Genomic DNA, 542,379 nt, shown 5'->3' on the forward strand with positions numbered 1-542,379 from the left:
GGAATAAAATCCTTCCAGGAAATAAAGGGCAAATATTATTGCGCTAGTTTTAATGATGATGTTATTGGTACTGTGTTTTGTTGATTTGTGTCTGCTTTGAGATGGCGGTCGTACCACTTATTGTACCACTACAATAAGTTGCTAATATTTCACAATTTGCAAGGAAATTGAAAAATAAAAACCTGCTAAAACGCACCCCGGGAGGATGAAAACAACCCTCGGGGAACAGCGGCACACATCCAACCGCACCACTGCCGCTGATACTTCCACGGGGATCGTTTCCCAGAGCGCTTCACACCCCCACACAAGATGGCCGGGCCTCGTGCGTAGGACGAGGAGGACGAGGAGGAGGAAGAGGAAGCGCCACTCTTCCTCCTTTTGGTAGCCTCCGCGTTCGGAGGAGCAGATGGCGCGAGAGATTGGAGACGTCGTCTGGAGTCGGGCGACCCCGGAGGGCTAATGGCAAGCTGTGCTGGCAGCGTGAGAGAGAGAGAGAGAGAGAGAGAGAGAGGGAGAGAGAGGGAGAGAGAGGGAGAGAGAGAGAGAGGGAGAGAGAGGGCCGCGTCTCACTGCGCCTGGCTGGCACGCAGAAGTTCATTACTGCATGCGTGTGCACAGGTTCAGAGTCGCCGGTGTGTGCGCGAGGCGCTAATGGAGAGATGAACGGGGACGTGAGGCGGGGGGGTTCAGGGTCGTTATATTTCCGTGAGGCTGTTTGAAAAACTTTGCTGAAGCACCGAAGGCTTCGGCGCTTCATTTGTCCCAATTTGGTGGTTTCAAAATGAGGCTTTAATGTGTCGGTGAACAAGCCCTGGGATGTAAACAAGAGCGAAAGGAGCGACAAACACAGTCCAAGTGCATCCCGCCCCAGTCTGCCGCCACCCAACGCCGGGACCCCCCCCCCCACACACACACACAGGTTCCTGTTGAAGAAGAAGAGTCCCTGGAGCTGAAGGACTCTGATCATCGCAGAACAACAAGAATATGGAGCCTGATCTGGTCTTTCCTCTGTGATCAACAAGGCGTTGCGTGGAGGACGCTCATCTGTCTCCTCTGATAAGGAAACGTGGCGTGACGTCATGCTGCTGCCCAACGTCTCGGGGAGGATGTCGGGTGGGGAACATTATAACAATGACGATGGCTTCCATCCGGATCCTTCCACCCACCACCGTTACCATCAGATGACGACTTAAGAAAATGTCCTGCTCCTTTTGTGTGTGGAGCAGCGGCGAAAATGGACCTCAATGCCCCCACTAAAAGGGCTTAAGTGGAACAAGGCACTCCTTTTAAAACACATGGCTGCACTGCTCTCAGGATTAAAGCAAAGGGTCATTTAATCTCCGATGCACAGTGTTCACAACAAACAATAGAATGTTGTTCATTTAAGTTTGAGATAACAAGCCCCCCCCCCCCTTCACTCCATCTATTGGTATCCAAAACAAGTCCCCCCCAGAAAACAGAAGCTTTCTACGGAATAACGGTGCCATGAGTCATCTCTGTATTTCATGAGTTTCCATAAGAACCATCTGAAATAGACGGTGACCTTTCACTGCAGAAAAAACAAAAAACATCTCCTTAAAAGGTTCAATCTTTTTGGCTCGGTAGCGTGTGGCCCGTTTGAGGAAATGCCAGGGGGGGGAGGGCGGGGGGGCAGGGGGGAGATCCCGGGGAGATAAGTGGCGCCAAAGGCACCTCTGATGTCACCGTCTCTGGAGCGCGAGCCCTCCCTCGCTCCCTTCACCTCCTCCACCCGCACACAACATGAGGCCAAGTGGGGAGTTTGGGTCCAAAACCAGGTTTAACTGATTTATCCAGCGCCCCCCCCCTGCCCCCCCCACAAAAAAAAGAAAAGCTTTAGAAGCTCAATCAGGACGAGGTTTGGAATTCTCATCTAACAAATCCGTTTGTACACGACGTGAAATGATAAAAGCGTTGGATTGAAAGGGCTCTCGCCAGTGGGGGGGGCGGGGGGGGGGGGGGGGGGGGGGTATGTAAATGTATCTGTATATAGTAGCACAGGTTATGTGTATGTGTACACAGAGGCCGTGTTATCGCCTGCATTCGACTCCCACACGCGAGCCCGGTGCATTGTGGGAGTGGGGGGGGGGGGGGGTGGCAGAGCGCGGCCATCTGCCGCCTGGGAAAGAACGGGGGAATAGAAGGAGGAGGGGGGGGGAGAAGGGGAGGGGGGGTCGGGGGTGGTCGGAAAGTGAGAAAAGAAAGACAAAGTTTACATTTCATCGCTTACATTTCATCGCTGCCGGGAGAGAAAGAGCCTCATCCACACTATGGGGCAGACTCATTATTCATGACCCCCCCCCCCCCCCCCCCCCCCACACACACACACACACACACACTCACACACACACACACTCAGTGGGGGTTAAAGCCAGCGACGACACTATGACTAGAACTTGGCTCCGTTCGATAGGAGACAAACAGGAAACTGATATTTTTCAGCCGTCTCAACGGGTCCCTGATGACAAATGGATGGAAAGTGACAAACAGCTCCCTGCAACACACACACACACACACAACACGTGGACACTAATGTGCCACAGAGCTTTGTGATATTTCTCACTTCCACAGGAAAAGCTTCACACAAAAGCACGACGCTGTGCGACTGTACAACACGTTGGTTTCATTCGGTCGCCTCTTAGAACGCACACACACACACACACACACACGCACACACACACACACGCACACGCACACACACACACACACACACACACACACACACACACGCACACACACACACACGCACACACACACACACACACACACACACACACACAATGTTCCTAGACAACAACCCGCTGACCTCCGAGAGGGAACTCAACGTGACGCTTTCTTTTGTGGTTGAAGATGGAGGAGAAAAGCAGCGCTCTAGACCCCAGGACGGTGTGTCGAGCACCTGAGGCGCTGCTTTGGAAAGTGGAAACACAGGTGAGTGACTCACAGGAGACGGGGGCAGGTCAGGAGAAAATCACCTGAGGAGAGACCGGCGTGCTGCTGAATCGTCATTTCAGTAAAACTGAAGCTGGTTTTATGGTAATTCAAATCTGTCAATTTAAGGGCCTTCATTAAACATCATGAGAGGATTGAAAAAACATCCACTTTCATTATTACTCTGAATTTAATATCCTTTTTAAAAAGGGGGTTGTGGTTCCTGCAGGACTGCAATGTCCTAATGAACCTTTAGTAGTTTTAATGAAGAGGTTCAATTATTGATTGCGTGTTTTAGAAGCCTTTTTACAGTAAAAGTGAAATTCTGCTTCAAACTGTGATTCCCCCCCCCCGAGAAGAAGCTTGGACGCGTCTCGCTCAGGGGGGTGGACGCCTGCCAGTGGCTTCCCCTAAAAGTTGGTGGCAGTTCGCCCGTAGAGGGTGCGGTGGGGGGGGGGGGGGGGCATTGGGTTGCATTCCCCAAATACCAGTGTGCGCTTGCATAAGAGTCACGTCACGCTCGGAGCATGGGTGTTATTTTCAAACCAGCCCGGTCACGCCGCTGCGTGTTTATGGGCCGCCGCGCACTTCGATTTAGAGCCGTCAGCACCACGTCACCCACACCGAGCCCCCCCCACTCCCCCGGGGAGAGGGGGGGAAATAAAGGGCAGGAGAAGAAGTCCTATTTGAGGAGAGAGTGTTCTGCTCCTACTGATCCTAAACCAGGGACGCATTGTGGGACTTGAACTCACTGGTGCACCGGGCTTCGGTTACAGGTGCTGGTTTCTGCCTGGGGGGGGGGGGGGGAACAAAGCTGTCAATGCAAACAAGCCTTTGTGCTGAAACAACAGGAAACCGACTGAGGGTCGCTTTAAGAGCAAAGCGAGGCTTTGATTTGAGCTGGAGAGCCTCTGGTTGGACGGAGCCTCCTTCAGGCCCACTGGACCCCGGTACCATTGTTTTTTTTTTCTTATAATCACAAGCTTTGCATCAGACAAAAGGGGGGGGGGCGTCCAGTGCGACGCTCGCTCTCAGCGGCGCTTTGGGATTCCGGCGTGATGCTGAAGAATCTCCGAGAGGAGCTGAAGGCATCTGGCCCAGCTGGAGGCTGCCGGTTGAATACTGGACCGGGTGAAACGCTCTCTCCCTTTCAAGTGACTTGGATTCTGTATTCCCTCTCTGACGTGTCTTTGCTTCTTTGCGTCGCACAGCAGCTCGTTAATCCCAGCGGCCAAGTGCGCCGGAGAGATGGATCCACGGAGAGAGGTGTGGGCTCGTTCCAGGTGTGAGCGGGTAGACCTTAGACCTAACCCTAACCCCAGACCTCCGGCCCACTGCATGCTTCCGGCTTGCTGAAGGCCTTTGTCCTGTTTCGACGTGTCTCTGCTGCTGCGAACGCATCCAGGTCCGCGCAGAAGGGGCTTCGCCTCTCGGTGGGCGGAGGAGACTGGCACTGCACTGAACCGGGCCCATCGCCCCAAATCAGTGTTGTCCTGGTCCGTGCAGTGGTTCCGTGCATCAAAGCTGGAGGTCAGATGAACACAACTCGAGGGTCGTAATTGTTGTGCAGATACGTTTTAAAATGACCTCTCCGAAAGCTGCAGAGGGCGCGACTCCATCTATCCATGCATCATTCATGCTTAAAGCGTCCACTTGTCCTTGGTGTTGTCCTGTCACACACACACACACACACACCGCCCTCAACTGCAAACGTTTAGACGCAGTTTTTACAAGTATTTACGTCCTTTGTTGCGCTGCAATGCACTCTGCAGGCAACCTGCTTTTTGTTAAAAGCACTTTGTCGATAAATTTGACTTCCCCCGACACTCAATACCGAGTCCATTAAGCCGCAGAGCGGCGGGGGAGACTCTGGACGCAGGGCCACTGGTTCCAGTAAGGTAGATCTGCTGAGCTCTCATTAGCGAGCATCGTCATACGTAATTCTGGCACGTGTAATGCCATTAGAGGGGATTTGGCATCTGATAGCTGAGTAATGGGATTAGCAGGACGGTAAACCTCCAGGGCCAAAACCCGTGGGTCTTCCCCACTCAAAGGAAGACAGACAGACGCTTCGCGCCGCCCGACCTCCGCTTCGCTGCGTTTGACCGCTTCAAGGAAGTCCTCTGCACAACGTGTCCTCAGAGGAGCTGGCGCCTGATCTGAATCAGAGGGGTGCATCTCTTGAGTTTGCATCAGGAGGAACGCAAACAGGTGGAGTCGATAAATGCATCACTTTGTTTGTGTCCCCATGAGTTCAACACGACTGTCCTTCACTCTTTCTCATACGAAGTACTTCACAAGTGGAAGGCTTCGTCCGACCTGCCACACAGAGAGGCCTTAAACGAGACATAAAGCTGAGCTCTTTCCTTTCTATGATGTGGCTGCATCTCTGCGGCTGGTGACGCGTCAGTGACCCCTGCAGAACAAAGCCCGAGGAGAGGAGCGCGTCGTGCTAAAGGATGAGTTAAGCTCATTTTGACCTGAGGTCCGTTGATTAAGACAGCACGCTGCACGCTGCACATTTCAGGGAAGGGTTAACAGACGGAGGACATCGAAGCTTCTGTTGTTTAAATCTGGGAAATGTAGAGAAATATTTCATGGCTCGTGCAGAGGAATTGTTTCCTGAGAAATGAATTTGTAACGATTGTTTAGTGACTCATGTTACGCTAAACTCTGGTTTATGGTTTGGTTTTTCTCAAACTGTAATTATAAACTAGCAAACTGCAGATTTGAGAGTTTAGCGTAATGCAATATGGGACATTTCAGAGATAATAAAGGACAAGTCAGTATATTTATAGATTTATGAAATTAATCAAACTGAAAAAGGTATCACTAACAAAGTATAATTCGGTGGCTTGAAGTATTTATTTAAAATGGGAAGAAATCCACCATAAACTTAGAAATAGCTCTATCCATTATAACAGCATGGCTGTGAGAACAGCTGTGATTCTATTCAAACTTTCTATCGTTTTGTCTTTTCTCGACTCTGAGCTTTGAGTATTTCTATTTTAAAAGCGCCATCGATCGCCAATTTGATGATTGCATTGTGTTATAACAATAGTTGGTTGAAGCATAATCAGTGATTTGGTGACCATTTGGATGCATGCTCTGCAAAGACAAAGACAGAGCACGTGTCACAGCACAGGAGCCGAGCCGCTCAGAGGTGAAAGCCGACACACCGACGTAGAACAGGTGACTCAGCTTCCAGCGTGGCAGAGAAACCCCCCCCCCCCCCCCCCCCCCCGAGACCTTTGACCTCCTAATCGTTGAGCAGCGCTTATGGTTGGAGATCTGCTCCAGGCTATTAGAGAGATTAGTGTCACACAGATTTGGGAGTGGGCCAAGCCTATATCTGTACTTCATGGTATTTGCAGCATTTATTACCGTCCATGTTGAAACCTTTGTCCGAATACTCGTCCACAATGACCTTCATCGAGTGGCAGGCTAAATATAATGAACACGCTATTGATTCATTAATGGACAAAACATAACTCATGAAACATATACGTTAATTGACTACGGTCGCAGTTTGGGATCTTTTGGACAAAAAAATACATAAATGCGTATTAATACGTTAATGCATTACATGTGAACATATACAAAGCGATTGTTGCCTGCAATATACTTGTATTTTTGCAAATACTTTCAGTAGCCTACATGGTTATGATGTTTGTGGGTTATTGCGTAAAGATCACCGCCCCTCTTTTCAAGCAAACAGCACAAGCCAGGGAACAAAACGAGCACCCCTCCCCAATAAAAACAATCCAGGCTCGTAAAACTGTTTCCTCAAGCTGATAAAGTGTGTCAAACTGATGCCGGAAATTAGTCATTTCGGCTTCAGAATAATGGTGAATAAACTTTAAACATTAATTATGCGCAAAAGGAACTACACATTTCATTTATGTAGTTCTGCCTAGTGAATAAAATACATACATTTAAAAAATAAAATTCGTAGCACCTGTCTGAGCCCGTTTTCATACTATCAGGAACCTCCACCATTAGTTTTCAAGCTGGATGATGTAAATTTGGGCCGCACAAAAGCACAAATATTCCCTGATGGCAATGTAGTGTGGACATTCCCTTATTTGTCAGTGGACCATCACCACTGAAGCACGCGCTATTCTCAAACAAAGATATCTGCCACATCCTGTAATGTCAATGGAAAATGGAAGGAGCCCCACTTCACCTCAAGGCGACTGTGGACGAGTGGGGAGCGCGGTCGTCTTCCAACCAGGGGGTTGGCGGTTTGATCCCAGGCCTGTTGATGTGTGCTTGGGCAAGACACTTAAACCCAGCATTGCTCTGTTACTGATGGGCAGGTGCCACTGTGCATGGTAGGTCCTGTCATTAGTGTATGGGTGTGAATGAGTGAATGATGTTATGTAGTGTTTGTGGTCCCCAACAGTGTTAAAGCGCTTTGAGTGGTCAGAAGACTTTACAAGTGCGAGTCCATTTATCTCTGTAACAAGTCTCACATAAATAAAAAAACAGACAACGCGAGTATTAAGGCAAATGATGACGCAGTGATGATGAGTAGTGTTGTTCCTATCAAACAGTATGTCTCGTCCCGCGTTCCATTTGACATTTTACTTTGAAATCCATTACCGAAGCGTTGCGTGTTCGCTCGGCAACTCGACGCGGGTGCAGTGACGCCATCTTGAAATCGTCCCGACCAGAGGAGGCGAGGAGGATACGGACCTGAGGGGGGGGGAAAGCAGCTCGTCCTAAAACTCGATAGCCCCATTAGCTACACGGATTAACGGCAGCTTTGCGGGTTATTGCTAACACACGAGAGCGTTTCCACTTGTTCCTTCGAGTAATTTTGGTTGGGGGGGTAAAGGTTGTTTGGCCCACTTTGGAGGGGAGCTTCGTTAACGGTTGTTTCCCCCGTTGGAGCGGACCGAGCTCCGGTTGTGGCCGCCGGAAGGAGCCGACGCTTCCACACGGATTATAACAACAACAACAGAATCATACACGCTTTGAACGTCGCTTTTTCCTCCTCTTCGGATATTTTAAAAGCAACACTTCGAGTTTTTTTTAATTTTTTTATTGACATTTTTCTGAAGCTACGCGACCTGAGCTCCGTCGAGGAGAAGTTTGATCGGAGGAAGCGGTGTGCGCTGGATTTGCAGCCCGATGGATGGGCGCCCTGCCCCGGCCGTGGCTCCGCTCTGAATCCCGCCGGTGAGGCGTCCTCAGGCTCCTCCGCTGAAACGCGCCCCCCCCCCCGTTCGATGCTCTATGTGACAATGCTGCAGACATGGCAAGCGCATGACAGCGGTGCCCACACGTCGCCCTCCATCGCCCGCCTGTAAACCTGGAAATACGTGCAACCAACCCGCTCCATCTTCTTCACCCCCTCCTCTTCCTCCCTTCTGTTGCTTCTTCTTTTTGGGGGGAGGGGGGACTGGGAAGACTCGTTATTGACATTTTTGCAGGTGCCCTTTTGCTCTCTGGAGCAGCGAGACGTTTGATTTGACTCTTGAATGTGAGATATATATATTTTTTGTTTAGTTTTTTTGTTGTTGGTGCTTTTATTCTCCTTCCGGTCAGAGGATCCTATTCGGATGGAAAATGGGAGACGCCACCAAACTGGCCTTCGCCGTTTTCCTCATCTCCTGCTCTTCAGGTGGGTGGATGGGGATGGGGGGGGTTGTTGGTATGTGTGGAGCATGAATAATGGGGAAATACCCCCCCTGCTGCTTTCTCCACCTTGTAGGAGATGCACAGGCTGCAGACTCCAGTAGTGAGTGAGGAGGGGTCCTGGATTCTTTAAACCTCCTTACATTATGAGAACAGAAGCACGGACCAGCTCGTCTTCACCCAAACTCAGAAGGAGATGCATTAATTAAAGTTCATTCTGACGCCAGAACGATGAGAGGATTTGATAAACTGAGAGCATCATAACATGAACATAATTGATATAAAAGCTGCCTTTTTAAAATCTTAATGCAACCCGGGGCCTTGGCGTCTTGGGAATGTAGCTCAGCAGGTGTAACCATTTTTCCGCGAGTATCACAATATTCAAATTGTCGAATCTCTTGGCAGCGGAGCAATTTTCCAGCGTCGTGCCGGAGAAATGTCCTTTTATGCGTTTCCTTCCCCAGTGGTGGATGTGTGATGAATGTCAGCGGGGTCAGTGAGGCGACCACACCGGCCCACCGGCACGCGTCCTCATGCCGAGAGACGTGGAGGCCCGGGATGCTTTGGGTTTGATGCGTATTGTGGAATGTGACGAATAGCAAAGCGATGCCTTTTGTTTCTGTAGCGCCTTAAAGGAGCTGCATTACTTTCACTTTGATTTAGAGACGGGGCTTCAGATAACTAACGCTTTGAAGAAGGTTTTTCTTCCTCCACGTATTCCCATATATCGTCATTTATTACGTGTGCAGCTTAACAAACCTGGTTTTTCTCATTTGCTGTGACGTAAATTGCCTTGAAGGACCTCGGCGATAAAACGTCCAGCCTCATCGCATTAAAGCACTTTCAATGAGGAAAGGAGAACTAAAGTCCCAAGTGTAGTTGGGAACGTCCTTTCCCAGGGAGCCCCGGGGTGTCTCCTGGGCCCGAACCAAAAGGCCAGTGAATTACAGTAATAGTTTGGAGTGGCAGGCAGGTGCTGCCTTCATCGCGCCGCGCAGCAGGTGATTATTCCACTCGCTCGTTACCGTGTGAAGTGGGTAAACGAATGGTTCCTCCTTGAGCTGCAACCACCATCTTCTCTGAAACGCACAAAGGCGGGTTGGCACAGTTCAAGAAACCCCCGCTGGTGGCAGAGTGGTTTTATCTAATGATGGCTGTGGATTTCATTCAAAGACAACTCTTCTTTTAGTTGTTGTTGTTGTTAGAACCTTTTGCGTTCTGCTCAGTGTGAACTTGTTATGTTCCTCTACCTTTTTTGGAGACCTGATAATCACCAGATTTATCACCAATGAAGAAATTGTCACTTTCAAGTGTCCTTTCTTTGCTTTAAAATCTTCTATGTAGCTTTTGGAATGTAAGCCCTTGCATCCCTCCCTTTATGTTGTGCTTGTATACAGGTAAGGTAGGTGCTCATGAATGACTCACATTATTAACCGTCATAAATAACAAAACTCTACATGCTGCTCAAAGGGTTCCTCCTGGAATATTCAAAGCTGCCTTTATTCAGCCTCAAAACCAGACACGACTTGCTTTTGTAATGTGCTCTTATTTTTGGGATGGAGCGCGTGTGTGTGTGTGACTGGATGTGAAGTCTGACCTGGTTTAAGGTTGCACCCAGCAGCTGCCCAGTGTTTTGATCCGTGCTGGCATGTGTAAATGCTGCTGCAACACATGGCGGCTCAAGGTTGTCCGCCAAAGCACTAATGTGACACGCTCGTAAACGGGCTTCTTGTGTAAGCTGCGTTGGTCCTGCTGAACGGGGGAAAGGTACATTTCACCTCCAGGGAGGGTGTTTGGCTCGATTTCATGTGAAACGCGACCCTATGAGCTTCTACGGTAAACATGTAAATATGTTAATGTGCTGCGTCACCCTTGGACCAAAACGCTGACCATCAGTTCGCTACGAGATGCTGTGTTTATTGGACCTGTTTGATGAACGCAGTGACCCTGTGACCGCCTCATTGGTCCTGAAGTTAATCACCAACTAATGGGCCCAAGCTGACTTTTTTTATTTTTGTAGACACGTGTTTCTGCACCGAGACCAGTCCAGTCCGGTCTGGTGCTCTGGCTCCACATCTGGCCTCCTTCCTTTGTGCTCTGCGGCAGTTGCAGACATTGATCCCGGCGCACGCCGGTATACGGTTACATCAGCGTGGCGAGGGTTTTCAATCCTCAGCAGCGCACCTGATCCGACGATTTGGTTTCACTTGATTCCGACCTCCGGTGATCTGAGAGAACCAACGCGTACCTGTTGCGTTAACTGGGCCCGGTTGGTTGACGCCCCCGCCAGCAGCTCAGAGCGGCAGGCACCAAATGGTGCCAGCTGCCAGTGTTTTACTGCCGACCTCTGACCTTGTGGTAGTGCCGTTTAGAGATTACGAGGCCTTTTCTTCCTGCTCATTATCAGATCACTTTCATGACATCGCTGTATTATTGCATCATATCCGTCCTCGGCTTTGGGAGAATCGATTGAGGTGTTTTGTTTTTGAATTTAGTCAATTTATCAATTCAAGTGCAGAATAGTTCTTTCCCAGGAAAAGTCGATTCTTAGACATAGACGTGGTCATTTTCTGTTTATCTGAACAGTTGTTATTATTATTATTATTATATATTAAGTTAAATGAAGACGAGCTGTGCCGTTTTAAACGGATCTAATAGTTCCCTCAAGACTAAAGTTTACTCTGCCTGAAAATACATGGAGAAAGTGTGAAAGTGTGTCCTAAATAAAACCAAAAGTGGGTTAGTCTTTGTCCATTGGAACCATGTGGATCATGTGCTGCAGTGTTCTTGTATTTCCTACCGGCTCTGCCCCCCCCCCCCCCCCCCCCCCTCTTTTCTTTCTAATATGATCCCATGCATTATGCATTAGGCTCCGGACGCACAGGTGTATTTGTTAAGGCCAGATGTAGCCTTGAATTTCCCAGCGGGCCCAACTAGTCCGACTGCGTCCTCCCACGGCCGTGTATCATCCGCTGCCTTAACATCATAAAAACAAAGGGCTGCACGAGCTCATGTTCATCAAGGCTGGGGAGTTATGACCCCCCTAAATTTAGACCGAGGCCAGGTGTTTTGTGCTCCATGGACTTCATTCTGGTTGCATCTGTGCAGTGGAAGAAGACCTTTTGTATAGATATTCTTCTTTTTTGTATTTTTTATTCATGATAGTCAATAATAATCTCCACATAAAAGGACAGCGGTTAGCCAAAACCTTTTACTTTTACACAGGACCACATACGGCAGGAAGGGGACGTGTCCCTCATCCCAATACAATGTAAAGACGTGGGGGGGTGAAGTAAAATAATTAGTGGTCAACGTAAAACAAAATCTAGGGAGGAGGGCGTCTGCAGATGTAGATTTACGTGAAATGGCCTTTAGGGTCCAACCCATCGCATACAGGGGACTATTTGATCTAGTCCAGAGCGCTTGGTGTCCCCAGCGGTCCTTGACTGTAATGAATGCGTCGTGCAGATGTTGCCTTTATGTGCTTCTGGAGCGTCTCGGTCTAGACGGGCCGGCTGCTCCGCTTTGATCCTTGATTAAAAAACCGCGAGCTGTACATTCATCACGCTCTGCTTTCAGGCTCTCTCCTCCCCCCCCTCCTCCCTCCTCCTCGTCCGTCTCCTGCCAAGATTCCTCACTGTCACGAAGGTCGCCCTAGCTCCTTATCACCGGACCCGCTAAAGGGTAACGGTGTCTCTGGCGCTCGGCGGGGGGCGCACGCGGCCTGTTACCCGGCCGCCATCGTTGCAGTGGCTTTGTGTTCCTATCTGACGTCGAGTCTTCTGAAGCTGTGGCTCCTGTGGTTCGCTTCTCTTTTGACTTTAAGTTTGAAGTCACCTCAGCAGTTCCTGTAATCACACGAGTCATTAATGGCGTTGATAACCGCCGCTAGATGGGTTTTGTGGTTATTCCCTGCATCGGGGGGGCGAGGACCTGTAATCCAATCTCCATTCTAAATACAAGTGTTGGTGTTTTATTTTGGCCGCGGGGGGCGCCTCGTGACCCGCGTGTGTGTCGTTGGCTTACGCTAAATATAAAGAGGAGGCAGGAGTCAGCGAGGTCGTGTGAGGAGGGGCTCATCGACTCGCTGCGTTTATTAGCCCGTCTTCAGCAAAATGCGAAGCCAGCGAGCGCAAACAGTCAACCTCTCCAGCAGGGCGATGACTCAGAACCAGGTCCACTCGGCTCTGATAAAGGCCTTGGTAGCCTTGTGGGGGTTGTTTTGAGGCACATTTATATGGCTTTACAGCAAAGGATTATGTTTTAACGGGGCTGGATTCACATTATATATAGATATATATAAATAAAATGTCTCTTTCTACATTCCCCCCCCCCCTGCATTCTTTATTTATAGATTGCTTGTTTTTGAAATGCAGGCTTTGTGATATTACAATATCACTGCTCACTCAATACCCGGTTCAGCCTTAAACCTAAGTGGCACTTAAAGGCACCCTTCAAGTAAATAAATCCAAGCACAGAGGCCATTGTTTGGGGGGGGGGGGGGATTTTGCTGATCTTTCTACGGAATTCGGCGAGAGATAACAAGGGGTTTTAAATTGCTCGTCCTGTACGGAATGAAAGGAATGCAGCTGGCGACGGCAGGCCATGCGAGGGGGGGGGTGTGCACGGCGCTCCATGTGCAGTCTGCACAGTTGTCGATTCACGGCGAGGGACCCCGGCGCTCTCCCGACCCGGCTGGCGAGCGGCCCCCCATCACTGCTAATTGAGGCGGGGAGACCAGCGGCCGCTTGTCGCCCCGTGCATACCAGCAGGGATTATAGGGATTGGATTCAGTTGCTGAGTGCTGTGGTTTTTAATGCCCCCCCCCCCCCCCCCCTCTTCACCATGTCCCTCCTCCCGGCCATGGAAAGACTGCCGCCTTTGTGACCGGCTTACCGAGCCCCCCCCCCAACCACCCCTGCCATGTCACGACACCCTGTGATCAAACGTTAATGCAGCACTCCGGCGCTCTGAAATGGCGTTTGTGTCTGCGAGCGCGTCCACCTCTCAGTCCACTGCCCCCACGACGCGATGAACAGTGCTGCTGGAGAAAGGTGTGAAGGAAAGAAAACCCACTCAAATAGCTCCTTCCATCCCAAGAACAGAAGAAGTCTTTTCTCTTATTATAGCCTCCACTTTATCCTTTTAATAATCACTGCTGTCCGATACATGAGGGTGATGAAGAAGCAGCGCCCATGTCTAACTTCTTGTATGACTTTGGTCCACCATGCTGCCCCTCATGCAGCTGTGATGGTGGAGCCGCTGTAAGTGGCGTAAAAGGAGTGGGGGGGGGGGGGGGGGGGCAGTTTGTCCCGTTCTGCAGGAAGATGACACACCGACTCGTGTGGTTTGGCGTTTAAGGAGCTTGATTTGATCAGAGCCGTAGACGCTTCCAGGCCTGACAGTTTACAAATGGCGTTGCCTGAACGCAACTTCAGCCCAACGCCATGACAAATGATCCCGCCCCCCCCCCCCCCCTCATATCCTTGTGATCGTTACTGCAGGACGTTTGCAGGATTTATGGGCGACTGTTTTTCAGCCATTATTTTTCTGCATATTCGTAAACGCTAAAGCTTTATTTAGTTGAGTCCTGCCTCAATCATCATGTGGGGGGGGAGGTGTCAGCCCGCATTGGGGGGGGAGAGAAGGGCGTCTCTGCAGACTCCACGCTTACCGCTGGCCTCGGCCTGACTTCTAAAAAGAACCTCCCACACAAAGCCACGCCCCCGAAGAACCATGCATCACCTCACCTCTGCCCGGTGAACAATACCAAACGCTGCTGATGAATGACTTGTTTACTCACTTCGCGGCGCCGAGTGCAGACCCGGCCCGCGAGAAACGCCTTTTCATCAGGAGGCCCGTGGCGAGGCCCGTGGCGAGGCCCGCGCAGGAAATGAGGTCTCCTGCTGGACAGTTTGCGAGGAAGCATTTTTCCCGCCGCTCCGGGCCCACGAGGGACCCAACGAACTCGCGCAGCGGGACACTTTGTCGCCGTGGCGAGAGATCCGCACGAGTCGTGACTTCCTGTGTGGTGGGAAGAAAAAGGGGAACCCTTTTGGGGTTGAATGACTCGTTGTGGTGATAGTAAAGCGGAGCCAAGTAGCCTCTGTGGCGCGTGTTGTTGGTCTCACCCCACAAGCTCATGGCGTCCTCGGTGGACCAATGAGGACCTTTTCTTAGTTTTGGTATAGAGTGACCAAAAGCCAGAGTGACGTAGTGGAAATCTCTCCAGGTGGTCGGTGGTCATCTCACCCAGCATGCACCTCACTGGCCAGACCATAAAGAGACGCGTGCTGACACTGTGGCCCCCATGAAGCGCTCCCCGGGGCGTCTCCACGCCGAGATGGAAGAGGTGCTCGCCAAGTGAAGCCACTTGGCCTCAGAGAAGGAAACACTCTGCTTTTTAAGTTGCACATGAGACAGCTTTTTGTAAAAAGCCCCCGTGCGTCGGGTGTTGAGACGTTTTGCAGGGCCGGCGTGGCAGAAACAGTTAACCTTGATGAATCTCCCCCTGCTCTGTGGTCATTTCTTTCCCCCGCAGAGAGGAAGCGGTGACGAAGGCGCTTCACGCGTTGTGCTTGCCTTTATCTTGATGGAGTAAAGGACGGGCCGCGGCTCATTCACCGCATCTGGTATTTAAACGAGCAAACTAGCATTAAGTTATGATTAAGAATAAATAGCTTTCCTCCCTTTTATGTTTACGCTTCACCTCTCTTTTGTTCCTCTTGTTTCACGCTGACGTTTCCTGTGCGTGATGAATGAAATATACGTGGTTCTTTCTCCTGAGGAGGACGGACGAAGTGAACCCAGCCACTCGTGTTTGACATTTCTTTAGGTGAAATATGGATCCGAGACAAAAGCTGTCTTTTCTCTGTATGGCCTGGATACGTGCGGGTGGGGGGGAAGCCTATTCTATGTCCTTTCACAATCAGTCACTATTGGCTCTGCACTCAGTGACGTTAGTCGCTTTAGTGAACTCTGAGCTGCAACTTAGTCAGAAGATGGATTTCTCTGCGTTACATCCTTCATATTCTCCATACTGCAGGGCAGCTCTTGCCCACCTTTGGCACACGGCGCTATAGGCAGCCGTCCTTTTATTGTCACCTCGTTTCAGAGAGGTGATTGATTTGAGCTCTTAACGGCTGTATTCACAGCGGCGCCGCAGTATTTGCAGTTCACATGGCTTCCAGCTCGTTCTCACAGCCAGTCGAGGCGTTATCAAAGAAGTGGCTGCAGCTCGCCGGGGCCGACTGGAACGCTGTCCTAGTTAGGCACGCCTACAAACATTCAACTTTGAGTTTGTCCATTAAGGAGAAAAACGGTTGACATCATAAATATATAACACGTCTGTTTCTACAAGTCTGAGACATCATGTTTTACTTTATTCCCCAGCAGCACAAACAAACAGCACTGCACAGTCCTCATTATGACATGCGTGTGATTACGTTTGTAGAATGAAGTCAGGCTTCTCCTTCCTGCTCAAATCCCTGGTGAGTAAAATAGAAACGTGTGTTTGCAGAGGACCTCCACGCGAGGTCCACGGGGGCTCAGCGCTAGCACGGCTAATGCCTTACACCAGGAGTGGCTAATGAGCTAACCTTCCGCTGTACCGCTGCATACCGCTCCATAATTAGCGCTTTCAGCTCCCACGGGGGCCAGAGGAGGGAGGGCCGCATTTGGCCCCCCCCTCCAGGAAGAAAGCAGGCGCCATACAATGGCCACTCGACCTGCCGAAGGGCCCGATGGGAGAGGCTGAGTTTACCAAACGCAGCATGGAGAGGGTCTCTCTGAGGAAAGCATAAATCCTTTCTCCTTTTGTGCCTTAAATGCATAATGAAACAATTCTTATTCCCACCTAATCCCTGCTGCAGATTTCAGTGCCTTGCTCAAGGGCATCTCTGCAGTAGGCTGTGATGGGAAGGGGGGGGGGGGGGCGTGATGCTTTTCCTGACGAGATCACGACACGGAGCTGTTGTTCTTTTCGGTTGCAGTGAATCGTTTCCACAAAGTAGAAATTGCACAAACGATACACACGTCCCCCCCGCTGAGTTAGTCAGGCTGAATTCCACGTCTAGGCGGGCTCGGCTTATCCATCAGCTCCGACCACCCGTCTCTTCCCGCGATCCGCTTCCATCGCACACACGCGACCGCTCACTGGAGCACCTGTTCGGGGCTCTGCGGGTTCTGCAGGGATGTGACTGGAGGAAGCGGCGTCGGCCCCGCTAAGAGGAGGAGTGACCTCCCCCCCGGGCAGTGAAGTGGGCGCTCTCCGCTCCGTTCCATCTGCAGCGGTTGATGCCGGTGAAAAAGAGACCTTCGGCGCTTCGAGGGCTCCGAGTTCCCATCTATCGACTTTACTTAAGCGGCCGTTTTGATGAAAAATAGATCTTCAGAAAAGGTAACTTCCATTATGGAGGCTGCGCCCTAGTTTCTTCAAAGCGCCGGAGACACGGTCGGGGCAGGTGGGACACTTGTCCTCAACAGTGCGAATTCTATCTTGCAGGCAGACGAAATATACGGGATATCAAATAAATAAAACGGGTTTAAGAAATGAAGGAAGCCTATTTGGAAGCCAAATAGTGGTGCTTACAGCGCTGAACGCTCTGCACAGGAGGGGTCCCTCAAATGTCTCCAAGACGAGCTCTGGATCGACACATCACAAACTCACAAATGAAGCTTTCACCCTAACCACTAAAAGGAATGCGTTGGGTGTTATGGAATTTAAATAGACGTACATTACAGGCCGTAAAAAAAAAATGAAAAAAATGTTCCAGTTACATAAAACCGTCTGAGAACGTTCATAAACATTTTATTCCGAGGTTATTGATGTGTTTTTCATAAGAAAGTTTCTGGTGATTTTCAGCTGCAAACAAAAAGGATAAGCAGCGTAATAATAAACGGCTTCGTGGGTCCGGAGCAGAAATGTGTCACGGCGCTGAGCGACGCTCATTGCATCCGGATGCCTCAGAGCTCCCATTGATTTCTCAGCGCTGTAAAAAGCTACTTATTGCCCCTTTGGGAGCACAAACAGAATGATACGTAGGAAGCCATCCTGGTTTCCTGTCTGAGGCGCCGTGCTCGCCGTGCTCGGGGAGGCAAACCAACCGACCATCGCTAAACCTCCTGTGTTTCCTTTTATTTTGGCGGGGGGGTCCAACTCAATTGGCTTACGTCAGTTGTTCCTCCTGGGTAGGTATAACCCACCTGGGTAGCTTTTAGTGTCCATCTTTTTCCATTGACTCTAAAGCACTTTGAATAAATTGTACCAGTGTACTCAAAGTTCTTCCAATGTACTCCATTGGAAGAACTTATTGTAAGTCGCTTTGAATAAAAGCGTCAGCTAAATGACACGTGATGTAATGATGTATCACAGGAGTGAATTTTGATGACTACACTGAGGCTGCAGAGAAATGTTATTGCAGTACCTGCTATGTCAGAAAAACCCTTTTTATCTCTCGCTCCTAAATCCACCCATTTTACAGGACATCATGTTTGATGGAGTGATTGTTTTTTCAGCAATACAATGTCTTGGCAAAATGAAAAACAATGCGCCATTGGTCCTCTGCAGGGGCCATCCTGGGACGCTCGGAGACGCAAGAGTGCGCCTACTACAACTCCAGCTGGGAGAAGGAGCGCACCAACCGCAGCGGCATCGAGCCCTGCTACGGCGATAAAGAGAAGCGGAGGCACTGCTTCGCCACGTGGAAGAACGTCTCCGGCGCCGTGGAGGTCGTCCGGCAGGGCTGCTGGTTGGACGACGTCAACTGCTACGACAGGTAACCCCCCCCCCCCCCCCCCCACACCCCCTCAGCCGCGAGCCAGGAACCCACCTTAAAACGTACGGGATGAAGTGAAGGCGGTCACGGAGCCCACTTTTTATTCTGAGAGACCTGCACATTGCTGCGTTTTTTAATTCCCGGGGCAGAGGAAATGGAAATGGCTGCGTTTGTCTCCGGCGGTAAACAGATATCAGTAGGCGGCGTTTCCTCCTGGTTCAGTTTTTCCTCTTTGGATTCTGTAGCGATAGTCGCTGTACACTGTGCAGCTCGCACAGTTTGGGTTCCTCCGCTCAGACGGCGCCGCCACGCCTCCCCGGAGAGTCCGGAGCAAGTGGAGGGCGGCTGCCACTTCCTTTGGCTTTTATCTGATGACTGTGTGTGAGAGTGTTTGTGTGTGTGTGTGATTTTTAGTGTACATGTGTGGGTGTAGGGGCGTGTGTAGGAGTTATATTTTATAAATGGAACAGGGAGGAAGTGCGTGTTATGCTCAAAGTGTGTTTGTGCTTTTCAGCTAACATCATGTTTTCCTGTGTGCGTGCGTGCACTCACTCACTCTTCAATAAAATAAATTGCTTGCATCAGAGTATTGTTGAGCTCCCTGCAACTTTTTCATTTCTCACCTGTGCAGCAGCGAGTGTGTGGAGAGGAAGGAGAGCCCCGACGTTTTCTTCTGCTGCTGTGAGGGCAACATGTGCAACGAGAAGTTCCTGTACGCCCCTGAAGCCGCGCCGCAGAGCGACCCGCACCACTCCACCGCCTACAGTACGTACACTTCAACACAAACATCCACCTCTGGATTTCTCTACCATCCCAAAACATCATCCAAGCCCATGATAAACCCATTCAGTGAAAAAGAGGCATCTGAATCCATATATGTGCTTATCATCCACTAGTAAATATGTATGGACAGCATCTTCATATTAATGGTTTATAGTGCGCAGCTTACTTTTTCTTTATATGGTGTGATGGATAATACGCCCGAAGCATTGAACCGACCATCCATCCAAATAATCCATAACAAAAACTGCTAACTACCCTGTCACGAGCTCAGAACGATTAGGCGAGGAGGCGTTTAATATCCAGGCTTTTGTTTCTGAGGGATACGACAGTAAGGCCGTTTGAAGTGCACCGTGTGCACGGAGCGGTTCTGGTGTCCCCTTTCTGCTAAATAGTCCAACAGGCTTGTCTTCTCGCGTTGCTTTTTTTAAAATATGACTCTCTGAAGCCTTGGAGGAAAACTACTTTGACAAAAGCCCTGAGTGGGCCGTGATGCAGCTGGTCACCCACCAAACCAACCCCCCCCCCCCCCACTATTTCTTGTACCCTGACCCCTCCCCCCACCCTGATGTCGGCACTTTGACGGCCCCGTCGAATCAGACTGTCCCACCTTGGGATGGGAGGACGGGCTGAGCCAGCAGGCGTCACCCGGCGACTCCTGTCGGGGTCGGACGCAGTTCAGGGCTCTGTTATTTTTGGCAGGCGGATTACGTTATGTCACAAGATGGATTTGTGTGTGTGTGTGTGTGTGTGTGTGTGTGTGTGTGTGTGTGTGTGTGTGTGTGTGTGTGTGTGTGTGTGTGTGTGTGTGTGTGTGTGTGTGTGTGTGCACGTTGATATGATCCCAAAGCACAGTGGCTGTAAGCAGAGTTGGTGCTGCACTTAGAGGGGATGAAGCACAATGTCAAGCCAATTAGCCTGTTTTTTTTTTTACTATTTACTTCTGCTCCGTCCATCATATTTTTCTTTTTATTGTTTTTTGTTTCTATGAAGGTAAAATAATAATAATAATAATTCTGTCTTCTTCCTTCCACCGTCCTCTCTGTCTTGGTCTCCCCACAGCAACCTCCAACCCATTTTCCCAGAAGCCCCAGCTCTTCAGCACCCTGCTCTACTCGCTGGTCCCCATCATAGGCCTGGCCGCCGTGGTCCTCTTCTCCTTCTGGATGTGGAGACATCACAAGCTGGCGTACCCAGCGGCCCTCGTCCCCACACATGTGAGTCCTAAACCCTGACTAAACTCTAGACCCTGACCACCACACTCATGGCTTCTTCCAGAGGTCACATGTCAATCAAACGCCGTGGTTCGGGACTGTCGGTGTCCTCTTTCTTGGACGTGTCTGCTGATGCAGTTTCTCTTTTTGTCTATTCAGCCATGCTGGCGCACCACTGTGTCTATTAATCACAAACAAAGAGAAAATGCATCACATTTCTGCCCAAATGATTAATTTCTTAGAAACTCAACAGAAATAACCCTAGATAGTTGTTACTCCTTTAAAAGAAACTATGAAACTAAAGGGATTGGATTGCAGAAGTTGTGTGGTTCTGCCCTGTTTGCTTCAGTTGATATTTGATTTAAAGCTCTTTTATTTGCTCCTGGAAGCAGAGGGCGCTCGCTTTGTTTGATGCAACACTGGTCCAGTCTGTGCCCGGGCAGCCTTGGCCTCTGCTGCCCCGGGCCCCCAAGCGTCAGAGCTCCGGGTTGTTTGCAGCGTTTATGTTCACCGTGATTGCTTTTTCAGCTGTTTCTTTCAGAGTCGTCTAGAAGGACGAGCGCAGCCTTGGTGCCGTCTGCTTCTGAGCAAACACGTCTCCGACTCGGTTCGTATTGTGTCTGGTTATTAACCGCACACCGTGTGAAAAGGGCAAAATGGACTTTTTATCTGAGCTTTTTTAACTTTCTTTTCCCGTTCAGCCGACCTCGCCATCAATGTGAAACATGTCTGATGGTTTTTGTATGGGTCCGTTCATCACCTTTTGTAAACCTTTTCGATATCTTGTCCCCTCGGACTGACCACAAGGCTCCTTGTTTTGTTCATCTTTTGAAGGCGCTTTTCACGCGACATCAGCGGAGCTTTATTCTGTGCCTGCTCAGCAGCACCCGGGTAAAAAGGAAGCCCATGCAGAGCTCCCACTGTATGGAAGAGGAGTCGGGGGCCTCTGCATTATTGATGAGGCTTTATATAGGCAAACACAACTAAACACAGAGCCGCTCGCAGCTCTGCCTCGGAGAATGGGGGGGTAGTGTGTGGTTAGAGGAGAGACATGCTATTCTTTCAACCTAGTTATTTGCAATAAGCCAAAGAACAGCAAGGAACAGATATTAAGACAGTGTCACAAATGCAAACGAATGCTGATTCATGCATTGGAAACACAGGAGGCGGGTGAATCACCTGACCTGAATAAGTAAAGAACATTAAACAAAACATGCATCAGATAACTAATGAGACAATTAAATCCCAAATCCTGGAAGGAACAAATGAAGTCATGCCGGGTGTGTGTGTGTGTGTGTGTGTGTGTGTGTGTGTGTGTGTGTGTGTGTGTGTGTGTGTGTGTGTGTGTGTGTGTGTGTGTGTGTGTGTGTGTGTGTGACCGTGCGCGTATTTCATGCATGAGCGAGTAGGAGGAGGAAAGGAGGTCACTTGTACAAGAATGCGTTTTAAAAGTCAGCTGGTATGCTTTTTCTGGAAGCAGGTGATGCAGTGAACCCCACCCGCCTGCTACCTCCAAGGAGGTTGAAACCAGCGCAGGAATATGTGCACTCGCTGGATGACACACGCTCGGTGGCTCAGGCATCCGTAGCTGGTTTTGTAACCGATTTGAGGAGGAGGGAGGGGGGAGGAGGAGGGAGGGGGGAGGGGGCCACGCTGAGGAGAGAGAGTAGGATGCAGCGAAAAGGGATTCATTACTTGCTTCTTTTATTTTCTTTGGGTGTTTTTGTGTTGCACCACGTGTTGTGAATATTGTGGTTCTTGACACACTGACACTAAAGCGGTATAAATCTTGGCAGGCAAACAAAACGGCCATATTCTTCTTTTTAAGCCGCTGTCCAAAAGGCGCTTGACAAATCGCAGACAGTCCCTTAGCAAATGATTTGAGTAAAACGCATCTGATTTGAATTTGAATAATATGCTTTTGAGAGAGGGAGGTCAGTCGGTCGTTACGGTTCCACATCAACTTTTAGTGAACCCTGGAAAGCAGAAGCTCTTCGCCCTGCTTGTTTCTGCTCTGTCACAACAAAACGCTCCATTGGGGGGTCGTGCGGTTTTTATGCGACGGCTACATATGGCCCGCACCGGTTGCCGGTCAGGGTTTTTTTTTTTTTTAGGCGGCACCGTGTGAATGGGAAGTGGTGACAGTTGTTCATCACAGGCGTTGGTAGCTTCCCAGCGTCCATGCGACATGCTGCGCTCCCGTATTCCACACCTTCAATGAGGAGGAGGAGGAGGAGGAGGAGGAGGAGGAGGAGGAGGAGGAGGAGGAGGAGGAGGAGGAGGAGGAGGAGGAGGAGGAGGAGGAGGAGGAGGAGGAGGAGGAGGAGGAGGAGGAGGAGGAGGAGGAGGAGGAGGAGGAGGAGGAGGAGGAGGAGGAGGAGGAGGAGGAGGAGGAGGAGGAGGAGGAGGAGGAGGAGGAGGAGGAGGAGGAGGAGGAGGAGGAGGAGGAGGAGGAGGAGGAGGAGGAGGAGGAGGAGGAGGAGGAGGAGGAGGAGGAGGAGGAGGAGGAGGAGGGTGATTATGTCGGATCAAAGTACAAAGAGAGAAATGTCTATTTTTATTATTCATTACAGGGTGCCGCCGAACCTCAGGTTCTTTTTCGTCCTAATGACCAGAAGAATATAATATATATATTTATATTGTCCTCATGAAATTCAAATCTATCTATCACCCCAGAATGACTCATTCATTTGATTGTCTGCATTTTTGCGAGTTTACAGACTGCTAAAGAAACGCAAAGCGAGGCATCGAGTTGCCGCCGCCGTGTTCTCTGCAAGGTAATGAAACGTGCCGTCTTCAAGAGGCAAAAGTAATGGTTCCCACTTAATGACCTCTAATGGATTCATTATTACGGATCTGTTGTCTAATTTAGCGAAGCGAGGCACCAAGGAAAGGCGGAGAAAAGGAGACCAGCGCGGTGCAGAGCGCTCCTGCTGTACCTCCACCCTGCAGCAGCAGCTCATAGAGACGCTGTTTGACTTTTCTTTAGAGCGTGCGACCCTTCAAAAGACTGAATGCAGTGCGGCCAAGTCACTTAAATGCCTCCTGTCATTATGCCATTGTGATGGATGTTTATCACAGAGTGCATAGTTGCCACCAAGCCTCCATTATTCACACCACAGTGCGTAGTGGAGGCAAACTGGAATTGATTGTGTCTGAGTACACAGACCCACAGCTTTCACACGGAGAGGCCTGGAGCACTTCAACTCAAGTCTGGCCATTTTTTTTTTCTTTCCACCTGGACCCGATTCCGTTATCTCTCTCCATCTGGCAGATCGATTCTGACCAAAATCTCATCAATTGCTTTATTATGGAGCTACTCGCGTCTTGTTTGTCTGGGTGCAGCCGCCCGAAGATCTCCTGATAGGCCAGGGGACTCCAGGCGTCTGGAAGAGCCCCCAGAACCCCGTTGTGAGGCTCAATGTGGTCCAGGATTTTCATCAAGCAGTTGAGATTTTCCACTCTCCACTCTCACAGCTCTGTGTTAATCTTTCCTTTCCCTTCCCCAGCATTTCTCCAACATGATTTCTCGTGAGTCCAGTCACTGCTACCTTCATCCTGGTTTTGGTTTCACAGCGAGGTCGGACAACTTTTGGGGTTCTTTTCATCTATTTTCAGTTGCTCTGCGTAAGAGCATCATCAAAGTCGCTGAAATGCACCGCCTCGGCTTCGGCGCCTGCTTGTTATCAACACCTTCTGTGATCACGTGGCATCAGACGCCCCCCCCCCCTCCCCCATGTCGCCCTTCATGTGTCCTTGAACCCTAGCTCTTGGGCTCCTACCAGTTACCTGCCTCTGTTTCCTCCTCTAACTGACAGGTTGTAATGACTGTTTGCTTCTCATGTTCTTTTTCAACTAGCACGCCTTTCACATAATGGTGGAGGTAAGAGCACTTCAAATGAAGTTGAAAACCATTTAAGTTATCCCTATCTTTTGGATTCAGAGCTTGGTATGAATTCTGTCCACCTCGATCCCGGACCACCGTTTTGTTCTTTGCTTTTCCGACAGCACATTCCTGTCTGTCGTTTTTCTCTTTGTTTGGGGGGGGGGGGGTCTGCCTGGGTTTATTGCATGGATGGATGTCTTTTGTGTTCCCTGCTGAAAACGTATTGTGCATGGTGGAGAGTGGCCAACGTGGCTCTGAATGCAGTCCCCCCCCTCCACCCCCCACACACCCCCTTTTCTACTACACCTGTGATGTTCATGAAACGTGCTGTGCCTGATGTGACCCAGTTTGCAGGATGGTACCTGCTGGACCGACGGCTCACCCCCCCCCCCCCCCCCCCCCCCTCAAAGGCAGAGCAGGAGGGATGCTAACTGCTGCCTGCTTTTCCATATTATTTTCTCACTGAGGAGGAGTGCAGACACGTTTTACATAAGTAGGAGAAATGCTACTTACCTGGAACATATTTCAGAGTGTAGATGACTTAAGTACAAGTAGGAGGTGGCTGCAGACATCACAGAGAATTCTTATTTAAAGAAGAGGAGGCAGCTCCCTGTATAACAAAGTCTGGCCCATCCATCTGTGTTTGATACAACCTCCAGTTTTATGTCCATATCAACATCATCGTATGAGCGTAGCACATGAGGCTGAGCCCAGGGTTATAACTGCTCATCTGCGTAGTCTCTGAAGCCTGGCACCAACCAACCCGGACCCAAAGGGACCCGTTCTGATGCAGTAGATGAAGGTGTAACCCGACCGGGCCACCGGAGCCGGCCGAGGGTTGGGAAGAACGGCGTGAAGCAGCAGATTCTGTTTTCCTGCTTCCTGTGGTCCGCTGACCAAGCGTAATGCGCCACGGCGCCCTGCGATCGGACAAGGGATCCGGTGACTCCCGGTGGGGGCGGGGGGGGGGGCGCGCGTCGTCAGGCCAAAGCCCGGAAGACGGACAGCGTTTCCAGAATCCAATGCGGACCCAACAAAGCCACGGCAAAGTTGCCTGGACGTTGATGACTCTCACCCCGTCGGGCTCGCCGTGCCCACCTGTCCGTCATCTTGATCGGGGGCGGGGGCACACATTTCAGCGGATGCTCGGGAGCGCGTCTCGGTCCGGGTTCCCCCGCCGTGACTTTCAGCCCCAGGGGCCTTGAAACACAGAATCTCGTTGGGTCGATTTAATGGCTGCGTGGTTTAAACGGTCCGAAGCACCAACCGAATGCTGATCGCTCGGGCTTTGTTTTTTACTGCTTTGTTTCTGCAGACTCATCTATGGATTTCATTTAAAATACAAATCCTGATCAGAATGAGAAATGCTTTAATTAGCGAGCACAAAAACAACAAATTCAAAACACTGAGCACACGATATCAAGTCCTGATCAGAATAATAACCGCTGCTAATAAACGTTGTAACATTTGGGTAAAGTCGTGCACATTGAACAAGAAGGTGGCGTGGACACAAGCAGATTCATAAGTCACTGCTAGTCGTTATCCAGATGGTTACGTTGAGACGGTACGTTTTTAGTTCCATCTCCTCCTGCACAGAGCAAGAGGTGCTGCTCGATGTGCTGAACACAGAAAGAGACATTTCTCTGAATCAGAGTTCTTTGCTGAGTACATCGTGTTCTTGAAGGTGTTTTTTCGCGGTGCCGAGTCGGGCCCGCGGTGTAATCCGACCCGGGCACCGCCGCGGGGCGACGTTCCCCCCCCCCCCCCCCCCCCTCCCCCCTCTTGGCCGGCGCGCGGTGTGAAAGTGGCAGAGACAGCAGGTCTGCCTCACAGCCCTCTGCCAGAGGGGAGACGGCTTTGAGGCAGCTCGTCAAAGACTGTGTGTCGCTTCCATTCTTTCACTCTGCAGCTGCTGCTGTGGGTGCAACCTGCACTCCCCCCCCCACCCCCCCAACAGAGGAGTCAGACATCACCTCTGGACTAATAGTATGCAAACAATCTGCATTTCTGCACCGTTCCTCTTCGTTTCATAGTCTCGCATTCCTTTTCTGCCCAAACAGCAGTACCTTCCGGACCAGGTGAACATTTTCAAATAAATATCAAAGTACACCTGGCTTCCGTTGCCACGATATTCCTGTTGGGACAGGCGCCTCAAAGATACGCGTGTTTGTCTTTAAAGATGCCAGAACCCCGACAGTAATGTGCCTTTTTTCTTTCATCCCCCACAGCCAGAGTGGATGCTCTGAGTGTTTGACCTCGTACAGGTGGCGAACCCTCTAACCCAAAGGGGGCCTTTTCTGTGGAGATGGCATTGAGTGGAATGGATCCTGTGGGCCTCGGGGTCTTGAAACTCGCTCCAGCTTATCGAGCACCTCTCAGTTCAATTCAAGTAAAAACATGAACATTGGCTGCTGGGGGTGGGGTGGGGCTTGGGGGGGGGTTCTTTTTTTTCCCTGACAACAGCGATCCAGAGACCTGGAGGTGAAGTGGAGATTTTACAGAAGCATATCTGGTTTCGTCTGAGGACATCAGTCATGTGCTTGTCTTTCTTCGCTACCTTTTATCCTTTGGAAATGTGACTCCCTCAGTGCACGCTTCCTTTTAACCCCCCCCCATCCCCCCTCTGTCCTTCCCTGTGAAGTCACATGTGAAAGTGATCGGCTTAATCCCGATCACCAGCTGTGATTAACCTACTTTACATTTGGACCACTTGGCCTCCTCGCTCTCTCTTTTGTTTACACGGGATTAGCATGAACACACGCATGAGGCTTTGACCCGCCAACATCTATGGTTCCTTTCAGCCTGATTCACATTCGTTTGTGTTACAGCCTGAGCTTTATGTGCCTTGCTCAGTGGCAGTCGAGGTTTCCGATCCTTCCACAGACAACTTTTTTTCTCTGCGACTCATTTGTTCAAACTGGCACTTTTCCAGTTGCGAATGCAGCCTCCAGTGGTTTAATTGCATTTGAAATGAATTAATCAAACCCCTATTTAATATGCTGCGTCCTGGCTGCCAAAAAACTCCAGTGATATTAATAAAGCTGATTTCAAACGCGCAGCGCTCTCCGAAGTGCTTTAACTATCAAATAAAGCAGCTGATCCATAAAACACAAAAGCACCGCGGCTCCACTGCATAAAGCATAAAGAGAGAGGCTGAAAGCAGCATGTTGCCAAAGGACTCTAAGTGGTCACCTCAGAGTCCATAAATGCAAGTTGCGTTTGAGGACGCGGAGACGCCGCCGCCCAAGCTCCTCAGGCACACTGTTGCCGTGCCAACGGCCCGGTCACCTTCAGCGGAAGCCGATGCTGTTTTAATATCGCGAGGGGAAGAATAACGCTGTGTGTTTTTCTCATTTTCTCCCGCCACAGGACCCCGGGCCCTCCCCGCCGTCCCCCATCTTGGGACACAAACCGCTGCAGCTGATCGAGATGAAGGCCAGGGGCCGCTTCGGGTGCGTGTGGAAGGCCCAGCTGCTCAACGACGTCGTGGCTGTTAAGATCTTCCCCATCCAGGTGAGGAACCCAGGAGGTTCCCTCCTTATGGGTCCAACCATTTCTATCATTGATCTTCACCGCCAGGACCTTGATTTGCTAGAGGGCGTAACGTTAATGGGCCATTTCTTGAAATATGTCCTCGCTTAAGCTCCGCTCAAGGAGAATGTCGGGGGGGGGGACTTGTTGCTGGAAGGAGACTGTGGTTGTCCAAGGTCTTTTATGTCCCGGCTGAAGAAGATGGATGCCCAGATGATTTGGTGAGAGACGTAACGTCTGTCCGTGTCTCCCGTGCAGGACAAGCTGTCGTGGCAGAACGAATACGAGATCTTCAGCGTGAGCGGCATGAAGCACGACAACATCCTCCACTTTATGGGCGCGGAGAAGAGGAGCAACAACCTGGACCTGGAGCTGTGGCTCATCACCGCCTACCACGAACGGGTACGCTGTCCGGGGGGGCTCCTGTTGTTCTAGAGCAGACTCTCAGGTCGCAGCTGAAGAGACTCTTAACCAGCACAAGGAGAAGTGCTGGTATATGAAGTATCGAGTGTTTTCTAATGGAACACAATTATTTAAAAAAAACTAATTGCCCATTTTGACGTGATATAATAACATAATATAAAGAGTCAAAAGGGCTTATCGACTGAAAGAAGGTACAAAGTCCTCTAAACTAGCTCTAGCCTGGCTAAGCTAGCTTTAACTCAAGCCCGACAGAGATGCTGGGGGGGGGAAGAGTTGCTGCAGCAACAGTGCGGAGGGTGAACAGATGAAAGCTGTTGGTGGTGCATCTCTGCATCCAAAATAATTCAATCTGGTGTGTAACTGAAACTAGCGCTGAAAAGAGTGAGTCCAAATAAGTGCTCAAGTTCCCACAACCGAGCGGGAGGCTATTTGTCAAATTCAGACGCATTCACGTAGTAAGAAAAGGATAAACATGGTGCTTCCTCTTTGGTCTACAACACAGGAGGAATGTGATTAGCGGCGGGCTTTAGACGACCCATCTCCGGTTCCTAAATAACCCGTTTAGTGTGTGTGTGTCCACGTGGGGACATTGTCCCGCGCTCCCTGTACACAGCCCCCGGGACGGGCTGCTGGGACGTTGTAAAGGCAGGAAAACACGCATTGTCCCGCTAATCCAACCATCACAATGCACTCCATGCTGTTCTCCTTCTCCTCGTTCACCCGCCCCGTGTATCCAGAGGAGGTGGATTCGGGCTGCGTTAGACCCCCCCCCCCCGCACAGCCTCCGCGGCGTCGGGGGCTCTAAGTGCCTCTGTGCTTTTGAGGGTCATTACCGACGGCGTGGAGAGTGATTCGCGCTTGTTTGAGTTTCCCCCCCCCCCCGCCAGGCAGAGAATTTTAAATCGCCGCGCTTAAAGACCTTCCCTGTGTGAATTAGGGTTGTGGGCGGGGCGGTGGGGGCTTTAACCCAACAACACACCTCTTGGTTAGCCACTCAAACCCCGCAGTACCTCAGCAAGTGCTTCTCTGGCTCGTAGAAGCTCCTTCGAGTAGGAATAACATTGAGTGGACTAGTTTTAGCAAAGGTCATCCGACAAGCACAGATTTGTGTCTTGCCAAGCGTGCGCTGTAATTATTCTGAAAGGACAAGTCTGCAGGGGATACATAAACTCTAACCTACAAAAAGCTTTTCCTTCCTGCCAGTTTTTGGGAGCAGGTGTCAGGACGTCGGCTCGGCTCGTGTAAAAGGTCCTTGACAGCTGATTTACGCCTTGATTCTTGGTGCACGTACGCAGCTTCACGTGTTGAGGTTTGCACTATCCGTAGCATGCAGGGGCACGAAGGACGCAGGCCCCTCCAAAACTATGTAATTAAAATATTTGTAGTTGTGGCTGCCAGTGATAATAATCGCACACACTGAAAGCATTTATCCTAAAGTGATTTACGGTCTACATCCGTTGGAGTTGCCTGCCCCCTGGTGGTCACTCCTGCCACTGCGCCGGTGTTTGGCCCGGCAGGAAGTGGCCATGTTGACATACATTATATAAGAACAAACATTTGTAAAAGGGAAAGGATGCCGTTGAAGATTAAAACGTCTCTACAAGTATACGGGAAATGCATTTATTCATAAAGAACAATAAAGTCATTATTGTTAAACGTCGTCTTTAGGGCTCGATGACAGACTACCTGAAGGCCAACGTGGTGTCGTGGAACGAGCTGTGCCACATCACCCAGACGGCGGCCCGCGGCCTGGCCTACCTCCACGAGGACATCCCGGGGCACAAGGAGGGACACAAGCCCTCCATCGCTCACAGGTTCCCACCGACCACATGTCTGCACGGCTCCTGTCCCTCAGGCGCTCTGTGGGCCGTGGCGCTCAACGCCTTTTCCCTTGTTGCCTCGCAGGGACATCAAGAGCAAGAACGTGCTGCTGAAGACCAACCTGACAGCCTGCATCGCCGACTTTGGCCTGGCCCTGCAGTTTGAGGCGGGAAAATCGGCAGGAGACACACACGGACAGGTACGGTTTGAAATGGGAACGGCTCGTCCACGTCTTCACCGCGTCGTCTCCCGTCTATCGGCCGCCAGCTAGTGGCGGTGTTTTTAATGTCGCAGTCCTGTGTGACTGGTTAATGTGTTGATTTGTGAGGTGCCTGTAGGTGGCAGTGTGGGCCTTGTTCTTCTTCTGGTACTGTCCCAGCCATCAGAAACACCCCTCAGAGCGCCGTCGAGCAGATTCCTCGCAGCTTGTGCTTGATGTCGGTGTCTCTGTCCCAGCGGTGACTTTTGACCCCTCCAGCTGTTCCATAGTAAACCCCCCCCTCCTCTACCCCTCAGGTGGGTACGCGGCGCTACATGGCTCCCGAAGTCCTGGAGGGCGCCATCAACTTCCAACGCGACTCCTTCCTGCGCATCGACATGTACGCCTTCGGCCTGGTCCTGTGGGAGCTGGCGGCGCGATGCACCGCCGCCGACGGTGAGTTTGCCGCGTTCAATGTGCCCCCCCCACACCCGCCCCGCTGTCTTTGGGTTCACTTTAACGCCCCCCCCCCCCCCCCCGTGTGCTTGTTACCAGGCCCGGTGGATGAGTACATGCTCCCCTTTGAGGAGGAGGTGGGTCAGCATCCGTCTCTGGAGGACATGCAGGAGGTGGTCGTCCACAAGAAGCTGAGGCCCATCCTGAGGGACTGCTGGCAGAAGCACGCGGTGAGCAGAGACGCCTCGGATCCAGCTGAGCCCCGTGGAGACGCTGATCACGTGACCCTGGATGACCCCCCCCCCCATCTCTCTCTCTCTCCTCCTCAGGGTCTGGCCATGCTGTGCGAGACCATCGAGGACTGCTGGGACCACGAGGCCGAGGCGCGCCTGTCCGCCGGCTGCGTGGAGGAGCGCATCGGCCAAATGAAGCGCCAGGCGCCCGCCATCGGCCCCGAGGAGATCGTCACCGTGGTCACCATGGTGACCAACGTGGACCTCCAGCCCAAGGAGTCGAGCTTATGAGCGCCGGATCGACGAGCAGCCGACCCTGGCTGGTTGGCCAGGTGTTTCTTCTCCTCTTTTTTTTTTTTTTTTTGTTCCTTCTTTTCATTTTTCCTTTTTTTCGTCCCTTTTTCCCTTTGTTTCTGTTTTTTTGTTCCTTTTTGAAGTGCGGGCCGCTCCTCGCGTTCAGGAAACACTGCGCGCGCCGCACCACGTCACCTGATACCGCTTTGATACGTGACATTTTACCTGTGAGACGACGGTGCTCAGCTGCTGGGACGCCAAACACTCGTCATGTATTGTTTTATACACACACACACACACACACAGGGGGGGGGGCGTGTTCTGCCCGGTTTTCTACAGAGAGAGTAGATCTGGCAGAAGAATTTCACAGAACTCTCAGTGCATTTTAGTGTAAAACAAAAAAAGAAAAGGAGAAAAAAAAGCCGAGCACCTGGCTCTTGATACTTTTGCTGTTTTCTTGTGTGCGTTTTTCTGAGGAAACGACTATCGTTCTGACAATAAGCAACGGCTTCTGAATGTTCATAGTGTAATTCTGCTGTACATAGTGTGTTATGGACCCAGGCAACTTGGTAATCAAGCTTATTTTGAAGGGGGGGGGGGTCCATCTTCAAGCATTAGGGCGATTAAAACCATAAACCTCCTTCAACCAGGTATACCTCAGTTCAGATGGACAGTTAGAATTAGTCTCACATTCATTGTGACATCCAAACAGCCTCTGTCAACATCTGTCAACATCTGTCAACGCGGCCTCCAGTGTCTCTCCCCTCCCCGTTTTCTCCACTTTGATGTGTGGCTGAATATTAACGTTATCTTTAAAAAAGAAAAAAAGAAAAGATTCCCACGATGACGTGGTTGTTTGAATTGATTTAGATGGATTTGGTTTGCAGTGTCAAATGTCGACGGAGGAATCCTGTCTGAGATGTGCATTTACAGGATGTGTATTTATATCTCCGGGTGAGCCAGCGTTACCTTCTGCTCCTGTTGCTCCTCCTCCTCCCACGTGTCTGCTCTGAGGAGCTGCTCGGCCTTCCTCTTCTTCTTGTTCTTACTATCAAGAGGTTCTGCTCTCTTTTGATACACCTCAGGAAACTTTGCTACTCACCACGACTCGCACCCTCCCCCCCCTCCCTCCCTCCCCACCCCCACCCCGTCTCGGAGTGCGTCTCCACGGGGCTTCAGGACCAGACGGAGCTTAATCTCAACACTAACGTGCCGGTCCGAGCCTCGTCCCCCCCCCACCCTGCCCCCCCACACCCTCCACGTCTGCGTTTCTCCTGGAGCGGCTGCTCGGGCCCCCGTGGCTCTGGACATCTGGGCTTTTCACTAAAATAATGAACACCTGTCCCTTGCACAAGGGGGGGGTGGGGGGTCCGAACCCGGTCCAACGCACGGCCGGCTGCAGCCCGACGAGGATCCATTTCCATAGTACTTCACTCTTGTAGATGTCAGGCAAAACGGATGTATTCGTCGTTGTTGTTGTGCAGCGATGACTTTATATATTTATTTCTCCTGGGGGGCGTCGACACACTGGCGCCGACCTGCAGTCTCTCCTCCAGCTTCGGGCCGGTTCCGCACGACGCGGTTTAGAATCGAGCCTTTTCTTGTTTTCTTTAATCCGAGGTGGTAGAAACCTCTCTCTGCCAAACCATTTCAGATCGAGTGGGGTTCCCCCCCCCCCTCCCCCCCGGCGCTTTAAACGCTTCACGCAGAGACGCCAGTATTACTCTCCTGCAACAGTCGCTCACCAGTATTTTAGAAATCGACGGTTGGTTTCCTGCCAAAGTGGCGGGTAGAGTTGAGAACCCCCCCCCCCCCCCCCCCCGTTCAGTGTTAAACGGCTCGGCTATGGGAAAATGACCCGAACCAACAAACACCATTCAGGGATTCAGTACTATGCTTTTCTAAGTTCTAGCAAGTTATATGCAACCAGTGGCGCTACGCCCCTCCCCCCTCCCCCCCCCTCCCCGCCCCCCCTTCAGGAGGGACACAACACAAACACACAAATAACGTGTAGCAGTTTCCTTTTATCCGTTCCCTTGCATATTGATGTGTTGTATATATTTAGTTATTTACAGGCCCGAGGCTTTGGGTATCAGAACTTTGGGTGTGACTCTGAATAAAGCTGTACCAGTTGGCACGGTTGTTTGGGGGGGAGGGAGGGGGGGAGGGGTTCAGTTGTAATTCAGGAAATACTTTAATTAATTCAAAGAGAAAAGATGTAAACTGTAACGTGCTTCTTTCTACTCAGTCTACGGACTGCCGACCGAGAATGAATGTGTTCTTCAGGCCTCTGAGTGGAGGGGGCCCGGCCCAACCCTGGGGTGGGGGGGGGGGGGGGGGCGGGCAGCTTTTGGGTTTGCGCGTGATTGTTCCCCCGTCGCCGTGGAAACTATTAAAAGCAACGCACCCCGGGGAGTCACTCACACACCTCCTGGGTGGACGTGAAGGAGGGAAGTGACTTCTGCCCCCCCCCGTTGCTGCAGCTCGTCCTCCGCGCTCCTCCCCCCCACCCCACGTCTGCCTGTGAACACGTGGAACTTGGCGGCGCTGCCCCTCGGGGTCTCTTGGTGGGGGGGGGGGCAGTGTGGACTTCCTGCCGCCCGGCGCCTCACGCTGCATATTAACTACCAGTGAAACGTTTGTGTCTTGTTGCCCCCACTATTTTAAGCAGTCTAGGATGTGTACAGACATGTATCAAGTATATACTCTGAATCTTTACAAGTGTTGAACTTCCGTTTCCTCTACATTCTTGTCTACTTTGCTCGTGTTCTGCCTTGGCAGCGGGCCTCGGCCCGGCTGCATCAATATTGTCCTTCACAATGCGAATAAATGCTTTACGCTCCGTGTCAGCTAAAAGCTCCGGGCACACTGGAGCACTTCGTAAAGGCAACCAAGAAAGCATAACACGAGGAGTCTCCAGCGAGGTCCCTGCCGCTGGTTGTTTTTTTGAAGGGTCTCCAACGCGCTGCAATACTCCACTACAGGTCTTTCATTCCAGCACCTCCTTTTCTCACAGTTAGTCCCAATTTCAGAGGAAACCTTGGACTCTGAGACTTTTGTCTGTATGGAATTCCCCTTTCCCTCCCCCCTCCCAATCCAAAACACTACAAGCGTTTGTGACCCCACATTTCTCAAGGCTCTGGAGTTGCAGCGCTGATCCAGGATCTGCCAGTGCAGCGTGTAAAGGAAGTGATGCTCACAGGGTTTCTGGTGTTTAACACTGAAAGTATCCAATAAATCTAAAAAAGAGAGGTCTCAAATGGAAGGCTTTTTACTTCTTGACCAAAATATGTGACATGTTTCTGGGACTTAAAATCGGACAGTGTTTAGGCAGGGGGTCCCACCCTGACCTTTGACCCCCCCCCAGCCCCCGTGATGGTTGCAGATCCGAGGTCAGCGCTGTGCCCGGGCTCATGGTTTTTATCAGCTCAAGTGATCCACGTGATGTAAATAAATGTTTTTAGATTGTGAATGCCGGTTCTCCTTTGTTCACTGACCTTAGAAGCTCCTGACATTAATGTCCAGGTGGATGTTGTTGCAGGACGTCACCACTAGATGGCGCCATCCAGCACGTGACACCAGCTCGCCTCCACGGTTGAGATTAAGTTCACAAAGGACTTTGTGCAAAGTGAAATCACACAACTGGTGTCTTGATTTAATGACAACATTATTGCTACGTGATACATTTTATTTAATCACCAGATGATAACTCATTATTTACAGTAACTGACGTCCAGAACAAATGATATTCTGAGTACATTTTTACAAACATCTGCACAGATGGCAGCCAAACCTCTAAGGTGTCATTTCACAGAAAACAGAACAGCGGTGAAGGCGGAGTCCTAGCCGAACACCGACATGGCCCACTGCTTGACCTCCGTGGGGCATTGTGGGTACTTCTGCAGGGCCTCCATGATCTGACTGTGGTCCAGCATGAGTCTCATCAGCTGGTACTCCCTCTGAGTTTTGGCCGAGGAGCTGTCGACCGGCCGGATCATCTCCAGCTGCTGCAGGTGCTCGAAGGCCTGAAGACGATGAATGAAAGGCCATCATTTTTTATGTAAAAGAAACCGAAAAACACGAAAGGACTCTTTAAAGGGGCCGTGCACACCTTCAAGATGACCGGCTGCTCAAAGTTGTACATGGAGTTCGACTTTCTTTGCAGGAACTTCTTAAACTCTAAAAACATGAAGAGAAATCTATTATGTAAAAGTAAAGGAAAGTGAACAACATTCCAGGTGACATGAGGGGAACTAAAGGTATGCTCCTCGTACCGTTGTGAACCATCTGCAGGTTGAAGGGCTCCCCTTCGTAGACCTCGTTCAGGTGCTTCATGGCGATGATCAGGCACAGCTCCAGGATGGACAGACCTACCGAGAGAGGGGAGACAACACGGGTACAACAGGGACGCCGGGGGGGGGGCGTCCCGAGTGCGACAGGCTGCCGCCGCTTACCGTGGAGCATGTTCGCCTTGGCGTCCGCGAAGCTCAGTCTGCTGGCCTCCAGCAGGTCCGCGGGCCTGATGCAGGGTTTGGCCACTGTCACGCGGCTCAGACACAACATCTGGGGATAGAAGAAAACATTTTTTAAATAGAAGGGTCAGACGAGGGCAGCAGGGTCCGTCCCAGTTCAAAGGAGGCGTGTCGTACCAGAAGCATGTGCAGGGAGCGGAAGTCCTTGCTGGAGTTGAAGTGTCTCCGTAGAACCTCCTCCACCGATTTGTCTTCACACAGAGTCTGAACAAGGGACACGGGCAGAGGGCCGGTCGGACCGCGGGCGGCTCTACAAAGCCCCCCGCGGTCCGACCGCCCACCCCCCACTCCCCCCCCCTTCACCTCTACGCTGGCGTTCCAGTCCGCCGCGAACCGGCCGTCGGGGAAGTGGTCCGGCAGGCCGAGGCGGGTCCGGACCCGCCCCAGGTACTCGGCGAAGGTGGGGCTGCTCAGCAGGTGGATCTGACGGTGGGAGAAGCGCGACTTCACGCGCTTCTCCAGCAGCTCCAGGACGTCCTGGAGGATTAAGAAAGATTAAGAAAACCCAAAACACATCAGTGCCATGAAAGCCGTGGGGCGACTGAGCGAGACTCACCAGTCTGCAGGTCACGCCCACCACGGCGACGGGGGCCTGGGCCGACTGGGACACGTCCAGCAGGTTGTAGAGCAGCGTCTGGTTCTTGTGCGCCGCGAACAGGTCGAACTCATCCAGGACGAAGAGCACCGGGCGGCTGCTGCTGCGATCACCTGGACGGGAGGAAGAGGAGAGTGGGCCCCCCCAGAAAATAAACAGCGCCACACTCTTTATTAGATGTTCTTAGATGTTCTGACCTTTCTTCAGCGCCTCCAGCAGGAAAGTCAGATTCTCTGCAAAACTGCCCTGGAATCAAAGAGAAGGGGGGGGGGGGTGTCCTGAAGCCGCTTCGCTGCACCCTTTACGTCGTTGAAACGCTTTCCAAACACTCACAAACACTTTGTCGCCGACGACGTTTTCCAGGTGGAGCTGCCGCGTTATTTCTTTCAGCGCTATTCTGTCGTCAGTCTGCAGGAGACCTGCAGCAAGCGGGCGACGAGGAGACCGGAGGTCAAGGTTTGATCCCTGAGGGACCCGTGCAAGAGCAATCCCACCCAGTGTGCTTCCCATCTGAATAGTTCACAGCGGGTTTGGACTTTGTACCGTTGAGGTGAACCTGGAGCAGGTTCTTCTCCGCTTCCTTTTCCTCCTGCAGATCTCGCAGCACACACTTCAGCAGCTGCAGACACACAACCCCTCGCTTCATCATCATCATCATCATCATCTCATTTTAATTATGCAATCTGGCAGCAGAGGCCCACCATTGTTTTCCCGGCTCCTCTGGGGCCGACGATGAGCACCGAGTTACTCTCCCCGTGGACGGACGTCCTCTTCAGCAGCTCCAGGAGGTGTCTGAAAAGACAGAGCTTTCACTACAATACCCAGAATGCTCCTGCGGCTGCAGAAGATAGCAGGTCCAGTGGTTAAGAGAGAATCCGCTCATGGGTTTGACATGATTAAGATGCTGCGTGCTGGGGGTGGGTTTCACTACCCACACCTGTTGTGTTTGAGTCTGCAGGGAACTGGAGCTTCTCCAACCTCTAAACTGGGACAGCTGTCCGCCAGGTGGGACTGGACTGCGTCACTGGGACAAACCTACTGTAGCTTCAGGGGGAATCGGATTCTCATCTCCTCCCTTCCAACGACACCATATCCCTCACAGTAACAAATGTCTGATTCCTTTGAGGTCACACATTCAAGGCCTTTGAATGACCTAAAACAACGAGTGGATTAGGGACAGAAGTTGAGATGGACCCACTTGTGTTGAGCTTCCAATCCCTCGGGCCTGTCAGGGAGCTGCTGATGACACAGCCGCTGCCTCAACAACTCCTGAAGCTGTAGGTGCAATAAAAGGCAGTGAGACGTCATCAATAACGGAGTTCCGTGAGGAGGAGACAAGTTGGCAGATACACACCTGTGAGACGCATTCTCCCGCCGGCAAATGAGCATGTTGCAGCTTCCTCTTGCTCATGATGCTGTGACTCTAAACCGAAACACAGGTAGTAGTTGGTTAAAATAAACGAGTGTTTTCCTCATGTTTTCCTCTATCCTCATCTACAATCTACTTCTTGGATTGTTGGATATATGCGTATATAGTGTTATATGCGTATATGTCCTGCTGGAGTTTGGTACGCTTCCCCCCCCCCCCCCCCCCCTCGCGCCGCTCTCAACATCCGGGTCTCGTTAGCTCACTGCTCGTCTTAGCGAAATAAAGAAGAACTTTGACTGTTTAGTTGGACCCACGTTTCATTATCGGGATAAGTACACACGTCAAACAATAAAGACACAAACCCGATTAATACAGTGAACTCACACTCAGCGACGTCTCAAGTCTTCGCGGGAACGCCGCTCCGCTGGCGATGACGACTTCCGGCTGCTACGGATTCTCCGCCTCTGATTGGCTGAGCGTCATAAGAGAGCGGAATAGAATAGAGATGCGCTGAAACTATTATAACACATCCATGGCTTTGAAATACAACACATACGTACACACATTACTCCTTTCACGATCGGATATCAACTAATATCTGACCATTTGAGTTTGTTTAAGATCTCACGATGTTTATGTGCTTTGATCACGATGTTTTAGGGATTTTTTTTAATGTTTTTTCATATTTCGTGAGACCAATATATTGACCCATTGTTTGCTTTAAATCATTCTCCGGTGCTTTTAACCCCCTCCAGATGTTCAAAGAGAGCCAAAGGTCTGCACTATGCAACCAACACTCTTGTAAAGTTACATTTCGATCCTTTTAAAAAACAAAATATGGCGGAGACCCAAGAAGTTCACATTTGAAAAAGTGGTAATACACTTCTGACTTGGGGTTGTAAAGAAGTCTGTGGCATTTCAAAAGATGACACAGAAAAGATTCCCAGCATGGGAAATGAAATGTAATTAGGATGTAGTTCCTTTTAAAATCCATGGCCATGGTTTAGATTTTGTTCATCTAAATGCCTGCATGACATCTTTGACTCACCCGACAACTTCAACGTTTCCTGTGGCTTTTGGTTGACTGATGAAAAGAGCCCAATAAACCACCAGATATCTCACAAAACGTCTCCCAGTCTCTGCTCCACATTAAGCCTGTCACATTATTCTAAAATACGACACACCGCTCGCACGTTCAGCCCTGTGTTTGCCCTTAAAAAATACATGAAGCGGTCCGTTTACAGCAGCCACACACTGAATTAATTTAACATCTCCACAGGTTTGACCTTCAGACACAATTCAAGCATTTGCACCCTAAGCTACGTATGCTTTACATCTCCATATCTGAGCTTTAGTGACCTTTATCTATTTTATCCAGGGAAATTATTTTGCAGAACACCATTTTCTGCTTGAGTTCCACTATGTTTCATGTTGAATTACTACAACACAGAGCTGCCTTACTGATTGGTGGTGGTGTATTTTGTTCCACCTGTCAAACAATGTATTTATTGATATTAATGTACTATGAGTATTCTTTTGAAATGTCCTTCCTTTAAATGCTGCTTCCCAGGCTTTCCGACCTGCCAGAAATAATATCATATTGCATTAAAATGATTATTATTTGAACATGTCTCAGCTATTAAATGCAGTAGAAGTGGATCCCTCACAAACAGAAGGGTGCAACCTGATAATATGAGGTCAGAAGGCTAAATTCAAATAAGTAAAACCACGTGAACTCTTTCCTTATTTGTGAAGCTCCCTCAGCAGCCCCTGGAGGCCCCCATAACCCACAATAGAACCCACGGCGCCGTGTGAGTCATCCCACCCACTCATCCAGTTGTTTCTCATTCATTTCATAATTTTATTCCCGTTTTGCCACAGAGAGCTTATGCATCTGAGCTGTGGGGGTAACGTGCATCACCTCTCCCATCTGCTGGTTGATCCTGCCGCGCATGCGCAGTGCGCCTCTCCATCATTTCCAATATATCCCAGTGTAGAAGAACCAGCAGAGGCAGAGAGCTAATGGGTAGGCTTCTTATTCTTATTTTTCCAAAGGTCAGAAACGAACCGCAGCCCCCACGCATCACTGTTTCAGTACCGGCGTGCATTCGCCGCGATGCCCGGGTAAGCACGGACTGTTTACGCTTTGATTTGACGCAGACAGAAACGTTAGTGCCTCTAAAGCGTCTCTCTCTTCTTCTTCTTCTTCTTCTTCTTCTTCGCTGTCTATCTGCAAACGCAACGGGTTCGCACGGCTATCAGCTAGCATGCTAAGCTAACCCGGGCTAACTCGGCCTGTGCCCCGGCCTTGCCTGCCCCCCCTGGCTCGAAACCTAAACGCGGGCCTAGCGGCTTGTTTTCACACTTCGACCATTTGAAGTCGCAAACCCGGCTGGCGTTACCGCAATGGGCGTCATACCGGTCCCGGTTCGCCCGTTAAACGCTAAAATGTCGCTAGCGTAGCCGAGCTCGCCCTCTAATCCGTTTTCGTTACAACAAGCTAGCCGACCAACGGTCGCTAGACAGCTGACGGTTGGCATGCTAACCCCCGAGCTAGCTCAGATGCTCTATCCAATGCATCAAAAAGCACAAGTCAGACAAGACCGACCTCGCTTGTTGACACGGTCACTTTTTCAACGCGGAGGCCCGCGGGCGACGGAGTTGACGCTGCGGGTGTCGCCATGCGACGTGTCGGACAACGTTTAACGGCACACGGTTGTCGCTAAGACGTTAACAGAGCGGCATTTGTCACAGGTGATCACAGTCTAGCTAATGGCCACTAAGCTAATTGGCTAGCAGCTAAGGCTTAGACAGCTGTGGCTGCTTTGGTTATGTACACACACACAAGCGGTTGTCATGTTCAGCAGTTTTGGAGGAGTAAGTCTCGTCATGTAGCTGTCAACATGGGAATTGGTTAATTTTCCTCTTCAGCTAGCCTTAGCCAGCTCCATGGTTAGATTTGATGGTAGGTTGAGAATTAATGGGTTTAATCCAGTTCCACAGACCGAGGTAGAGGTTCTCCAGTAAGAGGGCAAAGCACATAACCCGAGGAAAAGGGAAGGAAGGTAACTTGCATTGCTACCTGTTCTTGCATTAATCGACAACATATGACTGTTATCATCAAATGCATTTCTAGAGATAGATGAGTGCTCACCTGGTCAACCTAATAAACAGCAGAGTTTTGTTACATGGACCTTCCCAACACTGACGTATAATACCACTGCAGTCCTTATTTCAACGATAAACAAACATGAACAAACACGTGATCATAAGTTCCACAAACCAACAAACTGTTGGCTGGAACGTAACCCTTAGATCACCTAAAGGGGCTGTTATGCACATTCAGAGTCAACCTATTTGTTGGGATCTGTTTCTAAAGTGTGTGCTAGACTGAAGGTATGTAGGAAATGGCTTCATTGGTTTGGCGCTTGTTCGTGTCAGGGCCGTCCTACAAACGCAGGTAAAGTCCAGTTCTCCTACAGTCGTCCTTCTCAAGTTCTCCAGCTGCTCGTCGATGAGACGTTTTGGTGTTTCGCGTCGGGAGGATTTGAGGCTGTTGGACAGGATTGTGGTTCATGGCAAAGTAAACCGTAGATATTCTGTTGTCGTTGTGAGGAATATATAGAATTCTTTTATTAACCTGTCTGAGAAAGACTAATGAGATTCACACAAGCCACTTTGTCTGATCATACTCAAATCTGGACATCGAGGGCGGACGTTTTCATTTGCTCGAGCTGCAAATTCAGTTACTCAAGAACCCTTTTTGCTGCAGTTCCACTTGTCATTTTGATGTGATTTTTTTAAAATCCAAAACTTCTTTTCTATCTGACTGCCTTTCTGTAAGTATCCAGCTGCTGTTCATGTCTTGTTTTCTACATTTATCTCTGTGAAGTTTTCAGCTGGTTTCAGTCAGAATGGTGAAGAATTCCCTTCATTCTCATTTTTCTTCATAACATGTTTCCAATAACGCGGCATATTTTTCTCGATGTTAGGTTTGCATAGAAATTAGGACAAACGTCCCCTTCACTTTCAGAAAGCTGCCCTTTACCTTTTTTTGCGTTTGACACTCGCACTATTTTTGCCTCCCTTTCTAAGATGCTGCGTCCTAGTAGAAACCAAGCTACATATATACAGATATACACTCGTGCATCCACCCGTTCAATCTATCTCACACACAGCCTCACTGGCATGTGACCTCCACGCCAAATTTCCATATCTGAGGCTTCCAAAAGGTGGGCCCACTGCTGGTAGTAAGCTTCCCGACTATAACCACCTCTTCTGATCTTCTCCGGCCTTTCTCCTCCTCAGTCTGTCGTGTTTCTGTGAACGACCGATGTGTAGAGGCCAAAAAGATCCACCTGCAGCATTCCAGCTTAGTGGGTAGTGGGTGTGTGATTTGGTCATGGCGGTTCTTGAGAGTCCGGAGCTGTTGGGGAGCGGTGGGCAGTAAAATGGTACGAGCTGAGATTTCATTTTGTGCTTTCACGTGAGCAAGGTGACAGATTTAGATGGCGTCGCTTTGCCAAAGGTTAAAATGAAAGCATTTGGCTGTGGCACCTGCGATTTCTAATTAAAATGTCTCATTCGATTCCGGTCCAGGACTTTTCTGGACATTACTCTCCTCTTTGTACTGCCTCCCGTCTCGCGCCAAAAAGCCCAAATAGCACCAAATAATTGACGTTATTCCTGTTGTCAAACAGCTACTCGGCACCAAGCGCTGGGAAAAATAATTAGTTTTTTCCTTCAATATGAAGCCATCTTTAGGAAGGATGTCTTCTCTGTCACTTCTGCATTTTCCAAACACGCAGCTGTGGCAGAGGAGACTTTTAACGATGCGATGGCGTCTGACACGACGCCATGCGCCTCTGCTGAGAGGACGACGGGCGACTGCTGCTGCTGCTGCGTATTTCCAGATGAACACAATTTTTTTTTTTTACTGCGACCACGGGCAGCACCGCCCTCCCCTCCTCACCTCTCTCCCTCTTCCTCTGTGGTGGTGTCACCGGGTTCGGACTCGCCGGGCAGTTATGAGTCAGCAGGACCGGCGGCTGAGAGGAGGCTTTGCATGGAGCGCCATCACTAACGCACCCATTAACCAGCCCTGATGGGGCTTCTCGCTGCGTTTTCAAATGCACTCTGCGGGACTATTTCTCTTCTATATTGTCACATTTTTATGACGCATTTCTTGGCGTGCACAATATTTACAAGTGGCATTTTAAATCTGCAATATTTGTGCAATGAGGTGGAAAACATGTTAATGGCTTTCACAGTAAAATACTGAGCTGATCCGGATCTTTTAGTGAATTTCATTATCTTGTAGCCTGGTGCGTTAAAAAGCCTAAGCGGGCCTTAAGACTGGAGGTTGTGTTGCTTCAGGCACCAGTAGGAGTAACAGATCTAACCATTTGAAGTCTTACAAGCCCCCCCCCAAAAAAAAAAAAACTACACTGAAATACTGTAAAGAAATGCTGGATCACAGCCGAGGTAAACGTTTGAAATACTGCGCTCATGTTACAAAGTCATCGACAGCTATGGAAGTGTTTTCAGCACCACATCCAGTGAAGGCATTTTATTTAAAAAGCTCCTGGCCCACAGATATTGAGCATTCTGCCTTTCTATAGAAAGTCTTTGACTGGTGGGAATTAAAGGCGCTGTTACCTGTCCACATTGACCATGTATTAATTAATCTGGTCTTCCGTTGTGTCCTCACAGGAACCATGGGAACACCACCACCACCACCACCTCCACCCGACTGCGTTGGGGAGCCGATATGCTGAACACACTGTGAGGGACGCAACGAACGGTAAAAAAACCAGTGAAAGAGAACGCCAAGCCGCTTCCGGTCCAAACGTCTTCAGCCGGCACCTTCCCCGGTCGGATGGCTCTGGAGGACGAGCTGCGCTGATGGAAGTCCATGCACAATTTAGCCGCTGAAAGGGTAGGGTCTGCTGCGAGCTTGCCTCACCCTACCCCCCCTACCCCCTCGCTCCCTCTCCCCGCCATCTCCTCCACCACGGCTTTGGAAGACCGCCATGAGGTGCGTTGCGACGACGTCGATTGATGCCTGATCGGTTCACCTCTGAGGTGTCGAGCGTAAAACCAGCGGAGCAATGAATGGCGGAAAGAACTGTGAGGCGGGAGACGAGCGGCGGGCCGCCCCGGTCCAGGTCCCCATTGGCTGGCAGCGCAGGCCGGAGCGCGGCGGCGGGGTCGTGTACGTGAGGTAAGAACTGGGCCGTGACTAATGACCGATGTATAGATTTCTATATCAATTAATCTGCCTCTTGTTTTCTCACATTAACATGTGGCGATTCTAACTGAGGCCTCCAGGCCTTTGTTAGAACATTTTATGCTCATTTTTCTCCCCTAAACTCTTGTTCTTGACTCTGGTAAAGCTGCAGCGTGTCTGGCGCCTCGTAGCTGTGAAAATCTGTGAACCATACGGTTCTTCCGGGAGTCTGCCGCTAACGGCCCAGCGAGCCGTCCTTTTGACTCCAGTAAATTGCAGCCCACATGTTTTCTTGGCTGGGAAACACCAAATTGTAAGAAATGTCGATCCACGCACGCAAATTTCACTACGCCCCCACGGAGAAAGCGTCAGACGGCCTCTAAAGATCCGGTGGGCTTCGGCTGATAGTGGATCCCCTCCACCGGGTTTGGGTTCTGCAGGCTGCAAGCTGGTGTCCTCCCCAGCGCCTCGAAGAACCAAAGCAGTTGGCCGGTGTCAGGTTTATTTTGGGTGTTGGAAAGAATCCTGCGTGCTTCTGTGACCGTGGCCCGAGCACCGGCTCGCGTCTTCTTTTACATGCAACTGTTCCTCCGTCGGGGAAACGTGTAAAATGTAGAACATTTGGAAGGTTCCATGGCCCCAAATCCCCTTTTTTCTCCTGGATGTGACCTCCTGTCCACATTCTGATGAAAAAGAAGAAAATGATTGTACCGGGAGACATTTGCATGCATCGGGGTGTGATTGTTTAGTTACTTATTGATATTCGGATCCAACACTATATATTGTTATTACAGCCGATGTTGTTCGTAGGCTCCGCCCCCTCCTCACTGAAATGTTTTCAATTATTGCTTTTAGTCTGTATGGACGGAATAATTCTTTTGGTGTGGGTGGATATTAAATTTGATTTCTTGGTCCAGAAGGAGCCTCGTACCCTCCGATAAACCACCGGTCTCTCTTCATCATCTGAGTCAGGAATGAAAATGCTGTGGGAGAACTAGGCCCCTTTTTTTGAGTGTTTCCGCATGAATATGTTCAGCGTGGAGGTCTAAACGCCATGAAGGACCTCGCAGTATGGCGGGAGTGGCGGCGCTCTGACCTCCCTGTGTTCTGTGTGCAGTCCCAGCGGCTCGGTGCTGTCCGGCTTGGAGCAGCTGAAAGCCTACCTGCTGACAGATGGGACCTGCAAATGCGGCCTGGAATGCCCCCTCATCCTCCACAAGGTAATTATTTTTCGTCCTGGTTCATCTAAAACAGTTGTCAATCAAAGGTGGGGGGCGTGGCTTCATTCATCAGCTCTTCTCTGCCAGGTAAAAAGTGACAAAAAGGATCCCAACCACACACATTCATTTCAAGCGTTGAAGGACTTCAGAGTGGACTTTGGTTGAGTTTGGGGAGCTTGTTGGAATCACAGGTGGAAATGAAGTGAACATTTTGTCTCTTCTTTTTGGACCCGATACTTATTTGACGCTTGTTCCTGCAGCTCGGGGAGGAGGGCGGGAATAGAGGGAGGAGTGAGGAGGTAAACATGTCTGTGAGGATGACGAGGAGGAGGAGGAGGAGGAGGAGGAGGAGGTGTCCAAACCAAGTGAACACAACCTCTGACGGGCTCTGGTTGAGTTGATGCTTTTATGTTTGTGGCTGGGAGGCTGGTTGGGGGTTTTGTCCTTCACGGTGGCCGTGGTCCGCTTGGATTAACGTCAGCGCCGATGAATCCCAGTGGAGGGAAATAGTGTAACAGGGAAAGCTCTGCAGCATAATCCATTTCTCCCCCCCCCCCATTCCATGCATGAAATAAAGACTCCCCTGATCTATGGGACGGCCCTCACTGAAGATGTTGGGTGTCGTGAGGCGTTCACTGTATCACATTACCTGGGAGGAAGGATTATCTTTCTTCAGGCTAAGTTTGTCCCTGATATCGGGTCCCAAACATCAGGCTGATGTTGTCATGTCTGCTCTATTATTCATTTCTTTTAACAGCAGATGCTGACTCTTAGAGATTCTTGACCATTCTTATCATTTGGGTTATTAGTCCAAAGGGCTCAGGATCACCTCTCTTTGAAGTGAGGTCCATAGTCAGTAGGATACCTACAATGCTTCCATGGAGTTTATGGATTCACCAAAGTCCCTTAATAGCACAGCACCACTTTTTTTGATTGTGCACTCCACATTTAATTGATTTTCACCTGCAACAATGAAACCCAGTGTCACGGCGAGACTTGGATGATCTAAAACAAAAATAAACGGTTTCTGTGACCTTTTTTTCCTCCTCAGGTGTTCAACTTTGACCCCGGGGCAGCTGTGAAGCAGAGGACGGCGGAGGACGTGAGAGCAGACGACGACGTCACCAAACTCTGCATTCACAAGCGGAAGCTTCTGGCTGTGGCCACGCTGCACCGGAGCATGGGGACGCACCCGCCTCTGACAGTCACCAGTCCGGGGGGAGGTACCAGTAAATCCAGTTGTTTCAACTTGAAAATGAATGTGTCAGTTTGATGACGGGACACCGTTGGTAACCCCTTGATATGCAGAGGTGAGGTGGTTTCATGCTGTTGAAATCTACTACTTAAAGAAACTTTAATGGTTTAATTCCTCCTCCTCTTTTTGTTCACTGCGGTGTTATTGATCCAACTCAAGTGTCACTTCTTTTTTTTTTGTCTCAAGGTACATCATCTGTGGTCGTTGCGCATTCCACATCTCAGCGAGCAACAAGGACCAAACCCCACGACAGCCTGCCCAACGGCGTTGGCCCAGACTGCAAGATCCCTTTCAAGATGATGATGATGGCAGCGGGACCGCAGCAGCAGCAGCAGCCGCAGCGGCAGCAGCAGCAGCGGCAGCGGTATCCACCCCAGGAGATGTGTGGAGCCCAGCAGCCCGAGCTCTACCCGGGCTTCCCCAGGCCACAGAGGTTGAGCAGCGGGGAGCCAGGCCCCAAATCCCCTTACCGGGTGGGGTACGGGGGCATGCTGAGCCCGCCTCTCTCCAGTGGTAAGCTGTACGGAGACGGCTCCCATTCCCCCAGTGCAGACACTCTGGGCGGCGCCGATGGCTTTCAAAGGACCAATTCTTGTGGGTTTCCAGGAGCTGGTAGTCCGGCCTCCATCCACGGGAACACCAGGACGCCCCTCTCTCCACCCAGTTTGATGCTCCATGGCTCCCCCGCGGGCCAGCCATCTTGCGCCATGACAGGGAGGACTAGCACGCCCCTCTCCCCCACGGCCACTGCCAAAAGCCCTGTCATGAACATGCCTCGGGGGAGTTTCCCCCCTGGGATGGACATGTCCCGTGCAGCATTTCACCATAAAACGCAACCCCCTGTGCACCCTGTACCACCGCCTTCATCCATACAGCCATCCTGTGCCCTTCAGAAAAGGCAGTTGACCTCTGAAAAAGACCCATTAGGTATCCTGGACCCCATCCCCAGCAAGCCAGTCGGCCAGCCCCCCGGCAACGCACCCAACCCCTCCAACTTCCAGCCCAATATCCACTCTCAGGTACAAATGATGAATGTAAACATCCCCCCTCCCGCCATCGTTCCCCTGCCAAGCAACTTACCCTTACCCACAGTGAAGCCTGGGCCTGTGGGGCATGGCAGCCACGTTCAAAGGACTCAACAGGGGGGTCCAGCTTCCTCCATGTCCCCCTCCCCTGTCACTTCACCTGTCCACATGGCGGGGCCTGTCCTTGGCAGGATGGAGGCGTCCCCCCATCGCTCGCGGTCGTCCTCCACCTCCTCTGAACATGGGAACTTTGCAATGCCCTCGGGGCACCAGGCCCCATGTGGCAACATGAAGGTTCCTCCTCGTTCCCCCAGGTCTGCCATGGGATCTCCAAGGCCTTCCATGCCCTCCAGCCCCTCCACCAACAAGACTGACCCGCACCACCAGTACAAAGACTCCCAGATGCTGCCCGGCATGGGGAACTCGATTGGCCCGCAGCTGCACAGCAACCCCATGTACTCGCCCACCTCCTCCTCCTCCTCCTCGGCATCTTCTTCTCTGGCCCCCCCGAGCGCTTCCTCCCAGAAGGGCCACCCGGGACTCCTGGGTGTGCCCCTCAACCAGATTCTCAACCAACAGAATGCCGCTTCCTTCCCGGCAAGCAGTCTCCTGTCGGCCGCAGCCAAAGCACAGCTAGCAAATCAAAACAAACTCGGCACCAGTGGCAACAGCCCCGCGGGCATGGGTGGTGGAGGTGGTGGTGGAGGAGGTGGAGGTAACGGAGTAGCCGGTGGACACCCTGGCTCCATGAGCGGCCCCCGAGGCATGGAGGGTCACGGCTCTTTAAACTCCATGCTCCCGCCGAACTCCACCATGCTGCTCAACGCTCCCGAGGGCCAGAGTGGGCGGGCGGCCCTCAGGGACAAGCTCATGGCCCAGCAGAGAGACCCCATGCGCAAACGCAAGCAGTCATCGGGCAGCGCCGCCGCCGCCGCCAACCACGACGCCAGTAACAACGTGGTCTACAGCATGCTCAACAAGCGAGGCATGGGGGGGCCCCACATGGCGGGGCCCAGCGCCACGGAGCAGCTTCGCAAAGTGGGCCGGCTCGGGAACCTGCCGCCCACCACCTCCATGGCGCAGCTTCTCCAGTCCATGAGCTGCCAGAGCTCCCACCGTCCAGGTCTCAGCGCGGGCCCTCAAGGACCCGCACAGATGCACTACAGCGACGCCACCGGAGCGGCCCCCGCTGCCGGCCCGCCGCAGAACCTCCTGGTTCAGCAGAGGCCGCGGGTGCCAGGAGACGCCATGCAGCACTGCCAGAACATGGACGCCTCCGGGGGCCACCCGGGCTCCCGTCCAGGCCCGTTCCCTGACATGATGGCCCAGATGCAGGCCTCCTCCATGAGTAACTGCGGGCCCATGGGGCCAGGCGGCGGACCGCTGGGTCCTGATGGCATGCCGCTGGGACGCCCCCACGCCAACCCCCCACCGCTGTCCCATGCCGGCCCCCACCCGTCACAGCAGAACCTCCATCACGGTATGAGGCGGGCCACCGTGGTGGGGATGCCTCACGGAGACGGAAGCTGTGCGCAGAGCGTCTCTGAATCGGGTGAGACTCTTTCCCACATTAATTAACACTGTTCATTCACATTTTTACTCCCTTTTAAACGTGAGCCATGTGATCACACTACTGCTCCTAATTCCTTGAGTGCTGAAATGCTTTCCAGTTGAAGAAATAAGATGCTAAAAGGCTCCTAATAATCCTGAAATCTAAATGTAGTTTTGCAGTACATTTTATTCCTCTGAATTGATGTATATAAATCCTAAAACTAGTTTTCACAATGACATACGCTACGTGGCATGAGTTCAAAGTTGATATCCTGTGTAGTTGGTGACTGTATCCCCCCCCCCCCCCCCTCCTCGTCGTGATAAGCTCGGTGTTGGATGAAGACGTGGTTTCTATGGTTATGAGTGAACAAGAAGCAAAGGATTTGGGTGATAGGCGCCGAGCCGAGACAGTCGGGCTCCTCCAGTATCTGTGAGCTAATGAGCAGGCCCCTCATCTTTGGAAGCTCGGGCTAATTGTCAGTCAGCCAGTGTTTGGCTTTGTTTTATTTGTATGGTAGCATCAGTCAATGGTCTAAGAAGATGGAAATGGGATCTGCATCACGCTTTTTAAGGGAGGCAGCCTAGATAGGGCACTCAAAAGAGCTTCTCGCCGCTAGCCGGTCGCTATAGTAACGATAGACCCTGAATGGGGACCAGAGTGAAGCTTTTGATGAGGGTTTAAGCCATAGTGTGTTTGAATCATTGTGTGTGCATGCCTACGGCTTGTGTGTTACAGTGCATGTGCTCCTGTTTATTTGTGCGCACATGAATGTGTGTGACTGTACACTTTTTCCTGTGTGTGTGTGTGTGTGTGTGTGTGTGTGGGTGCACGTACTGGCATTCATGAGAGCATTTGTTTTGAATGAAAAGATCTAGATCTTGTTTTTAGTTTTCCTTCCTGCTTGCTGTGGGACCCGACTGCGTCTGTGTGCCTTCATATGGTTTATAATGGAGATACCACCAAGGTCTCCTGCAGGCCACCTGCTCTTATCACCAGGTGTGCCGCTATTCTGCCAGTCGAGACGAAAACATTGGCTCGGCCCTGTGAGGGAGAGTGTGACGGGATGAAGGGATGTGATGCGGCTCTAGATGTAACGACCCCAGTGAAATGACTGGCCTCAATGCCTCATAAGTGCCTCTCCTGTCTGGCAAATAAGCACTCACAGGCTCTCAGGATAAAAGAATATTCTGTCACCAAATGGCACGTATGCCTCCGAGTAGTTCTGTGGATTGGCCCGTACTTGAGGCTAATTTGGATGTTCGGGGGTCTTAAGAGCATGCGAAGCTCTTTGAATGCGGCCTAGTCGCTGGCTTTTTAGCATTAGCCTCTAACCATCTGTTTCCAGACAGCTAGCAAGCTTTGAACGCCCTCCCTCCCCATCAACAAAACCCCCGAAGACCTCCTGCCACCCAGCTGACCACCCCCCATCCCCCAGAGGAGTAAAATCACACCACCCGACCCGAGTAACCCCCCCCCACATCCACCCACCCAACTTCCCCCACCAGCTTCCTGGCAGTGGACAGCACCACCAATCATCACTCGGCTCCCATGGCAACCTCCCTCGGCAACAGCCGTCGCTATATCATAGCGCAGGACGTGGGGAGTTGGGGGAGGGGGTTTGGCCCAGTCGTGGCTCTCGGCGTTGTAGAGGGGAAGAAAGAAAAGGGAGAAAAAAAAAATTAGAGAACACACACACACACACACACAGCTGCCCCTGAGCTACGTAGCATCGCACCAGCTGCTCCAGTCGCCACCGTCCTCACACCCCCAGAACACAGCGTCAGGCCTCGCAGAGTTTGAATTTGCCTCGGCTTTGTCTGCATCACGTTGCTGCCGGGCCTCTTCTTCATGCAGCGAGACGTCCGTGGCCTTGACTTGTTTTGTTCATGTTCTGTCCCTGAACGCTGTGCTAACTGGACCATCTGCTACTTTTATACGCAGCCGATTGGTTAATGTGCAACTTTTTTTCCTTTTTATTCTAAAAGTCTTTGCCCAGCTGTGGCTACTATCTGTCGCCTGGATGTTGTAAAGGGTTCATTCTGATAGTTTGCTGTCATATTGCGTCACACTAAGAATACAATTGAATAATTCTCCTGTTGGAGAATACTTTTCTAGCTTCAGGGACGGTGAACCGTGACATTGCTGTTTGCCTTGAATACTGAAGGCATCCTTCCCTCCAGCCCCCGTCTTTCCTCCCCGGACAATGTTGTCATGCATTTTGCAGGGAACCCCCCGTCCCTCGGCTGCGGTCTGGGGGGCCTGCAGCCGCACGGCAACGCCGCCCTGGGTCAGATGTACCAGCAGCAGGTCCACCAGAGCATGCAGCAGGGGGTGGTGGCCTCCCACCCGGCCTACCAAGGACAGCCGCACTTCTCTGACAACCCGGCCTACACGGACAGAAGCAACGCCGGCTCCATGGCCTGCCTCTACCAGAACTACCAGGTGGGGGGGGCCACGAGCTCGACTTTCATTTCAGATGAACTTTCTTTTCATGGTTGTGACCTTGTTGTTTTTGTCCTCAGCCGGGGATGCTGTCTCACCCACACTTCAGGGAGGAGCAGCAGCCCCAAGGCGGAGGGCTTCCCGCGGGGGCACCCGGGGGCGACAGGGGCCCGGGCGGCGGCGGCGGCGCCCCCCCCGAGTCGGTGGACGCCATCTATAGAGCCGTGGTGGACGCCGCCAGCAAGGGCGTGCACGTGACCATCACCACCACAGTGAGCGGGACCACACAGGCGAGTCCGGTGCCCGCCCTCAGCGCCATGAGTGCCTTCACCGCCTCCATCGGGGAGCCGCTCGGCCTCCCCCAGGCGGTCAGCTCCGTGCTCCTCCGGCACCAGGAGGCCGAGGCCTTACCCCAGCAGGCCCGGCCCAGGCAGGTGAGGCCCGGGCGGGGTCACAAGCACATGGACGCGGGGAAGATCACCCCGGACGGCCCGGAGGCCGGCGACTACTTCCGCTCTCCCGGCCGCGGGACCCCCAGGGGGCAGTGGGAGGGCGAGACGCCGCACGGCGGGGGCTTCGACGCGCACAGCAACAGCGGCGCCTGGGGTGGCGAGGAGTTCCTGGAGTGCTCCACCCAAGTGCGGAGTAGTCCCTGCATGGAGCGTCCCGCAAGCCTGGCCCCCGCCCCGCCCTGCCCCAACGAGGGCTCCAACGACCACGGCCTGGCCATGGCCCACGAAAAGGCCTTCTTCGACGACGGCTATCGCTTCAACAACTGCCACCGGACCCCCGCCAACTACAAGGAGCGCCTGGAGCAGACGGTGGAGCGCTGCGTCCACCTCAACGGCGCCACCCCCCACTTCAACGCCCGGGGCTACGGGGAGGTCCTGGGCCCCCCGCGGCAGGAGCTGACGGGGGACGACCAGTCGCCCAGCTCCTCCACCAGCCTGGAGGGACCTCTGGCCACGGCCAAGGACTACGGCCACTACAACGGCCACTTCAACGGCATGGCGCCCAGCCCCTCGGACACCAAGAGCCTGAGCAGCGAGGAGGACATGCGCCAACCGGACTCTCCCTCCTCGGAGCTGCTTCACTACCGGTCCAGGACCTTCAACATGGGGGAGCTGGTCTGGGGCCAGCTCAAGGGCTTCCCGCCTTGGCCCGCCAAGCTGGCCGGGGACGAACCAGTGCACGGCGCCGCCATGCGGCTGCGGGAGCAGGCCAAGGTGAGCGGACCCGTCTGTTGCCACCTGTCGGTATCCCACGAGCCGCCTTGACGCAGAGTGAAGGCTGCATGAACACACCACCCCCATTCAAGGTCCTGCACGTTCTTTTTTCCACTGATGCTTGCCAGGAAGTCCAAGGCAGATGTTTCCAAATGATTTAAGCTGCCAAATCCATAGATCTGCATAGAGTGAGACTAACGATTCGCCGTCACTGTTTTGTTGTTTGATCTGCATCCAGGTGGAGCCAGAGAAGCTAAAAACACTGACTCACGACCTGGAGGCCCTCGACCGAGCCGCCAAAAGAGGCCTGAAGTAAGTAAATCTTGCTTTTGATCATCAAACCCTGTCTGCATCGGCGTAACCGTAACAAATCCAAATGTTCCACAGGCCGGGGAAACTGAATAATCACCTGGAAGCTGCTATCCACGAGGCCATGAGTGAGCTGGATAAGATGTCGGGCACGGTGAGCCTCTACACACACACACCAACGTGTCATTTTCATTGTCATTGATGCGCGTGTTCCACCAGGCGACGTGACCTTTCTCCCCCTCAGATCCCGTCCAGAGATCGCCAGGTGAAGCTGCCCAAGCCCAAGAGGAGGAAGATATCCAGATAACATTGAATGTGTCAGCCCTTCGGAGACTTGGTCCGTGCGCTTTGAGCTCTCCAACAGGTGCTACACGTGGACGTTCAGTGGTACATGCGTGACATCTACTTGACTTACTGACCCGCAGAAGGTGCTGGATGTTCCAATCACCAATTACAGTTCAAGCTGTAGAGCCAGAAACTGAAAAAACAGAGAAAAACATTGGTTGCGATTTGTCTACAGCTCACTGAATTAACTATTTTTTTCTAGTATATAAGACGGTAAAACCAACAAAAAAAGCGACAAGCATTACTTTACATATTTAAGAAAAATAGACAGTCCAAATATTTCTGATACATTTTCAATATGTATATAGATAATCCTGAAATTTCATGCTATTAAGAAATGTATGTAAATATTGTACAATGTCATGTACAAGCATACCTAATGCACATTTTATCTTTTATTGTACAAAAACAAAGCAGAAGTGTACCAATGTCTTGGTTTCTATTCATAGGATCCATCCGAACAGCCTAAAGCTTTTATATCATCGACTGTAAGACGTGATGTTGTTTTGTTACGTTTTACGTTGTAAGGGAACAGCAGGGGGGGGACTTACTTCAGGGGTTCCCTTTTGTGTTGGAAAAAGAAAAAAAAGGCAGAAAACAGAATGAACTTTACCAGCCCAAAGTGTTGGAGGGTCCCATCAGCAGGTCGGTCGGGGGGGGGGGGGGCTCCGTCTTTCTTTGGGTTCACCGTTGGTCACCAGCTGCTTCTTTTCTTTATTTTTATGAAGGAGAAATCCACCCATCATGGAGTGTGTTTGTGACGCCTGATGCTGAAACTATTTACTGAGATACTGAGAAACGTAAGCATCATTTTATGAGTTAATGATTAAATTAATGACTAAAAACAAGCAATGGGTTAATGGACAATAATCAACAGTCAGCATTTGCTATTAGAGAAACTTCCCTGGCTAATAATAACTTATTAGTCATTAAGCTCATTTCTTAGCCACTCAAATATTGCCTTTTTTTTTTAAATTAACATTAAAATGGTGTGACCTACATATTCTAACTGTGTTAAAACGGATTACCCAGAGGACCCTGAATGCAACACAAGCTAAAGAGCCTTCGGGGGGGGATTTCTCCTTCAAGCATCGCCGGCTGCGTTGATGAATCCCGTCATTTGGTTGTTGTGATCATGTTCTGGTGCTTGTTTGTACAGTGGTTTTTGTTTCCATGACGATAGCTTTAGGTAGAGCAACCGACCCCCAGTCTCCATCACCCACAGGGACACTAACTCGCTTTGCAGGAGCAGTGGAAGCATTTCTCTCATTTAGGGGCCTTGTTATTATTTTGTTTTGCTTATTAATGTAAATTATTTATGTACAGTACTCCATATTTATTTTAAGCTTTACAAATATGCTAGATGGCAATAATACTACCAAGAGTTGAGAACTCTAGCCTTATATGTGTATATGTATGTTTGTTTTTGTTTTTGAATAGAAGATGTATTCAGAGTGTCCCTCAGTTACTCCTTATTTTACAGACCCGGTTTCTCATCATTTGTTCTGGATTTCTTGGCCAAAGGAAGAAAACGTCACAACGTCTGCGTCCAAAAGACGATACTATTTATGAATATGCACATCTGGCACCGCTAACGTTGGTAATAAATGCAGTTTTGACACCAACGAAGCAAAACCATCACTTGATCAGTCATGAAAGCCCATTATGGGAACTCTGTGTACACACACACACACACACACACCTGCTCCTCCACATCAAAACAACCTGATATCACAACAGAAATATCAAGTGCAATATACGGATGGATGGCAAAGATCCTCCGCTTAGAAGATCTGCGTCTGATTGTCTGAGACCTTCTTTGTCTCTCGCTCTCAACATGCATGCTCAAAAACTCAAAGTAGTAATTTATTTGTAGCTTTAACTTTGACGTGTACACACACACACACACACACACAGCTGTTACTCCCGGGCTACAATGCATCGAATTGGAACTCTGCGATTAAAAATGTTTCTGGTGATCCTTTTAAAACCCACTAGCACACTACATTGTAAAGAAGCCCACTGAAACATGGAAACACTTTGGAAACATAACAGTTTTATTCCTAATATCCTGAACAAAATATGAATTACAAGCAAACACTTCTGATTCAGTCGGCGTGTACTCGCGTTTAAGGACTCTAAACCACTTCTAACGAGGCCATCTCTTTGTCGTGTGCACGCTGAAGAGTAAAAAGGTTTGTGCAGCCAGTGAGATCAGAAAACGTTATTTAAAGATCAATATCTGACACAGTATTTTAATTGGTGTGATCCGTGTTAAAAACCTTTCAGTGTGCACACCTACGTTTTTACTGTAATCTGGAGAAGTCCCGGTAAAGTTCATTCTGCCCCCCCCCCCCCCCCCCCTCCTCCTGTTCTTTGTGCAATGGCGTGCAGGAAGCCGGTGTCATGTTGGGAACCCGTGTGTTACGGATCTGTTTTCATGTCATTTGTGGTCACGAGTTCGAAGCCTTTCTGTGTTTGAGACGGTGCGTGCAGTCGTTTTTTTAGTTGTGATTGTGTGTTGAGGTGTGAGTGTGATGGTGGTTGTTCTGCTCTCTGAATCTCACCCCCCCCCCCCCCCCAGCCTGTCATTGTCAGTATTTTATTTCGTCAACTTGTAATGAAGTATATATTTTCTCACTAATATATACTTTACAAAGAATATACTTGCGTGAAGTATGAGGTGCACTTGTTTGTTTTTCTTTTTGCATTAACGTGGGATAGTTTGTCAGAGTCCATCCTTTTCAGATTGTTTGGACTTTTTTTAATGGTTTGATGTAAACAGCATTTTTTTGTAAATATTGTGACATTACAGGTCATGCAGTGATGTAACATTTGGAATAATGTTGCACAGATGTTTAAGATATTAAAAACATGGTCACTCTTACTTGAATAATCAGGTGTGTAACGTGTATTTGTTTCTTCATCACAGTTCCTCAGGTTCTAAAACATTTCAAGTTTTAAAGTGTATAAACATTAAAGTGATGATATTAAGGAGAGCTGTTGTGGTCGCACACTGCCCTCTAGCGGGAAAACAGAGCTTTAATTCAGCAGCATAATAAAAACCAATGAACCCTAATGCTTACAAACCCCAAATGAGCTGAAGAGTCATTTGCATCATTTCATAATACACGAGCTGCACGCTTGTACTCTCCGTTGATCCCGGAGGGACATTCAGGATGTGCAGGTAGGAACCCGGAACCAGCTAATGGGAGTAAAAGTACTGAATAAAAGCAGACTCACACTGAGCATCTGGATCTTTAAACATAACTGGTCCTTCATGTCAATAGAAACACTTCTACGTGTCATATGAATAAGAACAGCAGTGCAATCTGGATCCAAAACACCATCCCCGATGAGAGTGGAGCTGCAGCTTCACCCAACAATGACTCGATCACCGGCTGCAACCTGCAAGCGTGCGCGTGCACACGATCAACTCCGTTCCGGTGGTGCTGATGCAGGGCACGTGTGCGCGCCGCGGCTCCGTGTCCGGAGCGCGCCTCCCTTCGATCGTCAGGACTCTGCGGATGTCTGTGCGCATCCTCCCCCCCCCTCCCGGATTCTCCCCCCCTTCTGCAGACCGGGCCGCGACCCCGGAGTTCCTCTCCGCCGCTGACACGCGTGCACACGCTCGCCAGTCCGCTGCACGCCCGGGCGGTTATATTTTTATTTATTTTTTGTAGGCCCCGCACGCCGCCGTGCGCGCGATCCGGTTCGGCCATGGCGCAGCCCGCATGAAGGACGCGTAGTGCGCACCGGATAAACCGGGAGACAAATACACCTCGGCGAGGAAACGGTGTTTTCGCCCCCCCCCCCCCTGTGATTCTCTCTGTCTCTCTTGGCCGCGGGACGCAGCGAGGGATCCCCGAACCTCCCTCTGTGGGTGCGGCGTAAACAGGGCCAGCAGCAGCAGCCATGATGGATGCGGCGGAGTGCGGGGTGCGGGTGATGTGCCGCTTCAGGCCCCTGAACGAGTCCGAGATCAACCGGGGGGACAAGTACATCCCCAAATTCAAGGACGACGACACGGTGGTCATAACGGCAAGTGTGTCTGTGTTGTTGTGTTGTTGTTGTTGTCGTCGTGTTGTCTGTGCGCGTCCCCCTGGAGCTCCGACGTGGTCCTGGTGTGGAGAGGTTCTAGCGGAGGGACAGTGATTCACCACGGAGTGTGTCGGGGGGGGGGGTCCACTACATGAAACAGTTCATGGATGGATGCCATATCGGGCAAAAACAACCATCTCATTGGGCCTACGTTGTAAATGTCCAATTCCACAAGATACTGTCTTATTAGAGGCAAATATACCAGCGGAGGACTTAAAAGCAAGTTTTTAAAGTCTTCTGTTGAAACCTTTTCCTTTAAAATTGATCGGCACAGATTTGCTGCAGGGGAATATTGATTTGAAAAATGAGAAGTGATCATTTTGAGGTCAGGGGTTAAAGTTTGTGGTCCTGTTCCTCTCCCTGTTGAGCCTGAGGGGGATTTTAAAGTCTGTTTGGTTTCCACTCCTTGGTAGCCCAGGTGGGTGGAGCTAACACAGACAGCCGTACCATGTCTAACCCTGACCACCACCACATAACCGCTAACCCGCTCTGTAAAATGTCCCTTCCCCCCCCCTGCATCCCCCCACCCTGTTGCGTCATCCTTGAGCCGTCAATCAAGCTGCCGAAAACCCGTTTCAGTGCGATTCTGTGGCTGTCAGTGTTTCCTGGGCCTCGGTTGGATGAGTTCAGGAGTTCAGGAGGGATGATGCACTGAAAGCACAGAAAGCGCTTAGGAGTTTCCTTCTCATGAGATGCTTCGCCTTAAGTGCAGTGTGTGTGTGTGTGTGTGTGTGTGTGTGTGTGTGTGTGTGTGTGCGTGTGTCACTGACGTTGTGCTGCTCCCAAACAGAGTAAACCCTACGTGTTCGACCGAGTGCTGCCTCCCAACACGTCCCAGGAGCAGGTGTACGACCAGTGCGCCAAACAGATCGTCAAAGGTACCGTGACGCGCTTCTTTCATCATCCTCATCCTCATCCTCATCATCCTCATCATCATCATCCTCATCTTTCATCCGTCTGGTGTTTTTTTTTTAACGCCTGTGTTCTGCCGCTGCTCCAGATGTGCTGGGCGGCTACAACGGGACCATCTTCGCCTACGGACAGACGTCCTCCGGGAAGACACACACCATGGAGGTGAGACACACACACACACACACACATCTTCAGCCTGGAGGAGCCTGGTCAGAATGTGGACGGAGGTCTGTGCTCCACGTCGAGGAGCCGCGGGATGAATCCCAGGGTCACCCAGCGGTGCCCCTCATCTCCTCATCTGCGCTCAGAGGATCAGCGCACAGCAGGCATTGTGTAACCGACTTTGTGTAAACACTGAATCCAAATCTCATGGGAGGTTCCCTCAAAAGCCCGAGAGAAGTAGACCAATCCCCAACGCTCAGTAGTACTCTGATCTGCATTAAGCTTTTGTTCCATCTTAAACATCACGTGGATGTGTGTTCAGGGCAAACTGCACGACCACCAGCTGATGGGAATCATCCCTCGCATCGCCCACGACATCTTTGACCACATCTACTCCATGGACGAGAACCTGGAGTTCCACATCAAGGTGAAGAAACAAACGTGCACGGCTGCAGCATCTGCAATGATGAGTCATCTTGGGGCCTTCTGGGCTTTGGAAGATGGTTTTATTTGACTTCAGACCCAATATCTCAATCCCTTAGATGAAGATACACTGACACGAGTGAAACCTTTAAGACAGGTGATGGGAAGGCATTTAAAGTTTGGACCTTTTGGGTGCAGGTTTCCTATTTCGAGATCTACTTGGACAAGATCAGAGACCTGCTGGATGGTGAGTAGAACCCATTGTCTGAAGCGCGTCGTTTCAGCATTTCTACCAGTCAACGTGTGACCGGGAGGATTTTCTGCTGTGTTTGAAGTGTCGAAGACCAACCTGGCTGTGCACGAAGACAAAAACAGAGTTCCCTACGTGAAGGTCTGTTAACCTCCGGATTCAGAACCCCCCCTCCACTGGCGCTGGATCACAGGTGAACTGTGCTCTGTGTTCCTCTCTCTCTCTCCCCGGCAGGGTTGCACCGAGCGGTTCGTGTCCAGTCCAGAGGAGGTCATGGACGTCATCGACGAGGGCAAAAACAACCGCCACGTGGCCGTGACTAGTGCGTGTCTCCAGCATCATTCTTTTCCCATCCACTGCAAGGAGGTCCGTGTGCTGACCGCAGCCGCTTTCCTTCCTCCTAGACATGAACGAGCACAGCTCCCGCAGCCACAGCATCTTCCTCATCACCATCAAGCAGGAGAACATGGAGACGGAGAAGAAGCTGTCGGGGAAGCTCTACCTGGTGGACCTGGCGGGCAGCGAGAAGGTAAAACCCGGGTGAGAGCGGTAAAAGGTGAGCGCCCGGGGCCGAGGTGGGTCTGACCCGCGTTGTCCGCCCCCCCCTCTCCCCCCTCAGGTCAGCAAGACGGGGGCCGAGGGGGCCGTGCTGGACGAGGCCAAGAACATCAACAAGTCCCTGTCGGCGCTGGGGAACGTCATCTCGGCGCTGGCCGAGGGAACGGTGCGTCACTCGCAGCTGTAGCTCCTCCCCCCCCCGCCCCCCCCCCCCAGAGGCCGCGTGTTGAATGTGCTTCCCCTTCCAGAAGTCCCACGTGCCGTACAGGGACAGCAAGATGACCCGCATCCTGCAGGACTCGCTGGGGGGGAACTGTCGCACCACCATCATCATCTGCTGCTCGCCGTCCGTCTACAACGAGGCCGAGACCAAGTCCACGCTCATGTTCGGGCAGAGGTGAGGCCGCGGCGCGGTCGGCATGGTAACAGACTCGGGGGGGGGAACCAGGCAGCCAGATGGCTTTTAGTGTCCCGCTGTGCTTTGGGTCCTATTTTGGGAAAAACAAGAACCTTACTGGTGGTTACTCAGACGGCTCGGCCCATTTTAACACTTCTGTAACACGACAAGGATGATGTAACATTTGTTGGATTTTAAGGTTGTGTGTCTAGAAAAGATTTAAAAAATCCACCACATTGACTTTTTACGCGAACGTCGCTTCAGAGCCAAGACCATCAAGAACACGGTGTCCGTGAACCTGGAGCTGACGGCCGAGGAGTGGAAGAAGAAATACGAGAAGCAGAAGGAGAAGAACAAGAGCCTGAAAGGCGTCATCCAGAGGTTGGAGGCGGAGCTGAACCGCTGGAGGAACGGTGAGATACAAAGAGAGCAGGTCCACAAACGCACCACGTTGGGTCTCTGCTGCTCTCCTCTCACACCTTTAACGCTCCTTGCTCCGTTGCTAGGCAACCGCTGTCCCTGCTCCTCTGTGTTGTCGCTCTCCCTCGCCCCTCTCTCTCTCTCAAATTGTTTTAACTCCCACGCTGATCCCCCACCCCTCCCCTTTCAGTAGCGACGCATTTGCAGAAATGTAGCGCGCACACACACACAAACACACACACGCGCGTGTGATGCTGATGTAGCGTTTCTGACATGACTCAGCTCTCTGCTCCTCTCCATCGGCCCACTTCATGCTGAAATAAGAATATTTAGCTTTAGCTTCACGTGCCGACGTCACACACGTTACGCCACGCGTCATTTAGCCGACCAACAACATGTGACGCGCCGCCCCGGCGTTGCAGGGGAGGACGTCCCCGAGGAGGAGCAGCTGAGCCCCAAAGATCAGAAGAGCGTCGAGCCGTGCGACAACACGCCCGTGATCGACAACCTGCTGCCGCCGGACGGAGGCGTCTCCGCGTTCGGGGACGAGGGCGGCAAATACGAGGAGGACATCAGCAACCTGTACAAGCAGCTGGATGACAAGGTGACACGGGCCCTTCGGACGGGTTCCTCTTTGTACCGTGTCTCCTTTGTGTCACCTTTTAACGTGCTGTGACCCTTTCTTTACTTTTATGACGTATTTTCTCGTTTTTGGACATGCAAAGAAAATGATGTCATAGTGTACTATGAGCTTCTTGAACTTCTAATCTTTTACTTCTGGAAAAATATTTGCAGTATATGTTTTTTTAATTGCTAACTCAATTTCCTCCTATTTCTACAGGATGATGAGATTAACCAACATAGTCAGCTGGCGGAGAAACTCAAGGAGCAGATGATGGACCAGGAGGAGGTTCGTCTCGGGGACCATGAAACACTCATCCCTCGTTCCATGAACCGTGAGGTGCTTGTGAGTTGCTACAAACGCTTTTACACACCTTTCTTTTCCCAGCTGCTGGCGTCGACGAGGCGCGACTACGAGAAGATCCAGGAGGAGCTGTGTCGGCTGCAGGCGGAGAACGAGATGGCCAAGGAGGAGGTGAAGGAGGTGCTGCAGGCCCTGGAGGAGCTGGCCGTCAACTACGACCAGAAGAGCCAGGAGGTGTCTGAGAGGGATCAGAGCAACCTGCAGCTGATGGAGGAGCTGCAGCAAAAGACGGTGAGCGATCCTCGACCCCTCACTGTGACCTCTCATCGGTGTCGGCCAATCAATCACTTTGAGGTGGAGGAGCCACCGAGGTGCGGCCGTGCTTCCATGCGTGCTTCCATGCGTGTCTGCAGGCGCTGCTGGCGGCCGTGCAGAGGGAGCTGAGTCAGCTGCAGGAGCTGAACGGCCTCCAGAGGAAGAGAGCCGCCGAGGTCCTCAACCTGCTGCTGCGCGACCTCAGCGAGATCGGCGCCATCGTCGGCACGAGCGACGTGAAGATCAGCGCGGTGAGAGCACGCCTCGCGCACGCGTCCCCGCTCCCGTCCCCGCTCCCGTCCTGACCTCCCCCCCCCCCTCGCTCAGTCCTCAGAGACGAAGGGCAACGGCTCGGCGGTGGAGGAGGAGTTCACCATCGCTCGCCTCTACATCAGCAAGATGAAGTCCGAGGTCAAGTCGCTGGTGAACCGCGGCAAGCAGCTGGAGAGCGCTCAGGCCGACGCCCACCGCAAGATCCAGGCCAATGAGAAGGAGCTGGCGTCCTGTCAGCTGCTCATCTCCCAGGTAACCCGTCGCCTTGGAAGCTACGGGCGCCCGATTTGCATGCGTGTTTCCGCACATGCAGACCACGAAATGACATGTCCTGCTGCTTGCTGTCCTCTCCGTGCGCAGCACCAGGCCAAGATCAAGTCCCTGACCGACTACATGCAGAACATGGAGCAGAAGAAGAGGCAGCTGGAGGAGAGTCAGGACGCTCTGACCGAGGAGCTCACCATCCTGCAGGCTCAGGGTCAGCGCAGGAAACCACCCAGCCTCCACCTCCGGCTTCAACCGCTAGCTCAAGACAAACCCTCTCCTTTGTTTTCTCTCAGAGAAAAGACACGAGGCGTTGGGGAAGGAGAAGGAGAAGGAGGACATCGGTAGACCGGGTGGAGACGACGACATCAAGGTACCCTGAAACCACAGCTGGAAAGTTAAAACGGCACTTTTCTCACAGTAGGATGGTGAATCTCTAACGTTCCTCCGCCCGTCGTCCAGAAAACGCTGGAGGAGCAGCTGGAGAACCACCGGGAGGCCCACCAGAAGCAGCTGAGCCGCCTGCGAGACGAGCTCGAAGACAAGCAGCGGGTGCAGGACGAGCTCACAGAGTAAGGGACGCCTCAGCAATGGTCGCTGGCGACGTAGTGAAATGTAATCGCTGTTCCTCGTCCCTTTGCCTCACAGCCTGAACCAGCGCCTGCTGTTGGAGCAGGAGAGACTCGCGTCGGACTACGACAAACTGAAGGCCGAGGAGCAGGAGAAGGATGCAAAGCTCCAGAAGCTCATGTAGGCGCCTCCTTAGCGATCGAATGTGGTCCGCGTTGATTTGTAAATGCTAACGTCTGAATGTGTCCAGACTGCTGCAGGAGGAGAGCGAGCAGGCCAGGGAGGACCTGAAGGGCTTGGAGGAGACTGTGGTGAGTGTGTTAAACATCTCAGACCTTCTAACACGCAAGTCAACGCTCTGAGATCATAGAATGGATGAATAGCGCGCCTTGACAAGAACCCTCCCATGACATTATTTAAAACGTTTTAAATAAGTTGTTTGGAAAAAGGCAAATAAGAAACAGTATGTGGTGTAGAAAAGACGTACCAAGCACGCTTCACAAATTTCAAATTAATTCATGCCTTCAAAAGTTTCAGAAAAGTCTTCTATACCATAAAATATCCCAGACATCTTTAGAAGACATTTCAAAATAAATGTATGAAATGCCTTTTAAATAAATATTGTATGCCGTTGTAAACCGTAGAAATGTACGGTTTGTATTTTAAATGAGAGGAATGGTATGCCCTTAAAGACAAATTTCTGAATTTATTAAAAATCCCCCAAAATGTATAGAATGCATAAAACTTAAAAATGCTATAAATGTACAGTAGATGCACAAAATGCCTTTTAAAATGCTATAAATGTACAGTAGATGCACAAAATGCCTTTTAAAATGCTAAAAATGTACAGTAGATGCACAAAATGCCTTTTAAAATGCTAAAAATGTACAGTAGAGGTACGGAATGCCTTTTAAAATGCTAAAAATGTACAGTAGATGCACAAAATGCCTTTTAAAATGCTAAAAATGTACAGTAGAGGTACGGAATGCCTTTTAAAATGCTAAAAATGTACAGTAGATGCACAAAATGCCTTTTAAAATGCTATAAATGTACAGTAGATGCACAAAATGCCTTTTAAAATGCTATAAATGTACAGTAGAGGTACGGAATGCCTTTTAAAATGCTAAAAATGTACAGTAGAGGTACGGAATGCCTTTTAAAATGCTAAAAATGTACAGTAGATGCACAAAATGCCTTTTAAAATGCTAAAAATGTACAGTAGAGGTACGGAATGCCTTTTAAAATGCTAAAAATGTACAGTAGATGCACAAAATGCCTTTTAAAATGCTAAAAATGTACAGTAGAGGTACGGAATGCCTTTTAAAATGCTAGAAAGCTTTCATTTAGGGTTTTCCAGCATTTTATTTTGGGGTTTAAAAAAAAAAATCCTCATTTGTGGTTTTCTTTTTTTTTAGAAAAAGTTTTCCTCGTTCATGATTCCTTTTCTCTGAGCATTTGTACTTCCCTTCCAGCACTGTGTTGTGTCTGAGGTACTTGGTGGCTGTGTGAGGTCTGGTTGCAGATGAGGACTATTGGTGGAAGTCCTTATTGCACACACTGTTAGTGGAGTACTTTGTTACATCTACTATTGGTGGAATGTATTCTTACGCGTTTTAGCCTGATACACCGTGTTATTTATTGACAGATATCATTCGTTAGTATTTTGAGGGTCATTGTATTTCTGTTTTACGCAACTCTCTACTCTAATTTGTATATATTTTAGGACTTTTCGTTGTTTAACGCATTTTTGAGATGTGTACACACGCTGGTACCGAGCGGGTCTTGAACTCGACACTGGCGCCTTTCGTGTCGAGGACAAACCCGCTGCGCCACCAACGCAAGCACACTCTCACTCCTTCTTTTTGCACTCTTCAACTCTGCATTGTGCTGCTTGGACCTCTATAAAAGCAACACAGACCGGTCTTGAACCCATAACCTTTAGGTTTCTAGCTCATGTGTTATTCCTCTGAGCTATTCTTCCTCAACAAACAGCATTGATCTCTTCTTGTATTTATTTACGATGTGGGAAGAAATTCTTCTAAAATAGATGTCTTTCACTAGACTTGAACCCACAACCTCTTGCACTTGATACCCATCACAACTCCACTGAGCTATTTCAGCTTGTCTCCTTTTACTTTTTTTAATCAAGTACTTGACTGTGTGGTTGTTAAGTGTTGGCCTTCAAAATTGACTTTGACCCATAAAACATTGTAGCATAAAATACCCTGGAGAAAAGTTTTAGAAAGTAGTAACACAATAAGCCATGAAAACGAATAGTATGATATGTGAAAATATAAAAGAATGAACTCACAACCTCAAGATTTCTAACCAGGCGCAGGATGGCAAACCATTTGACTTCATCACTTCAAATATGTTTAAATAAGGATCAAATGAACAAACTCTCAGTGACAAACGTGTCCTCCGTCACTCTTAGCTATCTTCACTTCTGATGGGCACGGGCCTTGTCTTCATCGTTTGAGAAGTTGGTTCTAAAATATTCAAGTCAATAAGGATCAAACCAACCAGCTCTCAGATACAAAGCAGTCCTCCATCACACCTGAGAGAGAACATCCAAACATCTTTTTAAATGTACAAACAAAACTCTTACATGACGACAGCTTAAGGTTTTTATTTCACCTCTGGGATTTGAACCGGTAACCTCACGGCACCATGATTAGCGCGCCAGCACACTGAGCTATTTCCACATGCTGGCTGATGTTAGCACATCTATTGACCTCATCACTGGGGGGTGTTGGTTCTAAGATGTTTTTAATAAATAAGGATCCCACCTGTAAACAGACCCTTTGGTGCTGTCAGTATATGAGAGGCTCTACTGACTTCGCCTGGAGTTGAACCCACAACCTCATCACTCCCAACCAGAGCGCCATCTCACTGAGCTATTTCATATGTTTTGTTACAGGCTCTAAAATGCCAAACGATGAAACTTCTCAGTTTGCGACCAGTTGCACAATCTATTTATAGTTTGGCTTCTTGGACTCACGCATACGCCTGGTCACGTGACTCACTGAGCTTCTCTCACACACTCATCCTTCAGTGAGTCCGACACTGACCTGCAGATGTGTTTCCCTTTTGTTCCCTCAGGCCAAAGAGCTGCAGACGCTGCACAACCTGCGCAAACTCTTTGTTCTGGATCTCACGGCGCGGGTCAAGAAGGTACCTCACCTACGTTCCCCTGGTCGGTCAGTGTCATGGATCTGCCAGTTTAACTTGAAGCTCTGGTGTTTTTTTCTTCTTTCCTAGAGTGCAGAGCTGGACTGTGAGGAGGGAATAGGAAACATGGCCCAGAAACAGAAGATCTCCTTCCTGGAGAACAACTTGGAACAGCTCACCAAGGTCCACAAGCAGGTAGGAACCTCCAAGTGAACACGATAGAAGATATAAGCCCAAGTTCACCATATCACACATTTGTACAAAAAGAATAAGAAGTAAACACACTGGCAGTGTGGATGAAATCGGACCTTTTGATGCATAGAGCATCTCAGCAGACACACTAAAGTCAAATGTCCCCCCAGCTGGTTCGGGACAACGCGGACCTTCGCTGCGAGCTGCCCAAGCTGGAGAAGCGACTGAGGGCCACGGCCGAGCGGGTCAAGGCCCTGGAGAACGCCCTGAAGGAGGCCAAGGAGAGCGCCATGAGGGACCGCAAGCGCTACCAGCAGGAAGTGGACCGCATCAAAGAGGCCGTCCGGGCCAAGAACATGGCCAGGAGGGGGTTCTCTGCGCAGATCGGTGAGCCGGCGGTCAACATTGCAGACGTGGATTTGGTGGGGGGGGGGGGGGATTAATTACGTTATTGAACGGTCACTTTCTTTTGTTTGTGCCTCAGCAAAGCCCATCCGACCCGGCCACCACCCGCCGTCATCCCCCATCTGCAGCTCCATCAGAACCAGCGCCGTCTACGCCCACAAATAAAGCCGCCATTCACCCCGTGAGTAGCGCGTTCTCAGTACATTCCTCGTTCTTGTGGAAGTATTTGTAAGTGTTGAGTGTTCTCTCATAGCTCCTGAATGCATTAAAATGTGACGCGTTGAGTTAATTGTTTTATTTCACTTTGCTTATATGAACATAAAGTACAGTCTTTTTTATTTAAACACAGAAACATGACATCAAATGTTGCACAATCTTCCTGCAGACTGAACAACTGAAGCATGCTGGAACCACAAGCCCCGCCCCCTCCTGCTGGAGCACCAATGGGAGGCCATCACCACAGACCGTCACCGGCCCGAGAGGAAAGAGCCACGGTGTATTTACTCGTGAGGTGTGAACACGTTTCATTTGACATCAGAGGCCTCATTTAGAAAATGTCCCGTATTATGCCTTCAGGAAGAAGAAAAAAGCTTTGAGCGTTGTGATTCTCCTGATTACATTTGTATTTATATTCATGTTGCATAATTACAAGTAATCTGTAAATGAGGCCCTGATTGAGAATCAGCTGACTGGTTGTGATTGTGACTTTCCAAAGATGGACGGGCGGAATGTTAAGGGTTATTAATTCCTCATTTAAAAGAAACATTTCATATTTTTCTTTTAGATTCACACCAATATCAACGAGCAGAATGGTATCAATCATAAGAAAAAGCAAACGTGTCCCAAAAAGCACTCCTTTAAGAAGGACGTGTCTTTGAGTTTTCTCACCTTGACGAAGTTGAAGGTCACAGCTGGTTATAATCAGTGCACATTGTGCACACACACACACACACACACACACACACACACACACCCTCGCTGATGCCTGGTATCGATGCGAATGTGCCGGAGTGTTAGCCATTTGTTGGACATTTTCCCAGTTACTTCTTTCGTCCCCCAATAGGTGACAATCATCAAAAAAAAAGAGAGCCCCCCCCCCCCCGCCGAGATGCGTTTAATGACCGTGGGCCTCCGTGACAGAGCGTTGCTTCTCGTTAGTGATGGAGTGTGTCTGTAAGAGCCGCAGGGACACTGACCAGCCAATCAGACGCTCCCGGCTCCGTATGGTTGAATGACGCCTCCAGTCCCACTAAACCCTGTAGAGCTCCTGATCAGCCAATCAGAGACCTTCAAAAACGGGGCGATGACACATCAATGTACTTCCCAAAATTCATCAACCATGGAAAAAGTCGGCTTTTCCCTCTGCCACACCTTGTGCCTTTAGAAACACCTGAACGTATACGTGTATTATTTCCACGGGTAAAAACACCTTAACAACAGGTTAACTCCCACTTCCTAAATTTAAAGCTAAAAGATTGTGATCGCTGAGACGATCAGAGACACATCTGGCGTTTCTGGATCTTCTGAAGCGACCAAAGGGGAAACGTTCAAGGTGGCAGCACTCTGCAGATCATCAGCATCTTTGTGTCACGTGTGATAGTTTGTACATGATGATTTAATGAATGTACCTGCATGTTAAAGGCATGCTCAGGGAGGACACGCTGGCCTCATTTACCTCATAACGCTGTACATTTTGTTGGTAAAAGGCTTTTTCGGTTGTTCGTTTTGGCATCGTGTCTCTGAATATAACGTCATCTGATACAATTAAAATGAATATTAATCTAAAATTGATTTCGTCTTTTTTTTTTTCTCCAAAAAACAAGATTTCAGATATGTTGTCATGATATAGTCTTTAATCCCTATACATATATTACCCTTCTGTAACATTGCACGTTATCCTTAGTTTGGACAGAACAGACAGATTTTGGTCAGGTCACAGGTAAATAAATAATAAATAATAGAAAAATCTTCTCCACACAATCACATAAAGTTCCACATATTGAATACGACAGTGTAACAGGACGCTGTTGAACCTGTACAAATAGATTTTCACGTTTTTTCCCCACATAGTTCACATACTTTATGATATTTCTGCACCTTTTGGCCGACACACAACACACCGAGTTTTCTTTACTCAATCAGTCCCACTAGGGTTTACCCTTATTAATGGTATTTGGTCTTTTTACGGGATCCCTCAGGATGTTGCTGGCTAATGTAAAATGAAAAGACCATCACAAACACTCAAACCAGCACCTTTAGACAAAACAAATCCACAGTAATGCAGATCAAGTCCAAATGTTTTCTTACCTTCGAATACGGGAAAAACCTTCATAGAAACTTGCTCGAAGCAAAAGGGTCTGTGGCCATAATTTCACTTTGATCCGTAAGCTAATGCATTCAACTTTTATTTTATATTCATTAGCAGAGATTTATCTGCATTATCGTGGTCAAACTGAGCCGGGGTCCTTCGGTACACACATCAACGAGAGAACACACACACACACACACACACCCCCGTTCTACACCCAGGAGTCGGGGGAGCCGGTGAACTTGTTGGCCCTGCTGGAAGGCCTCCGCGTGGTGGAGTAGAAGTCCACGTAGTTGGTGTTGGCTTTGAAGGGCAGCGAGTGGCCGGCGTACCTGTCGGGGGAGGCGGGGGCGAAGTGGGCCGGCTCGTCCTCGTAGCCCTGCTGCTCCTCCCCCCCCCCGTAGCCCTGCGGGGACGACAGGTACATTCTGTAGCCGTTGTAGTTCTTCCCGTCGGGCTCGTCGTAGAAGGGCTCCGCGTGCTGAGGGGAGGGGAAGCGGACATTTTTCGCCGTCAGAATCACAGCGTTCCAGCGCGTCAGGGGGCGGGGTTTCACAAACGTGTTTTTTTTTTTTTTACCTGAGACCTCCTCAAGTCCTCCCCCGACTGGGAGGAGTACGTCCCGATGAAGTACGGAGTCTTCGCCTCGGACTCTGTGGAGAGGAGGAATGCAAAGCCTGAACACGGGCGGAACTCGGCGCCTACGGCGGCGGCTTGGCGAGAGCGGCGCCCACCTGGGTAGCGGCGCTCGTGTAAACTGTTGTCTCCGTAATACGTGTCGAGTTGCATAGACGACCGCGCCCTCTGATAGTTGGAGCTGTGTCTCCTGATGCCGAGCATCGCCGGCGAGGACGTCGCACTGCCGCCTGGGGAAGAGGAGAAGAAGACAAACTTATCTTCAGCCCGTCCACCGAAACCTGTGTCGGGGGGGGGCTCTCGCACCCGATTGGACGACGGGGGACATCTGCAGCGGGCTGGTGGGCAGCGTCGGCTGGGAGAGGTAGCGGTCTCGGTCCAGGGTGGAGACGGGGGTCACGAAGTGGGTGTAGTTCCAGCCGTCCTGCTCACACAAAGCCGGGTTTCAGTGAATCATCCACATTCGTCCCACTGACGCATCAGAGATGGAGCCCCCACCTGTTTGTAGAGGTTCCTCAGCTCTCTGTACTGCCACAGCGTGTTCAACACCTGCGCCGCCGCCTTCACCACCTTCGTCGAGTACCTGCGGCATCAAGGTCATTTTTCATTTGTTCGCCCCCCCCCCCCACGTCACACACGCGCTTCGGGCGGCGTTTTGCGTACCCTTTTCCTCGCCCTTTGCTGATGTCCACCAGCTTCTCGATGCCCCCGCTGTCGGCCAGAGCCTTGGCGTTCTCCACGTTGCGGCTGGCGACCTCGTGAAGCGTGCAGCAGACCGACGCCACCGTCTCGTCCGACAGGACGGGAGGGGCGCCGCCGGGCAGCCGGTTCACCAGGTCCCGCATGGCGTACTTTCCTGAGAGGTGGTGTTGGGGGGGGGGGGGTTAGTGTTGGTTTGCGCTCACGGATTCGGGGTTCTAGTTACCTCACCTATCAGCTCCTTGTTGCGGCTGTCCAGCGCCATGTTCCGCAGGGCGGTGGCCACGGAGCAGACGACCCGGTCGTTGTCCATCCTCAGCAGCTCCACCAGGATGGGCAGACCTTTCTCTTTGCGCACCGCCGCTCGGATGTAGGCTGAGAACTGCTCCCCCCCCCCCCCACACACACACACACACACACACACACGCACACGCCCGTTTCATTGAGGTCATGCTGCGGCGTTGCACCGCGATCGGAGCGGCGAGTTCTTACCTTCCAGTTCCCGGCGGAGAGGTTCTGCAGCGACCCGGCGGCGCCTTCCAGCGTGGAGGGGTTGGAGCTCTCGGCCAGCAGGTTGAGGTACGGCTTCACCACCACGGGGTGCCACAGGAGCTCCGCCCCCCTCAGAGACTGGGAGGAGCCCGGCGTCGGCCCCACGCCGTCCCACTGCGGCGAACGCATGGTTTGAAACGCTATTCTGTCATTGCGACTGTAAAAGAAAACATTTAAGCCAGAGACCCCCCCCCCCCGCTGTGTCCGCACCTTGTCGTCGGGCCAGCCGCCCCGCTTCCTGCCGCGCCTCCTCTTGCCCCAGCAGAGGTAGTCCAGCTCCTTGGCCGGGGAGGAGAAGCCCAGCAGGGTGTCCAGCTCCTGGTTGCCTAGGAGACGGGAGGAGGGCATCTCCACCTCCAGCCGGTACGAGAGGTTCCTCAGGGTGCAGACGCTGTTCTCCACGATCTGAGAGGGTAGACGTGGACATGTAAGAGACGCGAAGGGACGAGTCGCACGGGACTAGATGTAAATGCACGTTGTCTTTTTAGCACCTTGCTGTCGTAGTCGGAGGTGTTGACGCAGGCTTTGAGGATGTGGAGCAGCGAGTCCACCAGACCTTCACAGCAGCGCAGCTGACTCCTCGCCTCCTCCCCTGCTGAGCTCAGGTTCCTCACACACACACACACACACACGTTAACTCAGACTGAGAAGCAGTGTGTGGATTCTCCCAGAAGGTGGCTCAAAACCTGCCTGGATACACTTAGAGGGGAAGGGGGGGAGGGGGGGGGAGCTGATCCTCCAATAGGATCCTTCGCTGCATTTCTATACCATCAATCTACCGCTGGAGGCTTCTTATGGACACAGTGAGTTTGTGTAAATGTAAAACACGCTGCATGAACGGCATCAGGTCAACACTAAATCTACTACAACACCTTCTGCAGATGGGGGGGGGGGCTTGATTGGCTCCTCACCTCAGGCAGCCGGTGGTGTTACGCAGCAACATGGAGGACTGGAACTTGACCTTGTGCTCGTCGCGGTGCGACAGGCTGCTCCAGCCCGAGTGGGGGATGACCACCGTGTTGGTGAGCGTGGAGAGGGCGTCGCGGATGATGGTCATCTTCACCGCGTCACATGACGAGAGGTTCCACAGGACGCCTGTGGGCCGCAAAGGCTCACGTCATTTTTTTTTATGCCATCCCTGTTACATCGGAGCAGTGACCTTCTGACCCCGTGAATCACACAGAAAAGTAACCGTGCTTTTGGGGACGAGGACCTTCTGCAGGATTTAAAGACCTATCTATGTTCTTGGGCTCGATGTTTTGGTGGCAAATCAAACACCATTAAAAGCCTCGCTCTCTCCCCTGCAAGTATGAAGGTGAAGTTATGACCACTAAACACAAATTCCTGAGCGGCAATCCCTCATCACGTTTGTAAGCAAGAATGAAAATACTGAATGTAAATTATTCCTGCAACGTCTTCCTGAGGCGTCTCGCAGCTTCTCTCCTCTCGCCGGCTCCAGCATCTGTCCCCAGATCTGCTCCGTCAACGCCGCGCTCCCGCCTCCCACCGCACAGCCGCCACTCCGTCGTCCACGCGCAGCACGCCGCCAGGTGGTCAGCGCGGCGGGACGCCCACGGAGGGTGGGGGGGTTGGGGGGTCCATCTGGAAGCTGCCTTCCCTTAAAGTCGGCCCTCTTTAGTTGTGCAGCTTTGGAATGAATCGGGTTTTGGTTTTCAGGTCCCAATGAACCCGGAGAGTCGTACCGGTGACCAGCTCCCGCACGTCGTTGTCGGTGGTCTTCCTGAGGAGGCGCAGCAGAGCCGGCACGCCGCCGCAGTTCCTCAGCGCCACCTTGTTGTTGTCGGTGGCCTTGCCGTAGACCAGGTTCCTCAGGGCCCCGCAGGCGCTCTTCTGGACCTCCGTCAGCTTGTGGTCCAGCAGGTCCACCAGGTGCTGGATCCCTCCCAGGTGACACACCTGCAGGACCAATCAGAGACCAGGGATTAGTGTTTTGCAAACACTCAAATCGGTCCAATTCTCTCTTCTGAAGCAGATTGACAATTTAAAGAAACACTGAGAATTCATTCAATGCCAAAAACATTTCGAAGGTTTAAAACTTTTCCCGTGTCGTCTCTACATAAAGACGTCTCTGGAGAGCAGCAGACGCTCGCCGCTTCTCGCCGTCTGCGCTCAAACCGTCACAGGAAACGCTTGTTTGTGGCAGAAACGAGCCGCCGCTCTTTCAAAGGCTGATTAAAAACCGCCGAGGAGCTATTTATTGAGCCGGGAGGCTGCACGTTTGGCACCGACGACGTTTCACAGGAGCAGATGGCGCTTTGGCAGCAAGAAAAGTCCAACTTCACACACCCCCCACCCCCCCCCCCGCGAGCTGAGAATAAACCCTCGGAGACGGAGGCGCGGCGTCCTCACCTCCACCTTCACCCCGTTGTCTCCGTAGCACAGGTGCTGCAGGTACGCGGCGGCGTTGGCCTGCACGGAGGGGAAGTGGTGCTGCAGCATGTGGATGACCTCCTGCAGCTCGGGGTCGCGCCAGGCAAACTCCCTGAGGGGGGGGGAAACAAACATTCATTCAGGGCCGACCGCCATCGGCGCGCTTTCATTCTCACGCCCGTCCGCACCTGGGGTCCTTGTGGATGCTCTCGACGGACGGCGTGCGCGTGACCTCTCGGTCCAGCAGCCCGGAGTGGCGGCGGGAGAAGACGGGCTCCCCGGAGAGCCGGTAGGAGTCGGCGTACAGGGCGGCGGTGCTCAGCCCGTAGCTGCTCCTCTGGTACGGCAGCGTGTCGCAGCGGCTGGAGGCCCGGGGCAGCGTCCCCATCCCTAAAGGAGGGGGGGGGGGGGGGGCAGCAGCGAGGTCAGAGGGAAGAGGAAATACCATGCGGCTTCATTGACGCATCACACAAGCATTTAAAGCGGGGGGGCGAGGGGGGGGGGGTCTCACAGGCCATAAACTTGTTCTAAACAGAACTAACGGGGGCTCCTCAGATGCTGCGTGATCAAACCCTGCAGAGCTCTCAGCCGGGGCTTCAATTAGGGAGCCGGAGAGTACATGAAAGGCTTCAGCCTCATTAAGTTCGGACCTCGGGGAGCAACGATAACAACACTTCCTGTGCCTGTAAACCCTGACTCCCCCCCCCCCCCCCCCAACAGAGAAAGACACGCAGGACGCTAAAGAGTCATTTAATCAGAATTATTTGCAATGTTTAGGAGGTTCTTTTTTGCTTTTGTGTGAGGGTCTGGCGTCGGGGCGCTGCAGTACCTGCATTGGTCCTGTAGAGGGAGCCCTGGGGGTCGTGGGTGGGGCTGTGGAACAGGGGGCTGTGGAAGGAGCGCTCATCGAAGACGGGCGTCATGTGGCAGTCGGGAGACAGCGCCGCCCTCATCTCCGGATCCATCTGCCCCGAGGTGTCGGCGTACGAGCTGTGGAGCCCTGCAGGCGCAATTTACTTTATTTAAAGGTCCAGTAAAACCAATTCTTTGGTTGAATTATATAAATGTAGAATAACACTGAATGTTTTGCTGAGCAAATCTATCATAACATCACAGAATATAAGAGTTAATTCCGTGCACCAGATGATTTGAGTCCAAAGTGCACAATAATATTCTGCAGAATCGCTGTGTGCAAAACCAGACTGAAGCTGCGTGACATCTGAAGGAGCCGAAGGAAGCTCGTACATGAATCGTGTTCCTCACACCAGTCCTGCTGCAGGTGAGGCCGTGCGAGTCCAAATGACGTCAAAACGGTGCATTTCGTGATGCCGACTCATCGCGACCCCTCAGAACCACGTCGGAAAGAGACTCGGGTCATCGATGCGCTGCAGGCGTCGACTTCAGCGAGTCAAGCAAGCGGAGCAGAGGGTTCCTCCTCCGATCTGAGCGCAGATCACTTCAAAGCGTGCTCCAATTATAACCAGGCTGCAGGGCACCGGGGGGAGAGAGGGGGGCGGGTCTCGCTGGCTCAGTCCAACAGGAAGAAAGCACACAATTTGCACTTTAAGCTGGTGATGAAGGAGCTCGTGCGGCGCCCTTTACATAAGACGTTCCTCCGGGGGGGAACGTCCACGCGGCTCGGCCTTCTTCCCGCAAAGGTCGCGACCTCCAGGTCGGAGGATGCTCGAGCCACCAACCGCTCGCTCGCCTTCCGACTACAGCTCTTTTAAAGCGGATGTTATTCAGTGGAAATATCTGCAGTGGCGAGTTGTTTTTTATCACATGACTATTACGTACTAACACATTTCATCTTTCCTACTGTGCCGCGCTTCAGCGCCTCAGCTACCGGTCAGTAATAGCCTAATCTCGTGTTTTGATCTATTGCTTATCTGGCTGGTGTAATCTGGGATTATGTTGCATGTGCAGGAATAACTGAGAATAAGGACTCAGGCGACGTATTGGGCCACTTAGCCGCACTGCAGGATTAAAAGCATGCAGCCGGAGAATGAGAGGCATTTTATATACAAGCAACCCTTCCAACGCATGCACAAACACAACAGCACCGACACACACACACACACACACACACACACACACACGCACACACACACACACACACACACACGTGGACGAGCATCGCTGGAAAGTGATGGCGGCCGAGCAAAGCCTTCCGGGGCCGTCAGCTGATAATCACGGGCTGATGCTCTGCGATAGAAGCGGCCCTATGTGGGTCAGGGGGAGCGGCTTAGTGGGGGGGGGGGGGGGGGGGGTAAATCTGTGTAGCTGCTGCGGCATCATCGCGTCCAACTCAGTAAATCCTGCGTGTGCGGAGAAAGTTGTCAAAGGGCCGGTCAGGGAGGAGGGGAGTTTTTAAATGTTCCTCGACTCGTTTAGCAGAAGAAAGGTGAAATAATCCCTCCTCACGCCTCTCAGGCATCATCACCATCATCATCATCATCACCGGGCTGTAGAAGCAAGTTCAGGATGGGTGGAGTGAAATGGAGATATTTCCTTTATTTGTATATATACATCAACATAATGTTCTTACCTCATAATTACAGTTGAAATGTAATTATAGGGGTATGAGGTATATCTTATAATAACAAGGACTCTTATTGTAGTTATCAACTCTTGTAACTATAAGGTATTATAGAAGGTAACATTGATTTAATTGAGCTGATGCTAATTTGATCAAGTAATATGGGTTATGATTCTAGAGGAAACCCCCCCCCAGGCTGCCTCCTCATCGACCGTAGGAAGACCAATAGATACTAACGCGGTTTGTTCCCACAGACTTCAGCAGCTCAGCGGCGCTTGAGGAAGGAGTCCCCCCCCCCCCCTCAAAGATTAGGCTGCCCACGTTTCATAGCGGCATGAAACGTTCCCGACCCCCCCGCTGGTCAGATAGCGAGGCCGAGCCCGGGCCGCGGCATCTTTGTTTCATGATTGTGGCGGCAGAGACACAGGAACCTGCTCAATGATGAGTCAGAGCTGCTCGACCAATGAGGAGCGAGCAGGGCGAGCCGGTGCTGAGGCTCACTGTCCCGACTGAATAGAGGCCAACCGGATCTCCAGATGTGCATTCACTGGCCCTCTATGGCCGCGAGTGAGACCATGCATCCCAGAATGCACGAGGACCTCGATGTTGATGCACCTGCATCCTCTACCTTTGATGCAACGCATTGACTTCCTGCAAAGAGCAATAACCAGAAAGAAGCACAACAGGCCTCATGCGTTCAGCCTTTTCCTGATTGGTCAAAACGAAACTCTATTTAAAGAATATCAGCAGTCAGCACGCATCGGTGTGAAAGAGAGAGAGCTCTGACCTATGAGGCTGTCGGGTCGGGGCAGCGCCCCCCCCTGGTACAGCCCGTACGGGTCGGCCCCGTAGGCCAGCGGCTGGCTCTGCCGGGGCAGCGTGGAGCCGTAGTGCTGCGGCACCGCCGTCATCCCGGGACGCAGCGGCGCCCCCGTCAGGCCCCGTCCCTCCACCAGCGACAGGGTGGAGCCCAGGCGCCCGCCGGCGCCGGCTCCCCCGAGGGCCGGGCCGCCGCCGCCCCGCGAGCCGTCGGCCGGGGAGGGCGGCAGGGAGGCGCCGGGGAACAGGGAGGCGCCGGGGAACACGGCGGCGAGGGGCTTGGGCTCCGAGAGGACGGGCGAATCGTAGGTGCTGCCCTGGGACGTCCGCAGGGAGACGCGGGAGGGCGAGACGGCGCCGCAGCCGGGGGACTGGCTCTGGGACGGGAGGGAGGCCATCCGCCGCAGCACCCGGCCCGACACCTGGGAGGGAACAATTCATACCGCTCTATAACGATGCATGAGAAATGTGAGTAATGAGGTTTACTTTAATACAGAACATGTCATCATTTAGAAAAAAAAGAAGAAAATGGTGAATAAAAAAGACTTTATACCTGAATAAAAATAAAAACATAGGATACATAGGAACATAGGTTGGGAATGAATGGGCAGAAAAGAACCACTGGCACTCGGCCATTGCTGCTTCCTGCCGCCACGGGAGCACCATGTGACTCTAAGTGGGGCCCCACCTGTCCGGAGGCCTGGCCCTCGGCCCTCGGGCTCCTGGACACGGAGGCTCGGGGCTCCGAACGCACCACGTTCTGGTTGCTGTAGTAGCTGACGCCGCTGTCCTGGTAGCCGCTGTCCGAGTACGAGGTCACGTGGGCCGAGTGGCCTCCTGAGCCTGCGAGGGGGGGGGGGGGGGGGGGGGGACGAGAAGGTGAGGTGCTTCTTGTGATCAAACCCAGCCCTTGTTCAGAGGCGTGAAGAACATGGAACATGATGACAAACGGCGTCTGTGGGATTTGCTGCAGATTTCTCCGTCTTTGCCTCATTTAAAGCGACAAAGTGCGTCGATGTCGGCGACTTTTGTACATGTAACAGACCCTCACTGTCATGCAGGGAGGCGCGGTCCGGTTCGGGCATGAAGAGCCCCTCCTCCGCCGCCAGGGCTCCGCCCCTCGACTCTCCACCTGTCGGGGCATCGACCATCATGTTACGAAATTGACTGTTTGGCCCAAACACACACACACACACACACACACACAGGACTTCACATCGGCACTTTTGTTTTATTGGAAAGCCGGCAGTGAAGAATGAGCCGTGAAGCCGAGTCGAGGGATCTGAGACAGAATATTAAATGGATCCATTTCAAAGCCGGAAACATTGTTTAGTTTTGCTTCACTGGAATTTCCATCCCTTTGGAGGCGGAACCGTCTTTCCACAGCGGGAAAAACTGCTTTCTTTGGAGCCTAAATGATCAGATTTGATCCGATTTCAGGTTTCAGGGACATTTTGTTCGCAGAAGAAGATAGTTACACCTTCTCTTCAAAGTAGCTTCCTAAGATGAAACATTTAAAGGTTAAAACGTGAGAAATGTGTACCTGCAGACCTCCATGCAAACGACTTCTCAGACGAGCTTCAGGGGAAGAGAAGAGACAAAGTAGGAGGATTTCAGTCTGATATCGGATTTAAATGAAGGAGAATAAGATTCATGCAAACCCCATGCTCACCTGCTGCTGTCGCCCGCCGGTGACTCGGCTCCCAGCATGCACCTCTCCAGCTGGCTGGCCACGATCTGCCGCTCCTCCTCCAGCTCCCGAGTCAGCCGCTCGAACTGCAGCTCCTGCAGGGAGGCCTTTTTTTTTACTGCAACTCCACTGCAGTCAGAATTTCTGTGTTTGGGCTCAACGGCAGATTTAAACATAACTATATATAAATGACTATATTATTTTCTTCATTTTGCCCATTTTTTACAGGTCAAGCTTAAAGTTCTCCGCTCGTCCTCCATGATTACAGGGAATTTAGAACTTAACATACTCAAAACCTTCAAGGCCTCGGGTGAAGATAATTGGATTTTAGCACTTCAGATGCTTCCCGATTCAGTGCTTTGTGATTCAAAGGAATGGGAACTGTATCTCTAAACATGCAGGACATTTGTCCATTAGGGCCATTTGGACACCAGGACGTGCCGTACTCGGCGGGATCAATGCCTTGCTCAAGGGCGAATGAAAGAAGAGCAGATGTTTGCAGACCTGCGGTTTTGGCCGTGGCTCATTTTTATTCAGTTAAGTAACACGCAGCTTTCCAGCTGCTTCATAAATCCTCCAGGAACCACAGCTGGTGTCGTCAGAGTCCAACAGGGAATTAGCTGTCTCCAACAAAAAAAAACCAGGACGCCAGAGATCTCTGAGTGCATGCAAACGTGCAAACGTCCAAATGCGCCCCTCTTTGTTTAAAGCCGTCCGCCTGCTAATCCTTTAAAAAGCACAAAGGGCTGTTTAGGCCTCTCGATAAAAGCTCTTCTGCATCTGGGTCAACGATGCGATGCACGAAAGGTGATTGGAGCCGGGAGGACGTCACCTCAGGATGGGACACGTCCAGCACACCGTCACAGTGCCTTCTCCTCAGAGCAGCTCGGGGACAGGACGGGGGGGGGGAGAGACACACAGTCCTCCCCTTGTTTTCACTGCGGGGGGCCTCCAGGGGACGAGCGGAGCCGCGTCCCCCGCGCCCGTCACCCCCTCGTGATGGTCTGGAAACCGGCTTGATTGCAGAGCGCTGTTTGGTACCAGCTGGGGCGGGGGTGAGGAGGGGGGGGTTGCCACGGCTCACCAACTGCTTCTCCCTCCCGCATCGAGGGACACCAACCGTCTGCCTTCTTCCCGCCGCGTCGGTGAAATGTGGGGCCCGGTTCTACTGCTGCGACACGTCGCCGCCCCTTAGATCGCCATCTTGTACGAGCCCGAAGGCGTCTTCACACTTTTGTTGTCCGATAGGCGGCTCAATGTTTTTTTAAAAAAAGGTTCATTTTTTTCTGCAGAGTTTAGAACCGGTGCAGTACTTCGCCCACAGAAGCCACGGGTCGGCCCCCTTCTTCTGGGGCACCGTGGGAGCTGCTGGACGTCACTAAGCAGATGAGGCAGGGGGAGGCACCTAAGAAGCAAAAAGCTCCCATAATGCAACCTGACGGCGCTCCCTGCTCTCGCTCGTTCCCCCCCAGAACATGACAGCGAGCACGCATCGTGATGTGGAGCCGCCGTCGGATGTCACCGGGGGGGGGGGCGGTGACATAACGGGATTGACGGATTGGGTTTAACCCCCACGATTCAGATGGTGACCCCGCAGAGACGAACCTCTGACAGGGCGAGCTCCACCAATCATCTCCATCGCCAACCAGGTGTCTTCTGGCCCTGGTGGCTGAACTCAGTCCCAAGTGTGCCCCCCCGCTCCCTACCCTGGGGAGGGTTTTGCAGAGCATGCACGTTCCTTTTCCGCCGTGCGCCGCGTGCACAGGACCGTTGCTCCTCCACCCTGCAGCTGACAGCGGGTCCCGTCGCCGCGGGAGACGGACTGGTCCTTGGATGCTATCGGAACAGGGTCCACATCCTTGGGATTATCTTGCGGTGTGATGTCTGAAGTCGGAGCCAGTGATCGGCGCGTCGAAAGCGCCGTCTTGCCGACATCTTTGCAGCAAGCTGCTGTCTGAACACAGAGGGCTGCAGACGTTCCGCCTCTGTTATTTGCAAAGCTTTAACGGGCTCAGTGAGAGCAAAGTGGCAGCGCGTCAGGGCCCGAGCACAATGGAGGGCCATAAGTGATCTGCTCCATTTAGCAAGTATAATTTGACATTTCTGTGGCAAAGCTGCAGGAGGCAGATTTGAAGCTCGCATTTCAGCGCGGGGAAGAGAAAGGTGAAGCTAATTACTTTCTCCCTTCGCAGCTTGCAGGCCGACACAGAAAACGGTTCCTCTCTCGCGACGTGCGGGTACAGAACCTGCAGCAGCTGCAGCCATGGGAAACGGGCTCCAGGCAGAGCTTCTGAGGCATTACGTCTGATCAAGGAGCGGCCAACAAGGAGCAAAGCTACACGGTGGAAGTGCCTTAACTCCACATCAGATGAGCGCTCCCTCGTGGCTCCAGAGAGACTGTGATGAAGAGGGAGAGCAGAACCTCTTCATGGACCTTTTAAAGCATTTAAGCAGCCGTGCACACACACACACACACACACACACACAGAGTGGAGAACATGGCCACTGTCCAGTGACAGACAGGCTCCCATGTTGCAGCATAGGAATAACAGCCGGGGAAGGAGACAGACCGAGAGACACGGAGAGACCGAGACAGACGTTCTGAAGTGTCTCTGCATGTAACGCAGGTTTCTATGAAAGGGCGTCAAAATGTCAACGGCAGGAAAAGAGCTATTTGCATTTTACATGATCTAAACAAACTGGTGGAACTGGCCCGTTGCCTCCTGAGAAGTTATTATCGTTTTAATAGAATTTGGGGGGGGGGGGGCACGTTTGTGAGGCTCAGCGTGGCATGGAGTCTCATCGGGAGATAATCCTCCAGTAAATGTCCTACTAGGGTCAGAACACGGTGGTCCTTCCTTCACATGTCCACATTCAGGGGCCCGTTGTCTCCGTGCATGCAGGCTACAGACAGGAGGGCCACCAGCCACGCAGCATCTCCGCCTCCTACCTGCTCTTTGACGGAGGCCAGGAGGGTGGTGGTGGTGGTGGTGGCGTTGGGCTGAAGGCTGTGACCGCTCGGCCCCTCTCTGACCGCCAGGGGCCCTCCCCCCTCTCCGCCCCCCTCCTCCATCTCCTCCTCCTCCGTAGTGCAGCGCCCGGCTGGCTGCTGAGGCGGCCTCGCTGACCCTGCAGAAGGACTACAAGCCGGTTAAGGAAGGCGGACACGGCGAACAGGAAGTCACGGTCGCGGCGGAGCGGGTCAGCGTGCAGGTACACGGGGATCACCTGCTTTACCCAACCTGCAGGGACAGGCTGTGTCCATGGTGACCCAGTGGTGTAAACAATAAGAAGCTAAGTTATTTATTCTATTCTCCCTCACTAGCAGCTGATTGGTTGTACCTGCGCGTGCAGGTGAGCATGCACGCTGCACAGAAGGCGTTTGACAGCGTGTCAAGCGCAAGATTATTATTATTATTTTCTTCTTTTTTTTTTCCTCCTGCACGTATGAGCTCGAGCGACCCTCGTTAATCACACGCAACCTCTCTGTCGGCACGTGCACGCCGGCCACCCAACCACCCCCCGGCGGGCCAAGGACGAGGTCACGCCGACTCACCGGAGCCTGGTTCCCGGTTCCCGGTTCCCGGCGCGACTCACCGGCCAGATGTTGCCGTCAGGCGCAGGCCACAGCTGGCTCAGTGCGTCCCGTCACGCGTCCATCCTCCTCCCGCAGGCGGCCGTGACGGAGCCACTACATTTCCCGCGCGTCCGCCACGACAGAATAAACAACAACAAAAATCAAAACAGCAAACAATCCCGTGCGCGTCCACGCACGCTGCTCGTGCAAGAGCGAGTATTTGGTGTTTTTCTTCGCTTCTTTAATCCGGCGTGGAGGTTCCGATGCTCCCGTCTGCCTCGCTGACAGCCCCCCGCCCACAAACCCGCCCAGCAACTATTACCGATCGGCGGCGTGACGTCACCATGCGGCTACGGATCGGTTTCCGATACGGGGGGGGAATCGATCCCGGTGCCGATGCATGTGCGGCTGCAGAGAGAGAGAGAGAGAGAGGGGGGGGGGGGGGGAGAGAGAGGCGGCGCTGCAGCTTTGTGCAAACTGCGCTGCAGGGGAGGAAAGGACGCGCGCCTGCAACGGCCACTGTGCGTGTGCGCGCGTGTCCCCCCCCCCCCTTTCTACCCGATTGGTTCAGGCCCGACTGGTCGTTATGGAGCCCAGAGGGGATATTTATTGATTAATAACTGTATGAAGTGTACATAAATAAACATGATTCAATGTTTGGTTTGAAACGCACCTTTGTGAATAAAAGCTATTTAATAAAATAGTCTTGAATAGAAGCTACTTTCAGGTACAACATTAAGATGCATTTTATTAACACCGTTCAATTAATTTGCTCAGTTAATTTGTTTTTTTAAAATACAAATTATGTAAATGTAATAACTAATGTCCTAAAATGAGCTTGAAGAAAGACAGCACACGAGTACATGCACATGCCCATTTATTGGAATGATGGAGAGTCTGTGTGCAGTGAGGGAAAGGGGGGGGGGGGTCTTACATCGAGGCGTCAGCTGGATTTCTCTCCAAACACTTGAGGGATACTCTGTTTAAAAGCAGTCTTCAGTCTCTTCTGGTACATTTGCACATAAAAAATAAGCAATGGGGGAAGGGGGGGGGGGTACAAGAACTAAAACTACAAAATGAACCTGTTCATCAGCGCAACCACATCAAAAACACGACGCATCCGCCATTCCTTCTACTGCAAGGTCCAGTGCGGCTACTTTAATACTTTAGTACCACATACAGATAAATAATGCATCGCCGTGTTGAGCATGACACACATTTCGAGCTCTTTTCAAAACGACAGTCTGCTTCTGCTGCCTCGCGTCCCAGAGAGTGATGAGCGTGCTGCATTCACGAGGAAAAACCCGGAGATTCAATCTAAATAATTCCCATCCTCTTCCTCTGCTGGATGAGGATTTCATGGTTTAAAAGTAGAACTGTTGAGCTGGAATGTACCGAAAATAAAAAAAAGAAGATATCCTATCAGTCCCCTGCAAGCGGAGGGGGCAAAGAGGTGGAGGCATTGACCTCCTCCTCCACCCACGGACCTTGATCTCACTCAACACGAGACTTTAAGGCAAAACAAACTAAAAATGGTGTGAAAGTGCTGACAGTCAGATTTAAGGCGTCTTAAGACCTTGTTAGTTTCATACGTGTTTGAAAGCATCTTCCTAGTGGTTCCAGGTGACATGCTCAGTAAACTAAACGCAACCTGGATGCAGATACCCCGATTACCAATTATGCAATTAAGTCTCGCACAAAAAGAAATATTAGCCCATCATGAGATGAGTAGCGAAAGTTTCCTAAAACCTAAAAGTACTTTAGATCATTTCAAGTTAAATGTGAAGATTAAAAAGAATCAGCATGGCAGGTGCCTTCATTCTTAAATGTGTTTTGATGGTTAGAAGTCTTCAAATGCTAAAATGTTGCCGTGGTAACGGTTGATGAGAGGGAGGCTTGTTGGGATCAGGCAGTAACAAAAGAAGACAAACTGCTTGGTTGGCTTACTGAGAACTCACTTAAGGGTCAAACCTCACAGAACCCTTCATGTGCTGTTGCAGGAGGTTTGGCTTTATGAGGCAGAACAGGGATGTAAGCACCGGGGGGGGGGGGGGGGGGGGGCCCTAAACGTGCAGGACAGACCTAGTGTAGTGATGAATAAACACTCTGCAGTGTTAAGAATCAGAATGGAATCAATGTTGCAGCACCTGATAGTATCCAAACCCTTCTGGAACTACCTTAAGCTCAGTGCATTTCTTAATGAGGCATTTTTCTTCTGGTTGATGGACGAATAGCAGCCGGATAACGCGGTTCTGGATTTGATCTCGGGGGGGGGGGGGGGGGGGGGGGGCAGCAACCTAAAGAAATCATCTTGGGCCTCTTTCCTCGTTCAGGATGAACTGACATCTGGCAGCAGCTGTCTCAACCAATGATCGTTTCCACCTCTGAAGCCGAAAACACACACACACACAAACCTCCAGCGTCCCTTCAGAGAGGGGGGGGGGGGTCCAAACTGATAATACCTCACGTCACTTGAACCACATTTCATCAGCACAGACACTTTAAATTCACCGACTCGATCTTCATACAACCAGGGGGGGGAAACTAACGGTTAGTTCCTCCCCCTCAGCGCAACTCGTCTGTCAAATCGAGAGAAACGTCAACACAGAAATAAAATGTGTGAAAAGAAAAAGAAACACAGCGCGAGAACCAACACCAGGAAAAAAATCAGCCTGAACTCTTTTATACAAATGAGAGCAAATAAATAGGAGCACAGCACCTTTGCATAAACATGAGTACCAAACCTAACAGTCAGTGGATGTACAACAAATGCAAGTGAATCCGAGGGGGGGGGGGGGGGGGGGGGGGGGATTTGTAGGAACCTTGAAGCAGTGTTACAACGAGCCCCCTCTTCCTTCACCAGCTGGACGCGCACTACTCCAGCTCCCCCACGTCCTCCGTCACCGTGGTGCTGGTCTGTTCCGAGGTCACACCTGGATGGGGGGGGGGGGGGGGGGGGGCGAAGCACACGTCAGCACCCCTCAACGAATGAAAACAAACACCTGTTAACTGCGCGGTGGCGCCCGGGTCGTACTTGAAGCGTCGTCGTCGTCGTTCTCGACCGACTTCTTCTTGTCCGCCATGTAGCCGTGACTCAGCAGGCGGGTCATGCTGACCGGGGGGGCCTTCTTCTCGTAACACCTGGGGGGGGGGGGGGGGGGCGAGAGGTCATGGTGAACGCCCCTTTGTCTCACCGGGAGGTTTCCCCTTCTCCGGGACGAGCACCGATACTCACGTTCTCTTGTACTTGTTGGTCATGGACAGACCTTCCATCTCGTCGGCAACTCCGTCAGGAGACGCCTGGAGGACGGAGGAGACACCACCTTATTCACAAACATACAGCTGAGGAGCAGGTTGGACACATCGTTGTGACGGAGGAAAAGGGTGGAGTTATGGAGGGGGAGCTTCAGGTGTCATGCAATGGGAAGCGATTGAAGAAACTGGCATGAACAAAAAATAAATAAAAACCAGCCCGAGTCCTTCAGCACCAAGTGGGATTTAAAAAACCCGTTTAATGGGACGCACCGCTCTGCACTTACCTGGAAACGGATATGAAACAAACAGCCAATGAAACGTTTCCACGGATCGAGCACGCAGCCAAAGCACCGGGAGGAAACTACACCCAAAAAAGGCGACGGTGGAGCAAAATCGGGTGGAGGAAAAAAAAAAGGCGGAAAGGTGGTGGTGGTAAAAAAATGTAAAATAAATGGATTAAAAAAAGGATGAAAGACATCAAGATGGTATAAATGTTTGGGGGGGTGGGGGTGAGGGGTGGGGGGGTGACTAGCTTGGTCCATTCACCTTCTCTTTATGAGGGGAAATTCTATCACCGCTTTCCCAGGACGAACTGTTATCAGTCCCAAAGGGCGCAGCCATTGGCTGACGGCTCGCCATCCTCACGCCGTCGGGAGACGTGGGTTTGTTCCCGCTGCAAAGCACAAAACCACGCTGGTGATGATCCACGCGCAATGACATCACATTGTGGGGAGACGCCCGCTGTGACCCGGGCGCTTCCGCCCAGCTGGGTTTCATCTTAAAAAAATAAAAAATACCAGCAGAGTCTCTCAAGCCCCGCCCCTAGAGAAAGATGAGGTCTCCTTATTTAATACTCACGGCGTCTTTTGACTGTTATTTTAGGCCACAGCATGTATGTGCGTTGGGAAACAGACTTTAGAACATGTTCAGGTTCGTCTTTGAGTGGCACACACCCCCCCTTTCCCGTTAGCTTGCTCTCACCCCTTTGACTCATCTCCAAACCAGTTGGGCGGGTTGTAGGCCGTTGTGGGAAGGTCATCGGCTTCATCGTCATCATGACTCAACAGCCCTGCAGAGACAACGTGGGGTTTTAAAACACTTTAACAATTTAAGAGTTGACCATTCCAATAAATATGATAAATGGTAATGGCGGTACAAGCATCACATTTTCAACTTTACCTTTGTGTCCCCCTCCCTTTGCGAGCTTGACGTACTCGGAGTCCGAAGCGAAGATGCCGACCCGCCTCCCGCTGGTCCTCTCCACCGGGGAGGTTTCGTCGGCGGTCTGGGACAGACCCGGGATCTGGGAGGTCGGTCCGGTGGCGCCGCCGCCTCCGCCGCTGCTCGCAGCCACGGTTTTTATGCCTGCAATGACCTGAGAGTTAGGCTCCATCCATTTGCGTAGCTCCTACTAAATAATGCACGCCCCCCCCCAAAAAATGATGCTGATGCAGTGCGTGTTTAAGGAGCAAAGCTGGTAACCCAATTCTTAAAAGCAAAGCTTATTTCAGCCGCGTTAAACTAAAAGAAAGCGTCCCCTAGCTTTGGGTATTTAAATGCAGGCCAAGGAGCCGGGTCTTACCGCCGGGTTTGGTCCTTCGGTGGTTGGGCGCCGCAGCACTCATTTCCGCGCTAGACATCTGACAATCTGAAGAGCAGGGGAACCTTTTTAGTCTGTTAAAAGCAGATAAAAACATCATGTAAATACAGGCCAACTGCACTTATTAGCAAGCATACTACATACGATTTAAGGCCCTAAATAGTTTCTTTTAAAAATTCTCAACACAACTCTGAAAATTACTTGTTGCACACACATTTTTTCAGTACAATAGATGTCTTGTCTATTTTTTTCCTTACTCATCCTCCACCAAAATGGACGAAGGACAGTGGCCAAAACCCACTTACAGAAACTGTGATTTTATGATTTTATACTATTTACTATTAAATAGTATCCGAGCCGAATTAACCGAAGGAATGCTGCGAAAATAAAGCAAGTCATGTTTTAAAAAAACGCCACAATTTAGCATTCATTAATGTCGAAGCGGCCTTAAATGATCGATTTTTCCAACGGAGCGTGGCCTTCTGTTTCACCCTTTCCTCCCATATGTGAGCGAGCGGCCCGTTAGCGCGCCTCCATCCGACAGATGCAATGACGTTAGCATTACCGAGGGGGGAATAACACGACCCTTATTGAGCTAACGATCATTGTTTCAGCTACCATCAAGAACACTACACTTAATAAAAAAGAAATTTGATTTTTTTTATTTTTTAAAGTCCCTTCTGCAGAGGATGTATATTACACGAAAGCTGGCGTAAAATTGTAGATGGTGCATTAACACCGTGCATTCATTATATATAAACGCGCAGAGTTGAGAGACACTCAACACGCATCTTTTAGAGGAATAATAATAAATTAGCATGTACAGTTAGCTAACAAAGCCATGCTAATTTAGTTAGCCGCCTAGCTAGCTGCCGCAGCGGCTTTCCACCGGCTAACTTTACTGAGCCCTGCAACGGCGCTGCTCTTTCCGGGCGCAACTTTCGCTACAACTCATCCAGAATCCAACGCAATACTCACGTTATATGATGTTCTTATTTTGGATTTAATTGCTGAGAGGCTTGTTGCAATTACACGCCACTCGCTCCCTCCCTTTCTGCAGGCAAAGGCTGGACCGCGCACACTTCCGGTGGCACCTGCTGCCGACTTCCTGTGCGCTAAACAAAGATCGTGTATTTCCAACAAAGGCTGGCGGGATTTTGCAGGCTGTGGAGTTAGCGTTTTGAAATCCGCAAGTTTATTCACCGAAAACCGGATATTTTAAACATGATAGAGTGAGAGCTCATCTTGAATGTCTTGCTGCAAATACGCTTAGAGACGATCGTTTTTCTTTAGGATGATCGGAAACAAAAGCTATTTGTTAACATTCCGTTACAACAACAAATTGGATGATTAAAATAGTTTATTGTATTATTACCATTAATTCCACACTTTAATTAGTAACTAAAATTAATTAGTTACTATTTCATTGACCATTTAATACGACACATATACACTTTGTGCTATTTGTTGTGGATTTTGTTAACATTTTAAAAACACACATTTTAGCAAAGTAACATAAATGTGGATTAAAATACTAACCGGACAGTCATTGAAATGTTTGCATCACTGACCAATAATGATTTTTCAATCTTTGTTATGCAATAAACAGAATGTATGTATTTCAAATGAACAGTATTAGTAGTATTAGATTGTAACATGTTAACAGTGTTAAGAACAATAACATAACTTGCTCTAAATATAATGTTACATAGTTTTGCAAAGGGTTATTTGGATGCAACACCGACAATTTAATACACTTTTTTGGGGGGAAACTTGACATTGCATTTCAATTAGGAATGTTTCAGAGAACAAAGACTTCAACTCGGATGTATTCAACCAAGTGTCATCAGCACATGCAGTAAAGCCTCAGCAGTGAGAACGGGTTCATGTCTGAGAAATCAATACACGTTGAGGAGAATGCTGCCGACGCCCTCTGCATTGGGGTTTCTTAAATTGGGCCTCGGAGACCGCTCAGAGCTCCTTGACGCAGTCGGGGCAGAGGATGTCGTCTTTGCACGTCAGGAAACCTCGACCCACCAGGGACACGCAGCACTTTTTGCAGTTGAAGCAGTCGTTGTGCCACTGGCGCTGCTCAAACGAGATGTACTTGCTGCCTCCGAGACCTGAGAAGCAACCAAGAGGAGCCATGAGGCACCAACGAAAAGTCCCGGGACATTTGTAATGCAATAACCCTGTAATTGGTGGTAATTGGATACGCATTGGGCAGCATATAAAGGCGTAATTTGTGCTGTGGTTACTTGTGTCGCATGTAGTTCACGTGGGAATGCTACGTGCAATCAGACGTCACCTCGGTTTAAGCAGATGAAAAGCAGTACGGGCCGGTGAATAAATGGCAGCACCAGTGAATTGTTGTGACTTCCCTTCAAACGTCCTGATCGTTTTTTTGTTTTTTTTTACCCCCATCCAACCTGCACTTGTGTTTGATGCTCGTTGACACCCTACCACTGATCGGGGTGGTGCAGTGGGCGCATTTCTTGGCAAACAGGTTGCAGAAGCAGTTGAGGCAGTAGGCAAAGTCGTCCCGGGAGGTGAACCGCTGCCCGGCCAGCTGCTGCCTGCAGCCGATGCAAACGAAGCACTCCTTGTGCCACGGCTGGTCCCGGTAGTTCACTCCTCCGGTGGTGATGGGCTGAGACAAGAGAAACCCATCGGTTACAGTACACCTGGAACACCTGGAAATAACTATCGAACTTTTGGAAATAGAAACGTGTCAGATCTTTGAAAGTATGGATTCCTGCAGCTTAATCCGTGTTATTCATACTGCAGTGATTTGGATGTCCAGGCTCAAACCTTCACTTAGCCCCTGAATGCCTCTGAAACAGAACACTGAGTCACGACCCGACGGCCTGCAGATGGCAGGCGGCGTTTCACCTTCTTGCAGTGGACGCACTGCTTGGCAAACTGCTTCTCGTAGCAGGGCAGGCAGTAGTGGTCGGCCTCCTTCTGGATGAAGCTCCTGGTGCCCATGGGCTGCTGGCAGCGGTTGCAGGTGAAACAATTCTCATGCCAACTGTTGCCCCTATGCTCCATCTTTTTGGTGCCTGGGTGGTGGGGGGGCGGGGGGGGGCATAGGAAGACAGACAGAGAGTGAGCGATGGAGAAAGAGAGACATCAATAATTAAATATACAGCCGGTTCCACCTCCGGCATTTGGATCAGACTCCACCAATTAATTAAATGTCCCCTCTCGCCGCCGGGGGACATTTGCACAGTAATTAGAGGTCTCCGGCCTGATTGGATTGATGAAAATAATAAGAAGCACAGGACCCCGGGGGAGAAGTCGAGGAGCCCCCCCCCCCCCCCCCCCACCTGGCATGATGGTCTTGAGGCACGCATGGCACTTGGAGGAGTACTCGTTGCTGTAGCACTCGATGCACATGGGCACGTCGTCCTTGGTGGCGAAGGGCCGATCCACCAGCGATCGCTCGCACTTGACGCAGAGGAAGCACTCGCAGTGCCAGTGGCGCTCCTTGTAGGACAGATCCTGCAGGGGGGGGGGGGTTTGGTTTGGTTAGAAAACAGAAACGCGGCGTGGGAGGGAGGGCGGGGGAGCTGCTGGGTGAAGGAACACTTGGACCTTGCTGGTGCAGCTGATGGGCTTCTGGCACACTTCACAGTTGCTGGAGAACAGGTCCTCGAAGCACTTCACGCAGAAGGGGTCGTCCTCCCTCAGGATGTACTTCTGTCCGTACAGAGACTCCGCGCACTCCGTGCAGTCGTAGCGCTCGGCCATCGTGGCGGGGGCTCCTCTCGGCGTCTTCTGTCCTGCAAGACGAAAATAGGGAGAGGATCGAGGGCAGGACGCAGGATGCAATTAAACCGACAAACAGTCCCATGAATGGATTATCGGGCCTATTGGAAACACACTGCAGGGCAAACGACTTCCACTCCGATAATGGACATAACGTGATTTTTAAATTCGGTTTACTCCAAAAGAGACTAATCCCAACTGAAGAGGGTGAATGCGATGAGGAGGAGAGAGGAGAGGAACCAGTTAATAGCAAAGGTAGAAGGAGGAGAAGAACTGAGAGGAGAAAGGGAGAAAGCTCAAAGGAGCGCGTCATACAATAAGTCAATTCTTCTTGTTTATGGGTTAGAAGATTTCTATCGATGGCACAAATTGAAAGAAAAAAAGTGTAATGTAGGTAAAACAGAGATGATCTACTGATGGGATAGTTGGATGAAGAGCAGTCAGGGTTTCTTCATTTGTCATGAAGACGGAGACGAGAACCAGGTATTTTATCCACTCAGATTCACCTCATTTTTATTTTATTAAAAGTGAAGAAAGTCTTCAGCGAGTGGCCCCACGTAAGCTTCCACAAAACCTGGACTGTACTTGGTATAAGGAAGATTTTATTGAAATAAATAAATAAACTTAAAACATCTCTACACTCTGGTAAATACTTAATCACAACAAACACCACCTTTTCTAAGTCCTTGGTACCCTCTATTATCCTAAAGCATCTAATAAGGAGATGTTCCTCATCTTAAGCTTCCAGGAATCTTCTTCTCCTCCCGTCCATCACGTGTGCCGCTCCAACGGAAACGACTTGATGTCATTTTAAGATGAAAATACAACAGCTTTTCGACAAATACACGCCTTCCAATCCAGGCAAGTGTTATTTAAATAATCCCCTAATCCCGGGTTTTTCTCACCGAGCGATGGCGAAATAACGGACACAATTAGTGTTCAGTAGAACGTGGCGCCGTACACTGTGCGACTCTGACGCGAGCAGAGGGAAGGACATCGGCTGGGAGACGGGGCCCGCAGGTGAAGAGAGAGGTCTCACCTGTCGGAGGGAGAGCCGGCGTCCACACAGAGTCCGGAGGTGTCTCCTGAGCGCCGTCCTCCATCTGCCTTTTAAAATCAAGGCTGGATGTGAGGCAGGCCGGCGCTGGGAGTTGAGTTGGTGGTGTGACCAGAGGGGGCAGGTCAGGGTTATATTTAGACGTCTATATATATTAGAGCCAAAAGGCAGAAAATCCCTGAAAGTTCCTAAAGTCGAAAGCCACGAGCATGAAATCACTTCTAGAGGACACAACTTTAAACGGCATTAGACCAAATGCAACATATCTAAAACATAGACACGATGTGTGAAGATATGAATAGAAATACAAACACATTTCATGGGGGGTTATTATGGCGAAATAGCAGAAAAACCACACTTGTGATGTCAGGATGGGAATAAACTTTATTGTCATACCTGAGGATTAGCGAACCAGGTGCAAACCGAAGGAAAACATGTGAATGTTTTGAGAAAGCTCAGATCATAAGACAGCGTTTCAAAGCAATGCCCTCAAATCAAATAGGGATTTCATAGAAAATGACCTTGATCTCTTGATTTGATTACACTTAATTTAACTAGGATTAAGCGGGAGATCAGATGAGTCCAGTTTATCGATGCCATGTTTTTCATTTTGTCATTTCTGCCCCTGAACTGTTGAATTTTGATGCCTGCATCCATGTATGCAATTGTAAAATAAAAACTAATGAGATGGAGGATGAATCAGTGACTGTATACAAGACAACACCAGACAACAACAACAACAACATCTCGGTTCACTTTCTTTCAGTGGTTCAAAGAAACAGCAAGTCATCTCACATTTAAACTGCAGCCACATGATAGTGCTTAGCTTAATTTCTGCAGTAAAAAGTACTGGAATAATCCATCCATGTGTGACTCCAATGAGCGCTGGTATGTTCCAGTTGACATTTAAGGAGTTGGTGTACAATTTTCTGGGTCATGTTTTTACGTACCTGCGGCCCCCGTTCACTGCAAGAAGGGCCCTTTCAAAATGAACTAAAGGAGACTTCGAGACGCAAGCTCTTTCTCAGAAAGCATGCTTTACAAAGGTCATGTAAACATCTGGTGAAGGTACACAGCCTGGAGAAAAACGCTGTCCCGAGCAGAGCGGCAGGAGGATAGGTAACGAGATAAATGCCTTTCTAAGAAAAGGACTTCATCGAATGTTTCTGAATATTTTCCATTTCTCCATTATCTAGTTTCAAATAAATTGACCGAAAACAACTCTAAACAGGCCCTTTATAAGGTCGTATTTAATTCAATCAAAGCCATTTAAAATCTAGTACTGCATAAAGTTGATTTTTTTAAAGACTTTATTACTTCATTTGGGCTGTATTTGATATGATAGAAGGATGAATAAAGAATGTGTTGTCATGGACATGGGAAAAACATCATGTGTCGCATTACATCTATACTTATTTGACCTTGAAATCAACTTTTCACATTGTTCACATGGGGTTTTACCATAGGAAATAAGTTTATATTCAAGCCCAACTATAACTTACACTTGAAACTGTAGCTTAGTCTTGCAAGATTAGTACATTTTCCATTATAATGTCATCGAGGTTTCATGAATGGAACTTCCACCAGGTTTTATTTTGAAGGATATCACAGGAAGCGCTAGCTGGATATCGTCATCTATGGATAAAACCATCAGCTTTAAAGCAGTTTGGGGGGTTTTCACATCCGGAAAACTTTGTAAACAAACGGGGTTCGAATCCAAAACAGGGAAGCGGAGCTTCCGCTATGAAAACAGGAACTATTTAGCTAAACACCGAAGGAATAAAACAGCGGAACATTTCCGCTGAAGAACATGGAAGACGAGGGGGGGAACCCGGACTGGATGTCCCGCCTGCCCGGGGAGCTGCTGGACGTCCCGCTGTGGAACCTGGCTCTACCCGGTAAAACACCGCGGACAGGTCGAGTGTCTTCTGTGTGTCGCTGCCGTGACGTCATTGACGCCTCTCACCGCAGGGAGCCACGACAGCATGTCCTTCTGCCTGGACGTCTCATCGCCCGTCCTGAGATCCGAGTCCTGCGTCCTCAGAGCGATCGACCGGCTGTTCCCCTGCTGGACTCGAACCTGCGTCTCCCTGTGGGCCACCACGCAGGTAGAGGGGCACGCGCGCGCACGCACGCACGCACGCACGCACGCACGCACGCACGCACGCACGCACGCACGCACGCGCACGCAGGCAGGCAGGCCTGTGTGCGACCACAGGACCTTTGTTTGGATGCTGTACATTTGGTTGAATGTAATCTAATCTCAAAGTATACAATACATTTGCCAGAGTTTTATTCTCATCAAGCGATCTACCAAGTTTTAAAACATTATTCTGGTCCTGTTCTTCCACGTGTGCGAGTAGCAATCGGTCCTCAGTGATCAGTGTGAGCTTGGCGTTCGTTTCTTGGACCTGCGGATTGCCAGGAAGCCAGCTGGTGGCAGCACATTGTTCTTTGCCCACGGCATCTACACACTGATGACTGTGAAGGTACACACACACACACACACACATATGCAGTTTGAACAGGATTCACTTTGAACCACAGGCTTTGTTTGTGTGTTTGTGTGCAGGAGGCCCTGCACGAACTGGCTTCTTGGCTGGACGCTCATCCAAAAGAGATCGTCATCGTTTCCTGCTCGCATTTCGAATCGCTAACCGATGAAGATCACGTCCTCCTTGCAGAGTTCATCATCACTCTGTTCGGAGAGAAACTCTGCCGCTCACGGGTAACCGGGCCGACACTCTGGAATGATTAATCAATTAGTGCATCATTTTTATGGTTAACAAAACCAACCAAAGGGTTGTTTTCTTAGGCCAACATCAGACATTCTTTGCTTCCAGTTTCACAAAAGTGAGGATCTGTTGTGTTGTATCAATGTAAATTAAATATATTAATGCTATATTTTAGTTCTAAAGATATAAAATACTTAATATGTGCGTTCATATGCAGGACATTCCCACGCTGCGCTCCTGTTGGTCCAGAGGTCAGCAGGTCGTGGTTTCCTATAGCAACCCGCCGATGGTGCTCCTGCACCCGGAGCTATGGCCGGAAATACCTTACAGGTAAATAAATGCGCAACATGGGAGCTTTAAATCTTTGTACCCAATAGTTCCATTTTTACAGGTAGCTTTTACATATTACATTTGCAGGGTTGTGCATCCAAAGAATGTGTTATCACACAATATCACATAATCGACTACCTCTGACATCCTTTCACTGAGATGTAAATCGAATCCAATAATTAAACCATTAACTGACTGCAGGTATGCAGACAGCCCAGATCCTATGAAGGTGATTGCCTACCTGGAGGACCAGAAGCACAAAGGAAGACCAGGTAATATTCCAATTAGGAAAAAAGTCCTGCAGTAGAAGGAGGTGCAGACATTGTAGCGAATGTACTTAAAATAGGAAAAAGTCATGGAGAATGCTGTCAAATCTGCAACACTCTCTCTCCCGGTTGGGTTTGCAGCCGGTTTCTACGTCAGCGGTCTGAACCTGACGGAGGACGCTCTCTACGTCCTCCTGCACCCGCTCCAGGGCATGAGGAGGATGACGGCGAGGGCGCTCCCGCCGCTGCTCGGCTGGGCCGGCGAGCAGCGGCCGGGCCGGGAGGCCGGCGCCGTCAACGTCCTCTGCTGCGACTTCGTGGCGCTGAGTCGCTTCTGCTCGCTCGTGGTCGGACTGAATTACAAACTGCTCGCCGCTCCGGACGCCGGGAGCAGCTCGCGCAGATGACGTTGGCCGTTGCCGTGGCAACAGGACTAGAGGGCCAACATGGAGATAAATCGAACGTATTTTTTTTATCCTATTTTAGTTCGTCCCGATGCATTTTGTATTCTTTCTGCATTCCTTGCTGTTTGTAAAAATTCACTTCCATATATTACACAGCGCCCCGTTAATTAAGCTAATTTGTAAAACTCTGATGTCCGTGAGGGGTTTACGTACAGCAGTCAATAATGATAAATGTGGCAAAAGCATTAATGCCGTTACTAGCGTAAATGCATAAGTATCTGTGCACATGTTCAAAGGGTGTCTGTGTCACCTGTGAGCTTTGGTTGAGCCGCACGGTCCTCGGTCTTGAGGGGAGGAGGATTTCTTTCATTGCAGATCCACAGTAGTGCCGAAACCTTCACAGACAAAAAATAACTAAACTGTTGCACTTAAAATAAAAAAGTGCCGATGCTGCACAATTCTATCCGAGGTTTACATTGAACTCATTGATTTCCCTTGATAAGAGTCTTACCTGCTCATTTAACAGCCACGTCCACTCGCATGCAGTTTATTTACACTGTCGAGAGATGATGCCGCTTGTTTTACATCATATCCATATTTACCAGTTGTAGTCAGGAAATCAACAAACACCCACAATTTCCACACAGGTTTATTAGAATTAAAAATCCTGCTCACACAAGAAAACAAAAAACAACGTACAAATCTAATTGAATTGGTTAGACTGAAAGCTCTCTGAATAATGACAGTGTTTAAGCTAACAAATTACATAAACACACATTCATGGCTGAATCCTCCAGACATCTCTACATAAATGCATCTGCTTACCATGTGCACAAACTCCATATCAGAGTTTTCAATATTCATTACACACATTTGTGTGTTTGGCTTTGCCCATTTGCTGGATATATTTGGAAATGTTTTAATTCTTTGTGAACGCATTCACGTCACATTATAGTAGAAACGCTTTATAAAAAATAAATATCCATTTGTTACTGCTGAAAAATAAGATTTGAAAACTCCCCAAGTAAGACAGTTGGTATAAAAGGTTAGGTTAATAGAGTGCTATGGGTTACAGATATCTGTGTACAGATAAAAATAAGTCAAAAACAAACATTTCATTTACATAACTTGTTTTTGTGTTGCTCTTGGACGCTGAAATGTGTTTCAATCAGGAATGACTCCCTTTAGCAACACCTTTCATAATGGATGTAAAGAAGGAACCAGTTAATGTGGGAGGTTAATGAAATACTTGGTGGTTTTGAATGTCATTTCTACGTATTATCAGAGCGGTATATGAGGTTACATGTACATTATAGATTATGGATAGTCATTGTGGATATTCCATAATGACTATTACAATGACTATTTACGTTTTTAAGCAACTGTTTTGCTATTATCTTCTATGCAGAAAAATGGGCGGAACACCGGAAACCGTTCTTCAGCACATTGGCCCTGAGACTTCAATGTAAAGGTCTCACACCAGAGGCCCCAACCTGTGACCCGCTAGGGTTATCCATTCACCACGTTGTAAACAGGCTTTGGAACTACTTCCTGCAAAGAAAATAGCACCTAAGAAATCAGTCTGTGTTCTGTTAATTATCCAGAGAAATCTGGATATTGTGTCAAAATCTCAACACCTCCCGAGCTAGCACCAACCAGGCCAATGCTATCATTTGTATCAACAAACAGGAGGCACCTGAACTCAACCTCGGCTCCAGAAGTGGGATAATCCTGAATAGCACCAAATACAAAGGGCTGATACACACAAACTATGCATGAGTAAAAAAAAAGACGTATTTACAGTAGATAGCAGAGCATCTGCGGACCAAAGCATGCTTTGTCCAGTGTGTGTGTGTGTGTGTGTGTGTGCGTCTATCTCTTGGCTTCTGCGGTGTTGCTGTTCTCGATGCACAGCACCACGTAGGAGCCGGAGCAGCTGCTGGCGCTCGCCTGCAGCAGACTGCCGCTCTGCAGCGGCGACGCCATGCCGGTCACCGCCCTGTCACCCACGCGCCACATCTCGCACATGCCCTCCACGTGGCCCTGCCCGGCGCCGGTCGAGCCGTGCCACACCATCTTCTCCGGCCTCCGGAGAGAAAAAGTAGTGTTAATTTAGGCAGTCTGTCTCCCACATAGTTCGCATCAAGGCGTTGCACATCCGCGGCGCGTGGGGCTCACCATGTGCCGTCGCTGAGGACATCTTTGCCATCGAAGGAGTAGATCGGCACGTTGTCCTTCATTCTGCCGTCGTTGAAGACGGCGTCCCAGCTGTCAAACAGAACCTCGTCCTGGACGAGGAGGAGAATATCAGTACTAAAGATGTTGTTTCCCGCCCGTATACATTATTTTCTGCTAAGCTAACCAGTTGCTTCACATTCACTTTCAAACTATTCCTCTAAACGGTCGCGTAACCACCTTCAGGTTGACGATTGGCATTCGGCCCCTGTCGGCCTTGCGGACGATGCTGTGCAGATCCTGGAGCCTGGCGGACAGGAAGGCCCGGAAAGTCCCCTTGAGTCCGACGGCCTGAGCCTGAGTGAAGCACAGGTAGTCGGCCCCGCGGATGCCCCGCATGGAGCCGGTCTGGGGGCTGTTCAGGGCGATGAGGTGGAGCTGCGGGAACACCGACGCTCAATTGTAATATTCCGGTTTACAAAGAAAACCGTGAGCAGAAGACCCGTTGATGTGAATAAAAGGGTTAGGGTTAGTCCCTTACCCCTGGACCTGAGGTGTGATGGTGGACTGGAGTCTGGGGCACAGCAGGAGGTGGTCTTCGCTGGGGGGTGACCGGGTAACGAGGGTCCGGGTAGGCGGGTCGTTCCTGGGCCGTATTCAAAGAGATCCTACCGTCTGCGTGATTTATCCGGTCGGCGTAACTTGGATACCTGGGATCCGTTGGAGACGGGAACCGCGGATCCGGCTGATATTGAGTGTCAGGTTGGTATTGGGTTGGGTATCCTGGGTCTGGGTTTGAAGGGTATCGGGGGTCTGGGTTTGAAGGGTACTGTGGGTCTGGGTTTGGAGGGTACCGTGGGTCTGGATTTGAAGGGTATCGGGGGTCTGGGTTTGATGGGTATTGTGGGTCAGGGTTTGAAGGGTACCGTGGGTCTGGATTTGATGGGTATTGTGGGTCTGGGTTTGAAGGGTATCGGGGGTCTGGGTTTGAAGGGTACCGTGGGTCTGGATTTGATGGGTATTGTGGGTCTGGGTTTGAAGGGTATCGGGGGTCTGAGTTTGAAGGGTACCGTGGATCTGGATTTGATGGGTATTGTGGGTCTGGGTTTGAAGGGTATCGGGGGTCTGGGTATGCAGGGTACCGTGGGTCTGGATTTGATGGGTTTTGGGGGTCTGGGTTTGAAGGGTATCGGGGGTCTAGATTTGGCGGGTATTGTGGGTCAGGGTTTGAAGGGTATCGAGGGTCCGGCTGATGGACCGGACTCTCGCCACCGGCGCCGTGTGCGGGGCTGTTGGGGTGGTGGTCTGTGGAATAGGGGACGACTGGTGGGGGCTCCACAGCTGCTACCTCATTACCCTGAAGACCAAAGAACATCATCTATTAAAACAGGACACATATGTTGTGAAGAAGAGGAAAAACGGAAAAACAAAACTCACATCCTCACTGGAAAAAGCAATGTAGCCCCCGAGCTGAAAAACACAAACTCCATTAATACACAAGGGAAGCATTTTCATGTTACTCCTGAAAGTTGAAAAAGTATTTATTTCACCTGGACTTGACGGACTCCATCTCGGACCCGGATGTAGAGATCCGTTTGTTCTACGACGTAGACCAGAGAGCCCTCGGGCTGCCTTCGAGCGATGACTGTCATGGTGTCATAAGACCTCAACACTGTGACCTACAAATGGAAAAAGTTTAGACTGAACCCAGCTCCCGATGCTGGGATGCCAGTAGCGTTTTGTTTTCCATCACATGTGGGTCCATAATTTATAAATAAAACCGGAATAATCCCAAGAACAAAGCTGCCTCACCCCTGATGAGTATCCAGGTTGTCCAGGCACTCCAGGTGGTCCCGGGGGTCCAGGAATATTGATCGCTGTCATTCAGAAAGAGGAAGGAAAACTTGAGGCCTTAATAAATTACTTTTGCAGGCAGAGCCCCTCTTACAAGGATGCCCCCCCCCCCACTCCCCAATGTGTAAAGGTCTTTAATGGTGAATATCTGGGGGACTTTTTGGTTGTGACTCACTCTGCGTGCCCCTTTGTGCTCCAGGTGAGGACTCTCCTGGTGGCCCAGGCGGCCCAGGTGGTCCAGGCGGCCCATCGTAACCTCTTCCTGGTTGACCAGGTGGCCCCTGGGGGCCCGGTGGGCCGACGATTGCTTCACCTCTGGGACCCTGACGGAACAAAAACAAAGAAAGGTTCAGGATCGGACTCATTTGAACAGAGAGCTTGAGGACCTTGGAAGTGGGAGCTTACGGGGGGTCCAGGCACTCCAGGGACTCCGACTCCGCTCCCTCCGTAAAATCCTCCACCCGGTTCTCCTTTCTCTCCTTTGAAGCCCGGATCGCCCGGAACCCCTTTCAACTCATTCTGCACACAGAAACATCCAAAACATATAAATGAAAAAATCTAACCAAGGTAATAGTTTAACCACAGACTTCAGAGCGGAAGCTTACCCTAAAAGTGGAAAGGTCAAAGGTTGGTCCGCCACCTGGATCACAAACAGAATTTGTATAAAAACATCTACTCTTCAGCTTTTTTCTGCACACATTTGCACAGAGGAAGAGGCTACCTGTGATTTCAAGGGTCCCTGGAGGTCCTCGGTCACCTTTCTCTCCTTTAATACCTACAAACGAGAGGAACAGCAACAAAGTATCCACAGGCTAGATGCTTCCACACATATCCAGTCTTTATGCTAAGCTATGTGCGCGTAGCTTTAATTGAACAGAGACGTGAGACCGGCATGGATAGGCCTCACACTGTTCCATCATGAGGTGAGATTACCTGGGTGAAACCTGTGATCATATTCCTGAAACAGAAACCAAGATCATCCTTCACAATCACAAGTAGCAACATTTAAGAAGCTTTCTAGTTACAGTCGACGTGATGATATGATGCTCACCGAGAGCGTGGGGGAAGAACCTCCTGGAGGACCAGGGGGGCCCGGTGGACCCGGAGGACCCTGGGACACAACATCAAATATTGATTACCGTGTGCCAATTGCTTCCTCAGAGGACTTTTAAATAAAACGAATTTGCAATACTCACAGCGATACCGGATCCATACCCGGAGTGCGAGTCCCCCTTCTCTCCTCTGGCGCCGTTCAGCCCCGGTCGGCCCTAAAATAAAACACATTTTGACATCACTAAAGCCCCAATGTGAATGGAGTAAACCTATTCATTTGTGCGCCGCGGTAAGGTTTGGACCATTTTAAACGTAGCAGGAGTTCTACTTACAGGTCTACCTGGTAGCCCGATCTCTCCCTTGTATCCTGAAGGACCAGGAGGACCCTGAGGAAGAAAGAATCATCTAACAGGGTTATTATGCTGCTATGAACTGTTTGTTCTACCAGCAAAACACTGAAAATGTGGTCAATAGGAATATGGCACGCACTCTAGGTCCCTCAGGGCCAGCGGGTCCTCGGTCGCCCTGTTAACAAATACACAAAAAAGCATTAATCCCTTGATCGGACACTTAAGCTTCCTGGATTTAAAGGTTATAAACTCGATGCAACATGTCCCAGGGTGCAGGAATGTGGTGAAAGAGGTTCTCACCGGAGGTCCCGTCTGACCACCAATGTACTGAGGTCTCCCGTCGGAGCCCATGATGACACCCGGCTCTCCCTTCTGCCCCTGAACACAACACGTTTCATGTAAAAGTCATGAACTCCAACACATGTAAAGTTGCAGGTGTCAGTCTTTGCAATACTGCACAACCTATCACCCAGCATGCATCTCTAAGTGTGAAACAAGCTAAATTAACTCATTCTGATGTGGATTATCTCACTTTAGTTGCGTATCCTGAAGGACCCAAGTCTCCCTTGTCTCCCTTTGGTCCCGGGGTGCCCTGAATGAAAGCACAAAAACGCTCACTGCCGCCGCCATTTCGTCACATTGATTTTCAAATCTGTGTGCGATATTGACGACGCCACCTACTGGGAATCCTGGTCGACCCGGAAAACCAACCCCGTCCTAAAGAAAAGAGAGCGGTGAGACGTTAAAAAGAAAGGGAACACGAGTGCAAACGCGCTGGAGAACTTCAGTTGAGTTTTTGTCTTTCTGGGGAGGTCAGTTAGGGAACAACTCACCTGGAAGCCTTGGCCCCAATAAACGTCATTATACTACAGCAAGACAAAGTCAGGTCGGTTAGTGTGTGCAGGCAGTGACCGTTAGTGAATGTGAGTGAGTCAAACATTGACAAGGGATGAAATGGCAGGCTTCGGTGTGTGGGGGGGGGGGTTAAATTCGTCCTTCTCGGTGACTCACATCGCTCGTCTGGTACGTGGCTTGTCCCGGAGGGCCGGGAGGCCCCGGAGGTCCAGGGAGACCCCCGTCTCGCCCTGGCAGACCCTGCCACAAAAATAAAATATATCTTTATATACATCATCCGTAAGATGTTGTTTCCAGTGTAACAAATACAAGAACAATATGGGGCACATATATATATATATATATATATATATATATATATATCAATACTTTCCACATTTATTAGGACAAATTTATTACTAAAGTGAGGGAGCTGATTTTCAATAATATATTTGCATCCAAATTACAAGTTACACGTATGACATATTTTGCTGGTGTCTCACCGGCTCCCCCCTCTGTCCGCTGTTTCCCTTTTCACCCTAAAGATAGGAACATTATTAGTGTACAACCCGGAACTCTGTATAAGTTATAGTTTGTTGTAACTCCCATAATGCATCTGGGCCCATACCGGCTGTCCTGGGAAGCCGTCGAGACCTGGAATCCCAGGAGGTCCTCCCGGTCCCTCTGATCCTTTGTCTCCATGGTTACCTGGCAAACCCGGCCTGCCCTGGAAGTCATGATCACACTTTTAAAACACAGATGCTTTCTCTCCATGAACAACAGGTGTATTTGTGTTGTATAATGTATATATATATATATGATGTAAAGAGGACTCTGCAGGACTCACAGGTAGGCCTGGGACACCGGCTGGACCCTGGAAGACAGAGGACATGGGGACATGAGGCGGCGCGTCTTGTGCAAAGAGAAGGTCTAAGGTTGAGGTGATCGGTACCTGAGGTCCAGGCGGGCCAGCGATTCCAGGCGAGCCGTTGTTAGTCCCGTCTCCATCCGTGTAACCCTGAGGGGACAGGAGGACACGCCTTCTGTCCATCACACACTCTCTTTGATGAACGCATCACTTTCTACACGTTCACCCGCATGAATTACAATCCATGTTGTCACAAACCATCGATTTGTTTCATCCTCTACTCACATAACCAAAGCGAGGCGTAGGTCCTGGTGGCCCGGGGGGTCCTGGGGGTCCAACTGGTCCCATGGGACCTGGAAGTCCTGCCAGCCCTCCCTGCCCCGAGGCACCCGGGAGTCCCAGGTCACCCTGAGCACCCTGCGGTGACGAAGGACACTTATCAGCGGGTTAAGACCCTTTTGATGCATGTGAGTAAAAAAAAAAAAAAGGACACGCAAGAGACGTGTGCCGAGACGACAAGAACAAACAAAAACACAAAAGGTTCCACAAAGAAAGGGGACTGACCCCCGAATGTTAAAGAGGTAATGACAGCGTTACCAAAGCAGAGAGACCCCCCCAGTACCTGCAACCCATTACACACCGTAGAGGATGGAGCAAAGTAAGAAAACAGGTCGGTGAAGAAGTTGGAGTCTTGCGAGGTTTGCTAGAAGAAGGCAACAAACACGGAGGACAGAATCTATCCGGATGCTTCGTCACTTCATTTGAAGTCGGAAGAATGGAAAACTACAAAAATCACCTTTTCTCCAGCTGCTCCTGGGAGGCCGAGGTCACCGAGGTCACCCTGTGGGCAAAAGTATTTTGTGACAAAAAAAACCCCATCATGAAATCTCAAATAGTTTTCATCAACCGTGGCTTTTCCTCACCTTCTGTCCTGCGGCTCCAGGTGTACCTGTTCTACCAGGTGGACCAGGAGGGCCCTGCAAGAGCACACACACGTTCATTTGTCCTTCATTGTCTCCACTGGTCCATATTGTGACATATTCAAATGGTTTGACATGCACAAAGAAAAAAGACAAGCTTCTTTTTCAAAACAGGAAGGAATATTTGGAGGATTTTGAACAAATACTGGCGTGATGCAAACTGTATTATATTAACCCACTGGTAGACCGGGCACTCCATCCTGTCCCGGCGGTCCGGGTGGTCCGAAAGCAATCGGGCCGCCGGGTCCCAGAGCCACTGAGACCCCAGGGGGGCCGGGAGGCCCTGGGGGGCCCGGAGGACCGAGGGCACCCTGGTGAAGAACCAAATAGTAATTTATGTCGCATAGAAAAAGAAAAGGAGCCGTTTAGGGTGAACGGCGCCCATCGACGTACCCGAATCTTGTGCAGGTCTGCGAACCCTGAGCCCTCCATGTCGAAGAACTACAAACAGAACACAGGGAAACGTCTGGAACGAGCAATACCGGAGGAGTCGGGGGGGGGGGTTGGAGTGCGGACTTACCGGGTTGTCACCGGTCCCGGGTCCAGGAGGTCCCGGTAGCCCCGGGGGGCCTCTGGGTCCTGGTTGACCCTCTCCAAGCTCACCCTGAAAAAAAACCCCAATTGTTACAGTAATAATCATTTTAATGAAATACATCAACATAATGCATCTGATTGCGCTACAACCTTCTCGCCTTTAGCACCAGATGTTCCTGGACTCCCGGGAGAACCTGGTGGCCCACTGGGACCCTGGGGACAGGAGCAAGGAACGCAGTCACACCGCTAATGTTTGAGAGTCCACAATTAAATGGGTTTAATAGGAAGACAAAGACGCTTACGGTTTTTCCGTCCTCCCCGGGGTCCCCCTGAAAGACGGACCGTCAGTGAGCGACATTAAGACAAATCAAAACAAAAACAATCGCCAACAACCAAACTTTCTACACGCACGGGTTCTCCATCCTCTCCTGGGGGTCCTGCAGGCCCAACCGGCCCCGCCGGTCCAGGGGGTCCCAGCCCTCCGGACACCTGCTTCACAACGGAGCCTTTCCCAAGTCGGACCACCTCAGCCGCGGGGCCGGGAGGGCCGGGGGGCCCGGGGGGGCCCTGGGCCCCACGCTCTCCCTTGTTGCCCGAGTATCCGAAGCCAGAACTGCCCTGAGGAAGAGAAACGGGTTTTAAAGCGAGCCCAGCTGAGATAAAAGGAACAAGAGACCTCCTCACACTGAACTAAGGCCACATACCTTTGCTCCCTTTTCTCCCTGAGATGAAGACAAACAGAAGATTAGGACTTTGTGTGTGCGGCTTGCGGCTGACTTCACGCACACAGAGAGACGTTCCTACCTTGTGGCCTCGTTCTCCCCCCTGAGAGGAGGAACCAGGGGAATCAGAGGAGTCGGAGCCAGAGTCTCCCTTCGGCCCTGGGGGGCCCGTGTCCCCCGCCGAGCCCTTCTCTCCTCGCTCACCTTTGTCTCCTTTCGGACCTGAAGGACGCCCCGATGGAAAAGTCAGGTCAACAGGTCGACTCAACGCGGCGTGCAAGACACAGAGCAAACAGTCACACACTGACGGTGCGTTTAAAGCGTGGGAAATGTGAGGATTCAAACGTCGTGGATGACGATTTAACTTCTCGTTGATACAAGAGCAAAATCAGAACATTATCACAGCCAAAATGCTAAAGTACAAACAGTAATTTGATATTATCATCATTATTAATGAAGTCCTACAGTTGTGACTGTTTCAGGGTTCAGTCTGGCGCCACCTAGTGACCTCGCTAAGGTCAGTAAAAGCAGAGCAGCCATCCGCTCTGCAGGGGGCGCCGCTGCATTACCCACAATGCTCCCCTTTGACTCTTCCATAAACACATTGTTGCACATGTGAAAAACAAAACAACAAAGGTGAGGTCAATATAAATGTTGTGGTTCATGAATGTTAATCTGTCTTCTATCCTTTACATTAATCTTCCACACGTTGAAACCCTGCAGCCTCACTTCAGGAACCCTTCTGCACATATTTATGGATACGAGTATAGAGAGCTTTGAAGATTAAGAAGAAGATGATGATGATGAAGATGATGATGATGATGTGCAGCGGCGAGCCATTCCACTGATGACAATGAGGCCATTTTACCTGTTTCTTTGGTTTCGGATCCATCCGAGGATATCAGAGGCGGTTCTGGTACCGGCCGGGAGGAAGTGAGACTCGTCTGGAAACAAAACGCAATATTTTAAAAAGAGCAGAAATCCCCCAAAATGCCTCATTGTTGGAGTTTGTTGATGCTTGTTGTCTCCAATAAACAAAACGTGAATCATCATGTGAAAGCACCAAGGGGGACTCCCAGCATGCAACGGGCCGTATTTAATGGACTCTCATTACACAAGTTCACCTCATGTTTGCAACAATTGCGGAATACAGTTCACGGCGTTTTTTAATCTGATGAAAGCTTTTCTTCACACATGGCTACATTGAATCCGATTGAAGTGAAAAGAGAAGACGGACCGTGACGGTTTGTACGGCGGGTATCCGCTCCCCTTCCCCGCTGCCGCTCCAGTCTCCCGAAGGCTGCGAGGCGGAGACAAAAGACAAAAAGACGTTTCACGGCGACGCGCTCAGGCAGCTGAAAGCCAGCTCGCTCTCCACCAACCACAGACTCACGGCGTCGCTGTCGTCCTCGTTGTCACAGAGGCGCTCGGCCGCTTGGTGGCTCGCCAGGAGCCTCAGGTCGGCGATCTCCCCCTGGAGACACACACAGCCAACGCGTTAAACGCCTTTTGAGACTCGTGGAGACACCGTTGGCCTCCTGTGGAACCTCCACAGGGAAGGAAAACACTAGGAATGAGTCAGAGGGGTGTGATGCGTGTAAATCCTGACACACATGAGAATAGTCTGCAGTTTAAACTTCTGCGATGAATAAATAAAGGCCGAGGGGGTCAGCGGGTCAAGTTCACAAGGACGGGGGGGGGGTTGAGTGCTCCCATCCTGATGCTCGATGTGCCCCAGAGGGAGACATTAAGGAGGGATCCGACCCCATGAACACACACACACACACACCTGATCATTCAGTACACATCCCTCTCACTGCTCTCGCTCCTGGGGGAGACATTTGGAGGATTCATTTCAGTCTAAAATGTGATGAGCAAACATCCCCTCGGCCCGGCAGCGTTTCCTCTGCTGGTTCCTTCTCCTCCCAAAGCTGTAAGCGTGTAAAGGTGGTCTGTGAAAACATTTTGTCATTGCTAAATCTATTTTCTGCTTTTCTGCATTTTGTGTCTTTTGTGTCTTTTGTCCACATCTGGGAGACACCTCGTCAGCTCCTGCAAAGGATAAAAATAAAAAAAAAAGCACCTGGAACTTGTCCCCGTCGGCGCCTCCCGCCTGACCCACGAAGATGCCCGCCCCGGCGTCCAGCTCCATGGGGTCCGGCGAGCGCTCGAACTTCACCACCTGCGGCGCCGAGTCGCAGCCCTGGTAGAAGGTCACCCGGTCCTCGTGGACCGCCAGCGAGAAGCGGCTCCACGCGCCCACCATGCTCGCCACCTCGAAGCTGGCCGCCTCGTAGGAGGCCTCGGCGTCGGGCTCCGTGTAGAAGAGCTGCACCCGCTGGCGCCCGCCGCGCACGGCGCCCAGCTTGACGCCGATGTACATGATCCTCTGGGGCCCGTCGGTGATGGAGAAGAGCACGGAGGCGGCGGGGGTGGAGGGCTTGACGTGGAAGAGGAGGGAGAAGTGGCGGTGGAAAGGGTTGGGCACGTGGGCCACGGCCGGCTGGCCCGACACCGCCGCCGACGTGAAGACGTAGGCCGTCTCGCCGCTGGGCCCGTACGCCCTGGTGACCTCATCGGGGGGGGGGTCTCCGATCAGCTGGAGCAGAGAGACGCCGCTCTCCTCTGCGGGGAAAGAGGCCGAGGTCACTTCACTGAGCACCAAGAACACACAGATTCCTAAACACAGTCCAACGTTCAACGCATGAGGTATTTTGGTTATTATTTGTGTCTTAATCACTAAATCACTAGTTTACAACTTGTTTCACGCCTCAGCAAAGCTGCCTAAATGAGGTCAGGATGTGTTGACTTTCACTGCAGGGAGGAGGCCATGACGGGCGCCCCTGGAACAACACACACCTCGACCCTTCAGGTCGACCTGCAGAGCTTCAGTGCTGCATCGCACCGTCCTACATTTACCCGACAGACAGAATTAATGGGAGAGGGAAAAAAAAACGGCCGAGGTTTCAGTTCCCACGGATTCAAACAGCCCAACAGACCGAGCGATCATATTGAGATAAATCAGAGTCACAGGGGGGGGGGGCCCTCTGTCATCACAGATTCACAGGAGGAGACGACCCCCAGAGTACAATGTGTGCATTGAGCGCTCCCAGGGGTCACAAGTCGGGGGGGTTTCCCAGGGTTTATTAATCATGTGAAAGTATTACACGCGGTCACTCATATGGGGGGGGGGGGGGGGGAGCTGTGACTGACACAGACCAGCTGCCTGCGGGGGCACTGAATTCAGTCATGAAACAGAGCATATTGCTCTAAATGTGAGATTTAGAAGCTTGTGTTGATTTTCAAAGAATGTTGCAGATTAACTCCCCATTTCTGCCTTAAAATTGGGACGCGTTTGCTTTTAAAGTTGCTTTAAAAACATTGTCCTGAGCGGCACATCTGCACTCGACCCCTTGGGCCCCCGAACACGTGTTCTCACGAACAGCGCAGTGGTTCTGCGACTCGGATCTCCTCCAATGGGAGGACGCGGCGGGCGGTCACTTTCCCACGAGGGCACCTGCCACTGGTTCCGGCCTCGCACAGCTGCTGCAGCTGTTGCAAACGCTCAGCTGGAATAAAAGCTCCTTGTGTCTTAATCTCCAGATTAAGGAAACGTCCTCTTCTGCAGCGGCGCTCGGGGGGGGGGGGGGGGGGTCAGGATCTCGTTTCGCTTCATACGTGCGATCTCACATCTGGAAGCTGTCCAGCGCCACACAGGCCGGCTACACTGGATCATTTCAACCATTTACACTCCGATCAGCTTTACATTCGTGCATGTGTTAAGACTTTGAGCCAGTGATCAGCTGTTCTGCTCCCTCCGTCATGCTAACGAGGACCAATGCAGAGGTGACGAGTGTCAGATGTGGATGGGAAAGTGGACCCTGAGTCGGGCCCATATCATCAAAAATCAACAATCAAAAAGCCGCAGATGTCACAGCTACGTCGCCTCCGTTCAGTCATTCTTTTTGCTGAGAGTCACGCCTGCGCTCCGTTAGCTTAGCATAGAGAACGAAAACAGCTTTTTTTTAGGGCGGCAGCTGACTCCCTCCCCCGTGACTCCTAGACACATTTCTCCCGAACATTTGGCTTCTGCTTTCACCGATAACCTTCTCCAGACTCGTGGCCGTCGCCATGGCGACAGATCATGAAGAACCGGGCCTGCTGGACAACACAATTAATGCTGTGTAGTGTTTCTGCCCCCGACGCTCGATCGCCACCCATCGAGTGTTACTGGGCCTGAGAGGGGGGGGGGGGGGCGCCCTCTGACCTCTGGCGCATCGGCGGGCCAACAGGGGCCCTCTTGTTACGAAGCGCGGCGCCTTCGCCCTTTCTCCCAAACCGAGCTCACATTCGCCACAATCTTCCCGCCCACAGCGGCCATCGTAAAGGCAGCCCCCCCCCCACCACCACAGACGGCCCGATTGTTCCCCGCCCCCCCGCCCGTGACTCCACAAGCATCCGCTGCATCCTCAAATCCACACGGAAAGCGGAAAGATGGCGCCGATCAGGGCTGCGTTCCCTCACAGAACAGAAAGTCCCCAAAAACCAGTGCCAGAAGTCACTCGCGTTTCCTTTCTGCACCCGTGAGCCAATGCAGGTGTTACAAAAAAATCACACTAAATAAAAAAGCCTCCTCCTGTCTCCCATCGTGGAGTTCATGAAGTCCACAGCGCTCCCCACGAGGCCATGTGACCTCCGTGTTATGGCTCCGGGGTGGGGAGGGGGGGGACTAAATTACACAGCCAGTGTTTAACAGGTTTAAAAGGTCATCCAAACACTTCTGGAAAATTACAAAACCATCTTCCACTCATCATAATCAAAGCCCACAGCATAAACAAACTTATGGCTTTGCTTTGTGCATTTCTCTGTACCGGGGAGCCCCCCCCCTTGATGCACGCAAGTCATTTGAAGAGGATTTATGCAGAATGATTGGAGTTAAACATTTAACACGTTGCATTGGAGCAGCAGCGACGTGAACGTCCTCCGGAGAGCGACCACCACTGCAGTCCTTTCTGTTTTAACAAATCAATGGCAGATTATTGATTGGCTTCATGTGGCAGAGAGGTGACACGCTGTCAACACGCTGTCAACACGCTGTCAAATCAATCTGCACCCAATGCAACAAAAATGGAACTTTGACAACAACGAGAGCGGACGCCATGTTGGGGGGGGGCACAGGTCTTTCAACCTGTTATTTAATATACAAATCGATGCATGTGTTTAGCTGTGAGGTAAAGTAAATGCATTAAAACATGCAAAGTCGCGTTAGCTCGGGCACAAGGAACACAGACAGACAGGAAGTGGCGTGACATCGGATTCAAGACGTCCCAGCATGACGGGGCTCATTCTCACCCGCCGGCGTTACCTTTCAGGTTACTAACTGACGCACACGCCCTCTCGGGCAGCAGGTGACACTCCACCGGGAGGCGCCCCCCCTCCAGGAAGGCCCAGCAGCTGTCCTGCAGCACCTGGCAGAAGCTGCGACAGGGCGGGGGCTCGGCGGGATGCGGGCACGCGGGCGCCAGCAGGAGGCAGAGGAACCACTCGGCGCTGTGGTGGCACCTCGCCCCGGGGAGCCACACCCACTCCTGTAGGACCGCCCCCACCTCCTCCGCCGTCGTGTGGTTCAAAAAGTTGGGCAGGGCGAAAGATTGGGGGCGTCGGACGGAGCAGATCGGCCAAGCGGGGGGCACCGGGAGACACGATTGGCCGGAGCGATTGGCGGGACCGTCGGGGGGGGTCAGCGGGTCAACTGTTGTTCTGGTTAAATTAAGAGCCAGGACTTCGACATCGGATCCCTGTACCCCGCTCCCCCCCCCCTGCCCCACCCTCTCCTCTCCGAACCGGCGTGTGTTGCCCGCGGCGTTAGAGCCGACGCGCTCCGCCTCCTCCGTCACGCCCCCGCTAGCGGTGCCGGCGGGCGGGGTCGCGTCCCACGCCTCCACAGACTTACGGATCCCTGCCGCCGCGTTGGGGATTTCTTCCCCAACCCCGGATAGGTCGTCGTCCTCCTCCTCCTCATCCTCGCCCTCCGTCAGCGGGCCGCTGGCTGGTGTGGCGCTGGTTGCCGTGGCGCTGCCTGCCGTGGCGCTGGTTAGCGTGGCGCTAGCTGGTGTGGCGCTGGTTGGCGTGGCGCTGGTTAGCGTGGCGCTAGCTGGCGTGGTGCTGGTTAGCGTGGCGCTGCCTGCCGTGGCGCTGGTTAGCGTGGCGCTAGCTGGTGTGGCGCTGGTTAGCGTGGCGCTGCCTGCCGTGGCGCTGGTTAGCGTGGCGCTAGCTGGCGTGGTGCTGGCTGGCGTGGCGCTGGTTAGCGTGGCGCTGGTTGGCGTGGTGCTGGCAGGCTTGGCGCTGGTTGCCGTGGCACTGGTTGGCGTGGCGCTGGTTAGCGTGGTGCTGGCTGGCGTGGCGCTGGCTGGCGTGGCGCTGGTTAGCGTGGTGCTAGCTGGCGTGGCGCTGGTTGGCGTGGTCGGCGCCGGAGCCTCTGTGGTGTCCGAGGGCAACCACCAGGCGTCCAAGCTCCCGGCACAGAGGACCAGGAGAGGCAACAACACCCGGATCCTCAACATGCTGCTGGTTCTGGGTCTGCAGCTCGGTCCCAGAAGTTCAGGGGCCACCGAGCGAAGACGGAGACACGAAGACGCTGACCCTCACTGGCCCTCAAACTGCGTGCAGCATGGAGAGAAAGCGCTCACATGGGGAAGAGGCAGGCCTGCTTCCCCGATGTCTGATTGGTTACTGAAAAGGTTGCCCCGACCCACTGAACTCCTCCTCCTCCTTCTCCTCCTCCTCGAGTGGATCAGTGGGTCCACCAAGACGTCCTCTGCAGCTCGTTCACAGGCTGACCTGCAGCCTCCTCTGTGCGGGTTAGAAGGAGCCGCCTCGTTGTGTTTTATCATCCTGTGAAATACTAGTACTCTAAAACCCAAACTATGATAACGGACATGCTGCTGGCAGAACCGACCCAAAGTGGAGAGGAGAATGACTTTGGCAACACGTGGCCTTCAGCAACTCAATTATTTTATTCTGATGACGCGTGAGAAAGGGAGGCCGGATCCGATTGGATCGATGCCATATGCTCCTCTCTTTAACTTCCAGGTTCCCACAGACTGGTGATAATCCCCCCCTCCTCGCCCTCTCCCAGGCCTCGTCCTGTGTGCCCGCCTCATCTGCCAGGCGAGGACATCCAGCTGTTCCACATTCCAGCCCTCGGAAGGCGCCCACGCCGCATCACCCGGGCCGCTCTCTCAAAGCGCCACACGGGTCCTCGGTGCTGTCACAACATCCCTCTGAGCGGGAAGAGGTTCGAGCAGGTGAATCACGACCCATTAGACCTTTGGGAAGGGGGGGGGGGTTATTAAGAGAAGAGGGACAACATGTGCAAACAGTGAGCCTCGCTGGGTCCTCACAGCACCACAGAGGCTTTTTCCACTCAAAAGCATGAAAATCAAAACTGTACCAACAAAAACCAAGAGGCTCATATGTCAGTAATTACCAAATGCAATTACAGTGTGTTTGGGGAAGGACTTGACTTCCTGTCTGCTGCTTTCCTTTTGGGGCGGATTGAGCCTTCGGACGTGGTTATCCTGCACAGAATAAGAAGCATCACATGCTGTTCCTCACAGAACCAGAGAGACGACTCTGAAGATCCACTCCGAGGTGAAAGCACATGGTCCTTGAGATGTTTTCGTTCGATGGTCCATAACTGCCCTGCAGCCTCCCCCACGTGCACGTTAACCCCCCCCGTTTCTGCAGCACTGACCTGCACGGGGCCCCCGGGTCGGCCCGAGTCAACACGCGGCCGCTTAGTGGCACCGAGGGCTTTCTATTACACGCCCACACACACACACGCCCACACACACACACACACACACACAGCTGCACATTACTGCTCCAGTGGGACGATTCGCTCTACTTCCTCCTTACACACTTATTGAGTGTTTGGGACATTTACTGCCCTTTTAAACTTTTTGTCTGCTTCACAAGTCCTAAACTTCCCATGATGCATTTGAGCGACACAGCTTGACAAAGTTGGCCATCTCGCAGATTCCTTTAAAAAATGTGTTTTGAAATGATCATCCTGGAAACAAACCGATAGCATTTGTTTTTTCCTAAACTGCAGCCGCCGAGTGGCGCTCACAGCGTAGGAGGTAAATTACCACAACGTCTGAATGTCGCTAAACTCAGCTGGTTCCCATGGCAACCAGGACCCCCCCCCCCCCCCCCCAGGACTACAACAGACTTTTATAAATGAACCTCTTTGTTAGTCAGGGGGCGTCGCCATCTACAACCCGGAAGCGATAATTAGTTAATTCATTAATTAGATGAGCGTATGAACAGTTGAGGTGTGACCTCCACGGACCAGCAGGTGGCATCATTGCATTTCATTCTTAGCGAATCAATGTGGTGCAAAATCAGCACAACTAATCTCTTCTATTGATATATTTGCATGAAACGCTTTGTTAGAGGCAGAATTTACCAGTTCTTATCTTCTAAGGGAACTCTTGCAACTCACTTCCTGTTGTGTTGAAATAAGATGTTTTGAGTGTGAGAGCACAAACAAAGAGGAAATGCTGCCCCCTGCTGACGACACTCTGGGTCACTACACCGATTTGCAGCAAATGAGTTCCAGTATGGGTGAGATTTGGTTTAAATCTGCTGCCCCCCCCCCCCCCCCCCGGAGACAATGAAGCTGCTGAGCAGAGAGCGTCTGTTTCTTGAAGGCTTTTTATATCAAACCTGGCTTGGGGCCAAAGGTGAGCGCCTCGTAAAACACTTGCAGGTTTTCGGCCTGCACGAACCTGCGGCCTCGTCATCACGCCTGTTACCACGTTTTTTCTGAGCAGCGGCTCCCCTTTGTTCCCACAATAAAGAGACAACGAAACAACGTTAAGAGAGTTCAATTTAAGCTGAAAACAAATGAACTTATATTTAAGGAAAGGTCCTCTCTGTGGATTTCATTTTTAAATGTCAGTTTTCCAAAACATTTGATGCACAGGAAGTGATTTTTAGTCTTTTGGGATGGAGAATAAGATGGAAAAATGAAAACAAAGACACGCCCCCGTCTTCATCTCCTCGCCAAAAGAGTCCCTGGAATCAGGAGACACGAATGCGTCCCCCCCCCCCCCCCCCCCAGGAGACACAGACCCAAAGCGCCGCCCAGCAGCCCGTTTGTGGGCGCGGCGCAGGTGCCACAAGTGAACCGCGTCCTGCAGGATCCCCGTCCGCTCTGCAGCTGGGAAAACAAGGCGAGGAGATGGAGATGCAGATTGGGGCTCCTAGCGTGCTGCATGGGGAGCGACTCCTTCGTGACACATTCACGTGCTCCTTTCTGCACGATCAGGGACGCACACAAAAGATGTGTAGTGATGAAATACAGTGCGCTCCATCACGAACCACCTGATGTTAAGTGCTTACATGTCGCATAAACACATAGTAAACTCAGAGGAAAGACCTTGTAAATCCTGAGGATTTGCTTCTAAAAATGTTCAGGCTGTAAATGATCCGTTAACGATGCCCAGTGTGTGGCACAGTTCTCCTTATTTGGTGGAGTCACTACGGCCACAACTCAACAAATCCTTGTCCACCTCCATTATTCATTCGCTACGGATCCCAAAAGAAACCCAAGCCAGCGGGATGAGATGGTGAAGCCGGAATCTCTTCCTTCCTCGCAGGGTGGAATTCTTGTGTGAAGTCTGCTGGATTGTTTCTGCGTCTCTACATGAATGTGTGGGCATGCCTGCATGTCAGCACAATGTCTGTGTCTGAGTGTGTGTGTGTGTGTGTGTGTGTGTGTGTGTGTGTGTGTGTGTCTGCAATGGAAAGAAAACCACAGCCAGGTACAGATGAGGATGAGGGACGTGATCACGTAATGAGAAAGAGCCCCAGAGAGGGAAAAATCTCCAACTCACCACAAAGCCCCCCCCCCCCCCACACACACACACACACACAGACACACACTTTGAAATGCCTCACAGGTAACACAGCGCCCAGCACACACAGATTCCAAAGGCTGTGTTGGACATGTGAACGGGCGGACCAGGAGCACCTGGCCCACTGATCAGGGGACGTGTTGGAAAGTCAAAATGTCTCAACACAACTAACAAAAGACGCAATCCAAGCCCACGGTGTGAGAAGGACCACAAACTACACAATGTGATGCAAAGCTACAAAGAGACCGAGTGTGTGTCTCTGTGGCAGTGTGTCCACTGTCTCGTAATGTCCCGTGTGGACAAAAGGATGCAGAATGAAACCGGACAAGAGGCCAGAAGCAGCGGCTCCACGTGCACCGCAGACTCAGGTCAGAGGTCACCGCGCCAATACGATCAAATCAATTCAAGAAATAAGCATTTCTTCTACATGTTGCCCCCCCCCCCCCCGTCAAAAACACAAGTTTAAACCAGTACAAAAGGAGGAAGAGGATAAGTGGGCGATGCAGCTTCCTCTCACCTCTGCGCTGAGACTCCATCCGCGGAGCCGCCAGCAGCAGCAGGACGGCGGTCCGCAGGCTCCATGGCGACCACGCGGCGCCGCGACGCATCCCCGCTGTCTTATTTATCTTTGTTTTATGAGAAGAAGCCGCCGTTTAAATCCGTTCAGAGGCTCCTGGTGGCGCTCGTCGAGTGAGGGAAGGAGGGAGACGTTCAGCGACCTCCTGCCTACCTGCAGGATGCGCGCACCTTTACGCACGGCAGCGCGCCGGGCTGCAGGGAACTTCCTACCTCTTCTTTTCAAAGTAAAAGCTCTGATGATGATCAGTTTATGCAGCAAAAAAGCCAAGATGCTGACATATGACAAAGAAAAATGGTCTATGGGGAGTTTATTGGTATAATGTGAGTCAGTATTATCAACAGATTTGTTAAAAAACCAACTGGTGGTACATAAATTCCTGCTTAGCATCTCTACCTAAATTGATTCCATTCGTCACTCACCTGCCGTCAATCACTCACCCCCCCCCCTGTGGCCATCATAAGGGGAGGGGCAGCTAGCAGGAACAGAGAAGTTTAGTCCGCTCGCTCGAGCTGAAGAAATGCAGCTTCAGTACATTTGGGCGTGTTGACCCACTGATGACCTTCAATGGGCCAAACACCTGTGTGACCTGTGACCTCCTGGGAGACATGAGGCCTTTGTTCAGACAACATGAAAACTGACAGGGTTTAAACGAACAGAGCAGGAACCTAACTGCTGCAGATACAGATGTTAACAACTCCAGTTGCTTTCATTTCTCAGAAAAATTGTTGAAAATGATTCTGTTGTCATAAAACCCACAGCAGTAATGTAAATGCAAATGTAGTGAAATAGAGTTAACTGCGTGTACAGTGTTTTATTTTCATTTAAAGCGCCTGTGTTTGAGTTCCATCGTGAGATCAGTAAACCAGTCAAAGTCAAAGTATTAAGAGTGTTTCCATGAGTTTGATCCTCTGTTCAGACACGTCGGCCTCCGAGGGGCATCTGACATTCGTCCGCACTGAGCCCTGCATTCCTGAGAGAGAGAAAGGCTTCCTGTGATGACACCACACACACACGCACGCACACACACACACACACACACACACACACACACACATTCTAGAGAAAGATGCTCATTTCTGCACGGAATAAAGCAAAAGCGTCACTTTTATTAACGAGCGTTTCTCTAAAAGAAAACCTGCTTCCTTCCTTTTCCTCCCACAGAAGGAACGTGTGATGCTTTGTCAGAACTTGTCCTCCGCCCGTCCAGACACACGCGCACATACGCCCACCCCCCTGTGCGCCGCGGGCATGTGTCCTCATTCGCCTCAAATCCAAATTCCATCCGTCTTCCCTTCGCCGCTCGGCTGTCAGCGCTCGGAGAGGAGTCGGGGGGGGGGCACTCCTGTTGTAAAGGTGAGCGGCACACAGTGGGAGAGGAGAATAACGTGCCCCCCGTGAAGGCCCCCCCGATCCATCATGTTTGGGCTGTGAGAAGAGGCCACGAGGCTAAACCAAAGGAGGCGTTGACTTGTGCATTTTCACAAGAGTTGGGAAGAAAAAGGAAGTAAATCACATGACTGCAAACAAATGACGCAGAGCAGGAGGTGCATGCAGACATCATTCTCCCACAATGCAACGCATGAAAGGAAGTGAGAGAGCTAAATAAACTGAAGCTATTTACTACTACAAGTACAATCAAGTATTCACAAGTATTAGTATTAGTATACTCAGTGTTCATTTGGGACTCTTTTAAAATAAACATCATACAAGTTAGTTCATAAATCACAAAAAACGAAGCATCGTTTTAGAATATGAAAAGGTTTATTAACATTAGTAAATATGTGTATTCGACATGTACATTGTCATGTACGTGTTGTCCATCTTTAAACATTAAGACACAGCAGCTGGTGGTGGAACGAAGAAGGAACAACACTATTTATTTATTTGCACAATTCCAACCACACAAAATAAAGAATAAACAAACCTGGCTGAAATTCATAAGGCACATACACTCACCGGCCACTTTATTAGGTACCCCCTGCTAGTAACGGGTTGGACCCCCTTTTGCCTTCAGAACTGCCTCAATTCTTCGTGGCATAGATTCAACAAGGTGCTGGAAGCATTCCTCAGGGAGTTTGGTCCATATTGACATGATGGCATCACACAGTTGCCGCAGATTTGTCGGCTGCACATCCATGATGCGAATCTCCCGTTCCACCACATCCCAAAGATGCTCTATTGGATTGAGATCTGGTGATTGTGGAGGCCATTTGAGTACAGCGAACTCATTGTCATGTTCAAGAAACCAGTCTGAGATGATTCCAGCTTTATGACATGGCGCATTATCCTGCTGAAAGTAGCCATCAGAAGTTGGGTACATTGTGGTCATAAAGGGATGGACATGGTCAGCAACAATACTCAGGTAGGCTGTGGCGTTGCAACGATGCTCAATTGGTACCATGGGGCCCAAAGAGTGCCAAGAAAATATTCCCCACACCATGACACCACCACCACCAGCCTGAACCGTTGATACAAGGCAGGATGGATCCATGCTTTCATGTTGTAGACGCCAAATTCTGACCCTACCATCCGAATGTCGCAGCAGAAATCGAGACTCATCAGACCAGGCAACGTTTTTCCAATCTTCTATTGTCCAATTTTGATGAGCTTGTGCAAATTGTAGCCTCAGTTTCCTGTTCTTAGCTGAAAGGAGTGGCACCCGGTGTGGTCTTCTGCTGCTGTAGCCCATCTGCCTCAAAGTTGGACGTACTGTGCGTTCAGAGATGCTCTTATGCCCACCTTGGTTGTAACGGGTGGTTATTTGAGTCACTGTTGCCCTTCTATCAGCTCGAACCAGTCTGGCCATTCTCCTCTGACCTCTGGCATCAACAAGGCATTTCCGCCCACAGAACTGCCGCTCACTGGATGTTTTTTCTTTTTCGGACCATTCTCTGTAAACCCTAGAGATGGTTGTGCGTGAAAATCCCAGTAGATTAGCAGTTTCTGAAATACTCAGACCAGCCCTTCTGGCACCAACAATCATGCCACGTTCAAAGTCACTCAAATCACCTTTCTTCCCCATACTGATGCTCGGTTTGAACTGCAGGAGATTGTCTTGACAATGTCTACATGCCTAAATGCACTGAGTTGCCGCCATGTGATTGGCTGCTTAGAAATTAAGTGTTAACGAGCAGTTGGACAGGTGTACCTAATAAAGTGGCCGGTGAGTGTATATAACATTATATTATTTATTATATTACATCATTAAAATATTTAACAAAATGATAAACATAAAACGAAATATGCATGAGAGGGACAACAAAAGAAAATGAAAGTAAAGAAAAACAACGTCATTGTGTGGCGTGTGAAAGTAACAATGATTTGGACCCATGTGCTGTTTCCTAGGCAACGTGAATGAAAAGTGGAACAACTATGAATGTTTTTTATTAAATAAACTCCTTCAAAACAGCTATTGGAATTAATTTCAGGCACTTTTTGAAACATAGAGGAACATTTTTTCATTCCATAATTTGTTTGGTGGAAATGCACTTATTGGAAGTCGCTTTGGATAAAAGCGTCAGCTAAACGTCATGTAATGTAATGTTTCCCCTAAATGTAATAAAAAATTGACCTCCACTAGTGAGTAATTTAGGAGGATGAAGATGGACGAGCAAATAAAGCAAAAACAAATAAGTTGTTAAAATGAGCTGTTAAGATACTCGGTCAAACATTCAGAAAACACTCGACGGTTGTGGTTTGATGTTTGATGAAATGTTTCAGCAACGTCTCAGTGGGACCAAGCAGCAGAACCAGCTAACCCTAGAAATGTCTGACCCAAACCTTTAAGTCATTTTGGTCCAATGTGGACCCAGCTGCAGACTTCTAACAACTCTCGAGGTTGGTTGATTCATGGTTGGTTGTTTCTTGGTTGGTTGATTCATGGTTGGTTGTTTCTTGGTTGGTTGATTCATGGTTGGTTGTTTCTTGGTTGGTTGATTCATGGTTGGTTGATTCATGGTTGGTTGATTCATGGTTAGTTGTTTCTTGGTTGGTTGTTTCATGGTTGGTTGTTTTTTGGTTGGTTGATTCTTGGTGGGTTGATTCATGGTTGGTTGTTTCATGGTTGGTTGATTCTTGGTTGGTTGATTCTTGGTTGGTTGTTTCATGGTTGGGTGATTCTTGGTGGGTTGTTTCATGGTTGGTTGATTCTTGGTTGGTGGTTTCATGGTTGGTTGATTCTTGGTTGGTTGTTTCATGGTTGGTTGATTCTTGGTTGGTTGTTTCATGGTTGGTTGATTCTTGGTTGGTTGTTTCATGGTTGGTTGATTCTTGGTTGGTTGTTTCATGGTTGGTTGATTCTTGGTTGGTTGTTTCATGGTTGGTTGATTCTTGGTTGGTGGTTCCTTGGTTAGTTGTTTGATGGTTGGTTGATTCTTGGTTGGTGGTTTGATGGTTGGTTGTTTCTTGGTTGGTTGATTCGTGGTTGGTTGTTTCATGGTTGTTTGTTTCATGGTTGGTTGTTTCTTGGTTGGTTGATTCATGGTTGGTTGTTTCATGGTTGGTTGATTCTTGGTTGGTTGATTCTTGGTTGGTTGTTTCATGGTTGGGTGATTCTTGGTGGGTTGTTTCATGGTTGGTTGATTCTTGGTTGGTGGTTTCATGGTTGGTTGATTCTTGGTTGGTTGTTTCATGGTTGGTTGATTCTTGGTTGGTTGTTTCATGGTTGGTTGATTCTTGGTTGGTTGTTTCATGGTTGGTTGATTCTTGGTTGGTTGTTTCATGGTTGGTTGATTCTTGGTTGGTTGTTTCATGGTTGGTTGATTCTTGGTTGGTTGTTTCATGGTTGGGTGATTCTTGGTGGGTTGTTTCATGGTTGGTTGATTCTTGGTTGGTGGTTTCATGGTTGGTTGATTCTTGGTTGGTTGTTTCATGGTTGGTTGATTCTTGGTTGGTTGTTTCATGGTTGGTTGATTCTTGGTTGGTTGTTTCATGGTTGGTTGATTCTTGGTTGGTTGATCCTTGGTTGGTTGATTCTTGGTTGGTGGTTTCATGGTTGGTTGATTCTTGGTTGGTGGTTTCATGGTTGGTTGATTCTTGGTTGGTGGTTCCTTGGTTGGTTGTTTGATGGTTGGTTGATTCTTGGTTGGTGGTTTCATGGTTGGTTGATTCTTGGTTGGTTGATCCTTGGTTGGTTGATTCTTGGTTGGTGGTTTCATGGTTGGTCGATTCTTGGTTGGTGGTTCCTTGGTTGGTTGTTTCATGGTTGGTTGATTCTTGGTTGGTGGTTTCATGGTTGGTTGATTCTTGGTTGGTGGTTCCTTGGTCGGTTGTTTGATGGTTGGCTGTTTCTATGTTGATTGTTTCATGGTCAGTTGTTTTGTGGTCAATGGGCCTCTGATCATCTATAAATGTATATAAAAAAGACAAACTTTGCGTTATGCACATTTAATTTTTCTCATAATGCAAATTCTGCTGCCATCTAGAGGAAAATGTCTCTTTTCTCGGCCTCAACATTTTCACTCCAGAGTGTTTTCTTCTCCCAGAAAGGAGTTACAATCATTAAAACACACTCCACTAAGGAGGAGACACCGGATGTGAAGAGTTCTTACCTTGAGGTACTTTTGTAAACCTTAATCCTGTGTGAAAGATGAACAAACGTAGGATCACTTTCATGAAATACTCCATTAAAAACCATGTTTATTTGTGTGTGGTTATTACCTGAGTGACTCCTGTTGGCTTTTAGTTGAGGTGATGAAATCATACAAAAGTTAAAGTAACAGAGGAGCTTTAAAAATATATTTTCCCCACAAAGAAGGAAGTCTGATTTTTAGCTATTCTAAATACATTTAATTCAAAGATTTAGTCAAAATATTTGAAATGATATTTAAAATAAATACATTTTGTGGCGTCTTACCTGTTTTGCTTTTGTATTTGCGGACACACACAATCACAACAATCACAATGGCTGCTAGAAGGAAGAATGCTGGTATCATCCACAACCTGCTCCCTAAAAAGAAACCACACGAAAGCAATGAATAACCGATAAGTCCAGCAAACACCCCGATGTAGACAGAGACCACTCACTTTGAGGGAGGGGGAAGGTGACGGTGACGGTGGCGTTCTCTTTGCTGACCGGGTTCTCCAGAACACACGAGTAGCTCCTCTCCGTCCCGACCTCGCCCTGCAGCGCCGAGCAGAAAGAGGCTCAGCGAGGAGCAGCACGCCATGCCTTATTTTCAAGGAGACATTCATCTTGTTTCGTACCCTCTCTACGTTCAACACCTGGGTTGAGCCCACAGAGCGGTCGCGTAGGCTCCACCGGTAGGTCACCGGCTCGGCGCCCGTGGTGTTGCCTTCACAGGTGAGGTTACACAAGGTCATCTGGGGGTCACACTGTTTGGAGACAGCGGGCTTGGAGACAGGAGCTGATGGGGAACCAAATGGAAATTTTGAGCTTCGCAAAAAACTAAAACAAAGCATAACTCGGGCAAACAGCCCCCCCCCCCCCCCGCATCCCCTCACACACTCACAGATGACCTGGAGATGAAAGGAGTTGGCTTGGTTGTTGAAGTTGATCTCTGCTGCGTAGACGCCGCTGTGGTCTGGAGTCAGGCCCGTGATGGTCAGCGCTCCGGTCAAATTATTCAACGTGCTGTGGCCTGTGTGTGTGTGTGTGTGTGTGTGTGTGTGTCGTTATGTGCACAGGAAACACATTCAGAAAACCTCAAGGTATCACTGTGTCATTCAATTGGCACCTAAAATATGCCAGAGTGCAACGTTAAATCCGGACAGTGCAGAGATGAAGGTGGGAGATTACCTTTAAAGTTGCGGTAGAAGGTCTGACCCCCCGAGGACCAGTCTGCAGCGAGGTCTGCTCCTTGTTTCCACACGATGTTTGTGATGGGTGCCCCCACACTGCGCGCTGTGAGGACCACTGTGTCACCCACGGCTTTATAAACCTGCCCGTCTGAAAACACACGCACACCAGATGTAGTGCATTCTTTGTCCTTTCATTGGTGCTCATGGGACAGAAGGTCTGTTGTGTAAAAGCATCTGGTCCTTGTGATAATACACTAATGGATTATATATGTTAGTTCTTATGTCACAGGTTAATAATAATGAAAAATATTTAGCTAACCCAATTATTATATTATAGTAGGTAAGAACTACTTTCGTACACAACGGAAATCACTGCGTAACTTTTTTCACAAACACAAAACACTCCGTTGGGATCCTCGATCTCTGGAGGTTCTTCAAAGGTCTCTGAAGAACACACGCACCCTGCGTGCTGCAGTGCATCTTCAATCCGATTCATTAAAAGAGTTTTAGGTTGATATTTGGATTTAGGTTTCGGTTTATATGCCCTTGGATCCCGCTCGGTCAGAACTTACCGGCGTTTAACGGCACCGAGAGAAACAGAAACGGAGTCAGCAGCTTCCACATTTCCAACGAATTATTAAAAACAACTCAAAAAACTTCAGAAAGTCTTGAAATATTTAGGAATACTTCGAGTTGAGAGGCTGTCGTGGGTAAGGCAGGGCTCTGGGTCAGGAAGTGACAGAAGATCCCATTGGAGGAACAAAAGTCTCGCGATATTCTGATATCAAACTACACGGGAAAATAAAGCCAAACAGAAAGTAAAACGTTGAGCAGGTTAATAAATTATCTGGCTGAGCTCACTTTGATCCATTTCTGTTCATGATATGAAGGAAGTTAAAGTGTGAAAGTTAAGTCAATGAAGTACATTTTCACTAATAACCACGAGCAAGAACTTTATTCAACATTATTCATATTTATGTGAGCATTTGCAGTTCCATTCAAATCGGATAATATTCACCCAGAGAAACAACAAAAAACTAAAAAACAAGAACCAAACACAGATAAATCTTGATAATTTTATTGTCTTTGTTCTCATTTTACAAATATGATACTTCTGCATTTCAACTTGAACTGTGCAACACAATGGCGTTACGAGTTAAACTGGACGTCTGAATCCTGCACAACAGCCGCCTGGTCGGATCCTTGTTTATTTTAGCGTCATCCTACGAGTGTTATGAAGCAAGAGTAAATTCATCCAGTCACCTCGTGTTTGTTGGGCAGGGGGAGGGGGGGGGGGCTTCTTTTTTTTGTTGCCACTGACGTAATGACACCATCTCTTTGGGGTCAGAGGCGGTGACCTCTGGGACACCAGCACAGATGAGAACAACGGCATGCAAGACTCACATACACACCCACTTGGTACTATTGCCCTCTTTTTTAATAGAAAATAAAGATTCTGACAGATTCTGCCCTCGCAGACACCCAACGGCTCAGCGGGGGGGACGAACAGCGCCTACACCAACGGGGGGGGGGGGGGGGGGGGGGGGGGGGGGGGGCGGCTTCGGGCGACTGTTAAAACCATTTAAACACGACAGCTGGCATCTTTTCATAATCAAAAGTCCCGTGTGCAGGACGCAATACATCTCACATTTATATATAATGTCTTCTTACACCTTTTCACTACAAATGTGCTTTTGATTTACAACTCAAATAGAAAATGCAGATGTGGAGTTCTGCGACGGGCCGCCCTCCCCCCCCCCTCGGCGAGTTATTGCAAACAACCTCTGAACAGCAACACGCACTTCAATATGGCACAAGCGTTTTAGAAAGGACCTCAATGCATTGTGGGTGAATATCAAAAACCAAATCACAGCATATCTAAAAATATTAAGACATTAATCCTCAGTAGAGCAGACAATAAATACCACCCCCCCCCCCCCACCCCCCTCTTTGAAACATGCAGGCTGCTGCTCCAGATTCTGCACCTCTAGGTAAGCGCCAAAGAAACTAAACAGATTATTAACCACGCCAGAGGCCCGGTCCTTGTGCTCTGCTCTTATTGGGGGGGGGGGGGGGGCGATTCCCCGTCGTTGCCCGCAAAGGGAAGCACGTGGGGACTAAACTGGCTCGTTTGAGTTGAAACCTTAAGACGGGTCATGTGCTTTTCCCTGGTGAATGTCAGCTTTGGCTCTGAAACTACCGTTTATCTCCCACCGAGGATACTGTTGTTGCATTATAATTTATATCATATATATTTATATATATATATATATGAAGACCTTCTCCTGCAGCCCTTTCTCCAACCAACCTGCTCACCTTGTATCACACTACAGAAATCTAAATAAATATTCTTTAAAATAAAGGGCAAATTGGTGAAACAAACAACAACAACAGAAATAAATCAATGTAGTGGTCTGATAATGGAACTCCAAACACAATAAATCCATCGCGCTCCAGTTGTCAGCCGGGCGAAGAAAGAAAACAAAAGAAATATTACGGGGGGGGGGGGGCATCTAGTAGTGAATGAGAGTGAGTGGGCAGCAGCTTCCTCTCCGCGTCCTCTCGTCGCCCCGCAGGTGATCATGCTCTGTCTGATCAAAGTCTTTGACCTTTTAACCCTTGGCGCCCCGCCCCTCCCCTCCTCCTCCTCCTCCTCCTCCCCCCCCCCCCATCCAAACGGCCCACAGAGGGAGGCTCGTTCAGTCGGCGTAGTGCATGATGGACTCGACGTAGTTGCCGGGGAAGAGGCCCGTGGTGCCGTTCATCACGCCCTCGTACCAGCCGTCGTCGTTCTTCTTGATCACGTAGATGATGGCGCCCTCCTGGAACGACAGCTCGTCCTCTTTGTCGCGGGCGTAGTCGTAGATGGCCACCACTAAAAATAAATACATTAAAAACCCAAATTAGTAATGAGTTGGTGACTCGTGGCGGCGCAGCTCGGATGTCGCTGTTCACCTTTCTCCATGTAGGTGCGTGGAGCCCAGGGGGGGTCCTCCTCGGCGTAGGGGTCGCTGTACTCCACGACCGCCGACTCCTCCTCCTCCTCCTCATCCTCCTCGCCATCCTCCTCGTCCTCGTAGTCCTCTGGCGGGGGAGGCGGCGCGGGTTCGTCGAACACCGGGTCGTCGGCGGGCGGAGGCGGGGGGGGCGGCGCGTCGGAGACTGGAATTTTATATTTTTTTTCCCAGATGGGCGGAAAGAAGAAAGGAACGAATCAGAGGCAAAGAAGAGCAGCGCGCTTCTCATCACGGACAATGCGTGCATCAAGGGTGGGGGGGGGGGGGGGGGGGGGGTGAAAGAGTCCATGCAGGATGCATAGAGACCACATTCACACATCGCCATGGAAACATGATCATGCTCATAACTCTGCCTGATTTACTAATAATGAAGATCAACTAGAACATCTGAGCCATGCATTTAGAGTCAAGATCAAGGAGCATGAAGCCGAGTGAACCGTCCTTCAGTGAGAGAATGTTCCACTAGCTGTTGGGGGGGGGGGGGGACCGCGGTCATGCAGGGGGGGGTGGGGTGGGTCTAAGGGCCACTTACTCGTCTCCTGAACTCGGGCCACAAAGCCCATCAGAGGCAGCTGGGGGGTGATCTGCATGGAGGGGGGAGGGGGCGCGAGCGGGCCTGCTATCACTGAACGCCATTGTTACACAGAGGTAGAGGGAGAGGAGAGACATGAGAACATTAGACCACCGAGAAACCTATAATTATTATTACAATCTGTGACACAAGACGCACCGCCAGCAACTTCTCACCAGCAGCTAATCCAAGTTTAAATGGATATTTATGTTTTCATGAAACGCTAAATATTAATAGAGGTTCAGCAGTGATGAAGTCCAGAGAAGCTGTGAAATGTCAGACCACCTGATCTGTGAACCTACATGGACCATCTGTCAGATACACAGAGAGTACTACCAGTACCTGGGTTCTGGGCGAAGTGCGGCCCCCCGTTGAGCTGGCTGGGGTTGAGGGCGGCGTTGGGCTGCCCGGTGACGGAGGCGGGGCGGCGGTACGGCAGCGAGCCTCCGACCTGCGAGTTCTGAGGCGGCTGAGCGGGCCGGTTCATGCTGTAGAACTGAGCCGCACCTGCAGGGGGCAGCGGAGAGCCGGTCAACGAGGGAGGGGTTACTTTTCACCCCCCCAGCAGCTCTTTTGGCCGCCGTGAAGAACAGGGGCTTGATTCAGAAAAGGACACAAACTATTTACTAGAACCAAAATAATTTGTAAATATATAAATGGCGTTTTATAACCTGAAGGAAACACTGAACATCAACGACACAAGAAAGAAAGCATCAATAGAGACCAATTCACTGTAAAGCTCTGCACACACAACTCATGCATTAAACATCAGCCGTGGTCATCAACAGAAAGCTGATGAGAGGGATGAGGAGCATGAGGAGCATGAGGAGCCGGATTCAATGAGCAGATCCATCTGGTCTTTATTAACTGGATTTATTAAACCAGGCCCAAAGGATCCGTAGACTAAATTACAATTAATCACCTGACTCAGGGCCCAAGATCGGAATTCATAATTATCAATAAACAGAACTCAAGTTAACGAGCATCCGGATCCGTGGTGATGGCATGCTGGTGATGGATGTGAGGGGGGGGGGGATGGAGGGATGGAGGGGGTGCAGAGTGGGGAGCTTCCCCCACTGGGTTAAACTCACCTTGTGCCGGGTTGCCGAAAGCAGCGGGGCCCGGGGCAGGTGGGCCCCCAGAGGCAGGGAGCTGGGGAGGGGGAGGGGGGACCGGCGGGATCTCTACGGGGGGGTTTGGGGCCTGTGGGGGGCCGTCTAGGGCAGTGGTAGGGGGTCCGGGAGTGGTGGCAGTGTTGGGGGGAGGTTTAGCCGTGTTGGACGGGACGAGGGCTGAACCAGGACGAGGAGAGTGGGGGGGGGGGTTCCAAACAGGTAAAGGAGGGAGAGAAGAAAGGTGAGGAGGTCAAGACAAGATCAGAGTGAGCAGGGGGTAAAGGATTGCAGGAGATCCAGGGTTCCTACACAGCGTCTTTCTATTGGCTTCATGCTGCAGCATCCTGGATGCTCACAAGTATCAGTAGAGCACACACACACACACACACACACACACACACACACGTTACCTGGGAAGGCGCTGGGCGGGGCGGGGGTCGGCACGGCGATGGGCACGCCCACGCTGCCGCTGCCGCTGTTCTCCCGGCTGCTGCTGCGGCTGCTGCTTGGATGGCTGCCTCCGCTGCTCCCACTGCTGGGGGGGGGGGGGGAGGAGGACGGGGGGGGGGGGGGGGGCAAACACGTCAGACCACTTCTAGGCTAATTGTGGTTAAAAATTGAAAATGCTTTTGTTCAAAACAAATAATAAAATATAACCTCCACATATGGGCACTACTTGTTTACTGTGCATCACCATTCAAACGAGTGCAGAAAGCAGTCACGTTATTACTGGGGACCCTCGGGGGGGCTTTGATGCGTCAGTGAAATGACACCATGATAACAAATGAAAAAAGAACAGAGAAAGCAGCTGGAAGCCTCCACACAGACATGCCACAGAGAAAAGAAGCATGGAGGCGGGGGGGGGGATGACATGTAGAGCAGATAAAGCCTGGTGCACAGAGGGGGCGGGGGGGCTCCGGTTCGCTTGGCCAACAGAGGGGCACAATGACTAAACTTTCCATATTTAAGTCATGTCTCTGGATGAAGAGTCTCGTCTTGGGAGTGGAGCTGACACTGGGTTGGCAGGACTGGGGGGGGGGGGGGGGGGAGAAGGGAAGGGGGTCCACAGCAGAGGATTCCATCAGGAGAGGAGAGGGACAAAGGGGAGGGTTTAAGAAGTGTAGAGAGGCATGCTGGGAAGGGGGTACCTGTACGTGCGGTTCCTCTGATTAACGGATGCAGTGCGTGCGGGGCCCTGCAGGGGGGGCGCCGTGTTGCGCGTCGGGCTGGTGACGTAGTCGTTAGGGACAACGGGTGGACGCACCGGCTCAAGCGTCCTATAGGGGGAATGGCGCCTGCGAGAGGGGTCGAGGTGGGAAAGGGGCACCCATAGAGAAGTGGAGGGGAAGGGGGGGGGGGAGCAAGAAACAAACAAGTGCAAACTTAAAAAACGGGGTATGAAAGGTGGTGGACATCTGTGGGGGGGGGGGGGGAGTTAAGTGATACAGGGAGGCGAGAGTCAAGTCCCTGAGTCACATATAACACGGCGGGGTGACCCAGCACTGTTGCTATGGAAATCACTGCTATGAGGAACACGGGGGTGGGGGGGAAGGGGGGGGGGGGGGAGGAAATAAGCTGAATAAACAGACGACAAATTAAAAGTAAGATGGCGGCTGGAGCTCGCGTGGTGATGATGATGATGATGATGAGGAGGACCGCCATGAAGGGGACACGGAGACACCACCTGACCTGTTGGTCACCTGATGCTGCTTTCGCACTGGGGCAAAACCCAATTTAAAAATCTGTTCTTTTCAACTGCCAGGTTCCTCAAAATGAATCGGGTGCTGCTGCTGTGACGGCCAGCTTAACGTTTGTGTCCTGGTGTGCAAATTATACACAAATAACTCGTAATGTTTTGTTCCCGCCTACTGGTTCAAAATGAGACTTTATTCCTAAAGGGCCGTGTGGCCCTCGTACGGAGACACAGGAATCAGCTCTTCCCCTCCTCTGCCCTTCTTTAAGCAGCCTTACAACCGGATGAGGTGAATAAGTCCCACCAGTCTAAATATACCCCCCCCCGAGGAGGGGAAAGGGCTGATAATGAAAGCGGGAGCCAAGCGGCCCGTCTGGAGGGCCACAGGGACACAGAACCAGTCCTCACGTCCATCTGGACTCCGCTACATACCCAAGGGTCCCTTTACCCGACATGGGCGGGCTGGGGGGCTTCTGCGTGGGGGGGTTTGTGCGAGGGAGCGTGCCTCCTCCGGCCTTCATGTTCTGAACGCCGGCCTGCAAGAGGAGAACATGCAAACGTGATGGTTAACCCAAAAGGACTTGAGGGACTGGATTAGGTGGTTAAAACAGAACGGTTGGTACCACCCTCAGAACTGTGTGAACAATACGAACGGCTCCATTAGACGGCATCAAAACCCAAAACACCTCCCTCACGATTCCCTTATTCAGGCCACTTCAGAGGTGCATTGTTGTAACCTTTGACAAGACCTCGGCCAGCTGTTTCCAGACATTATGCAAAGTGATGATTAATAACAGAAATAAGAGTGGCATCAATCACAGGCTGAACAAATTATAGGTGGAAAAAAAACATTTGTTTGAGGCTTTTAGTTTGAAAATCTTACCTTAAACCTTAGCAACCACTAGGGTTTATTATAAAGACACATTTAGGCAAGCAGAAAGAGAGGGAGAGAAGAATACATCAGAGGATTAGTAAGGAAGGAAGAGAAAACTATTCTTCTTGCACCAGGCAACAAAAGCTCAGTGTTTAAATCTCAAGAATTTCTTCTTTCAGACCTTTGTGAGGTTGAAAGGATTTTCTGGAAAACAAGCTCGCCTTTGTTCACAAAATCAGTGGGAAGCAAAATTCGCCACTTTCCCCACTTTATTGAGTGAAGAAGATCGTCGCAGGTGAGCGATTCACAACGTGGGAGAATTTAGTTGTTTCTGCGCCGATGACGCAAAGATTACAGATAATTAATTACTTCTAAAACTTAATGGGTTCCTAAGCCCACGAAAGCAGTGAGGGGGGGGGCCCACCTTGACCCCGTGGCCCATGTCGTCCAGCATGCTGTAGTCCACGGGCTTGCGGATGTAGCGCACGGGCCTCTCCGGGTTGGCCGGGGCGATGATCTTGTGCGTGCGCGACGTGTTCTTGTTGGTTGTGAGGATGCCGATCTCCCGCCGGGCCACCTTCTCTTTGTGGATGTCCACCGTCTGGGGACAAACAGGACGGGGGGGGGGGGGTCTTTTATTTCAACATTGACGGGGCGTCTTTAAATGAAGCCCGTGGCTTCTGGGCTGGCGAACCTGCGAGATGTGGTTGATGGAGGACTCCATGCGGCGCAGCTGCGAGGCCTGGATGTCGAGCATCTGCAGGACGTTGTTGGCCAGCGTGTTGATCAGGTAGGCCACGCTGGCCAGGGACTGGGTGGTGTAGTTTTTGGTCTCCTCCAGCGCTCTCTCCTTGTCTGGAGACTGAATGGAAGGAAAGACACGTGTGCGTTTTGAATGCTGCTTCAAAATGTTTCAGAGGCAAGAAGGAACATTTTTTTAAAAAGGGAGGAGGAACGTTAATGGAGCCGCAGCCAGAGTGAAAGGAGACGTGAGAGGCAGCTTGGGCGCATCAATGGATCCACTTGGGTTTCTGCTGGGAAGCTGCGCTCTAGTGTCACTGAACGTATCGCAGCAGGAAGGAAAGGTTAAAGAACACAAGGACGTGATTACTGAAGTAAAAGCTAGTTATTTCACAAACAGTTTGAGGACTCGTTATCAAGGTTGTCTTTGAGTTCTAGTGAATATGACTAGATGAGCCACGCAAGGGACGACGACGACGACGACGACGACAACGGTGGTTTTCTGTGCTGGTGATCAATTAATCCGTTTGATTTGCATTGCGCAATGACAATCAAAAGCATTTGTTGCACCAGTGAAACCAAATGGAAATGCACTGCAGCAGCACCACATTGATTTGAACACAACGGTCTCTGGTTCATGATTGAATATTGACTCACTGAATTTGTTCGACAGCAACACTGCGAGCAACGAGCTTGCAACTGATTCATTTGTATTTCTGTAGCAGCAAAATACATCTGCATGTCATTCTTGTTTGGGGAGGGGGTCGGGGGGTCGGGGCTGCCATGACATTAAATAATCATGAACCTGAATAAAGAAGAAGACATGGTGAGGGGCAGCACAATACAGCCAGCCCTCCGTCTCACGATGCGGGGATCAAACTTCTGGGCGGCGGCGGCGTCCTCTGAAGGAGCGAGCAGCGCCTCTGAAGGAGCGAGCAGCGCCTCTGGATCAAGACAAACGGGTCATGTGACAAAAGGGCGGGAGTGAAGCTGCAGCTTCTACCTGCAGGCCACAAAAGACATTTTTGACATACCAGGCACACTTGCTAATAGACTGATGAAATAATATGTTCTTTTTTTTAGGGGGGGTGCATGGATCAGCAAGTCTCTGTGTGCTTGTATACAAGTGAGGGATTGCCATTTAAAGCATCAGACTAAAATGAAGGTGGTGCTTTAGTCTGTAACAATAACAAATAGCATCTGCAGAAAGAGGGTTGAGATTGATTCAACAAACCGACCGTACAGGTGTTACAAGAGAAGTGGCTTCAAGGCGGGACAGAGCCCAGAATTACAACCCTGCCAACATCGCAGGGAAACCTGTCAGACCTGATCAGCCCGGTTTATCACCTCACATGCCAGTGTCACACCTTCTCCTCCTCCTCCTCCTATCACACCAGGTCCACCCGTAAAGAATGCAAGGGATGGAGAAAGATCCTGACACAAAATTGCTCCCACCTGCAGAATACCACAACGCAAAAGCGCTGAATGGGATTGATTACAACCACCCCACCCCCCCCCCCCCCAACACACACACCTCAATGCTACGCATGTCAACAGCAAATGAGTCACATCTTTCACAGAAAATGCCACATACCAGCGACATACCAGGGACGTTTGAATGAAGCAATGCAGGCTCGAGTGGTGCATTTCTAATGGGGCTAAAAGCCTTAAATCACGTGTTTCGCTTCAGTCCACCGCGATGAATCAGTGGTTGTTGGTAATATGGTCACGGCTGTTAACCTTCTGTCAAACCAAAGCTCGTCACAGATTAGCCTGATATCCCGTCCGGACCACGCTTTTCGATCCCCTTCCCGTGCGACATCGATTGATCCCGCGCGGGGCAAATACGTCGATTTTCACGCTGCCCCGTCGGCTTATTCAGACAGCGGGGTGATGCCGAGCAGCTGGCTAGCAGGCTAGCAGGCTAACGACGTAGCCCACGGCGGGTGTACGAGTCACACGCATTGTTGTGTCGGTGGGGGCGCCGGCTCATAAGCAGCATCAAAGACCCCTTTCGAGCACGAAGCGGCGAATGAAGAATAATTCATCGACATGCCTTGACAGTGGGTTGTTTTTGCTTTAGCCGTGTCAGTTAGCAACAGCTAGCCTAGCATCATCAGTTCGCCCCACCGCGACAACTGTCCAAAGAAAAACCCCCAGCAATGACCGCGTGATTTATTCCACGGACGCGGCGGCCTACCTGGACATAGTTGCTCTCGCAGTATTCCGCGACTCTTTCCAAGTTGGTGAAACTGTCTAGTAGTGCGCTCCGTCCAGCTGGAATCTCCTCTTCCAGAAGCATTTGTAGCTCGGCCATTTTCACATCTTTAGCCGAGCGGTGTGTGTATGTGTGCGTGCGTGTGTGTATGTGTGCGTGCGTGTGAGGCCTCTCTAGCGCCCCCCGCGGCCGCGTGCGGCACCGCAGGACGAGCAACTAGTGGAGAGCAGGGGTTCCCAAAATGAATAACGTTTTTAAAGGAAAATGCATTATGCTCGACTCCCAGTGGGATGAATGCTTGTGTAAATTTGTAAATGTTTGCAAAACAATTATTTGATGTAGTGATCTTTTTCCAATCAGTTTTAAGTTATGGGATATTGTAATTATGAGGAGTGGCACTCCTATCTGCCACTTTATACAATGTTGTACATTTGCCAGGGAGGACACATGTATAATGAAAAGTATGACACCAATTAAATTAAATCATCAAACATATTTAATTATACGTAATATGCAAGGAAGTAAATGTCTAAATGCCACTTTGGCCATATAAATAAACAAACAAGCGCACTGCTTAATGTGACTCAAGGCAACTGCACTGTGAATTACAGAAAACACTTTCCCTCCATCCTAAAGTGTTTAACCACTTTGTTACCCCACTTTTACAGAGAGCCAACAACGAGCTCAAGACCTCAGATTTCTGTTTGTAGAAAGCAGCAAAAAGACAACTGGGACAGTGCAGAACAAACAATTATGAACTAAGAATGGAAAATGCATTCAAGAATCACACAAACGTAGCGTCATCTAACATAATGTTGAAAAAAGAAAACACTTATTGAGATCAAATACGTTGCTGGTTTTTCCTTTAATTGAGATGAACTGTTCTCCGGGAATCCAACTCGTCAGCTCTTCTCCCCGCCGGTTGCTTAGTAAAGTTCATCTTCTCCCGCTGACGGTGAGCCAGGTTTCGTCCTTCGGCGTGGACACCAGCTGAGATCGGACCTCCGCCACCTGTCCCTTCAGCGGGTGGAGCTTCAGCCGGCGCACCAACGCGCTGAGCAGCACGGTGGCCACGGTGTAGGCGAACCTGAGAGAGACATCGCACGTCATCGCCTTTTTGACCTTATCATGGAAGTACGAGCGAGAGATCCAAACACGAGAGCTCATCCAAACGTGACCCCCCCCCCCCGCCCCCAAAGAGAGAAGATTGGCCTGTTTTCACCGACCAAGCGCCGTCGGTGAGGCTTCTTTCAGTTGGCGTGTTTCCACGTCAGTCTTTACCTGAGCTCTGGGCACGTTTGGTTCCCCGAGAAGCCGAGCAGACGGAAGCTCTTCTCCACCGATTCCTCCTCGAATCGATCCGGGTCGAACCTGATGGAGTCACAGGGATCCCCGGATCACAAATCCATCGACAGATCGGTATTTTAAAACCTGCTGAGTTCAGCGTTCAATGCTCTGGTGACTTGTGGGGTAAATGAGTCAGTAAATGGGACCTGTATGGGGTGCTCCAGGTGTCAGAGTCTTGCAGAACTACCCCCAAAGCGTAGATGACCAAAGTCTGAAATACAGGAAGAAAAACATCTGCATCTTTGAGGTGCATAAGTCATGTTTCCATCCTGGAGGCCTCTCTCCCGAGGAGCTGAGGAGAAAGACCCAGCAGGTACCTCTTTGGGGATGACGTGTTGATCCACCTTGCCCTCCACTCCCTGGAGCCGAGCCGCGACGGGGGTCAGCTTGGCCGTCCTCACCGTCTCGTTGAGGACCTGCTGGCAGTACCTTTCCAAGGGCACAGACGCAACGCCATCCGGGTCATTGCACCAAACAACCGTGCACGAGTCGGAGAAGAAGGCCACGTGCAAGACATGAACTGAGATATTAGATGTCACGCATCAGGTCCCAACGTCTTACCTGAGCTGAGGGATCTTGTCCAGGGAGACTGGGTCTGAACCCAAAACCTCATCCAGCTCTTTGTACAGTTTGTCCTGAACCTCCTCCGAGGTGGACAGGAAGTGAAGCGCCCAGATACACACTGCGGAAGCACAACATTTAACAATCGAGCTTCAGGGGACCACGAGAAGAGAAAAAGAGTGTCCACACTTACAGTTTGCAGCGATGACGCATCCGGCCAAGGTGAAAACCATGCAGTCCTCCATGACCTCAAACAGAAAACGTTTGACCTTAGTGCTCTTAGGGGAACCACGTCTTCCAGCTGCCCTTTGAACCGGGGACCCGATCAGACCTCACCTGTCGCTCTGTGAGGCTCGACTGGAGCAGAGCGTCCACGAACGCCGTCTGCTTCTTCTGGGCTTTCCTCTCCTTCAGCACCGACAGCAGCATGGACTCCATCTCCGACAGCGCTGAACACCCAGAGAGATAAAACACGTTGGCACGAGGACGCAGGGGGGGGGGGGGTGGGGGGGGCTGAAAGGCGGCGTTTCGAAAGATGCATCTCGCCTTCCAGCGCTTAAGGCAGCTTCCAAAAGCAGGTCACGCACCCAGTGACCTCGGCAGGTAAATCAATAAAAAGCCCCCCCACCCCCCGATCAGTGTCTGTTCACTGTTTAAACTGATGATACTGAAAGCGTCTGAATTATTCTGTCTCACACAGACGGACCACGGCTGAGCCTCGGCAAACTTTCCCCCGGCTCCAACGCAGCTGAGACAACGATAGAAGCTCCGCGGCTCACACGTGTCCACACACACACACACACACACACACACACACACAGCAGGTGCAAGAGATCAAAGAGAAAACCAGAGTCACTAGACTAGGTTCCATACACTGAACTCACGGCGCCATCCTCACTCACCCTTCTCGTAATTCCCCTTTCTGCTCGAGCTCTTCTCCAGCGAGCCGTCCAAGTAGCCTTTTCCTATTTCTGACCAGATCTGGCGTGTCGGGAGACAAAGCGGTTAGTTTGATGTGGAAAGGCGGTCATCATCATCATCACGGCGGGTCCGAGTGGCGCCTCACCGCGTCGTGGTTCTTGCGGAAGGAAAGGACCTTCGCGTCGTCCCCGAAGCTCTCGCCCAGGGCCAGCTGGGTGACCGTCTTCATGGCCAGACCCAGCAGGTGGGCGCACAGCGGGGTGTGCTGGGACTCTGGGAACGACCTCCACTTCGCGACCAGCTGCTCCGCGAGCTGCGCGGCACAAGAACACGACGTCCGGACGCTTCATTTCCCAGCGGGCGAACCGAAACGTTTCGGCAGCCGGGTCTTCTCACGAGAGACACGTACCTTGAGCACGAGGGGGAAGTTGCTCCTCAGCGCGTCGTTGACGGCATTCTCGTACACCTTTTTCCTCATCACCGTCTCAGTGGCCCCGCCTCCCGATCCCGACTGGTAACCCAGCAACGACTTCAGCATCGTCTCGAAGGAGTCCGCTGAGAAGAGCGTAAAAAAAGCAGAAGAAAAGAAGGCCTTTAGTTTGTTTATTCATGTGAGAAAGCCCCCCCCCCCCGGGGTTCGGGTTGGCAGCGTGCACACAGCTCACTGGTGTGGTTGGGGTTGATGTGTTGCCGCAGCTGGCGCACGGAGCCCAGGCTGACCACGGGCCGGCCGCCGAACCAGAACGACGCCACCGGCCCGAACTCCTGGTGCAGACCGACCAGGAAGTCGTGCAGACTGCCCCTGGTCACGATGTCCTGCAGGTTCCCGTCCCTGGGAGAGCAGACGGAGCAGAGGATTGGAGGAGAACGGTGTGAAAGCCCCCCCCCCTTTAGACAGGTGCACACACCTGGACTGGTGTCCACAGGGGAGTTACACACCTGACACGGGGCTGTGCTCATATTCTATTAGTTTTTGTGTGCAGGGCGACTTACTTCTCATCTGTTGGGTTGAGACCCGGGATGCCAGAGGCCCTTCTGGATGACTGGAAACATGATTGAAGATTACTTTTTTTTCCTTCTTTTTTCCTGACATTCAAGCACACATTGTGTCTTCTGGGACAGTGGTCATCACACTGAAATACACCTCAATTCAACACGTCCCCGCTTTCCTTGTGCGACACCAACAATGTCCTCGGAACCCGAAGGTCTTCGGGTGAAATCGGTCCCGCTGACTCGGCGCCCCGAGATGTTAACGCGGCGCTAGCTAACCGAGGCCAACCCCCGCGGCGACTTACCGGGTACAGGTACAACACGGCGCCCACCAACATCACCACGAACGTCACGGCGAAGATGGCAAAGTCCAGCATGACGGCCCGCTTTTAGTGGCAAGACTTTGACGACTTTGACGACTTCTCGTCCCGTGCGTCCGCACAACCGACACCGTTACCACGTCAACAGAAGGGGAGCGAGTGTCGCTCTGTGCTCGACTACCAGGGCTGGATGGCAGGCAGAGCGAGCTAATCGATCTCAGAGGGAATACGTATTCGTTTGATACGCCTTACTGTTATGCGGGACATTGTTGCATCTAGTTAAGATATACTGCAGAAATTCATATGTAGAAATAGACAAGTATGATAAGACAATCACTGTATATATTAAAATAAGTTTAGGCATGAAGGCTGCTGGATTTGTAGGATAAATATTTATAAAGAGACAAGCACATTTAAAAAATACAAAATGAATCTACATCACATTTAGAATTGCAGTGTAAAAAGTATTGGTAGAGCATTTATTCCTCAGGCGCTCATCTCGGATTTGTCCTCTGGTTTGGGAAGTTCGATCGCCATGGTCTCCAGATACTCTGAGAAGGAAGGAGAAGACAAATCAAACATGTCTTGGAGATGTGCAGCGTTGAGCACAGACTTTTCTCTCTTACTGTGGGTGTAGTCCGTTTCTGGTCGGGCGGCGATGAAGATCCAGGCCAGTCCCACCAGCACAGCCACCACCAGGTTCACCGTCACCCACGGGTGCAGAATCTGATGCTCCAGCCCCGGTGGCCTGGAGGAGACACGCGAAGGGTGTCATGTACCATGGTAAGACAGAAAGATCAAAAGGATCCCGTCATCCTCACCATAAGGTGGTGTTGAGGCTCGGGTACAGGTTGATGCGATCGCTGGTCATCTGCTGGCTCAGGGAGAGGACCAACGCTGAGAAATACACTGAGCGGAAGACAAGCAAAGCGTGTGAAAGGTGGTGGGGGGGGACACACACACACACCGTGTGGAAGGTAGTGTTCAAGTAACAAGACGTAGTGAGGACTCACAGAAAGAGGCCAGAGCCACCGGGTTCAGTGTGATGAACTCACTGAGCGCCATCGAGCTTTTGGCCAGGTTCACTCTGAAAATACACAACAGGTTGTCTTTTTTTCAGCTGCACACAAATACATTTACAATACATGTGTGTGTGGGGGGGCGGGGGGGCTTCACCTGTCAAAGGCGGCCACCGTGCTGATGGCGAGCAGCATGTAGAGCAGCGACTGGGCGGGGTAAGCCAGGCTGTGGTACTGCTCCAGCAGGTTGGACAGAGCGGTGAGGTGGCGTCCGGCTAGAACGTACACCACCGCCACGTTCCACATGGCGCAGCCCGCCAGGAAGCCGTGGCAATACAGGCCGAGCACCCTGCACCACGTGCAAAGGACAGGAGATGTTTAGTGGGGGGGGGGGGGTTTACCGCTCAGACACAAACTAGCGTTGCGCGAGGCTCGCCCTCTTCACCTGAAGCCTTCGTGCACTCGGAGAGACACGTCCCTGGTGCTCCAGAGCGCCTCCACGTGGAGGGTGGCGGTGGTGGCGGCGTCCATCTGGTCGCTGGTCTTCCTCCGGTCGGGGCGCTCGGCGGCCTGGAAGCGCTCGGTGGCCTGGAAGCGCTCTGAACACACACACACACACACACACACACACACACGGGCGTTACCGACCCTCCCGGCGGAGCGGGTCGCGTCCTCCCGTGTCGTTACTCACTGTTCCTCTCGACAAAGACTTTCCCCACCGGCTGGCTCTGACCCACGGGGGCCGAGAACAGGGGATGCTGGGAGACCGGAGGCGCCGCGTCGGCGAGGATGTCGTCCTCCTCCACGTCGAACTCATCGGGAAGTGGCGACTCGACAAATTTGGTCTTCCTCAAATTGCAAGAATAAAAGCACAAAGAGAAGCATCAACCGAATATGAAATACTTCTTTTTTTTTTTCTCATTTCTATCAAACACGCTGCGGTAATTTTCATTTTCTTACTTTTTCTTTCGGCTTTTCTTAACCACTTCTTCTCCATCAGCGGTCTGATCCGCTGCGTCGCCGTTCACCAGGTCGGCCTGGTCACCGTCCAGATCTGAAAGCACAAATTCACACATCTGTAAACCCCTGGGCCATCGGACCTGCACACCAAGGGGGCCAAACTACGTGCCCAGTCCTCACCAACGGTGGCTGCTTTCTTCTTCTTCTTCCTCCGCTGAGTCGGCGCGTCCGCTGTGGGTTCAAAGGTCAGCTGCTCCACGACCTCCGATTCTCTCCGGCTGCCGAGGCCTCCCATCTCCGTCCCATGATCTGAACAGGTGACATGGAGGAAATGTTTCAGGCTAAATGTCTCGCGTGTGAAACGCTGCTTTCAACGGAGTATCTTGAGCTCGTTGTGCTCGATGCGATGGTGCAGCAGCCCTTTGAATCCAGGTCAGTGATTTGAAAGGTTTAAGGTCACGCACCGCTCCAATGATCGCCTCCATTGTTTTCCTTTCTGACTCTCTTCTTCTTTGCTTTTAGTGCTGGTGCTTCTCCTGTACAAGGTGATGAGTAGATGAAGTTAAATGACATCTAGAGTTTAAAAACATTGGATGTATTGGTCTCGTCTGGACTCACCAGCCGTGTCTTGACTTCATGTTTCCACACGTCCGAGGAGAGAGAGAGAGAAGCAGTAGTTTGGTTTAGCTGTTCCGTTGAAGATGGAGGTCACTGCATCACATTAGAAAAACACACGTACGTACCTCGGCATTGTGGGAAGTGATCGTTGTCCCCGCTAAGACACAAAGAGAGAAGCACGAGTCACGTGTTGTTCTGTGTGTTTGTAGATTTCTGTTTAAAATAACTTCAATGGAACAAATATTTTATCCCCCCTTTTGTTTTTGCTACTTAAATGTTTGAGTTACAGTATTTACAGTTAAAAGTATTTCATACCACGATGGAGACAACAAATCGGACCTCTACAACCAGCGACCTTAGGAAGCCCGACGCTTAGCAGCTGGTAAATTGGATTGAGAAGCTCCAATCAAACAAAGCACAAACACACCAACAAACAAACCGCCGTCCCTCTGACAAAAGGAGCCCGGACGCAAAGGAAAAGTCACTTTTAAAGAGGAACCCAAACGTGGTGCGAGTAAATGTCAGATGAGAACTCACCGACATCCTTCTGGCCATCTCAACCTCAGATGCAGCGAGATTGAAGAGCAGCGACACAACACTTCCTGTTAAATCCTCAGCTAAATCCGTGTCCATTCATCCGCCAGGACGGGGGATTACTCAGGACAGAGGTCACGCCACGCAAACCTTTATCAACTGTGTGTGTGTGTGTGTGTGTGTGTGTGTGTTATGTCCAGGAAGGTCTGCACTAGGTGACTATTTCTACAGTTCTATACATATAAGTGAATTTCAGGTTAGTTCCACTGGGTAAGACGTGATTTAAATCAAACACCAGAGGTCTGAACATCCTTTACACTAATTTTAACACAAATGTTCACGCTGAGTATCCAAATACTTTGAGTGACGTGTATTTGTTGCCGTTACAGGATGTTGTTGATCACTAACGTCTTTCTAAAATGTGTTGATCAAGTTTGTTAATGTAAATCAGGGAAAAGCGTGCGATCGAGTAATGTGATGAAATTAGAACTGAACAACTGCAGTGTTACACTAGTTTGTTCTCTACGTCCAGGGAGCTTGTTTTTACAGTTTAATACAATAATACATGCAGAAGTTACGTTTGGTGGTGGTTGTAATAAAGAGACGTATCTTAACATTGAGCTGTAAGGGAACAACACCTGGAGTTGAAGGACTCACCTGAGGAAGAGGCGGGAGCTCCCTGGGTTTCATTCTCTATGAAGAAGGTAAAACACAAATCCATAACGAGATCTTCAAGTAACGGGATGCCGATTTTAAAAGCGACCCACTAGCTGTGTCGCTTTTAACTCACTTCGAAATAGTGACCGTTATGTGCGAAAATACACAAACGTTACCTTTGAGCCTCCTGTATCCATAATTTCGAGTTTCTCTCCCAAAAGCGACTTTAAACATTCATCTTGCTAAATTATTTAGTTGCTAAGTACATTTTAGCGACTACAGCCGTTTCAAAGTGAGGAAACACTGAAAAAGTTGTTATTAACAGTCGTTTAACATCAATGTTTATACTCTGCGAGCGGGTGTTTAACCCGGATGTATTTCAGCATTGGAGACTAGACTTCCGGTATCTTCAAAATAAAAGCTTCTATTCAAAACACCCAAACAGGTGAATAAAGTGAATATTTAACTGTTGGAAGTGGTTTGTTGCGGTAACAAGTAAAAAATATATAAAAACGATCCTTTTGTTAAGGTTTATTACTTTTTTATGCAATAACATTTTAGGCTAGAGCAAACTACAAAATAGATAGAAATAGAAATAGACAAGAATTCAACATGAAAAAGCATCACTTTGTAAACATATGTTCTTTGTTGCAGGGCTGTGTTGAAAAGAAGGGAGCAGGGCAAGAATGATCCCCTACATTAATAATAAGTAAAATATTACAGCTTCATGTATCTAATAATACCTACGAGATGAAAATAATCCCATTTCTTTCTTGCCCTACCTCCTTAAAACATTCAAATTGATTGACATGTTAAGATTTCACAGTGAGAATTGTGTAAAACAAAAACAATTGCTGCCATGATAACAGGAGGCTGAGTTTCCTCTCTTCCTCATGTGGTCGTGGGTCGTATCCAGCTGGCAGGGACCCACTGCGGCTCGTCCTGCGCCTTCCTCACCGCCGTCAGCAGCTGGACGCAGGAGTCCTGCAGCCCGTCGTTCACCATCACTTGGTCAAAGAACGGCGAGTAGTGAGACTCCATCATCCGGGCGGCTTCTTCCATCTCCTGGAAGTCTTCCTCCTGATTGAGGAAACAAAAGTCTTGATTTCCAAAAGGTTTTGTTCTCTTAATTTCTTCTTTGCATTCCTACTTCTACTACATTTAATGTGAATAAAGTATTCCTCAGACTTTTCTTTTACTTTGAAAGGTCGGTTGGTGTAATAGTTGGTGGTGATGTACGAGTCCTGTCTGGTCTCCTTGAGGCGATCGTGCGTGGGCGGCTTCACGTAGATGATGTAAGCCTTCAGCTCGTGGCTCCTCACGGCGTGGACGGCCTGCAGGAGACAAAGCGCTTTGAGGCACAGCTTGTGGCGTCTTGAAGAGGACGCCGATGCTGCTCTTACGCTCGGATCGATGTCCACGACGCAGATCTTCCCGCTGAGCAAGACGTCCCTGGCAGACTCGATGCTGGTGCCGTACAGATTCCCGTTGTACTCCCCGTACTCCAGAAACCTGCCACCAGGAAGGAGCCACCGCCACTTTAATAGTAACAAGTGGGTAAACCCAGTGGATGACTCATGGCTCAGTGGTACCTGTTGTTGGACACCATGTTGCCAAAGGTTTCCCTGCTGATGAAGTGATATTCTCTGCCTGACTCCTCGTGGCCGCGGGCTGCTCTCGTGGTGTCTGGTGGAGCAAAGTCTGCTGCGGTTTCTCTTTCATGCCGACAGTCACTTAACTTTCATCCTAAAGCGGCTTTTTACGTACGAGGCACAGCTCCCAGGAAGATGTTTGGGTTCAATTCAATCAAGCGCCTCCGAAGCTCATTCACACCCACACCGGGGGGGCCTGGACACACAGGGGGGGGGGGGGGGGCAATTCATTCATTTGAATGGTTGCTTTTACCGGTTTGGTAAGAAACACAGAAGACACGTGCGATAAACTGGACCTAAGAGGGCGATGAGGCGGTGTGCGTCCTGCGGGTGGCGCTGGTAGCGCACCACCTCCTCGTAGGGGCCGGCGAGGCTGTCGGAGCAGCGCGCGTGGCACAGGGGCTGGGGGGTGCTGTGGGACCGCCGCCGACACAGCCGGAGGCTGCGCCTGAAGCCCGCTGAGGGACACGTCTCAGTTTACGTTGGGAGAAGGTCCGGCGTGAGGGACTTATGGATGAGCAGAGATCAGAGCAGCGGACACTTACCCAAGTAGATGCCTTCAGGGTTGCTGCAGCAGTCATCCTCTGCTGGGTGAGGGGGAAACGATTGTATTGTATTTAGCTATCAATAAATACATCAAAACTAGTATTTGGAAGACCAGATCAAATAATATTTACATTCTGACAGACACTAAAGTATTCTGGTCCTCCTCTCTACAAACATCTGAGGTTCTCTCACCGTCTCTGAGCTCCTCTGACGTTTCACCGGCAGACCGACGCAGGAGAAATGACAAAAGACTCAGACGGAGGACGGGAGACGGAATACAGAGTCAACAAATCAACAAAGACTTACCTACCGGATTCAAAGGCCTCCTCGTCTGACAGGAGGGAAACGACACAAAGCGGGGGGGGGGATTAATCACAGACCAAAGACGTGCCGCCTGTTTACGCGTGACAGATGAAACGGGGCTTTACCTGCTTCCACGCATTTCTCGTCGATGTCCTCCTCTGTTGGGGGGGGGGGGGGGGGGGGGCAGAGTTGTGCTTTGCAATGTGAGTATAAATCATTTGGTTTTCTAGCTAAATGGGAGACAAACGACAGGCGGCGTGCTCCTTACCTTCCTCCACCGTGCTCACTTCAGTGGGGGGGGGAGGGGGGGAAACAACGAGTCACACAAAGCGGACGCAGGCTGCAGAGGCTGTGAGACTGTTACTTACAGGTCTGCACGGAGGCCTGTGGATGATACGGCTGAGACCACCACACCTCCCTCTGCTTCCTGGGACCACACGCAGATCACATGACCAACCAAACACAGCCTCACGGCCACCTAGCAAACATGGCGCCTTTCCTAAAAGGCCAAGGCCCCCGGCGAAGGGCGCCCTGTGGGCGGAGCCACTGACCGTCTCAGCAGGCTGGCGGAGGGGACGAGGCCCGCGCAGGCCGAGCTGCTGGGCAGCTTCCTGGCCTGCCACCACAGGGGGTCCGTCTGGTCCACGATCTCCAGGACGTCGCCTTTCCTGAAGCTCACTCCGGCGTCCGCGCAGGGGATGGCCGGGTCCTGCTGGGGGCTGTAGTCCACCAGGGCCCGCACGTAGAGCTTCACCAGAGCGGCTCGGTTAGCGGGATGCAGGTGGAGGGGGGGTTAATGTGTGTGTGTGTGTGTGTGTGTGAGGGTAATTTACCATCGTCTGGTTGTGCACCGGCCTTTCGGTGATGGGAATGACCTTGAACATGATGGTACCCTGCGACCTCGCTTGCTGATTTTGGGGATTCATAAGCAGATATCAATGGCTGACTGACTTGCAAAAGGTGAACATCTGATTTAGTTTAACGTTTAGACACCAACATATACTCAAAAGGGGAAACATATGTCCACTTCCTGAAACTACTGTAAAATCACAACACCAGTCATGTAGCTTCTGCTTTGATCACTCTACGCACCACGACTTGGATGACCTGCTCAGGTTCCAACCCGTCCACAGGAAACCCGTTCACCTCTATGACCCTGTCCCCTGCGTGGAGCAGGCCTGCACACACACACACACACACACGGATCTGATTGAAGGTCACGTTTCTACTAGCGAGCTGAGCTCAAACTGGTGAGTTGAGGACAGAAGGCTCACCGCTGCGATCAGCCAGACCTCCATGAATCACCCGAGCGATGAAAATCTCCCCCGTGATCTCGTTTCTCTTTATAGTGGCTCCCTGGAACAGAAGGAGAGGAGAACACAGAGTAAATCAAAGTTGCTGTGAAGCGGGGGGGGGGGGGGCGGCACACGATGTGGGGACGGATGCGGCAGAAGAGGTCGGGAGGTTGAATTCACGACGAGGTAATGGTGACACGGAGGAGGAGTGATGAAGATCCTGGGACGAGGCCTCGGGGTGAAACGGTCCGAAGGAAGAGGATGAGAAATGCAACAGATGAAGGAACGGATGTCGGCTACCAGCGTGCGAGCAGGTCCACGGCGTGAAAGGAGCCGAGAAGTCTCTGCTCACGTCGCCTTCTTCTTCTTCTTCTTCCTCTTCTTCTTCTTCTGCTGCTGCTGCTGCTGGTGGTCAGGGGGAGCCTCGAGCTTGGCTTCGTCCAGCAGGCCGTTGGTCAGAAGGCGGTCGGGCGCTTGGTGCGTCTCCATCGGCCTTCTCTTGGTTTTGGGGGTGACTCGCGGCGAGAGAGACACAGAGAGACGGCTGGTCCCCTGCGAGGTGGACGTGGCGTCCAGGGAGCTGCCGAGGGAGCTGGAGGAGGAGGACAGAAGTGAGGGGCAGGAGCGCCCCGACCCGTGCGCCAGGGAGGGCGCCGCGTCCCGCTCGGCGGGGTCCGGCCCGCCGCTCTCCGTCGCCACGGCGACGACCAGGAGCGCCTGCAGCCGCTCCACCACCTGAGAGAGGAGGCTCAAGGCCTGCGAGTTGTCCTGCACCGTCTCCGCCATGCGCTCGCTGGCGGCCGCCATCCTCTGGCCGAGGAGCTTCATGTCCTTGGTGCTGCTCTCCATGGAGCAGGCGGCCAGCTGCACCGCGCCCCTCAACTCCTCCAGGCTCTCCTGCCCGGGCGGCTCCCCGGGGGCCGCAGGGGGCAGAGCCGCCGCCGCCGCCGCCCCCCGGCGAGGCCGCATGGGGCTCGGGGGAGCGGTGTGGACGCGGGGGCTCTGGCTTCGCAGCCCGGGGGGGAGGCCCGGCGGGAGGTAGTGCGGCACGGTGAGACACGGGGGAGACATTGTCCACCGCCGGGCCGCGGGGGGGGGGCCGCCGGACTCTAGCGCTTCCTCCTCGGCGCCACTGTCCTCCACGATGTTGTCTCCAAGGAAAAAGAAAGAGACATTATCAAGCTGTGACGAGGGATGGGGGCGGCGGCCCAGTGACGGCGGCGTTCCTTACCGATCACAACCGAGCTGCAGAGCGACGGCGCCGAGCGGTTCAGGTTCTGATCCCAGAGCAGGTGGGAGCAACAAACCCTGCAGCGGCCGCCCGGCTCGCGGCGAGGCGGGGGGGACGCCGCCGCTGCGCCATGGCCCGGCGGGTTGCTGCCCCGGTGGACGCCGCGCCACAACGAGTCCAGGCCCCCGGCGGGAGGGGCCGGGCCCCGCTGCAGCCGCTGCTGGGTCCTGTGCCGCAGGCCGTCCCAGTAACCGCGGATCCCCCCCCTGGAGCGCTTGGCCCCAGAGGGGGACGAAGTGAGCGGCCGGACGCTCTGGTGGTCGCGGAGCTGTGAGACAACAGAGTCACTCAAAGGCAGAGGGCAGGTTGGGGGGGGGGGCTACTGACGCCCCACTGCGCGTCTCTTTTCGTTCTCACAATGGCGCTTTCTCTTAAAAAAGAAGCACAGTGCTTTTCTGTAGCATTAATAGACTATTTGTAAAATGAGGGATTAAGAAACATCTGCTTTCTCTTGGATGCAGTCAGCTGATTCATATTGATTCATATTGATTCATATTGATTCATATTGATTCATATTGATTTATATCTGGCACCAAACAACAACCTCCATGTTAAAACAAATATCCTGAAAAATGTACTTTCTTGTTACTTGTTCTTCTGAGTTTGTATCTCTATGTGGAAATGCACTTATTGTACGGCGCTTTGGATAAAAGCCTCAGCTAAATGACATGTAATGTCATGTAATCCTTCTGACCTGTGTTGTTGTCCAGTTTATCTGCTGAGATGTATCAAGATGTTTATTCTAAAGATGTGACTTGGCTTAGTTCACTCAAACCACAGCATGGATGTTCATACTTATCCCCACATGGAATAAGTACTAAGAATCTTCTGCTTCTATACATTTTTCATTTTGCGAACCCACAATCTACAAAGAAAACGCGCTCTAATGTTTCAGGTCCACGTGTCCGTATGAAGATTACAGGTTAATAAGGTGCACAAAGGAAATAGTCCTAATGGATCCTCCCTTCTTGAGGTTCTCCTGATCTACTGATTTAAATGTGATGGACAAAATAACAGAAACACCTGTGAGCACAACACGACCCAGCAGCAATCAAGGCTTTGGGATGAAGTGGAAATCAGAGAGAAGACGGACATTCTTAGGATCCGACTCTGCTCAGAGGAGCTCCTCATCTCAGGCCTCAGGGACCATGGACCTCAGCTCTTCTGAAAGGCACCTGGTCCTGTTGGAAGCGTTTGCATGCAGGCGCTGTGTAGCTCACCAGTGGCTGTTGGTTCTTCACCAGGCAGATGATCCTGGTGGCCTCCTCGTCGGCCGGCAGCCCGTCCGCCATCGGTGGAAGCACCGGCTCGTAGTCCTTCTGGGCCACCGTGTCGTGAGCCGAGAGCAGAGCCTGCAGAGCGGGGACATCTTCAATGAAACCTGTCATTGGTGCAGACGTGACGTCATGCTGCTGTAAGCCCCTGCAGGCACCTGCAGGTTGGGCTTCCTCAGCAGGCTGTAGAGCTCTTTGGCTTCTTCAGAGCAGCCCGGCAACGCTCTGATGTCCGTCAGCAACTACGCACACCAAGAAACGCACCCCCCCACAATGAAGAGAGAGACTCGCACAAAGTGAACAAGAGCAACAGATTATTCAGAAGAACCAAATGGGAGCGGTGACCTGAAGCGAGAGTCCCGACGCGTAGTCCAGAGCTGGCGCTGGAGATCCTCTCAGGTACCTTTGAAGACACTCGTAAACCTGAAACCAATGCGATCGAACCTTAATAACAGCATTGTTACAGCGTATTTATTTAGCAGCACTCATGTTAATGCGACCTTGAGCAGCGACTGCAGCCAGGACGCGTTGAGCAGGCTGTGGAGGATCTCCACTCCGTCGATGTCCCGGTTCACCGAGCGCTGCACCTCCTGGATCACGTCACTCAGGATCTGACGCAGGCCTGCGGCGCAACCACGACCAGTGTGAGGGGGGGGGGGGGGGGCGGCCCAGGAGCCGCCTGGGGCCTCGCCACAACGTGCCTACTCACCGTGCTCTCCTAGCTCGCAGGAAGGGTTCATCACCTGAGCCTCCACCGCCTGCCTCATGGTCACTGGACCCCCGGGACCTTTGACCCCAATCAGGGGCGGACTGCTCACGACGACGGAAAGATCCTGGAAACACCACCGTGTGACTTGTTCTTGTTAATAAAGAATAACCTACTAACTGGGGGTCTGTGTTTGTGCATCACGTCGGACAATATACATGAGGAGATATTTTCATTCAGCAAAGCCCACTGGCACGCACCAGCTCTGGTGGGGGGGGGGGCAGCCACATGGAGGTCACACTTTACAGCAGCGTGACAAGAGCAACTGTGATGAAAAACAGAGCGATGCACAGATCCTAATCTGATCCTAAGGCTGCTGCACCATTGCGTGAAGGCAAAGACCAGCATCACTGCATGTGTTCAATTCAATGTCATTTATTCCCTTTTACAAGAACAAGGGCCCTGACTGACAGGGTTGGACCTCTATGTCCTCCATGCCTGTAAATAAACAATGACAACCCCATGGAGCCGTGCGTTGAAGCAACAGCTGGTAGAAATAGAATAGAAGGTGCTCCTCAAGAGGTTCCTCGTTGAGGGAGGAGAGGATCAGCCCTCTTTCAAAAAGCATCTTACCTTCCTTCCTTCCTGGATCCTCACGGGCGCCGACCCTCCAGATCCTGCAGGTCTTTGCACCGCCACTCGCAGGAAGAATGTATAGAGAAAAAAGAGCTGACGGAGCGCAGCGCCTTTGATCGAGCGGGGGGGGAGAGGGGGGGATCTGTAATCTCTCTTAATCCCAGGCAAGTGAGCCGCCCGCCTCTGGCCACCGGAAACCGGTTCCTCCCTCCCTCCCTCCCTCCCTTCCCCCCCCCGGGGCTGCTAAAGCTCCTTAGCCTCCAGCGGCACGCAGGTGGAGCCGTGTGGAGAGGACTGACGGGGTGGGATGGGGATGGGGGGGGGTCAAGGTGTCAGGAGGAAGGCTTTAAACGACGATGAAGGCCGAGTTCCTGGAGTGGCGTGCAGTCAGGGAGACGTGGGGGTCAAAGGTTGTAAAGCTTACTTAAACACAGAGACCTTATTCCTTAAAGGATCAAATGATCCCCTCCCTACGGAGTCATGTGACCTAAAAGTGTCCTCGTCTTGTGTTCTTACCCCCAAGTTTGAAGTATTTGTCGGTTCGACACCCGATGACCTGGAACACAAAGATTTGAAGTTGGGAGCGAGGCCTTCGGTTCTGGTGACGTTTTATTCCACTTGGCTTCAGGACTCATTATTTAAGCATCACTGGATGTAAATTCTTCTAAAGTGGGTCGACATGTAAATCCTCTGCTGAAGATTCCTGTAGAATCACATCACACAACGGCCATCAAACCAGTTTATTGCCTTCTGTCATCAATTAAAAGGTACAACACATTTGACATGATGTAAAAGAGACAGCGTGGGGGGGGGGGGCTCATGTCAGCCAGCTGAAACCCAAAATGTTGACGAATAAACATTTTTACACTTTCACAGTAAACATGTGCTTATGGACATTATATTTGGATTTAAAATACCCTTTGATGTACGTCAGTCAGTTGAGGAACGACCTCTGCAGGTCAGTCGCTTCAGCAGCATCTTAAAAAGGAACCTTCATGACGCCACGCCGTCCCTCCGCTTAAGGGTCAGGCACCTACGGTCTCCACGGCAACAAGAGCTTTTTAAAGTCATAAAAGTGAGAGCAGACGATGTTTACATTCACGGTTTCTGCTCCTGACCTTTACCCATCGTTTCCAAAATGAAACCTAATATCAGTTTTAATAAATCAGGCAAAGAGCCCGCTCAACGACGAGGTTAAACCTTCTGATTTCCTAAATCCTGGAGGGGAAGAACCGCTGCCTCACCTATATTTAGTCCCTTTCAAAAAGAGGCTTTGCTATTGTTAAGCCATCCGAAAAAAACAAAAGCCTTGATTTTAATGAAAATGAAACCTGGTCATCCTCGGAATCCTCTCTTAAGCCCTCTGTAAAACAGGCCCGTGTGACGCAGATCACAAATAAGCAACGACGTCTGACAGCTAGCGCTGCAAATGCTTTTGAAACAACAAGAAAAGGAAAAAAAAGAACAGTTAACGTTGACAGATGCTGCAGAAAATCACACCAATAAAAAGACAACTGCTCGCCTGTCTGCTGCAGCACAAAAGAATCCAGAATCACGACCAAGTTTCATCGATTATTTGACAGGTAAAAGGTATGGTGTACCAGGTGTAGTTAGACCTTCATATGGCTTCATGAACAATGTGCTGCCTTCCCTCCCTGCCTGCAAGCATAAAACACGTGTTACTCACAACGATACAGCCAAAGCCACCATTACTCCATGTCAGTAACACCAACTCAGACCCTCCAAAGCATCTCCACAACTGCCTGTTTGAAGGCATCTGGCGTTGCGTTCACAGTAAATAGTTTATTTGACTTGAAGAGCATTATTTTGGATTTTAACACATTGTCATTCATCCTGCAAAGCTTTTTCATTAAGGCCTTATGATCCAGAGTCATCCAAAGTCCATTTGGAAAACGTGTGTCTCCGAGTCAACAGACCCTCACTGGCTTCAACTTTGATCTTCTGCAAGCTGGTAAAACAGGAAAAGCATCATTTAGAGTTATGACCACGTCAGGTTGCGTGTATTGTGGATGCAGCAGGTGAAGAAGCTGCAACAGGTCCCACGGAGGAGCAGAAGTCAACCTGCCCTCCTCCTGATGAACTACAAAATAAATACGCTGCCGTGACAGATGACAGGGACGGAAAACAATAAAAAAGTGAGGCGACATTATTTCCTTGTTATTGTCCGTTTCTTCAGGGAGGTGAAATAAAAAGGAATGTTTTCTTCTTCCTGAGGTGTCTCACAGCGAGACGACTGTGAGCAGAGAAAACAGAGCAAACCGGGTCCAATGGCACAAAGGAAGAAAACACTGGTATGAACCCCGACGTTCCTCACAGGTAGCGGGATGCAGGTGACCCTCGTGGTCAGTGGAGGTCCCACAGCAGGTGGCGCTGTCGAGTGATCAGGTGATCCGCTGCTTCCCGTTGGCCGCCGCTCGCTGCTGCTGCTGGGGAAGCAGGAAGTAACGCCGCGATGGCTTTAGGTGATCTTCTCATGCTGGATCTGGTAGTAACAAGCCTGGAGGGGGGGGAAAGACACACAGATAAGAACACACACACACACTAGTGCATTGTGGGTCTAATACTTTTATAAATGTTTAAACGGTTGATTACTAGATTCCAGATGTGTGCGCGGTACCTTTAGCGTGGTGAACATGATCCCATGCTCTCCGTGCTGCACGCAAGGGTCCATCAGGTCTTCGATCAGGCTGACCTCTGACCCCAGGTTCCTGATTCTGAGAAGAAAACACACGATTGTTTTTAGGGATCCTGAAACTGAAACTGGAGATAATCCAGGTGTTTCGGCGGGTTCGGTCCGCTGCTGACCGTGCGCGCAGCACCACGTAGAGGAAGACGGGGAAAAGGTCGTCCATGGACCACAGGAAGTCCTGCTTCAGCAGCGCCTGCACCGCCAGCGTGATCTCCTCGAAGGTGAGCTGGATCACCTGCAGCTTCTCCGACGGGGTGAACGTCGTGCTGAGAACAGAGAGGATTCCCCCCGTGGTGAGAAGAAGAAGAAGAAGAAGAACAAAGGTGGGTTCTCGAGAGGTGCCGCGTGGAGCCGTACCTGATCTGCTGCAGCGTTTCCACGGCAGAGGCGAAGCAGGCATCCTTGGTGCTGGACAAGACCTGGAGGTCAGAGAAGGCAAGAACATCATCTTAAAAACACATTCTTTGTCGCTCACCACTTCTTTGCTAGTGCACAGGATGGTTATCCTGTTAAAAGCGACCATTTCTGATGGTTGTTGATCATTTTAATGCCTCATGGGGAATCAATTGTGCGACAGGTGAACCGTACCTGCTGCATCTCCTCCGGTGCAGCCATGGCGACGGCAAAGGAAACAGGCCAAAACTTTCTGGGGACAGGATGAAACCGTCAATCAAATCATGAAGCAAAAAAAAAAAAAAAAAAAGAGACTGCACCGTGACCCGGCGGGTGCGTAGCGACCCACCGCTGGACTCCCAGGAAGGCGAGCAGCGCCAGGTCGGGCTGCTTGTTGAGGCGGAGGACGCAGTCCCAGTACACGTCGTCCTCCCGCTCCTTGTCCAGCGCGTAGAGGGTGAAGAGCGGCGGGTAGAGGCGCGGCAGCAGGACGGGGAGCAGCAGGGCCGAGCTGCTCACCACGCGGCTGGGGGGGGGGGGGGGGGAGACACACGCAAAGGACGAGGGTTACGACTTGGAACCACCGCAGAGCGTCCGTGGGGGGGGGAGGGGGGGGCTGTTTTTACCCGGGCTTCGGAGACTGCGGCGGGGCGCCCTGCAGGGCGGGGGTCGGCTCGGGGATCGGGCCGCCTTCCTCCGGCAGGTCGGGGAACAGGAACCTGACGATGTGGAAGATGCGGTTGAGGTAGGACGTGACCTCGCTGACGGCCTGAGGGAGCAGCCGGCGGTTGGCTCCCACGCCCACGTAGGTCATCCGGTAGACCGCCACCAGGGTCTCCAGCAGTCGGCCCAGCGGGTGGAGCGCGGTGTCGCACGCCTGGGGGGTCGAGATCAGCCAGAATGACATTTGGTTCAAGCATCATTTATCTAGTTGAAAATTCGATTTCTGGAAAGAAAGCAACAGTTTGTCGTCCTGTTACGTCGTCTGTTCCTGGAAACACAACTTGTTAAAAATAAGTCAGCAGAACATTGGAGATGACGACCATAACGACCCGAAGGCTCCTTTTAGTTCTTGCACCAATGTTTTTTAAAAACAGAGCTTGTTTCTTTCCGTTTCAAATGACCATAAAATTTAAATCTTCAATCCCCTTTTGGCCTCAGAACTAAATACAGAAGATATAATCTCTATTTTAAAATCTAATAAAACCGTTTTTATGACCAGCATTTCCCCAGAAATTTGTAACTTCCTCTCGTTAAAGTGCTTCATTGCTGCGGATGACTCAGTAGAACAGCTGGATGAAGACACTTCACATTCACACGGAGCTCCGTGAGTCCTTTGTGTGTGTGTGTGTGGGGGGGGGGCTCACCTTGAGGAGGTAGAGGCGGATGGCGTGGTACCTCTCCATGGTGATCGGGCCCTCGTGATGCGGGACGACCTCCAGACCCTCCAAGGTTCTGCTGTGGCTCCGAGGCAACGTCTCCGGGCTTCAGATACGAAGCAAAACAACACTTACATCCCTTTAAGTTCACTAGAACTCTTTCTTTTCCTTTGACCTACTGTGTGTGTGTGAGTGTGTGTGTGTGTGTGTGTGTACCTGTCCTGGAGGAGTTGTCGGCTGGTGTTGAGGGCCGCGGCGATGTTCTCCCAGGCCTTCGTGTTGTCTTTGTGACCCGCCTCCTCGCAGCCGAGCTGACTCCAGCACTCCTCAAACACCGCCTGCCACTTGTCCTCCGCGCGCACACACAGACGCCCCAGCTTCCTGCCGCGCACACACACACACACACACACAACATGGGTAAATTCATTGTAAAAACCATCCCTTTTCCCTTTGCCTGAGAGCTCCGGTGAGCTTACACGGCGCGGCTCTTCTCCTTGTCGCTATCGAACAGGTGTGGCTTGAAGTAGGACCCCGTCACTTTGAGGCCGGAGCCCCATTCGCCCCCGAAGGACCCCTCCAGGTAGTCCCCGTTAGCCATCGTTAGCGTTCCCTGAAGGGAGGTACGTCGGCACGTTAACTAGTAGTTGAGTAAATCATACCAGTAGTTATATGTAAACATGTGTATATAAGTATGGGCCTTGTGTTGATTCGTCACCTTGCCATTAAGGGTCCAGTCGTCAGAAAACTCGCCCTCGTACGTGGTGTCGTCCTCTGACAGAAGGATCCCGGTGCCCTGAAAGAAAATCACTTCCTTCATTTCCACATTTCTTCGCTGACATTTATCTTAAATGGCGTTTTAGGAGCTGGGACATGAATTCTTAAGCTGAAAAGACCCAGAAGGAGTGAATATAAAGTATGAAACAGCCCCTTTTCATACAGAAGCTAATGGTTTCCAGTGATGTTAAGATTGGGTCTATCATACGTCCCTTTGTCCCATTCTCTGACCCACTTGCATCACATTGTCTCTCTTGGTGTACTTTGGGCCTTATTTTAAGTCTGATCACGTGTACAGAGAAGAGAAAAGCCCACCGTCATCTTGTTGTCTTTGAAGGCTCCTTCGTAGTAAAGCCCAAACTGAGTGACCACGACGCCGTTGCCCTGCCGCATGTGATCCTGCCACATGCCCATGTACTTCTCCCCTCTGGGCAGAGACAAGACACACCTTTTGTGTTACTAAAATACATTTAATCCTGCATGATGTCAGCGGTCTGTGCTGCACTGAAGGCGGTTAGAGCTTACTTTGTGATGTCGTCGAACACTCCGTAGCCGCTCTTCTTGTCCTGCAGCCACCGGCCGATGAAGACGCTGGGGGACGAGGAGTTGAGCTTGCCGCTGCGCAGCATGCCGTGTCCGTGTCGCATGCCGTCCTGGAAGGATCCGTCGTAAACCTCCCCGCTGGCATAGCTGCAGGCAGGTGGGAGGAAGTCAAACCCCCGCCTGCTTTCTTTCACGCCCATTTGTGAATTATCACAGAAGTATTTTCCCACATTTTGTGTCAAATATACAGAAAAGTGGGCTTATGATGAAACACCTTATCCAACAGAAAACATGGCACATCTAAGGAGGAGGTCAAATGAAGTGAATCTATCACACACACACACACACACACCTGTAGGTCCCGAGGCCGTGCATCCTGCCGTCCCTCCAGTGACCGAGATACTGGTCAGTCTTGTTCAGCGTCTTGTTGGGAGCCACAAACTCCCCGAAGCTACGGAAAGACACGGAGACGCGTGAAGAGACGGACACTCGCCGAGGCTCTCGTACGGCGGCGTGCGAGCACTCACCCGTCCTCCAGTCCGCTCCTGAAGCCCCCCGTGTATACTCTCCCGTCAGGCCATGTCAACACTCCTCTGAAAAACAACAACGACTATCACTACACATCGCCCCCCCCCCCCCCCCCCCCGGAGCGCAGACAGGTGTTGTGCGTGCGCCCAACCTGCCGTCGGGCTTCCCGTTGAGCCAGCTCCCGTCGTACGTGGCCTCCTTCAGCCGCCCGTCCTTGTAAAAGGTGTAAGACGCCGTCCTGGAGGCGGGAGGCTCCGCCCTCTGACCCGGGCCGACCGGCGGCAGCCCGCTCAGGGCCCGCTCCACCGCCTGGTTGATGGAGCGAAGCCACTTGGTCTGAGAACAGGAACGCGGTTTGTTTGACTTACGACAAATGCTGCGTTGTCTTTTTTAAAGTGAGCATTTTGTCAATAATCAGTGGCATTAAAAGATGAACCTTCTCTGTGTGAGAGGAGGCGAGCACGGTGAACGTCTCCTCGGGGGTAATCATCTTTAGTCCATGTCTGCAGACACACACACACACACACACACGTTATTGTAATAATACATGATACATGTACTGAGACAAAAGTAACTATTTACAGTAAATAACTGTTAATAATATATGTAAACTTCTAATTGTACCAAAGGAACACCGAGTGTCAATATGAACACTATGAATACTATATTCATTTTCCAGTATTACAGGTGACTTACAGGCCGGGGTTCTCCTCTGGCATCGGCTCCACCCAAAGCGTGGCCAACGGGAAGACGTGGTGGGTGGAGAACTGGGAGGAGAAAGCAGGTAACGGACCACATTACGCTCACAACTGCTTTAAACAAGTGGTTCATAACGAGGAAGAAACATGTTTAAAAAGATTTACTGCAGGGGCTATTAAGAAAGACGTCAGGAAGGACTGAAGTAGTGCACATTCAGACATACAGAGACAGTGAACCTGAGGAATGATGGAGTCAGTCATGCAAGAAACGCGTGTTTCACACGTTTTCAAAGAGGAGACAAACAGGGAACAACAGGGAGAAAAAGGCTTCGACGGGAAACAGATGTTCGCTGCTTGGATTTCTACATTCAGAGGTTGGTATTTTAGTTTGGAGTTGTGATGTACTGCAGTAACGCTGCGGAGCCTTTTTTACACTCTGTTGCTCCTCCCATGCGGTCTCCCTCAGGTAGAGAGCAGGCGGGGCGGTTGGGGGGGGGGGGTATCTAAACCCACACACACACACACACACACTCACACACACAGGAGAAAGGGGGACACGTAGCTGCGCTGACAGTTACTTACAAGATTTTTACAAGGCGCCACGCCCTGACAGCACGGAGGCAAGCACACACAAACACAGCGAGTCAAAGAGTCTGAAACGCGGGCGGCGTGAAAGCGCTCTGCGCGGCGCTCACCTGCGCGTGAACCAGCGCGTCGTTGAAGACGATGAACCAGTTGACAGAGAACCTGCCGGCGTTCTGCAGCGTCAGCGACTTGTTGCTGCTCTCGCAGATCAGCCGGCGGCCGGGCGTCCTCAGGGAGTCCTGAGCACGCACAACGACAGCGTGAGCGACGTCACGCGCCGCCTCGAGGACACGCGCGCGCTACCCGAGGCTTACCGTCATTTTGCCGGGGAAGCTCTTCCAGAAGTTCACGGTGTTGTCGGCGTCCTTCCTCTTCCTCTTCAGCTGGAGATCTAAAGCTTCAAACTTGGAGCAGCTGTCCTGCAGCCGCTGGTAGTCAGCGGAGCTCTGACCACAAACGACCACGAGATGTAGAGAACTCCAGCAATGCCCACAGACGTGCTTAAACTTTGACAGCTTTAAAGTCAATATTGCTCCAATTTTATCGGCTTTTACAAGAGCCCTAAAAGAGGTACGTTAAAACTTTTATTTGAGTCTAGAACATTTGTTGAAAGTTTGTTTCTATTAAAAATGAAGTTAAATAAGAAAGCAACAGCAATGAAACAATCTAACAGCAAAGATAAATGACACCAATAGATACATTACGTAGTAAACCAGTATAATTGAAATGTCCATTTGACCCACCACTTCGAAGCAGCTGACCAGTTTGAGCAGCAGCCGGGCGTACTCGTGCAGGTGGCGCGTTGGGAGGTAGAAGAGCACCACCAGGAGGTCGGCCATGGTGGGGTTCTCCTCGCTGCACTCGGACAGCCTCTTGAGCAGCTCGGGACTCTTCCCAAAGAAATCCCTAGAGAAACGCGAGCAGAGCGCCGTGTTTGCATTGTTGCGTGGAAGGCGGCGCTTCGCGGTGGAGAAGTGCGTGCGTGTGCTCACAGTGAGGGTTTGGTCAGGGCCTGGAAGCCTCCCATCACCTGGAAGTTGCCCACAGCGCCGCAGTACCTTTGACGAGAAAGACAAGCGTGAGATTTTCATGGAGAACCCGTTGCATCCGTTAGAAGCACCGTGACCACGCACTCGTTGAAAGAGTCCAGGAAGATGCCGCAGTGGTCCAGGACCAGCAGGCTGCTGACGTCGCGGACGCGGCGCAGGTTGGCGGTGAGGCTGGCGGCGTGCTGCCCCGTCAGGTGACACAGGAGGCTGAACCGGCTCACCAAGGTGTGCAGGAGCCCCGTGGCCACCGGGCCGAGGGTCGGACCCAGAGACTCTGGAGAAGGAGGGCGACCCGGCGGGCGCACGTCAGCCGGGGCGGACCTCAGAACTCGAGATGATCTGCCTGGCGTTATCCTTACCCGTCTCCAGCAGGGGGCGCACTATCTGCGTCTTGATGTTGCACAGCTTGCAGTAGAAGCGCCTCTCGGCCGAGGCCAGCTCGTGGAGGCTGGCGATGAAGCCCATCACGTTCATGTCGGAGAGGGCCACGCAGCGCCGGCCGCCCGCAGACACGTTGCTCACGTAACCGAGCTGGAAGCGATGGGGGGGGGCACAGACTCGGTTAGATCAGATCATCATTTGACCCACAAGCGCCGACTCAGAGCTTACGTCCATGCAGAAGGGCAGCAGAACAGGCTGCTGGGTGCAGCTCCCCGGGCGCTCCTCCTCTTCCTCCCCTTCTTCCCGTTGACTCGGCTCCTTGGCGCTGCCCTGCGCCTCCTCCTTCTTCTCCTCCTTCTCCTCCTCCTTCACCTGTTGTCCGCTGTAGTAGATGATGGGCCGGAAGCAGTCTCCGTCTGCGAGCAGGAGGGTGTGTCTCTCTCCGGCGCTCATGTCCCAGACCCGGATCCCCTCTGACAGCTGGAAGGGGAATCAGAGAGGAGCATGAAGCCCGACGCTCCCTGTAACTGTGTGTTGGGGGGGGGGGGGATAACATCTCACCTTTGCGGGGCGAGGCACAGTGCTGGGTGACTCCATGTGTCCAAGCTGACCAAAGCTGTTGCTTCCCCAAGTAAACACCTGGAGGATTTGTAAAAAGTCAAAAAAGGGGCTAAATAAATTCTTTCTTTGTCGTAAAATGATAAAAAGCAGCGGTGTCTCACCTGAGACTGAGCGGTGAGAGCGAGGGAATGATGAGCGCCGGCCGCCAAACGCACCACCTCCTTACTGTTCAGGCTCTTGACGCACAGCGGCTGTGCCCTGCAGACACCAATATGACATCACATCCACTTCCATATTCAGCCCTTGAGGTTTTGTTCAGTGTCTTAAAATGAATAAGAGAAGCTTTTTTAAATTGATACACAAAGGCCGCCGTGTTTCCTGTCCTTGGTTGCATCTAATCTGCCTGAGTTTGTAATGCTTGCTTCCTTGTTTCGTTGTTATCTTCCTTTCTCATTGTTTTCTTTGCAGAATGCAGACATTCCTCCAACCTGTCCACAGCGTCTCCGTGTCCCAGCTGTCCGTGCTCGCCGCCGCCCCAACTCCACACCTCGGTCTGCAGGGTGGGGAACAGCTCCTGTGCCTCGGGGACTGCCCCCCCCAGCGGGGTGAGGGCCACGGCGCGCATCCTCGGACGGCAGGCTTTCCTCAGGAGCCGCGGGGACACTTACGGTGAAGAGACACCAGAGAGAAAAAAGGTTTTAATGCTTTCTGTTACTCCTCCACTGCAAGATAAAAACAGCATCATTGTGTCAGCTGTCACTACACACACAAACACTATCTGTGCGGTGAAGGAGAACAAGAATCACAGAGGAGCTCCTTGCTTTTTCTTCCCACTAATTTAGACTAATTCTGACATCTTATATTCCAGGAAGGCATTCACATTGTTGTCATTAATCTAAGAGTTTAACCTCTTATAGACTCACTATGGAAACAAGTTTTTAGACTCGTCTAGCTGCATCCCCACAATGAGGGCATGAAGTAAAAATAACTTCTGTCTCTGCCGACGTGCTTCTTGTGACAGACGAGGAGAAGCCTGTGCGGTGCATACGAGCTGCATGAACACACACACACACACACACACACACACAAGAAGTACTTACGCAGCAGCGTATAGGAGGTGGATAAGAGGTGAACTGCGTATCTACCCTGAGAGAGGAGTCCCGGTAGCGAGAGGCGGCGCCGCAGACCCTCCGCCTCCTCCTCGCGGATGTCTCCCGTGCTGGAGCTCTTCTTGGCCTGCACCGAGTCCTCAAGGCGGACGCGCTCTGCCGTGGCGTCGCCGAAGACGCCCCCCGGGGCCGCCGCGGCGCCGCCGGACCGCGGCAGGTAGTTCATCATCTTTTTGAGGGACAGGGCCTCGTAGGTGGAGGCGACCCGCTCGCCAACGGCCGAGGCGCAGGAGGCCACCAGGCTGTTGAGCGTGGAGCTGGTGGGGGTCAGCCCACCCGCTGGGGGCTACAGGAGGCACGAAAAGGGGTTTGAATGAGAGTCTGCATCTCTATCGTGCATCTTTCGTGGCGTCCTCGACGCTGTGACTCACCAGCGTCCCTCCTGCAGCCGCCTTCGCCATCTGCTCAGCCTGCGACAGCTTCTTCAGATACTCTTTGACGGCCTGCTCATCCGGATAAAGTGAACTCTTGACCCCCAAAACAGCCCCGCCTCCAGACTGAGACGGGGGGGAGCAGTCCGAGGCTGTCGGTGGCCCGTCTGGCGCGGCTGGCTCCTCCTCCTCCGAGTCCTGAGTGGGCACAACCCCGTCAGGAGGTGGCGGGGAGTTTGAGGCGCAGGTACGGGAGGAGAGGAGCGGCTCAGAAGGGGACATTTTGAGGCCCTGCGTCGCAGGAGGAGCCCGCAGCCTGCACTCATCCTCAGTCAGCGCCACGCCGGGGGGGCAGTAGTGGCCGTCAGAGATGATGACATGGTCCTCTTTATCCGTCATGGTGTACAGCAGCTGGTTACACTGTCTGCATTTGTCCACCAGGGGCCTGTGGACGTCCTGAGGGCCCAAGCAGCGCACCAGAGCCAGGCTGTGTGAGGCCCCGCAGGCCAGCTGTAGCACGTACCTGCCCGCCAAGTGCTCCACCTTCTGTGGCTTCCAGACGGGGAAGGCGGAGACGTTGAGGCCCAGCTGACAGCCGCTGCCCCACGCCCACACCTCCCGCTGGGCCGACAGCGCCAGGGTGTGCTGCCCCCCGCAGGCCAGCTCCAGCGCGGGGACAGTGCGCGGGGGGGTAGCTTCGGCGTCCACCAGGGCGACCGGAGTCGGGTTGGGGACGGTGCTGAGGCCCGACAGGCCGCACTGTCCCAGAGCGTTGTCCCCCCACATGTGGACGCCGCCGTCCTCTGTGACGGCGCCGCTGTGGAAGCTCCCAGCGGCGACGGCGACCACCCGCTGGCCGCTGAGCGCCCCCTCCAGGGTGGGTTTCGCGGGCTCGGGCCCTTGACTCTGCTTCCATGGCAACTCCCCGAAACTGTACACCAGGCCTCCTGAAGAGGGAGCGACGACAGCACGAAGATCAGAGAGCAAAAGGATCTATTTTCTCAGCTGTGGGAATATTTGAATTATTGGCATAATACATGTAAAAAAAAACATCAAATTGAAAAAATGGATGACTTAAGTTTCCTCTTTATGGGTTGGGTCACAAAGCGTTCCTTATCTAAAAAGTTCTGTTTGTGATACAAATACACAAAGGAAACGCCATAAAAGAACCCAATGGTGCTACCTTCCACCAGCAGAACGCCGTGCCGCGTGCCCAGGGCGACCTGAAGGACCGGCCCGGGGAGGAGCAGCCGCTCTGGGGTGACGCTGTAGGAGTAGCCCCTCCAGGTGTGGAGCAGGCCTCGCTCTCCTCCGCTGTCATCTCTGTCAGAGCTGACAGAATAATGGGTCGTGAACACAAGGCGCTTTTTTCTCAGAATCACCTTTTGTAAAAGGAATAAACATTATAAATTGTAGGGGAAAAAAACTAAATGTATTACGAGGAGTTCTTTTAGTGAACTAAACAACAGCTGTTTTGGGGGGGAAAGCATCCGCAGGCGGTTTGTCACTGACGACAGACACATGAAGGCATCACTTGAGCAACTATTTGGTTTTTCTGAGGACTTTACCTCTCCATCGGCGGGCTTTATGTCTCCATCTGAGATGCTGCTGCGGCTGTCAAACAGAACACGGCCGCTAGCTGACAGCCCTGCTAGTTCCTAAAAAGGAAGATAAACGGTTGTTGTCCTCACCGAATTCTGTGGAGGAAACTCCATACTCCTGTAAAGTCAAAGTGAAACCAGCTTGGCTACGGTGTCATTTTCATGTGGATAGAATAATATTCTTAAATGTGCGCATTTATAATAGCGCCAATTACCCCAAACCTATGGCAGGTGTTTCCCTGTATTCATTAAGCTAGCCGGTGTCAGTTAACGTCAGGTAACGTTGATAACCGTTAATCTGGCTAGCTAACATAAGCTAACTAACGTCAATAGGATTTGCTGACTAGCCAAGCCGCTAGCTGATAACACAGGTGTCTCCTCTCCATTTTTTTCAGGGGTAACGATGCTCTCTTTCTTACGAGCTGGTCTCACACGTCACTCCTCGACGAGCTCACTCCGAATAGGAAAAGTAGAAACACGTCTGTGAAGTAGTGTAGCAGCTAAGTGCCGCAGGTTGTTGTTCCTCTGCTATGTTGACACGGAGTGAGCGCCGCGGAAACCAAAGATCGTCTACGCTCCAAACAGGACGTCTTCCTCGGCACAGAAGAAGTTTAGACGCATCCAAACCGGTCCGCCAAAGCAGCGGCGGAGTGGGACGTCTTTTCTTCTTCTACTGCTGCTACATCAAAACCGATTTCTTTTTCAACAGCGCCACCTCCTGGCCAGAGTCTGGCTACGGCTTAAATCATCGATTAAACATTGAACAAACAATATATTTGTTCAAACTAAGAATACAAAAAATGCTAAATAATTATCGGAATGAATACATGAAATAAAAAATAACAAAGAGATTGAACTAATTGATTTATATTTACACAAGTGTAAACAACCACCTGTAATGTGCAATTTAGACTGCCCAAAGCTGTTAAAGAGATACTTCACATTACTAGTACTTGAGTACAATATCAAAGTAATCTTTCCATCTATGATTAAATCACATATGCCGAAGTTGTGCTGTGGTTTTCACACCGCCATGTAATCAGTCAGGTAATTTATGAGTTGATCTGAAAGAACATTCATATACGATTGTATTCAAATTAAAATGAAAACTTAAACTGTGTCAACTGTCCTGAAATTCTCACCAAATCCCGACTCATGGTTAGAAAATGATGACAGTTAACAAATAGTAATGACAGCACTGTGGGAGACTGGGAGTGTGATGACAGGTACAGTCATCACGTGCCCGGGGAGGTTAGGATCCATCCAGCAGGTTGAACACCAACGGGACAGACGGGAGAACAGGAGGCGGAACATTTTCTAAAACGTTTATTTTACTGGATCTGTATCGATTTCTGTTGATTCTAGAAATGGAGCTGAAGAGACATTTCACAACGATTTCAGCGTTTTACCGCTGCTGGATCTGCATCAACTTGGGTGAGTGTGACGCGCATCCCGACATTTAACAAATGATTCATCATTTTGTGGTTTTTAAAAGCGAAAAGCTGACGTCTTACAATATTCCTCCCGCGACTTTAACCTATATTTTTATAATATTCGTATAGTATTCGTCCTCCTGTATCACATAGGAGCGTCTGTGCAATAATCATTCAACAATCTTATTTAATGTCATAATTTTGCGGGGCTATCCCAAAACTCTCCGACTTTTCATACAGGAGTCTTTGAAGAAACATATAATATTCCTATCTGGACTGAAAAGTGTTTTTGTGACTTCATAATTTATTGTAATATTTATACTTTATAAATACTTTGCGGTATTTGTTCCTTCTGTGGAATCAACAATACGAATATTAGGCTGCATCATACACAGCATGACGTCATCAAAACAAAACCCAACTTTTTCTCTATTCATCATCCGACATACGAAGACAAAAAGAAAGAAAGAAATGTGTAAACAATAAACAATTAGTCCAAAATAAAAGCATCCAATCAATTAGCTCTAATGATTTGTCCGCATGACGTAAGATTAAATCAAAGTGCGGAAGATCGCAGTCTGATCTTTTATGAACAATGAAGCTCAACTAATGGATTTCTTCCCCCAGAGAGCAGCTACGGGAAGAAGAAAATGTCAAAAGTGCCATTTTTGGTAGTGCACCCAGGGGCCCAAAGTTGTCCATCCTGTCCTCCATGCGCACACAACAACAACAACAACAGCACCAATCAGCAGGAGTCTGGCTGACAGTCTGTCCGTCTCTGCCCTCTCAGCGCTGGCTGAGGACTGGACTCGCGTCCACAGCGAGGACAAACTCTTCGGGGTCTTGTTCGGGGGCCACAGCAAGTGGAGCGACGTGGTCGTCGTCAAGTTCGGCCTCTCCATCGCGCAGCTGATCGACGTGGTGGGAGCACGCCACCCTCTCGATGTCCCGCCGTCCAATGAGAACAGCCCATTCTAACCCAGCGATTTCTCATCTTTTTTCCCAACGTGTGGCGCCCTAAACAGGACGAGAAGAACCAGATGATGACGACCAACGTGTGGCTGAAGCAGGTGAGGAGGGAACCGACCCGCGGCTCGGCGACCCGGCGCCTCGACGCGCCCACTGTGTGTTCTGTTGGTTTGTTTTGGGCAGGAATGGACTGACCACAAGCTGCGCTGGAGCCCGTCCGACTTCCACAACATGACGTCCATCCGAGTCCCCTCGGAGCTCCTCTGGGTGCCGGACATCGTGCTCTACAACAAGTAAAGAACACCCAGCCCTTTGCACAACATCTGAGGGAAGAGGAACGACAACAAGTTTGGTTTGGTAGTTAACTAATTAAAAGTAAAAGGCCCTATTTTGGGACCCCCCCGTCACAAAGAAGTCTTTGTCACAACGGAGGACACGAGCTCACTCTGTTTCTGGGTAATCTATCGGTGGAAACGATCGGCGATCGATTACTCGCTCGATCCGGAATGTCGGCCCTCGGGTATGAATCCTTGAAGTGGTCTGGATGGAGAGAAAACTTTCTCCCGCTTCAGCGTTTGCATCATGAAAACAGCGCGGTTAACATTCGGCTGATCAATTATTCAACATCTGATGCGCCAAAGAGGCAACGCTGGAGGTTCATTGACTCAGTCTCACTGAGATGGAGGCCTGAGAAAAATGCTCCTCTTTATTCACAGCCCAACTTCTTGGTATTGGTGTCAATTCCCAATACTTGGATACTTGGATAATACTTGCTCTTCTTCTTCTTCTTCCAGCGCGGACGGAGAGTTCGCCGTCACCCACATGACCAAGGCCCACGTCTTCCACACGGGTCGCGTCCGCTGGGTTCCCCCGGCCATCTACAAGTCCTCCTGCTCCATCGACGTCACCTTCTTCCCCTTCGACCAGCAGAGCTGCAAGATGAAGTTCGGCTCCTGGACGTACGACCGCGCCAAGATCGACCTGGAGCCCTTCCAGAGCGCCGTGGACCTCAAGGTTCTTTTCCATTTTCCTCTTTTACTCCACCTGTCCTCCAGCGTGTCCCCAAGGAAATCGGGACAAACATTCGTAGTCCTCTTTGGAGATCCGACAGTGTCTGTGCAACATCTATGGTGGACTTGCAGGACTACTGGGAGAGCGGAGAGTGGGCCATCGTGAACGCCGTGGGAACCTACAGCACCAAGAAGTACGACTGCTGCCACGAGATCTACCCCGACGTCACCTACCACTTCGTCATCCGCCGCCTCCCGCTGTTCTACACCGTCAACCTCATCATCCCCTGCCTCCTCATCTCCTTCCTCACCGTGCTGGTCTTCTACCTGCCGGCGGACTGCGGCGAGAAGATCACGCTGTGCATCTCCGTGCTGCTGTCGCTCACCGTCTTCCTGCTGCTCCTCACCGAGATCACCCCGTCCACCTCGCTGGTCATCCCGCTCATCGGCGAGTGTTCGCGCTGAACGTGCACCACCGCTCGCCAGAGACTCACGCCATGCCCCGATGGGTCCGCGGGCCTTTCCTGTCGGCGGTGCCCCGCTGGCTGTGCATGACGCGGCCGGATCAGGGCGCCAGGCCGGCGAGGTAGACCTGCATTCTCTCTCCTGGCCAGCAGGGGGCGACTCCTCTGGCCTCAAAAAGAGACGTTTACCATCAAAGGAACCTGCTCCTGATATGATGGTCGTTGAGAAAAGAAGTTTGAATAAATATAGTTGTTAGGAAAGTTTTCTTTCCCAAGTTCTACTCAAGGTTGAGTTGGATTCTGTAGAAACCCGTTCGCAGATATTTTTCAATTAAATAACCGACACGTTGGCATGACTATTTAAAAATGTCACTTTTTTGGGCTCAGGCGACTTCACCTGACTGACAGGCTCCTCCCCCTCCGGACCCCGGGCCCCGCCCACAGCCCGGCCACCTGGGTCACTCAGGAGTCTGACATGGATCTCCATGGTTACGGTTACTTGGACCCCGGGGACGAAGAGCACTGCTGCCGTCTCCACGGTAACCCGGGGAGGTTTGGGCCGTCTCTGGCTCACATCTTCGCCCCGCTCGGCTCGGACCGGGCCCCCCCCCCTGCGGTGGAACGTGGCGCCCTGTCCCCCGCGGTGCTGTCGGCCCTGGAGGGCGTGACCTACATCGCGGAGCGGCTGCGGGCCGAGGACGCCGACCTCTCGGTGAGTGCTGACCCCGCCCCCCCCCCAGGAAAAGGGTCTGATCTCAGCTGCGGTCGCATCCTCTCGGTGTGGTTTTCTGTGTCCACAGGTGAAGGAGGACTGGGAGCACATGGCCGTGGTGGTGGACCGGCTCTTCCTGTGGGTGTTTGTGATCGCGTGTCTGCTGGGGACCGCCGGACTCTTCCTGCCTCCGTGGCTCTCCGGGATGTTTTAGATCCACACTGGACAGAGTTTTTAACCTAATTGAATCAGTGATGCACAGCGAGATCAGTCAGTCACAACGTTTCACATGATTCCAGAATCAATTCATCTGCTTCATTGGCATTTTTGTTGTAGCTCTCTATAAAAAACGATCTTCTTACAAACACGTGGAAGACAGAAGATGTTTTGTGTTTTTAATACTGAAAATATCTGTGGATTTCAGGAAAATGTAGTTCCTCCCACTCTCGCTTCGCCTTCGTTATGACGTTGCATTTAGGAGAAGAATCTAAATCCTGATTTGTTTCAGCTGCGAGGTGAAGGAGGTCACATGGCCACAATCACTATGAAGGCCGTGATTGGCTCATCACGCTGCATGAAAGTAGCTGTCATATACTTTATATATGTAATGAGATATTAAGAGCTAAAAATAACGTGTTTTCCTCAAACTATTAAAAAGTATTTCATTGCTCTTAATTCATTTATTATTGTGTAACAACTATGTGGTGAAAAGGGGAACTTGGGATATCAAAGGAGTCAATAAAAGAGCCCAAGACACAAATCTGAGTCACAAGATCGAGTTTATCCAACAATTTTAAAGACACGTGCTTACCCAGCAAAAGGTCAAAGGTCACCCACAGAAACCCAAGTGACTACGGGTCAGCGTGTGACTGGAGGCCTTAAACAGAGCGCCCTTCGGTTCGGTTTGCAAACCTCCCAAAGGCTTCGTGCTTTATGAAGCGCAGACATCTCCGTACCTCGACGCCATCTCCACCCGGAGGTCCGGTTTGCTGATCTATGGACATTAGCTACACTACAGGCACTATGGAGGAAAAGGAAGTGGAATTAGCAGTATTTCTTCTTCCATGTATTATGGTCTCCAAACATTTTGGAAATGTTGGGGATGATTTCAATGTGCATCTAGTGTTTCTGTCCATGGTGACGTCATCAAACATGAGACCTTTGTGAGAGACCTTTTCTGCTTCATCTCTGCAGTTATCTGCGCGGCGCAGTACAAAGGCTTCTTTCTTGTTTAAAGATTTTGATTTTCCACTCCCAATATTCGAGGAAGGGTTCAAAGGGACTTTCAAGAACTACAAATAGTGGACGGTTGAAACAAACCTTTTTTATTGATTCATATACATCCTTTAATAACAAAATAAAATGTGAATACACTACGAGAGAAAGACCCAGGAGATATCTCTCACAAAATGTGCATAAATATGTGTACATGTCCCCCCCCCCCCCCCCCCCCGTCCACAGCCTACTTGGCGTAGAGCATTTCCTCCCTTTTGGCGTACATGGAGCTGAAGGAGAACACGGCGTCGGCGAGGACGCTGGGCAGGAGCGGGAAGAGCTGGAAGAAGAAGGTGTCGGCGGCCGAGGCCAGCAGGTACCGGTGTTTGGGCCGAGCCGCGGTGACGGCGTGCGCCATGGCGTCGACCACCATGTCGGCGCTCGCGAAGCCGCTCCGGCACGTGGCGGCGAAGTACTCGTTGGCCGCGTCGACGTACTGCCGGTTGAAGAGCGGCTTGCGCTCGTCTCCCAATTTGTCCCAGATGTCCCCGCTCGTCTTGGTCTTCAGGATGTTGGTGGCTTGCCCGAAATTCCCCGGCTGGATGATGCTGACCTGCGCGCGCGTGAAAGAGGGAGTCCGGTGCGTTATAACGGGAACGGTCGTTTCCTGTGACGTGTAAAAGACTTTGTCCCAACGTCTCCGTACCTTGACGCCGAAGCTGGCCACCTCCACCCGGAGGCAGTCCGCGAAGGCCTCCAGGCCCCTCTTGGACACGCTGTACGCCCCCATGTTCAGGCAGTTGAAGAAGGCAAAGATGCTCGACATGTACACCATCCGGCCTGAAACAGGAAGACATCCGTTTCAGACGTCGGCGCCGTGGGCGCGCGGCGACGCGGCTTCGTCTCCGAGCTCACCTCTGGATGCGCGGATCAACGGCAGGAAGGCAAAAGACGTCCTGATGGGGCCGAACAGGTTGATGTCCGCCATCTTCTGGAAGTCCCCGATGGAGCTCCACTCGATCTCGGCCCAGTCCGTGATCCCGGCGTTGTTCACCACCGCCCACAGGCCTGTTGGTGGAAGAGTGGCTCCTCAGAAGAGGCCTCAGCACACGTTGCGTGGCAACAACCCAAACGGAAGGATGTGATACGCTGTGATACGGATTTAATCCAGATTTCTAACATTTGTGTTTTGGGACACAAAGGCGCCATTGAGATTAACATTATGTGATTTATTCAAGGAACGAGGTGTATAAAAGTTACTTAACTTAACTTGAGAAGAAGAAACATGCATGTAATCTAAAACAGTACAATGATTTACACAATGTGAGATGGAGTTAAGTGATGCTAACAATATGAATGGATTAGAATTGTTAGAAATGACCCCCCCCCCCCCCCACCTTTCTCCGGAAGGTTCTCCTGCACCACCCGCTTTGCCTGCTGCACCTCCGCGTCGCTGGTGACGTCCAGCTTGAGGACGGTCACATTGCCGCAGCCCTCCCGGACCAGGCTGCGGGGCCCGGCCCCCTCCGGACACAGACACCCGGCGAACACCACGAAGCCCCGGCGGTCCAGGCGTCGCGCCAGATGGTGTCCGAAGCCGCTGTCGCAGCCGGTGATCAGCACCGCGCGCCCGTCGCCGTCCCGCGCGTCGCTGTCGCCGCGCCGGCGGGACAGCAGCTTGGCGACGGCGAGGAGGAGGAGGCAGGCGATGGAGGCCACGCCGGTGACCTGGCCGATGAGGAAGATGGCGTTCATGGTGCGTGCGTGATGAGGCGCAGTGTCGGACGGCGCCGCCCGCTGCGTAATTTATACCCGCCCGGCGGTTCATCATGGAGGGGTGTGTGTGGGGTGGGGGGATTTCGGGGAAAGTGTCGGTTTCATGTGACACATCTGTTGCTCGAGACAAAATTCAATCGTGACCTCAACTAATCGATGATTGTGGCTGAAGCTTTTCAAGGATCCATGAGAGCGCGCAGTCATTTGCGGTGAATGAGGGTCATGGATGGGCACGCGCCCCCCCCATGGACATCTGCCCTAACGTTTAACAAATTTCGAGGATCTTTCACACAGTGGGACTTGTTATTGGTTATTCCACTTTACTTTTCTGCAGGAGGGGGGGGGGGGGGGGACTCTGAATCCTTGTAGCATCAACTGGTGCCTGAAGATAAGAACCAGAACCCAACTAACCCGTTCAATATGGACCAATCCGGGGGAAGAATAGACCTTCCTTTCATTCTCCTCTCAACTAATGTCCTCTGTGGTTGCACATCGGATGACGTCTCCATCACGCTGATGGACCCAATCAGGTGGTGTTCTCCGAACTCTCCTTGACACGGTGGCCGGGCCCATAAAAAACAAAGGCCCAGGGAGGGGGAGGGGGGGAAACCCCACTGATAACAGCCAGGAGTTGGGTGGACTTTTGGTCTCTGCTTCTCACAGTCTCCTGTGTGGCTTTCAGAGACCTTCAGGCTGCATCCTGGGGCCTCTGCTTCAAAAAGAGAGCACCGCCAAGAGTCCGACCAAAACCAGCCGGCTCATCATCAGAAAAGAAGCTGTGCAAGAAAACATGCAACATGAGCAATATCTCATATTATTCTGAGAGAATTAGTAACTTCACTATAATATATGTATAAACATCCAGACACACACACATATATACACTCACCTAACGGATTATTAGGAACACCACACTAATACGGTGTTTGACCCCCTTTTGCCTTCAGAACGGCCTTAATTCTACGTGGCATTGATTCAACAAGGTGCTGAAAGCATCTTTAGAAATGATGGCCCATATTGATAGGAGAGCATCCTGCACTTGATGGAGATTTGTGGGATGAACATCCAGGGCATGAAGGTCCTGTTCCACCACATCCCAAAGATTCTCTATTGGGTTGAGATCTGGTGACTGTGGGGGCCATTTTAGTACAGTGAACTCATTGTCATGTTCAAGAACCAGTACACTGCCATTACACCACCAGCAGCACCAGCAGCCTGCACAGTGGTAACAAGGCACGATGGATCCATGTTCTCATTCTGTTGACTCTACCATCTCAATGTCTCAACAGAAATCCAGACTCATCGGACCAGGCAACATCTTTCCAGTCTTCAACTGTCCAGTTTTGCTGAGCTCTTGTAAATTGTGGCCTCTTGTTCCTCTGTGTAGTGGAGATGAGTGGATGTGTTGTAACTTCACAAATGCTTTGCTGCACACCTCGGTTGTAACGAGTGGTTCTTTCAGTCAAAGTTGCTCTTCTATCAGCTTGAATCAGTCGGCCCATGACCTCTGACCTCTAGCATCAACAAGGCATTTTCGCCCACAGGACTGCTGCATACTGGATGTTTTTCCCTTTTCACACCATTCTTTGTAAACCCCAGTAACTGAACAGATGGTGAAATACTCAGAGCGGCCCGTCTGGAACCAACAACCAGGCCGCGCTCAGAATGGCTTAAATCCCCTTTCTTTCCCATTGTGACATTCAGTTTGACGTTCAGGAGTCTTCACCAGGACCACAGCCCTAAATGCATTGAAGCAACTGCCATGTGATTGGTTGATTAGATAATTGCATTGATGAGAAATTGAACAGGTGTTCCTAATAATCCTTTAGGTGAGTGTATACATCAAAATGACAGGCACTCAGGTGGGGAACAGTGAACAGTGAAATTTATTGATATGAAAATCGTCAAGATTAATACTTTAATTTACAGACATCAAGACGCTGTAAAATGAATGTGGGGGAACTTACAATAAATTCCTCCATTTCGTCCCCAAAATACTGCAACCTTTCAGCTGTATCAATACATTAACTTTCCCCGTATGTCTCTAAATATGAAAAAAAACACACATTTTATATTTATGTAACATAATGACTATGACTAAAATACGGCACCGTTCAAGCCTTCACAGATGTTCTCCTGACAGTAAGAATTATCTACACACAACCAAAGGCACTCATTTGATTGATGAAGCCAACGAAGGACGGATGTATTTCTGCAGAATGCTTCACCTTTCAGTCAGAGGGTGGAGCGCACCCCCCCCCACCCCCCCCGGCCGGTACATACACAACGATGAGGTGAGGAAACGCAAAAGAATCCGTCTGAGCTCACTTTGGCTGCTTCAGATCTCCTTTGTGCTCTGAATGTCTTACGTCATTATTCACTGCATAGAAACAAAAGGTTTTAGGCTCCATCCATCCATCCAGGTTATGTTCTAATTCCACAGCTCGCCTGGGTTCAAACAATGTTGTGGCATTATTGCAAAGTTCACATTAAACCGAGTTACAGCTGCTCAACGTCGCTCTGATGGACGTCATCTTCTCCTTTTGCCTCCAGAGTTCTGCTCTGATGAGGGGGTGGGGGGGGGGATGGGGGGGGGGTTCTTCTTAAACGCTGCTTCATGTGTTACCGAGCCGTGTAAAATGAAATGTGAAGACAAGTGGAGGGCAGGAACCCGTCTGTCTCCGTGAGGAATAAGGCCGTCTCTGCTCCACAGGGACGATGGGATTATTAACACAGACCTGTGAGGCATAAAGGTGCCTTAAAGTTGTCTTTTAAATCAAACCATGTTTCTGTGATATGTTGTTAAGCTTTATCTCGCTCTCCGGCCACACTACCATCCGTTTGTACTGTAGGTCGACAGCAGACAATAGCTTACTCTAAGCAGGGTTCACTGGTGGGGTGATATTGATCGTATCGGCGCCTGATCAGGGACGAGGCAGCTCTTGTTCAAGTCCATCTTCAGAATAAGAAATGAAAAACACAGCTAAACATTCGGAAATTCAGCATTTTGTGCAGAATACGGAGTAAAGAACTAATATGAAAACAGTCCAGACGGTGCCACTGTTCTCCCAGGGTTTACCTTGGAATGACCCCCCCCGACCCCCCGTGGTCCAATCAGGTCTCCACCTTCCCGTAGGTGCCGTCGGGGGGGCGGTAGTGTTTGGGGAAGGCCTTGAGTTGCAGCGAGTTGAAGGCGTACTTTCGGCATCCCACGTTCTTCACCGTGTTTTCTCGTCTGCAGCCATCGCTGAGGAGGAATAAAAGAGATGAGGGTGAAATAATAAAGAGACGAAGGTGAAATAATAAAGAGATGAGGGTGAAATAATAAAGAGATGAAGGTGAAATAATAAAGAGATGAAGGTGAAATAATAAAGAGATGAGGGTGAAATAATAAAGAGATGAAGGTGAAATAATAAAGAGATGAAGGTGAAATAATAAAGAGATAAAGGAGGAATAATAAAGAGATGAAGGTGAAATAATAGAGACGAGGGTGAAATAATAAAGAGATGAAGGTGAAATAATAAAGAGACAAAGGTGAAATAATAAAGAGATGAAGGAGGAATAATAAAGAGACAAAGGTGAAATAATAAAGAGATGAAGGTGAAATAATAAAGAGACGAGGGTGAAATAATAAAGAGACGAAGGTGAAAATAATAAAGAGACGAAGGTGAAATAATAAAGAGACGAGGGTGAAATAATAAAGAGACGAGGGTGAAATAATAAAGGGATGAAGGTGAAATAATAAAGAGATGAAGGTGAAATAATAAAGAGATGAAGGTGAAATAATAAAGGGATGAAGGTGAAATAATCAAAGGATGAAGGTGAAATAATAAAGAGATGAAGGTGAAATAATAAAGGGATGAAGGTGAAATAATAAAGAGATGAAGGTGAAATAATAAAAGGATGAAGGTGAAATAATAAAGAGACGAAGGTGAAATAATAAAGAGACGAAGGTGAAATAATAAAGAGACAAAGGTGAAATAATAAAGAGATGAAGGTGAAATAATAAAGAGATGAAGGTGAAATAATAAAGAGATGAAGGTGAAATAATAAAGAGATGAAGGTGAAATAATAAAAGGATGAAGGTGAAATAATAAAGAGACGAGGGTGAAATAATAAAGGGATGAAGGTGAAATAATAAAGAGATGAAGGTGAAATAATCAAAGGATGAAGGTGAAATAATAAAGGGATGAAGGTGAAATAATAAACGGATGAAGGTGAAATAATAAACGGATGAAGGTGAAATAATAAAGAGATGAAGGTGAAATAATAAAGGGATGAAGGTGAAATAATCAAAGGATGAAGGTGAAATAATAAAGAGATGAAGGTGAAATAATAAAGAGATGAAGGTGAAATAATAAAAGGATGAAGGTGAAATAATAAAGGGATGAAGGTGAAATAATAAAGAGATGAAGGTGAAATAATAAAGAGATGAAGGTGAAATAATAAAGGGATGAAGGTGAAATAATAAAAGGATGAAGGTGAAATAATAAAGAGATGAAGGTGAAATAATAAAAGGATGAAGGTGAAATAATAAAGAGATGAAGGTGAAATAATAAAAGGATGAAGGTGAAATAATAAAGAGATGAAGGTGAAATAATAAAGAGATGAAGGTGAAATAATAAAGAGACAAAGGTGAAATAATAAAGAGATGAAGGTGAAATAATAAAGAGACAAAGGTGAAATAATAAAGAGATGAAGGTGAAATAATAAAGAGATGAAGGTGAAATAATAAAGAGACAAAGGTGAAATAATAAAGAGACGAAGGTGAAATAATAAAGAGACAAGGGTGAAATAATAAAGAGACGAGGGTGAAATAATAAAGGGATGAAGGTGAAATAATAAAGAGATGAAGGTGAAATAATAAAGAGATGAAGGTGAAATAATCAAAGGATGAAGGTGAAATAATAAAGAGATGAAGGTGAAATAATAAAGGGATAATAAAAGGATGAAGGTGAAATAATAAAGAGACGAAGGTGAAATAATAAAGAGACGAAGGTGAAATAATAAAGAGACGAAGGTGAAATAATAAAGAGACAAAGGTGAAATAATAAAGAGATGAAGGTGAAATAATAAAGAGATGAAGGTGAAATAATAAAGAGATGAAGGTGAAATAATAAAGAGATGAAGGTGAAATAATAAAAGGATGAAGGTGAAATAATAAAGAGACGAGGGTGAAATAATAAAGGGATGAAGGTGAAATAATAAAGAGATGAAGGTGAAATAATCAAAGGATGAAGGTGAAATAATAAAGGGATGAAGGTGAAATAATAAACGGATGAAGGTGAAATAATAAACGGATGAAGGTGAAATAATAAAGAGATGAAGGTGAAATAATAAAGGGATGAAGGTGAAATAATCAAAGGATGAAGGTGAAATAATAAAGAGATGAAGGTGAAATAATAAAGAGATGAAGGTGAAATAATAAAAGGATGAAGGTGAAATAATAAAGGGATGAAGGTGAAATAATAAAGGGATGAAGGTGAAATAATAAAGAGATGAAGGTGAAATAATAAAGGGATGAAGGTGAAATAATAAAAGGATGAAGGTGAAATAATAAAGAGATGAAGGTGAAATAATAAAAGGATGAAGGTGAAATAATAAAGAGATGAAGGTGAAATAATAAAAGGATGAAGGTGAAATAATAAAGAGATGAAGGTGAAATAATAAAAGGATGAAGGTGAAATAATAAAGAGATGAAGGTGAAATAATAAAGAGATGAAGGTGAAATAATAAAGAGACAAAGGTGAAATAATAAAGAGATGAAGGTGAAATAATAAAGAGACAAAGGTGAAATAATAAAGAGATGAAGGTGAAATAATAAAGAGACAAAGGTGAAATAATAAAGAGATGAAGGTGAAATAATAAACGGATGAAGGTGAAATAATAAAGAGATGAAGGTGAAATAATAAAGGGATGAAGGTGAAATAATAAAGAGATGAAGGTGAAATAATAAAGAGATGAAGGTGAAATAATAAAAGGATGAAGGTGAAATAATAAAGGGATGAAGGTGAAATAATAAAGAGATGAAGGTGAAATAATAAAGAGATGAAGGTGAAATAATAAAAGGATGAAGGTGAAATAATAAAGGGATGAAGGTGAAATAATAAAGAGATGAAGGTGAAATAATAAAGAGATGAAGGTGAAATAATAAAAGGATGAAGGTGAAATAATAAAGGGATGAAGGTCGCTCTAAGAGGAGCAGAAATGAAACGTACTCTTCTGGAGTCCACATCGTTACGATGACGTAATGCATCACGTATCACTTTGTTTGTTAGAAAAAGGAGCAGCTGACTGCCACAAGAAGCAGGTAAACATGTATGTAGATACTTATGTACATACATGCATCTATACACTGCAGCCCGCACACACACACACACACACACACACACACACACACACACACACACACACACACACACACACACACACACACACACACACACACACACACACACACACACACACACACACACACACACACAGAGTTAAGAGAGTCGTGACGAGATGCAGGAGAAGAGGCGCGGGGCGTTTATTATGTAATAATAGTATTATTATTGTTGTTTACAGCAGGGCTGTGGCGTTCAGGGACTTCTGGGCGTCGGTGTACTTTTATCATCATCATCGTCATCATCGTCAGTAAAACACACCCATACACATAAATGATAACAGAATAACAGCATTTGGTAACTTAGTTATTATTACATGTTGTAACCATCATAAATGACATGTTATTCACACAACACAAGTTATGTAGTAAACGGAACTTATATAAAGTGCAAATTGTTACCATGCCAGCAGTTTGTGCATAAAACCAAAATAAAGCTGCATTTTAAACTGATCTTTGATATGAAGCCACAGCAGGACGCTTACGGCACAAGTGCAATAATATTATTTAAATTATAGATCATATATATCTGCTCTGGAATAATTTAAGACAACATGGAGCCAAGATCTTATTAGCAATACATAAATACAATTTGTGTGCAGCGATACAAATATATTCTGATACATCTGGATCCTTAAGAATAAAAAAAAGATTCAATGAAGGAAGCACTTATTACAAAATAATTGTAATAATCATTTAATTCCTATTCTTTCACATCCCTGCTGCTCAGTGATTGTGTCACCACACAAATGCATTTATAAATGAATATATACTTCTTTAATATCAACTCTAAAGTATAACTTCTGTCTCACAGAGGTAGTCCTTAACTTAAAAACACAATGATCGACAAGTTTTACATTTCAGGTGGAAGCGTTAAAGATATTTACAGCGCGTGCTTCTAACGGGCCACAAATACACAAAGGAGCCTCGCCACGTACCCCTCGCTCCTACTGGAGTGCACGGGGTCACCGGAGCAGGCCTCGCTCCCACAGGAGGCTATTCTGGGTCTGGTCCATTTCCTCACTGGGTCAATGCTAATGAGATGGAGACTCTCAGAGGAAGATACTGGTCTGCACAGAGCAGGTTTTCTAACATGCAAAGAAAGCTTGGCATTTATTTCTGCTACCGACGTGCTGCGCAGGGGAGGGCAAACGACGCAAGGCTGGACGCAAGGTATGCGAGGGAAATCAGAAAACACCACAAAATAGAGGCGTTCGCTTTGTTTCGCACACTTGAGGTCTCAGAAAGCAAAACGCAGCGCGAAGAGAGACGATCCAACCCGATGGAGGGCGGCATTTTGGTCTAAATGGAGATACGGATGTAAACAGAGCCATAACTGACCCTAGGTCTGCTGGAAAGTGCACAGGCTGAAGAGGTCCAATATCTTGTTCTGTCTAGAAAAGCAGGAAGTCCTAATAGAAGAAAATAAATACATTTCTATACTTACTTAATTTTTGGCACAGATTACCATTCTATTCTAAAAGCTCCCGTCAACCGCTGTCCTAAAAAGAAACCTGCATATCTGTCCACCAGGGGGCGCTATGCAGCACGCACAACGTTCTCTGGAACCACTGCATAAAATATCAAGCTAAACAAGGACCCAAATGCTCTGAGGAGTGGGTTCGAAGAGGCGTCTCACAACACAAACGAAGCAAATCCGGCACCACGTTGTGTTTTTTAGCAGCTGTGCCCAAAAACAAAATAAGAACAAGGTGGAGTTTTTGCTGTGAAGGCAAGGGGCGTCGCTACGTAAGAGTCCGGGTGGGACAGTATGTACACGCCGCACAGCAGCAGTGTGACATACACACACACAGGAGCCAATGAGGAGGGGCCCCTCCCCTCAGCCCCTTCAGCCACAGCGCAGTTTGGCCAGGAAGTAGGCCACGCTGAGGAAGATCCACACCAGCAGCAGGTTGGGGCTGAGGGCCAGCAGCGGCAGCGAGTACAGGAGGCCCGGGTCCAGCCGGAGGTCTCGCACCGGCAGCAAGCCGCTCAGGTTCTTCTGGATCACCCCCTCCCTCGTCCCAACTCTGACGGGTCACGTGAAGGGGGGGGGGGGGTGCGGGTGGCGAAGGAGGTGATGGAAAGTTTGAAAGATGAAAGTAAAAGAAAGGAGGAGAGGAGACAGATGGAGGAAGCGCAGAGATGGAGATGGGAAGGACATAGAGGAAGAGACGGCAGCCAAAGGGGGGGGGGGTGACAGAAAGTAACAGGCGACACCACAAAGAACCCCAAAAACACGATGACAGACAGCGATTCCCGTGGTTACCAACCGTAACCATGATGAATAAAAAGCATATGGAAGTCACAACAAATGCCAAAGATTCACCCGGAATAAAAGAATCCAAATCATGACGGAGACAACAAACACAGGAAGGAGGAAGAGGGGAAAAAAGAGAAAGAGAAAAAAGAGAAAATTGAGAGATGTTTCTACAACTTCCAGAAAAAGGAGAGAAGAAAAAAACTCACCATGTGTATAATTTCTAAGGCGTGGGGTGAGGAAGGAGAAAAATGTCTTATAAAACATGCTTTAAATTGAGACGCATTGTCCCTGCGTGGCGTTAAGGACTCGTCTTCCTCACCAGAACAAAGCCTCTTTTATTCATAACTCCTGATCGGAGCTAAGAGGGATCAAAAGGATCAAATGGAGGAAAAGGTACAACATGCTTTTTCCAACGTGCATCGCATTCCAGCAGATTTCAGCTCTAATGATAAAAAGCAGCTTTCATGCTGATTGGCCGATGAGGCAAAGAGAGGCAGGGATGAGGGAAAGAGGGGGAGAAGAAGAAAAAACGGGGTGGGGGGGATGGGGGGGATGGGGGGGGTCGTTTCATGCAGACAGCTGTGATCACAACAAAGTCCCAGAGATACAAACAGGTTTAAACTCATGTTCTTTCATTTGGTTCTGACAGCGATCGGACCTTCGACAATGGACGACGCGGCGTTCGGTACGAGGGACCCGTGTCGGGTTGATTTTCTGCCAGCCACGAGGTGGTTCAGAGCCGCAGAGGACGAGGCGCACAAAGAGCACTCGGAAGCGGGAAAGGTCAACGCCGACGGTGACGAGGGGGGGGGGGGACCCGGCTGGGCGTCCTACCTGCGCATGCAGTCCAGGGCCTGCGTGAAGACCTGCGGCGCCATGCCGTGCTCGTGCTGCAGGATCAGGCACTGCTCCAGGGTCACCGACATGGCCGTGCGGTCTTTGGCGCTCTTGCAGCTGGTGAAACGAACGCCGTTGAGCCGGCGGCAGATCTGAGGCGCCGAGGAGAGAGAGAGAGAGAGCGACCTTAGAAGCAAAGCAACGCCGTGGGGGGGGCGTGGGGTTCGGAGGACGTCTCTCAAAGCTGTATCGCGGCGCAAAGCGCTTCACCTCGGCCGCCTGCCACAGGATGTCCACGTTCTTGTTTTTCCTGGCGTGGACGTTCTGCCCCAGAAATCGGAGCAGCTCGGGGAGACAGGTCTGGGAGCGGGACCTCGGGAGGCCTGGGGGAGCACGGAGGGAGGGTGAAGACAGCGTACTTCTACTTGAGCAAATGCATCGTTCTGACTTACAGTCCTCAGGCAGGACTTCCTTGAACTGTTCGTAGTAGGAACTCAGCCTGGAGAGACTCTCCAGGTTGATGATCTCCTGCAGGGACGTGTCTCCGAACCTGAACACAGACGGAACAGCAGGGATGAATCAGCCCTCCTCCTCCCCCCCCCCCCCCCCCACCACCTCACTCACTCACTCACTCACTCACTTCTCAGCCAGCGTCTGCTGCTCGTTGATGCCCACGTTAAAGTGGACCGGCCGCACCCTCAGCAGCATGCCGCTCTGGATCTCCCGCGGCAACGCGTCAAACATGGTCCCCGGCAGCGGGATGCGGACGTTGAAGCCGTCCCGGTTGCCCGTGATGATGGGCAGCATGTCGGGGGCGGAGCTTCCGGTGGCCTGGGTTACCTGGAAGTCGGGTGGATGAAAAAAATAAAACAATGTTTTGTTGCTACACATCAATTATTTAATGCTGGGCTCCCAAAAGGAACCCGATAATAACGTTTAAAACAGGAATTCTTTCAAAATAAAAGCCTCACATTTATTTATTTCTCTGAAGCATTGTGGAACGTCTTCCTACCTTGAAGGTGACATTGCGGAGATCCATGATGCCGACGCTCATGTCCTCCAACATGGCCAGCTCTTCTCCTGGGACCAACACAAGCCGAGATCACCGATTAACCTCCCAACGGTCGGGACGGGGACAGAAGAGTGTGTCTGTGTGTGTGTGTTTTCACCGTAAGTGCTGAGCAGGGACTCAAACTGAGCCAGCAGGCCGATGGTGTACAGCTGCCGGAGGAACCCGTTGTCACGGAGACAATTCCTCAGTTTGATGATGAAGCCGCAGATGAGAGCGGTGAGCTGCAGCAGAGAGAGTCGAGTGTAGAGATGAGTCTTGCATCCTTAAAATGGTTCACAATAATGAAGTCAATATTGTAGAAGGCACTTCTATCATTAACATGTGATCCCAGGTCAGTAATACCTACAATAAAGCTGCTTAAAAATAAACCCAGAAATAAGAGGCCCAACAAATAAAGAGTTCTAAGACAGAAATGCACTGTGTGCACCGATGCTCAAGTCCCTTATATCTAAATGCACCGTATATTATATTTCCTACAAAATACAGCGCAGCGCCCTCCTGTTTATGAGCCGTTCTCAGATCTATACGCGTAGTAGAGGAGGCCTCTGACCGTCTGGCAGAAGACGACGTCGCGGCGGCACTGCAGCGACAGGTCCATGGCTATCGTGGGGGCGCTGTCCTGCATCAGCAGGAACACCATGGACTTCTTGGCCTTGTCGCTCATCATGGCGACGCACTCTGTGAGCGTGGTGAGCAGGGGGTACAAGGCCTCGCTCCACTCGCCTGGAAAAAAAAACACGGGGAGAGGCGGGAAAGTGACGGCGGGGCCCAGAGACGCCGACGCGGCGATATTCGGGGACGGTGAACGGACGCGACGGAGGAGCGGCAGGAAAAGCAGAAGCGCTGAGAGAAGAGGGACAGGTCTCTTACCTGGGTACGCCTCCTCGGCACCGGGGCTTCCATCTGAGGAGAAGATGGAGGTGCAACGTGCGTGATTAGCTGCGCTGTAGCACCCACAAGGCAGCAGACACACACACAGAAAACACCGCACTGCAGAACCAGGGTCAACCGTCGGACCTCTTAGCACCCCGGGATTCAAAAAAGAGGTGCGCAATTTTTTCAGGGCTTATCCCCCCCCCCCCCCCCCCACTGCCAGCTGATTTGGATCGACGTGACCCTGGTTCAGTTAGTACGCACAAAACCTGCAGCTTCCCCTTTCTGCAACATGGCTGACAGAACACACATTTCAACCTACAGGAGTCCTGTGCAGAGGAGAGGGCGGGCAGAGAGGAAGAGGAGGGCGGAGGTGATGCTGATGAAGGTGGTAGTGATGGAGATGCCTGTGATGTACTTTTTGGGTTGATCCAGAAAGCTCGATTTTCTTCACCTTTACAGCCATACAAAGCAATTAATTAATTAATGCTCTTTAAGTAAAATGTCCTTTATTATATATTAATATATACATTTATTTGTTGCTGTTTGTTTGTTAGTTACAGGGCTGTAAAACAGGTTTTTGAAGTTGCATAATCATGGTTTAGTTCATTTGTTCCCTTTTATAGTCACCAACTTACTTTCTAGAAACACAAACACAAAACATAATTAAAAAGAATTTATAGTGGAGAAAAGAAAATTGTAAATTGAGCTAGACAGGAGTCCGCGCTACCTTTCCGACCGGCGCCGCCCTGCAGGTCGGAGTGGGTAGTGTCCTTCCTCCCGAGGCTGGGCCTCCTCTCCTTCTGAAGCAGCTTGTCCACACGCTGGATGATGCACTCCAGACACTTATCCACGTTGAGCCAAACCTTCTCCTGAGAGGACACGGACACAAGTGGGCGGGACCACGCGTCACGTCAGCATGCGAAGCCCGGAGCAAGATGAAGGCGAGGTGCCCCAACTCACCCACTCCTCCTCGTGCCAGTCCACGTGCAGCGAGGACCGGCTGCTGGAGCCGCTCCACGTGGCGAGCAGCGTGTCCTGGTCGTTGCGCAGGACCACTTGCTCCGAGTCGGCGGAGGGCGACGCCTTGGAGGCGATGTACTCGGGCCGCGCTGCGTTCAGGGCCTGGATGGCCGAGGCCAGCAGCTTCGAGTCGCACACCGTCACCAGCTGGCGGGTCTGAGGAGCGAGGGGGGGGGGGGGCAGGTATTCGTTACACCTCACTAAACCAAAATAACCATCTCCCAGTGATGTCACACACACCTTATCAGCCAGGATGGCGAGCGTCCTCTCCAGCCCGCTGGCGGAGCGGTCCTTGGCGGCGCGGGAAAGGCGCTCGGCGTAGTAGCCGACCTGCGTCTTCAGCGTGTTGACGTGGGCGATGATCTCCTTGGCTCGGACCACGTCCTGAGGTACGAAGACGATGGACTGCGAGCTGGAGAGCGCGCTGCTGCGGGAAGCAGAGACACCTGGTTTTTGCCGCGTTGGACCCCGTCCTCCGAACGTTCATACCGACATCGTGGCCTGCACATGCACATGCGTGTTCTTATGACACAGGTAAACACGCACGCCACATTAAACTAAAGAGTCTAAATGGGAAACGTTGGCCTTTGACAACCTCTGTGTTCTTTCTACGACAACATACGTTACACACAACAGTGTCACAGCCAAAAGTGCATCATGGGTCATCATTTGGTGCCTGTAGACACGGGCAATGGGACGTCTGGGAAAAATAGTCCCTAAACATGGACGCGGGTCTTCCTCTGCAGGGACACGAGGCAGTGAGAGACGCACAGCAGACGGAGACGGAAGCAAAGCGGTGCAACAACTCACCGTTCCTCCTCACACACGCTGATCCACCAGAAGTAACAGAAACAGCATTCAGAGGGAGCATTACATTACTTTTCATGTAAAAGTGACTCATGAGCAGCCAAATCAAAATAGAGACTCCTATTAGTATAAAGGGTGAATAAATCAGCAGAAAGAGCGGCCGTGGCTGATTCGTTGTGTGTCCTCTGAACTCACTGCTTCTTTGCCTCCTCGAACTTCTGGATGAGTTTTCTCAAGCCGCTGTTCTTGAAGCCGCGGCAGTGCGCCGCCGGCGCCCCGACCGTGACCACGTCGTACGTGTGCTCTGGGGAGGGAGAGGAGGCCGTGAGTGGCGTGAAGAAGGACGAGCTACGCCGATTCGCCCCTTTCTGCCCCCCCCCCCTCACCGAGGCGCAGCTCGTCCTGCACCCTCATCCTCTGCACGTGCAGGTTGGTGGGCATGAACTCCAGCTTCTTCTCCGCCTTCAGGCTGCTGGCCTTGAACGACGGACCTGCACGAGGAGACGGACGGGGAGACGATCAGCAACGGATTAAAAAACAACAACAACAAAAAAAGCAACGACCCCTGACCTCGGTAGGCGTTGAGGTCCGAGAGGGTTTCCTGGTACGCGAGTATGATGGTCTGGTACTGGGACACGATCTGTCGCCTCAGGCTCTCCCAGCAAGGGGACAGCTCTCCCAGCTCCTCCAGCTCACACACCCTGCAGGAGAACGAGGGGCACACGTCAGGGACGCAGCGGCGGCGGCGGCGGGGGCCATCTGGCGGCGTTCATGGGTTCGCCTGTGGTCACCTGGCGGCGTCCTCCTCCAGCAGCAGCTTGACAAACTGCCTGGGGACGTTGAGCGAGAGGACGCTCTCGGCCATCTGCTCCAGCACCCGCAGGTGGCTGCCCTCGGTGGTGGGGAGGCGGTACATCCTGGACATGGTGCCCCCGAACACTGACGGAGCAGAGCACGCCATCAGAGCCAACAGGCCCCGCCCACTCGGTGGGGATCGATCCACTTCTACCAGGTGGGAAGGACATTGTGGTCATACCTGAGCGCAGCAGGGTGTCTCTGCACAACGAGGCGTACTTCATCCGGGCCCCCGTCGACTCGGCGAGGCTCTCGTCAACGGGCAGCACCGTCTGCAGGACACACACACACAGGGTCATCACACCGCCGCCAACCGCCCATTCCCCCCTCCCCCGACCGAATGGAGACATTTCATTGGGCGGTTCTGACCCGCCCGCTGAGGTTGTCCGGCAGGCGTCCGACCGCCGTCCTCTGATCCGCTCGGTCCTCCATCTGCCAGGCAGCGACGGTGATGTTCCCCACCCGCTGGTTCTCTGCCGATCTGTCCAAGTGTTCATTACTTGGTGATTTTCTATTAAATTTTACATTTAAAAGCATTTCCTGTATATTTAAAAATATATGTTTCTGTTCCTTTACATGCATGCTGTTTGTTCTTTGGATTTTTTTGTTTAAAGTTTAAATATCAAGTTGCAAAAGCCTGTGAAGACGAGAAAGAAACAACCAGAATGCAGTCGCTAAAAGTCACGGGTTCATTTAAAATCACTATGTACAATACAAAAAGCCCTTTCTCTGTGTGTGTGCGTGTGTGTGTGTGTGTGTGTGTGTGTGTGTTTGCGTGTGTGTTACCTCAGTTCGAGCTCTAATCGGTGGCTCCTCTCATGCAACAACTCTTTGACAGGAAACAGTGCCGAGCCCAACATGTACATCTGCAGAAAGAGACAGGAAGACGAGACCATGGATCTGTGCACGCTCGCCCCCCCCCTCCCCTCAGCTGTGGTAAGAGCCGGGGGCCGCCGTACCGTGCCCTGCGAGCGGTCCTTCACGTCGTAGACGGCCACCTTCACCTGCGTCAGCTGGTTGATGTTGGACTCCTGGAAGAAGGCGATGCTGCTGAGGAAGGTGGGGTTGCTGGTGCCCTGCGGACAGAACCAGTCACACCGGGTCACCAATCGCACGTCCCAAACGGCCCCTCTGGGACTTTGGGGGGGGGGGGTGCTTGACCTCACCTCGATGACCTCGGTCTGGGCGTGTTTGGTCCAGAAGAGCTGCGGAGGAGTCGTGCAGCTCACTTCTACGAAGCTGTTGGGTTTCCGGTCCAGCGCCGGAGGCAGCAGGTCGGCGCAGGCTGGACGAGCAAAAGACGCATGAAAACCGCACGGAGCTTTTCGGAAACACGTCGGCCTGTTGTACTTTACCACCCCCCCCCCCTCAAAAAAAAAACCCCACGCCACTCACCCACACTGAACTCAAGCACGGGCGCGTCCGGGTCCTGACTGTTTCCTGGAAGCCATCAAACAACTGGTTCATGAATGGAGACAATAAGCTCGACTCAATGTTTACTGGACCTACACATGAATAGGATCCATTTATCAACGTGTTCTGGTGAAAGAAAGGACACAACGGTGTTCACGATACCTGCCAGAGCCAAGCGGATCATCTCGCTGGACAGCTCCAGCGTGCTGGCCCGGTACACCGACCACGGCCTCTGCGTGCGGGAGCCGCCGCGCTCTCGCACGCCCTCCATGCCCGCGCTGTCCCCGTGTGGACACACACACACACACACTGGCGCCCGCGGTCACACGCTCCCATGGGAGGCGCCCCTCATTCTGCACGGAGCCACGGCTCTCTGAAACGGGAAGTTTGGTTTAAAGAAAAAACACACACAAAACACGGCAAATAGAGCGGTCTTGGTCTTTTTTTGTATGCATATTGTAAAGTGTGCGTCCATGGCGACGAGAAGCACAACAGCAACGCGCTCCAGCGGTGTCTCCCCACGTGGGAACTTATGAATTAGCATCCCATTATATATGCAGAAGCAGCTCTTCGTCGCTGCTCTGTCCCACTTTGGCGAGGAGCAATTAGCCCGCTGGGCCCACGCAGGGGGGCGTGGCTGCTGTGGTCCAGTTAGACGCTGTGGGGGGGTGGGGGTTATTCCCATGCGTGTCGATAGCTCAGTTTCAGTAGGAGTTGCGTGCAGGACTCAAACACATCTTGGTCACACTTCTGGATGACTTCAAACCGCCGCTGACCAAATGAATGCAGTGTGTTTGTGGGTTTATAATTGTTGTCCTACTTCCTGTTTGATGGAATCACTAGCACTAAATAAAAAGAAAAAGACCCACTTACACACAGGTGCCTCTAGCATTGATGTATAAGCGAATGCTAAAATTCCTTATGGGGAGAATACGAGAAGGTGCATCATGGTCTCTGTTCCCAGAAAAAAAGGAAGTTTCCAGCGTCTGGGCCAACTGGAGCCACATTTTCCACAGCCCGAGCCAAAAGGAACACAGGAGTTCAAAAGGTGGGTCACCTCACGCAGAGCCTCTTATCCACTTCCTTACTTTGGTGCATTGAAGGAGCAATTAAACGCATTTGGTCATCGTGTAATCAAGAGACTTTTAGATTTGTCCTGTTGACCCTAAAAAAAACGCCACCCCATAACGGTCACGTGACGCTGGAAGAGGAGGAGCTCAAATCGAGAAGCTCCTCAGTGAGGAGGAAAAGCCGCCATATAAGGCAGCGCCAGATTTAGGCTGCTGGGTCAGTGGATGTGTGTCGGCCTGTGAGTCACACCAACGGGAGCACACGCACACGCACACGCACACACACACACACACACGCACGCACACACACACACGCACGCACGCACACACACACACACACACACACGCACGCACACACACACGCACGCACACACGCACACACACACACGCACACACACTGAAAATTCCAGATGTCAGAGTAAAACACGCTTGTGTCTCCTGATGGTGGTGGTCCCGGGTCCCTGGGGGACGGGGGTGAAGCACCAGTTCACAGAGTCTGCTAAGAAGCTCCTGCAGACCAGCATCACGCGACCGGTTAGAAGTGCCTTTCTCTCCTAATTACGCGCCATGTGGGGTTCTCACAGCGCTTATGGCTCAGCGGCGGTTTGTTGGACGTCTACTCACAGTCTGTCGGGGGGGGGGGGGAAGAGGTAAAGGAAGGAACTGATCCAGGTCCAGTGAGGCCGGCAGGCGTTCTCGATCTGAAAAAGACACACGACAGCAAGTTTTACTTCTGTAGTTACGAAACCTCACAAAAAGGTTCAGATTCTTCACGTTTGCACATTTCAGGTCGTCCCGTTTCGCTCCATCACCACACGCTTGTTCTGCTGTTCGTCCACATCGTGTTACTGCTGAAGACGGGACGCGGCCCCGCCAAAAACACGTTGGCCCCCGTGTGGCTCCATTGAGCCCAAAACAGAGGCCCTGTGTGTGTGTGTGTGTGTGGACCCTGTAGGATTGGCATTAGAATAAAGCATGAATAATCTCTTTAGAGGGACGGAGCAGCTATAACCCTTTCACATGAAAATGAGCATCACCCACAACCTCTGAGACACACACACACACACACAGAGACACACACACACTGGGGGGCCCACGCGTCTCTTTCAGCCACATCACCAACTCTAACTCAGTTGCTGCACTATGGATGTTGGTTAGATCTCAGCAGCATCTTCCTCAGACACATTTCGACTACTTAGATCTTCCTCTTTTACATCATCAGCTTTAAATAAATGTTCTCACTTCAACAAGGCGTGTCGACCACAGGAAAGTAAACGTGTGTGTGTGTGTGTAGCATCACTTCCTTCTGTTGTTTTAAGAAGTGTCTTAACGCGTCGGTCTCTAACCTTTATTGTTCACTTCATCACACACTGGATACCTCCAGCCAGCCGGCCGGCACCCCATTAATAGAAAGAAGGTTTTGCTTCAACACGCATCACAGTGAGCACAACTCAACATAAGACTGCTACCCACACAGCCGGGGGCGGGGGAGGTGGGGGGGGGGGGGTTTCCTGCCACTGACCCCGGCCTGGAAACAGAACTCAGAGATGCAAAGAAGATTTAAAAAAAAAGATTCCGTTTGAATAGAAAGCAGAAGTGAGCGCCTCGAGTCAAGAGTCTCTGAAAGCACCGACTGCCACAGCGCGAGGGAGGGGGTCGGTGGCACGTTGATCTTCACCAGGGGACACAAAAAATGACATCAATATCATTGCAAGCGATCCAGATGTGTTGAAACATCAGCGTTGTGTAGCACCGTGTAGCATCGGGCACTAGAAGACGACCGCTTAGCGTCCGGCGTGATGGTGCACGTTCTCCCTGATGACCGCAGACAGATCACATGCCGTCCTCCAGACATCCAACCAGCGTCACACACACACACACACCGAGGACAGATGTAAACAAACGCCAAGCAGAGACTGCAGCCGTCGGCCTCTCCTCTTCGTCACCCTTTACTCGCTCTGCTGCTCCACAAACATTGGAGCCTATTAACTCTTTCTCTGCCTGGTCTGCAAAACTAAAATCGTTTGTATTCTTGTCATGTTGATCATGAAAAAAACAACGCATAACAGCATATTTGATGCCGATGTTCATTAACAGAATCTGGAATTTTCTGCTGTGCCATCGTGTGGTGCCCTATCTATGCAACACACACACACACACACACGTTGTCTTCCCCTTTTGATGCCTCTCCATTCTCTCCCACAGCTCATCAATAATTGATCTGACTGTTGCATGCGAGCATCAGCAGATCAGTGCGTCCGCTCGTTAATCCATCTCAACTCTGGAAACATCCGCACTGCATCCGACTGAAGGTAATGGAATTAAGCATCCAGCCCAATTATATGGAAAAAATAACGGACTGCAACTTATTTTCATTTTGTTGGCACAAATAAATCTGAACACAACTCAGATCAATCAGCAAATGTTACAAGTATTGTTTTTTTTCGGTTTCAGCAAATTTGGAAGAGCATCCATCCACCTCAGCATCATCCATCCACCCGTAACCCATTCATCCACTTCTCCATTCACCTCATCCATCCACCTCTCCATCCACCTCAGCATCATCCATCCACCTCAGCCTCATCCATCCACCGCTCCATTCACCTCAGCCTCATTCATCCACGTCAGCATCATCCATCCAACTCATCCATCTACCTCAGCCTCATCCATCCACCTCAGCCTCATCCATCCACCTCAGCATCATCCATCCACCTCAGCCTCATCCATCCACCGCTCCATTCACCTCAGCCTCATTCATCCACGTCAGCATCATCCATCCAACTCATCCATCTACCTCAGCCTCATCCATTCACATCAGCCTCATTCATCCACGTCAGCATCATCCATCCACCTCAGCCTCATCCATCCACCTCAGCATCATCCATCCACCTCAGCCTCATCCATCCACCTCTCCATTCACCTCAACCTCATTCATCCACGTCAGCATCATCCATCCACCTCATCCATCTACCTCAGCCTCATCCATCCACCTCAGCCTCATTCATCCACGTCAGCATCATCCATCCACCTCATCCATCTACCTCAGCCTCATCCATCCACCTCAGCCTCATTGCATGTCACCAACAGGTTTTCGCTTCCTTCATTTGTTCAAACCAAACGGGAAATGAGACCAGCAGCTGACACACGCACAATGGGTTTGTGTATATATTTATGCGTGTGTGTGTGTGACGAGCACGAGAAAGGCAGATGCAAGGGAAGAGTTGAGTGAGGGTGAATCAACAGGAGTCGAGTGGGTTTGACTAAATGTTTGGCGACCCCACAGTGGGTGAATTCCCGTATGGAGGAGAGAGAGAGAGAGCATTAAGGCACCAGCAGCACGCTGTAATCCCCAAACATATGACTAGGTCACCTGAGCAAAGGGGTGACCAAGCTTTCTCACATCACATTCAACACTCAAAAGGCCAGCCGGTAAGTGACTTCCTGATTCAAAGTTTCCTACTGAAGGCCCTCGGGGCCACCCTCCTCCTTCTCCTCCTCCTCCTCCTCCTCCTCCTTCTGACCTTGACTCCTGCAGAGACACTCTAAACTCCTGCGAGAGCCGCGGGGAGGAGCGCGCGCGCGCGCACACACACACACACACAGAATAGGGATGGTCAATCATGACATGGCAATAAAGTCAGGTTATGTAATTCCTGACTGCACAATAAAGTACCATCATCATCAACAATCATAAACAATAGACAGTCTTATTTACGTATTGCCCTTGTGCGTCACGTGCCGTTTTACTCAACCTTTCCGGTGTTCACGAGACAACGAGGCGACCGGAAGGTGCGCGAGCCTCGTCGTGCGCCAACACGCGCAGAGACGCGACGAGCTGGAGCTTCCTCTCCCGAACTTACCGGCGGTGTAAACAGAGGGGCCGGCCGTTCATTGGCTGGAGGCCGACATCACGCCGCGCGTGTCCTCCTCTGAGCCGTAACGAGCCGCCGCGTTCCGGTCCGGTTTCGCGTGTTCCGACCACACTTCCGCTTTGTCGGATTAAAAGTCAACTGTTTCGCGGAGTGTTGCGTCTACAAAGTGCCGCACTGTTCTCTCTCTGGCCACGCCCCCCCTCCGCTCCGCTCCCTGGACGGCACGTTGGTGTCGTCATCACGCAAGCACGCATTACGTCGTTGTTTTGACAAACTATAAAAATGTTTAAAAAAATAACGTGTGTAGAATATTAATTCAAGGTAGTGTCATTGACAGAGCTGTCAACTCTCCCGCTCTCGCCGCGTGACACACGTTTTTGCCTGTTTTCACACGCACTCACGCCACACATCCAATTTCTCACGCAAAAAAAGAAATCCGGGCGAGACTCGTTCGTTCCTTTTTCAAAACTCCACGATAGATGGCGCTGATGAGCGTCACTGCGCCATATGCGCTGCACCCCGAAATAAACCACAGAAGAAGAGATACCAGTGGCGCGAAAGAAAAGCGAAACGGAAGAAGAAACGGCCACTACCGGCTAGCTAGTAATGTAGCAATGAAATAGCATCCAATTCAGTACACACTTTCTTAAACTTTAAATCTTTAAAGAAGTTATTTGTTTGTGAATGTGAACATGATTAGTGTGGTGAACGTAAACTCCGCTGTCAACAAGCAGCAGGAGAACACATTATTACAAGCCTCTTTTGATATACTAGCTAGATGCTTAACATAGCTAGGGATGCACTGAATCCAGGATTCGGGCGAATATTATTATTATTATTATTATTTGTTTCTAATGGACAGTGTGGTGGGAGGCTTTGAATGAAGAATAATGTCGTTTTTGGCTGAACATAAATCATGAAGTGCTCTTTAAGAATACAGCTATTCACAACATGGGCATGGTTTCAGTTAAGAATTAGTATAATACCATTCTAATCATAATATATACCATTTGTGCCTCCCCACAAACCACCAGAATGCAGGGCACAACATGGGTTCAACAGCAATTTAATTCCAATTCTCTGATATATGAGCCACCAACTTGTGTGGCTGTGTGCGTGGCAGGATTTTAGTCACCCCGACAACATCTCACTCCAAGGTTTTTTGAAAAGTTGGCAGGTATGTTTTAAGGTCTTTTAAAACTCCTGTTCCATTGCTGATGGAATTATTGCACATTTTACTCCGCTATAAATGTAGTGTACGGCTTTGGCTCCTACCTATATAGTAGGTAATCCTACCTAAGAGGTTCAGGAATATGATGAAAATAATAATACAAGTTTTCGGATGGTGCCTCTGTTGCAGACTAAAGGTGACCTCTAGTGCCATCACGTGGACGTAACATGCAACTACAGGTGTCTTGTCTTAATGTCCTCCATGGCCCGCACCATCGGATGCGATCTGCCGCCACGCCAGCATCAGACCAGTTTGAGCTGGTGGGAACATCTAGTGTACATTACTCCCACCTGCATGACCTTCACTCCTCCTCCTCCTCACATCCCCAGGTCTCAGTAGTAAATCATCCCTGCCGGGGGGGGCCTTCGCCCTCAGAAGACGGAGTCAAGGTGAGGACCTATTTAACTGGAGGGATGGTTGGACGCCATTTCCGACCGTGCTCCCCACCTCCTGGGGCCAGACGCTCCAGGCCAGAGGGTCTGCGGGGGGTCCGGAGGGTTCGGGCCCCAAGGAGGCGTCATTTGGGTCGGGTGGACGATGGAGAACAGGGGACACTACTACGGACGGACGTCCCCAAAGAAGAAGAATCAACTCACCCTAATGGCCCAAGTTATGAACGAAAACATACCGATTTTTATAAACGTGTTCACGGCTGCAGGGATGTTGTTTCTACCTCCTCAGATCTCTGAAGGGCAGGAAGTGAAGTATCAAAAACAGCTGAATGACAAAATAAAATGTAGTTATTGTTATTGTTCCTGGTACTTCTTATATAGACTTTTCTTTTGTTGTTTCATTTAACTTAACGTTGTTGCCACAGCATCATAAGAGCGTTGTGTTGTGTTTGTACATTAAAGCAGGATGTAACTGGACGCAGCGTTATATTTCATTATTGAACATTTGAAACAAGACCCACGGACCATTAAAGTCTGCTCTCCTTTGCCTTAATGCCTCCTTTTATTGGTCCGAGTCGCGTCGTCTCTCAAAGTTTACGTCTTTAAATCTTTTGATCTGCTCGGCAGAGACAAAGCATCGATTCTCCTGAGCGGCGCTGTGGGCGAGAAGAAGGTTACTTCTTCACTTTCTGCACAACATTCAGTCAGCAACGCAAGAAAAACCTTCATCTAGTGGTTTGGATCATTAAGATTCATCTCTACTTTTAAACGAAACACTTTAAATAAACTAATTAGGGCACGTTGCTGCGTCTGAAATAAAATCCGTCTTCACGAAGTGCACAAAACGAAAACGTGATGTATGTCTTGACATTTATTTTGCAAATGGTGTCGATTAGCTGACGAGTTTCTTCCTGAATTTAACGAAGTGTAAACTCTCTTCCTCTCGAAATGTTCCACTGTGATTGTTGCATTATATTATTGTATGAAAATCACCACAGTATGAAATGAGCTGTTATTTAAACTGAGGAGAACCCCCCCCACCCCCCTCAGGATTAATACACAAATCTGGAATCTGACTTATTTAGATATATTATTTAGATTAGCAGGAGGAGAGTGTTGTTGCAGTAACATTTTATTTAAGTCTGTTCACTTCTCTACGGTCACATTTTGAATATCATTCTATTTGAGTGTAATAGATTAGACTTTCACTTAAACTTCTGCAGAACAAATGAGCGTAAAGTGCAACTTAATATTGGGCTTAATTTAGCCAGTTTTTATATGTTAACTCATTAAAAGCTTTACTAGATGTAAATAACAGAGAACTTAATGTGTTTATTTGAATACGTTCATTGTACCGTGTATCAAATGCAAATAGAGAATTAAACATCTCTGGAAAGACAGTAAAGACACAACTTGTTCATGAATGTTTCATCAGCATGAACATGAAAAATCCTCAAGATGAAAATCTGACACCTTGAATTATCCAGCGTTTTCTAAATCACAAAGCAGCTTTTTTTTAAACGCACAATACACACAACACATTGTTCAAGGTCTCATTTTATTTTACCAGCTGACAGGAAGTCAACATGGAACCAAGCTGTTGCTTAGCAACACAACCCTTGCAAAACAGCTCAGTATGAGAAAATGTCAAATAAAAACATTCAATCCGCTCCATGCGAATCAATAAATGTGTGCGAATAGAATAATGCAAATAGAAACAGTGTGTGTCTCTAATGTCAAAGGGCAGAATGGGAGCCATCATGTAAATATTGTCAGTACCATGTACATGATTACCAGCTGATCTAATTCTAATCATGGCATTTTGAATGGGGTCAACATTTGAGTGTGACGGATGAATCCCTGTGGCAACGAGGATGAGCCAAAGCATCTCATTGAGCCTTAAACTCACGTGTGTGAATTAATGATGAAGTGAAGTCATCTAAACATCATCAGAACAACATGTCATCAACCCATCAAGAACCTGCTCCTTCATACTGTATGTCTCTACTGTAATGATCTGATATCACCAGTATCAATAATGAAATATATGATTATTATAAGATGTGAAGATACTAGAATGTAACTAGCATTTGACTTTCGGGACTTCACGTATATATTTTGAATACTTTTTACATGAAAAACCCACAGATGACAGTAATAGTATAATTACTGTCATTACTGTAGTAATAAAACGTAACCAGAGTGCCCGAAGTACATCATGAACATCTAACATCTGACTCCTCTTCCACATCGATTGGAGACACACAGCAGCAGGTTCTTTCTGTTTGAGCTCATCATCTCTCCAGCAGACACTAAACCGCCGCCGCCTCGAGCGCACTTCCACGCTGATGAAGAAACGTCTTGGTACGTGGGAGGCACTGGCAAACCTCCCGGTTCATGAGTGGTCAGCTGCACGCGGAGCAGCACGCACTCGCTTTAGTGGGGAGGAAGAAGAAGAAGAAGAAGAAGAAGAAGAAGAAGAAGAAGAAGAAGAAGAAGAGGAATAGGACGGATCACTTAGAGACAAAGGAGGAAACATCAGATCTGTATTTGAGCTTCCATAGCAACGAGGGAGAGCAGCTCTGCAGCCTCTTCAGCATCTTCAGCCTCTTCAGCATCTTCAGCATCTTCAGCCTCTTCAGCCTCTTCAGCGTTGAAGTCGGCAGGAAGACTTTGCTGGGATTGTATTGGTGAAAGGAGGATTTCGGTGAAGCTGAGGCACAAACATGAACCAAACAGCATCCGTCTCGCATCAGATCGAGTGTCAGCCAATCAAGGACAGCAAGGTAGGAAGCGTCTGTTGCTGCCGCGCTTCCTTTCTCACGCTTCCTGTCTCACGCTTCCTGTCTCACGCTTCCTGTCTCACGCTTCCCATGAGCACTGCGCCACAAACATGCAACAGTTCATTCTTTGTGTTGTTCCCTCCTTGTTTGTACTTCATACCTCCTTCAGAAAGGACATTCTTTAGACACCTTGTACATGCAGAGATGCCTTCAGAAAAGAGCTTCTCAAATCTTGTCAGACTCCAGAAGTCTCCATGCGTTGAACTGGCTATTCTCTGCATAGTGGGACACATACGTGGTGAACATGAAGCACCAAAGCGCACTCGGTGGCTCAGGTGTGTTTACATAACTGGCACAACGACTCCTCTATGCAACAAAGAGAACTTGTTGGTTCCATTCATTGCCCTCTGAAGAAGTGCTTTGCGTAGTAATGAGCGGGCGGCGCTTTGGCGCTTTCCTGTGCATTATTTAGCCGGAGTGGTTTTAATTGTCTCATCAATCACAGCCCTGTGAACCAGCGTGTGCTTTGAGCTGCTCCACAAAAAGGCCTTGAGCTGCATCAGCTGTTTAGGAGAATTCACCCACCAAAAGGCCGCTGATGTCTATTGGATTCATCTGATTGATCTATTTCATCTCACACAGCTTCAGGTATGCAGGATCACGCTTTGAACCTTCATGTCCCTATTTGTGCAGCCCTTCGGTGTGGTGAGGCCTGGATTTCCCCACATTCGCTGTTCTTGTAGGATGTGAAAGACATTTCATGGGACAAAAGATGTTCCCTCCAGTCGTCCTTCACATTTGTCCAAAGTGTTATGTTGCTCTGCAGAGACCTCCGGCTTTACGCATGTGGTTTTCAGATCTTGTGCAGAAATATCTGGGAAGGTACAACATGTTTTTATGGTTACTGTAGTTCTTTCAAAAAGTCTCAAAACTTCTCAGCTTTTTCTTTGCTGTTTGAAATAACCATTTATTTGACATCAAAGTCACCACCAAACTCGTCCAACCTGTGAAAAGCGATAACAGCAGCTCCCTGAACACTATCATCAGCGCAGTGCGACGTCCGCCATCTGTTACCGTGGAGACGGACACGGCGCGAAGGACTATTAGCGCGTTAACCTTTGAGTATTCCTGCGCTGACGCTGTCCTGATTTAACCCCCCCCCCCTCCCACTCACTCAGCAAAGAATAAATAATACGCCACTCATCATTCCAAGCGCCTCAATGAGTCACGCCACTTTTAAGAAGATTTGTTGTGCAGAAATCCGACGTGCAGCGCTGAGCTGGTGGCGTTTTCACATCCTACGCCGCGATGGTGTGAGGACTGACTGTACATCACTACAGTGTGGGAGGAAGTGTCCAGTCTCTGTACAGAACCCCCACTGTTGAACTACTGATAACTTCAATTCAGCAAAAAACGTCATCAATAAACCAGCTTTTCATTTATTAAATTATTGATGAACACAAATGACCAATGACTGTTGTGGAGTGAGTTCGTGGTGCGTGGACAGACGTCAGGGCCCCCGAAGGACAAAGTGAGTCCCGCACGGGGACATGAACAAATGTCTCTTTGTGTCACTAGAGAGCAGCGACACACGAGGACACGACGTCTCTCGCCTTCACTCGCCCAGAATCCGACACTCAAACAATCTCACATCTCACTTGGTCTTTTTCCTTTGTCTCCTCGGTCACTAAACTGTTCACCGACCCCCTCAACCTCCCACACTATTAACCTGTTAACCTCTGAATCGCTGCTGACCTCTGGATCTCCCCTCCAGGCTGCTCACTCAGCTCAAACCAATTCAAACGGGTTATAAAATATTCATTCTGAAAAACAAATCTTTGTACAAACCCACTTTAATGGATGAATTGAGCTCGAATTCCCACGACGCAGAATTAGATCATCAGAGTAACAAAGTGAAACTGGGTTAGGGCTTATATTAATGACACCGTTTATTTTTAAAGCAGTAACATCCGAGGCTCTTTCGTGAGCGTGCACGTGTGTCAGACGCCTGTTTACGGTGGCGAGGACGGGCAGAGCAGCAGGGAACGCCGCCTCTCCCCGACTCGCTGCCCTCCTGCAGGAGTCGCTCTTTTTGGACAGAATGGCCCAGCTGTGAGGCCCCGAGCGCGACCCTTCACCTCCGAGGCCCCGAGCGCGACCCTTCACCTCCGAGGCCCCGAGCGCGACCCTTCACCTCCGAGGCCCCGAGCGCGACCCTTCACCTCCGAGGCCCCGAGCGCGACCCTTCACCTCCGAGGCCCCGAGCGCGACCCTTCACCTCCGAGGCCCCGAGCGCGACCCTTCACCTCCGAGGCGCGATGGACCCAGAGCTCAGGTACCCGGAGGTGAGGCGTCGCAGCGCTTTTATTTGTAGAAACCACGCGAGTGTGCCGATGAGAGAGTGCTGTGACATGCGGGTTGGGGGGGTGAAGGAGGGGCGGGGAGGGGGGAGAGAGTGTGTGTGTGTGTGTGTGTGTGTGTGTGTGTGTGTGTGTGGGGAGGGGGGGTGCTTTGAGCATGTGGCGGATTATTCGTAACACAACAAAAGAAAAGGCCCCAGGACGGTGCCGCCTCCCGGGGGAGAGTCGAGAAACAGAAACACGCCCCCAGGGGCCCCCGGTGTGTGCGTGTGTGTGTGCGTGTGTGTGTGTGTGTGTGCGTGTGTGTGTGTGTGTGTGCGTGTGTGTGTGTGTGTGCGCTCTCCTTTAGAGATGAGGCGACGGAGCAAAATCATGTCGCTGCAACTTGTTTTCTTAACAAGTTCCTGATCATCGGTCCCAGTCTTTGGTTGGTTCTGATCTCAGGTATCAGGTTGAGTTTCAGGTATCAGGTGCGTTTAGTGAACCCGTGAGTAGATTTAGATCTTCATGCCGATGACTAATGTGTTTTGCAGGTGCTCACTTTCATGTGCCAGCTGCACAACTCCCACACGCGCTCATTGTCGGTGCGGTTCGCACATTTAGCATTTCTATAAATGGATATTTGGGCCCTGAGCAGATTTAAAGCATTTCCACAGTTGAGTGTTTGAAGTCGCGTCTGCTGCAAAGCACACGCAGAATATGAATTAATGCTCACAGAGGGCTGCTTCCCTTCAGTGGGATTATTTACAGGTCGCTCCTTTCTTCATGAGCCGGGTGAAAATGCCTTTGTTCATTTTTAATGGCTCTTTATGAAAAAGCTGGTTGCATTTTTGAGTGTTCGTGCTGGTTTAAACCTCACTGCATTTGGCCCTTTGAAGCTGCATATACACATTTAAAAAAAATAGTTTAAAGATAAAAATCCACTCCTAATATGTGAGAGTAGCTCATTTGAATGATTTTACCACCCAGAGTAGGAACCACGTTGGTATGAATGTAATACCAGAGGTTTTCATGTTATAAATGCAGCCTCCATCTAAGCAGCGTGGTAATGCATGCATTAAACTACCGCTGCAGAGAAGCACGTCGCTCTTATCGGCCCTTGAGCTCGGATCCTTCCGGGTCAGCTGACCCACTCAGGAGCCCCCCTTATCTGAAGCACACTAATAAACGAGACGTCAGTGCTGGCGGACTGGGAGCCCGCGGGTTAATTACCTTCACCTGGCCTCCCAGGTGGAAACCAGGCAGCAGAAGTGGTGGAGGAGGAGGAACAAAGTGCTGCCTCAGGTCCAGAAAAAGGAAAATGGAAAAGTTCGAAGTTGTAGTAAATCTAGCGACAACATGCTCAAAACGAATATCGAACGTAACATCAAATCATTATCATTGAACGTGTGAATCCACGTACGTGGACATGAACGACAGAAATGGACATGGGGGCCGCAGCACACGTGCACAGACGCGTGCACGTGTGCTGCGGCGTCTGAAGGCCTCGGGGATGTCGGTGAACTTCTCAAACGCCGGCAGAGGTCAAGAGGGAGAGCCATCCTCTCCGTGTGCTCTCCGGTTCCCGCCATGAATATTTGATGAAGAAGAGGAGGGAGCTTCGGGGATCTTATCCTCCTTCTCTACCTCCATCATCCCCCCCCCCCCCCCCCCCCCGTTGATGTTGGGAGTCATTTTGTACTTTTGGCACTCGAGTTGTGGCGTCTAAGAGACTCGACCTCCGCTTGTCCTCGTTATTCGTGGATGGCGGGCGCAGCGTGTGTGTTGTTGGCTGTAGGTCGGTGTCCTCGTGGAGGGGGGGTGGGGGGGGGTTCAGGGACTCGTGTGCGACACCTATCAGTTTGAATCCAGTCACTCGGCAGCTGGTCTCCGCTCGGAGGAGGTTTCACGTGAAGCCTCGGTGCTGCAGTGACATCATCGGGGGTAAAAATACCTGAAGGGCAAGACGAGAAGATGACACTGCTGAACAAGTAGGGATTCAATCTGTGGAGATGCAGGAGATGGCAGGATTTAATCATTCTAATTAAATAAAGGCACGTCCAACATCGGGTGTCAGAAAAACAGATTCATTAAACGACAGATGTGAATTTTTGTTTTAATTAATGACTTTAGGCTTTCGGTTCCTGCAGCTTTACTCAACTGGTGTGTCTCCGTATAATTGATTATCCTCATCAATGTTGTCCTCTGCACTAGCTCAAAATTTAATTGAAGTTTAATATGATGCAAATACTTTTGTATCTTCTCTAAGTAATATGCGTTTCACGGAACTACATCATCTCAGTACGTCCACCATCTGTTATTCATCAATAAATGAAGAATTTCCCCTTCAGAAACACATTCCAGGTTACAGCACCATGGACAGCGCTTTAGCCCAAATCTGATTGTGTTCAGTCATGACTTTACTGAGCATTCTATCGGTTGAAAAAGTAATGGAACTTTTATTAAATAGGAATATATTCATTGGGAATGTGTGTCTATGTGTGTATATTGTGGTACAGCAAAACATTTAAATAGAGACACTTAATATCTGAAAGACAGACAGACAGGGCAGCCGGATGTTCGTAGGAATTAACAAAATAAAAGCATACGGCAAAAGAATGACATCTCAAATTGGGTTGTCGCTACTAAAGCGTTCATCTAAAGGAGGTCCGGTATTATTTTTGTCCATCAACAGCCATACGTGTTACACTTGTTAAAAACCCGTGCGTGAAACCCCGCCCCCTACCGGAAGTCCCCCTCGTGCCCGTCGGGTCCAGCTCGACGCGCCCGCCTCCGCGTCGACGCGCCTCGGATGTTATTACCGGGAGAGCCGCTGGGTCGAAGCTGCAGCAGAAGCACCGCGGCTCCGCCACAATGACGGCGTCCAAGGACCCGACCAAGAAGAAGCCCAAGGAGGCGCAGCAGGACGAGGTACGTCCCGTGAAGGACACCATCTCAGCGAGACGAATGCATTAAGAATGAGATTTTCCTGCTGTTGAAATACGCACCGAGATGCAATAAAGTGCGGGGAGGGGGTCCGCCGTTCCCCCCGCTGGTGGCGCGTCGTGCACGTGGATCGAAGGTGCAGGTGAATCGATGCTACTGAGCCGCACGTGTGTAGTTTGTAGGTTCTAGTTCTAGTTCTCTGCATTGGGTTCAGCTCCCGTGTTCGGGGGGTAAGGGGGGGGGTCAGGTTTTGGTTTGAGAGTCATCGTCACACAAAACTCCCTTAAAACCGACACCCGGGTTTTAGGGAATGACATCTTTATATTGTTTGATTTCTAAATATTTTGTTGGAAACAATAGAAATAGTCCTGCCATTTTTTTAAATATAGTGTTTTGTGTATGGAAATAATTCTTTCAAAAATCTCTATGGAAATAATATTTTAAAGGGTCTTGTATGGCAGCAGAGCAGTGTGTTGCATACTAAAGACACACAATAGAAAATGTCAATATGAGACAGATTAAACAGGAGAAATCATCCAGAATGGAAGCATTAAGGAATTGAGATCCAGTACAAGAGACCAGAACGTAACGTGAAACCTGTTGTATTTCACTTTCATTTGCTGGGAAAAAACCCAAATAGACCAAACTCCCATTTTCACGGGTTTCATGGTGCTGAATCTACCGTTTGTGGATCGGATCCCGTTTCCAACGCTGACTAGAACCAGTAGAATAGTGACTGTGGGCACGTTGTGTTGTAACCGTGCTTTTACAGCGCGTCATTTTTAGTCTGAAATATATTATGTGTTCATTCTGGTAAAAGCCTTATTAATCCCTTTCTTGAACACACACACACACACACACAGTGGGTAGATTCTTCTTTGCACATCACTGGGCCATGAACTGCTCTCTGAGTATTAGTTCTACACCTTGGAGCCGTGTGTGTGTGTGTGTGTGTGTGTGTGTGTGTGTGAGTGTGAGAGAATCAGTTTCTCCTGCTTCATTAATTAAACACTTCCCTCCTCCCATAATGTGCTTTCAGATTGTTCTCCACACATTTGTGCCCGTTTTCATGATCATAACCCATCAGCGCCTGTGCAGTCACTTCTAGTAGTAGTTCAGTGTACTCTACTTTCTACACACACACACACACACACACACACACACACGTTGTCTATGGGTCCGGTCCGATGGCAGCAGGTGTTTGCTGCTCCCTTCCAGTCCTCCGCTGTAAATGAGACACGTCGGATGTGGGAAGAGGCCTCACGCTGTCTTCTCTCATGTATCAGTGTTTGTGGGGAATGCTGAATCAAACCCCTCATGACAGCTACCTGGTCCCCTGCGGGGGGGGGGGGGGCTTGTCCACGCCGGCCCGGGAGCTCCAGGAGACGGATGACGGACCCCAGGAATGAGTGTGTAATAAATGACTCGCCTGTCTCTGTCTGCAGGAGTTTGTGGACGTCAGCCCCGCCCAGAGGAACTGGAAGGGCATCGCCATCTCCCTGCTGGTGATCGTGGCGGTGTGCTCGCTCATCACCATGTCCGTGGTCGTCCTCACGCCCGGTGCGTCAGGCTCCCGTCCTCGCTCTCGGCGAGGAAGGACTTGAAGTTTGACTCTCCTGTGTCTTTCTTTCCTTCTTCTTCTTCTTCTGCTCCTCCCAGCCGAGCAGCCCAGCAGCGGCCGCTCCAGGCTGACGGTGTCGGACCTCTACGAGCCGGAGTTCAGCGTCCACGACCCCGAGGCCAAGTGGATCAGCAGTGAGTACCGTGCAGGAGACGCCGGGTCCGCCAATATCATCGGCAACTTCTACTCGCACTCAAATGCTGCTGCGTGCATGTCTGTCTCACGTGGGGACTCTGCTAAAAGGGTGGACTACGTTTCCCATAATGCATTACACCAGAGAAACTGATGTGAACATTAAGTCAGTGAAGTTTAACAAAATACAGGCGGAAAGTTTCTCCACCTAATCTAATAAGTGACATCCTTGTGTTGTAGCTGCAGTGCATTCTGGGTGATTTGGGGCTGAGGGAATTGTGCAGTACTGCAGTTTGTTATTTGTGGAAGGAGGTTTTCATTTATTAGTAGAACTGTGTATGAGATGTTGTCAAATCGATATTGTGAAGGCGGCGTGAGATCACGCGTTGGTGTTTTTCATCCTGTAGAAATGAACCGTTTGCTCCTCAGGCTTCAGAGGGAACAGCTGATCATGTTGATCTCAAACAGCGTGAGGTCTGGGATCAGCGGGGTTTTAACACCTTTCGCTCTCCTTCCTCGCTGAGAACGTGCGGATTAAACCGATCCCGTAACTCCTGGTTTCAACTTCAATCTTTAATAAGAGAGCCGAATACTTTGCAGGTTCTTTCAGGTTCTGCTCAACACGTCGTGCTTAGAAGAGAAGAACCTCTGTCGGGCTTTTTAGACTCAAAGTTGATTCACTGAGACCATCGACTATGAAATAAATTATTTTACTGCAATCACATCCAACGTTAAATGAAATCAAATACAAATATGAACTAATCACAATAAATAGTTTTGCATGGAATTAGATTGAAAAAATAGGAATAAATTGAAGGTATATATCAATAGGTATTTGATTTTAGTTGAATTTGAAACCCTTCTGTCATGGCGCTGACCCTCACATTCAAACGCAGATGGCTTCACAGCAGCAGCAGGGACTCGGGGCGCCGGATCCACAATAATAAAGATGATTATAAGAATAATAGCAGCAACAACAACGACGACGCAGAGCTTGTGGTCACAGGAGCGATGCCTCGGCTCATTGCATCACCGCACATTCGGGCGTTAACGAGGCCCAGATTGGATGACGTATCAACCCCCGCCTGCAGGAATAGTAAAAGGAGGCCAGTGAAGATGCATCAAGGGGAGTTGAATGAGGATGAGCTGGATATGCAGCTCTTTTCTGGTAAATTATTCCGGCATCTTGCAAACCAGCGGGCATGAAAGTAAGAACATCTTTTAATTGTGTCTCTGCACCGTGCAGGAAGTCGGAGGAATCCGAACACTGCATTCAGATCAAATAAAAAGCACCTGGGCCGTTCTCTTGCCCCGAAGATTCACTTCATTTTTTTTTTTTTTAGCATCAGTGAGAATAAAAGGTGGCGGACATTTGTCCAACGAAGGGTAAATAAACGAGAAGCGCAGGCGTGCGTTTCCTCCTCTGACCTTTCTGCTCCCACGTCTTCCTCCTCATTACGTCTCCTCCACGGTTACACCAGGCGCCGGTGTTGCAGCACGAGCCTGGACGTGCAGCCCAGCACTTCCCCCTGTCCCCGCTGTCCCCTGTCCTCGCTGTCCTAACGTGCAGAATCTCAAATGTCATTTCACCGACTGATTGTGTTTGCTTTGGAGCTTTGGAGGAGAAGGGGAACAAAGATTAAGGCCGGAAAAAAAGGAAGCTGAACGCGAGACTCGGGTCCCAGCCTTTAATTCAGGGCAGGAGACGACTTTCTGGACACCTGGAGGGGACAGAGGGACACTGGGAAAGGTGGAGGGGACAGAGGGACACTGGGAAAGGTGGAGGAGACAGAGGGACACTGGGAAAGGTGGAGGGGACAGAGGGACACTGGGAAAGGTGGAGGGGACAGAGGGACACTGGGAAAGGTGGAGGAGACAGAGGGACACGGGGAAAGGTGGAGGAGACAGAGGGACACTGGGAAAGGTGGAGGAGACAGAGGGACACGGGGAAAGGTGGAGGAGACAGAGGGACACTGGGAAAGGTGGAGGAGACAGAGGGACACGGGGAAAGGTGGAGGAGACAGAGGGACACGGGGAAAGGTGGAGGAGACAGAGGGACACTGGGAAAGGTGGAGGAGACAGAGGGACACGGGGAAAGGTGGAGGAGACAGAGGGACACTGGGAAAGGTGGAGGGGACAGAGGGACACTGGGAAAGGTGGAGGAGACAGAGGGACACGGGGAAAGGTGGAGGAGACAGAGGGACACTGGGAAAGGTGGAGGAGACAGAGGGACACGGGGAAAGGTGGAGGAGACAGAGGGACACTGGGAAAGGTGGAGGAGACAGAGGGACACTGGGAAAGGTGGAGGGGACAGAGGGACACTGGGAAAGGTGGAGGGGACAGAGGGACACTGGGAAAGGTGGAGGAGACAGAGGGACACGGGGAAAGGTGGAGGAGACAGAGGGACACTGGGAAAGGTGGAGGGGACAGAGGGACACTGGGAAAGGTGGAGGGGACAGAGGGACACTGGGAAAGGTGGAGGAGACAGAGGGACACTGGGAAAGGTGGAGGAGACAGAGGGACACGGGGAAAGGTGGAGGAGACAGAGGGACACTGGGAAAGGTGGAGGAGACAGAGGGACACGGGGAAAGGTGGAGGAGACAGAGGGACACTGGGAAAGGTGGAGGAGACAGAGGGACACTGGGAAAGGTGGAGGAGACAGAGGGACACGGGGAAAGGTGGAGGAGACAGAGGGACACGGGGAAAGGTGGAGGAGACAGAGGGACACGGGGAAAGGTGGAGGAGACAGAGGGACACGGGGAAAGGTGGAGGAGACAGAGGGACACTGGGAAAGGTGGAGGGGACAGAGGGACACTGGGAAAGGTGGAGGGGACAGAGGGACACTGGGAAAGGTGGAGGAGACAGAGGGACACGGGGAAAGGTGGAGGAGACAGAGGGACACTGGGAAAGGTGGAGGAGACAGAGGGACACAGGGAAAGGTGGAGGAGACAGAGGGACACAGGGAAAGGTGGAGGAGACAGAGGGACACTGGGAAAGGTGGAGGAGACAGAGGGACACTGGGAAAGGTGGAGGAGACAGAGGGACACTGGGAAAGGTGGAGGAGACAGAGGGACACGGGGAAAGGTGGAGGAGACAGAGGGACACTGGGAAAGGTGGAGGAGACAGAGGGACACAGGGAAAGGTGGAGGAGACAGAGGGACACTGGGAAAGGTGGAGGAGACAGAGGGACACGGGGAAAGGTGGAGGAGACAGAGGGACACTGGGAAAGGTGGAGGAGACAGAGGGACACTGGGAAAGGTGGAGGAGACAGAGGGACACTGGGAAAGGTGGAGGGGACAGAGGGACACTGGGAAAGGTGGAGGAGACAGAGGGACACTGGGAAAGGTGGAGGGGACAGAGGGACACTGGGAAAGGTGGAGGGGACAGAGGGACACGGGGAAAGGTGGAGGAGACAGAGGGACACTGGGAAAGGTGGAGGAGACAGAGGGACACGGGGAAAGGTGGAGGAGACAGAGGGACACTGGGAAAGGTGGAGGAGACAGAGGGACACTGGGAAAGGTGGAGGAGACAGAGGGATACAGGGAAAGGTGGCAGCGTCCGCACGTACACGTCCCCCCTCAGTGTTGTCCTTGGTGTTGTCAGACAATCGATCACATGGGCGGATCAGCTGTTGGCCGCCATCACCTGGTAGAAACATTCAGGCCTTGGTTCCATGTAAATCTACCGCAGGCCGCCTGAGGAGGCGTGGCCATATAGGGTGTGGTTCGATGAGGCGTGGCTAGGGGGGTGTGAGGAGAGGGGGCGTGGTCATATAGGGTGTGGTTCGATGAGGCGTGGCTAGGAGGGGGTGTGGAGAGGGGGTGTGCTCATATAGGGCGTGGCCTGATGAGGCGTGGCTAGGGGGCGTGTGGAGAGGGGGCGTGGTCCTATAGAGCGTGGCCTGATGAGGCGTGGCTAGGGGTGTGTGCGGAGAGGGGGTGTGGTCATATAGGGCGTGGCCTGATGAGGCGTGGCTAGGGGGCGTGTGGAGAGGGGGCGTGGTCATATAGGGCGTGGCCTGATGAGGCGTGGCTAGGGGGCGTGTGGAGAGGGGGCGTGGTCCTATAGGGCGTGGCCTGATGAGGCGTGGCTAGGGGGCGTGTGGAGAGGGGGTGTGGTCATATAGGGCGTGGCCTGATGAGGCGTGGCTAGGGGGCGTGTGGAGAGGGGGCGTGGTCCTATGGGGCGTGGCTAGGGGGCGTGTGGAGAAGGGGCGTGGCCATATAGGGCGTGGCCTGATGAGGCGTGAGGGTGTCCGCAGCCTTTTGAACAACTTGACTTATATTGTTGTCCTCCGTGGACATTTTATTTGTTAACACTTTTTATTGTTATCTGACAAACAGTAACAGGTCCAGACGAGCAAAGCGCTGAAAACACAACATTTCATTTTTACTATGAAGCCCGGTGTATAAGATGCATATATTTATTCATGTGTTTATACACTGGAGTATTCACAGGGTCACGGTGGGAGTGAATTATTCATGCAGGCATAATATACAGTTAATGTAAACACAGCTTGTTTACATCACCCAGCATCCAGGTGCTTACATAAGAGAGGAATCGCGTCCAATCACAGCGCTCCGTGATCACTAACGACGTCTTCAACATTGACCCGTAAAAAATGAATAATGCATTCGTCACGATGATGTCGTGGTAAATATGTCCTCTTTACGGAGCTCTCCAGCGCGGAGAGCGATGCCACTACACGTTAATCAGGAGGAAATGAAGCTATTTTCAAAATGTCCGTTTGTGTAGATGCCTGGTTCTTCTTCTGCAATCAGCCACAGATGATCTCATAATGAGTATCAGGAGTTCATTAAGGGGGGGGGGGGGCGGCACAGCTGCTCCTGGTTCAGTTTGACAAGGAAACAGTTATTCAAGTGAAATGTTGCACTGATGGAGATGCACCGTTTGTTGTGTGTGTGTGTGTGTGTGTGTGTGTGTTGCTGTGAATCCCAAATGTCCCCAGTGGCGAAGCCGGGTGAGTTCAGAGAGGCGGTGATGAATTGACCCCCCCCCCCCCCCCACCTCCATGTGTAGTGGAAATCCCACAGGAGAGAGTCGGTCTGAGCTGCAGCTGTCTCTTGTTTTAGGAAGACATTCCCGAGCACACATCTGGTCTCACCTGCTGATTGATGTCAAATTTAGATGTAGTCAATCAATGCATTGATGGCACCACAAACAATCTCTTTTTCAGTACATTTTGCTGTATTTTGATGTTTCAGGTGTAGTTTTCAAAGTGTCTCTCCACATTCTGGAGATAACTAAGCAAACAATTAGTTCACACTGTGTTAACTACAAGGGGCTCTGAATGCTTTTGTGTTAACTGGTGTTTTCCTCCTCTGGGGGGGGGGGGTCGGGTTGTCCTCTGAGCTGCTGCTTGGTGACGCGTTGACCTTTGCTCTCTCAGACTCCGAGGTGGTCTACAGGAACCGAGACGGTCACGTCATCAAGTTCAACTTCGCCTCCAACGAGACGGAGGTCATTCTGACCAACAGCACGTTTGTACGTTTCACTCTTTCTCATATATATATATATATATATATATATATATATATATATATATATATATATATATATATATATATATATATATATATATATATATATATATATATAATGACATCATTTATATTGTATATGACCTTTGGTAACCAACATTTGTGCATTTTGAACAAAAACCTGCAGGAATTCATCAGCCTCGGCCGGTCTTTGGTGCTAATGTTAGCATTCTAGCTAATGAGTGGCTATGGAGGGTTTAAAGTATCTACTGATGGTTCATGCTGTAGCTCTATGCCATTTTTATTTAGAGTTTGATGTCAGCTACGTCTGAAGAGTCCTTTGGTCCATCTGTTCTTTGTCAGGTGGCCTTCAAAGTGGTGAAGTACTCGCTCTCTGCCGATCTGAAGTTCGCGCTCTTCGCTTACGACGTCAAACAGGTGAGTTCAGAGTTTAAAAGCCTCCTTGAAACCGAATGAACGACTTTAAGAGCCCTTTCAATGCGTCACATCCATGAAATCTGATGAAAAGGTCACGTGAAGCACGGCGTTTAATACAAATCTGTTGTTTTCTTAAAGATATTCAGGAGAAGAACAAACTGAAATGTCAGTGAGCAGATCACAGCGCTTTGTTTTCTCTGATCAAGTGACGTCGACAACGAGGAAACGAGAAGCTGAAAAAAGAAGAAGTTGTCTAGCTACTTAATTCTGGAAAAGGTCAATCGCTGCTGTGACCCGAGACGTGCTTTGTCCTTTTTTTTGTCTTCTCTTAATTGGCTGGCAGGTTGTTATTTACATAAAACTCCAGTGCAGCACCCGGGGGGGGGGGGGAGGGGGGTCTCACTCATCTCCTGTGGGTCCTCACTCATCTCCTGTGGGTCCTCGCTCATCTCCTGTGGGTCTCACTCATCTCCTGTGGGTCCTCGCTCATCTCCTGTGGGTCTCACTCATCTCCTGTGGGTCCTCACTCATCTCCTGTGGGTCCTCGCTCATCTCCTGTGGGTCCTCATTCATCTCCTGTGGGTCCTCGCTCATCTCCTGTGGGTCCTCGCTCATCTCCTGTGGGTCTCACTCATCTCCTGTGGGTCCTCACTCATCTCCTGTGGGTCCTCGCTCATCTCCTGTGGGTCCTCGCTCATCTCCTGTGGGTCTCACTCATCTCCTGTGGGTCCTCGCTCATCTCCTGTGGGTCCTCATTCATCTCCTGTGGGTCCTCGCTCATCTCCTGTGGGTCCTCGCTCATCTCCTGTGGGTCTCACTCATCTCCTGTGGGTCCTCATTCATCTCCTGTGGGTCCTCGCTCATCTCCTGTGGGTCCTCGCTCATCTCCTGTGGGTCTCACTCATCTCCTGTGGGTCCTCGCTCATCTCCTGTGGGTCCTCGCTCATCTCCTGTGGGTCCTCGCTCATCTCCTGTGGGTCCTCGCTCATCTCCTGTGGGTCCTCGCTCATCTCCTGTGGGTCTCGCTCATCTCCTGTGGGTCCTCGCTCATCTCCTGTGGGTCCTCGCTCATCTCCTGTGGGTCCTCGCTCATCTCCTGTGGGTCTCACTCATCTCCTGTGGGTCCTCATTCATCTCCTGTGGGTCCTCGCTCATCTCCTGTGGGTCCTCGCTCATCTCCTGTGGGTCTCACTCATCTCCTGTGGGTCCTCACTCATCTCCTGTGGGTCCTCACTCATCTCCTGTGGGTCTCACTCATCTCCTGTGGGTCCTCATTCATCTCCTGTGGGTCCTCATTCATCTCCTGTGGGTCCTCGCTCATCTCCTGTGGGTCCTCGCTCATCTCCTGTGGGTCTCACTCATCTCCTGTGGGTCCTCACTCATCTCCTGTGGGTCCTCGCTCATCTCCTGTGGGTCCTCGCTCATCTCCTGTGGGTCTCACTCATCTCCTGTGGGTCCTCGCTCATCTCCTGTGGGTCCTCATTCATCTCCTGTGGGTCCTCGCTCATCTCCTGTGGGTCCTCGCTCATCTCCTGTGGGTCTCACTCATCTCCTGTGGGTCCTCATTCATCTCCTGTGGGTCCTCGCTCATCTCCTGTGGGTCCTCGCTCATCTCCTGTGGGTCTCACTCATCTCCTGTGGGTCCTCGCTCATCTCCTGTGGGTCCTCGCTCATCTCCTGTGGGTCCTCGCTCATCTCCTGTGGGTCCTCGCTCATCTCCTGTGGGTCCTCGCTCATCTCCTGTGGGTCCTCGCTCATCTCCTGTGGGTCTCACTCATCTCCTGTGGGTCCTCATTCATCTCCTGTGGGTCCTCGCTCATCTCCTGTGGGTCCTCGCTCATCTCCTGTGGGTCTCACTCATCTCCTGTGGGTCCTCATTCATCTCCTGTGGGTCCTCGCTCATCTCCTGTGGGTCCTCATTCATCTCCTGTGGGTCCTCGCTCATCTCCTGTGGGTCCTCGCTCATCTCCTGTGGGTCCTCGCTCATCTCCTGTGGGTCTCACTCATCTCCTGTGGGTCTCACTCATCTCCTGTGGGTCTCACTCATCTCCTGTGGGTTGGGGTTAGATGGTGACACCCTCAGTGAGGCTTTTCTCCTCTCTCCTCCCAGTCGAGGTCTCTTTCAGCGTCCTGCAGTGTGTTCTGCAACAGTCAAACACCACGAGAATAAATCGGTTCCTTCTGTGTTATTGTCTTCATTGATTGCATTCCAGTTGTGTTGGTTGCCGGGGCAACGCGAAATCCCACCCAGGCACGACTAACACAACCTGCAGAGATGCTTCTCAGTTTGATTGCTTCATTGCACATGAAATGGGACGCAGCAGGCGTGGACGACTGTTGGCGTCCCGCGGTGAGCTGAGCTCTCGTTGCAGGTGTTCAGATGTTCCTACACGGCGTCGTACATCGTCTACAACATCTACACCAGGTGGGCCGTTTGCTTTTCTCTACCTGTCACGAACCAGGGAGGTTGTAACTGTATTTTAAGTGTGTGTGTGTGTGTGGGGGGGGGGCAGGGAGGTCTGGGAGCTGAACCCTCCAGAGGTCCAGGACGCGGTGCTGCAGCACGCCGCCTGGGGAACACAAGGACAACAGCTGGTACTTTTAATTCCTTCCATTGTGTGTGTGAGATCTCTGATGCTGCCTCGTCTCTGGTTTCTCCTTCTTCTCCTTCCACTGGAGTTATTTCACTCCTATTGTGGGTTGAACATACTTAGAACCCAAATATGGGATCCCACGTGAGCGAAAGTCTTCAATCAACCCACGATCTCCTCCTCAGATCTACATCTTTGAGAACAACATCTACTACCAGGCAGATGTGAAGAGCAACTCCCTGAGAATCACCTCCTCCGGGGTGGAGGGAGTCATCTTCAACGGCCTGAGCGACTGGTTGTACGAAGGTGTGTGTGTTTTCCTTCACTGTTTTGATCCAAATTCATTTTAAATCCTGCTGCTGTTTCACATTTTATTGCGAACCCTTGCAGGAAATACAATATATTAGTTAAATCAATGAATGTATCCAACCTACATTTACTGCACCAAGCTTTACAAGCATCTCACACTGTCTCCACCTTCACAAACTACAACATTAAAACATTCTAAACGCACAATTTTTTTTGTATTTTGTGTATTTCATTTCGAAGAAATGCGGCGCAGCAGAAGAGACAAACTGATGATTTTTAAATCAGCAGTTGGATCCATTAAGTCGCCGATGTTCTGATGGACTCACAAACACAAACACACTGCGGAAGGATGAATGCGTTTCTGCTTTCTCTCTCTTCGTTTGCTTTGGACTGCGCCCGTGTGGCCGATGTTTCCCGCAGAGGGAAGGAAGCGGCGTTTGTGTTTGACCTCCTTTTAAACGACCCGCTGGTGGTTTGTGTCTCCAGAGGAGGTCCTGCGCTCCCACCTGGCTCACTGGTGGTCGCCCGACGGAGAGCGGCTGGCCTTCCTCGCCATCAACGACTCGCTGGTGCCCAGCATGGTGCTGCCCCAGTTCACCGGCAGCGCCTACCCCAGAGGACTGCAGTACCCGTACCCCGTGGTGGGAAATGACGCCAAATCCCAACCGCTAAAAGTCGTTTTTTCCTGCAGCTCCGGCTCTCCGTTACGAGGGCCGATGTGCTGCCTGGTACCAAATGACTAGTTCCTCCCTCAGAGCTAAATAAGGAATGCATTGAGACAAGTAATTACACGTTCACCTGCAAAATGAAGTGCTGCTGCTTATTAATAGAAACAAACTGCTGCTCCAGGCTGAGGGACAAGCCTTTTACTGCGTGTGGTAGATGAAAGAAACCCAGGGACACTATGAGCATCCCCACATATATACCCTGACCCCTGACCCTAACCCAGGGACACTATGAGCATCCCCACATATATACCCTGACCCCTGACCCAGGGACACTATGAGCATCCCCACATATATACCCTGACCCCTGACCCCTGACCCAGGGACACTATGAGCATCCCCACATATATACCCTGACCCCTGACCCTAACCCAGGGACACTATGAGCATCCCCACATATATACCCTGACCCCTGACCCTAACCCAGGGACACTATGAGCATCCCCACATATATACCCTGACCCCTGACCCTAACCCAGGGACACTATGAGCATCCCCACATATATACCCTGACCCCTGACCCTAACCCAGGGACACTATGAGCATCCCCACATATATACCCTGACCCCTGACCCTAACCCAGGGACACTATGAGCATCCCCACATATTTAATAAGAGCTTCTCCGTGTCGCAGGCCGGTCAGAAAAACCCCAGCGTCACGTTGTCAGTGGTCAACCTGTTCGGAGCGACGCACACGCAGGAGCTGCAGCCTCCGGATCAGATCAGGTGACACGCACACACACACACACACACACACACATTAACACAGCACTAACGCACACACACACATTAACACAGCACTAACGCACACACACACACATTAACACAGCACTAACGCACACACACACACATTAACACAGCACTAACGCACACACACACACATTAACACAGCACTAACGCACACACACACACATTAACACAGCACTAACGCACACACACACACATTAACACAGCACTAATGCACACACACACACATTAACACAGCACTAACGCACACACACACACATTAACACAGCACTAATGCACACACACACACATTAACACAGCACTAACGCACACACACACACATTAACACAGCACTAATGCACACACACACACATTAACACAGCACTAACGCACACACACACACATTAACACAGCACTAACGCACACACACACATTAACACAGCACTAACGCACACACACACATTAACACAGCACTAACGCACACACACACACATTAACACAGCACTAACGCACACACACACATTAACACAGCACTAACGCACACACACACATTAACACAGCACTAACGCACACACACACACATTAACACAGCACTAACGCACACACACACATTAACACAGCAGTGACAGGGTGACTCTCCTCTTTGGGTGCAGGGATTTCTACGTCACCATGGTGACGTGGATCAGTAACACGCACCTGGCGGTGCGCTGGATCAACCGGCCCCAGAATGCATCAGTGCTGACGGAGTGCGACGCCACCATCGGCGTCTGTAAGCCGGTGGGTAACCACGACGACCACGACCACGGCTTCTCTGCTGCACGACTAAAGTGAACTTTGCTTTTGTTGTGTTGAGCACAGAGACACCGGGACTCTTCTGAGACCTGGCTCTCCATGCAGGTGAAATGTAGTGACTTTAGAGGGGGGGGGGGGGTGCAGAGGAAAGCCCCCGTGTGTAAAGTGTCCCCTGGTTGTTGTCCCCCGCAGACACAGAAGCCGCTGTTCTCCAGGGACACGAGCCGCTTCTTCCTGTCTCTGCCCGTGAAGCAAGGAGGACAAGGCGACTTCCACCACGTCACCATGTTCTCCAGAAAGGTGAGTCCCCCCCCGTCCCCCCTGTGGTGAAGTGTGTGTGTAGGGGGGGGAGGGGGTGGGAGGGTTTCCTCCACTTCCCATTTCCTGTTTCAGCCCCGAAGCGACCGGGACGAAGTGCGGCGCCTGACGTCGGGCGACTGGGAGGCGACGGAGCTGCTGGCCTACGACGAGAACAACCACATCATGTAGGTCCTCCACCCTGTACAGGTGACTCCGGGGGGGGGCGCCCGTCCTCTCGTGGACCGCGTGAGGACGGGCGCCCCCCCTGAAGCGGCTCCGCTCTCCCCCGTCACACAGATACTTCCTGAGCACAGAAGACGCCGCGGAGCAGAGACACGTGTACAGGTAACTCTCCTTTTTTACACCTCACCGCTCACCCCCGCCACCTTTCACGCCGCTGCCCCCCCCCCCCCCCCCCGTCCTCTCGCAGTGTGTCCACCCTGGGCCTGTTTCCGCGGCGATGCCTCACCTGCGGACTGAAGGAGGGCTGTCTGTTCTTTGGCGCCGACATCAACCCGGACGCGCAGCACGCCGTCCTGCACTGCAGAGGTCAGAGGGCACGAGTCCCGGGTCAGTACACAACAGGACGTGGGCGTAGCATGGACACTAGATGTTGTCTCCACCGCAGGTCCGGGAGTTCCAGCCGTGCTGCTTCTGAGTCTGGACGACGTGGACTGTGAGTCGTCCGAGTCGTGCTCCCTTTGACCTTTGGGACGTTGGCCCTCACCGCGGCGTTCCTCTCGTTCCACAGCGTACTTCATCCTGGAGAACAACCTCCCGCTGCGGGCGGCGCTGGAGGCCAAGAAGAGGGTCCGGACTGAAATCCGGATGATCAGCAACGATGGCTTCGGTAAAAGAGCGGCTCAGATCGGACCCCCCCCCCCCCGGTCCGTCCCTCGGGCCTAACGTCTCCGTCTCGTCCCCGACAGAGCTGCCGCTGAAGCTCAGCTACCCTCCCGACTTCAGCGAGTCCCTCCTCTACGGCGTGCTGCTCGTCGCGTGAGCCTCGACACCCCCCCTCACCCCCCCCCTCACACACCCCCCTCACACCCCCCCTCACACACCCCCCTCACACTCGCACCATTTAGGCCTCGCGGTCACCAGTGAAGAACTCGCTTGCTCCTCCACAGCACCAGCTCCCCGGGCGGCCAGGCGGTGACGGAGGAGTTCGGGCTGGACTGGGCCTCGGTGCTGGCGGGGTCGGAGCAGGTCATCGTGGCGCGGCTGGACGGCAGGGGGTCGGGGTTCAGAGGTCGGAGGTACGGGACGTGTGGTTCCAGGGCGTCCGCGGGTCGTGCAGCAGATTAGTGGTTTTAAAACGTGCTCCTCGCTCCTCAGGGTGTCCCAGCAGGTCCACCGGAGGCTGGGCCTCGTGGACGCAGAGGACCAGAGAGCAGCTCTGCGGTGAGTCCCCCCCCCCCGATCCATTCGCCGCGTTTGAAAGGTCGTGTCGGGGGGGAAGGCGAGTCGCGTTTTAATCCGGGGGAAAGTGTGATTATTTGCTCCAGCTGAGACGTCTTTTGAAGCAGGGTCCTGCATGTGGGGGACTAGATGTTCTCCTCAAGTCCTGCTCAGTGAGCTCACGCTGCCTCGCAGAGACGTGTCCTCGCCTTGCGTCTCTCTCTCGCATGCGCCCGTGAACCTGTTGACCTGTTGACCTTTGACCTCCCCTCCCGGGCTGTCCCCTGTGTGACGCAGGTACCTGTCCAAGCTGCCCTTCGTCGACCGCACCCGCGTGGGCGTCTTCGGCGAGGTTGGTCTGTGTGTTTCACTGTAACCGACATCCTCGAAGCTTAATGTATTTTCTCCATTTATTTATATATTTATATAAATACTCCTTTTTTAAATAAAAACATGCATTCAGAGAGGTGCTAAAAAACGATTTCTAGAAATGCTAATGAACTGAAAAAGGCTCGTATTCAAAAGACCAACACGCAGCAACGTGGAAGCTGAAGCTTGAGGGGGGGTGGGTTGGGGGGGGGGGGGGGGAAGATGGGGGAGATTTTCTCTCTTTTTTTTTTCCTTCTCCAACAGAACTACGGCGGCTTCCTGGCGCTGACGATGCTCAGGTCCACGGAGGAGCTGATCGGATGCGCTGCGGCTCAGGCTCCCGTCACCGACTGGTCCCTGTACGGTGAGCGGGGGGGGGGGGGACGAGGGGGGGAGGGGGGCTGGCTGCTCTCTGTGGTTCTGTTGGAGGTTAAAGCTTCACGGATGTCTTCAAACGTTTGTCTTTTCTGCAGCGTCGGCGTTTTCCGAGCGATACCTCGGATCGCCTTCGACTGAGGAGAACTCGTACCAGGTGAGCTGCTTTTACCCATCATGCATCAGTTGTCTGCTGGTACACTTAAAGCTGTTTATTTTTCCCAAGTTGAAATGAGGAGACGTTGCTGAGGCAGCATTGAATAATTTACTCTGACACATCAGCAACAAAACCAACGCAGAAATCCCTTCACCTGTGGTTCTAAACTTGTGTGATCATCGCTGTAAAACGCACAAAACATCACAACGACGTGGAAAGGAATGTGAATCGTTTTGACCTTTTTCACTTTGTTGGATCAGACCACAGCTCGTCATATGGTTCCATTCTGTGGCTGAGTTTCTCATCATGACTCACGTTCCCGTTCAAACACCTTTGTCATCTGACTCTTGTTCTGTGAAGACCCTTCAGGTGTATTTGCGACCTTTAGTTGTGGCTCGTCCTCTACGTGAAGGTCGCACGGCGGGGGGGGGGGGGGGGGGCAGGATGTGATCAGACAGCGTCGTCTGGGACTCAAAGAGAAGCAGACATGTTATTAAATGTCTGCAGAAAATCTCCCTCGATCGAATGACTGAGGGGGGGGGGTGAATGATGAGGCAGCGACGTCTTCTAATAAAACAGCTACTGCTCGCACCCCCCCGAGCAATAAAATTCAATCTGGCTTCTCGTTGCCGAGGGAAAAGGAACAAATGGAGAAAAATGAAATGTACAATTTCCCTCCTAGTCAGACTGCCCCCCCCCCACACCCCCACACCCCCCCCCCCCCAGCTGACAATATGAAATGCAACGTGTTGATAAAACCCAAGCGGTGTCTTGCAGGCATCCAGAGTCCTGAGTGGCATGAAGGCTCTGCAGGGAGGAACCTTGTTTCTGGCTCACGGCACAGCGGACGGTACAGGAACCCCCCCCTCCCCCACCCCCCATTCACCTCTGACGCTCGGATGACCTTTGACATCCAGCACCCCCCCCCCCACACACACACACTCATTAGCTGTCTGTTCTGTCCACAGCAAACGTCCACTTCCAGCACTCAGCTGAGCTCATCAAGCACTTGATAAAGATCGGAGCCAACTACACCATGCAGGTAGGAACCGCCCCCCCCCCCTCCCCCTACTCCCCCCCCCCATCCTTTAACCATAATGCATGTCTTTTACTTCCCCCCCCGGGGCAGATCTACCCGGACGAGGGACACTTCCTGTCGCGGCGCAGCCGGATGCAGCTCACTCAGTCCCTCGTCAACTACTTCAGCGGATGTCTGCTCGCCTCGGCGTCCTCGCCGGACCGCCGCCGGTGGGACGACGGCGACGAGTGAGCGGCGACCCGCGAGCGCAGCGGCACCAACACGTGACTCCTCCTCAAACACCCTCAGTGGAGTAAAGCCGACGTAGTCGCGATGCAGATGGAGCTGAAGCATCGCGTCTCGCTGTTAAAATGCTACGTAAGGTGGGGGTGGGGGGTTGTGGGGTTAAATCAAATCTGTCTTTTTGACACAAAGTCATCCGAAGTCTGGCCTTATTTTGTGCTGTTTTCACGCCGTTCAAAAGCAACGAGCAGTAAAGTCATTCATGCCTCAATAAGCAGGAATCAAAGTAACGCAGACATCAAACGCTCCCATGTTCCAATGAACCTCTGCGTTGGTCTTCTTAACTTATTTATTGCGCTTAGTGTTCAAGCTATTTGTTCATCACCTCTTTTCCTAACCCTTCTTTGGGGATTTAGTCCCTGTGTTTCTTGACGTGATGGAACCTGGTGCGTTGTGGTCTGTGTCATTAGTCGCTGCTTCCTGTTCCCCTTTCATCCTCTCTGCTGGTCGCTTTTTAAACCACGTAATGTTGCTTTTTTCCCCCACTGAACACACACATATATACCATTTGTGTTCTGTGGCCTTGGTTTGAAAGCCGTGTCCTAATTTGTTAATAAAAACGTGATTCTGGGTTCTCTCTCTTCGTACGTGTTGGAGCTTTGAAAAACGTCCTTGTGTCGCCGGTTTGGAAGTTTAACTCTCACACTTCTCTCACAGAAACCAAACGATTGCCATGACAACGTCCTCCAAGTGATGCGTGACATCGGGCCCCATTTAAGCCGTGCTGCTGGTTTATCTCCCCCCCCCCCCCCCGGCCCGTGGCCTTTCACATTCAGCCTTAATTACATCCGAGCAATTAAAGAGCCAGAATGAAGGGCTCTTCGTCTGAGGAGAGGAGGTGCAGATAAGTCTCTGGTGAACCTGTACGTGGAATCTGGAGCGGTTTTAAATGAGATGTTCTGCTTTTAAAGCTGGTAGTACGCAGTAAACATCTTGGTATCTGTCTCTCAACATAGTGCACGTGATTGTCCCCGTGACGCCATCTGGTGGTGAAACTGGCACAGGTCACCTGAAGTAAGAGCATGACATTTGGTGGTAGATGAATCACATCTACATGAGGTTTTATTTGAATGACATCCCGACTGCCTCATGCTTAAATGAATCAGATGTCATTATGGACTGACTGCAGGTTGTTATTTTAGAAGTGAATTTGCAGAATGCATTTTAATTTTAATTTGCCAACTCCGTTGCAAAAAGGTTCAATGCCATCCATGCAAACACACTGCAGACATTTATTTAAAATCAGATGTTACTCTTGAGAGTCGGGAAAAGTTGGTCTCAACAGCTTTATTTAGAAAAGGATGTAAAGGCACACCTCTCCCATCGGAGAGTCATTTCTGATTGAGCTCAGACAAACCGCTGCCCAGCAGTGACATTAGTGTTTATTGAGTTCTACATACAAGCAAACTGAACATTGACACACTCTGCATGCTTCTGGAGGCCATTTAGAATCATGAACTGTTGGATTGAGCGAGAACTTTACCCCCTTTCTTTAAAAACGGCTCAATTTATAAACAATATACGTCTGCTTCCTCGTCTCAATACTCTTCGCCCTCTTCGTCTTCCTCAAACGAGTCCATGCCCACCTCTTCGTAATCCTTCTCCAGGGCGGCCATGTCCTCCCTGGCCTCAGAGAACTCGCCCTCCTCCATCCCCTCCCCCACGTACCAGTGGACGAAGGCCCTCTTGGCGTACATCAGGTCGAACTTGTGGTCGAGGCGGGCCCAGGCCTCGGCGATGGCCGTGGTGTTGCTCAGCATGCACACGGCCCGCTGCACCTTGGCCAGGTCGCCCCCGGGCACCACGGTGGGGGGCTGGTAGTTGATGCCCACCTTGAAGCCGGTGGGGCACCAGTCCACGAACTGGATGCTGCGCTTGGTCTTGATGTTGCTGATGGCAGAGTTGACGTCCTTGGGCACCACGTCGCCGCGGTACAGCAGGCAGCACGCCATGTACTTGCCGTGGCGGGGGTCGCACTTCACCATCTGGTTGGCCGGCTCGAAGCAGGCGTTGGTGATCTCGGCCACCGTGATCTGCTCGTGGTAGGCCCGCTCGGCCGAGATGACCGGCGCGTAGGTGGCCAGGGGGAAGTGGATGCGGGGGTAAGGCACCAGGTTGGTCTGGAACTCCGTCAGGTCCACGTTCAGGGCGCCGTCGAAGCGCAGCGAGGCCGTGATGGAGGAGACGATCTGGCTGATGAGCCGGTTCAGGTTGGTGTAGCTGGGGCGCTCGATGTCCAGGTTCCTGCGGCAGATGTCGTAGATGGCCTCGTTGTCCACCATGAAGGCGCAGTCCGAGTGCTCCAGGGTGGTGTGGGTGGTCAGGATGGAGTTGTAGGGCTCCACCACGGCGGTGGACACCTGGGGGGCCGGGTAGATGGCGAACTCCAGCTTGGACTTCTTGCCAAAATCCACCGAGAGGCGCTCCATCAGGAGGGAGGTGAAGCCTGAGCCGGTTCCTCCTCCGAAGGAGTGGAAGATCAGGAAGCCTTGCAGACCCGTGCACTGGTCAGACTGGGAACAGGTGGGTACCATTAGAGGGTTTCATTAAAAAAGGCTACAGGGAGCTCAATGCATTATGGGCTCTTTTTCTTACCAGTTTGCGGATCCTGTCGAGCACGTTGTCGATGTGCTCCTTCCCCACGGTGTAGTGGCCGCGGGCGTAGTTGTTGGCGGCGTCCTCCTTGCCGGAGATGAGCTGCTCGGGGTGGAAAAGCTGTCGATACGTTCCCGTACGAACCTCATCTGCAGAGGGAGAAGACGGGTTAACGATGGATGCGGACGTGGGCGTGGCCAACAAAGGGGCGTGGCCCCGGCCGCTCCCTCACCGATCACAGTGGGCTCCAGGTCCACGAAGATGGCCCTGGGGACGTACTTCCCGTTGCCGGTCTCGCTGAAGAAGGTGGTGAAGGAGTCGTCGTAGCCCCCCTTGGGCTTCTCGCTGGGCATCTGGCCGTCGGGCTGGATGCCGTGCTCCAGGCAGTACAGCTCCCAGCAGGTGTTGCCCATCTGGACACCGGCCTGGCCGACGTGGACAGAGATACACTCTCGCTGGAGGAGGAGGAGTGAAGCTGAAATTAGGTTCTCTTTATGCAAACCAAAGCGGATCAGTATGCGCCGACGCCTCGTTTTCACAATGCTGCTGCGTTGGATTTAGCAGGTCTGCGTCAGAGACGTTTACGGCCCAGTGACACCTCGGCTCAGTGCCGGCGGTCTAAATAAGTGACAGGAGGTCATTAGCGCGCACTCGCCAGCGGCGCTGAAGGGCCAACGGGCTTCCACTCCCCGCAGAGGCATCTGTGGTGACTCGTAAACGGCGTGGGTGGAGCAGGGGGCGCCGGCTGACTGAAGCAAGTCCCGTCCCATCGTTTGAGGAGGCATCGGGCCCGAAGGAGCTGAGGGAACGCTCGCGGGTCCGTACCCGCCGAGTGGCCCTTCAGAAGGTTAAAAGCCGCGCAAACGTTGGCAGAATATGTACCCGGCCTGTTGGGGGAGGTGTGCAGGGTGATTAATGGGGCAGCAGATGGGCCCCAGACCTCCTTTTAAAGGAGGGCAATAATCCTGTGGTTGGGAAATTCCTGCGATGGCGGCCTCTCTTGGAAACCGGGTTCATCTGGGAGCCCTGCTTTCATTCCATTTAGCCACGCCCCTTCCGATGACGCCATTGAGCTCAATAACGTTCTTTATCTTGTACTATATTAGTATTTGATGCAGCGGTCTGAATGAGGCAGCTAAAAGAAATTCAAGGGTTGAGACGAGCAGCTACGTCACCTCTCCACCCGAATGGTGACCACACAACTTTGTTTTAGTTTTATTGTGAGCTTTTGTTTTGAAATCAGCAGGCCCCCCGACCACCCACCTACCCACCCCTGAAGAGCTCCTGATGCGGGCGGACGGAGGGAGGGGGGGGGAGGGGCCGCATGGGAGCTGCGGTCTATTCTGAGTGAAGGCGGCGCACACAGCGCCATTCTCCGGGTCACCTGATTGAACGTCACACGCGCGCACTGCGGAACTAACGCGCTTCACCTGCAGAGTAAAAACGACGCAGAAAGAAGCTTCTACGCACTTTTTTTTCTTCTCACGCCCCGTGCGCGCGGCTCTGCGACAGGGCGCGAGAGGCGGGGGCGTGCCCGCGTCGCAACAGGCGTACGCAGAAGCTAAACTTCCTGGAACCGGGAGAAAGTGCGCGTGACGGCCCACTTCCGGTATCTCGTCCTAAAAACTACGTCACAGCTGACGTCGTTGCGTAAAAACTCGGGACAGCTGACAGAGGGGCTTTGTGTTGCGGGGTCTCGTTTGTAAAGTTCGCTGGGGGAGGGGGCGCTGGTCTAGTGTGAAGTTTCATTTCTTCTTGTTTTAACAGATAGCGCCCTTAATCTGAAAGTGCGTCATTAAGCTAAAGTGACTTTTTAAAAGCTCTTCCGCGTTGTGTCGCCAGCAGGAAGTGTCACGTCTCAACTGCCGTCGTCTTTCGGCCCGCACACGTTGCGACACACGCACTTGTTGGTTCATGGGCGGCGCGGGGGGGGGGGGGGGGGAGTTTAACTTAAGAATTAATGTAAGCCGCCGAAGAAATGGGGAGAGAAACTGGGCTTCGAGGGTTTAAATAATCACGTGTCTGAAAATAAGGCCTCGGGGTGATTTTGAGCTTCAGGTGTGACGCCGCAGACGCGGAGGCAGAAATAGAAACGTAAAACACACACGCGGCCTGCGGAAGCCACATCAGCACTCCCCAAAAAGTAGGGCACAGCAGCACGGCCCGCTGACACGACACATGGAAAGAGTTAACCTTCACCAGGGAGGACACTTCTCCACCCCCCCCCCCTTCCCCCACTGAAGCACTTTGACGTTAATAAAACATCTAAACTTGTATGGAAGTCGTTATAGAAACACCCGAAGAAGAAGGAGAGACAAAAAGTGCAGAAGCTGAGCCTCGAGTTTTTGGAGGGAAACTACGCAGACGCAACAGGAAAAGTGCGACTCGATGTTCCCCGTGACGCGCACTGCGGACGGAAACCAGCGGCGTCCCTCAGAAGAAGCGTCTCACTGGTACTCACCATTATGACGATGTTCCGATTGTCCTTTGGAAAAAGAGAAATTCGAGGCTGCGGGGCTCTCACAGGTCACCTACAATGAGATCTCTGTGAGTGAAGTCCCGTCACAGTGTGACGCACACGGCTTTATAGCCGCTGCAGAGGGCGGAGCGCAGTTTGAACGGACTGCTTCCGGCTGCACCCTTTCACAGTAAGAGCGGCACATGCGTTTGAGAGAGAGACGAGTCTTACTTTCTTCTTTGGTGATAAAAAAAACGTGCTTTTGACACCCGGCGTTTAAATTACGATCACGTTGATCGGATTAAAATGACATGACGCGTCCGTACAGATTAAATAATTCAAAATGCGCAGCAGTAGAGGTATTCCATTTTACTTTAGTAAAAGTACAAATGTCCTGCGTGCTAAATGTCTGCAAAGGAACCGCCCAAAATGCGACTCTGAATCGCAATGGAGTAATTCTCAGGTACTGCACTACTCGAGTAAGTATACTTTCATTGCACAGCAGTATATTCAACCTAGCAAAAGCAATGGCTCCTACAAGAACAATATTACAAAGTAAACATTTCGTACTTGTAAAATAGCAGCTCGGCACCGTTCATTATCACTTTTACCAATGTAAAATATATATAAATACTTCTTTCATTGCTTTATATTCAATAATCAAACCAATGGCTCAAGAACAAGTGTATTAGGAGTAGGAGGGCATATTTATAACAAAAAAGGTTGATTACTGACCGGGGTCCAGATTGATCAGCAGACGTGCAAAAATAAGGGTGGAGTTCAACAGTGCTAATGCATTGTGGGAAATGTAGGAAAGAAGGGCGCTTGACTTAATTAACGGGATAACGTTGGGTAATTTCTTCGGTTTGTGCTTATATACTGTTTAAGAGCAAATGCAATAATAAGTAAATTCGTAAAGTAAGATAAATGAATTTCGGGGAAATCCTCACGTTTTTAATCACACGGATGTCGTGCTTTGTTGAACTCACGCGTTCTAAATAATGTATTAAATCCAGAGAATCTCTCATTGGCTTTTGACTGAAACGGTAATGCAGGTTTCCGCCGCTAGATGGAGCCGCTCTCACTAGGATTTAGTGTCCAGGTTCTCTGCCTCACTGCAATCTACGTATGTTTAGGTCATTTAAAAAAAAAAAGTTTGTCACAGATTTTGTTTTTCTGACTGCTTTATTACAATCTCAAAATAAATTCTTACAAACAACAGTCGAGTCGCGTGAACACTGAGGAAAATGCACAACAACAATCAACTGTCAGGGGCATAACAACAACAACAACAACAACATAACAACAAATAAAGATAAAACGTAAGTATATATTTCCTGAAGAATATGCCTAAAGGAGCCGATCCAGCCTAATCCTATGAGTGGAAGATCATGTCCAACCCCATGAAGATGTTCATGTCAGTTGACTTAACATAGTTTCACATTTTCCAACCTAACTTTTTGTCGTGTTTTGTTTAATCATGGTTGCATTATGGGTAAGATTGACCCGATGTGAGCGCCGCCTGTCCATCACTCTTTACCGGTTTAGCGGAACGCTGATCCAGGAGCCTTCAGAGGCCTGAGCTCATGGCACCAGACCTTCGCCTCTGAAAGTGAAGACCCTCCTAATCCTCAAACGAACCCCCAGAGCCCATAAAGCCTCGTCCCCTCAACCGCCCGCTCCTCTTCAAACACTCCCGTAAGCACCTGGTTTTTTTGGGGGGGGGGGGGGGGGGTTGTTTGCGCTAGCTGGATAATGGAAATCTTTCTCAAGTGTTGTGTTTCGGCCGGCTCCCCTCGGAGCTCCACAGATTACTTTTCTTTTAAATCTTCCTCGGGGGTAAAACTATTTATTTTCCCTTCGTCCTCCTGAACGTTTGTCAGCTTGAGTGTGACAAAAACACTTTGAAAGTCTCCGTTTGAAGCTGTTCGGTGGAGCCGTGCGTCTGAAAGAACAAAGAACACTACTTCGTACAGATCGGATCTATTGGAAGCAACTGTAAGAAATAGAAATGCATTTTGTAATCATTCGTGTGAGACTGGCAACAGGATGGCTGTAGGATTATGAAGCGTTTTTGTTACTTCAGCCAATCAGCTGCAAGCATGCATGGAAAATCAAATCACTGGAGTAATACAATGAGTCTGAAAAGGAAGTCCCACATTTGAGTCATAGGTTCAATTTCAGTGCTGCTGCACAAAAACCAGAAGGAGGCGCTGTCTGCATTCAGAGTGGATCATTGAAGTAAAACGCTTGGTGATGATTCCCATGTTGGGAGCCACTGGTGTCTGAAGCCGTTGTCTCCAGCATGGCAATTATTTTTATGAATTAAACACTGTGAGAAGTGGTCCATCCAGCTGAAGCTTCAACATCCGACTCCCTCGTCGGATGATACGAAGTAACCCGACGTTTGAGAAGGTTCCTCCAGGTGTCCTCACGCATACAGACACAACACGGGATGGCTCCATTGCACACAGTCCCCGAACCTGCCAGAAGAAAATTAGTCTTCCCAGTAGAAATGGACGCTGATTCCACTAATGATGTGAGACTTAAAATCCCTTCTTCACAGCTCTGGATTGGGGTTAAAGCCGTGAAGTGGGACACCACCTGGGATCCTCTGCATTATAAATGATCAAATAATCCAATCCAATGATTCAAGTGTTTAGCTGACTATTAGCTGTCAAACTTAAAGGGTTTACCCCCCCCCCCCCCCCCTGAAATAAGCAAGTATTTAATCCTTTCCAATTGGAGTGTTGTTTGTGCGACAGGAAGCTTTAGAGTTGCTGAGTAACAAAGCCCTCGTGCAGTAAGAGACATCATGAGTGGGTCACTGCAAACCAACTCTAGCTACAGAAGAAGAATCTGTATTGCCCCCCCCCCGCTGAGGCTGGCGGCCTCTGGCCCGGCGCTGATAAGGGTGAAGCTGCTCTGAGGCCGGATGGATGCAGAGATCAAAGCGGCGCTGGGTTTAGGCTCCGATGGGGTTTTATTTAAGTCAAAGTACTCAAACTAATTCAGAACCATATGAATAATAATAGTGTATTTTGATTGTATAGTATATGCTATGTATCATATTTAAATATGAATGTGTTCATTGCGTCAATGTCATCAGCTGGTAAAGCTTATTTTAATGACTTTTTGTAGTTCTGAATACGTCTTTGTTCATTTTCCTGATTGTATTCAAATAGTCAGACAATTGAATTAAATATAAAATAAATAAACTAAGTTCTGCATCTGATAAACTGTACTTGGTCACACTAATGGTTATTTGTACTCACGACTCACGACATGGAAGCCTATAGTATTATAGTTGCTGAGGAATATGTGGTGTGGCATTAAACCCGTCAATCATCACTATCAGAATTCATTGGACGTTTCTCCGATGCAAACATCGACTGGTTCTATCTCAGCCGCCCACGCCGCAGTATTGACCCGCCTCCACTATTGACCCGCGGGCCGGTTAAAACCTCTCTGCCAACATCAACCTGCTTTTTTCTTCCTATGTGTATAAAAGGGCTTTTTTTCAAACCCTAAAATCAATTGTTCCCCCCAGATGCAAGACGTCACTTTGTGGCAGACGAGGATGAAGCTGAGTACAAATCAGCTGATTACATTTCTTTCCTTTAAAAAGACTCCTGATTCAACCATTGATCGCCTCAAACAACCTGGATTCTTCCTTTGATCTGAAGCTGATCAGCACATCACTTTTATGCATCTTGCACTTTTCTTGATGCAAGAATCGTGGACCAGAGAACGACTTTAATGCCACACGTGACCCAAGGGCTCCAGAAATGTCAGGTCGCCAGCAGCCATCAAACACACACACACATGCACACACACACACACACACACACATGCGCACACACACACACACACAAATATAGACACATGCACACACACACATGCACACACATATAGACACACACACACACACACACACACACACACACACACCCTAATGTCTTTCAAAATGATGCATGAAATCTGTCAGCTGCCCGACCAGAGGAGCTCTGAGATGCTGAGGGTTGACCTTTGACTTTGACACACACACACAGATGCATGCGCACACACACACACAGACACACACACACACATTCATATTTTATCCTTCTCATAGTGGAGATTGTTAATTAACCTCCAAACGTCTCACCAGATTTGCATCATTCTACGAAAAAATATCGTGTGTTATTTTACACACTAGAACTCAAGTCTTCCTGAGTGAGCGCTTCATGAGGGATTAAATAAATATAAAATATATATCTATATACAGATAAATATTGGTTGAATGTCTTCCTGTAAGTCATGTGATTCCAAATGTTCCCCTAAATGTTGACAATAAAACAAAGAAATTGGGTTCAAAACAACAGTCCAGCGAGAAAAACCATAATTTATTTATTAAAACATGGACAACGTTACAGACATTAATAGTAATAATATTATATTAATCATTACGGGACATAGAAATACTGAAAGTGAAGCATCTCGTATCAAAGCAGTCAAACACATCAGTCACTGACTGTCATCTTTTCTCTTGCAGACACAAGTCAAATTGGGCCTTTTAACCTCCTTTGATTTGATTTTCTCAAAGCAGGGAGATAATCACCAGAAGCTGTTCACAATTAGTTTGTTCTTTTCATCGGGTCGGGGAACGCCCCCCCCCCCCCCCCCCTCTCTAAAACGGCAGCGTGTCGAGGAACAGCTTCTCAATCGCTGCCGGCGGCGGCACCAGGTCCTCCAGCTTCAAATAGAAGATCCTCTGCAGGCCTCGGATGCACAGGGTGCGAACTTCACGCAGCTTCTCCAAAAGTCTGGACAACTGGTGGGACCAACAGCCCGAGGCTCCGTCGGCGTCCTTCAAGCACCGGACGACGCTGCCCTGCAGCTCCTCCACCTTCTCCTGCTCCTTCAGCCCGTGTCGCTCCGCTGCTTCCCGGGAACCACATTTCCAGCAGACATGTTAGACACGGAATGACATTGACAGCTTTGACGTGTACTTTGGGCAAAGCGAGGCGCCGCCTCGGAGCGTCTCACCGGTGACCAGGGCGAGGGCGCACACGCAGGAGAAGGTGGACACGTCCAGGTTCATCCGCTGCAGGTCGGCGGAGAACGCCACGATACCGTCGATCCACTCCCCGAAGCCCCGCAGGCACTGGGGCCGGCGCCACGCCGACCCGTCGCAGAAGACCAGCTTCCCCTCCTCGGGGCTGGATCTGAAACAGCGCGACAGATTGGGATCAGAAGGTGACGAGCCCCCCGGCCACCAAACACCCAACGCGTCCCCCCCCCCCCCCCCACGCGCTGCGCTCCGTCACCTGTACGACAGCCGCAGAACAAAGAGCTCCAGGAAGGCCGAGTAGAAGAGGAGGTCTTGGTCGTGTTTGGGGAGAGACGTGAAGCCCGGGATCTTCTGCGCCCAACCCCGAATCACCTCCATGGACCGGGTCAGGAGGTCGTAGAACTGCCGCACGTGCTGGACGTCGTCCCCCGGCGGACCTCCCGGGGTCTCGTTGAGCTGGCGGAGGGTCACCAGTGGGATGAAGAGACGGGGAAAAAAAACAACGCCTCTGCTCGGGCCCTTTCGTTCGCTTACAACTCGTTCGCTTACCCTGAAGCAGTCGACGCGGGGAGGGGGGGGGCTCGATTCCACGTGCGCCCTGACCAGCGCGCCCAGGAGGCCGCTGGCGGGGGGAGACGTGTCCGCGGGGGTTTTGGGTTTGGACGGCAGACGACCCCTTCGGCCCTTCAGGCCCGCCGTCCTCACCACTGCGAGAGAAACACCACGGGAGTCAGGAGGTGAACGCCGGGGGGGGGTCCGGCATCGAGACGCGGCAGGGTGGGGTTACCTTCTTTGACCATTCCCACCGCCAGGCACTTCTGGAAGCGACAGTGTTGGCATCGGTTCCTCCGGCGCTTGTCCACCGGGCAGCTTTTGGCGGCCAAACACACGTACTTGGCGTTTTTTTGTACTGTGCGCTGCGTGGAAGAAGAAAAGCACAAACGTGATATCTGCCCCATGTGACATGAAGATCGATTCTAGACACCTGGGCACCTGTCTGAATGGGAGGTCCCGGTTACCAGAAGGTCGTTTATGTGGCACCAAAGTGGAGGATCTATTTTTTAGTAGCTCCCACAGCCATTTTGTCCAAAGCGTTTAATGGCGCTTTGGAGAATTGATATCAGCCCTCTGGCCCCCGCGGGCCACCTGATGCAGCGTAATGCATTCAGCTGGCGGACAGGGCAGTCTGGGTAAATACCGGGTCGTGGCCATTCATAATTTGGAGAATTGCCCCCGGGAATCTCGCTCAGAGAGGCGAGGGTGAAGGTTTTTTATTCGCGGCACGTTGGGGGCTATTTTAAAACAGGACATTTCCCCCCAATACGCGCGTGTCAAGAGATCAAAACGTGCGTCTGAAGCACAATGTGCAATTTAGGAGTTCAGTCAGGTCTCCTTGGGGGGTAGTTTTGATCCGTAGTTTAAATCCGCGGCACTCAAAAAAACAGTGAACGCACCCATTTTAACAGAATAACATTTCCAGTATTTTAATTTAACAATTTAGAGGTTTTATTTAGTCCAGATAAAAAGTGAATATGCCATCTCCACACTTAGCTTTTCGAACACACCTTGAAGAAGCCCTTGCAGCCCTCGCACGTGCGCACCCCGTAGTGCTGGCACGCCGCATTATCGCCGCACACCGCGCACAGCCCCTCCGCGCTCAGCGGTCCTCGGTCGGGAGCGCGCGGAGCCCGGTAGTCCACGAAGTGGTGAGCGTGGGCGAACTGAAGCGGGTGAGGAAACCCCCCCGCGGGCTGCTTCCCGTGGGAAGCGGCGCCCAAAACCCCGGTGCCGCCCGGTGCCATTCGGCAGGTGGACAAGGTGTTTGCGCCGTGTTGCGCGTGTCTGAGGGAGAACAGCGAGAGTCTGGACAGCGTGTTTTTCTTGTGCGCCGCCGCTAAGTAGTCTGGTCGGAAACTGTAGAGAGAGCCGCAGTCCTCCCACACGTGTCCGGGCGGAGTTTGCGGCGACGGGGAGCGGTAATAGTGCACGGGACCCGGGGGGGAGAGCGGCTCGTTGGACCGGTGCGGGTGGTGCTGATTCGGATGATACCGCGGACACCCGTGCGCATCCTCCACCTTGACGCACGGCAGCTCTCCCTGCGCCGGCATCTGGAAGAGACACGGCGGCTTGGCGTCGTACGCGGCGCCGTAACTGTCCCCCGACGGGCTAAACGTGGGAGCCGACGTTGCCGCCGAGAGTTCACTGTTGGTGAGGTCCATGCTGAACTTGACAAACTCCGGGGTGAGGAAGTCGCAGCCGCGCTCCCCGCTGGCGCTCTGAGAGGCCGGACTGGCTCCTTGTGGAGAGGAGCCGCTCTGGGTCTGGACGCACGGCATCGCCCTGCAAACATGGACCCGGGATCAAACTGGTTTATGGCCGATAAAAATCATTACGTTCATTTGTTTTAGTCCAATATAAAAAAAACCCGCTCGTTGAAAGTGAGAGGCTTTTTAAAATCAGACTTAAATAACCGGAAGATCTCAACAGAAATGTACAGTTCGTGTTAATTACCTGAGGGTTTAGGTTGTTTTCCGGATGAGGTTATCTTCTGATAGTTTTCCTGAGACAAAAACACAGCATCAAACGACACGGTTTATATGATGATGATTTCTTGATAAATGAAGTCAACACGTACCTCAGAGCTCCGCGCAGTGGTGGAGGTCCGTGACGAGTAATCCCATCTCTGCTGTGGCGTTACGCTTCAGCTGCCTGACACCCGACAGGTAAAGCCTGCTCCTCCTCCCTCTCTGTTGTCTTGCTGACTGCCGGGGACACCGACAATGTGCTTTTGTTTACGTGGTGCGCGCCGCTGTGCCCAAACCCCAATACGCACGAACCACGGTGGGCTGGGCTGGTGTGTGGCACAGAACGTTTATGTAATCCGCCAATAACGCGCAACACTAGTGACTGCTTCACTGCTCTATAAGGATTTTATTGTGATTTTGTAGTCCAAACTATTGGGACGTATTTTAAACAGGGATAACCTTAAACAGCTCCTGCGTAATCTCTCGTTGATTAAACCACCTGTAAAATAAGACTTTTAAGGTCTGTGTGTGTGTCTGAAACAGAAAGAACACGACAGCTGGTGGTCCTCCTCGCACTCTTTATTATTATCCTGGAGGAGGAGGAGGAGATCAGCGTTGTGCAATCTCCACCCTCCCTATTACGTCACCGACGTGGGACCGCCTCCCTCCGGACGCCATTGGACGAGCGCGGCCGGGCGCCGCGTTCCGATTGGCTCTCCGCGGCGTCGCTCGGGGCCGCCGCGGCGCTTCCTGGTTTCGTTGCTCCGTCAAACCCCGAGAGCGACGTCCAGAGACACCGGCCGATGTCCTCGGTGTCCTCGGTGTCCTCCTCAACCCACAGCAGCAGCAGCACGAGTCCTGTAAGTGGGGACGTCCGTCGTGGAGCCCGTTTTCCCTTCGTTTATGACAAATATTTCACGGCGAATGTCGAGCTCGTCGTCTGCTGGCGCGCGGCCAAACCCACCAGCAGATCAACACCTGGCGGGCAGGGCAGGGGGGGGGGGTAATTACGCGTGTATTTCAGGTGTTTAAACCCGCGCTACAGCGACGTGTTTCTCTGTGTGTGTGTCCGGTAACGCGAGGGCCTCATTCCCGCGGCTAAGGCGCAGCTTACCGCCGCTCCCCTCAAAGATCACGCCGCTCTCCTCTCTCGCTGCCACTTCCTCTCGCGCGGTGGGGGGTGAGGTGTGTGTGTGGGGGGGGGGGGGTCGCACCAGGACACCGTAAAACACGGGGCCTCGGGAGCTACGACGCGGGCCTCCTGCTCGGGAAACACCTTTTCTTTTTAGAATAAACAAACGAAGGGACGTCCCCCGTGCGCGCGCTTGCCGGCCTGACCCCCCCCCCCCCGTCTCCCTCGGGCCGATTATGGTCCCGTGCAGTGATGAGGCGATCATCGGTACTGATGAGATCGGACTTGGAGACAAGCCAAGCAGAACCCTTGTGATTCTAACACCGCTTCGCTGCTCCCTTCGTCCAGCGGGGGGCGCTGCTGCGGCCTCCAGATCCGCGGAAACCACCAACTGACCATTAGGAAGCATTTCAATCAATAGGACAGTTTTTACTATTTAATGCATATATAATATTTCTATTCCCAGCGCGTTACCCTTCCCTGGTTCGACCCCGGTGGGAGAGGAGGCCTTTTCTGACTGGTGTTTGTATCAATCTGCTGTTAATGCTTAACCACAAATACTCTGAGTATTTATATCCTTGATCCTAATGCTCCAGATCGGGTCCAACCTTCACTTTACAATAAGCAAAGATGCAACGGATTAGTAGATGATTTAGTCATTTTTTAATGATCGTTGTTAACAATCTTTTTCCTTATTGATAAAACTGTCAATTATTAGATCAATCTTTCTGATCATGGGGGGGGGTTTAAAGGTCAAAGCTACTGACAAACATCACGGAACAAATGTGTGTCCTCAGCGCTCTTTTGATGATTATATATTAAACTACAACAACGTTACAACTCAACCCCCCCCCCCCCCCCCCCCTCTGCTCCCACAGGGACGATGGCGTTCAGGAGGGCTCTGAAACGCACGGCCGCCGTCGGCGGGGGGGTCGTCGTCGGCGCGTTCGGCCTGTCGCAGCTCATCGAGTACAAGAAGACGCAGGTGAGCCGGTGGGAGGGGGCCGCCCTCGCAGGTCGCCGTGCATGACCCCCCCCCCCCCTGGGGAATGAGACGCTTTTCACCGCCCGTGTCGTGTTTGCCGCTTCGCCTGCTTTCACGCGTTGAAGTACAGGGATGTTCAGAACATTAATGTGACATGCGCTCGTTTAGAGGAGCCCCCCCCCCCGTCCTTCGGGGGCATGTCCGCTCTAGATGTTGGAATGCACTCCGCTCTGTGCTTTCAGCTGCTGAGAGGGAGGCGTCACGTAATCGTAAGATTATTAAAGCATGTTTCGGCTCTCGGTGAACGAACCGACTCCAACGATCTGGGCTCATAAACTGTGTATTTGGAGGGAAAGCCTTTTTATTTGCATACTAAATAACCCTGGTGCTTGTGGCAGAACATTTGGGAGATTAATATGGATGTCTCCACTGTGTGTACCCTTTACATGGAGCATTCCTGCAGCCTGCTAGCTTAGCTTAGCATGCATACTGAAAACAGTTGCCTTAAAGGATGCCTCAAGAAGTGCGACAATGATGAGTTGAATTTTGCACATCGTAATTAGTTTCCTTTACAGAGCAGAGTTCAGGCTTCATGCTAAGCTACGTTAGCCGTGCGGATGTGGAACCTCTGGGCCTGGTGGCGTTCGAAGGGGACGAGCAGCTGTGTTCCCTCCGGACCTCAAAGCCTATTTTAAGCAAAGCCACACCACCACATACCAGACTTTATTCGACTGTGCAACCTAATGTGAACTTGTTGTTGTTTTTTTGTCCTGATGGGATAATGTCGTCTCTTGCCCACCGCCGTCCTCTCCACCAAGCATGGATTGGTAAGCAAGAAGCCGAACCTGATGAAATCTGATTATTTTCACAATAGTTTGTAATCATGCATGCCTCTAATCCCAGTAATTGCAATGCTGATGAGGTGAGTGTCCGTCTCGTCTCCTTTTAGCGAGGGCATAGGGGCTTGGAGAAGTTTTCCAGGCGGCGTCCGATTGGCTGTCGGCGTGGGCCTCGCTGTGCCATTCAGTGACTTAACTTGATTAGGGGGGGGGGGGGGCACGCTGGCACTTAATTCCAGCCGCGGTGTTTGTCTGTGTGCATCATCGAAAAAAAAGCCAATGATTATATCATCTCCTCGTTTGCGGCTGCAGACTAAATCACCAACGCCTGCCGCCATTTGCAAGTCAAATGCCACGTTTGCTTCAAAGCAGCCTGATGAAATCATTTAGCTTCAACTGCTAAATAGAAGGAAAAAAATGAATATTTCATTAGCGGTGAAATTACACCTCCTGCTATCAGGGGAGCTGTGTTTTTGCTTTTATCGGGTTGTATGTGATTATTCTCTTAAATTAATTATTTTGCTAATCATTGTGATTTTATATTGTTGTGCAGCATGTTGCATGATGCTACTAATCCCATAAATATATATATATATATATATATATATATATATATATATATATATATATAATGCTTTCTTACCAACACTTGGAAACTGAAGGTGAATATGAGACATCATAAGCACTTGGATTTGAGAATAGAAGGTTTCTTGGATAAATAAATGCTTTTAAAATAGTAGTACAATGAAATAAATAAATGTCCGGTGATAGAACAAAATTTAAATGAAAGATTATCCTGCAAACAACGTGACGGCCGTGATCTGACAGTAGCAGGAAGTCCTGATCCATCAGCACGCGGTAATGTGGTCGGCCCATGTGACCCTACGAGATGATTCAAACTGCACCTCCAGGAGAGTGTTCCTCTGGCTTTGTGTGGAGCATCGGCGTAGAGTGGCAGCAGGGCGCCGACGTCTTTCAGTCGCTCGCTTGTCACGTTGAATGTGCGTCTGACCCCCCCCCCCCCCCCCCCCAGGCCCAGCTGGCCCGCGTGGCTGCAGAAGCGGATCTGAGGGTTCCCTTCGCCGACGAGCTCCCCTCCCGGCGGGCCCAGCTCGCCGCGCTGCAGAGCGGCGAGGAGTTTGACGTCCTGGTGGTCGGAGGCGGGGCCACGGGGGCGGGGTGTGCCTTAGACGCCGTCACACGCAGTGAGTCTGCTGTCGGGTCGGGGGGGGGGGGGGGAGAGGAAAGTCGGCACTAGTCGGCGTCGTGTAGGAAATGTCGGGTTTCCTTCACGCGCCTCTTGGTCGTTTCTGTGCAGACCTGAAGACGGCGCTGGTGGAGAGGAGCGACTTCTCGTCGGGGACGAGCAGCCGCAGCACCAAGCTGCTGCACGGGGGGGTCCGCTACCTGCAGAAGGCCATCATGCAGCTGGACTACGAACAGGTTGCGCTCGCACTCGGACCGCTCCGCTTTCCTCCCGTTCCGGCGGCTCCTCTTTGACTTCTGATGCGCTCTGTTTTTTTTTTTTTACTGGAACCAGTACATGATGGTGAAGGAGGCCCTCCACGAGCGAGCCAACCTGCTGGAGATCGCACCTCACCTGTCCGCGCCGCTGCCCATCATGCTCCCCGTGTACAGGTGAGTGCCAGGACTCGGGGCCGGGTGGGAGGAGAAACCCAGGGGACCTCCGCTGTGATGACTGTGTGCGTCTCCCAGATGGTGGCAGCTGCCGTACTACTGGGCCGGCATCAAGATGTACGACCTGGTGGCCGGGATCCAGAACCTGAAGAGCAGCTACGTCCTCAGCAAGGCCTCGGCCCTGGAGCGCTTCCCCATGCTCAACAAGGACAAGCTGGTGGGAGCCATCGTCTACTACGACGGTGGGTGTAGTAGACGTCGGTACAGACGAACAAAAAAATCACCCGATTCGTTCCCTCTGACTGTTCTCTAATTATTCATTTTGGCCTTTAAAATGTATCACGATTTACCAGTTTAGGACACTAAAGAGGCTACATGAGAGAATGGTTTCACCAGAATGCACATTTTTATTAAGTCTCTTTCCACAAAAAGCTCCATAAATCACAGCTTTGTGTTAACAAAAACAAGTCTTATCTTCTCCTTTTACTGTAAAACCAACGTAAACGTGGACAGAAGAACCTGCTTTTACTGCAGGGGGAAGAAAAGGAGAGCAGAGCGGCATATGTTTGACCCCCCCTCCCATCGTGCTCTCTGAGCGGGGGGGGGGGGGGGAGACGGGTCTTTTCTCCAATTATGCCGTCTGGAACAATCACGGCGCTGACATTTGGAAATGTGACCTTCTGTGAGCAGACCTTCCTGCGGCTGTCTTGGTTACCGCTGCAGCTTCTCTACTGAAGTCTCAGGAGAAACCGACCTGCTTGAGAGGAAACATCATAAATCCTCCTCCATCTTTCCCCTTCTCCCGCGTGTCCTCCAGGGCAGCACAATGACGCCCGCATGAACCTGGCCATCGCCATCAGCGCCGCCCGCCACGGCGCCGCCGTCGCCAACTACACGGAGGTGGTGCGCCTGCTGAAGGCCAAGGACCCGCAGGGCGGCGAGGAGGAGAAGGTGTGCGGCGCCCGCTGCCGGGACGTGGTCACGGGTGAGCATCGTCCACCTCGGGGTCAAAGCAGCGGAGGACACGCGGGGATCCAAACCATCGCCCTCTCCCCACAGGACAAGAGTTCGACGTGAAGGCCAAGTGCGTGATCAACGCCACGGGACCCTTCACGGACTCCCTGAGGAAGATGGACAACCAGGAGACCAAGAACATCTGCCAGCCCAGCGCCGGCGTTCACATCGTCATCCCCGGCTACTACAGGTAAAGCGTGAAGGCTTCTGTCCTTTCCCCACGTGGGTGTGTAAATGCTGCACTCCTATCTGACCCCCACCCACATGGTCCAGGGCGCGATGGAGTGCTTCTGTTGAAGCAGGGCATTTTTTAAAGTTCAGCGAGGCTTATTGAGCGAAACCCGAGGGAGCGCGAGCCCTTTGAACAGCACCACAAATGCCAGACACCTAATTCTCCCCCTCCCTCCTTCCCTCCTCACCTCCTCCTCCTCCCCCACGTGTGAGCTTTTCCCCTTTCTGCCTCCAACCTCTCCTTCCTGAGTGAGATGTGGTTAAGATAACAAGCTCTGCCTGGATGTCCCGCCCCTCAGCCCTGACAACATGGGTCTGCTGGACCCGTCCACGAGCGACGGGCGCGTCATCTTCTTCCTGCCCTGGGAGAAGATGACCATCGCCGGGACGACCGACTCGCCCACCAGCGTGACGGCCCACCCCATCCCGGGGGAGGACGACATCAACTTCATCCTGAGGGAGATCCGCAACTACCTGAGCCCCGACGTAGAAGGTACCGACGGGTCGTCGCGTCTTTAAAAGAAGGCGCAGTAGGATTTTAGCGGAGTTCCAATGACGCTCTTCTGGTCACGAGGGAGATAAACGTGTGGATCTCCTTTCCTCGATGGCGCTCTGGTTCACAGTGAAGTGAGACCTGACGGCCTATATGCCCCCCCCCCCCCCCCCCCCTGCAGTGCGCCGAGGAGACGTGCTGGCGGCGTGGAGCGGCATCCGCCCGCTGGTGACCGACCCAAACTCCAAGGACACCCAGTCCATCTGCAGGAACCACATCGTCAGCATCAGCGCCAGCGGACTGGTCACCATCGCCGGTACGTGTCCCCCCCCCCTTCCCCACATGCCTGCGCGCCGGCGGGCTCACGTGTGCGTGTGTCTCCCAGGTGGGAAGTGGACCACCTACAGGTCCATGGCCGAGGAGACTCTGGACGCCGCCGTCAAGACCCACGGCCTCTCGGCGGAGCCCTGCAAGACCGTGGGCCTGATGCTGGAGGGCGCCAAGGGCTGGACGCCCACGCTCTACATCCGCCTGGTGCAGGACTACGGCCTGGAGAACGAGGTCAGGGGGGGGGGTGGGGGGTGCTTCCGGGGCCGGGGTTGGAGGGCGTGAGCCGCCCTCTTCAGCCGACATCAGAAATGCAGCAGCGCTGACATTTGACCCCACAAAAGATGCACGTTGATCAGCGGCTCAGAGCGAGGGCGCGTTGATTTACATCCTCTCTGCAAATAATCAGGCCTTCTCATTACAGCCGGTAGATCGTTGTTTCATGAAGAAAAGGCGCGGCTGCCTTCTCATTAGAGGAGCTCTGCAGCGCTCCGATACTCCTCAAAGGTCACCGCTGATATTTGGACAGCGTTTGCCCTTTTCTCGCCATCGGCAGGCCGGCCATCTGAATAGCAAATAGCCGCCCTGAGAGGCGTCGACGCGCGTGGCGCCCCATCGGCAGAGCGCCGTCAGCGCTCGGCGGGAACATTATGAGACGATCGGGAGCGTCTGCACTCAGTCACTTATTTAGACCAATAGAAATGAAGCTCCTTCGAGCAGCCTTCCAACGGTCGAATGAGAATCGTTTTTTGTGCCTCTGCTCAAAAAGGTTTGATTTCTAATAAAATGTTAATCGGACGAATCATTTCTTGTGACCGATTCCTGATAAACAGCGTTGTGGTTTCTCTTTGGCCGACGGGTTGTTCCTCTGCGCGCAGGTCGCTCAGCACCTGGCCTCCACCTACGGGGGGAAGGCCTTCGACGTGGCCAAGATGGCAAAGGTCACCGGGCAGAGGTGGCCCATCGTGGGCAAAAGACTGGTGTCCGAGTTCCCTTACATCGAGGGCGAGGTAACGCGGGGCGGCGGGGGGGGCCTTGTGTCGATTGTCTTTGCTGTAGCTGCTCGCCCCCTCACGTGCCCCCCCCCCCCCCCACAGGTGCTGTACGCCATCAAGGAGTACGCCTGCACGGCCATCGACGTCATCGCCCGGCGGACGCGGCTGGGCTTCCTCAACGTGCAGGCGGCCGACGAGGCGCTGCCGCGCATCGTGCAGATCATGGGGAAGGAGCTGGGCTGGAGCGAGGAGCAGAAGACGGCACGCGCACACACACACACACACGCACACACATGCACGCGCACACACACACACACACACGCACACACATGCACACGCACACACGCACGCACACACCCCCCCTCAGGCCGTAGTACTTTTATTGGATCATTACAACCATTTGAAACGGCTCTTCTCTGCAGACGGAGCTGGAAGCAGCCAGGAAGTTCTTGTACCTGGAGATGGGCTACAGGTCTCGCTCCGAGCAGCTGACCAAGACGTCGGAGATCAACCTGGACAACCAGGAAGTCGCCAGGTAATCATCCGCCGCTGGATCACGGCTTGTTACCGGGGGGTCGGGGGGCTTAAATGCGTTCTGTGCGGCAGGTACAAGAAACGGTTCCATAAGTTCGACAAAGAGAGCAAAGGATTCATCACCACTGTGGACGTCCAGCAGGTCTTGGAGGTGAGTCTGGTTTCATCTGCTCTTGGGTCCTTTCTCTCTCACTCAGCCCTTCATTGCACCTCGTTGATGCCCGCTTCTTCTCTGCAGAGCATCAATGTCACCATTGATGAAAATGCGCTTCATGAAATCCTCAACGAGGTCGACCTCAACAAGAACGGACAAGTGGAGATTGACGAGTTCATGCAGGTACGTGACCGAGCGAGCTCCCAGCATGCACCTGGTCATCATTTCAGCCCACGTTGAACTTATTGAACCTGTTTAATCATCATCTTATTCCTCTACTGTTGAATCCCCACCTTTTCATACACACTCAAATGGAGGTTTATTCTGCATTTTATGAACATACAACTCTGCTTTTAATATGTAGCTTACTTTAGTTAAATGGAAATGATTGAAAATGGGCCTTTAGTTCAAAAGGGTGTAGTGATACAGTCCATTCATTCTGTCTGCGTCCCGGAACATTATATATTTTTAATGAAACAGGTGAGAATATGATGTAATTAAAGCCTGAAACATGTTGCTTTGGAAATAGACAGAGAAATCCGTTGCTAGATGGCGTTTATGAAGGTTCTGCAGGTGTGTGCGCATTAATAGAGAGAATTGTATGAAGTCATTCACACCGTACAAGTTTGCATACGATGACATTAAAAGAAAGCCCATTGTCTGTGACGCGAGGACGTCCTTAGGAGCAGGAGGTCTGCAGAGGACCAGACGCAGCTAATTAGAAAGCAGGATCTCGTCTAACGAAGCCTCCTTTGTGTCGCTGAAGAAACGCGTTCCTCACATGGCAACCGAGAGCAGAAACATCTGTTCCCCAGATGCATTTCCTCCGTGTTCTGTGATCAGAGGACATTAAACACAGAGGTGGTAGAATAATAATGGACTTGATTTTCGTTTGCAGCAATGCGGCCGTTTGTTATTGAGCTTCAGGGAGGGACAAACGCTCCGTGGCTTGAAGAGCATTGCATTGTGAGAATGTAGAATAATGATAAGAAGCAGAACCCGGACTCGACCCGTGGCCCCACAAGCAGAATCCGTGTCTTCATCAGCGGCTCCAGCTGTCTCTGACCCACGCTGACCTTTCACCCCCTGCCCCGTGCAGCTGATGAGCGCGGTGAAGAAGGGACAAGTGTCCGACAGCCGCCTGGCCATCCTGATGAAGGCGGCGGAGGAGACGCTGAACACCAGGGGGCCCGTGACGGTGGACCGCAGCGGCGGCGGGTTCTGAGCCCCACGCAGAGACGAGAGATGACACTGAGCCCGGCCGAATCAAGCGCCCCTCCTGAGCGTGCTGCGGGGGGGGGGGGGGACGGAAGCTAAAGAGGGGGGCGGAGGTTTGTTTCCTCAACATCTGGTGCCTCCGATGCTCCTCAGCACATCTGTCTTCTGACCGTTTGCTTTGTCCTCTGCGAAGCTCCTTTTTGAACTTGATCAGTGAGACGCTGATTGTTGCTCCGTGTGCTGCAGCTGTCATTTGGGTTTTGCTTCATCTTACGGCTCCAATTATTCTGAATAATTCTAAGAAACGTTCAATACAAACGTTGACTTGAACAAGTGAGCCAGTCACTAATTCTAAGAACCACGGGCCCCTCAAGTAAAGCCCAACGGAGCTTTGCACTGTATTGTTCTGCTGCTTTACAAGTACTCACCAGGTAATATCGAATGGTTCTGAAGGCACTGAAGTGACTTCCTCTGCTCTAATTTAGCTTTTATTGCACTCTGAGCAAACTGATTCTGTGCTTTCTAGCTTTAGTGAGGATGTGCGTTTTAATCTGCTATTTCCATAAATATATAAATATATATTTGTCCTTTTTGCTTATGTAACTGCAGCCAAATAGAGACTGAAATACGTTTCCACAGATGGAAATAAGTTGCTTGAGCTAGATTTCATTTGTTTTTTAATCATTTGCATGCTTTATAAAGCAACATATTTATTTTTACAAAGTGCATTTCACGTGCAGTTTATTCCCGTACTACTCGTGGCTGTTTGCTGTATTGCTGCATGCTATCGGCAGATCATTTCATTGTTTGTGTGACACTAATGTTGCATTTGTTTGGGATTTCCTTCACTGTGCCTCGATGTGCCTGAGATCAAGGAGCCAGCGGCTTCACGATGCCTCGCTCCATGTTCACAAACTACTCTTCTATCGTACGAACCAATTTGGGGGGTTCCTGAATAGAGGTCCCGACGTGCTGCCATGTTGGAGGGGTTGACAGTAGGTCAAAGGTCAAATTTAGATTTGCTTATGCGGTTAAACCATCAACTTGTGTGAGGAAAGAGATAAAAGTTCCTGTCCATAGTTCAGATACATATTTCCACAGCTCCCACCTTTGAAAACGAAAGCAAACCTGAGATTTCCTTCCTCCAACGTGGCAGTGATCGCAGGTTTAGAGGTTTTTATACTGTACAACACTGTCCTGACTGCCTTTTTATTACGCTTTATGATTAACTACTTGGATTTATTGTTATGCAGTAAACAATCATTCCACAATGTTTCCTCCCATGAACCGTTATTGTGTGTGTGTGTGTGTGTGTGTGTGTGTGTGTGTGTGTGTGTGTGTGTGTGTGTGTGGGGGGAGGGGGGGGGGGGTTTGCATCATGAGAGCAGACCGATGGGACGCGTTATTTATTTACAATGTTCTTTGAGAAATGACTGAGTATTATTGCTTACTGGTCTAGTATTTCCCTTGCGTAAAGGGAAACCCAACACCTCTTTTGTTTAGGGGTGAAAACAAAGTTTATTTACGGATAGAAGCGCAGCGCTCAGAGGGATCTGGTGTCCCTCTCAAGTGTTACCTGTTGGGTGGCGTTACACCTGGTACAAATAGACTCACTGAGATTTGGTTCTCACCAGTATAGAAGTATACACACACACACACACACACACACACACACACACACACACACACACACACACACACACACACACACACACACACACACACACTGAGCTCCATCGCGCCTCTCCCCCGAAAGGTCACGCTGAGATTTGAATGACAGCCTTAAGTCTCAGGCTCATGCTACAGCCGAGGGGAGGTCGTCCTGGGGAAGAGCACCTCCTAAAATATCTGGAAATGTGTGTTTTCTAAAGAACAACCGAGAGAAGCTTTCCAATAGTTATTTCATTTTAAAAACCGTTTCTTGTGGTCGGCTGACTCGTCGGGGGCGTTAGTGACTAAAACCATTTCCAGGAGAGGGACTGGGAGCAGACGGCCCCACAGCACTCACTTAGATAATAGTCATGGTAAATAAGATGATCATTAACTGAGAAATGAATCCCTTCGATCCGTTGAGAGAAACGGAAAGTTCAAATATTGATGAGAGAGAGCGAGCAGGTAACTTAATAAATCAGCATTGGGTGTCATTTGTGCCCTTAAGACTAATTGGAAGTGAAGGTTGTGAAATCAGAAGGTGGTTTTAAATGTAGTCTCCGGAAGGCCTCCTGAGCCCTGAGAATCTCCACTTCATGGGATGAAATAATGGCTGGAACCTTTCTGAACCCCCCCCCCCCCCGGTGGAACAAAAAGCCATTTTGCAAAGGTTCCTGACATTTCGCCGGCTCCGTGCCCGTCACAGTGAGGACAGGAAGCTCTTTCTGCTGCATGTCAACGGACACCCGTCAATCAAACTAAACAAGTGCAACGTCTCGGTCCTTAAACCCACTCAGAAGAGCATTAACACCAACACAACAGATTCTACAAAAGAACCGCTTCCCGCTCACAAATTGTCCAAACTAAATCAACCAAGACCAAGGAAGCCGTTTAGTTGGTTTAAGCTCATTTAAGACACAAAATGTTTGGCAATTCAACAAAAGGAATGAAAGAAATCATTCATCAAACTATTAAATATCAATCGACCAGACGGAAGTGCCATCGTTACATTATACAGCCTGGTGCTGTAATGACGTCACTACTCAGCTCAGACCGCCCTGATGACGCGTCCAAGATGGCCGACAAACACCTGAGCTGAACCCGCCGCTGCCCGACTGTTGGTGGTTAAAGACGATGGAGACCCGATGGAAAGGAGACTTGATACTTTATCTTCACACTGCTGCTCATTCCCTGTTGTCAAATTGTTTCATTTGTTAGTTGTATTTTTCCATTTACTTACAATCTTAAAGTTGGAGCCCTTTATTGCTCACATTGGCCGCAACAAAATATTTCCTAATATCAAACAATACAATCTAGCGTTTGTGTCCATCCTTGAAGAGGTGCACTTTGCATGTTGATCACTGGGGGGCGCCCCCCCCCCCACTAGATGGGATGATGCTGCTGTGCGGAGATGGCGTGTGACTTAACGAGATGGTTGACATCAGGCTGTCAGATGTCAGTCATCTCAAGGAAGAGCGTGACGAGCAGGAGACGATGTGAATCATTTCTATATATCGAATCGTGTACGTATTTGACCGAAGGCTTTTTTTTGCGCCAATGTGAGGGTTTCTGGAGAGAAGATGTCACACGTGTAGAGACTGTAAAGCCCTCTGAGGCACATTTGCTATATTGTGCTATACAAAATTAAATTAAATGAATCATATAATCATGGCAAGAACTGGCACTGCAGGGTTGCCACAGAGGCCACTGATGTGAAGGCTCGTCAAGACTCAGTGGAATTCCAGCGATGCAAAGAGAGGAAAAACAACGTGAGCATTTTGTTTCTGAGAAACAGGATGTTCTTGTGAAAGGAGCAGGTCGGACAAGTAGACATAATAAACGGGTGTATGGAATCAAACGTGTTAAACGAAGGCAGTTCCAATAGAGGAGTACAAAGAGAAGCTCTCCATTAGTCACGAATTCTCCGTCCTGCCTCCTTGTTTAATGAACTCTCCTGTCATTCCAGATGTTCTAATTGCCTTTCCTTGGCTTTCATAATCCATGCCACTGCTCTCTTCAGTCTATCCCAACTTGAGTAATACTGCAGCAATTTCATCACAAAGTCAGCATTCTCTTCAATTACCTTTTGCTGGTCTTGTGCCTACTTGAATGGTCTTTTTGGCCACAGCACAACAGAAATTGTGGTCATTTTATCCACATATTATCTTCTATAAAGTTCTTAACATTCATGCCCCTTGTGGCCCGATCCGTAGGATTCTGTGATGTTCTGACATACATCCACTGTGACGGCTTGGTAGCGTCTTGAATGAGAGTAATCCGATTTGCCTCAAAGGTTTTGAAGCGAGTAGTCTGATTGTCAATGCATCTAAGGACTGTCGTACTGTCTGTCCAGAAGATGGATGGCTGAAGTTGGATGTTCGATTCTTCTTGTAGCATTTTGTCCATTTTTACTGCAATGACTGCTGCAGTTAACCTGTTTAAGCAGGGCCACTCTTGACTTCCCCATCACAAAGGAACAGTTGGTTTTGCCTTGCTCATTTTTCAGCACAAGGCATGTTGCTGTGCCATAGGCCATTTTGCTGGCATCAGAAAAATTATGCAACCGTGCTTCCACTTTCTTTTCAAATCCCATAGGCTTAATGCACCTCTCTACACAGAATCCTGACAGGTGCATGAGATCGTCAAGCCATTTGGGCCATTGATTGGCTTTACAAGCACTGATTTCTGTATCCCATTCTTTTTGTTTGGAAAAAGACCCATTTGGTGAGGTTAAAGCCCCCTTCCGCCCACAAGTCCCGCAGCTTCTTCACCAAAATAACAGCGTCTTCTTCTGTAGGTGCAGATTTTATACAGTCATCGACATAGAAGTTTCTCAAAAATGTTCCTACAGCTACTGAATCTGTTGTGTCTCTTCTATCCTCCGCTGTTCTCCGCAAAGCATAAGAAGCAACACTGGGAGACGAGGTGGCTCCAAAAAGGTGAACTGCCATCCGATACTCCCTTATCGGGGCATTTAGCTCTCCGTCTGGCCACCACAGAAATCTCAATAGATCCGCATCTGTCGCTGGAACTCTGAGCTGATAGAACATTGACTCAATGTCCGCTATCACTGCTATAGGATTCTCACGGAACCTCAGCAAGGCACCTATGAGTGAGTTGGTGAGGTCAGGTCCCTGCAATAACTGTCCATTCAATGACACATCCTGAAAAGAGGCAGTGCAGTCAAAGACAACACAAATTTTCTTTTTCTTTGGGTGGTACACCCCATGGTGAGGGACGAACCAGACCATGTAATCATCACAGTCAATCTGCTTTTCAGGAACTTCAACAGCGTAGCCTCCATCTCCAGTATGCTTTTCATGAAATCTTTGTGATCGTCCAATCGTGTAATTGTTCTTTTCCAGTATTCTCTTCAGGCTGGCAGCTCGCTGTACTGCCATGCAGCGGTTGCTTGGCATCTTAGCTGCTTCATATTTCAATGGAAGTCCTATGCAGTAATGTCCATCCACAAACTTTGTAGTACTTTGCACAGACATCATAAACTGCTTGTTCTCTTGCGACATCTCTTCCTTGTCATCATAGCGGCGTTCTGGAAAGTCAGTGTTGTACTCCTGAACCATTAGTTGTTCTATTTCTACCACTGAAATTCGGTTGACGCTGCAATGTGCTGACTCCACTTTGGAATCAGTAGGCTTGTCCTTAACAGGTCCACACATGCTCAAATCCATGAAAATGTATTTATGATCTGCAGGTCATGAACTTCATGAACAAACTGGCGGGAAACGAGTGCGTCGGCTTCAGCAACGCCACGTGAGTGAAGATGTTTTATTGATTATCAATGGATCCAAAGACCAGAGGGGTGCGTGAGGACACTGCGTTAGTTGCAGCCCTAATAATAATTATATTTACCACAGAAAACATCAAAATGCTTCAGATATTTGTCACAGAAATGTTGACTTTGGTCAGTGCGACTCTTTTAATAACACAGGGATTATGATGATGATGATGATGATGATGCCCAAAGCCACTGAGGTGATGGTGAGAAACCAGGTTGACTGAAAATGATTCTTTAATTGTCCATAAAAGACACATTCATTCATTTGAACCTGAGTACCTTTAGAATTCCATAAAGATCTCAGAACAAAGACGTGCTAATCATGTTTGACGTCTGGAACATTCTGACAGGTCTTTAGTCACAAACCTTCTGAAGTACGTATAGAGCACCTGACAGAATGCTGAGGGACCTGTTCAATGGAAGCCATGTTTAACTCCATCACACCACACCTCGTCTCCACGTCATTATTTCACTGAAGCATCTCGTCCAGCAACAGCTCACACGGGTTGAATTGGAAAGATTCATGTAAACAACTATTACTGCTTTATTGTGAGGGAACGTCCTTCTAATCTTCATCTCCAGTGTGTGTCCATTAAGAAAAGATGCAGCGTGCACATGTTTAGGATAATCATTGAAAATACCACAGATTTTTTAGAAAATTGTCTGAACTTTGAATAAAAAGTTGTTTGCTATATGTATTTTGGTTTAAATTATCAGTGTGTAGTGAATAATAATATTACGCTGTCTAAGGGAGAGATGAATATGAAACATTTGTGTCTTGAATGAGCTCATTTGTTGCATTTGACTGAAAGTCAGGAGGAGGATCCTGTGGCCTCTTTTCTGTCTGGAAACACTCATGTTATATATATTTACACTGCTGATGATATTCGTATTAGAAATATTTCCTCCAGGGCTTCTTTAATGCATTCCTTTGAGGGATGACAGAGACAAACGAGTCACCTCAAGGCGACAAGAGAAGCCGGTTTGAGGAGTTTTGGAGAATGTCAAAGTGACATCAGTCTTCTGGGCGTGAAGAGAAGCAGCAGCATAAAGGACAGAGACGGAGACACAGCAGGCACATCTTCCTGAGAGACGTCACTGACCTCCATCCTCAGAGCTCCATCTCCCTGCTGCTCCACCCGACCTCCACAAGGTAAGACCAGCCTCGTCCTCTCTGCCCGACGTCATATCGATGAAGTGCTCATGTTATATATTGTTGTTATTCCTTCATTCTCTCTACATAAAGAGTCTCTCCACCTGCTGCTGCCTCTTCTCCACCATGAAGACAGGTGCTCTGCTCCTCCTGCTGGCAGGTGAGCAGCCATTGGAAGTGGACTTTAGAACCTTAAAGACTTGAGATCCATTTCAGAGTAAACTGATCTTTGCAGGCTGGAGTGTGAGTGAGGAGAGAAGCGTATTAATCCACCTGTGATGTTCTGTTCTTCACATTCGTGCTGTAGTTGCTGCCAGCCAGGTGGACGTCTCCATGTCCCAAAAAGAAACATTTAATATCTCTGGTGGAGTGGTGGACATCAGCTCGTGTCCCATCACCTTCTATGGACGCTCCTTCTCATGGGTGGACGTGAGTAAAAATAAACCCTCTTACTGCTGTTATCTAACATTCCTTTACCTCCTACTATAAAATATCTGACAAAACTGTACAAGTACAAGGAGCTAAAAGGTGAGATCTATGGAGCCAAATCCAGGCCAAAAGTTTTGTTCATTCGAAGAAGAAAATGTGAACCTGAAAGTTTAAGTACAACACTTTATTCAGAATAAAAACACAAACAAATACAAAAATATTTTTGGTTGAATATAATGTAGTTTTGACTCAGTTTTTTTTTTTTTTAAATATAATATTTTGTCCGCCACATCAGGGTCAAACGTCTGAATGTGAAAAAAAGATCCGATAGCAAAAAACGTTTTGAACCTGAAAAAAATCTGCAACTGAAAAATATAATACAGTGAAGAATGGAAAAAATATTTTTTATCCAAAAAAATAATAAAACTGAGTTAAAACTATATTCAACCGAAAAAATTTCCGTCCACTTATTTTTATTTTGAATACAGTGTTTTCTTTTTTCAATGTTCAACAACAAAGCATTTTTTTTCAAATAAACAAAACTTTTGACCTGGATTTGGCTCCATAGTGAACAGCACCTCACCTGCATCCTCTGTTCCTCTTTGATGACCTCATCTCTATGACATCATCATGGGAACAATAACAACCTCCTCCAGATGTTTCATTGATTCAGTATTTTCACACTTTATTTCAATATTTTTTCCATTAATTTGGCAGCATGAATGGAGCCGTGATACAACGAGTTACCATGGCAACCACCAGACAATCGCTCTATTGAGGTTAAAATATGAATACAAGCGCACGGCGAGTATGAAACGTGATTAGAAACAAAGCAACACGCTACTGCAGCAAAAGGCAGAAACTACGCTTAATATTTAATGCACAAACTAAAACATACGTTTGACTAATCAACTTAATGCACTACACACAGGCTGGAAATACACACCATGCTCATGTTTAACCACAAGAATACAAACTGGTCCAAAGGTATTGAAGCTAAAATGTATTTTATTCAGGTTTCCTTTTTATTGTTTCTCACTGGTTTGTGTCCAGAAAGTTTAAAAGACGTTTAAAAGACGTTTCCTCACAGCTCTGCATACAGCAGCTTTACTAATATTCTCCATCATGTTTTAAAGGAAACGTAGTACTACACAAAAATGTGCTGTGATGTGAGAGCACGTCCACGATGGGGGACCCTGAGCTTTAGTTACCTCCCCTTCTGAAACATCTCAGGGTGAACAAACTCTGAGTTTACACTAAACGTGCTTCTTGAAATGGACCCTGATGACCAACCAGTTCACTGTGGACTTCACTTGCTTCTTCTTCTAATGGTTTATTGTGTTTCTATGAATTATGCTTTGAGTCAAAGTCTTCAACAGATCAACCTGTCTTGTTTTTCAGGTGAGGATGAAGGATTCTTTGAGGGTTTGTTTCATGGACGGCCCCAACGATCCACCTCATGAGTGTGTGACGCTGAATGAGACGTTGGGATCAGACGGGGTGAAGGTGGTGATGTTTGATGAAGTAAACCCAGCAAATGCATTTAATCTACCCAACATACAGGGAATAACAACATGCCATTGGGGTATTTATTTCTCTAGCAATTCCATCATGTAACGGGCTGCTTGTCCCCCCCCCCCCCCCCAGCTGTGACACTCTGCACACCGACACCATCGACAGTTCCATCACCTGCAGCCGCTCAGCTGACCAGTAAGAAGTGACCCTTCTAACCACCAGACCCCCCCCTTTAAACAGCATGGCGTCCTCTGCGTCGTACCTTTCTATGTGCCACCACCCCGTCATGTGACCAGGGAGGGTTTCATGAGACTGTTCTCTGGTTCCTCCTCTCTGCATGGCTGGATCAGCTGTGAGCTCCTGAATCAGCCCCCCTTCGATGCTTGTCACCAACACATCGACACGGACGCCTACGTGGCCGCCTGCAACAACACTTTGTGCGTCTACCCGGCGGTGGACGGTCTCCACTGCCAGTTTCTGGAGGCCTACGCCGAGTCCTGCAGCCTGAAGGAGGTCCCACTGGGGGACTGGAGGACAACGGTCCAATGCCGTAAGATGCTCGTCCACCTTCTGCTACCTGCTGCTTGGAGGAGGTTTAGCTCATTTAGGATGCTCTGTTTTAGTGGTGTGAAGCCTTTTGTGACTCGATAACCAGGTGTTGTTGTCTAATACACCTTTTATGGAACGTAGAAAGAATTGTCACTTGTTCATGTATCATCTCTGTCTGAGAAGTAACAGTCTTGCCAATAAATACTGTGGAATAAAAGTGGAAGTGAGGCGAGTACATGAAAGCAGATGAACAAAGGTACCTGAAAACTATTCCAGGACCAGTGGAGTATTTGTGGAGACCACATCACAGGACTTGTTGACTTGGTCTGGTTTGGTCTGATCTGAGCTCATGTGCCCATGTGTCTGTGTAGCTGCTGTCCCTCAGGTCTCCTGTCTGGACCAGTACTGCAGTGAGCACGAGTTCTGTGGAGATCTCCTCGGTGAAGCCAGCTGCTTCTGTCGGGCCTTGTTTGCCTCCAAGTTCAACCCGACCAACGCTTTAGGTACAGTCAGACTTCACACGCTGCAGCAAGTGCAGGGTTTCTCTTTTCTTCTTCTAGACTAGAACTGGACGTGTCTTTGGCTCCGTGATAGATGAAACCAGCTCTTAATAGTCCAATGCCACCAATGCTAACCCCTCCACACTGAGATGTTGGTACTTGATACTTGTGCTGTTGGGCTTTCAGGCGAGCAGACAGTCTGCACGCAGAACTCTGCCACTGTGACTCTGGCTGAATGTCTGCTGCAGGACCGACGCATCAACTCCTCCGTCCTCCACCTCAATGACCCCAACTGCAAAGGTCACTTGGACCCACAAACCCACATGGTGGAGTTCAGCTTCGACACCAGCAACACCTGTGGGGCTGAGGTTTCGGTGGGTGCCCTCCTCTAGTTGGTGGCCTTCAACAAGTGTGTTGTTCCTATGAATGTGTGGCAGACTTTGTTCACACAACCAGCACACAAACAGGTGAACAAGTTACTCCCTCTGAAGTGAAGATGCCTCGTGTTCCCGTCTCAATCTAGATGAACAACAGCCAAATCCTCTACAAGAACACCATCATGACGAGGAACGCCTCTCAGAACGGCATCATCACCCGGAAAGACCAAGTACAGATCGACTTCTCCTGCTTCTACACAAAGCCAGACGTCCAGAGCCTGTCCTTCAGGATCAAAGACAGGTGAGTGGAGAGCGGCTGAGCTCCACCTGCTTGTTGGCCTGCAGCCTGCTGTGGTTTGAGGAAGCTGAAGTGTGTGTGTGTGTGTGTATGTGCTATGCAGCTCTGTGGTACTGCAGGTCGTATCCGGACCTTGGAACTACACCCTGACGATGGCCGCCAACACCGACGGAGGACTCCAGAACCTCGTGGAGTCGAGCACCGAGCTCCAGCTGAACCAGAAGGTGTGGCTGCAGCTGAAGGCGGACGGGCTGGACGGCGACGCTGTTGCCATAGTGACCGACTCCTGCTGGGCCACCACCCAGCCGTCCACCGACAGCAGCCCGCGATACGACCTCGTCATCGCCGGGTGGGACAGAACTCTTTGTCTGCGGCTTCAAGGATCCGCAGCAGGTGAACTCACCTGATTTCCTGTTTCTGAGCAGATGCCCCAACAAAGCCGACCAGACGGTGACGGTGGAGGGAAACGGACTGGAAACCTCCAACGTCTTCTCTTTCAACGTGTTCCAGTTCTCTGGAGAAACATCTGCCATCTATCTGCACTGCAAAGTGGAGCTGTGCCCCAAAGAGGGAACAACCTGTGCTCCGGTAAGCAGGAGCAGAGAAGAGGCTGCTTTACCCATCAGTGATGATCCTGTGTGGTTCCTCTCCTGCTGAAGGAGCATCATCCCTCATGCATTAATATGTCTGCAGCTTTGTTACTGGAGCTGAGTTCTTTATCACGTTATAATGTAACCTGCTCAAAGTCTCTCCCTCCAGAACAAATGTCTACTTTAACAACATAAACAGCCAAAGGGGTTCTGTGCTGTGGACCTGCGTGGAGCCCACACGGGCTGCAGTCTAACCCTGAACATGCTGCCTGTCTTACAGACCTGCCCTGCAAGCAGTAAAAGGAGGCGCAGGTCTTCCAGGTCCAACACTGCAGCCCTCATCACTATGGCCTGGAGTAATTAAAGACCGCTCCCTTCTGACCTTTGACCTGGTATGTTTAAAGTTCATTAGGATTGAATTAATGAATTACTGCATGAATGCCTCAGTAGTTTTAATACATATATAAAACGTGCAGGTGGCTACGGGTTCTTGTTGTACAGTGACTCTTATTTCAGACTCACAAACCACACAATCAAGGACTTTCTGATTTAAATGTTATTCCATCATCAACTAAAGTCCTCCACAGGCGAATAAAGGATGTAAGTTACTGGTGGAGGAAGCTCCAGAGGAAAGGTCAGGGTTCATCCTCTCAGGAGCATGAATGTCATGTGACTCCATGATCTTTCATACTTGCCCTCCATCAGACACAAAGTAGAAGTCATGACTCATCAGTGATGTCTGCTTGTCTTCTCAGCTGATTCCTGACAGAAGCTCCATCAACCAGCCTCAAACCTCACGGCTCTTCAACAGATGTTTGAAGATGTTGCTGCTGTGAAACAACGCTGGCAGGTCTTCATGTGGTCACCTGGGACGATGCTTTCATTCATTCTTTATATATCCAATGATTCTTGCTAATTATTACGAGATTTAGAAATGAAACATAATCTCTGGTGAAATAAATGATAGAAAAATAGAATGAAAAACCAATCAAAGAGGGTTTTAAGGGTCTGGTGCTTTAAATACATATTAATTCACTTCTTTAAACAGCCTGAATGAACCTGGTGGAAGCAGCAACAGAATCTGCTGACATGGAAGTTACTCTGAGTGAAGGTTGTCAGTGCAAACTGTGACTGTTATTACACAAGGACGTGCTGTTGTTTATTATGTTATTACTAAGAGCAAAGAAAACACCAAAAATATAATAAAGGGAGTGGGAAAAACAACATGAGTGTCAATGATTATTTCATCTTTTATTCTAAACTTTGTGTCCTCTAAATCCAAAGTTGTCAATGTAAATATTTCAATGGAAGCATTGGTGACATCCAGTTAGAACCAAGTAGATGAAACCAATCAGGCTCAATGTGCAACATACAACATTTACTTATGGAATTGTTGTTGAATATCTGTATTCTACAATATGCAGTTGGGTTAGTGGAGCATCGTTGAGACCTTTAATCTGATATTCTCAGGAAAGTTTGGGTCCAGTGAAGTTACAAGAAATGAATGACTGAGAATGTTGAATAATGGCGGCTGCACCATTTCATGAAACTTAAAGCTTTTGATAGATTTAAACCACTACGCTCTCTGCATCGCATTGACCAATGTGAAGTGGATCAAGTCCTCTGGAGGAGTTTGTGATAGAAAAGCAACAATAGTCACACAGGAATCCAAAAACCTCTGATAGAGGTGGTAGCTGCTCACAGGCTTTAATGTGATGGACATACTTAATAAATGGCTTACACGTAGGTTACATGTAGGTTACATGTAGGTTACATGTAGTGCTGGGGCTGCTCTTTGGAACACGTGTCAGGCGCTCTGCGCCCATTTGTGCCCAAGCCAAAAACGAATTATGACACATAAGCAGAGTTCCATGAGTCTTTGTGCATTGTAAGACAAACAATGTGCCGCCAACACTGACCCTGAAGCTTCATCAATGTCATAAGGCTTTACTGACCATAGTAACATAATAGGAGTACATTGAGCATAACACGTGTCATTTCTGTTCGCCATTAGGTGGCGCTGTGACTTTGTGAAAATGTTGGCATGGAAATGTGTTCGGGCCTGAAGCAGCGTGATGGACAGGAAATATGGGGCAGTTCAGCTAAATGTTGCGTTTCTGACACATTCTCCTCTCAAAGAGCATCCTAACTCTAGTCTGGAGGAGGAGTTGGAGTTCAACCCCCTAGTGGTGGAATGGAGTGAGAATGTGAAGACGAGTTATCGCCTTAACGAGGTTTTGGAATAGCGTGTATTAATGTAGAAAGCCACGCCCATGTGAAGTTCATTGACGCGTATCTTGTAAATGCAATCAGATGGTTTTCATGACATTGATCTAAAAGTGAGTTGTCAAAAATGTGGTTTTCACTAAATTTTCAACTCTGAAAGGTGCATGTTGCTTTAGAAGAAGTGATACCAGGATCGGCCTCCAGGGGGCAGTAGTATCTTCACATTTCAGTCGAACCGCTTAGGAATCTGAACAGAACTAAATGTTATTAGTAAAGGTGTCATTATAATTATGCCTGTGTGAATTCGGTAACATTACAATGCACAAATGAAGTTACACAGGTAATTTAATGAATTAATGTCATTTATTAAAGCGCATTGTTTGTAGCACAACAATGTGAATGAATAACAGGTCTAATACACACCAGAACTAATAAAGAATAGAGAAAGCTCCTAGTCGAGGTCCTGAAGAGAGCCGAGAAGTGTTTAGAAAATGTCCTTGTGATTCATTCGGGCTAATATGCCCCTTGGTGTCATCGTGCCCCCCCCCTCACAGCTTGGGCGCCATGGTGACCCCTCCGCCCCCCTTCAGCGTCTCTTTGAGCCACGAGACCAGGATGCGGTTGGTCTCCGCCGGCCTCTCCATCTGGGTCCAGTGCCCGCACTCCTCGATGTGTCCTCGGCTCAGGTGCGGGATCTGAGGATCACAGGCGCCACTCATTCGTTTCCCACAATGCATCACACTGGCGCTTCTGTGTGTCGGTGTGTGTGTCGTGTCCTCACCAGGTCCTCCATTCCCTTGGAGAAGGCCGGCAGCAGCACCGGGTCTTTACCCGAGGTCACCATCAGCGCCGGCATGAGCATCTAACACATACACACACACACACACACACACACACACACACACACACACACACACACACACACACTGGTTATTTCCCTGTATTTATGTATTAAACGCTTCGTTGGTCTGTGTCTGTTTGTGTGTGTGTGTCTGTGTGTGTGTAACCTTTGCGGGGGGGCGGGAGCACATCCACCTCCAGTTCTCCTCCCCGTTGCGGTACCAGTTCAGCGGCCGCCTGCGAGACGAGGCGATCAGTTATCAATAGATAGTGACTGAATGTTCCTTAACGTCCTGCTTTCTGCTCAGTATCCATCAATCGGAGTGTGTGTGCGTGTGTGTGTGATCAATAACGGATCTCACACACACGCACACACACACACACACACACAAACACACACACACCTGAAGCCTTGCTCTCGGTACTGGCTGACGTAGTAACGCAGGTCGGCCTCCGTCAGCATGCAGCCGCGGGGAATCTGCTCAGGCAGACCCACAAAGAGCCCACCTGCAACACACACCACACCGTCACACACACAGACACACACACACACAGGGTGTGTGGTGGAGGAGTTTCTCACCTCGGGCGCAGACCCCCGCGGTGCTAAGAGCAGGGCGCTTCTCCTGAGGGACACAAGCTCAGTGGTTAGCGTGTTGTCTCCATGACAACACAAGGATTAGCATGTTACGGGTGTGTGTGTGTGTGTGTTTGTGCTCACCACTTCAGCACTGCTAAAGAACATGATGTTGAAGGTCCTCTCCAGGTCCTTCTCCAGCTCGGCCTCAGCTACGCCCTGGGACACAAAGTACTACCTCTGACGCGCAGTACACTACACAGTACCATAAGTACATCCTAGCTATAGTGCAGTAGAAGTACCTCCTAGCTGTAGTGCAGTAGAAGTACCTCCTAGCTGTAGTGCAGTAGAAGTACCTCCTAGCTGTAGTGCAGTAGAAGTACCTCCTAGCTGTAGTGCAGTAGAAGTACCTCCTAGCTGTAGTGTAGTAGAAGTACCTCCTAGCTGTAGTGCAGTAGAAGTACCTCCTAGCTGTAGTGCAGTAGAAGTACCTCCTAGCTGTAGTGTAGTAGAAGTACCTCCTAGCTGTAGTGCAGTAGAAGTACCTCCTAGCTGTAGTGCAGTAGAAGTACCTCCTAGCTGTAGTGTAGTAGAAGTACCTCCTAGCTGTAGTGCAGTAGAAGTACCTCCTAGCTGTAGTGCAGTAGAAGTACCTCCTAGCTGTAGTGTAGTAGAAGTACCTCCTAGCTGTAGTGCAGTAGAAGTACACTCACTGGCTTCTGGAAGTACAGCTGATAGTCAAAGATGGGAACCGCCTTCAGCTTCTCTGCAGGACTCACAGACGGATCCACGGGGAACAGAGGAGTGTTCAGAGAGGCTGCAGCCCTACACACACACACACACACACACTGTACTACACTGTGTGCACACACACACCTGTATACGTGTAAACTGTCTGTGTGTACCTGACTCTCTCAGGGAAATACTGAGCCATGGTCCACACCAGGGCGCCGCCCCAGTCGTGACCCACCAGGGTGACCTGAGGTATCGCCTGTGAAAAAACACAACATGGAGTACAATTACCAGTGAGAGAAGTACTACTGGTTGATACGTGACCGTGTATAAGGTAGAACTAATCATTATTTTGCATTCATTAATAAGTGGGTCAGATACTCACCATTTTATCCAGAAATGTTATCAAATCCTGCAGGAAAACATCCAGATTGTATAGAAATATAGAAATTTTTCATTTGACCTACGATGTGCTGGGGTTAATAACACATGTGACACACAACACACAGTGTGAACGAGTCAGCGTTTCACTACAACCTCAACAACCTGAAAAATGCACAACGTGTGTCCCTGGTCCCCCGGTGATGAGTTTCTCTAAATGTTTGTGTACTCGTGTTTGTTGCGTTGCACCTTGCAGAGCTGCTCCTGAGAATACTCCTCGATGTCTGCGGCAGGAGGACAAGCGGCCATCAAGCGGGGAACATACGTACGTTAATGCTGTCGTGGAGGCGGAGGCTCACCAGGTGGCGCCGTGGAGCCGCCGTAGCCCTTCATGTCCAGAGCCAGCACCCTGAACCCTGCTGCAGCCACGGCGGGGATCTGCCAGGGGTCAGGGGGTCAGGGAGGTCAGAGGTCACAGACAACGAGCACAAGCACTGTAAGGAGAGGGGACGTTACCTGGTACCTCCAGGAGAACCAGCTCTCAGGGAAGCCGTGACACAGAACCACCGGTGGACCCGAGCCCATCTCCACGTAGTGAGTCCTCACTCCGGGCTGAGGGACAGACACATGAGTTTATCGGTCCTTTTATTCATCTTCATGTCCTACGTCTTTTTGTCATTACTTCAGCACATCCTGCAGCTTCCTGTTCAAAGCATCGAGTGTTGTGTGCAGGGTGCGTGCGACCTGCTGTCATGCCACCTTGACCTTTGACCCTGTCGGGTCTACTCCTGGTACTTTTGCATTCGACACACTGCTGCGTCTCCAGCATGCCACGTGGTGCATTACCCTGATGGTGACGTATCCATGTGCCACGTCTTCGGGGCAGCAGGGGGGGGGCGGACTCTCTGCTCCAACAGCCTGAAACACACCAGCACGCCGCGTGACCTCCCCGGCATCCAGTCGCCAGACCAAAGTGTTTGCGCTCCTCACCTGAACTCCGGTGAGGTTGGCCAGTTTCTTCAGAGCGTCGTCCAGGTCTTCCACCAAGATGGCGGTCATCCCGACTCCCTCCGCGGCCTTCACGCCATCCCCGTCCGCATCCATCCACACGGCCTGCAATGAAAGCTGAGTCACCTCGCCGATCTGCTGCTGCAAAGCTGCGTTACCCACAAGCCCACCTGTTGTGATGTCACTCCCAGCTGCTGCAGCGCGGAGCGGAACATGGCAGGCTCTGGGACCCTGTGGCCTGAGCGACAGGACTGGAGGACCAGGTCAAAGTGGGCGCCGAGCAGAGACAGAAGGCGGGCCGGACCGCCTCCGGCGGGGACGTCGTCCAGCCAGTGATTGGCCAGGACGGCCGTCAGTAACCCTGGTGGGAGAGATGGGAGGTTAGTAGAGGTGGTTGTGGGCTACAGGTCCAGAGATGAATCATTTCTCGTAGACTTGTGTTGGACCAGAGGAGTCGCCCCCTGGTGGTCAGCAGAGAGAATGCAGCTGCACAGCAGACTGGTTCACGTTTGTACCACTGTGACGCAGGCGGGCAGCCGTCTTCATCACGGCCGGTTGGACTTCCATCGTGGCCTCTCTGAGCTTCTCCAGCAGGCCTCTGGATGACCAATCAGAGGGCAGCGTCACACCTTTGACCCTGGACTCCGCCACGCACTCCGCCTCGAAGGCTGGGATCATCTGCGCGCACACACACAGGCCATCAGACACTCCTTCACCATCAGTGAGTGTAAGTGAGCCATGACCGTCACCCACCTGAGAAAAGGTCACCTGGCCCCTCTCGGCATGGCTCATGGCGCCGTCCATCCGGGACGCCACTCCGGACAGGAAGCCCCTGGAAGCCGAGGACATCAGAGACTTTACTTTAGAAGGCCACAAACACGTCTGTGCCTGGACGTTTAGGACTGTTTCACGAGCTCCTAGTCGCCTCTCTCCGCTTACCCCGGCAGCCGGTGCAGCTCCTCCAGCTCCTGCAGGAGGCCACGAGGTCTGGACGGGGCCACCACGCCCCAGAAGTTGAACAGCACGGCTCTCTTCTGATTCATCTCCTCTGAGGGCAGCAAAGGGAGCTGGAATTCTCGTGCCTCTGTGTCCTCTCTGTTCCTGAGGGAAGACTTTGCCCCCCTGACTGACTCTCCCAGCAGCTGCTCCCTCCCACGTGAAGTTATGTGGGACAAAGGTGATCCTCTTCCGTGTAGGAGGGGGGGGGGGTGTCGTTATCTCGTCGCTGACACAAAGAATGCAAGTGGGGGGGGAAATGCCTACTTCAATGTATTCAGGTTGTTTGCTGAATCTATACCAGGAAGAATTATCAGATGTATTCATGTATTACTATTGAATAAAAAAACAGAGATGAGAGAATAAGATTTCATAATATTATAGTCTTCTGATTGATCTGTCGCTCATAATATCAACTCTATATCTAGACAGGTCCACCTCATACATTCTTAATCATTTCATATTTTCATAGAAATCTGCATTCTTTGACCTCTGATCTGGATACTTTTCTTCGGCCGCGCTCCAAACTCGACATTAGACGATCTTTGAGTCGCATACGTCAGAGGGAGGCGAACAGGTGCATTGTGGGAAGCGACCTGTGACGCTGTCTGTTTATCTCCTGGCGTTTAACGCCGCTCTTCTCTCTCCGTCAGAGATATAATGTGAGACGTAGCCGACGTTAATTCCGGCAGCGATTCGAGAGACACCCCAGACACCCCACCACCCAGGACGGAGGGAAACATGGAGGCTGGTGAAGGTAAAACACCACTTATTGGAGCTAACGCGGCTAGCGGGTAGGATGCTAACAGTGACGGCTACCGATAGCTTTAGATGCTAACACGTTTAGCATTTAATGTGATCGTTGATCCGCAGCCGTTGTGTTCCAAAGATGCGGCTCCCCTCACGTGAGCATCCATGTAGGGCTGCGGAAAGGATTCATCCATTAACGGTTATTGTTGATTTCATTAACACGGCATGTAAATGAAAACTCGCATTCAAAGAACCAGACTTGGATGTTTCACTGACTGATTCAGGGACCGCTATCATTGAATGTGACAGGCAGGTGAATCGTCGGGTAGATTCGCAGTGACGGTGAGGTAAGCGAGGAGGTATCTCTATGACCTGAACCGATGCTCCCGCCCCTCTGCCAGGTGTCAGCGGTTCCACGCCCACAGAGGAGCCCAACGGCGCTGGAAACCTCATGGACTTCCTGGACGAGCCTTTTCCCGACGTGGGCACGTACGAAGACTTCCACACCATCGACTGGCTGAGGGAGAAGTCCCGAGACACGGACCGCCACCGCAAGGTTTGCCCGGCTTTCCTGCTTGTCTCTGTGGTCATTTAGCGGCTGCGGTTCCCTCAGTGACTTTCTGCTCTCAGATCACCAGTAAGAGCAGAGAGTCCCTGTGGGAGCTGATCAAGAGCCTGCTGGACGCCTGGTCGGGATGGGTGGTGATGCTGCTCATCGGACTGCTCTCAGGTCAGTCAGCAGGGGCCGTCTTCATCTCCAGGGAAACGCGTCCTTCCTTTTGAGTCCCGCTCAAAAGTCCCCAAGTACAAATGTCCAGAACAAAGTGGCGCCGTCATCTGTCCTGCAGGCACGCTGGCCGGCGTCATCGACCTGGCGGTGGACTGGATGACGGACCTGAAGGAAGGCGTGTGTCTGACGGCCTTCTGGTACAGCCACGAGCAATGCTGCTGGACGTCCAACGAGACCACCTTCGACGACCGGGACAAGTGTCCTCAGTGGCAGAAATGGGCCGAGCTGATGACGGGCAGCGCCGAGGTCAGGCCCGGGGCGCCGCCGCAATAAAGCACCCTGAAGGTCGCACGGAGAGTATGTCGCGAGTGGTTTGTTTGTGTGTCCCAGGGCGCCGGAGCGTACGTGTTGAACTACTTGCTCTACGTGATGTGGGCGCTGCTGTTCTCCTTCCTGGCGGTGTCCCTGGTGCGAGTGTTCGCTCCGTACGCCTGCGGTTCTGGTATCCCGGAGGTGAGCGGCGCTCCGACGGTATGTCCCGATGTGTCCCAAAGGGTCCCAGCCGTTGTGCTGCTTTGCAGATCAAGACCATCCTCAGCGGCTTCATCATCCGGGGCTACTTGGGCAAATGGACGCTGCTGATCAAGACGGTCACCCTGGTTCTGGCCGTGTCGTCGGGTCTCAGCCTGGGGAAGGAGGGCCCTCTGGTCCACGTGGCGTGCTGCTGTGGAAACCTCTTCTGCAGCCTCTTCTCCAAGTACAGCAAGAACGAGGGCAAGCGGCGAGAGGTGCGGCAAGGAGCAGAATTCCTGTTGATCGTCACGGCGCCCCGTGAGAATGTTGTGTGTCTGACCTCTGACCTCTGACCCCCCCCAGGTGTTATCAGCCGCAGCAGCGGCCGGCGTGTCGGTGGCCTTTGGCGCGCCGATCGGAGGAGTTCTGTTCAGCCTGGAGGAGGTGCGTTGACATCGGAGTGTTGGTCTGTGTGCTGGGACGCCGGTCCTCAGCGCTCCTCTCCGTGTCTCCTGCAGGTCAGCTACTACTTCCCCCTCAAGACTCTGTGGCGGTCCTTCTTCGCCGCGCTGGTCGCCGCCTTCACGCTGCGCGCCATCAACCCGTTCGGCAACAGCCGCCTGGTGCTCTTCTACGTGGAGTACCACACGCCGTGGTACATGGCCGAGCTGGTGCCCTTCATCCTGCTCGGCGTGTTCGGGGGCCTCTGGGGGACCCTCTTCATCCGGGCCAACATCGCCTGGTGCCGCCGGAGGAAGACCACCCTGCTGGGGAAGTACCCGGTCCTGGAGGTCATCGCCGTGACGGGCATCACCGCCGTGCTGGCGTTCCCCAACCCGTACACGCGGCGCAGCACCAGCGAGCTCATCTCGGAGCTCTTCAACGACTGCGGCGCGCTGGAGTCGTCTCAGCTGTGCGACTACGTCAACAACCCCAACATGAGTCGGCCCGTGGACGACATACCGGACCGGCCGGCCGGGCCCGGGGTCTACAACGCCCTGTGGCAGCTCGCCCTGGCGCTCGTCTTTAAGATCGTCATCACCATCTTCACCTTCGGCATGAAGGTGGGTACGAGGAGGAGGAGGAGGAGGAGGAGGAGGAGGAGGAGGAGGAGGAGAATGAAGTTGTGGGATTCAAACCCCGCCTTGTGTTTCCTCTGCAGATCCCGTCGGGTCTCTTCATCCCCAGCATGGCGGTCGGCGCCATCGCGGGACGCATCGTGGGCATCGCCGTGGAGCAGATGGCGTACCACCACCACGACTGGATCATCTTCCGGAACTGGTGCCGGCCCGGCGCCGACTGCGTCACGCCAGGCCTCTACGCCATGGTGGGCGCCGCCGCCTGCCTGGGTGAGCAGTGACAGAACCGTGCACGTGTTTGATTGACAGCAGGTAGTCCCTTTGCTGTCCCCTAAAGCGGTCTGTCCCGCCAGGCGGAGTCACCAGGATGACCGTGTCCCTGGTGGTCATCATGTTCGAGCTCACCGGCGGCCTGGAGTACATCGTCCCCCTGATGGCCGCCGCCGTCACCAGCAAGTGGGTGGCGGACGCCTTCGGGAAGGAAGGCATCTACGAGTCGCACATCCAGCTCAACGGGTACCCGTACCTGGACGTCAGGGACGAGTTCACCCACCGCACCCTGGCCACCGACGTGATGCGGCCCCGCAGGAACGACCCCCCTCTGGCCGTCCTCACGCAGGACTCCAGCACGGTGGAGGACGTGGAGGCGCTGATCAAAGACACCGACTACAACGGCTTCCCGGTGGTCATGTCCAGAGAGTCGGAGAGGCTCATCGGCTTCGTCCAGCGCCGCGACCTCACCGTCGCCATCAGTAAGTCTCGATGGCGTCCTCCTCCAGCGGCCTGCTGATGATCTAACCCCCCCCGCCCCCCCTTCCCCCCCCCGTGTCCACAGAAACCGCCCGCCAGAAGCAGGACGGCGTGGTGAGCAGCTCGGTGGTCTACTTCACCGAGGACGCGCCGCAGCTGCCGCCCACCAACCCGCAGCCCCTGAAGCTGCGGCGCATCCTGAACCTCAGCCCCTTCACCGTCACAGACCACACCCCCATGGAGACGGTGGTGGACATCTTCCGCAAGCTGGGCCTCCGCCAGTGTCTGGTCACCAGGAGCGGGTAGGACCAGGCTTCAACGTCTATGAGAAGGATTCTAGAGATGTTCCGCTATCATGCGAAACCTAAATCATGACCTGACTGATGAAATGTGAGCTGACCTCTGACCTCTGGCCCTTTCTGCTCAGGCGTCTCCTGGGCATCATCACCAAGAAGGACGTCCTGCGCCACATGGCTCAGATGATGAACCAGGACCCGGAGTCCATCATGTTCAATTAGACGAAGGGGGCGTCGCCGCGGTAACGCAGAGTGACTGCTGATCAGCTGATGGTTTCAGGTCCTTCGGAGACTGGAGACTAATCATCAATCAACAAGGAGGTCCCCATTGGAGGTGGTCTCAAACAATTGATCCATTGCTTCAGCTTCCATGTTGACAAAACCTCTTCTTCAGGGTCCCCTTATTGAATGATGTCATCCTCATTCATCATTTAGGAACCCTCCAATCAGCTGTCAGCTGTGATCAAACGGTACGAAAGATGAAAGCGACATTTCACCTTTTGTTTGCTGCCATTTTTCCTTTTGTTTCCTTGAAGACACAAACTGACACTTTAAGCCGTTAGTTTCGTCTCTTTAGAGTTTTGTGTCCATGAAAAGGTGTCAAAAGGTTACACCCCCCCCCCTCCCCAGTGCTGATGTCAGCGCTCCTCACAGAGCATGTGAGGGTGTTTGAGGCTTCATCCAATCAGAAGACCTTCACTACATTGTTGCACGTTGTTTATATTTCCTTGTAGTTGTTGGAGCTGCTGACGCGTCGTCACCCGGACAATATGAGGGAAGTCACACTTTAAAGCTGCTGTTTAGTTATTGAAGAGTCGTGCCACTGTTTCCTGACCCTTTTTAGTTGTTATTTATCAGAGATGTTACTCGGTTATTTGCACTTTTATTTTGTTTTTTTAATTTGTTAAAGAAGTGATCTAAAAATAAACCATATTAAATTGTTTCTTTGTTGGGTTTTTATTTGGTGCTTTTTATTTAGTGTAAACAAGTAAAATGATCAGTTACATATCTAAATAAACTAAATGAATACCAAGCAGGAAGAAACAGGAAGTGTTAAATATTTCTAGAAAAAATAAAAAGAAATGTTATCTAAAACACACTGAAAGATTAATAGACGTTGATCTCCGGTTTCTGGTCGCTTACGTTCACATTAAATAAATTCAGAACCACAAAGAAACTAAATTAAATCCAGCAAGTCAGTGCACTGGGACGTGGTCACAGAGAGCCTGTTTGACTCGTCGTGATCAGGCCCCTAAAATCCGTCCCGAACCTTTGAGGTCAGCCGGGGGGGCAGTCGGCTCCGGGCTCCAGCCTCCCGTTCACCGTGAAATGGATGTTTTTTATGTCATCGCGGAGCTTCAGTGGAAGAATGAGACCTTCTGACCGTGACATGAGCCTGTTGAGTCCGTGAGGGGGGTCACCTGCAGCCCCCCCCCCCGCCTTTCAACAGGGCCTTATAACAATAAACTACAAAATAATAATACATTGAATGAAGAAATATGTAAAAAGAAATATAAAAAGGTACATTTATAATACTGTAGTATTGTGCAAAGTGAGACAGAGAGAAATATGTTTATTTGATATAAGTATAAGTAATTCTTCTATTCAGAAATAAGGAAGAAATACTGTTAACGAAACTGAAGAAGATATGTTAAAATATCACAACACAATACAGCTATTCATCTAAAAATAAATTATTTGTATTAAAAATACATTTGAAGTGAAAGGTTTCCATAATTTCAGTCACAAATAAAGAGACAAATAGCGTCGTTAAGTGATCGCGGTGTAGTAGCGCGTCCCGGCCGCCAGGTGTCGTCGTTGTGCGGCGCCGCCCTCTGCGGGCTCTACGGAGTCCGACGTGGGACACGCCGCGACCGACTTTTTCAAATAACGATGGTAGATCGTGTTTTAATCCCAATGAATGACTCGCGAGGAGCCGCCTGAGGCGTCGTTTCTCCCGGGAGGGCGTCCCGGACCCAGCAGGGGGGGAATTACCACTTATGACGGTAGTAACGGGAGTTTGAAACCGGAGGCAGAATCGCTACTTTGGACTTTTCTTTTTTTCCCGGGGATCGACTCAGCCCATCCGGTCAGCGAACCTCTAACCGGTCACCGGATCAATAAGTGATGAATCAACCCGTGAATAGCGGGTGAGTACCGGCAGAGAAACGGTGCTAACTCGCTAGCTTATCTTAGCTAACACCGGCTCCGCTGCACTGTGGATTTAAACGCTTGTTGTGAACAAGCTAGCCTGCTAGCCGCGGAAGCTAAGCGCTAAACAAACGGGTTTTGACGTTTAACGTTCGGCTGCGTAGTTACGTCACAGCTTAACTCTGCTGCACTCGTTGAAGATACATGCATGCTAAATACTCTCCACCAGTGGGACCGCTGAGGGCCTAACGCTGCCCTGCTTGTGCTGCAGGGGAATGCAGCACATCCACCTGTGAGGGTGGAGGATAAGGAGCCTCTGATGGAGGAGCAGGTGGAGGTGAGCATGGAGCATCTGCTGGAGCAGCTGCTGCAGAAGGACCTGGGGAGGAGGCTCCAGGTGGGCCAGGAGATCACACAGCTCATACTGGACCAGGTGAGGACCCCCCACATGGAGCAGGACCAGAGCCTGCTGGACCGGATGGTGGACGCGGTGGCCAGCTCCTGGGTCAACTCCAGCAACTTCAAGGTGAGGAAGAACCTTGATGTCAGCTGCTTAGTTCTGACGTCAGAGTAGGAGAACCCGACCACACCTTCAAACCAGGGAAACATAATGCATGTATAAAGATGTATTTAGACTCAGACCTATTATTACTAAATTGCGGTGTGTCGGAATGCAGATTAATTCACAGACCTGAGGGACACGGTGTGGAAGAAGACATTAAGCACCTGAGAAGAAGAGTTGTAGCAAAGAATTCTGAATGAAGTCGACTTTAAGTGTTAACTGTGAGAATCCAGATGTGTTTGTTATTGTTTGGGTCCAGAATGCTCCTCCTCCTCTGGCGAATTCCTGCAGGTGTGGAGAACAAACTCTCCTCAGGGAGCGCTTCATTTACTCACCCACGTCCTCCTCTGGGATCACTTGAGGCTGCACCACTCCTCCCGTTGCCATGGCACATGATTTGCATGTCCATGCTGCAGTTTAATGCAGTGTTCCCACACTAGTACTACGCTACTAGTAGTAGTATTGGTAGTACTCTGAAATGTGTCACATAGCCTCATCAGAGGTTAATATGTATCATTATTATAACTACTGGCACATGGTGAACCTCATGTAATGTTTCACTGTGGACGCCTCCTGTGGAGCTTCTCATCATAAACCATGATCCTCCTCAGAAGATCAATCCTGACTTCAGAGGTGAAATCTGAGCTAGAACAGATTTTAAAAGGACACGTTTGAATCACAGGCAGCACTGAAATGCCAGATTTTGGAGTTTTGTGTGGAGCTCATTGAAGCTACACACTGACTTCACACACACACACACACACACACACACACACACACACACACACACACACACACACACACGCTGTGACACTACTGGTCCCAGCGGTGCCGTAATGGGGACGAGGCTCCTGGGACTCATTTACCAGCACCATCAGCCCAGTTTCCTTCCTTCCTCCTCCGACATTAAGTGCGACTAAATACACGACAAATGAATATTTTGATGTACATTCCACACTCCTGGGTCCAAAGTAAATATCACAAAATACAGTATACTCACAAATTAATTTTATAAAGCCGTTTCAATCCGCATGCAATAGCGCTACATGACCATCAGGGGGGTGTTTAACACCAGCTGTCATTAGACCTCAATGAACCATCACGTAATGCCTCCAGTCACCCACCAGTGCGCGCCCATCACTTTTAATCATTTTACAACATCTTGCTTTCTCTCTGATTTACTGAGAGTTTCCAAAAATTGCGTCATAGCCCGAGCGTGACGCTCAGGTGACGCGCATTGTGTTGGTCTGGTGTTAGCAGGGAGGCTCTCACTACGCGTTCATTGAGTCTCCCAAGCCACCCCATGACAAGGAAAGATAGCGTCCCGCTGGCGGGGGGCGGAGGAGTGTAACGTGGCCCCCGCGTCCTCACTCGCGGTGCAGATGTCCTCCTTCGCGCCGCGGCTCCTTCACGCGGATGAACTCGTCTCCACGTTGCGTTCCACCGCACAACACGCCTTTATTGGGACTGTATTGGTTCTGTCTTTATGAAAACTTGTGTTCCGGCGGCTCACCCACAATGCTTTGCGGCCCGCCCGTCACTCTTCCGGGTGTGCGTGCGTGTGCGTGTGTGGCCGGCAGGTGGTGCTGTTGGGGATGGACATCCTGTCGGCTCTGTTCAGCAGGCTGCAGGAGAGATTCAGGACGCAGGTGGGCACAGGTAAGAACGAAATAAAAACACAGGATACCAATAAAATAAAATGTGTTAACGCAGGATATTATTAGTATTTTCCTTTAAAAAAAGAGAGTCTGTGTTAGAACAGGATAAAAGGAATAAAAGACAAAAAAGAATGGGTGTAATTTAGTTTAATTGTAAATATGACCTCAGTTCTGCCGAGTCTAATCGACCGCTTGGGAGACTCCAAGGACCAGGTCCGAGAGCAGGACCAGGCGCTGCTGCTGAAGATCATGGACCAGGCCGCTAACCCTCAGGTGAAGCCCCGCTCCCCCCTCCCCCCCCCCTCCTCTCTCTGCTGGGGGGGGGGGGGTCAAACGCTGACAGGAGAAGCTGCTTTACTGTGTTTGCAGTTTGTGTGGGAGCGAATGACGGGAGGCTTCAAACACAAGAACAGCCGCAGCAGGGAGGGGCTGTGCCTGTGCCTCGTGTCCACCCTCAACGCGTGAGTCCACAGCAACGTAACGCCGTCACACCCACCGTCAGCCTCTCCGTCCTCCTGCAGACCGCCGCCAACGCGTTTACTGTCCTCTTCCCTCAGGTTTGGATCCCAGAGTCTGACGCTCAGTAAAATCGTCCCTCACATCTGTAACCTCCTGGGAGATCCGACGAGTCAGGTACGACCCACCCGGACCCCCCCCCCCAGTAAATCACACCAAGTATTTGCTTCTCACACACGTTGTGTTTGTTGTTGTTGTGTTTAGGTGCGTGACGCAGCCATGAGCTGCCTGGTGGAGATCTACCGCCACGTAGGAGAGCGAGTGAGGATGGATTTAGGAAAGAAGGGTCTTCCTCAGTCAAGGTATATATATATATATATATATATATATATATGGAAATATGGATATTATATAGTTATTTTGATGAGTGTTTCTTATGTTCATACCCCCCCCCCCCTCCCGTCCAGGCTGAACGTGATCTTCAGCAGGTTCGATGAGGTCCAGAGGTCAGGCGACATGGTCCTGTCCCCGTTGTCAGGTGGGGTCCCGTCTCCTTGTTGCCATGGCAGCATGGTTTTGTTGTTGTTTGTCCCACAGGCACAACACGAGTCCTCTCTGCTATGAGGGCGTGTTAGTGCCACCAAAGGTCACACGACGACAACAACAACAACAACAAAGACAAATGTAATGTATTTATATACAGATGTCTGCATGAATGAGGACGGGATGGCTCATGGTTCATCTCGGATGTCCTGGTCCCAGTGAGGGGGCCGGTGGGGGGGCGGCTGTAACATGAGCCGCTCTCTTTGTGCTCCTGCAGAGAATCTCTGGTGAAAGGTTTACTATCGGATGCCACCTCCTTTATTTTGGAGGTCATGTTTGTAGGAAGGAAACAACTTAAAGCAGTGGTTCACATGTTGAGAGCTTTTAGTGTGAAAGGGCTGCAGGAAGTTAAAAGGACTAACCTTAACCCTCTTTATCAAAGCCTGTGGTAAATAAATAATATGAGCGCTCAGGGCTCTTATTTTGTAGGATTGGTCGACTACAGTCACAAGACCAGGTAGTGAGGGAGGTTGGGGGGGTTGGGGGGGGCAGTATGCCAGCTCCTCCTGTAGAACCTCCACAGACACAACGCCGTCTCCCAGGGTCCTCGCCTAGGACAGGAAGTGGTCCTCCACCATAACCTCCACACAGGAAGTGGTGCTCAGGGGTGGAGGAGTCTGGGCCACGCGGCGCTCCGAGGTGAGACTTTATCTCCTGGTGTCCTGGGCCACTAGTTACTCATCATTTAACTGTTTTAGTGGTGTAACCCCTGGAGACGAGTGTATTGATATTTATACACACAGAGCAGCAGAGGTGTGTGTGTGTGTATAATATATATTTATATTTGTTATAAATTAGTTCTAGGAGTAAACAAGGCGGCCCTGCAGCAGAGAGAAGAATCAAACCACTATTCATAAAAGCCTGAAGGAACCAAAACTATTTTATTTTTGTCTCATTTAAAAATCTTTTCTTTTCAATATCAAACATTTTCTGGCTTGTTTATATTTCTGTCACATACGATCGAGGAACTTTTAATTCCCATAGCGTGTCAGGGGACTCACTGAGTCTGGATCAGTGGACTCTGGTAGACCAGGACCCGGGGCTCCTGAATAATGAGCACTATGTACATGTATATCTAAAACTATATATTTACATGTATGTATTTATGGAACTTGTGAACCAGGATATAAACCAAACCTTCTTTAAATCATTTATTTTTATTATCCATAACAATAATTTATAATGTACCGAAGAATCTCAGAAGCCTCTCGTCTAAATTCATTGGTTTATTTACACATTTATTGAACTCTTTGCTGAAGCCTCTCTCTCATAGCCTTTAGAGAGAAGCAGAAGTTCCTGCGCTCTGTGGGTCACCTGAACTCGTCCTGGCATCTTCATCAGCGGCTCCTCCCCCTCATTTGGGGAATTTAGTTTGGGGAGATCAGCTGTCAGGCTCCATCAGGCTGGAGCTCCTGAAGAGTCTGAGGTGCTGCCTGGAAGAGGAGGTCACGTGACCCGGCCTCGACAGGAGGAGGTCACGTGACCCGGCCTCGACAGGAGGAGGTCACGTGACCCGGTGGCTCAGTTCATCTTCACCTTCCTCTTCATCGTGAGGTTGCAGCCTCACAAACAGTGAACTCTGAACTCTGCAGGTGCATTATGGGAAATGTAGGATTCATGGTCTCGGCCATTTAATAAGTCCGGATATTTCACATTTTTATAAATATAATCAATTCCCTTGCTACACTTATTCTGAATAAATCCATTGATAGTTTTGCAGGTCTGTTTCATCCTAAAAAGAATCAGTTGCTAATAATACAATTAAAACAATTTGTTGATTAGTTTCTGATTGATTCATTTATGGATTAATGATCTGATTGTTGAGTGTAAATGAAAACATGACAATTTATTATTTGTTATTTTGCGTGTTGAACAAACAAAGGAGGAGCTGCTTCCTCCTCCTCCTCCTCCTGACTCATGACAGCTCCCTGGCTCCTCCCCCTTCGGCTCCTCCTCCTCTCCTTCTTGGTCCTCCAGCGTGTGAAGTGAGCCGGAGGACGAGGACGGAGAGGAGAGGAGGAGGAGGACCAGGAATAGAAGACACGTGCTGCCAGCCTGGGGGGGGGGGGGGGGGGGGGCTCGGAGGACCACCACCTGTCTGTCTGCATGCTGAGGAAACTGATCTGCAGGAGGATCTGCTCCTGTAAGCTGCTGTCCCTCAGTTTAGAGGAGGAGATGAGGAGGTGGAGGAGATGGAGTATGAAAAGGGGGATGAGGAGGAGGCTCAGGAGCAGATGGAGGAGGAGGTGCATGGTTAATCCAGTGGGTCGTTGCCTTCATGTTTTCCTTTGATTAATCCTTGTTTTTCATTGTATCACTCGGGTTTGGTCATGTTTATGGTCATGTGACTAAGCTCCGCCCCCTCCTGCAGACAGGAACCTGGAGGACGAGGACTCCGTAGACGGCGTCCGCTCCTCCTCGTCCTCCAAAGCCGCCTCGCTGCCCGGGAGGAAGGCGCCGAGCATGGCGTCGCTCCGAGGCCCCGCCTCCTCCTCCTCCTCCTCCTCCTCCGCCGCCAAGTCAGCAGGTCAGAGAGCTTTATTGATGAAGTAAGAAGTGATCAGCTCATCATCAGGCACTTTACTAGTTTATTGTTTTACTGTCTCTTTCTAGCTGCGTATGTTTCCATTTATGTCCTCATGCGTCTCCTTTGATGAATGGAGACAACTGAGATGTCTCCGTCTTTTAGGGCGGGACGGGGCGGGAGCCTTGGACGAGCAGGACTTCATCCTGGGGTTTGAGGACGTCCCCACTCTGCAGGTCTGCACGTCTTCGCCAACGTCCTGCGAGGTGTCTCCGTGCAGTGTCTCATCCGTCCTCTCCTTGTGCAGATCTACTCCAACAGGGAGGTGGAGGACGCCATGGCGAAGGTCCGAGACGTGCTGTCTGACGATAAGAGGGACTGGGAGCTCAGGGTGGCGGCTGTAAGTCTCCTCCTCCTCCTCCTCCTCCTCCTCCTCTTGTTCTATAGAGGGTCTGGTTGTCTGACGCCCCCCCTCTCTGCCCCCCCCCCCCAGCTGAAGAAGGTGCGCTCGCTGCTCCTGGCCGGCGCCGCAGAGTTCGACGGCTTCCTGCAGCAGCTGCGTCTCACGGAGGCGGCGCTCAAACTGTCGGCCAAGGACCTCCGCTCTCAGGTGGTGAGGGAGGCCTGCCTCACCCTGGGGTGAGTGTCCCCCCCCCCCCCAACCCCCCAGTGACCCGTCTCTCGGTGGCGGGGGGCTCACGGTGTCCCCTCTCCCGTCTCCAGCCACCTGTCGGCGGTGCTCGGCAGCCGCTTCGACCACGCCGCCGAGGCCCTGATGCCCATCCTCCTCACGCTAGTCCCCAACAGCGCCAAAGTGATGGCCACCTCGGGGGTGTCGGCCATCCGCCTCATCCTGCGAGTACGTGGCGTCCTGTGTGTGTGTGTGTGTGTGTGTGTGTGTGTGTGTATTTGTATACATGTGTGTTCTCTCGCTGCAGCACACCCACTCGCCGCGCCTCGTCCCCGTCATCAGCAGCCACTGCGCCTCCAGATCTGTGGCGGTCAGGAGGTCAGAACCTTCACGTTCATCCCCTTTGGTTTATTTCACATTCATTCTTTTCCACTATTACAATAATTCTTTTAACATTTAGCTATATATTCATTTAAGGTTTTATATCATTATTATTTGAAATATTTCTCTTTAAGGCCTCTGCTCAGGCCTCATAGAGCAGAACCAGTGGGTCTGTGCTGGGTTCCTGTTGGTCCCGGTGGGTTTTCGTCCGGTTCTGGTCTCACCTGGGTTCTTGTTCTGGGTTCCAGGCGCTGCTTTGAGTTCTTGGAGCTGCTGCTTCAGGACTGGAACACGAGCTCTCTGGAGAGGTGAGGACCAGTGTACGAGTGCGGCTCAGTGCTCGTCTCAGAGGTCTCCATGGCGATGCCGGTGGGGGGGGGGGCTCTTTGTTTTTCAGCTCGGCTGCTTCCTGTCGCCACCCGGGAGAAACCCAATCCCCCCCCCCCCCCCCAACCAGGGGGAGCTCTCTGGTTCCCACGGATCAATCAGAGAGTGTTTAAACGTATTGATTAGTGAAGCCTGTAAAGATCGAGTGTCAGAGTCCAGATGCCTGCTGACCCCCACGGGGTCAAAGGTCACCTTCTTATTATCAAACGATTGGCGGTGCGTCACTCTTCGTCTTCATGTTTCGCAGACACGTGGGCGTCGCCATGGAGACCATAAAGAGAGGGATCCAGGACGCGGACGCAGAGGCTCGCTCCGTGGCCAGAAGGTCAGTCTCGCCTTGATGACCTCATCGGTCCCGCCACACAGGACGCGGCTCACTGACCTGTCTGTCCGCCGCAGGTGCTTCTGGTGTTTCCACGGTCACTTCCGGCAGGAGGCGGAGCTTCTGTTCCAGGGCCTGGAGTCGTCCTATCAGAAGGCTCTGCAGGCTCACCTGAGGAGCGGAGAGGGCGGGACCCCCGATCGCTCGTCCTCCTCCTCGCAGGAGAGCCTCAAGTGAGCCGCCTCCTGCTCTCTGATTGGCTGAAGCTCCTGATGGAACATCTCTAACTGTCTGTGTCTCCTCAGTCGCCCGATGCCTGTGAAGAACACCGTGGGCTCGACCCGATGTGAGTCATTTATCCATCTACCTTCCAGGGGAAAGTGTAATAAATAATATAGTTTAGGATTTTAAGAATTTAATAAACAGAGACTATTTAAACATATTTAAATTGTATTGAATTAAACTAATTGACTGTGTGTTGTATCTATGTTTTGTATTTGTTTTCTTGCAGCCCGAGCTCCTCCCCCCAGGGCGCCGGCCTCCTCCGCCCCCCCCCCGGCCTCCCTCCAGCGCTCTCGCAGCGACGTGGACGTCGCCGCGGCGGCCTCCGCCCGCTCCGGGATGCCCGCCGCGCCCGCCGCCCTGCAGGCGCCCTTCAGCTCGGCCGCGGCCCTCCCCCCCGGGTCTTATGCGTCGCTGGGTAAGATGGCGGCGAGGAGCCCATCGGCGTTTCCTCCCGCTACGATGAAGGAGTGACGAGCTCTAAAGGTCACTGATGGGCTCAAGACTGTTAACACACACCAGCACTGACCCTCGACCTCTGACCCGCTCGTGGTCCGGTAACCCGGGGCAACCGCCGCGCCCACGCGTGGCGTCGCTGTAGCACCTCTCGGCTCACGCAAAGAACTACGGAAGCCCTGAGAGGTCAAAGCGGTGTTTCTCTCTTCTTCATGTTCATCATCTCTCTGTCCTACCTTCTTCTTCTCTGCAGGTCGGGTCCGAACCAGAAGAACGGGTTCTGGAAGTGGCCCGCCGGTGATTGACAGCCGGGGGGGGGGGCGAGGGAAGGTGGCGTCCCAGTCTCAACGTGAGCGGCTTCTCTTCCTCTCCGTTATGAACTCGTTTAAGCTCTTCATGCGTTAATCGATGTTCTGGTTCTGGGTTCCAGCCGGCAGCAGGTCCGGCTCCCCCGGCCGACTCTTAGGCTCCGCCTACGGACGCGCCACGAGGCCCAACATGGCGGCCGCCGGCCGACCCCGGGGTCACCACAGCCACGGCTGCAGCCGAGAGACGAGCCCCTCCAGATCCTCCTCGGGTAACTCGCCTTTAGTGCAGGAGGAGGAGAAGAAGTGGAGCCAAAAGCTCCTTCACACCCATGAGAGGTCCCGCCCCTCTGCGGGAACCATGGTGACCAGAAGCAAAGAGGCTAGAAGGGCCTTAAGTCGTGACATGAGCCACAAAGAACGTTGCGTGACTACATGAATCACGACGTCATAGTTTCACTCATTCAGAGTCTGGTTAAAAGAAATCGTAGTAGTTCTGGGTGTCTTCTCTGGCGGGAGTGTCCCCCGTGATGTGTTTGAGGACCGTGGGACAGATTAAAGCCTCTGACTGGTTCAGAGGGATCCTCTGGGTCCTAAAGGCTTCCTGTTCCGGTCCACCAAGACCCTGTTGATCCGGTTCCTCACTGCTGCTCCACTAACTCTGCAGAGCTTCAGTGTGCCGCGAGCTAACATCTGCCCGTCTGTCTCCTCCCGCCTGTCTCTCTACCTGTCTGTGTCTCTACCTGTCTGTCTGCCCGTCTGTCTCCTCCCGCCTGTCTCTCTACCTGTCTGTCTCCTCCCGCCTGTCTCTCTACCTTTCTGTCTCTCTACCTGTCTGTCTCCTCCCGCCTGTCTCTCTACCTGTCTGTGTCCTCCCGCCTGTCTCTCTACCTTTCTGTCTCTCTACCTGTCTGTGTCCTCCCGCCTGTCTCTCTACCTTTCTGTCTCTCTACCTGTCTGTGTCCTCCCGCCTGTCTCTCTACCTTTCTGTCTCTCTACCTGTCTGTCTCCTCCCGCCTGTCTCTCTACCTTTCTGTGTCCTCCCGCCTGTCTCTCTACCTTTCTGTCTCTCTACCTGTCTGTCTCCTCCCGCCTGTCTCTCTACCCGTCTGTGTCCTCCCGCCTGTCTCTCTACCTGTCTGTGTCTCTACCTGTCTGTCTGCCCGTCTGTGTCCTCCCGCCTGTCTCTCTACCTGTCTGTCTCTCTACCTGTCTGTCTCCTCCCGCCTGTCTCTCTACCTTTCTGTCTCTCTACCTGTCTGTGTCCTCCCGCCTGTCTCTCTACCTGTCTGTCTCCTCCCGCCTGTCTCTCTACCTGTCTGTGTCTCTGGCGTGCTCCTCCAGCTCGGAGCCGGATCCCTCGGCCCAGCATGAGTCAGGGCTGCAGCCGTGAAACCAGTCGCGAGAGCAGCCGTGACACCAGCCCCGCCCGGGGTTTCTCCCCCCTGGGTGTGTAGGGGAGGTGCCCCCCCCCCCCTTCATCTCTGCATGCTCTGTTCTTAGTGTCCTCTACACAAAGCCTGTCCTCTGTGTGCTTCCTCTGACTGTTCGTCCTCCTGCAGCAACGCGCCGCCACTCCCGCTCCACCAGCGCCCTGCCGTCTGCAGAGAGCTGCTCAGGTGACCTCCTCCTCCTCCTCCTCCTGCCCCATGGAGCTCCTCCTCCATGGGGCTCCTGCTGCTCCATGCTTTCTGCTGGGTCATGACCAAGTTCTCTTTGGGTTGGGTTTCTTCTCCTCAAACCTCCTTCCTCACGTGCGGAATCCTTTGAATCAGGTTTAACACCGAACCCGACGTAGAGGACGGAGTTCTTCGGACACGCCCCCTCCTCCATGTGGTCACAGTAGATTCATTGGACACGATTAGTAAACCATCTAAACCTCCTCCTCCCCCCTCAGACCGACTATCCCATCACTCTCGCATCTCGGCCGCCGTGAACGCCATGAAGATCCTGGACACGGGCACCGAGGTGGAGGCCGCCGTGGCCGACGCTCTGGTAGGAAAGCGTGTTTCTTTGAGGCGGTTTCCATGGTGACGTAGAGTCTCGCGCTCTGCTGAAGGAGGCGTAGTTGGAGCCCTGCAGTAACTCCTCTGTCCTCTCTCTCCAGCTCTTAGGAGACTCCAGGAGTAAGGTACACACTCGCGTTGAGATAGGGCACGAGGAGATGAGAGCATGAGAGCATGAGGAGATAAGGGCATGAGGAGATGAGAGCATGAGGAGATAAGGGCATGAGAGCATGAGGAGATGAGAGCATGAGGCCAGAGGTGGAGCAGCAGCATGCAGTAGGCTCCTCCACCCCGTAGCATGCATGCCTTCATCCAGAGTCCATTCCCTAACCCCCCCCCGTCCTCCAGCGGCGGCCCGTGAGGCGGCGCTTCGAGTCTCCGGGCGTGTACTCGGACGACGACGCCAACAGCGACGCCTCCAGCGCCTGCTCGGATCGCTCCTGCGGCGCGGCGGCGCTCCACCTGGACGTCGCCGAGGTTCTGAACCGCTGCGCCAGCGCCAACTGGTCCGAGAGGAAGGAGGGGCTGCTGGGCCTGCAGAACCTGCTGAGGAGCCAGAGGATGCTGAGGTGGGGGCCCCGGGGGGGCCATATATTATTACACATTATCACACATAAGAAGACCCTCTATGGGGGGGGACTGGACCCTTTTAAAAGTCGGTGTGCTTGTTCACAGCCGCGTGGAGCTGAAGAGGCTCTGTGAGATCTTCACCAGGATGTTTGCAGACCCTCACAGCAAGGTGAGTACGCCCCCCCCCAGGTGTTACCCCCCCAAGCTGCTGGTCAGAGCCCTCACTAACTCCAGTGTGTGTCCTTCTGTTGCATGTGTGCCGTGGACTCCAAACCCACCCAGAGGGTAAGTGCCCCCCCCCACAGTCTGTTGATCTCTGTGTGTTGGACCTGAGACCCCCCCACACCCCACCCTCACGCTGCCTACCTACCTCCCCCCCCCCAGGTGTTCAGCATGTTCCTGGAGACCCTGGTGGACTTCATCACGCTGCACAGGGACGATCTGCAGGACTGGCTCTTCGTGCTGCTCACCCAGCTGCTGAAGAAGATGGGGGCCGACCTGCTGGGCTCGGTGCAGGCCAAAGTGCAGAGGGCCCTGGACGTCACCAGGTGGGTGTGTGTGTGTGTGTGGGTGGGGGGGGGGGGGGCTCCCTCATCCTCATCATGGTGGTCACGCTGAGGCCCCTGGATGTGTCTGCAGGGACTCGTTCTCCTCGGAGCAGCAGTTCAACATCCTGATGCGCTTCATCGTGGACCAGACGCAGACGCCCAACCTCAAGGTGAAGGTCGCCCTGCTGCGCCACGTCCAGGCGCTGGCCCGCCAGATGGACCCGTCCGACTTCCTCAACACCAGCGAGACCCGGCTGGCTGTGTCGCGGGTCATCACCTGGACCTCCGAGCCCAAGAGCTCCGACCTGCGCAAGGTGGGAACCCCCCCCCCCCCCCCCCCCGTCCGCCCCCCCCTTTCCACATCTTCATTTTGCAGACCCTTCACAACTGGGCGGGGGAGGCACTGTGGCTTCTCTGCCCCCCCCCCCTATGATCTGATGAATTCTAAAGAAGAAGAACTGGAGGCGTGTTTTCTTCTTCTGGACCTTCTGCACGTGTTCTTCTCTCTCACTCACATCTACCTTTAACCTTTCAGGTTTCTTCCTGGGGGGGGCTGTCATGTGACCTCCCCTCACTGTGTGTGTGTGTGTGTGCAGGCGGCCCAGGTGGTGCTGATCTCTTTGTTCGAGCTGAACACCCCTGAGTTCACGATGCTGCTCGGCGCGCTGCCCAAAACCTTCCAGGACGGGACGACCAAGCTGCTGCACGAACACCTGAGGAGCGCCGGCGCCCACATGGTGACACGCGCACACACACACACACAATCACACACACACACACACACACACACACGCTCTCACACACACAAACACACGCTCTCACACACACACACACACACACACACACACATGCTCACACACACATAAGTTTGATTCCTTTTTAAATATTCATATGAGAGATCTGCTGTTGATGTGCAGGCGGTTCGAGCCTCTCCGCGTGCGCCTGGCAGCCTGCTGACCTCCACCAGCCGCTCCCATGGGGGGGGCTCCCCCAGGTACTTTACACCTGACATGTTTCATACAGATCTTTAATTCAGTCTACAGTAAAGTGTTTCTATACTTTTAGTCTTTTAGTCGTGGATCATTTATTCATCAATAACCCCCCCCCCCCCCATCCCACCCGCAGCATGCCGGAGTACGACAATGAGAACCTGAACCCGGAGGCGGCCTACACCTCCCTGAGGGGGGTCACCGAGGCCATCCAGAACTTCAGCTTCCGGAGTCAAGAGGAGCCCGCGGTTATTATTACTACTATTGATACTATTGTTATTATTACTACTATTGATACTATTGTTATTATTACTACTATTGATACTATTGTTATTATTACTACTATTGATACTATTGTTATTATTACTACTATTGATACTATTGTTATTATTACTACTATTGTTATTATTACTACTATTGATACTATTGTTATTATTACTACTATTGTTATTATTACTACTATTGATACTATTGTTATTATTACTACTATTGTTATTATTACTACTATTGATACTATTGTTATTATTATTACTACTATTGATACTATTGTTATTATTACTAGTAGTAATAATAACAATAGTATCAATAGTAGTAATTTACTACTATTGATACTATTGTTGTGTCTCCACAGTCCCCGGACCGCCCGGCGCTCAACACGCCCCCCCCCCGCTCCTTCGCCGCGCCGCGCCTCCGGGACTACAATCCATACAACTACACGGACGGCGTGGGGCTCCTGAAGGACCAGGAGGCCGCGGAGCCGCTGCGAGACGGTGACCCCCCCCCCCCCCCAGGTCTTCTGTTGGCTTTAGTCCGTCCCTTCTGTCTCTGAACAGAGATGTTTTGTGTTTGCAGGCAGCCGACAGGAATCTGTAGAGAACAAGATGAACCCTAAAGGCTTCCCAGGTAGAGAACCTGCTCCTCCTCCTGCTCCTCCATCTCCTGCTCCTCCTCTTCCTCCTGCTCCTCTCTGTTTCTCTGCTGGACTTGATGTCTCTAAATCCCCTTTGCTCCTCCTTCTCCTCCGTCAGCCAGCCCCACCGAGCAGCTGCAGCTGGTGGGGGGGCTGCTGAAGGAGGTGTCCCAGGGCCGGGCGGGGGAGCGGGGCCCCGAGGAGCGCCGGGGGACGCTGCTGGAGCTGCTGAAGGTGGCCCGCGAGGACAGCCTGGTGGTGTGGGAGGAGCACTTCAAGACCATGCTGCTGCTGCTGCTGGAGACGCTGGGAGACAAAGACGTGAGGATCGAACCTCCCCCCCTCCCCCCCCCGGGGTTTGTGGTAGGACCCTCTCTGAACCCCCCCCCCCTTCTCTCTCTCGCAGCACACCATCCGGGCGCTGGCCCTGCGAGTCCTGAAGGAGATCCTGAGGAACCAGCCGGCGCGCTTCAAGAACTACGCCGAGCTGACGGTGATGAAGACGCTGGAGGCCCACAAGGACTCCCACAAGGAGGTGACGGCTCTGCTCGGAGGGGGCGTGGCCGCGAAAGACGTGTAATACCAAAGGCTCCCCGACCACACGCGGCGTGTTCAGGCTCTCACGGCCTCTGCTTGCGGTGCAGGTGGTGCGTGCGGCGGAGGAGGCGGCCTCCACGCTGGCGGCGTCCGTGCAGCCGGAGCAGTGCATCAAGGTCCTCAGCCCCATCGTGCAGACGGCCGACTACCCCGTCAACCTGGCCGCCATCAAGATGCAGACCAGGGCCATCGAACGCACCGCCAGGGAGCCGCTGCATCAGCTGCTGTCCGACATCATCCCGGGGCTGCTGCAGGTAAGACTCCGCCCCCCCCCCCCCCCCCCCCCGACCCCCCGCAGAGAGGCGTGCTGCACTGACGGCGTCCGTGCCGTTGCAGGGCTACGACAACACGGAGAGCAGCGTGAGGAAGGCCAGCGTCTTCTGCCTGGTGGCCGTCTACTCGGTGATCGGGGAGGAGCTGAAGCCTTACCTGGCCCAGCTGACTGGCAGCAAGGTAGGCCCCGCCCCCTCCTGACCTTGGCTCTGTTGTCACGGAGGAGAATGTGACTGTTTCCCTCCTGCAGATGAAGCTGCTCAACCTCTACATCAAGAGAGCTCAGACCTCCACCAGCAACAGCAGCAGCTCCTCTGACATCTCCTCCTACTAGCTCCTCCTCCTCCATGTCACCTCATTCCTGCAGAGCTCCTCCAGGGCCTTTTCTCCAGAGCGCCTCGTCCACCCACGCCACTGTCAACGCTCACCTCATTCCTGGAGGAGATGCTACGAGCTCCTCCTCCAGAGCTCCTCCTCCAGAGCTCCTCCTGAGCTTAGTCTGCAGGTGGAGACCTGGTGCTTCATCTTGTTTCTTCCTGTCTTACGAGCCTTAAAACTTGCTGCAACTCCTCCGGGTTAGCTAGCGTTAGCGTAGCATCCAGAGCTCCTCCTTCTAAATGCAGGAGGACACCCGTCAGATGTTTTGGTTCCTCCTGTATTGAATATTGTATTGAATGTATGTTTGTTCCTCCTGAACCTCGTCGATGTGAAACAGCACAACGCTGAAGTCCAAAACCCCCAAACTTCCTGTCTGTGTGGATCCATCGGGTCCTTCAATGATCAGAAGAGTTCTACCAGCTGAAGAACCCATGTGATTTCACACATTCAATCATTTCCTTCATCACGAATCATCCGACTCCCTCATGAGTCATTTAAATTTAGAATAATTTAGCTCTTTAGATGTTTTGTCATTTTAATGACGAATAGTCCCATTCTACTCATATAACAATATTTCCTCTGTATTATTTATTATATAAGTTTTATTTTAAGGTCCACATTAATATAATTATTACCATTCGAATCAATATTATTAATTATGTTTCTATTATGATCTTTTTCACCTCGTGATGTAATTTCAACAATAATATTTTTGTCATTTCTATAATGGGACCAAAACACACAGCTGTTAAAACTATTAAGGGGAAATGTAGTAAAAAAACCTTTTAATTTAAATTAATTTGACAAAGTCGATTTGCATAAATGGAAATGAAACTGTCAAGTGTTGCATCTTTATATATTTAAAATGACAGAAAAAACAATAACATGATTTTTATTCAAGTAAACTTTACCATAAATACACGACTGTTTGAAAGAGAAGAGGATAAATATGTGAACTTAAATGTGACAATCTGAATGATTCCATGAATATTATCACGTGAACATAAACCACGTTTAGCAATAAAGTTCCAACACTGTTTAAACACACTACTAAGCTCCGCCCGCCCGGCAGGCGCCAGGGCGGGAACAAGCGCCCCAGAGAGGAATGTGAAGCGGATGGTTTAGATCAGCTCTTAAATTTACCCAGAATGCCGAGTTCATCCGTGGGACCGCATGAACACAAACATTCACATTTGAAAAATGTCCCCGTTTCCAGCCTCTATGCTAAGCTATGCTAAGTTATGCTAAGCTATGCTAAGCTAAGCTACGCAGCCTACACAGCGTCCCCGTGCTTCCTGAAGGCCTTACTTCTTCCCCCCGGACTGTTACATGAATGTAGAAGTGATCCCTTTACTCTTTTGGACACATTTGAACTACCAAGTACCACTAATATACACAAAGTCACCTCGACCTAAAACGAAATGTATTTTCCTTTATTCCTGAACGTGTGCCTCACCGCAACCAACCACTCTGCTGCTTCACTAATGAGCTGTAAATATGCATGGCTCCGCCCCCTTATTGTTGCTATTAATAGTTTTATCCCACACTACACTTTATTTATGTTCTACTCTGTATATGTATATATTTACACGCTTAGACAACTTGAAATAAACCGTCAGACTTGTATCCTCTTGTTTCTCCTTTGTCACAATGAACAAAATTCATATCTAATGATCAATGAGCTAATTGACCAATTGGCATATAATGATCAATACGATCAAAAGTCTTCTGCATTTCAATCAAAATCCTTGTTTTTCATATTGGTTTAGTTGTGGTATTTTGACAGTGATGAAAAACACATTTACTGAGCTACAATTTGGAGGTATTTTATTTTATTTCTAAATCTCAGAGGTAGTACTTTTCACTACATCTGAGAGGTAAATACGGTACTTTCTATGGTACTACCTCTCACAGACATCATATTTGTATAATTACTAATAATCATGACAGTAGAATACGTACTTTGAAGTACACGTTGTTGTATCTTAATAATGTAAAATATCAGTACTGTTCCCCTCACCTGTGGGTCCTGTTGGACGCTTCACACTTGGACTACATTTCCCAGGGGCCTTTGCGCGGAGGCGACGCGGCTGTACGTGTTTGCACTGATTGGTACCAGCTGATCCGTCACGAGACGCTCGAGCCTCATGAAACACGAGCTCTTTGATGACGTGTCGTCAGAAAGTCGTCTTTAACATTTTTATATTGAACTTATTAACGTTTTAAAACAAAATGAAACTAAATCAAAGACCTAAAGGCGGCTGCCGCCAGATGGCGCAGCTCCTCTTGTTCCAGTTCAAGCCTCCATCCATCCGGCGTGTTGCTGCAGGGAATCGAACCTGTGACTCGTGTCTCTGCTGATGTGAACCATTGGAGTCAGAGACAGACCATCATGAACAGTAAGATGTTTAACTTCATTAACTATGAAGAAGAAAGAAATAATAATGTTCAACGATATGAGGAGACACTAAGGGGACTATGAGACTTTAAGGTCAGGGCGTTTGATTTGTACCCCCTAACGGGGCGTTTGATTTGTACCCCCCTAACGGGGCGCTTGATTCTGTTAGCGTCTCTCTCTGCGGTGGTCGCGTGCCGTCACAGAGGCCTCATCGGCATGCACACGCTGCTGTAAGTTAATTTCATTAAACCCCCCCCCCCTCACTCCCCCTCCTTTCCCCCACCTGGTCGGGAGTGGCGGTGAGGTCGCGAGGTCGCCCAAATGAAAGAGAGCGACTTCATTGTGAGATGACTGGCCCATAAATCATCGGGCGTTTTCTATAAATCACGGCAGATGGCGGGCCGGCGGGCCGGGGGCTCCTGGGAGCTGGCTGCGTGCCCCTGTGCATGATGGGAAGGGGCGGGCTCAGCCGGCAGAGGCGCCGGGGTCAGTTCCCCCGTTTACCCGGGGAGGCGGAGTCAGAGGACTCACCTGACCCTGCTGCTCAATATGGAGACGACCTCGTCCCAGGGCGGAGCTCGACCCGTCAGTTTGACTCCACCCGCCTGATTATTCATGATGGTTATTAATCAGGACATCGCAAGGAGGAGGAGGAGGAGGAGCGGTAGTACTGGTAGTAGAGGTAGTACTGGTGGTAGTACTGGTAGTAGAGGTAGTACTGGTGGTAGTACTGGTAGTAGAGGTAGTACTGGTAGTAGAGGTAGTACTGGTGGTAGTACTGGTAGTAGAGGTAGTATTGGTAGTAGAGGTAGTACTTGTGGTAAATGTAGTACTGGTGGTAGTAGAGGTAGTACTGGTAGTAGAGGTAGTACTGGTGGTAGATGTAGCACTGGTGGTAGTAGAGGTAGTACTGGTGGTAGTACTGGTAGTAGAGGTAGTACTGGTGGTAGTACTGGTAGTAGAGGTAGTACTGGTGGTAGTACTGGTAGTAGAGGTAGTACTGGTGGTAGATGTAGTACTGGTGGTAGTAGAGGTAGTACTGGTGGTAGTACTGGTAGTAGAGGTAGTACTGGTAATATAGGTAGTACTGGTGGTAGTACTGGTAGTAGAGGTAGTACTGGTGGTAGATGTAGTACTGGTGGTAGTAGAGGTAGTACTGGTGGTAGTAGAGGTAGTACTGGTGGTAGTACTGGTAGTAGAGGTAGTACTGGTGGTAGATGTAGTACTGGTGGTAGTAGAGGTAGTACTGGTGGTAGTAGAGGTAGTACTGGTAGTAGAGGTAGTACTGGTACTGATCATTAAACACACTGGTTGTGATTTTATGATAACTTCTTCTGTGTGTGTGTGTGTGTGTGTGTTTGTGTTTGTGTGTGTGTGTGTGTGTGTACACGTGTGTGTGTGTGTGTATGTGTGTGTGTGTACACATGTGTGTGTTGAGGTGTTCCTCTGGTCTCCAGCAGAGAGAGCTTTAGAGCTTCAGAGAGACACCAGCTGTGTCTCAAAGTCTTCTACCTGCCTGGTGGACAGGAAGTGTCCCCTAGGGGGCGCTCTCTTCTTCTTCTTCTGTTGTAAACTCACTTCTTCAGAGAAAGATTGGTCTCAACTAAATTAAAATGACTGGTCATCTTATTTTGGCGGTGACTTCCTGTCCTCCCGGTCTTGAACTTTTGACGTTTCTTCAGCAGCTCGATGAGTGAAAAGTCCAGTTGATTAAATGTCGATTATTGTTTCTCTAAAACGAGCAACGTGAAGATCCATAAGAAGAAGAAGTATTAAGTCATTCCTGTAAACACATGACGGTCACAAATGTTCTAAAACCTTTCTAAATAAATCACCTAAATGTGTTTTAGATGTTTATCTCTTAATAAAATGTAGTTATTCATGTTTGTGAGTCAAACAGCATCTTGAAGGAAGATTAACGTCACTGAACAATGAAAGATAAGTTATTCATAAAAACGTCTTCATGTCCATCTCCTCCGTCATGTGACGGGTGTCATCCTCTCCGCGGGGGGGCACGTGCAAGGACACGGGCGACTTTTCAAGGTGGACTCTGGCTCTAACAAGCCCCCCCCCCCCCCCCCCAGACCCCCCTCTTCCATTAATGCAGATTATGCTGTGATAATTTAATCAATTGGCCGGCTTGATCTGTCCCTTTCATTACAATTATCATCGGGGGGGGGGGCTGCGTTCCATCATGGCAGAATAAACACCATCCATCATCCTCGCCGTGATTAGCCGGCGACAGCCGAGCTCTGCATGCGCGGGGGGGGGGGGGTGTGTGGGTGGGGGGGGCGGGTCAAAGGAGTTGGAACTCAGAGCCAAGCCAGAAGTCCTTCCACAAAGCCCCCCCCCTTACTGCAGCAGGACAACGCTGCGTTTTCTCACCTCTTCCTCAGCCTGTAAAGAAGCCCCCCCCCCCCACACACACACACAGCACCCCCCCCCCCCAGGTGGATTCATATCACTTTGGATCAGATGGGAAATGAAGATTCATCAACTCCTCACTGTGAAGGACGATGAGGAGGAAGATGAGGAGAAAGAAGACGGAGGAGGACAGAGGAGGCCTTCTCCAGCGTGGTCCCAGCAGAGGCCCCGCCTACACTTGGGGTCACGTGACCAGCGGCCTCCTGGGTGGACGTGTGTGACGCTCGGCACCAGAACCTTTAATCGTTGAAGCTGCATTTACTCACATTAGAGACACGATACTATTACCGCCATCATTGTTATTCCACTCGAGATGGACGGGGTTTCAGCGCAGACGTGTCCTCCTGCAGATGAAGCTGCTCCTCCGAGGAGGGGGGAGAAGCTGGGGCGGGGTGATGAAGAGGTGGAGGAGGGGGCAGAGCGATGGGGGCGGAGTTTTAATGAGGACCTCCAGAGAGCCGAGACCTGGAGGACCCGGCGAGCGCTGACCTCCCTCAGCTGAAACCCGACAACCCTTCGTCTCGCTGCTCCTCCTCCTCCTCCACCTCCTCTCATTTAAGCACGCAAACTTTAGTTTGATAGTCTGCTGCAACTTCCTGTTGAGTGAAAAAAAGGGACTTTCTATTTAGTGGTGGCTCAAGTTCTTGGGTTTAAACGTTTTTTTTATTTTTATTTCACCTATACCTTAATATTAAGGTGTATATATATATACACCTTAATATTAAGGTATATTAAGGTATATATATATATACACCTTAATATTAAGGTATATATATATATAATCTCCACAGGTTTTGACCACCTCTCAGTCCCTGGAGCAGATGGCATGTTGTTGGAAAACAGCTGCTATTTTTCAGAAGAACACATCATGAATATTCATGAGGCATTACTTAGTGACACCGAAGGCCTTGCTGCTGATTGGCCGGTTCCCGCTGAGCTTTAACCTTTAGTCAAATTATTTAAAATCCATAACACTTTATTTTATGTTCTCTACGCCCAAATATTCAGTTATCATAACTAAACATAAACATATCAATATGTAAATCTTCTTATTTTACTTTGAAAAGTACTTTTTAACGTATCGATCCGTCGCTCGATGAGTTGATGACGTTTAGTTTTGATGATCTTAAATATGACTCTAAAATCAAAAGAGAACCAAGTTTTAATCCCCAAAAGTTGAGATATTATATCAAAGTGAACATAGTGGAATTTCAAAATAAAATGATTTGTTAGGTTTTGTCGACGCTAACAATTAGGGAAACGGAACGAGGCTAAATGCTACATGCTAGATGCTAGATGCTACATGCTACATGCTAATACCCCTTACAATCCCTATGGAGTATAAATTCTGATCAGGATCAAACTCTCCTCTAAACATTCATAAAGGGATCCGCTGTTAAAGGACCAGGCCGCTGGTTTTTAGACCCCTGATGCGGCATTGACCCCCCCGACTTCTACAGGCCGCACATTATTCAGAGGGCCCTCGTTAATAATGAAGCAGCCGGAGGCTGGGAGGCCCCGGGGGCTCCATCCCGGCGGCGCGGTGCCCCCTTTTAAAAAAAAGTGTTTTAAATGAGAGGAGCTGCTGTTAATAATAGATTTGTCCCTTGGGGGCCACCGTTGCTTTGGATCATTGGAATGATGACGCGATGCAGACGGAACATTCACCAAGATGTTTTATAATGTTTTATAGAGCGGAAACTGCATGTTTTCCTGAGAACGTGAAGCTTTATTTTGAAAGTACATGCTGCATGTTGCCTCCACTGGGAGGAGTACATTGTATATTTGGTGTAATACATATTTGTATGTCATGAACATTGCAGATTTAGGTTTATTTTGAAAATACCCCATGCAGAAAGCGCGTGTTTCCTGTGAACACGGAGGTTTACTTTGAAGGTCCCCTGCTTCATGTCCTGCTTTAGGTCTCTGATCCTCTGGGTGTCCTTCAGGGGTCTCCATGCCTCTGGCCGCGTCTCCGCTGATGGACTCGTCTCCAGCAGCAGACAAATGGAGACGGACAGACTCCTCATCTGCCAGTTTGACCAGAAGCTTCTGGAATTGATTCCTAAATGAATATTGGGCTCCAGCAGGGATTTACATATCGGTCTAATGGAAACGAATGACTGGCGAGCGCGATCCATCATCTGCCGTGACACCGCGAGCCGGAGGCGGGATTGTTAGACTCTGTCAGGCTGTCACATGACGTGTGATAATAACACCCATAATGCCGAGCGTGTGTCGTCGCAGGCGGCTGGAGGTCGTGGCGGCGGGCCGGCGGTCTCCTTCACGTCAGACTGCGTCCGAGTGTCACAACCGGAGAGCCGCTCGTCACTTTTCATATCGTCACGGCAACGAGTCCACGGGTAGCAAAGGGCGGGAAAATCTGCTTTAATGTCAATTTAAATTAAAAATTGTTTGTGTATGAATTAATAAAAGAAAGAAATCCAATGACCAAAAAACCCATTTTAAATAAATAATAACTTTGTATATAAAATAAATAAATGAATAGATACACATGAATAAAACACCTTTGGTCCAGAATGAACCTTCTCACTCTGAAGTATTTGACTTTCCTCTGGATCTTCTCCTTTTATTATATAGATGGAAGTATAAGAGAGACGATGACGTTCACCTCGTGGAGCTCAGACACACAGGAAGTGGTTCTCTCGCCTCAGTAAAAGCAGATCGTCCTTCATGATCTGTGCTTTGACTGCATGGAGACGGAGGAGCGAGAGGAGCGAGCCGTGGTACACGCCGCTCACCGCCTCCTCCGTGCCCGTGAATGTACGAGATTGTGGATGTATCGCCTCAGGACTCCTCCACCCCTGGATCTCCACCCCTGGATCTCCACCCCTGGATCTCCACCCGGGGCTGTTTCCTCTCTGAGAGCAGAGAAGAGAATCCTCGCTTGGATTCCCTGACAGACTCAAATCCTTTGTTTCTCTTTTATGTGGTTTCGGCCGCGGCCTCCTCCGGGCCGCTGTGTCAGAGCCAATATGGAAGGACGCAGCGGCCTAACCCCCCCCCCCACCCCCCCCCCCCCCCCTGTCAGCGTCCTGTTTCATCAGGAGGACTCACGAGGGAAGTTATTTCAAAGAGGAGAAAGGTGCAGGAGCACGGCTTCAAAGACTGAGTTCTGGGGTTGAATTATTGAAGCGATCAACACTCCTCCTCCTCCTCCTCCTCCACGAGGCGACGGAGGGACGCACCGATGAATAATCATAATAATATTACTCCTTGCCAGCAGGAGACTCTCTGAGTGAGAGTTCTCCTCCCAGTGTGGAACATTTCTGCTTATTGATTAATCCATCGTCAACATAGTAGCTGATCAGTACAATAATGTTGAGTTTAATCGATTCCAGTCATGGTTCCAGCTTCATTAGAACAGGAAGAAGGAAGTAGAACGTGACCAAGATCGTTCCCTCACCGTAACCAAGTTCTTCTACCACGTAGTGGATGACCAGCAGGGGGCGACTCCTCTGCTCCCATAGACGTCTATGAGGAAATGACTCTACTTCTGTGTAGTGACCAGCAGGGGGCGACTCCTCTGCTCCCATAGACGTCTATGAGGAAATGACTCTACTTCTGTGTAGTGACCAGCAGGGGGCGACTCCTCTGCTCCCATAGACGTCTATGAGGAAATGACTCTACTTCTCTCTTGATTTATTCCCTCAGTAAACATTGTAAACATGAGTTTATCGTCTCAGTCTCTAGTTTCAAGTCTTCTTCAATGCAGCATGATGTTCATTTAGTGAATGAAGGTCCATTTAGAGTCAAACAGACCAGGAGATGCTTTAGGGCGGGGCCTAACGCTGATTGACAGGTCTCTACGTCCTACTCCACATATGTTAAACTTGCGGCCCGCTGGATGACTTTGCTATTGTGGGAATTACACAAAGGTACCACCCCTCCCTATGGTTTTAATGGTCTGGCCCGCTTAAGATCAAAGTGGTCGTTTTCTGGCCCGAACCTGAAATGAGTTTAACACCCCGGTCCTACTCAGTCCAAACGTGGTCACTTCCTCTTTAGTGGTTGATAAAATAGACAAGATGGAGACGGACTGTTCAAAACATTCATAAACCAACAACGTTTATGAATATAATCTTTGTTCGATCAGAAAACATTCAGAATAATTTTTTAATCTGCACAAACAACAACACAACAACGCTTGTTAAAAAAATCAATGTCCATATTGTCCATAGAAACGTACAAATGATATTTACATCTCAAGCAGCAAGAAACAAACTGGTTCAACAACGTACAAAACAACAAAAGAAACCTTGTTAATCTCGCCGAGGAGTCTTTTTAATATCGTAGAGGCGGAGTCAGGCACTTGGTAAACTCCTCTCACTGCAGAGCTGAAGGAGTCCGGTCACCAAAACATCACATATGGCTCTCTGGCAAGATGCAAAATAATGGAGAAACCAAACATGAAACCCGCCACCGGAGGGTTTGAGACACCATTTTAAGTCTGTTGTGCAGCATGAGTTCGGCGACCTTTTGCTACGACATTGAGCTGAAGAGCTCGCCCACATCCATCAAGGTCCATCTGCACTCGCTCCAGGGCCGCGGGGGGGGGGGGTCCTCAAAAGGAAGTACATCACCCACGAGAGAAACTCGGGGGTCCAAGTGCCTGCTGAGGGTCTCACAGGTTCACTTGCTGCTTGGCGGTTCAGGACCTATTGGAGTCGCTGCACAGCGGTAGAGCCCCCTCCTGCGTAACCCCCCCCCCCAAAAAAACTTAGGAGCCTGAGGAGCGGTGGCTGAGGGTGTAAACAGAGCTCGGCGTGCTGTGGCGGCGCTCTGGAGGAGCTTCCAGCAGACCACTGGAAGCACAGAAGGACACCGGACCACCAGCGCTCCGGAGGAGAGACCCTGCGGAGGAACAGATGGAAATCTCAGGCCGCATCACGACAACACGCATTGACACGGGCCTGACTGGTCGTAATTACCACAACTACTGGCATCAAAACAGGAAGTAAGTGTTGAGGGCGTAAAGCCCGCCTCCTGGTCAATTTGATTGGCTAGCCTTGTGACAGAGGCGGGTCAAAGCTGCAGACGGCGCGTCCGGTGGAGACCAAACCGGAGCTAAAGCCGTGACCTGCTTTGCCCCTCACCGGGTGCCGGTGTGTGGGGGAGCTTGGTGCCGAGGGGCGGGGCCGACCGCCACCAGTCGCTCGCCGTCTTCAGCTTCTCCCCCTTCACAGGCCTCAGGAACCGCTCCCGCAGGTGGGGGCCCGCCGCCGCGCCCCCGCTGAGGTCCCCCAAGCTTCCCCCGCTGTGCGCCGCTGTCCTTACTCCACTGTGGTTGTTGGAGGCGTTGCTACATGATGAGTGACCGCCAGGGCTGGACTGATGCATCTATGAGGGGGGGAGAAGGGGGGGGGGGTGAAAAAAAGTGTACAAGTGGAGCAACAGTGAATATTTTATTCTCTGCCAGCTTAATTGTAAATGACGAGTGTTCATTCGGGGAGTATGAGGTGAAGAGGTGGGGGGGGGGGGGTTGCGCTACAGATTACAGGCCGTAGTGAATTAGAAATGAAGGAAGAAAGGCCCCCGGATGCCGAGCCCCCGTCCCTCCAACAAGAGGAGTTTTACAGCGAGGAGGCTCACACCCCTCCTGCACTTAATGATGAACAAATACATTAATAATGCTCATCTGTTCCTAGAGTTCATCTGTCCTACGTTGTTCAACACCACCCCCCCGCCCCCCCCTCCCCCCCCAGGACAACGCGTCTTCGCCTGCTCTAATGTATTCGCTGATTAAAGCCGTCTTGATCACGGCGTGAAAGTCAACTCCCAGCCAGTGAATACTAATCCTGGAGGATCTTTTATCTCTGACGAGGGGAGGGGGGAGGGGGGGGGGGTCTGCTGTGTTTTATACATACGATGAGGTAGAACTGTCTGTTCAGGTTTTTTTAATCTTACTTTTAGAACATTTAGGGAAATGTAGTAAATGTAATGATATGTTCCTGTATTTATTCATGTTTCATTTTGGTGTATTTTGCCCCCCCCCCCCACACACACATGAGCACAGCTTGTATTACACTAACTTAACAGTTCAAAAGTACATTTACTGCTGTAAAGTCTTTATTTCAGGCAAATTGATTGATTCCCTGAAAGACTTTGATGCAGTGACATGGGGGGGGGGGTCACGTGACAGCAAGCCACAGGTGAGCTCACCTTAACAAAGTCTGTCCGTGAGGAGAGAGAAGAAAGGAGAGCGATCACCAAGCAGCACAAAGTGGGCGGTTACTACAGAGCGGAGGACGGGGGGCTCCTTCTCACCACGGGGGGCTCCGCCTTGACGCCCCTGAGGTGCAGGTAGTCCTCCACGCCACCGGTGGAGCCGCGCTCCAACCTCCCCCGCCTCCCCGCCTCCTCCTCCTCGGGGGGGGGCCTGGGAGGGGGCGGGTCGGCGCGCTGCCTCTTGGTGACGTGGGCCTCCGGGCCGTGGACCGTCTTCACGTGCTTCCGCAGGGAGCTGGGGTCCGTATAGCGCTTGGTGCAGCCGGGCAGCTTACAGACGTAGGGTTTCTATGGAAACGAGAAAGAAAAAGGGGTGGAGCTCAGTTTGACCAGCAGGTGTGTGTGTGTGGGTGTGTGTGAGTGTGTGTGTGTGTGTGTGTGTGTAGGTGCGCTGATGGATAACCATCCAGGTTTTCTTTATCTATTCGCCGGCTGCAGGCTCCCGCTCAGTTCGGGGTTTGCCCCAGTGCATTGTGGGCTGTCGTGCTCATTGCTCAGGTGAGGTTTGTTGATGCTCGTTGCGATTGGGTGATGCTGCCGTGGCGCCTCACCTCGCTGGAGTGCGTGCGGTTCTGGTGCTTGGCCCGGTCCGAGGCGTTGGAGAAGGCCTTGTTGCAGCCCTCGTGCTCGCAGACGTAGGGTTTCTCTCCGGTGTGGGAGCGCAGGTGAGTTTTGAGGTTCTCCAGGCGGGAGTAGGCCTTGAAACAGCCCTCAAACTGCAGGGAGACAATATTCTATCGTATATTTGAGTTCTTATCATCATGAGTGGAGCTTTATGAAGTGAAACATTAGCATTTAAAAGAATTTGCAAGAGGAATAAACAAGAAAAAACTTTTTTTCCCTTCGATCCCTGCAGATGATTTATGGTTGTTTACCTAATTTGCTCCAGTTTTCTTCTCTCAATGTGACGTCTCTAATCATGAGTTAACATTTCATGTTAATCTGTAAAACAAATAGCTCCTCCCTCCTGTGTGTGTTTGTGTAAGATCATGTGCGATGTTTAGGGAGCGTGGGGGGGGGGGGGGGGGGGTTGAGGCCATCCGTCACCCACCGTGCACTTGTGTGGTTTCTCCCCTGTGTGCCGGCGCATGTGAACCACCAGCATGTACTGGGCCTTGAAGGGCTTCTGGTCCCGTGAGCAGGCGTCCCAGCGGCACACAAACTCCTTCTTCTCCCCGTGGATGTGGTCGTTGTTGATGTGCTGTGGACACACACAGACACACACACAGACACACACACAGACACAGACACACACACACACACACACACAGTGAGGGGTTGTGTGCAGAGGGTTGTCCTCTCTCTTCTGAACCAACAAGATAAGAACTGTTGAGTTCAACAGGAAGTTCTGTGTATTTCTTGTGGTTTTATCTGCCACTTGAAGTGAAATCAGAGACTTTCTCAAATCAAATGTGTTAATTGTGCGACCTTGAGATTTTACTTGAAAAATGTAATTTAATTTAATTAGATTTTTATTTGACCGTATTTTACATTTTGATTTCAACTGTACCATCCAGAGTGTGTGTCGCGTGTCCCTCCTCAGACGCCCTGCTACACACTCACGTGCACCAGCTGCTCCTGGCTCTCGTGCTGCCGGCTGCAGGCGTCCCAGCGGCAGTGCGTCTCGCACGCCGCCGCGGCCTCCGGCTTGCACTCGCCCCGCCCCGCCTCTTCCTTCGGGTCCGGCGCCGCGCCGCGGTGGACCTGTGGAGGAAAGCGTGTTTCACCGGATGGGAATTACAGAATGACTCTCAGTAATTAAGAAGTGTCCCTGTCCCACTGCGGGACAAGAGGTCAAAGACACCAGAGCCACCGCGCCTCGTCTACGGCAAGAAGAGGACAAGATGTCCCAAAAACGACAAAACGTTTTGTCCAAAAATGTCCCTGTTTAAAAATATTTCTCCTTTCAACTTCCTAAAAAATGTCCTTTACAGGAAGTCCTCGATAATATATTTTCCCCTCCAAAAATATTTATAGCAAAAAAAACCTTTATTTAGTCTCACTTTTCTAAATTGGAGAAACGTCTCACAGTGTCTCACAGAGACGCTCGTATTCACACATGTTTGCATGTGTGAGACACACACACACACACACACACACACACTTGCACAACGTGCTGACTGCAGCATGTGCGCTCGCTATCTTCATCAATTCTCGCGGCCCCAAGACGCCGGCGCGCTCCCTCGTCCCCATGCATCACGGGGGGGGGGGGGGGGGAGGGGGGATAAAGTAAAGAAAAGGCTCTTCAGATGAGGCCCGGCCAATATTTCATGAAAATGAAGTGCTGTGGCACAGTTTAGGGGGGGGCGGGGGTGGGGGGGGCGTCTATTCACACTAAAGGTTCCCAAGAAAACACAATGTCTTAATTTTTCTCTCTTTCCAAATAACTTTCTAAATTGTCCTAAAATGTTAAACAAAAAGTACCAAAATATCAAATGAATGTTCTTTTGAGACAATGTTTTTATTTTAAATGTTTTTTCTTTACAAATAACTTCCTGACTTTCCCTAAATACACGAATGCCTTCATGAAGCCCCCCCTCTCGTACCGGGGAACAAGGAGACAGCGGCCTCCATCGCTCCACCTCCGTCTTCACCTTTGACCTCTTGGTGATGGAGGCGTCGACGGTGCTGCTGACCGCCGGTTCGCCGCCGTGGTTCTGTGGGATTTGGGGGGGGGGGCTTTTATACTTCTTTTTTAATTATTAAATTAACACACTTTAAGTTACAAAAGAACTAAAGACGTCTAAATTTAAGACTTCAATATATTTATATATATATATATATTAATGTGTATTTATGGTGTATCATCTGTTTACTTTGGTCTGCAGGTCGCGGCCGTGGAGCGGCGCCGGCTGGGGGCCGCAGAAAGGGGGCGGGGCCTGGAGGAGGGGCGGCGTGTGGCCGAAGGCGCCGAGCCCTCGATGCTGAGAGAGAAGCTGCTGGTACGCCATCGGGTTGATGGGCTGAGGGAAGGGAAAGGACGGGCTGCAAGGAGACAAGGACACGAGGACACATCATGGACAAATGTCACCCGCACGGGCAACGTGGGGAAGGAAGGTCCTCAGGTGAGCTACCTGAACCCCCCCACCGACAGGTGTCCGTAGGAGCTGCTGGAGGCGGAGCAAGAGCGCGAGCTGTTGATGTAGGCCACCAGCGAGCTGGGGGAGGAGCAGATCATGGCGTGCAGGTCGATGCCGGCCTCCGACAGCGGAGACACGGACAGGGCGCGCTTCCTGCCCGGCCGGGGGGGCACCCTGGGACTGGAGAACCGGGAGGCTGTGGGGGGAGGGGGGGGGGGGGGGGGGGGGACAGGTGAGTGGAGCACGAGGATCCGTCTTTCAGACTCTCTACACTCTTATCTATATCTGTTAGAATGAATAAAAGAATCATTAGAATTACTGTGACAGTATAAAAAAATGTATTACAATGTATTACAATTTGTTCAGCATATGTCAGTAATAGAAAGTAAGTAATAGAGTATTAGTGATAGAAATGTAATTAGGACCAAAGCATCTGTTAATATTTTAAATGATGAAATGGAAAAATAAGAAATATTGAAATTAATTTCATGTTTTGAACATGTTGGTCCTTGTTGGTGGACGTTGGTTCTTGTTGGTCCATATTAGTCCACGTGGGTCCTTATTGGTGGACATTGCTTCTTGTTGGTGGACATTGGTCCTGGTTGGTCCATGTTGGTCCTTGTTGGTCCATGTTGGTCCACGTGGGTAAACCTCCTCAGACGTGGCGTATGGATTAGCGTAAGATGGACATCTCAGAGGCTTTCCATCTCGCGATGTTAATGGTGGGCAATTTACAAAGATTTCCACCTGCGAGGAGATGCAGAGCGATCCGGATCGACTCTGGAACTCAGGAGAGGACTTCCTGTTTGTTCCCTCGGGAGTCTGTGAGGTGTCCACTGGGAGAGGGAACTGGTTCTGGTGGTTCTTATTTCAGATGAATGAACTTCCTGAGGGGCGGAGCTAAGCAGTGAAACTGCTCCTGGAGCACCTCGTTCATCTCTGCTACTTCCTCTCACCTCAGGGGAGATGTGTTTATTAATGTGACACTTCCTCTGATAAATGGACCAATGGGAAAGCTCTGCTGCACTCGCTGGCCCCTCCCCCTCCCTGTGTGATTTATATCAGCAGATGGTGTGTGTGTGTGTGTGTGTGTGTGTGTGTGTGCACACCCCTGTGGTCGGTCTCTAACCGGACTGTTTGGAACCAGAAGGTTGCCGGTTCAAACGATGTCACAGCGGCTGGGACAGAAGAGGAAGAGCGAAGGGCCTTCATGACTTGACAGTGACGCTCCTGGGGAGACGCCGGCACAGTGTTGGCTGTCGGGGAGGGGCTTGCACCTCCTCTCTCGGAGTCATCCCAACAGGAGCAGGGCCGGCTCCCTTTGAGGGCCGAGCGGCCGTTCACCAGAAGAAGAGCAGAACTTTGAGGACGTTTGATGCCTCGGCGTCTCTTCACCTGATTGGAGGTTCTTTGTCCTCAATCAGCACGGAGGCCACCCATTGGTCGAGCTGCAGGAACTTCTGCTCCTCTTCCCCTTCAGAACTCTGAAGCTGTGACTATTCTCCTTCACCCTCTTTTCTACCCCTTGAATAATATTTAATGATGAGTTGAATTGATCATTAAATAATATTTAATGATGAATTATATAATAACGGAACAAAAGGTGACAACATGATCACACCCCCCCCCCCCCCCGCCCCGAGCCACTCACCGTCGAGGGGGGCCATGTAGTCGGACAGGTGGCCCCCAGTGGCCCCGCCCCCCTGCATGAGCAGCTCTCCGTAGGGGCTCCGCTGGCCGGCCATCAGGTGGTAGTACTCAGAGGGGGGGGGAGGGGGGAGGCCGAAGAGCCCGTGCTCCTTCAGATGCTCGTGAGCCACTGAGGGGAGGGCAGGGCAGGGCGGGGGGGTTAGTGAGCGAGTTAAGGAGGCAGCAACACTTGAAGGGGGGGGGGGAACCGTAAAGGAAAGTGTGAGTTAAATAGTTCACGATTGTCTTCTGTAACCAAGGAGTCGACTTCCTGTTCACACGCCCCCCTCATACCCGTGTCTGCACCCCCCCCCCCCCATTGACTCATTTAAAGGTCTATCTGCACTCCCCCCCCACGGCCACGCCTCTTACTTAGCTTCCCCACGCGGCTGATTTGTACCATCTGTCCTCATGAGTGCGAGGCGCCATCACGCGTTCCTCCGCTTCAAAGCCATCAGTGACAGAATGAAGAAACCCATCAATCATTTCTACGTCTATATTTGAATAAAATATCAGAAGGGTCACAGGTGTCGTTTGAATCTGTCCTTGTATCCACCCTAACCTTTGACCTCTACAATAACCGGCGCATGGAGGGGAGGAGACCACTCACAGTCTGCCGGGCCGAGTCCTCTGGCCGCAGAGAGCATGGACAGGGGGGGGGCGCCGTGCAGCGAGCGCAGGTAGTGCTCCATGTGGGGGCCGACGGTGTACGGGTGGGGCGGGCTGAAGGGGGAGTCGCCCGTTGCCACGGCGGCGGAGGACAGGCGGATTAGGGAGATGTCGGAGATCACGGGGCAGCCGGCCAGACCCGCAGGGCTGAAAGAGAGGGGGGGGGGGGGGGGTCAATCAATCAATCAATCAATCAACTCTTTATTACTAAAGGGCCAGATAGTACAAAAACAGTAAATATATACGTATATACATATACAAAATAAAACAAGCAAAGTACATAGACCTACAAATACTGACTACTTCATTATCAATACACACCCGCCACCACCCCCTCACAGACACAACTTCATCCAAAGTGAAGCAGCGCGATCTGCCCCGCGGTGCGGGTGAAACATTAATGCGCTCATCTTGAAACAGGTTTTGTTTACTTGAGATGACAAGCTGCTACACACGTGGTCAATAAGTCATGTGATCGGAGTGTTTCCTGGTTGGTTCCCGTCTGTGCAGAGGTCAAAGCTTCACATGTGTAGTGACCAGCAGGGGGCGACTCCTCTGCTCCCATAGACGTCTATGAGGAAATTACTCTACTTCTGTGTAGTGACCAGCAGGGGGCGACTCCTCTGCTCCCATAGACGTCTATGAGGAAATGACTCTACTTCTGTGTAGTGACCAGCAGGGGGCGACTCCTCTGCTCCCATAGACGTCTATGAGGAAATGACTCTACTTCTGTGTAGTGACCAGCAGGGGGCGACTCCTCTGCTCCCATAGACGTCTATGAGGAAATGACTCTACTTCTGTGTAGTGACCAGCAGGGGGCGACTCCTCTGCTCCCATAGACGTCTATGAGGAAATGACTCTACTTCTGTGTAGTGACCAGCAGGGGGCGACTCCTCTGCTCCCATAGACGTCTATGAGGAAATGACTCTACTTCTGTGTAGTGACCAGCAGGGGGCGACTCCTCTGCTCCCATAGACGTCTATGAGGAAATGACTCTACTTCTGTGTAGTGACCAGCAGGGGGCGACTTCTCTGCTCCCATAGACGTCTATGAGGAAATGACTCTACTTCTGTGTAGTGACCAGCAGGGGGCGACTCCTCTGCTCCCATAGACGTCTATGAGGAAATGACTCGTGTCACGGTCTCTAGCTTCAAGTCTTCTCTGGTGGTGGGTTCATAGTGGTTCTCCCCGAGCTCCTGCTGAGGAGCCGCCTTGTTAAAGGAGTGACGTGATGATTGATGCTGATGCTCGTCGTTATTTTCAAACACATCTCTTCACTGCTCATCGTATCGGAAACACAAACAGGAGAGATGAATCTCTTAAAGATACGAATCCCCAATCCTTCAGTGAGAGTTCTGTGTGTACCTGTGTGTACCTGTGTGTGTGAGACAGTGAGTTTGGGCTCAGGGAGCTCTGTGATTTAGATAAATGATGCCGGCTGAATAAACTCCCTCTGTAGGTTTATGAGCCCGCCCCCCTCTATGACCTACATACAAACAAACCCATCACAGCGCTGCACATCGTGAAGAGTGATTCTTGACTTGGAACGTTTATTGTGTATAATTTAGTCTGACAGATTAAACCCCCACTGCTCTTTAAAAGTTATTTGATTCGTCTGAAGAGAAGTCAGATTTCAACAGTTCTGCTCGTTGCATGAATCCAGTCTTTTATTCTGAAATAAAATTCACAGGAAGCTCTGTTTAGGTTGAGACAACATAACGACTTTGAGTAGAGATGTCAGTTTGAAGTCCAGAATCAACCAGCGAAGCCTTTTCATTGAGTCCATCGAGAGTCGCTTTGTGTCCCATAGCAACCAATGGAAAACGAAGCTACCGCTAAGCTAGCAGCTAGCAGGTCTCTGCCGGTGACGGTGTTCAAAGTGAAGACGTTCCAGGAGCCGAGCCGCTCTGTCATTGGTTAGGGCAGGAGGAAGGGGGGGGACATAACAAGCAGCCCCCTCATTAGGCGATATGCAAACAATGATGAAGGGGCCGGCGGCGGCGTGTCATGTTAGACAATCGGGAGGCGGACCTCTGACACGCCGCCACGCGCCCGTGACAAAGCGCCACAAAGCTCACCGCGCTTAATGTGCCGCACAATGTTCCCGTAATTAGATGAATTTGGCACAGGCGCGGGGGGGGGGGGGGGGGTGCGCAGGGGGGGTCGGGAGGCGACAGCCAGATCAAGGCCTTGATGAATTAGGGGTCCTCTGTCAAGATCAAATCACATTAATCAAGGTGGCCGAGTGCGTGGACAGCCTCTGCCCCCCCCTCCCCCCCCCAGTCCCTGTGATGAATGGCCCTGCTTCCGCTGGGCGCCAAGTATGCATCACCATCAAATCTGTGAATCTAAATGTAAGAGCACTACATGGAGAAAGCTGTTGACTTTCCCTCTTTTCCCTCCTGTGATGAAGCCAAATAAAGCCGCTAAGATGTAAACTTTAAGATGTAAACTTTAAGATGTAAACTATCATATGTAAACTATCATATGTAAACTTTAATATGTATACGTTAATATGTAAACTATCAGATGTAAACTTTAATATGTAAACTATCAGATGTAAACTTTAATATGTAAACCATCAGATGTAAACTTTAAGATGTAAACTATCAGATGTAAACTTTAAGATGTAAACTATCAGATGTAAACTTTAATATGTAAACCATCAGATGTAAACTTTAATATGTAAACTATCAGATGTAAACTTTAATATGTAAACTATCAGATGTAAACTTTAATATGTAAACTATCAGATGTAAACTATCAGATGTAAACTTTAAGATGTAAACTATCAGATGTAAACTTTAAGATGTAAACTTCAATATGTAAACTATCAGATGTAAACTTTAATATGTAAACTATCAGATGTAAACCATAAGATGTAAACTTTAAGATGTAAACTATCAGATGTAAACTTTAAGATGTAAACTTCAATATGTAAACTATCAGATGTAAACTTTAAGATGTAAACTTTAAGATGTAAACTATCAGATGTAAACTTTAAGATGTAAACTTTAAGATGTAAACTATCAGATGTAAACTTTAAGATGTAAACTTCAATATGTAAACTATAAGATGTAAACCATCAGATGTAAACTTTAGTATGTAAACTATCAGTAAACTAAAGGATTTAAACTATGAGAGATAAGCACTGTGCGTAGGTGTGTGTGTGTGTGTTTGTGCGTAGGTGTGTGTGTGTGTGTTTGTGTCCCGTTAAGGAAACAAATGGGCTGTGTTTCGGGGGCTGTGACCCCTCCACTCGGGGAGTGTGATTACAGCGTTGGCTCGGGGGCAGAGCGCCGCTCAGATTAGCTCCCACAACCAGCCATTAATGGAGAGAAGGGGGAGGCGGTTCGGCCTGTGATGTCATCGCTGCCGATCGCCGCTAATGGAGCGAGCAACGGGTTGATTTATGTGTCCTTATTGTTGGGGGGTGGAAGGAAGCCAGGTGCGTGAACGCCGCGCGGCCACGTGCACTGTTGTATCATGTGCACTGTTGTATCACGTGCACGGTAAACTGCTGCACAACAAAACCCTCTGAGCTGATCCCTGAAGGTGAGGAAGTCTGCAGAGAATTACCCACAATTCATAGCAGCGTGATGTGACTATATGAATAAATACTCATTCAAGCCTTTGCAGCTTCTCAAAATGTTGCTAATTTACAAATACAAAAATTTAACGTAGTTTTTTAGTCATTTGAAATATAAAATAGTATTCAGCTCGTATTCATCTGTTGATATTCTGTATAATATTCCTTAAATGTATTTTAATCTAAAGGTTTTCTCTTGTTTACTATCACCAGAGGCTCTACTCCTCTCTCCTCCTTCCTCTCTCTCCTCTCTCCTCCCTGCTCACAGAGGAGGAGGAACCGAGGCCACCTACCCGTGCATGGCGTGCAGTGCGTGGGGCTCGTAGTGGTAGCGTCCCTCGTGGTGCCGCATGTCGATGGGGAGGGGGGGCTGGAAGGTGGGGAGGAGGTGGTGGGAGGCTGCAAGACAAAGCAGAGAAGAAGAGCTTGGAGATGTTTCAAAGAACAACAGGAAGTTTGAATAAATAATCCGCTCCTCATCTCCTGAGGAGGAACTGGAGCAGACCACTTACTGGTCCAGACCGACTCAACAGAAGCTCCGCCTCCAGGTGAGCGAATCACACACACCCTTAAACCGGTTCTTGTTGTTGCTCATTGCGCTCCAAGAAACATCCTACATCTCCCATGATGCAACAGCCTGTTTTTGCTTTCTTTGAACCCTCTGGTTAAATGATCCAATCATCACAGGTGCAGAGAAAAGACTCATTATGAATCTATAAGATATTGATTATTTAAAAGAGCCAAAAACATTGTGTTCTTCTTCATAAGTGATCAAGTCTCATGATGCAGAAACCTGAAATCTGCTTCTGATTAAGAGATGAACACCTGCCATTTAAAGCTAGAGGAGGAGGAGGAGGTGGAGGAGAGGAGGAGGAGGGGAAACTAGGAGGCAGAAGAGGAGGAGGAGGAGAGGATGAGGATGAGGAGGAGGATGAGGAGGCGGAGGAGAGGAGGAGGAGGAGGAGCAGGAGAGGATGAGGAGGAGCAGGAGAGGACGATCCTGGACCACATTAGAATTCCTCTGGTGTCACATGACTCCGTCTGGAGGGATTCTCCTGTGGGTGCAGCGGGGGGCAGAGGGGTCGGGGGCCACGGATCATTATGCGCCTGGGTCCCAGCGCTGGGAGGAGGGGACAACGTGGGGGGGGCTTGTGGGCTCCCGGGGGGTCTGGACCCGAGTGAGTCAGCAGTCCAGGTCCATTGCTCTCACTTTGTCTGACAGGGGGAGGGACACAAATAGCCTCTGTGCCCCTCGGAGGGTCCAGCAGGGCAGCCAGGCCTGACGCCCCCCCTCCCAGGGAAATCGCCCTGTCAAGACTGGCTTTGGTCGGAGGAACGCTTTAAGGGGGGGGGGGGGGAGGAGAAGTAGTATGTGGATTTAAGAACAAAAACAGGATTCAAATAAAAAGTACAAATTCTATTAAACGCAACTAAAGAAACCAACTAAAGTGGCTCTATTTAAAAATCCCTCTTCCTGTTGGACACGTTGGACGGGAAGGAGGCCTCCTCCAGGTCCTCCCCCAGGTCCTCCTCCACGTTCCTCCTCCAGCTCCTCCTCCAGGTCCTCCTCCAGGTCCTCCTCCAGGTCCTCCTCCACGTTCCTCCTCCAGGTCCTCCTCCACGTTCCTCCTCCAGCTCCTCCTCCAGGTCCTCCTCCAGGTCCTCCTCCAACGCCTCCTGAGGAATCCGTTACCTCGCAGAAAAGTTAAGTCCCCCACCCCCCCTCCCTGAAGGTGAGCGCGGGGCGGCGTGTTGTTAGCCTGCTGTTTTAGGCCCTTCAAATACGGAGATGCCCCCCCCCTGATTGATGGCTGCTCTCCTAAAGGCTCTGCTTAACACACAGGTTTGTCCCGATTAGGTGAAGCAGAGTTTATTATCGGCCGTGATGGAGGTTCGCTGTCAGGGCGCCGTAATTAAAACACAGCGAATTAAACCGTCGCCTCCGGGGCTGTCAGCGCGCTACCCAGCTAACATCCATATCACCCCCCCCCGCTGAGGGGCCCCCATAGACCCAGTTCTCCTCAAGAATCCTGCTCCCCCACGAGGCGGCGGAGGGACCCCTTACCCCCCTCCCCCCCTTTATACCCCCTCGTGTCCATCGTGCTCGGCTGCTTGCCTCAATCTGCTGAAGCAGGACTGTCTCCATTTAGAGACCCGGGTGATGGAGAGCTGGTCTCTGGAGGCCTCCCTCAGTCCTCCTCGGCTCGGAGGAATGTTGTCCAACCTGCAGAAGCTCTGCTTCCCACTCTGGCCCGACTGAGGAGGTGAGGAGGTGAGGAGGTGAGGAGCAGAGCTCCCCTCAGAGGAAATGACAAGATGTGGACCTTTACTCTGGATTTATTGTGACCTCCTTCACCACCAGAAGGTCCATGTGTGTGTGTTTATGTCTCAGCTCAGACGTCTCCAGAGGGCCTCCTGAACATTACAGAAGGCCGAGCACTTTGAGAGAAGACACTTGTCTTCATGAGCTCAAAGGTCAAGTTATTAAACCAAGAGTTTATCAATCAGGACCTAAACTCAGAAGGAGCAGGACCTTTGTGACGGCATCTCCTCCACCTCTGAACCCCACTATTCAGCCTCTGGATAAGGGGGCCAGCGAGGAGGAGGAGGAGGAGCTCTTCAAAATGTTTGAGGAACTTTTCTTAAAGTCCAAAGGAGATAAAGTATGTTCCCCTCTAACGACTGACCCGGTTCTGGGCCGGCCGGCCTGGTTTGGTGGCTAATTAACTCCAGCAAACGCCACCAAGACGGAGCACATAGGGAGCACAATTAGTCTGACGGAGCTATTAGCTTGTTATGCCCCCCCCGACAGACACCGCTCCACCCACGGCCTGACGGTGTACTGCCTCCTCCAGGAGCCGCAGGGGGGGGACGCCTTTTTCCTTCCTGGTTAAAGGAGGAAACCTGCAGGAGCTCCTCACTCCATCAGGGCCTCCCTCGCCTCCTGCAGGAGCTGCTCACTTCATCAGGGCCTCCCTCGCCTCCTGCAGGAGCTGCTCACTTCATCAGGGCCTCCCTCGCCTCCTGCAGGAGCTCCTCACTCCATCAGGGCCTCCCTCGCCTCCTGCAGGAGCTCCTCCCTCGATCCATCAGGGCCTCCCTCGCCTCCTGCAGGAGCTGCTCACTTCATCAGGGCCTCCCTCGCCTCCTGCAGGAGCTCCTCACTTCATCAGGGCCTCCCTCGCCTCCTGCAGGAGCTCCTCACTCCATCAGGGCCTCCCTCGCCTCCTGCAGGAGCTCCTCCCCCACTCCATCAGGGCCTCAGTATAAAGTTGTTGCCTTACGTTGTTACATAGTTACATTTTTACAAAGTTGCGTTGTTTCCTTATGTTTTTACATTCATAATTCTAATTTTAAAAGTTCTTTAAATGATGTCATTAAGTCGTCCTGCTATAGCTCCTCTCTGACTACTTTAGTTGAATCTTTCCTGTCAGGATTGGAAGCACAACAAAAGGTTTTGATGCCTATGGAGAAGGTGTTGAACACAGACCCAGTTCTAACCACAGCGGCCCATTGGCCCTCAGTGGGGAGCTAATGGGCCGCTCTTCCTTCCCAGTGTGCGTGAGGAAGTGGGTTTGAAACACAACACCTTCTCTCTTGAAATCCACCGACGTGACTCGATAAGGATTCATCCCGCTGCGTGTTGATCCGCTTTCATTTCCACCACTCGGGATAATTAGCTGTTATTGCTAATCTCCAGCTGCTTTCTGCAACGCTTACAAGGCAATTAGCGAGCGTCCTCTCATTTCACTGGAAGGCGGCGAGGAGCTTTCAGCCCGTGGACCTCACGGCGAGACCGTTGTCCCTGGATGCCGACGGCGTCATTGGGTTAAGTTGTTGTGTTGTCACCTTGTTACATGTTTGTATTCATTCTGCAGGACAATGAAACACGTCCACGGTTGTGTAAGTGAGGCAGAGCCACGGAGGCTAATGTCCATGAGCTGTCCCCCCCCAGATGAGAGGTGAGACGACAGGAAGTCAAAACCAGCATCAATGACCCAAAGGTTTATTAGGTTGTTGGACTAATTATCAGCTTAAGCCCGACTTCAGACTGCTTCAAACCAGTCAGAACCCGTCTCATTAGTGTCCAACACCCTCACCCAGCACTTCCAGACACGTGTTTTTGATCTGAGTCTGTTGGTATAAGTTGTCCTCTCTCTCCTCCTCCTCCTTCAACTCCTCCTCCTGCTCAGGGTCTTAGCCGTGCTCAGGGGACATCTGAAGTTCTCCTGGGAGGTCGAGCTCACGTCGCTTGTGAACAGCGATCTCTCTCATCGGCGCCAACGAGGACGTGAAGAAGGACGCCGCGAGTTTATGTCCTCGCACCATCATCTTCTGTCTAACGACCTCCGTAAATGACGTTCTTTATTAGTGGCGACAAACACAAAGTCCTAAAGCTTGGCTGGTTCATGAGCACTCGTGAGGTGGTCTTGAATACCAGCCATCTGCAGAGTGAGGACTCTCCCCACGTAAGAAGTGTTCCTGGTGGAAAATCTAGGCCATGTTCTCTCTCCCTTAATGACTCCTCTCAACGAGCCACGAGGGCACACACTGCTCACCCAGTAGTCTACAACGCCTCGATAAATAGGGTAAATAAGGTCCACATGTGGGACAAAACGGGACGAGGACGTCTTGGACAGAGCGCAATGTTTCCGAGAAGCTCCGTTCTTTCAAAGAGAAGAAGCTCTGGGAGCTTCTTTAAACCCGTCCAGGTCCACATTCAATGTCCCTCTGAAAGGACAAACCCCCTGTGAGCTGGATGTCGTCGTCGCTTTTCTGATTGGCGTCCAAAAGGAGGACTTCCAGTTCAATGGATCCGCGAGGCGGGAGGAGGTGGGGGGGGGGGTTAGCCGATCGGGATCCGACTGCCCCGGCCCAGAGAGAAGGATGGGTTTCTGGGGGAGAAGCAATAACTCTCCATTTAACCGATGGGATTTAAAGAAAAGTCTTTATGTGAGTAGGAAGCCGACTCATGCATCATCCTCCCCCCCCTCTGAATACCTTTGGTTATTGCCGCCCGGCAGACAGATGCCTGCTGTCACACGAAATACAAGTGCTCATTTGAATCTATTTGGTGGGCAGCAGAGTGGCGGCCCCCGCCAGCCGGATCCCCCCCGAGAAAGACGGCGTGCCAGGGGGGGGGGGTTTATGTCCTGTTGGAGCAGCTCCGTGGACGCGGCGCCGTTTGGGTGGTAGCGGAGGGGGGGCTGGAGGCCTAGGTGGGGGGGGGGGGGGGGGTGACCGGAGCCACCTGCGTCCGTCCCTTAATTGAGTCCCTGCATGTCGGATCCACTCCTTTAAACAAAGTGACTCTGTCTGCATTTCCACAGGCCTCTGGGACCGCGAACCAATGGCCGTTCCGTGATAAATGGTTCTATTAGCCATCCAGATTGTTAACCCGCCATACAACAGATCGGAGTCGGGGGGGGGGGGGGGGGGTTGAGCATTCATTTTCCTGCCGTCTGCGCACACGCATGCTGTAAATAGCTTGTTTTTTATGTGCAAATAACGTATTAAAACTCAGCATTAGCCGCGCGCTGCACCGAGGGGAAATTGGGGTGAATAAATAACACGGGACGGGAGTATAAAACCGGGGGCGGGGCTGTTAGGGAGGTGGTGTGACTCTGGTGACAGCGATCCAGCAGGGGTGGGGGGGGGAATAAAAGCAGCAGCAGTATATTCAGAGAAGCACTCGGCGTTTCAAGGGCCCGGTCCACTTATCAGGAGCCGGCCACAGGAATAATAATAAAGGCACATTACGCCCCGTCGGCCCGGTGCTGCGCTCCGATTGGTCCAGGCCGAGATTAAAGAACGCGGCCCATAGGGAGGAAGAGTTATGAAGGCTTTGTTTTAGGGGAGAGGAGATAAAAAAAGGAAGAAAAGAAAAGAGCGTGTCGAAAAAACGCTTCACTTCCTGTCACATGATTTTAATAAAGCATCCTTCACTTCACGGGAAAACAGAATAAAACCTGAATCCTTATTACTAAAAATCAACTCTCCTGTTAACGAGCAGCCGGAGCATGTGACGTGTGACGGGTGATCGTGTGACACGGCGTCCTCTGGGAAGCCAGCGGTTGAGTTTGAGGAGGACTCTTTAGGTCCTGGAGGTTACAGGGTCCAACGTCCCTCTGATCTTCTGTTCAAATATTAAAGGAGAGCGTGTGAAGAAACACGCTGGCCCACATTGATATTCTCTGATCAACATTTAATGTTGGACTTCTTCTTCTTCTTCATCATGGCGGCCACCGGCTCCTCCGTCAAAGGGGAGAGAGGAGTCACGTATTTCCATTTCAAAAGGGGCCTGTCACTCAGCATCCAGGTCCTCCTCCAGGAGCTCCGCAGGTGAGAACCAGGGTCTTTTAACCTCATTATGCTGGTCTTTCATCACGCCGTCCCTGACACGTGAGACGTGTCCTCCTGCGCCTCTGCTCCTCCTCCTCGCCGGGTCGCCCGAGTTCTTTAAACGCAACACAAACGCTTCTCTCCTTATTCAAGCGGTTCTTTTTCCAGACTCTTCACTGGAACCTGAACCCGTTGACCACAAAAACCCAGAAGGTCCCAAATAATTTACAGATCACGAACCCACTTCCTGCTTCCACCGAGTTACACAGCTCCCTCATTCCCTCACCACTTCCTGAACATTCCCTCACCACTTCCTGAACATTCCCTCACCACTTCCTGAACATTTCCTCACCACTTCCTGAACATTCCCTCACCACTTCCTGAACATTCCCTCACCACTTCCTGAACATTCCCTCACCACTTCCTGAACATTCCCTCACCACTTCCTGAACATTCCCTCACCACTTCCTGAACATTCCCTCACCACTTCCTGAACATTCCCTCACCACTTCCTGAACATTCCCTCACCACTTCCTGAACATTTCCTCACCACTTGGTTCCTTCTCTATCATTGATAGTGTTTCTCTGTGATGGGGGGCCTCGTCCCTCCGTCCCTCTCACGCTTCCTTATGCTCTGGAGGAAAGAAGAAGGTCTTTGAGCCTCATTAAGCCCATCTTTCATCAGCTCACTGAGTTCTTCAAAAGCTGCTCTGATGCTCCTCGTCCTTCTCCCCGCAAACATCCCCCCCCACCCCCCCACCCCCTCTCGCAGACCACGTTACCTCTCGTCTCCATGGGTTTCTTCAGCAGCTCTGAGAAGACGTCCATGTTGTCTGGTTTCTCTCTAAGGGGGGAGGTGTCCATCGCCGAAGGAGGTCTGAGGGAGCGAGGAGACAGTTAGAGCAGAAGGAGGAGTAGAGGAGACAAGGAGACACAGATGGAGGAGACCGTTCAAGCCAAAAGAGACGAGGAGACGAAGAACATGAGGGTTTGTCAGGAGAAAGATGTGAGATTCAAAAGTAGACATTTGTGTGTGTGTGTGTGCTTGTATATTATATATAATATATATATAGTATACAATGTGTCAAATATTTTGTGATTATGAAATACTTGTATAAATGTCTCTCTTCTTGATGTCTCCTTGGGCCTGACGGGGGTCTGTGGTGTCCTTACTACTGAGGCTCAATCACTGCAGGTGTGAGGGCCCCCCCCAGTGGAGCTGATCTCCCCGTCCTCTGATCCGTCCTCACAAATCGTCATTAGTCCGCCTCAAAAAATGTGTACTCCTAAGAGTACACAAATCTACTGTACTAGTACCACAACCCTGTAATGCTGTTTCAAAGTAAATGTAACTGACAAATCCATGTTTGCTTTGAGAGTTTAGAAAAGCTTTTATCAACATGATGGATCATGAGCTAGGAGCTAGGTAGCTTAGCACGAATAGCAAGCGATTTGTTAGCTTCTGCAACAATACTTTCTATTATATATACATACACAACTTGTGAAAGTCGTGTTTAATACTTCACCCTCACACAGCTGCCCCCCCCGAACCATTTGCTCGACTACTATCCCCCCCCCCCCCTCCGAACTCCAAAGGTCACAGAGGTCAACCCCCCCCCCCCTCCTCCTCGGAGCAATAGCTGCCCCGTAAAAGAAGCCCAGGTCGGCGATAGAATTGGGGGGGGGGGGATTTATGGTGGGTGAACAAATAGAGGCGGAGCTCTGACATCTGGATTTATGCGTCGTCCAGGCTCTTAACTTGAAGGTCTCGTGTCCTGTGAGGGGGGCGGACCCGACTAAACCGGGGGCTGATCTCCTGCACCTCCTGCACCTCCTGCTGGACGCGCTGCCTGGGCTCAGCGGGAGGTCAAAGGTCGACAGGCTGCAGGTACGAGGAGGTCGATATATATTTAAGGGTCTTTCCTGTTCTGTGGGGGGGGGCTGAATGTCCGGTAATCACGTAGCAACCGATGACCAAAGAATCCCACACGCGTCGTCTTCTTCTTCTGTGGTGGAGGACCAGACAAGGCGTCCTCCAAGAGTCCCCCCCCCTCCTCCCAATGGCCCCCGGACCCCTTTAATGAGAACCAGCTCTGTTCCCATCAGTGTCACAAACGTATAGACATTTTATATATAGAATATACATGATGTATATATTACATTATGTCGACTGTATTCTACCTCTATAGACATTTTGTTTTTTAAATTATTTTTGCGGGGCAAATAATTCCATATTTAAAGGATCATTATTTATTCTGTGCGTATTAGCTGCTCCTCCTTGTAGAAATAAATTAAACATATAATATAAAGTGCGCTCACGTGCGTTTCTGATCAAGCTGATCGATCACGTGACTTCCTACTGAACAATCAGGCGTTTGAATGAAAAATTGAAACTTCGAAGTTCACTTTGATCAAACGATTTAAATCATCAACAGAATCGGCTCCAGTGTGAAGTGCGTGCGTGATGGAGGTAACGTGCACGCGCCGAAGAACTCACCCGAAGTGTCCCGCGCGCTCCTCCTGCTCCTCCTGCTCCTCCTGCTCCTCCTCTCCGGGTCAAACCTCACCAGCAACGAGAGTCCAGGTAGTCCGTGTCGGGCTGCGGGCGGGGGGGCGGGGAGGGGGGGGGGCACCGGCACCGGGCTGTTTCTCCGGGATCCTCCGGTGAGCCACCGACCACGGAGGAGACTTTGGAGGAGTGAGGAGACGGAAGTTTCAGCGGGAGGCTGCGGAGCCTCCTCCTCCTCCTCCTGACCCCCCCCCCCCCCATCATCACCTACATGTCATCACACCAACCGTTCTGACGATTATAAATCATTTCAATATTCAGTTTCAACATGAACTTTAACTATTGATAATTCAAATTACTAATATTTAAAACCCAACAACAATTGGTATTCGAATTTGTCTCGTATTTAATGTTTGGTTTTAATTAATGAAATACTTTCTATCAATATATTGATTGTTTAAAATGTTTGGTTTAAATAAAACGTCAAAGGAATAAAATACTGATCCATATTTTGCTGCACAACTCACTTTCTAAAATGTAGAAATATTAACTGAACCTTATTGTATACCACCTACACTTTACACAATGAATACATTCTACTGAATGATATTTCATAATTATTGTTATTAATCAACATGAAATAAAATATAATATATAAAACTCAGGATATATTTATGAGGAATATGTTTCCTCATAAAAAAACACAGTGCTAAAGCGATGTATAACTATTACATACATAAGTAAGTGTAAACACCTTATTTAATTAAATTGAATCATAGTTAATAGGAAAATAAATGTATTTTATGTCAATTAAATATCATAGATATGTCTTTGATGTTCTATACATAATGTAATAATTTGTAATAATACACATTTTAGCTCCAGGATCAATAACCTGTGTGTGTATGAGGGGAAACTGTGATTATTAGTGTAAGATATTTGTATATGTATATACTTGAATTATAATTACATTTAGAAAATATAAATGAATATTTACGCCTTTAAATGCGAAATATAGATGAAATGGACACCTAGTGGTCGTTTGACTGAACTACAGCTGCATTAATAAGAAGTACATATATATATATATATATATCCCCACCATAAAATCCCCACATATACTTATATATACTTTTTTGTGGAGTAAATATTTATCTTTTATGAAAAACTGATCATTTCGTCATCATCGATATTTTCTTCAGTAATCTTAAAAAAAGATATACATCACAACCAATTAAAATTCAATTTAATAGATCTATTAAAAAATAAGAATTAATTACGTTTGTGTTTAAAGTTCATCTATGAATAAAAAGTCTGAAAAATCCTAATCATATAATATCATTATTAAAGTTAATCAGGCAAGTCCTTTATACATTCGTTTTGTTTCACATATATATATATATATATATATATTATACATACACACAGTGGGGGGAATTTGATACACAGCCGGATTTTGCAGGTTTTTGTGTGTGTGGACAGGTGTCTTTGATACAGGTAACGAGTTCAAACAGGTGCAGTTAATACAGGTAATGAGTGGAGAACAGGAGGGCTTCCTAAAGACAAACTAACAGGTCTGTGTGAGGATTCTTACTTGTTAGTCGGTGATCAAATACTTGAAATCATGCAATAAACTGATAAATAAATTTGAAATAAATCATGCAATGTGACTTCTGGATTTGTTTTAGATTCGGTCACAGTTGAATAGAAGTTATGATAAAACTGCAGACTCCTTCAAGTTTTCTAAGTGGGGAAAACCGTCAAAATCGTCAGTGTATGAAATAGTTCTCCCCACTGTGTGTAGGAGATGTTTTGCAGTGAAAAAGGAAATGATCGATCCGTTGAGGATTTGGATTCAGATTTATTATAAGAGCGAACAGCTCTCTCTAGTGGACAAAGTAGAGAACCACAGCCAAAATCTAGTTACTAATGAATGCATGCTGTATTATTTATTGATCATTTCTTGATTGATTAACGTCAGAACTGTGTTATTCGTTAATATTTTTCATAATTTAGATAGAAGGGAAGACCTGAGAAGCTCCAGTCAAAACAATAACACATGACCCTGTGAGGAATGAGTATTAAACAGGTAACATTGTGTCTGTACTACATATAACATCCTCATGTTACTGCATGTAACGTATTGATGCTATTACATGTAACGTATTGATGCTATTACATGTAACGTATGATGCTATTACATGTAACGTATTGATGCTATTACATGTAACGTATTGATGCTATTACATGTAACGTATTGATGCTATTACATGTAACGTATTGATGCTATTACATGTAACGTATTGATGCTATTACATGTAACGTATTGATGCTATTACATGTAACGTATTGATGCTATTACATGTAACGTATTGATGCTATTACATGTAACGTATTGATGCTATTACATGTAACGTATTGATGCTATTACATGTAACGTATTGATGCTATTACATGTAACGTATGATGCTATTACATGTAACGTATTGATGCTATTACATGTAACGTATTGATGCTATTACATGTAACGTATGATGCTATTACATGTAACGTATGATGCTATTACATGTAACGTATTGATGCTATTACATGTAACGTATGATGCTATTACATGTAACGTATGATGCTATTACATGTAACACTATGTTGAGAACCAACACAGTGAGAACTAAAGTGTGTAAACCGTCTTTTCTTATTCATCTCCCTTTAATCTGGCCCGCTGGTCCCACAGATTACCCCCCCCACCCCTTGTCTTTTCTCTTGCTCAAGGGCACTTGCTCATGAGTGAGAGCGTAGGGTGTGAACCCCCATCGTCTTTCTGAGACCACGTCATCCTGAGCCGCTGAGTCTCTCAGGGACGTCCCGTCCTGAATGGGAGCGCTCGTTTCGCCCCACCGGACGCACGCGGCCCCTTTCCAAAACCCGGGGACCCGCCAAGGCCCCTCGGCCGGCTCCACGCTCCGGTGGTGCGAGAGGAGTCGAGGGCGGGGTGCAGAGCGAGGGGCTCTCTCATGTGAGGGGGGGGGTCCTTCTGTCCCTTCTGTCCTATATGAGGCGGGTCCTTCTATTCAGACCATAAAGCAGGTGATGCTTCAGGGAGGGGCTACATGCTGATTGACAGATCTCTAACAGATGTCTTCTGGTCTGTTCTTCAGGTCTTCTGATATCTCCTGACCACTCTGATTGGTGGAGGGACCTTCTTCTCGACTGCAGGAAGTTGTCGGTTCTCCGGCCATGTTGACGCTGAGCCCTCCTCGGGCTGGAGGTCTGGTTCCAATGTTCTGCTGTCTGGACGAGATGATTGAAGTTGTTTCAGTCACACTCTGTTGGTCCACCGTGACAAGGCCGAGCTCACAGAACCTTCAGAACCATCAGAGCCACAAAAACACACACACACTGCTGCTCAGTGATGGATGGGGCCTGTTATACACCTGCCCCCACCGGCCCCCTCCTCCGCCCCCCTCCCCTCCTCGTGCTGATGGCTCTGATGGCGCTGTGTGTGTGTGTGTGTGTGTGTGTGTGTGTGTGTGTGTTGAGGGGAAACGTGTCAGAAGTCATGGTGACTTTGATTTAAAGCCTCTGGATGAGCGAGCTGCTGGTAGAAGTCAAAGGTCAAAGGTCAGCAGTGTAACAGGATCCCATGTGAGTCTGCTGCAGAGGAAACGACTTCAGAACAAACAGGTTTTGTTCGTCTGCTTATTACACGGATGAATTATTGATCAGGTGATGAGGTTAAATATTAATGCTACATGTCGCTAACAATTAGCCAGAAGAGGCCCAACTGATCAGAGATCAGATCTTATGATCAATAACCCTAAATGCCAGAACGTCTCCCTCCTCTTGCCCTCATTTTTGTCCTCGTCCTCCCTGTCCTCCTCTTCTTCTTCTTCCTCCTCCTCCTCTTTTGCAGATGTTGATGTGAGGAGAGAGCTGTGGACCCGCCCCGCCCACGCCGGCCTGTAATCCTCCCCAGGCCTCATGGATCAAGGCACCCCCCCCACCCCCCCTTTTCATTAATCCCCCCCCTCGAAACGTGCGTGAGGAATCCCCGGAGGACATGAGGACATTCCCCACTTGTTCTTGATGAAGAGCCCTGCCCCCCCCCCCCTCCTGGAGGTCAATGGTCCACAGGTGGACACTGGCTCTGTGGGTGGAGGGGGGGTTGAAGGTCAGGAGACCTGCTTTGTTCCCACGCCTCCCTTTGAACTCCCAGGAAGCAGCTGATGACAGGCGGCGTGTCATCGGCGTCTAGCCTCGCCGCCTCCTCATTGGTGGCTCTGGGGGGGCGGGGGGGGGGTAAAGGTCACCGCGGGGTGATGAGCTGCAGTTTGACCTTATCGGGCTGAGCTCTGTGGTGTGAGGGTTATTTAAGATACGTTAAACCACGACAACATGAAATCTTGCCCCAGAAACGATGAGGTCATCAAGGCGACGCTATGACATCACTTTAATGAGCAAAGCTTTGAAGATACGTCCCAGAGGATGGAAGATAATAAATAACAAACATTATAGATTCATTTTAATATTTTATAGCTGTTTATGATGCAAAAAACACTCGTTTCAAACCTCCCTCAAAGGTTCAACAGTTCGTCGGGTCAAATGTCACCAATAAACCTTGAGGAACACGACGGCCAGGGGGAGGAGGGGGGGGCACTCAAGTCCATGTCCAAGGTGTGTTTGTCTGTGTGGGGGGGAAGGAGGGGGGGGGGGGGGTAACCTGATAGGGCTGCTCTCAGATCCAAATCTCTGGACCTCATTCAGCCCTCTGCACCTCGCCGTGACCTCTGACCCCTGCAGATCCTTGTGTGTCCCGCGGGGGGTTGAGTGTGTGTGTCTGTGTTTTTTGAGTGTGTGTGTCTAGGTGTGTGTGTCTGTCTATGTTTGTGTGTGTGTGTGTCTAGGTGTGTATGTCTGTGTTTGTGTTTGTGTGTGTGTGTGTGTGTGTGTGTGTGTCTAGGTGTGCATGTCTGTGTTTGTGTTTGTGTGTGTGTGTGTGTGTGTGTGTGTGTCTAGGTGTGCATGTCTGTGTTTGTGTTTGTGTGTGTGTGTGTGTGTGTGTGTGTGTGTCTAGGTGTGCATGTCTGTCTGTGTGTGTAGGAGCAGTCTCCTCCTCCTCCTCATAGGGAAGGTGCCTCTGACTCCTCCTGGTGGAGAAGGAGCAGTCTCCTCCTCCCCTTGGAGCCTGTCCCCGTGCCGATGCTGCTCCCTCAGAGGAGAACATGTGGGAGTGATGAGGTGGCGCAGACATGCTGATGCACTCAGATCCCAGAAGAATGTCCCACTGTAAACAGAGTGATGCATGCTGGGAGCTCGGGCTGCGTGTGACTGTCGGGTTACCGAGGGGGGGTCCGCGGTTCTGGCGGTTTGATTTAATGCCGTTTGAAGTGTAGGAATCCATCTTCTTCTGAGACACGTCCAAAGTGACCCCAAGGAATTGTGGGAGTTGTAGTTTGTCTACTGGAAGCAGATGAAAGTTCTCCATAATCTTCTGAAGAGAAACATTTTGATTTGTTCCTGGAGATGAAAGATGTGAAAGTGTCTCACTGACCTCCCACTCCATCAGCCCCCCCCCCCACCCACCACCCGAAGTGCAGGGCTGAAGTGGAGGGGGGGGGGGAGGGTCTGGGAGAGTGGATAAAATGAAGTGCCGGGGAGGGGGGGCTGCAGCTGGAATTCTTCCTGCTGCAGCCCGTCAGCCGCCACCTCTTAAAGAGACGGGGCCACGCCTGGACCGGACACCCCCCCCCCCCCCCCCCATTGATCACCTCCGACTAGGCCTTCAGGACCAGGTCCGCCTCAGACCCCACGTGAGGGACCAGGTGAAGCATCGGTGGGGGGGTCATGCTGATCTGAGTCTTCCTCTTGACGTTTACATATTTTCACGCGTGGACGGGAGGACTGGTCTTCCCTCCTTAGTGCATCACGTGGTCTGTCCTCTGCATGTCCACGTCCTCATCCAATGTCCCCTGTGTTTCACCACTGTGGAACCCATTTTTTAAAGGCAGATTTTTATGAACACAGTAATAAAAGGGAAGACAAAACGAGGCAAGAGAGGAGGGGGGGGTGGCAAGCTGGAAGGGGGGCGGGGGGGGCAGGCTTTTCCTTTGATGAATTCGTCCAGAGGTCAAGTTCACGAGGTTGGCGTGCGTAGAAATCCTCGAGGCTTATCTTTTAAAGAGTCCAGTGAGACAATGCAGAAAGAGAAGGGGGGGGCACTATGGGTCCATCTGGACTTTTTAGGGAGGGGGCAGAGATAGATTGAGAGGCTGAGGGAGGAAGGGGTGAGAAAGAGGAGGAAATAGAGGAAGTAGTTTGTTCCTTTGTAGAAATTTGTCTCTATAGAGCAGTTAGTCTCTTTGTAGTAGTTTGTCTCTTTGTAGCAGTTTGTCTCTTTGTAGTAGTTAGTCTTTGAGGTGCAGTTTGTCTCTTGGTAGTAGTTTGTCTCTTTGTTGTAGTTTGTCTCTGTAGTGCAGTTTGTCTCTTTGTAGTAGTTTGTCTCTGTAGAGCAGTTTGTCTCTTTGTAGTAGTTTGTCTCTGTAGTGCAGTTTGTCTCTTTGTAGTAGTTTGTCTCTGTAGAGCAGTTTGTCTCTTTGTAGTAGTTTGTCTCTGTAGTGCAGTTTGTCTCTTTGTAGTAGTTTGTCTCTGTAGAGCAGTTTGTCTCTTTGTAGTAGTTTGTCTCTGTAGTGCAGTTTGTCTCTTTGTAGTAGTTTGTCTCTGTAGTGCAGTTTGTCTCTTTGTAGTAGTTTGTCTCTGTAGAGCAGTTTGTCTCTTTGTAGTAGTTTGTCTCTGTAGAGCAGTTTGTCTCTTTGTAGTAGTTTGTCTCTGTAGTGCAGTTTGTCTCTTGGTAGTAGTTTGTCTCTGTAGAGCAGTTTGTCTCTTTGTAGTAGTTTGTCTCTGTAGTGCAGTTTGTCTCTTTGTAGTAGTTTGTCTCTGTAGAGCAGTTTGTCTCTTGGTAGTAGTTTGTCTCTGTAGAGCAGTTTGTCTCTTTGTAGTAGTTTGTCTCTGTAGTGCAGTTTGTCTCTTTGTAGTAGTTTGTCTCTGTAGAGCAGTTTGTCTCTTGGTAGTAGTTTGTCTCTTTGTAGTAGTTTCTCTCTGTAGTGCAGTTTGTCTCTTGGTAGCAGTTTGTCTCTGTAGAGCAGTTTGTCTCTTTGTAGTAGTTTGTCTCTGTAGTGCAGTTTGTCTCTTTGTAGTAGTTTGTCTCTGTAGAGCAGTTTGTCTCTTGGTAGTAGTTTGTCTCTGTAGAGCAGTTTGTCTCTTTGTAGTAGTTTGTCTCTGTAGTGCAGTTTGTCTCTTTGTAGTAGTTTGTCTCTGTAGTGCAGTTTGTCTCTTTGTAGTAGTTTGTCTCTGTAGAGCAGTTTGTCTCTTGGTAGTAGTTTGTCTCTGTAGAGCAGTTTGTCTCTTTGTAGTAGTTTGTCTCTGTAGTGCAGTTTGTCTCTTTGTATTAGTTTGTCTCTGTAGAGCAGTTTGTCTCTTGGTAGTAGTTTGTCTCTGTAGAGCAGTTTGTCTCTTTGTAGTAGTTTGTCTCTGTAGTGCAGTTTGTCTCTTTGTAGTAGTTTGTCTCTGTAGAGCAGTTTGTCTTTGTAGTAGTTTGTCTCTGTAGTGCAGTTTGTTTCTTGGTAGTAGTTTGTCTCTTTGTAGTAGTTTGTCTCTGTAGTGCAGTTTGTCTCTTTGTAGTAGTTTGTCTCTGTAGTGCAGTTTGTTTCTTGGTAGTAGTTTGTCTCTTTGTAGTAGTTTGTCTCTGTAGTGCAGTTTGTTTCTTGGTAGTAGTTTGTCTCTTTGTAGTAGTTTGTCTCTGTAGTGCAGTTTGTTTCTTGGTAGTAGTTTGTCTCTTTGTAGTAGTTTGTCTCTGTAGTGCAGTTTGTCTCTTGGTAGCAGTTTGTCTCTGTGTTTTAGCGTCCCTGGTGTCCTCTGTCCTCCTTCATTTACACAAACCAGTTCATTTCCCGTGAACTTGTGAACTAGTTCCTTGTACTGTGTCCCAGTGAGACAGAGGACGGTCCTCTCATCTCGATCCAGCAGCTGTGAGGCTCAGACAAAGTGATGTCGTCCCTCACCTTGTCCCGGCCCGCCGTCCTCTTGCTGTCCTCTTGCAGGAAATTGATCTGGGCTTTGAATTACGGCGCTTTAAATGACTTATTCCTTCACCACATGCTGGATTTCTGAGTTCATGGGGAACGTCTGATTCAAAGGTTTAGTCACAAGCTGAGTTATGATAAGTTTCAAATTGCTTTTAAAAGTCCATGTGGGACAAAAGTCAAAGGAAATGTCCTGCTTGAACTATGTTTGTTGTGGGTCTGTCTCTCGCGGTGGAGGGAGGACAGTGTGATTTACAGTTAGAGAGCACAACTTGTTTGTGTGTCCCTTTTGTTTTCATTCACGCCGTTAATAGATTTACGCTAATCAGCTAATTAATCGTTTAATCCTTCGCTAGATTACGGCGGCTCTTCCACAGGCACCAATGACTCACCTGTGGGGGGGGTGGGGGGGGGTAGCGGTGATTCAGCGCGTCTCGGTGCTACGTGGAGCTCTGCGCTAATCGTCCTGTCGTGCAGACAGCTGGCTCGTCTGATCCCCCCTGATTGGTTTTAGCACAAACAAAGCTGATTAGCAGCCTTAGAGCGGGGTGGGGGGGGGGGGGCAGAGGCTCCGCCTTGTTTTGGGGGCTCCGCCTACTCTGAGGAGCACGATGCGCTGCAGGTAAACACGGAGGACTTTTCCAGAGGCAGGTGGGGAAGCTGCAGTAACTTAGATCCACGAAGAGCTCTGAGGGTCCAGGGACGAAGGAGAAGGAGGGCGCCGGGGGGGGGGGGGGTGTACAAGTTTTCACTTTGCAGAAACATCGTTTTATTTGAATGTCTCTGCCAAAGGAAACCAATGACATCATCGCTAACGCGCTCTTATCCTCTAACTTACCGTAAGTCCTTCCAGCCCCTCGGCATCATGGGAATATCGGAGGCCTCGGTGACGTCCTGTCTGACGGGGAGAGCAGGAAATGAAGGAGCGCTCCTCTCCGGGTCGCTAGTTTGATCCCCTGTTTGCTCAGCAGCTCTGGTCGGCTGTTATCATAGAGGCTTTAGAGGAAACCCGAAGAGGTCTTTGAAGACCTTCATGGACGCGTCACAAGAGGTGATCCAGGAGACGTGGAGTTCACAAGGACAGGTGTTCAAACCATGACTCTGGAGAGCTTTTCTCCTCCAGTGGATGCTGGTCTGAGGTCAGAAGACTAAATAAAAGCAGAGTTATTCGACACGGACGCTGTAAGCATGTGACCCGCGGCGGGGGACGCTGACGTGTTGACGAGTTTGATTCCTAATCCGTTGCAGGCGAAACACCCGCAAACGCCGCCTCCATCCTATGTCCTCCTCGGCCCTGCCTTCCTCCGTCCTCCGCCCTGTGTCCTCCGTCCTCCGCCCTGTGTCCTCTGTCCTCCCTTGTCTCCACTCGATCCTCCGCCCACCGTCCTCCCTCCTTATCACTCTGTCCTCTGTCCTCCGCTCGGGGAGAAAAGAAAGTTTGAGTGAAAAGGCCGGTGTCCGATGTCCTCGCTTTAAAGGTGAAAATCAACCTGCGGGCCTCCGACAGAGCCCCCCACCCCCCCGTTGTCCCCCCCTCACTCCACAAAGCCATCTCGCCTAAGACGTTTTAAAGCAGATTGAGTTACTTTGTGTCAGAAAACTTCTCAATTGTGTTTCGCGTCGGGTCGCAGGAACAAAGCCGGGCGCAGAGGAAGAGATGTACAGTGAGATATTAACCTGGTGAAAGTAATCTAGGATCAAAGCAGCACAAAGGTGACACCACCCGCCCCCGCCCACCTCCGCCCGCCCCAGAAAAGATCTCCTGCAGAATAGGGTTTTTTTGCAAGAAGGGAGTCCGAATAAGACTGAAACCTCACAGCTGTTAAAAGTGTATTTATTCCAATGGACCGCGGTTCCTTCCACTTCTCAACAGGGAGATCTTTAAGTAGACATTTGAACATCATTTCTGCAATTTCCAAAGCTTTATTTGTTTCTTCAATATTCAAATTTGAGAAGTTTCTAAACAAACAAAAAATGTAAAATCCTGCAAACTGTGAAATGTTCGACTGCTTCAGTCCTTTGACAAAAACACATTTTATTGGCTGATGTACACAAATCACCAGTTCATCTCGGGTTTAGTATCTTACTGCTTGTTAACTATAAAATAAATGAAAATCTCCAAGATGAAATGAACCGATGACAAGAACGATTTCAAACGATTAAATGAAATCTGGTGACTCAGATATATATTAATATACCTCACAGTAACTCAGATATATGTTAATATAACTCACAGTAACTCAGATATATGTTAATATAACTCACAGTAACTCATAGATGGATGGGTTTGTAGATAGACACACATCACAGTGACTCAGGTAGGGGGTTATGTGCGTTGTTTTTCCGAAGGGGGGCGGGTCCTGTAGCTAATGCTAATGCTAATCAGGATTTAGCTGGCTGAATTGTTTGATGGATGATTACAGATCAGATTTGAATGGCTTAATGTATTAATCTGGTAAGAAGCGTCTGATTTGATCAGCAGGACCGCCTCTCTTTAATTAATCCCCCGGGTGGAGTCAGCCATATGACTGCAGTTACCCCCCCCCCCCCCAACCCCCACCTGGCCCCCACCATGCTGCTGTTGTACTTTTATATACTAGAGTAAATACTTGAGTTGTTGTATTAGTATTCATATTAGTGGTAGAAATACAGTGGAAGTAGTGGTAGCTGCAGTTTTAGTGGTAGTTGCAGTAGAGTTGGTAACATGGTGGAAGTATATATTTGTAGTGAGGGTAGTCCTCAAAGTACAAGTATGGCGACAGTGGTAGTAGAATTAATTTAGTAGTAGTAGTAATGGTAGCAGCAGTAGTATTGGTGGTCCTGATAGTTGTTCAAGTACAAGGAGTAGTGGTAATGGTAGTATTATATAATAAAGATATGTGTTGTCATGTCATTACCTTAGTATCCATCCTAGAAATGTGTTTCAGTAGTTGTAGTAGTAGTAGCAGTAGTAATAGTATATAGTAACAGTACTGTAGTAGTAGTTTTGTAGAAGGAGTTGAAGTAGTAGTAGCAATGCAAGTGGTAGTAGTTGTATTAATCGTAGTAGTAGTACTACTAGTGTTGGTATTGTTGTAGTACTAGGACCACCGGGACCACGAGGCGGCCTCTATGGGGTCGGGAGCCACCGCTTGTGAAACTGAAAACTGATCTAAATTAATCTGTCAGCGCATTAGCCAGAGAAGGGATTATCCGTCTTCTTATGCTCTCACATACGACGACAACAACAACAACAACAACAACAATGACAACAAACAAATACACTTCTTAAAGTCTGTCATTTGCTGTCGGCTGCACGGAGTGATGTCATCAACACATAGCGATGACGTCATCAATTAGAGCAGACGGTTGGAGGCAGAATTTAGCTTTGAACTCGTAATTTGAGGTGAAAACGTCTGTGTTTGTGTGTGCGTCTCTCTCAATGCGTGTTTGCCCCCGCCCCCCCCCCCCCCTCCACCCCACTACCCCCCTCCCTCCGTGTTCTCTCAGCTCTTCAAAGAGAAAATACAGAAAAAGGACAACTGATGCCCCGTCAGGACTCTGAGGACACTCATGCATAACCACTATTGTTCCTGGTTCATAATACCACATCTTGAACTGCCTGCAACCCCCCCCCCCCCCCCTTCCCCCCCTTCCCCCCCTCCCCCAGGCTCCATTAAACTCATGGCTTTCTGGAATTTGACTTTGTCTGCCCAGTTTCCTACAAACCACTTGTGCTTTCTTGTGGTGTTTGTTGTTGAGGAGCCTCTGCCCTGCTCATGGGCTTCAGGCAGCCCCTTCCAGGAGGATCATGTGACACCTACAGATTCTTATGAGATCCACACTTTGCTCGACCTGTAGGATGAAGGCCGTGTGGACCAGTCAAAAACTCCAGAAGAGCTGCTCTGTGTCCTTTTTGAAGGTTTTACCTATACTTTGCTGCTGGCCTCAGAGTAGATTCTGATAAACCTGTGTGTGCATGTGTGTGTGTGTCTAATGAGGTTGATAATAACATACAGTGAATAAAAGAATTCTCTTTTTTTTCCAGGTCATTTCATACATATTTACTCAAAAGGTTTGGAGAAACAATAGAGCTTTTGTTTCATTAGCTTATTGTCATTAATGGGATAATTGTGTTTGTGTGTTGGGTTTGCGCTGACAACCCCCCCCCCCTCCCCACCCGCTCCTCCTTGTGTCCTCCCCTCGTGCCCCAGCCAATTATTTCATTTAGGCCTACACGGTATGGCCAAAAATCCATATCACGTTATTCCGGTATGTGACGGTATTGCTTTCTTAAGTAAACACATTAATCCATTGAACACGAAAAGGACCGCCGGCTACATGCTGATACATGGTACTTTAGGCTGCTACTGCTACACGCTGCTACATGGTGTTACACGGTGCTACATGCTGATACAAGGTACTTCAGGCCGCTACTGCTACACGCTGCTACATGGTGTTACACGGTGTTACATGCTGATACAAGGTACTTCAGGCTGCTACTGCTACACGCTGCTACATGGTGTTACACGGTGCTACATGCTGATACATGGTACTTTAGGCTGCTACTGCTACACGCTGCTACATGGTGTTACACGGTGCTACATGCTGATACAAGGTACTTCAGGCTGCTACTGCTACACGCTGCTACATGGTGTTACACGGTGCTACATGCTGATACAAGGTACTTCAGGCTGCTACTGCTACACGCTGCTACATGGTGTTACACGGTGCTACATGCTGATACAAGGTACTTCAGGCTGCTACTGCTACACGCTGCTACATGGTGTTACACGGTGCTACATGCTGATACATGGTACTTCAGGCTGCTACTGCTACACGCTGCTACATGGTGTTACACGGTGCTACATGCTGATACATGGTACTTCAGGCTGCTACTGCTACACGCTGCTACATGGTGTTACACGGTGCTACATGCTGATACAAGGTACTTCAGGCTGCTACTGCTACACGCTGCTACATGGTGTTACACGGTGCTACATGCTGATACATGGTACTTCAGGCTGCTACTGCTACACGCTGCTACATGGTGTTACATGTTGTTACACGCTGCTACATGGTGTTACATGCTGATACATGGTGTTACACACTGCTATATGGTGTTACACGCTGCTACATGGTGTTACATGTTGTTACACGCTGCTACATGGTGTTACATGCTGATACATGGTGTTACACACTGCTACATGGTGTTACATGCTGATACATGGTGTTACACATTGCTACATGGTGTTACATGCTGATACATGGAGCTTCAGGCTGCTACTGCTACACGCTGCTACATGGTGTTACATGTTGTTACACGCTGCTACATGGTGTTACACGCTGCTACATGGTGTTACATACTGCTACATGGTGCTGCAGGCTGCTGCTGCTACATTGTGTTACATGTTGTTACACGCTGCTACATGGTGTTACATGGTGTTACACGCTGCTACATGGTGTTACATACTGCTACATGGTGCTGCAGGCTGCTGCTGCTACATTGTGTTACATGTTGTTACACGCTGCTACATGGTGTTACATGTTGTTACACGCTGCTACATGGTGTTACTTGCTGCTACATGGTGTTACATACTGCTACATGGTGCTTCAGGCTGCTACTGCTTCATGGTGTTACATGGTGTTACACGCTGCTACATGGTGTAACACGCTGCTACACGCTGCTACATGGTGTTACATGCTGATACATGGTGTTACACACTGCTATATGGTGTTACACGCTGCTACATGGTGTTACATGTTGTTACACGCTGCTACATGGTGTTACATGCTGATACATGGTGTTACACACTGCTACATGGTGTTACATGCTGATACATGGTGTTACACATTGCTACATGGTGTTACATGCTGATACATGGAGCTTCAGGCTGCTACTGCTACACGCTGCTACATGGTGTTACATGTTGTTACACGCTGCTACATGGTGTTACACGCTGCTACATGGTGTTACATACTGCTACATGGTGCTGCAGGCTGCTGCTGCTACATTGTGTTACATGTTGTTACACGCTGCTACATGGTGTTACATGGTGTTACACGCTGCTACATGGTGTTACATACTGCTACATGGTGCTGCAGGCTGCTGCTGCTACATTGTGTTACATGTTGTTACACGCTGCTACATGGTGTTACATGTTGTTACACGCTGCTACATGGTGTTACTTGCTGCTACATGGTGTTACATACTGCTACATGGTGCTTCAGGCTGCTACTGCTTCATGGTGTTACATGGTGTTACACGCTGCTACATGGTGTAACACGCTGCTACACGCTGCTACATGGTGTTACATGGTGCTTCAGGCTGCTACTGCTTCATGGTGTTACATGGTGTTACATACTGCTACATGGTGCTGCAGGCTGCTACACGCTGCTACATGGTGTTACATGTTGTTACACGCTGCTACATGGTGCTACATGGTGTTACACGCTGCTACATGGTGTTACATACTGCTACGTGGTGCTGCAGGCTGCTGCTGCTACATTGTGTTACATGTTGTTACACGCTGCAACATGGTGTTACATGTTGTTACATGCTGCTACATGGTGTTACATGGTGCTTCAGGCTGCTACTGCTTCATGGTGTTACATGGTGTTACACGCTGCTACACGCTGCTACATGGTGTTACATGTTGTTACACGCTGCTACATGCTGCTCAATGTTGTTACACGCTGCTACATGGTGTTGCCTTGCTGCTACACGGTGTTACACACTTCTGCAGAGAATACGCTCCCTGGTGGTCAGAAGTGAAAATGCAGCTTTAACACTTGAAGCTGAAACCCAGAGCAGGAAGTGTTGATATTCTGTGGGAATAGACTTCCCGTTCCTTGGACTGAAACCAGTCTGACTGGAGTCGTGCTTCCTCTTCACTCCGAGCAGCTCAAACTGTCAAAAAACATCAGATATGAGAGGCCCAGTTGGCCCAGGCCAGTGCCAGGGAGAGGAGGGCTGGGCGTACTGGGAGTACTGGGAGTGCATGCGCCATTAATCAGATGCAGCTTATTGTCCACACAGGGTCAGTGGAGTGAGATTTTAGGAGCTTTACTGATGCTTGAGCGCTCCGATTCACCACTGACGCTGATAGGAACACAGCAGGGTGCCACTCTGCCATGTGTGTGTGTGTGTGTGTGTGTGTGTGCAAGGAGTACATTAAAAGGAAAACACACACACATGTATTATTGTGCTTCCAGTCATGCGATGTCCCATCTAGCAGCATCATTGAGCTGCAGTGTGAAGAAGAGGGGGGGGGGGGGGCAGTGACATCCTCAGCTCCCCACAAAGCTGTGTGTGTGTGTGTGTGTGTGTGTTTGAACATGAGGCTGTAATGCACTCTGGTTCCCATGTTCATCCTCATTGTCGCTCTCTGTCCCCAAAGCACGAGCTGAATGGAGCTCATAAGTGTCCTCAGATAGCCTCACGTCCTCCTTCTCTTCCTCCATCCTTCATTCTTCTCCTCTTCCTGCACCCTCTACTCCCTCCATCCTTTTCCTTTCCTGCATCCTCCACTTCCTCCATCCTTCTCGTCTTCCTGTAGCCTCTACTTCCTACATCCTTCTCGTCTTCCTGCATCCTCCATCCTTTTCCTCATCCTGCATCCTCCACTTCCTCCATCCTTCTCCTCTCACTGCCTCCTCCCCTTTATCCACCCTTCTCCTCTTCCTCCATCCACCATCCTTTTCCTCTTCCTGCATCCTCCACTTCCTCCACCGTTCTTCTCTTCCTGCATCTTCTACTTACTCCATCCTTTTCCTCTTTCTGCATCCTCCACTTTCTCCATCCTTCTCCACTTCCTCCATCTTATTCCTCTTCCTTCATCCTTCACTTCCTCCATCCTTCTTGTCTTCCTGTACCCTCCACTTCCTCCATCCTTCTCGTCTTCCTGTAACCTCTACTTCCTCCATCGTTCTCGTCTTCCTGTATTCTCTACTTCCTACATCCTTCTCGTCTTCCTGTATTCTCTACTTCCTACATCCGTCTCCTCTTCCTCCATCCTTCTCTTCCTCCATCCTCCTCCTCTTTGTCTCAGTCTCCCCCCTGCTTATCACCCTCCTAGTCCTCATCTTCGTCCTCTGCCTCCTCCTCATCATTCTCCATGTCCTTCTCCATCCTCTTTCTATCATTTTGATGATGATGATAGAAATATGACAATAAACATTTGAATCAATCAGAGACCTTTTAAAAGCTTCTTCCCATTGTTCCAACTTATTTCCAGAAGTTGGTTGCACTTTAGTAGTGACTTTATCTGTGAATGATTATTATGATGATGGTCCTCCTGGTCGGGGTTCCCCAGCTCCTCCTCCTCTGTAACTGGAGGACGCTGCTTTGTCCCCCCTCATTGTCTCTCCCCATGCACGCTTGTTTAAGACATTGTCCTCCCAATCGCTTATGGAAATTGGCTCATTTTGCCACACAAAGCCGAGCCGTGCTCCGCTCCGGGACTTCTCAGTCTCTTTGTGCCGCAGGAGCGCCGGTGAAAGAGGCGCTCCTTAAGTGCACCTCCTCTCAGCCAACTGACAGATCAGCAGATAACTGGCGTGACCGCGGCCCGCTTTGTTTGACCCGGGTAAACACTTTAAAATGAATTTGAACCGGCCCGGCCTGGGAATACATTTCATATTATGCATGTGGGGTTTGATGCCAGGGACCCCGGCAGGCTGCGCGCCTCACGGACGCACAAAGGGCCGGCGGCGCTTAGCTATGCATGCTTCCCTGTTGCCGTGGTTAGGACGGGTCCATTCTGGGAGGGCGGGGGGGCTCACGTGGGGCAAGTGGTCGCTCTACTCCTGAACGGGAGAGCTTACCATCAACGTAATAATCGTAATCAATATTCAACCATCCGCTCTGTCTGCTGCTAAACAGTCTGCAACAGTCTATGAAAGTCTGAAACAGTCTGCAGACTGTTTCAGACTTTCATAGACTGTTGCAGACTATTAACAGATTCAAGGCTTTTACAAGAGCTTCCAACTAACCCTAACCCCTAACCCTAACCCAACAGTAGGAGCAGCGCTCCGAGGCACCGGTTGAACCGGTAGCTCGTTAACCTGGAACACGGGCGGCGTCTCCTTCCGCCTCACTGGCTCCAACCTGGAGCCACATGACGTCCTCTGGGCCCTCGATGGTCTCTCTAGGACTGTGTCTGTGGGTTAAGACCACGATGCAGGTTTCAGACCCCGAGCCCTCCGCCTGGGACCTTTTTTATTTTAGGGATCTGGATGTTGCGTGCGGCCTCTACGAACAACGCGGCGGGAGCCGAGGGGTCACGGGAAAAGCCCCCTCTCTGCCAATTAGAGTCCCTTCAACCGTCTCCGAGACGTGTCTCTTATTGTGAAAGGGCCCAGGAAGGAGAAGCTGCGGAGGGGCAGGTCCTCGGGGCACAATGGCGACCGTAAACTCTTACACGCCTCGTTTGTCACCGTAAGAGAGACGGATTATCTATTCATGGCGCCCTTTATGGCTCCCTTTCATGTGCTGTTTGCCCACATTGGAGCCCAGCAATCAGCACCATGTGACGCTGCGTTAAGGGGGGGGGGGCACTTAAGAGCTTGTTGTTCTCGCTGCAGACCGCCTGAACTCGTGTCACTGTGGCGTGTTCAACAAAAAAACACCCGAAAAAGCTGTTGTGAGGAGGCCAACACACACACACACACACTGAGAGGTCGGCCTATCATCTATCTCCGGTTCTCTGACTCTTCAGTTGGGAATGCTTTTATTTTGGCGATCACACCTGTGTCCTTGAGATAACATCCTTCCATTTGCAGGAACCAGAGCCCCACGATGACCATGTTTAACCCCCCCCCCCCCTCCTCATTAACAGGAGGATGCCTCACAAACATCTATCTGTGTTTGGTCGACCTTGGAGATGTGTGAAGGAGTCAAGGTTGTTTCCCGTGAGAAACTCTTTACTCCTCCTTCTCCTCTCTGAGGAGCAAAGAGGAGGTGCTACTTCTTGTTGCCTTCTCAAGGTTAACTCAAGGTCAGCCCAGAGGTCCCTGAGGATCTCCCACCTGGAGGAGTAAAACACAAATAAGACTATGATGAAGGTATTTAATGACGTGAACTCATATTCTGGTGAAATGTAATCAGTATGTTGGACCTTCTTATTCCCTCGTTACGTGGGGATGAGGTTCTGCACATAAATATGAACGTATGAACTACATCGATGTGGTGAAGCTGTGCTGCTGGAGCCATGAAACATATTCCAAAGGTTTGAATGATGATTTTTGAAATATGTGCAGATTGTCGACCTTTAAACGAACTGGTCAAAGTCCTCCATATCTCTCATAACTGTAACCGGAAGCTCTGATCCGGACCCCCTGACCCCCCCGTGTATCCAGGTCAGTGCTCCTCCTTTCAGCGCCGTGGAGAGCATACCTGACTCGGGCAGGGGAGGGGGGAGGGGGGGGGGGGGTCAGGTGAGGGCACTTTGTCCCCATAAAGGCCCCGTGTAAAAGGAGAAAGGCTATCAGATAGTGGGGGAAGTCAAGCGGTCCTGAAAAGACCTGCTCTGGCCTCTGCGTGAGAGAAGATGTGTTTAAAAGAGACCCCAGATTAGCCTCCACCCCCCCCCCCTCCACACCCCCCCCCCTCCGCGCCCCCCCTCCACCCACCTGAAGTACACAAGCTTGTCGGCTCCTCAATGGCTTTTTGTCTCAAACCAGATCGACCCCCTTTACCCCCCCCCCACACCATCTTTTGGTGCTTCCTGGGGGCTGCTGGTGTACTGGTGTGTACTGGTTGTACTGGTTGTACTGGTGTGTACTGGTTGTACTGGTTTGTACTGGTGTGTACTGGTTTGACTAGTTGTACTGGTTGTATTGGTTTGACTGGTTGGACTGGTTGTATTGGTTTGACTGGTTGGACTAGTTTGTACTGGTTTGACTGGTTGTAGGGTTGTACTGGTTTGGCTGGTTAAACTGGTGTGTACTGGTTTGGCTCGTTGGACAGGTTTTTACTGGTTGTATTGGTTGTACTAGTTGTATTGGTTTGACTGGTTGTATTGGTTTGATTGGTTATGCTGGTTTGTCTGGTTATACTGGTTGTACTGGTTTGTACTGGTCTGTACTAGTTTGGCTGGTTTGTACTGGTTTGGCTGGTTTGTACTGGTTTGTCTGGTTGTACTGCTTTGGCTGGTTAAACTGGTTGTATTGGTTTGACTGGTTCTACTGGTTTGTCTGGTTGTACTGCTTTGGTTGGTTAAACTGGTTATATTGGTTTGCCTGGTTGTACTGGTTTGACTGGTTTAACTGGTTGTACTGGTTTGACTGGTTGTAAAGCTGCTGACTGGATCCACACTTCTTCATGTTTAAGGAATCTGACAAAGTGCTGATCTGGTGGCAGCAATCTGCGCCTTAATGAAGGGAAAGCCAATCAGGATTAACTGGCTAACATTGAGGAATTATTGATCTATTTATCAGCTTTCTAAGCTGCAAACATGAACACAAACTGGAACCATCGAACTCGTCTGTCATTCTGCAGAGAATATTGTTTGTTAATACTACTCAAATGGAGCCAAGATGTTAAAAGAAAATATGAATCAGTGAGATGAGTTCTGCCGGGATCCAGAAGAACCAGCTGCAGCCACTGCTCACAGAACAGACCTCCAGTTTCCAGGTAGGAGCCTTAGACCCCCCCCCCCCCCCCCTCGACAAAGGGCCCATGATGACAATGATTGATTACTGTATGTTGGAGTCATTGGGCCCATTGATTGTGTGAAGGTCTCTGAAAATATAGCTAATTAATAATGTTGGGGAGAGCTCACAGGGGCATCTATCAATAAGTCATGTACAGCCACTGCCCCGAGGTCTGCAATCCAACCCCCACCACCCCACCTGTAGACCACAGGTGAGGTTTCTACAGGTGAGGTTTCTACAAGTTTGCAGAGGTATCTAAAATGTCACAAGGTGCCTGCAGTGGGCTGAAGAACATGGGGTACATAAACCTCTCCAGAGAGCATCTCAAATATATTTTTAGAGGAAAAAACGAATGTAGAATAGAAACCATAAAGAACATAAACCAGCTGATGAACATTCCAGGCCTCCAAATATTATTTAAAAAGGCCCAGAACACCTCAGAAATGTTTCAATCTCTAAACGTATCTACTATCCAGGAACCATACACTAATATGTGTGTTCTTACTTTTAAATAACTTTCATCCTGTTATTGATGATAAAAACATCTGTGCTTTGTCTCACATGAACATCTGAAGGTCACCACCGTTCCTGGTGGAGTAGAAACCTTCTCCGTCATTCTGCAGGTGGATGAAACCGAACCTGAAGTCCTTTAAGCCGAGGATTAGCTCTCTGACTTCATCCCGGGTCTGGAGAAGGCTTTCCTTTCACCCCTTTGTTTTCCCGCGCGGTGTCGGTAATAAGCGGTACCCCACCTACCGCCCCCCCCCCCCCCCCCGTCCAGGCCGGGACCACCGGCACAAACCCCAACAGAGCATTGGTCACGCGGGGTCGCGTTTCATAGGCAGATATCTGAAGGCCAAACAAACCCAGCGCTCTGCTCCTGGAGCCAAGCTCCCAAAAACAAAGAAACGCGGTGGAGCCCATCGAGGTGAGAGGATCCGAACCTGGGAGTCAGCTGATCGCAATCCTCGGTGACCTCGTCCCCCGAGAAGCTCCCGAGCTGGTTATAATGCAGTGGGTAGTTTGTCCTTGATAAATACACCACCCACACCATCCTTTCAAAATAAAAGACACTTAGATTGGATCAATTTGATCATAAAGCTCTAAATGGGGCCGACCAACGCTCACCTGTAGGGTCTCTCTCAACCTCTCACCGTCTCTCTGTCTGTCTCTCTCTCTCTCACCTTCTCTCTGTCTGTCTCTGCCTCTCTCTCTCTTTCTCCCTCCCTCCCTCATGTCACTCCCGATGGTCACGTATGCTGCTGTCAGCGCCCCGGGGCTTAGAAATGGGAACTGGACCAGAAAGGCAAAAAACACAGGGAGGAGCTGAAAGTGGAGGGGGAAGGGGGCTTTGGGGTGTTTGTGTGTGTGGGAGGGGCGGGGGGTGAGGGGGGGGGGGGGGGTTGGAGGCTTTAGCCTCTGCTATAAAACACCTGGAGAACATTGGAGAGATGATCACCTCCTCTCACCTCACGTCTCTTTTGAAGTGAGATGGAACCGTGACACCTGATTTATTTCCTGTTCCCTGCGAGTCTGAAGCAGAGTGACTTGAACTACCCCACCCCCCCCCCCAGGGATGCAGGGCGGGCAGTGCGGAGGATCGCCGAAGGGTGCTGTTACCCCAGTAATCCCCCACAACCCCCCCCCCCCTGCCCCCCTCAACCAACAACAACCTCAGAAACCCTTACATTCAGTCACAGAGACAATCGACCTGCTGTGTGTCACAAGCACTTCAGCCTCCTTCCTTCAGTCATTAAGCATTTATACTTCTGAATAACTCAACATGTTAAGCATGAAGACATATTTTATTCTCTTCATAGTCTTAGTCATTGGGTTTGATCACTTGTTGACTTGTTAATCATTTTAAATGACTTATTTTTAGTTTAAACAAACACAAGATTCCTTCTTCCTGAAGGTTATCAATTATTCTCTTTAAATGTGATGAAACGCTTCACCTCCTCCTCCAGCTGACCTGAGACCTGAAAACGTCTCCTTACGTCGGGCCCCTCGGTCGGGGCCCTTCGCCTCGAGGAGCCGAGGATCAGTGAGGGCCTCGTTTGGGGGCGGGGCTTAGCCGGCTAGTGGCACTTCATTCATCTGGCTGGAGGCCCTTCTTTGTCCCTGTGGCAGGTGCTTCTAATCCTGCTGTCAGAAAAGAGCCGGACAAGATGTTTGGACAAGCCCCTGTTCTACATGACCCCCCCCAAACACACACACACACATATATCCACCCCCACCCATTGGCCATTCCCCACCCCCCAACATGTGAGCCGTAACGCATGGCAATCAGGCCCGATTATCCTCTGAAGCGCTCTAATCTACGTCAGCTTTGTTCCTGTTGAAAATCACAGCGAAATCCGCTGCTCCCTGATTTCCTCTGAGCAGAGATGTTGGAGGTGAACATCTACCAGTAGAATCAACAGATCCCTGTCCTCCTCCTGCTGCTTTGCATTCCACATGATGGAGATAAAGGAGGAGCTTACTCTTCTCCATGGTGGTGTCCCCTCCACCTGATGGAGATAAAGGAGGAGCACACTCTTCTCCATGGGTGTGTCCCCTCCACCTGATGAAGATGAAGGAGGAGCGTACTCTCCTCCATGGTGGTGTCCCCCGGGGGTCAACGTGTGACCTCTAAACGCCCCCCCACCCCCCACCTCTCTCCACACCCATCGGGTCCCGGGGGTCCATTTCTGTTTCTTCATCTTCGCCAGTAACCTGGTTTTCTGGCGGTGGTCTATTTTGGGGGGGGGGGCTTTATTTTGGAGTCCTGGTGGCCCCGGCTGCTCAGCCCGAGGTCTCCGATAACCCAATTTGAGTTGACTTCGCCCGCTGAGGGGGGGGCCGAGGCCTGGGGCGACGCGCTGTCACAATTCAAGAAACACAATGGAGTCACGCACCCCCCCCCCCCCCTCAGAGACGTGTGTGAGCTCCTATCACTCAGACACATGTTCACATCCCCACATGTAGCACCAGTACTTTCATTCATACACTGTAAAAGAAAAACGTAAAAAGAAGGTCAAATGACTGCCAAACAAAAACCGTAAAATTAAGGTCAAATAAAACCATAATTTCACAGGAATTTTCTTTAACAATTTTACAGAGAAACACATTTATTTTAGAGATTTTCTCTGTATTATTGAGATCAGACAACTTCAATAAAGTGATATCACCAAAGGTTTTGCAGTAAAACAATATTATTTTACAAATATTTCCTGTAGTTGCCAGCCAATCACAGACAACCATTCACACTCACATCCACACACCTACAGCCAATTTAGAGAATTAACTTCCTTAGGGAGAACATGCACTGTGGCAGAGACCCAGGACCTTCTTACCACCACAAATATATACCCTAAAATCTATAAAATAAATGTGTTTCTCTGTAAAAATGTTCAATCATTTGATCGTTATTTTACATGATTTGAATGTAATTTAAGAAAACAGTAAAACACAATAAATTACAGTATTTCTTCAAATGAAAACATTTATTTCCTTATTACTAGCATAAAAATGTACAGTTGGACTGTTCATTTACAGATAATAGCTTTATTTTACAGAGTTTTGCACATAATTTGAAAAAAGTTATTTTCCGTATAAATAGGATATTTTTTTACAGTGTAGAAACCGTATGTATTAATATATTTAAATTCATATTCATACAGGCTAGTGTTTCAATATGAAATAAGGGTGAAATACGGCTTCAACAGTCCAACATATCACAAATGTGCAAAAAAACCTGATTGCTTAGACTCTTCTGCCTAAAATGACTCAAACAGGAAAGATATTGTTATTCTGTAAAAAGACAAATGCAAATATCCGTCTCCTAATATAAATAATAGAGTTGAATAATCTGTAAAATGTGATGATGAAAGCATTAAAGTCGCTTTGTGTGATACAATGTGGTTATTAAGAGATGGAACCATTAGTTACAGGTATCACATATGTAGATGTATGTATTTATTATTTAATATATATATTATTTGCTGGTGTGACCCATTACTTACAGAAACAGAGTGACCTCATTTACGATATTAAGACAATAAAAAGATCAATCACATTTTTCCTCTTGAAGTATGAACGTGTTCCACGTGGTTTTATATTAATACTTATAATGTTATTTCTCAGGCCATGACGTGTGTGTGTGTGTGTGTGTGTGTGTGTGTGTGTGCTGTTCTTTGATACGTGGTGATGAGATAAAGTAGATCCTCTCTGATCGGCCGGTATTGATGGGGAGGGGGGGGGGGGTAAGCCATTGTTTGACTTGGCACGGCTCGGGGCACCCCCCGGGTCTGTGCCATGAAAGGCTTTCTGTTCGATGCCCGAGTGCTTTATTGTTGGGAAAAATTGCCCCCCCACCTAAAAGAATTAGCATAGAAGAATCCCAAATGCATAATGGTGCTCCAATGACAGCTGCTCCGCTGAAACAAAGGCAGCAAAATGGCTTTTGGTTGCGCTGCCCTTGTCATGGTAATATCCCCCCCTGCCCCCCCCCCATACTAATCATGTATTCTCCTGTCCCTGTGTGGACCTCAGAGCTCCTGTGATGTAAAAGAAGAGTTCCACCAACGAAGAAGCCCAGCAGCCGGATCCCGCCTCGGAGGTTCTGAGGGGACCAGTCTCCTCTCACCCCTTCAGTATGCTAATGTGTCGCTAAGCTAATTCCCCCCCCCCCCCCCCCCCAAAAAAAATATAAGGAATGGGGTTCCATCACATGACACAAGATGTTTCCACTCACGGCACGAGGAGATCCCTCTGAGGGAGGGGCCTAGCGGAGAGTTTCTCGATATTTCATCTGAGATCAGCTCCTCAACCTGGCGTTGGACCTGGTGCCCCCCCCCCCCGCGTATGAACTGTGACGGCTCAGTTTCTGCCATGTTCACAATGTGTCTTTATGCCTGTTGCTCGGCACTGAAAGAGATGGGCAGCGCTCGCCTGTGGCCCCCCGAGCATTAAGCTGCTGCAGCACGCCTCCACGCCATTGTCCGCCGGGGGGGGGGGCTCTTGGTATTCGCGGCACAGAGCGGCTCTAAACTTCGGCCTTTGCTGTGCGCATTAGGTACCCGGCCCACTTCCTTCCAGCTCCATCACATGACCCCCCCCCCTCTCCTCCATAGGACATCTTGTTCCTGTTACTGTGAGAAGCTCCAGCCAGCAGGTAACGCTCGGCCGCTCCAATCATTGGAGGCGTCTCACCTGTTCTCTCCTGAAGCCTTTCCTTTCAGGTCGGTCTGCAGCTGGGTCTTGTCGGTAGTTAAAAGCCCCGTCAGGTCGTGGTGGGGGTTGGGGGGGGCGGGGGGGAGTCACTGCTGATGGTGATTTATTCCATCGCGCTGTTGGCATTTCCTTCTGATTCTTTCCCTTGTTAGTTATAGCCTTTAAGAACTGACTGACAGGCGCTGCCCAGTGATCAGGGGTCAGAGGTCAAGTTGTGGGTTCATCCTCTGGGGAAAGGAATCATATTGATGACAATCAGCTTCTCTGATGTGGAGCTCTATGGCCCCAGAGAAAGGGAGGGCTGGACTAATCCCAGAGAGATCCCTGGAACCCAAACATGAATTTGATAAATATGATAAATGTGTGATATCTGTCAGACGGTGCTGCTTATCTGAAGATAAGAAGAAAACAAGCTGCTGTGAGATGATTCCTCCAACAGGACGTGATCATCACGAAGCATCAAACCACCTCAGCTTGAACCCCGAGTGGATAAAACCAAGCCGTTCCCATATTTAGAATAAAAACAGCCCAAACAGACCGTAAATATGGCCGTATTCTCAGTCTGTTTGGGGGGGGGGGGTGAGAGTGGTCGGTGTGCTGTTACTTCTTCACGAGAAGACGACCTTGATGAGGTCTGGTTGTAAATCTAAGATCTGGATCCTCTGCTTTAATAACTTAGAATTACCGTTAAATAAAGTAGATGAGGAGATAAATCTGCGCCTTCTTGTTTGGGAATGAATCCTGCTCGCTGTCCTTGTCCAGTGGGGGGGGGGAGGGGGGGGGGCATGGCGCTGTGACAGACCGCCGCTTACTCAGGGGGCCCCAGACCCCCCCCCCCCCCCCTCCCCTTCTCGCCTGCAACAAATCTCCCAATTGTGCCATGCACAAACATGTCACATGATCCTTATCGGCCCTCAAAGTAAACACACGGCCCCACATTTCCATAAATTACCCAGGAGGCCGCAGTGCTGATTGCTGCTAAACGCTTCATCACCACCACAGACCCCCGTGTGTGTGTGTGTGTGTGTGTGTGTGTGTGTGTGTGTGTGTGTGTGTGTGAGTGTGAGTGTGTGTGTGTGTGTGTGTCTCACTGCCAGTGTTTGCCTGAGTTTTCCCCGCAATGAGCCGAGAGCAACGTCCCTCATTGAGCGGCGTCTGAATGGGGGCAGAAAGCCGTGGGCTCCTCTAATCGCTCCTTGAGCCGGCGCTGTGTGTCTTCATCGCCACACACGTTTGCACGTGGCTCCACCGCCGCGGCGCGTAGTGACAGATGCCCCGAAACAAGGGGCTATATCGGCCCCCTAGAAGATGGCTCTGTCTGATTTCCTTATCTACACGGATGGGTCTCTGGAGCCAAGAAAGGTCGCCATTGAACGCCACCAAACACCACTGAACAACATGGAACGCCATCCAACGCCATCAAACGCCACCGAGCGCCATAAATAACTAAAAAGTAATTTACTCATTAGTGAAACGATTTTAGATCTTATTTTTACTCATTTCCCAACAAGCTTACTACACGTTAAGAGCCTCAACAATAGTATTATAATGTTCTCACGCTGTACCAGATCTCTGGGAAACGACCTTGAGGTCTCCTCCACCTGTAGCTCCATCACCCAACGCACCACCAACACCACCGACAACAGCAGAGTCAACCCGAACGACTCGTGATTCCTGGAAGAACGACTGCTCGTGAATCTTCCATCTCCTTTTGTTCCAGCTCAGACCCTTCAGAAGATCATCTTCTCAGCGTGGGGTTGTGAGCGAAAATAATTCAGCGCCAAATCCACCTGAAAGCAATCGTAGCGTTTTGTTCCCCTCGCACCAAGTGAGCTTCTCAGCTTCTCAGCTGGTGAAGTCCCTCACACGGGGAGATCCGGGGGGGCCTCCGGGGGCCTTCGGTAGGAAACGCCTTCGGGCCGGGTGTCGGGCAGAAAACCTCAACGGGAAGCCTGTGTGAGGGGGCCACAGGTCACAGAGGTCCGAGGTGGACGTCTCCCTCCGGGGGCAATGGATGTGTACTCCGGGGAGGTGGGGAGAACCTGAACTACACCCTGAGGTCTGGTGGGAGGACAGGAAGGAGCCGCTTACGGCTGATTCTAATAAGTACAACGATATGGAGCCTGTGAGCCGAGAGGAGGTCTGAGCAGGACCAAGGACCTTCTGAATCTACATGAAATACGCGGCGCTGCATCTTCTCTCAATGAAGAGGACAGTCTCAGGCCCTGCATCGAGTCCTGAGTCCGGGTCTCGACTCCTCGGCCTGAAACCCGAGTCCCACCTGATCCCTCTCCACCAGGACCATTTAAACCAGTCCGTATGAGAACAAAGCATGATGGGAAAAAGAAAGGTGATGGAGAGAAGCAGCAGTGGTGGAGAGTGGGAAATAAATTTGTGAAATGGTGAAAGGTGTAATATACATAAATATAAATATTACATTCTACTATGATTGAGAGGATGTGTGGATGTAGACAGGGTTCTCCGGTTCCTCGGTTCCCCCTGACCTAGAATCGGGGATCAGGCTTAATCGTGAGGGGAGCAGATCACCTCCTCCTCCACCTCCCAGATTAGAGCCATGAATATTCTAATGAGCCTCCTCCTCGTGCTCATCAGTATTCATGGTGCTGGTGGGTCAGTTGGACGCACTGATGCAGCAGAAGCTCCGGCTTAGAAGACACCATCTGGAGCATTTAGAGCACAATGCCCCCCCACCGGCCCCCGTGTACACCCCCAACATGACAATGAATTACATCATTGCTCACCGCCATCTTCAAATTCCTCAAAAGACTGTGTTGTTTCTCGGAAGAAGAGGACAATCCGATGGGACAAACACCTCCACGCAGAGAGGAGGCCGAGGGACCAGAAGAAGAAGTGAGACCAAAAGAACAATACGATCAGGAGCCACAACTTCTACCAGAAGGAGAACAGAAAGACAGAGAAGAACAACAAGAAGAACATCAGACACTCATTCCTGAAGAAGGGTGAAAAGTATCTCAATAATAACTGTTGAGTCAGTCACAGAGGTCCTAGGTCCACAATAGCTTTCTTCACGACCTCCGATGAGACCCTCAGATGATGAGACCCTCAGATGATGAGACCCTCAGATGCTCTGGTGAGATCCTTAGATGTTCTAATGAAAGGGTCACTGTGACGCTGCTCCCTGAGATGAGCCTGGACCAATCCCCAACAACAGGTCACCTCCACATATTGTTTCTGGAGACCTGAAGGAGAAGTCTATTCAACAACAGGGAGGAGGAGCATCTGAGGAGGTGTAGATCACAACGAATGATATTAGACGTGAATTCTGAAATTAAAGTCAAATGTTTCAGTAGAACCTTGAAGTGAGGTGATAATAATCCAAAAGATGATATAAGTGATAATGAACCTGGAACCTGAGACCTCTTCTCCTTCAGATCTTCAGCATCATCAACACAAGGTGCGTTCAGCAGCTTCTCGTGTTTTCATAAGTGCAACATTCCACACATTCTCCACCATCCACTTCTGGGAGGAGCTACGTCCTGAGAGCAGACAGGTCTCCTGCTCTTCCTCATTCTTCTCCTCCACCTTCTTCTTCTTCTTCTCCTCCTTCTCCTCCCCCTCCTCCTCATTATTCTCCTCCCCTGCCTCCTCATTCTTCTACTGCCACTCCATTCTATTTAAATGCTTTGTCTGGTTCTTTTAGTGTCTGGACGTAGTTGGAGTGAGGAATGTTCCTCCTCACCTTCACCATGACACCAACCTCCCTCTGTGGTATATCTATGAAGGTTCTTTTACTTCACGCCTCCATTTCTCTTGACTTCCACCTTTAAAGACGCCGGCTGCTTCTCATCACTTCCCTCGTCTACGTGGGGGGGGGTTTGACCCCAAAGGTCAATCACTTGACCCCTGAAGGTACAATTAGTCCTCTTAAGAGCCTTTGTGTGTCCGAGTGGGCGATGTAGAGGAATGCTTTAAAAAAATAATACTAGATGTACTATGAAGTATTCATCATGCTTCATAGAAATACTACTAGATGTACTATGAAGTATTCATCATGCTTTATAAAAATACTACTAGATGTACTATGAAGTATTGATCATGCTTTATAAAAATACTACTAGATCTACTATGAAGTATTAATCATGCTTTATAAAAATACTACTAGATCTACTATGAAGTATTCATCATGCTTCATAGAAATACTTCTAGATGTACTATGAAGTATTCATCATGCTTTATAAAAATACTACTAGATGTACTATGAAGTATTCATCATGCTTCATAGAAATACTTCTAGATGTACTATGAAGTATTCATCATGCTTTATAAAAATACTACTAGATGTACTATGAAGTATTCATCATGCTTTATAAAAATACTACTAGATGTACTATGAAGTATTCATCATGCTTTATAAAAATACTACTAGATGTACTATGAAGTATTCATCATGCTTTATAAAAATACTACTAGATGTACTATGAAGTATTCATCATGCTTTATAAAAATACTACTAGATGTACTATGAAGTATTCATCATGCTTTATAAAAATACTACTAGATGTACTATGAAGTATTCATCATGCTTTATAAAAATACTACTAGATGTACTATGAAGTATTCATCATGCTTCATAGAAATACTACTAGATGTACTATGAAGTATTCATCATGCTTTATAAAAATACTACTAGATGTACTATGAAGTATTCATCATGCTTTATGAAAATACTACTAGATGTACTATGAAGTATTCATCATGCTTTATAAAAATACTACTAGATGTACTATGAAGTATTCATCATGCTTTATAAAAATACTACTAGATGTACTATGAAGTATTCATCATGCTTCATAGAAATACTACTAGATGTACTATGAAGTATTCAGCATGCTTTATGAAAATACTACTAGATGTACTATGAAGTATTCATCATGCTTTATAAAAATACTACTAGATGTACTATGAAGTATTCATCATGCTTTATAAAAATACTACTAGATGTACTATGAAGTATTCATCATGCTTCATAGAAATACTACTAGATGTACTAAGAAGTATTCATCATGCTTTATAAAAATACTACTAGATGTACTATGAAGTATTCATCATGCTTTATAAAAATACTACTAGATGTACTATGAAGTATTCATCATGCTTTATAAAAATACTACTAGATGTACTATGAAGTATTCATCATGCTTCATAGAAATACTACTAGATGTACTATGAAGTATTCAGCATGCTTTATGAAAATACTACTAGATGTACTATGAAGTATTCATCATGCTTTATAAAAATACTACTAAATGTATTTAAGTTAATAAAGAACTAATCCAAAAAGTGAGTAAAATGATAAAATATAAATTCTTGTGCATTGAATTCAATGTAAAATATAAAACCTTTCAAAAATAATTCAACAACAAAAACCATCAGAATAAGAAATTTATTTTTGTAACAATTACAAAGAACACAGCATCTGAAAAGCGTGTTTGTATGTTCATAGTACAGAGATCCGCTGTGCTTCTAAAGCACCAACGAGGAAGACGAAGCAGAGATGAAGGTGATTATTTGTTATTGATTGAACCTCTTTCGTCCACAGATCTTTGGTTCCACCATCTTCACCTTTTCAACAGCTCCATTTGATTTTTGCTTCTATAAAAATAACATCTTTTTTTTCAATGGCGGATTATTTTATTTTGCTTTTTAGCTTGCTTCTTTTTACCCCCCCGCCCCCCTACATCCCCTCCCCCCCCTTGCCCCCGCCACAAGTGCAAAATACTCCACCAGCCGTTGGCGAGTGATTCCAGGAGCTCGGCCACGACACCACCCGAAAATAAAAAGTGTGTCTCGGTGCCGAATGGGAGGCTCCACTGGGACCGGGTCAATTTAGACCAGAATCCCAACTGGGTCACGGTTGGCCTCCTTTTGAGTTCCACTCTTAAGTCGATGATTGCGTCATCGGCTTTTATTCCTGCAGAAACAAAAACCAAAGAACGCCGACGAGACGGGATTCAAACGCCGGTTTTCACAAGTCGATGCAAATAAAGAGTCTGGATGCTTTTATTATGAAAACCAACTACTCTGAGTTTAAAGGTAAAACGCCTTGTTATTGACTCATAATTACTCATCGATATTCGTACAGGTGTGCCACCTTCCGCACTTGATTGATTGTTCTGACCCCGCCCCCTAAAAACGAGAGTAAAGTAACACCACAGAGGTGTGTTAGAAGAAACAAAAAACTCATCTCTAACCCCCCCCCCCCCCCCCAGCAGGTATTGGTGATAAATTCTGTACATTGCATAGTTTCTCACTTATTTCCATCCGTGGGACTGAAGGCGTTTCAGTCAAAGTGTGGCATCGCTCTGGAGGTTCTGTACCTGTTGATACCTTTAAGGCTTCCAATCAAACCTTTGAACCTGAAGCTCACGTATTAGAGCCTGAAGAAGTCTAATAGTAGAAGTCAACCCCCCATAGTTAAACCTCAACATTAATCATCTAAATGTCCACCTTTGACCTCAGAGTATCTCTAGCCTGTCTCCCTCCTGGTGGGTTCGCATTGGAACGCGTCCTCTGAGGACGCCGTGTGGATATGACTCCTGGTTCGAAGTGCTTTACGTTGGTGAAGTTTCTCCAGTGCGGCTCCTCGGGTCGGGTTCTAAGAAAAAGCCGCCTATCTAAAAGAGGCGGGGCCTCCTTCACCGCAGGCAGGAAGTCAAACGTCGTCTCTATCTCACAGATGTCTAACGAAGGACCTCACGGGCTGTTCTCCAAAGGCAGGAGATCTCTTCAGGCCCCTTTGACGGAGCAGATAAAGGAAAACACATCAGCAGACATAAATATATGTACAAGTTGTTTCGTGCAGGGTCCATAAATATTTGTTTCAGGCGCAGCCGCACTCCTCCACGATCATGTTCGGCACGTCCCGCTTGACGATGTTGTACTCGTCGTCGAAGTAGAGCATGGACATGGTGCTGAGCTTGGTGGGGATGCAGCAGGAGTTCATGGACCCGGGGCTCATGCCACGCATGCGGTACTGGTTGACCACCGCCGTGTGGAAGGAGGAGGCGGAGCCGGGGACGCCCGCCATGTAGGCCGGGCAGTTCCCCTCGCAGTAGTTCCCGTAGTACCCCGAGGGCGCGATGATCCAGTCGTTCCACCCGATGAGGCGGAAGTCGATGTAGAAGCGCTTGCGGCAGCAGAGGCTGCTGCTGCCGTCGCACTCCAGCCCCCGCTTGCGGATGCGGTGGCCGGGGTCGGACCGCCGGACCCGCACCACCAGGAAGGGCCGGTGAGACTCGTCTGCGTCGCGGTCCATCAGGACCGGCGCTGCCGCCGCCGCCCCCGCACCCCCCTCGCAGCCCTCGCAGCGCACGTCCAGGTTCTGGCGGCGCTCCCCCTTCTGGAAGGCCAGGCGCAGGGCCTCGGTGAGCGGGAAGGTGTGCCACCCGCTGCGCCTCAGCTCCAGCCGCTTCTCCACCAGGTCCCAGCGGCTGCCCGGGCCCGGCTCCTGGTAGTACACCTTGGCCGTCAGCTTGCGGCGGGGGCGGGCCTCCGAGGGGGCGGGCGGCAACGGCAGCTTGAAGTAGAGCCAGAGGGTGGCCTGGGTCACCTGGAGGTTCTGGTTCCCCTCGCTGGAGACCAGGAAGAACAGGCTGGACTTCGACGTCGCCAAGTCGTCTGGGGAGCAGGAAAAGGTGGGGTTAGCAGAGGAGGGGGAGGTGGTAAAGTGAGACGGTGGAGGGGGGGGGAGCCCCTTGGCCCTCGAAACGGCCAAAATTTGAAAAAGAGGCGGGACTTAAGACGGTTCAAAGACTCTGCATTGAAGGGGGTCTGATTAATGCTCACCTAAATCCCCCCCCGGCTTATATACAAACGTGGGGGGAGGTCAGATCTTTTAGAGCCTGCGAGGCTCCTGACTCCACCCCCCCCCCCCCTAATGATAACGCTTTGGTCTTAACTTTGCCTCCTTAGTTGTTAAATCCTCAACCACAGAAGAAGAACCGGACCGGATGACCTAGAGTTCTCGTTAGCATCAAAGCTAGCCATTAGCTCACACGTCTCACAGGTGAGCGGCGATCAAAGCCTGGAGGAGCCCAGGGGGATCCTGGGTAATTGGGCGGTTGTGGCAACCAGCCGGGAGACCCAGACAAATATTTAGCTCTGGGTTCTCTGCTCTGACGCATGTTTAGTGAGCGATAAATAAAACAAAATTCACCCTTCATGAGGAGCTAAATTTAGTCTGCAGCCTGAGAAGAATGAGAAGGTTCAGAGGAAGATGTTTCTCCTTCTGAAGGTTCCACTTCTAAGGGCAAGAATACCTTGAACAATTCCTCAAAGACGTTTCTGAAAACATGGAAATATTAAATGCGTTTGTTTGCGCAAGAATTTCCCCCAAAGAACCAAACAAACGTTGTGTCATCTATAAATGGTGACATGATGACAGACATTAAATTAAGTTTAAAAACGCTCCTTATTTAACATGTAGAATAAAAAAACAAATAAAATACTTAGATATCGTATTTAAATAGTCAGTCCAAGTGGGCACATGGTCTTCTTCATCCACCACGCGATGAAGATCACAAGAGGCCCTTGAAGGCTTCTCAGAATACACACAAACAGACACACACACACTCAGCAACATGGACGCGTGGGCACAGCAGTTCGTGGTCAACAAACAGGAGAAGACAAGAGACGGCTCTTCATCCTTCAGGTGACATCCTGTTTGCAGCAGACGTCACACAAATAAAAGCCCTCTGATTAAACCGTAAACAACTTCCAACCTGTGTGTGCACAGGCTTTTATTTTGTAGTAGCATCTGGTGAACATCAGCGTTTCCTCAGACTGAACCAGTGTCCTGAGGACTTCTTAATTCCTCGTTATTAAATATCACGAATCAGAGTTCCTCTTTATTCAGGACAAAGTGCAACATGTTGATATGATGATGAATATCAACATCTGTATATGGCCATCTGTCTAAGAACATCTGCATATAAATGTGTACAAACGTGTATATGACCAACTGTCTATGGACATCTGAACATCTGTATCTGAATTTCTGTCAAGGAACATCTGTATATGAACAAATGTCTATGAACATCTGTATCTGAACATGGCCTCCTCCTTCTCCTCCTCCTCCTCCTCCTCTCCTCCACCCACCTCTCTCGGCGAAGCTGATGATCTCGGAGTTCTCCTCCATCTCCTCGCTTCTCCTCGCGTGCCCGTCCAGGTCGGGGATCTCCATCCGGCCGTCCTTGCGCAGCCTTCCCGCGTGGAGCTTGCGCAGCGCCGTCACCATGGCGACCCTGGACACCGCGTGCGTGATGTTGGGCCTCTCGCGCATCTGCAGACGGCTCAGGATGTGCCTCTTCACGGCATCCATTAAGTGCGCGTCCAGCTGCGCGGCCCCGCCGCCGCAGGACGTGCACGTGTCCTGGGACTCCGAGTGCGCCTCCGGCGCGGTGCCGGGAGGAGAGCAGCGGGAGGAGAGCGCGCAGCCCGCGAGGAGGAGAGCCAGTCCAAGGAGGCGACTCCTCATTTTCTCTCTCTGTCTCTCTGTCTCTGTGTCTCTTTCTGTCTCTGTGGGTGTGTCTCTGTCTCTCTGTGTGTCTCTGTCTCTTTCTCCCTTATTCTTCTTTTCTCAAGTTCAGGTCAAGAAGAAGATGCGCGCAGCCGCGAGCGCTCTCCGTGCGTAACGGGTTCCATCAGGAAGACAGGAGTCTTCGCTGCCACCGCGGGTCCCTCCGGTAACTCGGCCTCCGGTCCTCCAGGTGTCCTCCGGTCCTCCAGGTGTCCTCCGGTCCTCCAGGTGTCCTCCGGACTCTGTGGCGCTCGGAGCGGCTTCACTGCATCACTCCGGCACGTCGGGTTATTCCACAGAAACAGTCCCGGATCATCCAGCGACCCCCGTGCGGTGCTTTCACTCTCTGACCCGGTTCACTCGGGTCCCGGCGCGGTGCTGCCGGAGTGCCGTTGCGCAGCGAAGAAGATGAGGAGCAGGAGGAGCAGGAGGAGCTGAGCCAGGGAGGAACGTTTCCATTCTGGCGTCTGACACCCGGAGCCGCCACACCGAAAAGTTTTATATTTAGCGGGGCGGGGCCAGGGGGCAGGAGGGGGGGCAGGAGGGGGGGGGGGGGGTTGATCCCGGAGAGGGGTTCAAACCGAACCACCCTGCGTGTAAGACAAGTACAAGTATACTAGAGACACAGTACTCCTTCACGTCCAGTATTTACTCCATAAAAGTATTAAGACATATGATGAAGATTCAATTTAATGTTTTTACTTTAGTTAATATCTCATACTTTATTTGCTCATCTTGTTTCATAAAGAAACAATTGTATAAAAAACATTTAATTTAAGTCTGACTGGGCAGATTAATGACTTTATAGAAGACTGAATACGTTCACTGACCTTCCAACACGGTTTATATGAAACCCTGAAAAACCATGTTGCTTTTTCTAAAAATAATCTTTATTTTTATTATTGACCTTTTAAAACACAATATACAAAATAATATCTTCTTACGTTAAATCTTCGTGATATATATTGTGTTTTATTTATTATATTGTATATCTTTGAGCGTTTGATCTTATATAATTTATAAAGTGTTTTATAAGTGACTGAATATAATAATAAAGTAATATCCAGAGGTACCTACAGGTGTTTGTATTTACGTGTATATAAAACGCATCAGTTGAATCCATACATTACCAAAATAAAAGCCTCAGCAGATCAATAATCAGCGTCCATATGGTATGACCCATAGACATATATAAAAGTCATATATATAGACATATATAAATGTCTATGGAATGTTGGACTGCTGTTGTCCCGGTTTGTTTTTCAGCGATTACAATCATTCAGCTGAATGACACACAATTTTTGTTCAATCAACCGAATACTTAATGTTTCTGAAGATATCAACTATACTGCTTTAATTTGTTGGGTTAAATGTGTAAAATCATGCTAAAAGATAAAAATGTGTCGTAAAATAGATTTGAATATAAACTGTTTTGCCTCCATAGAGCTAAAGGACGTCCACGCGTGGACAAAGTAGTGAAACAGCGACATCTTTGTGCCAGAGAGAGCAACTACAGGGGCGCGTCATTACCGTTGATTCTGCAGCGCTGATGACAACAAAAACACAACAACACGTAAACTAAAAATCAAACAATGCAACTAAAGACAAATTAAAATTGTATATCCAGATTAATGTATATTTAAATTAATAAAGATTTTAAGAAGTGCGAGGAATTTCGTGACATCACTTCCTGTTGCCTCAGAAGAAAGAAAAACATGAGACGCATCACTCGGTGTCTTTTTCGCGGGGCCATAACTCCACATGCTGACGATGGGTCACTTTACGTCACATAACTACGACAGTGCTGGAGCGAATATAAATCACACGCACGATGTGTGTTTGTTCCAACATGGTTGTCTGTGAGTGTTGTTGTTGTTGTGGTTGATGATTCGGGGGAATCTCCCCTAGCGGCTACGAGCTAGCTCCGTGGTTTGCTTTTGGCCGCGGAGTGACGCATCCTCTTTCGAGAATACGCGATCTGTGCTTGGAGTCCGCGTACAACCGTCCAAGGTGGGGCAGAGCGGCTCCCGGTCAACTTGTAAAAGTTTGACTTCGTGTCGGTGTATGGCGGCTTCTCCATCGAACGGCGGTAAAACACGTTATTGGGTGAGCGGTGCGTCCGGTTCCGCGTTGTTTGATCCATCTTTACGTTTTCTGCGTGCCGCTTTTACCTCGCATTAGCCTCAATTCGCTCTCGAGTGTTATCTACCACTAGCTTATCGGCGCGGGTGAGTGACGTGGCAAGCGACCAATAGCAGCCGTGGTGCTTCAGTCCCGACCAATCGGAGGCAGGGCAGAGGGTGGGAGCTTGTGAGCGCTGTCAGCTGGTTAAAACAAGAGGAACAAGATTTATCATAGTTCCTCTTTTCCTGCACGCGCGCGCACACACGCACGCGAGTGTCCGTTTACTCATCTTCTATTAATCTCTATTATCCCTCTGGCTGTGCTTTTTCACCCCTCAGCACCCTCATGGTCGTGTCCTTGCAGCCTTAGTGAAGTGAGCAGGAAAGGACACTAACAAGTGGGTCCCTCCCTTCGGTGTGTTTACGTGTTCAGAGGCTCAGTGAAAGGATCATTATTAACATGAAGAATATTCTGTTTCTTTGTTCCAGGCCTGTTTCAGAGCGCTGTGAGAGTTCGGTAAGTCCGGACCGCATTCTGAATATTTCCACTTCTGGACTTGAGTCAAGGTTTTTAATATTCTGTTTTAATATCTTTTCTGCTGGTCTCTCTTCATCCTGCTGGTCTCTGCTGGTCTCTGCTGGTCCCCCCCCCCTGTAGTCGGGTGGAGCTGTGAGCCGCTGGGCCGCACGTAGCGGAGTCATGGCCTCGGGTAAGAACAAGAACCAGACCTCTCTGGCCCTCCACAAGGTGATCATGGTGGGCAGCGGGGGGGTGGGGAAGTCCGCCCTCACACTGCAGTTCATGTACGACGAGGTGAGCCCTCGCCTCTACGTTTCCCACAATCCCCCCGTGCCCCCCGTCACACACACACCAACCCTCTGCCCCCCCCCCCCCCCCACCTTCAGTTCGTGGAGGACTACGAGCCCACCAAGGCGGACAGCTACAGGAAGAAGGTGGTCCTGGACGGGGAGGACGTGCAGATCGACATCCTGGACACGGCGGGACAGGAGGACTACGCCGCCATCAGGGACAACTACTTCCGCAGTGGGGAGGGCTTCCTGCTGCTCTTCTCCATCACGGAGCGCGAGTCCTTCACCGCCATCTCTGAGTTCAGGTGAGCCCCCTCCCCTTCTGACCCCGGACCAGCAGATAGGAGGAGGTGCGCTAAGTGCCCCCCCCCCCCCCCCTCCCTGTGCTCCTCCTCAGGGAGCAGATCCTGCGGGTGAAGGAGGAGGAGGCCATCCCTCTGCTGCTGGTGGGGAACAAGTCAGACCTCGAGGAGCGCCGCCAGGTGACCGCCGAGGAGGGCGTGGCCAAGGCCGCCGACTGGGGGGGGGTGCAGTACGTGGAGACCTCGGCCAAGACCAGGGCCAACGTAGACAAGGTAGGCCAGCAGGAAGACTGCGCTTTACAACAGGATTTAAATGTAATCTATACGTCATATGTTATTACATGTTAATGACGCTTTAGACATATTTATTACAGGATTTAAATGTATTTTATGTCATGTTATTACATGTTAATGACTCTTTATAGACATCTTTATTACAGGATTTAAATTAATTTTTATGTTATTACATGTTACCAATGCTTATTAATGCTTATATAATGTCTTTATCACATGATTTATATATTGTATATATGCACACATATATATTACTACTTAATTTAAAGGTTACACTAAAATTCTCAGGTGTTATGGTTAACTGCCCCCCCCTTCAGGTGTTCTTTGACCTCATGCGAGAGGTCAGGAAGAAGAAGATGGTGGAGAGCAAAGACAAGAACGGGCCAAGTGGCAAGAAGAAGAAGAAGCGCTGCTGCATCCTTTAGCTCCCAGCGCCAAAACCAGACACTCCATCACCTGGGGGGGGGGGGGCACCTGAGCACGCACTCCTCACTTGCACCTTCTTTTTTTGTATCTCTCTCCAAGTGTTAAAAGACACCTTTGAAAGAATCTGGATGTGTGTGAGGACACCTCATCTACTTCCTGTTTGTGAATAAAGTATGTGGACCACTTCCTGGAGGGTCCACCACCACACCTGTTCAGGTAGTATGCACACTACCTCTTCAGGGACACGGTAGACTACCTGAACTTGTACTTTTTCCTGTAGTACCTGCTCAAGTACTCTGTCCTCTGATAATCGTGTGTCCACCTGTTGTTCTGCTCCTCTTGGAAGGTGGTCCCTCGGACACCTGGAGAAGAGTCTTTGTGCCTTATCTTTATTTAGCCTCCACACATTCCACGTGTTCCACTTCCTGCGTTCTTCTTCTTCTTCTCTTGTAATGATGGTAGTCCAAAGGGAATCTATTTAAATCCTCTGTTTCCTTTTGATAATAAAAAGTGTTGATTGTCAGAATGCTTTTTTTTTCTCTCTACCGGCACACACACAATAATACGAGTACAACAACAGGGGGGTGCTTGGATTAAAGAGTAGTTCTTAATAAATATACACGTGGTTGTTGTGGAGGATTCATTGGTTTCAGTTGCAGTTAATATTTTCTAAATAATCTCTAACTCATTGACTTACTAGTGATGGAACACCTCACACACACAGTAACACACACACACACTCAGTAACACACACACACACTCAGTAACACACACACACACACAGTAACACACACACACACACTCCGTAACACACACACACACTCAGTAACACACCCACCCACAGGACACAGGTTCTTCAGTTTGTGGGGATGTATCATACAGTCTGAACAGAACATGTGTCCCTTTATATGATGACGTTCATGATACTAAACGTAAACGTCACAAAGTAAAAGTGCAGCAGAGTTTATAACGTTGTGGGATTCTGTTGTGATTCATTCTTTGGCCACTAGAGGTCAGAGGACTCATTCAAACATTTCTAAACACCCCACTTGGTGAAAAACGTTCCGTTTTTGTTTCCGTTTTGTCTTTATTTTGTTTCTTTACTGTTTTTTTTACTTTATTTGTTAGTTGCAGCAGAACAGATGAATATAATATATGTACAGTAGAATACCACTGTATAGTACTGCAGATCATCTGCTAATAAAGTCTGTTTATTCTTCTCTACAATCTGCACCATTTGATCAAACTACTGTTGATTCGACTACCAAAGATATATATAGATTTTTTTTTTCTCACCATTTCAACTGGTAGAAATGTAAAGGAACCCCCTTTCAAAATAAGATCAACTGAGAATCATGAGATTGAACGCTTGATTTTTGTCCTGATGAAAAATAAAATATGCTGTGCTGGACAGAGGCTCGCTTCATGGTGGGAGGGGGTGGCGTTGGGTTTAAAGGGGGGGGGGGGGGGCGGCAAAAAGGCGGCATTGTCCACAACTTAATGGATGGAGTCAACACAATGGAGCCCGAACACAACAATCTGAGAGGTTCCACGCAGTACTACAAGCCAGTACTACAGTACAGTACACCGGATTCTCTTCATGTACAATATGTTAATGGTAATAGAGCAAATGAAGTGATTATTTGTTTATTGTTTGTCAGATTTGTGCATTGAAGCTTTATCTTGAAATTGTCACTGAATCAAAAACTAGAAAACGGATGAATAACAACAGTAATTTCATAATAATAATAATAAACTATATTTTTTGTGTACGTCTTTCTTTGCGTAGATTCCACGCAATACGCACTCCTTGAACTCCGCTGCATCAAGTACGCGTCCACTAGCAAGAGACAGACCGGAAAAGGGGAAGTGTGGCGCTCAAAATAAATGCATAAAACGGCAATACCGTGAGCTTTTGTCAAGGAACAGTTACAGCAGGTACAACTAACGTATTTTGAACTTCTACTTAGTTTCATCTATACGTCAATAGAATAAACTACGAGTTAATCATATTTCATCTTCATGGTCCGAAGCTGAAAAGTAACAACTTTCCAAAGCTGACTTTATTGTGAAGGTCTTCACCGGATCTGCGGCTGTTGGGCCTGCGTGGCTTGAGGCGCTCCGCTCTCCTGGCCGGGATACGGCAGCTCTCCGCGGGATGGACCTCACAGCAGCAGCACGGGGAACGGGGAACTACCGAGGACCCGGACTCACCTGTAACGTACGCGCCTCTGCTAACACCTGGACTCGGGCTGAGTGTTTTTAGGAGAATCCCCGCCCCCGCCCGCCTCACACACACACCCCGCTCTCTCGCACTATCAGGGTTTAAACCCGCGGCGCGGAGGTAATTAGTGCGCAGCTGGTCCCGGAGACAAAACAACGGACGGACGGGAAGCTAGCTCGTTAGCATTAGCCGGCTAGCCTAGCCACCTAGCAGCAAGGCCGTTTCTTATCAGCCTCTTGCGCTCGGTTGGTGAGCGGAGAGCTCCCCGGTGGAAGCCTCTCGAACCCCACCCGGACTGGAAGGACATGGGGGAGCGGTGCTCGGCCCGCCGCACATCTGTCACCGCGCCGGGATCCTAACCCTGGACACCCCGGAGAACAGCTGCTTTCTCCGGCCAGTAGCAGCAGCGGCGGCGGTCCGGCACACAACAACAGCCCGGGATCCATGCTGTAACACTAGGAGCAGGAAGCAGGACCCGCTGTGCTTTCACCCGGGAAACAGCCCTCTATTTAACCCGGGATCCATCACCAACAGACGGGGGGGACGTTCACCGGGGTCCGCCGGAGAAAAGCATGATTTAAGAGGTCTCCGCTGTCACCTTCGTGTCTCTTCGCCCCCTCCCCGCCGCGAGCTGCAGGCATGAACTACCAGCAGCACCTCGCCAACTCCGCCGCCATCCGGGCCGAGATCCAGAGGTTCGAGTCCGTGCACCCCAACATCTACTCCATCTACGAGCTGCTGGAGCGGGTGGAGGAGCCGCTGCTGCAGAACCAGATCCGGGAGCATGTCATCGCGATCGAAGGTAGGACAGGGATGGGGGGGGGGGGGCTTTAAGGGGTCCTAAAAAGCCCAAACCAAGGGGTCATGTCAATGTGTCAGATTCCGGGGGGGGGGGTATGGTCATCCTGTGGGGGTCCTCACCTCAAAGAAGGTACCAAATGACTTCCTGAATCCAGATCCCAGCGCCTGGGGGGGGGGGGGGGTCATCTCGTCTCACCCCTCTTCCACGGAGCAAAGCACCGGCCCAGGCTGTGAGTGTGTGAGGGGGGGGGGCGGTCACATGCCTGTTGTTAGCTCCTCTGAAGACTTTATTTGATTAAATGGCCCCATGACGACGACAGCGGCGATGATGATGATGATGATGATGATGAAGAGCCAGGGAACATCTGCACAGGTCTGATGTTTGTGTTCAGGAAGACCAGGGGTCAAGGGGTCATCCTATGAATAGAACCGCTGCTGTCCGGAGTGGACTAGAAGGGGGGGGGTCACAGATGTGACTTGGCTCACAGGAGAGTCAGAGCGGCCCTGCTCACAGATGGAAATACCCCAAACAGCAGCACATCTGGATCAGCTGGTCTCTCTCCACATCTGGACACATTGCCTTACATGAACTCCCAGATGTTCTAGTGGGGGGGGGTGTTGGTGCTGGTTTGAATGTGAGGAGGTTGGGTCAATTGGTTGTCCTGGCAACCAGGTGACAGCGACCCATTTCCTGTTTCTGACCAACCGACACAGGAAACTACATCACATCACGTGTCCTTTAGCTGAGGCATTGATCCAAAGCGACTTTCAACCATAAAGATACAAACTCAGAAGAACAAGAGACAACAAAGTACAATATCATTGAATTCGCTGATCTACAGATAAGATCCATCATAAGTCCACTTTAAGGTCTACAGTGTGTTTAGTGTGAAGATGTGAAGGCTCTCTGTGGTCCTGATGTCATCACAGAGCTCCTTCCACCATCTAGGAGCAGGACAGCAAAGAGTGGAGATCTAGTCCAGTGTTCTGCTCTCAGTGAGGAACAAGCAGCTTGATGTTGGGATGGAGGGTTTCACCAGGTCCTGGATGGAGACTGGACCCCATCCATCCACAACATGCTACGTGAGCACCAGTGCTTTGAGAACTTAGGAAGGTTGAAGACCAGTGGAGCTGCTGCATTGTGGATGAGCTGCAGAGGTGGACTGGAGCAGGGAGACCTGCCAGGAGACAGTTACAATAGTCCAGGAGATGACAAGAGCCTGGATCAGTACCTGCGCCTCCTTCTGAGTGAGAAGGGGTCGTGTTCTCCTGATGTTGTAGAGCGTGGACCTACAGGATCCTGTTGTTGCTGTGATGTTGGGAGTCAGGTGTCACACCGAGGTTCCTACAGTCAGGTCCTGGGTCAGAGAGTCTTTTCAGTTCAGTCTTGTCGGGGTTGATCTTCAGCTGGTGGGTGGAGATCCACTGACAGATGTCACACAGGCAGAGATCCCAGTGGGAGGAGGAACCATGTGACTACAAGGACCAGAGTCTGTTGCTTGTGTCAACAGGAAGTTCTGGTCCTGACATTTCCTGAACTATACGACTTGATTTTAAGGACCCTGGAGGCTGATCTAGACCGGGAGGGGGGAGGGGGGGGGGGGGGTCGTCTCCCGTCCTGCTTCACACTGCTGTTAAATAGCAGCAAGTAGTGATTTAAATAATTCTTCCATGAGGTGGAGGAACACACCTTCTCGTCCCTTTGTGCTACCTTTTGCTTTTGTCTTATTTTGGCGGTGCGTGGTCAGTGAACGCACCACGTGACCCAGTTCTCCTCCTCGCCGCCCTGTGTGGGTGTGTTTGTTTGGTTCGCCCTCTGGACTCGCTGTTTGTGCGACTCAGATTCCAACCGGGTGGGGCGGTTTGGTCCTTGAACGCGGTGTGGAGGCGCGTCGGGTTGGGGGTTCAACTCCCACCTGCTGTGGGGGGGACACTTTTACATTCAATAGTCAGTGTTTGACTTTATCTTACTACATTTAATATGACTATATTTTACTTAATTTGATTATCTCTGACATATACCTCATTTTAATACATTATCTTTTTTATTATTCTACTCTTATTTTGTTCTACTTTGGGATGAGATTAAAAATGTTATTTGAATTTCTATTGATTCAATAATCTTGTATTATTTTACTTTATTTTGACTCTTCTTCCTCTAATTTGTCTTTGTCATCTAGTTGATTTAACTAAGTTCACAGTCTCCATTATGACCTTTCGTAGGTGCCACCTGGCTGACGTTCCTCCATTCTGGTTAAAAACAGCATATTTTGGCGGTTACGTAAGGAGCCGTCTGATGGAATCACTCTGACATCGCTGCTCCTTTTGTCCCTCGGTCCGTGTCACGTGTCACTCAGCGACGAGGGGGCGGGGCTTACCTTGGCGGGTTTATGACACGGCGTTTTCTTGGCAGTTTTTTATTCAATAACTTCTCTCTGATCAATCAATTATTATTGAACAGTGAAAAAAGGATGAGTGTGTTCCAAGAATAAAACATTATTGTTAATGCGAATGTGAAGAGGTCAGAGGTCGCTGTGAGATGATCCAGTGAGACCGAAATTTCCTCGGCCTTCAGATTAGAGGAAGAGACCCGTTATCAGAACTTGTTTATCATAAAACTGCTAAGGGACGGGAACCTGTTCACTAACTTCTCAACACCAAAGAGGATGAATCTGCTAGTTTGACACAAGAACTACGACTCCCAGGGTGCACCTTGGCGCTTCAAAATAAAGTGACGGTTGGGTTGTTTACGAGGCTTATGGGTAACGTAGTACAAGTGATTAAATGAGATGTTGTGTAGTCAATGATTGAATACAGGAATATTAGGGCCAGTCTGTACTTAACTCAATGTAATCTGGGTCCAACCCTTCACAATAAGAGCTTTAAATACCGGATTAGCCCTCTGGTTTACACTATGTTTTGGGATTAACGCGGGACGCTCTGAGGCTTAATCACTAGCACATTTTAATCATATTCTTTGTTTTGTAGAAGAGTTTTCTTTACTTGGTAATAATCAAAAACTTTTTTCGTAATATATGTTAAAATATTCTGTAGAAAATATCATTTTTACCGTTTTATTTTGTGAATTTGCTTTTGCTCCGATTACCTTACAGGGCAGCAACGTGGTTCTGACCCGTCAGGCTCTTTTATTTTGGATCACACAGGAAGTAGGAGCCAATAGAGAGTTAATAACAATGAAGCTGATCTATTTCATTATTAATTTGTCGTTTTCTGCAATTTGAAGAAGTTTGTTTTCACTAGTAAGGTTTTTTGGACAGTTGATTGGTAGCAATCAGCATTTTTAAGGATGATGAAGACGATTCTCGGGATGAAGGTTGCGGTGATGAGAGACATATATATATATATATATATATAATGTGTAACAGCTAATAATGGGTCCATAACTGTAATCATACGCTCTGAGGTGGTCGGCCATCAACAGGAAGCTGCTGACATTGAACACACCGCCACTATAAAGACACAAATAGACACTTCCTGTCTGCTGCTCAACAATGGCCTTGGTTGTGATGTCACTTCCTGCCCCTGATGATGATGATGATGAAGAAGACGATGTGTCTCAGATGCTCCGAAAGCCCCGAAGGCCTCGCTCTCTCATTTAATCATTTGATGACCTCATTAATGTGACTCCGTAAACAAGCAGCAGGTCACATGACGCCATCTTCATCTCTTCTTCTTCTTCCATGTTCAGCTCCTCTGCTCCACATGCTCTCCTTGTCTCCTCTGCTCCCCGACTCCTCCTCATGGAGGTTGTGAGGCTTTTTGTTTACAAACAGAGCTGCTTTTTTATGTTTGACAACGAGTAAACAGCTGATGAGGAGGAGGAGGAGGAGGAGGAGGAGGAGGAGGAGGAGACCTGGAGGGAGAAAGGATAGGGAGTCAGGAGAGGAAGTGAGGCGAAGGGGAGCAAAGCATTACTGACCCAGTTATTGAGGGAGCAGCAGCGCCTCCTGCTGGAGGAGGACGCCTCTCTCCCTGAAGGCTCCTTAGTGATGCCCAGCAGGGGGCGCCACTCAACTGGGAGTTCTGGGAATGGGAGGAATGCTGGGAATTTAGTGTGTGTGTGTGTGTGGGAGGTTGTGTACTAACAAAGTACTTTGCTGTAGTACTTGACATTTTGTTCATTTGAGAGCCAATGGCTTTGAAAAGATTTAATTCACTGAAATATATATATATATAATTATCTTAATATCATAAATCTAATAAACAAGCTTTATAAAAAGGTTTATAATATCCAATAAATATTAACTCTAAGTTTCACATTTATTTATTTATTACAAAGTATTTTTTAATTCTTATTGACTAACAATGATTGATTCACACTTGACTTTCCATTTAATCAAATGTACAGTTTGAAATTAAGCTGTTTTATATTTTTTATATTTTAGTTTAGCTTTATGTATTAAAAATCATGAAAAAATATATTTGCTTTTTTAATGAATTGCATTTCAGTTGTGTTAATGTTTCCACACACACACACACACACACACACACGTCTCTGCTGAAATAAAAGAATCTCACGTGTTATTATTAGAGGGTACAAGTACCCTCACACAGAGGAGTACACACACATCATTAGAGAGGTGTGTGTGTGTGTGTCCTAGCCTTTGCATAGCGTAGCCTCTTGGGGATTTTGGACATCAGCTGTCTTCTTTCTTCTTCTTGAAGGTGTGTGTTTTTTAGGAATCCATAATGACTCTTCTACCATCTGTTTTTATATCACATCAAACAAGACAAATGATACAGAGATATTCTCTAAAGTGATTTGATTTGATTTACATTTATTTTTCCTTTAAATTTCCTTTTATATTGAATTATTAGGGGTGTCATGGTGGTGTGGTGTTCAGCACTGTCGCCTCACAGCAGAAGGTTCTGGGTTCATCTCCACCCGGTGGCCTTCTCTGTGGACTCTGCAGGTTCTCCCTGAGTCTCAGGCCTCCTCCCACAGTCCAAAGACCTGCTCTGGGGATCAGGGTGATTTTCAGTAGGTGTGTGGATGGTTGTTGGTGTCTGTGTAGCCCTGTGATTGGCTGGTGACCGATCCAGGGTCCAAAAGTGGGCTGGGATGGACTCCAGCCCCCCCACGACCCTGAGTACAGGGTTATCCCTTTGAAGATGGGTGGATTCAATTATTATTCTCATTATAGTTCTGTAGCTCTGTATCCGGGTAGTTCTGTAGCTCTGATTGGTCGACTTGGTTGTGTGTAAAGTAGCTTGCACGCTGGAGAAGTGGGGGCAGCCCTGCGCTAACCCATCAGGCGCCAGGTCGGCTGTGCCCCTGGTTGCCGTGGCAACAGGCCAGTGTTGAGAGCACAGGGTGGGGCACGCTCCTGCTCTGTACCTTTCCTAGTTCCTTTTTCCTTTCCTTTGTCCTTTCCTTTTTTCCTTTCCTATCTCTTTTCCTCTACCCTCTTTTTTTCCCTTCCTCGTCTCCTCCCTCCTCCATTGTGTTTCTTCTTGCTTCTCTCCTTCAGATCATGGTGTCTCTCCTCCTCTCCCTCCCCATCTAAGAAGCCAGTTTAAATGTGCTGTGTCGTCCTTTGATGAGCTCTTCTGATTGGTCATCGTTCTTTTAAGCTCCTGCGTCGCTCTGTGTGTTCGTGCCTACATGTCCCAGAATCCTTTGCTCTGTGGACAATCGTATGAGCACGGTGTCCTCCTCCCAGCAGGGGGTCCTCCCTTTGCACCCCCCCCCCCCCCCCTTACTGACCCAGTTTTCCCTATCTCCAGGGGGCGGGGGCAGTGTGTCTGTGGGGGAGGGGCTGGGCGTTTCAGATAAATCCCCCTGCAGGAGGTGTGAGGGTTTTAATATTAATACTAGAAACAGACTTTTATTCATGAAGCAGAACTCTCCTTTGTGTGGTTCTCTTTATTTTATTATAAACTGAATATGTCATTGATAAAACAAGATGTTATTTTGATAAACTTTGTATTATTTGAGCAATTTTTAAACCTTAAGTTCAATTCTAAAGACCACCTTTAGAATCTGTCGAGGGCTAAAATAAACCTAATGATGTTATAAAAATAGATTCAAAGAAAACCCAAAAGAAGAGCAGAATAAAAGGAAAATGGAATCAATAAATGATTATTCCTCTAATGATTCATGATACATGTTATATATATATATATATATATATATATATATATGTATGTATATATGTATATGTATGTATATATATATATGTATATATATATATATATATATATATATGTATATATATATATATATATATATGTATATATATGTATATATATATATATATATATATATATGTATATATATATATATATGTATATATATGTATATATATATAAATATATGTGTATATATATATGTATATATATATATGTATGTATATATATGTGTGTGTGTATATATATATATATATATATATATATATATATATATATATATGTATATTATTGTTTAAAGAGGCTGTAAATAAAGCCCCAGGGTTTCTGGGGGGGTTGTTCGGGGTCTGCAGGTCCTGATAAGACCCCCTGTGGACACATTAAACCCTCTTAGCGGCTTCGCTTTCTCTCCGTTTCTACAACAGAGGGATGAGATGAAAACGTGGATTAGTCCTTCAAAATAAAATACTACAAATATAACAATCAAAACATGTGCATTCATCTAAAGGCTTCAATCCGGTCAGCTCACCTGAGCCCCTCCTACATTTCATATTCACCTTCTTCTCAAAGAACCAGAGAGTTCCATCCTGATCAGCTGGAGATCCTTCACAATAAAGTACAAGGGGATTGAGAGCAGGTGGGAGGAGAAAGTTGACACGCTCATCTTGATTAATCCCTGTAATAATCCCAGAAGGCGTCAGAGGCTCCCGGGAGTTTGGAGAGGGGTGGGGTTGTGGGTGGAGGTCTACAGTTAATCTTCCTCCAGATGGATTTTCAAAGTAATGGTTCCCTCTCTAAGAGTTTGAGGAAGTTCCTCCAGACGGAAAATGATAAAATAGGAGTCTCAGAATCAGCTGCTCCGGTTTCCACCTAAACAAGGCTGTCACGAGGAGGAGGAGGAGGATCAGGAGGAGGAGGAGGACATGGTGGAGGAACTTGGAGGAAGAGAACAGTAGCAGGAGGAGCAGCAGGAAGCTCCTCCCTCCTAATGTAAACCCGTGTTGTGGGTAAAACCTGATCTGGCTTTATTTTTCTATTCTGAGAATCAGAAGTGTTTAAACAAGTTATTAAACATCTCCATTTTGTTTAAATCATGTTTCACTACATACATTTAACCTTTAATAACTTATTTATGATCAAATCAAACGTGTAAATCATAGAATAACATTTCTATCATATGTGTATATATATAATTTATTGAAGGTTTCAATATTATAATAGTTTCCTGTTTACAAGGACGTTACATTATTCACAATAATATATACATGCATAACTGTTTTGGAGGGAGCTTATTTCAATAATAATATCAATTTGTATTTATAGAGCACTGTCAGGAACTCTCATTAATACAAATATCAAGAATTTAATAATACCTTAAAAAATGTGATAATACCCATTCATTTGGTTTTAGGGTGCAATTTAAGCAAAGACACTAAAACAATTATAAGTACGGTTGAGTAATACTGCTTAAATACCACAATAATACAACCCAGAATACATGTAAAACACGTTGCTGGAGGACCGATGGATCCGGATCCAGTGTCCTCGCGCACTCCGCTCCGTGTTTACCGCCCTCCCGCCTGCTGCCGGCCGGCCGTGCGGGGAGCGGAGCACCGGGACCGGGACTCGAGTTTGTGTCGCTGTCACGGGGCTTTAAACCGGAGGAGGGCGGACAGGGAGGACCGGGACCGAGGAGCGCGCGAGTCACTACTAGAGGAGAGAGAAAGAGAGAGGGGGGGGGAGGGTGATAATGTGCGCGCACACAACGGGGAAAGACGCGCGCGTGCCAGTCATAGAGACTTGGTTACTGGAGGACGGGGTCGCTCCGTGAAGCAGGGAATGCTGCGCTCTTCTTCTGTGCTCTAAAGTAGAGAAGAAGAAGGTGATGTACCCGCTGGACCGGATGGAGACGGGGACACCTCAGAGGAAGACAGTCTACCGGATCTCCCTCACCCTGGTGAAGAGGGAGGGATTAGATGATGGCGGTGAAGGTTGGGCGCCCACCCCCGACCCCACCCAGCGCGCCGCCCCCCTGGAGCAGCTGGAGGAGGTGGAGGAGGACCTGCCGTCGTCCCGCGGCTACATGAGGAACTTCAGGACCTTTAGCACGGGCCAGCTGGAGCTGGCGAGACTCAAGCTGTCCAGGAGGCGGGGCTTAACAAAGGAGCCGAGGGCCACTGGCCCCCCGTACGCAGAGCAGAAGAAGAGACTCCAGAAGGCCTCAAGCGTGGAGGAGAGAAGCTGCGAGCCCCCTCGCTCCCACAGCAACGGGAAGGCCGCCTCCACCCCCGAGGCTCCGCCCCCCAAGCTCGCGCCCGACCTGCTGCGCCGCAGCTTCAGCTTCAGGCACTGGCCCGGCGGCGAGCTGCTGCGTCTGCGGGCGGCGTCCAAAGCCAAGGACCACAGCGGCTCTGGGCGCGTTGGCGCCGAGGAGCGAGCGGAGGACGGCGCCGGCGAGAAGGAGGACGCGAGCTGCAAGGACGCCGCCGAAAAGGACTGCGGCGTGCAGGAAGGTGGGCCCTCCGTCCTGCCGCCATCGTCGCGCCCCGACCCCACCAGACAGAAGAGCAGCACTCTGGAGGTCGGGGCCCTCCTGAACAAGACGGACTCCGCGGCCGAGCTGAGTCGCCGCGGCAACAAGAACCGCACACTGGACAACAGCGACCTGCTGCGTCTGGCGGCCAAGCGGGAGGAGGAGGAGGCGGTGGGAGGCGGCTTCCTGCTGAGGGCGGGCACGGGCCGCTCAAGCGAGAGGCGCCTGGTCCGCTTCTTCAGCGGGATCTTCTCCAGGAGGGAGGGGGCGTCGGCCTCCACCCCGGCAGGAAGCCCCGCCTCCGAGCGGGCCCGGCGGAGGAGTGGCAGGGTGGCCGCGGCGCAGTCCAGCGCGGAGAGCGTCAATGAAGGTAAAGCGCACCCGAGTGACATCATGTGACTGTCACGTGACCTGCGGAGGAGGCTCCGCCCCTCGCCTGGTTCTTGTGGGCTGTTTGTGGGGTCGTTGACCTCAAGTTTTACACCTCTACCTGAGGAGAGAGGTCGCTACAATAAGACATGACGGACAGGCAGGAAGTGACCAGTAACACAATAAGTACCTGGATGGAGCGCAGTGTCAAGTAGTACAAGTACCTCTGATATGTAGTGCAGTAGAAGTATAAAGTGACAGTAGAGTACTTCTATGTACTGCATTACTGGGTGAATTTGAATGTACTTCCTTACCTGACGTGGATCTGAAGTACACTTTGTGGTATTTCCAGTTAAACTGCATGTGTGGAGGTTTTCAGGTACATTCCTGGTGCATGCTGGGAAATGTGACCTAACTGCTTTATTTACGTGTACCTCGCATACAATACTGACAACAACAACACACACACACACCAGTAGACTCAATGGAGTCTACTGGTGTGTGTGTGTCTATTGGGAGTCAATATAGGGGAATGTGTGTGTTTTTTGTGTAGAAGGGTGTGTATTGAGGGCGGAGTGTGTGTGACCTATATCCTCAGCCATGAAGAAGTAATGCGTGTGTGTCAATACGAACACACAACGACACACCTACACACACTGACGCACACACCCGCCGTCTATTTTTGCATCCAGTTATCTTTCACTGAGGGGAAAAAGGCGTTATCACACACACACACTCAGACACACACACACACTCAGACAGTTGAACCTCCTCCAGATGAAGCGAGCTGTTTCTCAGTTGAAGCTTTGATCCTCTGCTTCTCCTCATGCAAAACTAGTCCCACAGACACACACACAGACACACACTCGGACACACACTCCTTATTCCCTCTGTCCTTCAGGTCCCTTGCATCCCTCCTTCTCTCCTCCTCACTTGATTTTCTCCTCCATCTCTCATCCTTCCTTCTTCCTAACTCCCCCCTTTCTCTCTAATCCCACCACATCTCCTCTGTCCTTCCTCATTCCCTCATTCCCCTGAATTCCTCCTTTCCTTCTTTCTCACCTCCCCTTTATCCCTTGGCTCCTCTGTACTAGTGCCCTTACACCTCTTCTCCTCCTCATTTCTTCCATCCACCCTTATTCTCCTCCTTTTATCCTCCCGTCCCTCCTTATCCTTTATTTCCCGTGGTGTATTTAGCAGAAGTGTTTATTATAACTCGTGTAAATCTACTTCCTGTTTGTATATTTATGATAATCCATCTTTTTAAGTTACAGAGGAGGAGCTGAGGATTGTGGGATATCAGAACTGGGCCAAGGTCTCTCCTGGTTCTCAGGGTCTGAATTATTTCTGTACCTCCACTTTAATAATACAGGCCAGTAGAGTGTGTGTGTGTGTGTGTGTGTGTGTGTGTGTGTGTGTGACTCTTCTATACTTGTGAACATGGCTCTCTGGGCTTACTGCCCTTCTGCCGCCTTGCTCGGGTGGCAGAGGTTCTTCTGGGGTCAGGGAGCATGTGTGTCCTCCTCCTCCTCCTCGTTACCCCTCTGCTCCTCTCTGTGTGTGTTTAAAGGGATGAGCTCTTTTATTTGAACAAGGCCTTGGAATCAGTGATGTGGCACATTCCACTTAACTGAAAACAGTGCATTTATCCAGCACATCATCTCCCATAATCCACCACTGGATGAGCCCCCCCTCCCTCTTTTTAACAAATCACACACAACTTCAACAAGGCAGTGTTATGATGAGAGCACACACAGACACACACACATGCACAAAGGAAGCTTCAGACAAAGCAAAGACTTGAAGATGCTAATAAACCTGATGGTTGTTTTTGTGAGACCAGTAGCACCAGTTTAGGGGTGTTTTTTTAAGTAGAAGAAGAGAAGGAGGAGGATGATGATGAAGGCCGACACATGATCTGATGAGGCAACGCTGCTCTGATTAGTCACAGTCAGCAAAGGGTTCACACACACACACACACACACACACACACACACACACACACAGACTTGTCTTTAGATTGTGGGACCCTTAGGGCACAGTGTGTGTGTGTGTTTAGGCTGCATAACACTCAGTTTGGAGCATTCAAAAGATCTTTGGTGTTTATTATATTATTTCGATTTTTTAGGGGTTTTTTGTATACAAATAAATCCTATAGTTAAATAGTTAATTAATAGAAATTCTTAACCTATTACACTCTAATAGTGCATTTATTGAAGTTGAATAATTTGGTCTGTTAATAAGCCTCAAACATCTTTAATTGTGTGTAAATATGTGAAAGAAGATCTCAGCATTTATTTAGATTCATTTTCACAATCCATCAATCGCTTTGGACGTAAATGCTGATAAAACCACGAGGAAACCGATCAATAAACGTTCTCAGACATTGAACGCCTCACGATGACATCACTGCCCCACCGGACAACAGGAAACAGCTGGATCAACATCCTGCTGGCAGAGCTCACCTGCACAATGTCTCCTCTGTGAGGCCCTCAGCCAATAGGAAGGCCTCCCTCTGGAGAGCAGACTTTTACTGTGACGGGCTACCCTTCACTTCCTGTTTGGCGCCTTATCCTAGCAACGCCGGGGACGAACCCGCAGCTGTGATTCCAGAGGTGGAGATGGAAATAGAGGAAGCTTTATTTCTGTACTTCCTGTTTGTTACGGAGCAATGACGTGTTGGTAAAGCCAGAAGAAGTAGCAGGAGGAAATGTACTTGTATGAATATGTCCGTATAGGCTGTGACCCCCCCGGGCCCACAGATTGCTGCTGATGAATAAGTAAACACAGCCTGGGGGGCAATAAGTGGACCCGACCCACTTCCCTCAGACTCTTCTTCACGGGTTTGTCTTCTTCTTCTTCTTCTGCTCCTTCAGATGCGTTCGTGAACAGTCAGGAGTGGACGCTGAGTCGCTCGGTGCCAGAGCTCAAAGTGGTGCGTTCACTGTCTACACGCTATGTGTACACTATACTTCATATATATATAGACTATATACACTATACACTCTATGTGTACACTATACTTCATATATATAGACTATATACACTATACACTCTATGTGTACACTATACTTCATATATATATACACTATATACACTATACACTCTATGTGTACACTATACTTCATATATATAGACTATATATAGATGATTTATTCACCATGAGTACAGCCACACTGTCCTTGTGTACTAACGTGTACTATTCATCAAACTTATTGTTATTCATTTTACAAATGTAAAATATCACACATAAACATGCTAAATGATTACATTTCTTATACGTTTATATGTAGAGTGTATTATAAATGAATAAAATATTCCTTTAATCTGACTCCTCCCCCAGGGCATTGTGGGTAATCTGGCCAGTGGTAAGTCGGCGCTGGTCCACAGGTACCTGACAGGGACCTACGTCCAGGAGGAGTCCCCTGAAGGTACCAACCATCCGTCTCCAACACGATCACAAGTTAAACATTAACAATTAAACAACAGTGTTTAAAATACACAGTCAAGATTTAGTCTTTAGAAGAAAAACATCCATTAAAAACAACATTCATTAATCGCCATTAATCGAGATTAATGAATTTCAAAATGTGCGATTAATTAGTCCATTTTTTAAAACGTATACATCTATATATATCTATATATATAAAACCGTTCATCAGGAACATTTTTTACCAAACTATGTTGGACATACAAGGAATTTGACTTTTAACCAAAGTTAAGATCAACAAAGAGAAAGCAGAATAACTGCTCAGAAGGTTCCTGTTTTAATGGCTGATGGAACTTGTGGAAACTTGCAGAAAGTAAAGATTCGTTGTTTTATGATTTCTTATTATTCGTAGCAACATTTAATCTCAGAATCCATCTGAAATGAAGTTATTATCTGCTAAAAGGAGCCAGAAGGACGAGATTCTCCTCGTGAATCTTTCATCGTGTTCTTTGAAAAAATAAAAAGTTCTCATCAAATATTAAAGCTGCGGCTCCTTTTTAATATTTCAACGCTCTTTGCTGCCGACCAACGGCTTCTTCTTCTGCTGCTCCTGTCGCACACCACCTCAAGGCTTTTATTGTGAAAGGGGCTCCTTTCACGTGATATATATTATCTTAAAATAAATCCAGCTTCCTGCCCAGATGTCTCACATTAAAAGCCTTTTTTTAGTCCCTCCCGGTCTCTCCAGGCTTTTACTTTGAAACTTCCAGTAGAGACATGTTTCTGAATTCCAGCTGTTGTTTTAGATTTATGGTTTCCTCCCATAAAAACAATAATTACATATTGGCGTAAGAGTTCCCCCTCATTGTGAAGCTGCCGGTGACCTTTGACCCCTGTGCACAGCCTTTAAACACAACAAACCAGTCTTATTTTGGGAGGAGAACCGCGAGCTGCCCACAAATCCTGATTTAGCTCAGAGTCCCAGTTTCAAAGTAAGAGCCCGGAGGGACTGACAGGGTTTGTTTAGGGGAAACACCAGGCTCTTAAAGTCAGCAGGGTTGCCATGGCGATGGGTCTGAGGACATGCTGCGTTCAGGTGACAGAATCTGAACAAGGAGGATCAGTCCACGTATCATCAGAGCTTCTTAAAGCTCAGAGGGTCCTTGAACGCACCGTCGTTAGACGTTAGCAGAAGTGGCCTCTTCTTCTGCAGCTGTGTGTGTCTTCTTCTGTGGTGGTGAGGTGTGTTTCTCTGCATGTCACTAACTGGCTGCTTCCTGTCTCCTCCGCTCTGCTTCACCAGCTGACGTGGACGCAGGTAACGACCTTCTCTCCTTCATCTTCTCCTCTTCCTCCTTCATTTTCTCCTCCTTCATCTCTCTGTTGAGAACACATTGGGTTCGGCCTTATTAAAATATCCACACAATGTTATATGAATATTTATGATTGGAATGCAATACTTTTATTTACTGTATTTGTTACTTATTGATCTAAAGAAGTATGGATTTATTTATTTAAATGTACTCAAGTACCCACATGTTGTAAAAGTACACGCAAAGTACTGGGGCTTTGAAGGCGAACGTGATGCAACTCAACATGTCTTTATTGCACGTGTGTGTGTGACCCCCTCCTCGGCCCTGGTGACCTCTGACCTCTGGTTTCAGGCGGGCGCTTCAAGAAGGAGATGGTGGTGGACGGTCAGAGTCACCTCCTCCTCATCAGAGACGAAGGAGGTCCCCCAGAAATTCAGGTGAGTACTGACCTGTGACCTTTGGCCTCATCATGTGGTCACCTGATGGATCCCAGACTCCATGTAGATAACTCTGTGCCCCCCCCCCATCAGTTTGCCCTGTGGGTGGACGCCGTGATCTTCGTCTTCAGCCTGGAGGATGAAAGCAGCTTCCAGACGGTCTATCACTACTTCAGCCGCCTCGCCGCCCTCAGGAACGCCACGGAGCTCCCGCTGGTCCTGGTGGGCACGCAAGGTACGACGTGAAGATCATCACGAGACCACCAGTGACCACACGGCGAGGAGGAGACGCGTCACGGTGACATGAGCGCGTGCAAAGGGTCAAAGATGTGGATTCATTTGTTGATCAACAATCGACTTTATTCTCATGAGGAAAACGAATCCCCTCCATAGTGAATCAGGTTTTGTGACGTTGCCATGGTGACGTGCCACGTGTCAGCTGACGCTTCCTGTCTACTCCTTGTTAACGCTCAGTGCATCCCTCAGGGGTCAGGGGTCAGGGGTACGTTGGGACTGGGCCTGACAGCCGCTGTGTGAGGCTCTGCTGCCCCCCGGTGGTTAGTTCTAGTCATCACAGGTTTAATAAATTACATAAATAGATCAAATATCCAATTAGTCACAAATTTACTAAAAATAAATAATATTTTATTTGATATTAATCTCCCATTTTTACATTTTTGTACAAGAAATAAATGAAATATTCTCTGATAATAGTGAGAAATTTAAAATGAATAAAGTATTCACTAATATTGAAGTCAGAAATGTACAGTAAAGAGACAATATTCCCTGTTATTAGAGTCTGAAATAAATATAATATTAGTGTTTTTAAAAAACCATTATCCCATTATTTTTAGTGTGAGACACACGTCGACCCCCAGGTGGCACCAAAGCACCACCCAAAAATACACCGTGTATTTGTAAAACCTGCAACGAGGGCGGAAGTGACCTCCCCCCTTTGTCCCGCCCCCCCAGACGCCATCAGCTCGGTCAACCCGCGCGTCATCGACGACGGCCGCGCCAGGAAGCTCTCCAACGACCTGAAGCGCTGCACCTACTACGAGACCTGCGCCACCTACGGCCTCAACGTGGAGCGCGTCTTCCAGGACGGTAAGGGAGCGCCGGGCCCCCCGGGAAGGTGACCCCCCCCCCCCCTCGCCCCCCCCCAAGGGCCGCGGCCATTCGGACGCTTTTAATCACTCGCCAATTAAGAAGGAAATGAAGCCGCTCGGCTATTCAGCGGCAGTTAAGTTTTTATCAGAGACGGGATTAATAAAAGAGTCGGCCATTAGGGTCGGGGGGGGGGGAAGTGGGGGGGGGAGGGGGGGCTCTCACTGACCATTTCTTCAGGTATTACGAGGTCACAGAGTCCAGAGGAGCCGTTTAAAGCTCCGACCTTCAAGTCCAGTTTGTTCTTCACAAAGTTCACCCAGAAGTTAGAGAGAACATCTGCATCTGTTTGTCCCAGACTAATGCGTACCACCCCCCCCCCCCCGCCCCCCCCTTCAACCCCCCTCTAATTACTCTATTACATTTATATCTATATCATTATTATATTCACTTTATACTCCTTTTCCTCAGAGGTCAAGGAGAGGAGGGTAGGAAAGGGAGCGAGGAGTCACAGGCTGGTTGTTGCTGTGTTGGTCCTGAGGGGGGCAGCAGCAGCTCAGCATCAGGGGGGGGGGGTTGATCAGGTGATCAATAGTGTGTGTGTGTGTGTGTGTGTGTTCGTGTGTGTGTGTGTGTTCGTGTGTGTGTGTGTGTTTGTGTGTGTGTGTGTTCGTGTGTGTGTGTGTGTTTGTGTGTGTGTGTGTTCCCTGCAGCAGGAGGAATCTTTCCACACTAAATGCTGCCTTATTATGTTCTTAATTATTCCACGGTGTGTGTTTGTTGTGTGTATCACGGTGCATGCGTGTGTGTGTGTGTGTGTGTGAGTGTGTTGTCTTCTTGTATCTTTGTCGTCATTAAACCAAATTAATCAGTTTTTTAATCATCCAGCAGAACGATGACTTTAATGTTTTGTGTCGACGCCTGCAGCCGTGTGTGTGTCTGTCATTGTGTGTCTGTGTGTGCGTGGATGCAGGTGTGTGTGCATGCGTGTGTTAATGTGTGCGTGAGGTTCATTTGTGTTGTTTTAATGGTTCCATGGAGTGTGTGCGTTTTTACCTCTCGTCTTAATGTTAGTGTTGTTGTGTGTGTGTGTGTGTGTGTGTGTGTGTGTCAGTGTTTTGGTAGAGAGTACATACACACACACACACACACACACGTTCCTTAATTACTTCTTAGCGTGACCTTAATTTGCAGCGAGGACTCTGGGTAATGACGGCCTTCAGCCACTTAAAACACTCTCCTTCCTCTAATTGGTCAGAAGCATCGCACGCACAGACACACACACACACACACACACACCTGGATCCACAGAATAAAAACCCCAAGAACCTCAAAATGATTCTCTAATATCTGCATACTTTTATTTTGAAAGGTTAGGATGTTAAATCAATGAAATAATAAGTAATTACATTAAAGTATTAATGAATTATACATTTTTAATGATGTTTTTATTGCTTTGACTTATGATGATAATGTCTTATTTGTATTTATGTTTGTTTAAATCAATTTCATTGATTAAACTAAATTCCCCTTGAAAGTAAATGAATAATTAACTAGAATCAAACATTTAAGTCGTAATGTAACGATTTAACTGAACATTCCTTAAATACTGTAAAAACGTGTTTTACATGTGGTTCATATATTTTAAACATTAACGCACCAAATAAATACTTGAAAATGAATAATTGAATTTTGGAACATAAGGGATTTATTAATACTCAATTTGTACTTTGTATATTTAATACATTTATAGCATATTTACACACCACTCATTCTTCTACTTTACTCTCAAAATACTTTCATTTTTATGCTTAAATCGAATAATTTAACAAAAAGGGATTTTAGTGTCCAAAAAATTCCTAATGGGGGGGGGGGGGGGGTTTAAACACTAAATACTCCAAATGAATGAAATGTGACTTCATTTAAATGATTGATAATGACAATGAAGGGTTATTGATCTGTTGTATTTTTTTAATCTCAAATAGAGTAAATATGATATTTATACGAGTAATGATCTCAGGTCATGTGACGCATCGCCATCGATCTCATACATATTCATGGAGGTTATTGATAGGTCCCTGACCCTCATTGTTTCCACATCCATGATGTCATCGTGACAAACCCTCACGGACGGAGCGTGTTTATTGATCACGCTCCGTCAGGCCGAGGTGTGTGTGTGGGGGGGGGGGGGCTTTAATTACACCTCCTCATAGTCAGCTTCATAATAAGAGACGAGCCACGGAGAAGAAACGCTGACCGCTCCAGTGTGTGTGTGTGTGCTCTCGTTAAAGCATCCTAACTGGGACGAAGGCTGTTGAGTTGCAGAGGGACCGTTTTTGTGAGAAAAGAATTCTGGATTTTAGCGTTGAAGAGGTTCAAACCTTTTATTTCTATTGGATCCGTTTGATGTCGTTTTCTAGATGAACTCATTCAGAATTGGTGTTTTTTTTCTACCCAACATTGAAGAAAATGCCAAAATATGAATTAGATTATGACATTGATTAATAATCCATATTTTTAATCACTTTTCAATCAACTCAAAAAACATCTCAATAAATCAGACAAAATATGAGGTTTAAGGTACAATAAATAAAATAAATGTATTACGTATGAAAAATAGTGTGTGTGAGCTGTAATAGGGAGTGAAGCCTGGTCCAGTCGGGGGGGAGGGGGGTGACCTCTGTGTGAGGGATGGGGGGGGGTGACAGCGCCGCGCTCCCTCGTCCATCAGAGCCCTAATTTAATTAGCTTAATTACACCGTCAGGAACACACACACTCACTCTCTCACACACACACTCTCACACATACACACACACACTCTCTCTCTCACACACACATACACACACACACGCGTGTCAGGGTGCAGATGCGGGCGCTTCGTTAGCACACGCTAACGAGCTGAGAAGAGCGCACACTTCTGATATTTATATTAATGTCTCTCATCTCTTATTAACGTCTCAGGAGTCACCGCCTGACTCCGCCCCCCCCGGCCTCCCTCCACCAACCAGGCGCCAATCACAGACCAGGCGGGTTCAATATGTACTTATGGAAGGAGGAGATGTTTCCAACTGGTCCTTCTCCTCCCGAGCCCATTGATGGGGGATCAGCTCCTTATTGATTATATACGATGAGTCACTGTGAAGAGTGAGGAGAAACCTGAATGAACATATATATACACATCTATCTATAAATCTGTCTGAATTCGCCTTTATGGGAGGTGCACCCCCCTTATAAATCTGATCAAGGGGAGCCGTCCCATTAGCAGGAAGTGGCAGCTCCTCAGAGCACAGAGCAGATTGATGGCTAAAGTTAAATCGCATTAAGGGAGCAGTTTAAACATTTAGCGCGGCCTTATCATAACTGTTCCTCTCACTTAGAGGAGGTGAAATACAACCTGCCAGGTGCGCGCGCACACACACACACACACACACACACACACACGCACACACGCACGCGTGATAGAGTCCCACCTGACCCCGTGCATAGAGCATCAGAGCCCTGTTTTAGTGACTCCATTATCTCTGTCCCAATAAACACAGAGCACACTCTCACAGGCGATGAAGCCATTCTTTTAATTTGAGCTCATTAAGAGGGGGGGGGGGCTGGTGGGGGGGGGTTCGTTAACGAGGTGACGCTCGTAAACATTTACCTGCGGCTGAGTTGAGGCCGACACGAAGGCAGCGGCGGCAACAAGAAGAAGAAGAAGCAGAAGAAAGTTATTCCGCGTTGGGCGACCCGGCGTCCGTCTCTCCCGCGGCCCCTGAAGGCAACCTGCTGCGCCGTGACCTCACTGCTGCTGCGTTTCCTGTTTCAGTGGCCCAGAAGATCGTGGCCACCAGGAAGAAGCAGCAGCTCTCCATCGGGCCGTGCAAGTCGCTGCCCAACTCGCCGAGCCACTCGTCGGTCTGCGCCCCGCCGGTGTCCGCCGTGCACGTCAGCCAGGTCAGAGGTCACGACCTTTAACGCGCGGGTGCCCGTGTCGCTGTGACTGAGGCTAACGCACCTGTCCCGTCCGCAGACCAGCAACGGCGGCGGCAGCCTCAGCGACTACTCGTCCTCGGTGCCGTCCACGCCCAGCACCAGCCAGAAGGAGCTCCGCATCGACGTGCCGCAGACCACCAACACGCCGACGCCCGTCAGGAAGCAGTCCAAGCGGCGCTCCAACCTCTTCACCGTGAGTCACATGCTTCTGGTCCTTCACCGACGACTACTGAGACACCACTGCAAAGAGACTCACATTTAATTTAATTTTTCTCTGTGAACGCGGCCTGTCCAGACCTCCGTTGGGGGGTGGGGGGGCCGTTGTCTCGATAGCTTCCACATGCTAACGAGGCTCTCCTCTGCTCCACAGTCCAGGAAGGCCAGCGAGCCGGACAAGAAGGGCCCGGAGGGTCGGGCCGACAGCATCGGCAGCGGCAGAGCCATCCCCATCAAACAGGTGACACACTTAGCATCAATTAGAGCTGGGGGGGCTCCCCCGGGTCCTCCCCCCCTTCTCCTCTCCCCATGCCTGCCTCTTCAAGCCTCCCTTTGACGGCAGATGAAGGGCTCCAGCAGAGCACCTGAATCTCAGCTGGGGGGGGGGGGCTAAGCAGAGGATTAACGAGCGCTAATAGCAGCCTCTTGTGTCGTTGCCACGGCCTCGTTTGTAATCTGCTAATGAACAAATCGCTTCTGTGATTAGAGCGACATGGAGACACACAGAGGGAGGGGGGACGGGGGGGGGTCCTCTAAGAGAAGCTCCCGTGGTTCTGAGCATGTTTCCTGTCTCCCGTCTTCTCCTTCCTTTGTTTCCACGGTGACTCATTGATCATCTCATGTCTTTTCTTTATATACGAGGAACCAGGACGCCGTTCGTTTTATTTAATAAGATCACATGACTAAATGTTTCCATTCTTACTTCCTCGTGCACTTCCTTCCTTCCAACGTCTGAGAGAGATCACAGACTCAGTGTTGACTAAGACAACGCATTATTTTTACCTTTTCCCAACTCTCGCATATCCGCTCTTCTTCTTTTTCCTCTTCTTCTGTGTGTGTGTGTGTGTGTGTGTGTCTGTCTGTGTGTGTGTGTGTGTGTGTGTGTGTGTGTGTCTCTGTTGCAGCCACTTGTCCTCCTCCTGATCTCATTAGTCGACTCTCCACCACTGGAGGTGACGGCGGCTCAGCTCGCCTTTTGTTAAAGAGGGAAAACGCCTCCGTGAAGAGAGTCCAAGCGCTCATTAAAACCTCTCTCACACACACACACACACACACACACACACACACAGACACTCGGTTGGTTATAATGGGAAGAGGGCGGGTTTCCACTCTGGGTCAATTATCCACACAAACTGCGCATATCATGTCTGGACAGACGTGATGTGGTGTGTGTGTGTTACTGTGTGTGTGTTACTGTGTGTGTGTGTGTGTGTGTGTGTGTTACTGTGTGTGTGGGGGTGTGGGGGGGGGTTAGAGGCCACGTCGTCTCATCGCCTCACAGTCGGAGGCCACCTCAAGATGTTTCTCTTTGTAACTTGTGGCGTCTTTCAGGCTCTCCCACTATATAATGTATGAATATTTATATCTGGTCTCGGGTCTAAATGTTTCTTCTCGTATTAATTACGGAGCAGCTGGATTTAAACATTATAATGAACAAGTTGTCCTTAACGTCTTAAAAGTTGGGTTCAAATGTATTTAGTTGCGTAAATGAGTTCCCTCCGACCAGTTAAATGAGTAATTAATTATTGAAGTATTTAAAGTCTCTAACGAGCTCAACCTGCAGGAGAAGCGTGTGGAAACCACAGAAGAAGAGCTGGACGTAGACGGGGTTCTCTGTGAACATCTGCTCCACGCTGCTAATTAGCCACTAATTACCGGAGAGGAGGGGGGGCAGCGGGGGGGGGGGGAGCCGTGAAAACCAAACAAACCTCATGGACTGAATTTCCTCCTCGTGTACCTGTGTTTGTCTCCACCCGCCTGGGAGGCGCCTGAAACCAAACGCCACCAGTCAGAGACAGGAAGGGACGCCTTAATTATACAATTAATTTATTCTTTACTAATTACTAATTAATTCATCTTTTTACGCCGGTTCCTACTGGAGGGGACAGGCATCGGAACAAAGAAAACTAGCACATTCTTTTACACTAATTATTGATTATTGATGATCAATGACATCAGAAAGATCCGATCAAAATACTTTCTTTGTAAACACTGATTTTTTATTGTCCTCATTATATTTTGGTACTGTATAATGTGCTTAGACACATAATTCATCTTTACTATTGAGTTTAGATTCAAAGAGATGACATCATAATAATATAGTTTTACTGAGCAGAGCCTGAACGCATCATCAAAGTGAAACTAAGCTCCACCTCCTGTTGATCTAAACACTGATTGGTCGTTTACAACATCACATTTGACCTCTGACCTCAACATGTGACCTTCACCTTTGAACTCTACGTCTGACCTCCACCTCTGACCTCCAGCTGCAGAAGCAGAGTGCCCCCCCCCCTCCACGGTGAGGAGGAGCACTGAGGGGGGGGGCTCACGAGGAGCTGATTAGGGTGGCGCTTTGTAATTGCCGCTGGCGGGGCCGGGTGGTTTTGACAAGTCTCCTGGCCCCCCCTCGGCAGCGGCGTTTGGAGGAGTTAAATTGGATGGTTAATTCGGGTGTTATTTACGCTGTAATTCATTAGCTGCGCCATTGGCAGTGGGCAGGCTGTAATTTCACGCTCCGCAATAAAAGATGTCTCATAATCTGCTTCATTTAGCAGCCAAAGAATTTAATGAAATTAACTGCGGCCCTAATTAAGACGGTGAATATTAATGACCTGCTTTAACGACGGAGCGTTGGGAGCATCTCGGTTCCCGCCGTGACGTTTGATCACATGTCGTCCCCCTCCTTCTCCAGGCTGGACCAATGATTAAAGCAACACAGGCGTCAATCAAACACCGCGGCGCTTTGTTGTGTACGTTTGCATACAGGGTGGGGGGGCGGCGGCGGGACGAGCGGCAAGGCCTCCTCTCGTCAGCTAATGAATGGAGACTGCTGAAGTAAGGTTGGGATAATTGAGTTTCTAATTAATTACTCGGAACTCTCATCAGATAAATCGGCAACCTCCTCCCCCCACTACTCCCCGTTCTGTGGTGTTTTTATTTTACCCCCCCACTGTGTTCAGGTTCTCTTATTCGTCTCCTCCTTTTTGTCTTAGAATGTGTGTGGTCGCCCGTGGCGACGGTCGTCAGGTGGAGGCTTTTGGGAGGGGGCGCTGCGTAGCTCCACCCAGGCTGCACCGCCTTTAACGTGTGAAGTAGACACATCTCTTCTGGGCACGATTACAAACATGACAGTGTCCAACCAGGTCATTCTTATTTCTTTGGAGGAGGGGGGGGGGGGTTGGGGGGCACTCCTTTGGGGTGCGTCTACCAGTACTCTCTCCTTTGTGCCTATACCTGATTACACCTGATGGATGAGCCGCCACTCGGGCCGGATCAGATGGCTGCTGCCGATAGGCGTCCCCCCCTCACCCCCGCCCCGGTGACACCTCCAATTTAGCCTCCGGCTCTCTGGGGACAAGAAGGAACAAAAGGTCTCCCGGGGTCGTCGTCACAGATAGGGGGGTCGAGGTAAAGGCACTATCTCCTCCGTGATCGGCTGTCACTCCCCCTCCAGAGGCCAGGGGAGAGTCCATTGTCCGAGGCAAATAGGGGGGTGATTGAGTGATTAGAAGGTAGATTAGTCCACGTCGATAGCCGGGCGGCCATCAGGGGGGGAGGAACCTTTCAGGAGCCTTACTTTCTTCTGCTGTTACATCCACACCATGGAAAGGGGGCGGAGACTACTGGGAGGATGTTTACCTCATAGTACAACACATAGATCCACATGTAGTAGGATCCACGCGTAGTATGACCCGCGTGTAGTATGACCCGCGTGTAGTAGGATCCACGTGTAGTATGACCCGCGTGTAGTATGACCCGCGTGTAGTATGACCCGCGTGTAGTATGACCCGCGTGTAGTATGACCCGCGTGTAGTATGACCCGCGTGTAGTAGGATCCACGTGTAGTATGACCCGCGTGTAGTATGACCCGCGTGTAGTATGATCCACGTGTAGTATGACCCGTGTGTAGTAGGATCCACGTGTAGTATGACCCGCGTGTAGTATGACCCGCGTGTAGTATGACCCGCGTGTAGTATGATCCACGTGTAGTATGACCCGCGTGTAGTATGACCCATGTGTAGTATGAACCACGTGTAGTATGACCCGTGTGTAGTATGAACCACGTGTAGTATGACCCGTGTGTAGTAGGATCCACGTGTAGTATGACCCGCGTGTAGTATGATCCACGTGTAGTATGACCCGCGTGTAGTATGACCCGTGTGTAGTATGAACCACGTGTAGTATGACCCGTGTGTAGTATGACCCGCGTGTAGTATGACCCGCGTGTAGTATGACCCGCGTGTAGTATGACCCGTGTGTAGTATGATCCAGATGAACCCCCTGGTTTGATCTCTGGGTGCGTGGTCTTAACAGATGACTCTGCGCCTCGGCTTCCCCCGAGCAGGCGACCTTTTGTGAAGCGTAGCGATACTTCACTGGGTGGAGGAGGGTTCCGGTGTGGGAGGAGGGGATGTGTCCTGGGGAGTTTTTGGGGGGGCTCTATAAGTAGTGTTTATTAAAATGGATTTCTCTGAGCTCACTGGCACACAACTCTTTGTTTGGGTCTGCAGAGGAACAGCTCACAGTTATGAATCTCATTAAAGCCCTCAGACGTTTTCGGATGCCTAACAAATGACATCAAACCCCCCCCACCCCCCCACCCCCACACCCCCCCCGAGCTAGCGACCTTTTCCTAAGCACTACCCCACCATACTTCACCGGGGCGAAGAGCCTCGGTGCAGCGAGGAGAAAGTATATCTGAGGATGTATTCACCTCCGCACATCTATTTCCCCATGTGGAGACCTTGTGAGCTGTCATGCCCCCCCCCCCCCCCTCCCCCTCTCTGCCCCCCTCCCGAAGGTAGAATGAGAGGCGACGTGTGTGTGTCATGAGGCTCGGGGAGGTGAATAATGAAAGATATTACCCATCCGGAGGGTTTGGACGCAACGTTCAATTAGACCCCCCCCCCCCCCCGAGCGAGCTGATCGCTTGTCTTCCCCCTGGATGGATGGACCACATTAATTAACGTACGTCTGCCTCCCCAAATACCAGGTTTGGACGGGTTAGTGTGAGAAAGATGGTCCGGCCCGGCTTACTGGAGTCCAGAAGCATCCGTCAGGGCTATTGACCTTCTCGTCCGCTCCGATGCCGCCTGTTCGATCACATGTTCACCAGATCGATCACTCGCCGCTGCAGCGAGGAGAAAGGAGGCGGAGCTCGTGGTGGGGTTTCATGAACGATGGAGGACACCTCGTCTCCGACGTTTGTCCCGTTATTTGTTCCTTCTCGTCAGGCGACAGCGGGACGTTAAAGACAAGAAGACGACTGGCACAATGAAGACAGCGATGACGAGGGGGAGGGGCTAAGAAACGGGGGTCAACTGATGTTGTCTAAACGGCGGCGTGCAACCGAAAGCAAACGCGCGAGACCTCCCGCCGCCGCAGAGCGCTGGTGGTCCCTCGCCGATCATTAAATGTCCACATAATCCGCTCGGGTCCCGCTGATTGATTAAAGCGGAGAGCCCCGCCCACAAGTGGCGCGCTGACCTCAGAAGCCTTAATTGATGTAAACACACGATGATCAGCTGGTCTGACAGCTGCACGGCTGCCGGCAGCTTTCACTTCAGAGCAGCAGGAAGCTCGTCAAGTCGCGTTTACGGCACCGTGGGGAAGCCCTGTTGTTGTAGGGCGCACACGCACACACGCACACGCACACACACACACGCACACACACACGCACACACGCACGCACACACGCACACGCACACACACACACGCACACACACACACACACGCACAGAGACACAGACACACACACGCACACACACACACACACACGCACAGAGACACACACACAGACACACACACACGCACACACACGCACAGAGACACACACACAGACACGCACACACACACACACACACGCATACACACACACGCACACACACGCACACGCACAGACACACACACACAGACACGCACACACTCACACGCACACACTCACACACACACACGCACAGAGACACACACACACACGCACACACTCACACACACACACACGCACACACACACACACACGCACAGAGACACACACGCACACACGCACACGCACGCACACACACACACACACACACACGCACAGAGACACACACACACACGCACACACGGCGCTCGGTTTTACTTCCTCTTGACATGAGCTGGAATTAGTGTTAATGACTGGAAACAACACGGGCGACCCGACGGAGGCTCTAGGAAGGGCTAATGTGCCAGTAAGCGATCCGCCTCGACCTCCGGAGCGACTGGTTCCGGCGCCGCGCGGCGTCCACGTGGAGCGTAGCCGGCGTTAGCATTTAGCTTCACGGTTCCTCCGACGATCCGTCTGTCCATGTCCGTCCACATTTAGTCTGTAGGAGGAATCTGTTCAGGCGTCCGTCACCCCCCCCTACATACCCCCCACTTCCCTCTTGCCGTTGTGTCAGCGCCAATTAACGGCGAAGGCGCCGTCACCGGCGGCGAGGGGTCACCCGGGGCCCGTCCCGCCACCACCGAGCGGCGTAATGAAAGCTGAGCGGTCAGGGCGGGCGGGGAGCGGGCTCCTGTCCATCTCGCCTCCCCCCCTCCCTCAGTGCCCCCCCCTCCCCCCCCCCCCGCGCCTTCACGGCTGGACTCTATTAATATCCTCTGTCGGAGTGTTAATGCTGCGGAGGTCCAGTGAAGTGACACGCGTGGCAGCGCGCCTGTAATTGCTAATCAGCGGACAGTTTTTATCCCCCCTGCCTCTCTGATCCCCCCCCCCCTCCCTCACCCCCCCTCCCCCCCGTCGCCTTCTCTCTGACCTTCTGCCTCGCTCTCCCTCTCTAACCTAATGAATCGGACTCAAATGGAGTGTGGGCGGGGGGCGCTGGGCCTAAACGGCCAGTGAGCCGCGGCTGATGTGCGTAGGAGGCGACTCTTAAAGACGAGCCGCACAATTAAAGCAGAGCGCCTCTTTCTTCCATTTGATCCGCAGCTCGTTATCTGGCTGCAGAAGCTCCTCGGTGCAGGAGGAGCGGAGGAGGAGCAGCTCCTGCACGAGACGCGTGCACGTCCTGGCGTCCGACTCGCCGGTTATGTCAGCACAATAAGACGTCGCACGGCTCGTTATGTGGACATTAGGACATTTTAACGGCCTCTGTGTTCACTTCCTGAAGTTCAGTTGCTCTGGTTGATGGTCACATGACGTCATGGATCGTCAGTCCAACGGGATGTGTTCAAGGGCCGTGGGAAAGAGGAGAACCTCCTGATACAAACCAGCCTGTGTACTAGTACATCATGTCTTCATGTACTCCTTGTCTTACCTGTGTACTAGTACTAACCTGTGTACTGTCTCTTTAAGGGGATGCTGTTGAAGAGAAGCGGTAAATCTCTTAACAAGGAATGGAAGAAGAAGTACGTGACGCTGTGTGACAACGGACTGCTCACCTACCACCCGAGCCTGCACGTAAGACACACACAGACACACACACACACACACAGAGTGATGCTCGTGTTAATGAGGACTCGTCTGTTTGCTCTCGTCTGCGTCGCTGATGTGAAAATCAGCCGTTAGTGTCTCTGCTAATTGCCCCCGGCTCCCTGCCCTGCTGGCACAACATCCTCCACACACACACACACACACTCGCCAGGTTCTTTATTAAAACTAAACTATTTATTTAAAGTTTAGGGTTTTGAGCAGACTAAAATAGGAAAGCGTGTCAAATATCAATAGAATATTTTATTTTATAATTTAATAATAGAATATGGAATACATAATTAATATTAGAAATATATCAAATATACTCGTAATATTCATAATGTATTTTTAGTAATTATATATAGTATGTATTTATATACGGGTGGCTCAACAAGACTTTTGGTTTCAAATACATTTGTTATTTGGAAATCATTTATGTTTTGAGGATAAAAGTTCTCTATTTCATCATCAAGTTCATTCAGTTGATTCAGTTAAAACTTGTTTCAGGTCTAAATGATCAATTTTAGCTTCTTAAACGAGTCTTTAGCAAAAAAAAACATAATGTGCTTGACAGAATAGTATCAAAGTTTTGAACCCTTGACGCTAATTCATATTTATTCATATTTAACCTGCTGACCATTTTTTTTTTTTTTAAGTATTTAGTTTTTTATTTACCAGAAACAAAGAAAAAAGCTGCTTTGGGACGCCGTAAACTCACCTCCCAAAACCATTTAACTCCCAGCCTCCTTGTGGGCGGCGCCCATGAGCAAGGCGCTGCCCGCGGGTCGTCGGTTCGATTCCCCGCGGAGTCGAGAGAGGCTTCTCTGCAGCGCACACGTCCATCAGCGCTCAGCTGAAGCAGTAAATTAGTGTTAAAAACTCATCATTTAACACATCAACACACACGCATGAGTGAACAACACACACACACACACACACACACACACACACACACACGGCCTCCGGCGCCAAACAGCTTCTTCTTCTCCTGTTTGTTTTTTTGCGAGCGGAGCGCGTTGCATCTGCAGCTCTGCGTCAATTAGCGCGTTAGCGGAGGCTAATCGAATGAAAGTCAATCAGCGACGCTAATTGCCCGACTATGTGCAAAGAAATCACGCTAATGTCGCTAATGAGCATGACGGCTAGGAGGAGGAGGAGGAGCAGGAGGAGAGCAGGAGCTACCTGCTCTTGTAGCCACGCCCCCTACAGGTGAGCGTGTGATCCGCTTTAAAAGTTTAATTTAGTTTTTCTAATTATTGTGTCTCATTATCTGCATCTGCACCTGAAGGCAAAGATATTTTAAAATGATGTAAATGTAATCATAAATGATCACACGGGACGATAGTAATGAATATAAATAAATACTAATAGTATTTAAAATAACCAGAATATTATAAACAAGATACAGAAAGATGTTATTTTATTAAACTAATAAGATTCACTTAGATAATTGATACATTTATTCATGAGATAAAATATTTTACAAATACCCAGCTATTTTAAAATATAACATAAATCTAAATCTAATCAAGAATAATATAATATAAAAGAGATTTTACAGAATGTTAAATACCAACTAAAACAATTGAAAATAATGAATAAGAATAAAAACTGTTGGTGCACATTTGTATTCATAAGAGCACATTCCTTTAAAGTGCTGAGGGGAAGTTTGAATAAAAGTCTGGACAAAATAATAGAGACACCCGTCCTCCTTCTTCGTCTTTATGGATTCGCGCTCCGCTCGCCGTCAGCAGGACTCTGTCCCTGCTGCATCTTTATGTATCCATTTATACAACATGCACACACACACACACACACACACACACACACACACGACCCAGCTGCCGTCGGTGTGCCGTGGTCGATACACACATCCGTCCTGGTCGCCGAGCCGATGATGAAAGCTTCCCGATGCAAATGGAGACTCAATTACCTCGGTCAATCTGTCAGAGGGGAGTGTGTGTGTGTGTGTGTGTGTGTGTGTGTGTGGAGAGGGTTTACCCAGCATGCCGCTGGCTCGAGGACTCTCTGGTGGCTTGTTAAGACGCCGTCGAGAGCACTTGGCTTTGAATTGGCCTTTTGTCAGCTGAGCTGCCAGAGGGGGCGGAGCCACCGAGGGACAGACACTGTGTGTGTGGGGGGGCGCTCTGTCTTTGTGAGGACCACTTTGAGTCCTACAGATGGAGGGACAGGACTTCAGGACCAGGAGCATGTCTTCATTTCCTAGATCTTTACACACACTCAGAAGCTTTGTGTAAGAGGGACAGACAAGACTGTCCCTTGCTAAATACAAACATGTCCCCACATCATATGAACACGTCCTCTCTTTATATAAACACGTCCTCTCTTCATATGAACACGTCCTCTCTTTATATAAACACGTCCTCTCTTTATATAAACACGTCCTCTCTTCATATGAACACGTCCTCTCTTTATATAAACACGTCCTCTCTTTATATAAACACGTCCTCTCTTCATATAAACACGTCCTCTCTTCATATAAACACATCCTCTCTTTATATAAACACGTCCTCTCTTCATATAAACACGTCCTCTCTTTATATAAACACGTCCTCTCTTCATATAAACACGTCCTCTCTTCATATAAACACATCCTCTCTTTATATAAACACGTCCTCTCTTCATATAAACACGTCCTCTCTTTATATAAACACGTCCTCTCTTCATATAAACACGTCCTCTCTTCATATAAACACGTCCTCTCTTCATATAAACACGTCCTCTCTTTATATAAACACGTCCTCTCTTCATATAAACACGTCCTCTCTTCATATAAACACGTCCTCTCTTCATATAAACACGTCCTCTCTTTATATAAACACGTCCTCTCTTTATATAAACACGTCCTCTCTTTATATAAACACGTCCTCTCTTTATATAAACACGTCCTCTCTTCATATAAACACGTCCTCTCTTCATATAAACACGTCCTCTCTTTATATAAACACGTCCTCTCTTTATATAAACACGTCCTCTCTTTATATAAACACGTCCTCTCTTTATATAAACACGTCCTCTCTTTATATAAACACGTCCTCTCTTCATATAAACACGTCCTCTCTTCATATAAACACGTCCTCTCTTCATATAAACACGTCCTCTCTTCATATAAACACGTCCTCTCTTCATATAAACACGTCCTCTCTTCATATAAACACGTCCTCTCTTTATATAAACACGTCCTCTCTTCATATAAACACGTCCTCTCTTCATATAAACACGTCCTCTCTTTATATAAACACGTCCTCTCTTTATATAAACACGTCCTCTCTTCATATAAACACGTCCTCTCTTCATATAAACACGTCCTCTCTTTATATAAACACGTCCTCTCTTTATATAAACACGTCCTCTCTTTATATAAACACGTCCTCTCTTCATATAAACACGTCCTCTCTTCATATAAACACGTCCTCTCTTTATATAAACACGTCCTCTCTTTATATAAACACGTCCTCTCTTCATATAAACACGTCCTCTCTTCATATGAACACGTCCTCTCTTTATATAAACACGTCCTCTCTTTATATAAACACGTCCTCTCTTCATATAAACACGTCCTCTCTTCATATAAACACGTCCTCTCTTTATATAAACACGTCCTCTCTTCATATAAACACGTCCTCTCTTTATATAAACACGTCCTATCTTCATATAAACACGTCCTCTCTTCATATAAACACGTCCTCTCTTCATATAAACACGTCCTCTCTTTATATAAACACGTCCTCTCTTCATATAAACATGTCCTCACGTTAAAAAGACATGTCCTCCCTGCCACAGCGACAGCAGTTACAGAGGACACTATGGATTTTTTCCGTCCCAGCGGGCAGTGAGCTTTGTTTCTTCTCGTCTTCTTCATGTTGAAGAGGAGGCCCACCTCCCACCTCCCACAATGTCCTGCTCCTCCCAGAGGGTCGGGGGGGGGGGAGGTGTGGGTGGATTTAACAAGCGCCTCTTGTGGTCATTAGCGACTGTACTCGTGTTTTGGTTCACCTCACTGATCCGGGTGGGGGGGGATCATCATCAGGGGGCGGCGGCGCTCCGTTTGTGGGCGGAGCCAGAGGCAGCCGGCGAGCTCAGCCACTTGAGCGGCGCTTTGAGGGGATTTCTACGTCTTTGTTGACGTTGCATAATTCAGGGATTTGAGTGCCTCATTATACCGAGTTAATCCCCCGAATCACACACTTTGTCTCCTTTGTTAGGGACACACGTCTCTAACGTGTCTTTATTCCCCCTCCAGGACTACATGCAGAACGTCCATGGGAAGGAGATCGACCTGCTGAGGACCACGGTCAAGGTGCCGGGCAAAAGGCCGCCTCGCGCCGTCTCCACGGCAACCCCGAAAACCAACGGCCTGGCGAAGGACATGAGCGGCCTCCAGCTGGGACAGACAGGTGAGGACACGCCTTCCTATTGTGTGTCGTCCCTCCTGAATCGACGAAGGTTTGAAGATTCAAAAGATTAGTCGCCTTGAAACGGGGGCGTGGGGGGGGGCATGTTAAGAGACAAAAGGTGACGCGAAGCGAGCGCTCCTTCTCTCACACGAGGAGCGGCTCTTATGAGGCGGCTAAATCCAACGCACACACAGACACACACTAATGGCGTGAATATTCAGTGAGCCGAGTCGTGTACTAATTATCCTCATGAATATTAATGCAATCAGTCGAGGCTCCGCTCAGCCAGCACGGGGGGGTGGATGGGGGGGGGGGGGGGGGGGGCTTTCACCAACTCAGGGCCTTGATTCAAGCTGCCGGCTTATGAGAAGCTTGTGTATGTGTGGACATAACAAGCCCCCCCCCCCCCCCCTTCCAGAATAAAAAACCCTCAAATAGGTGTGTTTATTTATTAAAAGGTGAATATTCCATTTTTAGTGGTTCCAGGTGCTTTAGAGCAGCTCACATTGCTCTGAGACAGCGGTGCATTGTGGGTCAGGTACCTGTGTCTAACCCTCAGCTGCTCCCTCAGGTCAGGTGACCAGCAGCTCGTCGGCGTCCCAGATGGCGAGCGGCGTGAGCCTGGTGTCCTTCAACAGCCGCGGCCTGGAGGGCATGCACCAGCGCTCCTACTCCGTGTCCAGCGCCGACCAGTGGGCCGACGCCACCGTCATCGCCAACTCTGGAGTCGGCTCAGGTGAGGCCCCCAGGAGCCTCCGTGGTGTTCGAGGGCCCTGCCGTGCAGCTCCGCCGTGTTGCCTCTTCTCTTTTTTTACCCATCGATACGGCTGCCAGAGCTTAATGCTGCTTTAGCACGGTGTCACACTCATGGACACACACACACACTGGCAGCTGCCTGTGTGTGTGTGTGTCCACAATGATAAGCTTGATTGACAGCTCTGTCGGCGGTGTCGAGCCCTCTGGTTCTCCTCAAATAACGTTTAAAGCTGTGAAATGCTCTCTCTCACACACACAGACACACACACACACACTGTGCTTTATGCTGAACATGGAGGATTTAGGTTTCACTTGATAATCAGATTAAAGATAAGTGAGCAACAGCTAGCCTAGCATAGACGTGCTAACGCTAACTCCTCTACTCGTTCCCCACGAAAACAAAACACAATGCACGTTGTCTTCAACAAACCCCGAGCCGGTCGGTCCAAACCAAGGGTTCAGATCAGAGGGAGGAAGAGGAGGAGGAGGAAGAGGAGGAGGACAGAGCACCGTTAATCTGCGGCGGTTAATTGCACTCTCGGGGATGGCTTCTTGTCACCAGAGATAAGTTGTCACATTTTCCACTTGAGCTGAGACTAAACGATGGTGGAGTAAGTTATGGCCGTGCTGGGGGGGTGGGGGGGGGGGGGCTGCATGTGCGTGCGATGGCGTTCTTGTCAGATTGTCGCTGTGATATTGATGGAAGCCGAATGTTATTTTATTCAGCCGCTAGTCACAGCTGCTGTGGGGGGGGGCTGGTTCTGATCCTCTGGGTCTAATCTTAATCTTTTCACCCTCTTACATGTAACGGTTTGATACATATTAGATAAAAATACACATGTGTGTGTATATATATATACATATATATATATATATATATAAAGATAGATAGAGAGAACAAAGGAAGTGATGCTTCCTGTCTCTGCTTCACGGTCAAAACTAATTGGGCTTTTATTGTGAAGAATGAAAAATTTTAGATGATTTCAATTATTGCTAAACTGTATTGTGGTTCTGCAGATACCGGCCTGGGGGACCCGACGTGCTCCAGTCCAAGTCTCACCAGTACCACCAGTCCCAAGATGGAGCCGCCGCCATCACCGCACGCCAACCGCAAGAAGCACCGGAGGAAGAAGAGCACCAGCAACTTCAAGGCCGACGGCCTCTCTGGTACTGCAGAAGGTAATGCCCCCCCCCCCCCCCTTTACTTCTGTCTATACTTTTATACTTTCAAAATCCAGCTTGGATGTTTCATCCCTTCATCCATCTACATAACCTGAAACGCTCTTCTGTTTTGCATCTGAAACCTTTGATGTTGTGGTGGGAGCGACAGGAAGTAACGATAAGAAGTAAAGACAGGAAATAACCACAGGAAGTAACCACAGGAAGTGAAGATAAGAAGTAAAGACAGGAATTAAAGATAAGAAGTAAAGACAGGAAAAAATCACTGGAAGTAACCACAGGAAATAAAGATAAGAAGTAAAGACAGGAAGTCACCACAGGAACTAACAATAAGAAACAAAGACTGGAAGTAAAGATAAGAAGTAAAGACAGGAAGTCACCACAGGAACTAACGATAAGAAACAAAGACTGGAAGTAAAGATAAGAAGTAAAGACAGGAAATAACCACAGGAAGTGAAGATAAGAAGTAAAGACAGGAATTAAAGATAAGAAGTAAAGACAGGAAAAAATCACTGGAAGTAACCACAGGAAATAAAGATAAGAAGTAAAGACAGGAAGTCACCACAGGAACTAACAATAAGAAACAAAGACTGGAAGTAAAGATAAGAAGTAAAGACAGGAAGTCACCACAGGAAGTAAAGATAAGAAGTAAAGACAGGAAGTAAAGATAAGAAGTAAAGACAGGAAGTAAAGATAAGAAGTAAAGACACAAAATAATCACAGGAAGTAACCACACGAAATAAAGATAAGAAGTAAAGACAGGAAGTCACCACAGCAATTAAAGATAAGAAGTAAAGACAGGAAGTCACCACAGGAAGTAAAGATAAGAAGTAAAGACAGGAAGTCACCACAGGAAGTAAAGATAAGAAGTAAAGACAAGAAGTAAAGATAAGAAGTAAAGACACAAAATAATCACAGGAAGTAACCACACGAAATAAAGATAAGAAGTAAAGACAGGAAGTCACCACAGGAATTAAAGATAAGAAGTAAAGACAGGAAGTCACCACAGGAAGTAAAGATAAGAAGTAAAGACAGGAAGTCACCACAGGAAGTAAAAATAAGAAGTAAAGACAGGAAGTCACCACAGGAAGTAAAGACAGGAAGTCACTACAGGAAGTCATCATAGGAAGTAAAGAGAGGAAGTCACCACAGGAAGAAAAAATAAGAAGTAAAGAGAGGAAGTCACCACAGGAAATAAAGACAGGAAGTCAACATAGGAAGTTAAGATAAGAAGTAAAGACAGGAAGTCACCATAGGAAGTTAAGATAAGAAGTAAAGACAGGAAGTCACCACAGGAAGTCACCACAGGAAGTTACAGATGCCAAGTTAAAGATAAAACATAAGTGAAGATGGGGAATAAAGGCAGGAATGGAGTGAAGGCAGGAAGTGAAGATAGGAATTAATGTAGGGTGTGTCCATCCTCTCTTTTGCCCTTGCTTCCTTTCCTTGCCCCCCCCCCCTCCCTCTGCTTGTCATCTTGCCCCCTTATTATTTAGCCGGAGAAGCTTTAAGTGAAATATTATAAATACTCCGCTGTGTTGGAATCTTTTATCAGCTGTGTCACTTCCATTATTCAATAAGCGATTAGTAACAGTCTTCCCGATTTAGCCGTTAAGCCCCGGAGAGCAGGTGAGCTATCTGGTGTCAGAGGTACTGACTGGGGAGGGGGGGTGGGGGGCAGGTAGGAGGGAGAGGGAAACACTTCCTCTTCCTCTCCAGGGGGAGTCAGCCCGCCTTCTCCTCTTCACTGTCCCAGAGGATCCCGATAAACTGGAGGTTCTTCCTCCTTATCCAGGAAATCAGGGCTGGATTTTATATGACTTCCTCCTCTTCTTCCTCCCTTCTCTATTTCTCCCCCTCTTCCTGCTTCCTCCTCTCTTCCTCCTTCCTTTTGCTCTCCGTTATCCTACTCTTCATTTTCCTCTTCTGTAAAATATGATCACCATCACCGGTTGTGTATGATAAAGTATAAATAGTAGTATATAGATAATATAATGTACTTATAATATACACTATATATGTATAGTACTCACACACAGACGCACACACCAAAGAACACACAAAGCGTCTTCTAGTTTCTTTATGATGTTAAAAATGAACTTTTTTCACTGATTTGAGATCAGGGAGAAGTCGTTCTACGGTCTCTCTTCCTACGCGCTCCTCTTTCAAAATAAAAGGTGGCATTGGTCAAATCTATCACAATAAAGCACATTTAATACCATATTTGTATCGTGTCAGGTTTTCACATTTCCTTTAATCTCAAATTCAGTCCACAAATAAAAGCAAAGACCATCTCGGCTCCTTTCCTCCAGACTCCAAGTCATCGTGTAACAAAGCCACCCCCCCCTCCCCCGAGTCCCCCCCCCCCCCTCTCAGGAATCAAACCCGTGACCTTTTTAAGGCGGCGACTCATTTTCAGGCAGTAATTCCCCCCCCAATGGAACAAGCAGAGTAACATTTAAAGCGTAAATGCTCCGGCTGGCCTGGGGGGGGGGAAGCGGTACTGTGCGTCTGAGCGGGGTCAGAGGTCACGCAGCCTGCGGCTGGTCCACCTGAGGAAGAATCAAATCATAACGAGTTTGTTTATACATTGCATGTTTCCTTCTCCCATTCGTCCACATTCAAAGGCCTTTTCATAGTTCTTCATCTCCCGAGATCCAGTTACTTCGTTCTGTTGAAGGTTCGCTAATGTTTCACAATAAAAGCATCTATTTGGCTTCTATTGTGAAAGACAAGCAGGAAGTTGTGACGTTTTATTGACAGCAGTAGCAGGGTTTTAATATTTTAATAAATGTAAATATTTCTAATATTGTATCTGCTGAACGAGATCCTTTGTTTTCTTTCCTTTCTGTTATAAAACGTGCTCACTGGCCCCGCCCACTCGCAACACAAGCCACGCCCCCTCAGATTCCTCTTCAACGCTGCTTTTTCACACATGTTTTCGGATCTTCTTATCTTTCTCTTGTTCATCCTTTCTTCTTTCCTCTTCGTCTTCCTCTATTTCTTCCTTCCTCCTCCACCTATTCGTCCTTGTCCTATTCCTCCTTCCTCTTCTTCCTTCCTCTCCCTCTTACCTTCCTGCCTCTTCGTCCTCCTCCCCTCGTCACGCCTCTGCCTCTTCGTCCTCCTCACCCCTCCTCCCTTCTCCCTGCTCTTCCTCCTCCTCTCTTCCTGCCATCGGGGATGCAGCCAGGCGTAGAGTGTGGAGACTTAGCCGCGTCGGTAGTCTACGCAGCATTTACACCACCAGTCTGCTCCACTCGGAAGGTAAAGAACAAGATGTTGTGGTGGACCTGAGACAGACAGGTGTGTCCCCCCCCCCCTCCCCCCTCATATACCTGACAGGTAGCAGGGATTGGGTGACATGTTGTTTTAAACAACAACTATTGGAAGACCTTCGGACCCCCAGATCTAATCCTTTTTTTGCTTACTTTTATTACTTTGGCTTGATGGATGGCTTTAAACACTACATTACCCATGAGCCTCTGGGGCGTCCTTGTAGAGAAGAAGAACATTAAAAAGGAATTTCTCTGCACAAAAGAGATTATTTTTCTCTGCAGCCAGTCAACAGAATTTGAAGCTCTGCAATGCATCTTGGGATTTGTGGTTCAGTCTGTCAATCATTTAAGTCTTACCGTCTTACGGATGTTTTATTGCCACACATTTGATTACTGTGGAACCTCGGAGGAAAACCTTTGGGTGAATCACAGCCCCCCTCACCCACAACAACAACCCCCCCCCCCCCCCCACACCCTTCTAGAAAGACGTGGCAACAATCGGCTGAGATTTATATTTTCCAGGTTATTAATGTTCTCAAAAGGCCGCGAATAATATGCGGAGTAATGACCTGTGTCGCTGAGCAATACTGTGTGCGCTGACATTTAAGGCTTTAATTTGTGTTTCCCCCTTTGTGCCCCCCCCTCCCCCCCCCAAACACACCGACACCTCCCAGCACGGAGGACAGCCCCCCCACCTATAAATGCTGTATATCTGGTTTGTTCTGTTTTCTGCTGCTAAAGGTTATCGGTGTCAGAGTTCACAAATTGCCTCCTGCCCCCCCTCTGCCCCCCCCAACACACACACACTGTAGCGACATCGCAGAGGAAACGCCAGGCAACCAAAAGTTCTCCCATTCATAGAACTCTCCAAAGTGTAGTTCATGCTCCTCTGACTACTTTGTAGATATATCTTTACAGCTACTATTGCTATTCATGGTCCCCCGTCTCATCAGATATGAACTGCATTGTGGGAGTGCCCCCCCCCTCCCCCGTTTTATTCATTAGCCTCCGCGGCGCCGGGTCACCGTTCAGCATTTAAATCCGAAGCAGCATTTAAATTACACTGCTGAGAGCCCCCCCCCCCCTCCTCTCTGGATTGTTGGTTTCCATAATTGTCAAGTAACCCCCCCCCCCCCCTTCATGCCCTGAAAGCACAGAATCATGGGAATTTAATCATGATGAGATTTTTGACCCTGTGGGGCTCAAACCGTCACGGGGGGGGGGGGGGGGGGGTGCATGTAGAGGTTTATCTCCGTCTATTTACTTCTCTCTTGTGGCGGTGACCTTTGACCTCTTGACAGAGTAGTTTAGAGAATAACAGATTTAACCCAAAATAACTATAGAATGTTGTTCCTCCTCACCTTCCTCCTTCTCCCCATCCTCCTGCTCCTCCTCTTCTTCTCCTCAACCTCCTCCTCTCTTCACCTTCCTCCTCCTCTTCTCCTCATCCTCCTGCTCCTCCTCTCTTCCTCCTCATATTGTATCCTGTTTCTGGCGCGCGGCGTCAGAGGAGGACTCTAAATCGTTCTTCTCCTTGGCGACCTCTCTGGGGTCAAAGGTCAGATGTTTGAAAGAGGCCTCTCCTCTTCTTCTCTGCTCAGACCCGGAGGAGAACTTTGAGCTAACCATCGTGTCCCTGACGGGACAGACGTGGCACTTTGAGGCGGCGTCCTACGAGGAGCGGGACGCCTGGGTCCAGGTCATCGAGAGCCAGATCCTGGCCAGCCTGCAGTCGTGTGAGAGCAGCAAGAACAAGGTGCCCCCCCCACCCCAGTGATGAGCAGTACACAAATGTACTTCATGTGGTCTGGTATTTATATACTTGTGTGTACTTCAGTCTCGTCTGCCGAGTCAGACGGAGGCCATGGCGCTGCAGACCATCAGAGGTCTCCGTGGCAACGGGCGCTGCGCCGACTGCGAGGCTCAGAGTGAGTTTATTTATAGATCTTTATATTTATAAAAATATGTTCTACACGTATTAAGACGACCCCCCCCCCCCTCCTCTCCAGACCCGGACTGGGCCAGCCTCAACCTGGGGGCGCTGATCTGCATTGAGTGCTCCGGGATCCACCGTAACCTGGGCACCCACCTGTCCCGGGTCCGGTCCCTGGACCTGGACGAGTGGCCCCTGGAGCTCCTCAAGGTCATGTCGGCCATCGGCAACGAGCTGGCCAACGGCGTGTGGGAGGCCAACGCGCAGGGCCGCCTCAAGCCGGCGCCGGACGCCAGCAGGTAGGAGGGGCCTAGTGTACCGGGGGGGGGGGGGGGGTGGTGTGTGTGTGTGTGTGTGTGTGTGTGTGTGTGAGATTATCGGGAAGCCAGCAGCCATCGTAACAAATTAGAGCTGACTACCGTCCACATAAAGATCGACTTCCCCCCCGACGCTCATTAGTCAACAGAAGCACCTTATAATTACTCCAACCATGAACCCCCCCCCACACACACACACATTAAGCTTCAGAAGAAATACTTTTTACATTTACTACTACTACTACTACATTTACTGCAGTTAAAGTAAACAAATACTCTCACATAGTGTATTTCTTACTGCACTACTTATACAAGTATGTGAAGTATAAGCTTCATCAGTTAAAGGTGCATTCTGTGTAGTGACCAGCAGGGGGCGACTCCTCTGCTCCCATAGACGTCTATGAGGAAATGACTCTACTTCTGTGTAGTGACCAGCAGGGGGCGACTCCTCTGCTCCCATAGACGTCTATGAGGAAATGACTCTACTTCTGTGTAGTGACCAGCAGGGGGGCGGCTCCTCTGCTCCCATAGACGTCTATGAGGAAATGACTCTACTTCTGTGTAGTGACCAGCAGGGGGCGACTCCTCTGCTCCCATAGACGTCTATGAGGAAATGACTCTACAATGTTTACTGAGGGAATAAATCAAGAGAGAAGTAAACATGAGTTTATGGTCTCAGTCTCTAGTTTCAAGTCTTCTTCAATGCAGCATGATGTTCATTTAGTGAATGAAGGTCCATTTAGTGTCAAACAGACCATAAAGAGGGGATGCTTTAGGGCGGGGCCTAACGCTGATTGACAGGTCTCTAACAGACCCATTTAGAGATACATACAAACAAAGAGGGAACATAAATGACCGTTAACCTACATATCTCATGATGTAAATCTAAGGATCATGTTCATGTCGGACTGTGACTCCCCAACAGTAACACACCCAGCCCCCCCCCCCCCCCCCCCCCCACACACACACACACAGTATCGACAGCCATCAGCCCTCCTCCATCAGACCACTAATGCTTTTATTGTTGCTCATGTTCCTATTTATTTATGAATCTGATTGCATGTTTCCCCCTGAGGAGATTAGAGAAGGAGGTCAATATTATCTCAATTAACCGGCAACGCTCTGCTGCCCCCCCCAGCCCTGTCGATAGTATTTATCAGTCCATCCCTTAAGTGGCTGGCTGCTTGTCGTTTCTCCTCCATTAATCCCTCTCTCCTCCTTCCTCTCCTTCTTGATCTTTACGCCCAACATTCTCCACCCACAAATCCAAACCACGTCACCCCCCCTCTGTCGCCACGGCAACAAAACGCCATGATTTCCTGGATTTAGATCTGTCCAAATTTACATTACATTCAACATACAAGAATCTGTAGTACACAAAGTATATAACAGAAACCAGTATAAAATACCGTAGGATGACTGAGCTAGTGTTCTATCTTAACATATAATGAGTACTTCTACTTTAACGGGTAGTACTTTTTTAAGAAAGCCTGTGGTACTTATTAAACTCGTAATAAACACACTACTACTTTTTATCACCTTTCACTGGTTTCTCCTCCTGTTGTAATGAATAATAATAATAATAACTATGGCACATACATACTGATAATAAAGGTGTGTAAATGCAGAAGGCGATCACAGACCTGGACAGCAGAGGGGGGGGGGGCTGATGGATGTAGACCCCCCTCCTCCCTCCCCGTGGTCTCTCAGCTGAGTAATAGAGGCCCAAATTTCATTTTGCAAGTGGCTGATTTAATGATCCAAAGGGTAATTAATGGCCTGATTATCTTAATGTTAAATATGTCCAGCAGCAATTACGCTGACCTCCTGTCTGTCAAGGTCTGGCCCCCCACCCCGCCCCCCCAGTTTTGGCGTGGGGAAGCGAGAGAAGGAACGGATGGAAGCAAGAGGATGATGTGGGGGGACGGGGACAGGAAATAAAAAGAAGAAGAGGTGCCCCCCCCCACCCGTCCCTCCACACATTCACTGTGTCAGTGGTTGCAGCACCAGAGGGAGGAATCATGTTGGGAAAGATCGTCCAATGAGATATGTGACAGGGCCGAGAGCAGTGCCCCCCCTCCTTCCCCTCACCCCTCCCCCTCCCTCCCACAGCGACGGCCGGTCCAGGTCTCATTACCATCAGGAGGGGGGTGGTGTCTGGTTGGAGCAGGTACAAAACCACTGCGGGGGCTCGTCCTTCTAAACGTTCCCATTAACCTCTGGCGGCCCCGCGGTCGCCCGTCATCACCTCGGCTGGCTTGGCTTCGCACGGCAACGGCTGATGTGACCGCCCGGGGGGCGGGGAGTGGGGGCGCTAAGTTTGGCCACAAGTTTGGGATGCTCATTGTTTTAATTGTCAGTCGGGTGGCGTGTCGACACTGGCACCCAGAAGGCCTGCTAACACGTTAGCCAACAGGAAGTGACAGCGGCTGCTAGTCCCGCCTCTGGACAGCGACCCCCTGTGTTCCTCGCCATAACGGGGACAGACCCGTCATCGGCGTCTTGGTTTGAGACAGAGGTCAAAAAACCAGACCGTCCAAAGAAGAAACAAGCCACCTGGTAGAGCAGAAGCCTTCAGAGTCTATAGTACCTGGTGGAGGTGAACGATGGTGGAGCAGAAGCCTTCAGAGTCTATAGTACCTGGTGGAGGTGAACGATGGTGGAGCAGAAGCCTTCAGAGTCTATAGTACCTGGTGGAGGTGAACGATGGTGGAGCAGAAGCCTTCAGAGTCTATAGTACCTGGTGGAGGTGAACGATGGTGGAGCAGAAGCCTTCAGAGTCTATAGTACCTGGTGGAGGTGAACGATGGTGGAGCAGAAGCCTTCAGAGTCTATAGTACCTGGTGGAGGTGAACGATGGTGGAGCAGAAGCCTTCAGAGTCTATAGTACCTGGTGGAGGTGAACGATGGTGGAGCAGAAGCCTTCAGAGTCTATAGTACCTGGTGGAGGTGAACGATGGTGGAGCAGAAGCCTTCAGAGTCTATAGTACCTGGTGGAGGTGAACGATGGTGGAGCAGAAGCCTTCAGAGTCTATAGTACCTGGTGGAGGTGAACGATGGTGGAGCAGAAGCCTTCAGAGTCTATAGTACCTGGTGGAGGTGAACGATGGTGGAGCAGAAGCCTTCAGAGTCTATAGTACCTGGTGGAGGTGAACGATGGTGGAGCAGAAGCCTTCAGAGTCTATAGTACCTGGTGGAGGTGAACGATGGTGGAGCAGAAGCCTTCAGAGTCTATAGTACCTGGTGGAGGTGAACGATGGTGGAGCAGAAGCCTTCAGAGTCTATAGTACCTGGTGGAGGTAAACGATGGTGGAGCAGAAGCCTTCAGAGTCTATAGTACCTGGTGGAGGTAAACGATGGTGGAGCAGAAGCCTTCAGAGTCTATAGTACCTGGTGGAGGTGAACGATGGTGGAGCAGAAGCCTTCAGAGTCTATAGTACCTGGTGGAGGTAAACGATGGTGGAGCAGAAGCCTTCAGAGTCTATAGTACCTGGTGGAGGTAAACGATGGTGGAGCAGAAGCCTTCAGAGTCTATAGTACCTGGTGGAGGTGAACGATGGTGGAGCAGAAGCCTTCAGAGTCTATAGTACCTGGTGGAGGTGAACGATGGTGGAGCAGAAGCCTTCAGAGTCTATAGTACCTGGTGGAGGTAAACGATGGTGGAGCAGAAGCCTTCAGAGTCTATAGTACCTGGTGGAGGTAAACGATGGTGGAGCAGAAGCCTTCAGAGTCTATAGTACCTGGTGGAGGTGAACGATGGTGGAGCAGAAGCCTTCAGAGTCTATAGTACCTGGTGGAGGTGAACGATGGTGGAGCAGAAGCCTTCAGAGTCTATAGTACCTGGTGGAGGTAAACGATGGTGGAGCAGAAGCCTTCAGAGTCTATAGTACCTGGTGGAGGTAAACGATGGTGGAGCAGAAGCCTTCAGAGTCTATAGTACCTGGTGGAGGTGAACGATGGTGGAGCAGAAGCCTTCAGAGTCTATAGTACCTGGTGGAGGTGAACGATGGTGGAGCTATCAGACGGGGGACAGATGAGCAGCTTTCCGGCGGCTAAAGGATGAGCTACGCTACGCTACGCGGCTGCCGCTCACTTAACGACGAGGCCCCACATGACAAATGCTCGGCCAGTAATAATTCAGCAGCAGGTTCGAGGGCGCTGGGGGGCTTGGAGAGGGGGGGGGAGCTGGGGGGGCTAGTCCTATATGGGAACAGATTAGTCTTGTTCCCTGTAAGAAAAGGCCAGCGCTAACAGATTTAAAATTAGACCGGGGGGTGCAGGTGCGGCGGCTGCCCCCGATTGGGCTCAGAGCCGGCGACTTGGGGGGCCCACATCACAAGGTAATTGCCCCCAAGGGTCAGAGGCAGTGGTGGGGGGGTCCCACACTGTTTCTGTGATCCTAACACACATTTGACTGGTCACATGACCCATCAGAGGCCTCAAATACAAACCACCTCTTCTTCTTCTTCTCAAATACCATAAATGATTATTAACAACATAAGAAGCGTCAAATTCTACAATATTGTGTCGTAATACAGATCCCAGGCAGGAAGTCTGCTTGGTCTCCTTCAAAATAAGAGTTTTACTCTTGTCCACTTAATCCCTTAATCGTTCCTCATCGGATCAGACTCGTTGTGCTTGTCTTCCTGTGTGTGTGTACATATGTGTGTGTGTGTGTATGTATGTGTGTGCGCGTGTGTGTGTGTGCACGTAGAGATTCCTCTGCGGTCCGTTAACTCTCCGGTTCCCCCCCCTCATCATCTGCCGCCCGACACACACACACCACAGAAGAAGAAGAGGCCTCTGACAGACAGGCCGCAGCAACCTTTGAGGAATAATTGGCCCCCACATTCTAATTCATCTGTAAAAGGGAGGCCTTGATTAAATTAGTCCTAATAGACATTATTTTGTACATGACTGCCCCCCCCCCCACCCCAACTCGCCTAACGAGCCCCCCAATTTACTGTTGACATTAAGGCGGCTGACACGAGCCAATCACGGGGGCCACTCATCGTTTGTCACGGCGGCGGGGTTATGCTAATGCGGGGGGGGGCAAACTAAAGGCCCATTCTTTATGCGTGAGTCATTAGATTAACCTCCGCGCCTTATTTTAATAACCAAGAAATAAATAACGTGACTCCGGCCCGCCGTCCTCCGCCTCGCCCACGGTAGCCAGCCCCCTCTCCCCCAACCCCCCCTTCGGCTAATTGGCTCAGTAGGCAAATTGCTCACAGACTAAAGAAGAGGGAGGACGGGGGAGGGGGATTGTGGGTAATGTGTTTGGATTGAATGGGATCACGGGGAGCGGCTGGTAAACATTTGTGAGACTTCTGACTTCCTGTAGGATCCATTGATCTGATCAAGAATCTGATCCCCTTCCTCCTGCTGTAGACCAGGACCACGTCTTTCCATAAAGTTTGTGTCCACTTCCTGCCGTAGTCCTCGCTTCCTCCCCTTTGTATCCAGGTCTCCTCTCTTCTTCTGTGGTGTTGCTGGAGCATCGTGACCCACAGAGCTTTATTTATCTCCATCTGATTTAACCTCTCCGTCTCCACCCAGTCGAGTGTCATGGCTGACTGCCCCCCCCCCCCCGTGCCCCCCTCTCTCCCTTTAATTATCTCTGCCCATCCAAGGGCAGCTAACGACCCGCTAGCAGAGGCTAATTGATTTCTTCTGCTCTCCTTTTGTCTTCTTCTCTGCTCTGTGGTGAGGGACACAAACTCGGCTGAGAAGTCGTCCGTCTTTAAAGGCACATTAGCTCGGGCGGCTAGCTGAGGCCCCGCCCCCAATAATCTATTAATTAGAGGGCTAATTAGGCCAGAGGAGAAGCCACTGACAGTGTCACCTCTAGCCCCTCCCACCTCCCCCCACCCCCCCCCTCCCATACAAACCCATTACGCCTCTTGTCTTTAGTTTTATTTTGAAAGGGTTTCCAGAGTTTAGAAGTTATTCATAGTCATCAGTAGTTATTTAGTTAATAGTTTATTTACTCTTTGATCCTCGGACGTTTGAAGCTGAACAAAGCAGCCAATAGAAGCATCGCTATGGCAACACAAAGTAACAAGATTCCTACCAGCAAAGGCAGCAGTAGAGACATGAGACATCAGAGAAAAGACAGTAGACATGAGAGACATTAGAGAAGAGACAGTAGAGATATTAGAGTCAGTAGAGACATTGTTTGTTTCCTCTGGCTGGTGTCTTTTCATTGTGTCATTTAACCAACACAGACACTAACACACACATGTACACCAACACACACACCTTAAACCCCCTCCCCCCCACCCCCCCCGGGGGCTCCTGCTCATGAAGCGTCTCACAAGGACTCATGTTTAATTATCTACCCAGCATGCCTTGGTGCTGGGGCACATCACGCTTTGTCTAATGGGATGTGAAAAGAGACGCACACACTGTGTGTGTGTGTGTGTGTGTGTGTGTGTGTGTGTGTTTAATTAGTGCAATTAGCCTCTCCACTGTCCAGAGGTGTGTGTTCAGGACTTGTTAGCTTCTGATCATAGATACACACAAACACACAACTGGTCAGACACAACTAAGTAAGAATCCTACACAACCACACAGCTGAGGACAAGGAGCTTACACCCTCACACCAGGCTTCAGTCTAAACACGAGCCATTTAACAAAAGGAGCAAAAGCAAACTTTTACTTTAAAGAGCCCCCCCCCACACACACACACACACACACACACAGTGTGTTACCTCCAGGCTCTTAGCAACTCCAGCGGCGGGGGAAGGCATGCGTCTCCTGCGTCCAGTGGCCTCACATTTCCTCTCCGTCCTCTGGAGGACAGAAGGCCAGAGTCCCGCTGAGCGCACACACACACACACACACACACTCCGGTGACACCCCCAGGCTTTGTCCGGGGGCTGTGGGCCGTGGTCTCGTGCCCGGCCTCCCTACTCTCTCTCTGGGTCGGGCAGGAAGGAAAAAAGCCCCCGGAACATTCCGTGATGCCACCACACCCCCCCAGGTCTCCAGGAAGAGAGTTAATCATATTCCGAACACCCCCCCCCCCCTCGTCTACAACACTTTTTCCCACATTCACTGTGACTTTCCTTAAAGTTGTTTCTTATTTCTGAATATTTGTAAAATCAGAAAATAAATCAAACGTCCCGTCGGTCAGAATCATTTTTCTGATTAACTGATGAAGCTTTTCTCCCAGAAGCCTCTTTGTTTTTCTCAAGTTGTCACAGTACAGAACTCTGTGTTGAGGGTTAATGACCTGATATTATTAGAGGGCAGGGGTCAGAGGTCACACGTCTTTACACGTTAAACCAGTTTAAGCAGAACAAACGTTTCATTTCCTCACACACACACACAGACACACACACACACAGACACACACACACACAGACACACACACACACAGACACACACTGGAGTCATCAACCACTGTTCCCCATTTCCTGGAGGAGGTGTTAATATTTGGTTAAGGGGGGGGGGGGGACAGCTCAATGACCCCCCCCCCCCACTAATCCTGCTGAGCTGCTGGTACATGGAGGATTTGTGCGGATTAGACGGATCAGAAGTTCATGACACTCGATCGGTGAACAATGCGTCCGTCTCATTTAAGACATCATAGTCGGGGGGGGGGGGGGCATAGTATTCTGCTTTTACTGAATGGGAGCATTTTATGTACTATTAGTACAATAAATCAGTGTTTATACATGAAACAAATAAAGAATAAATACTTAATATTACACTTTATATCTGATATAAAGATAACTCATGATTCATCTGTGTGTTGAATTGAAATGTGTCCACAGCAGGACAGGAAGTCTTATTCTGAAGGGGTGTGCTCAGCTTCTCGTTTCTCGTCCTCAGGGAGGAGCGGGAGCGCTGGATCCGGGCCAAGTACGAGCAGCGTCTGTTCGTGGCGGCGCTGCCCGGCGCCGAGCTCTCCCTGGGTCAGCAGCTGCTGAGGGCCACGGCCGAGGAGGACCTGCGCGCCGTGGTCCTGCTGCTTGCTCATGGGTCCAGGCAGCAGGTCAACGAGACCTGCGGGGACGGAGACGGACGCAACGCGCTGCACCTCGCCAGCCGCAAGGGCAACGTGGTCCTCACGCAGCTGCTCATCTGGGTAAGAAGGAGCCAGCTAGTACCCACAAGGTACCCAGGTAGTACCCACATGGTACCCACAAGGTACCCAGGTAGTACTCACATGGTACCCACAAGGTACCCAGGTGGTACCCGCAAGGTACCCAGGTAGTACCCACATGGTACCCGCAAGGTACCCAGGTAGTACCCACATGGTACCCACAAGGTACCCAGGTAGTACTCACATGGTACCCAGTTAGTACCCACAAGGTACCCAGGTAGTACTCACATGGTACCCGGATAGTACACGCATGGTACCCAGGTAGTACCCACATGGTACCCAGGTTGTACCCACATGGTACCCAGGTAGTACCCACATGGTACCCAGGTAGTACCCACATGGTACCCAGGTAGTACCCACATAGTACCCAGGTAGTACACACATAGTACCCAGGTATTACACACATAGTACCAGGTAGTACCCAGGTATTACATACATAGTACCCAGGTAGTATTGCTGCTGTGTTGTTGTTTTTTACACCACTTAAGAAATGCTTTGGATGGCAGGCTTTTATTGTGAAACATCGGTACAGGAAGGAAGCGTTATTAGAATTCATACACATCCTATACAGTATTTGAATAAAACAGATGTCTCACCCCCCCCCCCCCCCCCCCTCAGTACGGCGTGGACTTGATGGCGAGGGACGCCCACGGTAACAGCCCGATGGCGTACGCCCGGCAGGCGAGCAGCCAGGAGGTTGTCGACGCACTGACCCAGTACGGTTGCCCCGACGACCGCTACCCGCTGATGGCCACGCCCAACCTGCCGCGCCGCAACACCAACCGTAACAACAGCGCCGGCGGCTCGGCGCTCATCTGACGCCGCCGGGCCGGGCGGACATGAAACGACTTCCTGTTGTAGGACGCCAGTAGCCGGGAGGAACCCCACGGCATTGTGGGAGACGTGGCTGGCTTGTTTGGGAGATGGGTCACTTGAGCCCCCCCCGCAATCCACTTGACAACGTACCTCATCTTTAATTTAACGTGTGAATGTTCACCTTGTGGGCGGGACTAACACTCTGAACCAATCATATCGTCTCCTCAGAGAGAACCTTCTATTGTCTTTTGAAAGTATCTGGATGTTTTAAGGGAACGAGGGAGCAGAGGAGTGAAGGATCGCATGCCCCCCCCCTCCCACCCGCTGCTCCCTGGGGGTCCACCTGGACCGCTGGTTCTCCCGGGTTCTGGTCTTGTTGAACAGGACTAATAACGGCTTCTTTTCTTCTCCACTTCAAAACAAAGATGGCCACCACGGACGACCAGAACCAGAAGTTTCTGTTTTAAAGCCCCATAAAGAACAAGAAATGAACATGAATCCTTGTAAATATTAGCGTTCAGATGGAAAGTGACTCTGGATTCTCTTCAACCTTTTGGGGTTATTTATTTATTGTAAAGTTTGTGTTTTTGTTTGATTATTTTTCTCTGTGACTGAAATGTGAACCTCGGGGTTCTGATGGTTCTGAAGTTTAAAAAGGGTAATCTTCTTCTTCTCTGTGGAATAACCGCTGTAATGTTTCCTCCCGTCCAATCAGAAGGTCTCCCTGATCGGCCAGTGAATCATTAGGAAGGGCTTCTTCTTCTCTGGTCTGTGGACCTCCTTGTAAAGCGCCCCCCCCCCTCAGTGCGTCCACGGGGACACAGGAAGTCGTTACCTGAGCAGACCAAGTCGCTTTGTTCTGTTCGTGGACCCCCCCCCCAAAAGGGCTGGATCCAGGACCTGGAAGGATCACATGTCGAAGCAATATTCCCGACTCATCCCGACCTCCCCGCTGCCATCTGACCCCTGCCCCCCCCTACACACACAAATGCACTAAATCACTAAATCACTCCGTCCGTCTTCACTCTTCCCCCCATCGTGTTTTAACGCTAACGTTAGCATGCTAACATGCTACGGTTTACCTGTAAAGGTACAGCTAGTCAGCTGATCTCTGTTGAAGCTTCCTCACAACTAATGACAAATAAAGATGAAATCATTTTCTATCTTTATATAACGACTGTAGAGACTTAAGTTGAGACGGATGACCAGTAACAAATGTTAATGAACTAACTCACTACTATGAGACGTAATCATGACATAATGACTCGTCCTCATTGTTGAGTTATCACATGGTTATATGAGTAAATAACTCATTATGAGTCATTTACGTATTATTTCGAGTTAGTAGGTCGTAGTGGTGAGTTAGTAGGTCATAGTGGTGAGTTAGTAGGTCATAGTGGTGACATCCTGGTGCCTGGGATTAAAAAGGCTCCATAAATCAGGTGTTCTCACAGAAGTTTCCTCAACATCTCCGACAGGCGCTAATATTCTTTTTAATTCATTCATATTCATGTTTCCGCTCAGCTGTAAATATGTTGATGCTCACTTTTAGCCCTAAGCCCCGCCCACCCGGGCTGCTCCCACGTTATTTATGAACAAACCCTGTTGTACATTTTTCTCCCTCCGAAGTCCATGCGGGTTTTTATTATGATTTATCATTCAGACTCGTTATTGATCCCGTTATTCTAATAATTATTGTTTTTTTGTTGGCTGTACAGTAATGTTGTTTAAAAAGTATCATTAATATGAAGTCTTCTACTGTAATGTGTCTCTTTCCAATAAAGACCAGAAAAATCCTTCATTATATAATGTCTTCAATTTTGTCTCCTGCTGTGTGTGTGTGTGTGAGGGGGGGGGGGTCTGGTCATTTATTTTACCTAATTTGACTTTTTCAACAGGTGAAAAAATGCAGCAATCAAACACGAGTATTTTAAATTTTTTTCAGCTGAGAGATTTCGAGATTCACAATTCCATAAATTAAAAAAATATTATTTTCAAAAAAAAAAGGTTTTGAAGCAATACTTTGTTTCAACACGACGGGATATGCTTTTAAAAGCGTGAAACTGTTCTTATACACATTTTATTTTAAAATTAAAATGATCATCAGAAAAATGTTCCATTCTTTTCTGTCCTGTCAGAATTATTTTCTATAATGTTTTTAAAATTATTGGGTTTATTTAATAAACAGTTTCCGTAATATGTTTTGTATATTTGTGTATAACCATGAATAATGTAATAAATGCATCTGCTTCATACAGTTATTAAATCATTATAAAACATTGATGATTTATTTTTACATTTTGAATTCTTAAACACAAAGAAAATAGAGAAGCTTCGTGTTGCCTCTTCCGGGCCGCTGCTATGGCAACGGCACGCGCACGTGTGCGTCCGAGTCCAAAGCGGCGCCCCGGTTCCGAGCTGCGAGCCGCTGTGAACTCTGGGAGATGAACCCGAACCAACGCGGCCGGAAGCGGAGGAGCGCAGGTGTGTTCCGAGTGTTTTATTTGACTTTATTGTTTGTGAGATCTCATCCGCGTGCACGAGCCTCACGTGGAGGAGTGCGCGCGAGGCCGACTTTATATTATTGATCCTCGCCGCGTTTTACTTTAATTTAAATCCCGCAAGAGCTTCGATAAACAAATTTAAAATGATTATTTAATGTTATTTGTGAGCTAAAACATGTTTAATAAATCGGATTAAATTCCGGTGCGTTAAATCAAATAAAACCTGACGTTCCTGCAGGTGGAAGCACGCGCACGCGGCCTCGTGGAGACGCACCTATTTGTCATTAATTCACCGCCCCCCCCCCGGACACCTGCTGTCGTATCAATCGGGCCGTGATCACGTGACCTTTGACCTCCGGCCCGCGCAGCATTATTTTATTACATAAACTGTTTTTTTTGTCAGTTAATAAACACGTTTTGTATTTCCACAGCAAATGATTAGATAGATTTAAACAGTGTATATTTTATTAAACATAATAACTTTAGTTTGTCATCAATCACAGGTTTCATGTTTTTATTCGTCAGGGAATGTTTGTTACTTTTGCACTGATTGATATTAATAAATTAGCAACGTCACTTTGGCCCAAAAACAACGAAAATAAAGTTATGAAAATTAACGGAAGCGAGAGAAGAAGAAGAAACAGTTTGATCCAACGCAGAAAGTTCATGGAGACAATGTTTGTGGAGAAATGTGCACCGGAAGTCCTCCGTTTGGTCCCAGAGTGTCTATTTACATGGGGGCATCTTCATCATCGTCATCCTCGCTTTTTAACTCGTTTGTTTTTCATGTTTTTCACGTAAAGATCCAAAACAAACCGCTTTTAATTCGAATATTTCATGTGCGACACCGAAGTGGAACCGAAACCTCTTTATATTTGTAAAATAATGTACAAATGCAATCAGACCCGTCTGTTCGTTGTTGTGATCCGTCACACCGTGACGTCACGGCGTGGGCTCTTCTACGGTCGGGCCTGCTCCATCTGCTGGTGCTGGCTGCGGATCGCGAAGCGGCTCACGTGCACCGGGATCGGAACCACGATCTTGGGGTTCCGGGACGGCTCCCCGGACTTGTTGTTGACGTTGCCGGCCTTGACCCGCTTCCACTTGGCGCGCCGGTTCTGGAACCAGATCTTCACCTGCACCTCGCTCAGCTTGAGCGCGTGCGCGATGTGCGAGCGCTCCGTGAGCGACAGGTACTTCTTGCAGAGGAACTCCTTCTCCAGCTCCAGCAGCTGCTCGCTCGTGAACGCGGTGCGCCGCCGCCGGTTCTTCCCGGAGCCGCCCCCCCCGGACGAGGAGCCGTGCGCGTGCGTGCCGTCCTCCGGCCCCCCGGCGTCCTCCTTGTGGCACGCGGAGGGGGGGTTGTCGTCGGAGCTGTAGTCCAGGTCGCTGTCCATGGAGAAGTCCTCCTTCCGGACCAGGTCCTCCTCCCGGGACGCTTCTTTGAGGGGGCCTGTGAGGACGGAGGGGGGGGGGGCATTAATAAGAGACCTTATCACAGTTGTGAGATTGATTGACTGGAGATCCGTGGGGGGGGGGGGGGGGGGTCACGTGTCATTCCAGCACGCGCGTCTTTTTTTGTTCAGCCACTAAAATATAAAATGATCAATAAATAATCCGTTTGTTTGTGTCTTAAAATAAAAGTTGTAAAGATATGAATTAACAATTAAAGTCAAATAATTAATGACTTTATCTGATGGAATAATTAAAACATTTCTCATTAATTAATTTAGGATTCATTATTAATCCGATGTTAAAATAGATGATACTTTTGAATCATTTTAAAATGTTTTAATGTAAAACAATAGTGAAAACATTTTTTTTAAATCCTTTAAAGTTTGTGTGAATATTTTTAACTATAATTAGATTCAAGTGCTTATTTTATCATTTTGTATTCTTTATTAATGCATATTTTTCTTGAACGGAAATGTATATTTAAGTTGTTTTTACTCGAAGAAGAAAGTGAAACTTCAGTAGTTTTCTTCTATTTCAATAAGAAGCGTTTTAATGGTCCCGGTTCCGGTTCCGGTCCTTTAGCTCACCTGTGTCCGCGTCGTGGAGCGCGTGCGTCAGGAAGCTCTTCCCGTCCTCGGCCTCGTGCGCCTTCTCCAACGCTGCGTGCAGCGCCCGCGCGCCGAACTTGCGGGCCGCCTCGTGCTGGTGGGGGGGGGCGAAGCCGCCGGGCAGCGACGCCATCAGGGTGGAGGTGAGGGTGGAGGTGAGCGCCATGCCGGGACAGAAGCCGCCCTGCAGGTGCGGGTGGTGTCCGGCAGGCAGGGACGAGGGCGGAGGAGGAGGAGGAGGCGGAGGAGGCGGCTGGAGCACCACCGACCGGTAGGGCATGAACATCGGGTACCCGGTGTACACGAAGTGTCCCGGGCCGGGCGGCGGGGGGCCCCCGATCAGAGAGTCGATGCTGAAGGCGGTGGTGCTTCCGAGTGGCCGCTGCATCACCATGAAGGACGGGCCGAACGCCGCGCTCATAGGACCGACCAGCGGTGCGGGGTGGGGGGGTTTAGAGGGGGGGGGCGCACGGAGGAGCCCCGGTGGAGCCGCGGCTCTCTGAGCGACTCTAGAGCGGCGATAATCCGATTAGAGGCGACCGATCCATCCGGGCAGCGGAGGAAGAGAAAGGCATTCCGCTTCAACGTGTCCCGGTCCCGGTGCGTTCTGCGTCCCGTGAGGCTCTGACGGAGAGAGTGTGTGAGGGAGAGAGAGAGAGAGAGAGGGAGAGCGAGGGGGAGCGTGTTCCCTGCCCTGCGCGTCCGGAGATGTTTGGGATTTAAATTGCGCTCCTCTCCGTTTAATTGCGCTGGTTTCTCCGCCCAAGCTCCGCCCCCCGGCCGCGCTCCGGCCGATGATTGGCTGGCGGGGATGATGTGACGTAGCCCTTCAGTCCCTTGGATTAATGCCAATTACACAAATTGGGACCACGGGCAGTTAAGGAATGAGCGTAAATAATCAGCTGGATATATAAATATAGTGAGTGTGTGTGTGTGTCTGTGTGTGAGTGTGTGTGTGTGTGTGTGTGTGTGTGCGTGTGTGTGTGTGTGCGTGTGTGTGTGTGTGTGTGTGTGTGTGTGTGTGTGTGTGTGTGTGTGTGTGTATTAATATGTAAACAGCGCCTCTGCTGTTGGACACAAACAGACTGGATGCAGCTACTTGATCTTACTGATGCTGCAGGTGACCTCTGACCCCAACTGAATGTCCCAGTGGACCACCTCCTGGGGAGGGTGGGGGCGTCAAGGGCACGCATGGACCCCCCCCCCAGGGTCACCGGGCTGGATCTCATTAAAGGCCTTCGGTAGCACAGATATTAAATATCAGTATTTTTCAATTAGCGCTGACAAATTCAATCAAAGCGCGTGAGATTAGCAGCGATGAGGCGCGGGTCATTTACGGCGCCTTTAATTGCACGGCCATTAGACAACTAGCGCGGCGGCCTGCGTGTCGGCATCAATCACACGGGGGCATCAATAGTAAAAGGTTGTAGGGGGGGGGGGGGGGGCGCTAATAAATATCCCCTTTGTGCTTATAAATTATCCAGTTTAATTAACAACATGGATTATGATTGGACTGCGATTTAATTAAGCTTCTCCAGCACGGGGGCCGTAATGGACCAGTAGAGGTGGGGGCCTCGGGACGTGGGGGGGGGGGGGGGCACTAAACCGAGCTTCCTCTTACAGGAGCGGCTCACATCATCAGCGCCGATAATCGGCCCCTGATGGCCGAGCGGCGTTTAGGGGAACAAACGCCGCGATGAGGGGGTTCTGCTGATGAAGGGGGGGGGGTATGTGGCGGTAGAGAGGCCAATAGGACACCCCAGAGATGGGGAGTGGGGGGGGGGTCCTGTTCCTGAACATATAAATGACAAAAAGTCATTTCATTGGCATCATCTTCCTCACCGAAGAAGAAGAGGTTTCGCAAATAAACCTGTGGGCCGTGATGCCTTCAGGCTCCACTCTGTGAAAAGCAGTGCTGGACGCCATTACTTCTTCCTGTGATGTGATATTCTGGGCAACGATTGGTGAGTCAAATGTTTTTATGTTGTTTCCACAACACAACATTACACAACATCTGGACGCTTTAAAAACTCATAATAATAAATCATTATTAGTTCCATGAAGTATCTGTGGATCACATGTTTTACTTTACCCATGATGCTCTCTGGTACTTTTCATACAATCAGCTCAGCTGGTGTCTAACCAGAAGTTACCAGAAACTCTTCTTCATCAACCATCAAATCCATCAAACTTCTCATTTTAGATTCTAATGCAACAGTTAACAAACTGCAACAAATCCAATTCAGATTTTTAAGTCTAATGTATGTACATTTATTATAATATGCAAACGATAGTATGTATAATGTATGTATAATGTCTTTAGATCGGTTATTATTACCATTGTGTGATTTGGGGTCTTTTTGGGAGTGTGAACACATCTGTTTTCAACCAGTTGATCCACGTTCCAAACAGAGCAGCTGTGATCGCTGCCCCCCCCCCCCTCTATTTTGGCCAAAGCACACCACTTGACCGTTGACCCCTGCCAGTAAAACACGCAGGTAAGTATACCTGCCGAGGCGAGCCCGGGGACCGGAGAACCCAGACTGAGACCCGCTAATCGGATCTGAGACTCATTTCATTACGGCGACGAGCCGACGCCCACAATCGGGTTAGCGAGACGCGCCGCATGAATGGACGCCTTGTGTCTGACCCCCCCCCCCACTTCCTCGTCAGGGGGGGGTCAGACACCATCAGTGTGGGAAGCGTTTCTTTGAGTTCTCCCTCGTTTTAGAGGAGGAGCCTGAGGCCTTCAAGCCTGAACCCTCGGAGACCCGCTGAGGCAGACCGCGTTACCATGGCAACGCCACCATGCGTCAACATGAGGGGTCATTTAAAGAAATGTGTTAAAAACACAAATATTATCTTTAGCACCTTGTGTTCTGTCAGACTGGGATTAGAAGGACTGGTATTGGGTCCCTGGGATTGGGATTGGACCATAGGGACTGGTATTGGGTCCCTGGGATTGGACCACAGGGACTGGTTTTGGGTCCCTGGGATTGGGATTGGACCACAGGGACTGGTATTGGGTCCCTGGGATTGGACCACAGGGACTGGTATTGGGTCCCTGGGATTGGGATTGGACCATAGGGACTAGGATGGGGTCCAGGGCTTTCGCTGAACTTCGTGTCCACACCAGAGCCTTCGTGGTGCTCCAGTGCAGTCTTAAACCGGTGCACTGGGGGTCCACTGTGGGAACGGCGTGGGCCAAGTGGACCTGGCATGGAGCCGTGGCGTGTGATTGCGGGGGGCGGGGCCTGAGGAGGACTCTGAGAGAGCTGTGACGGATCGCTGGCCGCGCTCCAGGCTCCATTTAGTCGAGCCTCATTGTGTCGGGTAAGAGGTCCTAATGAGGCCGGCAGACAGGAGGAGGGGGGGCCAGACCCGACTGATTCAATGACGGGTTCAAGGAACAGGAGGGGACTACTAGCTAACACGTAGTACTACTAGTAGAAGTACATGTATCAGTGGCTTCATATTTAAAGTGAATGAAACACATTGTTATTCGGATGAAGCTGATTCTTGGGGCAAAAGACCCATAAACTACCCTAAATTCCCTCGTGGTTTCATGAGATTGTCCTTAAACATTTTACTGATGTGATCTGGAGGTGAAGCTGAGCGCTAACTCGCTAACACGCTAACACGCTAACCGCGTTTGATGGAGCGCCGGCGCCGCGGATCCAACATCATTACCGGGCAGAGAGAGACAGTATGCTCCAGTAATGAGCCTTCGCCAATCATCCCTCACGCCGTAATTAGTGGCGGGGTCCGCCTCTTGCGAGGTGAGGGGGGGGGGCTTGTTCGCCGCTAATGGACTGAACGAGGCAGAAAGCGAGCGCTATTAAGCCGGACATCAAGTCCTGCTTTGCCACGTGAAGAAAAAAATCATTGCAGTCATTTATCATCAGAACCGAAGAGACGAGAGACCTTCATTTACTTTATTATATATACATATACATATACACATATATATATATACATATATATACATATGTATATATATATATATATATATATTATATACATATGTATATATATATATATACACACATATATATACATATATATATATATATGTGTATATGTATATAAACGTGTGTGTATAATATATACATATGTATATAAATATACGTGGCCTTTATTAAATATATATATATATATATATATTCATCCTGAATAATCTCTAAACTGGAGTTTTATTTTTGTTGCTGCATTTAAGTTATATTTAAGTTATATTAACCTTTATCTCTTTGGTGCTTCTGAGGAGTAAAAATATAAATGTTTTTCTATCTATAAGAATATTAATTAATATAAAGAGGCAGATTTATTTCATTTTGCTCAGTATGCAGACGGGCTGAACATCTGAATTCCGTGTTTATAATTTAAACTTTCACTGACCTCGGTAGATGTCCCAGCATGCATTGTGTTTTCGCTCATGTTGCATTTGGAATAGAAGCAGACGAGGAAACATTTAATCCACACCAGGGGTCAGAGGTCAAATCCTCGAGGCCTGAGCTCGAGGGGGGCGTCGGCCGATGAGTGACAGGGGGGCGGGGACATTTGATGGCAGCGCTTCGGCAAGGTCGGCGAGGTGATTGGTCTGCGTGATGGGGTGGGCGGGGTCAAGGTCAGGAGGCGGTAAAACGACTTCTCGCCGTAGTAGTTGTGCGTTTTCGCCACCACGGCTTCACCGGCTGCGTGTTGCACTGTATTGTGGGTAATGTAGTTGGCGGGTTATTGATGGATGTTTTTTCAACACAAGCAAAACATGATATTCTTTCAAATTTTAAAAAATAGGAATAACTAACTACAAATTAAACAATTTTACAAAATATATTTATTTAACAGAACAAATATAGAAATGATTGAAACAAGTATAGTAGTATAATTCAGTGATAAAAAGAGTGACACGCTGAATTATTGTAGTACTTAAACACAGAATCCTACAGTACTGACACTATCAAACGAGGACTTTTCTAGTGTTCACATTTATAGTCGAAGAGAAGAAGAACCATCAGGTCGTCACGGGGCAGCTCGTGGTATTTAGACGCAGTCCTCAGTCTCTCACACACACACACACACACACACACACACTCTCCCAGTCGGGATCAATTAGCGTCTCCAACAGTTAGCCAGCTGGCCTTTATGAAACAAAGCGATTAATGTTATGCTAATAAGTCTGATTCCTGAGCAATTCCAGATCATTTGCTAATTTCTCTGACGACTCTTTAGCGTCGACGCGCTGTGAGCGATGGCCGGGACAGATGTGGGTATTTAACAAACTCCACATCTGGAACCGCACATCAGTGTTATTGATCCCAATAACTGCTTTTTAATTTGGACTAAATTATATCCAGAAGCACTGGGAGGTTGTGGACTAGAGTCCCAGTGTTTATTATCATTATTATTATTATTACTGTTGAATATTCTTCCTTCCTTTACCACACACGAGCACTAGCTTGCGCGCTAGTCCCTGCCATAGCTTCGGTTAGCGTGCTAGCTAACCGGTCCTGTCCTAGCTAGCTAGCTTGCTAACTGAGGCTACGGCGTGGACGTCTTCCCTAAAGCCTTCACAGAGACAGAGGTCATGAATAAAGTGCATTAGCGTAGCATTAATATTAATAAACGCTTAGAGGGGGACTTTGTTGTGATATTTAATATTCACCATGGAGAAAAGATTCATATTTAACTAGAAACATCACTGAATACAAACAGTTTGTAAATGGGGTCGTTGGTGTTTTAAATTATTGTCAGCTGGGTTTATCGTCCCCCCCCCTGCCCCCCCCGGTCAACGTTGTCTTGTATTTTGAGCCTCTCCGTCCTGCTGAAGCAGGTGAAGACTCCATTAAAAGGCAGCTGTTGTTGAGGTGTAATCACAGACCAGCGTTTTATGACCTTCTCCCAGAAACAGAAGCCCGGGTCCTTCTCACAGACCCCCCCCCAGCATCGTGTGCACATAAGTCAAATGACATGTAATGTAATGTGTAAAGCATGGCTACGGTTATTTTAACTGGTGCATTGTGGGAAATGGTTGAGGACTTCCTGGTTGTGAGGAGGAGGCGACCCCCGAACCGAAGGCCGAGACCATCAATCAGCTGCATGTAACGTGCTCTGATGGGGGGGGCGGGGGAGGGGGGGGGTCAGCAGGTTGGAGCGGCGGCGGGTTTGACATGATGGGGTTGTGAAGGGGGGGGGGGGGTAGGGTTAGGGGGGGGGTGAACATTTCTATCACATGTTGTTCATATTCATACGACGGGTCTCTGTGTAGCTGAAAAGAGAGAATTGTGTGTTTGATGCAGTTATAAATAAAAATGTAGTCTGGTACCTTATTCAGAGAAAAAGTTTCATTTCATTTGTAGATTTAGGAGGAAAAAGTATGTGAATTAAACTGATTTAGGGTTGAGATGGAGGGTTTGACCATGTCCTGGACCCCATCCAATCACAGCACGCCACTGCTGTTAAATTATTATTATCATTGTTACATAAACATGTGTAACAAATAAATCAGCTCATTCCCTTTACAAAAATTAAAAATATAAAGTGCATTTCATCATCTGGTTCAGTAGACGTTACTCCTCTTCATGCTAAGCTACGCTAACTGACAGAGACAGAGAGTGAGTGTGTGTGTGTGTGTGTGTCCCGCTGGGACCTCCACTGAGCGTCTTCCTGGCTCGGGGGGGGGAAGGGGGGGGCTTGTGTCTTTCTTGGGACCGAGGGAAGGCGGATGATTCGATTAAGGAGGAGCGGGGAAAAGGTGACGGAGTTTATCCGGCTCGCCGAGTCCACCTGGACGCAGAGCGAGGCGCCGACCTCCTTCAAGCTGACGAGATCAGAGACGCTTCCAACGGGTCTCTGACATGAAGGAGACGCTTCCTCTGGGAAGTGGGTCAGCACACACACACACACACACACACACACACACACACACACACACACTGGCTGATTAGTGGGTTGATGGTTTTATTTTGTAGCTTAGCTAGGAGCCTTTGACCTTTGAACCCTCAGGGTCTCTCATACTAAGGACACCGTCCTCACGTGGAGAACGTGATCAGGTTCGTGGTCAGCGGCGTGTCGACCAATCACGTCGCAGCAGGTTTTAGTATCTTAGTTTCTCCTCTAATAGTGTAACGTAAAGACTGTTTCATATCTACATTATTCTGTAAATACCCAAGATACCTGAAGTACTTGTACCTGTCCTCCACAGGTCTGATGTGTCTCTGTAGGCAAAAGTAAGTGTGCAGCGCCCTCTGGTGGAGACACACACACACACACACACACACAAACACAAACACAAACACAAACACAAACACACACACACACACACACACACACACACACCTCAGACAGTAGACTTAAATGTTCCAGATCTTTGTGGAATTCTAAAGGTACTCAGGTTCAAATGAATGAAGTTTTTTTATGGACAATTAAAGAATCCTTTTCAGTCGACCTGGTTTCTCACCATCACCTCAGTGGCTTTGGGTCATCATCATCATCATCACCATCATCATCATCATCATCATCATCACCATCATCCCTGTGTTTTTATAAAAAGAATCCCACTGACCAAAGTCAACATTTTTGTGACAAATATCTGAAGCATTTTGTTTTTTGTGGTAAATATAATTATTATATTATTTAGTATTGCTTCTTTGAGTTGGAGTTCATGGTGTAAAGAAACAAACCCCCCCCAAAAAATCTGAAATGTTTAATGAAATAGTTTTTTTTATTATTATATATCCTATTAATGAAATTGAGTTTATTTTTTTGAATCTGTTGTTGCTGCATTGCATTGTGGGTAGGGTGGGTTTTATTGTTGACACGGTGCACTTTGTTACTCGTATTCCTGTTGAATTTGATGTAAACTTGAATTTTCATGTCACGAGAGGAACAGGAGATCATGTGTTCATCTGGATTCTTCTATTCTTAGATGGTCTGCTGGTATCTGGTGGTCCATCACATGATCTCAGGTGAGCATCAGGTGCTTCTGTCCTCCTGCCTGACCACATTCTTTCAAAGACTCCTCTCTTACGACCTGAGGGAGAACCGAGTGAACAACAGATGCCATCGACACTGATCTCTGGCCTCTTGATGTTCGGCCCACGCGACTCGATGTGCCGCCGATTACTGCAGAGAACAAATGTATTGTCCGAGCCGAACAAAGGCGCCTCTCATTGGCCCCCGGAGACGCGTCCATGAGGCTCCCAGCAGGAAGCGCACCGCGTCGTGATGACGAACCACCGGAGACGACCTTCTGGGTGAGTTTTTATTCAGCTTCATAGAATCATTTAATCCACCATTCAATGTGGGATCTTGTTTTACATCAAATAACAAATACCGTCATATATTTTATTACTTATTAGTCCACAAACTGCACAAATTAAGCAGAAAGCAACAGAGATTCTCCCCAGTGGAAAATAAAGGTATTTATAGACTCAGATAAGAGCTTAAAGCTTTCTCCTGTTTAACATCGCGTGTCACATGTTTAAAGCCACAAAACTTTTTACAAATATTCTTTATAAACATTGAATTCTGTCTCAAACTGATGTCAAATGGAACTTGTGATTTGACCTGACGTCTCGGGCCGCGTCCCGCCGCGTCCTTCGTAGCGTCCTCGTCCTCCGCAGGTTGACGGACGTCCCCGAAACGTCCCCCCGACAGGAAGCCAGCAGCAGCCCCCCCGCCGCCAGGTGAAGGGCCGCCGCCGTCCAGCCGCAGAACAAGGCGTCCCCGATGTCCCAGCGCGGCGCCGCCTCCGGCGCCGACCGGTCGAAGTACCGCGCCACCGCCAGGTGAGCCACGTGCGACACCGGGACGAGCCCCAGGACCCCCGCCGCCACGCTCAGCGCCGCGCCCGCCGCCTTCAGGGCCCGCCGGCGCCGCCCGAGGCCGCGGCAGCCGGTCAGCAGGCGCGTGCCGGGGACGGCCAGCAGGAGGGCGAGCAGCCCGGCGCCGAGCGCCGCGCACATGAGGATCCGGCACAGGCGGACGTCGGGGGGGAGGCCCAGCAGGCCGCTGTAGGGCCGGCACTCCAGCACCCCGAGGTCCTGGACCACGCAGGTCCCCCACAGGCCCAGCTGGTAGCGCTCGGCGGGCAGCAGGTCGGTGGAGAGCGTGAGCCAGGTGGGCACCAGGGTGGTGGCCAGCGAGCACAGCCAGGCCCCCCCGCAGATCAGGACCCCCGACAGCTCCAGGGCGCCGACGCTCGGGTCCATGGCGTCCGCCGGGTCGTCTGAGGGGGGGAGGCTCCTCGCCAGGCCCCTCACAGGACAATGTTCCAGCAGAAGGGTGAACGTTCCACAGTGAGCGAGGAGGAGCTGCCCCCCCCAGGCAGACGGGAGGAGCTGATTGGCCGGCGCTGGAAACAACAGCATCATTGAGCCACATCAGGCGCCCTGCTCGGTGAAGGTGCTCCTTTGGGTCCCTTCATTTGTTCCACTAAATGGAACATTTCAAAGCCTTTAAACATCACTCAGGTAGAAGATGAAGGCGATTAAATTAAAGTCATCATCGTTAAGGCAGATTGAGTCGAAAGGTCTCCGGGCTCGAGACAGCCACGTGCATGCTGGGTAGTGGAGCTATTCTGACCCCAAATCTTTTCCCCTGTGAGTGTATGAGCAAGCAGGTCAAAGGTCAAGAAGTGTGTCCCAGCGTCATGGGGCACTTTTCCGATTCATGATCAGTTAAATGATTTAAAATGTGATCACATGAGACAAATGCAGTCAAATAGATTATTTAAATAAAAACAGAAGGTGCCGTTTGACATTTTATTTGTTAAAATAACAAAATAAGTTAATCTGGTATAAACATATTTACAGGCGATTAAATGGCAAAAAAGACGCTGATCATTCCTGCAACCAAAGATTTTAACAGTCGTAGTGATGATGATTATTGGGGGGGGGGGTCGGGGGGGTCAGGTCTTAACCAGCTCCAGTTTGGTTTCTGTAGGCGACGTTTCTACAATTTCTCCCGACGTGAAAATCTCCTAAAAACAAAAGGACCAGAAATCAAACTGTTATTCCCACAGTGACTTCCACCTCTTATTCTGAAGGGCGGTGCCAAAGGCTTCCTGCTGCTGCTCTTATTTTGAAAGTGTGTAGCGTTGCACGAGCAGGCTGCTCACCCACCTGGTCGTAGATCACGCGCACGATGAGCGAGCAGCTCGGACACGTCGCTACGTCCTCCCCGTTCTCCAGGTCCTCCTTCAGGGCGACAACAGACCTCATTAAACCCTCATCAAACCCTCATTAAACCTTCTAACAAGCAGCTTGGAGTAACAGCTAGCGGTTAGCCCTCAGCTAGCTCTTCTTACTTTAGTAATGGCGAACTTGTCCCCACAGGGACAAGGGAAATAATACGTCTCGGTGTCCTCGTCATATTCAAAGTCTTCGATCTCCACCTCGTCGTGAAACACCGACATTTCACCCGAGGAAAATAAAGCCTCCTCTCGCGTGTCTGTCGCACTGGGCGCGACGTGATGACGTAGTGACCGCGTCCTCTGCCGACTGTACCGGAAGTGAAGTCATATCCATCGGTTGACCAATGAGGGTGCAGTTCCTGGCTCCACACACCAGGTGGTGCTGTGGCTCAGTGACGATTCGCTGCTTCCTTCTTTTGTTTTTTATCATCTGGCACTCGCGCAAAAACCAGCAAAATACAATTAACAACAACTAAAAACACAAAACAAGAGCATGAAACATGAAAACATGTTTCCTCTCAGGTGGTTTTTCCTCGTTGTTCCTCAAGCGTTCAACGCTTCTTTGTGGGATGGACCTCAAAGTTCTCTCAAGAGGTTTTGCAGAGGTTCTTGAAGGGTTTCCAGAGATCAACAGAGGGATGCTCAAAGGTTCCCAAGAGGTTCCAGAGATTCTTTCACTGGTTCCTCTGCAGAGATTCAAGGGGGTTCTGGATATTCTTAAATAAATGGATGTTGCAGAGGTCCAGTCTAAATCTTCTTAAGAAGGTATAAAGGTTCTTGAAGAGATTCGAATTTCAAGATGGTTCCTGTGGATGCTCCACAGATCCAGAGAGAGGGTTCTGAAGACACCTCTGGGTTTCGGGGTCTTCGGAGGAGACTCCAGTGGGTTTCATCTCACTCCCTACAACACTTAGTTAAATTTCCGGCCGATTCGTCACAAAACCAAGCAGAAAACCGGGTCGTCACGTTGTCCCAGCTGAGATGTTCCGGGGAACAAAGGAGCCGTGTGTTTCCTCGGGTTGGCCTGCAGCTGTTTGCACGGAGGATCTGAAGAGGTCAGATGAAGCGCAGACAAGAGTTGGTATTGTCCATCACAGAGGAACGAGGGCCTCTCCTGCAGATGTTGTTCTTGAGGGTTTTTTTTGGTGGACACACGAGACTCCTTATTGACCTTGAATGAATGTTCGAACAACCTTGTATGATCTTCTCAACCATGAGATGAACCCGCAGAGCTGCTGAAAGAGGTCCACCGTTCTTGTGGCGGCTGCAGAACCTCTGATGAGTGTTAATTCTGGTCACACTCTTCTCTGTAGTTTCCTGGAGGTCTTTGAGAGAGTTTAGAGGTTCTCAGAGGTTTGGGGTTTGTGAGAAGGTCTGTGAGAAGGTGAAAAAGGTCACCTTGTCTTGAGTAGGTTCCTTTGGGAAACCTTTAAGTGGATCTCCAGGTTCCAGAAGAATATTTAAAGGGTGTTTGGGATCATCAGTGTTCTTGTGAAGGCTCTAGAAGGTTTAGATGGTTCAAATAAGCAACCTGTTCTTTTGTTCATGTTTACCTTTATTTAACCAGCGTGCGGTTAAACTTAATCTGGTTCCAACGGTTGTTGTGGAGCCTCCGGGGTAGAACCTCCTCTCTACTGCTTCGTGAGTAGGTTCCTGTGTCTTTAAAGACAACGCAGGTCATTATGTTATTTAGATGGTTGTAGAGGGTTTGGAAGGTTTCCAGGGGGGAGAGGAGGCCCTTGGGACGGTCCACACGTCCCTCAGGAGACACCAATGAGGTTAAAGAGGGTTCAAAGAGTTCTCAAGGACGTCTAATGGGCTCTCCGGGTCGGTTCCAGAGGTTCCTGGAGGCCTTCCAAAGTGCTGCAGTGGAGCTAATAGCCGTGAGAAAAGCAACGCAGTAACCTGAACAAAGAGAGCGTGACTCCGCCCCCTAAACCCTGAATACATAAACGTTGTAAAAACACTCGCACACGTATGTGATAAATACACATCTGCATGTAGGAGTGTGTGTCCACATGCTGCCAGACCACCGCTCCCTGAATGCACCCCCTGTTTACTCAGTGCTTTGATATCAGAGAGGAACTAACAAGGGTGGGGCTCCACCTACAGGAAGCCTGCTGGGAACCTTAGTCCAGGTGATCTGGTCCTCAGGTGATCTGGTCCTCGTTTCCTTATGGTGGAAACGGAAACTAATGGAACTCTGCAGGGAGAACCACCGTGTGTGTGTGTGTGTGTGTGTGTGTGTGTGTGTGTGTGTGTGTGTGTGTGTGTGTGTGTGTGTGTGTGTGTGTGTGTGTGTGTGTGTGTGCACAATCCCACTGAGGAACCGCGGCATCGTGGTGGGTGCACGGGGAGGAGGAGCAGCAGGAGGAGGAGGAGCGTGCACGTGGTGCAGATCAGGGACCGATGAGAGGAGTCCCGAGGAGGAGGTTCTGGTCTCGGGTTCACGCAGCAGAGTGATGATGAAGATGATGATGATGAAGGAGCTTCCCCGGGTCCACGCGCCCCCCCGGCCGGTGTGGTGATGCGAGGCCCCGGAGACCTGCCCGCTGCTCGGATCCACGACTCCCCGGGATAACATCACCCCCCCCCCACGAGAAGAGCCGACACCTTTAAAACTAAATAAAAAAAGCAGCCCGACCGGGACCGGAGAGCGGGGGCGCGCCGGGCCGCGGGCGCGCGCAGAGCTGCGGACGCCTCGCAAGTTGATTCTTTTATACTTTAGTGTCAGAAAGTTTAAGGTCGTTTGTTAAAGAGTATTTTATTTCCATCGTAAGTACTCCTTGATGTGACGTGGTACCAACACGCAGTATTTTGTACTCAGTCTTTGTTTTGAATTCAGAACAATACGGAAATAAGTTAAATAACGTGTTTTTTTCACGTCACGGCCGAAAATAAAAAGTACAGAATCTGCATTTTTAATCTTATTAAATCTTCCACTTTAAATCCTCTTTCTGCTGCAAATCCCAGTCGATCGATCGATGATCGATTGGCCGATCAGGTCCGCAGTGATGCTCCTCCTCCTCCTCCTCTTCCTCCTGCTGCTGGCGGGAAGCTGCGGCCGCTCGGAGCCGGCGGTTCGATCCCCGGGGACCGGCATGGAGAGACCGGGTCAGTACTACAAGTACTACTACCATAGTCTCTAGTACTACTACAGCCACTACTACTGCACCTACTACAGTGGGGGTTTTCATGAAGTAAAAGATTCTCATCAGACCAAAATAGTACTTCAAGTATTTCAAGATGCTTCAAGAAGTTTTTAATCCTTTGCAGTGTACTTTGCTTTAACTTAAATCCAGGACTATTTTTAGAAGTGAAGTTTCTTAAAAACATACTTACTGAGCTTTTAAAACAAAACGTTGATAATGATCTCAAGATAAACATCTTCTTCTCTTTTTAAATAGACCCAAGATGAAAGTAGAACAGTTTTTATTTAATCTGACTGTTTGAACATAAATGTCAGACCGGTCGCCGTGGTGACGGATCCTGTCAAAATAAGAGCGTTGTGGCTGTTGTTTTTAACCTCAGGGGGTCATCGAGATCCACGGCACAAGGAGAAGTTCATCAGACACCTGAAAGGTGAGAGGTCATTCCCAATAAGGAGATGCTCAGGTGCTAATGAGACGCGAGCTTGCAGCCTTCTGTCCAATCAGAGGGCAGCGTTTCTCACACGTGTTCCTCCGTCCTCAGGTCCTCTCCACTTCAACCCCAAGTGCAGGAAACAATTCTACAGACTGTACCACAGCACCAGAGACTGCACGGTACCTGACCGTGAGTGCACACACACACACACACACACACACACACACACACAGGCACACTGTTATCAGTCAGTAATTGTGTCACAACAGCAGCGCTCTTGTGATCTTAAATCAAGCGTTGTGCGCTGTGTTTACTTTGGAAGAGTGTGGAGAGAAATATGTTCCTGTGTGCATGTGTGTGTGTATTTGTGTGCATGTGTGTGTGTATTTGTGTGCATGTGTGTGTGTATTTGTGTGCATGTGTGTGTGTAAGTGCATGTGTGTGCATGTGTATTTGGGCATGTGCATGTGTGTGTGTGTGTGTGTGTGTGTGTGCATGTGTGTGCGTGTTTTTGTATCGTAGTACTTTAAGTAGTACTTGATGTACTTGGGGGAGGACGCTTCACTGTAACTATAACAGTACTAATATGTAATATCTCTTTGAGCGTGACAGGAAATGTCGGGGAATCACAGATTTTATTCCATAATGCGTAAATAATGGTTCTTTTCATAGCTATTGGAAGCAGCTCGGCCTTGAGGCGCCGCGTTGCTGCGCTGAACTCATCCTGGGCCATGTGACCCCCCCTCTGGGGGCGCCGTCCCAGGGCCTGATATTCAACTCGTTGTGCGAACGAATGCTGTGATGTGTTTTCAGATTATAGGCGGTGTGCTCGTCTGCTGACCCGATTGGCCAACAGCCCCCACTGTGCGGAGGGATGAGCCCGGTGAGCCCCCCCCCCTCCCCCCCGAAGGTCACCTGGTCACATCCCCTCCAGGTGTTTCAGGGTTCCACAGCTTCTATTCGGGTCTGTAGGACATCTTTAACACAGTAGATCCTTTGGAGCACGTGGACCTCGTAGTATGAAGAAAAGGAATGTTCCTCAAAACTAATCAAGAGAGTCTGCAAAGTAACCTGAAGAAGCTCAACGCCGTGCATGATGGGAAACGTAGTATAAGACGCTCCTTCACTTTACTCAAAAAGTTCTCTTTCTTCATCCGTCCGTAGAGCAGATCCTTCGAGGTCCTTCCACTGATGAGCAGCAGACCTTCTCCAGCCAATAGAAAGGCTCCACACTGGAGGACTCGAGGACTCATGGACGTCAGCAGGAGCTTTCATCTGGGACCGAATGTCTTCTTCACCTTCTTTGTGTTATTTGGAGGAAAGACATGGACAAACCCTCCAATCGGACAAATAACTTTTAGGCTTCTTGTTCTGGACGATGGAAAATGATCAAAGATGCTGAATGTGTTTATAATAACTGATACTATCTGAGTATATTTATATTGTTTAAGCCCTGGGTGCAATATGTACATACTGAAAACACACATTTTATATGTTTTTCTCACGTTAACGTTAGCATATTGGGCCAACTTTACCTAATCCCTGTATAAAGACTATTCTTTATATTTAAGCAGCGTGGTGCCAAGGATTGTGGGTAATTGCATCATAGTTGTCCGGATCCGGAGATCAGCTTCATTCACTTCTCCTCTTTACGTGAACATTAAACATGACGACACATGAGTTGGCTGTGCGTTATTGAGCTTACAATGGAAGCAATGTGGGAGGAGCTACGAGGTGACAGGTAGCGACTAATCCGTGATGGACGGACACACACACACACACCGTTTCACCTGTGCGTTAAACAAACAGACTTTGGGACGCACCTGTGGGGGCGTGGCCAGCATGAGCAGGTAAAGTGTCTTGTTGATGGTATGTCTCTAATTGTCTCCAATCACAGATCCAGTGGGCTGGGAGGACTAGTGAAGTCCTGCATGTGGACGCATGGACGGCCGAGGACGAAGTCCAGCCAGAGCTTCCTGAGAGTGAGGAAGAGGAGGGTAGAAGATGCAGAGGAAGGCGGTCACAGCGTGTACCTGTTTCTGAGAGGAGGAGGTTCTCATGGAGCTGTGAGATGAACCCGCTCGGATGAGGACAAGGAGCTCCATGATCTCCTTCTGTGGATCTGAAACGGACTCGGAAGACTTGGAACGTCCTTCTGACCTGGGACTGGGAGGCCTGGACTGGTTTGCTACTGCAGGACGGTTTGCTTTAATGCAACTTTATTCTTTTACTTTACATTTATCAGATCTATCACATTTATCACTTTATAGCAAAAACATAATGATACAAATATCCATGTGAATAATAATAATAATTCAGAGTCTTTTGGGGGTTTTGGTACTTTTACTTAAATGTTTTGAATACATCCTAAAAGTATAAAAACACATCTTCAAATGTCTTTTTATAAAAGCTGAAACTAATCAGCTGATGGCAGGATGTCAGCTGCCTGAGTTCATATTTAATGAAGTTAATGCGTGACGGAGGAAGCTGGAGACCCCGTCCGCCCAACACCAGAGGTGAAGAACACGCGTACTAGATCTTCTACTAGCATTCAGAGGCACAAGGACCACTGAGAGGAGATCTCAGCGTCCCTGAGTTCTCCTCCACATCCCGCCCCCCTCTGGCATCTCCACCTACCTGCTTGTAGATGGATTCAACGCTAACGAGTTCAAAAGAATGCCAGTGATGCCAGGAAGGATCTGGGAGAAGAGCCGCTGGAGTGAGAAGGTACAGAGGAGCTGAGCTCAGGACACAGGTCTCCAGGTTCACTCTGTCATCTTTAAAGGCTTCATCACCAAAACCAGTAACAACACATGCGCCTTATTCGCTACGGTGCAAACCCTCCAGAATGCGCCTGCTCTTCACTGAGGAAGTTCTTCTAGCAGGAAGCAGGGTTTCTGCTAAACAACGTCTGTTGAGATGTTTTGACACAATTTCAATCCACCGTGGAAGTCTGGAGGACATTATACAACATCTGGACTCCCCGTGCTGCTGCTTGGATGTTCTACCAGGAAACTGATGTCTTGCAGTCAGGCTGTGGACAGTCTTCTTGCGCTGCATTTCACACCCGAGGACAGACTGAAGCTCTGCGTAAGACTCTCTGGCACTAAACACGTTTGAAGGACCAACGATCCTTCACCAGGCTCCACTGTGGGGCCTCTTCTGTTTAACATCTGCATGCTTCAGCCAGCGCAGATCATGTTTGCCGTAACAAATGTGCAGATGACACACACGCGCCTACGTGACCCCAGACAAAGGTCAAAGGTAAACGCATGGAACAAATCGATGGGCCAGAATCGTCTTCAATTAAAGTCAGAAGTCAGCTTCAGTCAGTTATGAACCTGGATTCAGACCATCACAAAATCTGCATATTATCACCTGCAGGATGCACCAATCTTAACTTGTTTTTCACCTACATTCTTTTTTTATTAGACAACATTCTGTAATATTACAATTATGAAACTACGGATTACTGACTTTACAAACTGACCACATTAATGGTTGAATGTTATTATCTCAAGTCATTTTATTGGACCGGACTATGAAACACAAGTTTTACACGTTTTCAGGCATTTAAATAGTTATTTAATACAATTGTTCAAGTGATGAGGTTCATTATTTGCCTGAGAGCCAAAACTCAGGGCGGAAACGCGTCACATTCTCGGGTCCGCGCACGAGAGCGCGCCCGGCTCTCGCAGAAGTGACGGTCTGTCCGCGCGTCTCCCTGACAACGCCACTATTGATATGCGGCTCGTCAACGCCCGTGACGTCACTAAACGTCTTCAGGAAGCGCCTCCACCTGCACAGGTGTGCTCGGTTTCCCTGGTATCACGTGACCTGCGTAGTTGTGCGCTTGGGTCTAGAACCGCGGAAGTGAAGAGAGAGCTGAGAGACGCGCGCAGCTCACCTGTCCGCAGGTGAACAAACGGAAAAAGACAAAAGTGAGTTCATTGAAACTGATCAATTTGCCTCTGAATGTTTCTGTTACCTGTCCTGGCTACCTCTTTACTGGTGTCTCTACCCGTCTGTCTCTCTGTGTCTCTACCCGTCTGTCTCTCTGTGGGCTTACATGTCTCTGTGTCTCTACCCGTCTGTCTCTCTGTGGGCTTACATGTCTCTGTGTCTCTACCCGTCTGTCTCTCTGTGGGCTTACATGTCTCTGTGTCTCTACCCGTCTGTCTCTCTGTGGGCTTACATGTCTCTGTGTCTCTACCCGTCTGTCTCTCTGTGGGCTTACATGTCTCTGTGTCTCTACCTGTCTGTCTCTCTGTGGGCTTACATGTCTCTGTGTCTCTACCCGTCTGTCTCTCTGTGGGCTTACATGTCTCTGTGTCTCTACCCGTATGTCTCTCTGCGTGTTTACCTGTCTGTCTCTCTGTGGGCTTACATGTCTCTGTGTCTCTACCCGTCTGTCTCTCTGTGTCTCTACCTGTCTGTCTCTCTGTGGGCTTACATGTCTCTGTGTCTCTACCTGTCTGTCTCTCTGTGGGCTTACATGTCTCTGTGTCTCTACCTGTCTGTCTCTCTGTGGGCTTACATGTCTCTGTGTCTCTACCCGTCTGTCTCTCTGTGGGCTTACATGTCTCTGTCTCTACCCGTCTGTCTCTCTGTGGGCTTACATGTCTCTGTGTCTCTACCCGTCTGTCTCTCTGTGGGCTTACATGTCTCTGTGTCTCTACCCGTCTGTCTCTCTGTGGGCTTACATGTCTCTGTGTCTCTACCTGTCTGTCTCTCTGTGGGCTTACATGTCTCTGTGTCTCTACCCGTCTGTCTCTCTGGGTTTACCTGTCTCTCAGTGGTCTGGTTCTACAGGATCTGCAGGTTCTACTCGCGTGTCACAGGTTGTAAAGTCACTCTGTGGGGACACACGTCAGGTGACGTGTCCTTCTGAGGGACCTACGGGTCTGTGAGGAGACTCTAGTGGTCTTCATGGGTCTAGTGACGTGGGCTTATAGGAGACATGTCCTACTTGTCCTCATGCCTTGACGTTCGCGCAGCATATGGTTGTCTGTGTGGACATCTGTGTCCAACTTCTGTCTGAAACATCTACACCTCAGAGGAGACCCATTGAGAATGGTCGGCTTGGTGGACGCTCCTGGTGGCGTTGGGCCTGTGGAGCGTCTCCCTGGTGGTGCAGCGGAGCTCCATCAGGAGGTCAGCCGGACCACGTTGTTGTATTTCTGTGTTTCCTCTCGTGAAGACGATTCAAAATGTGAACCTTCAGGGACGTCCGTGTTTTCTTTCTTTTTTAAACACAGGCTTCCTCTTCTTCACCTGCACTAATAAAGAAAAAAAAGAAGTGCCCTTCAAAATAAAAGCAATGCAGCTCTATTCCGTGCCTGATGTTCCCATATTTACCCACATCTGGTCTGCTCAACGATCAGTCCTGTTCAGCTAACATGCTCTCAGTGAAGAGTTGGGACTCTTGATTTGTTTGGTCAAATAGCAGAGGGGGTTGATGGGTGAGCCGTCGTCATGGTGACGTCAGTCCGCTCCTGTTGTTTGAACAATCGACTTATCAAACTGGTTTTAATGACTTCATGGAACTTTAGTGAGATTAAAACCTGTTTTACCTTTCGATGAACTGCTTAATGAGTCATTACATAATGAGATGTTTAATGACTCCACCCATCCTCCTCCAGCTGAGAACAGCAACACAGTCTACCAGAACCCTGGAGGGGGTTTGGACCTGAGACATTTTTCCCTTTAGAGCATCACCTCCTCCTTTACAGACCAAAACAACCTCTTCATAGATGTATAGAACGTGTATCAACATACACGTACTTCTAGACCACTAGAACCTCATTCATGATGAACAGAACCTACATAATGACAACTAAAACCTCATCAATAATGACTAGAACCTCCTCGAAGACCAACAGAAACTCCTCCGAGATGAACATCATAGAACCCGTGTTGCCGTATCAGCAGTCCAACAATCTGCCGACAGCAGCACATTCCTGACCCATGACCCGTCGGCCAGAGGATCCAAACACAACCGCTCGAAAAATGTTTGTCCACAGACAGAGGGTCACATTTCTGTATTTTGTTCCAAAGTTCTCGATCCAGAACTTTCTCCAGAACGTGTGAGAACAGTCGGAAGAGTCGTCCTCTGAAACAGCAAATAAATCTGTTAGTTTTAATCCTAATAAGGTCCCAGTCCGGTCACACAGGTCCATCTGTTCCACCGCCAGAACCACAAACGCACATTCAGCAGGTTTTTGGTCTGATGGGTGAAGATTTAACGAGGCGTGTCATTTCTTTACAGTGAACAACCCGATCCCCTCGAACCTGAAGTCGGAGGCCAAGAAAGCCGCCAAGATCCTGAGAGAATTCACAGAGATCTCCAACCGCAACGGACCCGACAAACTCATCCCTGGTGAGAGTCCAAACCCGCTTTGGATCCACTACGAACCCAGAGCGGACGTTGATGCCTGTGCTTCTCTTCCAGCTCACGTCATCGCAAAGGCAGAGGGTCTGGCCATCATCTCCGTCATCAAGGCCGGCTTCATGATCACCGCCAGAGGAGGAAGCGGCATCGTCATCGCCAGACTGCCCGACCGACGTAAGGCCCAGAAGCTGCACCCTTCTGGTTCTGTCTGTCGCTGTGTGCAAAGACCATTTGAACACGTTGTTAAAGACTTGGAGAGTTGGTTCTCTCAGTCTTTGAGTAGAAGGCAGCTGGCGCTGAACGAGCAGGTTCTGCTTAGGTTCTGCTTCCCTTGGTTTAGTATTTCTACAGACAACATACATTGATGTATACCTGTTTCTCCCAGGCACCATGCTTCCATATTGGGGTCAATGCCTGCACAAATGAACTCCTCAATGGGCGATTCAGGGCTCGGCCTCAATGGCCAAAGACCTCAATCTGAACAGCTGTATGAAGGCAAATAAAGAATATGTGTTTTGTAGACTGGGTCTCTGTAAAAGGTCCCGTCGAACAGAACGCTGTGGATCCCATCCCTTCAGTTCTGAGGTCTTTTCACTTCTTATCCAACAAACAGCGGTTTATGAAGCTCTGGTCCGTTTAGGGCCGTGTTGTTGGATTGTGCCTGGTAGTCTATGCTGGTGTGTGAGGAGGCTCTTGTGGTCTTTGAGGTAAGGTCAGGATTTTCTTCGGGCCGTTTCGCGTTGCCGCGGTAACACAGATAAATTCCCTGCGGTTCCCCCCGGCGTTTAGTCATCTGATGAGACCCGTCCTGATGTTCATCTTCAACCGCAGAGGAACTCTTTTCCTCCGCGGGGTTTTCTGATTGGTTTTATTGATTAAAGCCGCAGTTTGATCGGAATCTCAAAATACATTGGCACCAATCGGTGTGAGTGAAGCTTCAGAGACGGCGTCTTTGCTTCATTAAACAATGTCTCTGTCAACCTTTTTGCCCCAGGTAGTTGTACTAGTAACCAAAGCGTGTCTGATCCATCTTTTGTGATCAGGCTGGTCGGCACCGTCGGCCATTGGCATCGCCGGCCTGGGAGGAGGCTTCGAGATCGGTGTGGAGGTGAGTCATCCCTCCTAGATTTCTCTATGGATCTAAGCCGTTTGAAATGCCCAAATGAACATTTTATTTCGACTTGATGATGGAAGGCTCCTCCTTCAGGTGTCCGACCTGGTGATCATCCTGAACCACCGGAGGGCCGTGGAGGCCTTCACAGGCGGGAACTTGACGCTGGGCGGCAACTGCACCGTGGCCGTAGGACCCGTCGGCAGGTGACAACAACTCAAGCCACTAATGTTAATTTCATAATAATAATAATAATAATAAGGTCTGTGTGTGTGAGAGATGATTATGGTTATATTAAACACCGTGTAACAATCATAAATACAACTTTATTATTGAGACTGTCCTTCATCTTTAAATGGAACCTAAAGCAGTAGACAAAGCAAAGACAAAACGTTTTTGTCTTTGTCCATTTAGTGTCAATCCTTTTGACGCATTTAACGGAAATCTCACTGCGAAAATGCTCGTCCCGACTTAAAAAGAGACCCCCTTAACCGTTTTACTCTCGTACGTCCTATAATCCGTGCATTACATTCTTCCCGCATTTGGCGAGTGGGCGGTGCCAATGTCAAGCCCTTTGTGTGTATGTGACTCACCATTGTAGTCCACTACTCAACAGCCACTTAAATAAACCTCTGAGAAAATATTCAAGTAAGCCATGCAGAGACAAAGGCCTTCACCAAGGACTCGTCTGGACTCAACTCCTCTTAATAAGTTATTCTGTGAATTTTGCTGCAGCTTTTGGTTCAAATCAAGTTTTTTTTTTTTTTTTTTTTATCACGGCAACAAACAAAGAAGAAACATGACGTTGTTGGCAAAGGTAACGACAGAGGGCCAAGGATTGCGCCCTGTGGAACACCTCGCAAAAGCGTGACGGTGCGCTCAACATTGGTCTTTATCGCCCCGCTGTTCAGGAACGTGGAAGCTGATGTGGCGATTCGCAGCACTACGGCGGTCTTCACCTACTGCAGATCCAGAGGGTTGTTTGCCGGTATTTCTCTGGAGGGATCCGGCCTCATCGAACGCAAAGAAACCAACCGCAAGTACGAACCGCTGGCCGCCACCGCCTTCATTGGGAGTTTCGTTCACGTGAACACAGGTATAGTTAGAAAATGTGTTTTACCCGCAGGTTCTATGGGAGGGATATCAGAGCGTCTGCCATTTTGTTGGGCGATGTGGAGCCACCGGATGAATGCCACAACCTTTACCACATCCTCCAAAGCTACACCGAGGCCTACACCACCGAGTGGACCGCCAAGAACATGCGTCCCAAGGTAAATGCGTCACCGTCTACAGCCGCACCACATTGCTTTGACCAAGGATTATCTTCGAAGCCATAAGGCTTCATGTGGGAGAGTTACTGGTGAAATTTAATTGGCTGCAACAACTTCAGGCCCTTTCTCCAGTGGAAATATTAACCTAATTGGGTCATCACATGTCATTTAGCTGAAGCTTTTATCCAAAGCGACTTAAAATAAGTGCATTTCAACCATGAAGATAAAAACTCAGAAGAACAAGAAACAACAATATTATTGAATCTGCTGATAAGATCCATCATAAGTCCAGTTTAAGGTCTACAGTGTGTTAGTGTTTAGTCTGAAGAGTGTGTCTTTAGTGTGAAGATGTGAAGGCTCTCTGTGGTCCTGATGTCATCACAGAGCTCCTTCCACCATCTAGGAGCAGGACAGCAAAGAGTGGAGATCTAGTCCAGTGTTCTGCTCTCAGTGAGGCACGAACAAGCAGCTTGATGTTGGGATGGAGGGTTTCACCAGGTCCTGGATGGAGACTGGACCCCATCCATTCACAGCATGGTATCTGAGCACCAATGCTTTGAACTGGATGAGGCAGCCACTGGTAACCAGTGAAGAGAGGAGTGGAGTAGTGTGGGACAACTTAGGAAGGTTGAAGACCAGTGCAGCTGCTGCATTCTGGATGAACTGCAGTGGTCAAATGGCGGCAGCAGGGAGACCTGCCAGGAGACAGTTACAATAGTTCAGGAGATGTCAAGAGCCTGGATCAGTACCTGCGCCTCCTTCTGAGTGAGAAGGTTTGTATTCTCCTGATGTTGTAGAGCGTGGACCTACAGGATCCTGTTGTCGCTGTGATGTTGGGAGTCAAGAGTCACACCGAGGTTCCAACAGTCAGAGTGGAGGTTAACACAGAGTTGCCAAAGTTAACAGTCAGGTCCTTGGTGGGAGAGTCTTTTCCTGGAAAGAGAAGTAGTTCAGTCTTGTCTGGGTTGATCTTCAGGTGGTGAGCAGACATCCACTGAGAGATGTCAGTCAGTCAGTCAGAGATCCGAGTGAGGGAAGGAGAGAATTAGTTTGGTGTCATCGGCATAGTTGTGGGAGGAGAAACCATGCGAGTGAATGACGGAGCCGTGAGAGTTGGTGTAGATGGAGAAGACCCAGGACGAAGCCTTGAGGAACTCCAGTAGTAAGAGGACAAGGTTCCGACACCGATCCTCTCCAAGTTACCTGGTAGGTGCGGGCATCAAGGTAGGATGAAAGAAGGGAGAGAGCAGAACCTGTGACACCAAGTTCCTGAAGGGAGGAGATAAGGATCTGGTGGTTTACTGTGTCAAATGCTGCAGAAAGGTCCAGAAGGATGAGGACAAAGGAGAGCGAGGCGGCTCTAGCAGCGTGGAGATGCTCTTAGACAGCGAGGAGAGCAGTTTCTGGGGAATGGCCCGCCTTGAAGCCTGACTGGTGGGGGTCAAGGAGGTTGTTACGGTGGAGATAGGAAGAGAGATGGTTATAGATAGCACCTTCAATTGAAAATACAATTGGTCAGTGTTTTTTCTGTCTCTCCAGTCGTCTTTTACTTCATCAAGACCTCCAGCTCCTCAGAGACCGCCTTCCAGCTACCAACAACCGCCCTCCAGCTACCAACAACCGCCCTCCAGCTACCAACAACCGCCCTCCAGCTACCAACAACCGCCCTCCAGCTACCAACACCATCAACCGCCCTCCAGCTACCAGCGACCGCCAGCCAACACGGGTAAAAATGCCATCTACCCCAACATCTCCATCTATAAATCTGAGACTTCAGGTGAGTTTGACTTCCTCCATCCTCTCGTCTCCTATTATTACATAGAGATTATTACATTACGATATTATCCAAAGCGACTTACAATAAGTGCATTTCAACCATAAGGATTCAAACATTACAGTGCTTTGAACTGGATTAGGCAGCTACTGGTAACCAGTGAGGAGTAGAGCATTGTGGGAGAACTCGGGAAGGTTAAAGACCAGTCAAGCTGCTGCATTCTGGATGAGCTGCAGAGGTGGAATTGAGCAGGAAGACGTGCCAGCAGAGATTATTATGAAATGGAAGCTTCCTTTTGTGAAGTCCGTCTCTCCTTCTATATCTCCTTCTCTCCTATCCTATCACTCCTCTTCCTTCACTATATCCTTCTTTCCATTAGTAGCCTTCTTTCCTTCCCCATCCATCCTTCTACCCCTCTTGCTTTCCTTCTCTACCTCGTTCCCTCTTTCCTTCTCTGATTACTGGTTCAATTCAGGTCTTTTATTAACTTGCCACCTTTGGTTAATAAGAACCCCAGCGACTCATCAATAATCTGTGTGTACCTCCCCCTAGTGGACACAGCTTCAACCTGCAGCTGCTGTTACATAATCAAAGATTAATAGAACAGAGAGTTGATATTAGAGTTAAATTGTTGAAATTTCTGTTTCAGATCAATTTTCCTCCAGAAACTCTGCAAACAACGGTACGACTTTGTCCTGATGAAGTTCTCATTTTAATGTGAAAGTAGTTTCTGAATCATCTACATATTTTCCCTCCCAGGCGGTGGCTCGTCGGTGGGCGGGGCCAGCGGGGAGCTCGTCGTCACGGCGACGCACCCGTTCTCCGGTCAGCAGCCGGGCGACCTGAGCTTCGCGCCTGGCGACCGCATCACCGTGGTAACCAAGACCGACTCGGAGTACGACTGGTGGGAGGGGCGACTGGCCGACGGGCGCCTCGGCATCTTCCCCGCCAACTTCGTCACATACTGATGCCCCGCCCCCCTCCCCCCCCCGGTGGTTGGAGTTATGGGGTTTGGGCAAATTGAATCAAAAGGTGACGTTGACCTTGCTCTGAGGTACTTTCAAGGTTAAAAGGATCAGCAACTAGGGACACAATTTAGTCTTCCAAATAAATTCATTACAGTAAACTTCTCCACATTAATGAAACTTCCAAATAATTGAAAAAGTACAAATGGAGAAACTCTGCTGTGACTTCCTGTTCTTTCCCCTTTAAACCTAAACCGAATTTAAGGTACTTCAGAATAAAAGCACTTTTCACAACACTTTTTGGCAGAAAATAAAAATAAAAATGTAACTTTCTTCACTGTGTTCGTTTCAAACTGTATTTAAAAGTTTAATTTGTGGGATCTGTTACGTCAGGATGTTTTATTAAAAGAAAGCTAAATGAATTTGTATAATATCTACAAATACAGAAAAAGCTCTGTGAAATCCACCAAAGTAGGTTGTTTTAATGGAATAAAATGTGATTGATGAAATATTTCTGTATTGTTAAATGATGGGTGTGATTCCAGAGGTTGTCCTGCAGAGAGCGCTGCAACGTAAAATATGAACCTTCATTTTCACATAAACGTCTCCACTCAAAATACAGAACACACGCTTTTCAAAACTATTCAAAACTCAATAGTGTGTATTATTCTGACTGATGAATGCTAATACTGTTATTAAATACTACTGCAATCATCATTAATGAAGGAGACTTTTACATTTTAATTATTTGTAAAGTAGTATTAAGGAAAGTATTTGCAACTTGTACCTATTGTACTTCTGAAGGAGGAAAAACAACATTCTTTTTCTTGGTTTACTTTCACAGAAATGAAAACAAAACATAGTGAAAACCAAAGGGTAAAAACAAACAGTCATGTGACATCATCGTATGACATCATCAGCGTCTTCATCATGGCACCGTCCTCATCCTCACCGGCTCTTTGGCCTTTCATTTAAAATCCAGAATAAAAACAAACCAAAGAAAGTAGTTCAATGAAGTTAAGACTGTGTGTGTGTGTGTGGGTGTGTGTGTGTTAGTCCTGTGTGTGTGTGTGTGTGTGTGTTAGTCCTGTGTGTGTGTGTGTGTGGGTGTGTGTGTGTGTGTGTGTGCGCGTGTCGTCTTTCTCTGCAGGGAGTGTCTCAGTCTCAGTACTCCTGGTTTGGCTGCTCACCAGCTTCCTGAAAGACACACAGACACACACACACAGACACACACAGACACACACACAGACACACACACACACAGACATGAGTCGACACAATGATTAACTTCACAGCTGTGTGTCTAAATCTGACTTTTGGGTCACACTGTTCTTTCTTGAAGACTCTTCTAATCGGGTGAAACATTGAAAGAAATAACCCCATAAAGATGTGCTTATTGATCTGAGAGTTAAAATGTCAGTGATTCAGTTCGTATCCGTCAGGTTGACTTCTTGCACACAGGAAGCTTGGAGGAGCAAATGGAACCAGACAAAGTAGATAAAAATATCAAGTCATTATGCAGAGTACTGAGCTGGCTTACAATGGATCTCATTCGTTCTCACCACTTCCTCCAGAGGGCGCCCGCGCTGGGGAGGCGGGGCTTCGGCTGCCGGTCGCAGTCCTCGACGGAGTCCGGCAGCGGCACCCCGCTGGTCTCTGGCAGCAGCAGACACAGAGCGCCGCCCACGATTGGTCCGCTGCTGTACGCGATCATGGCAGCCAATGAGATGGCCCCGTTGGGGGTGGAGGGGACCGCGGAGTTGACCAAGCAGCCAATCCGGAAAGACAGGTTGACCAGGGCCACACACCGCTGTCTGGATCATAACGACACGTGTGACGTCAGACACACGATGCACTCTTTACGTGTGCGTGTGTAGTAGCACACGTGTGTGCGCCTACCGGACCACGGTGGGGAACAGCTCGATGCTGTACAGGACGGAGATGAAGACCGCAGCCAGGATGCAGAGTTTCCCCAGGAGAGCGAGACTCATCACCAGCACGGGATGAGCTGCACACACACACACACACACACACACACACATCAATGACATCACACACACACAGGAGACATCAGCTGATCAGTGATCAATGACTTCACACACACACAGGAGACATCAGCTGATCAGTGATCAGTGACATCACACACACACAGGAGACATCAGCTGACTCTATGCTGATGACACCCTACTGGACGCCTCTAACGTCAAAGCTAATTATGCTAAAATGTATTGTATGTATAAAATGTATGTATTGATATGTAGATATCAGCACTGATCATAGTGATCGGATACCACCTCTGATTGATTACCGTTGTATCGGGACAGCAGTAACGACAGGAAGCAGGCCGCTCCGCTCAGGGTCAAAGCGAGCATGGTGATTGGCCGGCGTCCCAGGCGAACCAATGGGACGAGGAGGCAGGGCGCCTCCGATAGGCCGGAGAAGAACTGGGCGGAGTAGACGCCGACGCCGAAGGAGCCGATGTTCATGCAGATGCCGAAGTACGTCAACGCGGACGCCACACTGAGAAGGGGCGGGGAGGGGGTTAAGCCACGCCCCCTTGGATCTGGTTTCGACGTGGATGTGTAAATGCGTGTGGTACCTGATGAAGCTCATGACGAAGAGCCGAAGGAGGACGGTGGGATGTCTCAGGTAGATGATGTCACTGGGGGCGTGGCCTCCAGGAGGCGGATCTTTCTGATCCTCAATGTCTTTCTGCTGGTCGGACAACAACAGCTACACACAGTACACACACAGTACACACACACAGTATACACACACAGTACACACACACTCATTGAAGAACACTGACGCACTTTAACTGAGACAGTGTGTGTCTGCGTGTGTGTTTACCAAGTCCAGACACCGTTTATCCGCCAGGCTGTTGTCGCGGTAACGATCAAGCACCTCCATCTTCCTCCTCAGCAACAGCCAGCGAGGAGACTCCGGAATCCACCTGGAACCGAAGAGGACGGCGTTAACAGGTCACCCACCGACAGACAGACAGACAGACACACAGGCAGGCAGACGGGACGGGTGCACCTACAGGTAGAGCGGCAGACAGATGACCTGCGGTACAGCCAGCAACAGGTGCAGCCGCGTCCAGGTGGCGCTGAGCCAGGCCAGCGGGGCTCCGCCCATAATGCCCAGGCTGAAGCAGAAAGGCAGGAAGGCCGACGCCCACAACCGAGCCGCCACCGGCGTCCACTCCACGGCTGCGGACGGAACAAAAAATGCTAGAAGTAAAACTCGCCCACTCTCCGCCAATCGCCATAGCAACGACGACCCATCGGAGCGGTGAGCTTTCATAAAACCAGCAGCCTTCTCTTTGGTAATCAATGGTTCAATGTGATGATTCCAATCAATCATATTGTATCCAGATATTGTGACATCAGCAGATATGAAACGACATCATGATGAAAGATTCTACATAATTATGTTAGACATTGTTAATCACATGTAGTCACCTGGTTAACAATTAAATCAAGTAGTAAATAGAATTATGACGTCATTATTGGTCCATATGACTCATTTCTTGTTGGTGTCGGTTCTCTCTGACCAATCAGATCCCGAGGTCTTGACTTCCTGGAACCTGGACCGACATGGTTCCATGAATATAACCAGGTACTAGAGCGAGCAGAGAGTCATGTGACGTATATACAAGATGTGGATCAATGGGGACCTCTATGGACACAGTGCTGCTCCCCAGAGGACAAACCCTTCAAAGTTTAAAGAGGCCTTGACCTCTTCCTCTACTGCCACCTTCTCAAGTCTAGTTTGGATATTACGATACGTAGTCAACATGACGCCACCCATTGGTTTGTGAACAGATATTTTGACCGCCGCCATCTTGTTTTCTAGCAACCAGTATTAAGGGAACTCTATTTGGTACAAACCTGCAGAGCGGTATTGAGTTAACTAGTTGGCCAATGACATGGTTGTTATATGATCTGTGGAAATGAGAGGCCGAAAAGGTCATCGTGACCCTTAAGAACCCCGTGGCTTTTGAATAGTCCACGTGGCGTGATGTGATTGTCTGGTGGCAAACTCCAAGGTCTCTTCATGGACAGCAGGTGACCACATGTGAGGAGGACGTAGAGACGCCGCATGCATCTCTTGTGGAGACCTGTCAATCGGCGTGTAGCCCCTGGTGGTCACCAGAGAGAATGCAGCTTCACTTCACTCGAGGAAAGGAGGTCGTCTCCTTTCCTCGAGTCCTCAGGATCGCTGGTTGAAATGAACCTGCTGCCCCCGTGCACTCAACCAGAGGTCAGAGGTCAGAGGTCAGGAAGCTGGCTGGCAGCTGCCTGTGTTCCTCATTAGACCTCAGTGGGCTTATCTGGGACACGGGTTCGTTATCGGCCTGGCGTCCCACCGGGGTCCAATAAGGATCTCCAGAGACCAGGTGAACCCTGACCCCGAGGAGGCGGGAGCTCCTTACCCAGACTGAAGGAGCAGATGTTGATGCAGCAGCAGCAGACGCCCGTCACGCAGCGCACCGCCAGGTACAGGAAGGCCTGGGGGAGGAGGGCGGGCACCAGGCCGCACAGGGCGTGCACGTACACGCACACCAGCAGCACCGTGCGCTTCCCGTACCTGAGAGGCGGCGGGGAGAGGTCAGCGGGACAGGTGAGTCACAGACAGACAGGTCCACGACGGACAGGTGGCCGTACCTGTCGGATATGGCTCCTCCCACCAGCGACCCCATCAGCAGGCCCACCATGTAGAGGGTCTGAGCGCACGCCAACCAGTCGGTCCAGTCACACACTGACTGACACACGCACACACACACACGCGCACACATGCACACACACGCGCACACACACACACACACACACACTTTTAAATGCTTCAATTGATTTTATGTCCATAAATGGCCCAAAATGCCCACTTTCTCTCAGTTTATATGTGTATATTTGCACATTGTAACTGTATATATCTCATTACATGTGATACATATAATACATTATAATATGTAATATATTATTTTGATAAAGCTTCAGCTAACTCGGCTTCTTTAGCATTTGTCCGCGCACATAAATAAATAAATAAATATAAACACATGACACGGACAGGATGTAATACATTTAGCTTTAGTTGAAATATTTATATTTCAAGCTTAATATGCTCTTAGTATCACGTACTTCACTGTACTACACATCTTGCTTGTATATATTTGTTGTATTGTGCTGTTGTGGTGTGTTTTCTGATTGCGTGTCCATGGAAACGAGTCACCTTGTTTGTGGACACACAGCTTTGTGTTAGATTGTGTCATCCGTTGTGTAACTTCTGTCTTTAATCCCTGTTTTTTACAGGATTACAAAAAAAACTGCGGATAAAATGGCCGCCACTCACGTCTCGCTTCCCGCCACCCGAGTCCTCCGCGGCCCGCGACCGGTTGCCGCCTCCCTCCGTGCCGTTGCCATGGCGACAGGAGGCGCCGACCACGGCGCCGGCGTAGACGTCCAGGAAGAACAGAAAGGAGGTGAAGAAGTGGGCGAGGGCCAGGCGCCAGTAGACGGAGAGCTGCAGGGGGGACATGGCGTCCCTTGGGGACGGGGGGACGCCCCTCCGGCTCCGTCCTGAAGGGTCCATCACTGGCTCCGCATGGCGTGTGTTTGTGGCGAAGCGAACAGCTGCTGAAGGAGAGCTGCTGACCGGACGCCGCTCCGAGTGAACTTTGGCCACGAGGCCCCCACCCTGCCAACCCTCCCCCTTATAAGGACGTGGCCACCTGACTGCGACGGGGCGCCACCCGCTGGTCACCGGATGCATCGCGTCCTCCAGGTTGTTTACTAACCAGAGAAGATTCATTTATTAATCTACATGTTGTGTGTCATCGCTCAAAAGGTCGTTTCCAGATGTTCATTAAAACATAAGGAGGAAAAAGATGAATGAGTGACCAGGTGTGACAGGTGAACAGTGACATCACTCATGTGTGCTGCCATCAATCAGGATCCATCAGGAAAAGAGAGGTAGGGGAGGGGAAGGAGGAAAGGAGGTAGGAAAGGAACAAAGGAGATATAGAAAGCGGATACAGGTGGACATTTATTCAAGAAAGAAATATTACACGCATTTCACATTTTTTATTATAAAACCACTGAATACAAAGTAGATACATGTTGCAACTCAACACAAATACTCAAAATGTAACAAACTTTGAAAAGTATCCTACTTTTTCTTTATTGTAGTTGCAGTAAAATGCATCAGATTCCTTCATCGTCATTAAAACAAAGTCCTGATGGAACCAAACTCTAGACTAAGTGAAGACTAAGTGGCTCCTTCATCTCCCATCATGCTTTGCTTCCAGCGGGGAACCTCCGTCACCACCAGCGAGGCGGCGCCGGCGGGGGCGGAGCAAACGGACGCCATGCTCTGCAGGCCCAGCAGGAGGCAGCGCCAGCTGAGGCGCAGCGCTCGGCCCACGTTCTGCAGGACGGAGACACACAGAGCAGGAGGTTAGGGTCCATCCCCCGGGGACCAGGAGTGGGATCGAATTCGGTGTCCCTGGATGAAGCTCGGCTACGTGGGGGGGGCAGTAAGGCCCTGAGGTTGTGCATTCATGTTGAATCACTCAGACTTAATTAACACGTTGTACCTATTGGGTGGATTTGGATGAAATGATGTTCTCAAGAGGAAACATTTCATTTCATATATATATATATATTTAACTTTACCCATACAGAAGTATTCCAGTATGAATGCCGTGTTTTGTATCCTTCACAGCTGATGGAGGGGAGTTGTGTCGAGGTCAAAGGTCAAACACACAATGCTGAGTCAATGTTTAACAGCTTGAAAGCTGTTTCGTTCCCTCAGTACAAGCAGCGTAAAGCATGTTTACAATAGTGCACACAAATACACACAAAGTACTTTAGTTAAACTGCACTTTTACTATTTAATGTTTAAGATTTTGTTGCATCAGTTTTCAAAAAATACATTCAGTTCAAAATGTCTTAAAGTTAAATAATGCACTTATTGTCTTATTAAGTCGCTTTGGATAAAAACGTCACCTAAATGACATGTAATGTAAAAATAAGTTTAAAGTATGAGGAGAGTTTTCAAATTCATAATCTGTATTTTTATATTTAATTCCTTTGACGACCTGATTTCATTTATTCAAACGCATCTTACAACTGTTCACATATATATTATTTAATTACACGTTATTATCAGCTTACCTTTGCGTTTCTGTAATATATATATAAAACATACAGTAATTTGGAGGCATTTATTATTATTAAGTTGTTATTTAGGTTTTGGAGTACAAAAAATATTGATTAACATTCACATCTCCTTTTTCTTCCATCGATTAGATAATCGTCACACACTTCAGGTCAGAGGTCAGAGGTCACCTTTTCTTCTTACCTTCCTGTACTTCTTGTACTTCTTCTTCTTCCTCCTCTTCTTCTCCTCCTTCCTCCTCCTCCTCTCCTCCTCCTCCCCCTCCCCCTCCCCCTCCTCCTCCTCCTCCTCCTCGATCAGCGGATCGTATCGATCCGGCAGCACGGAGAAGAAAACCTCTTTGCTGGTCTTGTGTTGCTTGTTGTTCTCCGTCGGAGGAGCCGCCTCCTCCTCCTGCGCTCCCATCCCTCTGGTGGACTCCTTCTCCTCCTCTGACCTCCTCGTGCCCATGCAGGAGGACCTTTGGAGCCGGGAGGAGTCCCACTTTATGACCAGCCCGGGGCTCCCTCCAGACAGGAAGGATCACAGGAGGAATGTGGACTTTGTCCCCCTGTCGACGTGGACTCTTTAGAGCTTCACGTGGGTTCATCTGATGTTTGATTTGCAGAATAAACACTGAACTCATCAAACACCAGACGAGCTGGAGGGTTTTAGCTGTTGTTGAAATGAATTCAGGTTTATTAAACTGTCCCAGATGGACCCCCCCCCCCCCCCCCCCCTCCCAGAGGAGACCCACGCAATGTCTCCCATCAATGAAAGCCCTCCCCCCCGATGCCCCGAGGCCCCCCAGCAGGTGTGCACGTGGGTTCCAGCCTCCTCCGGTCCCCGCGTTGGAGGAGACGCTGTCCTGCCCTGCTGTCCACACCTGGACGAAGGCCTCAGAGACCTTCAGAGACGAGCAGGGTCGACCCCCGGTGCCGAGACCCCCAGAGGCTCCACTAAAGTGAAGCTCTGCCTCGGCTTCGAGGGAGAAGAGAAGCAAAGACGAGGATTAAGAGAAAAACAATATCTAACATAGCTGAGGTGGAAAGGATGAACTCCAGAGGCGCTCCCTCCTTCAGGCCTCTTCCATGAGCTTCATGAAAGGCTCCATGTTTAATTCAACATGCAGAGAGACACACCGCAGGTCTAAAGACGCTTTTATTGAATGCAAATGCATTATATAACCTATGGCTTTAATAACAATATTTATTATATACATGTGGTTCACGGCGCACCATGAGACGGCTGACCTTTGACCCTGGAAGAAGCACAGAGAGGAGGAGAAACAACTTGATGTCCTTTATTGTCTCAGATCGCACAAGAGTAGATCAGTAGATAATCATCAGTTTGAAATAGAGTCTAAATTAAATCACCTATATATTCACATAACTTCATAACGTTTTTGTTATTTTACTTTCAGGACAAATTTCCATATATATATGATTCATTAAAAAAATCTTGTACCATTTTACAAGTTAAAGGAGCCTAAAATGAAATGTCCTTTTAATTAAAATGAAGTTGCAGAAGTATGTTTTTCCTGTGATCGGAACCTTTCTCACTCAGATCAGCAGCGCTCCACGGAGATTTCTAAGTGTAGGACCGAGGTCAGAAACATAGCGGAAACTTTCCCATTTCAAAGGATTACAACCTTCAGAAGAAAGGTGAAGGACGCGGAGCAGCCCATCGAAACTACAGTGTTTTATTCTAATTCCCGCTTTTATTCTGAAGTTATTGGGCGGAAGTTGATCTTCCGACCTTTCACCGGTGTCTCTTTTTCTTCTTCGGGTCAGTTAAATCGACCACTATTATATTTTAGTTGAGTCAATTAAACCGCAAATAGACGTTTTTTTGTAAAATATAAACTATCGCAGTTTGGATTTGGTTGTCAGTAACGACAGCGAGTTTCCGGTGAAGCTAAATGCTAATGCTACAGCTCACAGGTTGTGCTAGCTAGGTATAGGACGTTAGCTTGCTAGCACAAATGTATTAATAGTTTATTGAATAATTAAGTACTTTACAAGAATTAAATATTCTTAACCTGCCGGTTTATACTCCATAGTTTTTCTTTACTGCATTTATATTACGTTTTATTATAGAGCATTACAGATAAATATAGTAAACTAATACTATTTTATAACTTCACATAAATAAGTATGGTGCTTGATGTTTACTTTAACTTTTTTGTTTTGAGCAACTTCTTTAGTCCTCATATTTATGTATTTCAAATTTCGACATGGCCTGTCATATTTATTACACACAACATATATAACTGAAGTCAAATATCCTGGAAACCTATCACATACACATTTGAAAACATCTGCACACAATTTGTGATTTTATTTCAGTAAAGATGAGACAAAAGGTTTTCTCTGTGTTTCATTGCTGCAGCTGGATTGATGTCTGACATCTGGAGGTCAGAGTTTGTCTGCAGGACGCTATGATGTCCCACGTCAGGAGCACGTTGTCTCTGGGAAGAAACCGCTCCGCCTCCTTCGCCACATTCAGCGGCGAGACAGCGCTGGTGCTGCTGTCCCAGTCCAACGACGTGTTCCAGAACCTGGCTCTGGAGGACTGGATCGAGGCTAACGTGGACCTGCGGCGCCGCGGCGTCCTGCTGCTGTGGAGGAACCGGCCGGCTGTGGTCATTGGGCGCCACCAGAACCCGTGGGCTGAGTGTCACCTGCCAGCCATGAGGGCAGCGGACGTGCCCTTGGCCCGGCGGCGGAGCGGCGGCGGTACCGTGTTCCACGACCTCGGGAACCTCAACCTGACCTTCTTCTCCTCCAAGACGGCATACGACCGGAGGAGGAACCTGAAGGTCGTCACGGAGGCGCTGAGGCGGCTCCGGCCCGCGTTGGACGTCCGGGCCACTGACCGGTTCGACATTCTACTCAACGGACACTTCAAGATCTCAGGTGGGACGCCGGGGCCAGAACTATATTTCCCAGAGAGCAGTGCAGTAAGAAGCGTGTCAACAAACCCATTATCATCACTGTTATTGTGCTGTTGTTGACAGGAAGTGCCGCCCGACTGAGCAGGAAGTCGTCGTACCACCACTGCACCCTGCTGCACTCTGCCGACCGCTCCGCCCTCGCCGAAATGCTCCGTCCCTCTTGTCCCGGTATCCATAGCAACGCCACGCCCAGCGTGCCGTCGCCCGTCACCAACCTGCTGGACCACGCCCCCACACTACAGTGGGAGGAGCTGCTGGACGCCCTGGTGCACCAGTACAACGCAGGTACACAGCTGGTGTGGTGCGCGGCGCCCCCTGCTGGTCGTCTGGAGTCAGCAAATAATCACGCAATTAATCAAATCGGTTTTCCTTTTTAATCGTAATCAATATGTTGACTATAATAATTATGTTTTCCTCATTCATACCCGCAGAGTTCAGCTCCTCCTCCTCATCCTCCTCCATCACCGTGGACCCTGCGGACGAGGCAGCGTTCCCCGGCGTCGGTGCGTCGGCAGAGGAGCTGCACGGTTGGGATTGGACGTTCGGCCGGACGCCGAAGTTCCGCGTGGAGACCGTCCTGCAGCTGACAGATGAGCGCGTGGCGGCTCGCTGCTCTGCCCGGCTGCAGGTAGAGGTGAAGGGCGGCGTGGTGGAGAGCTGCCGGCTGGATGTCCCCGACGACTGGCTGCCGCCGCGGCTGAGCGGCGAAGTGAGCGGCGTGCTGGTCGGCGGGAGGTTCTGCCGCCACCGGGCCGCTGCCGCCATCACCGAGCTGACGAGGTCAGAGAGTGGCGAACTGAGGAGCCGACTGAAGGACCTTGGGGACGCCGTACTGACGGTCATGGGGTGAAATGTATTGATCTGCTGGAGGAGGAGGAGGAGGAGGAGGAGGAGGAGCTAATCAGCTCCATCACCTTGTCATTGTCTTTTTCATCTTCCTCCTCCTCCTCTTCTTCCTCCTTCTCAAACGAGACGATTACTTGATCACAGAAAGCCGATCAATGTGCTGCTAGAGGCCCACGGAAAAAACATTATTCAATAAATGAAAAGAGTACAATTAATGTTGATAATAAATGGATTTTTACAGGTGTTTTTTTCCATTTCAGCTGCTTAAAAGTTTGTGAATTTCATGGTTTTTCATATTTAATATATTTTTAACAGTTTGTTATTATAATGAAAAAAATAATGTATTAGTACCGGAAGTGTTATTTAGAACATTAAATATCAGGTAAACAGATACTTGTTTAAATTGTGAAATATTCTATGGACATAAATGTGGCCTTGATTTCAACAAGAACCATTTGGTCGAGTTTACTATTATAATTTATTCAGACAGTGAATAAACGAACAGTTTATTTGATTAGATCAGTAGATTTCATGCATTTTATATTATTTACAATAAGATATGTATTTTGTCAAAAACATGACGAAGCTCAGCGGGCTCGTGTCGCAGGACGCATGCGCACTTCGCCCGGTCCTGGCCATGCTGGCTGCTGGGGATGAGAGACACAAATAGAAGCGGTCTCACTCTGATATTTTCCTCAGAAACTAAATGTTTATGTATTCACGTTACATTTTCCATATAGTCCTATGAATCCTATTACAGATTTCGACCTATTTGTTTTGGATGTCATGGGCTCTATATTTAATGACTACATTTCCGAGATCGCCCAATTACATTTTGATGAGTGAAAATATTAACTTGAAAGTGTTTAGATGAGTAGATGAGCACTTTTTAATATATTATATTGTGGTTTAATAACTGCACGTTATTTTACTCACTCGTTATATTTACTTGACATGCATATAATTAGAGGAAGATTACTGCAAATGAAAACATTTAACCGTCGTTTATAGAGCGTTCCGTTGGCAGGAAAAACCTACGGAGTGAGTCCTCGACTTTAATTCCCGTTACTAGGCGATCTTCGCCTGGAAGTGAACCCATCGTGTGCGTCTACCGGAATTAACCGGAAACCGGAGCACCGCGGCGGCAGCAGGATGGGGAAGAAACAGAAGAAGTCCGGAGAGGACAGGTAGACAGAACACCGTCACGCTGACACCTGTGCGCACTGACACCTGACAGCTTTGAACCCTGAGGTCACAAAAAACGGGAGCAACAGGCCTATCTTCCCGCCGTTAGCTTAGCGGCTAACGGGACGCGAACCACGAGAAACCAGCCTGGCTAGCATCCCGGCTAGCATAGCTTAGCGTTAGCTCACGCGGACCCGGACTGTCGGCCCTTTAAGCGGACTTTAAACATCAACCATGTGCCCCGACTGTCCGCTGAACGGCCGCTAATCGGCCTGTTTAAGCTAGTCGCTAAATGCTAACAGCCACTGTGTCCCCCAGTGATGCTAAGCTAATCGGTAGCCCTACGATCTGATGTCTCTGTAAAAGTAACTGTCACCTATTGGGAGTCTGATGTGACGTCACACACAAGTACTAATATACTCCACACAACGTACTGCCTTTCGTAACTTCAATGAGTACAAGCAAAGTAAAATATGTAGTACAATTACTGTATATTATACTCAGGTCCAGCTTATTCCAGAATATTAAGTTCTAATGCCAAGTTATGTGCTTTTATGTTTATATGTGCTTGAATGTATCAATATCCAATAATGGAAATATATAAAACCAATTCTATAAATAAACAAAAATGTAAATATATAAATAGAAAATAATGCCACAATAATCAATTCCATTAAAAGAAAATATCAGGTCAGTAATTTAAAAGGTAAAAAATAAGGTAAAAATAGGTAAGTCCCTCCTCCAGAAGAGTTGTTTGTACTTTCTGCTCTCGGATCAGATGGCGCTGCAGAGGTGGCTGATGGGTAATAAAAGGCTGTGATGAAAGCGTCCAGTCAGCAGCTCTTCGTTGCTCCTCATTGTCCCGGGACAAAGAGCCGACTCCCCCCCCACACACACACACACACACACAGCCCCCCCTCCCCCCACGGGCACAAGAGGAGTCCTGATCGGCTGGTTATTGATTTGATGTAACGTGTTGTTATTGATCCGTCCTCAGTAACAAGGAGGACGGCGTGGACATCGATGCTCTGGCGGCAGAGATCGAAGGAGCCGGAGCCTCCAAGGAGCCCAAAGGGAAGAAGAAGAAGAAAGGAGTCAAGAAGGACAACTTCGAGTACGACGCCGCATCTCCTGCTCCTCCTCTTCCTTTGTCTCCTCCTTATCATCTTCTTCAACATTCTCCTCTTTCTTGTCCTCATCCTCCACTTCTTTCTTGGTCTTCTTCCTCCTCTCCTCCACCTCATTCAACCCCCCTTCTCTTCCTCCTCCTCTTCATCGTCTTAACCTTTGTGCTTCTCCTGCAGTGAGGACGACATCCTGAAGGAGCTGGAGGAGTTATCTCTGGAGACTCATGGAGGAAAACCCAAGGTGAGCCCCCCTGCAACATGCTAACGGAAGCTAATGGTTTAGCTCTGATGTTTTAATAATATATTTCTTTTCAACTCTGCAGAAAGCTGACGAGGAGGAGATCGTAGAGCCTCCAAAACCAGAGAAGAAGAAGACCAGGAAGGGGAAGAAGGGCGCCGCCAGCCCCGAGGAGGAGGAAGCCGACGAGGGAGAAGCTGAAGCCGATGGAGAAAAGAGGAACGGAGAGAAGGAGGATCAGGTGAGGAGTCTTTACCCCGAATAGAAATACACCCCTAAGTCCAAGTTGAAACTTGTCCCTTCTGAGCCTCCATACTTTCTCCTCCAGGCGCCGCCTCCTGCTCCTCCCTCCGACGAGGACGCTGGCCCGCGACATTGCATTGTGACCAAAGGAGGCAAAAAGGCCTCGTTGTCGGAGGAGGAGGAGGTCAAAGACGTCCGAGGAGGAGGAGGAGGAGGAGAGAAGGATTCAGCAGACGAAAAGGAAGGGGACTTCACCTACAGGACGGAGACAAAGAAGAAGAATAAAAAAGGTAAAGGGGTGAAAGCGGACAGCGACGACGAGGAGGAGGAGGAACAGGAGCAGCAGCAGCAGGGGGAGGAGCAGGAGGGAGGAGTAGGCTTCAAGATGAAGACAGCGGCGCAGAAAAAGGCAGAGAAGAAAGAGAGGGACAAGAAGAAGAAGGAGGAAGAGAGGATGAAGCAGAAGAAGCTGAAGGAGGGCAGCGCGGAGCTGCCGAAAGAGCCAGTGAAGAAGATGGAGGAGGAGGCCACGCCCCCCCAGGAGGCTACGCCTGCAGCAGAGCCGGAAGGGGCGGAGCCAGCAGGCGACGGTAAGATGCTCAGACAAGACTTGATTATCGCACCTTTATTAAAGCAGCAGTGTTTCCACTCTTCTTCTTCTGCATTGTTATTTGTCCCAGAGGAGATGGAGGGTGACAAGAAGAGGAAGGACAAGAAGAAGAAGAAGAAGGGGGAGAAGGAGGAGAAGGAGGAGAAGAAGAAGGGACCCAGCAAGGCCACGGTGAAGGCCATGCAGGAGGCCCTGGCCAAGATGAAAGAGGTAGGGGCATTCTGGGTAACGCAGTCAAGGAGGTGTTGCGAGTTCTTCCTTTGTGGTGTTTCTGAGGGTTCTGTTGTGTTTTTGCAGGAGGAGGAGCAAGCCAGGAGGGAGGAGGAGGAGCAACTGAAAAGGCTGGAGGAAATGGAGAAGGAGAGGTTGGAGCAGGTAACACAGCGCCTCCTTTTTAGTGTCGTCTCATCCGTCCGACTCCTCTCTGACCTTTGACCCCCTCTGATAGGAGCGAATAGAGCAGGAGCGCAAGGAGAAGAAGAAGCAGAAGGAGAAAGAGAGGAAGGAGCGCCTGAAGAAGGAGGGGAAGCTGCTGACTAAAACCCAGAAGGAGGCGCGGGCCCGGGCGGAGGCCACGCTCAAGCTGCTGCAGGCTCAGGGTGAGGCTACGTAGCTTAGCACAAGGACCGCTAGCCCCACCGGGTCCACTGCTCCTCGTGACCATGTGCTCCACCTGTACAGGTGTGGAGGTTCCCACCAAAGACTCCACGCCCAAGAAGAAGCCGGTGTACGGAGACAAGAGGAAGAAGAAGCCGGCGGTTCCAACCCCCGAAGGTACGAGATGACGTGTGTGTGTGTGTGTGTGTGTGTATCTATAAACCTTCATCCTCCTCATAGAAACCTCAGAGGTGACCTCACCGACCCCAGAGATGCCCGTCGCCGTGGAGACGCCGGCCGAAGAGACGGCGGCTGCAGAGACACCAGCAGCGGAGACGGGTGAGTTGGGACAGGTTTCTGTTTGGTGTGGCGTTCCTTCGGTGACGCACGCTAAGACGCCAATAAGAGGAGATCAAAGTTCTGCTCTGGTGACGAATCATCTCAGACATGACGGGTAAATAAAGAGTAACCAATGACAACAATTTTATGTCTTCCTCCTCTCTTCTTCTTCTTCTTCTGTGTCCAGTGGTGAAACCTGACCCGGCGGTAGACGACTGGGAGGCCATCGCCACCGATGAGGAGAAAGGTGAGGAGCAGCAGTGAGGAGGTTTTGGTACCCACAGTACTGCAGTGCTTTCAGTACTTTGAGCAGTACTTCGAGTACCAATAAACTGTCTTGTGTCAGAGTTGAAGAAAGTCCACATCGAGGTGAAGGAGGACAGCGGCGCGCCTCCTCGGCCCACAGACAGCGACGAGGAAGAGGAGGAGGAGGAGGATGACGAGGAGGAGGACGAAGACGAGGAGGAGGAAGAAAGTGAGGAGGAGGAGAAGGAGGCGACACCGGCGGTGTCGAGCCACGGGAAGAGGAGGACCAAGGACAGCGAGGAGGAGAGCACCGCGAGTGAGGACGACGATGGGATGACGAAGGAGGAGCGCCTCTACGACAGAGCCAAGAGGAGGATCGAGGTGGGAGGGAGGAGAAGAGGGTTGAGGTAGGAGCTGTAGAAGGAATGACACTAACTCCTCCTCGTGTTTCCATAGAAACGAAGAGCAGACAACATAAAGAACATCGACCTGGACTCGCTGAGGTCTCCGGTGGTCTGTGTGCTGGGACACGTGGACACCGGCAAAACCAAGATCCTGGACAAGGTGAGGCGTCCCCCACCCTGCTTCCTGCTAGCTTCCTGTCTGTAGCGGTCGCCGTGGTAACCTCTGCCTCCCCCTCCGCGTAGCTGCGTCACACCAACGTTCAGGACGGGGAGGCCGGAGGAATCACTCAGCAGATCGGAGCCACCAACGTCCCCAAAGAGACCATCGAGGAGCAGACGAGGATGGTGAAGAACGTACGTATCGATGATGTCACCACCGCCGCGGCTTATTGATGATGTCACCAGGGTGACACGGTATTGATCTGAATGTCTGCAGTTTGACAAAGAGAACCTGCGCATCCCCGGCATGCTGATCATCGACACACCTGGACACGAGTCCTTCAGGTACTAAAGCCACCAGGAGTACTTCAACCTTCCTTTAGAACGACCCTGTACCTGCTGATTGATTGATTGACTCATTGATCCAGTAACCTGAGGAACCGAGGCAGCTCGCTGTGTGACATCGCCATCCTGGTGGTGGACATCATGCACGGCCTGGAGCCTCAGACGCTCGAGTCCATCAACCTGCTGAAGGAAAAGAAGTGCCCCTTCATCGTGGCCCTCAACAAGGTGGGTCCCCTCCTCCTCCTCAGGTGTGCCCCTCCCCTCCCTGTCACCTGACCGCCGTGTCGTCTGTCGTCAGGTGGACCGCCTCTACGACTGGAAGAGGAGTCCAGAGACCGACGTCCAGGCTACGCTGAAGAAGCAGAAGAAGAACACAAAGGACGAGTTTGACGAGCGGGTCAAGGCTGTCATCGTGGAGTTCGCTCAGCAGGTGTGACGCCGTCGCCGAATAAACCAATCACAGCGTCCCGCACGCAGAGCGAGCAATCTGATTGGGTCATGGATGAAGATTTAGTACACTTCATTCTACATATATTAAAACAATACTGCAATACTTGGTTTACTAAGATATTAAAGGTGCTGGATTGTCGCGTCCATAAGGCTCTCAACATTGAGATGGCTAGCAGCTAAGCTAACGGCTAGCAGCTAAGCTAACAGCTAGCAGCGCACACCATGGCAAGATACCGAGGGGGGGTGACTCAACATCGCCAAGAGTCAACTGATGGATCGATTGTTTAGAGAAACCTAACGAGTGTGCGCTGCTCCCCAGGGTCTCAATGCCGCCCTGTTCTACGAGAACAAAGACCCGCGGACCTTCGTGTCGCTGGTCCCCACCTCGGCCCACAGTGGCGACGGGATGGGGAACCTCATCGCGCTGCTGGTGGAGCTGACGCAGACCATGCTGGCCCGCCGGCTGGCGCACTGCGACGAGCTGCGAGCTCAGGTCATGGAGGTGAGGGGGGCCTCTCGTTGCTCGGCGTTCTGATGGCGAGCCCGGCGCCGCGTGGTTTCTGACGCAGGTAACCCGTGTGGTGTCTCCAGGTGAAGGCTCTGCCCGGGATGGGAACCACCATCGACGTGATCCTCATCAACGGCTGCCTGCGGGAGGGAGAGACCATCATCGTGCCGGGGGTGGAGGGGCCCATCGTCACGCAGATCCGGGGCCTCCTGCTGCCGCCGCCTCTCAAGGAGCTCAGGGTCAAGGTGATTTTCAAAATAAAAGCCCAGAGAGCTATGTGCCCGGGGTGCTGCGTCTTCGGCTGTGCTGATCCGCCGGTTGGTTTGTTTTATTTTATGGATTCATTAGAGCCAGTACGAGAAGCACAAGGAGGTGTCCACTGCTCAGGGGGTGAAGATCCTGGGAAAGGACCTGGAGAAGACGCTGGCTGGGCTCCCCCTACTGGTGGCCCACAAGGAGGACGAGATCCCCGTCCTGAGGGTAACGCACACGCACACATGCCGTAGTCTAACCAGTCTGTACTGGTCGGGGGGCTGATGCCGGCTGCTGGTTTTCAGGATGAACTGATCCGGGAGCTCAAGCAGACGCTGAGCTGCATCAAGCTGGAGGAGAAAGGAGTCTACGTCCAGGCCTCCACGCTGGGGTCCCTGGAGGCGCTGCTGGAGTTCCTCCGGACCTCCAAGGTCCCGGTGAGTACCTGTCCGTCCACCTGACGCTTCTAGAAAGGCTGCCCTTTGACCTCTGTGTGTCTCCTCAGTACGCCGGCATCAACATCGGCCCGGTTCACAAGAAGGACGTCATGAAGGCGTCGACGATGCTGGAGCACGACCTGCAGTACGAGACGGCTGCCGTGTACACACACGTGTATGTTTACACACACACACCTGTGCGTTGTATTAAACTACCTGTGTGCAGGTACGCGGTGATCCTGGCCTTCGACGTGAAGGTGGAGAGGGATAGTCAGGAGATGGCCGACAGCCTGGGGGTCCGGATCTTCTCGGCAGAGATCATCTACCACCTGTTTGACGCCTTCACCAAGTTCCGGGAGGACTACAAGAAGGCCAAGCAGGACGAGTTCAAGTAGGAGAACCACAGACCAGATGAATGCTCTCAATGCTCCACTCTGTGACAGTTTCTTCATGGAGGACTATTGGATAATAATTGTCCTTCATGTTTTGAATGATGCTTCATAATCGTGTTGTTTTTATCGCTTGTTTTTAGGAACATCGCTGTTTTCCCGGCGAAGCTGCGAGTTCTCCCTCAGTTCATCTTCAACTCGCGGGACCCCATCGTGATGGGCGTCACCGTGGAGGCGGGGGTGCTGCGGCAGGGCACGCCGCTCTGCGTCCCCGGGAAAGGGGTAAGAGCCCCCACCCTTTCATAAGAGCAGAGTCCCTGCTGCTTTGGCTGATCTTCATTCCCTTCCTCTCCTCAGTTCGTGGACATCGGCATCGTCACGAGCATCGAGATGAACCACAAGTCTGTGGACAGCGCCAAGAAGGGCCAGGAGATCTGCGTGAAGATCGAGCCCATCCCTGGGGAGTCGCCCAAGATGTACGGGCGCCACTTCGAGGCCACCGACGTCATCGTCACCAAGGTGAGGAAGAGGGTTTTTCTCTGTCAGGCTTCTCTCGGTGAACCTTAACCCTCCCTGCTCTGGTATTTCACATTAAGAGCTTTCTGATGTTCTTGAAGGTGGATTTTAAGGAACTTGATCCCACAGTGTCCTGTTAAAGTGAGCTTTACAAGTAAAGGTATTTTTTGTCTTATTATAGCCATGTTTTTCCTTTTAGTTAATAAAGGATTTCTTTATCATTATTTTTATTCTATTCGGTTATTTAACTTTTTTTTATTTTCATATAATTATTATGTATTCAGCAATAGATAAATTTTTTGATTAAATGATTTTTTTTTCTCATCTTCTGTTTATAAAAAAAAGAAGTGAACATTAATATTTTCACTGTCTACTATTAACAATCTATTGTCCCCCCATCATGCTTTTATTGTGAAAAATCTGCAAGAAGTGATGCGTTTCACCCACAGAAACAAGAGACATGTATTCATTTTTCTTCTCAGATCACGCGGGCCTCCATCGACGCTCTGAAGAGCTGGTTCCGAGACGAGATGACGAAGAACGACTGGCAGCTGATTATGGAGCTGAAGAAGACCTTCGAGATCATCTGAGGGACCTCACACACACACGTACACACGCGCACAGACACGCACACCTTCACGTGGACGATGCTTGAAAAGGGAACGGGAGAAATGTTTTTCTGTGAGAAACAAACAGTTTTTTTCTACTGTTGTAAACAGTGAAAGTTTAAAACACACACACACACACACACAGTATTCCAACGTGCCTGTCCTTCAGCATCTGCGTTGTCATTATTTCTTCTCTGGTTCCCCCGGACTTAACGAGCTCAGCGGTGAGCCGGCGTGCGGCGGAACACAGGTGCATTGTGGGATTTGTATTTTTTTTTCTGGTTTTCACAAAAAGACCAAAAACACGGAAGTGGCGTCGTTAACTTTAAAAGACTTTTTATGAGGTTCGAGTGACGGAGGATTTTAATCTGCTGATGAAATAAAGTCAATGTGTTTCTGATGAAGTTTTACCTTCTGTTCAGGAGAAGAAACTCTGTCAGTCATGAAAGAACACATTAAAAGCTTTTATTTTCTCAAACAGATTTGGGAATGTAAACTCAAGTGTTTTGTTCTTGTTCCTTTAAAAAGAAAAAAGCTTAAAAAACAAACATATAGGAAATTGGTCCAACATTGTAAATGCGCAAAATCGTTGTTATTATCGGAGTCTGAAACCTTTAAATAGTGGTCATTGTAGCGCGTTCCTCCGGTGACGCACATTAAGACGCAATTGAGCTGCAGACACATAGTTCATTTTCCTAATGCGAATGTCAGGTCTTTATCTTTTGCTTTGATGTTTATTCCACGCATTCCGTCACACGGCATAAAAACTGCTCTCAGTGTCACCTGCTGCAAACGTGACGTCACTACGAACAAGTAAAAATATGTCTTTGCCACGTTTCAAAATCTAAACTTCTGACTGAATATTTGCTATTGAGTATTTCCTAGAGAGCGATGTGATGTTTAAATGTGTTTAAATCGGTTGCATTAAAAAGTGCATTTTTTTAAACCTGGACACTGAAAAGAGTTTAATGTAATACACATTACTGCGAAGTGGTCATTTTCAACCTTAAATTCAAACTAGATAAAGTAATGAATAGAAGAAAGTTTAATTTAATCAAAGCTTTTTCAGTTTTAGTTTAACAAAAACAATTGACAGTACATTTCAAATCATCACAGTTAAGGACAATAAAGGCCCATTTCAGTGAATAGAAGCTGATCTTCATTATCAACGTGAGGCTTTGAAACATGAAGGTTGGTTTCCTTTCGTCTGAGTAACTATGACATATGGGTCCTTCCAAGGGTTCATCCTCTGGGGAGCAGGCCGTTCCACGAATACCTGCCTAAACCTTAGCGTCTGCATATGGCTTCTTGATTTCACAAAAAGAGACTCTATTATGTTCAAACCAAACAGAAGCTCCGCCTCCTCGGACAGAAGCCCTCACACGGGGGCCGGGATGAAGAGCCCGTGGAGGTCCATGTGGACGGAGGCCGGGATGGAGGCCCGGGCCACCTCCTCCAAGCTCCTGGCGTCGAGGACTAGCATGAACGGCGAGATGTTCGGGTCCGGCGAGATGACGGAGGACAGGATCACGCCTGAGAGACGGACAGAAGGAGGACGGATCAGAACCGGTCTCATCCCGCTTCTGATGCCGGAGGCACGCGGCACTCACCGTCGTCTTCCTCCACGGCTCCCGGAGACGCCACAAAGACCGGCTCTGACGGGAAGCAGTTCTCCTGCTGCCACTCCACGTGCTCGCGGGTGACGAGGTCAAACTTTGCGATCTGTCCAACGAGAAAAGTGCAAGATAAATTATAAGTAGCTCCGTCGGTCGATCGGCCCACAAAAATATCCCAGTTTATCATTCGGAGCGTGCAAGGTTGCAGCCTCTGGGGAACATGAATATCTTCCACTATCGGACCCACAGAAGAATCCGGTGGCGCAATATCGAAAAAATCTAAGGATCGCCAAGTGGGGTTCACCCTCTGGGGAGCACCAGTGTCTGTTGGGATATTTCATTCTGGACCAGAACAAACCGGCTCCTGACTCTCTTCCCCAGAAGATGGTTCACCTTGTTGGGGTGGGGCGACCACTCCATCCTGGAGCCGTAGAAGTAGCGGTACTTCTTCCCGTTGAAGCCGTAGTTGATCGCCGGCAACTCCAGGCCTGAGGAAGGAAACAAGCATTGGTGAACCGGGGGGTGGAGGAGACAACGAACGGGGACAACGAACCTTCAAAGAGCGTTTCCGGCCAGCAGTAGACGGAGCCGTCCTCGTGCTTCACCGCCCGGGCAGTGGTGTCTGTCAGGGTCACCAGCTCGGATCCTCCGGGGGCGTCCTGGAGAATGCATCACCGCGACTGTTACCGCGGGCAACTCGCTTCAAAGGAAAGGGGGTATCGGGGGTGGGGTTTGCGGCTTCACCTTGCTGACGTGGAGCGGCAGGACGAACCTCTGGCACACCGGCGGCGAGGAGTTCCTGTTGCTCTCCACTAGGGCCTCGGTCTCCTGCCGCATGTTGTGCAGGTAGAACATCTCGTACAAGTTGCTGTCGCGGTAGGCGATCAGGTCGAGGACCACGTGGCCTTCGGCCTCGTAGGCGTTGACGTGGTGGAAGACCACCAGTGGGTCGCCGTGGAAACGGGTGGAGTTGGCCTTCCCCGTCTTCTTGTCAATGACATGAAACAAAGTCTGGGGGGGGGGGGGGTGAAAGTTTTATTCCCCTTTCACCACAAATACACCGCTCACTTTAACCGGGGAGCCATGATGGATTCCAACAACTGACTGGAGGTGGTCACATGGTGTTGGTCATGTGACCACTTCCAGTCAGACCCTAGTGAAGGTGTGTCATTCCAAGTCAGGACTCACAATGTCGTCCTTGTCAAATTTGAGGCAGCTGCCCCAGTTGACCCCTCTGAAGTAGGCAGTGGCCAGTTTGACGATATCCAGCTTGAAGGGCTGCTCCACGAACACCACGTAGTTCTCCGTCATGCCGAAGCTGTGGTAGTAGCTCGGGAACAGGGCGGAGCGGAAGGGGATCGAACACACCTGCTGGACTTTCCTCAGCGCCGGCTTCTTGTTGTCTTTACCGGGAAAAAAAGTTAGTTATTTGTTATGGTGACAAAACTTGTCACGGATGCAGCTCTTCCAGGACTAGTGGCTAGCTAGCTAGCAACCCCATAGCGTGTGAAGGGGGGGGGGGGGGGGGTGTTAGGCTTTTCTATCTGTGGGACCTATCCTCCACCATGCTTTGGTTTGGACTGCTTCTTCTAGTCGTCACTGCAGAAACTCTCTGGGTTGCCGGATGTTTTATCTGTATTTCTTCCTGCCACGCTGCCATCTCTTCTTGGACTTGACTGATATCGAGTCGCTATCCAGGACACTCAGATTGCGGCACCGTAAATCAATTATATTGTTTGAGATAAAGAGGTTGAGTTGTGGAGCTCAGGTTCAATGTTGATCATCTAAAATGCAACGTTCCTCTAGAGCGTTCTGGTAAAGACGTCCAGGGCCAACGTGGTAACCTTCAGAAGGCTGCAGGCCTTACCCGAGGCGTCAGCCGGGACTTTGAAGATGACGTACTTGGGCAGGCCCATGCCCACGATGGAGGTGCCCATGTTGTAGGTGTTGCCCTCGTTGTCGTAGTGGGGGTGAGCCGTCGCCAGGTTCAGAGCGATGTGGTTCCTGTAGTTGATCTGGAATGGGGCAGAGACGTGTGAAGAGAACACAGTGGCTTTAAGGAAGTATTGGTACTCTGAGGAGGTGATGGAGACAAACTTACTCTACCGATGGTTTCCAAGGTGTCGGGATCAATCTGGTTCATGTAGTTGACCTCGGAGGAGGCGTAGTAGTCTTGACCGTAGCGGACGATGTTGATCAGGTTGTTATCCGTGAAATCGGGTATGATGTTGCTGAGGTGCGTGAATGCCCTATAGAGAACCTGGGAAAAGTTAACCTGTACAACAAATGCATCAATCCCACATTCACATAGAAAACGTTCCCTACTAGATGGATTAAATCCGATCTCTTCTTGTCGTCGATGGGTTAAAAGAGATATCTACGTGTGCTGGATAGAGTAAAGCTAATCTCTAGATGCCCCGGATGTACTAAAACAGATCCTACTTGTCTCCTGCATGGGTTAAAAGAGATCTATATCGCTTCATCTCCTGGATGGGCCGTACCTGGAAAAGATGTTTTTGCAGGGATCCGGGTAGATCATGGTCCCGAACTCAGAGACAACTATCCTGTTGGCCTCGATGTTCCTTTTGTACGTGTCACTCTTCAGAAACTTACTCCTGTAGGTCACCTGACCTGCAACAAGGACAGGTAAAGGCTCACAGCGGCGTGTTCACTGTCCTGCGCCGCGGTTTGAGGACGTTCGGAGTCTCTGCTGGTCTCACCCTGGCTGAAGGTGAAGCTGTGAATGAGCGACATGCCATCGAACCAGTGGTTGTACTCTGAGTCGCCCACGGAGAAAAGACCCGGCCCGTTCCTCAGCAGAGTGCCCTGCAGCCATGGCGGGATGGACCCTGCGGGTCAAAGGTCACAAAGGTATTTCACCTTGTTTGTCATTAGTGTTTGTGGTATAACGGGATTATAGGACGATGTTGAATAACAATCTGAACACCACAGTAGTTCTTTTTTACTATCCGTAATACAGTTTAATTCCTTGTATTAAACCTATTCATTTATTTGTTAAATGTCTATTATAATGTCTTTGGAATGAATTCCACATTAAGAACATTAAAACACAAAAGAAAAAGTTAAAACTTCTGGTAAAAATAAATGAACTAAAATGACCTGCGGTTTTATGGTTATAATACGACAAACATGATGTAACCGTATGACGAACAAAGGATCCATTAGTATTTGTTACTGCGCAGAGCTCCTTTGTCTAGGAGGCTTTTCTACAACTATCTGAGATTCTTTAGAACTCACCTTTCACCTGAGCTTCCATCGGCTCCGGAGTTTCAAATCCGTTTCTTGCAAAAATCGACTGCATGTTCCTCAACCTAAGAGCCTGTTGTATATTTCCCAGAATGCACCTTTTCCCAAGCAGGTGATCCTATGTGGCTTTCTCTGGTCTACTAGGCACCTCCAGATGGCCGTAACCTGTAAACTCAGTAGATTATGTAACCGGTGTGCTGTGGACTTCACTCTGCTTTTCACAATAAGAGTGTGCGGGTCTGGTCCTGCAACTTCTGACCCCATTAAAGCCTCACATTACCAGACTGAAAGCAACAAAGAAAACAAAATAAGACTTAGTCCCTTAAACATACCTGATAACATTTCCCTCTTATTTGGGTCAGTATGTATGTATTACCTGCATATGCTTTTAATTTGAAGGAGAACTTGATATAAACGTTTCTGCAAAAATTCTGGAACTGACTGATTATCTGTCAACAGACAATATATATTTATTATTTTATAATATATACATACATATACATAAATGTAGTTAATTATCAAATTAATCATTGCAGCTCTAATTCTCATATCCGCTAACTTCTAATCGTTTGTTCTTCTAAACTCTAATTTTTCTCCAGTTATTTCAATGTATCATCAAATAACAAAAACAAATGTGCACCACAAGATGAATCCAACGTGTGTACTTCCATCATGATCTCATTTCTTAATGAACCTATCAGGGTGAAGTAGATAAGCTTTGAACCTCAGACTCGTTATCTCCTGCTTTGTAATTGGTTAAATTGGTTTACTGCTTCACGGACGCTCTTATCAGGATTCAACTGCACGTCACCGGTCCGATAGATCGATGTTAAAAACGCCGATATCGCTGCCATCTCTGAACATAATAACATAGGCCACTAGATCCTGTCAGTGGACGAATGGCTCGAATACTTTTATTTTGTAGAAAGTCTCTTTACAATAAAATAACAAAACGCTGTTCACAATAAAAGCTTCCTGGAAGTAAACAGTGCTAATAGCACTATTAACTATTAAATGTCCTTCTTCATATTTTTTTACCCTTATGTTATGTTTTTATTAAATTAAATTTCAATTAAGAGTGCGACAGGGGTCTATTCCAACTGTATTGATATGTTCCTGGAATCCAAAATAACACCTTAATTCAAGGAATTAGCTCAAAGAACGCTGGTTTTGGATGAAAAATGAACTTTATTACAAACAACGACAGAGAGCTGTTAGCGGTCACTTAGCAGCTGTTAGTTCTGTACAAATAACACTGTTCGATTGGTTAGTTGAGTTAGCCCATCGCCAACAAGGCTACGTCTCAGCACCCTAGGCCCTCCCTAGTGCACTACCCTCTGAAGCATTTATCTCTACAATGCATCCTTCCTAGGGCACCACCTCCCCTTTAGGCCCTCCAGTAGAGTGCTTCTTGCCTCCTTAGTGCACTACCTTGATCCCTACACGCTCCTTAGTGCACTACCTTGATCCCTACACCCTCCTTAGTGCACTACCTTGATCCCTACACCCTCCTTAGTGCACTACCTTGCTCCCTACACCCTCCTTAGTGCACTACCTTGATCCCTACACCCTCCTTAGTGCACTACCTTGATCCCTACACCCTCCTTAGTGCACTACCTTGATCCCTACACCCTCCTTAGTGCACTACCTTCAGACCCTACACCCTCCTTAGTGCACTACTTTGATCCCTACACCCTCCTTAGTGCACTACCTTGATCCCTACACCCTCCTTAGTGCACTACCTTCAGACCCTACACCCTCATTAGTGCACTACCTTGATCCCTACACCCTCCTTAGTGCACTACCTTCAGACCCTACACCCTCCTTAGTGCACTACCTTCAGACCCTACACCCTCATTAGTGCACTACCTTCAGACCCTACACCCTCCTTAGTGCACTACCTTGATCCCTACACCCTCCTTAGTGCACTACCTTGATCCCTACACCCTCCTTAGTGCACTACCTTCAGACCCTACACCCTCATTAGTGCACTACCTTAATCCCTACACCCTCCTTAGTGCACTACCTTCAGACCCTACACCCTCATTAGTGCACTACCTTCAGACCCTACACCCTCCTTAGTGCATTACCTTGATCCCTACACCCTCCTTAGTGCACTACCTTGATCCCTACACCCTCCTTAGTGCACTACCTTGATCCCTACACCCTCCTTAGTGCACTACCTTGCTCCCTACACCCTCCTTAGTGCACTACCTTGCTCCCTACACCCTCCTTAGTGCACTACCTTGATCCCTACACCCTCCTTAGTGCACTACCTTCAGACCCTACACCCTCCTTAGTGCACTACCTTGATCCCTACACCCTCCTTAGTGCACTACCTTGCTCCCTACACCCTCCTTAGTGCACTACCTTGCTCCCTACACCCTCCTTAGTGCACTACCTTGCTCCCTACACCCACCTTAGTGCACTACCTTGCTCCCTACACCCTCCTTAGTGCACTACCTTGATCCCTACACCCTCCTTAGTGCACTACCTTGCTCCCTACACCCTCCTTAGTGCACTACCTTGATCCCTACACCCTCCTTAGTGCACTACCTTGATCCCTACACCCTCCTTAGTGCACTACCTTGATCCCTACACCCTCCTTAGTGCACTACCTTCAGACCCTACACCCTCCTTAGTGCACTACCTTGATCCCTACACCCTCCTTAGTGCACTACCTTGATCCCTACACCCTCCTTAGTGCACTACCTTCAGACCCTACACCCTCATTAGTGCACTACCTTGATCCCTACACCCTCCTTAGTGCACTACCTTCAGACCCTACACCCTCCTTAGTGCACTACCTTGATCCCTACACCCTCCTTAGTGCACTACCTTGATCCCTACACCCTCCTTAGTGCACTACCTTCAGACCCTACACCCTCATTAGTGCACTACCTTAATCCCTACACCCTCCTTAGTGCACTACCTTCAGACCCTACACCCTCATTAGTGCACTACCTTAATCCCTACACCCTCCTTAGTGCACTACCTTGCTCCCTACACCCTCCTTAGTGCACTACCTTCAGACCCTACACCCTCCTTAGTGCATTACCTTAATCCCTACACCCTCCTTAGTGCACTACCTTGCTCCCTACACCCTCCTTAGTGCACTACCTTCAGACCCTACACCCTCCTTAGTGCACTACCTTCAGACCCTACACCCTCCTTAGTGCATTACCTTGATCCCTACACCCTCCTTAGTGCACTACCTTGATCCCTACACCCTCCTTAGTGCACTACCTTGATCCCTACACCCTCCTTAGTGCACTACCTTGATCCCTACACCCTCCTTAGTGCACTACCTTGCTCCCTACACCCTCCTTAGTGCACTACCTTGCTCCCTACACCCTCCTTAGTGCACTACCTTGATCCCTACACCCTCCTTAGTGCACTACATTCAGACCCTACACCCTCCTTAGTGCACTACCTTGATCCCTACACCCTCCTTAGTGCACTACCTTGCTCCCTACACCCTCCTTAGTGCACTACCTTGCTCCCTACACCCTCCTTAGTGCACTACCTTGCTCCCTACACCCACCTTAGTGCACTACCTTGCTCCCTACACCCTCCTTAGTGCACTACCTTGATCCCTACACCCTCCTTAGTGCACTACCTTGCTCCCTACACCCTCCTTAGTGCACTACCTTGATCCCTACACCCTCCTTAGTGCACTACCTTGATCCCTACACCCTCCTTAGTGCACTACCTTGATCCCTACACCCTCCTTAGTGCACTACCTTCAGACCCTACACCCTCCTTAGTGCACTACCTTGATCCCTACACCCTCCTTAGTGCACTACCTTGATCCCTACACCCTCCTTAGTGCACTACCTTCAGACCCTACACCCTCATTAGTGCACTACCTTGATCCCTACACCCTCCTTAGTGCACTACCTTCAGACCCTACACCCTCCTTAGTGCACTACCTTCAGACCCTACACCCTCCTTAGTGCACTACCTTGATCCCTACACCCTCCTTAGTGCACTACCTTGATCCCTACACCCTCCTTAGTGCACTACCTTGATCCCTACACCCTCCTTAGTGCACTACCTTCAGACCCTACACCCTCATTAGTGCACTACCTTAATCCCTACACCCTCCTTAGTGCACTACCTTAATCCCTACACCCTCCTTAGTGCACTACCTTGCTCCCTACACCCTCCTTAGTGCACTACCTTGCTCCCTACACCCTCCTTAGTGCACGACCTTCCTTGAACTCTTCATAATGCACTCCTTTCCTCTTTACACCACTAGCTGTGTCCTGGCAGTGCACCACCTTCCACCCGGTTCTTGTGCACTCCAAGTTCCCTCGTTGTGACCTTAAACACATTGGACCCCGTGGAAGTAACTTTCCTTTGCTGTTGTTTCATTCTCAATCACAACACTGACGTTTCTGGAAGAGGAAACAAAGGTAGCGTCATTCGCCTCATTGATAGATAAGAGCAGCACACACTAGAATAAACGTTACGCAGAAATGTGTTTAATGACATTTACTTTGTTCACCACGTTGTTTCATCTCAGCAGGTTAAAGTCTGGACTTTCTCTTTTTGCTTGTAAATAAATTGGCAATTCATGCTTTTTTTCTTTTGCTGTTTTACATGATTTACAAGTATTATATAGAATAAAAGTGTTTCAGGGAGTGGACAGATTGGAAGGATTTCTGCAGTTGAGATTCTCCTCCTGGTTGGAGAGATGGTTTCTCCTGCCTTAACTTCCCACAAAATAATAACATATATTAATCAAACATCTCCTCATTCTAACCCGCTGAGACGCACAACAACCAGTGTTTGTTGTCTTTGAACGCAGCTCGGATTCTCAAAAACACCACCACTGCCGGCTGCCCTTGAAGGCAGCATTCTGCCTAAAGCTCCTTTCATTGGCTCCATGCACCTTCATAGTGCACCACTTCCCACCTACAGCCCTCCCTAGTGCACTCGACGGGCCGCAAGGCTCCTTAAGGACCGGGGTGTTGTCCCAGAATGGCACCGGAGAAGCCCAGAGTTAGACAGAGACAGACAGACGGGTAGAGAGAGAGAGAGACGGGTAGAGAGAGAGAGACGGGTAGAGAGAGGGAGACGGGTAGAGAGAGAGAGGGAGACGGGTAGAGAGCATTGTGTAGAAACTGTTTTTGTGTTGCAGTCGGAGGTCTGGTCTATGTACAGGAACAAAGAATGCATAATACCCAAACTAACCAGAGCAGGGGGGCAAGGGAAGGGAGCGAGGGAAGGGAGCAAGGGAAGGGAGCGAGGGAAGGCGGCAGCTCTGGTTAGCTAAAGAGACAAAACAAACTGGTGTCGCTGCAAACACAGCGGGTTGTCATGGCAACGCTACACCGGGACACCACTTGTCCAGTGGAAAAACACGCACACAACGTCGCCACTAACACACGCACACATTCTTTCTCACACACACACACATAGAAACAATATGACAAACATTTGTCTTTTTTCGATTTGATTTGAAAAACAGCTTCTATTATTCTTAATTATCATAATCAACATAGATAATCTTCATCACCATAGCAGTGTGTGTGGAGTGTGTGTGTGTGTGTGTCCTCAGTCTGTTTATACACACTATTAACAGCAGAGAGCTCCCTTCTGATTGGCTGACGGGACTTTGTCACCTTTTCTACCAGGAGGCTTTAATTCTTCTTTCATGTATTTATATTTTTTATATTGTCTTGTTTCCTGGAATCACAGTTTGTTGTCGTCGGCGATGATAACGCGGTCACATGGCCTTCCTCCCAATGACATCACATTGGAGACAATTTGTGACGTCATTGATTTGCTGTCGGGGGGCGGGGCAGTGAACTGGACGTCTGATTGGATGAGGACGGAGGTGTACTTGGTTGTTGAAGCACTCGGTGGGAGGAGCACAAAGTCCCTGCTGCTCATTGCAAAGTTTAATTATTAGTTGTTGTTTTCAATTTCTAACTTTCACAATTTGGTCTGAACTTTCTGAGTAAACAGCGAGGATGATGTCACGCCGCTTAAGTTATCTCCACCTTGAGGCCCCACCTCTCGCCGCCATAACAGTATTTCCCAGCATGCCCTGCGACCGGCCCTGCCGCGGTGCGTCAGTGCGTCCCCAGCGCCCCGCGGGCCACCCAGCCCTCGGCGGCCGGCGAGTCGCTGTTGGCCGGCCGGTACACCAGACTCTGGCCCTGCTGATTGGACGCCAGGATCTGAACCTTCTCGCCGCAGAACACGGAGATCTCGTCCTCCCGGACCGCCACGAAGTCCTGCTGCACCAGAACCAGCTCCTGAAGGGGAGGGGGGGGGGTCAGCATCAAAACATCCGAACTTTACGACTCAGGTGCAGTGAAGGGAATCCAAACCTGGTCTTCCTGCTCGCCGTCCGGAGGTGGTGGGGGGGCGTGGCCATTGGCCGTGGGCGGGGCCAGGGGCGGCAGCCCCGCTGACAGAGGCCGCGTCACCGAGATCCCGCCCTCCTTCCTCTGGTACTCGATGGGGGACTGAAGCGCTGTGGAGTTTAGAGACAAGTTGACCCCCTCCCCCCCTCCCCCCCGTTATGGGGGCTGGAGGATGGTTTTGTGAGGCTGACGGTTCTCACCTGACAGGAAGTTGTTCTGCGCGTCCAGCAGGGAGCCGATGGTCTCCACCCAGGTGTCCTTGACGCTGGCGGACGGCGCCTGCAGCGTGAAGCGCTCGGCCGAGCCCCGAGACCACAGGACGAACTTGCAGGGTTCCCCGTCCACGCCGTCCTGCATCGCCAGGTAGCTCACCTGCTCGCACACAGACACAAGCCGCGGTCACCCCCGGTTACCGCCCGCCCAACGATCACCACGGCAACCCGGCCCCACCTTGATGCTGTTCTTGAACTGGTAGCCCGGGTTGTTGGAGCCTTTGCGCAGCAGCTCGCTGAAGATGACGATCTGCTCGAAGAGGAAGACTCGGCGCTCTTTGCTGCGAGACAGAACGCCGCCGTCCTGCTCGCCCACGCAGAAGGTCTCCTGCTGCAGCAGCTTGCCCTGAGACGTCAGCTTGCCCTGAGCAGGAAGCCAACGTGGTTATCAGAGAGCTGCTGCTAACGTGCTAGCCACATGCTAGCAGACCAGAAACGACGGCTTTTTACCTCGTAGCCCTGAAGGCGACCCAAGTTCATCATGTCGTTACAACGCTTCGGCACCAACGACATCAGCTTCACCGCTTTCTGCACACACACACACACACACACACACACACACGTTTAGTATCACCAGTGTCATGTTACTCCAAGCAGTAGTTTAAAGTTGTAGATGATTTACCTCCAGCTCGTCACAGTCGAGTCCTGCTTTGGACGAATACTTGAGGAAATCCTGAAAGAAACCGTAGACTTATAAAGAATGTTCTCTGTGTACTTATACACACATCTGTGTATATATACATATCTATATAGTATATCGTGTGTACAGTATGACGTCAGAAGGACCTCACAGACCTTCAGCAGCAGCTGGTACTTGGTGATTCTCTGGATGGGTTTGATCAGATAATCACTGATCGACATCCTGCAGCTGATCTCATGCTGGATGTCCTGCAGACACACAGACAGGTGGTCAGACACACAGACAGGTGGACAGACACACAGACAGGTGGACAGACACACAGACAGGTGGACAGACACACAGACAGGTGGACAGGCGGTTACCTCAAAGAAGTTGTCATACTCGATGACGATGACCTCTGACCTCGGTTTGTTCTGACAGTAGACGACGTACATGTGGAGGCGGCGCTCCTGCAGCACAAACAAGTATTTGTTTGTATTATTTATATTTATTTGTACTGTCAAGTGTAACTCCAACTTCGCTGTGCTTAACCCGCACTTGATCGGACGGTAACCATTCCTGAATGTTAAACTGGGTTCCACTCAATAACCAGGCCACTTTGATCTTTATCCTCCTTTCTTTTTTATTCCGTTTTTTCTCTTGGCAGCCCAGATATTTGCAGCTTACAGCAGCTTACAGGTGAAAAACCTTAAAACCAGAAACATCAACCGTTTTACCAATTTGCACCTTCCTTTAACCAAACAGATCTCCACATGAATTAAAATGGTACCCAAACACAATGTACTGTGTGTATTTATACACAATACTAGTACTAACCTGCATGAAGTGAATTCACCCAGATACTGTGCTGTACCGTATAAATAGTGTACTTCTTAGTATATTCCTTCATCAACAAAACACGCAGTACTACTTTAATATATATTTATACTTTGTGTACACGTATTATAAACCCCAGTAAAGAAGCATGCAGTACTACTTGAAGGAGACGAGGAACCCACGTGTCTGATGAAGAGGTCGGCCAGCAGCTCGTGGTTCTGAGAACATCTCTCCAGCTCCACCAGGAAGAAGCTGAAAGCACCAACACACACTCAGCAGGTCTCATGGGTACATCGACGTGGACTTTACCCCGTCACGTTACTGCTGCTCGTACTCGCGGTGCCAGTCGTAGATCTGCTGGATGTTTCCAAAGACCATCTTGTCTTTTCCTCTCATGTCCTCCGGGATCCCTCGGACCTCCAGCCTGGACATGAAGCCCTGAGACACACGGGTCATGTTGACATAAAGCGTCTATAGAGCGCATTTAAAGGTGTGGTGGGACGCTGGAGCTCACCTCCACGATCACGGCCAGGTCCTTCACGTAGTCCTTCTCCGACTGGATCATCTCGTTCACCACGAACCTGAAGAACACAAAGACGCTTTAGGCCCCGTTTCTCTTCACGTTGGGTGGTTTGTCTTAATGCGTCTCACATTCGTCCTCGCAGAGCTTTGTCCCTCGTCTCCGTGTCCGACTCGTTGGAGCCTTGATCCGAGTCCAGAGCCTGAGGAGGACAAACACAAAGAGTCATGTGACCATACGAGAAAAGCACGAGTTGACTATTATATCTGTTAGAAGTAAGCGAAACAGATGTTCACCTCGGGGTTGTTTGGGTCTTTGATGATCTGCATGGGTGGAGGCAAAGGGGTGTGGTTTTCCTCCTCTGGCTCCTCCTCCCCTCCACTTTGCCCCGCCTCCTCCTTCCTCGCCTTCTGCTCCGACAAACACCTTTACTGTCCGTCCTCGCTGTGTGTGTGTGTGTGTGTGTGCGTGCGTGTGTGTGTGTTGATTTACCGTCTGCAAGTTGCCGGTGAGGGGCGTGGTCAGCTCCGCCCTGTTGTCCCGCCTCCTGGCTCTGATTGGAGGTTTCTTCTGTCCATCGGCCTTGCCCTGACTCAGCCGCCGGACGGGACTGGTCAGCCAGCGCTGCAGCGAACGACACGATTCATCCAGGTGTTCCTCCACAGTACTACTGTAGTACTCCAGTACTGTAACCAGTACTACACTTGTTACCTTCAGCGTGTTCCCGGTTCCGGAGCCGCTGCGTTTGGGACCCGGCGAGCCGGCGGCGCCAGCCGGAGCTCCGCCCACTCCGAAGGCCGCAGGGCAGGCGGCACCTGAGACGGTGAAAAGCAAAGGCACCGCGGTGAGTTCAAGGTGGGTCAGCAGGGTCGTACATTTGAGTGTCGGGGGTGGGGGGGGGGTCTCACTTTGGCCGGACGTCTGGAGTCCGTCGGATACGAACAGGCTGGAATCTGCAGGTTAGAATAAATATATTAATTATATTATAAAGATATTTGTCTTCATTAGGACACAGATCATGAATAAAGAGTTAATATGAGAGGAAATGTTCACACAAACAAATAAATACAAATACAAACAATATTAATAAAAATACAGAATACATTAAAAAGTGTCTCATAATGCAACTTTAATAGGATAGAAATGAAAACATGTATTTGTTGTTTTTTACGTTCATTAAAATGTTAAAAGTGTAAAAGTAGCAATTTATTAATGATGGGTGATTTACACACATGACTGACAACAATGTTATTTTAACATCCTTCTCAAAATATTTGTTTGAATTTAGCCAATTTTATTCATTTGAACCGTATTCAAATTAGGACTAAAATAAACTCTTTAAATGTCTAAAAGAGGCCACAACAGGTCTCATGGTTCTACTCCCAATAGTATTTGTATTAGTACTTGTACCCTGTAAGTAAATCATTAAAGACGCAGTGAGACAGTTTCCACTGAAGGTCGGACCTCCAGTGGACTGAAAACTGTGTCACGTGTGACCGAGACGTCCCAACGCAGGACCTGCAAAGACACAGCGTTCTGTCAACTAACTGTCTGTCCCACAGAGGGACAGGGAGACACAGAGGGACAGGGAGACACAAAGGGACACACAGAGGGACAGGGAGACACAGAGACAGGGAGACACAAAGGGACACACAGAGGGACAGGGAGACACAAAGGGACACACAGAGGGACAGGGAGACACAGGGAGACACAAAGGGACACACAGAGGGACAGGGAGACACAGAGACAGGGAGACACAAAGGGACACACAGAGGGACAGGGAGACACAGAGACAGGGAGACACAAAGGGACACACAGAGGGACAGGGAGACACAAAGGGACACACAGAGGGACAGGGAGACACAGAGACAGGGAGACACAAAGGGACACACAGAGGGACAGACAGGTTGACACAGAGTCACCTAGCGCTGTCACTCATTGACACACACTCTAGTTTCCTCTCAAACACTCGTCTCTCTCACATTAAAAACCCACCTCGGTCGTCCTTTCCCACAATCCATCCCCAAACCGGAGAACAATCCCAGCATGCACCTCTGCCCCGCCGCATGCTTCGGCTCAATCCATACGGAGGAATAAACGTAACAAGAAGAAGGACAGAGAGACAGACAGAGGTGTTTGTCCCCCTCCAAAGAGCTACATGAAACTCCAGCCAGAACGGTGGGGTGGGCGGGGCTTAACACGAGGGCGGGGCTAGAGGAAGGTGGGCGTTTCCCAAAAAGCAAAGTACGTGCAAAACAGACTGAATAGGGGCAAATTAAATTAAGAAAAATTAAATCTAAAAAGTAAATGATTATGGTGGTGTTAACAATGTCAGTTAAATATACAATATGTAAATAAAGTAAATGAATATGTGTGATATAAATAAGTGAAATAATACATGAAGTGAAAATAACTTATTTAGGAATCTTAAATTAACAGAAGAGACGACCTGACAATATTTTTTGTTTTTAAACTGCAGCCGAGAATTTTTTTTCTTTCTGAATAAGACACTAAGACACACACACACTAAGACACACACAGACAGACACACACTAAGACACACACACACTAAGACACACACAGACAGACACACACTAAGACACACACACACTAAGACACACACAGACAGACACACACACACTAAGACACACACACAGACAGACACACACAGACAGACACACACACACTAAGACACACACACACTAAGACACACACACACTAAGACACACACACAGACAGACACACACACACTAAGACACACACACAGACAGACACACACAGACAGACACACACACACTAAGACACACACAGACAGACACACACACACTAAGACACACAGGTCTGGATGTTGATGTGCAGATTCCTTGTTGAGTCCTTCAGGTCAATGTCTTTGAAACTGTCCCACCTCTGGACTGTGTGTCTCTGTGAGACAGCTCGTGGAACCGGATTACGGAATATGAACATGAAGATGGATTGTGGGGACATTTAGTGTTGGGACATTGGAGTTAGAAGCTGAGGGCATCAGATGCTTTTTGAGACGTACTGTCTCTTTAAAGCAGCAGGTCATATGAAACAAAGGGAGTTTTAATGTTTCATAAGCTGGAATCTAAATATTTCGCAGACGGAGAAAGACAGACAGGAAGTGGGAAGTCTCGACAACACCGTGAGGATGTTTAAATTTCCCTCTGTTTAAACAGGAAGTGACATAGGAAGAAGGGAACGTGCTGTACTCACCCCTCACTGCATTAGTTGAGGAGTTGGAAAAGGAGTTGGTGGTGATGGTGGAGGAGGAGTTGAAGGAGGAGGTGGTGGTGCTCGTAGAAGAAGAGGAGGAGGAGGAGGTGGTGGTGGAGGGCGGGATGAGGCCCTCCATGTCGGCTGCACTGTGGGAGTGTGACAGACAGAGGGCGCTCATGGGCAGTAAACCCTCCTGCAGGGAAACAGAAACCACATTACCAAAGTTTACTAAATAAACTAAATCAAAGAATCCTACAGGAGACAAAAGTCTTTACGTCCTGTAACCTTGGTCTTTTTCCTGTGGGGACCGTTTGATTTTGGATTTGTGGGATTATTTCTTTATTTTCTGTGAAAGTTGACTCGTCACATTTTGGGGCGTTTGATTCGTTACCTGCTGGGTGGTTTGATCCGTCGTCCTGGCCAGACACCACCCGGGCCGTTCGGCTGAGCGCTCCACCAGCTCCACCGTCTGACCGCAGCGGACGCCAAGCTCTCCCGGTCCACCGGCGGCAAAGTCCAACAGAACCACCACTAACTCGCACCCCCCCGACAGCTGGAGAGACAGAAAAGCAGACAGACAGGCAGGTAGACGGGTGAGACGGGGTAACTACTGTTTATTATCGATATCACAAATGTGATCCAATTATTTAAAGAATTCGACCAATGTACGTTCTCCACCAGACCAATCACAGGGCGGCTAGAGGACACCATGTGACACACCCAGTGTATGTGTTGACTCAGCATACGGGCTCCAGCTGGTGTGGAAAACACACACGCCCTCACAGAGTCCACTGGGAGTACTCGGGTGTTCCCCGTCCTAATGGAGTGCAGATGTGAGCCCAGACGACACAAACACAAGTACTTTCACTCCAACATGAGTATTTGTACGTGTACTTCTACTCGTTTAGTGAAGGGAAAGTACTACATGCAAAGGGTAAGAAGTGAGTTATGAGGAGTAACTAGAAGTAAGAATATTTGAATGTAGTAGTTTGTTAATGTGGAGACAATATCAAATATTTAGTGTACTTCTGGGTAGAGCAGTAGTATAGTAATCAAACAAGTATTAGATACACGTAGTGCAGTAGATATTAAGTAAATTTACTTATGTTTCATTAATTCCTATTTAGGTTGAAAGTGTACAATCTTAATAATAATAATTCAGATTTAAATGGCCTTTAATTATCTAATTGTATTAAAAGTTGCAGAGTTTTGAAATATGAAATAAAATGAGAAAAGCAGGAAATCTCCATATCAAATTTATCTGACAAAAAATGTTTAAAAATTGTTTATCATTATTTTCAAACACACAATCAAGAAAATAATCACCATATTGATTGCTAGTGGAAGTAATCATTAGCAACACTAACAATAAATACTCATATTTTTTTTGTTGCATTTTTAAAACAGGTTTTCCAGAGAAAGTTTAGTGCAACAAGCTTCTCTAAACTAACTAAGAGGTCAGAGGTCACATCACCAAGCCCCCCCCCCCCCCCCCCCCCCGCCTCCATAACTCAACAGCAGGTAGAACAAATGAAACGTACCTCGTGAGGAAGAGCAGAACAAGAAGTGAGAGTCTGACGAGCGACAAGAAGAAAACACCCAAAGCAGCTGCAGCAGCGGTGATGTCATCAGTCTGTGGGCCACGCCCCTCTGTGTGTGTGTGTGTGTGCGTGTGTGCGTGCGTTACCTTGTCGCTGTCTGCGGTGTTCTGGGACGTCCTGGAGGCGATGGAGACGGTGTCCGGCTGACTGCTGGCGTCTCCCAGGCTGTCTGCGTCCTCGCTGGTCTCCCTGAGGGACCATCAAGCGTCATTATGCACATCGACAGCCGACCAATAGGAACGCAGAGATGAACGTGAGGATCGGCTGAAGCGTCGCTTCCTGATCCTCCGGGGTCAGAGGTCAGAGCCGACAGTGAGGGGGGGTGCGTTTACCGTGTGTCTGACCTGCGGCTGATGCTGCGCTGGCGCCCCAGGGTGGGGTTGGGGGTCTTGGGGAGGGGGATGGGCTCCCTCAGAGCCCCGCGCAAGTGGCCCCGCCTCTCCTGGATCACCTGTCGGATGCTGCGGACCCATTCCTGCTTCAGCTCCAGCGAGGCCGCCTGCGGGGGAGGGGGTGGCCACAGGGAGGTGAGGTCACGGCTGGGGGGGGGGGGGGCGGCTTGTTGGATCGGAACACACCTTCAACACGGTCTTGTTGTCGGACGTCGGCGTCCGTCCAACCCACAGAGCGAACTTACAGGGGTCCCCCTCGATGTGCTCCGTCACCCCGAGCTCCGAGGTCTGAGAGGGCGACAGGCGGGGGGGGGGGGAGACAGGGCGAGTGAGACGGGTGGACGTCCATAGACGACCTGCTGGGCGGCTTTCACACTATTCAGGAGCTATTTCCTTGGTTTTCTTCTCAAATAAAATACATTTACTCCCACAAACCACGTTTTATGGCCTAAATGTATTTTTTAGAAGAGTGGACAAAATATATATATTTTTTAATACTTTCAATATTTGGTCAAATTTGATAAAATGTGCTTTCAATAGCCCAAATATTTGATCCAAATAGCGTACATATATTTTCTTAATAACTTACATATTATATACTAAAGTATTTTTGTAATCGTGTATTAATAATAGTTGTAAATGAATCCTAGTTGATGAGAAGGTAAGGAGCAGATGTTCTACCCTCAGTCTGCTCTTGTAGAGATATTTGGCTCGCCCAGACGAGTCCTTGATCTCCTTGCTGAAGATGAGTGACAGCTCGAACAGGAAGAGGTGCCGGTCCCGCCCCTTCCTGATCAGGGACTTGGGCTCCCAAACCAAGAAGGAGTCCTGGAGGAGGAGCTCACCCTGCACCTCCAGACCCTCCTCCAGACCTGACAGGTGACATCATCAGAAACATCTCCAGATGTTCACAACATAACAAAACCGTCATGCACTTCCAGCTCTTTTCTTCAAAATAAAAGCCCCCCATCCAAACATAACAATAGAAACAATGAAAGAATGTCAAATGTTTTTCTCCGGTTCCTTCTAAATAAAAGCCCCCACCCTCGCTCCTTCACAATAAAACGGCTTGGATCTGTTACCTTCCAGCATGCTAACATGCATAGCGTCGTTGGCTCTCTTCGGGACACTGAGCATCACGTCCAGCCCTTCTTTGATTTCTCCTTTTCCCTCCTCGCAGCAGGCCAACAGCTCCTGGAAACACACGGCCCCATTAACACTAAAACATCACATACGGATAGTATTCAATAGAAGTATTTTGCTATATAAATGCTATAAAACACATTTGGATTTTTGAATATAACGATACATCTCTACATAGAGAGAATTGTTTTGTATTTCTCATTTTTGCAGCTTTTATTTAATAAATAAAAACAAAACAAGTTGTTTGCCATTTTTCTTTTCTGATAAACGTCACACATGAAACGGGAGACTTTTATTCTTGTAAAAGTTGTGATACTGAATACTCCTGAATACTTGAGTACAGTTACCTTGAGCAGCAGCTGGTACTTGGTGATCCTCTGGACGGGTTTGATCAGAGCCGAGGAGACGGAGTTGGTGAGTCCGTGTCTCCTCTGGACCTCCTGAGGTGTTACACAACAACAATAGTATATTTCGTGGTATATTTAGTAATGCAGTACACGTTGTGGGTCATTTTGTGGTTGAACAGACCTCAAAGAAGCCGACGCCGTGCTGCTGGATCAGGAGGCTGGAGTCAGGTTTGTTTCTGCAGTACGTGACGTACATGTGGAACTTATCCGCCTGAAGGTACAAACACGGCATTTACTAGTATTACTAGTTCTCCCTTTGAAGTACTTTTACACGTCCTTCATTTGACACGAGAGACAAACAAAGCGGTTACCCAGGTAACGAAGCAGTGTCCCACGTCTTCAGGGAGCTGTTCGTAGTTTTCTAACTCCTTCAGGAAAATACTGCAAAGGGCAGAGTACAAATACGTATACTATGTCTACTTTACATTTTTTGGATACATGCAAATATGCAATATCTGTGGAACTGCAGTACATTATAAAATATATATTCCTGAACTCGTAGATGTCCTGTTTGTGTACTAATACACCAGGTGGTGTACTAGTACCTGTTGTGCAACTCGTAGATGTCCTGTTTGTGTACTAATACACTAGGTGATGTACTAGTACCTGTTGTGCAACTCGTAGATGTCCTGTTTGTGTACTAATACACTAGGTGATGTACTAGTACCTGTTGTGGAACTCGTAGATGTCCTGTTTGTGTACTAATACACTAGGTGATGTACTAGTACCTGTTGTGGAACTCGTAGATGTCCTGTTTGTATACTAATACACTAGGTGATGTACTAGTACCTGTTGTGGAACTCGTAGATGTCCTGTTTGTGTACTAATACACTAGGTGATGTACTAGTACCTGTTGTGGAACTCGTAGATGTCCTGTTTGTGTACTAATACACCAGATGATGTACTAGTACCTGTTGTGGAACTCGTAGATGTCCTGTTTGTGTACTAATACACTAGGTGATGTACTAGTACCTGTTGTGCAACTCGTAGATGTCCTGTTTGTGTACTAGTACCTGTTGTGGAACTCGTAGATGTCCTGTTTGTGTACTAGTACCTGTTGTGGAACTCGTAGATGTCCTGTTTGTGTACTAATACACTAGGTGATGTACTAGTACCTGTTGTGGAACTCGTAGATGTCCTGTTTGTGTACTAATACACTAGGTGATGTACTAGTACCTGTTGTGGAACTCGTAGATGTCCTGGATGTTACCGAACACGATGTCGTCCTTGGTCCTGAGACCAGGTGGGATGTCCTCGGAGCCACTTGTCATCTCCCACATGTACGTCTGCACGAGGTACAAGTATTACCGCGAGGAACTACTACTTATTACAAAGTAGTACTCTGTTGTTATTATTATATGGAGTTGTCGTTTTCAGGTGGTTTAAAGTGTATTTTTGCGTTTTCTGCCAGCAGAGGGCGCTGATTTTAGTGTTTTATTTATTTTAGTGTTGAGGAACAAAGTACTATGTACTACTGCTTGACATACTAGCGGTACTGCAGTACTACAAGTGTGTACCTCAATGCACTCCTGCAGGTCTCTGACGTAGACCCTCTCGGTCTGGAGCAGCTCGGCCATGATGTACCTACAGGTACAAATACACAGGTTATCACAGCCGGTACCACCTCAATACTTGTATACTAGTAATAGTACTAACAATACTCACTCTTTCTTGCGGGCGGAGCGCCGCTTCTCGTCGCTGACCTGGTGACTCGGGTCAGCGAGGTTGACCTCGGGGTCCGAGTCTGACAGACTGTTGGGGATCAGCTCCAACTCCAAGTCCTTATTGTCCTAGCGGGGACACCGTAGCCTCAGCAAACACACTACTGGGTACTAGTAGTACTACTACTGTACTTCATAGAGTCTAGAGGCTGAATACTGGTAGTACTGCTGTACTTTGTAGTCTATACATTAACCCCTACTTGGAATACTGCAATCCCCACAGAATACTCTGAGTGGCGCTGTGACCGGAGTACTTGTACCTGGGAGCAGCCTCCCAGCGCCCCCTCCAGCAGGTGGCGGTACTGAGTCATCCTCGCGGTGAAGTCGCGGTACCGTTTGTCCACCGCGGAGACGCAGCGGCGGAGCTCGGCTCGGTGGGCGTGGCCTTTCGCCAGCATGCTCTCAGCCAATTGGATGAGGAGGTGGACCTTCTCCTGGGTGTGCTGAGAGGACGGGTATGAATACACAAATATATATTATATGTGTACATGTATTTCAGTAAATGTCCTCACCTTGGCGGACACACAGAACTCTCTGTGTTGGTTCAGCAGTTCTTGCGTCTCCGCCGCCGTCGCCCCCGGCGACGTGTGCGTGGCCAGGTAGCGGTCACCTGACTGCTGCAGCCAATCCAGAGCCTGCAAACCATACAAAACACACCCATAAGGGCGCATGTATCCCATCATGCATCATTAAAATTGGTCCGTCCTACGAGTACTACAAGTGGCCCTTTATTTAAGTACGAATCCATCTGAAAACTATAGTTTCATACTTTCATAACAGATTAAAATATTATATTGTATATTTTATTGACCTTAAACAGGAAATGCAGCTTCTTTATCCAACTACATGATACATACAACTTGATACGTTTTTGACATTTTGCAGATGAAGACTTAAAAATAAGGGACAGGGCTTTGGATAAAAGGGTCAGTTAAATGTAATGTAAAAAAATAGGAATTCATTAATGAATCTTCATCCTCTAAACTTCAAAAAGACTCATTTTCTAGTTTTTCCGCTGCACCTGTTGTCCGTGGTTCTGGAACATCAGGTACTGCTGGCATTGGTCCAGCCGACGCTTCTTCAGGGTCCAGAAGTGCAGGACTCGGTTCTCCCTCTGGAGCAGCTCGCTGAGGATACCTGCACACGCACACACGCGCACAGACACACACACACACACACACACACACACACGCGCACAGACACACATACACACACACACACACACGCCCACACCTGGATCAGTTGTGGACCGGACCGATCCACCGAGCAGGGCCTCAGAGCTGTTTACCGGATGTTAAAATAATAATAATAATAATAATCGATTCTTCACCTTTAACCTGCTGCTCCGGCACCCTGGAGTGACCCGTGACCTCGGCGACCCCCGGCACGCTGTGGCCCGAGATGTTCGCCATGGTGACGCTGTTGCGGTGGATGTACTTGAGGAAGACCTCGGCGTTCCTCCGGGCCAGCGTGCAGGCCTGTTGCCGTGGAAACAGAACCACTACGATTACTGTCTAGCCAGAGCTAAGTCCCGCCCCCCTCCCTTGGTTACTGTTGCTGGGTCAAGCTCCCTGTCCTTGCATGTCTAACAGCTTTAACAGAGAGAGGTGTTTATAAGGATTGTTCTGTAGTTTGGACTCTTAGACATTATTGATCCGTTGGTTATGGTTATTGATCACCTTGAGGAACGCCTCCTTCTGCTCCATGTGCTTGCTGACGAGCGGCAGGAGGAGCTCCGGCTGCCGCTCACCACCGCCGCACCAGTCCTCCTCCCTGCGGTACTCCTGCTCCAGGCTCTCCAGCACGCCGCACACCTGAGAGGGGGGCGGGGCCAAGGAGCAGGTGAGACGAGCAGACGGGCGGGGGGCAGGGACAGGCAGACGGCCGGGGTTAGGGTACCTGCTGGGACGTCCTGTAGAAGGCTGCAGAGGCGTTGACCAGCTTGAGTCTGTCCTCGATCCTCAGCATCAGAGTCTGCCAGTGCAGCGCCACCGTCTGGGCACAGGACCTCACTGCATCCGGGTCGTAGTGACCTGACCTGAAAAGCCAGATGCTGCGATCAACACCCTCCATGCATGCGAATGAGAGTAGGCCATGTGATGGTAACGCCTGGCATAGACAAGATGACGGTGGACTCACCTGACCAGAAGCTCCGCCCTCTGCTGCAGCGCCAGGGCCACCTGGTGCGTCCTCTGCAGGGAGTCGGCGTGGAGCAGAGCCTGCAGAGACACTTGTGATCAGTCCGTCTCCACGAGAGACAACGTTCCCACAAACTATTTTTGGCTACATTTGAAATGTACAAATATTATGTATTGAGTATGAATAATAAAATGTTGAAATATCACAACTAGTTGATTGAGTCCCTCCGCCATGAGAAATAGATATTTACCCCCTCAAGGGGACATTTGTTCCACTAAAGCAGTACTTATACGTACGGGTTAAAAACGTTCAAGAAATAAAATATTAAAATAACAATAGTGGAAAAATATATCCACACAAACAGCAGTGTAGTGGTAACAACTGTTCTGGTGCTCAAAACATGGCTCAAGGGTTCAGGTGCAGTTACCTCGATGGCCTGCTGGAGGCGCTCATGTTCCCTCTGCAGCTGCTCGGCTTCTGACAGACAGGTGGAGTTCAGCATGCAAGACGACAGCATGACCTCCCCCTCTGAGATCCAGCCCAGCACCTGAGGGACAGACAGGTGAGACGGGTCATACAGGTGTGTGTGTGTGTATGTGTGTGTGTGTGTCTCTACCTGCTTCACCTGGCTGTGTGTGTGTGTGTCCTACCTGCATCACCTGGCTGTGTGTGTGTGTGTGTGTGTCCTACCTGCATCACCTGGCTGTGTGTGTGTGTGTCTCCTACCTGCATCACCTGGCTGTGTGTGTGTGTGTGTGTGTCCTACCTGCATCACCTGGCTGTGTGTGTGTGTGTCTCCTACCTGCTTCACCTGGCTGTGTGTGTGTGTGTGTGTGTCCTACCTGCATCACCTGGCTGTGTGTGTGTGTGTCTCCTACCTGCATCACCTGGCTGTGTGTGTGTGTGTCTCCTACCTGCATCACCTGGTTGTGTGTGTGTGTGTGTGTGTGTCCTACCTGCATCACCTGGCTGTGTGTGTGTGTGTCCTACCTGCATCACCTGGCTGTGTGTGTGTGTGTCCTACCTGCATCACCTGGCTGTGTGTGTGTGTGTCTCCTACCTGCATCACCTGGCTGTGTGTGTGTGTGTCTCCTACCTGCATCACCTGGCTGTGTGTGTGTGTGTGTGTGTGTGTCCTACCTGCATCACCTGGCTGTGTGTGTGTGTGTCCTACCTGCATCACCTGGCTGTGTGTGTGTGTGTCCTACCTGCATCACCTGGCTGTGTGTGTGTGTGTGTCCTACCTGCATCACCTGGCTGTGTGTGTGTGTGTCTCCTACCTGCATCACCTGGCTGTGTGTGTGTGTGTCTCCTACCTGCATCACCTGGCTGTGTGTGTGTGTGTGTGTGTCCTACCTGCATCACCTGGCTGTGTGTGTGTGTGTCTCCTACCTGCTTCACCTGGCTGTGTGTGTGTGTGTGTGTCCTACCTGCATCACCTGGCTGTGTGTGTGTGTGTGTGTGTCCTACCTGCATCACCTGGCTGTGTGTGTGTGTGTCTCCTACCTGCTTCACCTGGCTGTGTGTGTGTGTGTGTCTCCTACCTGCTTCACCTGGCTGTGTGTGTGTGTGTCTCCTACCTGCATCACCTGGCTGTGTGTGTGTGTGTGTGTGTGTGTCTCCTACCTGCTTCACCTGGCTGTGTGTGTGTGTGTGTCTCCTACCTGCTTCACCTGGCTGTGTGTGTGTGTGTCTCCTACCTGCTTCACCTGGCTGTGTGTGTGTGTGTGTGTGTGTCTCCTACCTGCTTCACCTGGCTCTGCAGGTGTCTCAGCTGCAGGTTCTGCTCCAGGTGTGTGTGTGTATGATCTGCGATCTGTTGCTGCTCCTTCTGTTTCTCCTGCAGGAGGTGCTGCAGCTCCTCCACCTGGGCAGAGAGCCCGCCCTCCGCCTCCGACAGCTCGATACCTGACACACAAACACACTTCATCACTTCAGTGGGGACATTTGGGACGGGCAGGGGCCTCACAACGACAGTAATACAGTTGTGTGTGTGTGTGTGAGCAAATCCAATACGCTGGTTTCCATGGGGACCAGCTGTGCGCTTCAGAGAGCAGTTTCCGTGGCAACCCCATCCCCCTTGTACCCCTCCCCCCATTATCCTCTCATCCAACCCCCCCTTCTCATCTCTGTGTTGCTGATCCGTTCAGACTAGATGTGCTGATGGATTTTATTCTATTAAATAATCTATTTAAAATAAGCCCAACGGTGAACCAACAAGCCCCCTCCCCCACCCATACCCCCCCCCCCCACCATGTGACCCCGTTAAATACTGCGCTCTCTGTACAACCTCCTCATGGACCAAGGACCCCCTTAAAGACCTTGTGGGGTCCGTCGGAGGAGGAACTGGAAACCACCCCTGCCCCTCCCACAATGACTACTGGGAGTTACTTGATGTGACCTAGTTACCAGTGGAAGCAGGGGAGGGCTTCTGGTACCTCCTGGAGGACTTTTAATGACCTTTAGCACTCTGACAAGAACCAATTGTCCAGTTAAAGAGCAACACAACCATCCAAGGACCCCTTAGGATTCCCTGTTGGACCTCAATTCACTTCTGGGACCAGTCAGGTGTTCTAAGAACTTCCAGGCGAGACCGTCGTTGACCACTGGGGGGCCCAGCCGTCCCCCGGGGGAACCCATTTAACTTACCTGAGGCCTGAACCTCGGCGATGTACTGCTGAAGGTCATGACCTTGCTGGATGACCTCATAGATCATGTTGTTCATGGCCAGCCTGCGTTCCATGTGTCTGCAGATGAATAATCTCAATCAATGCCTCGCAGTGGCCCCCCCCTTTCTTTTTTTAACCTTCTTTTACTTGACTTGGTTACCTGTGGATGCGCTGCTGCGCTAGCGTTAGCATGTCGGCGCCGGCTTCCGCTAGCCGCGCCTGGCCCAGCACTAGCTTGTCCTGGTTAGCGTCAGCGAGCCGCGACGACGTTAGCTTCTCTGTGGAGAAGTCCTGGGACTGTTTGTGAAGGTCCTGCTTCCAGGCGTCCATTTCCCCCGTTACCTAGGAAACGATGACACACGTCAGGTGGGGCGCCCGTGGGGGGGGAGGAGCCACGTATTGATTGATGGTCAGTAGACCTCGTACCTCCAGGGTGCACTGCTGCAGGATGCGGAGCTGCAGGTAGACGTCCAGTCGGATCTTCCTCTGGTGGAAGAGTTCCTCCAGCTGAACGTGGGACTCCTCCAGCTGCTGCAGCACCGTCTCCACGTGGACCAACGAGCTGCCCTGAGGCCTGAAACAAACGCACCTCAAAGGGTTAGAGATATCCTGCCACTTGGACTTTGTAAACTAGAAAACCAACGCTGCAATGATTACATTGCTTGGTGTTAAAACAAACGCACCCACCAAGGAAAGCAGAAATCAAACACACCCAAACTACAATAAAAATACACAAACAACAAAACAAACATACCCTCAACAGAGGCTACCAAATTACAAAATAGAAACCCCCTGCTCTACAAAACATACGTTCTCCACAAAAAATCATAAATCAAACCTAAACTAAAATAAAAGCACCTTCTCAACCAGCAGAAGAATACAAAATAAAATCAGATGAACTCAAACTACAAAACAAACAAATGTCCACCGATGGGACAAACACCAGCGCCGAGTTTCTCCGACAGGCGAATTAAACGCACCCACACTCTGTGCGTACCTGAGTTGCAGGATGAGGTCTTCTCCTTCCCGGATGACACTCATTGCAGCTTCCTGCGGGGTCAGGGGTTAGAGGTGGGGTTAGTGTGAGGGTTAGTGGCGTGGGGTCAGAGGCCACGGAGGGGTTAGGGTGTTACGACAGGGTCAAAGGTCAGCGGGCTCACCTGTGTATTCGCCTGCTGCTGCTGCTGCTGGCTGATCAAAGCCTGAAGAGCTTCAACGGTGTCGGGACAAACACAGAGGTCAGAGGAGAGCTGCTTCTGGAGGCCCTCCATCCACACCGAGAGCTGAGGAGGAGCAGAGTTACATATTGTCAGAGCAGGTGGTGCAGGAGGTGCAGGAGGTGCAGGAGGAGGAGGAGATAGCATGTGCATTACCTCCTTGGTGTGTGTGTAGAACGACACAGCGAGGTCCAGCAGCAGCTTCCTCTGCTCAACTCTCTGAATGAACGCCTGCACACACACACACATGATGAGGACACATCCTGTAGCTGCCCTTCAGAATAAAAGCCCCCCGGGTATTTGTCTACCTGCATGCGGAGCTCCAGGTCTCTGGCTGCCTGGTAGATCTCCTCCTCCTCACACTCCCCAGACTGAGCCAGCTGATCGGCTGCTTCCAGAAGCTTCTCTGCATTAGTGTAGGTGTTCTGGGACACACACACATCAGTTTGTTCAGGTAGTCCAGGTCCAGGTGGGGTTCAGGTGGGGTTCAGGTAGTCAAGGTCTAGGTGGGGTTCAGGGCATGCAGGTCTAGGTGGGGTTCAGGTAGTCAAGGTCTAGGTGGGGTTCAGGTAGTCCAGGTCTAGGTGGGGTTCAGGTAGTCCAGGTGGGGTTTAGGTAGTTCAGGTCCAGGTGGGGTTCAGGTAGTCCAGGTCCAGGTGGGGTTCAGGTCATGCAGGTCTAGGTGTGGTTCAGGTCATGCAGGTCCAGGTGGGGTTCAGGTGGGGTTCAGGTAGTCAAGGTCTAGGTGGGGTTCAGGGCATGCAGGTCTAGGTGGGGTTCAGGTAGTCAAGGTCTAGGTGGGGTTCAGGTAGTCCAGGTCTAGGTGGGGTTCAGGTAGTCCAGGTGGGGTTTAGGTAGTTCAGGTCCAGGTGGGGTTCAGGTAGTCCAGGTCCAGGTGGGGTTCAGGTCATGCAGGTCTAGGTGGGGTTCAGGTAGTCCAGGTCTAGGTGGGGTTCAGGGCATGCAGGTCCAGGTGGGGTTCAGGTAGTCCAGGTCTAGGTGGGGTTCAGGGCATGCAGGTCCAGGTGAGGTTTAGGTAGTCCAGGTCTAGGTGGGTTTACCTGTGCGACCTGCTGGAAGTCGTCGTGGCGTTTCTGCAGCGCTCGCGCTCGGTGGAGAGACTTCCCCACGCCACTGTGTTTGTTGAGGAAAACCTCCCCGTGCTGCTCCACCCAGTCCAACACCTGAGAGACAGACAGGTGGAGAAAGAGAGAGAGACAGGTGGGGCAACGGGCCTCTGAATACAAGGTGTAGCGTCTGATATGGATCCGTCGTACCTGTCTGACATCTTGCTGAAAAACACACAGTTGCAGGCGCTGATGGAGGCGGAGTTTACGGTGCTGCCACACCCCCTCCACCTCTTGGTGACCCTTTAAATGACAAAAATCTCACGTGAGTCCACCTGCCTGTCTGCTGGTCCCATGTGAGACACGTCACCACGAGCCGTACCTGCATGACCTGGTGCAGAGCTCCCATGATGCCTTGTACTGCATTGGTGAGGTCCGGCTTGGTTGTTGGGTTGTCGGAGTCGGTTGCTGGGCAACGCTGGAGCACGTCCATTAAGGCCTTACCGCTCTCACTAACCTGCACACAGAGAAAGAGCCAGGTGTTCAGACGACGGTCAGAGGACAGGTATGCAGGCAGACAGCTGATGGTAGAGACCTGCGTGTAGTTAGCAGAGATCTCCTCGTTCAGCTCCTGGTGTTTCTTCGTTGCGGCCTCCAGCTCGGTTGTTGCCGAGGGCAACGCCCCCTCAGAGCACACCTGGACCCAGCCCTCCACTCTGAGCAGGAACTGGCGGAGAGACAGAAAGAGAAAAGGCAGACAGGTGAGTGGGGACAGTCAGGCGGGTCGTGGAATGACAAACGGGTACAAAGGTTGGAGGTGAGACACCTGCTCGGCCCCCTGGTGGAAGCTGGTTGCCATGGCGAGCGCGTTGCTGCGCTCCTCCAGCGCTGCCGTCAGCGCCCTCCAGTCGTCCTGCAGGCGCAGCGACACTCCAGCGATGCGCTCCGCCCCGTGGTGGCCCGCCTCCGCCAGCCTGGTTGCCACGGTGACCACGCTGTCCACGTTCACGCTGCCATTCTGGGGGGGGTCACACGAGTGCTGTTAGGCAGGCGTCACGGCAACGGCGACAAACAAACAAGCAAACAAGCAGCTCACCATGCAGTTGGCCGTGAAGTGCTGGTGTTGCGTCTGGAGGTCCAGGGCGTGCTGGTGGTTCTGACCCACCGCAGCCAAGGTCTGCAGGAACAGGTCCCGACTGTGAGCGATCCAGTCCGACATCTGGGGAGGGGGGGGGGAGTACTTTATCACAGGTACCAGTACTTATCACAGGTATCGGTAAGTAAAGAGGGACGAACATATGAACAGGTGACCCCTGACCCTGAATCCCACCTTGGTGGCGTCCTGCTCAAACAGGTGCAGCTGCAGCACCTGGTCCAGGTGCAGCTTCCTGTCGCTCCAGCTCTGCAGCAGGTGACCACGGGCCCCTTGCAGGCGGTCCAGCAGCGACGAAACCTTTGGCGCCACGCTCTGGAAGTCGGCCCCGCCCGACAACCAGCTGCCGTTGCTACCGCCGCCACCTCCTTCGGTGGAGGCGTCGCTGTGGGAGGGGCCTAGGCGCATGCGCTGAAGCAAGCTCCTCCCCTCTCTCTCGAGGGAGTCAACGGGTGCCGTTGCGATGGTGTTACGTAGCCGGCCGTGTTCCTCCAGAAGTCTGGAGACAGGAAGTTATTATATTATTATTATTATTCATAATGGACAAAGACTCTCTCAGTGACCACACTAACTCACTTGCGCGCCTCGTCCACGTCCTGTGGCTCCGGGATGCGGTTCAGCCCGGCCTCCAGCTGCTCCAGCTGACTCAGCAGCTGCGTGGCGGCGCCGGTGAACTCCTCCAGGCCCAGACGCAGCTCGGTCCACTCCACGTGGTCGTACTCCAACGAGCCGCCGAGGTCAGAGGTCAGCTGGGAGGGGTCAACGAGCCGGGACAGACCCTCCACCGACACCAGGCTGGTCTGGACACGGGTTTGTCCGGTTAGCATTAGCAGTACTTCAGTTAGCGTTAGCAGTAGTTCAGTTAGAGTTAGCAGTAGTTTAGTTAGCAAAGGCAGTACTTCAGTTAGCATTAGCAGTACTTCAGTTAGCGTTAGCAGTAGTTCAGTTAGCATTAACAGTAGTTTAGTTAGCATTAGCAGTGAGCTTCAGTACGGATTCAAGCAAATAGTACAACTGTCCAGTGAACAACAGTACTACAGCGGTTATTCCCTGGTACTACTCATAAGTAGTAGTACCTCGAAGCTGAGCTTGGCGCTGCCCAGGTTGGTCTTGTGTTTCTGCCAGAACGTGTCGGGTTTGATGAGCAGCGCCGTGTGGATGTTGGAGGAAAACGCCTCCTGCAGCGTGCGTAGAACCGGCTTCACACTGTCCCACTTGCTGCCGCGCATGTCCACCACCACCGTGAAGCCACGCGCTCGCACGTCCTCACTGACGGACAGACAGGCAGATGGGGGGGGGGGGTGAGCGAGGCAGGCCATGTGAGATACAGGTGCAGAGGTCATGATGAGGTGGACTGAGATGGGGGGCGTTACCAGGGTATGGTTGCCAGGTAGGTGACCAACCGGCTGAGGTCTTCCTGTTTTATTCGATCATGATTGGTCCTGGCAGGGAAGGTCAGTATCGGTCCGCCACGTTTGTCCCGCCCACCTGGGGGAACACAGTCGGTCAAACCGGGTCACAGCGGGACCAGAACCGGGTTAAATGGGCAGGTGTGTGTTTGTCTTACCCGACACGAAGGCCACTTTCTCTCTGAGCACCGTCAGCACGTCGACCGCTCGGACGCACTCCGCTTTCCCAGAACCTCGGGGGTAGAAACACGGGGACACAAGCGTCAGCACACGCCTGCTTCACTTCCTGGCTTCAGCCTCTCTCGCCACTTCCTCACAACGACTTATTCCACGCTTTAGGATTTCATATTTTCATCAAGAGTTTAAAGGATAAACATCAGACTCCTTCCATCCGTCCAGCGAAATGAGGCAGACTCCCACAGTGTGTGTGTGTGTGTGTGTCTGTGTGTGTGTGTGCTGTAGATGGGCCTCCCATGTGAGTCAGATCATGCTGCACAGCGGGAGGAAGCTAATCCAGCGCCGCGACATTACAGCGCTCCCGTTAGCGCCGGTGACCCTCGGAGGAAGGAGAGCGCCTACAAACAAGAAGGAGATGAAGGAGATGAAGGAGAACGCTCCCTAGCTCCTAGCCGACTCCTCTCTCCTTGGGTCTTCCCCCCATACCGACCCGTCTCCTCGGACCCGGAAGTGACTGATGCAGACGACCCGATCCAAATCACGCCATTAACCTCCACGTAGAGCGCAAAGAACAACTCCAGAAACGTAGTGGGCAGAAGGACAATGTTTTGTGTTTTATTATCTCATGTAGAACTGCAATAAATCCCTTATTCATCATTGTATTGTTTTTTTAATAAAAGATTCTTAGCTGTTTCACAGTAAAACGTAAACTTTTGACTAAAAGTAAAAGCACTCCTTCACAGTAAAGGTTTTTTGGTTTCTTCACAATAAAAGCCTTTCAGGGCCTCTGTAGTAGTTTAGTTATTTGTAAAATACCTCTACATTCAAAGTAGAGACCAAACTGCCACCTTCAGTGTCTTTAAGCCACCCCCAGAATACCCAGAATCCTTCACTGTAAATGTCCTTGAGTAATAGCATAGCAAAAATATTACGTTATTAAAGAACTAATTTTGTGATTGGAGATTGACGTTTCAAAATAAAAGTCCTTCCCAAAGTTCCATAGTGCACGTCGACCTCCCGGATCAGCTGTCAATCACGACGACCAGCTCGCAGATACAGAAAGGATTTCCATTGTGATGAAGCCATCTGACACACACACACACACACACACACACACACACACTGATTCAGTGAAGAGACTAAAATAGCTGCAGATGAAAAGCCTGGAGAAAAGTCGCTGTCAGTGTGTCAGGACTCATCACACAGATTGCGTAACCAAAACTAATGAATATGTTCAGCCACGATGTCGTCTGCTTCAAATGAAGACATCAGGACTGTTGTAATGTGAATAAACACCTCCAGAACATCAAGTAAATGCAAATGTACAAATCCAATATCAACCTGCACCTTTACTATGAAGGTCTTCCAGCTCCTCCACAGTAAAAGCCCTCCAATTCCTTCAAAATAAAACCCCTCCAGCTTGTTAGTGAAATCTCTCGAGCTCCTTCAAAGTAAATCTCTTCTCAATGAACCCTTTAAACTAATATATTGCACAATAAACCCTTCAGAGTCAAAACAACACCTCCAAAGTAAAATCTTGCAAACCTTAAAGTAAAAGAAGTCAGATGTTTCACAGTAAATTCAACCTGCTTCTGGAAGCATCTTAAAGCAGTGAAGGCCCTCAGGTTCATTCACACTAGACAATGATTGAAAGTTAACAGATGAAAAAACAGGTGTTACTGATCCACTAATTGATTTACTACACCTTGTGCCAGTAGCCTCCCATCAATGCGGTTGCCACGGTTACCTTTTCAATTAGGCCCCCTCTGATATGATTTTAATTGAAGCCTGTCGCCCAATCAGAGGGCAGTATTTCTATCACAATAACGGTGTATTAACACCAACACTTCAATTGGAGGGAATGTAATGCTTCCATGTGAGTACACATGACGTCACACACACCCGAATAACCAAGCAGGCCTTCCCACAATCCTCCTTGGTAGGACCCCCCCCCCCCCCCCCCAAACACCCATACACACACGTTCTCTGAGTGAATGGGCGCGGGTGGAGGCATCATGGCGACCGCAGCTCCTACTACACACACACACACACACACACGCATGCATGCACACGCACGCACGCACACGCACGCACGCACGCACACACACACCCTACCTGCCGTCGCCTGGCCGTCCGGGCCCGCTTCTCCTCCTCCATCTACCGAATTCATCCTCCCTCCTCCTCCGTTATGCGGCGTCGCTCCCCGTGCAGCGCTGCGGGTTCACATCAGACCGGAACCGTGCAGGCTACCGGGTGTGTTCCGCTCCTCCCGGTGCGACGAGACCGTCCCCGCTCCGCTCTTCGTAGGTTCCCGTGATCCCGTGCGGCATCACATCCCGTCCCCGTCAGGTCCCCCGCTGTGCGTCCCTCTCTCTCTCTGATCCTGCCGCCGGACCGGGCAGCGGACGGTCGGTGTATCGGTGTGTGCGCGCGCGGGCGCGCGCGTGTGTGTGTGTGTAGCACGCAGGCGCACCGGAGAGAGAGAGAGAGAGAGAGAGAGAGAGAGAGAGAGAGAGAGAGAGAGAGAGAGAGAGAGAGAGAGAGAGAGAGAGAGAGAGAGAGAGAGAGGGGCGCTGTGCACGAGGGCTGCTGCAGCTGCTGCACCGATTAACACACACCACCGCCCCCCCCCCCGGTGCTCCGTTACTATCAACGTTACCGTTCACACCGACACAGAGATCAAAGGTACTTTTAGTACTCACAGTATGTTAGTAGATGTATTTACATTATTTAACTTCACATCTGATTTTGTGTATAATAAAGTATTTATTCGTTTAATTATACTTTTTGACATTCGCCCGTATAATATGTGTATTCTACAGTTTATTGTATTCAATAGTTTTATTCTATATTAGGTGTTTCATTTTTTTACTTTTTACAATTGTGTAGTTATTCTACATTATGTTGTACTAGTATAATGTTTTTTTTGCTTGTTTCAACTTTATTATTATTATATTATTTATTTGAATTATACCATTTTTATTATATCGCTTATATATATTTTGCATTTTACAATAAGATAGGACTATTTAATTTTTACATATTAATGATCAATATTAGTTTTTGTATTAGCCTATTATATTATTTAATATAACATTTATGAATGGATTATAAAATAACACAGAATGAATGGCTTAAAGTGTTAAAGGAATATATGAGAAACAATGTAGAAATTACAGTGAACAAATACATTTGAATGTCAGTGATATTTTATGTTTTAGTTATTGAAGTAAATCAGTGGAAACCAAAAGCTGCAACGCCACCAAGCGGCCGCATTGACACACAGCAGCCTGGAAACAATACTGTGAATTGTCCTCAGGTTGGATCTCACATGTTGGATTAATAATGCACCTGTGATGACGTCATTAAAGCAGCATCGTGGTTTGATGCCGACTTCTATCTATACATGTAGATGTATGTATAATTATGACAACACTGTCCACTTTAGAATCTGTCAAAATGTTGAACAATCAACAACAAAACCGGGAAGTGTCGTTTTTAGAAGAATTTTTGATCTCATTAACACATAATAATAATAATAATAATAATAATATCTGTATACCATTCATTTAACTTCCTGAAAGGTTTATTATTAAATATTTGTATTCTCCGTGCATCTGTTATTAACATTTAGTATTTTATTCATTTGAATTGTACCTATTGTTGTATTTCTCTGTTTTCTTTATATCATGTCAATTCATTTTTTTGGGATGTTTATTTTAAAACTTTTATTCCTTTATCTTTCCACTGATCCGCTACAACTGCTGCAGAGGGCGGCGCGTCGCAGCATCGTGACGTCACGTTACCTTAGAAACAGAAGCGCGTTAGCTTGCCCTGCTGCTTGAAGCTAACGCTGCTAGCTACCCTTGTTAGCTCAGAGGCTGCGTGGCGTTCCTAAATCCACGAAGGTCAACGTGTTAACGCGAAGGTCGTGTGACGTCACTTGTATCTTCCGGCATTGTACATTCCCGCGTCACGTTAGGTGTGTCTGCTGAGAGCTCCTGGGAAACTCGGCACGAGCTGCTAGTGCTAACAGGTGTGTCCTCACGCGCTTCCTCACGCACATCACGTGGCGATGCGCCGCTTAAACAGTGTCGTTTCTATCAGGATGCTCATCGAGTAGTTCACGATGACGTAGTGCTTCCATCACGTGGTCTCTAATGGAGTCACAGTGGAAGTAGAGGTTCTCCTCTCCTGTTTTACTCCAGTCACTGGGGGTGGAGGTGAAGGAGTAACCTCTGTGTTTGGGTGTGAAGGTGGTGCAGGATGGAGCTGGTGCAGGAGGAGGCTTTGGTGTCGGAGCTGAAGAGGAAGCTGGAGGATGGAGATCTGAACCCGGAGCAGAAAGTCCTCCTTCTGACCGACGCATTGAACAGTGAGAGAAATAAAGACCTATGGGACATGTGTAGATTATGACATTTAGTAATATTACGTAGAAACTTGGGAAATATCAAGAAAAGTAATTTAAAACTAATTAACGCTGTGAATGTGAGGCAAAGGGCGGGTGGAGCTACGTCAGCTCTTGTTTGTGGGTGAGGGGACGGTGGAGGTGAGTGTGGTAAAAGACCCTCACCTCCGGGTGAACCCGGGTACCCCGAAGAGGAGGGTGAGACCAAAGGGAAAAAGGAATGAATGGGAAATAAATGACCTTTTTATACTTTAATTTGTATGTACATTTTTAGTATGTTGGTCTGGTTGTCATGGAAACGTGGCGCTGGTTGTGGCGATGCTAACTGGGCCTGCTAGCCCACCTGTGCATCTACACCACGTAGTGTGTGTGTGTCCGTGTCAACCAGAGACGCTGACCTCGGCGGCCCTGCGGTCACACGCCGCCCCGTTGGCTGCTGGGAAGTCCCTCTTGTACCGGAGCGGCGTTCTGAGTCACTGCGTCCGCCTCCTGACTCCAGATCCCAGAAGGCCGCGGGTAAACTGGGGCGCCGCCGCCACGCTGGCCGCGCTCACCAGGTCATTTATTGTTCATTTACATTAGTTTGTGTTTTTATTGAATCACATTTTTGAAAATCTCAGAATTAGAAATCAACATAATCTTTAATCACAATTCACAATTTTTTTTTACAACAACAAAGTAATTAGTACGTATTTATTTTTGTACGTGCAGAGAGACAAACAGTGGTATAAAGACCTGTCTGTCTCTTCAGTGCCTGCTGTGTGGGGGTGGACCCTGGGCCTCGCTCTAAGGCCTTTCATAGGCTGCTCCTGCCCTCACTCATGGACGCACTCCTCTCATTGGCCAGTCAGCTGATGAGGCGGGAAGAGGTGAGCCGCTCAGCTCCTGCATCCTTGTGGAGCTTCTGGTCCTCCAACAACCACAAAGCGTCTCTGAAAGGGGACGGTCTGTCCACAGGGGGGGACTTCCTGATCAGCTTTATGCTCCCGTTGCCTAGCAACCTGCTGAGCCAAACAATAAACGCCTTGAGAGTACAGATAAAGAAGGTCATCTTTTATTACGGAGCATGAACAACTAACAACAACTAAATGTTGGTTCATATTCACACAACTAAAGTTCAGCTTCTCTTTGATCCATTTCTGCTCATAATATGAAGTGTAACGCCTGTTGTCTCTCTCTCCACCTGTCTGTCAGTGCCTGTCTCTCTTCAGGCAGGTGATGGACTCGGTGGGACGTCTGCTCAGGTCTCACACCTGTCTCACCACCCAGGGTGAGTGCACTGCTCATGGATCATTGATCCTATTGATCAGCAGGTCCACAGTCACCTCGTCTCTCTGTGTCTCCAGTTCTCAGCTCCGTCCACTACGAGCACATCCAGATGTGTGAGGATGTCACTGTGTCCCTGCTGTGTGTCCAGATGTGGGTTCAGACCTGCGCAGCCAGCAGGTGGCGTGCACACACACACACACACACAGGTTGTTTGTCTAGTTGTTGTTGTTGTTGTTTGTAGGTGACGCGTGCTCCTCTCTCTACAGGGACTTTCTGTCCGAGTTGAGCGATGACTCCGTCTTGTTGCTTCTCAACGAAGCCGTTGGCCAGCTGGCCGTCAGCGGCGACTCTTCAGTGGGCGGGGCCGCCGTCAGATTGATCCTCCTCATGGCCAATCAGCAGGAGGTCCAGGTCCGGCCCCTCCTCCTCAGCTTCAAAGGTCAGAGGTCACACGCGGCGATGTTCATACATTTAAACCATCACATCAATAACAATTATTGTCACGCTGTCTCAACAGGTCTGGACAGCCTATTGGACAAGGACTGGAAGGGGCGGGGCTTTGACCAGGAAGTGGATCAGCTGATTGCACTCATCCAATCTGACACAAGGAGGCGTCCACAGGTCTGTCTTTGTTATTCTGTCTGTCTGCCTCTGTCTCTGTTGACCTCTGACCCCCCCTGTGTGTAGGTGTGTACTGAGCGTGAGAGGGCGGCATGTTTGATCCAAGCGGCCTGGAGGTCCTTTCAGACAAGACGCAGGGTGAAGAGCCTGAACACAGCGGTCAGCAGGCTGCAGAGGAGATACAGGTAGCTGTCTGTCTGTCTGTCCTCACCTTAGTACCTCAGGTGTGCACTAAGTAATTCACTGTTTGTGCAGGGCTCGGAGGAGGAGGCAGCAGCAGCAGAAGGAGGCGCAGCAATGGCAGGAGGAGCTTACGTATCAGGTAAGAGTACTACTGCAGCCCTAGTAGTACTAGTACTGACTGAAGTACTCTAGTAATGTGTGTGTTTCAGGTGTGTGTGAGGCGTCAGCGGGCGAGGAGGGCCTTCCACCAGAAACAGAGACACCTGCTGCAGCTACTTCCTGCTGGTACACACACACACACACACACACACACACACACACACACACACACACACACACACACACACCACCAGATGATTAACTCCTTTTCTATTTTCTATTATTTGTGTTATTTCTTTTCATGTAATACACACATTTTGTTAAACGTGTGTGTGTGTGTGTGTGTGTGTGTGTGTAGACCAGGTGCAGCCCTACCTGAAGGAGTGTGAGTGGCGAGCAGCCGTGTTGATCCAGAGCTTCTGGCGAGGCTTCAGAGAGCGACAACGCTACAACAACACAACAAGACACGCACACACACAGCAGCAGGCTGCAAGGACGCTCCAGAGAGCGGTACACACACACACTCGTGTTTCTGTACTTGTGGGGACCCTTTTTGCCTCACAGTTTATCACATGGTCACATGGCCACTGGAGGCCTCTCCCTGTCCGTCAGTGTTTGATTCTCTCAGACATTCTGTCCCTTAATAATTCCACCTTTTAAACACTCAGGGGTCAGCGGCCCACCTGTCGGTCTCTTTCTGTCTCTCACCCTGCTGTCCCTCCACCTGTCTGTCTCTACATCTGTAGTATCTGTCTCCTCCCTCTTTCAGGTGCGTCTCTTCCTGCAGAGGCAAAGAGGAGCGTTGGTCCCGCCCACCACGTCTCTCCTGATTGGTCAGAGAGGCTTGACGGACAGCCGTAGGTTGGAACTGAAGAGACAGGTGGAGGAGCACATCTCTCTGCATCCAGTAAGACATTCTCCCTCCTTTTTAAATGGCATGGAAACAAACCTCCAACAAATGTGTTACCCACAATGCTTTGCCTGCAGTCATCGCGAGTTTCCCACGAGCAGTGCCAGCGCCTCCACGAGGAGGCGCAGCTGCTGCTGCTGTCGGCACTGCAGGGAGTAGAGCAGCGGAGGAGGGAGGAGCAACGGGTGGAGGTGCTGCTGGCCCACACACACACACAGCTGGAGCTTCTCCGAGGTCTCTTACTCTCACACACACACACACACACACACTCTCTGCTGGAGCTTCTCCTCACACACGTTTCTCCTCTTCCCATCAGAGGCCCCGCCCCTCGCTGTGGTTACAACGACGGTCGCCGACTCCTTCCTGAGCCGCTCGAGTCTCGTGGCCATGCGGGCCCGCGACTCCCACAATGCAGTGCTGCAGGCGCACAGGCTGCCCTGGTGGAGGACTGTGGGGGACACGGCTGGCGGCGTGGACGTGTTTGGCCACGCCCACATGCCAGAGCTGGAGGCGGAGCTTGGAGGACTGTTTGTAGGTGGGAAGTGAGGTTGACCCGTTATTACCCGTCTCTGAACTGCTTCACTGCATTGACCGGCCTCAAACACCAGAGGGCGGCAGAGACTGAAGAAGGGGGCGCTTGGTTTCCTCCTCTGGGCTGCCCTGCTCCCTGTCAACTCCATCACCAGCACACTGTGATCTCTGCCGTGATGTCCCTTATTCCACTAAACCCTCGGACGTGTTGATTGGCTGGCGTGTGCGGCCATTGATTATCGATCGGTCGCCCGGGGTCCCTTACATAAGCGCTCTGTGTGGCGCCTGTTAGCGACGCTGGAGTCAAACCGGGGGGACGTCTCTGCTGCCGTGTACTTCTGTGAATACTTCCATCTGACGGCTAGGAAAACACCGTAAGCTGGTACACGTTGTACTTTGACCTGCTTTGGCGCTCTGGGTCACATGGCCTCTGTGAGCAGGTTTAGGAAGCAGAACCCCATTGAGGAGACGGCGGAACTACCCAGCATGCAGTGCTTTGTCAGCGAAGGAAAGAGCTATTAACGAGACAAAACTTTATTGGACGTCGCTTCTCTGGTTTGTGTTTTTTTTTAACGCTAAGTATATTCCATAACTATATTTGATAGTGATTTTATTTGGCCGCTGTAGTAATTGTATGTTGTATTTCACTGGAAGTAGCAATATCAATCTGTAAAAGTACTAGGTCTGCATTAAATGGATTCAATCAGTACTTCTAAAGTATCATAAGTAAAAGTACCTGTTTGGCATTGTGTTTATTTGTATTCTGTAAAATAACTAAAGCTGTTGGATACATTTAGTCGCAGTAAAAGTACAATAACTACCCTTTAGATATAGAAAAGGAAGTACAAGTACCTTAAAGTTGTACTTGGAGCAGTTAAGATGTAAAGGAATGTGACCAGAAAGAAGGTGAAAAGCTTTTCACTCCTCCCAGTTTACCCAGCATGCCTAGAGTCTCCATGCCCAGTTTACCCAGCATGCCTAGAGTCAGCATGCCCAGTTTACCCAGCATGCCTAGAGTCAGCATGCCCAGTTTACCCAGCATGCCTAGAGTCAGCATGCCCAGTTTACCCAGCATGCCTAGAGTCAGCATGCCCAGTTTACCCAGCATGCTTAGAGTCAGCATGCCCAGTTTACCCAGCATGCCTATGGGACTCTCCATGCCCAGTTTACCCAGCATGCCCAGAGTCAGCATGCCCAGTTTACCCAGCATGCCTAGAGTCTCCATGCCCAGTTTACCCAGCATGCCTATGGGACTCTCCATGCCCAGTTTACCCAGCATGCCCAGAGTCTCCATGCCCAGTTTACCCAGCATGCCTAGAGTCTCCATGCCCAGTTTACCCAGCATGCCTAGAGTCTCCATGCCCAGTTTACCCAGCATGCCTATGGGACTCTCCATGCCCAGTTTACCCAGCATGCCCAGAGTCTCCATGCCCAGTTTACCCAGCATGCCTATGGGACTCTCCATGCCCAGTTTACCCAGCATGCCCAGAGTCTCCATGCCCAGTTTACCCAGCATGCCTAGAGTCTCCATGCCCAGTTTACCCAGCATGCCCAGAGGCGCCGCCGTCATCTCTGGATCCCGGAGGCTGCTGCAGGACTTCTGCTCCGTGTTGGACCACCAGACACCTGCAGGTAGCTGGTACTGCAGTACTACTACTGATAATACTATGAATACTACTACAGTTAATAGTAGCAATACTCTTGATAGTATAACTAATAATCCGTAGTATCTGTTAACCTTAGACACTCTGCAGGTAGCACATAATACTGGTACTACTACTGGTACTACTGGTATGACTGCTGATAATACTACTAACCCTAATACAAATACTGATAATGCTTATTCAAATAATAAGACAATTCTGAGAATACTAATAATAATAATACTGCAGATGGTACTAATATTACTTATGCTACTAGTTATATAATACTATTTGAGATGTATTGCTTAAATTCAATGAAAATATGAATAAAAATGAAATAGTAATACAAATATGTATTATACACTCTAATGCTACCATAAGAGTACTGCTAGTACTGCTGACTGAAAGAGCTGTAGTATTGTGTGGTATTTGTACTGCGTGGTTTCAGTGCTGATGTGCAGCAATAAATCCACCAGATTATCGAGCGCTGAGCTGCTACACACACACACACACACACACACATACACACATACACATACACACACACACTCACGCTCACATACACAGATACACACACACATACACATGTTTTTTGTTAATCCGTGTGTGTGTGTGTGTCTGTGTGTGGATGTGAGCTCAACGAGTCGTCATCATGTACGGTGAGAAATATTAACATTTTTCTTTAATGTATTTTTTACTCTTTGCTTAAAGTCTCAATGTTGTGAAATGGTCAAAGTGGGAAAACCGATTTAATCCTGAGTGTTGTCATGGTTACGGCTTCGATGGAAATGTGTGTCTTTAAACAGCCGTCTGATGTGCACCTTCATTTTCTCCCTTAAAGTACTTAAAAACAGTAATGATGAGCTTTTTCATCCATAATACTTATACATTAATAGATCGTTTGATCACTTATTTAGGATTAGAATACATTTTTTTTCATAATTGCACATATGTATACATTTATGTGTGTGTGTGTGCACAGATTTATGTGTATAAATAAGTAATATTTATAAAAGATTTATTTTTCTCAAATCAGTTTAAACCATAAAAATAAGATGCAAATATTACTGTAATTATAATGAACCAAATAAATACGTATTAATGAATCACTCAAGAATACAATAAGCTGAACCTGCTTTACGTCATATGAATAGAAAGACCTTACACAACGGGATGAACTCTGTGTGTGTGTGTGTGTGTGTGTGTCTGCATGTGTGTGTGCGCGCTTTAATCCCCTAAAACCTCTGACACGAGAGAGATAAAAACGGAAGAACATTTGGGGAGAAACCAGGTTCTAAATCATCTGACTATGAGGCTGCAAACGAAGCTCAGCGTGTTTAGAACGTCTTCCTGTTTCACACCGGGTCGATAACACTAACGTCTCGGAATGAATCTCATGGCTTTTGTTTCAAAATAAAAGCTCTTCTTGTAGCTGAAGAATGGCCCTTGCTGCCTTGTCCCTGTTCTCAGGGGTGTGCGGCTGCTGCTGGGCGCTGCGTCCTCGCTACAAGCGCCTGGTGGACAACATCTTCCCAGAAGACCCCGAGGTAAAGAAGCTCCTACACATACATTATGGTTCCCTGCAGGAGGAAGTGGACTGAGAGGAAGTGGAGTGAGCGTGAGTAAGAGGAAGTGGACTGAGAGGAAGTGAAGTGAGAGGGAGTGACAGGAAGCGTGGAGTGAGAGGAAGTTAAGTGAGAGGAAGTGGACCGAGAGGAAATTTAGGAAGTTGAGTGAGAGGAAGTGGAGGAAATGGAGTAAGAGGAAGTGGACTGTGAAGTGAGACGAAAGTGAAGTCAGAGGAAGTGGACTGAGAGGTAGTGGAGGAAGGGAAGTGAGAGGAAGTGGACTGAGAGGAAGTGGAGTGAGAGGGAGTAAGAGGAAGTGGACTGTGAAGTGAGACGAAAGTGAAGTCAGAGGAAGTGGACTGAGAGGTAGTGGAGGAAGGGAAGTGAGAGGAAGTGGACTGAGAGGGAGTGGAGTGAAAGGAAGTGGACTGAGAGGGAGTGAGTGGAAGTGAAGTGAGAGGAAATGGACTGTGAGGGAGTGAGAGGAAGCGTGGAGTGAGAGGAAGTGAACCGAGGGGAAGTGAACCGAGAGGAAGTTTAGGAAGTTGAGTGAGAAGAAGTGGAGGAAAGTGAGAGGAAGTGGACTGTGAAGTGAGAAGGAAGTGAAGTCAGGAAGTGGACTGAGAGGTAGTAGAGGAAGTAAAGTGAGAGGAAATTGACTGAGAGGAAGTGGACTGAGAGGAAGTGATGTGAGAGGAAGTGATATGAGAGTGGCAGAGGTTGAGTGAGAGGAAGTTGAGGTTTGTGTGTGTGCGCTTTAGGACGGGCTGGTCAAATCCAACATGGAGAAGCTGACCTTCTTTGCCCTCTCGGCTCCGGAGAAGCTGGACCGCATTGCCGCCTACCTGTCGGAGCGCCTCACCCGGGAACTGAACCGCCACCGTTACGGGTCAGTACACGACGACAATAACAACAACAACAATAACAACAACAACAACACAGCTTTGACTTCCTGTCTGCAGGTACGTGTGCATCGCCATGGAGGCGATGGAGCAGCTGCTGCTGGCCTGTCACAGTCAGAGCATCAACCTGCTGGTGGAGAGCTTCCTCAGTACACTCCGCCTCCTGCTGGAGGCCGAGAGGCCACACCTCCACATCCTGGCCACCAGCTCAGTGGGTAGTACACAACCCCTCCCTTCAGTCCTTGATGTACATGTACTCCCTCCTCAGTGTGAGATGTTCCCTCTGATGTACTTGTAGTTTGTGAAGTTCGCCAACATCGAGGAGGACACAGCGTCATACCACCGGAGTTACGACTTCTTCGTGTCCCGCTTCAGTGAGATGTGCCACTCGGACCACGAGGACCACGAGACCCGCAACAGGTGCTGCTCGTGATGCAGACATGCTGGTCCTCAGAGGCTCCTGGTTACCTGTGTGTGTGTGTGTGTGCAGGATCCGGGTCTCGGGGATCCGGGGGCTGCAGGGCGTCGTCAGGAAGACGGTGGATGACGAGCTGCAGGTGAACATCTGGGAGCCCCGTCACATGGAGCAGATTGTCCCCGCCCTGCTGGTCAACCTGCAGCAGCACACACAGCCCGGCAGGTAGGCCACACGCACACTACACACACACACTACACACCTGAGTGAGATGCATCAAATGTATGTGTGTGTGTGTGTGTCTTTGCACATTTAGTGTGTCTCCAGCAGAGGAGACAGAAGTGTGCTTCAGGGAGCTTCTGGGACGAGCTGCTTATGGACACGTCAACAACGCCATCAGACCTGTACTGATGTAAGACACTGTGTGTACTGTGGTCATAGTAGCAGAGGAGGTGGCAGTAGTAGAGGAGGTGGTAGTAGTAGTATCAGATGTGTCCCAGGCCATAATACTGCAGTAGTACACATGCAGTGTGTGTTTCAGGCACCTGGACAGTCACAGTCTGTGGGAGGGACGAAGCTTCGCCGTTCAGTGTTTTCAGATCATCATGTACTCCATCCAGGTGAGTTCTAGACGATGACCCGGATACTCCCTGAAGTATTGTGTTGTTTGTAACGTTCCTGAACCTCTTCCCAGTCCCAACATTCTCACCTGGTGATCCAGCAGCTGTTGGGTCACCTGGACGCTAACAGCAGGAGTCCTGCCTCGGTCCGGGCCGGCATCGTGGAGGTTCTGTCCGAAGCCGCCGTGATCGAGGCCACTGGATCTGTAGGTCAGTCACTGCTGGTTCGCTGGTCCTCCGTCAGAAGAGCTTGTTGTTTGCACAAGACGCGTTCAGAGCGTCTCCTTCTCTTCAGTTCATTTCAAATTACAAATCATCCTCAGAGGGCTTTACAGTCTGTACACATGAAACATCCTCTGTCCCCAACCCTCACATCGACACAAGGAAAAGACACAAGACTGAGGAGGATCCCTCTGTCAGGATGGACTGACTGCAATGGAGTCCATGTGTACAGAGTGAACAGTGTACACAATGTACACAATGTACACAATGTACAATACATTCAGTGCATACGACAGAAAGGATTCAAATAATTGTGAGTAGTAAGACAAGTGTACGGCAGGACCACTGATGGTGGCAGAACCAGCATCAGATAGAACCAGCATAAGATAGAACGTTGATCAGGTAGAACCACCATCTGATAGAACCACCATCTGATAGAACCAGCATCAGATAGAACCAGCATAAGATAGAACGTTGATCAGGTAGAACCACCATCTGATAGAACCACCATCTGATAGAACGTTGATCAGGTAGAACCACCATCAGATAGAACCAGCATCGGATAGAACCTTGATCAAGTAGAACCACCATCAGGTAGAACCAGCATAAGATAGAACGTTGATCAGGTAGAACCACCATCTGATAGAACCACCATCTGATAGAACGTTGATCAGGTAGAACCACCATCAGATAGAACCAGCATCAGATAGAACCTTGATCAAGTAGAACCACCATCAGGTAGAACCAGCATCCGATAGAACGTTGATCAGGTAGAACCACCATCAGATAGAACCAGCATCAGATAGAACCTTGATCAAGTAGAACCACCATCAGGTAGAACCAGTATAAGATAGAACGTTGATCAGGTAGAACCACCATCTGATAGAACCAGCATCAGATAGAACCAGCATAAGATAGAACGTTGATCAGGTAGAACCACCATCTGATAGAACCACCATCTGATAGAACGTTGATCAGGTAGAACCACCATCAGATAGAACCAGCATCAGATAGAACCTTGATCAGGTAGAACCACCATCAGATAGAACCAGCATCAGATAGAACCTTGATCAGGTAGAACCACCATCAGGTAGAACCAGCATCAGATAGAACGTTGATCAGGTAGAACCACCATCAGATAGAACCAGCATCAGATAGAACCTTGATCAAGTAGAACCACCATCAGGTAGAACCAGTATAAGATAGAACGTTGATCAGGTAGAACCACCATCTGATAGAACCAGCATAAGATAGAACGTTGATCAGGTAGAACCACCATCTGATAGAACCACCATCGGATAGAACGTTGATCAGGTAGAACCACCATCAGATAGAACCAGCATCAGATAGAACCTTGATCAGGTAGAACCACCATCAGATAGAACCAGCATCAGATAGAACCTTGATCAGGTAGAACTTCCATCGGGTAGAACCTGCATCAGATAGAACCCTGATGAGGTAGAACCACCATAATTTAGAACCTCGATCAGATAGAACCTCGATCAGGTTGAACCTCAATTAGGTAGAACCATCATCAGATAGAACCCTCATCAGATAGAACCCTCATCAGGTAACACCTCCATCAGGTAGTTTCACTCTTGAGCGCTCTCCTTCGACACTGAACCAAAATAAATCGGTGCATTGTTACCACGAGTACTTGTGTGTACTTCAGGTCCCACGGTACTGGAGGTGTTCAACACGCTACTGCGTCAGCTCAGGCAGAGCGTCGACTACCAGCTGACCGGTTACTATGACAACGCCGGGAAGCACAAAACCACCTCGAAGGAAGAGGAAACGCTGCAGGACGCCGTCGTGCAGACTATCGGTGGGTGGTTGTTGTTGAATGGTTGTCACGGTGATGGCTTCACTTGAACCTGTGTTTTCTGTCCAGGATCCTTCGCCAACACCCTACCTGTCTACCAGAGGTCAGAGGTCATGCTCTTCATCATGGGGAAGATCCCTGTACCCGGGATCTACCCCGCCCTGGGGTCGCCCAACACCGGGTACGTCCAACGTGACGCGCCTCAACCCTCTGAGCCCCAGAGCCCTCGTCTTTCCCACGGCCCCTGAACACATCGTGGGACGAGCCCTCCAGTCACCAAAAATCTGTGGCCAATAGTCAAATATAAATAGTTACAAATAACTGTTTTAAAACATTTTTCTGTGGTTCTCGGTAGTATTAAAATATATATATGGCCTTATTATACCTTTAAAGAATAAGTATATTCTTTAAAGGTATAATAAGGCTGTTTGACGGTTGTCTTTATTCCGTCTCAGGTTAGAGGGCAGCAGGATGATCCAGGTGATGTTGTTGAAGTCGCTCCTTCAGGTGAGTTTGGTTCAGAGGAGCACAGAGCATTTGTTTCTGATGTGGTTGAAGAGCCTCCTCCTCCTCCTCCTCCTCCTCCTCCTGCTCAGGTGTCGGAGCGCTATGAGAGTGGCAACCTGCTGACGGCGTTGCCCTCGTCCTTCCTGGAGCCCCTGCTGTCCTTCACCCTGATGGAGGACCCGGACATCCGCCTGCTGGTCCTCTCCATCCTCACCTCACTGGTGGACCGGCGCCACAACGCCGCCAGACTCACCTGCGCCAGGTAGCGACACCGACCAGATATGTGCTGTATAAATCACCTGTGGATGCTCACGAGGTGTGCGTGTGTGTGTGTGTGTGTGTGTGTGCGTGCTCAGTGTGGCGCTGCACGTGTCGGCGTTGGAGCTGAAGGAGGACCCGAGCTCTCGGCAGGACGTCCTGTTCATCAGGAAGGTGAGAGATGATGTCATCTTCAGAACCAGGATGAGACTCTGGGCTGTTCAACCAAAAAAGTGCCTTTAATTCTATTACTCATACTATTAAATATTTTGATTATTATTTTTATCCACAGTCATGTAAAAAATACTTCTTGATACACTCGTCTCATTAGTATTTTCTTATTTGTGTCATTTCAATGAAGATTTCTATAAAGGCATGTTTTACTCTTTTATTTATGATTTGGTTTGATGCTCTTTTATTTCATTATTATACTTATCTACACTACTCTTGTTGTTTTTTCCACTTTGTCTCTTTCTGGTGATTATTAAAGTTAGTTTTTGTGTGTGTTGTGTGCGCGCAGCACGCTCAGCGTCTCTACAGGCACGTCTACCTCACCTGTAGGGAGGAGAGCAGTGGGCGGGGCCACTACCAGGCCCTCTTCACCCTATTGGCTGTCGTCAGTGTGGAGCTGGCCAATGAGGAGGTGCTGGTGGACCTGATCCGACTGGTCCTCGCTCTGCAGGTAATCCCCCTCTCTTATAAAGTGTTCATAGTAAATATAAATATAATGATAATTCTGTTCTCTGATGAGTCACTCTCTCTTGCGATTGGCCGGCTAGGAGCTGGCATTATCCAATCAGGAGTGTCTGTCGGTGTTTAACCGCTGTGGTATCCACGCCATCTGCGCCGCGCTCCTCCACCTGTTGGCCCAGCTGGGCCCGCCTCCAGCTCTCCAGCACCACGTCACTCAGGTGGAGTACCACACAGAGAAAGTGTGCTCAAGTACCAGGAGGTATCAGCAGACTACAAGGTCAAATAAATGTGCGTAGTATGTAGCACAGGTAAAGGTACACTAGATAGCCCTAGGGGTGGCGGTACAGGTAAAGGTACAGTAGATACCCCTGGGGGTGGTGGTACAGTTAAAGGTACAGTAGATAGCCCTCGGGGTGGTGGTACAGGTAAAGGTACAGTAGATACCCCTGGGGGTGGTGGTACAGGTAAAGGTACAGTAGATACCCCTGGGGGTGGTGGTACAGGTAAAGGTACAGTAGATACCCCTGGGGGTGGTGATACAGTTAAAGGTACAGTAGATACCCCTGGGGGTGGTGGTACAGGTAAAGGTACAGTAGATACCCCTGGGGGTGGTGATACAGTTAAAGGTACAGTAGATAGCCCTCGGGGTGGTGGTACTGTACATGGTACGATAATAACCTGTTAAGCTGAAGAGCATTATTTTTCTTGCAGGTGATAGAGGGTCGTCATAGCAACGCGTCACACCTGCTGCCTGATGAGCTCTTCTCTGACAAACACAGGTAGGGATGACATCATACGTCTCCTCGTCATGTGACCGCAGCCATCGATATCTGGTTGAACGAGAAGGAAATATGAATTTATTTTAAATATGAATATAAACCGTCCAATGAAAAGATGAAATCATGAAATGACATGTGTTCATTCAGTCATGTGATGATTGAGTTGTTTTTGGAGCATGTAAATATGGATCAAATGTTTAATATCCTCCCAGGTCACCTGATCACCATGACCTCATGGCCTCAAAGAGCATTTTATTGAAAGGCTTGACTCAAAATCAGGTCTTTGTATTTCACAGCTTTTAATTTGTGTGTGTGTGTGTGTCAGTCTCCCAGCTGGTGAGCTGAAGGTAGATGAAGAGTTGCTGTTTGTCCAATCAAGGCTCTGCGAGGCTCTGACAGGAAGTAGCTACAGCGCTCACACCGAGCGCATCAACATAGCGTACACACCCCAGATAACAGGTACACACCCCAGATAACAGGTACACATACACACACACACACACACACATCCAACTATATAGAATATATAGATTCTAGTTCTATAGCTTAACGATCTATCCATCAATTGTCTCTGATCAGTAGCAGGTGTCCCTGTTAAAGTGAGATGGTCCAGGATTTACTGTGCAACATCTTTTTGGTACTAGTAGTACTGAGAGTACCACTAGTATGCAGCGTGTACTACCTTTGTGTGTTTTAGATGAGGACCGCCTGTCTAAGAGGAAGAGTATCGGTGATGTCATCTCTCTGCAGATAGACATGCAGCCCGAGTTCTGTGCACAGCAGGTACCTGTCTGTCTGTCCAATGCGTCTGTCTCTCTACCTGTCCTTCTGACGGACCTGTCTGTCCCCCCCGTAGAGCCCTCAGGTGGAGCAGATCACCTTTGAGACCCTGAAGAGCACCATCGGTGAGTTTAAATGTGAACCAGCAGACGGCTCCTCGTGGATCAATTCAGGAGCTGATTGATCGCTGCTCGCTCATGTTGTGCAGAAGACAGAGACGGCGAGGAAGAGGAGGAGTTGAGGAAGAGGAGGATGAAGGTGGTGGAGAGGTTTCAGACTGCTCCCTTTGAGGAGATCGCCGCTCGCTGTGGATCCAGGGTGAGTGACCTCTGACCTCTGACACTGTTGATCTCCATAGCTGCAGATTCATGCCTTTTCATATTTGCACATTTTGTATTTACTTTAACATGTCAAATTTGTATATTTAGTGTAGTATATTTAGTATATATATTATTTCTTCATCTTTCTAGTTCATTTGAATCAAAATGAGGAGTGAAAGTAGCTCCATCCATTTGGTGAATAAGTGATGGCGCAGTTTCTCTCTGCCTGGCGCTCTTTGATGACATCATCGTCGTCTTCAGCTGGTAGCGATCACATAAGGCTGTGCTTTGACTGCCGTCGTCTCCAGATGTTCTTTGAGTGATGTTGTTGTTGTTGTTGTCTTTCCAGTCGTCCCTGCTTCAGGCTCAGCTGGAGCGGGTCTTCGACCTGCTGGTTGGTCCTCCCCCGTCTCCGCCCGGTCCCTCGCCGCTTCGCTCCACTCCGCTCCACCAGATGAAGTTCCCCGACCTCTGTGTCTACTGAACGAGTGAAGTGTCTGTTTGGGAAACCAGAGACATCGAACTCCTGATGGTTCCAACATCTCACAGATATTCAGCTTTTAAATGAAGCTCCTTCAGATGTTCTTTGACCTGAGGGTGCAGCTGTGAAATGTGATTTAACAAAGATTCAGCAGATCGAATGCTTCTCTCCTTTAGAGTTCCACAACGTTCAGGTCCAATGCTGAGGGACCTGGGTTCTCTCTGACCCGGGTCCCTGTAGGCCAGAGATGTGCAGGATGACCCCGTCGGATCCTCTCCTACCAACGAGTCCAGCCATTTGATTGGTTTAGCTGCAGGTCTGACGTCGTGAACTTCATCTGGAGACCAAGTGACTAGAACAGCCGTCAGCGTTCCAACCTTTGTTCTTCAAATCCTCATCTTCATGTTTCAACTCCTCCACACTTTCATCTATTTAAACCTTTGAAATACTAAACCACTTTGAGGACAGTCCAGCTCTGAAGCTTCAGCTTTCTACATCTTCTGCTTTCATTCATATCAATCAAATTCTTTCTTCTTCAACTTTAAAATGCTTCTTCTTCCTCAATCTGTGAGATTTACATGAGTGTGTGTGGGGCTGGTTAGAGACGACACTGAAGACCAGCCTCCCAATCCGCTTCAAAAAGACTATTTTTGTCCTTATTGCCACAATTTCTCATATTTGGATAGAATTGTGGTGGATGAAGCAGAAGGAGGAGACGTATGAAGCATGTCTCATGAGCAGAGTCTCACACTTCCATCAGCTTGATCACGGCTCGCCATCACCGTGGCAACCGCACCGAGACGCACTCTCTTCTTCAGACACCCCCCCCTCTCATTCACCAGGCCTGTCATTTCAAAATAAAACCCCCCCAGTGGAGTTTCTACCTTCTGATGGACTGGAGTCATTCAGAAGCCTCTTCAAACGTCTGGTTGTGTTTCTGTTTCCTCCCTGTTGGCTCTTCATCTCTCTCTCTCTCTCTCTCTCTCTCTCTCTCTCTCTCTCTCTCTCTCTCTCTCTCTCTCTCTCTCTCTCTCTCTCTCTCTCTCTCTCTCTCTCTCTCTCTCTCTCTCTCTCTCTCTCTCTCTCTCTCTCTCTCTCTCTCTCTCTCTCTCTTTGTCTCTCTATCTTTATCACTGCCTCGCTGTCTCTCACTCTCTAACATAGTAGTCGTGTTAGTTGCTACTACTAGTATTTCTACTGCTTTTAATACTACAACTACTACTAATATTACAAATACTTCTATGAATAAAAGTGTAATTGTCACAACAGCTGATATTACTACTAGTGTCTACTGCTATTGATTCTAAAACTACTAATACGAGCCGTACCACAACAAGTACTACACCTAATACTAGTACTAATATTACTACAAATACCTTTCATCCTTCGGTCGGCAGCTAGTTTGTAGTTTGAAACGTGGGACTCCTGAAAGGATGCAGTTAACAGACCAATCACAGCCTTCGGCCTTCAGTCCATCCCCAAAAATAAAGTAACATCCAGCAGAAAAACAGTGGCGGAAGAATACGTGTAGAGAGGCCGTGAGGAATAGAAACAGACTACAAACTCATAACTATTTCAGTATAATCCAGTTTAAAAAGGCGCAGGCAGTAGTGAGGACACGCTGGAGGACGCTTTGTGACAATAGGAAACCCCAGCAGGAGAAGTGTGAGGGACGATTAGAAGACGTGGGGACAGAAGAGGGTCCTGTCCTGAAAGCTGAGACATGAAGATACACAATAACAACGTGTCTGAGGAAGAAAAGCAAACAGACGGGACACAAGATGGGAGGAGGAGGAGGAGGAGAAGGAGAAGGAGAAGGAAGAGGAGGAGGAGGAGGAGGAGGAGGAGGGTTCAAGATGAATGAAATGTACTTGTTTTCAATGGAGTTAAATCATCAACTAACTTTATACAATAAGGTTTATCTTTTATTCTTAAGCTTTGAGGCCCCTAATTCCAAAGTTATCAATGTAACTTCACCCGTGTGTGTGCGTGCGTCTGTGTGTGTGCGTGTGTGCATGCGTGTGTGTGCGTGTGTGTGTGCGTACGTGCATGTGTGTGTGTGTGTGTGTGTGTGTGTGTGCGTACGTGCATGCGTGTGTGTGTGTGTGTGCGTGCGTGTGTGTGTGTGTGTCCCGCCCTCAGCAGTGTGTTGTCATGAGGACGGTCATCATGTGATCAGCTGATCCTTTCAGTCTAAACTCAGACGGACGTCTCCTCGTTCCCAGAACACACGGTGAGTTTATTCTTCTTTAATCCAGCTGTTGAATCTTCAGTGAACGTTTTTAAAGTAAAGATCTCTGAAGCTATTAGACATTGTCTTTTTGTTATTTCATAGTTTTTATCTTTAGCTTCTGCTTCACACTGAGGTGAAAAAATGACACTTGACACTTGACGTGAAGGTTTCTTCAGGTGTGAAGTTGAGTTATTGGTTGGGTAGATATTCAAATGGAATGAGGAGCACAGGTCTCCAGCGCGGCGTGTGATGTCATCAGGGTGTGGTGACGGACGCTAACTCACACAACACTTGTTGCATAAACGGATCCATCTTAATTGGAATAAAACACCCAGAATAAAAGGTTGCATGAGTTTGATTTATAATAAAATGAGAGAACGTAAGTCAGTTGACCTTCAGTTAAACAACTTTGAATGAGAAGAACAACAATCTGTTGAACACAAGTATTGTGTTTTATTGTGTCTCCTTTTTTTGCTTGAAATGTTGAGTTTCGACCCCAAAACCGGACTCTGAGTGTGATTAAAGGTCCACGTTGAGTGAATTCCGCTTCCTTTAAAGCGCGGCGAGCTAACGGCGACGTCTCCCCTCAGAGGCATGGAGCGCAAGTTGGATCTGTCGCGCCTCACCGACGAAGAGGCCAAACACGTCTGGGAGGTCATCCAACGAGACTTCAACCTCCGAAAGAAGGAAGAGGAGCGTCTCGGGTACCGACCGCTCTACCATACGAGTTATGTCCCTGTGTCCCGCTTCTTTTTGAGGGTTCTGTCCTTCGTAATCATCTCGATCTGTTGCTTCAGGAGCCACAGATACCTGAATAAATATAGGTGTATGTATATGTACGTTCATAACTGTATAAAATACATATACAGCAGCAGGCAAAAGGGGACTAAATGTGTCCAAACCTTTGACTGGTGCTGTGGATGCTGTATTTTTATGAATGAATGTATACATGTTTTATTTGTCCACGTTGTGAGGAATGACAACGTGAAAGATGTGGTTGTTGATCACGACTTGGTCACACGGACGCTCACAAAGACGCTCTGTGTTACCAAAGACTGCAACTCCCATCAGCCCCGGGGGCAGAACTCTGAGACATGGTCACAGGGACAGACTCTCCTGTTGTTCTCTCCCTGGGAACGTGGATTTCTGAGAGAGGTCGTCCTCGATCAATAACGACACCACAAGCTGTGAGAGCGAAAGGATCAATAATCATGAATCCTCCGGTCATCTAACTCACCTTCACACAGAGGTCCACTCTAGTCCTAGCAGTAGAAGATGTACCTGTGCTGTGGATATTCAGTAGTATATGTTGTTTTATGAAGGTGTTGGTTCCTCTGTCCCCTCACCATGAAACTGTGACACCTCCTCACACATGGCTGCTGCTCCTCCTTCGTCTCCCATCAGGGACCTGAAAACCAAAATCGAGAAGGAGGACACGAAGCGCGAGCTGCTGGGCTCCCAGAGCCAGCTGTCCGAGTCGCACTGCATCCGCTGCCTGCAGCCCTTCCGCTTCCTGGTCAACAGCCGGCGGCCATGTCTGGACTGCCGCATGCTCACCTGCAAGGCCTGCAGCCGCTACAACAAGAAGGAGCACGGCTGGGTGTGTGACAACTGCCGCATGACCAGGTAGGGGTACAGAGAGAAGGTCAGGTGAGCAACCAGTAAGGGTACCGAAAGAAGGTCGGGTGAGCAACCAGTAGGGGTACCGAGAGAAGGTCAGGTGAGCAACCAGTAGGGGTACCGAGAGTAGGTCAGGTGATCGTCTAGTAGGTGTACCGAGAGAAGGTCAGGTGATCATCCAGTAGGTGTACCAAGAGAAGGTCAGGTGATCATCCAGTAGGTGTACCAAGAGGTCAGGTGATCATCCAGTAGGTGTACCGAGAGGTCAGGTGAGAGATGTGATGTAGTACTTTCTTTGTACTAGAGTATTTTGTGTGTATTGATGAAGTACCTGTTGTACTCCTGCAGGGTGCTGAAGATCGGCACCGTGGGTTGGTACCACGACAACGTCAGGAATCGCTTCAAGCGATTTGGCAGCGCCAAGGTGATGAGGTCACTGTACAAGAGGCTGAATGGAGACGGTGAGTGGACATCACTTCCTGTGTGACGCCGAGTCACATGACACCATCGGCCCGTCAGCTGATGAGGTCACTGGTCTGAGATCAGTCACACTGAGGCTCATCAACACAAGACTCTTTTATTAAACTGCTCTTTAAAAAGCTTTTACTTTGTTACTTGTTTTGGTTTTCACATGATGCACATGAAACAAACATCCAAATAATAAATGAAGACATTTATCAGCATAATATATAATCTGGATTCAACCTTCTCAATGTTTAAACACATTCTTATTCCTAATGCTCCATGGACCATATGATCCGTTGATGTTTCTCCTTCAGGGGGCCGTGATGACGACACTCAGAGTATGCCAGACGTCCGCAGCAGTGAGTTTAACATTATTACACATTATTACACATCCTCATTAGAGTTTCTACTTTGTTGGATTATAGATATCAAGTTCTGAGCATTTTGAAAGTGTTAATATCTGCATGTATTAACACGCATACTCGTAATACATTAATAGAAATAAAGTGATTGAAAGAGAATTCAAACCACACCTGTAGGTACCTCTAGGTGTGTATAAGTGTTGTTTTTGTACCTCTAGGTGTGTATAAGGGTTGTATTTGTACCTCTAGGTGTGTATAAGTGTTGTATTGGTACCTCTAGGTGTGTATAAGTGTTGTATTTGTACCTCTAGGTGTGTATACGTGTTGTATTGGTACCTCTAGGTGTGTATACGTGTTGTTTTTGTACCTCTAGGTGTGTATAAGTGTTGTTTTTGTACCTCTAGGTGTGTATACATGTTGTATTGGTACCTCTAGGTGTGTATACGTGTTGTTTTTGTACCTCTAGGTGTGTATAAGTGTTGTTTTTGTACCTCTAGGTGTGTATACATGTTGTATTGGTACCTCTAGGTGTGTATACGTGTTGTTTTTGTACCTCTAGGTGTGTATACGTGTTGTATTGGTACCTCTAGGTGTGTATACGTGTTGTTTTTGTACCTCTAGGTGTGTATACATGTTGTATTGGTACCTCTAGGTGTGTATACGTGTTGTTTTTGTACCTCTAGGTGTGTATAATGGGATGGAGGACGACCACGGAGAGGCAGAAGTTCAGCGCTACAAAGTGGTAACGTGAAAAATAAGAACAAAAAACTTGTGTTTCTGAACCTGAAGGTTTAAAGTTGTTCATCTCCTCTTCTTCTTCTCTTTCAGATGAGGAAGAGTAAACGTCTGCTCTCCGTTCATCCGCTGGACTTCGACCCCGAAGAATATTTCCCTTACTCGCGGCGGCCGTCCGTGCAGGTACGACAGGAACAGCTGGTTGTCTTTGACGTTAACTCTAAACGTGTCACCAAGCTTCTTCTTTGTGGGTTTGATGGCATCAGATTCTGGAGGACCGCGCCCACAGGAATGATTTTGAGTTTGATGTTTACAACCAGCGAGCAAACCGCCGCAGGAGCCTGGACCGCTACGCCATGAGGAACGGTCGGTGTACAAGTACATACCTGTGTGTACAAAGCTGTGTGTGTCTACCTGTCTCTATACACCTGCGTGTGTCCACCTGTGTCCTCACAGAAGATAGTGGAGACAGCCGCATGGTGAGGACTCGTTCCCTCTCTAAGATCAGCTCCTCGGTGGCTCGGCAGCAGTACGTCGACACCTCGGACGAGGACGAGTACCCGAGGGACCACCCCACCCACCTGTACCCGCACCCCCCCCCCCACCGCCGCAAAAACAGCAGGGCCTCCTCTCAGGAGAGCCTGGGACAAGCCCCGCCCGTAAGGGAGATTGGCCAATCAACACCTTAGGAGTGATGTCATAGGTGTCATATTCACACGTCTCCTCTTTGATCTGGACCCAGATGAATGAGCTGAACAAGCGCATGTCGGCCATCGAGAGTCTGCTGAACCGCCTGGAGGAGAAAATGACGCCGGCCGACGAGGTCATCCCGTCCCCGGTGACACCTTTGATGTCCTGGCACGACGTCCATCACTCCATCCGTCTCTCTCTCTGCAGACTGCGACTCGGCCCGGTCCGAGCGAGGAGGAGGAGAAGCTGAGGAGGAAGCTGAGCCAGCTGGCGGGGAACCTGAGCGACAAGGGCCTGTCCTCAGAGGAAGACGCCGAGAAGACGCCGGGCTCCAAAGGCCCGGCCGGGCTCCGGGGCCTGAAGCCCAAGGACAAAGAACTGAGCTCCTCCAGCGACGAGATGCCCACCGAGGCGCAGAAGGTAGGAGGCAGGGGGGGGACCGTTGAGATCAGTAGAACATGTGTTTAAACATTGATCATCTAGAAAACCTTTCTGGTCTGGTTATGTGAAATATGAAGGATGGAGATCAGATGTTTTCAGGCTATTCGTGGGCCTCCTCACTGATGGGTCCGAGTTCCTGACCAGCAGCTTTGTGGAAACGTGACAGTCAGCAGCTACCTGCCTGGATCCAGACACCTGCAGCACACCTGCACTCGTGTCTTCCTCGGTGGTGTTTCGCCCTCCGTTGCGTCCGCACTGCAGGCAAAAATGGCCAAAGTCAGATTTTCAAATGTCATGAATACGGTAAACTTTCTTATTGAAGCCCAAACAAAGACTCTCACCCTGGAGACCACGTTGACCTGTTTTAATCTCCCAGACGTACTAAACTCCACCTTCATCCAAACTGGGATCTTTAACGAAGCCTCACCGGCAGCTTTGCTTTGTTTGACAACAACGACTTTGAGCTCCGTCCGGGCCGGTAGCTGCTGTGGGGTCGGGGGGGCGGTGTTGGGTTCCAGCTGTTAACATCTGTCCCCTCTACATGGCTTTCAGAGATCGACCGCCGCCGCCCTCTGTGACCTCACCACCGAGGTCCTGAGGACCATTAATGCAACAGAAAGCGCGATGGTCGAGTACGGCGCCTCAGAGCCGCTCGACAGAACCCACGTAGCGGGGGCCGACGTTAAGATGGCTGACGATGCTTTCAGGGAACTTGAGGAAAACGTAAGCTTCACACACGACCTGCACGCCCCGTTAACCCTCTGTGTCCGTCGGCAAGACTCTGCCCCTTCCTCATTAGGGAGGCGTGTCCTTGTTAAGGAGGCGTGTCCTCACAAGGGGGTGTATCCTTGTTAGGGAGGCGTGTCCTTGTTAAGGAGGCGTGTCCTCGTCAGAAAGGAGTGTCCTCACAAGGGAGCGTCTCCTTGTTAGGGAGGCGTGTCCTTGTTAAGGAGGCGTGTCCTTGTTAGGGAGGCGTATCCTTGTTAGGGAGGAGTGTCCTCATAAGGGAGGGGTACTCTTGTAAGGGGGCGTGTCCTTATTAGTCGAGCGTGTTCTTGTTAGGGAGGCGTGTCCTTGTTAGGGAGGAGTGTCCTCATGAGGGAGGCGTATCCTTGTAAGGGGGCGTGCCCTTGTTAGTAGCGTGTCCTTGTTAGGGAGGAGTGTCCTTGTTTAGGAGGCGTATCCTTGTTAGGGAGGAGTGTCCTCATAAGGGAGGGGTACCCTTGTAAGGGGGCGTGCCCTTATTAGGGAGCGTGTCCTTGTTAGGGAGGCGTATCTTGGTAGGGGGCGTGCCCTTGTTAGAGAGGCGTGTCTTGAGTACGGAGGCGTGTCCTTGTTACGTAGGTGTCCTTGCCGTCTCAGGTGTGCGCTCTCCTCGTGTCACCGCGCAGGTCTACATGGCGGCCGGTCAGTCGTTCGATCTGGAGACGAAGCTGCGCCGGCTCGAGAAGGGCGCCAAGGCTCGCTTCGGGGGGGCGACGGACTCTGAGCTGTCGGAGCTGGAAGACGTGGTGGCGCTGACCGCCGCTCGAGTCCAGAGCGCCGAGAGCGAGGTACAAGAATCTCGACTCATACATCAAAATACGTATTGATTTATATTGCAAATATACATTTAAATACAAAATTTACAGTATATATATATATATATATGTGTGTATATATATATTCAGTAAAGCGACGCTTTGGTCCCGCAGGTGTCCGACATCGAGGGAAAGATCGCCGCTCTGAGCGCCGGTGGATCCAAGAAGAAGGTCCTTATCAATATCATCGTTGATTCTGATCAATGAAACGTCAGATTTCATTTGATTTAAAGGGAACTTTCTCAAAATTATGAAACCAAAAATCTGACAGCTGTCTTATATTCATGGGAACCATATGTTCAATATTATATTGATTATTATTTTTCATAATCTAAATATGGATTTTCATTTTAATTGTTCTATTTGTCATGAGAATAATGTTGTTACCTTTGATTCCTTTTGATATTGTTTTCTTGAATTCCAAAGATTTCTGGATCCCATCAGAGGAAAAAAGCAACACAGGATTTCTCCAGTGAGCTTTTTGTAACAGTTTCATCATCATTGTTCATGAAGTGAGAGCACGACACACTGCTTCTGATTGTTGTTGTTGTTGTTGTTGTTGACAGAGGGAAACAACGGAGCTCAGTGGAAATCCAACATGTTCTGAAGCTGAAACCGTTGCTCCTGCGTGGCTCACTGAGTCAGTCGCATCCTGTTCAGGACGAAGATCCGGCTTTTCGGTTCCCCGAAGCAGGTTTGGCTGAATCACCATAGCAACGCATGGACCAACTTGAACCTGCTCCAGACCCGTTATGACATCACTTCCTGTACGAGCGCCATCGATGCTGAAGACACGTCACATGATGGACACGCTGCAGCTGAGCGTCCACTGTCCCACACACTGTCCCACACACTGTCTCACACACTGTCTCACACACTGTCCCACACACTGTCCCACACACTGTCCCACACACTGTCCCACACACTGTCTCATTCGTATCAATTAGACTCTTTGGGCTGGTTTGTATCTATTTATTGTGAAAGAGTTGAGATCATTCTTCTCATTGGATGAAGATGCCTCCATGAAGCCTCCTGCCAGCAGCCACATTTAAAGAGATAGAATCTGATTGATTATATTGGGTTAAAATGAGCCGATACACTCACACATTGAACTTTTGGGGCTTGTAGAACTGAGGAATGCTGATATCAATGATCAGCTTCATTCCAGCTGGATAATGGGACATTTGATCGACTTATTTGAACCACGTACGAGGAACAAGGTCCAGAAACTCAAAGTTCAACAGACGTCATTCTGCCGAATGATCAGATTGTGTTTCATGTTTTGCTTAAAATAAAAATAAAATAAAAATATCTGAATCGAAATTGGATTATATAAAAATTATATAAAAACAAGTCACATTTTGAACATTGACTAAAATAATGATGATAAAGTTATGTTGGAAAAAGATGTAATCTCTTTTCAAATTGAAAGAATAGTATTTATAGTATATATAGAAATCTTTGAACATTGTGAATGATTTTATATTGAAAATCAAAATTAAAGTCAAACAATTTACAAATTGAATTTGAATTATGGAAATTAAATCCTAAAATACATAATTGAAATGCTTTACTCTTATGTCTATTTAAGCTTGGCACCATTTAACTTTATTTATCAGCAGTTTATCAGTTTATGTTTCAGCATTGTTGATCACTACATAATCAATAATGAGTACTAATTCACATGAAGTAACGTTAGTAGAAACCCAATAGAAACGTCTTATATAGTTTCTATAAATATATGTATTGATGAACTTTAGATTATAAACTGCAAGATTATTGATTCGTATTATCTGATGTGTGATTTATTGAACAGTGTATTTAAAAGAATTGATCTGTATCTGTCAGTGTTTGGCTTTCAGGTCAATAAACTGATATGAACTCTGAGAGACAGAGTCATTGATCCTTTTGAATATCGTTCACACTCAGTAGGTTTTAATTTAATTCATTAAATATAAAGTAGGCGAGGAACAAAATAATGGATGACGGAATAATGGTCAGCTTTTACTTTGAAACTCATCCGGTTAGTGTCAAAATGCGTCTAGCTTGACAGCGAACATCCGGTGGTCCCAAGCTTTTATCCCTATCCGGATGTGACGCCCGGAAGCGGGCTGACGTTAGCTTAGCGCTAGCTAACCCGGGATGTACCGCGGACCAGCATCGGGAAAGACACCTCTTTAATCTGAAAACGCTTCTTATGACGTGTTTCCGCCTCTAATCGCCCGCTGGGGGTGCTTTTGGATTAAATGGGACCTCTGTGGATTATTCGGCCCCGCTAACAGCCGTAGGAACGATGGGGATTTAAGGCTATCGAACCGTGGGGACGGCTGGACGGCACCAGGAAAAGACCGCTTTTAAACCTCAAGCTGCTTCCGTCAGTGTGACCTCAGCTTTGGACCTGCTGCGTGACATCACACCTGCGGCAACACTTCGGCCCCCCGGGGAGACGCCCCCGGGTGATGGGACGTGATCTGCGGGCCGGAAGAGGACCGCGACCCGAGAGCCGCTGACTCCGCGCACCGGGAGCCGGCTCAGGCCTCGAGGCGCCCCGCTAGAGGACCGCTGTGCGGGTAGAGCCCCGCGATGGGGACCCAGGGAGCGGGCCGGAAGAGGGTCCCGAACCCGGGCAGGCTGACCGCGGAGGACGACGCGCTGAACGTGATCGCGCGAGAGGTGAGGCCGCTGATCGAGAGTCATCGATCCGATCATCGATCCGATCATCGGGTTAAACGCTGCAATTAGATCACTGTTAATGAAACCGCACCTTCTTCTAAAGATAACCAATCAATAATTAAACCAATACATTATGATCTATTTGTTATGAATCTGAATCACATTGATGATAAATAAAAGGGTAATAAACAATAATACTGATTTATTTCATTGGATTCTGTTTCGTTAGATGTAACCTTAATGTGTCCCTTTTCATGTGGATTATTTAGAAAATAGATCATTTATATATTTATAATTTATAATTGAATATTTCAGGTCATCGGTTGGGGGAAACAAAGCCTCTTTGTGTTCACTGTGTTGTTGTTGTTGTTGTTGTTGTCCTACATTCCAGAGCTAGAATGTGACCTTCTTCTTCTGTGGTGGCTGTTGTGACCTCTTTTAGTCATTTCACTGATTCCAAATGGACCAAAATATTTTATTTTGAAGTTCATGCAGGAAGTTATTTACTTAGAAACCAAAAGAAATCGAGCTGAAAGGATCATTAATTCATAAACAGAGAGAGGCATCACCTGATCTTAGAGCAGTTCACTGGTCATGTGACTGAGCAGGTACACAAACCGGTTGGTACACATTCAGTCACACACACACACACACACACACCCTGGAATGTTACTCTTAAAAAGCAGGATTTTTTATCCTGTGTGTGTGTGTGTGTGTGACCTCCATTATTAACAAACATTAATCTGCATCTCAACATGAGTCTGCCCCCCGCCCCAGGTGTGTCGTTGTCATGGTGACGGAGGGCGTGTCTTAGCTGTGACACAGGTTCCACATTCCTCAGCTGACTTTAATGGGTTCTATTAGTCGTGTTGGTTCTGTTCACCTGTAACACACCTGTGTACAAAGTGTTTGGGGCACAGCCTTCAGTTCTGAGAGGGTTCTAGAAGCTTGACGTCGCCGTGTGGCACGGACCTCGTTCCTGGAGAACACACCTGTTGGCCGTCACAGCCCATGATCACAGGTGCTGCCACTCAGGTGACGTTCAGGCTCCTGATTGGAGAAACCAGGCTTTACAACAGAGGAGGAATCTACCAAACACCCATTTCCAGACTTTAGTATGTGTGATTTCATGAATGTATATACTGTATTTGACGCCTGATGACATCATCAGAAGTGGAGCGTGTGTGACGGTGATGCGTGTGCGGCAGGCGGAGGCGCGGCTGGCGACCCGGCGAGCAGCGAGAGCCGAGGCCCGAGACATCCGGATGAAGGAGCTGGAGAGGCAACAGAAAGAGGTGAGCGGGCTCTTATTCTGAAAGGTGGCATCACATCCTGTCACCTGATCAGCGAAGAGGGTTCAGGTTCAAAACCCCCAAACCCGTGAAGGTGAGAACGAGGGCAGAGCTTCCGCTGGTCCTCTGGGGCCAAAAGCAAAAATACGATTAGACTTTAACTCTTTATTCTTTATGAATAATAAAAACTAGCGACTTGGAGAATGAAGCCGTTCTGTCCCTTTAGGGAGCCTCTGACTGACCTTTGACCTCTAACCGTCTCTCCTCTTGTCTCCTCCCGCCTGCTGTAGCTGTGTCACAGCCACAAGGTACAGCCACTCGTGCTCAGCGCTGTGCTTGTTTTATGACCTCTCAGAGCCCAGGCGGGTGGTGTTTCTGCCACACGAGACGCATAAAACCAGCACACCTCAAACTTTTCTCTTTTCTCTTTTCTCTAAGAAGTCTCATCTGTTCTCACATGTTCTCTTCTGCCTCCAGAAGTATTATGGGCTGGATAATAAGTGGGGTCATATTGAACAGTGGATGGTAGGATTCTTCTTCTTCTTCTTATTTCCCCTGCTGCTGGTGCATCATGGTCCGTAGTGTGTGTGTGTGTGTGTGTGTGCGCTGTCGTGTGTGTGTGTGTGTGTGTGTGTGTGTGTGTGTGTGTGTGTGTGTGTGTGTGTGTGTGTGTGTGTGTGTGTGTGTGTGTGTGTGTGTGTGTGTGTTGCACGCACTCAGACCGACACGCGGATTAACAGCCTGTGTAATCCATGTGATGAAGATGATGATGATGATGGTTTAATGCCCTTTCTGGTTCATTGTGTTCATAATTTATTTATTCAGGTCATTTATATTCTATACACTCATTTTATTTGATCCATAATGTTGGACATGATTTATTTTACTCTTCATATATGACGTGTTTTGAAGTCTTGTATGTTTATGCACACTGACGCTGTGGAAGGCGACGTTACAACTGGTCCGACGTCCTAAAGAAAAAACAAACTCAAATCGCTGATTTCAAAGTCTTTTCCAGCTGTTTACTGACGTCACGTTTAATGAAGAGACAGAATTTAATGTCCGTTTTACTGTTCACTAGTTTGGTTTAATTCAATTATTGAAATGAAAGGTCTTAAGTTGAGGTTCATTATTAGTGTAACGCTGCTTATGCTTCAATAGAAACAGTAAATAATGATAAAGTAGTGCCGCTCCTCGAGGTGCTGTCTGACAGGCTCTTACAGTGAATGGGCCCTGGGTGCTGTCTGACAGGCTCACACAGTGAATGGGCCCTGGGTGCTGTCTGACAGGCTCACACAGTGAATGGGCCCTGGGTGCTGTCTGACAGGCTCACACAGTGAATGGGCCCTGGGTGCTGTCTGACAGGCTCACACAGTGAATGGGCCCTGGGTGCTGTCTGACAGGCTCTTACAGTCAATGGGCCCTGGGTGCTGTCTGACAGGCTCTTACATTGAATGGGCCCTGGGTGCTGTCTGACAGGCTCTTACAGTGAATGGGCCCTGGGTGCTGTCTGACAGGCTCTTACAGTGAATGGGCCCTGGGTGCTGTCTGACATGCAGCAGCCGAATAGTAGAAGAGTGACCTTTGTTCTTGGTGGCTTTCAGGAGGACAGCGAGCGCTACTCTCGCCCCTCACGGAGACATGCATCGGTCTGTACCTGCTTTTCTTCTTCTCTGGTGTGTTTGTCCTCCTGTCTTCTTTCCGCTCCTTCTTCTTCGTTGGTTGTTGAACTGTAACTGTTGTTTTTCAGATGTCAGACGATGAAGAGAGGATGTCTGTGGGGAGCCGAGGGAGCCTCAGGGTGAGTGTGTGTAACTACACCAGGGACCGGATGTCAGCATCTTAAAAAGAACCTAAGATAGGGTTAGGACCCATGCTTTTATTGTGAACTGTCATGTGTAACCATAGTTACCAAGTAATGCCTCATTCTAAAGTTTCAATGAGTCTGGTTCAGTTTTCAGGTCACAAAACTGATCCTCCCTGCCTCCTCCTACCTTCTTTCCTTGTTCCTTCATTTCTTTCTTCCGCTCTTCCTCCCTCCTTCTCTATAATCCCCCCCCCCCCCCCCCAGCCCTCTGACTGCTTTCTGGGCTCCGGCTCTCGGGCCTCCTCTCGGGCCAGTTCAGCTCGTGCGAGCCCAGTGGTGAGCTGCTTCTTCTTCTTCTTCCTCCTCTCATTCTCCCCCTCATCAATAGGCTGTCTCCATGGTAACGGTGTGTGTGTGTGTGTGTGTGTGTGTGTGTGTGCAGGTGGAGGAGAAACCCGACAGAGACTTCGTGGACAAAGTGAGTCAACGCTCACTATGAATCGTTTTAAATTGATGGGCGTGTGATGTCATCAATGATGAGTCTGGCTCCTCCCCTCAGGGCTCTAGGACCGCCTCCACGCTCTCCGCCGCCACGCTGGCCTCTCTGGGCGGAGCTTCTTCTCGCAGAGGAAGCTGTGACACGTCCTTCTCTGTAGAGACGGAGGCGTCCATCAGAGACATGAAGGTACCACTTAATTTAATGTGATTATTATTATTAACAATGATAATGACTGTGCTCTGGACTCTCATAACTGTATATTGGTGTTATCTTCACTGTGGTGTTCAGGACTCTCTGGCCGAGTCAGAGGAGAAGTACCGCAAAGCGATGGTCTCCAACGCGCAGCTCCACAACGAGAAGTCCACTCTGATGTACGAGGTGGAGAACCTGAAGGCGGAGCTCGGCGACATGGAGGAGCTGCTGTGGGAGTCGCGGCGGCACTGTGACGACCGGAGCAAGGTGTGACATCATCAGATCAGATCAAAGGTCCTGGAAGGTAAAGCGGTCTGATGGTCCAACGTGTCCTTTAGGAGTTTGAACGCGAGCTTCAGGCCCACCGAGTCCTTCAGGTCCAGTTTAAAGAGATGGAAGAAGCTCTGAGACGGACCGACGAGATGCTGACGGTCAGTTCACCATCAATACTCACTTCTTGTCCTCTTCTCTCCTCTTCTGGTACTAACTCTGTATGACTCTTCCTCTTCCTCTTCCACTCACTCCTCCTTCTCCAGGAGGTGTCTGCCCTCCGGTTGAAGAGCAGTAGTTATTGTCAGGAGGTGTCTGACCTGAAGGAGGTTCTTGAGTGGAAAGAGAAGAAGATGGCGGTAGAGCACCGTGTTATTGATCACTCCTCCTCTTTCACTTCCTGTTTACCTTTCTTATTCGACTGAACTAATCCGTCTCCACCTGCTGCTCCTCTTCCTCCTTCCTCCTCCTCCTCCTCCTCCTCCTCCTCTGCCTCTCTCAGGCATTAGAGAGGCAGAGAGAAACCTCCGACATGGTTCGGATTGAGCGTGACCACCTCAGAGTCGATGTCATCGGCCTCAGAGACTTACTGAAGGTATCTGGCTGTGATGTCACAGAACCCTCCAATCAGATCGCGAGCCGATGGACCCAGTGACCCGAGGCAATGATTGATTGGTTGATCGATAAATGACTCACCAGTTTCCTCCCTGACAGAAACACGGAGTCGTCGTCCCTCCCGAGAACTCCACCAATGGGGAGAGGGGACAGGGCCAGGGCGTCGATGAGGTCACCGCTGACTCCGCCCCCCTCGAGGAGGCGCCACGCGGCGGCAGAGAGAGCGCGCTCGGTGAGGAGGTCGATCACATGGGCTTCATGTATCTGAAATAACATCATTATTACCAGCTTTGTTAAACATTTTATCTATTTGCATTCTTTCGTCTTGTGTCACATTTCAAAATAAAGTGTCACATTTCAAAATAAAATGCATGCTGTGCAACGTCACTTGGATTTGAATTGAATCAACAGACGTCTTGTTCTGAAAGCAGAGTGAGGTCGTTGGTTTGTGTCCGTCCTCCTTTAGAACCGTCCAGGTGGTTGGTGGACGGATGTCCTCCTCGTGGCCTTTCAGGGGGTCAAAGCCCCACAGTTTAGAAAAAAGGGGATTCAAAATTACAAAATGTTCTGCCTCTAGTGACTGATCTATTTGTGATATTGTCACGATGTCCTCCTGAAGCGTTGACCTCTGACCTTCAGCCTGAAATCAAACCTTCTCTTGTGGCAGAACTCCGGCTGCAGAAGCTGTTTGAAGAAAGGGAGACTTTACGGGATCAGGTGATGTTTCCTTCTGGGTCCATCAAGCTTCTGTTTGCAGAACGTCTTTCATTGATCATGTCCCTGTGAAGGTGAGACAGCTGACGTCTCAGCTGGACCGGAGACAGAAGAATGGGACGGACAAAGTCCAGAATTCAGAGGGGGACCATTTGGAGATTGACTCTCATCTTCTGGACGTACAGAGTGAGTGTCTTTGTCCTCATCCCAGCCTGTAGATGTCTTGTAGTGTCTTTGTCCTCATCCCAGCCTGTAGATGTCTTATAGTGTCTTTGTCCTCATCCCAGTCTGTAGATGTCTTATAGTGTCTTTGTCCTCATCCCAGTCTGTAGATGTCTTATAGTGTCTTTGTCCTCATCCCAGTCTGTAGATGTCTTATAGTGTCTTTGTCCTCATCCCAGCCTGTAGATGTCCTCTTTACGTCCTTCTCTTGTTTATTAGGAGACGCCAACAGACAAATCAGTGACCTGAAGTTCAAGCTGGTCAAATCTGAACAGGAAGTCACCACCCTGGAGCAGAATGTAGGTGGAGCTTCATGAACCACGATGACAAAGCTGTAACAAAGAGACGCGTCGTCCTTTAACGTTTCCTGCCACTGAAACGCAGGTGATCCGCCTGGAGGGTCAGGTGACCCGATACAAGTCGGCTTCAGAAAACGCAGAGAAGATCGAAGACGAGTTGAAGGCGGATAAGAGGAAGCTTCAGAGAGAGGTGCTGATTATTATTTATTAGAAGCCTACATTTCACCCAGAGAAACATCAATATTTAAATATGTCCTCCGTCTCACTGCAGCTCCGCTCGGCTCTGGACCGGATCGACGAGCTGGAGGTGAACAACAACCACCTGTGCAAACGTCTGGAGAAGATGAAGGCCACCCGCAGCGCCCTGCTGGCCCAGCAGTGACGAGCAGCGCTTGTTTTCCTCTGCATGCAGCGCCGGACGGGTGGAGATAGCTCCGTTTAAAACTAAACCTGCAGCAGACAACCTGACGTCAAGTTTGGAATCGATCAATTATTGAATATAAAGATTCGTCATCATCGAGGCAGAAGTTCATCTATGGAGCAAAGGGGAAATTCTAGCTTGTTGCCGCGGTAACGCTCTCCACACTCAGGCTTTAGTCAGTACGTCTCACTTAGAAACAACTTGAGATGAAGAACATCAAACCGCATTTCAACTATTAAAATATGATATTAGGAGGAATGTTACGCTGCATGAATCTGTATTTAAGTAAATCCGACACTGATTTTGTAAACTCCGCCCGCCTGGCGCTCCCAGGTGTGTTTAAACAATCGTTTGGCTTCTCCATTCATCTGAAACGTTTCACTACCTCCTGATGAACCGCCGCCAGCAGCTATTTATTTTTTTACTTCTGTTTATTTCTTTCATTCCTCAGTTTTTAAGGTTTCTTGTGGAACATTGTTTGTTTTTTCTTCTTTGGTCTGTTTTTTTTATCGTTGAGGTGGGCGGGGCCGGGCGGTAAGCTCCGCCCACCCGGTTTTTACGAGGTGTCTGGGTGATGGAAGGGGGCGTGGCCGGACCGTTTCTTGTACATATACATTCTGAGCTCTGAATATTGAACTTAATCTCTTCATGGCACTTGGGATGTAAAACACCAGCTTGTAACTGTGTGAAAATAATTGCAGAGTGAATGAATGAGTGAATGAACGTGTGAAGAGTTTGGATCTGGCTTGGAATCATCATCTAGTCTCTGGATCCAACTCGTAACCTGAAGTATCCCGTCGGGTTTGAATGTAACGTCAGGATCCATTGTGTGTCCTATTGATCAGGATGTGGGATCGAGGTGATGGAGGGGAATTAAAATCATGACACATCTGTTTTGTGTGAGATGAATAAAATGTTGAATATTAGATCACACGTTGGAGCCACAGACGGACAAATGGCTTTAAGTATAGAAACTTCTTTCTCCTTTAAGGAGCATCAACAAAAGCAAAAAGAAGGATGTTAGAACCTTGAAATCGAGTCGTTAGCTCGGAGGCTAACGGCCGCTATGAAGCAGGGCGGGACTTCCTGTCTCTGCCGGCGTCACCTGGGCGGACGACCAGCTTCACATCGGCGTCGTCTCGTGGACGTTGACACCGAGACGCCAGACTGACCGAGGTGTGGACGACCGGAAGCCGCTGACTCACCTGCGGCAGGTAAATCTGTTAAGGGCACAAAGATGGTGGATTGGGGGGAGGGTTCACTCCAAGTGGAAAATGCTGCACTAAATCTATAACCGATACATTTTTAAATTGAAGGATCTTTTCTGTACTTTATTTAATCTCAAGAACATATAATGTTACGTTGTGTTCGATTAATTCTACAGTTTGTAGTTTTCGTTTTATCTCTAAATTAAATTCAATGATTTCTTAAATTCTATTAAATTATCAAAATCTTCATTAAAAAATGTGGTGTTCCACTCGGTAAATTATCCTTTTTTCAATAATATTCTCATTTTAGGCTTTTGGTTATTTCACTCTTAACTAAATAAATGCTTTCATTTAAATTCGTACACTCGTAAAATACCTAAATGTGTGTTTTACCATCATTTCATTTCTTGCATTGATTAAAACAACTTCATCTAAAAATATGAATACACCTTTGTTTCATTACGAAGTAAACATTAAAGTGGGTCTAATTCATTCTTGGCAGAACTTCCCTAATCAATATTTATCATGTTTATAAGATGGTTTAATGTTTGACTGTTTTAAATTTTGCTGTTGATATGGTTACCGGGATGCGTCACTCATTAGTATTCACAAACACTTCATCCAGAGGAACACACTAAAGTACACAGAGGAGGTACTTCATGGAGGCATCTTCATCCAATGAGGAGAATGATCTCAACTCTTTCACAACAAATAGATACAAACCAGCCCAAAGAGTCTAATTGATACCAATGAATAGTTCTATTCTAATAATAGGATGCATTCTAATAATAGGATGCATTAGCTGATGTATCATATGAGTGTGTAGAGAACTAGGAGTTTTATTGTGTGTGTGACTCCGTATCAGTTTATATCTATTGATCATAATCAGACATTTGATCACGTTGATTAAGAGACAAATAAACCAACAGAACTTTACGAAGAGGACGACATGCAGCAGCTTTCCAGATGTTCTCCCCCAACAAAACACCCGTTTTTTTCAGGATCAGGAAACGTTTATTGCCGTCATATGTTGGACATAAATGGAAATTGTCTTGGCGGTTGGTGCATGACGGAAGACAATAATGACGACATAGTGCAGCAATAAGATAAAAATAAAAGTATAATAAAATATATGCTATGGGTTAGTACTGTGCGTTCTTCCTGAAGTCCACGACCATCTCCACTGTCTTCAGGGCGTTAAGCTCCAGGTTGTTCTCGCTGCACCACGTCACCAGGTGGTCAGACTCCCACCTGCAGGCGGACTCGTCCCCACCAGAGATCAGTCCAATGAGGGTGGTGTCATCAGCAAACAGGAGCTTGACGGACTGGTGACTGGAGGAGCAGCTGATGGTGTACAGGGAGAAGCCTTGGGAGGAACCGGTGCTGATGGACCGAGAGGCAGAGACGTGTTTCTACAGCTTCACGTGCTTTTGAAAAGTTCTCGCTCCTTCATCAATGAGGAAGAGAGCGGTGAACTAATCCAGCAGGTCAGAGGAACCGGAGCAGCTTCACGTTTTCAGATGTGTTGCTATGGTGATTTAAACAGCCTGATCTACGTCATCTCATCATGAAAGTTCTCCGGATACGAGGAACGGGGCTCAGTCCTTTACGCACCTTCATTCTGCAGCACTTCTTCTTCTGCTGCTTGTTTGTTTTTCTCTCCAAACAGAACTCCCTGACGCCCCCCCTGGAGGTGAAAATCGGTACTGCTGTGTGCAACAGGATTCTGATCCCATCAAACACCTTCAACAGCCCACCATCCGTGTTGTGGCCCTCACAAGGTGAGTGAAGCGATGTACGTCATCCATGCAGCAGCCCAGGGTCCAGCTGGGAGGTGTCTTCATGTCACTTTGGTTCCTCTCAGCTCAGCTGCTCCCACACAGCGAATTATTATCCACGTTTTATGAGGCCCGACACGTACATTTCATTTAAATTAAATTGTGTTATTGTGATTCCTGTTTTGATCGGATTTAGTACAAATTTGTACAAAATAAATTAAAAAAAGTAAAATGCAATTCCAGAATTTTTTAGAATGAAATAAGACTTTATTTCCAGTGTTCTTGCTCTATGCTTTTCGAGCCATTAATGAAACTGTCTGTGTATTCACATATTTATGTACATAAAATAATAAATTAATCCAGTGCTTTTGTTTGAAACTTTTCTCCCTAAAAGATTATATATATACAATTTTAATTTTACTGGTGTGCAGACTTTTTTATCCACTGTGAATTTAAATTCTATTCAATATAAATCGAATATATCTGTGGGAGCTATTATTTATTCTTAGATATAGTTTGTTTAATCCTGTGGGCACCTGGAGGTTACTTAAGGACATAGCCAGGTAGGACCAGCATGCACCTGGGTGACAAATAGTTTGTTACCAGTATGTGTTTGTTGCCGTCTTTAAAATGAAGTGATTCAAACAAAAGGAAGCGTGCGGCTCTTCGTTGGACAAATGGCCGCTGCAATATGTCAATGTCGTCGAGGATCCAGTTCTTCCGTCTAATAAAAGACCGGTTCTGGTTTCTGATCCACTTCGAGATCTCAGAGACACGTTGACACCTTCAAGTGAAATATCTGAGATGAACTTTGACCTTAGACGATGACTCAGCGCTCGCTCAGGTTTATTTTTAGCATTTAGAGGGATTATCTGTGTATTATAAATATTCATACTTTGGAATGCAAATCCAACCGGAGAATAGTGACTGATTATTTATTTAAAGTGCAAATACCAATACTGATGTTGCCACTAATGGTTTTCCTATTTGTTATAATTACTGTTCTCACTCCTTCTCACGTCCACAAAAAGACCCGACAGCATGCCTCAGTCCAGCTGGGTCACCCTCAGAAACATAACCCCCCCCCCCCCCCCCCCCCCATGTACAAAACCCTCTCTGGAACTATTCCCGTCCTCTCACCACTCAGAGGAAATAGCCTCCAGAAGTAAGGCGAGGCGTTCACTGACCCCGGTAAATATAGGAAAACGTGCGCAGCTAAATAGGGACCAGCAGAGTCTCTGAGGAAGGACACGGACAAAGTCACCGCTCAAATAAAACTTTATTCACACTTTGAGAGACACACTGAGAATATGAAGCTTCCACAATCAAGACAAAATAGAAAAGTATAAAAAGTCGAGTACAAAAACGTTCCTGAACGATTGCACGACTCCTCGAGTACCTGAAGTTACCTGAACCAGTCCTTCTTACTGGTCCAGTTCCATCATAGCCAGTCCTTCTTACTGGTCCAGTTCCATCATAGCCAGTCCTTCTTACTGGTCCAGTTCCATCATAGCCAGTCCTTCTTACTGGTCCAGTTCCCTCATAGCCAGTCCTTTTTACTGGTCCAGTTCCATCATAAACTGTCCTTCTTACTGGTCCAGTTCCATCATAAACTGTCCTTTTTACTGGTCCAGTTCCATCATAAACTGTCCTTCTTACTGGTCCAGTTCCATCATAAACTGTCCTTCTTACTGGTCCAGTTCCATCATAACCAGTCCTTTTTACTGGTCTTCCTCCATTCTGAAAAATCCTTCTCCTACTGGTCCTCCACGCCTGCCGTCCTGAAGTCCAAGCCAGCGAGCAGAAGCTCCGCCTCCTGGGTGTCCACGCTCAGGTGCTCCATGCTCTCGTAGCCCGGTTCCGGGCCCTGCGGCTGCCCCCCCCCCACGGCCTCCCGGGCCTCCTCCCGCAGCCGTCCGGCTGCCAGCAGGAACTCGGCGGCGCTGCTGGACCTCAGGTTCTCCTCCAGCTTCTCGCGCAGCCGGCCTCCGGCCTGCAGCTGCAGCCGGTAGCGCTCGGCGAGGCTTTTGAGCGAGGTCACCTTGCTCCGCTCCGCCTCGCCCACCCGCTCCACCAGCTGACCTTTGCGCTGCTCCAGCGTGGCGAACAGAAGGTCGAAGCTCTCGCCGAGCCGGCGCCGCTGCAGATCGCCGCTCTCCCGGATGCGCTCGCAGGCCTCATCCGCCGCCACCGCTGCCGCCGCCACTTGGGCATCCGCCGCGGCAAGCTGCTCCACGGCGGCGCGAAGCTCGCTCTTCTGCGCCTGGTAGATGGCGTGCAGCGGCGACACCTCGCAGTCCTTGTGCTGGCCGAACACCTTGCACATGGAGCAGGTGGGCGTGCTGCAGGTGACGCAGTAGATGTTGATGCGCTCGTCCTCGTGCTCGTCGCACATTGGCTCTTTGGCGTCCCGGTCCTTGGGGGGCGGGTCCTCACCGCCCTCGCCGCCTTGGCTCTCCCGCTGCTGCTTGTACATGTCGATAATGTTCTCCACCAGCAGGTTCCTCTGCAGGCCGTGCACGCCGTGCCGGTCCAGCACCACCTCGAAGCGGCAGGTGGGGCAGCGGAAGGTGCCGCCGGAGTAGCGGTAGAGGTTTTTGGACTCGTAGAGGTCGTTGGCGCAGCCGCGGCACAGGTTGTGCTGGCAGGGCAGGATGACCACGGGCTTGGTGAACATCTCCAGGCAGATGGGGCAGCTGAGCTGCGTCTCCAGGCTCTCCATTGCGCCAAGGCCGCGCACCACCTGACCTGTCTGGATGTCCATGGATCTTTTTCTGTGGGGTCTCTCCTGGTCTCTCCTGCTTTCTCCTGGTCTCTCTGGGTATCTCCTGCTTTCTCCTGGTCTCTCCTGGTATCTCCTGCTTTCTTCTGGTCTCTCTGGGTATCTCCTGCTTTCTTCTGGTCTCTCCGGGTCTCTCCTGCTTTCTTCTGGTCTCTCTGGGTATCTCCTGCTTTCTCCGGGTCTCTCCGGGTCTCTCCTGCTTTCTCCTGGTCTCTCCGGGTCTCTCCTGCTTTCTCCTGGTCTCTCCGGGTCTCTCCTGCTTTCTCCTGGTCTCTCCGGGTCTCTCCTGCTTTCTCCTGGTCTCTCCGGGTCTCTCCTGCTTTCTTCTGGTCTCTCTGGGTCTCTCCTGCTTTCTTCTGGTCTCTCTGGGTCTCTCCTGCTTTCTTCTGGTCTCTCTGGGTCTCTCCTGCTTTCTCCTGGTCTCTCCGGGTCTCTCCTGCTTTCTTCTGGTCTCTCCGGGTCTCTCCTGGTATCTCCTGCTTTCTTCTGGTCTCTCCGGGTCTCTCCTGGTATCTCCTGCTTTCTTCTGGTCTCTCCGGGTCTCTCCTGGTATCTCCTGCTTTCTTCTGGTCTCTCCGGGTCTCTCCTGGTATCTCCTGCTTTCTTCTGGTCTCTCCGGGTCTCTCCTGGTATCTCCTGCTTTCTTCTGGTCTCTCCTGGTCTTGTTACAATCTGTCGACGGGTGAAACTCCGATGGCCTTTATAGCCTGGAGAGGCTCCTGAAATAGATCTCCCAGCAGCCTCTGCTGCAGCTGCACATGCCATACTGTGGAATCCCCCCTGTAACACCGCCTGACCCCCCCCCCCCAGACTCAAACAACAAGTCTGTCTGGGTCACATGATTGATACAGTCATATTTATTGATATTTTAATTATTTTAATTTTAACTTTTAAACTCAAACAGCCGATTAAAAAGTTGCATCCAGGTGGCCAAAATGGTCAAGCAGAAGGTGAGATGGTGTGACCTTTGACCCCAAACTGCCCTGTGTGTGTGTGTGTTGCTTAACAGCAGCAGCTGAGTGTCAGTAAACAGGTTGAGCAACGAGCGAGTCCACAATGTCCCGAAAACACCTCAACATCAACAATACGGCCTCCCACAATGCACCTGGCTCGTGTGTTTACGTTACATACGTAACTCCAAAGCTTTTTCCGTCGATTCAGAGGACGCGTCTGATCCTGTGAGGCTCAGCGTGTCCCATCATGCAGTGTTTATGTATTCAGGATGGAGACAGGAAGCAAGAGTACGTACTAGAATCCATACTAATATCTACTAATTTAAACATTAAAGCACATGACGTCACAGCTTAGTTTATAAAAACACTGAAGTTACGTGACGTTGGTGACCAATGTCGTGTTTATATACACATTAGACGTGAAAGTTGCACCTTCTTGTTACTTGTTCTTCTGAGTTTGTATCTCCACGGTGGAAATGCACTTATTGTGAGTCGCTTTGGATAAAATGTGATGTAATGTAACTAACTGATCTTCGTTAGAACTCCGTCATGCTGAAATAATTGTAAAAAGTTCTCTCAGCCTAAAATGTATCATGATGCGGAAATGAAGCATATCTTCCTAAATTAAATGGATTAAGGCGATTACCTTCTCCATCTGCGTTTGAGGCGTTTTCGTCTTTCAAGGCTTTTACTGTCGAACGCAGCAGGTTGCTAGGCAACAGGAGCCGCAGAGGAAAAGCTTGGTTCAGCATATGCAGTCTCTAAAGGACCCGGCCCACGTAGACCAGAAGGCGGTTCCTCATGTGCATTCGGCCCACCAAAGACGCAGAGTTCAGAAGTTTGGGTTTCAAAGAGAAGACTTGACACTAAGATGATGCAGTTTCCCTCCTCAGCCACCGGGGGGGGGCTGCAGGTCTGATACCACAGTACAAGTACTAAGTACAAGTACTAAGATCTCACCTGTCCCAGCGTGTGCCACTCATCCTCAGGTGAATAAGTGGTCGAGATGCAGCGGGTCGGTTCCTCCCGGCATCAGAGTCCGGTGCACAGCAGTGTTCATTTTGGCAGCTATTTTTGATTTGGTCTTAGTCTTTAGATGAAAATGAATGTTTTAAAGTGTCATTTTAATCCTTCTTTTAGTTTTAGTCTTGTTTTCGTCGACGAAAAACAAATGACATTTTAGTCTAGTTGGAGTCACATTAAACTCTGTTCTTCCCTTCTCAGGCACCGAGACCCCCTGTGTTGTGTAGCTTACAGTACTTAGGTTGTGCATTAGATATCCTCCGCTGCTGGCTCCGGGTCTAACGGGACCACTCGTCACTGGTCCTACACCGGCTAGCTCACCTAAAATGAGGATGTAAACCCTTTCTCGCGGCGGCGGTAAGTAACACTCTTTTCATTTTATTCATATAAAATTCATCTTTTGGGGGGATTCTGTCATTCAGAACTCGGCATCACGGCTCCTTGATTATCCTGGTTTAGGATGGAGTCCAATCACCAAAGATCCTGCACTATTTCAATATTATACTGTGTGATAAATGTTTGTCAATTCGGGCCGAGTGTGTCCTGATTGAAGTGAAGTATAGAAGAGATAATCAGTTGGAACAGTTACCCTGAAACACTTGGGTACAGCAGGTGGAGGTGTGCACCTACTCAAGCTGATCAAATGAAAAGAAGTCGGGGCCCTCTTACCTTGGTTGTTGTTGTGATGAAGTCGATCTGTTGGTAGTTGAGGTGAGCGGTTGTGGACAGTAGGTGAGTCTGATACCTTGTATGTCAACACACACACACCTGATCCTCTCGATACACTTGGTTTATTGCTGTGTTTTGGTTTTGATGCTTGCAGAAGCTAGAGAAGCCATTTTGTTTAAGAAGACGTCAGGTTTTGTTCTGTTATCTTCGTTTTGATTGTTTGGCCTGACCACACCTGTCCATTCCTCCCCGACTCGCTGTAAAGAGTCACTAATAGAATGTGAAGCACTTAAATCTTCTTTATCGTTCTCCTCCCTTTGGTGCTTTGTGTTTGTTCATAGTTTGGTGGTTTAGTATCAGTCCCTCACCCTCCCCTGGGACAGTGTAAAATAGAGTAAACCGGTTGAACTGAATGTGATGCACTTTAAAACACCTTTAGAACTCTGTTTCAAAGACACGCAAAAACAAGAAGGTTATGACCACATTTTATTCAATATCATTGGCATTTGTTCTTAACTCTTTTCTCCCTCCGGTCATAAGAAAGGAATCTTTGGCACTATAATTGGACACAGGTGCACCTGAAGCACCTCAGGATGAAGAGCAGCTGCCTTTGAAAGAATGTGGTCAGGCAGGAGGACAGAAGCACCTGATGCTCACCTGAGTTCATGTGATGGACCACCAGATACCAGCAGATCATCTAAGAATAGAAGAATCAAGGTGAACACATCATCTCCTGTTCCTCACTCAAGTTTACATCAAATTCAACAGGAATACGAGTAACAAAGTGCACCGTTTGAAATCAACAATGAAACCCTACCCACAATGCAATGCAGCAACAACAGATTTGAATAAATACAGAAACTCAACTTCATTAATAGGATCCACTAATTGAACTCTGCATTAGCACCAAAACTAGAGAACATTTCTGAATTGTTTGGGGGGATGTGTTTCCTTACACCAGAGATTCACAAAGCGAGGTTCCCCCGAGAGGAAAAATGTAATGGCGGTCAGTTTTTTTAAGTGGGATTTTTCCATTGACATATATAAAAGCCTTTTTCCATACAATAAAAAAGCATGAACAGTAAACATTTCCTTTGTAATCGCTTTTATTTTAAATATAAAAACTATAATTTATTATGAAGAAGACAGCTGCTGTCTTATGATACAGTTGTTAAAGAGAGAGTGAGGATGTAGAGGATTTGGAGGCAACAGAGACGCAGAGAACAGAGACAGAAAACGAGAGTCAGAAGATGCACGGGAGGAAACCCAAGAGGAGGGTAGGAGATGCCAGAAAAGAAGTGATGAGGGTGAACACCAGATGGGGAAAAAAAGAAGAAAATATGATGACAATTATCTGGGTCTGGGCTTCACTTGGATCGGCGATACAGATTGTCTGAAGCCTCAGTGCGTGTTGTGCAGTGAAGTTCTAGCAAACAGCTGTCTGAAGCCATCTTATCCCCGTCGTCACGTGCACACGAAACATGGCCATTTAAGTCAAAAGCCCCGTACATTTTTAAAGCAAAATTGGAGGAGTTGCAGAAAATTCCCCCAAAAATGCAGTTTCATTCATGCATTGGGTCTACAAAAGACGCATTACGGGCTTCGTATGTGCTCAGGTGGAGAGGAGGGAGAAAGGGGCCGCACACAATCGCCGAAGACTTGTGTTTGCCAGCGGCCAAAGAAATGGTGGAGTGTAAGATTGGAGTGTGAGATGATTCCTGTGTGTGGCGCCGCATTGATGCTGTCTGAAGACATCCTGGCTGTACTACTCAGCCGTGTGAAGAAAAGGGAGTTTTACTCTCAAGTAGACAAGTCTACAGATGTTTCAAATCTGGCCAATCTTCTGTATGTCCGTTTTGAAGGATCGGTACAAGAAGATCTTTTTGTTCTGTCGGCCCCGAACAACAGGACAGGAAACCTTATGAGGACCTTATGAGGACCAATGGCATCGACAGGGAGCGCTGTGTGTGGTCAAAATCAATGACGGGGAAACACACGGGGCTTGTAGCTCGTATTAGGAGAGTCTGCCCATCCATCAGCTGGTTACACTGCAGCATTCACAGAGAGGCCCTCGCAGCCAAAAACATGCCAGCAGTCCAACTGGTGAACTTCATTAAAGCGCGTCCGCTAAATTCACGAATATTCACGCTGTCGTGCAATGAGATGGGCAGCGAACACAAATCACTGCTGCTGTCCCGCAGCAAAGTGCTGACAAGGCTCTTTGAACTCCGGCACGAATTGCAGCAGTTTTTTGAGGGGAATCCGTTTCATTTGGCCTCCAGTTTGCATGACGAAGATTTTCTGAAAAGGCTCGCCTATCTAGCAGACATCTTCTCAGCTCTGAATGAACTCAATCAGTCTGCAGGGAGTCAGGGTAACTGTGTTCAACGCACAAGACAGGATTGAGGGCTTGATGAAGACGCTACGGTTCTGGGCGAGTTGTGTGAGTGGGAACACACACCTGTGTTTCCCTGCGCTTCACGAGTTCTTGGGGGAAAATGACGTGCACCTGGGTGAGCGTGTAAAAAGTCCTCAAACCAACTCGCCGCGCAGCTACGGAAACACTTTCCACCTGTGGACACATCTGGCTCTTGGATTCGTCCCACAGCTGTGGTTTCACGAGCAGGAGCAGCTGATTGAGCTGCAGTTACCGTTCAAACGAAAGCCACTCGTGGACTTTTGGACCGAGTCACTGACGTCGTGCACAGTCTTGGCAAAGCAGGCCCTGAGAGTTTTGATGCCCTTCGCCACGAGGCTGGTTTCTCTGCTGTGGCAGCAGTTAAAACTAAACCTCAGCAAAGACTGGATGCTGTTGAGAAGGAATTGAGGCGCCAAACTTTGAAGAGCTTTGTGCCCAGATGCAAGCCCACCCGTCGCATTAAGATGGGTAAGTATTTGATATTATTGCTACACATATAGGCCTATTGGGAATACTAAGACACCCCCCTTCCTCTCTCTCTCTCTTGCTGCAGGCTGAGCGACTTTTGCACTAGACTTAAAAAGTTCAAGATGGATCCTCTTTTCATTTATTTTATGTTTGAGCCGCTCTTTGTTACTTAATCATGTTGTGGATCGTGTGTAGGCTCATTTCATTGTCGCATGTGAAAAGTTTGCGGTTGATCCTCGTTTTTATTTATTTGATCTATTTCGGAACCTATTCTTTTTAATGTTGTGGATCGTTTGTAATTCATTGCAGTTTAATTCAATGTACTGTCATTCTAATTTCCATAACCGTTGTGTTATGATGATGATGATGATGATGCTATAGGTCCATCGGTCATTTAACAGGCCGAGCCCATTGCTGCAATGCTTTTTGTTCCTGAGCCTGTGTTGATGTTGTTATTGTCATGCGTGTTCTGGTTATTTGCGCATGTTTAAACACGAGTCTTTATATGACGATAAAATAAAGTTTTGTTGCGTTTTTTTTAAAGTGTGAATTGGGGGTGCGCCAACCCGGGTGGGACATGGAAGGGGGTGTGCAGGGAAAAAGTTTGGGAACCGCTGCCTTACACCATGAACTCCAACTCAAAGAAGCAATACTAAATAATATAATAATTATATTTACCACAAAAAACATCAAAATGATCGACTGAAAATGAAACTATAAAAGAAACTTCATTCATTTGAACCTGAGTACCTTTAGAATTCCATAAAGATCTCAGAACAAACACGGGCTCTTCATGTTTGACGTCTGGAACATTCTGACAGGTCGTTAGTCACAAACCTTCTAAAGTACCTATAAAGCACCTGACAGAATGCTGAGGGACCTGTTCAATGGAACCTATGTTTAACTCCATCACACCACCCCTCGTCTCCACGTCAGTAGTTCACTGAAGCATCTCGTCCAGCAACAGCCTCGGAGCAGCTCACATGGTATCGGAAAGATACTGAGAATGACAGACGCTTTCATGTTATTTAAGTCTATTGTCTGAGCTGTGTACATTATGAAGAGAGAGGAATATGAAATATTTGTGTCTTGAATGGGCTCATTTTTTGCATTTGGCAGGTGTTGTCTGCTGGTGAAGGAGTTGGTTAAGAGGAGGATCCCTGCAATCAGCACAATCCTGTAGCCTCTATTCTGTCTGGAAATAGAAAATCTGTTTATCTGAACCATCTCACAGAGCTGAGCTACACTTCATGTTTTGTATCAGGACCTGCTTTCCTTCTTCTTGAAACACGATAACCACGGACACCTGCCTAAGAAAGTGGATCCTGGCGGGGTGGGAGGACCCCTGAGGGGGTCAAAGCATCGTGCTCCTTTATCAGCTCCTCCTCTTAAAACCTCTACACGGAGCATTACTGTAACCTCATCTCCCCCTCGAATGATTTAAAGTCGTCTATTTTAAACATCTAGACATCTACTTTATAGAACTTCTTGGCCTGAGAGCTGCATGACCTTGTACGTGCCTTTTTACAACATTTTAAACTCCACGTGTGTGCTACTACAGCAGAGCTATTCAAAGATGGGGTTTAATGGCATTGTTGCACATTATCCAAAACATTAGAGTCTTGTAGATCATGCAACAAACATTGGTCCAAACCAAGATGGCCGACAGAAGGCCAGGTAAAAGTTGAATCAGGTACAAAACCGGGACCATCTGGATCTTGGGGGACTAAATGTACTCAAGCTCTTCATGAATCATCCATGGAGGTTACTTACTTAAACAGAACGCCGCCTGCTTCATTGCTGCCGTTGTGGGAGAGGGGTACAGTACCTGGTCGACTGGGAAGGGGCCTACGGTCCAGAAGCAAGATCCTTGGCCCTTGCTCTATACATTCTGGATGTCCCTCCCATCAGGGAGTTTCGCAAGGGTCCTGCGCCCGCTGGGACGAGCCAGGATGAAGATGTCTGCTGATGATATTCATATTAGAAATATTTCCTCCAGGGCTTCTTTAATGCATTCCTTTGAGGGATCACAGAGACAAACGAGTCACCTCAAGGCGACAAGAGAAGCCAGTTTGAGGAGTTTTGGAGAATGTCAAAGTGACATCAGTCTTCTGGGCGTGAAGAGAAGCAGCAGCATAAAGGACGGAGACGGAGACACAGCAGGCACATCTTCCTGAGAGACGTCACTGACCTCCATCCTCAGAGCTCCATCTCCCTGCTGCTCCACCCGACCTCCACAAGGTAAGAGCAGCCTCGTCCTCTCTGCCCGACGTCATATCGATGAAGTGCTCATGTTATGTATTGTTGTTATTCCTTCATTGTCTCCACATAAAGAGTCTCTCCACCTGCTGCTGCCTCTTCTCCACCATGAAGACAGGTGCTCTGCTCCTCCTGCTGGCAGGTGAGCAGCCATTGGAAGTGGACTTTAGAACCTTAAAGACTTGAGATCCATTTCAGAGAAAACTGATCTTTGCAGACTGGAGTGTGAGTGAGGAGAGAAGCGTATTAATCCACCTGTGATGTTCTTTTCTTCACATTCGTGCTGTAGTTGCTGCCAGCCAGGTGGACGTCTCCATGTCTCAAACATTTTATCTTGCTGGTGGAGTGTTGAGCATCAGCTCGTGTCCCATCACCTTCTATGGACACTCGTTCTCATGGATGGACGTGAGTAAAACTAAACCCTCTTACTGCTGTTATCTAACATTCCTTTACCTCCTACAGCATTCAACTGTTACATCTCATTCATTCAGGGTTACATTCTGCATGTTAAACAGAGTCTGGACAATAACGTAGAAATAGTAAAACACATTTGGCTGTAGTTGAGTACTACTATAGTACTAGTACTACTATAAAGTATCTGACAAAACTAAAGTACAAGAAGCTGAAAGGTGAGAACAGGACCCCACCTGGTTTTTTCATATTTTGGGGAGTTTTTCCTGTGCCGATGTGAGGGTTTGGGGACAGAGGATGTCTCATGTGTACAGACTGTAAAGCCCTCTGAGGCTAATTTGTAATTTGCGATTTTGGGCTATACAAAATAAAATTGAATTGAAATGAATCTACTGGTCTTCATCTCCTCACATCTCTCTTCACCCAGAAACCTCCAGATGACCAACCAGTTCACTGTGGACATCACTTGTTTCTTCTTCTAATGGTTCATCAGGTTTCTATAAATGATGCTTTAACAGATGAACCTGTCTCTGTTTTTTAGGTAAGGTTGAGGGATTCTTTGGCAATTTGTTTCTTGGACAGCGCCAACGATCCACCTCAAAACTGTGTGACGCTGAATCAAACCAGATCAAACGTGGCGAAAGTGGCGGCTAGTATAACTGTAACCCCAGCATCATTAATTCCTCTGCCTAACATAACGGGAACAGCAACTTGCAAGGTGGTACTTAATTTCCTAAGAGATGCCGTTAGTACGGTGAGTTTCCATCCGTTCCATGTTATTACTCGTTTGATGAAGAGATCTTGGAAAGTAAAGTAAGGTTTTTTTCCTAATATTCTCTGTTTCCCCTCTGTTTGTTCTTTCAGTTTACAATTACTTTCCTTAAATTTGGACCACAAACAGCTTCTTCATTCCAGGCTACCACTGCTCCTACCTCAGATTCTGTAAGTATCTACCAGCTGTACCTTTGTTACCATGGTAACCTCTGACCCCAAACCAATGGTCCCCAGCAGGGGAAGTTGAAGCTGATCTTCAGCCAGAAGAGTCGATCCGGCAGTTTGTTTCATGTTTTAGTTTCATTGAGTCGTCAAAGACTCTTCTCACCATTTTGAGTTCAAACAATTGATTCTCTTCCTCTTCAAAAGAAGGCTGTCAGCAATCACACTTCCCTTTGCTCAGTTTGAACAAACCTGTGAATGTTGCCATCTGTTTTTCTAAAATGTATTAAAGTATTCGCTCATGTTTCACTGAAACGTCTTTTCGGTACTTGTTCGGTACTTGTGAATTGTTAATAAGTATCTTCTATCTTCTTGAATCTAATAGTAATTCATTAGAGGAACGAAATGGGTCACCATGTGCACAGCTTATTGGAATAATGATCCTTTGTAGTTCTTGTGGGGGGTCAAAGGTTAACTTCTGGTCATGTGATGCTGAGGTCTCCACTGAAATGTCCTAAAGTTAAACATCAGGAAGGAGATCCATGTTCTAGACTGGTCCCTCAGTCACAGCTTTAACCTTGATGTTTGTCCAACGTCTTTCTAGTTGCTGACTGCGAAGGTCGGGAACCTGATTGTGGATTCATGGACCCTTAGTCCCCAACAACTGACTAGTAAATTTAATGCTGATTTGAGCTCCTGCAGAGACTCAGGTGAGCCAACCAGGTGGTCTCCATATAACGGGAGGGGGCCTCTTCAGGGCTCCTCTGGTGAATGTGATATCTTAAAATGTCAATTATTTCTGTCTCTTAAAGCTCGTATGAAACCTCCTGTCCCCTCCCAGGTGTTCCTATACGATACGGTGAGAAGTTATCGGACTTCCCAGAGAACTGTACCAGTACAGTCTGCTCTAAGTCTGCAGTCCTCGGTTCCGTCAGTTCATGTGACGCCGGATGGTCTTGCCTCGGAAACAACACGTAAGTATGTCCTCTTTCTATTTCTATCTCGGAAGACTTTGTGGAGGAGATGAAGACGTCCTGGTTAAATGTCTCTGTGTCCTGCTTTGAGGAAAGAACAACTTTCAACTTGTGTCTCTGATTCTCCATCAGGTGTGAACCCCCCCCCCCATCTGTGTGCACCGTGACTGGCTCCACCCTCATCGACTTCCACGGCGAGGTCCACTCGGTGGAGGATCGCTGTGAATACGCTCTGATGAAGTCTGGAGGAGGACCTGGTGTGGTTCTCATCGGGGGGTTCCGTGAGCGACGCCGTACTGATGTGTCCTTCTTGGACTACTTGACAATAAGTCAGAAAACTGGAGACATTCATCTGGAACAAGGTGGAAGAGTCCGGGTGAGCTGCTACGGTCCATCTGAACACCTTGTCTTCATGGGGGGGTTGATTCATCTCTGAAGGTCATTACGAGCCAGGAGGTACTTTGTGATGTATTCAAAGACTTCTACTCATGTAGTGAAGTATAAAGTAATACGTGTAGTTGTTACTTTCCTCCAATGAAAAGGGAGCACACAGAGTGATCAGTATCTCAGGCTCTATTTGTGATCATATTTACTTCTATGGAACCAGGTTGAAGTTCCCTCATTGGATTTCTCAGCTTTCAGGGGTCAGATATTTACTTCTTTGCACTGAATCCATAGAAACTCATGATGTTTAATTGGATCCCATAATCTCTATCTGAAGTAACTGGTATTGAAAGCTGTCACATGGTCCTGGCTTCAGTCCCTCTCATATGCAGAGAGAACATTAGACGGCACCTTTCAGCCGGTGGTTCATTCATGCTTCCTCTCTGCTGGGATGTAGGTTGGTGACCAGATCCTGGATCTCAACACCACGCCTCAGCGGTTCTACGGCGTGGAGCTCTCCAAGGACCAGACTGGAGTGACGGCCAAGCTGTCTGCCCCCAACATGAGGGTTGTGTTTGATGGCAACACGGCACACGTGTCAGGTACCGGACCCTCGGTCCTATCTGGACCCAGTGACAGAATGATAGCTGTGCTTGTTAGGGTCAAAGGTCATTGATTTGTCTCTAATTGTCTCCTAATATCAAACAGGACCATATGTTTCCTTAAAGGGTTTGTGTGGTAACCCCACTAATAAAGGCTTGACCACCACCTTGAGTGCTGAACGGATCTCATCGGCTGGGTACGGCTTGGTCTTCACTTGATGCACTGACTGATGGGTTCTTCTTATTGGCTGATGTGGTGTCTGGTTTGTCATGTAACGGACTGCTTGTCCCCCCCCACCCCCCCCCCCCTCCCCCTCCCTAGCTGTGACACTCTGCACACCGACACCATCGACAGTTCCATCAACTGCAGCCGCTCAGCTGACCGGTAAGAAGTGACCCTTCTAACCACCAGACCCCCCCCTTTAAACAGCATGAGGTCCTCTGCATCGTACCTTTCTATGTGCCACCACCCCGTCATGTGACCAGGGAGGGTCTCACGAGACTGTTCTCTGGTTCCTCCTCTCTGCATGGCTGGATCAGCTGTGAGCTCCTGAATCAGCCCCCCTTCGATGCTTGTCACCAACACATCGACACGGACGCCTACGTGGCCGCCTGCAACAACACTTTGTGCGTCTACCCGGCGGTGGACGGTCTCCACTGCCAGTTTCTGGAGGCCTACGCCGAGTCCTGCAGCCTGAAGGAGGTCCCACTGGGGGACTGGAGGACAACGGTCCAATGCCGTAAGATGCTCGTCCACCTTCTGCTACCTGCTGCTTGGAGGAGGTTTAGCTCATTTAGGATGCTCTGTTTTAGTGGTGTGAAGCCTTTTGTGACTCGATAACCAGGTGTTGTTGTCTAATACACGGAACGTAGAAAAGAATCGTCACTTGTTCATGTATCATCTCTGTCTGAGAAGTAACAGTCTTTCCAATAAATACTGTAGAATAAAAGTGGAAGTGAGGCGAGTACATGAAAGCAGATGAACAAAGGTACCTGAAAACTGTTCCAGGACCAGTGGAGTATTTGTGGAGACCACATCACAGGACTTGTTGACTTGAAGGATGTTTCTCCCTGTTTGGTCTGATCTCATGTGTCCATGTGTCTGTGTAGCTGCTGTCCCTCAGGTCTCCTGTCTGGACCAGTACTGCAGTGAGCACGAGTTCTGTGGAGAACTCCTCGGTGAAGCCAGCTGCTTCTGTCGGGCCTTATTTGCCTCCAAGTTCAACCCGACCAACTCGTTAGGTACAGTCAGACTTCACACGCTGCAGCAAGTGCAGGGTTTCTTTTTCTTCTTCTAGACTAAAGCTGGACGTGTCTTTGCCTCCGTGATAGATGAAACCAGCTCTTAATAGTCCAATGCCTCCAATGCTAACCCCTCCACACTGAGATGTTGATACTTGATACTTGTGCTGTTGGGCTTTCAGGCGAGCAGACAGTCTGCAAGGAGAACTCTGCCACTGTGACTCTGGCTGAATGTCTGCTGCAGGGCCGAGGCATCAACTCCTCCGTCCTCCACCTCAATGACCCCAACTGCAAAGGTCACTTGGACCCACAAACCCACAAGTTGGAGTTCAGCTTCGACACCAGCAACACCTGTGGGGCTGAGGTTTCGGTGGGTGCCCTCCTCTAGTTGGTGGCCTTCAACAAGTGTGTTGTTCCTATGAATGTGTGGCAGACTGTGTTCACACAACCAGCACACAAACAGGTGAACAAGTTACTCCCTCTGAAGTGAAGATGCCTTGTGTTCCCGTCTCAATCTAGATGAACAACAGCCAAATCCTCTACAAGAACACCATCATGACAAAGAACGGCTCTCAGAACGGCGTCATCACCCGGAAAGACCAAGTACAGATCGACTTCTCCTGCTTCTACACAAAGCCAGACGTCCAGAGCCTGTCCTTCAGGATCAAAGACAGGTGAGTGGAGAGCAGCTGAGCTCCACCTGCTTGTTGGCCTGCAGCCTGCTGTGGTTTGAGGAAGCTGAAGTGTGTGTGTGTGTGTGTGTGTGTGTATGTGCTATGCAGCTCTGTGGTACTGCAGGTCGTATCCGGACCTTGGAACTACACCCTGACGATGGCCGCCAACACCGACGGAGGACTCCAGAACCTCGTGGAGTCGAGCACCGAGCTCCAGCTGAACCAGAAGGTGTGGCTGCAGCTGAAGGCGGACGGGCTGGACGGCGACGCGGTTGCCATGGTGACCGACTCCTGCTGGGCCACCACCCAGCCGTCCACCGACAGCAGCCCGCGATACGACCTCGTCATCGCCGGGTGAGACAGAACTCTTTGTCTGCGGCTTCAAGGATCCGCAGCAGGTGAACTCACCTGATTTCCTGTTTCTGAGCAGATGCCCCAACAAAGCCGACCAGACGGTGACGGTGGAGGGAAACGGACTGGGAACCTCCAACGTCTTCTCTTTCAACGTGTTCCAGTTCTCTGGAGAAACATCTGCCATCTATCTGCACTGCAAAGTGGAGCTGTGCCCCAAAGAGGGAACAACCTGTGCTCCGGTAAGCAGGAGCAGAGAAGAGGCTGCTTTACCCATCAGTGATGATCCTGTGTGGTTCCTCTCCTGGTGAAGGAGCATCATCCCTCATGCATTAATATGTCAGCAGCTTTGTTACTGGAGCTGAGTTCTTTATCACGTTATAATGTAACCTGCTCAAAGTCTCTCCCTCCAGAACAAATGTCTACTTTAACAACATAAACAGCCAAAGGGGTTCTGTGGTGTGGACCTGCGTGGAGCCCACACGGGCTGCAGTCTAACCATGAACATGCTGCCTGTCTTACAGACCTGCCCTGCAAGCAGTAAAAGGAGGCGCAGGTCTTCCAGGTCCAACACTGCAGAGGGAGACCCAGCCCTCATCACTATGGCCTGGAGTAATTAAAGGCCGCTCCCTTCTGACCTTTGACCTGGTATGTTTGAAGTTCATTAGGATTGAATTAATGAATTACTGCATGAATGCCTCAAACCTGAGGATCAGAACTGCAGTAGTATTAATACATTATATATGAATATAAAATGGAAGTTACTCAGGGAAGCTCCAAAGTGAAGGTCAGAGGGTTCATCCTCTCAGGAGCATGAATGTCATGTGACTTCATGATCTTTCATACTTGCCCTCCATCAGACACAAAGTAGAAGTCATGACTCATCAGTGATGTCTGCTTGTCTTCTCAGCTGATTCCTGACAGAAGCTCCATCAACCAGCCTCAAACCTCACGGCTCTTCAACAGATGTTTGAAGATGTTGCTGCTGTGAAACAACGCTGGCAGGTCTTCATGTGGTCACCTGGGACGATGCTTTCATTCATTCTTTATATTTCCAATGATTCTTGCTAATTATTACGAGATTTAGAAATGAAACATAATCTCTGGTGAAATAAATGATAGAAAAATAGAATGAAAAACCAATCAAAGAGGGTTTTAAGGGTCTGGTGCTTTAAATACATATTAATTCACTTCTTTAAGCAGCCTGAATGAACCTGGTGGAAGCAGCAACAGAATCTGCTGACATGGAAGTTACTCTGAGTGAAGGTTGTCAGTGCAAACTGTGACTGTTATTACACAAGGACGTGCTGTTGTTTATTATGTTATTACTAAGAGCAAAGAAAACACCAAAAATATAATAAAGGGAGTGGGAAAACCAACATGAGCGTCAATGATTATTTCATCTTTTATTCTAAACTTTGTGGCCTCTAAATCCAAAGTTGTCAATGTAAATATTTCAATGGAAGCATTGGTGACATCCAGTTAGAACCAAGTAGATGAAACCAATCAGGCTCAATGTGCAACATACAACATTTACTTATGGAATTGTTGTTGAATATCTGTATTCTGCAATATGCAGTTGGGTTAGTGGAGCATCGTTGAGACCTTTAATCTGATATTCTCAGGAAAGTTTGGGTCCAGTGAAGTTACAAGAAATGAATGACTGAGAATGTTGAATAATGGCGGCTGCAGTACATTAGTACATTAAACTATAGAATGTGTCATTTCTTTTTGCCTTTAGGTGACGTGAAAATAATTTCATGGAAATGTGCTCAGAACCAGCAGGATGCACAGGAAATATGGGGCGGATTGGATAATGACCCATGACCCAGCGTTCAGACCAGGAAGCAGAGTCGCAGTCTTACACACTTCTCTGCGCTTCATTCCGAGCAGTCACTCAGCGTCATTAACTCTATAGAAACTGTTTCTGCCCCACGGACACCGTTATTTAAGTTAAAGGTAAACAACCGAGGAGTTATATTTAATAACTTAATCAAAGTTAAATGTAACAATACAACTGTGCAACAAACTAGGAGAATTAAAAGGGGACTTTTGAATATTAGATCTCTGTGCTCTAAAGCTGTTTTAGTAAATGAACTAATATCTGACAACCATGTTGATATTTTCTGTCTTACTGAAACATGGCTATCGGATGGGGAGTACTTTAGCTTAAATGAAGCGACTCCTCCAAGTCATGTTAATACTCATATCCCCCGAGGCACAGGCCGAGGGGGTGGAGTGGCAGCTATTTATGACTCCTGCCTTTTAATAAACCTTAAACCTAAACTGGATTATAACTCATTTGAAAGTCTGACTTTCAGTCTTTCACAACCAACCTGGAAAATAATCCAGCCGGTTCTCTTTGTAATAGTGTACAGGGCCCCAGGTCCTTATTCTGAATTTTTATGTGAATTTTCACAGTTCTTAACGAGTTTGGTCCTTAAAACGGACAAGGTAATTATAGTGGGTGACTTTAACATTCATGTGGATGTCGATAACGACAGCCTTGGTACTTCATTTCTCTCTTTGCTGGAATCAATTGGTTTCTGTCAGACTGTAAACAAACCAACTCATTGTTTTAACCACACCCTCGACTTAGTTCTTGTGTGTGGTATTGTGATAGAACACTTAACAATCTTTCCACAGAACCCTCTCCTGTCGGACCATTGTCTGATAACCTTTGAATTTCTACTGCCAGAATCTCCTCCTCCTGCCAAGGGTTTCTACAGTCGATGTTTATCGGATACCGCTGTAGCCTCATTTAAAGAAACCATTCCCTCTGCTCTAAGTTCAGTGTCCTGTCTCAAGATATCAGAAGACTCCTGTGAAAACTTCAGTCCGTCACAAATCGACCATCTTGTTGATACTGCCACAGGCTCTTTAAGAATGGCGCTGGACGGTATTGCTCCCCTCAAAAGAAGAATGGCAACAAGAAGGAAGTTCGCCCCTTGGTATAACTCTCAAACCCGGAACCTAAAGCAAACTGTGCGGAAACTTGAGCGGTTATGGCGCTCCACCAAATCAGAAGGATCTAGGCTAACTTGGCAAGACAGCGTTAAAACATATAAGAAGGCTCTCCGTAACACAAGAGCATCCTATTACTCATCATTAATCGAGAAAAACAACTCCAGGTTTCTCTTCAGCGCTGTAGTCAGACTGAAAGACTGCCGGGGGACTTCTTAGGACACACCGAGCTCCTCTTTCACTCTCACTCTCTCACTCTCTCACTCTCTCCTCCCACAATCATCCATGTTTTATTAATGTACATCACTAATTAAGCTTCTTTACGTAGTTCTTTGTGCTTTCTCGCCTAGCAGGTCTCTGTGGATCATAGTTTTGTGCGGACCCCGGTTCTGACTCCTGGCTCATGGCTCTGCTGACACCTGCTGCTGCCATCACCATTACTTTAAATATGATTCATATTACTGTCATCATAAACCAACATCTTTCTGCTCTCCCTCCCCACAGAAGCCTCTGTGGATGGTGGTTCTATCTGATGGAGGTTCTATCTGATGGAGGTTGTCCCTGCAGTGGTCCTGCTGTACACTTGTTCTGCTACTTGTAATTACTTGTATCATTTCTGTTAACAAATTGAATGTATTGTACATCTTTTACATTGTTGATTGTGTACACATGACATCCATGTCAGTGTGTCCATCCCGGGAGAGGGATCCTCCTCTGACCTTCTCACTAAGGTTTCTTCCCTTTTTTCCCCATTGAAGGGTTTTTTCATATTTTGGGGAGTTGTTCCTGTGCCGATGTGAGGGTTTGGGGACAGAGGATGTTGCATGTGTACAGACTGTAAAGCCCTCTGAGGCAAATTTGTAATTTGCGATTTTGGGCTATACAAAATGAAATGAATTGAATTGAATTGAATAATAAAACCACATTGAGGTCGTTCACCTAAATGTTCTCCAAATTCCTTAAGAGCATCTTGACTGAATTTGAAACCCATCGCATTAAGTCTCTAGAAGGAGTTGGTTGAACAGAAAAAAATGATGAAAAACAACGTAAATGTAAAAAGGAAATTGGCGATGGATGTTGAAGTCACAGAATATTATTCCCAATAGAATCCTATCATGTGACATGTATAATGGTTGCTGTTCAGTAATGTGATGGGGGATAGAATACATCTTCCATCAATCAAATGACCAGATGGAAGTGATATCGTTACATTATACATAAAGGTATTTCCCCGATAGGACCCCTGGTGCTTTAATGACGTCACTATTTAGTTCAGGTTGACGAGCGGCCCTGATGACGCGTCCAAGATGGCCGACAGGCCCCTGAGCTGTAACTTCCGCTGCCCGACTGTTCGTGACGATGGAGACCTGATGGAAGAAAGGAGACTGACTGGTGAGTTATGGTGTGGACTGGGGGCTGAAGGGCGAAAACACGACAAAACCACCTCAAACCAACACATAGAAACACTTGTCGCGGCGTCCATTGCTAAGTGGGCTAACATTAGCTCACGGCTAACTGGTGCTAACGTCTGTGCGCGCGCTTCTTTCGCTGATTTCTAGTGGTCAAATTAACCTGATTCATAGCGTTCTGTTTGGCTTTGGTTATAGTTGATCGATGGATTTACCGATTGTTGTGTTTTACAAGAACAACATTTAATGTTTTCCCTCGTTTAAAGTTGGCGTTTCTATCCGTCCTCAAAGAGCTGCACTTCCTTGTGTTGACCACTAGGGGGCGCCCTCCATCCATCACATGGGATCATGCTGCTGTGCGGGGATGACGTGTTTATGTGCTTAAAAGATCTAAACTGAATCATGCAACACATGAACAGTGAACTCTAGTCTGCACCTGAAGAAAGGCTCTTTACTTGGTAACAGTATCGCTCATTTAAATCATTCCTTTTTCTTCTTTATTGGGTCTCAGACGGTGTTTTTGTATTTGAATGATTGTGTGACTTCAAAGTGTTTGTTTCTTCTTTCTGAATCCTCAGAAAATGTTGGAGGAGCAGCTGGAAAACAACAAGGTTCAAGACAAGCGGACGGAGGACGAAATGAACAAAGTAAGGAAACCTAAGTGATTGATAAACATTGATGATGATGATTGTTTCTGGTTTTTATTTACAGTAGATCAGGGTCAGAGTTACATCATCCATATCATTACAGTATGAATCGGTGAAAATGTGACGTAAAGGGCCTTAAATGTAGTTGAACGTGGTCACTTACCTCCATCATGTGTGTCACCAGACACATGGTAATAATATGATGAGATTGTTGGTGTAAGATCTGATATCCCTCCCTGTGCTTTGGGTACAAGGTTTTGAAGTTGATGTAAAATGTCTCTTTTGAAATAGGACGGAGCCTCTTGAAGCGTGTGTCTAAATGTCTGTGTTCTTTGTGCAGGCTGCTGAATGAGCAGAGACACTTGAAGGTCCTGGAGGAGACGAGGAGGAGGATGGAGGAACATTTGGTAAGTGTCAACTCAATTATTACTAGTAGCTGTTAAAGTGGCAGCAGGAACGTTTTAGTTATTGTGATAGTATTTGATTACAAATTGGAAAAAAAACAGTCATTTATATCATATTGCTACAATGATTATTAGTATTAATAAGAACTTTAAAGTAAAATGTTTAATAAAACTCTTCAGTCATAGAATAGTATTTAATATTAAATCATGAAAATGTAGTTCAAAAGAATACTCAAATTATAGTATGCAACAAGGAAATACAAAATATAGTGTTATACAAAAATCATGGTCTGGTTTGGCGTTAAAAAGTAATGAAAATCATATATTATGACGTAAAGTGTAAAGATGACTCAGTATAATATGCTGGAAACAAAATGATTGTCACAAAAATATTAATAAAATTCATAGAATAGTGTGCTAACAAAGTTATTGTATAGTGTGACAAGAGCCTTAAAATAATGATGTAGTAAGCCAAAGAAATATCATATAATATATATATATATATATATCATGTATCAATATAACAAACATCATTAAAGATTGTATAGTATTTTGTAAAAAAGTTTAGTAAAAAATGTCATAAAGTAGTATATTATGTCATAACATGTAGTATAGGATGTCATGAAAATGCTTTTTAAATTGTTATATTATTATGTGATGAAATGATTATACTACAGCTTAATGAATTCATAAAAAGTATTGCACAATATTTAATAATTGTTTTAAAATATTATAGTATTTCGTATAAATTAATTATATTAAAAAGTCTTATTAAACAAGTCATATTATAGTATGTCCTTAAGTATAAAAAATATAAATATATTACTTTAAATATATTAGTAAGCCATGAACCATTTTAGAAAGGTCACAATATGGTATTTCATAAAAAATATATAAAATCATTGTAAGAGTAATAAGCATCAGAAATAAAATAGCAATTTCGTAAAAAATTATGAAAATGTACACAAATAGGTTTTTGAATACATCGTGGAAAAATAAATTGCATTGTGTGCTAATTTAAATTAATAGTATGTCTGAAGTAAAAACCAACAAGTGTGTGAATTTGATGTATTTGTTGTAGTATTCATTCAAGTGTGTGAATTTGATGCATTTTCTAATGTTGTGCTTTTCCTCTTTTCTCCACATGAGGGCGCAGTTTCCAGACCTGAGGACGGCAGGTTTCTTCTTCTGCTCTGCGGTTACTCTGAGGAGTAACTTTGACAGTTTGGGGGTGGTTCAGCTTTTGTCAAATGTTTGCTGTGCAGCTGAATTTTAATAAAGAATAATGTAGCATAACCCCCTGCGTGTGTCTCATTGAAAGCCCGGGAGGAGACGGACGTCTCTACTCTACCGGGGCGATGCACACTGATGACCCCACAGCGGTGGGAATCGAACCCGGGTCTGACGCCACCCAAACCGGGGACGGCGCAACCACGCCACCGTGTCATTCACCCTTAAGCATGTTTGTTTGTTGCCTTTGACTTCTTCATGTGACTGAACAACCTCAAAAATCACCCACCTGCAAAAGGCTAGAACCCACGACCTCACGCTCACGGGGCAGTCGTCTTCACCTGGAGCTATTTGCTCAGACACTATTCTCTGCTTCATTAAATACTTGTCTTCTTCACTTTGGGTGTTGAATCTTAAAACAAACTGCAGCACACAAGAACCGAACCCACAACCTTCTGCTTACAAAGTGTTCTCTCATCCCACTGAGCTAACTGATCTGATGTAACCACTGGCTTCATTGTACATTTGTCTCCTTTGTTTGGGCTATTTGGCTCTAAAACCTCTCCATAAGGGATCTCAACCCAAAACCTCTGGACTCCTTACTAGTCATGTGACACTCTGATGATTTTCCACCTGCTTGTGCTTTACAAGATCCACTCAAATGGCTCAATTATTGAGAACGTTTCAAAATGTCACATTGGGAGATAGACCTTAATGGTCACCGTGCCCCGGGATCGAACCCATGACCTCCAGCCTCTGGATGAGTCCTCTACCACGCTGAGCTATCACATCTGAGCCGCTGACCTGTTGCAACGTCACAAGACACAAGACAATTTCCATGTATGTACAACATACTATGGCAATAAACGTTTCCTGATTCCTGAAATAGTTCTGCAAACACAAAATCAAACGGTTCATATTATGAATCATTAAGAGTTCTGGTGGAGTTGTAGCAGACCTTCCTGAGCCACATTTGGGAATCGATCCTTCCTCCTCAGGGTGCCGCGTGTCAGTTCTCGTCAGCTCCTCATCTGGGTGAGCTAATCCCTGAGGGGCAAACTGGCCCATTTCTTCTGGTATTTGTTCTCCACTCTGCTGAGGAGGAACCTCAGAGGATCCTCAGGATGGATCCTCTCACTTCTCTCAGGCATCAGCGCACAGACTGCATTGAGATCATGTGCATGTGTGGGTTCTTTTCACACACTATACTATGAATACAATTAAATAATGAAATATATTTTGGGTTTTGTCTGTAGAACATCATGTTCTTGCATGATTCTGTTTGGTTTTCACTTTTTCAACTCATATTCCGTAAAAATGTCTAAAATGATTGAAGCATTGAATTGCTCTGGTATCCAACAGCACCGTCAGAAATCTTGGAGTTCTGTTCGACCAGGATATGTCCTTCAACTCTCATATGAAGAAGACTTCAAGGACTGCCTTTTTTCATCTACGGAATATATCGAAAATCAGGAACTTCCTGTCTCAAAGTGATGCAGAAAAACTAGTTCATGCATTTGTTACTTCTAGACTGGATTACTGTAATTCTTTGTTATCAGGCTGCTCTTGTAAATCGCTTAAACCTCTCCAGCTGATTCAGAATGCTGCAGCACATGTATTAACAAGAAGTAAGAAATGGGATCATATAACTCCTGTATTAACTTCTCTGCACTGGCTTCCTGTTAAATCAAGAATAGAATTTAAGGTACTTCTCCTCACCTACAAGGCACTTGCTGGTGAGGCACCGTCTTATCTTAAAGAGCTTGTTACACCGTATTGTCCTACAAGGCATCTGGCTCCGTAGATGCTGGGCTACTTGTGGTTCCTAGAGTTTTAAAAAGTAGGATGGGGGCCAGAGCCTTCAGTTATCAAGCTCCTCTTTTGTGGAACCAGCTTCCACTTTCAGTCCGGGGGGCAGACTCGGTCAGTTCATTTAAGATAAAGCTTAAAACGTTCCTCTTTGATATTGCTTATAGTTAGGGCTGGCTCAGGTGAGCCTGGACCAGCCCTTAGTTAAGCTGCTCTAGGCTTAGACTGCCGGGGGACGACTTAGTACACACCGAGCCCCTCTTTCACTCTCACACTCTCACTCTCTCACTCTCTCACTCTCTCCTCCCACAATCATCCATGTTTTATTAATGTACATCACTAATTAAGCTTCTTTACGTAGTTCTTTGTGCTTTCTCGCCTAGCAGGTCTCTGTGGATCATAGTTTTGTGCGGACCCCGGTTCTGACTCCTGGCTCATGGCTCTGCTGACACCTGCTGCTGCCATCATCATTACTTTAAATATGATTCATATTACTGTCATCATAAACCAACATCTTTCTGCTCTCCCTCCCCACAGAAGCCTCTGTGGATGGTGGTTCTATCTGATGGAGGTTGTCCCTGCAGTGGTCCTGCCGTACACCTGTTCTGCTACTTGCAATTACTTGTATCATTTCTGTTAGAGAAATTGAATGTATTGTACATCTTTTACATTGTTGATTGTGTACACATGACATCCATTGCAGTCTGTCCATCCCGGGAGAGGGATCCTCCTCTGACCGTCTCACTAAGGTTTCTTCCCTTTTTTCCCCATTGAAGGGTTTTTTCATATTTTGGGGAGTTGTTCCTGTGCCGATGTGAGGGTTTGGGCACAGAGGATGTTGCATGTGTACAGACTGTAAAGCCCTCTGAGGCAAATTTGTAATTTGCGATTTTGGGCTATACAAAATGAAATGAATTGAATTGAATTGAATAATAAAACCACATTGAGGTCGTTCACCTAAATGTTCTCCAAATTCCTTAAGAGCATCTTGACTGAATTTGAAACCCATCGCATTAAGTCTCTAGAAGGAGTTGGTTGAACAGAAAAAAATGATGAAAAACAACGTAAATGTAAAAAGGAAATGGCGATGGATGTTGAAGTCACAGAATATTATTCCCAATACAATCCTATCATGTGACATGTATAATGGTTGCTGTTCAGTAATGTGATGGGGGATAGAATACATCTTCCATCAATCAAATGACCAGATGGAAGTGATATCGTTACATTATACATAAAGGTATTTCCCCGATAGGACCCCTGGTGCTGTAATGACGTCACTATTTAGCTCAGGTTGACGAGCGGCCCTGATGACGCGTCCAAGATGGCCGACAGGCCCCTGAGCTGTAACTTCCGCTGCCCGACTGTTCGTGACGATGGAGACCTGATGGAAGAAAGGAGACTGACTGGTGAGTTATGGTGTGGACTGAGGGCTGAAGGGCGAAAATACGACAAAACCACCTCAAACCAACACATAGAAACACTTGTCGCAGCGTCCATTGCTAAGTGGGCTAACATTAGCTCACGGCTAACTGGTGCTAACGTCTGTGCGCGCGGTTCTTTCGCTGATTTCTAGTGGTCAAATTAACCTGATTCATAGCGTTCTGTTTGGCTTTGGTTATAGTTGATCGATGGATTTACTGATTGTTGTGTTTTACAAGAACAACATTTAATGTTTTCCCTCGTTTAAAGTTGGCGTTTCTATCCGTCCTCAAAGAGCTGCACTTCCTTGTGTTGACCACTAGGGGGCGCCCTCCATCCATCACATGGGATCATGCTGCTGTGCGGGGATGACGTGTTTATGTGCTTAAAAGATCTAAACTGAATCATGCAACACATGAACAGTGAACTCTAGTCTGCACCTGAAGAAAGGCTCTTTACTTGGTAACAGTATCGCTCATTTAAATCATTCCTTTTTCTTCTTTATTGGGTCTCAGACGGTGTTTTTGTATTTGAATGATTGTGTGACTTCAAAGTGTTTGTTTCTTCTTTCTGAATCCTCAGAAAATGTTGGAGGAGCAGCTGGAAAACAACAAGGTTCAAGACAAGCGGACGGAGGACGAAATGAACAAAGTAAGGAAACCTAAGTGATTGATAAACATTGATGATGATGATTGTTTCTGGTTTTTATTTACAGTAGATCAGGGTCAGAGTTACATCATCCATATCATTACAGTATGAATCGGGGCCTTGTGAAAATGTGACGTAAAGGGCCTTAAATGTAGTTGAACGTGGTCACTTACCTCCATCATGTGTGTCACCAGACACATGGTAATAATATGATGAGATTGTTGGTGTAAGATCTGATATCCCTCCCTGTGCTTTGGGTACAAGGTTTTGAAGTTGATGTAAAATGTCTCTTTTGAAATAGGACGGAGCCTCTTGAAGCGTGTGTCTAAATGTCTGTGTTCTTTGTGCAGGCTGCTGAATGAGCAGAGACACTTGAAGGTCCTGGAGGAGACGAGGAGGAGGATGGAGGAACATTTGGTAAGTGTCAACTCAATTATTACTAGTAGCTGTTAAAGTGGCAGCAGGAACGTTTTAGTTATTGTGATAGTATTTGATTACAAATTGGAAAAAAAACAGTCATTTATATCATATTGCTACAATGATTATTAGTATTAATAAGAACTTTAAAGTAAAATGTTTAATAAAACTCTTCAGTCATAGAATAGTATTTAATATTAAATCATGAAAATGTAGTTCAAAAGAATACTCAAATTATAGTATGCAACAAGGAAATACAAAATATAGTGTTATACAAAAATCATGGTCTGGTTTGCCGTTAAAAAGTAATGAAAATCATATATTATGACGTAAAGTGTAAAGATGACTCAGTATAATATGCTGGAAACAAAATGATTGTCACAAAAATATTAATAAAATTCATAGAATAGTGTGCTAACAAAGTTATTGTATAGTGTGACAAGAGCCTTAAAATAATGATGTAGTAAGCCAAAGAAATATCATATAATATATATATATATATATATCATGTATCAATATAACAAACATCATTAAAGATTGTATAGTATTTTGTAAAAAAGTTTAGTAAAAAATGTCATAAAGTAGTATATTATGTCATAACATGTAGTATAGGATGTCATGAAAATGCTTTTTAAATTGTTATATTATTATGTGATGAAATGATTATACTACAGCTTAATGAATTCATAAAAAGTATTGCACAATATTTAATA

At 49.4% G+C, this 542,379-nt stretch overlaps 47 protein-coding genes, 5 long non-coding RNA genes and 1 other non-coding gene across 119 annotated transcripts in view; 25 read left to right on the top strand and 28 right to left on the bottom strand.

The window, feature by feature from the left end:
- The first annotated feature begins 7,623 nt into the window (after positions 1–7,623).
- On the top strand, positions 7,624–34,677 carry LOC119212689 (activin receptor type-2A-like). Of its 2 annotated transcripts, XM_037463399.2 has the most exons (12): positions 7,624–8,578; positions 18,161–18,368; positions 19,000–19,133; positions 20,211–20,365; positions 24,222–24,245; positions 27,618–27,761; positions 28,038–28,181; positions 29,871–30,016; positions 30,108–30,222; positions 30,540–30,678; positions 30,778–30,908; positions 31,008–34,677. In XM_037463399.2, the coding sequence occupies exons 1-12, from the start codon at positions 8,524–8,526 to the stop codon at positions 31,200–31,202; spliced, it is 1,590 nt and encodes a 529-aa protein (XP_037319296.2). In that variant the 5' UTR covers positions 7,624–8,523; the 3' UTR covers positions 31,203–34,677. The 2 variants fall into 2 exon arrangements, with proteins under 2 accessions (XP_037319296.2, XP_037319303.2); XM_037463406.2 differs by lacking the exon at positions 24,222–24,245 and having other exon boundaries at positions 7,625–8,578.
- A 149-nt stretch (positions 34,678–34,826) lies between these two features.
- On the bottom strand, positions 34,827–40,938 carry orc4 (origin recognition complex, subunit 4). Of its 3 annotated transcripts, none has more exons than XM_037463507.2 (15): positions 40,856–40,938; positions 38,086–38,173; positions 37,687–37,755; positions 37,531–37,607; positions 37,034–37,124; positions 36,876–36,951; positions 36,666–36,751; positions 36,530–36,578; positions 36,294–36,445; positions 36,041–36,214; positions 35,855–35,941; positions 35,660–35,768; positions 35,480–35,575; positions 35,317–35,384; positions 34,827–35,230 (listed from the first exon to the last, which is right to left on the bottom strand). In XM_037463507.2, the coding sequence occupies exons 3-15, from the start codon at positions 37,741–37,743 to the stop codon at positions 35,048–35,050; spliced, it is 1,305 nt and encodes a 434-aa protein (XP_037319404.2). In that variant the 5' UTR covers positions 37,744–37,755; positions 38,086–38,173; positions 40,856–40,938; the 3' UTR covers positions 34,827–35,047. The 3 variants fall into 3 exon arrangements, with proteins under 3 accessions (XP_037319404.2, XP_037319420.2, XP_037319411.2); XM_037463523.2 differs by lacking the exon at positions 40,856–40,938 and adding an exon at positions 40,310–40,412; XM_037463514.2 differs by lacking the exon at positions 40,856–40,938 and adding an exon at positions 38,750–38,974.
- On the top strand, positions 39,577–56,200 carry LOC119212523 (methyl-CpG-binding domain protein 5-like). 3 transcript variants are annotated; one of them, XM_037463016.2, is made up of 10 exons: positions 39,577–39,727; positions 43,414–43,924; positions 45,048–45,150; positions 46,202–46,373; positions 46,592–48,982; positions 51,207–51,424; positions 51,505–52,650; positions 52,889–52,962; positions 53,038–53,113; positions 53,204–56,200. In XM_037463016.2, the coding sequence occupies exons 2-10, from the start codon at positions 43,812–43,814 to the stop codon at positions 53,264–53,266; spliced, it is 4,356 nt and encodes a 1,451-aa protein (XP_037318913.2). In that variant the 5' UTR covers positions 39,577–39,727; positions 43,414–43,811; the 3' UTR covers positions 53,267–56,200. The 3 variants fall into 3 exon arrangements, with proteins under 3 accessions (XP_037318913.2, XP_037318905.2, XP_037318931.2); XM_037463008.2 differs by having other exon boundaries at positions 39,690–39,825; XM_037463034.2 differs by lacking the exon at positions 39,577–39,727 and adding an exon at positions 41,157–41,540.
- Positions 56,201–56,860: 660 nt separating this feature from the next.
- On the top strand, positions 56,861–68,433 carry LOC119212592 (kinesin heavy chain-like). Of its 2 annotated transcripts, none has more exons than XM_037463181.2 (26): positions 56,861–57,345; positions 58,196–58,283; positions 58,406–58,479; positions 58,802–58,906; positions 59,101–59,149; positions 59,238–59,293; positions 59,387–59,474; positions 59,557–59,681; positions 59,772–59,876; positions 59,959–60,107; positions 60,372–60,520; positions 60,950–61,131; positions 61,369–61,437; positions 61,537–61,743; positions 61,866–62,018; positions 62,095–62,292; positions 62,401–62,518; positions 62,601–62,677; positions 62,767–62,876; positions 62,953–63,054; positions 63,125–63,185; positions 65,977–66,048; positions 66,136–66,240; positions 66,408–66,624; positions 66,722–66,823; positions 66,992–68,433. In XM_037463181.2, the coding sequence occupies exons 1-25, from the start codon at positions 57,220–57,222 to the stop codon at positions 66,805–66,807; spliced, it is 2,871 nt and encodes a 956-aa protein (XP_037319078.2). In that variant the 5' UTR covers positions 56,861–57,219; the 3' UTR covers positions 66,808–66,823; positions 66,992–68,433. The 2 variants fall into 2 exon arrangements, with proteins under 2 accessions (XP_037319078.2, XP_037319068.2); XM_037463171.2 differs by having other exon boundaries at positions 67,028–68,433.
- Positions 68,434–68,473: 40 nt separating this feature from the next.
- On the bottom strand, positions 68,474–82,296 carry LOC119212570 (plakophilin-4-like). Of its 7 annotated transcripts, none has more exons than XM_062561507.1 (22): positions 81,874–82,296; positions 81,227–81,405; positions 78,259–78,383; positions 78,130–78,164; positions 77,632–77,718; positions 77,275–77,429; positions 76,555–77,008; positions 74,058–74,228; positions 73,417–73,618; positions 73,208–73,340; positions 72,541–72,754; positions 71,749–71,932; positions 71,329–71,446; positions 71,048–71,242; positions 70,778–70,951; positions 70,517–70,667; positions 70,250–70,442; positions 70,085–70,169; positions 69,893–70,010; positions 69,685–69,816; positions 69,530–69,603; positions 68,474–69,431 (listed from the first exon to the last, which is right to left on the bottom strand). In XM_062561507.1, the coding sequence occupies exons 2-22, from the start codon at positions 81,347–81,349 to the stop codon at positions 69,162–69,164; spliced, it is 3,393 nt and encodes a 1,130-aa protein (XP_062417491.1). In that variant the 5' UTR covers positions 81,350–81,405; positions 81,874–82,296; the 3' UTR covers positions 68,474–69,161. The 7 variants fall into 7 exon arrangements, with proteins under 7 accessions (XP_062417491.1, XP_062417493.1, XP_062417490.1 ...); XM_062561509.1 differs by having other exon boundaries at positions 81,227–81,416; XM_062561506.1 differs by having other exon boundaries at positions 81,833–82,296.
- A 417-nt stretch (positions 82,297–82,713) lies between these two features.
- On the bottom strand, positions 82,714–87,832 carry c3h7orf57 (chromosome 3 C7orf57 homolog). Of its 2 annotated transcripts, none has more exons than XM_037463663.2 (8): positions 87,687–87,832; positions 86,691–86,782; positions 86,288–86,473; positions 86,090–86,177; positions 85,655–85,781; positions 85,089–85,153; positions 84,888–84,994; positions 82,714–84,786 (listed from the first exon to the last, which is right to left on the bottom strand). In XM_037463663.2, exons 2-8 carry the CDS (start codon positions 86,746–86,748, stop codon positions 84,728–84,730), a joined length of 690 nt encoding a protein of 229 aa, XP_037319560.2. In that variant the 5' UTR covers positions 86,749–86,782; positions 87,687–87,832; the 3' UTR covers positions 82,714–84,727. The 2 variants fall into 2 exon arrangements, with proteins under 2 accessions (XP_037319560.2, XP_037319568.2); XM_037463671.2 differs by having other exon boundaries at positions 86,691–86,756; positions 87,687–87,827.
- A 224-nt stretch (positions 87,833–88,056) lies between these two features.
- On the bottom strand, positions 88,057–91,645 carry LOC119223237 (four and a half LIM domains protein 2-like). 2 transcript variants are annotated; one of them, XM_037480821.2, is made up of 6 exons: positions 91,519–91,645; positions 90,306–90,493; positions 90,038–90,212; positions 89,601–89,770; positions 89,172–89,358; positions 88,057–88,831 (listed from the first exon to the last, which is right to left on the bottom strand). In XM_037480821.2, the coding sequence occupies exons 1-6, from the start codon at positions 91,580–91,582 to the stop codon at positions 88,680–88,682; spliced, it is 936 nt and encodes a 311-aa protein (XP_037336718.1). In that variant the 5' UTR covers positions 91,583–91,645; the 3' UTR covers positions 88,057–88,679. The 2 variants fall into 2 exon arrangements, with proteins under 2 accessions (XP_037336718.1, XP_037337182.1); XM_037481285.2 differs by lacking the exon at positions 91,519–91,645 and adding an exon at positions 91,385–91,505.
- An 822-nt stretch (positions 91,646–92,467) lies between these two features.
- Positions 92,468–95,734, top strand: LOC119220861 (PI-PLC X domain-containing protein 1-like). The gene is made up of 7 exons (XM_037477153.2): positions 92,468–93,434; positions 93,508–93,644; positions 93,900–94,025; positions 94,109–94,264; positions 94,489–94,601; positions 94,803–94,873; positions 95,009–95,734. The coding sequence occupies exons 1-7, from the start codon at positions 93,347–93,349 to the stop codon at positions 95,272–95,274; spliced, it is 957 nt and encodes a 318-aa protein (XP_037333050.2). The 5' UTR covers positions 92,468–93,346; the 3' UTR covers positions 95,275–95,734.
- Positions 95,735–95,902: 168 nt separating this feature from the next.
- LOC119219513 (collagen alpha-1(XVIII) chain-like) lies at positions 95,903–115,311 on the bottom strand. Of its 4 annotated transcripts, none has more exons than XM_037474773.2 (42): positions 115,085–115,311; positions 106,725–107,266; positions 106,035–106,115; positions 105,879–105,941; positions 105,510–105,585; positions 104,724–104,863; positions 104,624–104,641; positions 104,331–104,537; positions 104,222–104,248; positions 104,070–104,132; positions 103,906–103,989; positions 103,779–103,826; positions 103,565–103,696; positions 103,329–103,382; positions 103,202–103,246; positions 103,046–103,108; positions 102,691–102,822; positions 102,490–102,555; positions 102,385–102,411; positions 102,166–102,264; positions 102,041–102,076; positions 101,715–101,798; positions 101,537–101,569; positions 101,385–101,420; positions 101,236–101,295; positions 101,004–101,081; positions 100,843–100,878; positions 100,686–100,739; positions 100,497–100,568; positions 100,352–100,411; positions 100,234–100,258; positions 100,022–100,075; positions 99,906–99,940; positions 99,706–99,819; positions 99,476–99,623; positions 99,259–99,323; positions 98,997–99,125; positions 98,884–98,916; positions 97,988–98,803; positions 97,687–97,884; positions 97,450–97,559; positions 95,903–97,357 (listed from the first exon to the last, which is right to left on the bottom strand). In XM_037474773.2, the coding sequence occupies exons 1-42, from the start codon at positions 115,173–115,175 to the stop codon at positions 97,144–97,146; spliced, it is 4,548 nt and encodes a 1,515-aa protein (XP_037330670.2). In that variant the 5' UTR covers positions 115,176–115,311; the 3' UTR covers positions 95,903–97,143. The 4 variants fall into 4 exon arrangements, with proteins under 4 accessions (XP_037330670.2, XP_062417471.1, XP_062417473.1 ...); XM_062561487.1 differs by lacking the exon at positions 115,085–115,311 and adding an exon at positions 110,595–111,309; XM_062561489.1 differs by lacking the exons at positions 103,046–103,108; positions 115,085–115,311 and adding an exon at positions 110,595–111,309.
- Positions 115,312–117,895: 2,584 nt separating this feature from the next.
- On the bottom strand, positions 117,896–122,691 carry LOC119220956 (GATA zinc finger domain-containing protein 14-like). Its single transcript, XM_062561538.1, has 9 exons — positions 122,479–122,691; positions 121,905–122,054; positions 121,618–121,746; positions 121,352–121,512; positions 121,172–121,268; positions 121,002–121,094; positions 120,806–120,823; positions 120,697–120,723; positions 117,896–120,489 (listed from the first exon to the last, which is right to left on the bottom strand). The coding sequence occupies exons 1-9, from the start codon at positions 122,528–122,530 to the stop codon at positions 118,970–118,972; spliced, it is 2,247 nt and encodes a 748-aa protein (XP_062417522.1). The 5' UTR covers positions 122,531–122,691; the 3' UTR covers positions 117,896–118,969.
- Positions 122,692–124,564: 1,873 nt separating this feature from the next.
- On the bottom strand, positions 124,565–188,265 carry LOC119220256 (abl interactor 2-like). Its single transcript, XM_037476124.2, has 13 exons — positions 188,261–188,265; positions 132,118–132,261; positions 129,871–130,038; positions 129,601–129,777; positions 129,186–129,203; positions 128,735–128,838; positions 127,758–127,904; positions 127,020–127,144; positions 126,586–126,786; positions 125,837–126,001; positions 125,456–125,548; positions 124,862–125,068; positions 124,565–124,781 (listed from the first exon to the last, which is right to left on the bottom strand). Exons 2-13 carry the CDS (start codon positions 132,232–132,234, stop codon positions 124,606–124,608), a joined length of 1,698 nt encoding a protein of 565 aa, XP_037332021.2. The 5' UTR covers positions 132,235–132,261; positions 188,261–188,265; the 3' UTR covers positions 124,565–124,605.
- Positions 132,493–136,472, bottom strand: LOC119220516 (cytochrome P450 20A1). Its single transcript, XM_037476617.2, has 13 exons — positions 136,260–136,472; positions 135,958–136,007; positions 135,630–135,796; positions 135,374–135,519; positions 135,110–135,277; positions 134,946–135,024; positions 134,380–134,492; positions 134,237–134,291; positions 134,044–134,164; positions 133,800–133,911; positions 133,629–133,693; positions 133,417–133,506; positions 132,493–133,222 (listed from the first exon to the last, which is right to left on the bottom strand). The coding sequence occupies exons 1-13, from the start codon at positions 136,329–136,331 to the stop codon at positions 133,072–133,074; spliced, it is 1,389 nt and encodes a 462-aa protein (XP_037332514.2). The 5' UTR covers positions 136,332–136,472; the 3' UTR covers positions 132,493–133,071.
- On the bottom strand, positions 136,652–140,457 carry LOC119220589 (transmembrane protein 237A-like). 2 transcript variants are annotated; one of them, XM_037476702.2, is made up of 14 exons: positions 140,239–140,457; positions 140,063–140,098; positions 138,997–139,028; positions 138,872–138,885; positions 138,718–138,789; positions 138,434–138,562; positions 138,254–138,347; positions 137,985–138,142; positions 137,739–137,892; positions 137,451–137,642; positions 137,288–137,361; positions 137,096–137,183; positions 136,901–137,022; positions 136,652–136,825 (listed from the first exon to the last, which is right to left on the bottom strand). In XM_037476702.2, the coding sequence occupies exons 1-14, from the start codon at positions 140,257–140,259 to the stop codon at positions 136,761–136,763; spliced, it is 1,251 nt and encodes a 416-aa protein (XP_037332599.2). In that variant the 5' UTR covers positions 140,260–140,457; the 3' UTR covers positions 136,652–136,760. The 2 variants fall into 2 exon arrangements, with proteins under 2 accessions (XP_037332599.2, XP_037332607.2); XM_037476710.2 differs by having other exon boundaries at positions 139,187–140,098.
- On the bottom strand, positions 140,587–147,828 carry mpp4b (MAGUK p55 scaffold protein 4b). The gene is made up of 22 exons (XM_037475922.2): positions 147,763–147,828; positions 147,133–147,256; positions 146,924–147,045; positions 146,769–146,846; positions 146,582–146,665; positions 146,370–146,501; positions 143,838–143,919; positions 143,656–143,741; positions 143,397–143,471; positions 143,115–143,311; positions 142,932–142,990; positions 142,832–142,849; positions 142,689–142,721; positions 142,571–142,591; positions 142,453–142,467; positions 142,260–142,301; positions 142,011–142,172; positions 141,830–141,910; positions 141,655–141,748; positions 141,466–141,574; positions 141,262–141,396; positions 140,587–141,142 (listed from the first exon to the last, which is right to left on the bottom strand). Exons 2-22 carry the CDS (start codon positions 147,188–147,190, stop codon positions 140,954–140,956), a joined length of 1,872 nt encoding a protein of 623 aa, XP_037331819.2. The 5' UTR covers positions 147,191–147,256; positions 147,763–147,828; the 3' UTR covers positions 140,587–140,953.
- On the bottom strand, positions 148,599–161,092 carry als2b (alsin Rho guanine nucleotide exchange factor ALS2 b). 5 transcript variants are annotated; one of them, XM_037474742.2, is made up of 34 exons: positions 160,927–161,092; positions 160,475–160,564; positions 160,090–160,238; positions 158,907–159,853; positions 158,512–158,821; positions 157,855–158,029; positions 157,528–157,624; positions 157,367–157,444; positions 157,034–157,285; positions 156,784–156,955; positions 156,509–156,698; positions 156,368–156,433; positions 156,119–156,281; positions 155,690–155,821; positions 155,486–155,614; positions 155,373–155,396; positions 154,789–154,859; positions 154,529–154,595; positions 154,244–154,428; positions 154,092–154,157; positions 153,917–154,015; positions 153,547–153,711; positions 153,337–153,448; positions 152,963–153,040; positions 152,724–152,857; positions 152,464–152,628; positions 152,236–152,353; positions 151,495–151,745; positions 151,218–151,394; positions 151,064–151,121; positions 150,833–150,894; positions 150,592–150,741; positions 150,404–150,500; positions 148,599–150,283 (listed from the first exon to the last, which is right to left on the bottom strand). In XM_037474742.2, exons 2-34 carry the CDS (start codon positions 160,480–160,482, stop codon positions 150,245–150,247), a joined length of 4,986 nt encoding a protein of 1,661 aa, XP_037330639.2. In that variant the 5' UTR covers positions 160,483–160,564; positions 160,927–161,092; the 3' UTR covers positions 148,599–150,244. The 5 variants fall into 5 exon arrangements, with proteins under 5 accessions (XP_037330639.2, XP_062417474.1, XP_062417475.1 ...); XM_062561490.1 differs by having other exon boundaries at positions 158,467–158,821; XM_062561491.1 differs by having other exon boundaries at positions 158,467–158,821; positions 160,475–160,625.
- On the top strand, positions 161,516–165,309 carry LOC119220414 (neuronal acetylcholine receptor subunit alpha-4-like). The gene is given in 9 exon segments (XM_062560911.1): positions 161,516–161,941; positions 162,731–162,861; positions 162,966–163,010; positions 163,093–163,202; positions 163,704–163,923; positions 164,052–164,370; positions 164,373–164,505; positions 164,771–165,095; positions 165,184–165,309. Coding segments are annotated over 9 exon segments (1,476 nt in total). The 5' UTR covers positions 161,516–161,874.
- On the bottom strand, positions 166,546–168,071 carry zgc:113142 (uncharacterized protein LOC503524 homolog). The gene is made up of 4 exons (XM_037476825.2): positions 167,708–168,071; positions 167,226–167,378; positions 167,017–167,150; positions 166,546–166,923 (listed from the first exon to the last, which is right to left on the bottom strand). Exons 1-4 carry the CDS (start codon positions 168,063–168,065, stop codon positions 166,558–166,560), a joined length of 1,011 nt encoding a protein of 336 aa, XP_037332722.2. The 5' UTR covers positions 168,066–168,071; the 3' UTR covers positions 166,546–166,557.
- On the bottom strand, positions 169,955–189,033 carry LOC119219745 (inositol polyphosphate-4-phosphatase type I A-like). Of its 19 annotated transcripts, XM_062561521.1 has the most exons (28): positions 188,548–189,031; positions 185,312–185,388; positions 183,780–183,990; positions 183,600–183,644; positions 183,371–183,489; positions 183,164–183,280; positions 182,991–183,070; positions 182,574–182,685; positions 182,386–182,476; positions 182,141–182,288; positions 181,920–182,050; positions 181,736–181,840; positions 181,545–181,653; positions 181,353–181,370; positions 180,783–180,969; positions 180,483–180,698; positions 180,250–180,391; positions 179,830–179,973; positions 179,517–179,549; positions 179,197–179,369; positions 178,744–178,867; positions 178,587–178,654; positions 178,215–178,414; positions 178,027–178,124; positions 177,845–177,957; positions 177,572–177,726; positions 171,166–171,333; positions 169,955–171,042 (listed from the first exon to the last, which is right to left on the bottom strand). In XM_062561521.1, the coding sequence occupies exons 3-27, from the start codon at positions 183,886–183,888 to the stop codon at positions 171,201–171,203; spliced, it is 2,970 nt and encodes a 989-aa protein (XP_062417505.1). In that variant the 5' UTR covers positions 183,889–183,990; positions 185,312–185,388; positions 188,548–189,031; the 3' UTR covers positions 169,955–171,042; positions 171,166–171,200. The 19 variants fall into 19 exon arrangements, with proteins under 19 accessions (XP_062417505.1, XP_062417504.1, XP_062417506.1 ...); XM_062561520.1 differs by having other exon boundaries at positions 169,955–171,333; XM_062561522.1 differs by having other exon boundaries at positions 169,955–171,333; positions 179,842–179,973; positions 188,548–189,029.
- Positions 171,340–172,216, top strand: LOC134127028 (uncharacterized). Its single transcript, XR_009955978.1, has 3 exons — positions 171,340–171,468; positions 171,974–171,995; positions 172,062–172,216. It is a non-coding gene; the product is annotated as an uncharacterized LOC134127028 (long non-coding RNA).
- Positions 189,034–192,628: 3,595 nt separating the features above from the next.
- Positions 192,629–215,581, top strand: LOC119219966 (inactive dipeptidyl peptidase 10-like). 2 transcript variants are annotated; one of them, XM_037475505.2, is made up of 27 exons: positions 192,629–192,968; positions 199,696–199,810; positions 199,910–200,005; positions 205,414–205,508; positions 205,868–205,942; positions 208,315–208,367; positions 208,456–208,537; positions 208,719–208,839; positions 209,329–209,483; positions 210,202–210,293; positions 210,947–211,070; positions 211,152–211,190; positions 211,278–211,385; positions 211,479–211,570; positions 211,683–211,730; positions 211,816–211,934; positions 212,014–212,061; positions 212,137–212,235; positions 212,315–212,384; positions 212,516–212,644; positions 212,724–212,789; positions 213,084–213,138; positions 213,420–213,519; positions 213,629–213,687; positions 214,465–214,537; positions 214,656–214,729; positions 214,817–215,581. In XM_037475505.2, exons 1-27 carry the CDS (start codon positions 192,909–192,911, stop codon positions 214,955–214,957), a joined length of 2,388 nt encoding a protein of 795 aa, XP_037331402.2. In that variant the 5' UTR covers positions 192,629–192,908; the 3' UTR covers positions 214,958–215,581. The 2 variants fall into 2 exon arrangements, with proteins under 2 accessions (XP_037331402.2, XP_037331403.2); XM_037475506.2 differs by lacking the exon at positions 192,629–192,968 and adding an exon at positions 198,090–198,235.
- A 699-nt stretch (positions 215,582–216,280) lies between these two features.
- Positions 216,281–220,213, bottom strand: LOC119220556 (tubulin alpha-1C chain-like). The gene is made up of 4 exons (XM_037476662.2): positions 220,065–220,213; positions 217,836–218,058; positions 217,604–217,752; positions 216,281–217,521 (listed from the first exon to the last, which is right to left on the bottom strand). The coding sequence occupies exons 1-4, from the start codon at positions 220,065–220,067 to the stop codon at positions 216,547–216,549; spliced, it is 1,350 nt and encodes a 449-aa protein (XP_037332559.1). The 5' UTR covers positions 220,068–220,213; the 3' UTR covers positions 216,281–216,546.
- A 4,508-nt stretch (positions 220,214–224,721) lies between these two features.
- LOC119220212 (nuclear receptor subfamily 4 group A member 2-like) lies at positions 224,722–227,534 on the bottom strand. Of its 2 annotated transcripts, none has more exons than XM_062561556.1 (5): positions 226,680–227,534; positions 225,902–226,031; positions 225,371–225,821; positions 225,090–225,268; positions 224,722–224,981 (listed from the first exon to the last, which is right to left on the bottom strand). In XM_062561556.1, exons 1-5 carry the CDS (start codon positions 227,448–227,450, stop codon positions 224,731–224,733), a joined length of 1,782 nt encoding a protein of 593 aa, XP_062417540.1. In that variant the 5' UTR covers positions 227,451–227,534; the 3' UTR covers positions 224,722–224,730. The 2 variants fall into 2 exon arrangements, with proteins under 2 accessions (XP_062417540.1, XP_062417539.1); XM_062561555.1 differs by having other exon boundaries at positions 224,722–224,984.
- Positions 227,535–228,356: 822 nt separating this feature from the next.
- On the top strand, positions 228,357–245,770 carry gpd2 (glycerol-3-phosphate dehydrogenase 2 (mitochondrial)). 6 transcript variants are annotated; one of them, XR_009955952.1, is made up of 21 exons: positions 228,357–228,499; positions 229,650–229,756; positions 231,629–231,800; positions 231,914–232,038; positions 232,136–232,233; positions 232,312–232,475; positions 233,051–233,218; positions 233,293–233,437; positions 233,778–233,971; positions 234,153–234,287; positions 234,357–234,532; positions 235,177–235,308; positions 235,396–235,554; positions 235,716–235,828; positions 235,900–235,978; positions 236,066–236,164; positions 242,562–242,620; positions 243,557–243,798; positions 243,892–243,958; positions 244,106–244,227; positions 245,629–245,770. XR_009955952.1 is itself a non-coding variant. In XM_037475714.2 (18 exons), exons 2-18 carry the CDS (start codon positions 229,655–229,657, stop codon positions 237,204–237,206), a joined length of 2,196 nt encoding a protein of 731 aa, XP_037331611.2. In that variant the 5' UTR covers positions 228,357–228,499; positions 229,650–229,654; the 3' UTR covers positions 237,207–238,472. The 6 variants fall into 6 exon arrangements, 5 of the variants coding, with proteins under 5 accessions (XP_037331611.2, XP_062417524.1, XP_037331621.2 ...); XM_037475714.2 differs by lacking the exons at positions 242,562–242,620; positions 243,557–243,798; positions 243,892–243,958; positions 244,106–244,227; positions 245,629–245,770 and adding exons at positions 230,575–230,583; positions 237,081–238,472; XM_062561540.1 differs by lacking the exons at positions 243,557–243,798; positions 243,892–243,958; positions 244,106–244,227; positions 245,629–245,770 and having other exon boundaries at positions 242,562–242,805.
- A 263-nt stretch (positions 245,771–246,033) lies between these two features.
- On the top strand, positions 246,034–249,280 carry LOC134127011 (pancreatic secretory granule membrane major glycoprotein GP2-like). Its single transcript, XM_062561573.1, has 8 exons — positions 246,034–246,292; positions 246,663–246,794; positions 246,978–247,165; positions 247,315–247,469; positions 247,570–247,815; positions 247,892–248,054; positions 248,337–248,448; positions 248,812–249,280. The coding sequence occupies exons 1-7, from the start codon at positions 246,049–246,051 to the stop codon at positions 248,418–248,420; spliced, it is 1,212 nt and encodes a 403-aa protein (XP_062417557.1). The 5' UTR covers positions 246,034–246,048; the 3' UTR covers positions 248,421–248,448; positions 248,812–249,280.
- Positions 249,281–250,626: 1,346 nt separating this feature from the next.
- ephx2 (epoxide hydrolase 2, cytoplasmic) lies at positions 250,627–255,028 on the bottom strand (the record flags this gene model as incomplete). The annotated part of the gene is made up of 18 exons (XM_037476302.2): positions 250,627–250,977; positions 251,064–251,144; positions 251,290–251,359; positions 251,527–251,629; positions 251,703–251,745; positions 251,841–251,915; positions 252,410–252,521; positions 252,602–252,687; positions 252,814–252,840; positions 253,059–253,093; positions 253,169–253,247; positions 253,326–253,421; positions 253,656–253,727; positions 253,800–253,922; positions 253,988–254,178; positions 254,333–254,495; positions 254,571–254,649; positions 254,757–255,028. Coding segments are annotated over 18 exons (1,854 nt in total), but the record flags the coding sequence as incomplete, so codon positions are not given.
- Positions 255,029–255,363: 335 nt separating this feature from the next.
- On the top strand, positions 255,364–259,874 carry clcn4 (chloride channel, voltage-sensitive 4). The gene is made up of 12 exons (XM_037475583.2): positions 255,364–255,570; positions 255,965–256,119; positions 256,194–256,293; positions 256,412–256,599; positions 256,684–256,806; positions 256,875–257,081; positions 257,170–257,250; positions 257,325–257,870; positions 257,969–258,155; positions 258,239–258,637; positions 258,721–258,937; positions 259,063–259,874. Exons 1-12 carry the CDS (start codon positions 255,555–255,557, stop codon positions 259,151–259,153), a joined length of 2,310 nt encoding a protein of 769 aa, XP_037331480.2. The 5' UTR covers positions 255,364–255,554; the 3' UTR covers positions 259,154–259,874.
- Positions 259,875–260,767: 893 nt separating this feature from the next.
- Positions 260,768–277,544, top strand: LOC119219521 (CLIP-associating protein 1-like). The gene is made up of 39 exons (XM_062561604.1): positions 260,768–261,081; positions 261,354–261,608; positions 263,225–263,303; positions 263,472–263,575; positions 263,672–263,763; positions 263,860–263,935; positions 264,023–264,120; positions 264,226–264,296; positions 266,733–266,888; positions 267,051–267,121; positions 267,193–267,285; positions 267,379–267,524; positions 267,609–267,744; positions 267,824–267,894; positions 268,146–268,205; positions 268,532–268,609; positions 268,684–268,839; positions 268,912–268,952; positions 269,118–269,306; positions 269,598–269,693; positions 269,775–269,921; positions 270,994–271,098; positions 271,212–271,268; positions 271,547–271,644; positions 271,757–271,780; positions 272,004–272,224; positions 272,331–272,394; positions 272,610–272,773; positions 272,865–273,087; positions 273,370–273,510; positions 273,691–273,767; positions 273,899–274,010; positions 274,394–274,532; positions 274,615–274,665; positions 274,791–274,993; positions 275,079–275,207; positions 275,317–275,523; positions 275,606–275,722; positions 275,793–277,544. Exons 2-39 carry the CDS (start codon positions 261,402–261,404, stop codon positions 275,874–275,876), a joined length of 4,383 nt encoding a protein of 1,460 aa, XP_062417588.1. The 5' UTR covers positions 260,768–261,081; positions 261,354–261,401; the 3' UTR covers positions 275,877–277,544.
- LOC119223610 (U4atac minor spliceosomal RNA) lies at positions 262,832–262,961 on the bottom strand. Its single transcript, XR_005120962.2, has one exon. It is a non-coding gene; the product is annotated as a U4atac minor spliceosomal RNA (small nuclear RNA).
- A 7,939-nt stretch (positions 277,545–285,483) lies between the features above and the next one.
- On the bottom strand, positions 285,484–292,467 carry LOC119215138 (zinc finger protein GLI2-like). The gene is made up of 11 exons (XM_062560912.1): positions 292,371–292,467; positions 291,723–291,890; positions 290,066–290,267; positions 289,808–289,976; positions 289,538–289,678; positions 288,555–288,695; positions 288,043–288,192; positions 287,543–287,707; positions 287,031–287,279; positions 285,860–286,103; positions 285,484–285,617 (listed from the first exon to the last, which is right to left on the bottom strand). Exons 1-11 carry the CDS (start codon positions 292,450–292,452, stop codon positions 285,484–285,486), a joined length of 1,845 nt encoding a protein of 614 aa, XP_062416896.1. The 5' UTR covers positions 292,453–292,467.
- Positions 292,468–336,193: 43,726 nt separating this feature from the next.
- LOC119220661 (inhibin beta B chain-like) lies at positions 336,194–339,582 on the bottom strand. Its single transcript, XM_037476812.2, has 2 exons — positions 338,931–339,582; positions 336,194–337,451 (listed from the first exon to the last, which is right to left on the bottom strand). Exons 1-2 carry the CDS (start codon positions 339,307–339,309, stop codon positions 336,655–336,657), a joined length of 1,176 nt encoding a protein of 391 aa, XP_037332709.2. The 5' UTR covers positions 339,310–339,582; the 3' UTR covers positions 336,194–336,654.
- A 1,731-nt stretch (positions 339,583–341,313) lies between these two features.
- Positions 341,314–344,711, top strand: LOC119221001 (ras-related protein O-RAL-like). The gene is made up of 7 exons (XM_037477394.2): positions 341,314–341,457; positions 341,814–341,872; positions 341,964–341,991; positions 342,133–342,288; positions 342,381–342,589; positions 342,682–342,859; positions 343,198–344,711. The coding sequence occupies exons 4-7, from the start codon at positions 342,175–342,177 to the stop codon at positions 343,303–343,305; spliced, it is 609 nt and encodes a 202-aa protein (XP_037333291.1). The 5' UTR covers positions 341,314–341,457; positions 341,814–341,872; positions 341,964–341,991; positions 342,133–342,174; the 3' UTR covers positions 343,306–344,711.
- A 719-nt stretch (positions 344,712–345,430) lies between these two features.
- agap1 (ArfGAP with GTPase domain, ankyrin repeat and PH domain 1) lies at positions 345,431–395,906 on the top strand. Of its 5 annotated transcripts, XM_037474998.2 has the most exons (20): positions 354,046–355,384; positions 358,260–358,318; positions 358,727–358,814; positions 360,117–360,131; positions 360,478–360,563; positions 360,657–360,798; positions 361,536–361,670; positions 365,486–365,613; positions 365,690–365,845; positions 366,023–366,109; positions 373,184–373,288; positions 377,565–377,718; positions 378,290–378,454; positions 379,492–379,653; positions 382,843–382,934; positions 384,541–384,687; positions 384,769–384,859; positions 384,941–385,163; positions 393,021–393,276; positions 393,913–395,906. In XM_037474998.2, exons 1-20 carry the CDS (start codon positions 354,367–354,369, stop codon positions 394,111–394,113), a joined length of 3,510 nt encoding a protein of 1,169 aa, XP_037330895.2. In that variant the 5' UTR covers positions 354,046–354,366; the 3' UTR covers positions 394,114–395,906. The 5 variants fall into 5 exon arrangements, with proteins under 5 accessions (XP_037330878.2, XP_037330887.2, XP_037330895.2 ...); XM_037474981.2 differs by lacking the exons at positions 354,046–355,384; positions 382,843–382,934 and adding an exon at positions 345,431–346,332 and having other exon boundaries at positions 384,533–384,687; XM_037474964.2 differs by lacking the exon at positions 382,843–382,934 and having other exon boundaries at positions 354,049–355,384; positions 384,533–384,687.
- A 1,300-nt stretch (positions 395,907–397,206) lies between these two features.
- Positions 397,207–399,098, bottom strand: gbx2 (gastrulation brain homeobox 2). The gene is made up of 2 exons (XM_037477208.2): positions 398,657–399,098; positions 397,207–398,067 (listed from the first exon to the last, which is right to left on the bottom strand). Exons 1-2 carry the CDS (start codon positions 399,096–399,098, stop codon positions 397,574–397,576), a joined length of 936 nt encoding a protein of 311 aa, XP_037333105.2. The 3' UTR covers positions 397,207–397,573.
- A 7,825-nt stretch (positions 399,099–406,923) lies between these two features.
- LOC119220987 (putative claudin-24) lies at positions 406,924–408,048 on the bottom strand. The gene has a single exon (XM_037477371.2). The coding sequence runs from the start codon at positions 408,046–408,048 to the stop codon at positions 407,209–407,211; it is 840 nt and encodes a 279-aa protein (XP_037333268.2). The 3' UTR covers positions 406,924–407,208.
- Positions 408,049–408,514: 466 nt separating this feature from the next.
- dph3 (diphthamide biosynthesis 3) lies at positions 408,515–409,589 on the bottom strand. The gene is made up of 3 exons (XM_037477597.2): positions 408,984–409,589; positions 408,799–408,873; positions 408,515–408,656 (listed from the first exon to the last, which is right to left on the bottom strand). The coding sequence occupies exons 1-3, from the start codon at positions 409,089–409,091 to the stop codon at positions 408,585–408,587; spliced, it is 255 nt and encodes an 84-aa protein (XP_037333494.1). The 5' UTR covers positions 409,092–409,589; the 3' UTR covers positions 408,515–408,584.
- An 860-nt stretch (positions 409,590–410,449) lies between these two features.
- On the top strand, positions 410,450–414,636 carry LOC134127018 (ALK and LTK ligand 2-like). 2 transcript variants are annotated; one of them, XM_062561600.1, is made up of 5 exons: positions 410,450–411,983; positions 412,401–412,451; positions 412,563–412,643; positions 413,268–413,337; positions 413,619–414,636. In XM_062561600.1, the coding sequence occupies exons 1-4, from the start codon at positions 411,854–411,856 to the stop codon at positions 413,330–413,332; spliced, it is 327 nt and encodes a 108-aa protein (XP_062417584.1). In that variant the 5' UTR covers positions 410,450–411,853; the 3' UTR covers positions 413,333–413,337; positions 413,619–414,636. The 2 variants fall into 2 exon arrangements, with proteins under 2 accessions (XP_062417584.1, XP_062417585.1); XM_062561601.1 differs by having other exon boundaries at positions 413,624–414,636.
- Positions 414,637–415,915: 1,279 nt separating this feature from the next.
- sh3yl1 (SH3 and SYLF domain containing 1) lies at positions 415,916–424,458 on the top strand. Its single transcript, XM_037476793.2, has 10 exons — positions 415,916–416,395; positions 418,723–418,833; positions 418,906–419,019; positions 419,889–419,953; positions 420,053–420,162; positions 420,868–420,996; positions 421,083–421,227; positions 422,767–423,004; positions 423,651–423,683; positions 423,761–424,458. Coding segments are annotated over exons 1-10 (1,155 nt in total). The 5' UTR covers positions 415,916–416,394; the 3' UTR covers positions 423,970–424,458.
- Positions 424,459–425,018: 560 nt separating this feature from the next.
- Positions 425,019–429,718, bottom strand: si:dkey-190l8.2. Of its 3 annotated transcripts, none has more exons than XM_037476457.2 (10): positions 429,319–429,716; positions 428,637–428,734; positions 428,405–428,559; positions 427,010–427,178; positions 426,817–426,919; positions 426,566–426,699; positions 426,275–426,486; positions 425,866–425,974; positions 425,529–425,780; positions 425,019–425,163 (listed from the first exon to the last, which is right to left on the bottom strand). In XM_037476457.2, exons 1-10 carry the CDS (start codon positions 429,556–429,558, stop codon positions 425,019–425,021), a joined length of 1,617 nt encoding a protein of 538 aa, XP_037332354.2. In that variant the 5' UTR covers positions 429,559–429,716. The 3 variants fall into 3 exon arrangements, with proteins under 3 accessions (XP_037332354.2, XP_037332374.2, XP_037332363.2); XM_037476477.2 differs by having other exon boundaries at positions 428,637–428,730; positions 429,319–429,713; XM_037476466.2 differs by having other exon boundaries at positions 425,083–425,163; positions 425,507–425,780; positions 429,319–429,718.
- Positions 429,719–429,985: 267 nt separating this feature from the next.
- Positions 429,986–431,733, bottom strand: c3h1orf115 (chromosome 3 C1orf115 homolog). Its single transcript, XM_037477523.2, has 2 exons — positions 431,329–431,733; positions 429,986–430,392 (listed from the first exon to the last, which is right to left on the bottom strand). The coding sequence occupies exons 1-2, from the start codon at positions 431,593–431,595 to the stop codon at positions 430,234–430,236; spliced, it is 426 nt and encodes a 141-aa protein (XP_037333420.2). The 5' UTR covers positions 431,596–431,733; the 3' UTR covers positions 429,986–430,233.
- A 1,061-nt stretch (positions 431,734–432,794) lies between these two features.
- lipt1 (lipoyltransferase 1) lies at positions 432,795–435,458 on the top strand. The gene is given in 6 exon segments (XM_062561577.1): positions 432,795–432,912; positions 433,516–434,042; positions 434,144–434,365; positions 434,512–434,769; positions 434,772–434,832; positions 434,834–435,458. Coding segments are annotated over 5 exon segments (1,116 nt in total). The 5' UTR covers positions 432,795–432,912; positions 433,516–433,564; the 3' UTR covers positions 434,931–435,458.
- A 509-nt stretch (positions 435,459–435,967) lies between these two features.
- On the top strand, positions 435,968–444,080 carry eif5b (eukaryotic translation initiation factor 5B). The gene is made up of 26 exons (XM_037474918.2): positions 435,968–436,113; positions 437,109–437,225; positions 437,416–437,479; positions 437,562–437,717; positions 437,805–438,309; positions 438,400–438,539; positions 438,627–438,704; positions 438,778–438,928; positions 439,011–439,103; positions 439,167–439,265; positions 439,453–439,512; positions 439,612–439,892; positions 439,968–440,075; positions 440,159–440,269; positions 440,352–440,419; positions 440,503–440,644; positions 440,718–440,849; positions 441,189–441,371; positions 441,461–441,622; positions 441,726–441,857; positions 441,935–442,066; positions 442,135–442,211; positions 442,293–442,457; positions 442,599–442,737; positions 442,813–442,974; positions 443,454–444,080. The coding sequence occupies exons 1-26, from the start codon at positions 436,079–436,081 to the stop codon at positions 443,559–443,561; spliced, it is 3,600 nt and encodes a 1,199-aa protein (XP_037330815.2). The 5' UTR covers positions 435,968–436,078; the 3' UTR covers positions 443,562–444,080.
- Positions 444,081–444,417: 337 nt separating this feature from the next.
- bco1l (beta-carotene oxygenase 1, like) lies at positions 444,418–448,830 on the bottom strand. Its single transcript, XM_037476421.2, has 11 exons — positions 448,454–448,830; positions 447,916–448,044; positions 447,697–447,826; positions 447,297–447,444; positions 447,063–447,210; positions 446,384–446,598; positions 445,940–446,206; positions 445,749–445,854; positions 445,589–445,683; positions 445,190–445,301; positions 444,418–445,112 (listed from the first exon to the last, which is right to left on the bottom strand). Exons 1-11 carry the CDS (start codon positions 448,515–448,517, stop codon positions 444,958–444,960), a joined length of 1,569 nt encoding a protein of 522 aa, XP_037332318.1. The 5' UTR covers positions 448,518–448,830; the 3' UTR covers positions 444,418–444,957.
- Positions 448,831–452,497: 3,667 nt separating this feature from the next.
- On the bottom strand, positions 452,498–477,891 carry LOC119219400 (kalirin-like). 3 transcript variants are annotated; one of them, XR_009955950.1, is made up of 58 exons: positions 477,538–477,891; positions 475,404–475,478; positions 475,210–475,324; positions 474,913–475,105; positions 474,413–474,636; positions 474,014–474,335; positions 473,780–473,902; positions 473,510–473,701; positions 473,279–473,410; positions 473,066–473,200; positions 472,894–472,986; positions 472,678–472,800; positions 471,925–472,041; positions 471,773–471,847; positions 471,560–471,682; positions 471,397–471,449; positions 470,826–470,973; positions 470,560–470,741; positions 470,380–470,477; positions 469,475–469,638; positions 468,158–468,277; positions 467,731–467,810; positions 467,491–467,629; positions 467,271–467,405; positions 466,922–467,069; positions 466,613–466,728; positions 466,104–466,226; positions 465,852–466,034; positions 465,536–465,660; positions 465,388–465,454; positions 465,047–465,156; positions 464,182–464,251; positions 463,992–464,081; positions 463,811–463,903; positions 463,403–463,514; positions 463,002–463,192; positions 462,507–462,608; positions 462,261–462,427; positions 462,015–462,117; positions 460,719–460,880; positions 460,325–460,520; positions 457,999–458,043; positions 457,802–457,905; positions 457,583–457,714; positions 457,387–457,500; positions 457,222–457,292; positions 457,085–457,151; positions 456,905–457,008; positions 456,753–456,822; positions 456,117–456,203; positions 455,910–456,002; positions 455,737–455,787; positions 455,565–455,642; positions 455,293–455,478; positions 455,043–455,214; positions 454,807–454,952; positions 452,645–454,731; positions 452,498–452,551 (listed from the first exon to the last, which is right to left on the bottom strand). XR_009955950.1 is itself a non-coding variant. In XM_037474595.2 (57 exons), the coding sequence occupies exons 1-57, from the start codon at positions 477,590–477,592 to the stop codon at positions 454,546–454,548; spliced, it is 7,080 nt and encodes a 2,359-aa protein (XP_037330492.2). In that variant the 5' UTR covers positions 477,593–477,891; the 3' UTR covers positions 452,563–454,545. The 3 variants fall into 3 exon arrangements, 2 of the variants coding, with proteins under 2 accessions (XP_037330492.2, XP_037330500.2); XM_037474595.2 differs by lacking the exon at positions 452,498–452,551 and having other exon boundaries at positions 452,563–454,731; XM_037474603.2 differs by lacking the exon at positions 452,498–452,551 and having other exon boundaries at positions 452,563–454,731; positions 462,273–462,427; positions 477,538–477,890.
- A 1,144-nt stretch (positions 477,892–479,035) lies between these two features.
- On the top strand, positions 479,036–484,468 carry iqcb1 (IQ motif containing B1). Of its 3 annotated transcripts, none has more exons than XM_062561544.1 (14): positions 479,036–479,458; positions 479,679–479,797; positions 480,219–480,387; positions 480,582–480,699; positions 481,025–481,100; positions 481,177–481,276; positions 481,366–481,538; positions 481,617–481,720; positions 481,787–481,905; positions 481,976–482,042; positions 482,113–482,188; positions 482,361–482,512; positions 482,772–482,909; positions 482,990–484,468. In XM_062561544.1, exons 2-14 carry the CDS (start codon positions 479,689–479,691, stop codon positions 483,653–483,655), a joined length of 2,067 nt encoding a protein of 688 aa, XP_062417528.1. In that variant the 5' UTR covers positions 479,036–479,458; positions 479,679–479,688; the 3' UTR covers positions 483,656–484,468. The 3 variants fall into 3 exon arrangements, with proteins under 3 accessions (XP_062417528.1, XP_062417527.1, XP_037331955.2); XM_037476058.2 differs by lacking the exon at positions 479,036–479,458 and having other exon boundaries at positions 479,514–479,797; positions 482,990–483,146; positions 483,229–483,594; XM_062561543.1 differs by lacking the exon at positions 479,036–479,458 and having other exon boundaries at positions 479,513–479,797.
- Positions 484,469–484,620: 152 nt separating this feature from the next.
- LOC119219902 (protein EFR3 homolog B-like) lies at positions 484,621–496,244 on the top strand. The gene is made up of 22 exons (XM_037475396.2): positions 484,621–485,075; positions 486,557–486,633; positions 487,416–487,543; positions 487,617–487,767; positions 487,855–487,976; positions 488,047–488,196; positions 488,288–488,383; positions 488,513–488,591; positions 488,666–488,801; positions 490,486–490,638; positions 490,705–490,816; positions 491,091–491,142; positions 491,232–491,404; positions 491,499–491,574; positions 491,921–492,082; positions 492,180–492,311; positions 492,805–492,872; positions 493,198–493,331; positions 493,570–493,655; positions 493,729–493,777; positions 493,861–493,970; positions 494,322–496,244. Exons 1-22 carry the CDS (start codon positions 484,634–484,636, stop codon positions 494,454–494,456), a joined length of 2,823 nt encoding a protein of 940 aa, XP_037331293.2. The 5' UTR covers positions 484,621–484,633; the 3' UTR covers positions 494,457–496,244.
- Positions 496,245–496,570: 326 nt separating this feature from the next.
- On the top strand, positions 496,571–503,466 carry mlpha (melanophilin a). Of its 3 annotated transcripts, none has more exons than XM_062561557.1 (16): positions 496,571–496,686; positions 497,277–497,390; positions 498,091–498,312; positions 498,655–498,767; positions 499,086–499,130; positions 499,817–499,875; positions 499,962–500,051; positions 500,135–500,234; positions 500,325–500,527; positions 500,611–500,691; positions 500,766–500,978; positions 501,552–501,722; positions 502,391–502,552; positions 502,694–502,750; positions 503,006–503,051; positions 503,146–503,466. In XM_062561557.1, exons 2-16 carry the CDS (start codon positions 497,281–497,283, stop codon positions 503,184–503,186), a joined length of 1,713 nt encoding a protein of 570 aa, XP_062417541.1. In that variant the 5' UTR covers positions 496,571–496,686; positions 497,277–497,280; the 3' UTR covers positions 503,187–503,466. The 3 variants fall into 3 exon arrangements, with proteins under 3 accessions (XP_062417541.1, XP_037331987.1, XP_037331977.1); XM_037476080.2 differs by having other exon boundaries at positions 496,592–496,686; positions 497,245–497,390; XM_037476090.2 differs by lacking the exon at positions 501,552–501,722 and having other exon boundaries at positions 496,572–496,686.
- A 1,189-nt stretch (positions 503,467–504,655) lies between these two features.
- Positions 504,656–512,877, top strand: lrrfip1b (leucine rich repeat (in FLII) interacting protein 1b). 6 transcript variants are annotated; one of them, XM_037476316.2, is made up of 19 exons: positions 504,656–505,252; positions 506,461–506,547; positions 506,835–506,852; positions 507,022–507,069; positions 508,149–508,220; positions 508,295–508,345; positions 508,616–508,687; positions 508,794–508,829; positions 508,911–509,036; positions 509,139–509,309; positions 509,381–509,473; positions 509,579–509,671; positions 509,815–509,907; positions 510,027–510,159; positions 510,595–510,644; positions 510,716–510,827; positions 511,083–511,162; positions 511,248–511,352; positions 511,434–512,877. In XM_037476316.2, the coding sequence occupies exons 1-19, from the start codon at positions 505,163–505,165 to the stop codon at positions 511,542–511,544; spliced, it is 1,641 nt and encodes a 546-aa protein (XP_037332213.2). In that variant the 5' UTR covers positions 504,656–505,162; the 3' UTR covers positions 511,545–512,877. The 6 variants fall into 6 exon arrangements, with proteins under 6 accessions (XP_037332213.2, XP_037332239.2, XP_037332230.1 ...); XM_037476342.2 differs by having other exon boundaries at positions 508,149–508,193; positions 511,434–512,876; XM_037476333.2 differs by lacking the exons at positions 509,579–509,671; positions 509,815–509,907 and having other exon boundaries at positions 511,434–512,876.
- Positions 505,678–509,233, bottom strand: LOC119221383 (uncharacterized). Of its 2 annotated transcripts, XR_009955974.1 has the most exons (5): positions 509,105–509,233; positions 508,846–509,001; positions 508,202–508,397; positions 506,396–506,526; positions 505,678–506,302 (listed from the first exon to the last, which is right to left on the bottom strand). It is a non-coding gene; the product is annotated as an uncharacterized LOC119221383 (long non-coding RNA). The 2 variants fall into 2 exon arrangements; XR_009955973.1 differs by lacking the exon at positions 505,678–506,302 and having other exon boundaries at positions 506,375–506,526.
- A 2,952-nt stretch (positions 512,878–515,829) lies between the features above and the next one.
- LOC119220846 (E3 ubiquitin-protein ligase TRIM63-like) lies at positions 515,830–518,010 on the bottom strand. The gene is made up of 2 exons (XM_062561578.1): positions 516,282–518,010; positions 515,830–516,248 (listed from the first exon to the last, which is right to left on the bottom strand). Exon 1 carries the CDS (start codon positions 517,331–517,333, stop codon positions 516,326–516,328), a length of 1,008 nt encoding a protein of 335 aa, XP_062417562.1. The 5' UTR covers positions 517,334–518,010; the 3' UTR covers positions 515,830–516,248; positions 516,282–516,325.
- Positions 518,011–522,685: 4,675 nt separating this feature from the next.
- Positions 522,686–523,415, top strand: LOC134127025 (uncharacterized). The gene is made up of 2 exons (XR_009955975.1): positions 522,686–522,883; positions 522,969–523,415. It is a non-coding gene; the product is annotated as an uncharacterized LOC134127025 (long non-coding RNA).
- A 467-nt stretch (positions 523,416–523,882) lies between these two features.
- On the top strand, positions 523,883–532,325 carry LOC119219995 (alpha-tectorin-like). The gene is made up of 19 exons (XM_037475538.2): positions 523,883–525,124; positions 525,218–525,284; positions 525,432–525,547; positions 526,095–526,307; positions 526,418–526,495; positions 527,094–527,199; positions 527,331–527,463; positions 527,596–527,839; positions 528,305–528,449; positions 528,556–528,646; positions 528,772–528,834; positions 528,990–529,189; positions 529,560–529,691; positions 529,874–530,061; positions 530,211–530,365; positions 530,474–530,719; positions 530,796–530,958; positions 531,241–531,364; positions 531,627–532,325. The coding sequence occupies exons 2-18, from the start codon at positions 525,251–525,253 to the stop codon at positions 531,334–531,336; spliced, it is 2,403 nt and encodes an 800-aa protein (XP_037331435.2). The 5' UTR covers positions 523,883–525,124; positions 525,218–525,250; the 3' UTR covers positions 531,337–531,364; positions 531,627–532,325.
- A 2,613-nt stretch (positions 532,326–534,938) lies between these two features.
- On the top strand, positions 534,939–537,436 carry LOC134127019 (uncharacterized). Its single transcript, XR_009955955.1, has 5 exons — positions 534,939–535,072; positions 535,409–535,547; positions 535,668–535,736; positions 536,077–536,143; positions 537,290–537,436. It is a non-coding gene; the product is annotated as an uncharacterized LOC134127019 (long non-coding RNA).
- Positions 537,437–540,454: 3,018 nt separating this feature from the next.
- LOC119221213 (uncharacterized) overlaps positions 540,455–542,379 on the top strand; it is a 2,544-nt gene continuing 619 nt past the window's right edge. The window contains exons 1-4 of the long non-coding RNA XR_005120670.2: positions 540,455–540,588; positions 540,925–541,063; positions 541,184–541,252; positions 541,600–541,666. This is a non-coding gene — a long non-coding RNA (uncharacterized LOC119221213). The remainder of the gene's footprint in view (positions 540,589–540,924; positions 541,064–541,183; positions 541,253–541,599; positions 541,667–542,379) is intronic.

This window comes from Pungitius pungitius, chromosome 3 (genome assembly GCF_949316345.1).
Source record: "Pungitius pungitius chromosome 3, fPunPun2.1, whole genome shotgun sequence".
Taxonomy (NCBI): domain Eukaryota; kingdom Metazoa; phylum Chordata; class Actinopteri; order Perciformes; family Gasterosteidae; genus Pungitius; species Pungitius pungitius.

What these genes read in the sequence shown, in the direction of transcription:
- si:dkey-190l8.2 (XM_037476457.2), bottom strand. Translation starts at nt 429,558, where the DNA reads ATGGACCCTTCAGGACGGAGCCGGAGGGGCGTCCCCCCGTCCCCAAGG. An exon ending in ATCTGTCTGCCGCTCTACCT is followed by an intron (nt 426,920 to 427,009) that starts GTAGGTGCACCC and finishes CTTCGGTTCCAG; the next exon opens with GTGGATTCCGGAGTCTCCTC. An exon ending in ATAAACGGTGTCTGGACTTG is followed by an intron (nt 426,700 to 426,816) that starts GTAAACACACAC and finishes TACTGTGTGTAG; the next exon opens with CTGTTGTTGTCCGACCAGCA.
- clcn4 (XM_037475583.2), top strand. An exon ending in GCTCATCGGACTGCTCTCAG is followed by an intron (nt 256,294 to 256,411) that starts GTCAGTCAGCAG and finishes TCTGTCCTGCAG; the next exon opens with GCACGCTGGCCGGCGTCATC. An exon ending in CGACCTCACCGTCGCCATCA is followed by an intron (nt 258,638 to 258,720) that starts GTAAGTCTCGAT and finishes CCGTGTCCACAG; the next exon opens with AAACCGCCCGCCAGAAGCAG.
- gbx2 (XM_037477208.2), bottom strand. Translation starts at nt 399,098, where the DNA reads ATGAGCGCGGCGTTCGGCCCGTCCTTCATGGTGATGCAGCGGCCACTC. An exon ending in GCTCCACGACGCGGACACAG is followed by an intron (nt 398,068 to 398,656) that starts GTGAGCTAAAGG and finishes CCGTCCTCACAG; the next exon opens with GCCCCCTCAAAGAAGCGTCC.
- LOC119220256 (XM_037476124.2), bottom strand. Translation starts at nt 132,234, where the DNA reads ATGGCCGAGCTACAAATGCTTCTGGAAGAGGAGATTCCAGCTGGACGG. An exon ending in CCCGCCCAGCGCCTTCCCAG is followed by an intron (nt 126,787 to 127,019) that starts GTAACGTGTGTG and finishes GTCCTGGTTCAG; the next exon opens with CCCTCGTCCCGTCCAACACG. An exon ending in GCACTTCGCCCAGAACCCAG is followed by an intron (nt 125,549 to 125,836) that starts GTACTGGTAGTA and finishes AATGGCGTTCAG; the next exon opens with TGATAGCAGGCCCGCTCGCG.
- LOC119223237 (XM_037480821.2), bottom strand. Translation starts at nt 91,582, where the DNA reads ATGGAGGACGGCGCTCAGGAGACACCTCCGGACTCTGTGTGGACGCCG. An exon ending in GCCGGCTCTCCCTCCGACAG is followed by an intron (nt 90,494 to 91,518) that starts GTGAGACCTCTC and finishes TTCGTCTTGCAG; the next exon opens with GACAGAAGACGCCGAGAGGA. An exon ending in CCTCAAGACCATCATGCCAG is followed by an intron (nt 89,771 to 90,037) that starts GTGGGGGGGGGG and finishes CCCACCACCCAG; the next exon opens with GCACCAAAAAGATGGAGCAT.
- LOC119220846 (XM_062561578.1), bottom strand. Translation starts at nt 517,333, where the DNA reads ATGGACATCCAGACAGGTCAGGTGGTGCGCGGCCTTGGCGCAATGGAG.
- c3h7orf57 (XM_037463663.2), bottom strand. Translation starts at nt 86,748, where the DNA reads ATGTCTAGCGCGGAAATGAGTGCTGCGGCGCCCAACCACCGAAGGACC. An exon ending in TTTCCCCTCATAAAGAGAAG is followed by an intron (nt 85,154 to 85,654) that starts GTGAATGGACCA and finishes TCCGTCCTCCAG; the next exon opens with GCGTCTCCTGACGGAGTTGC. An exon ending in ACCAACAAGTACAAGAGAAC is followed by an intron (nt 84,995 to 85,088) that starts GTGAGTATCGGT and finishes CCCCCCCCCCAG; the next exon opens with GTGTTACGAGAAGAAGGCCC.
- iqcb1 (XM_062561544.1), top strand. Translation starts at nt 479,689, where the DNA reads ATGGAGCTGGTGCAGGAGGAGGCTTTGGTGTCGGAGCTGAAGAGGAAG. An exon ending in AGCTGATGAGGCGGGAAGAG is followed by an intron (nt 480,700 to 481,024) that starts GTGAGCCGCTCA and finishes CCTGTCTGTCAG; the next exon opens with TGCCTGTCTCTCTTCAGGCA. An exon ending in AGCACATCTCTCTGCATCCA is followed by an intron (nt 482,910 to 482,989) that starts GTAAGACATTCT and finishes CTTTGCCTGCAG; the next exon opens with TCATCGCGAGTTTCCCACGA.
- LOC119220556 (XM_037476662.2), bottom strand. An exon ending in CCTGGAGCCCACTGTGATCG is followed by an intron (nt 217,753 to 217,835) that starts GTGAGGGAGCGG and finishes CTCCCTCTGCAG; the next exon opens with ATGAGGTTCGTACGGGAACG. An exon ending in TCGACAGGATCCGCAAACTG is followed by an intron (nt 217,522 to 217,603) that starts GTAAGAAAAAGA and finishes ACCTGTTCCCAG; the next exon opens with TCTGACCAGTGCACGGGTCT.
- LOC119221001 (XM_037477394.2), top strand. Translation starts at nt 342,175, where the DNA reads ATGGCCTCGGGTAAGAACAAGAACCAGACCTCTCTGGCCCTCCACAAG. An exon ending in TGCAGTTCATGTACGACGAG is followed by an intron (nt 342,289 to 342,380) that starts GTGAGCCCTCGC and finishes CCCCACCTTCAG; the next exon opens with TTCGTGGAGGACTACGAGCC. An exon ending in CCAGGGCCAACGTAGACAAG is followed by an intron (nt 342,860 to 343,197) that starts GTAGGCCAGCAG and finishes CCCCCCCTTCAG; the next exon opens with GTGTTCTTTGACCTCATGCG.
- sh3yl1 (XM_037476793.2), top strand. An exon ending in GCTTCGAGATCGGTGTGGAG is followed by an intron (nt 419,954 to 420,052) that starts GTGAGTCATCCC and finishes CTCCTCCTTCAG; the next exon opens with GTGTCCGACCTGGTGATCAT. An exon ending in CGCAAAGAAACCAACCGCAA is followed by an intron (nt 420,997 to 421,082) that starts GTACGAACCGCT and finishes TTTTACCCGCAG; the next exon opens with GTTCTATGGGAGGGATATCA.
- LOC119215138 (XM_062560912.1), bottom strand. Translation starts at nt 292,452, where the DNA reads ATGGAGCACTACCTGCGCTCGCTGCACGGCGCCCCCCCCCTGTCCATG. An exon ending in CTGTCGGTGGGGGGGTTCAG is followed by an intron (nt 289,977 to 290,065) that starts GTAGCTCACCTG and finishes GTCTCCTTGCAG; the next exon opens with CCCGTCCTTTCCCTTCCCTC. An exon ending in CGCTGTCTCCTTGTTCCCCG is followed by an intron (nt 288,696 to 289,537) that starts GTACGAGAGGGG and finishes TTTCCTCCACAG; the next exon opens with GTCCACCGCGGCGCGGCGCC.
- LOC119219521 (XM_062561604.1), top strand. Translation starts at nt 261,402, where the DNA reads ATGGAGGAGCAGGTGGAGGTGAGCATGGAGCATCTGCTGGAGCAGCTG. An exon ending in GGTCCTGTCCCCGTTGTCAG is followed by an intron (nt 264,297 to 266,732) that starts GTGGGGTCCCGT and finishes CCCCTCCTGCAG; the next exon opens with ACAGGAACCTGGAGGACGAG. An exon ending in GAGGCCTGCCTCACCCTGGG is followed by an intron (nt 267,525 to 267,608) that starts GTGAGTGTCCCC and finishes TCCCGTCTCCAG; the next exon opens with CCACCTGTCGGCGGTGCTCG.
- lrrfip1b (XM_037476316.2), top strand. Translation starts at nt 505,163, where the DNA reads ATGGGGACCCAGGGAGCGGGCCGGAAGAGGGTCCCGAACCCGGGCAGG. An exon ending in CCTGCTTTTCTTCTTCTCTG is followed by an intron (nt 508,221 to 508,294) that starts GTGTGTTTGTCC and finishes GTTGTTTTTCAG; the next exon opens with ATGTCAGACGATGAAGAGAG. An exon ending in GGGAGACTTTACGGGATCAG is followed by an intron (nt 510,645 to 510,715) that starts GTGATGTTTCCT and finishes GTCCCTGTGAAG; the next exon opens with GTGAGACAGCTGACGTCTCA.
- LOC119212689 (XM_037463399.2), top strand. Translation starts at nt 8,524, where the DNA reads ATGGGAGACGCCACCAAACTGGCCTTCGCCGTTTTCCTCATCTCCTGC. An exon ending in CGGCCCTCGTCCCCACACAT is followed by an intron (nt 20,366 to 24,221) that starts GTGAGTCCTAAA and finishes TTTTTCAACTAG; the next exon opens with CACGCCTTTCACATAATGGT. An exon ending in ACTGCTGGCAGAAGCACGCG is followed by an intron (nt 30,909 to 31,007) that starts GTGAGCAGAGAC and finishes TCTCCTCCTCAG; the next exon opens with GGTCTGGCCATGCTGTGCGA.
- zgc:113142 (XM_037476825.2), bottom strand. Translation starts at nt 168,065, where the DNA reads ATGAACGCCATCTTCCTCATCGGCCAGGTCACCGGCGTGGCCTCCATC. An exon ending in GGAGAACCTTCCGGAGAAAG is followed by an intron (nt 167,379 to 167,707) that starts GTGGGGGGGGGG and finishes TTCCACCAACAG; the next exon opens with GCCTGTGGGCGGTGGTGAAC. An exon ending in TGGCCAGCTTCGGCGTCAAG is followed by an intron (nt 166,924 to 167,016) that starts GTACGGAGACGT and finishes ACGCGCGCGCAG; the next exon opens with GTCAGCATCATCCAGCCGGG.
- LOC119220589 (XM_037476702.2), bottom strand. Translation starts at nt 140,259, where the DNA reads ATGGATACAGGAGGCTCAAAG. An exon ending in GAAGAAAGCAGCCACCGTTG is followed by an intron (nt 138,348 to 138,433) that starts GTGAGGACTGGG and finishes TTGTGCTTTCAG; the next exon opens with ATCTGGACGGTGACCAGGCC. An exon ending in AAGAAAAGCCGAAAGAAAAA is followed by an intron (nt 138,143 to 138,253) that starts GTAAGAAAATGA and finishes TTGCAATTTGAG; the next exon opens with GAAGACCAAATTTGTCGAGT.
- mlpha (XM_062561557.1), top strand. Translation starts at nt 497,281, where the DNA reads ATGGAGCGCAAGTTGGATCTGTCGCGCCTCACCGACGAAGAGGCCAAA. An exon ending in TCAGGGAACTTGAGGAAAAC is followed by an intron (nt 501,723 to 502,390) that starts GTAAGCTTCACA and finishes GTCACCGCGCAG; the next exon opens with GTCTACATGGCGGCCGGTCA. An exon ending in CCGGTGGATCCAAGAAGAAG is followed by an intron (nt 502,751 to 503,005) that starts GTCCTTATCAAT and finishes TGAATTCCAAAG; the next exon opens with ATTTCTGGATCCCATCAGAG.
- LOC119219400 (XM_037474595.2), bottom strand. Translation starts at nt 477,592, where the DNA reads ATGAATTCGGTAGATGGAGGAGGAGAAGCGGGCCCGGACGGCCAGGCG. An exon ending in TTCAGCAAGATGTCAGACAG is followed by an intron (nt 472,801 to 472,893) that starts GTACGACGGATC and finishes TCTGTCTCTCAG; the next exon opens with GTGTTGGACTGGGTGGAGCA. An exon ending in GCCTCCAGCAGGCCATCGAG is followed by an intron (nt 467,811 to 468,157) that starts GTAACTGCACCT and finishes GTGTCTCTGCAG; the next exon opens with GCTCTGCTCCACGCCGACTC.
- als2b (XM_062561490.1), bottom strand. An exon ending in CTGTGCCTCGCCCCGCAAAG is followed by an intron (nt 157,286 to 157,366) that starts GTGAGATGTTAT and finishes TTCCCCTTCCAG; the next exon opens with CTGTCAGAGGGGATCCGGGT. An exon ending in GAAACGCTGCAGCAGATCAG is followed by an intron (nt 150,742 to 150,832) that starts GTACGGCTCCAC and finishes CTCTGTTCTCAG; the next exon opens with CACGACGTTCACCCCGTCGG.
- eif5b (XM_037474918.2), top strand. Translation starts at nt 436,079, where the DNA reads ATGGGGAAGAAACAGAAGAAGTCCGGAGAGGACAG. An exon ending in AAGAAGTCCGGAGAGGACAG is followed by an intron (nt 436,114 to 437,108) that starts GTAGACAGAACA and finishes ATCCGTCCTCAG; the next exon opens with TAACAAGGAGGACGGCGTGG. An exon ending in GGCGGAGCCAGCAGGCGACG is followed by an intron (nt 438,310 to 438,399) that starts GTAAGATGCTCA and finishes TATTTGTCCCAG; the next exon opens with AGGAGATGGAGGGTGACAAG.
- LOC134127018 (XM_062561600.1), top strand. Translation starts at nt 411,854, where the DNA reads ATGATCGATTGGCCGATCAGGTCCGCAGTGATGCTCCTCCTCCTCCTC. An exon ending in GACCGGCATGGAGAGACCGG is followed by an intron (nt 411,984 to 412,400) that starts GTCAGTACTACA and finishes TTTTAACCTCAG; the next exon opens with GGGGTCATCGAGATCCACGG. An exon ending in AGACTGCACGGTACCTGACC is followed by an intron (nt 412,644 to 413,267) that starts GTGAGTGCACAC and finishes ATGTGTTTTCAG; the next exon opens with ATTATAGGCGGTGTGCTCGT.
- LOC119219745 (XM_037475151.2), bottom strand. Translation starts at nt 183,888, where the DNA reads ATGGAGGGCGTGCGAGAGCGCGGCGGCTCCCGCACGCAGAGGCCGTGG. An exon ending in GGACCTCAACGCCTACCGAG is followed by an intron (nt 181,841 to 181,919) that starts GTCAGGGGTCGT and finishes CTCCTCGTGCAG; the next exon opens with GTCCGTCGTTCAAGGCCAGC. An exon ending in TCGCCATCCTGGCTGATAAG is followed by an intron (nt 180,699 to 180,782) that starts GTGTGTGTGACA and finishes CTCGCTCCTCAG; the next exon opens with ACCCGCCAGCTGGTGACGGT.
- LOC119212570 (XM_062561507.1), bottom strand. Translation starts at nt 81,349, where the DNA reads ATGGAGGAGGGGGGCGGAGAGGGGGGAGGGCCCCTGGCGGTCAGAGAG. An exon ending in CCGGCGGGCGACAGCAGCAG is followed by an intron (nt 78,165 to 78,258) that starts GTGAGCATGGGG and finishes CTTCCCCTGAAG; the next exon opens with CTCGTCTGAGAAGTCGTTTG. An exon ending in AACACCACCGGCTGCCTGAG is followed by an intron (nt 71,447 to 71,748) that starts GTGAGGAGCCAA and finishes TGTGTGTGTGAG; the next exon opens with GAACCTGAGCTCAGCAGGGG.
- LOC119219902 (XM_037475396.2), top strand. Translation starts at nt 484,634, where the DNA reads ATGCCCAGTTTACCCAGCATGCCTAGAGTCTCCATGCCCAGTTTACCC. An exon ending in TCTTCCCAGAAGACCCCGAG is followed by an intron (nt 486,634 to 487,415) that starts GTAAAGAAGCTC and finishes TGTGCGCTTTAG; the next exon opens with GACGGGCTGGTCAAATCCAA. An exon ending in CAGCACACACAGCCCGGCAG is followed by an intron (nt 488,197 to 488,287) that starts GTAGGCCACACG and finishes TTGCACATTTAG; the next exon opens with TGTGTCTCCAGCAGAGGAGA.
- orc4 (XM_037463507.2), bottom strand. Translation starts at nt 37,743, where the DNA reads ATGAGCAAGAGGAAGCTGCAACATGCTCATTTGCCGGCGGGAGAATGC. An exon ending in GGATTGGAAGCTCAACACAA is followed by an intron (nt 37,125 to 37,530) that starts GTGGGTCCATCT and finishes CTGTCTTTTCAG; the next exon opens with ACACCTCCTGGAGCTGCTGA. An exon ending in ACTGGAACGCCAGCGTAGAG is followed by an intron (nt 35,942 to 36,040) that starts GTGAAGGGGGGG and finishes TCCCTTGTTCAG; the next exon opens with ACTCTGTGTGAAGACAAATC.
- bco1l (XM_037476421.2), bottom strand. Translation starts at nt 448,517, where the DNA reads ATGCAGTCGATTTTTGCAAGAAACGGATTTGAAACTCCGGAGCCGATG. An exon ending in CAGCTTCACCTTCAGCCAGG is followed by an intron (nt 447,827 to 447,915) that starts GTGAGACCAGCA and finishes TCCTTGTTGCAG; the next exon opens with GTCAGGTGACCTACAGGAGT. An exon ending in AGTCCCGGCTGACGCCTCGG is followed by an intron (nt 446,599 to 447,062) that starts GTAAGGCCTGCA and finishes TTCCCGGTAAAG; the next exon opens with ACAACAAGAAGCCGGCGCTG.
- LOC119220956 (XM_062561538.1), bottom strand. Translation starts at nt 122,530, where the DNA reads ATGTGGAAGCTGCTGACTCCGTTTCTGTTTCTCTCGGTGCCGTTAAAC. An exon ending in CTTCTACCGCAACTTTAAAG is followed by an intron (nt 121,747 to 121,904) that starts GTAATCTCCCAC and finishes ACACACACACAG; the next exon opens with GCCACAGCACGTTGAATAAT. An exon ending in CTTTCATCTCCAGGTCATCT is followed by an intron (nt 121,513 to 121,617) that starts GTGAGTGTGTGA and finishes GTTCCCCATCAG; the next exon opens with CTCCTGTCTCCAAGCCCGCT.
- dph3 (XM_037477597.2), bottom strand. Translation starts at nt 409,091, where the DNA reads ATGTCGGTGTTTCACGACGAGGTGGAGATCGAAGACTTTGAATATGAC. An exon ending in ACAAGTTCGCCATTACTAAA is followed by an intron (nt 408,874 to 408,983) that starts GTAAGAAGAGCT and finishes GTCGCCCTGAAG; the next exon opens with GAGGACCTGGAGAACGGGGA. An exon ending in TGCGCGTGATCTACGACCAG is followed by an intron (nt 408,657 to 408,798) that starts GTGGGTGAGCAG and finishes TTTTGTTTTTAG; the next exon opens with GAGATTTTCACGTCGGGAGA.
- c3h1orf115 (XM_037477523.2), bottom strand. Translation starts at nt 431,595, where the DNA reads ATGGGCACGAGGAGGTCAGAGGAGGAGAAGGAGTCCACCAGAGGGATG. An exon ending in AGTACAAGAAGTACAGGAAG is followed by an intron (nt 430,393 to 431,328) that starts GTAAGAAGAAAA and finishes TCCGTCCTGCAG; the next exon opens with AACGTGGGCCGAGCGCTGCG.
- LOC119212592 (XM_037463181.2), top strand. Translation starts at nt 57,220, where the DNA reads ATGATGGATGCGGCGGAGTGCGGGGTGCGGGTGATGTGCCGCTTCAGG. An exon ending in CACCATCCTGCAGGCTCAGG is followed by an intron (nt 62,519 to 62,600) that starts GTCAGCGCAGGA and finishes GTTTTCTCTCAG; the next exon opens with AGAAAAGACACGAGGCGTTG. An exon ending in TCACCAAGGTCCACAAGCAG is followed by an intron (nt 66,241 to 66,407) that starts GTAGGAACCTCC and finishes ATGTCCCCCCAG; the next exon opens with CTGGTTCGGGACAACGCGGA.
- LOC119220861 (XM_037477153.2), top strand. Translation starts at nt 93,347, where the DNA reads ATGGAAGACGAGGGGGGGAACCCGGACTGGATGTCCCGCCTGCCCGGG. An exon ending in ACACACTGATGACTGTGAAG is followed by an intron (nt 94,026 to 94,108) that starts GTACACACACAC and finishes GTTTGTGTGCAG; the next exon opens with GAGGCCCTGCACGAACTGGC. An exon ending in TGGCCGGAAATACCTTACAG is followed by an intron (nt 94,602 to 94,802) that starts GTAAATAAATGC and finishes AACTGACTGCAG; the next exon opens with GTATGCAGACAGCCCAGATC.
- agap1 (XM_037474998.2), top strand. Translation starts at nt 354,367, where the DNA reads ATGTACCCGCTGGACCGGATGGAGACGGGGACACCTCAGAGGAAGACA. An exon ending in GGAGCGCGTCTTCCAGGACG is followed by an intron (nt 361,671 to 365,485) that starts GTAAGGGAGCGC and finishes TTCCTGTTTCAG; the next exon opens with TGGCCCAGAAGATCGTGGCC. An exon ending in GAGCCATCCCCATCAAACAG is followed by an intron (nt 366,110 to 373,183) that starts GTGACACACTTA and finishes TGTCTCTTTAAG; the next exon opens with GGGATGCTGTTGAAGAGAAG.
- LOC119220516 (XM_037476617.2), bottom strand. Translation starts at nt 136,331, where the DNA reads ATGCTGGACTTTGCCATCTTCGCCGTGACGTTCGTGGTGATGTTGGTG. An exon ending in AACACGTCATCCCCAAAGAG is followed by an intron (nt 133,694 to 133,799) that starts GTACCTGCTGGG and finishes CCTGTATTTCAG; the next exon opens with ACTTTGGTCATCTACGCTTT. An exon ending in CAAACGTGCCCAGAGCTCAG is followed by an intron (nt 133,223 to 133,416) that starts GTAAAGACTGAC and finishes TGTCTCTCTCAG; the next exon opens with GTTCGCCTACACCGTGGCCA.
- LOC119219513 (XM_062561487.1), bottom strand. Translation starts at nt 111,204, where the DNA reads ATGTTGAGGATCCGGGTGTTGTTGCCTCTCCTGGTCCTCTGTGCCGGG. An exon ending in TGATCACAGGTTTCACCCAG is followed by an intron (nt 100,076 to 100,233) that starts GTAATCTCACCT and finishes TCTCGTTTGTAG; the next exon opens with GTATTAAAGGAGAGAAAGGT. An exon ending in AGGGACCCTTGAAATCACAG is followed by an intron (nt 99,941 to 100,021) that starts GTAGCCTCTTCC and finishes TTTGTGATCCAG; the next exon opens with GTGGCGGACCAACCTTTGAC.
- LOC119219966 (XM_037475505.2), top strand. Translation starts at nt 192,909, where the DNA reads ATGAACCAAACAGCATCCGTCTCGCATCAGATCGAGTGTCAGCCAATC. An exon ending in TGCAGTACCCGTACCCCGTG is followed by an intron (nt 209,484 to 210,201) that starts GTGGGAAATGAC and finishes TCCGTGTCGCAG; the next exon opens with GCCGGTCAGAAAAACCCCAG. An exon ending in CGCCGTCCTGCACTGCAGAG is followed by an intron (nt 211,935 to 212,013) that starts GTCAGAGGGCAC and finishes TCTCCACCGCAG; the next exon opens with GTCCGGGAGTTCCAGCCGTG.
- gpd2 (XM_037475714.2), top strand. Translation starts at nt 229,655, where the DNA reads ATGGCGTTCAGGAGGGCTCTGAAACGCACGGCCGCCGTCGGCGGGGGG. An exon ending in ATCATGCTCCCCGTGTACAG is followed by an intron (nt 232,234 to 232,311) that starts GTGAGTGCCAGG and finishes TGCGTCTCCCAG; the next exon opens with ATGGTGGCAGCTGCCGTACT. An exon ending in GACAACCAGGAAGTCGCCAG is followed by an intron (nt 235,829 to 235,899) that starts GTAATCATCCGC and finishes TCTGTGCGGCAG; the next exon opens with GTACAAGAAACGGTTCCATA.
- LOC134127011 (XM_062561573.1), top strand. Translation starts at nt 246,049, where the DNA reads ATGAGACTGTTCTCTGGTTCCTCCTCTCTGCATGGCTGGATCAGCTGT. An exon ending in TCCTTCAGGATCAAAGACAG is followed by an intron (nt 247,470 to 247,569) that starts GTGAGTGGAGAG and finishes TGTGCTATGCAG; the next exon opens with CTCTGTGGTACTGCAGGTCG. An exon ending in AGGGAACAACCTGTGCTCCG is followed by an intron (nt 248,055 to 248,336) that starts GTAAGCAGGAGC and finishes CCTGTCTTACAG; the next exon opens with ACCTGCCCTGCAAGCAGTAA.
- LOC119220661 (XM_037476812.2), bottom strand. Translation starts at nt 339,309, where the DNA reads ATGAGGAGTCGCCTCCTTGGACTGGCTCTCCTCCTCGCGGGCTGCGCG. An exon ending in CATCAGCTTCGCCGAGAGAG is followed by an intron (nt 337,452 to 338,930) that starts GTGGGTGGAGGA and finishes CCTGCTCCCCAG; the next exon opens with ACGACTTGGCGACGTCGAAG.
- LOC119219995 (XM_037475538.2), top strand. Translation starts at nt 525,251, where the DNA reads ATGAAGACAGGTGCTCTGCTCCTCCTGCTGGCAG. An exon ending in TCTTGCCTCGGAAACAACAC is followed by an intron (nt 527,464 to 527,595) that starts GTAAGTATGTCC and finishes ATTCTCCATCAG; the next exon opens with GTGTGAACCCCCCCCCCCAT. An exon ending in GAGGACAACGGTCCAATGCC is followed by an intron (nt 529,190 to 529,559) that starts GTAAGATGCTCG and finishes GTGTCTGTGTAG; the next exon opens with CTGCTGTCCCTCAGGTCTCC.
- LOC119220987 (XM_037477371.2), bottom strand. Translation starts at nt 408,048, where the DNA reads ATGATGCTGTTGTTTCCAGCGCCGGCCAATCAGCTCCTCCCGTCTGCC.
- LOC119220212 (XM_062561555.1), bottom strand. Translation starts at nt 227,450, where the DNA reads ATGCCGTGCGTCCAGACCCAGAGCGGCTCCTCTCCACAAGGAGCCAGT. An exon ending in GCTGCAAGGGCTTCTTCAAG is followed by an intron (nt 226,032 to 226,679) that starts GTGTGTTCGAAA and finishes TCTTCCACGCAG; the next exon opens with CGCACAGTACAAAAAAACGC. An exon ending in GGTGGGAATGGTCAAAGAAG is followed by an intron (nt 225,822 to 225,901) that starts GTAACCCCACCC and finishes TTTCTCTCGCAG; the next exon opens with TGGTGAGGACGGCGGGCCTG.
- LOC119212523 (XM_037463016.2), top strand. Translation starts at nt 43,812, where the DNA reads ATGAATGGCGGAAAGAACTGTGAGGCGGGAGACGAGCGGCGGGCCGCC. An exon ending in GCAGAGCGTCTCTGAATCGG is followed by an intron (nt 48,983 to 51,206) that starts GTGAGACTCTTT and finishes TGCATTTTGCAG; the next exon opens with GGAACCCCCCGTCCCTCGGC. An exon ending in GGCTGCGGGAGCAGGCCAAG is followed by an intron (nt 52,651 to 52,888) that starts GTGAGCGGACCC and finishes ATCTGCATCCAG; the next exon opens with GTGGAGCCAGAGAAGCTAAA.
- mpp4b (XM_037475922.2), bottom strand. Translation starts at nt 147,190, where the DNA reads ATGAGGCAGGCGGTGGAGGCTCAGGTGATGAACCCTTCCTGCGAGCTA. An exon ending in GGCTGCAGTCGCTGCTCAAG is followed by an intron (nt 146,847 to 146,923) that starts GTCGCATTAACA and finishes CATTGGTTTCAG; the next exon opens with GTTTACGAGTGTCTTCAAAG. An exon ending in AGCAGGTCATCCAAGTCGTG is followed by an intron (nt 143,472 to 143,655) that starts GTGCGTAGAGTG and finishes CCCCAAAATCAG; the next exon opens with CAAGCGAGGTCGCAGGGTAC.